This window comes from Canis lupus, chromosome 5 (genome assembly GCF_011100685.1).
Source record: "Canis lupus familiaris isolate Mischka breed German Shepherd chromosome 5, alternate assembly UU_Cfam_GSD_1.0, whole genome shotgun sequence".
Lineage (NCBI taxonomy): Eukaryota > Metazoa > Chordata > Mammalia > Carnivora > Canidae > Canis > Canis lupus.
In genome coordinates, this window is record NC_049226.1 from 67474093 (window position 1) to 67979636 (window position 505544).

General features: G+C 57.3%; 4 protein-coding genes and 5 long non-coding RNA genes across 16 annotated transcripts; 6 read left to right on the top strand and 3 right to left on the bottom strand.

Annotated features, from left to right (window-relative positions):
* Positions 1 to 6717: 6717 nt before the first annotated feature.
* GINS2 (GINS complex subunit 2) lies at positions 6718 to 37247 on the top strand. The gene is made up of 8 exons (XM_038538126.1): positions 6718 to 6909; positions 8670 to 8784; positions 15905 to 16004; positions 19720 to 19846; positions 20089 to 26167; positions 29906 to 29981; positions 31730 to 31913; positions 32704 to 37247. The coding sequence occupies exons 1-5, from the start codon at positions 6820 to 6822 to the stop codon at positions 20212 to 20214; spliced, it is 558 nt and encodes a 185-aa protein (XP_038394054.1). The 5' UTR covers positions 6718 to 6819; the 3' UTR covers positions 20215 to 26167; positions 29906 to 29981; positions 31730 to 31913; positions 32704 to 37247.
* GSE1 (Gse1 coiled-coil protein) lies at positions 22276 to 435979 on the bottom strand. Of its 5 annotated transcripts, none has more exons than XM_038538121.1 (17): positions 434554 to 435979; positions 283373 to 283553; positions 59825 to 60043; positions 48567 to 48766; positions 43300 to 43475; positions 42652 to 42852; positions 41918 to 42109; positions 41202 to 41506; positions 40376 to 40700; positions 37509 to 38122; positions 36160 to 36272; positions 35581 to 35809; positions 33895 to 34008; positions 32688 to 33059; positions 30253 to 30528; positions 26907 to 27010; positions 22276 to 26131 (listed from the first exon to the last, which is right to left on the bottom strand). In XM_038538121.1, the coding sequence occupies exons 1-17, from the start codon at positions 435877 to 435879 to the stop codon at positions 25997 to 25999; spliced, it is 5082 nt and encodes a 1693-aa protein (XP_038394049.1). In that variant the 5' UTR covers positions 435880 to 435979; the 3' UTR covers positions 22276 to 25996. The 5 variants fall into 5 exon arrangements, with proteins under 5 accessions (XP_038394049.1, XP_038394048.1, XP_038394047.1 ...); XM_038538120.1 differs by having other exon boundaries at positions 35581 to 35851; positions 43300 to 43472; positions 434554 to 435978; XM_038538119.1 differs by having other exon boundaries at positions 35581 to 35851; positions 434554 to 435977.
* On the top strand, positions 272237 to 281624 carry LOC119876312. 2 transcript variants are annotated; one of them, XM_038538125.1, is made up of 3 exons: positions 272237 to 273383; positions 277951 to 278020; positions 278970 to 281624. In XM_038538125.1, exon 3 carries the CDS (start codon positions 280628 to 280630, stop codon positions 281582 to 281584), a length of 957 nt encoding a protein of 318 aa, XP_038394053.1. In that variant the 5' UTR covers positions 272237 to 273383; positions 277951 to 278020; positions 278970 to 280627; the 3' UTR covers positions 281585 to 281624. The 2 variants fall into 2 exon arrangements, with proteins under 2 accessions (XP_038394053.1, XP_038394052.1); XM_038538124.1 differs by having other exon boundaries at positions 277951 to 281624.
* LOC119871928 lies at positions 351288 to 351922 on the top strand. Its single transcript, XR_005359988.1, has 2 exons — positions 351288 to 351501; positions 351768 to 351922. It is a non-coding gene; the product is annotated as an uncharacterized LOC119871928 (long non-coding RNA).
* LOC119871927 lies at positions 420565 to 423604 on the bottom strand. 2 transcript variants are annotated; one of them, XR_005359987.1, is made up of 3 exons: positions 421359 to 423604; positions 421121 to 421204; positions 420565 to 420965 (listed from the first exon to the last, which is right to left on the bottom strand). It is a non-coding gene; the product is annotated as an uncharacterized LOC119871927 (long non-coding RNA). The 2 variants fall into 2 exon arrangements; XR_005359986.1 differs by having other exon boundaries at positions 422914 to 423559.
* LOC111096010 lies at positions 424571 to 425963 on the top strand. Its single transcript, XR_005359985.1, has 2 exons — positions 424571 to 424778; positions 424866 to 425963. It is a non-coding gene; the product is annotated as an uncharacterized LOC111096010 (long non-coding RNA).
* A 21928-nt stretch (positions 435980 to 457907) lies between the features above and the next one.
* On the top strand, positions 457908 to 459567 carry LOC119872031. Its single transcript, XR_005358929.1, has 3 exons — positions 457908 to 458133; positions 458573 to 458638; positions 459170 to 459567. It is a non-coding gene; the product is annotated as an uncharacterized LOC119872031 (long non-coding RNA).
* Positions 459568 to 488189: 28622 nt separating this feature from the next.
* On the top strand, positions 488190 to 499566 carry CIBAR2 (CBY1 interacting BAR domain containing 2). 2 transcript variants are annotated; one of them, XM_038538127.1, is made up of 9 exons: positions 488190 to 488364; positions 489349 to 489583; positions 491550 to 491618; positions 491693 to 491794; positions 491909 to 491914; positions 492743 to 492847; positions 496828 to 496941; positions 498396 to 498497; positions 499230 to 499562. In XM_038538127.1, exons 1-9 carry the CDS (start codon positions 488345 to 488347, stop codon positions 499365 to 499367), a joined length of 891 nt encoding a protein of 296 aa, XP_038394055.1. In that variant the 5' UTR covers positions 488190 to 488344; the 3' UTR covers positions 499368 to 499562. The 2 variants fall into 2 exon arrangements, with proteins under 2 accessions (XP_038394055.1, XP_038394056.1); XM_038538128.1 differs by lacking the exon at positions 491550 to 491618 and having other exon boundaries at positions 499230 to 499566.
* LOC119871929 lies at positions 497003 to 500342 on the bottom strand. The gene is made up of 2 exons (XR_005359989.1): positions 499485 to 500342; positions 497003 to 497497 (listed from the first exon to the last, which is right to left on the bottom strand). It is a non-coding gene; the product is annotated as an uncharacterized LOC119871929 (long non-coding RNA).
* Between the last annotated feature and the right edge of the window lie 5202 nt (positions 500343 to 505544).

Here is a 505544-nt window from a genome sequence, read left to right on the forward strand (position 1 = left end):
AGTGCTTAGGTGCCTTGCGGGAACCTGGAGGAGAGTTTTAAGTAATCTCTACCCCGAATTCATGACCCCGAGATCAAGAGTCATATGCTCCCCTGACTGAGCCAGCCCGGCACCCCAGAATTTTTTTTAATGAAATTTTTTTTCAAAAGAGCTTTAGTGGGGCACCCAGGTGGCTCAGTCAGTCATGCATCTGACTTCAGCTCAGGTCATGATCTTAGAGTGCTGGAGTGGAGCCCCGCATCAAGTGCCCTGCTCAGCGCCCAGCCTGCTTGTCCCTCTCTCTGCTCCTCCCCCAACTCACCCACAAGCCCTCTCTCTCTCAAATAAAATCTTTAAAAAAATAAAGAAGAGGGATCCCTGGGTGGCGCAGCGGTTTGGCGCCTGCCTTTAGCCCAGGGCGCAATCCTGGAGACCCGGGATCGAATCCCATGTCAGGCTCCCGGTGCATGGAGCCTGCTTCTCCCTCTGCCTGTGTCTCTGCCTCTCTCTCTCTCTCTCTGTGACTATCATAAATAAATAAAAATTTAAAAATAAATAAATAAATAAAAAAGAATAGCTTTAGATTTACAAAAAAGTTGCAGAAATAATACAGAGGGTTCCCATAGAATTCCCATCCAGTTTCCCCTGTCCTGAATCTTAACTTACTGTGGTCTATTCGTCAAAATTAATGAAACAATTATGAAACGCTATTTTTTTTTGGTACAAAATAATTTCCAGTTAACATACAATATAGTATTAGTTTCAGGTTTACAACATAGTTGATTCAACATTTCCACACATCACCTGGTGCTCCTCACAACAAGTGCAGCCCTTCATCCCCATCATCTATTCCACCCATCCCCCCCATCTGCCCTCTGGTGACCATCAGTTTATTCTCTATAGTTAAGAGTCTGTTTATTTCTTTTTTTTTTAATTTATTTATTTTTTTCATGAGAAACAGAGAGAGAGAGAGGCAGAGACACAGGCAGAGGGAGAAGTAGACTCCATGTAGGGAAACTGATGTGGGATCCGATCCTGGGACTACAGAGCCAAAGGCAGATGCTCAACTGCTGAGCCACCCAGGCGTGCCGATATACAATTTTTAAAAGATTTTATTTATCTGAGAAAAAAAGAGAGAGCATGTGCACACGACGTGGGGAGAGGCAGAGGGAGAGGGAGAAGCAGACCCCGCCCTGAGCAGGGAGCCCGATGTGGGGCTCGATCCCAGGACCCTGAGATCATGACCTGAGCCAAAGGCAGAGGTCTGAGCCACCCAGGCTCCCCTTGATACATTATTATTAACTAAAGTCCATCCCTTATTCACATTTCCTCGTGTCCTTTTTCTGTTCCAGGATCCCACATACATTCAGTCCTCATGTCTCCTGTAGCTGTGACAGTGTCTTAGATATTCTGTTTTTGACGACTTTGGCAGTTTTGAGACACGCTGACCAGGAGTTTTGCAGAATGTCCTTCTATTGGCATTTGTCTTATGTTTTCCCCAGCATTAGACTGGGATTATGGGTTTTGGGAAGAAGGCTCAGGAAGTAAAGAGCATTTCTCCTGCATTACATGAGAGGTGCATGCCCTCACCTTGACTTGTCACTGCTGATGTTGACCCTGACCACCTGGCCAAGGTCATATTGGATGGGTTTCTCCACTGTCAAGTTACTCCACTTTTCTGTATTTCCAACCTGTTCTTTTCGGAAGGAAGTGGCTACTGGCAGCCCACCCTTCAGGACTCGGGAGTTACAGGCCACATTCATTTTTACTTTTATTTTTAAGATTTTTAAAAATTTATTTATTCATGAGAGGCAGAGACACAGGCAGAGGGAGAAGCAGGCTCCCTGAGGGGACCCCGATGTGGGACTCATCCCAGGCCTCCAGGATCATGCCCTGAGCCAAAGGCAGACGCTCAACCACTGAACCACCCAGGTATCCCTTAAAGAATTTATTTATTTATTCATTCATGAAAGACACAGAGAGAGAGAGAAGCAGAGACACAGACAGAGGGAGAAATAGGTTCCATGCAGGGAGCCCGATGCAGGACTCAATCTGGGTCTCTAGGATCACGCCCTGGGCCAAAGGCAGGTGCTAAACTGCTGAGCCACCCAGGGATCCCCCTCGTTTTTATTTTTAAATGCTTCTGAGACACTCTTGGGGCACCTGGGTGGCTCAGTCGGTTAAGCGTCCAATTCTTGATTTTGGCTCAGGTCATGATCTTGGGGTCCTGGGATCAAGCCCCACATTGGGCTCTATGCTCTGTGGGGAGTCTGAGATTCTCTCTCCCTACTTCTGCCCCTTCCCCCACCACCCTCACACTTCCTCTATATAAAAATAAATAAAATCTTTAAATAAGTGATCCTGAATCACTATTTTTTAAGCAACCTCCATGCCCAACGTGGGGCTCAAAAGACCCCAAGATCAAGAGTCACATGCTCTTCTGAGCCAGCCAAGTGCCCTGATGTCACCTTCTTGAAGGTAGTCTTTATGTACATTGTTTGGAATTTTCTACACAATAAGATTGTCCCTTTATCCTCATTAACTTCATCTCCAACTTTTTTTTTTAAGATTTATTTATTTATTCATTCATGAGAGACACAGAGACAGAGGCAGAGACATAGGCAGAGACATAGGCAGAGGGAGAAGCTGACTCTTCTTCATAGGGAGCCTGGTGTGGGACTCCATCCTGGATCCCAGGATCACTCCCTGAGCCAAAGGTAGACACTCAACTGCTGATCCACCCAGGCATCCCTTATCTCCAGTTCTTAATTCACTACCAAATGGGTCATTCCCATCTTCTAGGGGAGGCCTTTTATATAACAGGGGATAGTGGTGTGAGGGTTCTGACCAACCTGTCTAAAGCAACAGCCCACCTCCACCCCAACCCTACAGGTGGATCCAATGCCTTTCTTGTTCCTCTCTCCAGTGTATTTTGCCGTCCTCCCCTCCTTTTAGAGACCAGACATGAGGACAGGCATTTGGAAGTCCTCTCTGGATCTCAAGTGTGGCTCAGAGCTAAACCAGATTGGGGCAAATCCCTTCAATTCCCAATTTTCCCAATTATAAAAACCTCTTGGGATCCAGTTAGGTGTGTGGTCACTGAGTCAGAAAATCCAAATCTGGAGCTTAGGGAAGGACATTTTAAATAACAGCTATTTATTTATTTATTTATGATTTTATTTATTTGTTAAGATTATTATTTTTCAAAGATTTTATTTGTTTATTCATGAGAGACACGGAAAGAGAGGCAGAGATACAGGCAGAGGGAGGAGAAGCAGGCTCCATGCAAGGAGCCTGATTTGGGATTCAATCCTGGGAATCCAGGATAAGGCCCTGAGCCAAAGGCAGACACAACTGCTGAGCCACCTAGGCATCCCAATTTGTTAAGATTATTTATTTGAGAGAGAGAGAGAGAGAGAGAGAGAGAGAGAGAGATTGAGAGAGCACAAGCATGGGGAGTGGCAGAGGGAGAAGCAGGTTCTCTGCTGAGCAGGGAGCCTGATGCAGGGCTTGATCCCAGGACCCTCGAATCACCACCTAAGCCGAAGGCAGACCCTTAACCAACTGAGCCACCCAGGTGCCCCTTAAATAGCAGCTTTATATAATTCATATATTATAAAAGTCACCCTTTTAAAATATACAATTCAGTGTGTTTTTAGTGTATTTACAGAGCTGTGCAAACATCACCAGTCTAGTTCTAAAACATTTCTATCACCCCTAAAAGAAACCCTGTACCCATGAACAGCCACACTCCTCTCCTCTTCCTCCAGCCCTGGCAACCACAAATCTAGCTTCTATCTCTACATCTAATCTAGTTTCTGCATTGTTCATATAAATGGACTCATAATATGCGGCCTTTTGTGACTGGCTTCTTTCACGTAGCATGTTTTCCAGGCTCATCTACACTGTAGCACGAATCAATGCTTCATTCTTGGTTGTGGTGGATGAATACTCCACACGATGTATAGGCCATGTTTTGTTTATCCATCCCTCAGCTGCTGGACATTTAAGCAGTTTCCACCTTTCAGCTGTTGTGAATCATACCTCTGGGAATGGAAAGACATTTAGCAAGCCCCTAGGTGCCCCCAATGTTTGCTCATGTTTGAGACTCGGAGACGCCATCACGTTGCAGTGTGTAACTCGGCACACTGAGCCAGCTCATCTTGCTCTCTCAGCAGCCCTGTGAGGTAAGCGCAGCACTGCCCCCACTTTACAGACAGGGATGAGGACACTCAGGTGATATGGACACCGGGCTCTGCTAGCTCTCCTACTTATCCCGCCATGCATGGCCTCTCTGAACCTGGGCTTTCCCCACCAGCTCTTTTCCTTTGCTCTTTTCCAGGCTATGAAAATGAGGGAGGGAAGCCTCGCCAGCTCTGGAACACAAATATTTGCCAGTCAAGAAAACATTCCCCTATCAGTCAAAACCCAGACAAGCTGGCACACATTCCCTGCAGATGCCTGAGGGAGCTTCTATTTTAGGAGAGACCAGGTGGCCTGCAGCTTCTCCCTCTCCCCAGACACCCCAGGCTCCTTCTCATTCCTACCTCCTTTGCAGATGAGGAGACTGGGGTTCAAAGTAGTCACTTGCCCTCAGTCACATGGCATCCAAAGGGACCTTTTATTCATTTTCCTCCCCCACCCCCCTTCTTCAAGTGATCTCCATTCTCAACAAAGGGCTTGAACTCAAGATCCCAAGATCAAGAGTAGCGCCTTCTGGAGAGTCTGGCTGGCACAGCTGGTAGGACATCTGACTCTTTATCTTGGGGTCATGAGTTCAAGACCCATGTTGCGTTAGAGGTTTTTTGTGTGTGTGTGTGTTAGAGATTTTTTTTTTTTTTTTTTTAAATTTTTTATTTATTTATGATAGTCACAGAGAGAGAGAGCGCGCGCGGCAGAGACACAGGCAGAGGGAGGAACAGGCTCCATGCACCGGGAGCCCGACGTGGGATTCGATCCCGGGTCTCCAGGATCGCGCCCTGGGCCAAAGGCAGGCGCCAAACCGCTGCGCCACCCAGGGATCCCTGTGTTAGAGATTAATTAAAAAATCACCAGCTCCACGGATTGAGCCAGCCAGTTTTTTTTTTTTTTTTTTAAAGATTTTATTTACTTAATCATGAGACACACACCACACACACATAGAGGCAGAGACACAGGCAGGGGGAGAAGCAGGCTCCATGCAGGGAGGCCGATGCAGGACTTGATCCTGGGTCTCCAGGATCAGGCCCCAGGCTGAAAGTGGCGCTAAACCGAGTCAGCCAGTTTTATATAATGGCTCACAATGAAGGTGATTTCCAGTGCAGATAAATAGCAGACTTAGCTTGCTAGGCCATGTAAGTGGACAGAACTTAATTATGGCCTTATTTCATTTCTCCGACAACCCGACATGGGGCAGATTTCAGGGGGCTTAGGGAGGGAAGCATGGAGTTTTCTGGGGTGGGGCAACTTTCCTTTGGGGATTTGGAACCCTGGAATCCTCCTGTCTCTTGTGTTTTTTCTCAGGACCTCATGATCAAGGGTTCAAATTCAGCCCACTGTCCCTAGCCTGCACTGGCAGCTTCACCCCCAGGAAGCTTTCTGGCCCTAGTTAAAATTCAGTTTTTTTTTTTTTTAAAGATTTTATTTATTTATTCACAGAGACAGAGAGAAAGAGGGAGGCAGAGACACAGGCAGAGGGAGAAGCAGCATCATAACAGAGAGCCCGACGTGGGACTCGATCCAGGGTCTCCAGGATCACGCCCTGGGCTGCAGGTGGCGCTAAACCACTGCACCACCAGGGCTGCCCTAAAATTCAGTTCTCTATCCCACCCCAGACCCCTAACTCACTGTTCTCCAGGAGCGTGCATGTTAACACTCAGAATCTTCTGGGTGGATTCTGACCCAGAAGAGAATGTGAGAAGCACTGCTATTAGGTTTTACATTAAGTCCGTGGTCTAGAGGAAGGGACAGAGAAGCTCATCAGTAGTGTTTGCAGCAGCTGTGCAAACCTGCCCCTTCCTGAGTCTCACCTGGGGTGCTTGGCAAAGTACACACTGTGAAGATGTGGGCGAGGTGGGAAATCTGCCTTTTTTTTAATTTTTAGGATTTTATTTATTTGAGAACGAGTGGGCGAGCATGAGCCAGGTGAAGGGCAGAGGGAGAAGCCGACTCCCTGCTAAGCAGGGAGCCTGATATAGGGCTGGATCCCAGGATCCTGGGGTCATGACCCAAGCCACAGGCAGACGCCCAATCTACTGAGCCACCCAGGCGTCCCAGGAATCTACCTTTTTATAGGTTCTAATCAATATGTAAAGAGAAGACAAAAGCTTGTGAAGTTAAGGAAAACAAGGCTATATTTCTCACTCCGCTGGGGCCCAGGCCACATGTGTCTGGCTAGGTCACAGCCACGACCTAATAATCAATGCACTTACTCGTGTCCCGGGGCGGGTCCCAGTGCCCACGTGCACCGATCTCCACCCCCAGCTTGACTCAGAGTGTAGGCGCTCAGGACAGGTGAAGGGAGGCGGAAGCGCGGGGACCGCGGCCGGAGAGCCCGCAGCGCCAGGTGCACGGCGCGAAGCACCGCCTACCGGAGGAGCGCGGAGGGGGCGGGGCCGGCCCTGCCGCGAGGCTGGGGGGCGTGGTCTGCTCAGCCTCGTTGACGTTGGCCAATCCGTGGACTCGAGGCGGCCGCGGTCCCCGCCTCCCGCCGCCACGGGGAGAGCGCCGTGTTGCTATTGGCTGGCCGAGGCTTCTTCCGGTCCAGGGGGGCGGGCCCCACGCGGTGGCGGGAAAGCTGTGGCCCTGGCCCTTCACCCCGGACTGTGAGGGGCTGCCGGTTGCGACGTGTCTCTGGCCAGCATGGACGCGGCGGAGGTGGAGTTTCTGGCTGAGAAGGAGCTGGTCACCATAATCCCAAACTTCAGCCTAGACCAGATCTACCTCATCGGGGTAAGGGCTGGGGCAGCCATTTGCCTGAGGCCCCAGCGCCTGGGAGACGCGGTAGTGATGGGGTTGCCGCGGACACCCGCCGAGTGGACGGGGCTGGGGAACCCTGAGTGGTCGGGGGGGACCCTGAGGAGGGGATGCCCAGTGGTCGGGGGGAGTACTGGGAGGGACGCCGAGGTGGGGGGAGCTCCTGAGGGGGGACGCCCAGTGGTGGGGGGGAGCACCTGAGGGGAGCACGCCCCGTGGTCGGGGGGAGTACTGGGGGGGACGCCCAGTGGTCGGGGGGAGTACTGGGAGGGAGCACCTGAGGGGGGGAGCGCCTGAGGGGGGGGAGCGCCTGAGGGGGGACGCCCCGTGGTCGGGGGGAGTACTGGGGGAGACGCCCCGTGGTGGGGGGGAGCGCCTGAGGGGAGGACGCCCCGTGGTCGGGGGGAGCACCTGAGGGGGGGATGCCCCGTGGTGGGGGGAGCACCTGAGGGGGGGATGCCCCGTGGTGGGGGGAGCACCTGAGGGGGGGATGCCCAGTGGTGGGGGGGAGCGCCTGAGGGGAGGACGCCCCGTGGTCGGGGGGAGTACTGGGGGGGACGCCCCGTGGTGGGGGGAGCACCTGAGGGGGGGATGCCCAGTGGTGGGGGGAGCACCTGAGGGGAGGATGCCCAGTGGTGGGGGGGAGCGCCTGAGGGAGGACGCCCCGTGGTCGGGGGGAGTACTGGGGGGGACGCCCAGTGGTGGGGGGGACGCCCAGTGGTGGGGGGAGCGCCTGAGGGGAGGACGCCCAGTGGTGGGGGGAGCACCTGAGGGGGGGATGCCCAGTGGTGGGGGGGGAGCACCTGAGGGGGGGATGCCCAGTGGTGGGGGGGGAGCACCTGAGGGGAACACGCCCCGTGGTCGGGGGGAGCACCTGAGGGGAACACGCCCCGTGGTCGGGGGGAGTACTGGGGGGGACGCCCAGTGGTGGGGGGGAGCGCCTGAGGGGAGCACGCCCCGTGGGGGGGGAGCACCTGAGGGGAGGACGCCCCGTAGTCGGGGAGGGGGGAGCACCTGAGGGGAGCACGGCCAGTGGTGGGGGAGCACTGAGGGGGGACGCCCAGTGGTCGAGGGGGAGCACCTGACGGGGGACGCCCAGTGGTGGGGGGGAGCATCTGAGGGGAGGATGCCCAGTGGTCCGGGGATGCCCGAGTGGTGGAGGGATATACCTAGGGGTTATGCTGAGTGGTGTGGGGGGGACTACCTGCGGGGGTACAATGAGTGGTGGTGGTGGGGAGTTCTTGGAGGGGATGCCTGGTGGTTGGGGGGAGTTCATGAGGGGGGACTCTGAATGGAATATGGGAGGATACAGGGTGGGGTGACCTCGAGTTTTGGGGGAAGAGAGGCGGGTGCTGTGGGGGAGTACTGGGGAGGGAGAGACACTGAGTGGCCAGTGGTGGGTTGGGGCAGGGGTACAGGTTGGGTGGATGCAGAGGGGAGGAAGAGGTGAGCAGGTTCTCATCCTGGGCCCAGCACCTCAGCTGTTCCAGCCACCTTCCCTGCAGCACCCTGCAGGAAACCCATGCTCAGGTGAGCTGGCCAGGTGTGCAGCTGAGGACAGTGCCCACGGCCTGATCACTTGATTGGAGCTACCTTGCTGGGTGTATGTTCACAGTTGGGCTTTTTCCTTTGGGTTTCAACATCTGCAACGCCTTTTCCCTTGTTGGACAGCAGTGGGGTCCAGTAGTGCCCTGTGCCATATTTTGTCTTACCAGGACTTGGTTTTTCTTTGGCAGGGGGACCTGGGGCCTTTTAACCCTGGTTTACCAGTGGAAGTGCCTCTGTGGCTGGCGATTAACCTGAAACAGAGACAGAAGTGTCGGCTGATTCCTCCTGAGTGGATGGATGTGGGTAAGGACCTGGGTGGAGCAGGGCCAAGTGACACCTTCCCTTAGGATGCAAGCACGGAGCCCCTTCCACTTACTCCAACATCCACTGGTCAGCTGAAATTTTAAAAACATTTTATTTATTTATTTGACAGAGAGTGCAAGGGAGGATGAGTGGGAGTAGAGGGAGAAGCAGACTCCCTGCTGAGCAGGGTCCCCCCCCCGCCGCCCCCCCCCCCCACACAACTGAGCCACCCAGTGCTGATCAGCTGGAATTAATGAACGGTTAGAGATTCACCTCTTAGTTTGCTAACCACTATTACTAATGTCATGTTAGTTTGAGGCATCTACACCAAATTTCGCTCAGATTTTGATTTTAAGATAATTCCACTTGCTTTATTTTTTTATTTATTTTTATTTTAAAAAAAAATATTTTATTTGAGAGAGAGCAGGGCGAGAGAGTGAACATGGGGTGGGGGAGGGGCAGGGGGAAGGGGAGAAGTAGGCTCCCCACTGAGCGGGGAGCCCGAAGTGGGGCTCAATCCCAGGACCCTGAGATCATGACCTGAGCGGGAAGGCAGATGCTTAACCAGTTGAGCCACCAGGTGCCCCTCAACTGGCTTTAAAATTAAGAATATTGTAGGGTGTCTGGGAGGCTCATGTTGGTTAAACTTATGCCTTTGGCTCAGGTCATGATACTAGGATCCTGGGATTGAGCCCCTCATTGGGCTCCCTGTTCAGCAGTAAGTCTGTTTCTCCCTCTGCCCCTCTGTATGCCTGTGTGTGTGTGCTCTTTCTCTTTCAAAATCTTTAAAATAAAATTAAGAATATTGTATGGCTTTGAAGAAACATTTCTTCTAACTTTAAAAAAATAACTATATTGGGGTGCCTGGCTGGCTCAGCCAGTAGAGCATACTACTCTTGACCTTGGAGTTGTGAGTGACCTTGGGTTCATAAGTTTGAGCCCCATGTATTGACAAGCATATTAAGTAAGGGGCTGGGTTCTCTTACATTATAGAGAATGCATGAAAATAATGCATCATCCAAACAAGGGAATATTACCCATATAAAGGAATGACGCACTGATCGTGCTTCGACTGAATGAACCTTGAACACATTATGTTACATGAAAAATAGAAAAGACACAAATATCATTTACAACTTTGAATATACTAAAAACTATTGAGTTGTACATCTTATTTTTTTAAAGATTTATTTTAGAGGAGGAGATAGACAAAGAATCTCAAGCAGACTCTGCAGTGAGCAACTGTGCAGTGAGCATGGAGCCTGATGCAGGCAGGGCTCGATCCCATGACCCTGAGATCATGACCTTAGCTGAAACCAAGAGTTGGACCCCTAACCGACTGTGCCACCCAAGTGCCCCTGAATTATATATTTTATTTTATTTTATTTTTTTAGATTTTTATTCATGAAAGACACACGTGCGCGCGCGCGCGCACACACACACACACACACACACACACACACACACAGAGGCAGAGACACAGGCAGAGGGAGAAGCAGGCTCCATGCAGGGAGCCTGACATGGGACTCGATCCCAGGTTTCGAGGATCAGGCCCTGGCAGGCGCTAAACTGCTGAGCCACCCAGGCTGCCCTGAATTATATATTTTAAATGGGTGAATTGTATAGTGTATTGATTATGCCTCACTAATAAAGAAAATGATGGGGGCGTCTGCATTCAGCTCAAGGCCTGATCTCATGGTCCTGAGATAGAGCCCTAGGGTGAGCTCAGTGCTCAGCAGGGAGTCTGCTTCTCCCTCTCCTTCTGCCCCTCCTCCCACTCATGGGCACAAGCTCTCTCAAATCTTTATTTTTAAAATTTTTTTTAAAGGTTTTATTTATTTATTCATGAGAGACCCAGAAAAGAGAGGCAGAGACACAGGTGGAGGGAGAAGCAGGCTCCATATAGAGAGCCCAATGCTGGACTCCATCCCAGGACCCCTGGGATCAGGACCTGAGCCAAAGGCAGATGCTCCACCACTGAGCCACCCAGGTGCCCTCTCTCAAATCTTTAAAATAAAAACTAATGTATCAGCAACGCAGGCAGAATTTATCCTGAGCCTTTGCAATCTTCTTCCTATCTCAGATAAAAGTGGCTCATTATAGCAAAGAACATTGATTTTATTTGGAATAGAGGGGGCATGTAGAGTTTGAAAAGCACCTGAGTGATTTTGATTGTCCCCTCCCAATTGGGAATCAGCCAGGGTCAGCTCCCATCTAGGAGTGAGGACATTTTGAGCCAGGCACTTTCAAATACAGTTTCAGAAAGATTGCGTGGGCATTTTCTCCTGGTCCTAAAGAGGGGGTGGCCCTGGAAGGTATGCAACAAAGGGAAACTCCTAATTCCTTCTGCTGAGGGGCTCTTTGACAGGGAACCCCCTCAGTTCTGGTTGTTAGTGCTACATCCCCTCCTGGCAGTTTCGGTCCTTTCAAACCCAAAGAATAGGGGCAAGAGCCTGTCTTGCAGGCCAGGCAGTGAAGGTGTGGAGAGAGAGCCTGAGCTTTTTCACAGGCCAGGCCCACGCTGGGGTGAGCAGTAGTGAAACCCCACTAGTTTGTCAGTAGAGAATGCCCAAGAGACCACTGCCCTCTGCTTCTGCCACCATACAGTTCTACCTATTCTTGTCCTATGAATGGAATCATCTATTAAGTCTGTTTTTGTCTCTTCTGTGACTTTTTTTTTTTTCAAAGATTTGAGAGAGTGCACCTGCGTGAGTGGAGGAAGGGGCAGATAGAATCTCCAAACAGACTCCCCACTGAGGGCAGAACTCCCATCACCTGACCCAGAGATCAGGGCTGGGTGACCTGGGCTGAAACCAGGAGTTGGGTGCTCAACCAACTGAGCTACCCAGGTGCTCCTCTGTCACTGTTTTTGAGATTCATTCCTATTGTTGCACGTGGCATTACATCATTCTTTTATTGCCAAGTACTATTTCATTCATGATAAAATATTCCACATTTGATCACCCATTCTTCTGTTGGTAGGTATTTGGATTGTTTCCCATTTTTGGCTATTGCTGATTGAGGGGGGTTATGAACATTCCTATTGAAGTCTTTTTGTGGAAAAATGTTTTTTTTTTTTTTTTAAAGATTTTTATTTATTTATTTATTCATGAGAGACACAGAGAGAGAGAGAGAGCGAGAGAGAGGCAGAGACACAGGCAGAGGGAGAAGCAGGCTCTGTGCAGGGAGCCCGACATGGGACTCGATCCCAGGACTCCAGGATCACGCCCTGAGCTGAAGGCGGCACTAAACCCCTGAGCCACCCGGGATGCCCTGGAAAAATGTTTTTAATTCTCTTGGGTAAATACCTATGGTCATAGGGTGGACTATGCTTGACTTTGTAAGAAACCGCCACCCAGCCCTCCAGAATGGTTGAGGTATTCTGATCCCACCAGAATCGTGTGAGAGTTCCCAGTATTTCACATCCTGGCCAACACTGGGTGATGTCACTGTTTGATTCATCACAGTTTGAACAGCAGTATTTCATACTCTGATTTAGATGCGAGAAAAGAATGTCAACTGTATAAAAATGTCTGTGGAGAGAGGGCAGGAGGGAGTTATCCAGGCTGTGAGTCTGACCAGTTGCCAGAGGTGGGCAGGCATGGTTGGAGTCTAGGTGTATTTCGAAGGAGAATCTGTAGGATTTGCTGATGGACAGGCTGTAGGATCTGAGAGAGGAGAGTGAAGAATGAGTGCCAGCGTGGCTGACCTGAGCTACAGAATGATATGGAGTAGCTTGTCTCCTGAGCTGGGAAAGGCTTCAGGAGCATGAGGGCTGGGGTAGGGGTCCAGAGTTGGGGTTTGACCATGTCACATTGGAGATGCCTATTGGATATCTAAGTAGAAATAATGTGGGCAGAAGTATTTAGTCAGGAAGAAGGTGAAGGGACTTATTTGGGGATATGAATGTTGAAGTCATCATGAGTGCTTGGATGATATTTAAGTGAGGCAGGATGACATCACATGGGATATGGGTTTAGGTAGCCAAGGGGTCAGGGATCTGAGCTCTATACCCTAGTGTTGAAAGAGAGGTCAGGTAGGGCTAGAGGAATCCATGAGATAAGAGAACTCAGAGTGTGGTATTCCAGAAATCAAGTGATAAATACACTCCAAGCAGGATTGATCGTTGTCAGCTGTGAAGACAGATGGAACCGTTGGGTTTGGCTGAGCAGAGGTCATGGGCCTTGGTGTTGAGCAGTGTTTGTAGAAGGGTAGACTAGACACCCACCTGAGTGGTTGAAGAAAGGAAGTTAACTATTTTATTTTATTTTATTTTATTTTATTTATTTATTTTTTTTAATTTTTTTTTTATTTTTTTATTTTATGATAGTCACAGAGAGAGAGAGAGAGAGAGAGAGAGGCAGAGACACAGGCAGAGGGAGAAGCAGGCTCCATGCACCGGGAGCCCGACGTGGGATTCGATCCCGGGTCTCCAGGATCGCGCCCTGGGCCAAAGGCAGGCGCCAAACCGCTGCGCCACCCAGGGATCCCGAAGTTAACTATTTTAAAAAAAAAGTGGTTTGGTAGCTGATGTTGGGAGGATTTTTTTTTTAAGATCTTATTTTTTAGAGATGCCTGGCGGTTCAGTGGTTGAGTGTCTGCCTTCTGCTCAGGGTGTGATCCCGGGGTCCCAGGATTGAGTCCTGCATTGGGCTGCCTGCATGGAACCTGCTTCTCCCTCTGCCTGTCTCTGCCTCTCTCTGTATCTCTCATGAATAAATAAATAAAATCTTAAATTAAAAAAATTATTTAAAAAATTTATTTAAATTCAATTAATTAACATATAGTGTATTATTAGTTTCACAGGTAGAGTTCAGTGATTCATCAGTTGCATATAACACCCAGTGCCCATTCCATCATGCACCCTCCTTAATGCACCCTCATGCACCCACTCTGTCCTCCCACCTACATCCCCTCCAGCCACTTCATTTTGTTTCCTTGGGTTAAGAGTCTCTTATGGTTTGTCTCCCTCTCTGATTTAGTCTTTTTTTTTTTTTTTTTTTTATTCATGAGAGACACACAGAGAGAGGCAGAGACATAGGCAGAGGGAGAAGCAGGCTCCCACAGGGAGCCCGGTGTAGGACTCGATTCCAGGACCCCAGGATCATGCCCTGAGCCAGAAGCAGACGCTTAACCACTGAGCCACCCAGGTGTCCCTGATTTTGTCTTATTTTACTCTCCCTTCCCCTTTGATCGTCTGTTTTGTTTCTTAAATTCACATGGGTGAAATCATATGATCATTGTTTTTCTCTTATTTCACTTACTTAAGGTTTTATTTATTTTTAAAATTTTATTTATTTGAGAGAGAATGAGAGTGAGAGAGATCACAGAGAGGGAGAACGCGAACCAGACTGCCTGCTAAACAGGGAGCTTGACTCGGGTATTGATCCCAGAACCCTGAGATCGTGACCTGAACCGAAGGCAGACACTCAACAAACTGAGCCACCCAGACACCCCTAGACTCTTTCTCCCTCTCTTTTAATTTTTTTCTTTTTCTTTTTTAATAAATTGTATTTATCTATTCATGAGAGACCCAGAGACAGAAAGAGAGGCAGAGACACAGGCAGAGGGAGAAGCCGGCTCCATGCAGGAAGCCCAACGTTGGACTCCATCCCAGGTCTCCAGGATCAGGCCCTGGGCTGAAGGCAGCACTAAACCACTGAGCCACCAGGGCTGCCCTCTTATTTTTTTTTTAAAGACTTAGAGCAAGCAGGGAGAGGGGCAGAGGAAAAGAGAGAAGAAGACCGCGCTGAGTAGAGAGCCTGACTTGGGGCTGGATCCTAGGCCCCTGAGATCGTGACCCGAACCAAAATCAAGAGTCAAATGTTCAACTGATTGAGACAGCCAGGCACCCTAGGATTTTTCATTTTAAGATGGAAGCTATTGTAGTGAGGTTGATGGAATGGTTAAGTAGTGAGGACAACAGTGAATGCTCGAGTGAGCATTGATAGGGTGGTGTCCTATGAAGGTTGGAGAGGAGGTCCAGGATACACCTGGATGGCTGTTCCTAGTGCACAGAGACAGGTGTGGAGGGGGTTGGGAGCAGTGTACCAGTAGGAGTGTGCAGGTTCTCAGAAGGAGAGCATTAGAGTGAGCAGGTGAATGGAACAGGGGAGTAAATCGGGTTGTAGCATGGCACCAAGGGTCCCTGAAGAGGGGACCCATCACTGACAGATTCCCCCCACCCCCAGCACAGTTGTGTGTGTGTCCCTCAGCCACAGTGGCCAGTCCACATTCAGGACTTTCTCAGGCCCATAAACCAGGGAGAGAGGGGTGCTGCTGCTGGATGGAATTGGGCTCCACTGCTGGATTCCAGATGCTGGGCTTTAACCCCCCATGATCATCACCCACCCCCAGGTTGGAAGCACTGCTGTTCTATGTCCTCTTGCTCTCCTCTGAACAAGGCTTCATATACATAAGTAAATTTCTCCAGTCACTGGTTACTCTCTTCACCTTTTGCATCAAAGGTAGAACACTTGTCTCTTTCCCTAAGAAAAGAATTTCTGACTCAGACACAGTTTCATCAGTACTACATCCTGTGGGCCAGAGCAGCAACACCCACAAAAATTTACCACCTTCTATAAGAGAAACTTTTTTTTTCTTTTATTAAAGATTTTATTTATTTACTCATGAGATACATAGAGAGGCAGAGACACAGGCAGAGGGAGAAGCCGGCTCCATCCAGGGAGCCTGACATGGGATTCGATCCCGGGTCTCCAGAATCAGGCCCTGGGCTGAAGGCGGCGCTAAACCACTGAGCCACTCGGACCGCCCCCCGCCCTTTTTTAAGATTTTGTTTATTTGTGAGAGACAACAGAGTGAGAAAGGCAGGCTCCATGCAGGGAGCCTGATGTGGGACTTGATCCCTGGTCTCCAGGATCATGCCCTGGGCCAAAGGCAGGTGCCCAACTGCTGAGTCACCCAGGTGTCCCTATAAGAGAAACTTTTGAGGAAATAGGCCCTGAATCCTCTAATTAGTGATATGGTACTCCAAAAAGTGCTTTTTTTCCTTTGTTTCTGTTAGTTGATCCAATAGGTAATGTAGATACCTGATAAAGTTGGAAAACTTAAATATTTTGGGCATGGTGATGGTAAAAATGTATGCACTTCTAAATTTCAGAAAAGTTGGAGAAGATTAGGGATCACGAGCGGAAGGAAGAAACCTTTACCCCTATGCCTAGCCCTTACTACATGGAACTTACCAAACTCCTGTTAAATCAGTAAGTATGTGTCCTCCTTAGAGCCACGTATAAAGTGAAACTCCTGATTCTTGTCCCTTACACCATCCCTCCTTTCTCATTCCACATTCAACTCTGAGGTGAGGGGTATCCCCGGCCACCTAGTTCCCTGTGTCAGTTACCTGGGGGGCGTTTGTATGCACCTATTCTCTTGCCTGGGCTTTCTTCCCACCTCTACCTCTCCTGGGGAATCCCTTGTTGCTTTATCACTTGACATTGAACCCCAGTGAGTCTTCTTTTTCTTAACTGTAGCTCTGTTTTATTGGTGAAGCTTTACTGTGTCTGTGTTTTATTGGTGAGTCTTCCACTGTGTGCATTTGAGTTCTTGTATGTCTTTCACAGGAAAGGCCAGAGGGCTCACACTTGCTCTGAACCCTAGCTGTAATGAAAGCCCACTGGGGGCAAAAAGTGTGGTGTAGTAGCTTTTTTCCCTGTGTCCATTTATGGTTCCGCATTGGCTTCTAATTCATTCTCCATGTTGCAGCCAGAGTGGACTTTTAAAGATGGAGCTGCCATGTGACATCCCTGTTCTTTGGAGCCTGTCCAGGGTTTAGACTAAAGTCTTCATGATGGCATGCAAAGCACTGCCTAGCCTGATCTCCTTCTGCCTTATTCATGGCTTCTATAATTCTTCCCTCTGATTTTTCAGGTTCCAGGCTCACGTTGGCCTCTTTTACTTCCTTACACATACCAGGATCCTCAGGGCTTTCATATACTGTTCCCTCTGTTCAGTAGGTCCAGCTATTCTCTGTTCCCTCCTTTGGTTTAGCCTAACTGGTACTCCTCACAGGTTAAGGATGCCAGTCCTCTTGGCAGCTCTGTAGCCCCCATGGCATTTATTTGTCAGCTGTAATCTCCTAATCACTAGTCAGACTGCCTTCCCACCCCTACCCCAGTTCTAAAGGGTGGGGACTGGGATGCCTGAGTGGCTCAGTCAATTAAGAGTCTGACTCTAGATTTTGGTGCAGGTCATGAGATTGAGTCCTGTGTCAGGCTCCACGCTGGGCATGAAGCCTGCTTGAGGTTCCCTCTCCCCTTGCCCCTCCACCCTCAATCTGTGTACACATGTGCTCTCTTCCTCTAAAAAAAAAAAAAAAAAAGTGCAGGGATTGTGTCTTGTTTGCCCTAGTATGGTGCCTGGTGCATAGATATTTATTGAATGAAATCAGCAGAAGGGGACAGGCAAATGTGGATGATCTTGCATGGGAGATACTAGAATGTAATTTGCAAAATGTCAAGCTTTTGAAGCCCTGAGCACTTTTTTTTTTTTTTTTTTTTTTTTTTAAAGTAGGCTCCATGCCCAGTGTGGAGCCCAGTATGGGGTTTGAACTCACGACCTCGAGATCAAGACCTGAGCTGAGACCTAAGTCGGATGCTTAGCCGACTGAGCCACCCAGGTGCCCTCTGAGCAACCTTTTCATTGATGGATTCAAGAGCAGAACTATAACAAAAATGAGGAAGTTCCCTATTGTCTGCTGTAGAGCATGGGCCAGGGGCCCACTGCATGACACTATTCAAATGAAAATTTGTGGTACGTAACATGGACTTGCTCTTAAGTTGATATATGAGACTACAGATTACAACATATTAAGCATTCCAGTAGATAGTGGAAATAGTCACAAGGGCTTGAGCCCCACTTAGTGGGGAAGAAGTGTGGGCCTGTTAATCAGAAGTTCCACACTGCAGTGTGATGTCCTGTTCAGAGCATGTGGGGATGCAGCCCTAATGTCTGGTGGTGCCAGAGAAGGCATCCCTTTAAGAAAGAGGGAGGGAAGGGACACTCTAGGTAGAAGGCAGGGACATGTGAACGGGCATGGTATGTTTGGGGAAGCAGAACTGTTGGGGCAGATGTAGACTAAGTGAAGGGACAGGATGCTGAGGCTGTTATTCTGTGGCGGCAGTGTCTTGGGGAGGTTGTTTGGCAGGGGTGTGTTGTCCAATGGATCGGAAAGCCTTCTGTGGCAGTTGGCAGGGGGACTTGGAAGGGAAAGTACAGAAGCAGAGGTGAGGGCCCTCTTCACCTTTAGTTTTTGAAGTTTAGGATCTTATGTATGCAGTTTAAACTTTGGTTTTGTGATTCTTTGTAATTCATTCGGCCAAGGGACCTAATTTTACCTTTGTTCTGCAGTTAATAAGTACCTGGGAGCCTTTGTTCTTTAACCTGCTGTCCAGAGCATAAGATCCAAATGTTTGGTTCTTAAATACAATCCACTATGTAAATTTTATACCACTGATTCTTCACTACTAATCACAAGCTACTTTCAGTATGTGGAGAGGCCACTTCCAGCTTTCCTAGCATGCCTGGTGATGGACCGTGTTAGCTTCTATTTTCACCTTCTATTTTGTTTTTCCCTTCAAAGGTTAGTTTAAAATACAGCTCACAACAAGGGGTGCCTGAATGGCTCAGTCAGTCACTTAAGTGTCTATCAATTTCAGCTCAGGTCTTGATCTTAGGGTCGTGAGTTCAAGTCCTGCACTGGGCTCCACGCTGGGTGTGGAGCCTACTTAAAAAAAAAAAAAGGCTAGAATGGTCAAAGGATTCAAAGTGTAGCTCAAGACAGGAAGGCTGTCACACTGACCCTTGTTGACTCCTGTTAAAACTTTTACCCAGAATTTGCTGTGTATAGGTATGTTCAGTTTATGCTAATTTGCAGTTTCTTTAGTTTCTGTAAAGTGTATTTTTATTTTCTTTGTGGAGTGAGACAGTACCTAGCCTTCAGAGCTTTTGGGAGGATAGACATGCTTTGTAGTGCTGAGCACAGTGCCTGGCACAGAGCTGTTATCTTCTTTCCCTGTCAGGTTGTAAGCCCTTGGATAAATATTGAGGTATGAGCAATAGCTGTCATGACCTCTGAGCGAACCATCGAAGCAAATTCATTCAAGATGGAAATTCTATCGTACAGAACACTCAGTTACCCTGAGACAGAGAATGTCCAACTTAGAGCTTATTCTCTGAAGTCCTTGTATTGTAACCTGTCAGGGGATAGTTAACGTGAGCACAAATAACTGTGTGGGTCATGGCTGAATTTTCTTGGCACCAAGCTAAATTGCTAGAAAGGTTTACATCTTAATATTGAAAACAAGGCACCTGGGTGGCTCAGGTGGTAAAGCATCTGCCTTCAGCTCAGTTCGTGATCCCGAGGTCCTGGAATTGAGCCCCACATCAGGCTCCCTGCTCAGCCGGGGAGTCTGCTTCTCCCCCTCCCTTCTATTCCCCCTGCTTGTTCTCTCTTTCAAAAAAACAAACATTTTGCTCCTGTTTTCCTAAAGCCAAGCAGCATTTTTTTTTTCTTAAGATTTTATTTATTTATTCATGAGAGACACAGAGAGAGGCAGAGACACAAGCAGAGGGAGAAGCAGGCTCCATGCAGGGAGCCCGACTTGGGACTCGATCCTGGGTCTCCAGGATCAAGCCCTGAGCCGAGGGCAGATGCCCAACAGCTGAGCCACCCATGTGTCCCGCAGCATTTGTTTTGAAAGGCCATTTCTACCTGGAGGAGTGCCTGCGTGGCTTAGTTGGAAGAGCATGTGATTCTTGATCTTGGGGTCTCGAGTTTGAGTTCCAGATTAGGTGTGGAACCTACTTAAAGGAAGACCCACTTCTACCTGGATGTTGCTTTAGTTTACCAAGTGCTTCCTTACTTGATTCCCACCTCTGACCCCCTTCCCTCCCCACCACCCACCACCCTTCTTTTAGTGCTTCAGACAATATCCCAAAAGCAGACGAGATCCGGACCCTGGTCAAGGATGTGTGGGACACTCGCATTGCCAAACTACGGGTGTCTGCTGATAGCTTTGTGAGACAGCAGGAGGCACATGCCAAGGTAGGTATGCTCGGGAGGGGGCACAAGGATCTTTCCTGTGGCAGCTGCCTCTCCTCACATGCCCTCAAGGCCTGGTGCTGCTTGGATTATTGCAAGCAGGGATTATTCATAGTGTTGTGCCTTAAAAAAAAAAAAAAACAAAACCTGTTATTCATTGATTACTTATTTTTATTCAGTAGATTTTACATTTTCTCAAATCAAGCACTCCTGAACCAACCCAGCAGGTTTTCTCTTGTGTTTAGCTGGATAACCTGACCTTGATGGAAATCAGCAGCAGCGGGCCTTTCCTCACAGAAGCACTCAATCACATGTACAAACTACGGACAAACCTGCAACCTCCTGAAAGCACCCAGTCTCAGGACTTCTAGAGAAGGCTATGTGCTTGGAAAGAAAGGCTTTGTATCTCCCAGCGGAGGCCTGCCGGGTGGTGTGTGTGTGTGTCCAGGTCATAATGGAGGTACTGGTATCTCTGGAGCTCTAGAACCCCTTTTGAATGTATGAAAAACTGTGTAATGAAACAAGGAATGGGTTCATAACATTGTTGGAAAGCAACAGGTTTGTGCTTAGTCTTTGAGACATTCTTTAATTCCACATCTGTCTCTAGGGAACCAGCTGTTCTTTTATGGGGGAGAGAAAGTTTTGGCAAAACAAGTTATTTTCCCCAGCAGAGCCTGCGGTCTCCTGTGTGGCATTGTCATGTGGGTGAACATTCAGTGATGTTTAGTGTTGCTTGTAAGTGAGAAATGTAGTAGGAATGATGATGTGGCCTGGGGCTTTTTTCCTTTCTTGACCCTGATCTCTTGGGCTAAATTTAGACTCTCCTAGAGTCTGCTCACACAGAGGTAGATGGCAGATGAGTGGTAAGATGTTGACCAGGGTTCACCATCTAAGCCCAATAAAGATGGACTCCACCCACATCTTGCATTGTTTTTTTTTTTTTTTTTTTTTTTTTTTCCCTTGCATTACTACCAAGTAAAGAGAGCAAGTCCTAAAGCTGAAATGGTTTGATCCAATGGGATGTGTGGCAGGCAGGGGTGATATTCAGACTGACACTTGGGTGTCTCTTGTTCTTTTGGCTATTTCTAGTTAAGGTGTAGCGGGTTTTTCCACAAGAAGAAAGCCAGGGAACTCCCTGGCTGCTTGAAGCTCAGCTGCCATCATGAATGACATAGTAACTGTCCAACCAGAGCAAATTGAGCAAGTTCATGACCAACCAGACTCCTTCATGGAAACAGATGGGTCATTGGTGTTCTTCACCCTGGGGAAGGCAACAGTATCTAATACAGAAAATCAAGACAAAGTAGCCACAATGTACAAGACCACACCAGATAACATCTTTGGATTCAGAAGCCATTTTGGGGGTGGCAAGACAGCTGGCTCTGGTGTGATTTAGGATTCCTTGGATTATGCAAAAAGAGGAAACAAACCCACTGATGTGTAAGACACAACCCATATGAGAAGAGAAAGACCTAAGGAAAACAGCAAAAGGAACGCCAAGGCAGAATTAAGAAAGTCTAGGGGACTGCAAAAGCCAAGGCTGGTGCTGGCAAACAGCTCAAGATTGGACGACAGGAATAAAGATTCTGCAGTGACACTATCTGTGGTGATTGTGCAGATCTTTCACATTAATAACTTTACAAGTTTTAAAAAAAAAGCCCAGGATAAACAGATTGCATGATCTGGGGTGTGTGAATGAGGCTGAAGTCCAGATGTTGGGAGGGGAAATCGTGCCCATATTGCTGCTCTTGCTGGATGGAGAGAACCAGTTGGAGGCAGCGGTGTCTTAAGGAAGGGTCCATTTCTTTTTCTAGGAGAAACTTTTCAATTGTAGTGGTTTAGAATTGCCCTAGAACTAACCTTACCTTGAGAGGAGAAATGAGTCTCAAGTCCTACAGGGTAGGGTTCTGTCACCAGCTGGTTTTTGACCATAGCACTGCTGGTCAGACCATGTTCTGCCTAGGGCTTTTCTGCGTGTACACACACGATCAACTGAGCCTAGAGAACAGTTTCTGGATTTTGCCCTTCAGTGTTCAAAGCCCAGATGCCTGTTACTCAAGTACGGTTTCTCTGTTCCAGATCACTACCCAGCTGTCCCTCTGACAAACATCTGAGGGTTATTATTTGAACACTGCAGGGTCAGATAGGAAGACCTGGTCTCTGTCATTTAGGTGATTGTTTTAGAGAGTTGCTTTCAGATGACAGGACTTGCCTTTTCATCTGCAGACTCTTCTAGAATGAGAAACCACATGCTACTGGGGAGGGTCAGAGTCCCATATATCATAGAGCTCCCCCTTACTATCCTGTGCTCTTGAAATCTGGCTGAGGTTATAATCGAATTTGTCTCCATGTTTTACCTGTAAAGCTAGATGGCTGAGCTTTTCTGCCCCCTCCCCCCCTTTTTCTGCCCTATTATAAAAAAGATTTTCCTCTTAATGATTTAGGAAGATTTTATTTTTTGGATGTTGTCAGAAATTACAGCAATATATTCATAAATACCTAATTACTACATTCAACAAATAATATTACAATACAATTAATTCAAACAAGTACACTTAGAACAGGTTTAATTTCACAGCATCTAAACTGCCCCCAGAGTGACCGAGGCATTCCTCCTCCCTCCCATGTACTGGTTTTACTGTTCTAGCAATTAAGCACAGGGTACATACAAAGTAACACAACCAATTAGATGGTCTTCCTCAGGTCAAGGCAGAGAGAAGAGTTTCACTTAAGCGTTGGATCAAGAAGTTGGGGCAGACAGGCTACTGCAAGTAGTGAGGAAGTCAGTAACTGGTTTCCTGGAAAAAGAGTGCAGGGATGGCTAAGTGGCTAATATACACCTAAGAGTAACAGAATCGGCTTATGCTGACCATCTCCATCTTGTGGTAGATCCTTAGAATTTTCTACTTAAAAACAGCTCAGAGGTGAAAGGGGGTATCTGATTTTTGAGATTTGGCAGCATGATTAAGCTACTTGAGGAAAGTACCATTCCATGTACAAACTTGGGATTTCTTGTGTTGTAATTCTCGGCTATTGAAAGCGTGGGCTCCTTTTAATGTTTTTGGAATTTGCTTTAGGATATAATCCTCTAGAATGTAAATGCCAATTAAGTGTCTAGTTTCTTTCTAGAGGAAAAAACTAAGTCCTGTCTTGGTCACCTCTAGGAGATCATGGATTGAGATATTTTATGTCCATTTGGCTTTATGAAACAAAATATTTCCAAATGATCAGGTTATATATAGTGCCAAGTTTTGGGGAGAGCTCTGGTTTGTTTCTAATGATCTGATTAAATGTGGAACCACACGCCTCAGCTCTGGAAGTTGAGTGCAGTCCCCTTTAGGACAGATGGCAGCCGGAGCTTCCAGGTGTGGTAGGAAGACACAAGGTCGTGAAAGACGGAAGTCTTCACGAAAATACTGACACAAGTTGCATAAACAATTCTAGAGCAAACTTGGTGTACTTCTGAACTTTGTCTTTTAAACTGTGTGAACTAGCTGAACAGAAAGCTTCAGAAATTATGTATTTGTCAATTTTTCAGCCCAAACTGAAGACTTAGGTGCTGCTGTGCTGTTTCTGAATCATCTGAAGATTATGGGATGGGAAAAAAACCATGATTGGGCACCAGGTCTCACTGGTGTACTTTGCTTTCTTACCTTAGCTTTTTCATGCTGCCTTACTGGTTTATATTCTGATTGTCTTATTACAGATAGGTGAGCATGTGGGGGAGTCAGAGTGACAGAAAGCATGAAGGCAGGCGGGGGGGGGGGGGAGGTGGTATTTCCAGCTGGAAGGAACAAGAAGAGTTCTAGCTCTGGGACAGAGCTGTACCCACAGCTGGTTGTAACCCACGGGCAGAGACCTCCCCTGTATAGCTCCATCCCTTTACCCCGCGACCTCCTCCCATTACAGAAAAGCCCAACAAGGGGCTCCCCTTGGATGGTGAAGGGCTGGGCTGTACTTCCTGTTTCCTCTGGCCATTGCCAAGCTGATTAGCAGGGGCATCCAGCCCTTTCCTGTGATTTTGGGGGGTAGGGTGGGGGACAGGGAGGGAGGTGCTAAGATATAACTCTTAAGCTTGCTGTTTCAGACTGGAAATAGCAAGCAGACTTTTAGAGAAATTCAATAATAGTTTCTCTGACTGTTGGCAGTAGAGCTCCCTCTGAACACCTGTCCCCACTTGTGGAACATGTTGATCTCTCAATGTCTTTGCAGGGGAGGAGGCCCACAGAACAGGCCTTCGTTCTCTTCAAGTCGTTTTTGTGGAGAGGAAGGCGCTTGTTGACTGCTGATAATACTGGCGGCACTTTTTGTCTGAGTTTGCTAATAACTGGAAGATTCTTGGCAGACATACAAAGCAAACGGTGTGGGAACAGATAAAGCAACACAGTGCCATCTGCCAGCAAGCTGTTCTGCACAGCTAAGGTCTGGGGCTGAGGGCGCGGCCACTGATCACAGTGAGTAGCCTTCCTGAAGGTCAGCCAGCCCTTCCCCTGACCCAGGGTGAAGGGGACAGCGGCCATCAAGATTCTTGCCTCTACTCCCACCCCTGACAGACCAACCACTGGCTGCTCTGGGTCTCTGGTTTGGGCCCATTCGGCAAGAGGTTACCTGCTTGATCTAGAGTAGACACTGCCTGAATGAGCAGTAACTGGGACAAGGAGGAAACACTGCTTCGCACTGAGATGGCATTCCCAGCTGCTCCTATGCTCATGACCATGTAAGTTCGAGAGGAGGAGAAGTTCAGCTCAGACATTGTTTACCCTACTTTTAGGCTTTTACAAAGCTTTGCATCTAAATAAAGCTTCTAAAGTTTCTACTTTGCACCTGTTCTCAGACTGCTGTAAGACACCTTAGAATCCTATCACAGAACTCGCTCACTTCCTGACCGGTTCTTTCAACAGAGCCGTGTGCACGCACAGGTGCATACACGACAGCTGCTTGTTCCCGCCTGGGGACAAGCCCCTCCTCAATAGCAACTGGTTCTGGGTGCTGTCCAGAGCCAGGGGGAGGGGACAGGAGGAGGTAAGAAGTAACACATGGCTTTCTACATCACTTTCTGGTGCAACTCAAAAATGAAGTGATCGCATAGGCGCCAGTGGTAAGCTCTTTTACTTTTCTTCTTCTTTAATTTTTAAAAACACTTCAATATTTTAATGTCCTGACCAGCAGCAGTACAAACACTAAAAGCAAGTTTTTTTGCCCAGAAAAACAAAAGCAAAAAAACAAACAAAACCCCCAAACAGGAAAACAAACAAACAAAAATCCCCCCAAACCACATATTAAAAATGGCAGGCTTTTTATAACAATAATTAAAGTAATAAAAACATACAAAACTTTGTTTTTTTTAATATATATACACAGTACAAGGCTGAAGCACCTTTGACTTTTCTCTCAAAATTTACGTTTGTATGAAAACACAGCCCACTGCAGTAACAATTTGGTGGGTGTGAACATATGTATACATAGAGCTCTGTACATTTTCCCCCACGGAGTAATAAAAAGGTACCTTCAGTTTGTTGATGCACTTTAGAGGAGAGCTTTTCCAGGGAAAAGCCTTTGGGTGAGGCTTTAGTACTGTTGCTTTGTGTGCTCCTAGGACCTGTTGCTTTGAAGAAAATTTTGCAGAAAAGTAACAAACAAATAAGCCCTTTCCTGGAAATGCACCCCACCTTCTTCCAGCTGAAGCAGGTCTCAGTCCTGTGGAGGAGCGAGGCCGGCCCCACGCTGCAGCGAAAGCAGACTGGGTTATTGGGGAGTGCTCACACGGCCACACCAGGAACAGAACACGCTCGGTCTGATCCAGTCTTACGCACCCAGGGGCCAGAAATGATCAAGTTTTAGTGTTGGTATAGGGAGCCTTCACTTTCAGATTTGAAAATAATGATGGGGGAAGAATAAAACCACCTTTAAAAAGAAAGAACTATGGGCGTCCTACATTGGTTGCTCGCTGAATGACAAAGGTGATTCAGGTGCATTGAAGTCAAGGCGAGTTCGTTCGTTCTTCTGGAGCCTGGAATCCTTTGCTTCATGCATGGCACATTCTCATTTTTTTTTTTAAGCTTCAAACCTCCCAGTGAAAAATATTAAATATTCAAGGTAATAAAATAGATAATATTTCTATACTATAGGTTCGGCCTAGTGCAAGGGAAACCGTCACCTAGGATATCCCTTAAAGTAACCTCTAGGCCAATGCATTGCAGGCAACGCAAGGCACTTCCTCAAGTGATCCAGTTCTGCCTGGAGTCGCTCCCTCTCTGAAACAATCTTCTGTTTCTGGCTCCTCAATTCCTGGAGAGAGAGAGAGAGAGAGAGAGAGAGATTCAGGTAAAACATTGATTTTGCAGTAAGGAAATGGGCACGATACATGAATGCTCTGGGGGTCATATGGAAAGGCAGACCAAGACTCAAGAAACCTCCCCTTCCTGGCTCAGAATTCTGATCACAGTCTCTGGAAGAACCAGTTTAAGCTGTGCCCAAAGCCTTGGAGTGCTCAAGGACCTGCATAGAACCAGGGTCCATTGCTGGCTCAGTATCAACCCTGAGATTTTAAACACTAGCCCTGATTATAAAGCTTGCAGCTCAGCAACAGCCCAAATCTGCAGCCCTATGTCCCCCATGCACTTGGAGGAAGCCAAGGAGTGGGCCATGCTAATGCAGCTAGCAGAGCAGAGGGACTAGGCTATAGGAGTAGGAGGTGATCGGCTGTGCCAGAGCTTTGCAACTGTAACATCCTCTTCAGCAAATCACTGTAGGGGAGACAGATATAAGTACAAACTCCCCCAGAAGGATACACAAATAACATCTCCCTTTCAGATCCAATATTCTGTCAATTAACAGTACCTCCCCACTTAGCTAAATTTTGGAAAACCAACTGGCTCCAATCTCTACCAATTACAAGTCGTAGCTTCCTAAGAGCAGCATTCGAGTTCCCTTCAAAACTTGTCTGTATGGGTGATGAATGCAAACTTGAAAGGTTAAACAATGCATAAGGTGTTTTAAGGCACCCCCCCACCCCTCCACTGATTATTATTCCCTTTCCTAGTGTGTGGGGCGCTAGACTCACCGCCATGCTATGGGAGAGCTGCTCGGCTGTGAGGCTGAGGCTGTAGTGCTGGGCCTCCAGCCGTCTGCACTGTGTCTGCAGCACCTGCCGCTCCAGGTTTTGCTCTGAAAAGACAAGCAATGTTGGTATGTGTTTTGTACACAAGGGCCATGGGCCTGGCCAGGGCTGCCCTTCTTTTCAGAGCAGCCCGGGCTCTCCTCTCGCCCCTTAGATAGGGGAATTCAACCCAGTGGCATAAAGACAAAGGACCCAGCATCAAAAGGCTATTTAAGACCTACAGATTAGGAAGTCATTAAGGGTAAATTTATGGTCTTAAAATCCATTTTTCAAAAGAAAAGATAAAATAAGCTGCTCAATAAAAGGGGGCTAGAGTAAATTTGGACATGAATTAGAAAAATCTCTGCCTTTCCCAGATACTGAGCCTGGTTTTAATAGGAGTAACTTTAAACTTTCAAGGATAAATCTCTGCTTTCTCTGAAGTGTTTCAAGAATGAAAAGCCAGGATGGAGCCTTTATTTGTTGGTGTAAGACTAGTGCTTTTCCTATGTCAGTCATGGAAGCCCATACAGAAAAAAGGGTCAGAAACTCCAAGTAGTTTGGAATGCTGAGCCCCCTACCTGAGGGCAGCTGTCTGAAGAATCCCACAGTCCTGTGATGGACTTTATGGGAATGAGAAATAAACATTTTTTTTGGTAGTAGTTTAACAAAAGGAATTAAAGACAGGAAAGGCTAGCTGACTGAACTTATAGAACAACTGAGATAGAATAATGCAGTGCAATAAATCCATCTTCTACCACTTCAGGACACAGATTAAAAATGTTAAAAGTGCTAACAAATTCAGCAAGGAACAAGCAACATCAGAAAACACCAAAGGCAAAAAAAAAGAAGGTGGTCACCTCCATGGGGCCTAGGCACCACATGAACCCTGCCAATCCTATGCCATCAATGCGGCAGCAAACGAGAACCTTTATTTCTTCCCCGTTTCAGAAACCAGAAAAAAGCTCCGTTAGTGCCAGTGCTCTATTCAACAGCCCAGAGGTCCTAGGTATGGCAGCAGGACAAAAAAGTAAAAACTCAAAAGAACTAAGCTTGATTTACAGAATGTCTGAACATCTATGATCATATATAACAAGGGAAAAAAAAACTAAAAAAGCCATGATAACCTAGCTGCTACCTAAAACTGAGTCTAATAAGGGATGTTACTCATGGCAAAAACAAAACAGTAAAAAATTGCATTAAACTATTTCTAAAGGGACGTGTGGGTGGCTCAGCAGTTGAATGTCTGCCTTCAGCTCAGGGCGTGATCCTGGAGTCCCAGGATCGAGTCTCACATCGGGCTCCCTGCATGGAGCCTGCTTCTCTCTCTGCCTGTGTCTCTGCCTCCCTCTCTCTGTGGGTCTCTCGTGAATAAATAAAAAAAAAAAAAAAAAAAAAACTTTTTAAAGATTTTATTTATTTCAGACAGAAGGCAGGAGGGGAGGGGCAGAGGGAGAGGGAGAAGCAGACCCCCCACTGAGCATGGAGCCCGATGTGGGGCTTGATCCCAGGATCATGACCTAAGCTGAAGGAAGAAGCTTAACCAACACAGCCACCTGGGGTGCCCCAGTTTAATGCAATTTAATCATAAAGGCAGTAACATTGCTATCAAAAACATTAATTCTCTCCATATCTGTAAATCAATGCAACTACAAATTCCAAATGATTTTTTGGGTGGAACAGATGATCCTAAAATCCATGGGGTAACCCTAAGGCCCAAAAACAGTGGAGCTGCCAGAGAAGCACAGATATGAGCACACTCTTCAGCAGAGCTCGGCAGCCCTAGAGCATCCACAGGGTGGTGCAGGGGCAGCTGGGCAGAGGAGGGTGCCACAGCTCACCCCGGGCACAGGTAGGGGCATAGACGGCACCCCATAAATCACCAGGGTAATTGGCTGCACAAATTGAAAGTTCCAAAGACGAAGTTAATTTCTACCTTCATCCATGCACAGAAATCAATTCTAGACATAAAAGCAGGACTTAAGAATTTTAGAAGAAAATGGAGAGAATCATCACATCCTTGGGGCAGGGAAGGATTCCCAAAAAGGCACCAAAAAAACAAGAAATGCTCTACATTGGTCCTGGATACATATGTATGCACTTAAAAACAACATGTAAGGAGCGAGCAATTCCAAACAGGGTTCCTCACGGAGGAGGAAGCAAAATGCAGGAGCAGATATGCTCGCTGTTTGTGCCTACACAGGCATTCCTTTTGTGAGTCTGTTTTAAAGTGCTTATTTCAGGGGCACCTGGATGGCTCAGTAGGTTAAACATCTGCCTCCATGATCCAACTGGGTCATGATCCCAGAGTCCTGGGATGGAGCCCTGCATCGGGCTTCCTGCTCAGTGGGGAGCCTGCTTCTCCCTCTCCCTCTGCTGCTTCCCTTGTGTGCTCACTCTCTCCGTCAAATGAATAAATAAAACCTTTGGGAAAAAAATACTTATGTCAAAGGATTTGCAATGATTAGAAAAATCCGTAATCAAACGTAGATGAGTATTCACAGTCCCTGCTCAGAAGGAAAACTCCTCTGTGAATGGTCAGACGTGCGTCAGGGAGAGGCAGCCCTGACCCTGGCAGCCTCAGTGCAGCAAGGACGGTTCATGGTCTAGGGGCCTCCTGCACAGAAGTCCCAGCACTGCAGCCTCCAAGCTAGATGCCTCTCGAGGAAACAGAGGGGCAGAGAAAGGAGGCAGTGTGCTAGAAGCACAAGGACAGCACTCAGGCCTCGTGACCCCTGCCCATTGCCTCTCACTCCAAAAACACTAGGCTGGGGGTAGGGAGAGGCGTGCAGAGGCCGATGAGGGCTTGCCTCCCTACACAAAGCACTAGCCCAGGAGGGTGACAGAGCCTGTAAGGGAACGGCTGGCAGCCTTGGGGCACTGAAAGGGGAGGCAGGCTCTGGCATGACCAGGCCTCAGTATTTGGGGCTCAGCTGAATTCACAAACCTTCTTCCCTTTTCAGGACCCTTGTGTGTAACCAGCCGGGACGGATAGAACATTTAGAAGCGTGAAAGAAGACAGCACAGAGCCCATCCCAGGTTTGAGCTGTCACACTGAGTGGTGGCAGAAACCAGTACTTAAATTTTTCCAGTAACTGTGGCCTCTGGTCTCTAATTTGGGGCACCTGCAGAAGCCTGAGGGACAGTTCTTAAAACAGGCAGAGTACTGGAGGAACACTACCTAGCTGTGCCCTGAGTGTCGGTGCCACCACTCAAGAGTCCCCAGGGTTGGCAGGGAGATTCCACATGGATGCGTTGAGTCAACTTTGTTTCCCATGGCCCTCAGCCCCTCCCTCTGCCCCTACTGTACCTTCTATATGTTCCTGGTAAGCTTCAAAAATTGCCTCAATCCCTTGCCACTTGCGCCTGGGGGGTTCGTCCTCGTCCTCCTCTCCGTCTTCCTCGTCGTCCTCCGAGTCCTGGTCCATCTCCTGTGTGAGGGGGCCCTTCCTCCCGGAGGGGGCCTCCTGCTGCCCATTGTGCTGGGGCAGAGGGAGTCGGCTGGAGGACTGTAGCTCGGGAATGTTGTAGTGGATGGACGTGTCAACTTTGTGGTTCTGCTCTGCAGACAGCACAGCTACGTTCCCTGTGGGGAGAGAACAGGTGGGTGATGGGCCTGTAGGAGTCTGTGTGGCTGCAGGTCTGCTGACTAGAGGGAGTTCAGAGAGGCCTGTGCCCTTCAGAGGTCAAACCTGGTGCCCAAAGGCAAGGTCAGAGAGGCATAAAGACTGCAGCAGCCCTCTATGTACTCCAGTCACAACAGGTGTGTGGTCTCAGCCACACTGATCTCCAAGCATCTAGGAAATGAGGCTTGAGCTTGGTCTGCAGCCAGCCCTCTGTGGACACTGGTCCCCCCAGCCCTCCCAGGAAGTGCAGGTCCTGTAGTCTCTGGGCATACCCTGCATTAGCTGTTGTTGGGATCTGTGCTGCCCCTATGGCATGGCCCCTCAGGAGATATCCTAACAAGTATACGCTGCCTCTGCTACAGTCTGGGACATGCGCAGTCAATGGACTTGCAGAGTTCAGATTGGTAGGAGTTTGATGGCTTTAAAATCCTGACAAAGGGGTACCTAGGTAGAGGACAGTTGGTGAAGCATCCAACTTTTGATTTTGGTTCAGGTTGGGATCTCCTGGTCCTTGGGAATGAGCCCTGTGTTGGGCTCTGTGTTGGGCATGGGAGCCTACCTGGGAGTCTCACTCTCCCTCTCCCCTGACCCCTGTGCATGCGCTCTTTAAAATAGATGAATACATCTTAAAAACAAAACAAAACAAAAAACCCAAGGAAGTGGTTGAGTATAGTGTCTGGAAAGGGTTGATGTAAAATAAGGCAAGAAAAATGTGTCCTAGGGCCACAGAAAAGCCTCTGTGAGGCTTGTCTAGGAGGGCACTGAGTATTTAACCTGGTCTAGTCAAAATATTTTCTCCTTGAAAAACAGGATTCTTTCAAGTAAATTCATGACAAACACCCAATAAAGCACTGCTCCTGATTTTCACTGCGAAAACCATCCTTTGCTTTTTGGTATCATTTTGTCTCTGTTGATGGCGTTGTTAACATACCTGGGAGATGCTGACACGGTGTCAGAGCTGTTGTGTCTACAGATGCTTACTTGCCCCTTCAGCTTTTATAGTTTGCAGTAATAAACAAGTTTAAAATGGCTTTGGCCTGATAACCCAATTATTTTCTTCTGGCTACTGGAACCTATGAAAATTTATTTTATACTCAGTAGTTACTTAATCATGGGAGATTCTTTTCTCTCCAGTTTCTTTTCTTTTTTTTCTTTCCCCAGTCAGTTTCAACCTTTGATTCAGTGAGAATGAGTTGAAGCGAACCCTGATATCCCACCTTCGGGAATTCCCACCAAAATGTCTGAGGGGAGTGGATCTGGGGGCTCAAGTGTTACAAAGCTCTCTCCGAGGTTGTTGGAACAAACACCTGCTGGTCTGGCTGTCAAAGAGTGGGGAGGCTTCCAGGTGAGTGTGTTTGAGAATGCTGAGAAATCCATGAGCTACAGAAAGAATGGAGGGGGATCCCTGGGTGGCGCAGCGGTTTGGCGCCTGCCTTTGGCCCAGGGCGCGATCCTGGAGACCCGGGATCGAATCCCACATCAGGCTCCCGGTGCATGGAGCCTGCTTCTCCCTCTGCCTGTGTCTCTGCCTCTCTCTCTCTCTCTCTCTCTCTCTCTCTCTCTCTGTGACTATCATAAATAAATACAAACTTAAAAAAAAAAAATTAAAAAAAAAAAAAAAAAGAAAGAATGGAGCCTCTTTGCCTGGGGGCCCCTCACCTGGCCTTAATAAAAGGAAAGGCTTTAGGTGCCCGCGTGGCTCATCAGTCAAGCGACTGCCTTCTGCTCAGGTGATGATCCCAGGGTGTCCTGCATCAGGCTCCCTGCTCAGCGGAGAATCTGCTCCTTCTTCTCCTTCTACCCTTCCCCCTTGTTCACGCACACACATACTCTTTAAAATAAATAAAATCTGTAACAACAACAAAACCAAAAAACCAGGAAATCTAACTTAATTCAGAGGGCATCACTTGCTAACTTTTCCTGAAGTGCAGTCAGTAGACCAGTAGCACTAGCATCACCTGGCACCTCCTAGCAATGGAGAATTCTCAGCCCGATGTCAGGTGCCTTGTGCACACTGAAGTTTAAGTAGTGAGCTCCTGGCTGCAGTTGAGTGCTCCAGGAACACTAGCCAGCTGTTCTAGTGACACAGGAGCAGGGCAAGGACTAGCAGTCTCATTACCTTTATGCTTCTGCAGGGCCTTCTGGGTGGACTGCAGCACAGACTCATGGAACTGATGTGCAAACTCTTCCGCCATGAAGGGCTCCCATGGCTTGCTCTTCCCATTGATGCTGTGGGACAGTGGCACGGGAATGTCCTTGGGCGCAGGGCCCCGGATGTAATGAAGCATGCTCAGGCTCTTCTTGCCCCCAGGGGCCTCGTTCAGCCTAGCCTTCTCGCTGCTGGCAGGAGCGGGCTCCTGGACCCGCGACAGCTCCTGGGGCCGGAGCTGCTCCGGTCTCCCAGGCTCCGTGGCCTTTGCGACGTCAGACAAGGAAGCAGCAACACCCACAGGCTTCTCCATATCCAGAGAGGCTTGCTGCGTGGCTGGTTCTTTTAGAGACAGAAAGTGAGGAAAATGTTAAGAGCGGCAAGTGAACAGGCGGACCCTGACCTCTAGAGCTTACATTTAATAAAGACCTAGTGCAAAGAACCAAGACTCAGGGGGCCGTTTAATTAAATGCCAGTGAGCGTGTGCGGTCGGAAGGTGGGGCTATGTTCAGCAGCAAGTCCATCCTTGAAAGGCGCCCCAGGAAGGCATCTAAGAAGAAAGAGAATCTGAAGGAAGAAGCAAGTCACTTCAGGTCACCTAAAAGGTAGACGTTACATGGCCCAACTGGATAAGAAAGACGATGTTAGGATCTGAGAACAGGGCCAGACCATCAAGATTTCCTGCTCAGAAGCACAGCGAGGTTTAACCGAAGCCAAGAGAGAGAAAGGTGTGAAAGCAGGTGTCGGAGAAGCCTGCAGGGCAGAACAAGCAAGAAAGAGATGACGGAGAAGAGTGTCAACGTGAGGCCGGCAGGAGCAGCAGCGCCGGAGCAGCAGGCGCCGGAACCTGGGGCACGGGCTCCAGAGGGGTGGCCGGCCGGTGGCTGTGACTACATGAACCGACCGCAGACAGCCCTGTGGAACCGGGACCCTCCCCATTGGCTCCCAGCCTGGACTTCCCACTCTCCTGTTCCATCCTGAACACAGCTTTCCCCAACTGTGCTGGGAGCTTTGTGCGGAAGACAGAGACAGACACACAGAGAGAAACACATTCGGTTTCCAAGAGGAAAGACTGATGACGAAGGCCTTGAATGGTTGCCTCTGACCTCGGGCATCCCTCAGGACAGTCCCAGGCGGTGGCGGAGGAAGGGGCTGTCCTTCCCGCCCTGGGCCTTACCGCTCAGGGAGACAGCAGGACTGTCCCTCGGAGAGTTCCTGAGTGGGTCTGCCACTGCTGCGGACAGTGCCTTCTGCTTCATGGCATGGAGCATTTCAACAAGTTTCTCTTTGTCTATGAGAAAAGCAGCCTGAGATTAACAACACAGTTGCATCACTGCTGAGAGGGAAGGGGAGCAGGCTTCTAGCCCAAGCCGTCACTGGCAGGTGCAAGTCCTTTAAATCAAGAAGAGCAAAGCAAGGACCAAGGGGAACAGGCTGTGTTTAAAGGAAGAAACTTTCATTTTAGGGTTAGCTCAGATTCTGCTCAGCTTTTGCTACAGAGCATTCTAGATGCATTCCAAAAATAGCTGTGTGCATACATCAAAATAATGGGTTCCCGTGATCTTCAGAGGTGACTTCCGACACTATTCTTATTTAAAAGACTCAGGCACACAAAAGCTCCCAACAAAAGGAACAACCGTGAAGATCCACACAGCACCTCTGGGAGCATGGGCTGCTTCCAGGCACATTCCTCTCCCCTACAGCTCTTGGCACACGTGCACAAGTCCCAGCAAGGCTGCCATCTACTGAAACGGAACCAGACCCCCGTGACGCCCACCACTGTGAGTTCCTGTTGTGGTGGCACTTGTTACCAACTGACACCGAAGTGCCTGCATCACTGGTGGCTTCCTCTAGGAATTAAGTCAGGCAAAAAGATGCTTGTTACAAACAAGATTATGGCTGTTCCCAGGGACAGGTGCCAGTGATCAATGAGTCACTGCCTCTTTAAGAGAATGCGCAGGTTCCAGTTTAAGGTTAAAGGCGAAAAGCACACGGCTACACCCCACTAATGAAGTAAGTGGAAGCAAGTATGTGACCAGTAACACTTCTGCTTTCCTTCTGACTTCCTTCCAGAGAAGTGACAACCTAGGTATCAGCAAGTTGGACTTAGAAGCATGGAAATGAGCATCGAGACAGGTGGAGTTCTCACCTGAACTCACTTCCTGGCACTAAGTGAGGTATGGGCCAGACCAAGGAAGGGGAGGCGAGAATGTGCTCAGACCGCACCACCCCTCCTGTGCTATGGACTCCAGCCTGAAAAGGTGGCCCCAACATGGCCCTTGGTGGCCAGATGGACCTGGAAGCACCTTCCAGGGCAAGCTGTCCCATTCACAGCATATGCTGGCTCTGCCTGGCCACCACAGGCCACCCCGAGCCTCCTGCTGTCAGAACGCAAAGCTCTGTGGGCCACGGCAGCACCTGCCAAGAGTAAACAGCCACTACCTGCAGGATGGTGCACTGCGACCCTGCGCCCAGGAGTCGCCCCACTTGCTGCCTGAAGCACTGGGAGGTCTGACAAGTGACAAGAGCAGCCGTCAAAAGCAGGCTTTACACACAGAACACATGGCACCAAGCCTTCAGTCCTGCACAGGATGTGACAAGAGATATGCCCTCCAAGGAGGGGAATTTGCATTTTGGATGGAGAGAAAGTCGATGCTGGAGCGATACTGGGGTAGGCCCGTGCAAGCAAAGTAGCTGCCTCCTTGGGGGCCAGAGGGAATAGAAAGAGCCCCAGGATGAAGTGGTTTTAGATCCTACCAGGAGTGTGGGCATGGAACATTCCCAGGAGCCCACGGCCCCTGCTTCTCCAGAAGCTTGTGGCCGCAGAGTGACCCGACCCCACGAGGCCCACACTAGGCTGTACCTTTCCTCTTCTCGGCACTGATGTGAGTCAGGTTGAAGATGGTCAGGAACTTCTTCTTCTCTTCGAAGTTTGGGCTGTTGTTCATCTCATCAGGACTGTAGCGGGTGGACAGTGCCAGTCTCGGTGAAGGCGTCTGCCGCTTGTTCTGAATCGTCGGGGGTGACGGGCTTCGCTCCCTCAGCATCCGCCGCCGCTTCCTCCGCTTCTGGGTCAGCAACTCCTCCTTCTGCTGTTGGGTGGTCAAGCCAAAAAGTTGCAAAAACTCTAGCTTCTAGATTGGGAAAGAAAACAAATGAGTTTGAAACCACTGGCAGTGGCATGCTTCCACTGTCCCAGGGGCTCCCTCCTGGGGTCCATGCAGCCCATGAGCTGTGGCCAACTCCACACTGGGCCACAGACGCGGAAGACCCTGACGGCGCTTCCAGACAACCTGCAGTCAATGGGAATGGAGGGGTGCAGGGGTTCCTAGCAAATGAGGGGCTGCCCGGGACAGTGGGAGGGAAGCCAAGAAGCAGAAAGTGATGGGGGCACCAGAGGCCCCACCCACAACCTGTCACACGGGGACGAGATTCCAGATACCTCGGAGGACGTGTCCAGCTTGAGGGGCGGCTGCTCGGCCACGCAGCGGAGGTGGGCCCTGACCTCCTCCTCGTCACTCTCATCGTAAGAGTCGTCCAGGTCGTAGTAGTATCCTGGGGACAAGAAAGGACTGTTGGGCTGGGCAAGGAGCCTCATCCTACAGTGGATGCACACAGGGGGCCCCTCTGTGACACGTACAGAAGCACGCATCAGACCAAGACCTGCAGGCCTCCCTGACCACCCCAAAACCCCAGATTCCTTTTATCCCAGGTGGAAACATGCATTAACCCCTAGTCCTAGGATTTTAGCACTTTATAGGGATGGCTGGTGAGGGGTGAGGGTGGAGACGGCAGGAGGCAGATGCCAGGCTTCCTTTGGACCCCAAGTGATGAGGCTGAGGTGGCCTGAACGGACATGATCTCTCTGCAGGGAATCATTCATCCCACAGGCCTGGGGCCGTGTCCATGGCAACCCAAGGCTGTGTGTGCACATCCACTCCCCTCCTGCTGTGGCCATCTGGGTCCACTACCCAGGAGGGGCCAGGCATACTCAGGTCCCCACCTAAGGCAGAGAATGTGCACAGAAACTCACGTAGAAAGCAGCAGCACCCCTGCACCGAGGGCACTGGATGGGGCACTCCCTCATTCTCCCTCACAAGACAAGTGGCGGAGAAAAATACTTTTGGGGCCTTAAATCTAGCCTAGAGCAAGAACCCTGGGAAGACCTGGCCCTGGTCCCAGCTTCTGGCTAAGAGACTGATTTCAATAGGACTCGTTTCTAGCAGGAAAAAAACAAAAAAAAAAACAAAAAAAAAACTGGTCTGGAGCAACCTCTGACCCCTCCTGGTCAGACAGGGTGTGCAAGTAGGAGACAGCCAAGGGTACCTTGGACCTGCTGGCTGACAGTCCCGCCCCCACCAGCGCCCTTCCCACTGCAGGAGCAGGGAGGGAAGGGGGCCAGATCTGTCCCTGCCCTACCCCCACCGAGGATGGCAACCCCTGAGGAGCCCCCACTGGGCCCAGGCCTGTTCTCTCGACAGCCTCCTCCTCTGTTATGCTGCGCTATTAATATTTAAAATCGTCTTATTAGCCTCTGTTCATTATTTATTAATCATGCGTGTCTGTGGAACTATTCTTCCAGAGAGCTTTGATTTGGCTTTTTGGGACAATTTGCACTGTAGCAGGACCGGCAGGGGCCCCAAGTCTGTCTCCCCAGCAGAGGTTGTCAGGTAGCAACACAGAAGCCAATGAACTTGCTCCCTGAGCCCACAGCAGGAATCAGGAGTGGGAGGAGGGCTGGCACTGCTGCCCCCCGGTCCCAGGAGGTCAGAGCCCCCAGAGAGACCACACCTTTCTCCTGGGCCTCACGCCGCCTGCGCTCCTCCAGGTCCAGCTTGCTGACCAGCCTCCGCCGTTGCTGCAGGAACTCATCGTAGATGTAGGCGGGGTCGGGGCCCCGTGGGGCTGCAGGCCGGTAGGGCGAGCCTGGCTTCAGGGGCCCAGTGAGATCCCCAAAGGGGGCGGGCTGGGTGAGGGAGGCCCGCTGCTGGCCCAGGATGGTCTGGGTGGACTTCTCGAGCTCAGCCAGGAAGGGCCCGGGCCCGTGAGGAAAGGCCTGGTGCTCCAGGTTCCCTGCCTCTCTTGGGGGTGGCTGGTACTTGTCCAGGGGGGTGGCCTCTCGCTTCCGGGGCCCCTCCTCCGCCTTTTCTGGGCAGTAGACCCGTTCCACCTTCACCAGTGGGACGGCTGCCTGGCGGCTGGACTCAAACGGAGCGGGATGGCTGTGCAGGGGGTGGCTCTCAGGGGCCCGCCGCGTCTCCAGAGTGCTGTCCATCAGGGATACTGGGTTCCAGAGGCCCGTGGGCACAGAGTGGTGCTGGGGCTTGGGCGAGATGAGTGGCGGGGGCCCGCCAAAGTGCTGCGGGGGGTCTCGGGTGCCCGGGTCTGGACGGTTCGGTCCCGGCCTAGGGAGTGAACAGAGCAGGCCGTGGTCAAGATGGCAGCCACCCAGGCCACCGCCTCTAAGAACCCTTGACAGACTGTTACCCACGGACTCCACTCCCCCTCCACACAGCTGGAGGCAGGTATGTGTAGTCCCTGCTTTTGAGAGGACACAGGCTCACAGCTGACACTGCTTGCTGAGGACAGAGACAGCCTCAGGCCAGACCCGCTTGCTCCCATTTCTCACCCGTGACCTCCCAATAGCTCCTTCCGTTCCACCACTTCCTGAATTCCTGTGAACTCTGTGTAAGGACAGACCCTCACCTTTGTTTTCCATGGGGAGACCCACTGCGAAGAGAATAAAGACACGGCTCTGATGCCAAAAGTATGGCCTTCGTACTGGCCCCCCCGCTCCACACGTGCCAGGCAGTGGACAGATGCAGAAGGCAGGCCGGCCTTCAGGGGGGCCGCCTTCTCTCTCCCGGGAGTCTGCCCCAGCCCAGTGGGGCAGGGGAGACCTGCTTTCAGGGTGATCCTCACAGCTAGGGTGGATCTGTGCTGTTGCCAAACTGCAGTGGTCCCCATCAGAATGGCAGCAACCCCACATGGCCCCAAAGCGGCAGCTACACCCAAAGGGTCTCCATGGAGCCAAGCCACTTGCTGGAGCACAGCACCCCTACACTCAGGCAGGGCGGGAACCGGAGGGGACCTTCTATCGGGTAAGATGCTCTGCCTCTATCACAGCAGGCTTCCAGAGCTCTCCCCACCCAGCCAAGGAGGCGGGACACTGAACCGTAGCCACCAAGTTACTCCCAAATGCAGGCTGGGAGAAACACCCCCCCCGCCCCCCCCCCGCCGCCGTGCCACTGCACCTCTGATCAGCAGAGTACAAAAGGGAACCATATCAAGAAGCCATGTGTCCTTAAGTAAACAGCCAAGGAATAAAACCCGTTAGGAGAATAAATATTTCATGCACTGGAGCCAAGCACTGAATGGTTTTCTAGCTCGGAACACAAGGGCCAGTCAGATGTCAAATTCACGCTGCTGTAAGGCCAAGTGTGCTGCCAGCTGCTGTGGGGACCACGGAGGCCAGGAGAGGCGGCTGGGGGCCCGATGCCGCCCTGGTGCCCGAGGGCTGCATGGGGCTGCTAGGTCCGGAGGCAGGGGATGCCTCTGCTGGGGACAAAGGTGCTGGGATCCCCAGGCCTTGGGCAGACGAAGACTCCCATGGGAGTCAGGACACCCAGATCTTATCAGGAGGTGCCGAGGTGTTTTGGCTCCCAGTCCCTGGGGCGTGAGGAGTTAGAGGAGCAGAGGTCAGCTCACTGGCAGATGAGACCTTCTCGCCTCTGAGAAGCCTCAGAGAAGCAGAGGGACACTCCCTGTGGCCGCGGTGGGCAGTGTAGGCCGTCGGCTGCGGGGGTGCCATTTCCCCCGGTCACAGCAGATCAGCCAAGCGGATCCCCACCGCCGCCCTACTCAACGGCAGACGGTAGGGCTGCCAAACAGGCCAGCAGCGCCCAGGGCACAGTCGGCCAAAAGCTGAAGCAAAGAGAGGGAAGGAGCATGTGGACGTTGAAAAAGTCTGTGACCCTGATGGCATCCAGACATTTAGAGCTAGAGAGACACTCTCAAATCTTCTCACCCGGCTTCATTTGTGCAAAACTGGGGAAACTGAGGCTGGAATTCTTGTCCCTGAGACGAGGCCAAGCTCTTTCTGCTAACTCTGGCTGATGAGCCCTGGTGGGATGCAGGGTGGGGCAGGGCACACTAGATGACAGCCAGACCAACAGGTAGGAGTGAGGAGGCTGGGGGGCTCTAGATGTAGGAAGGGGCCCAACGACGGGCATGAAGGCCTCCCGAGGGGTTCCAGGATGGGGTTGGGAAATGGGTACTATTTATTGCAATAGCAATAAACCTAATTTCTTATTTAAATAAAAATTAAACACTGTCTCGTTTCTCATTAAAAAATGTTTGGGCTTGAAAGCAGAGGCAGACAGAAAGAACTGGTGTAATCATCAATAAAAGCTTCTCTCATCCCCTCTAGGCGCCACGACTTGGCAGGGACTCGGGGAAGGCCCCCCACTCTGGCCGGCACCGTCACTTCAGCACAGGCATCTCCGAGCGCCTCTTTTCCCTGCTCAAGAGTCTGTGCTCCCTCGCAGGCCAACTGAAGGTGTCCCACAAATGGTGGCTGGCAACAGGAGAATGCAAGTGTGAAGACACCCTCTCCCACCCGGGGGTTCCCCGGTGCGCCCAGACCCGGCGGGCCCCACCTGGCGCTCTCCGGCCTGTGCTCCGCCTCCGTGGGCACCGGGGGCCGGCCCATGTCCAGGTGCTGCTCCAGCACCTGCTGCCGGAATTCTGACACCTGAGACTGCCGGTCCTCCTTCTCCTGCCGCAGGCGCCGCTGCCGCGCCAGCCACTTCTCCTCCTCGTTGGTGCGCTGGATGAGCAGGGCCGTGGCGGCGCTGCTGCCCGGCAGCGAGAAGATGCTGTGGTTGGAGAGGAGGCTGGGCACGGTGTGGTGGGGGGCGGGCGCGGGATGCAAGGGGTGCTGCACGGGCTTCGGTGCTTGCAGGCCCGCCTCCTTCAGCTTCTCTGTGGGGAGAGAAAGGCCGCCACGGCGGGATCTCAGAGCTGCGGGCCGGTCCACACGTCCCCGCTGTCTCCCACTGCCACCTGCCCCTCTCGCCAGGGCAGACGACCTCCGGGGATGCTCGCTGGCGGTGGGCACTGCTCCCAGTCGGACCCACCGGAGTGCCGCAGCGGGCTCGCACTGGCTCACAACGGCAGGCTGACTTCTCTACCACCACGCACACCGGTTAGCGAGCCGTTCCCAGGGCTGATTAAGTATATTCCCAATGAAGCAGCCGACGTTCAAGACAAAGGTAAAGAACACTCAAAACCCACCCCTCGCTTCCTAACGCTTTCACTGCAGTTTACTACTGCGTGCAGCACCCCGAGGAGAGCTCCATCTCTCGTACTCCTATTGGGGGCCACCGGGCACGTCTCCCCAGCTCCCAGCCCTGACCTCACATTTGTAGCCTGAAATGGGCCCTGTAGCGCGCGCCTGCCCACAGGTCGCCGGCCACGCGGTACCTGCTCGGGTCGGGGTCAGCTGCTCCGAGGGCTTGCCCCGCTCCTCGGGGGCGTGGGCCCGCAGCCCGTGCAGCTCAGCCACCGGCAGGAAGGCCGGCTCCAGCGCCTTGGCCGCCAGCAGCTCCTTCTCACGGGCCCGCTGCTCCCGCTGGCGCTCCAGCTCCCGCTCCCGTTCCTTCTCCCGCTCGCGTTCCAGCTCCTTCTCCCGCTCGCGCTCCTTCTCCCGCTCTCGCTCACGCTCCTTCTCCCGCTCGCGGTCAGCTTCCCGCTCGCGCTCCCGCCTCAGCTCCTCATCCAGCTGCAGCCTGTGGGCGAGTGGAAAGAGGTGGTGACAACCGCTGTGCTGGTGCAGGGGGGACCAGGAAACCCCCCCAAGGGGAGACTGGCACCGTGACCTGCACCCCGACAGCAGGTTCGCAGGGCTCTCTGCTTTTATGAACTCCCCAAGAGACTCCAAGTTCCCCGGACCAAAAGCCACCCGCCCAACTCCCCAAGCCTCAGCAGCTCACACCAGGAGGCCGGTGTCTGACAACAGCGCTGCCAGGTACCAGCAAGGAGCTCCAACTGCAGCACCTGTCACTGCCCACCTCGCAGGTGCGCAGACCAAGGACACGTGTACTAGCCCAAGCACGCATGAGCCAGGCTCTGACGTGGGCTGTGCTGCACTCTGTCAGGGCGGGAGGAGCAGGGACACCCCAGCCCAGGACGCAGCTTACCTCTCGGCACTGAGGCTGGACATCCGCTCTGAGTGCAGCGCTGCCAGGGACGAGTGGGAGAGCTCAGGGGGATAGCGGACCCCGGAGAGGTGGAGATGCATAGCCGACGGGTGCAGGGGAGGCAGGGAGCCGGGCGTGGGAATGGGGTAGAAAGGGGACCGTAGGGCTGACAAGCAGTAGGAGTCATCCATCCTGTGCAGAGAAGGTAGGGGCCAGGTGAGAAGCAAAGCCAGAGAAGGCAAAGCCCGGGCCCATCTCAACAGACCCCCCAGCCAGGTAGGAGTGTTGACGTGAGTGCGGCAGACAGGACAGAGGCCGGGAGTCTCCCCAAAGGCCCTGAGAGACTGCCTGCCACGCTGCAGCCCAGCCAGGACCCTCCCAGGCCCGAGCAGCAGGCCCCCTGGGAGCAGCCCGCTCTACCGACGGGCGGGCTAGGAATTGGGAGGCTCCTCCACCCAGCAGAGATGAGGGACACACCTTCCCCGGGCCGTCTCAGTTACGCAGCAAAGGGGTGGCTCCACTAGGTGAAGACGCGCCGTGCCAGCAGCAGGCCCACAAGGAAATGGGGGAGCGTCTGGCAGAGGGACAGCATGGATGAAGGGGGCACTCCCGGGGGCAAACCCCTGCTGGCAACTTGGAAGGCTGGTGGCTGCACTGAGACATGGAGCCTGGTACAGGGCATGAGGGCATGGGGGCAACAGCCCCGGGGACTCACTGGGGGGCAGAGAGCTCACCTGAAGGCCGGGTGGGGGAACGGGTGTGGGGCCAGGTAGCTGGGGTGGTAGTAGGCAGCGGCCGCAGCGGCTGGGTCCAGGCCAAGGGGAGGCAGGGAGGACATGCGGAGGTCCTCGGTGGTGTGGTAAGGCCGGAAGCTCCTCAGGTAGTCCTCGGTGACCGTGCTGGGGGGCACCACGTGGTGCACGGGCCGCTGGAGGCTGCAGGTGAGGACACGTGGATGAGTGAAAGATGTGGTGAGCAGGGCTCCTGCGCCAGGCTGGGCAACAGGCCAGTCTCCCCACACACCCCTGTTCCCGCCGCCGCCAGAACAAGGGGTCTCCAGAGACAGGTCCTGGCCTCTGCAAACAAGACGTGGGCAGTGGCTGCTCCTCGGGCCTGCCATCCATGGCCTGGAGGAACCCCTGGCTCCAAGGGCTCAGAACAGGGGCTCGGGTGGGGTCGGAGAGCCAGCCGCCATCTCACCGTGGAAACGGACAGCAGGCACAGACGGGGCTGCAGGCCCGGGGCTCAGCCACCATCTGGCAGCTCTCAGGCTCAGCTGGTACAGACCCACCGCCGGGCACTGCCGCTAGAGCCTCCGGGATCCAGACCCCAAGCACATGTGCACCCCCCCCAACCCCCCGGCCTCCAATCTGCAGACTTACTTGAGTGGTGGGAAGCGTGAGTCCTGCACCACAGAGCTGGGGGAGATGCCGAAAGGGTAGGGGGTGCTGAGCAGGTGGGAGGGGATGGCTGGGCCCCCTGCCTTCTCCTGGGGCAGCGGGGGCTCCACGATGAGGCGCTCCCGACCACTGCTGCTGCCCCGAGAGCCGGCGTCCTGCTGGAGGACAGAGAGCACTGGGTCAGGACAGGGCCGCGGGGCAGGAGCCGGCTCAGACTGCTGACAACGCAAGGCCGGGGCTCCCCAGGCTCAGAGAGGCTCCCGTTCTGGAGGACTTTCCTTAAGGGTTTCTACCCAGACCTGGGGTGCGCACAGGAGGGAGCAAGCATGGTGAGGTGGTGAGACGGGAGGGCACAGGTTCTCATGCCGGGCAGGACGGGAACCCATCTGATTGCCGGGGCCATGGAAACAAGCGCCCACAAGGGGACACAGCACAGTCCCCACCTCGAGCCAACACCCATGTCTTCCCAGTGTGCGTTTCTCACAGCGCCATGCCAGCTCTGAACCCAAACCCAGGGACGACGTGGTTCCAGCAACCCCAGAAAGTGAGCTCTACTCTGCAGCAGGGAGCAGCAGAACCAGCCAGAGCCCCGCGCGCTGATCACCAAGCATGCACAGACGACCCCCAGGGGCTGAAGCGTCAGCTGTGCTGACAGCTGCCAGCACGCGTCACAGATACCTCGGCCCCCTGGCGCCCACAGAGAGTCACAGCCGAGAAGCTGGCACTGCCCCCAGGCTGAACACGCCAGCCTAACCCCCCTGCCAGCCCCTGGGGTAGCCCTGGCACCAGCCACAGTAGGCAGCTGTGGCACCCAACTGGTCAGACCTGTCTGGGGACACCTCTGTACACACTGGGGGTGGGCCGTGGCCCTGCTGACCCCAGACTCCTGGACATACAGAGGGACCTGGTGGGGAGGCAGACCCTGGGAAACCAGAGAAGGGGGATGCTCAAGACAGGAAGAGGGGGGAGCAACAGGAGCCCCTACCACGGCCAGGGCAGGAGTGTCTGTCTAGCCCCGAGAGCACACACCACCCACAGTTGTGAGCGCTCCTGTCATTTACATGGCTAAAGGGAGCCACGTAAATTGGGGGGGGGGGGGGGGACGCTCCATCATTGGGACAGCCCTTCTCAGCCCAAGGGAGGTCACCACTAGCCCAGGTCCGACCTTGGCCACACGGGTTCCAAGGTGGTGGCTGCAGCCTCCCCTGACCCCGAGAGCTCCTGGGCCAGGTCCCTCCTTCACCTGGCTGGACCACCAGGCCCACCCCCAGCAGGCAGCAAACGGGGATCGGGAGACAGCAGGTGGCAGTCATGGGGGTCACAGCCCAGCATGTCCACCCAAATCCACGGTAGTTCCCCTGTGCCACCAAACAAGCAGCACACCTTGAAAACAAGCGGGCGGGGGGTGGGGGGCCCTAGGTGGCTCACTGGTTGAGTGTCTGCCTTTGGCTTGGGGTGTGATCCCAGGATCCTGGGATTGAGTCCTGTATCGGGCTCCCTGCCTGGAGCCTGCTTCTCCCTCTGCCTGTGTCTCTGCTTCTCTCTGTCTCTCATGAATAAATAAATAAAATCTTAGAAAAAAGGGGGGAACCACAACGCTTGGACCACGTCTCCTCAACAAGGCAAAAACTGGAGAACACGTCTAAGAACGATCGCTGGACACACAGAGGCTGAGCCCCGTCCCCGGAGGAGATACCCCCCAGTCCTGGCTCGGCCATGGCTGAGGTTCTCTGTTCTCTGGTACAGTTGGGGGTGCAAGCTGCAGAGCCCCCAGTTTATCACTGGGCTGCGCACTCTAATCGCACCCCCCCAACCCCCAGCAGCCACTGCCAGCCCGTGGACGAGGCGGGGCAGGCAGTAGAGGAGGGCCTGGACTGTGCCAGGCCACCACCGCGCCCTCTCTGGCCTTCCAGAAGACACATCCGTGATAATTAATTGAAGGAGACAAGCCGCTGATTGGAATTTTTAATGAGCAGCAACATCTGTTCCTGCCTGCACGCTGGCATGGCCGCCCTGCTCACAGTGGGGTCCTTGCAGGTTCACGAACTCTGACTTGCCCTTCCCCGAAGGGGCGTTCACGTGGCAGGTATCAAGGAGACACGGGCACGCACAGCAACAGCCTGGGTCAGAGTGAGCAGATGAGAGCTCCCATCTCCCAGCAATCCAGAGACTTCCATATAGGGCCCACACCTGGCCACAGGTCCTACAGATGGCTGTGGGGACAGCAGGATGGGCTCCTGCCTAGCCTTAGTGTGGACACAGCTCCCATCTGGTCCTACAGACCCTAGGACACCCATCACTGTCCTGTGCCTCAGTTTCCCCACCTGCCAAGGGTGCCAATCACAGCATCAGCTCCTGGTGCGACAGGGACAGATGCACGGACATAAAGGGGATGCAGGGTGAAGGGCCCGCACATCTCCCGCCCACACTAGCGTCTCGGCGGCTGTTTGCAGGTCAGGGCTTGCTGGGTCCTCCCACACGCCTGTCGCCTGCCGCCTGGCACAGGGCCGGGCTTGCACGGGTGCCCTACACCAACCTGCTGTAGTGCTCTGTTCCTCACCGGGGCCGCTGTGGGGTAGGGAAGGCCCCGTGCCTGTGGCCTGGGACAGGCTGGACGGGCCACACCCTCTGGATGGGGACGCGGCAGTGGGCGTGCAAAGCTCACCAGCTGCCAGGGCAGGATGGAGATGGTAGCCAAGGGGCTGGACCATCAACCCAGGACAGCAGAATCCCTGGAGGGAGTCGTCGACCCAAGGGCACTGGGGACAAGCCCCAGACCGCGCTCAGCAGACCAGGCCGCCACCTGCTCCCACGTGCCTCGGGCGCCGTTCACGGAATCAAAGAGCAAAGCCTCGCACCCCGGGCTGCCCCGGCCACGTGGGAGGGGCCCTGAGCGCACCGTCCCCAGAAGCCCCTTGTCCCCTGAGTGGACAGGGGAGACAAAGCCCTGCTGGAAGGCGGCCGGGCCAGATGGCACCTTCCCGCCGGCGGCGGAGGATAAACAAGGCGCTGGAGAGCCGGGGGGAGGGGCCGGCGGGCAGGCAGGGGGCTCTGCGGGCTGGACCCGCGCGCCTCCGGTCCGGCTGGAGCCCTGCCAAGCCCTGCCAAGCCCGCGACGGGCACCTGGGAGCGAGGCCGGCCCCCCCGGGGGCGCACAGACACTGCCCGGCAGAGAGGGGCTGGGGCGGGCCCAGGCAGCAGCCCCCAAGCCGGGCCACCCCGGGGCACCCCAAGAGCGGGCCGGGCTCCCCACTGCCGTTCCGGCAGACAGGCGAGCGTCAAGGAGCATCTGGGGGCAGCTTTTATTTCTGAGCTGCGGCTGCAGGCACAGCTGTACAGATGAAGGGAGGACGAGGGGGAGGCTGGGAGGCAGGGAGGGAGGGAAATCCTTCATTCTCTGGTGATTAGAGAGGGTTCCAGTCAGGCAGGCAGGACATGCCCTGTTAGCTCTAAAATAGACCATTTCTCATTCCAGCCGGCTTTCGCAGCCCCCACTACCTGGGAAACGGGACCCTGGCGACCCTGGTGACTGACGGGCCCAGAGCCCCGCCCCCACGACTCCCCACCTGGCGGGATGCCCCCCCTCCAGCCCCTCCCCAGAAGGATTACATTCTCCACTGAGCCTTTGTGCGGAGCTGATGAGCCATACATCATCTGCTAATCCAGTTCCCTTCCCGCCGCCCTCCCTGGTGGCATTAGTGTTTCATTAAGCGACGCGGCGGTAAATGGCTGCAGCAGATCTATCACGGCCCTTTCTCTGGGGTTACTAAACGTTCCTGAGGCAGGCAGGACCCTCGGAGGGGAATACTCGGGAGGCTTCCTCTAGTCCGGGCCGACAGGGTGGGAGGGAAGCCCCTCCGGGGCAGGCAAAGGGGACGCTGTGGGCCACGGCGGTGGGAGGCTGTCACCAGCCAGCGCTGAGCAGGACACGGCCAGCAGGACCCAGGGACCACCCGGGGCCGAGGGAGGCAGGGTGCTGGGGCCCTGAGGTCAAGGCGGGTCGCCAGGTGGCTGACAGTAAGAGGCAAGGAGCCCCCCTGGAGGCAGGAGATGCTGGTGAAGACCACTCATCTCCGTCAAACCAAGGCCAGCTCGGGGGTCTCCAAACCCCTCTGGCTGGCACCTGCCCGCCAGGCCCTACCCAGGCTCTCTCACCCCCAAACTGCACACAGAACAGAGCCAAGAGTCAAGACAGCAGCGTCGAGATGCGCACAGGGGCCACACCCAGCCTACAGCTATATCTAGAATTCAGGGATCCTCACTGTGTGCCAGGGCCTCCCCGAGGGCCAGCCCCTCCTCTGTGGACAGAGGCTGGCTGTCCCCGAGCCCCAGGGCAGAGAAAACACAGATCCCCCATGATGACGGGTATGAGTGGCCCTGGTGCCCACCGGACTCTCCACTTCCATTTTCCTTCTGGTTTAATTAGTATTTCGGAGTATGGCCACCCCACTGGGAACCCAGAAGGGAAAGACGGCCATTGCCCCCCTCCCCGCAGCCCCTGCTGGGAACACCCAGGTGTTGGAGGGGTGGAGGTGGGGAGGGCGGTCAGGCGGGGCAGGCGACAAAGGAGCGCTCCCAGGACCCTCTGCGGGGCAGCCCCCTCCCACCTGCCAGGTAGCCGTGCAGGGAGCCCCCAGAGTACGGGGGTGGGACATCTGGAAGTTAAGACGGAAACGGGAAATCAGGGCACATGAATCTGCGCACGGGCATCTTCCCTACTTGGATCCTTGTCGGGGCGGTGGGTGATCACAGCCATGACGTGCAAACACCATTTTAAGCACCTCACACAGGCCTACGGGGCCGAGCTGTGTCCCACCAAGATTCTCAAGTTGGAGGGCCTTTTTCGAGGTAAGGTCGGCCCTGATCCAACAGGACCAGTGTCATCGAGAAAGGAGATCAGGATGCAGAGGCACAGAGGGAGGTCTGTGCAAGGACACAGGGAGAAGGCGGCGCCCGCGGGCCCAGGAGAAAGGCCCAGGGGGAAGCAGGCCTGCCCACGGCGGAGGGCTCGGACTCCCGGCCTCCAGAGACACAAAGCATCAACGTGTCCTTTGAACCCCTGGTCCCTGGCCTGACTGTAGCCACCTGACCGACATCCTCGGATTTTCCTCCAACACACACCAGACCGTCCAGGTGAGTGTGCTGTTGTCCTGCTCTTCAGAGGAGACAGGCTCACAAGAGTGAGTCGCGGTGAGGGGTTTCACCCCCAGGTGTTGTCCTTCCCAGCACCTGGGACCCCAGCAACTCACCTGCCGGCTCTCGCTCCTCCAGACGCCATTGACGGTCTTGGTCGGGGCGATGGTCACCACAGGGGGCGTGCTGGGCACACTGTGGCCCCCAGGGGGGACGATGATAGGGCCCATGGGCACACGCTTGGGCGTGCTGGCGGGGGAGCTGTGGTTGGTGGCCGGCGAGGACACGGGGGACGATTCGCTGCTGAGTGAAGACCCTGTGGGAGAAAGGATAGGTAGCATGAGCAGGGGTCATGCTCGGCCCGTGGGCCCAGCAGGGGCACAAGGTCCCGGGCACTCCAGCTCCCAGGGCCGGTCACCCTAGCCCCAAGCCCCAAAGGAGGGCAGAGAGCCAGGGGCGCAAGCAGGGTGGGCAGGAAGGGGGAACCATCCTGCTGGATGCGGATGGAGACACCAGCCCCAGCAGAGTGGGCATGCTTACAGTGCAGGTGGGGGCCGCCTCCCACACCCCAGGCTGGGTGGAACCTGCTCGACACACCAACAAGACGCTCCCCCAACGTGAGGCTGGAGCAGAGAGTGGGGGCAAGACCCACAGGCTCCCAACAGGGCCCCAGGCCCTCCGTGTGCTTGCGGGTGGAGAGGTCACAGGGAAAGGTGCGAAGACGGTGCCCTGGTGGCCAGCACGTTGCGTGGGCCTGGCAGGGGCGGGGGTTCCTGGACATGGAAAAGTGGCCACGGAAGACTCATCATTTTTTCTTAGATATCAACTGCAATCTATTCTTAAGTTTTAAAAATTGAGAAGATCTAATTCACCATTTAAAGCATAAAGGTCACTGGTTTCTAGTACATTCAGAGTCGTGCAACCCCCACTACCTGACTCCAGATCACCACCATCACCCCAGCATAGCCCAGCGTCACTCCTGGAGGACAACCCACTGTCCCCTTGGAGGTGGTGTGGAGGGGACAGAGCTGGCTGGGGGGGCGGGGAGGCAGGGCGTGGATGCGGGGTGGACACGGCTGAGAGGAAAAGCACCCCGGGGTCCCAGGGCAGGAGGCTCAGGGGTGCAGCCAGGCGGGCCAGCTGCTTAGGTCAATGGCTGCTCCCCCTGCGACGGTGCTGAGTGGAGGGGTGGAGTGTGAGCAAGGTGGGAATCCTGTTCAGGTGCGTCCTGCTCCCCAGGCCGTGTCCTCCAGCAGGCACCCGCCTTGCTGAGGGGCAGCTGGAGCACAGGCAGGGCCCAGCCAGGGCCCAGTGACGTCCACGGCGCACACACATCCACCCCGCACTCTGCGGGGAACAAGCCCCACACATGCCCACAGAGTGGCAGTCCATGGACACTGGCTCACGCCGCCCAAGTCCCTGTCACAGATCCCAGGAGGACCCCACTCCATCTGAAAGCATGAGAGCCTCTGGGGCCGCGTGGAGGGGTACACACTCACCCATGGCTGGGGGTGGGGGTGGGGAGACAGAGGGGTTCAGGCTGAGCAGAATAAGGAGGCCACTGCTGACAAGAGGCGACCTGGGACATGCCCCATCTTGCTCTTGGACTCAAAGGGCAAACACTGACCCTTTTGAAGGTCCCCGTGGGCACCTCTTGTTTGCAAGAGCCCGGCCTGGGTAGGAGGGTGGGAAGCAGGTCAGCAGAGACACCCCCTCTCAGAAGGAGAATCCCATCGGCGTTCAGGCATCCTGCTGGAGTTTGCTCCAACCCTGCCTTGTTCCCGGGGTCGTGGGACCCCCACTGTGTCTTCACACCACCTCATGTGCCATGCTCACGTTCCCAAATGGAACCTTTGTGTTGGGGGTGGGTGGTCAGGGCAGCCTATGGCTCACGGGCGGGCGCTGACAGCCTCCCGACTGCCAAGGCGTCACTGCAGTGGATCTATCTTCCTGTCCCCGAGGCCCTGGCCAGCCAAGCGTGGCCTCAGCAGGGCAGCGAGGAAGGAGAGCGGCTGGACATAGAGGCCCCAGCGACATCAGGACAGAGCCTTGCCCTGAGCAAGTTGCTCTTGTCCAGGACTCTTCAACATGACTCCCTAGCCTTGTACCCGACATGTACAACTGTACAAGGCAGCCCCATGAGGGGGCACCCAGTCCTAACCCCACAGGCCAAGCGCCAGAGCCGCCCAGCAGCATGTTCTGCTCAGCAATATCAAGTACAGCACGGAGGCCACATGTCCCTCACTCCTGGATCCACCTGTCCGTGCTTGGCCAGGGAGGCAAACGAGGAGCTTCCTGAGGGCTGCTGGCCTGAACCGTGACCCCCGATTCCCCAGATGAAGCAGCAACCACAGCCCCCACCCCAAGGATCCTGCAACCCCAAGTTGGCCAGACCAAGCCTGGCTCTGCTGCCCGCGAACTTGGGTGAGGTCTGAATCTCCTAGTCAGATGTCACCACCACCAGGGGAGAGCTAACAGCGCACAACGCTGGCCACCTTCCCTTCCCAGCGGGGACAGCCTGAGGTTTTGAAACAAGCTACGTCTGGCCAAGGCAGTGACCTTTGCGTCCAGCACCCAAAACCGGTTTCAGGACGGCCACAGGGATGGAGGTGGGGATGTGTCACAGGCAGATCCAGCCAGTCCTGAGGGCAGAGCCGCCCGGCTGGAAAGTGACCTCCCTGAGGTTCCAGAATGGCCCTCGGGGGCTGGTGGGCGGCCGCTGGAGAGATGGAGAGAGATCTGGGTGGCTAGTCCTGGATCCTCACCCAGGCTTGTGCAACTCTGCAAAAGTGGCTGCATCTTCTCAAGGCCATCTGCCCACCTGGCCCAGCAGCCTCATACTGGGGCACGCACCCAGCAAAGCAGGGCTGACGCCCACCAGACATGGCGAGGGGGCTGGACACAGGGCCCATGCTCGGGCTGGAGGGACCGCCCCGCCTCCCTCCACGGGGGCAGGAAGCAGCACGCGTCGCGGCCACGCCAGCGGGTCACACAAACACCACCAAGCGAGGACAGACGGCTAATGCAGACAGGTCGGAATGCAGACGGTCCCACCCGCCGAGGCACAGAGGGAGAGCAGGGGGCGGTTTCCTGACACAGGGGGGTCACTCTGAGAAGCTGTCCCACTGGACACCGATGACCTGTGAGCTTTGCTGTAGGTTATTTAGATCTTGATGAAAAGTTCCACTTGCATTCTTGAAAAAAACAAACCTAAATAGGGAATCTTTTCCTTAAATGAGAACTTCATGGAAGCTCTACTGCTCTTCTTTCTGGGTGGCAGTGGCTTTACGGAGGTGATCCCCACACCGGAGAATGCCCCCATTTCAAGTGTGGGTTCAAGGGTCCCGGCGCATTCACAGCAGGGTGGCCATCCCCCAGGAAAGGAAGCCGGGCCCCTCGGCCCCCACCCCTCAATTTGCATGGTCTCCAAGGATGTGCCTACTCTGCGTGGTTCCTATGAACCATCCCAGCACACGGGACCTTCTGCGTTGGCTGCTGCGCGCCCCATGTGGTTTTATGTTGCATCCACGTGGCAGCAGGAACCCACTCCTACCTGGAGCCGGCTGCCCTCCCTAACCACACACACCCACACCCCTCGGCTCCGCGAGGGGTGTTGTGTCTCCTGCACTCACAGCTCATCTCCCACGCAGCCCCACGCTCGGCCACCAGGCCTACACCCCGGGAGACCTTGTGAATCCTCTGCCCGTGGGGGTGGGGAGGGCGGATATCTGTGCTCTGGAGCAAAAACAGGAAGGAAGGAAGGAAGGAAGGAAAACACACACAGGCCAAGAGCAGCTGCGGTCAAGGCAGAGGCCACGAAGAGCCTGGAGGAAAAGCTGGGGTCAAAGGCCAAATGGAATGGGGCGGGGGGGGGGGGGGGCAGCACAGCTCGCAGCAGGAGCACCTGACGGTACCAGGCTGGGGCACAGGGTCTCCAGGCCACTTGGGCCACTCTTCCCATCAGACCACCCTGCCAGCTGCTGGAAGAGGCCCCCCCTCACGCTACGAGCTAGCTTCTCCCGGATTAACCTCGTTTCTAATCACCAGGGGGCGAGGGGTGGGGGAGCTGGGGACCCAGGTGCACTAGAGCAGGAGGCCATCGGCAATTAGCAGCCTGATCCCCTGGGGGTCGGATGTCCCTCGCCAGCCGAGCAGGCGATCGATCCCCGACCACGCACCCACAATTAGCGCGCAGGCACCCGGACCCGGCTCACGCGCGGCGGCGGGAGGGCTGTGACCGCCCTCATTAACTGGAGACGCGCGGCAGGAGCCAGTCGGGGCGCGCGGGCAGCTGGGGGATGACAGGAGGCCGCGCACTCGGCGTCACCTCTGCTGTCTGACCGGGAGGATTAGCGCCGGGGCCGCCGGGCACGTGTAATTAACAGCTGAGACCCCAGACTCGGGGAGGGGAGTGGGGGTGAGGCCTGAAATCAAAACCGCAAAACCACGACGGCCGTCAGCTCTCAGCTCTCCCAGACTCGCGCTTAGCTGGCCGCAGGAGACCGTCTCGAGCCCCCTTCGGGGGTTCAGAACAAGGACCGCCACCCACCCCGCTACTAGCCCTGGAGGACAAGGCCAGCTCCGGGTCACCCCACAGCGACCCGGTCTACTCGACCATGTACTGGGTTAGGTGCCTCACTCCTGATGCCAGGGAGGAGACAAGAGGACAGTCTCCTGTCTTCCCGGCCTCCCACTCCTAGGCCCGGGCCCCCCAAGCTTGGCAGGGCTGGAAGGGGCAGCACTGCAGGCCCCTGTCCCAGTAGGGCTTTGCCCGGCTTCAATCAGTGTAGGCAGCGCCCTGGGACCCAGGGCCACAAGCAAAGGGAGGGCGGGGGCCTCTGAGGACCGTGTCTGGGTCTGCTCGCCAGAGCTTTCTGCTCACCCCGGCAGTGTGTCCCGTCCCCTGTCCTAGGTCCACCTCAGATGGTCCCTGTGCAGACTGCATTCCGCTGGAGCTCGGATGGCTGTGTTCCAGAGGAGGGATGGCCTCCACTGTCCTTCCTGTCCTTCACCCACCACATCCCCCACCTCCCCCAGGCCTGGTGGGCGAGTGTCCCTTGGACCCAGAAATGAGACTGGCCATCAGGCAGCCTCCTTTGGTTATAAGGCCGAGGAGCCCGTGGGGCCTGCAGGAAGCCTCCCAGCCAGCAGGCAGTCAGGTGGACACAACCTGGACAGTCCCAGAGTCGCCTCCCTGGAACATGACCACCAAAACAGGAACCTTGGCCCTTCTGCCTTTTGGGAAGCAAAGCGTGTGGGTTACAGGTGCCAAATGCCATCGTCAGCACACGAAGGCAGGGACATCCTTCCTACATGGGGGGACGATGACACATGCAGGGCATTCCTTGCCCCACTGAGGTCAACGGCTCCAACGACCCCAGGGGTTGGGGGAGAAGGGGTGGGCCAGAGTTGTGGGGCCGCCGCACACTGGCTTCCCGGCTGGGGGGTCTCCCCACCTGCCCACCAGCTGGAGCACCTCCACGGCACAGGACGGTCGGAGCCCACGTCCCGCCTCATAGCCACTGGTGTGCTCCTGTACCAAATTTGCCATCATGTGACAGTCACGAAACCCAAATCACCAAAGGCAAGGTGTGGGTCTTTCTTAGGAAACGTTTCCAGGGGCCCATTATTCATCACTGAGCAGGACTGAGGCTGGTGAGGACAGTGGGCTCCGTGAGCTGAGGGCAATGCTGCCGTGGTGGGGCCCACAGGGAGGAGCGGCGGGAGCGGGTAGCACAGAGAGGTGACGGGGCAGTCACTGCTGTGTCACCACAGCCAGAAGGCCCGCTGCTGCGAATACCCCAGTGCTGGGCATCGCCCATGGTCCACTGTTCTGGTCGTACGCACCTTGCCCACACAGCCTGCCCCCTGCCCCTTCCCCGGGCCTCTCTCTCCTCCAGCCCCAGCCTCCAGAGGACTCCCCCTCCCCCGACCAAGAGCTCACACCTGTGCTCAGAGACAGATGGGGCTGCAGATGCCCGCAGGGAAACACCACCTCACGGAGCCCCGCCAGCGCGTGGCTGACACACGGGCGGCGAGCGTGCCAGGTGGGATCTTTCCTTTCCTGGTTTTGCTGTTTTCTTTGAAAGAGGCAGACTTCAGGTGGCAGCAGGGAAGACCCACCCGCGCTCCACGGGGCTGGCTGCGTGATGGCAATGCTGGTGGGTAGAGTCACACCTCCAGCCTCAACCAGGGGAGGAATGTGCCGCCGCCTCCCTGGGGCTCAGGGGCAGGACCTCGGTTCCAGCAGCTCCCGAGGCCCCGGCCGGTAACTGGACCCGCCTGCAAAGCCAGCGACAAGATGAGGCAGGCAGCCAACAAGCGCCATGGAAGGAAGCGGGCAGGGGCGGCCGTGTTCGGGCTCTGGACTGGAGAGTTAGCAATTCAAGTCCAGCTGCCACCACCACGGGGACCCGTGCTCTTGGCAGACACCCCTTGGGTGAGGCCGCTCAGCCACCCCACAGAGCCCACCCTGCTCCCTCTGCCCAGCTGGGGCCCCTAAACCAAAGCTGCCCAAAGAGACCCTACCCTGACACAGCCGGGTCTTGGGGACAGCAGGGAGCGCCCAGAGAAACAGGCCCTCGACAGGGGTGTGGAGGTGAGGGGTGTGCGAGGTGGAAAAGACAGGCGGGGCATGCGGGGAGGCGCCCAGCCCCAGGGGTGCGGCTGAGGACGCGTGGGGCTCCCCGCCCCTCAGCAGACGGGCGCCGAGGCCCCACAGGAGGCGCCTGCTACAGCGTGGAGGCGAGCAGATTGCCACACAGCCTGTCGGAGCCAGCGCCTGGCAGCGGCCTCTGCTTCGTCATGCTCCGGGACGCCGGGGACTCGGGCTCCCAGGCTCGCCCTCTGCAGGGAGCAGAGGGGAAGGGTCAGGGCCACAGGGGTGGGGGGCACCTAGGGTGGCTCCCAGGGCGAGTGGGGCCGCTGTTGGACTCCGGCCGCTGCCACGCTGCAGGTGGGGCATTTCCTGATGGGCGGCAGGGACTCAGCCCTCACTCAGTCATTCATCAACTCCCCGTGAGCACACAGGGCAGCTAGGGACAATCAGGGGGTTGGGGGTCACAGCCTGCCCCAGGTCAGCGCTCTTGGGGTAATGGGCTGAGGGTCATTCCATGGCTCAAACTGGGGTGTGTATGGGGGACAGTCTGTCCAGAGAGGCTCTGGTGGGGGGACAGGCAAGGCAGAGGTGGCCAGGCCAAGGCTGCACCTGGACAAGCAGATTTGGGAGGGGACAGAGGGCTGAGCGGCCCAGGAGGACATCCTTTTTGCGGCCAGAGAAACAGAGAAAGGGCTCTGGCAGCCCCGACAGCAAAGGGCTACACGCGTGCTGCCTTTGCTCAACGGGGCACGCCCTGGCCTGTCCCAGAGAAACGGTCCCACGGGCACAGATGCGACCAGTGTGGGGCCAGACCCAAAGCCCTTTGCAGAAGAACATGCTGTGTGGGTGCCCCTTTATCCGGCGGCATGGCTGGGGAAAGGAGTTCAAGCTCACCGCCTTTCCATGGTGGCCCTCTCCTTCCTAGGAGCCTCCCAGTGAGAGTCTTCCAGCCCCCCCACCCCCATCCTGGCACCGCTGAGGGCCAGGGAGGTGGCGGTGGCAGGGGTGGCGGGGGTCAGGGGTAGGGGATGATTGCACCGACGGCCTCCTTTTGGTGCACACAGCTGCTACACCTAGCGCTAGTGTGTTCTCTCTGAATCAAAATCTACAAGGATGAGATCTCTAAGAAAAGAAAAAAAAGCTCAGAGAGATAAAGTGACGGGCCCAGGTCACACAGCCAGGATGTGAGCCAGAGGATCAGGCGGGTCCAGGCCCCAGGGGCACCCACAGCCCCTCCAGGAGCAGCGGACATCTCCACCCTACAGGACCCCCAGGGCAGTCAGGCCATGAAGAAGGCACCCCAGAGCCTCGGGACAGATACAATTCCCTACCAAGGGGCTTATTTCTCCGTTCTCATCCTTGCTCTCAAGGTAGAGCAAACCACTGGGCACTCAGGTTACTTCCTCGGAGTTGCAGGTTTAAACTGTACCCCTCAGGACATGATGTGAGGAAAGACATGAGCCCGAGAAGCCGAGCAGAGAGCTTGGGCCGCAGCTCAAAATAAGGGGACGCTTCACAGCAAGGGAGGGGTGGCGAGGGACAGGGTCAAAGGTGAGCCGGAGATGCACCAGGTTGCACGTGGCTGACAGGACAGGCTGTGGCTGCGGCCCTGCCTCTCCACCTGCCCCCTACGGAGGTCTGGAAGCTGCTCTGGTTCCAGCCAGGACCTCTCTGTCCAAAGGGACAAGGCCGTGGGCAGTTGGCAGTAGAGTCCTGGGTCCCCGGAGCCACCGGATGCCAAGATGCTAGCACCTCCGAGGGCATGGGGCCTCCACCCACTGCACCAGAGGCACCCACAGAAGACAGGAGCCGGTGGTCAGCAAACATGCCAGGGAAGGACCTGAGTGAGTGGCTTCCAAATTCCTCTCTGCTGCTAACAATGAGGGACGGAGGCCAGCTCACAGTTCAGTTTCGTCCACCAGCCACAGGGACAAAGAATGCGGCAGGAGACTGGCCGGTCCATGGCCAGCACTCAATACACGCCACCGCCGTGTTGAAGGCGGGGGTGCCGCACACGCCCGGTGACAGGTGCACGGTGCCAGCCAGCCGCAAGGTCATTCAGCCGTGAGAAGGAATGAAATCCTGGCATGCTGAGTGGGGGTGGCCCTGGAACATTGGGCGAGGTGCAGGAAGCCAGTCACTCGCGCTCTGCCCACCCCGGCCCCCCAGAGCGCGCCAGCAGACCGTGGCTCCGGGGCGGGGGTGGGCAGTGTGTGCTCATGGCACAGGCGCCTCTGCGGGGGCAGTGACCTGGTCTGATGTAGTGGTGACAGCTGCACGACCCAGAAGACCCTAGAGGCCACGGCATCGACTGCTTTAGGAGAGGGCTTGTGTGGCACTGAATCAACGTAAACAGTGTGGGAACCATCCTGCTCCTTCCCTGACCACGTGCTCCCTGCACCACTGAGGTGGGTGTAGGGGCGAGGGGGCTCCCACCCCAGCTTGTCATCCCGACTCCAGCTCTGCAAGCCACTTACGGCTACACGGCGGCAGCAAGGGGCAAAGGCACGTCCTCACGAGCTGTGTGCCCTTGGGCTCATGACTTGACCTCTCTGAGCCTCTCAGCCTCACCATCGGTACAGCAGGCAACTCCTGGCTGTGAGCCACTCCCGCTGATGGGGGGAGGTGGTGAGGTCACAGTTGGGGGGACTCTGAGAAAAAAGGGGACCAGGCACGAGGTGTGGCTCAGGGATGCTCCCGAGAGTGACCGCACCTCCTCATTTCTTCAAACTAAACTCTGGGGTGGATCAAATAAAGAATTGAAAACTGAGCTCATTGCCACGGACTTGAGGCTGCCAACTCTCAGACTTGGCTGGTGGCTGCCAGAAAGCCTACGATTCTCAAGACGCAGTGTGACAAGGGCCGAGGCAAGCACACAGTGGGACCTGGGGTGTCCCAGGGCCCCAACACCGCTCCACGGGTATGCAGCCCCCCAAAGCTCGGCCCTCACATCTGAACGACGGGGTGACCATAGCCCGGCCAGCTTCCATGGCAGCAAGGGCTCTGGCCAGTGTGGCTGGTACCTGGCCTCCCTCCCCTGGCCCTTCTCTGCAAAGTCACTCTTCCCAGGGCAGTGAACGAACGTGCAAAATGCCCAGGTCACAGCTGCGAGGAACAGGGCCCCATGGCTACCGGGCCTGGCCTCTGCCGCCAGCACACTTTGTTCCCAGCCAGCGAGGCCCGGAAGCCTCTGGCACGTTGGCTGCCGGCTGGCCCATCCTTCCAGCCAGATGCTGAGACCAGCCATGGGCTGCAGAGAGGAGACGGGACCATCAAGGCAGGCTCCTGCCCTAATGCCCATGGCCCTCCTGTGAGCCCCCATCTGCAGACTCCCCTGCCTGCCTCTGCAAGAAGTGCCCATCCACAGCCACGTCGTCAGCAGAAGTGTCACCCCAGGACGAGCCCAGGGGGCCGGAGTGACAGGTGGGGGTGACTCAACTTCAGCAGAATCAGACTTTCCCACGTGCCGACACTTGCCTTCTAGATGCCAAGGAAGGAGCAGGGGGCTGCCGGGCAAATTCTGCCACGGGGGTGTCCCACCAGCTCCACGGGGACCGCGGAGTCTCCACGGGCTCCGCATGTACCTCCAGGACACTGCACAGAGCCCAGGACGGCAGGCCTGGGGGCCTCGGCGGGCCCGGGGAGGGAGCTCACCGCCTTCTGCGGGCCATCTGCTCTCCAGCTGCGTGGCATGCCCTGGCCCAGAACAGCGGGGCCTCCCGCACCAGCAGGGTTCCTGCAGCTGGCTCACTCGGACGTGGCCAGGGAGTGTGCCTGGTGGGCGTGGAGGAGGAGGAGGGGCATGTGTGCGGGGACGCGGGAGGTCTGCCAGCAGCCACGCTCTGCCCCAGTGGACACAGAACCGGGCCCCAGCGATATCTGCCCTCCTGGGCCAAGGCCCGCCCTGTCAATCCTGAGCACATTTGCCTTACACTTCCTCCTCAGCCCAACCACCGGACAGAGGTGAGATTCAGAACTCATAAGACCCCGAGCCAGTCCCGGTCAGGGCAAACGTCCCTTCTGCAGGGCTGCAGGCTCCGGAGCCGAGGACACCAAGCCCTGGACCTTTGGGGCCAGAGCCACCCAGGTCCCTGCTTCACTGGCCCAGAGGTCAGCCCCGCATCTGTGCAGCAAGTCCAGAGGGCGGTCGAGAGGTGGCCCCAGCCACAAATTACCTCCTGTCCCACCTGTCCAACCAATAGCCCGTGACCCAGACTAACATGGACAACTGGAGGGTCATCCCCAGAAGTGCCTGAGGCCAGAGAGCCACCGAAAAAAGATCAAAGCTCAGAGAGGGTCAGTGTTGGCCCAAAGTCACACAGCATGTCACTGCCCAAGTGACACCAGAAGCCAGGGCTCTGAACCTCTGGGGGACACCCATCCAAGCCAGCACGCAATCCTGGCCCCAGGGACTTAAGCAGTGATGGGGAAGCTGCCTCAGAGACCCCCCCAACTCTGGGACCAAGTGGTTTCCAGAGACTGTGGCCACTCCTGCAGTGGCTCCCGGAGCCAACGCCGGACAGAGGCAGTGGAGAAGCGGAAGCAAAGCAGAGGCGCCGGGGTGGGGGTGGGGGTGGGGGTGGGGGTGTCGGGGAGGGCCTGCAGCTGGGACGGCGCTGCCCCCCGCAGAACGGCTCCTGCTCCAGCTCCCGCCCGCGGGGAATGGGGACCAGCTGTCTCTGGGCCGCGCACCTGCTCCTCTCCAGGGCCTGGGCCTGGGCCTGGGCCTGGGCCTGGGCCTGGGCCTGGGCGGGAGGACGGGGCTGCGCCTCTTACCTCTGGGCTCCTCCGCCTGTTTGGCGAGCTTGCGCAGCGCGGCGGCAAAGCTGGAGGACGGCGCGGCCTGGGCCGACAGCGCGCTGCTGGTGGCGGGGCTGCCGCTGGGCACCAGGGCGCCATTGAGCGGCGAGGGGGTGAGGGGGTTGACGGTGGCGGTGGTCCTGGTCGCGGTGGAAAGCATCCCTAGTGAAGGGGACTTGGGCTCATGGCTCATGCCTGAAACAGGAAAAGAAGAACCAGAGGTCACCCAGAGAGTAGGAGGGCCCAGCACCAGAGCGGGGGGCAGGTCCGCAGGGCCCGGGGGTCCGGGCCAGCGAGCAGCATGCAGGGACAGGGGACAGGAGCAGACACAGCGGCTCGGGCAGGACAGACAGAGGCAGAAGAGAGCCAGCGCCACAGAGAGCGGGGGGGGGCCCCCCACCCCTGTGATCCCAGATGCCGCGGCTCAGCCCAGGAGGATCCCCGCATCTCCTAACGCGGGCGGAGGGACCAGGGGGTGCGGGTCGGCGTCCTCGCAACAGAAAGGGGCTGGGGTAAGGAGGACGGCCCTAGAGCCGCCCCCGCCCCCCAGACCCCACCTCATTGGTGAGGCCGGGGCTGCTACCACCCCCGTTCTAGAGAAAACACGGGCAGACAGCGGGACCCGGCCCTGGGCAGGCCTCCCCGCGCAGCGGCCCCATCAGCAGCCGTGGCAGACGTGGGGGAGAGGAGGCGGTCGCCCTGCGGGCCCCGCCTGGGGACTGAAGACACACGACCAGCGACCTAAAGCCCCCCTTCCCGCCGAGGACCAGGCTCAGGCCTGAGCAAGGAGCCGACGAGGCACCGCCTCCTGCCAGGGCGACACCAGATGCCACAGGGGAGGACACAGCCATCTTCCCACACGCCCTCTGCCTTTCAAGTCGCGTCCAAGTGTCAACGAGGAGGCCGTCCTGCCTCCCGAGCGCCCGATCAATAGAGGCCCAGCTCCATCGCAGGCGGCCGAGCAAGCAGTGCCATAAATAAGTTTTCCATTAACATTCCCTGCCCTCTCGGGGCCACCTGCCCGCCGGGCCCCGCGCCCCGCCCCCTCGCTGTGGGCGCATTCCAGGGTGTAAATCAAGGCCCGTGGCCTTGCAGCTGGCAGAGGCCATAGGTTGTGTGCAGGCAGAAACGAATGGACTTCCAAGGCCCCAGACAGACACCTGGGTGGGGGGGCTCCAGGAACAACATCTAGGGAAGGGTCCCTGGGCGGCACGGGTGGAGGAACACCATCACAGAACAGGGCAAGAACGTGCCCTCCTCACAGGGCTGCGGCCCACACCCCAAGAGGCTCTCTGTGGCCCCCAGAGCCCACCTCACCTCTGTTGGGCTCTGTGCTGAGTCTCAAAGAGCCTAACTGGACCCTGCTTCTGCAGCCATCCCCACAGGCCAGCAGGCTCGAAGGCAGCCAGGTGAAAAAGGGGGGATCCCCACAGGCAGCCGGGCAGGGGTAGGCGTTCACCTGCTGCCCCAGAGCCTGAGTCCCAGAGAGCCAGGTGGCACTGGCTGCTGCTCTCCTGCCAAGGGGGGTGGGAAGAGCCACCCTCGGGGGTGCATGAAAGACCACACTGAGGCAGCGGTGCCCTCCAGCAGCCCCACTGAGCAGCAGAGGAGCGCTAACTCCCTACTGACCCGTGTGTCTGCCTCTGCTGGAAAAGCAGGAAGGCGGAGTGAACCCCACGAGAGAAACTCAAGAATCCTGGAGAGTGTGGGGTCCCTCTTCAGCAGCCTGACAGCTGGAAAATGCAGGTCTCAGACCCAGGTCATTCTCAGTCAACCCAGCACCCGGCTGGCTAGAGGACACCGAGCCCAGTGGATGCTAGGATCTGGGAGTTTGGCCCCAGGCTACCACCGCCACCCTCTCCTCCTCCAGTGGATAGCTGGACAGAGGGGGCACGAGGTGTGACCAAGGTTGTGGAGTGAGGAAATGGGGGCCTGAAGGTCAAGCTTAGCATTCACTTGGCTGCCAGGTACCTGGAGCTTGAATCCTCGCTCTGCAGCCTCAACTGTGTGACCTCAGGCAAGTCACTCTGCCTCTCTGGGCGTGTCTTGTCTGTAAGATGCAGCAAGACAAAGTCCACTACCCCGCTGACCTCAGATGATCCTGGGAAGCCAGGAGCCGCTCACAGTCTGGTCCTGGTCGGATGGCTCAAGGCCACACAGTCAAGCAGCATGCCCAGGACTTGAACCCTCTCTCCTGGGCCCTCATGGTATCCCCGCACACCTCACATCACACCTGCCTGCTCCAAGACCTAAACAAGACCCTGGAGCAGAAGGGATCAATGCATGTGCACACACACATGTGCACGCACACACACACTCCTAAAATATGTTTCACCAAAGGCTCTTAGAGATACATCCATGATTCTTTGCTCCTTCAAGGGGCAGGGACTGATTCTCTCTCCCCAAAACGTGGGCTAGACAAACGAACTCACGTCGGACCCAGCGAGGACGGCGGAAGTAGTCATGTGCGACTTAACACAAAAAGACCATCAGAGGTGCCGTGGCCACACGGCCACCTGCCCACTCTCTGGCATCACTTGAGGGGACTGTGCTCAAACAGCCCATGGAGAATCCCAGGTCTCCTGACGCCACCAGACAAAAACCAGGTTCTTCCCCCCAGCCTGGCTGAGCTTCCAGATGAGACCACAGCCCCGGCTGCCAGTTGGATCACAGCCTGCTTGGGGCCTCTGAGCTGCCCCGCATCCCTGAATGTTAAGTCTGGGAGCATTTGTCACACAGCTCTAGACAACCAACACGGTGCTGCCACGCACTCTACTGACCTCAACTGCCGTCTTGCACTCTCTCCCCATCTCCCTCTTGGAGCCCAAGAAGCTCAACCATCTGCAAACGTTCTATGACTTTACCTGCAGTCTTCAAAGTGGGCCCCCATGAGGTCATCGGAGACCATCAACACTTCCTCCATTCCCTCATCCCTTAGAGAGCCAGCCACCTCTCTTTAATTCCCAATTCTATGACAAAGGTGTCACTGTGCCCATTTTACAGATGGGGGAAGACAGTCTTGGATCCAAGGCCCAACGGATGGTTAACGGCAGGGCTGAGATAACTGCAACAGAGCACCTGCATCCTGTTTATGCTAAAGTGGTCAGGGCCCGGATCCAGACCCATTCTGCCCCACAGCACGCACGTGTGTAAGAGATGGGGCCGAGCGGTGGGGAAGTGAGGGTAGGCAACGCAGTCATTCTACCTCCCAGTGACTGGTCCCCAAGGCCCGGGAGCAGATGTGAGGTCACTGCCCGGGAGCCATGTGACAGGCTGGCCAGCTGGTGACCTGGGTGGACCTGCTCTGACTGCCGACTGACATTGCTGGGCAGGGTGACATGGAGGTGCTGGGCTAGGCAGGGGCAGCCACATGACAAATCCCAGGCCAGACCCCATAATACCACATGCCCCTGAAGCTGCTGGTGGGCGTCTTCAAGTGTCAGCAAGAGAAGCAAAGGTCTCACTCTACCCTTATACCTATGTTGTAACTTCTCTGCAGTAAACCAGGTTTTTAGCAAAGTGGGAGGTCACTGGGGCTCCTAGGAAGTTCAGTGGGTTACAGTGCCTGCCTTTGGCTCAGGTCACAGTCTCGGGAGCCTGGGATCCAGTCCTGTGTCAGGATCCCCGGTCAGCGCAGTCTGTTTCTCCCTCTCCCTCTGTCCCTCCCCCTGCTGGTGCTTGCGCGCACGCGTGCTCTCTCTCTTCTCTCTTTCATACAGATAAATTAAATCATAAGTAAACGGGGGGTGGGGGGGATGGTCATGAAAGAGACAGAGAGCTCGCCAACATGAGGCTGGCACACCAGCAGAGGGCCCGGAGGCACCCCTCAGACCAGGGCCTCCCCTGCTGGAACTCAAACCCAAATCCTCACCCACTGGTCCCCTGCATGGTAGGGTCACAATCCTGCTGGCATTGAGTACCCTCCCCTCCCACCTGAACCTCCCCTCCCCTCCTCAAGCAAAGCCTGGCACCTGCCCTCAGGGCTCTACCAGTGGCCCTCTTGGTTCCCGGGGGTCCCCCAAAGCCAGCATCTCTGTCGCAGTGTCAGCCACGGGCTCAGGGGCACTGCAAGTCAGGAAAGCTACTGCTGATGTCAGGTCACTTAAAATAGAATCCCAACCCAGCCTCTTCATTAAGGAGCTAAAATTAGCACCGCTCCTCAGCATGTACACCCCGGGAGGGCGGGCTGGAGGATCACCAGCAGCCGGGATGGCAGCTCCCCTGCACCCGGGATGGAGGGGCAGGGGCCACACTCATGGGACCGCGGCACCAGGCAAACAGTCACCCCGACCCTACCACGGCTCCACGCAGCCTCAAGGGAATCCACTGCCCACCCTGTCCCTCTGTCCCAGGCTGGGGTCACTGCAGGACCCACACACTGTGCAGCACCCCCGCCCCGAGCCCTGCCCAGGGAGGCAGACCCAGAGCTCCCACACACACGCAGGCCACGGCAGGTGCAGCAGGGGTGGGCCTTGGGGTGGCCCCTGCATCCTCAGGAGGCCCTGGGGGAACATGGGGCACCTGCTCCCTGTGCCCTCATTAGAGAGGGTATTTATTAACTTCTGTGCTCCTGGCCATTGACTGAATTCTTGTCTACATTATCAGCTCATGTAAATTCATTATCCTAACAGCTGGGAATAAGCTCCACTGCGTGAAGGCCAATGATGGATGAGAGCGCCGGGGCCGGGGGCGGCGCAGGAGGCAGGGAGGGCTCCCTCCGCGCGGTGCTGCTCTCCGACATGTGCACGTCGGCAGGACGGCGACCGGGTCATGTGGCCTCCCGGCCTTCTCATTTACATCACGTACAGCTGTCCTACTCTGGACGGGGCTCCTGCCACCACCGGCTGCCACCCAAGCTCCCAGGAGCAGAGAGCTGCCACAGCAGGACACCCGGAGGTGAGATCCGATCGGCCCCGGCACCCCAGCTGGAGGGCCCGGGACGCCCCCGCAGAGCCCAGAGCCCCAAAGCCACTGGGCCACCGGCCCCCTCCTCTCCTGCTCCGCCCCCTCCCCAGCGCGGTGGTGTTTTAATCAATACTTTTCCTCTTCTGCCTACATTTCTAATAAGGCCAGCAGCAGCACAGAGCTTTAAAAAAAAAAAAAAAAAAAAAAAGGGCAAAAGGAAAGAAAACCAAGTGCAGGGCCAGCCCGGCTGGCAGGGTGGCTGATGTTCTCTGCTCTCCGGAAACCCACCTTGCTCTGGTTCTTCAGAACAAACCCCATGCTCCGCAGCAGCAGGACTTAAGTGGGGGGAGGCCCCCCAACACGCCATTAACTATGGCCCCGGCCCCACCGCCCCCTCGACTCGGTGGCGGCGGGCGTATTAATCAGCACGCGGGCCTCCCGCCCGGCCTCCCGCAGACCCTATAATTACCGCTTCCTTTCATGGGCTCTACCCCGGCACCAGACCTCGGGCCTGCTCCCTCCGTGCTCTCTAATTACAAGCTAATGGCTGAGATGAATTTTCTGCTGGCTCCCGGTTCAAGCACCAGCCCGCCCCTTCCTCCTGACAGCCCCCCACCCTGGGGTAATTACACCCCGCAGGGGCCAGCCGGCAGGGCCTCCCTGTCCTGCCCCAGGCACGCACGATCCGGATTGGGATTCTCCAATCACCCCTCTTGATCATTTTTCATTACCGCAGAAAGAAAGAAACGTTTGTGAGCAAACACAGCGCGTCCCTGGGGTCAGCGGCCCCGGCTCCCCGGCCCCCCGCCAGCCTCCTGCTCAGGGATCACTGCGCCCCCCCCCCAAGGGGTGATGCTCCTGCAGCCCTGACAAGGCCGGGGTCACCCTGCTGCAGAGACCCGGTGGGCGGCTGCGGTGTGGGGTGCCATGTGATCATGGGAACCCGAGCGGCTTCATAATAAATTCATTATTATATTTGCCTTCGGCGTGTTCTGAGCTCACTCGCACGAAGCAATTTTTCTTGGGGATGGGGGTGGGGGAGTCAGGAAGGTTTTCCTGCTCCGGATGCGCAGGGTGGCCTGCTTAGGCCTAATGTTCTCTTTCGATTAAGGACAGTCCCCCAGGTTGCAGGTCTGTAAGGGGACTGGGGACTTTCTCTGTCCGAGTCCCAGAAGAGGACTTACTCCCCAAGGCTGCGGCCCCAGGAACTGGCGGACTGTGCCCGAGCCACTGCTGGCCGCAGGGAGCGGAGCGCAGGGCAGAGAACAGGTGGGGGGGCGGGGGCCATAGGAGACCCCGGCCCAGGAGCCAAGGAGAAACAAGGCAGCTCCCTCCTTGGGGACATGGCTGCCCCCTCCCCCACGCAGACCTGTCACTCAGCAGCGTGAAGTCACTTGGGAATGCCCAAGGCAGGGGCTCACGAGCTGCGCCAAGTGCCCTCCAGAGGCGCCATCGATGAGACAGGAGCCCACCGGGGCAAGCTGTTTCCAAAGCCCATCTCTGCTCTCTGGGGTCCCCCGACAGCCACCAGGAACCCCAGGTGGGGTTCAGCCTAGGTGGGGCAAGGTTTAGGGTTCTCTCGGCCCCTATCCCCCAGTGCCACGCTAGTACCGTGGGTGAGGGGCGTTCAGGAGAGACCCCCACACTCACTCAGCACTCGGTGCCCACATACCAGGTAACAGCACAGAGGTGTGGGCCAACGGGGCCAGAGAGGTGTCCGGAAGGAGTGGGAGCCACAAAACAGGTAGAAATGGGGTGGGCATGGGGTGGCACCCTGGTCTCCCCCAGAGCCGGCCAAAGATGATCCACAGGTTGAGGTTGGAGGCTGCAGAAGGCCGGGAGTCGCGGAGGCTGCGGGTGGAGGCACAGGACAGAAGTCGGGCAACAGATGGCAGCGACATTTGACAGCGATTACTCTGAGCGGCTGCCGCGTCTAGAGAAGCCTGGACACGGACAGATGAAGGGCTGCGCGCGGTGGGGGAGGGGGGGCAGCCGTCCAGAGGGGGCGGAGAGGCAGGAACCGCAGCATAGAGAACCGTATAGAAATAGTAAAGCCAGAGGAGACCAAGGGACAGGGTCAAGGCTGGAGCCCGGCGTCCGAGACCCCAGGAGGCTGTCCCCAGCAACGCGGACGGTCCTAACAGTTGCAGCAGACGCCGGACTGCTTGGCCCGGAGTTTCACAGCAACTGCATGAACAGGCCTCGGCAGGCGGCGAGGTCAGGGAGGCTGCCCAGGGTCCCACTGCAGACCAGCGCGGGAGCCAGAGCCAAGGACAAGGACGCCCCCAGCCAGCTGATCCCTCCCCACCCCGCACCCCGGCTTTCCCCACACCTCTGCTTCCTGGAGGTGGGTGGCCCCCAGGGGGCTCCCAGGGCCAAGGAACCTCCCATGCAAATTTTCCCAAGTGGCCTGCCTCTGCCTCCCACTCTACAGATGGGTACACCAAGTCGGGGAGAGAGTGCTGCCCTGGCCTGCGGAGACCGGGACCTGAACTGTTTAGAAAGTGCTAGCAAGAAGGAACTGGGCAGGGCCACTCACTGGGCTTGCCTTCCATTTTGCAGACCCCAGTTCTGTGACTGAAGGCCCCTGCGAGAGCACCCAGCTGGGTGCCAGACTCATTTTACACTCAGCATACAACCCTGGCCCAAGCACGAGGACGGATTCTGGGACCCCCGCATCTCCGCAGCTCTGGCAGGGAGCTCCTGGAGGGCATGTGGCCCAGATAACAACCCCGGATTAGGACCCTTTCATGTGCCTGCTGGCACCTGAGCTAACCAGGCCACCTCCGAGCTGAGTCTCACTCACAAAGGAGCCCTTTCAGTGGATGCCCAGAAGCACGGGGTGCAGGAAGCAGGCAGGGGTCAGAGGTGTCCGGTGCAGAGGAGAGGTCCCGAAGGAGAGAAACCCAACCCAGCCAGGAGGCAGCCACTGAAGTTCTCCAACTTTCCATGGAGCAGCAGGTGGGGAAAGAGGCCAGGAGGGCAGGGGTCAAGGCCAGGTCCTCCTTCTGACACGGATAAAACCTACCTGGGCGGGGAGTGGGGAACAGACTTTGAGAAGCAGTGGGAAGAGGAAGCAGAGGTCATTGCTCTGCTAGCTGGGACCCTACTTCCTGCTCCCTCACTGTACTCAGGGTGGGGGCCAGGAGTCTGGGTGCTTCAACAGCTCCTGCCTTACCCCTCTGGGAAGGAAGGACAGAGAATACAAGAGCACTGTCCCTTCGATATAGAGTAGCTATTGACAAAAGCTGTCCATACGGGGCAGGCTGGGTCCTCCTGCAGCTCTACTCCTCAGGGCACTGGGTAGGTCCTCCGCCAACACAAGAGGGATGGAGGCACACCAGCCATATCCTCACATTGCTTAACTGACCAGACCCGATGGGGCTAACGGTGATGCCCGGCATCCCTGCTCAGGCAGGCTGGCAAGCTTTGGGTCTCACTTGGCAGGACCACCCAGGAGCTGAGGCATGAAACTGGACTGCTGGGACTCCTGGGTGGCTGGCTCAGTGGTTGAGCGTCTGCCTTCAGCTCAGGGTGTGGTCTCGGAGTCCCAGGATCGAATCCCACATCGGGCACCCCTTGAGAAGCCTGCTTCTCCTTCTGCCTATGTCTCTGCCTCTCTCTTCATCTCATGAATAAATAAATACAAACCTTTAATTAAAAAAAAAAAAAGAAAGAAAGAAAGAAAGAAAGAAAATGCTGGTAGGAAAACTGTGGTCTGAACCTCAGCTTCCGTATCAGTAATAGGATTGGGGGGGGGGGGGGCTAGATGCACTGGGGCAGAGGCTAAGCAGGCCTTCTTTGACCCATCAACCTGTCTTCATTTGGCCTGATGTCAAGCCATGTAGCTTAAATGTGAATCAACGGATATTTAAAAATGGAAGATTTTAAGTCAAGATGAAGATCCATAAAACAAGAAGCCACCAACCCAAAATCCTGAGAACAGCAGCTGTCCCAAGTCCCCACCTTTCCCTACTGTCTCAGGCTGTCCGGTTTGCTTGATGCAGGAGTGCGTCTCCCCAGGTCTGAAATTCCATGTGCTCAGGCAACGAATAGCATCTGTAGGAGCTTATCGATAAATGGGCACCATGGCCAGGACACTCAGCCCAGATGTTGTCAACACTGTAATTCCATCCTAATTCAGCAGTAAGAGGTCAGCCCCTCCACACTCTCAGATTTAGGGGTGACGGCCCGCCAGGAAGGTAGGCCATGATCTCGGCATGTGTCAACAGCAAGTGGGTTTCACTTGGCTCAAAGCCAGTGCACTCAAGCCAGGACCTGCCTCAAATCATAAAATTAATTTTTGCTTTTGTTAAAAAAAAAAAAAAAAAAGTCCATTATCATAATGATCATAAGGGCAGACCAGACCCTCTCCTGCTGAATTCTGGATACAGATTTACCAAGTTCACAGGGACCCAGCAATTTGTGTGGCGTCCACGAACACAGGTTAGAGAATCCGAGGGCATAGAGCTCTTTACGTACTGAACCCTGAGCAGTAACCCCTTTTCCCACCGTTATACACCTGGGTCAAAGGCAAATGAGGTATCAATACCCAGAAACCTCCAAGTTCTAATGGTACTTCCTCTTGGGCTCATCTACCATCTTCAAAGCCCAGTGTGCTACGCCTGGGAATCAGTAAATGCCAACTACCCTCCCCCTACAAAAAAAAAACACCAACTACCCTGTGACCAAAATGGGACCTCAGAAGAGGGCCATCAGGTAAAGGTTCCCACGACAGTCACCAGGAGCCACAGGCCGGGTTGGTCACCTTCTTCTGTCCACAACTGCCCTCCATCAACTGCTGAGAAATGGACTGTCCAAGCCTAAGTAATCCTTTCCTTCCTTAACACAAATTCCTCTATCATCTCAACTGGGAACCTGCAAGTTTCCTGTAATCCAAGCAGGATGCTGAGGCCCCAAACCAGCTCTCACAGGTGCCAGGCTTCACCCTCTGGGACCACAAACCCTAGCTGTCCCGGGTCACACAGTGACAAGCAGCCTGGTTGGCCCAGAGATCCACTGTGGGGGCAAGAGAACCTCTGAGGAGCAGGTGTTGGCTACATGAAGGGCCTTCTTCCTCCTGTAGGGTCAGCAAACGCCCTTGGAGGCCAAAGGTTGAGGGGTGGAGAGCCCACTCAGCCAGAATCAGGTACATAAAGTTCCCGGCTGCTGCTGGTGGGCAGAAGCGCCATCCCAACACACGCAGCTGGAGTTCAAGTCTTTCCACGTCAGCTTTCCCTTCCTGGCACCTATCCCCTAGGCCAGCCCTGTGTCGTGAACACACCGGGGTGGGGGTGGGCACTTAGAGAGTGTGGCCCAGATGCTGCTGTTAACAGGAGCACAGCACCCCGAGGTACACGGAGCGCCCTGGCTGTCTGAGCGTGGGCAGGGATCCCCTGCCAGATAGAGCACAGTACGAGGAAGGACACAACACTGTCCTACCAGTCTCACCTTGGAAACCAGCTATCGGGTTAAAATGCACCGCCTGTGCCCGAGTGACAGGCCCCCAGGGTCCGGCATCCCTAGGAAGGCCTCCAGTCTCACAAAGCCATAGAAGACCTTGTAGGCAAAACCTGCAAGATGCAAAATGTCTTATGGGCTCAGAAAGGCAAGGCCTGGGCATTAATCTGATTTAAAACCTATAATCTCAGCCCACTCCTCCAATCCCCCTCTGAGCTCAAGCAGGGCTGACCAGAAATCCTTAAGAGACCATCCATCTAATTGGGGCCCAGGGTTAAAGGGGGAGGGGGTGCCAGGCATTGCATGGGGGCTGATACTGAGCTTTCCTATTAGTTTCCTAATAGTTTCCTATTACATTGGGACAACCAGCACCCCCGCCCCCACACGAGGTGGCAGGGAGCAATCAGAAGCCCCTGGAGGTTCCCAGGCAGCTAAAAACTTCAGCTTTACTTATTCAACTTTGTATCTTCCAGGCTGGCTACCCTCTAGTGAATGAACCTCCCTCCACCCCCATACATGTAAAACAGTAACAATAACGCACAGATAGATGCAAGCTCAGAATTCAGCAACATGAACCTCCTCCCACCCCTTGGTTTTGTTCCTTCTCCACCAATAACCAGCTACAGGATGCCAGGCAAGCACGGGCACATGTGGGGCCCCTAGATATCCTAGCTAATGGTCAAATGGGGATCCGCCCTCCCTCATTCCAGGCCCTCCTCAAGGGAGCGTCAGACGGTGACAACACAGTCCGTGCCACATGTCACATGAAGGCCTTCGCAGCACTCCCCCCACCCATGACAGGCTGGGTGGTATGCCAGCTGGTGCCCTGGCTCACCCCATAACGCTCGGGGTCGGCACAGAGGAGGCCCTGCCCACCCCACCTGGAGGCCGGGTCCTCCTCAGCTTGACACATAGATTTTCCTTTGGGACGGCTTAACCTATCCAACGTCAATACTGCCCTGACCAGAAGCTCACAGATCGATTCCTTTTATTGCTGCCTGTGGCCACAGACCCACCATCTGAGCACAGGGAGGGCAGGCCAGGGGAGGGGCTGCAGGCGGCTGAAGAAAGGGATGCGCACACGCAGGGTTCAAGACCAGGCGGGCAGGTGGGGCCCTAGCACCCGCCTGGAGATCAGCACGGGCTGACCTGGCAAATGGAGCTTTTGAGTCTCAGTGGGAAAAGTGCAACCACTCTCACCCCTCCCCCCCCAAGCACTGCAAGGCCAGGTGGGTTTCATGAATTAAAACACCAGGACCATCGAGGAAATGATGTGGTTTCTTTAACAAACCCTCACACGAGCTCTCCACACCAGGCACCACCCCAAGCTTTAAGGAGAAAGGATTTGATCTCCAAGCATCCTAGGATGCAGGTGTTCTCACCTGTCATCCAATTCCAAAGGAGGAGACCCAGAGGTCAAGTACACAGGACCACAGGGCTGGAGAGGTGGATGCTAACACCCTCGGCAGGTGCAGTAAAAGTGATGCAGACGCTCGCTGGGGGCTCACCTAGGGCCTCCAAGGTTGTCAGCTCCTCCGGCCAGTTGCCCATTCAGGGGCAGGTGCCGGGCATGCGTGTCCCCCGAATCCACAACATAAGGGAGGCCTGTGCGCCCCCATGGTACAGATGGGAAACAGCTGGAGGGCTGCCCCACACCCGGCTCTGGCAGCCCCAGAGCCACTACAACGTGCAACTCCTCACACATATGTCAAGTTCTCCAGCTGGAGGAACCCGTTCCAGGATCGGAAGGCTTGGCCGGAGCTCTGGACAGGCACAGAAGCCATCCGTCCAAACACAACTCTGCATTTGAAGGGCCCCTTAGGAGTAGAGCTCACAGCTCACCCGGGCAAGGGAAGGGGAGTTACCTTCAGGATTTTACCCCAGGTTAACACAGGGCTCAGTGTCATCCAGCGACCAGGTGATGGTTCTCTCACCCAGTCAGGTGAGGGTCTCTGGCTCCCTAGGGCACCTCATCCAATTCTGGGGCAGAGGACACACTCTGGTTTCCTGAGGAAGGACTCCAATTCTCCTTAAAAGGACTCAGTCCAGGGGCACCTGGGCAACTCAGTGATTGAGGGTCTGCCTTTGGCTGAGGTCATCATCCTGGGGTCCTAGGATCGAATCCTGCATCAGGCTGCCCATAGGGAGCTTGCTTCTCCCTCTGCCTATGTCTTGGTCTCTCAAGAATAAATGAATAAAATCTTAAAAAAAAAAAAAAAAAAAAAAGCCTCAGTCCACCTTCCCCAAGGGCAGAAATCCCTTCCCAGCTGCCCGCTCCCCCACCAGAAGGCACTTGTAGCTCAGTTCTGATTGCACACTGCAGTCACATGGGGTGAGGGTAGGGGTTGGGGGCTATGAAATACAGACCTCTGGGCCCCTCTTCTAGAAACTGGGCTTAATTGGCCACAGGTCGACCGGGGGGTTTAGGTTCCCCCAGTGATTCAAAAGTACCGCCAAGAGTGAGTCCCCCTAATCAGAAGGCTTTCTGCTTCCCACCCCACCTCCTTCAACTAAGTCACACCCCTCAAGATCCCCAAATCCCACTAGGGCCCACATAGCCTGGAGTCCACCCAGATCTCTCTCCCACAGATGCCTGCAAACACTTGACCCCCTCCCCCTAACCTGCAGTCCCCTTCCTTCCAAGGCCCGGCCCCGCATCCCACGCTCCCCAGAGGCTGCTTTCACTTCCCCTGGCCCCACAGGTGGCTTCCCCTCTGAACTTGGGAACATGCTCAAGGCATCAAGAAGAGAAGGGCAGGGGGGCTGGTGTCAGGGACCCTGGGGTGCGGAGCTGCCGGGAGAATCCCAGGCAGGACCTGGGCCGAGCAGGGCCGCCGCGTGGTGGGGTCCTGCCGGAGGAGCTGAGGTGGAGGCCAAGAGACAAGCGGCGGGTGGAGGGGAGAAGCTGCAAAAGCAAGATTAAAAGGCCCCCGGCGCGCGTTTTGGCAGGCGTGCAAAGGGCTGCTCTGGGCGCGCTCCTATGTTATCTGTCCCTACACCTCCCAGCAACGAGCGCCGGCTGGGTTCATAGGAGGCGCTCAATAAATTCTCATTGACAGGAACACTCTGAAACGTCACCTCCCGCCTGTGGCCTCGACTGGGAGCAGGGCCAGCGTGGGGAAGTGAAGCCGGGAGCTCGGGGGCCCCCGCTGCACTGAGAGAGGGAGAAATTCAAGCAAGACGGCCGGTCTCCAGCACAGAGGCCAAGCTGAAATGTCACCGGGAACACAGACCCTGCAGGTTACAAACCAGCTCTCCCAGCACACCAGTGACGGGGGGCAGGCGGCCTCACGCAGCCCTGTGGCTTGGAGGCTGCTCGTGTTGCCATAACAAAGATAATTAACGTGCTACCACCCCACCCCAGCCCAGTGTGGACTTCGAGTAACCCAAGCTGGGAATTCCAAGCCTTCAGATGGGGCCAGGAAAAACCGGCCTTGCTGGCTGATTCCACAAGCCCCTACGAGTCCCTGGGGCAAGAAGAGAGGTAGCAGCCAGGTCTTACTCACCTGCATTCTTCTGGAGAAGTAGGAGCCACCAGCACCCACCCCTGAGGTTGGGGCGGGGGGGGGGGTGTGTAGAGCACAGAGGCCCCTCCTTCTCCAGAGCTCGGTTGGAGGGCACCACCTCCCCAAGGGTCAAGGGCAGTTAGGGAGAAGTCAGCAGGGAGGTCTCAAGTTTGGAGCTGCAGGACTCAGGTCCGCCACCGAGTGGCGCTGTGTTGACTTTACTCTGGTGCCTCTGGGGCGAGTTGTGGCGCCCAGGGGCAGGCGTCTTCTGCTTTGAAACCCCAAGGCTCAGTGGGATCTGCAACCCCGGAACTTCCCCAGAGACAGGAAGTTATTGGCCGCCACAGGACGGTTCTGCAAAGCCCACGGGAGGTTCCCGAGGGGTCCTCTTCCCGCTGTGTGCTCTGGCACCGCTCACCCCCAAGTCTGTCTGTCCGTGTCCCCCCCCCCCCCCCCCCGCTCCACCCCTGCGTCAGGGGGCTGGTCCCCAGCTCCAGCCTGCACATTAGAATCACCTGAAGGGAACTTGAAGCATTTTCTCGTCTAGGGCCAGGAACCCAGAGGCTGTGGCTTAACTGGGTTTGAGGAGACCTGGTCACTAGCAATTTTAGAAAACCAGGCTTGGAAATCTATAAACCCTTTTTCATCGTTGACAAGCCAGGATTCCAAAAGCTGTGCCCAACAGGTCAGGGCCCGCACCAGAGGGCAGCCTGCTGCCTTGTCTGGAGCCTGGCCCCACAGATAGGACGGTTGAGTGGAAGCAGGACGGGCCTCCCACCCCAGGCAGGGCTGATCCTGGCTTGAAGCCCCAGCGGCTCACCGGCTCCCAAGGTTCACAGAAAGAAAACCTCCAAGTGTCAAAACCCTGCTGGCTCTGGTTTCCGGCTTTCCCCCTTCCTGGCTATGCCATCTACTCCTGCTTTGAGACAAAGTGACAAAAGCCAACCCAGCACTGGCCATCAGGCACCTCCCCAGCCCTTTCAAGCCAGGGGTCAGGACTGGGCGTACACAGGCTGCTGAGAAGTATCAACGCAGCTGCTTTTGCAGAGCCAGGCCTGCCGGCTTCCTCGTCCACCTGGGCGGGGTGCAGACTCCCCTGCGAGGCAGGCAGCTGGGATGACACACACAGCCTGCCAGTCGGAGCCTGCGCCCAGGGCCCCCTCACCTGTGGCGTGGCCTTGGCTGAGTCAGGCGGCAGCCTGAGCCTCAGGTCCCGCCGTCCCTGCCGGTGGAGGCGGCCTGTAAACACAGGGTGAGCAACTTTTCCCTGCCCCAAGCTTAAGTAACGCTGGAGATCCAGAAACCGGCCGCTCACCTGGGGCTCCCCCCACCCCCACTTTCCAGTCTTTGGCGGGGAGGGCACAGAATCCCAGGGGACAGGAGCTAGTCAGTCAAGCAGGCTGAGCACCCCACCAGGACCTTCTGGCCCACCATCCCCGCCTCCTGGAAATCGGCTTAGGCCTGGAGGTTCCCACCCAGAGTGGCTGGGCCTTTTGTCCCGGCGCCTTCACAAAAGCAGTCCTTTTTTTCATCTGGTGGTCTTGCTTTTTTTGTTTCCAAACCCAACCTGTGTGGGCCCCAGATAAGGCACTGCAGGGGTTAACAAGAGTTTAATGTATTTTAGATGCACTTTGCAGACAAAGGCTAGTTTACAAAACAACAGCCCGATGGACTCCACTGGCGACGGGAGGCCCCACCCGGCCGGGGGCCAGCAGGTGCTTCCCCTCCCGGTGGCGCGGAGCCCTCCAGACTTAGAGCTGGCACCCTGGCAACGAGCCCCCAGACCCACCAAGTCCGGTGGGGGAGGTAGTGGGGCGTCTCTGCCCCCCAGTCCAGAGAAACCCCTTGTCCCCAGGACCTGCGCCGGGAGCCTCCGCGGCGCACTCTCAAGTGGTCCCCTCGTCCCCACCCGGAGCTGCGGAGGGCGAGCCCGACTCCGCTCCGCCTCCACGAAGGGAATTTAATTAGCCTGCTGGAGAGGCGGGCGGGCGGCCGAGGAGGTGTCTCTGGTGCTGCAATATAATTGAATCGGCTCCACTAGGTCGGGCCGCTCGCCGCCCATCAGCGCGGCCGCGGGCCCGGGGGGGCTGGGGGCGGGGAGGCGCATCCAGGCGGAGCAGGAAGGGCCGGGCGGGGAGAAAGGGCAGCGCGAGTGGGGGGCGGCGGATGCAGTCGCCCTCCCACCTCCCAGGCCGGGGCAGCCATCTTCGGCAGGAGGAGGGGCAGGGGCACCGTTCGGGGGGCAGCGGGCCCCGGGCGCGCCCTTGGGCGGCGGGGCGTGGGGGTCGGAGCCCCGGGCCGCCTGCAGCCCCGCCCTCCCGGCGGCCTCCCCCGCTCCGGGGAGGGGGAGGGGAGGGGGAGGGGGGAGGGGAGGGGGAGGGGGAGCGAGACAAAAACCCGGGCCGCGCGGCCCCAGCGGCCGAGCTCCGCCGCGCGCCCCCCGCCCCGCCCCGCCCCGCCCCGCCCGCTCGGCCGCCGCCGGCACCTGCCGCGGGGGTGCACGGCCGCCCCCCGCTCCCGCTCCCGCTCCCGCCGCCGCCGCCGCAAAGTTTTTGCCCCGGCTCCCGAGCGTCGACAGCTCGCCCGGGCCCCCCGCCCCCCGCCCCGGGCCCCAGGCCAGGCCGCCCGGGTACGACCCGCGCGGGAGGGGGAGGGCGAGGGGGCGGGGGCGGGGGGGCTCCGGGCTCCGGGCTCCGGCCTGCCCGCTCGGCTCTTATCGCCGCTCGCACTCCGGGGAAGTTACCGGGAGCCGTTGGCGGCCGCCCCCGCGGAACCCGCGAACTTGGCAGAGGCGGGGCGCGGTGGGCGGTGGGCGCCGGGGCCCGAGGACCCCCCCCCCGGCCCGGCGGCGCGCTCACCTTTCATGCCCGGGCCCCGCAGCTCCGCCTCGGCTGACACATGCTGGAGCCACCGTCGCCCAGTGTTTGTCTAAACTGCTTATCTCACCCGGGGCTGCGCGGCGGCGGCGGCGGCGGCTCGGGCCCGCTGGGGAGGTGGAGCTTCCGGGGCCCCGGCCAAGAAACACCTGCTGCTGTCGCCGCCGCCGAGGACACACCCAAGCGCAACGCCGCCCACTCCCGGGCCACTGGCTCGCTCCCGGCTCCCTGACCTCAGCCGGCGGGAGGTGTCGGGTTTCAGCCGCAAACACACACGCGCGCGCGCACGGACGGGCGCCCGGGTGCACCCGCGCGGGCACACGCCCACCCCCAGCCGGGCGGCCAGGTGAGCCGAGGACACCAGCAGGTAGGGGAAGTGCCACCCTCCGGGTCCCGGGGGCCCCTGGCTCGCCCGCTCGGGGCTTCCGGATAACAGTGGCGTCCCAGACCCAACGCTTGACTCCAAAAGGAGGCCCCGCCACGCGAGCAGAGCCCTTGCAGGTCTGGTGACCGCCGCGCCCCGGTGCCTACAACAGTGTGTGGCAGGCAGAAGGCTCAATAAAGAGTGGAGAAACGCACATGTTCCAGAGCACTTGGGGAGGATAACTTTTTGGAGCTGGTGTGCGTGTCGGCGGCGGCGCGGGGGGGGGCAACGCAAGCCCGGCTGTGTGCAAAGCTTTACCCTCCCTACCCCACCGCCCAACATTCGTGACCTCACTGCCCCAACTTGAAAGGGTTGATGGGGAACGACTCGAGCCTCTGCGCCTTCCTGCCAAAATTCTAGGAACTACCCCCTCCGGTGGTTCTGTAACTTTTGGGAGGCCACACGCGGGGGGCAGTTCTTTCAAGAACCCACGTCTCCGAGGCTGGGGAGTCCACGGAGGCGCCGCTCCACCAGGGGGATCATTAAGTAGCTGGGGTTGCGGTCAGAGGCGAGGCCGCCCGCCTCCAGAAACTGGCACGACCCACTGGGCCTCCGGCCCCAGCGCAGCGCCTCCCCGTTCCTGGCACCCCCCCACCCCCCACCCTACCTCACCCAGGCACTTGACAGACTGGAATGACTCAGGGAGCGTCCTGAAATTCCTGGGCACCCACAGGCGGCAAGACGAAGGACTGCGGGCCCCAGCCCCCCCCCCCCCCCGCTCCGCCCCGCCCCCACCGGCGCCCGCCGCCGCCTGCGAGCCTGGAGCCCACCCCCCGCGCCGCCCGAGTCTCCAGGAAGCGCCGGGTTAATGGGGCACGCCTCGCCCGACGCCCCTGGCCTCGGCGCATTCCGGCGCCCCAGGGTCTGACCCCGCGCGCGTCCCAAGCTCCCGGCACTGCGGCGATGCCCCGGGGTCTCTCCCCGTACATCCTCTTTTGAAAACTCTCTAATCTCCAGCTTTCATGCTGTTGAGCCTGGAGGCAAACCAGGACCCCCACCTCCAGGCAGCCGCCCCAGCGCCGCGCGGCGGGTTTCAACTTTCGGACCCAGGTGCCAGCCCGCGCTCCTGCCAGCCCCAAACCTGCCCCGGGACATGCCCGCGCCGCGCTTGGCAGGCGCGCACGCTGCCGTCCCCGCGGGCTCGGCCTCCCCCGCCTTCCTCCCTCCCTCCTTCTCCCGCTCCCTCCCTCCCCGCGCCAGCCCGGATTGCGATGGGAGGGAGCGCTGGGCGCCTGCCACCCCCCATCCATCTGTTCCAGATGACGCTGGCGGGCCTGGAGCATTCGGGGCCCGCGCCAGCGGGGAGCCGAGCCCGCCTCTGTGCCCGCTGCGGGGCGAGGGGAAGGGCCCCGAGGGCGCCCCCAGGCCACCCACTCCCCTGGTCCACCTTCGACCTCGCGCCAGCTAGGCTGCGCGCGGGTCGCCACCCCCGCCTTGCACAAGGCTCCTGGCCGACCACAAACGAAAAGGGAAACGGACCGGCGAGGCCGGGCGGGGGCCGTTACTGGCTCCTACCTGCGGGCGCCGGCCACCCTAACAGGGCGGGGGGGGGGGGGGTGTTGGGGGGCGCTTCCCCCTCACCACCTGCCTCCTCTGGGCCGCGCCTCCCTCCTGCGGGCCTCAGCCTTCGCGCGACACTTTAGGCACCGCAGTGTCTTCGCAGCGCGGTCACTTCCACCCAGCAAGGGCCGGCGATTCACCGAAGCCCAGGCGGCCGCGTCGCGGGGGAGGGGATGCCTCCATCCCCGCCGGGACACCCAGGCGGGGGCAGGGGAGGGAGGAGTCAGGAGGGAGTTCAGCAACAGGCCTGGGGCCTTAAAAACAAAATTAAAGACCTCTGGGGCAGTTCTAACCCTTTCCCACCAGAATTTGGGGGGCGAGGGGGAGAGGCGGGGAATAACATGCAAATGAACTCGCACCTGGCCAGGTATCTCCTCCCACCTTGGACTGCCAGGACCTCCAGGCCAGCCTCCAAATACCTCCTACCAGGACAGACATCAAGCTCGCACTTCCCTTCAACCCCGGGAGGGAGAGGACTTAAGTTCTTCCACCTGTTTGAAGAGGACCACGAATAGCTCAACAAAAATTGGTGCCATGGCCCCTGCAGGTTATCATTTAGCTGGTTTTTAGAGTTGGCAGATCCGTCCCTTGTAGACATGTGGTTCCACTGGATTGCGAGACGGGTGGTCTGATCCCGTTTCACAGATGAGGAAGTTGAGGCCGAGAGCCGCTCACGGTCACGTGGGCCCCGCAGCAGCGGGAGCGGGGCCTGGAGCTGCTCACACCTGGAGGCTCCGGGCGGGCACCGCCGCGGAGGCCAGCGGGGCGCTGCAGGAAACTGCCGCGACCACCGGGGGGCAGCAGCGGGCTGGCGGAGGGCCTCGGTGTGGCGGTGCTGGCGGCCGCCGGGAGGGCTGGCACGAGGGGGATAGATGACACTCACTGTCAGTGCGCCCAGCTCGAGGAAATTAGTAATCCGGGAGCACGGCCTCCGAGTCTGAGGGTGGGAACTGCTCTCCTGCAGCCCGCGCTCCTCGCTAACGAGGTTTGTAGCCTGACTCCTAATTTCCCGCCACTCGGGGCTCAGGCTGGCGCTCCTCCATTTCCCTCCAGGCGCTTTCTTTCTCTTTCCTCCTCAGCAGCTCCCACCGCGCAGCCTTCCTGGGCAAAGTGCTGCCTCCCTGGACCTCCTCTCCCTCATTGCTATTTGCCCGGAAACAGAAGGCACGGACAAAAGGTTCAGGGTAAAAGGGCAAGGTGCCAGAGCCGGTCCTAACAGGGCGACATGGGGACACCTGCCCAGACACTGTGTGCCAGGGGCAATAGGACACAGATACGTGCTTGCCTGCACCCTCGGACCCCTGCCCCGCTGAACTGTGCCTCCTGGTGCATGAAGCAGGGGTTCCTAGGGCCCCCACCTGGCTCTGAACACCTACTCAGATGGATACCTGCAAATCCCACCCTGCCTCCCTGAGCCTGGAACCTGTGACACCCGCACAGCGGAAAAGATGAAAAAGCCTCAGTCAAGGAGAAGCCGCAGGGGCCCCTTAAACCTACCCCGGCCCCAGACTTCTCCCAGCAATGGAGAAGGGAGTTCATGATGGAGAGGCCCAGAAGGCATCCACTAGAAAGAAAAGGGGTGCCTCTCAACACGAAGGTGGGCAGTCAGCAAACTCACCAAGCGCCAGCTCTGCGGCACTAGCTTTCCCAGATCCAGACCTGAAAGTGCCGGGCCCAGCGCTCTCAGCTTGCTGCCCTCAGAGACCGTGCGACAGACACCAGCAGCAAGGTGCAGGGGGGGCTTCAGGAGAGCAAGGAACAAGAAGACAGGTCGGTAGGTTGGGAACTTAGCCCACTACCACCAAACGTGCAGCTCCTTGGGCCAGGTGAGGTTCCCAGGAGTGTAGGCACCGAGTCCCAGACAGGTGCCAGCCCCTGGTCTGTGACAGGCCCACGACACCCTGGAGGGAATCCTGCGTCCTTGTGGGGTCAGCAGGAGGCACAAGTAGCGTCCTGCGCTCAGATCAGGTGTTCCCAGCACACAAGGACACCACCGTCACATGGCCACGGGTGCCTCATTCAGCATCTGTATCCGCAAATAAGCGTGAGGGACCTGGGCGTCGATGTAGGTGGAAGGGGTATGGCTTTTGCCATTTACCAAATACCCACTGTGTGCCCAGACAGCTCAGCCTGGGTCTTGCAAGGTGGGCCGTGTGACCTCCATTACAAAGTCTGGTTAGGAGACCAGAGGAGGCTAATTAACTTGCCAAGGGTACACAAATTCAATTCAAGCCTGATCCAGAGTCCGGCTGTCTGCCTATACCTGGCAGCATGTGTCTGTAATTACCTGCTGCAGACACACCTGGGGGGTTGGGGGTACCCATCACCCCCAGCCTGACACTGGGAATTTGAGCAGCCTCTCAGCGCGAGTGGCCCACCCTCCCTGAGGTGACCAGCCCAGGGGTGTCACAGGGGGTCCCACCCGGAGCACCAAGGGCTGCTGGGCAGGGGGTCTGCACAGGTGCCCCCTCCACCTACATACAGCCTGCCCGGTGGCCAGCAGACCCCCACCACTTAAACACCAAAGTTCTCTTTTTCCAGCCAGCACTGCCCAGGAGTCTCTCTCTTCATCAAAGCTGGGCTCAAATCTTATCTCTTCCAAGGCTTTTCCCATCCCCGCCTCTGGAATTCATCCCTCTAGGCTCTGGGTCCCACAGGGCAGTGGGTCTTAGACAAAGAGGGGGAGGGGATCTGTGTGTGAGAAATACAGAGCCCCGGACTGGGCCAGGAGGGAGCTTCTGGAACAGGCTGGGAGAGGGAGTATTGGGGAGAGGGGGAAATGGTGGTTGGAGCCCCGAGCTACCCCCTGCCCCCCCTGCAAGGCAGCCTAGAGGGCAGAGGGACTCCTAGCCTCAGTGACCGGCCCCAGCCCCCAGGAACCACCCCACCAGCTCAGCCTCCACGCCGATCTGCCGAATGGGTAAATGGAGTCAAGGAGCTGCAGCGGAGGGGGTGAGGGAAGGACGCATGCCCCCCCTACTCCCATCCGTGGGCCCTGCGGAGGGCAGAGCCAGCTCCCCCGGAGGTGCTGGGGGGCGACCCTGCCCCCAACGCCCTCCCGGCCGGCTCCGGGGTGTGGGGGGGCAGCAGCAAGGGTTAAAGCCCGGCCAGCTCCCCGGGCCGGGGTGACGGGAGCCTGCCTCTTAACCCCGGGCTGCCCCAGCACTTCCTGCCCTCGCCCAGCCTCCAAGCTGCACTCGGCACACAGCTGCACTCCCTTACAATCAGTTAACAGCTGTTTTGCATAGATTTTCAATTCTAATTGCCTCGCTTTGTGAGTGCCGCCGAGCCCCGGTGAATGGGGAAGCCGCCGCGCGGCTAGGAAGCAGGGAGGGGACCCTCGCCGGGGACTTAAAGGAAGCCAGTGTGCGCGGGGCGGGCCGCCTTTATTTCTTTTAAATAAGAAAAGAACACCCCAGCCACTAACAGCCCCCGCCCCGGCTCCTGCCTCTCCCCCCGGAGCCCGGGGTCTGAAAGGGACCCCCCACCCCCCGCCTCCCGGCCCCAGTCCCCTGGGGGTGGCTTCCAGCCCCGCCCGCCGCGGGAGCGCGCCCCTCCCCCAGCCCCAGGCTCCCCGGTACCCAGATATGGGAAGCTAATTGGACAATAAAGTTGAGCTGCAAGGAAACGCGCTCTCTGGAGACAGCTGGCATCTATAAAAGAGAAATATTTGCATTTAAAACCTTTAAACTTTATACGGCGGGGCCAGGCCAAGGCAGGGGGAGGGGGTGGCCGCTGGAGGGGGGCAGCGACTCCTGGGGTCCGCAGGAGGCTTTTCTGCCACCGCTGATACCGCCCCCCCAGCCCCTGTGCCCCCCACTACCTGCGAGATGCCCGTCGCCCAGCGCCCGCCTGGGTGGCCCCGCCTCCGTGGGTCAAGCACGAACCATCCTAGCTCTACCCCAGCTCGGGAGCTCGGCCTTCCCTTCCCAGCTGAGCACCCTGGGCCAGGGTCCCCCAGCCTCGGGGTGGGCCTGGCCGACCCGCTGCCCATCCCCCAGCCACCTGGGCCGGGCCTCAGGCCCCGCTCCACAGCCGTCCCTCCCCCTGGCCACTGGATGAGGGAGGGAAGCGCCCCCCAACCGGCTGCAGCTTCCGGAGAGAGGACGGTTTGTGGCAGGGAGCCCCCCCCCCCATGCGCGGTGGCCTGGCGCCTCCCGAGCACCCTTAGCGCCCAGCTGTGCCAGGGCACTTGACCCCTTCCGCATTCAGAGCCCTCAGGGGAGGCACCCCAACCCCCAGCCCCCACCCCCGGTCTGGATGGGAAAACAGGCGCAGAGACATCGCCCTGCTTTCCAGGGGTGCCCAGGGCACCTCCTCCTCCTTCACACTGCTGTCTGGGCTGGGGGGTGCGGGTTTCATTTCCTGGCTTGCCTACTTCCCATTTTTCATATTTGAGAGAAACCTGGCCACATTTTCCTACTGTCAACATTTGTGATGTAAAGCAGGAGAGAATATGTTCCTGAGTGGTCTTATTTTAGCAGGCTTTTAGGAAATCACAGAGCGCTCAGGATCCCCAACTCCGAGGCCCATCTACCTGGCAGGCCTGAACCCTGCGACAGGCACATGCTCCCAGCCTCTGCCTCCCAAGGCGGGAGCGGAAGCTTCTGGGGCGGGGATGGGGTGGGGGGTGGCCCAGAATGGCCAACAAGCAAAAACCCCACCAGGAACATGCCACCCCCACCGTCCCATTTACAGTAGTGTCAGGCGGAGCGTTCTTCTCATCACCCCTGCTCTCATCAGGAGCAGACAGTCCCAGCAGTGCCACTTGGATCAGAGGCCACCAGTGTCCTAGGCATTCAAGGCTACAGATGGGCTATCTTTACAGCTTCACCTTCCTCCAGAGCCACTTACCTGCTTCCACACCCCCAGCAGGTTTTTCTGCCCTCTCTTCCTAAACATAACCTCCTGGGCATCTATCTTTGCATTAACCTCATTCAATGCTCATACAGAGGGCAAACTGCCCAGGGCACATGCTTGCACTGGGGAGGGACTTGAGTTTGGGGGCTGAGGATCTGAGACCCTGAGGCCAGAAGCACCGGCCTGTGTAAGCCTGCATGACCAGCGGCCTCACCCTGCACCTCACGTCAGTGCCTGTTGTGGACAGGCAAGCAGTGCACCCCCACCCCAGTTTTCATGAGGCCTCAACAGGATAATAAACTAGAAAGAGCCTTGCACCGTGCCGGGGCCACAGTGGCAGCTCCACAGAACTGCTTACGTTTGGTATGAGGAGGAAACTGGGGGAAGGGCAGATGCAAACAAGTCATTTTAGGAGGAAGCACTTCTCAGATGCGTGGGAGTGCACACCAGCATGGGGGGCACCCTCCCCCCAATCAGGCCCCGTGGGGAGGCAGCACTGGCCTGGCATGCTCTCTCCTGCAGGTCCTGGCAGGAACGGCTCTCCCTGTGCCCACACACAGGAAAGAGACCTTCGGGAGCCCCATCATCACACACCACGTACCTGTGCTGGCCTCAGGGTTAGTCCTGCTGGCAGCTCTCCTGTAGGGTCTGTGTAGCCACGACAGACACTGGACACCCAGGTCTCTTGGTTTTGCCTTTTTTTTTTAAACATTCATAGCACCTAGTCAGCACTCCCTTCCCCAGATTCATCTTTAAAAATCCCCTGACCTGGGCACCGAGGTGGCTCAGTCAGTGAAGCATCTGCCTTGGGCTTAGGTCATGATCCCAGGGTCTTGGGATGGAGCCCATCAGGCTCCCTATTCAGCGTGGAGTCTGCCTCTCCCCCTCCCTCTGCTTCCAGCCTCATGCTCATTCGGTCTCTCAAAGAAATCAAATAAAATATTTTTAAAAGATTTATTTATTCATTAAAAAATAGAGATGCAGAGAGAGAGAAAGAGAGAGAGGCAGAGCCACAGGCAGAGAGAGGGAGAAGCAGGAACCTGATGCGGGACTCGATCCCGGAATCCCAGGATCATGACCTGAGCTTTTTTGCAACCGCTCAACTGCTGAGCCACCCAGGCGTCCCTAAATAAAACCTTTAAAGATAAATAAAAAATAAATAAAAATTCCCCAACCCACCCAGATGTCCCTACGCAGATGAGTGGATGAACAAATGTGGTCTAGCTACACCAAGGAGTATTTTCCAGTATTATCCAAAAAGAGCAGAGTCCTGATGCAGGCCACCTCACGGTGTATCCCAGGGGGGCACAAAAACATACATGCACACACACGCATGTCCCAGGCAGTGTCATTCATTAGCAGCCAGAGGCATAAATGACCTGACTGTCCATCAGCCAATGTACGTATTTTAAAATCCTATGGGCTAGCCACACAATGGAATATTACTCGGCCATGAAAAGGAGGGTATGCTGACAGGCAATACAGCACAGATAAACCCTGAAAGCAGCGTGCTGGGGGACAGAAGCCGGTCACAAAGGGCCTTATCACGTGACTCCACCCCCAGGAAATCCAGAACAGGTGGAAACAGAGGCACAAAGTCCATTACTCACTGCCAGGGGCCGGGGGTGAGGAAATAGGGAGTGTGTGCTGGGGGGGGATAGGATTTCCATTTGGGGAGAAAAAAACGTTTTGGACCAAGACAGAGGTGGCGATTACACAACTTCATGAATGCATTCAATGCTTCTGAAGGGTTCGTTCACTTTTTTTTTTTTAAGATTTATTTATTTATTTATCAGAGAGAGACAGAGAGAGAGAGAGAGAGAGAGGCAGAGACACAGGAGGAGGGAGAAGCAGGCTCCATGCTGGGAGCCCAACGTGGGACTCGATCCCAGGTCTCCAGGATCACACCCTGGGCCAAAGGCAGGCGCCAAACCGCTGAGCCACCCAGGGATCCCCAGTTCATTCACTTTTAAACAGTTAATTCTGTGTTATGTTAATTCTACCTCAAATTTTAAAAAACATTCCAAGCCAAAGCCCCCTTGCTTGGCCCGGGAGGCAGAGGGCAGAGCCAGGGTTTTGTGGAGAGCCCCCCAAGCAGGCACCACCTGGAGACAAGCATCCCCTGGAAACTCCCTTTCATGCAGAGATTCCAGAGAAACCACTGCTGCTCACGCTTATTTTGCTTCCAGGGGATTTGCCCACCACCAGCCTCCCACGCCCTCACACGCACACACACACTCAGCGCTGTCTCTGCAGACCCGACCTCTGAGCCCTGGAGTAGGCTTTCACCGGGGCCCGGTTCGCCTGTCAACAGTTCCTGGCTCCAGGGGGAGCACTGAGCCGCGGGAGGCACACACCTGTCTCCAGGAGAGGCACACACCTGTCTCCAGTAGGCTCCTGCCACCTGGCCACCCCTGGCTGGAAAGAGGCCAGCTGGGATGTGGGCAGGCCCGGGGGGGGGGGGGTTGGCAGGGGAGGCTAGACCCGCTGGAGGTCACTGGTGGCAGGGGAGCCCTCTAACCCAGACCTGAGGCCAGCGTGGGCCCCACCTGTGGGGCGGCAAGAGCGCTCCCAGGACCCCACGCATTTACTGCGTGGAGGCCACTTCCGCCTTCTGCACCTGGATGCCCAATAGACACAGAAACCTGGGTGGTTCCCTCTACAGCTTCTCGGGAACAGCCCCACTTTGTAAAAAATTAACCAGCCACCTTTGCGCTGGGTGAGGGGCTTCCTCCCCTTGGCCAGTTGGCTTGTTGGACCATGCACCTGGATGCCCCCTGCCCCCCCATGCAGGCAGGCCACCTGCCCAGGAGAGCCCCGGGAGAGAGCCCTGGGACATCGAGTCACCCTGAGACCCAAACAGATAGATCCGGGCGGGCTCAGCCACTCAACCCTGCTCAGCAACGAACCAGGACATGTTCTAGAACTCTGGCCCAGGTCTACAGGGCAACATCAATACCCACACCGACTCCTAAGGGATCCTCAGAAACTTACTTCAGGGCATCCGTTCATCCACTCCCCAATTTTCTCTGCATGTTTGAAAGACTCTAAGTATCTATTAAATTGTCCTGGAGAGGGATCCCTGGGTGGCGCAGCGGTTTGGCGCCTGCCTTTGGCCCAGGGCGCGATCCTGGAGACCCGGGATCGAATCCCACGTCGGGCTCCCGGTGCATGGGGCCTGCTTCTCCCTCTGCCTGTGTCTCTGCCTCTCTCTCTCTCTGTGTGACTATCATAAATAAATAAATAAATAAATAAATAAATAAATAAATAAATAAATAAATAAATAAATATAAATAAATAAATAAATAAATAAATAAATAAATAAATAAATAAATAAATTGCCCTGGAGAACGGACACCCCCTTCTGTGAATCTGCACACGGCGTGTGTGGCCTTCCTGCCCTATCTCCCGGGGCTTTCCACTCTCCCCCTCGGCACAGTATGCTGCTAACCTGCCTGGCGGGGGTTAGGCTTTGCTGAGTGCCTACTGTGTGCCAAGCACGCTGCTCCCGGGGCAGGAGGCTGAGCTGGGGTAAACCCTGCACACTCCCCTCAGATCAGTCTGCATCTCCCCTTCCCGCTCGGCCCCCTCCCCCAACCTTTCAGGATGTCAGTGCCTGACAAATTTCTGGATTAATTAATCTACCGCCTGTCATGAAAATCCCAAGCTGTCACCAGGACAATAAAATCCCAGTTGCCCTTACCGCCCGCCAACTGGACAAGCAATGCACGCAGACACGGAAACCTGATGTGAGCAGAGCACGGAGCTTCCCCTTGGCCAGGGAGGGGGGCCGGGGCCCTGGGACAAGAGGTCAATGGCAGGGCTTGGTCCCTACTGGCTCCGGGCAGCTGTGAGGAGTCACTGGCTCCAGTTCTTGCTGTATTTATGTCTTTATAATTCGGTCTCACAAATGGAAATAATCAAAGAAAAGGATTATACTGAAGTTGTCATTTTCACAGCTGGAAGCTGCTGGTTGCTGGAGGCCATGGCCGGCAGGCTCAGCCGCCTCTGGGTGTCCACAGGGCCCCTGTGGATGGTGGGAGGTGCCACCCCATTGTCCTCCCTTCTCAATCTCCACCTGCGGGTACCAAGGAGGGCCTTTACTTTCCCTCCTGCGTGGCCTTCCAGCACCAGTCTGCAATGCTCCCATCCTCAGAAACCCTGCTGTCAGCTCCAGCCTCCACCCTAGGCTTCCCACCTGGGCCTCCACCTGCCACCCAAGGCAGCTCTGCCTTCCCAGACTCTCCTGCCTCCCCCCACTCTCAACCCGGGTGCTCCACGTGACCCAGCGCCCTCCCCGCACCTGTCTCTTCCTTTCTCTGGGCAGAAGCCAAAAGCTGCCTGCCACCTCCTCCGGAGACCCCCCTGGACTTTGGCCCTCCCAGCCCTCTGACCCTGCCTCTCCTGCTTTGGGTCTCCACCTTCACCCTCAAGACCTCAGGCTTCCATCTTTCAGGTCACAAATTGCAGATCCACGCACCAGCCACCCCACAGAATTTCCAAAGTCCCTCACGCAGGCCTTTCTAGAAGTGTCTCACATAGCCTCTTTAGACACACAGGGCCCCCACCACACCCGCCTGTCCTGGCTGTGTCCTCGAATCCTCCCCAGACAGGGTAATGTGGATTAAGAGCATCTTTTGGGGCCCCTGGGTGACTCAGTGGTTGAGTGTCTGCCTTTGGCTCACAGCATGATCTGGGCATCTGGGGATGGAGTCCCACACCGGGTTCCCCGCAGGGGGCCTTGCTTCTCCCTCTGCCTGTGTCTCTGCTTGTCTCTGTGTCTCTCATGAATAAATAAATAAAATATATTTTTAAAAAAGATTTTGTTTATTTATACTCATGAGAGAGGCAGAGACACAAGCAGAGGGAGAAGCAGGCCCCCTGCAGGGAGCCCGGTGTGGGACTTGATCCTGGGACTCCAGGATCACGCCCTGGGCCAAAGGCAGGGGCTAAACCACTGAGCCACCCAGGCGTCCCACAAAATCTTAAAAAAAAAAAAAGATAAGAGCATCTCTTACCTTGGCTCTGGCTGTACCCACTGTGAGGTGTACCCTCCCCAGCCCTTCCCAAATCTCCCTAGATTGCTGCTGACCTCTCTTCCCGAAGGCCCTGGCTTAAAATCCGCCTCCTCCAAGTAGCCTTCCTGGATGTGGCTCTTACCCCCTCTAGTGGAGGCTGATGTTCCCCTACCCGGGGTGACCAGCATTCTTCACTATCTGCTCTGAGAGCCACTGGTGCAGAGGAAACAAGCCTTACTTCTTCCTGGGCCTTCACAAGCTCTGAAATAAATGTTTGCTGAAGTGATTTAAAGGAAATTAGGAAGCCCCTAGGAGGACACAAGCCCTTATCAGCAACAAATGCTGCAAGCATCTCTCCTGCCCCAAAAATAAACAGAGCCAAAAACAGAGCATGGGAACCTCCTGAAATACACACCCAGAGCCCTCTCTTTCTAGAATGCGCAGTGCCTTTCCAGAGTTGATGACAGTGGATTTTATTTCCATTCCCGCTTACAGAGTCCACACCTTCGATGCCACACCAAACCCTCCCCCTAAGAGTAGTTAGGAAAGTCTGCAAAGAGTCCCTAGGAAAACAAATGCTGGATTATTGTTGTCGTTGTTTTTTAAGCACTCCCCGATGACATTAAAAGAAATAGGGCCCAGCACAGGAGCCTTCCCAGCTACAAACTCTGCTGTCCCCAAGCAACACCAACCTCTGGCCCAGAGTTCAAACCGGCCTCCTCTTGCAGGATTGACAGCGACACTGGAGAAGGCTCTGGCCTTCACCCTCCACGAGGGATGGCAGCTCCCGGTCCTCCCCGTGGACCACGGAGAGGGCCTGTGGCGGCTGCCTCCTGACCCTCCTCACGTTCCCCACGCAGACCTGCCTGGCGAGCAATCTGAGCCTGGGGTTAGCTCAGGACTGCTATTCCTGGCTCAGCCGGCCCTTTGCTTCGTGACCTTGGAAATGTCTCCACGCCACCGCCGCCTGACCCCAGCCTGACCCCCTCTGCGAGCACTGCCGTCGCTGCTAGCTACTGACCGGGGGTGGCGCGTTACAAGCAGGCCCTGCTGGAAGCTGCGCTATTTGAGGTGACCCCGGCCAACTGGCTGCAGAGGGCTGGGGGAGAGTGGCCTGCACACCTGGAGGCCCTCCTCGAAGCACAGAGAGCCAGCAGGGCCCCGGTCAAGGCCTCAGATGCTCCCAGGGGGACCTGGGCAGACCTCTGTCACAGCCCGCTATGTACAGGCACTACACAGGAGCATCTCAGGGCTCAGACCGGGGGCCCCACAAGCCCACCTGTCTCACAGGTGACAGCGGTCAGCTGGGGTCTAGCAGAAGGAAGAAGAGAAAGACGGAGGGACCATACAAAGCGTTTCTCCCCAGCCCCTCGGCTGCCACTGATGTTTCTGGCTACTCTGGGGATGCAGAGGAGCCAGACAGGTGAAGACAGGTGAAGTGCAGGCACCTGTCGTCTCAGCGGGCGCACAGGAAGTGGCCCTCCAGACCCAGCCCACTGCTCCACTAACCTGTGACCTCCAAGCTCCACCCCCCATGCCAAGCAGGCTGTCGAATGTCACCCCACGCCCCTCCCCCATGTTCTGATTCCAGAGGTGTGCCTGGGGTGGAGCCCCGGGAACCTGCATTTTCAGCAGGTAAGCCCGCCCCCACTCTGGGGTGAGGGGAAGCCCTGGGGCTCACCCTTCGAGAACCTCCCTGTGTGTCCTGCCAGCTTGCTTTGTCATCTGACTTGTGGCGTGATCCTCTTTTAAAAATTAATCTTAATTTATTTCTTCCCCACCTCTCTTCCCCCAAAAGAATTCAAAGCAGCATTGCCAACCTCTGATATGGAGACGTGTTTATTATTTTTACGGTTTCTCCAGGAAGCTCCCTGGAACTCGAAGGGGAATTATATTCAGAGAGAATTGGGTCCCCAGCGTAAGTAAACATTATTCATTTAACAACTTCTATCGGTGCACGGAGATGTGAGCAGGGCCGTACCCAGAGCCGTCTCCTGTGGTTACTGTAAGATTTAATTCACAACATCCAAGAAAGATAATTAGGGGGAGTGGGAGGGAGGAGGGTGTGGGGAGTGCCCACGGCACTGTGGCTGCGGGAGCCACCCACTGCTCTGTCGTCCCAGGCCCCCGATCCGCCCACGGGCTTTGTCACCGGCTTTGTCACCGCATGGGCTGTGGGGCTGCGGGTCACTGCTCTGGAACAGCCCACGCACCGCTCATTCAGGTCCTGCTTGCACAGACCAGGGGGCTGGTGCCCAGGAGCCCATCTGCACAGGACTTTTGGGAGAATGGATTTCCAAGCTCAGATCAGCCAAGCCACCCCGACCCAGTGCTCAGCTGTGGGGGGAACAGCCCCGGCCCAGAGCGTCTACGTTGGGGAGGCCCTGCCCAGGAGTCCCTTCGCTTGCCTGTACCCAGCTACTGGGGAGGTACACTCCTTGGCCTTGGCCTGGATCCTCAGAGGTAGCTGAGGGAGCCGGGGTGGGCCAGGGGGTGGGGCAGGGATTGGTGCCCCCACTCAACTCTGCGTGGCTTTCATTAGCACGTGTAAATTATCCTGGCAATTCCTGCAAGATCAAAGTTGTTTCACTGTGTGTGCCTGGAGGTGGGACACAGAGCTAGAAAGTCAGGCTCCTTGGGAGGGGTGCGGGCACACGGGTGCTTGCTGCCTGGTGGGAGTGGGGCAGGAGAGGGGAGGGAAACCAGGGCAGGAGGCACGTTCACCCCTCCGCACATGACCAGGCCAGCCCTCCTTCACGGTGGAGAGGGGTGAGAGGCAGCCAGCCCTGTGGACAAGTCTGAGTGCAGCCCATGCGACACAGAAAACAGGAATCTGCAGCCAAGAGCCTTGGGGACGCCTCGGCCAGCTTCCCTCTGAGAGATGACACAGTGGAGAAACAGGAGACAGGACACAGGCCCGGGAAAAGAAAGAAAAACATCTTCCCTTGCAGACAGTCTCTGCAGAAGGGGTAAACTTTCTCCCTGAGACCGTCCAGCATTCAGGCCAGAGGAACCCCACCTCCCCGTGTATCGCTCACTTTTGTGTGTTTATGTTCCTTACAAGCCCATCGTCTCCAAGCCCAGGGAGCACTCCAAGTATGTACAGACCTACGTCTCGCTTTCCTCTCTACCATTCCAGAAGATGGCAAAGGCGCCCCCTTCATCAAACACCCCCAAGTCTGACCTCGACAGGCCAGAGAGGTCTGGTGATGGGATCCAAGTCAAAGGCAGCACAGACAAGATGCAGACTCAAATCTGATTCCCAGCTCAGACCTCCCCTCCTGTGGGGAGAATCAGAAAGCTCTAACCCCAGATCAGTAACAGCTGAGGGCGGCCTCTCTTTCAGTTAAGACTGCACATGTGAATGCTTAGGATAGTCCTGTCCAAAAGAACTTTCTGGATGATGGAAATGTTCTCTGAGCTGTCCCATCTGGTTGTCACCAGCCACATGTGGCCACTGAGCACTTGAAATGGGGCCAGTGAGACCAAGGGGCTGAAGCTTTCATTTTGTTTGATTTTAACTAATTTATTTTTATTTATTTAAAAAATTTTTAAGTAGGTTCTCTACCCAGCATGGACCCCAATGTGGGGCTGAACTCACAACCCCAGGATCAAGACCTAAGCCAAGATCAAAAGTCGGATGCTTCATCAACTGAGTCACCCAGGTGTCCCTGATTTTAACTAATTTAAAATGCAAAAATTACATGTAATTAGCCACATGTGACCAGCGACTCCTGTACTGGACAGAATATAAAAATAATCCATTTTCTGAGCCACAGATTGATGATATTCAGTCTGAGACGTACATGGAGTGGGGAGGCTCATGGAGAAAATAATCTGAATACCTGAACTTGGAGCTTCCAGAAGAATGGAGCCTGTAGCTACCCCCTATCTTCCCTCAAGGGGGTCTCCTGGAAAGCCACGCTCTAGAAACATTACAGGAGTCTGAGAACCCTGCTCCCTGGGAAACTGTCTTGAGGCCTCATTTCCCAAGTTAGCAGAGAGTCTGCAGCTGAGGTCCCCCATTCCCTTTAGAGGGACACATCACCCCGGAGTCAGAAGAGCATGTACGTGCTTCCAGGAGGTCTGAGGCAGCCCAGTCTGCCAGGGAGAAGAGCTCACTTATGGACCAAGGATAGGGATGATGGATGACGGATGGATGGATGGGTGGGTGGGTGGGTGGAAGGAAGGAAGTAGGTTAATGGATGGGTGGCTGGATAAAAAGAAAATATCTGACATTCCAAAGTTCCAGCCACACGGACTGCATCTAGAGCTTTCCCAACAGGCCTCAGTGGGTTTTCAGGAAGGAAGATACCAATGTTTTCTAGTCAATAAGATCATGACATCGGAGAGCCAGTCATCTGCCTCAGGGGTTCCCAGCCAGGAGGCATATTGCTCTCTCTTGAGCTAGATCTCTGTCTGGGGAAAGGGGCCTTGAGCTCTCAGGCTGCCTTTTGTCAGGCTGACAACTAGAAGCTGAGCCCCCACAGAGAAAGGATGCTTCTGGGGTCTCTCCTGGTGCAAACCCCAGAAGGCAGGATGCGTGCTCCAGCCTGGCAGGGCCAGCTGGTGAGGCCTGGAGAAGGACTTCCAGGGACAGCCCTGTCCTCAGAGGAGGCTGCGGGGGCCTGGGAGTGGGCCAGGGAGCTCCTGCGCTGGGCTGGTCTGAGCACAAACACAGATGCCCTGGACGCAGGGATGGCAGGCCCGGGCAGCCCCCCTGCCTCTCCTCCCTGCACCACCCGGGGTTCCTTCCCAAGGGCCCCTCTTTCCCTGGTCCCTCCCACCACACTGGGTGCCCCTCCATCAGCACACATGGCCTCGTGGGCCTCCGTGATCCAGGAGGAGCGCACCAATGCTGTCACTGTAATTAGCTGGTGTGCGGCTCGGCGGCCACAGGTACGGAGCATCTGCTTGGCGCAGGAGTCACTGGGCAGACTTTAGCCCTATCGTGTCCTTTGATGCTTCCACACAAGCCTGCAACGGCACCAATTATGGTCCCATTCTACAGATGAAGCGACAGCCACGTAATGAACGGCTCAAGTCACACAGCAAGGGTGACCTGTGGGGAGCATCTAGAAACTGGACTCATGATGTAGTAAGACCCTCATTCCACATTTGCTGAATGAATGAGCGAACAAAGGACCGTCGGAAGCAGCTCCCTGTGGTCTGGGGAGTGAGGCCAGGCGGAAGAGCTGAGTGGAAGGCAGGCAGCCCCTACAGAAGGCCCTGGCCAGGTCACCTGGCCAGCCCAGGATCCCCAATTCCCCTGGAGACTCCCAGGCTCGCAGATGGGGCCTGCAGCTCGGAAAATAAAAACCGCCTCCAGCAAAGAGCAGATGGAGAAGCTGACCGTGGTGGGCAGAGCTGAGGGTTCTAACCTCTGCCCACCTGCCCCCGCCAGCCCCCCAGGATCAGGCCCAGGCCCTCCACAGCGGGACTCCTGCCCTGGTTGGCAGAGCGGCCCTGCAAACCGCAGGCAGGCTGGGCGTCGGGCAGCCCCCACGGGCCCCTCCCTCCTCCAGGCCTCTCTCCTCCTCCCTTTTCTGCAAAGAAGTCAAATTTGCCACTCTGATGCATTAACCAAGCCGGGTAATGAATGGCGAACGAGAGAGACGCGGGCCAGGCGCGGACCCCAGCAACCGGGCAATTTTCCAGACTCTGCTTCCGAGCCCCCTCCACTCAAAGCACCCCCCCGCCCGCCCTCCCCAGCTCCCCCCGCCCCCCAGAAGAGAGAAGCAGCGTGCTCTGTCATCAGAACCGCATTGTTCTGGCCAGAAGAAAAAACGGGTCCAGCAGATGGCAGGTGTAACAAAAGCAGCTTGCTGTGGCCAAACCAATTATTTATCTAATTATGATTTACCACTTAACCACATGATCTTTCTGCAGAGTTGTGGGCAATTAAAACCAGGGTGACTATGTGGATTATGCAAATGGCTGGAGCCCAGCGAATAAAATTGGAGATTAGACATTCACACAGGCAGGAGCTGGCACAGGGCAGCCCCCGGAGGGGAGCAGAGCGGCCTGGGGGGAGGGGAGGCTAAGGGGCTGGGCTGTGGGGGGGGGGCAGGAGGGAGAGAGGGAATGGAAGGGAAGGGGCTGGGGGAGCAGGGGAGGGAAGGAGGATCTGGCTGTGGGAACGGCACCTCCCTGGTTCAGGCCCCCAGGCTGCCCCAAGTGATGACATCAGGCCCTGGGAGAAGAGAGGAGTTGCAGAGCGCCAGGCATGGCTGGGCCCCATGGGGAGGCACCCCCGGGGTGACGTGAAGGCCAGGCTGGACGGGACATGCTGACTCCAAGTGCCAAGGCCATGGACAGGGCAGCCACACTCCAGGCCCTGTGAGGGTGGCTGGGGAACCCGGATGGGTGCAAGGACAGGAGGGGACCCTCTGCCCCGGCTCAGGACCTTGCAGTGATTTATCTCATTTGTACTTCACCACCACTGTCACCTCTGAGGCCTGGCACAAGTGGCCCTATTTCACAGATTAGGAAGCTGAGGCTTAGTGACATGAAGTCACTTGCCCAAGTGGCCTTGCCGAGAGGCTGCGGGGCCAGACGGGGGCAAGACCTGGGCAGCTTCCTTCCTGGAGGGCGGGGTGTTTCCCGCTCTTCCCAGGACTGCCCCACTGTGAGCAACTGTCAGCAAAGCTGCCCGGTGAGGACAGGTCTGTTCAGGTGGGTGACAGCCACCAACAGTAACCTGCTAGTCCAGAACTTGGGACACCTAGGATGGGTCCCAGCTCACTCCTGGCCAAGCAGCTGTGTGATCCCAGCCAGGGGTCACTGTGGTCTCTGGGCTCAGCTTCAAAATAAAGGGACTCAAGATGAGTCTTCTGGTTCTTGAAGCTCCAAAGGTGGACAGGACACTCAAGGCCCAATGCGGTCCAGGTCTCCTCAAGATGCCTGAGCAGAGGAAGGAGGGGCCTGGGGAAGAATGAGCAGCCTGTGGAAACGCCTGGGCACCACCACTCAGGGCTGGTTTCCCCTATTACTAATAAAGCAGTGCCTAAAAGCACTTAGAGGGTGAAAACACCACACCCTGCTCCACATGCTTTGGTGTCCTTCCCCCCCATCAGCTTCCTGACAACCCCGTGAAGTAGTGCTCCTGTCACTGTTCTGGGCTGAAGCAGAGAGGTTAAGTAACTTGCCCACGGTCACACAGCTGGCAAATGGCAGAGCCGGGACTGTCATGCACTCGTTGACGCGTGCCTTCATTCCACAACAATTAGCAGCTCCTGAAATGCCAAGCTCAGGGTCAGAAGCAAAACATAAAGACCAACCTAAGGGAAGGCCCCTGTCCTCAAGAAGCTGCGTCCTGGTGGAGCGTACCTGCCGTGTTTAAGGCAGACCCCCACATACGCTCCAGGAGGTCCCATGACACGGCAAGGGGGTCTGGAAGGGAAAACCAGATAGGAACCTGCCCCCATCCTGAGTTGTCTGCCCACTAGATCTGCACCGTCCAGGGGCGGGGTGGCCACCGACCACAGGTGCTAAATTGAAATAAAAGGAAAGGAAAGCTTTGTTCCTCCGTCGTGGCGGGCACATTTCAAGTCCTTCACAGCCACACGTCAGTCGGTGGTGGCTACCAATTTGGGCATCGGATAGCTAGAACATTCCGTAAAACATCCCACCGGATGGCGCAGCTCTGGAAGGTAAGCTATGGGAGGGCAGGATTTGGGTCTGTTTTTGTTCACGGATAAAACCCCAGCACCCAGAGAGAGCAGCCTGGCTGTTCCCTTCCGCAAAGAATGAATGAAAGACAAGCCTCTCTCCTAAGGACAGTGTGGATGTGGAAAGGGGGCAGCAGATGGGGCCCCAGGGAGGCCTGAGTGCTGAGCGCCGGGAGCCCACCAGCACCACCGCCAAGGTCCGGGCTGAGGTTTGGGCCTGCTGGGGAAGCCCCCCACTGCTGCTGACAACTGGGGTCTCTCTCCCGGACCCTCCCTGGCACCCCTAGCCAGGCCGCAGGAGGAGAGGGGCGGCTATCTCTGGAAGAAGCCCACTCCCCACCACCACAGAGCCCTCAGGAAAGGGGGAGCAGAGGGAGGGCACCCTGAACTCCCAAACCTCTTGTCTCACTGTCGAAACTGGCCGTCCTCACCTCCTCCGTTCCTGGGCCAGGGACCTCAGTTCTGATGTGGGCATGGGGGTGCGGGGGGCAAGTTCAGAGAAAGCTCTGCCTGAACATCAAATGCGGCTGGGATAAACCAGGTGCGGCCTGGAGGGGACGCTGCACCTTGGGGTCAGGTGCTCTCTTGAGGATCTGAGGACAGCCATGGGGGCTCCGCCCAAAGACAACCCCACTTATGCCATCGATGTCGGGAGGTGGGGGGGTCTGAAGGCCTCCCAGGACATGGGCGGAGAGGGCAAGTGGGCGGGGTCCTTCTCCAGCTAGGGACTCAGGTGGCCTCTGGCTCTGGCCTCTGACACCAGGGTGCGGGGTCTTTCCCACCGGCTTGGCTGAAGCCCTGTCTTGTCCCTGAAAGGGCACCAAGCCTCACATCCTCTTGATCTAGTTCCAGGCCTGTCCTGTCCCCCAAGAACGCTGTCCTTAGCGTCCCTCAACTGCCGGCCACTCAGCGTGCAGAGTCCCGTCCCATCTACCCCCCACTGAACCTTGGCGACACTGTGCACGCCGGAAAACAGGTTCCTTGGGGAAAAGCCAGCCGCCCCCAGGGCCATAGAGCAGGAATCCGGCCTGACCCAAAGGGCTGGCTTCCTTCCGTGGACGAACTGCCAGGGTTCTGCGCTCCCCACGCCCCCGACACGCTTGTCTCACTCACACCTCCGTTCATGGTCTGGCTCACACACGCGGCTCCCTCACACTGTTGCTCACAGGCGCACACACCCTCGTTCACACACTCAGAACGCTTTGTACACGTTATTCCTTTGAGGAATTCACTGGCAAAACACAGCAGGGACCCGCCCCTTTCCAGAGATGCTAGGGGAACTCCAACCAGGTTCTGGCCCAGGCCCCAGCCACCTGCGCCTGATTCGATCAGCCCGTGAGCTTGGTGGGTCTATAGCTTGGTGGGCACAGGTGCACACACGCCCACTGACCCCTGACACTGAGCCTCGGACCCACCCACCGGACCTATGGCTACCCCACAGGCACGGCTGGCATCCCTGGGTCTCAGGCCTCAGGGCAGGTGCCTGTCACCCCCCCTCCCAAATAAACACCCACCCCAGGGATGAAATTGGGGAAGTGCTCTTGTCACTTTGGCTAGGAGGGTGGGGGCACAGGGAAGGCAGGTGGGGGGTGGGGGTAGCTGAGGTCAGGACAGCCAGGCACAGATGGGGGCCGGGGGCAGGGGGGCCGGGCGGGGGGCAGAAGGGCCCCGGGTGACAGCCTCACCCACCCCACCCCACAGCCAGAGGTCCTGCCCGATGGAGGCCGGCCTTCCTCCAGGAAAGCACTCTGCCGCCTGCCTGAGTTGATAGGAGATTTATGCAGCCTGCAAAGTCGGGAAATACGGAGGTATTCCTGATAATACTTGTCCTAGCAAAGGGCACGGGCAGGGCCCATCAATCCCGCGAAATAAAGAAGGTCCTGCTTTTGCTCGTTTTTCAGGGAAGGAGGAGAAGAGCCTTTTAATCGCCTCATTTGGAGAGCTGGCTGGGGTTGTATGTCATCCGAATTACAGATTCAGCATTAATTGACCAGATGTGGGGGGCTCTCTCAGGGCCCCAGAGGACCATAAAGCCGTTCCCACACTGGTAATTAGCAGACAGAGCGGCCCAGGCTGGGCCCCCGGCCCCCCCAGGGCACACTGTGGGAAGGAGGGGGAGCACTGGTCATCCCTGAGCACTGGTGGTGTCTGCTCCAGGTTAGGGGCCGGAGGGGCTCAGGGCCCACCTTCCACACAGCCAGACTTAGGCCACGCAGGGGACGTTAGATCCTGAGAAGCAGGTGGACAGGGCTCCTTTCACCCTGGCAGTGGTCATGGGTGCGTTCCAAGGGCCGGCCCAGTTCTGCTCTCCTGAGGTCTGACTGAGCAGGATGCAAGAAGCTGGGATGCGACAGGGGGTCACCCCAGGGAGCTGAAGCTGCTGAGGGCACTGTCCCTACCCCTAAAAGGGTGGGCTCACCAGGTAAGCTCCGGGCCACTGGGGTGGGCTGGAGAGGGGAGGGGCACTACATCCTCTGTGCTCTGTGGAAAGCCAGGAGCATCACAGTGGGCCGGTTACAGGGGTACCAGCCGGGCCACACCACAGGCTGAAGCAGGGGTCCAGGGGCCTCTGTCCTGCAAAGCCTGCACTCTATCTACTTGCCCAGACATGGAAAACTCGGAGGCACGAGGCCCAGGGGGCATCCAGGAAGCTGTGGGGGGTGGGCAGATGGGGACCACACCAGCCCTGCCAGCACCGACTCCCTGAGGACGATGAGGACAGGAGTGGGTTCTCATGTGGGAGAACTTCCTGGGGTCCTCACAGCCTCCCCCACACCCCTCAACTCGCATCTCTGCTCAACGAAGCCCCCTCCAGGCCCAGGCGCACACCTCTACGCACCCAGGCTGACGATGGTAAGCACAGGGGCGCGTCCCCGGGACCCCAGCAGGTGTGTTCGCATCCCCCGCCCTCCCCCCGTGGAGCCCGACCACCCGGAGCCCCACATGCACACTGCCGCTCCATCGGTTCTGCTGTAATGTATTTTATGAACATGCAGATGGCATGGCTAGGGCCAGGGGGAAGGTTTTACCTTGGGATAAGAAATTAACACTGGCAAATAGCAAATTTACTGCATGTATTTTCATTTTCCTAATACCAGCACCATCTGCTAGCAATTGGGGCTCACATCACTGTTTATCCCCCCTTATTTCTCCCGCCCGCTCGTATTTATTTTTTTCATTTTACGCAGCCGGGCCCTCCAGACGCCCGCCCCAGGGACTGGGGGGTTTAAGCCTCCCATCAGAGTGTCCAGGCTGCGCCGAGCAGACCGCAAGCCCCACCGGCTCCTCCAGGCTGTAAGTGAGGGAGGCGCCCCCTCCCCATTCCATGCCTTGGAGGGCTGACATCTCTCCCAGGGAGAAAGACAGACATCCATCCGTCAACCACCCCACACTCAGAACTGAGGTAGCTCCATAAAAACCAGCTACATCAAGACCTCTGGCAACTGTGGGCACTTAGGCCTCCCTTGCTACTTGCTGGAATTATTTAAAATTGAAAAGTTGGCCAGTATGCGTTCTGCAGGGCGCTCCCTCCACCACCACTACCTGCCTCCTCCCGGGGGTGGGGGTGCCGAAGGAGCGATGTGGGCTGGAGCATCTTCAAGGCACACTAGTGACTCCTGGCCACACAGCCCCGTGGTGGGCCTGGCTGGTGTGGCCAGGCTCCCTCCATTGGGCATGCACCGCAGGCCGGCTGGGGGAGAGCCCACGTGGAGGTGGGAGCTGAGAAAGGAGAGGGCAGGAGGGAGCAGGAGAAGCCAGGTCTCCCCTCTCCCAGCATTCAGGGACCCATCCTTGGCTGGAACCCACCAGGGCCAGGGCGTGCTCACAGTTTAGAGCTGCAAGGACCCCTTGGTCCGAGGCCATGCCAAGCGGAGATACGGGCTGAAGTGTGTCCCCTCCAAAGTCAAAGGTTGAAGCCCTAATCTCAGGACCTCAGAATGTGACTTCATTTGGAAATAGGGTCATTGCGGATATAATTTAATTAGTTTGGATGAGGTCGTCCTAGAGCAGGGTAGGGCCCTAATCCAACAGGACTGGTGTCATTTAAAAATTTGGACGCAGAGACGGACACACATGGGGAGGATTATGTGAGGAGACAGGGAGATGGTGGCCATCTACAGGCTGGGGTTGGGGGTGGTTGTGGCTGGAACACATCCTGCCTCTCGGCCTCAGAAGGAGTAGCCCTGCTTAGAGCCACCCTGATTTTGGACTCCAGGCCTCCAGAGCCGTGTGAGGACACGTGTGCTGCTTCAGCCACGTGGCTGGGTGTACTTTGCCACAGCAGCCCTGGGACACTCGGAGCTCATCAGCCCTTTCTCGGACATCGGATGTGAAGCAAGTCACCGCCTTGGTAAGCCCTGGTAAGCCTCAGACGAGGATCGTTACTGCCTCACCTCACAGGTCATGGATGGAAAGTTTATTATTATAACAATGGCTATCTGATGTTCTGGGTGATCAACATGTAATCCTTGCAAAGCCCCACCTCTCACATGAGGTGAGAGTCTTCTATTACCCCCATTTACAAGCAAGGGAACTGAAGCACAGAGAAGTTAAGCAGTCTGCCCAAGGTCACACAGCTGGTGAACAGCAGAGCCAGGAAGTGATGGCAGGCAGGCCAGCTCGGAGTCCCTGCTCCTCACTGCGGCACATCACACCCTCAAGCCAGAAGACGTAGAGACTGGGGGGACCTGGCTCAGTGCCTCATGTGGAATCGCTTACAAAGGACCGTCGCTAACGTCATCACTACCAGCCTTACAAAGGAGGCACAGAAGAGGAGGCGACTTGCCCGAGCCCAGAACGGGGGTCTCATGTCCTGATGCCGGGCTGCCATGACAGGGGAGGGTTCCAGACTTGGGCTCTCCTGGCAGCCCAGTCCAAACGGAGGTACAGCCGGGCAGAAAGACATCCCCAAACAATAACATGCCAAAGCAAGAGGTCAGAGAAACTGCTAGCAACCCTGGAGAAGCCTGCTGTCAGTGGTGTCCCTGATGGCTCTGTCCCTGGGTATCCCGAAAATGCCACCTCGCTGCCATGCAGGAGGGCCACCGAAAAGGCAAGAGGAGAAAGCAAGCCGGGGCAGAGCAGCAGGGCAGAGCGTGGAGCATCCCCGACAGGCCTGGTCTCTGCAGCCCTTGGGGACCGACAGGTAGAGACCTCTGGACTCCAGGATGCCAGCGCCACACAGGCTTGGCAGGCAGAACCGCGGAGGCTGGCACCTGGAGGCCAAGCTCATTTTCTCGTCCCATCCTCCCGGCCAGCTCCTGAGACAACAGCAGGTGGAGGCCTATGGCTGTCCCCTCTCTCCCCTCTCCTTGCAAACTGCTCATAGTTCAGCATGCCTTTTGGGTTTCGTGGGGGATTTTTTCCCCCACCTTTTAAAAAATGCCCTGGCAGCTCTTCTTTCCCATCCGCACAAGGAAGGAGGGGGCATCCAGCCCCACACAACGGGATCTGGTCCTGGAAGAGCTGCCCTGGCCCATCTTGGGTGGGCCGGTCACTGGCCACAGTCCAAATCATGCAGACCCCACTGCTTACTCCGTAGGGTTTGGGGATGGATGCTGGGTGGGTGAGGGTGGTCTCGGCAGCCTCCGCGTTGGCACACACGCTCCACTCACATGGAACCAGCCCCCGGTAGCCCTGCTCAGCCAGTGCTGCCCCCACCAACTTTTCCGGCCAGAGGGAAGCAGAGCACGAGATTGGAGGATAAAATTTGATTTGAAAGAATTTTATCGCTCAGCCCAGTGATGGCTTTAAATATTAAAAAGGCATAAAACGGAGGGGGAACGGAAAAGCAGTACCAAGTACCAGCCTCAGATGGCTTTTGCCAAATATGCTGCCATCTGAGGAAGGAGGGTGGGGAGGGAGGAAGGCTGCGGGGGGGGGGGGGGGGGGGGGGGGGGAGGAATGGCGGGGCAGGGAGCGGTTGGAGGGGGAACCTCCGCCTCCCCGACCTGCTGCTCTGCAGACGGTTTCAGAGCAGCATCCCGGATCCCCCAAACCTTACCCGGAGACAGGTAATACATTCATTATTGATGGATCAGTACCCGGAGAGTGTAAATTACTGAAACAAACACGGCATAATTAGGGCATTAGAGGGAGCGTGGAGGGAAGGCAGGGTAAGCCACGCTTGGCTGTGGCTTTCATCTTTGCAGGTGTTCATCTCGGTGGCAGCCAGCATCCCAGCCTGCTTACCATATGCACATCCCGGCTAGCCAGTTCTCAGCTGGGAGGTCCGCTGGGAACTCCCTCCTGCCCAAAAAAAACGAGCCCCCACCCCCAACCCCCACCAGCCAGGCATCTTGGGGAACGTGCAGAGGGGGAAGAGAGCAGGTCTCTGCGCGCGGGCACACACACACACACACACACACACACCCCGGCGCGCGCACACGCAGGCACGCACACAAAGACCCAAGGCCGGTCTCGGGGCTGTGCAGCTGGCGAGCCTGTGTCCCCGTCCCCATGCGTGCCCTCAGGATTTCATGACAAGAATGAAACTGATCGGACAGCCTCCAGTTCCATAATTAGGGCCAATTGAAGGAGACAAAGAAATCTATGGAGATCACAGTGGGAAGTGGTAGTGATGAACGCTGGCTTTGAAATAGCATTTTGTACTCACTGGACCATCACTGTCTTTACATAAAAGCTGCCTGCCTCCTTTCTCTCGCTCCCTCCCCTGGGGCAGGGGCGGCCGGGGAGGCAGGCTCCAGACAGCCCCCTCCACCAATTGCCTTTTCTGGGTCAGGCCTCATTTTTGGTGGTACAACAAGGAGGAGGATGGGGAGAGGGTTAGGCCTCCTTTTTTGTTTGTGTGTGTGTGTGTGCGCGCGCGCGCGCGCGCGCGCGCGTGTGTTTTGGCAGAGGGAGAAGACAAAAGGCGGGCATGGAGAGCAGGCGGTCTCCCAGATGCATCTGAATCAGAGGGGAACTCGGGAAGGTGACGAACTTACTGGCTTTCTGGGACAGGACCCTGTGTCTACACGCACAGGTGTGTGACAGTGTGCGTGCGTGTGCACGTCTGATCACACACACACACATGCATGCATGCACGCACACAGGCACGCAGGAATGTAATGGGGGGTGTATGTCGTGGGGACCCCAAGCAACCGAGAGCCTTAGAGGCCTCTAAGGCCTCTTCTCCACCTCACTTCACCTCCTCAAAAGTTAGGACAACAAAGCCAGCCCCAGGCCCAGGACTGGAAGCCGTGAACTCTGGGGAGGCCCCACCAGCAGGCAAAGAAAGGTGAGACTGGGGGGCAAAGAGGGCCTCGGGCAGAACTGTAAACCACAGGGCACAGGCGGCCAGGGCGGCCAGGCCTGCCGTGCTGGGCACACTCTTGCTCAGGATCCTTCCCCCGACCCATCCGGAGGGGCACATTAGGGGTGGTAGAGGGCTGGGCCAGCCTTGCTCGCCGCAGTCTTCTAGAATTCCGCCCAGGGACCCTCGTGACACCCCCTCCGGCAGGTGGCTGCGGGGCGACAGGGACCCCACCGGGAGGAACGAGGGGCGCCAGGAAGCGTCCCGGCTGGCATCCCTGCGGCCCTGCCAACCTGCTCACACGCGCATGTGTGGCTTCCCTCCTCGCGCCCCCAGTAATCCTCCGACTTTACAGCAAATTATTAAAACTCACTTATATTTAATCTGTCTTCTGGAATTAATTGAATTTTTACGCTCAGCAAATGCCACAGTTTGTGCTGCCTCCCGATCGCTGGCTCGGAACAGCTAAATGACAAGGCTGCCGACCAACCGCAGGCACCGCAGACGGGCGCTAGGGGTAAAAAGGCATTAGGAGGCGAGGGGGGGCCGTCCCCACCCCCAATGCCCTGAACCATGCAGAAAAGAAGCTCAATTTATCAACACAGGGACACCCCGACTGAGGGTGCCTCTGGGCAGGGTACACGGGGCGCACTGTGTTCCAGAGGCCCCCACCCGGAGGCAGGAGCAAGCCAGGAGGGGCCCCTCCCTCCCCTTGTCAAGGGGGTCCTCTTGTTGATCGGGGGCCAAGGAAGCTCTGTCCTCTCCCAAGTGACTGGGCTCTGGCCAGCTCCCAGAAAGGCCCCAAGAACACCATCTCCTTTCCCGCGCTTGGCATCGCCAGCACATGGGGGCTTCCCAAGCCCCCTGAACCCCGGCCAACTACTGCAGCCGACTTCTACCCCGGACATGCTGAGGATCCGAGGTCACACAGAATCCTGGCACGCTCTCTTCTTGCCAGGACACATTAGTCCGGGGGTGCTGACACCTTCAGGGGAGGAGGGGCAATGTTTGCAGAGCCCTGTTTGGGGTGCTAAGTGCATCCTTTTACATCTGCCAGGTTTAGAGTTTTAAGTGAGATGACACCAGGGTTTGCACAGAAGCAGCTGTGTGTGCGTGTGCCCCAGCCCGCCTCCCCCCTGGGTCTGCGCCAACAGCCCGTGCACGGCAGGCTGGGCCCTGGGTCTCCATGAAGCCCACGCTGGTCTGCAGGTTCTGAGTCCCCCACTTGTCCTGGCGGGATCCGCTTCCTGAATCTGACTGACCATCCAGGTGTGGCGAAGGAGGCTTTGAGAAGCTCACACCCCGGGCTCCGGCCCAGGTCCCCTGAACCAGATTTGCTGGCTGGGGCTGGGAATCCACAACAATGAGGCAGGAGGGTGGACTCCAAGCGCTCCAGCTCCAAGCAGGAGGGGCGTGCAGAATGCAGGCCAGAGGTCAGCCTGATGCACCTGGTGGAGCATGGAAAGTTCCGGGCAGCTGCCAGGGGTGCCACCGAGACTCACATTTACTCCCTGGGATCAGAGACAGGAGGTAAAGCAAAGCTCAGTCCCCAGTGGTCGGCCAAGTTACCTGACCGTGGCAGTCCTGGTCCTCTACACACACACACACACACACACACACACACACACGCACACACACCTCCGTGGAGTCAGGAAGCAAAGACCCGGGAGGCCCAGGTTCCCCGGTGGCCTGCCTTGGGGTCCTCCCCGTCAACACTGGCACAGAAACAGGACAGGGCCCATCAACTCTACCCACCCCAGCTCCCCCAGATTCTAACCCCAGGAGCATGCCCCCAGGGTTTACTTTGGCAAGGCAGCTCCAAGGATGCAAGCTCCACCTGGTGCTGGCCTTCGGCACACTGACCGCTCTGGACCCCTGCAACCTGCCATCAGTGGCCTGACGTCGAAGTCTGTCCTCCTGCCTTCTTTCCCTCTCCTAAATGCCCCCTGCCTAATTCCCAGCATGGAGAGGGGAGAGAAGGTGGCTTCTCCTTCCCTGCCAGAGAGCCCCTCTCACGGAGCAACTTTCCTTAGCTAGTAGGTGCTTCACCAAATTCTTATTAAAACATTCACCAAGGGCGCCTGGGGGACAGGGGGGTGCACCAGTGAAGTGCCTGCCTTCGGCTCAGCTCATGATCCCAGGATCCTGGGATCGAGTCTCGCCTTGGGCTCCCTTCTCAGTAAGAAGCCTGCTTCTTTCTTCATCTGCTGCTCCCCCCTGCTTGTGCTCTCGCTCTCTCTCTCTCTCTCTGTCAAATAAGTAAATAAAATCTTTAAAAAATAAATAAAAATAAAACCATTCCCCAGGTCAGGCCCATAAACCAAGCCGCCGGGCTCACAGCACAGTGCAGCCGGCCAAGGAGACCCGCTGATGGGCTGTCTGGACCTCGGTGGCTGTCTCGGTCCACTTGGGCCACAGAGCAAAATAGCGCAGACCGAGTGGCTTCAACAGCAGGTATTTACCTCCTGGGGTCCAAGGTCAGGTTGCTGCCAGGGTTGGGGTCTGGGGTGCACACGGCCACCTGCTCACTGTGTCCTCACAGGATGGAGAAAGTGAGCTCTCCGGGGTCTGTTCTTACAAGAACACTCAACCTACCTGTGCCTTCATTAAACCTTAATTACTTCCTTACAGGTCCTTTGTCAGACTCAGCCACACCAGGGGTTAGGGCTTCAACTTATGGGCTTCAGGGGGGACAATACAAACATTCCACCCATAACAGCGACCCCCTGATGTGTGTCGGCCGTCACTGCCAGGTTGGGTGGTCCAGGGAGACACCTGACCCTCTGGGGGTCGCCTGGAGTATGTGACCCAAGGAGCTGAATGTGTCCTCTTGGCGGAGGGGGCCAGACGAGGTTTGTCAGGCTCCTCTGTGTCCCCACAGAGGCAGGAGAGCAGAGGGCACCCAAGCTCAACAGGGTCATAGACACCCTAGCCCTGCCGTCCTGTCCTGGGGCTCAACCTCTGCTCAGCTTCCGAGGCTCACTGGCTGCTCCCGAGGCCTGTGACATCCCTAGAAAGGGTCCTTCCAAAGCTCCTGCACACACTCCTCCACCACTCACCCTCTCTCTGAGCCCATCTCTTTCTCCCTACCACCACTGACTTTCCCACTGCAGGGCTAGAGTAATACCCATCCAACCCAAAGTCACCTCTTGATCTTGTTTGCTTTCCCCACAGTTGGCAGAAGCTCTATGAACATATATAGAACAGACAGTTAGAGATGGGGGACCCAGCAACTTGGCGAAGTTCCAGCCACGGGGCCTTTGCACGTGCCATTTCCTTTGTTTGGTCTCTCTTCCCCCAGGAATCTCTGGGGCTGGCTTCCTCACTCCCATTGAGGCTCACCCTGGCCCATCCAGCCTAAACCTCCACCCCTCTCTCATCTCTGCACCGCCATCCCCTTTCCTCTGTAACTATCTGACATGTACCTAATTTACCTAATTTACCTTGTCCATTGTCTACCTCCTCAACTTCTATGTCTGGTTCAGGAGTTCAGGAATTTTTGTCTGCTTAGTCCAGTCCTGGAACCCCAGCGCCTGACATAGAGTAAATGCTCACAAAATGTTGGCTGAGCAGAATAAGCTTCCTACCCATGAATTCAAGCCGAACCTGCACCATCTTTTAGGACTAGTTCGGACCCAAGACTTGATAGGTTAGGACTTTCTTCCTAGCCCACACAACAGCGTAATCTGTTACAGGAACCGCAGGCAAGGTGCTAAGATGGGGCTCCTTGGGGAGACAGGTGAGGGACCATGCCAGAAACAAACCTTAGTGGGGGTGGGGTGGAGGGATCCATGCTGGGGTCCAGGGAAATCCCCCAGGCCCCAGCCCAAGTCCCTCAGGAGTGACACAGCAGGACCCAGCCAAACCCTGCTGTCCCCAGATCTCCAGGACATGTCACTTTGACCCCGGCCACCCTGCCCACAGCAGGCCCAGGCTCCCAGCTGACACAGGCTGCCCAGCAACGGGGCCAGGCTGGATTATCATACATTAAGACATAATTACTCGGTGGAAATTTACAATACAAAGCGCCCTCCCCAACAAGTTGGCTACAGAAGGATTCCAAGGATACAAAGCACTGCTTGTGTCTGTGACTGACCCCCCGCCCCCAGCTGGCCCCAGCCAGAATTTCAAAAGAAGTGGGTGGGTTTGATTGTGCAGAAACCCTGGTGCACCCCAAGGCCAAAGCCCTGCCCAGGGGAGGGCCCTATGGTTCTCCAAGTCCCACCAGGAGGGGAGGGTGGGACTCTGTCTCACCACCCCCAGCCCTGAAGCCCACTCTGGTTCTCCCAAGCTCAAGAGCTGGCATCGCTGGGGTCCCCTCTGCCGAGGCTGCCTAAGGACAGAGAAGCACAGATCCCAAGCCGCAGACTGCCTGTGACCTGCAGTGAGGCGTAGCTTCCAACAAACAGGCATTCGTGAGCGTCTCCTGCACGCCAGGCACTTTGTTAGCACCAGGACACGACTATGAACAAGACAGCCCAGATCCCTCCCTGTTCTGGCGAGCCTACAGTCCAGCTGGGGAGATAAGCAGTAGAATATACAGGAAATACATGTCAGGTGGGTGAAGAGCATACGCAGGGTGGCAAGTAGCAGAGTGTGTAAAGGCCCTGGGAGGGGACCACGTGGGGTAAGGGGGCATGGGGCACAGCTCCTGCCACAGGCGCTCTTAGAGTCGCTGATCTGACCTGCTGAGCCACCCCACGCTACCCTGCATGGGTGGCTCTGCCTCCCCAGGCTCAGTGCTGCTAAGATCAGTGGCTTTTATTCTCAGGAGGGTTCTGAGCAGAGGAGCCACCTGAAGGGACAGCTCAGCCTGCAGCGCGGGGAACAGCAGACCCCGGTTCCAATCCTACCTTCTACCACTTTCCGGCCACAGGGCTTTCAAAGGTGGTTTCGCCCTCTAGGCCTCTGATCTTTTTGGTGGCATAAAACCAGTAACAGCTGCCACATTCTTGCTGTGCAGAACGTGAGAGGATAGAAGCAAAGGGCCAAGGGTGCCTGGGTGGCTCAGTGGTTAAGCATCTGCCTTTGGCTCAGGGCATGATCCTGGGGTCCCACATTGGGCTCCCCGCGGGGAGCCTGCTTCTCCCTCTGCCTGTGTCTCTACCTCTCTCTGTGTCTCTCATGCATAAATAAATAAAATCTTAAAAAGAAGAAGAAGAAGAAGAAGAAGAAGAAGAAGAAGAAGAAGAAGAAGCAGCAGCAAAGAACCAGGCACACAAACAGGGCAGTGGGAGGAAGTCCTCCAAGGCTCAGCTGCCCTACCTGTAAAATGGGTACCAGCCCTGGCCAACATCCACCTGGCACAGATTGACCTGTGTCTTTGTCAAGTGGGCACTGAGGTGCTTCGGGCTGTGGCCTTGTGGCCGCCCCGCTCCCCACCCCAGGCCTGAGCAAGGTCTTGACCCCTCTGGTCTACACTGGGGCCCAGCAGCTATGCTATCAATGTTATTGGGGGCATTAAAGTGGAAAAAACTGATTAGGGGTCATTTATCCTCTGGTCATATATCCCAGTGGTGGCCCTGTGGGGGCAGCTATCCCAGTGTAATGGCATTATGCTCCCAGGCATCAATACACAGTATGTGGGGCTGCCCTGGCAGTCCCCAGAGAGGCTGCTGCCAGTCACCAAAGCCCCAGGGACCAGCAGGAGGGCGTGGGAGGAGCTGGCACTTATCTGAAGAACCACAAGGCCTTCAGTAGAACAAAGGCCAGTGGCCTTGCAACACCAGGTGGCTGGCAGCTAAGAAACAGAGGCTCAGAGAGGGAAGGGCCTTGCCTAGAGCCACACAGCACCAGCTGCCGATCTGCCATTCCATCATCCATCGTGGCTGCCAACCCGTCTCTCCTGGATCCAAGCACCTGCTCTGCAGAAGAGAACCAAGCAGACGAGGTCAAACCCACCCTCCCGTCCCGAGGAGCCAGCCCACCATGCTTCTGATCAGCTTGGAAGGCCCAGGGGAGAAGCACAAAGTCTGGGAGCCCCAGGGGGCTGTAGAACGGGCCGGGGAACAACCTTGAATCTGGGCCTCTATCCAAGTCCCAGAAAGTCTTGGAAAGGTAGTAGGAATCCTCAGTCACAAGGGACAGGTAGTATCTGCCACAGGAGCTCTTAGAGCCGCTGATCTGACCTGCCGAGCCACCCCACACCACCCTGCATGGGTGGCTCTGTCTCCCCAGGCTCAGTTTCCTCTTCTGAGCAACGGGAAGGTCCCAGGACACAGAGCTAACGCAGGCACAGCTGGGCTGCGGTGCAGGGCAGGTGCTCACAGGGCCCTGCAGGAGGGCGGGGCCCTCTCCTGGCAGAACCGTCTTGCTGGCGGCTCTGGCCCGCCTCGCTCCACTCCACCACCCTCAGCAGGGGGGCATTGCCCTGGGACAGCGGATGAAAACAAAACAAAAGTGCGTTGAATGAACATCCCACTTCTCAGCAAGGAACTTCCCCAGGGCGGCACTGATCCTGGGCGGGCCTGCATCTCTGCTCCCCAGAACCTCCTTCCAACCGGAGCCTGCATCTACACCTAGTTCAGCTCTGGGAAGGTGTCAGGGGCAGCTGATCCCACCTCCAGGAACTCGGTTTCCTGCCTGGGACATGGGAAGGAGGGGGGCTATAAAGGCCCCAGGCAAAGCCTGCAGTCAGGGAGGACCCAGCCTGGCCTAGAGGGGCTACTGTGGTGCCCTCATGACAACCCAGGGGACCTGCTGCATGTCCCTTAACAGGCAAGGCAGAGGTGTGAAGCTCCCACGGCCAGTCTGGAACCCAAATTGCAGCCTCAGGGCACAGCTGCCGGGGAGTCTCTCCCTGGACCTCTCAGGAAGGAAACAGGCTTAAAAACCCTCCATCAGGCATCAAAACTGTCAGGAAACCCCTAATATACCCCTGCCCTTGGAAGGGCTGAGTTTTTAGGAAGAAAGGGAACTTAGCTCTGGGAATGTGGGCGGAATAGTCTCTCCCAGAGGCTGCAGCCAAGGGTCAGCTCTGGAACTCTGCATGGCCTGCGTCCCCCAAGCTCCCAAGCCAGGAAAGAAGGGGGGCTCACTGAGGGAGGGGCGGTGCCTGGCTCCTGCCAGCTTTTCAAGGGCAACCCTGCCTCTGCACTCACTCCAAGCCCTGTTTGGAAAGATAAACTCTTTTCTCTTGGATTCTGTAAAACCCATTTATTTTCAACGTCCAGTTATATCCGAGACCACGTCCCTTTACGTGTGCCTTTCTCGCCAGGATACACGCAACTCCGAAGCATTTGGTAATATTGTGTATTAAGGACGCGCCATAAAAATAAATTGCATTGTAAAAGGGGCCTCTTAACAGACAACCTTGGCTCTAGGGTTAAATGCCTAATTTCACACTATTATCCACAGCGGGATCAGATAAATCAGAGGGCGCCTGGGATTCCCAGGCCTGCTCCGGCAGGACTCCAGCCTGGCGAGGAGTGGGTTAAACCGGGCCCCAGGGTAAGAAACCTCTTCCAGGTAAAGCTCCCCAGCGCTGCTTTAATACCAGAAGATTCCTCGGGACCAAATGCTTCCGAAGACAGCTGTCAGACACATTAAAAAACAGGAAGAAAACACACACACACACACAAAAATGAGACAGCGCACCAAATGCCAAAATATCATGAAAATTCAAGCAGCTAAAACAAATATAACCATAAAAAGACTGGAATCCTAGAAAGGCGATCTCTGCAATTAAGCAGTTTTCTGCTATATAGTGATAATCACCTAATTATACTATTAATGACAGTTCAACCTGCTTTGAAATAAAAGGACATTCTTCCATAACAGGATGCCAGCTGTTAGTTACAGATGTCAGACATCTTTAAAGCATTATTATTAAGGGGGGAAAAAAAAACCCTATAAAACGAACGCATCCATATTTCCCCCCCACACCCCATGAAAAAAAAATCGCAATTAGCCATGTTGCACCCCAGTGAAAGAGTGAAAACAGGATGCCACAGCCCAAGTGAGAGATTAGCAATGGGGAGACTCAAGCAGGTTGCCCCTCCCTCGTGGTGGGGGGGCTGTGTTCCTGTCCTGGGGGGCAGCGGGGTGGGGGGTGCTGCAGCCACAGGGCTGACCCAAAGAAAACGTAAGGAGGATCTGTCTATATTTTAACGGCATCTTTAATTCCTTCCAATGAAATAATCTCCGGAACCAGGATGTTTATGCCAGATAATAGATCTCCTGGTGATCTTGCCAGAACTACCCTGGTAAACACACATTGTCAGATGCGCGGTGGGGGAAAGCCGTTAGCTGTAGCCAAATCTGGAAGAACTACGCGCAGGTCACCCGGGGTGGCAGCAGCCCGCCTGCCCGCCCTGGAACCTGCAGACATGTGCTTGGGCTTATTCCCTGCCAGTGTTTCTTCAAACTGTGTGCGCCTTTGACATTCGGGAGCGCCAAGGTGTAATAAATATCCAACTTTGTCTTCTGACAATAGGCAGCCACATTTAATTAACTGGAGCGTAAAAAACCCCCGGGGAGGAGGGGGAAGGGGAGGGGGGCTGGGGAGCAGCCACGGAGCGAGGGGATTAACCTTTTAAGCAAGCCGCTGGCAGGGCAAGGAGGGCAAGGAGGGCGCTGGCCCTGTCAGGAGGGTGCGGAGGCAAGCCTGATAAATCTAAATCGGGGCACCAGGGGTTACATACCCCCCACCCCGGGGACAGCAGACCCCAGTCACCCTCCAGGGCTCCCTCCAGGCGCACCCCCCCGCCCCCTGCCACCTCTGGGGTCTCCAGGGTGGCAGGGCCAGGCTGCAGATGGGTGAGGAGGCCTCCATTTGGAGGCACAAGAGAAACCCACCCAAATCTCAGCAGAGCTGCAAGGAGGGCAGCCCAGCTCTGTGCTTCCCACAGAGAACATGTGCCACATCCCCAGAACTGCTCCCCCACAGGCTCCTGGCCTGGTGGCTGGGGAGCCCTTCAGAGGCTGGGTGGAGGTGCCCGGAAGGCACACTTCTCTTAGGTCAGGCTAGTGGCCTCCTGACCCCGGGGCCTTGTCAAGCGGAGGAAGGGGCAGCTTTGTGGAGTCTGGCTCCTGCTGACCTTCGGGACTAAGCCTCGGGTTTTAATGGGATAGAAGAGGCCATGTCAGAGGGCAAGAGAGGATTTCAGAGCTGCTGAAAGGCACAGGCTGGTGTCAGGAGCAGCCTTCCCAGCTCAGCTTGAACTTGCTGTGTGACCCCAGGCAAACCACACTCCCTCTCTGGGCCGCAGCTGCATAATGGACACTGGGATTTTCCCAGGCCAGATTCTCGCTGCAGAGCTAAGGAAAAGCATCCTGGAGGGCCATTTATCCAGTTTACAACTCCCACGGCTGGCCCTCAATAGCTTCCTTTCTGTCCCACAAGAGCACCAGGGCCAAGCCAGCTCTGCACCAGTTGGACGCTCTCCAAGAAAAACTCCAGCTCCAGAGGCTGCCTGTCAGAACCAGCCGGGAGGCCGGTGCCCCCCACCCCACGCAGGGGGGCCGGGCCTCCCCCAAATCCGTCCTCCAGAAGCTAAGCCCGGGCTGTCCCACTTCTGCCCTGGCCAAGGAAGTCATGTCTGCTCAAATTCTCCAGAAAAATCCCCAGAGGAGAGTGGCAGAGGTCATCCACATGTCCCAGCATTTCATCCCTTTTTCTACAGAACTGGGCTTTGGAGAATTCTCTCTCAAATTCTCAGTAAGTTCTCCAGAAACCCTTGACAGACACGCCACGGGTCCACGGATCCCTTCTGAGCCCCGCCGGCCCCTGCTCTGCACTCACTGCTGGGCCGGCTCTGGCATGGCTAGCGACCGCGGCAACACGAGCCATCACGCAGCTCCAGGTCACCGTGTCACTGATAGAGCAGGGCAGCAGGTCCCAGGACAAGGCTCCATTTTACAGCTAGGTGGACAGAGGCTGGGCTGGGGGGTGGGGGTCTGCAGCTGCTTTTTTTTTTTTTTTAAAGATTATATATTTATTTATTTACTCATGAGAGACACAGAGAGAGAGGCAGAGACACAGGCAGAGGGAGAAGCAGGCTCCCTGCGGGGAGGCCGATGCGGGACTCGATCCCGGGACCCCAGGATCGTGACCTGAGCCAAAGGCAGACGCTCAACCACTGAGCCACCCAGGCATCCCAAGGGTCTGCAGCTTCTTAAGAGCTTCGGAGGAGACTTATCACAGGATCCAGTACCTCGACTGGAATGGGGGGAGGGGGTCCTCAGGAGAGAGAGAAACGTGGGTTTGCACAAAAAGATGCCTATGAATGTTCAGCACAGCAGCATCCAAACAGCCGAGAAATGGAAACAGCGCAGACGTCTAGCACGGATGAACGGACAAACCAGATGTGGTCTGCCCACACCACGGGGTACCCTGCAGGTTGTGAAAAGGAACGGAGCTCTTGCACGCAGCACACCGTGGATGAACCTATCGAACATGATGCCCGGTGGAAGAAGCCAGTCACAAAAGACCCCCAGGCGGGTGACTCCACTTAGCTGAAGTGTCGGGACGGACAGACCTAACATGAGCGGCTGCCTAGGGCACGGAGGAGGGGGGGAATTGGGGGTGACTGTTAATAGGGATAGGGGTTTTTTTGTGGGGTGAAAAATGTTCTGGAACCAAACAGTGGTGGCAGCTGCCCAGCTTTGTGAACGCGTTAAGAACTACTGAATCGCACGCTTTAAACTCGCTGTGTGTGGATTTTACCTGAATAATTAAATAACCAACTGGAACTCAGAGAGCTGGAAGGTCCCGTGTGAGGTCATATAGCTGGGGGGCAATCCACACACGGGGCGGGACTCTTACCTTTACGTTACATGCGTTTTTGTCCCATGATCCTGGCGGAGGAGGTGCATAGCTGAGAGGCTGGAAAACGAGGGTCACTCACTATTGCTTCTGGAATTGGAATGTGGAGGTTCAAACCTTAGCTCCACCACTTCCTAGCTGTGTGACTCTGGGCAAGTCACTTAACCTCTCTGTGCCTCAGTTTCCTTCCTCCTCTGTGAATGGGGCTGGTGAGAACAGTACCTGCCTGACAGGGGATGTGATGCTTGGATGGATCAATCCATGGGAAGCCCCTGAAACTCCTTGCCCACGATTTCAGGTACCCTTGTAAACAGGCCCCTCTGTGCCCCAGAACCCCAAACAGTCCAAGTGTGCCCGACACCCAGGCCTTTGCATGTGACCCCACTCACGGGGGGCGCCCTAATGTATCAGATGGAGGCCCCGTACCCCTTCCAGGAAGCCCCCCGGATGATCAAGATCTCCCTTCACCCAGACCTTCTCCGGCACCTGGGAGAGGTCACTGAGGTCCCACAGCCGCGGGGGCCCCTAGGATTGGGAGAGGCCCTGAGAACATGGAGGGAGGACAGCTGGGATCCAGAACAGCCTGTGGTCCATGCTCCTTGCATCACGTTCCACCTGCCCTGGAGTGTAACGGCAAGGCGCTCTGTCCTCGTGGAATTACCAGGGATGCCGTGCTGGTGAACTGAACACGTGTGTGCATGAGAGAGCTCGGGCTCGGAGACCTCCTAGAGAGACCCCGGAGCCTGTGGGCACGCAGCTACACAGATGTGTAGACACACACACCCCAATCCCCCAATCACCAGGCTTGTTCTCAGGCTCCACTGGGTCACAGGTCCGGCACCACCAGACCATGGGAACGACTCCTTTCATCATCAAACAGTCACTTGGTGGTTTCTGCCCCTACCCCCATCCCAACTCAGTTCCCCATATCACGTCCCTCACTCCTGCCTCTGTGGCCCTTCTCACGGACATGTGATACTGCCAGTCTGACCTCTGTCCTGGCTCCTGTAGCCTTGCCCTCCCTCATGGGAGTTCGTGTTATCTCTGAACTGTCCCTCTGCTCTTGTCCTTCCAGGGTTTAATGTTGCAGGTCGGTCATCTCCCTGCCCCAGGCGCTCTCCCTGGCCCCAAACACAGCAAAGACCCCGCTCTGGGCTCCCAGGGGCTTCCTGACCCCTTCAGGCGCTCCCCCACCCCCAGGCCATGAACCCAGCGCTGTCCACGGGAACTTCCTGTGATGACAGAGACAGTCTCTTCCTGCTCCGTCCCCACAGGGTGGCCACCAGCCCCACGCAGTTTTCAAGCACTTGAAAAGGGACTGAGGAACTGAAGTTTTGATTTTTGTTTCATTTTAATTAATTTCTATTTCAACGGTCACATGCGGCTAGGTCAAAGTGTGGCCTAGGGGCCAGCCATATTTGCGCCACCGGGGGCCTGGGGAGGATGCAGATGACCTTGGGGGCTGTTCCCCCTGCAGAACCCACTGATTCTTCAAAACCTGCTTCCAATGCCACCTCCTGCAGGAAGCCCTCCCAGATCACTCCAGCCAAATGGGAACCTTCTGTCCTGGGAGCCCCTGGAGCCGTCCGCATCCTTCCAAGCCCAGAAGCTCGCAGCCCACTCAGAGCCAAGTCCCTGCCCTCCTCAGGTGGCCAGGAGGGCCTTGCAGGCATGACCTCTGACTCACTTTCAATCCTGCCCTCCACCCCTTTCAGGCCTGGCACCCAGCAGGTGCCTGGGAACTGCCCCAGCAGCTGCAGCTGCAAGAAGCCAACAGCTCTTTCCAAACCAGGGCAAGGAGAACAAAGTTGGTTGCGGGCTATTTGCTTTATTACTCCCTTCCAGTCAGCTCACCCCACCGGTCTGACCCGCTGACTGCCTCTCTCGGAGCAGAGCACCTGGGAGGTGACCGAGCCCTGAGTCAAAGGCATCAAAACCAGGATGAAAAGCAGGCAGGTGGAGTTATTGGTTTCAATAAGCCAAATAAAACCTCACACGCTTTTCATGAACCTCTCTGCAGGCCGCAATCGAGTGCTACGGCTTTGTCACACAGCAGGTGTGAGTCCTCCGAGCGCCCGCCAGCAGCCCACCTGCGGACCCCGAAGGCCCGAGAAGCACTGGCAGAGGCAGGCCGAGGGCAAGGTCTCTCCTCCCCCGCGTGCTCCCTCTTACAACCACAGGCTTGGCAGCCTCCCGCCTGCTCCAGGCTCCGAGCATCTCCCCTGACACCAGGGCCGCAGAGGCTCACGCTGACCAAGGGCCAAGCTGTCCGCGGCTCCCCCGCCCCCTAGGGGGCCCCCAGAAGCGGCCTGTGAGCCTGAAGCTCAGACAGGCAACATTTCATCCCATCTGGCTGCTCAGCCTGCGTCCCCCCGCCCCACCCCCCAGAGCCACTGCTCTGAAAACTCACTGCAAGAGTGGCTGGCTCAGCCTGGGAACCCGGGCCCGCACTTCATATCTTGGCTCTAACCCCGGAAGCTGCCAGAAACCTCACTTTTCCGTGTCCTCTTCTGCCAGGCAGAGGATCGAAACCCCCACCCTCACTGCACCCCCCCGCCCAGCGCTCCCCCCATCCCCAGCTCAGGCAGGAAGTGGCCTCAGTTCCACGCAAGGGCGGTCCCAGGGGCGACAATACAGATGGGCCTGTCCAGGCTGGGGGTAGGTGCGACAGCCCCAGAAAGGGCCACCAGAACCCACACAAGCCTGACGTGGCTCTGAGGCCTTCCCCAGCAGCACCCCGCGCAGGTTCCCAAGAAGCAGGGAAAACACACGTTAATACAAGACCCCAGTGGCCGGCAGGTGCCCCCGGTGCCCCGGAGCTCCAATCCCAGCAGATGAGACAATGGTGACAATCACGCGAACAACAATCCTGACAGCAGGTAAACGGCACGGAGGGCCTACGACAGGCCACCGCGCCGCACACCTCGAGAGGCACTTTAAATGCACAAACCCTTTCAATTCTCACAGCAAGCTAGGCAAGTATTATCCTCCGCATCTTCTGCGCGTGCAGACGGCGGCACGGAGCATCTAAGCAACCCGCCCGAGGTCTTGTAAGGAGTAAATGGCAGAGCCCAGATGCGAACCCCGGCTGCCTTGCTTCTGAGTCCCTGAGCTCACCTATCCCATGAGGCTCCTTTACAAATAAGGAGCTGCAATGGGAGGCTACTCCAGCCTGTGACAAGCCGGGGAGCACAGAATGAGGAGGGCCAGGTCCTCAGGGGCAAGCCCAAGAGAGGCTCCCAGACTTCTGAGCTTGGTACTCCAGGTAGCTGGAAACAGCCTGGACCTGGGTGCGGAGGGCAGGCAGGGAAAGGTGGACCCCCGAGGCCATCAAGGAAGAGCAGATGCCCCGCAGAACCGTCCAGAAGAGGCTGACAGACCATGAGGTTCAAATAAGGACGGGGGAGGGCCTATTAATACCTTCCCACTCCAGCGTGGATGGATGTGACCTTAGCAGCACTAACCACGCTCATACTCCAGAACCAGAGGATGCCCATCAAAGGGGACTGTCATTTTTTTTTTTAAAGATTTTACTTATTCATGAGAGACACAGGCAGAGGGAGAAGCAGGCTCCCCATGGGGAGCCCAATGCGGGACTCCATCCCAGGACCCTGGGATCACACCCTGAGCCAAAGGCAGACGCTCAACCACTGAGCCACCCAGGGGCCCCCAGGGACGGTCATTTTTACGGGCTGCCCAGCACTGAGCCCTGGGAGACCCTGACTGAGGAGCAGAGGCGGGGGAGCAGGGGCTTCTGGTTCCTGCCATACAGGTGTCACCATCATGAGTGCCTACACAGCGCCAACAGGCCATTGTGAAACTCGAGGTGGCGGGTGGGGGTGTCAGGAACCCTCTGACTAATGCTCCCCACTGTCGGACCAGTCCCGGCCCTGGTCTAGTTGCACCCTTGTCGGGTGAGCTGGGAGTTATCAGCCCCATCGACGGACAGAGAAACTAAGGAAGAAGAGTACAAGGTCTCCCGAGGGCCTCCTCCCCACAGAACTGCGCCCCGTATCTGGGTCAGGAGTCGGGCTGGCTGCGCTAGCCACGGATCCACCCCGGCGTGCTAAAGTCAAGGATGAATATTCATGAGCCTATCCGGTTCTACACTTTCATTTCTGGCCCAAATTAATAATTTACCATGGCGTTTCATAAAAACCAGGCACAGCTCATTAGCAGCTCCCTAGAAGGCACTACAGTCATCCCACAGACGCTGGTGAGGGGCCGGTCACCTGCATTCGGGGGGGCCTCCCTACTTGCCAGGAAGGCCTTGCCGGAGCACCAAGGCTTCTGGTCCAAGCTCCACTGATGCATCTTCAGGACACTTTAGAAGCTGACTCTGGGAAAGAATGAACTGTCCTGTCCTAGGAGAGGCAAGGCCATCCCCTCCCCTCCCTGCCTGGGACTGGAGACCACAGGTGGGTGGAGTATGTGTAACAGTTTCCCCAAGAGGCAGCGTCCACAGCCCTAACCCACATGCCCCCCAGCACCTTACCCTCCCCCATCAAAAGCCAGAGCCCTGCCTCGTCGAACGAACCTGGGCTGGCTCATCCCTCCTTTGGGACCAACCCAGTGTGGCAGAGGTGACACTGTGTGACCCCCCACCTCACCAGCCAGGACAGGTGCCTCTGGAGCTCAGAGCCGCCAGGTACGAAGAACAGCTTTCCCAAAGCTGTTAGGTTGTGAAGAAGCCCAAACCCCAGGCAGCGGCCACGTGGAGGTGCTCAGAGTAGCAGCTCCCCTCCCCACCCCGTGGAGGTCCCCGCTGACAGACAGCATCAACCACTGAACACAAGGGAGATGGGCCTTCAGGTGATTCCAGAGCCTGGCCACCGAAACCCCTGGATGGTGGGGGCATCCAACCCCTCCTGGCAGGGGCCCCAGGAGTCACAGAGCAGAGCCCAGCTGTACCCCACCTGGGCATGTCCACCAGCACAATAAAGCAATGTTTAAGAACCACACCAATGCTCCCGAAGACTCCTTCCATCCCAGGGCATCCCAGGGCCTGCAGATCCACCCCCCCCCCCACTGCTGCTCCCCCCAGCTGCTGGGCTGGCCAGCCCACCCATGACCTGGCTTCCCCAAGCTGAGTGATGGAGCAGAGACGGCTTGAAATCTCTGTAAATGAGTGAAACTTCCCAAAAGGGAAATGGAGCTGGGGGGTGGGGGTGGGGAATGGGGGTGACACCTTTGTCCCTGGGCCTTGAAGATCTAAGACAAGGCTGCTGATAGCTCTGACACTCATCCCAGAAGGGGGGGGCCCGGGGGAGCCGCCCCCCTACACAGCTGCGGCCCCGCCTCACCTTCCCCAGCGCTACTCCAACTGCTCCCCGGCAGCCCGCCCGCCCGCTGGGCCCCTCCAGTGAGCTCAATTAAGACCCAAGCATTGTCTCCTCCCTACTTCCTTTATGCTCCCTGCCTGCCCCCCTTCCTCTTGTCAGATAATCACGGGAAACCAGCAAACGGTTGACACAGTTACCAAGACAACAGAAGTTAGGACCGGCGAGGAGGTCTGAAAGCTAATCCTAAATGAATTATAGGGCAAGAGTGACAAGGGGGTGGGGACCAGCGTCGGGCAGCTTCAAAGAAGGCCCAGTGCATGAGACAAGGTACTGTCGGCCTCGGGGTGCTGGCAGCGGGCTATGTCATTCGCTGGAGGGTGACACCGGCGTCCTCTGGGGTGGGGGGGTGGGGTTGAAGAAGGAATTCATTAAAATGAAATTCTCCACTCAAGATGGTCCGGCAATGACACCCATCATCTGATAAGACGCAGGGTCTGGGGTACACCCGATTCAGCTTTTCTGATGGGGGGGTGGGTGGGAAAGAGCCGGGATGATCTGATCAAGGCGATTCTGTTTCTTCTTTACTTATTCACAACTTGCCATCTTGTGACCAGGGCGCTGAGCGTGCCCCGGCTGGCTGACAGCCATTTCAGGAGTCGCAGCGAAGCGGCCCTACACTCCTCGCTGGCCTGCCCAGCCCCACCGGGCCGACTAGCGATGCCCTCCCTGCCCTGGCCACTGCCCCCGTCAAGACTGCCTCAGCCGGGTCTCCTGGGCAGGGGCCCCTCATCTGATGCCAGCCCAGAGTCTGAGACACGGGGAGCACAAAGCCCACACGGGCGACTGCGGCCAACAGTTCGAGAGCACTCACTCGGTGCACAGATGGACTCACCGAACGCGCACACCAACCCCACTGGCACCATTTAATAAATGAAGAGACTGAGGCCCAGAGAAGCTAAGTAACCTACTCAGAGCCACATAGCCAGTTGGGACCGAAGGCAGAATGGAACCCAGGACTCTCTGCCCAGCCTCCTTGATCTTTTTTTTTTTTTTTAAAGATTTTATGTATTTATTCATGAGAGATATAGAGAGAGGCAGAGGGAGAAGCAGGCTGCCTGCAGGGAGCCCGATGCGGGACTCGATCCCAGGACCCTGGGAACGTGACCCGAGCCGAAGGCAGAAGCTAAACACTGAGCCACCCAGGTGCCCCGTCCTTGATCTTCACCAGTGCTACAGCATCAGGAAAGTCTACTGGTCTGGAGCTGGCCCGGCCCGCTGGGACAAGCCTGCAACCAGCCTCAGCTCCAGGTCAATACTCACCTCCTACAGGAAGCAACCCCAAAAGACAGGCTACCCCTCCCTCCGGATTTGTCTACAGGCCTCTCCCCAGCCTTCCCTGCTTTTACTCACCCAGGACTCTCCTCCAAGGAAATTACAACCCCATTCTCAAACTACCCGGGGACTCTGTCACCCAGCTCGGTTTCCCTAATCAGGACAAGTGTCAGGCCTGTGCTCACGCTTGAGCAAGCAGGAGAATCCCCTGGAGGGTTCGTGAACACACAGGCTGCTAGACCCCACCACAGAGTTTCTGCCTCAGTAGGCCTCAGGGCGGCAGGGAGGGGGGGTGTCCCCGAGAACCGGCTCCTCTAATAGCTCCCAGGTGGTACCGATGCTGCTGGCCTGGGAACCCCACTTCGAGAACCGCCACAGTCTCAGCTCAGCTCAGCCTCCACTCTCTATACTTTGGCCTCTGCTTGCAGACCCTATGCTCAGAGGCCCCCCAGCCTGCCCCCCTCCTGCAGGACCCCAGCACTCTAAGGAAAGCCTCTGCTGACTGTCCGCCTCCACAAGGAGGCTGTTGGAGCCATCTTCCCAGAACAGATGGGCCCAAGGCGTGCCGCCATCCAATCTGTCTCCACCTCCAGACTCTCCCCCACCTCTCAGCGCCTCCACACTGCCAACACAGTCTAGCCTGCCACCTGTCTCTCGCCTGGGGCCATGGCAGTCCCTCCACGCTGGTCTCCCCGCTGCCCCCTGACCGCCTGGAATCTACCTAAGCCCTGTAGCCAGAGGGGTGCTGAAGGCCAAGTCCTGTCCTCTCTCTTCTCGCGTCTACCCTGCTCCCCAGCGTGTGTGCCCTGTGCCACATGCATATCCTTGGGGCCCCAGGGCCTTTGCACGTGCATCATCCTTTGCCTGGGCCCTTGCCCCTCAGCTTTTACCCAGGTGTTAATACCTCCCTTTCTGGCCACTTGGAGAAAGTAGCCTCCACCCACACAGGCTACCCCCTTCCCTTCTCCTGCTCCCCTTTACCCCAGAGCCTGCATCACGAGACACAGCACAATGTGTTCATGGCCAGGATCGGCACTCCAGGAGAGCACAGTCCTTGGGGGTTCTCGGCTGCATCTCCACGTGCCTGGGCCAGTGCCTGGCATGTTGTAAACACATACCGAACCAACAGAAAGAACTCGGCTGCTTGAAAGCCCTGGAACCACCACCCTCAGCCCCACAACTTAACAGAATCAAGTTCACATGTTGCTGGCCTTATGCCCTCAAGACCCTCCAAAATGTGGTTCCAACACCCAAGGGGGTCATTTCCTACCATGCGGCTCTATCTGTCCTCACGGAGCTGTCCCCTCCCTCTGAAACTATCCTTCCTGGGAGTCCCCCGACTCCCAGGGGGCGGGGGTGCAGCCCAGCCCCCTGCCAGGGTCAGCTCTGCTTGCACCAGCTGGCCCTGTCTGCCCTGCCCCCACTCTGAAGGCAAGAGCTGGTCCTAATGCATCTGTCCGGCCTCCAGGGTCAGAGCCACAGTTGCCGGCGGCCGATGAAGCCTCTCCTGCCTCAGTCTCCCTCCTGCCTCCTCACTCCTCTCCACGCGTTGGGTCCGGGACCCTCATTCTGGAAGGGGCTGCACTGGACACCACCCAGGAAGGTCCCCACTGTTCTTTAAGGGATGCACAGGCTTCAGAGCCCCACCACTAGATGGCATTGCTGAGAAGCAGGGTAGGAGTGCTGGCCTTCCCTCTCCAGTGGGTGGGTGGGTTTGCCCCCTGAGTAGAAAGGCCAGCTCCAATGTCCCCTCCTCCCTGTGGCCTCAGACACTGACTCCACTCCCACCTTAATCCCAATAGTTGCCTCCCCTGCACTCCCAGAAAATTCTGCACACACCAGCATTTGTCCCCCTGGATTTCTCAACCCGCGCGTCTGCCACCACCACGGCAGGAACGGCCCAGCGTGCAGCTCTCAGCCTGCCTGAAGTGCACTGAACATGCTGAGTATTTTAAGAGCAGCTTCCCTATTCTTGTTCATCCTTCCTCGCCGTATCAGCCTCCTTCCACTCAGCCTCACTCCCTCTGTGTTCCTCACTTCCAAGGCCCGCCTCCAATGCTGCCTCACCCAAGGAGCCTTCCTGGATTTCCTCCATCGGGGTGATCCCAGGAGATTCCGGCCGTGTCCATCTCACTCCCTGTTGGTTCCTGAAGCAACTGGGAGATAAGACACAGAAGCCCTTTGCCGCTCCTGCCTACCTATATACCTCAACACGGCACAGGGCCTGGCACCCTGGGTGAGGGTGGGGGTGGGCGGGGGGGGGCAGGCCTTGTCTAGCTGGGGGAGAGGGAGATTCTAGAAGGGGAGAGATCTGTTCTGGGTCTCCAGAGGGCAGAACTGGGTCAAACGCGCACACTGTGTGTTCTGCACAAACAGCAACCTTCTAACAACCCAGAGTGGCAAGGTAGTATCAAGAACAGGACCCCCGAGGAGACCCCCAGGCGGAGAGAAGGGAGGGCTTGGGCCATCTGACCGCCGAGGTCCCTTCCAAGTCCAATGTTCCGTGACTTCCCAACCCCGCAGGCCATTAAGCAAGTGGCCAAATGCCCACTGGGCGGCGGTCCAGGCCTGGTCAGAGGGCGCTTCCTGTCTCTTTGCAGGAGGAAGACAGGGCAGCCTCGGATCTTTCGAGGCCGAGGCCGAGGGCCTTCCGGGACTGGGTGGGCTCCGGCTCTGGGGGGTGCAGATCTGGGCCTGTCTTAAACCCAGCCAGCCCCCACCAGCATCACTCAGCTTCCAGCACGGCTGCGATCTGGGCGGAGGGTAACCACCAAACCCGAGAGGGAGCTGCGGAGGGCCTGGCATCAGTGGGAAAAAGCCGGAAAAACGCATTTTCCCCTAAAGACTTGTAAAAAAAGTCTCACTGATTTTTTTCCCTTTTACCCCAAGCTTTCACAGCTCTAAATATGCCACACTTAGTAATTTTACGAGCAAACCAAGCTATACATCACACGGTTTTATGTTCCTAAATTAACAAAAGGACTTTAAATCTATATGGAGCTCTTAAAAACACACAAAAAAGCACGGCATCTATTTTTATTCCCTCACCCCCAAATTCCCTTTTCCCTTCTAATGTGCTCCCCCCACCTCCCCACCCCGTGGCTGCAAAATTTCAGCTGATTGTGTAGCTAGACCACCAAGGAAAGACAATTCCAAATATGGATGAGGAAGTGCTTTGCTGAGAACCCCAAAGATGAGGGTTCTGCTGCCTTTCAGGAAAGACTACTTTAAGGGTTATAGAAGCCTGATATTCCCCCCACCCCCATCTCGAAGTAGATCACACTAGCACGTACCCTTGTAAACGAAGATGCCCCCATCTACCAACCCAACGTTCACCAAAAGGCTCAGGAGAGTTACAAGTCTGCAGGTCCTGCAAGGGCTCCTGAGGGCTTGTTTTCTTAGCTGCAAGATGCCAGGCTGGACCAGATGACTGCAAGGCCCATCCGCACTTGCCACCAGGGAGGAGGACACACGAGGGGTCATGCCCTTCACACATGTCTGCAGCCAGGGGGAAGAGGGACAGGGGCCATAGGGCACTGGATTGGGAACAGAAGCCCAAGTCCAGATACTCCATCCCACTGCTGGCTCTGTCTCTGGGAGGCTGGGTGGCCCTGGCCAGCTGCCCTTCTAGCCTTCCCCTGCCTCCTGAACAGAAGGAAGAGAAGCCTCCTGCTCTATCCTAGGGCAGGAATCCAGGTATCATAATGCCTGTTTGCTCTGAGAGAATAAAGGAAACTTTTCCTGACTCCTAGAGTCAAGGAGATAAGAAGCAGGAGAGTTTCCAGTGGGGCTCTATCAGATTCCCACCCATGGAGTAAAAACAACTCATTTAAGCAAGAAAAAAATCTTAATGAGAACCAAATTGAGCAGGGGGGTGGGAACCAACCCAGGCCCCTCGGAGAAGGGCTGGGCCACAGCTGGGACAAAAGGGCCCCTGGCTTTCCCAGCCGACAGATGGAAATGTGGCGGCCCCTCCCCAGTTCTCAGGGGTATCGGAAGATTAATTAGTGACTGCCTGGAAAGTGCTAGATGGGAGCCCAAATGCCTGTCCCCGCTGAGTTTCTGAGCTGTAAATAAGCAGCTTTCTCAATCACAACTGAAATAGCAATGTTGTCCTTTTATCTGACTCAGATCCCTGGGAGCAGGACTTGGGTGGTTCCAGAGCCCGCCCCAAAGCCAGGGGCTTGCTTAGGACCAGGCGGCTCCCACGGACAGAGCCCCTCCAGGCTGAGGAGTGCCCCCTGGGTGGGCACCCGGGGGCACCTGAGGACAGGGAGCCGCAGCTGGCGGCTTGCCCACGCCTCCAGCCCCCTCCCTCAACCCAGGTGGGCCCAAGTGAAGAGCCACACTCGGCCTCACACTGGGGCCTTCTGGCAGTGGTCTGGGTGGGGAACGAAATCCAGGCAGCTTGGCACTCTGGGCTCCAGGCAGGAGGAAGCCCAATCTCTCCCAGGCCTGTCTAAGGGGCTGTGCGAAGGGGTCCGGGGCCAGCTGACCCTCGGGACACAGCCTGGGGCGACGCAGATGTGCGGAGGGACACCCAGATTCCCTGACAGCAACCTACCAGCAGGCTGTGTGGCTCTGGGCCAAGCCCCACCCTCTCTGGGCCTCAGTTTCTTCACTGGAGTTTGGAGTGTCCTTCCCAGCAGTGGACAGTAAATCCTGAGGGGCAGCCGGGGTCACCCAGAGTTCAGCACGGGGCTGGGGTGGGGTTAGCCGACAGCTGCCGAGTCCTCCCTCGGTGAACTCCAGGAACAAGATAAGGGGCCCGGCAGGGCGCCACCGACAACACCAGTGGCCAATTCCCTCCCTCACTCTCCTTCAACAAATATTTATTAAGCAGGGACTCTGGAGCCGGACTGCCTGCGGTCAAAGCCTGGCTGTGCCGCTTACTGCCCGTGTGACCACGAGAGCTCTGTGCCTCAGTTTCCTTAGCTGGCAAAGGGGATTAAATGAATAGCACAGCTAGTACTGAATGGGCACCATGGAAGAAGAAGCTGCCACCACCTCTTATATTACTGTTGTAAGGGTCTGGTGCTGAGCAGGAGGACATGAAGGAAACACACAGTTCCTTCCAGCATGCAGTTCTCAGCCTGGTGGAGTTCAGGAAAGGGAGTAGCTGGGCGCACAAGCACCCAGAAGGGAAGTTTTCCAAGAAGCATTAGAGACCCTACCCAGCCACCAGTCCCCAGCTCCCTTCCCACATGCCCACGCCTACTTCTCTGGGCATAGGAAGCACCCCTCTGCTGGATGCCAACCCTACCCCCATCCCCACCCCCACCAGTGAAGGAGCACGCAGAGGTGAGATACTGTGCCATGGGGTCCAGGTTCAGGTCCAAAGACATATGTTCAAGTCCCAGTTCACTAAGGAGCCCTGTGATTTTCTGCAAATAATTTCACCTCAAAAATAATAAATTGGGGGGGGGGGGCGCATCCAGCTGGTTCAGTCGGTAGAGATCTTGCTCTCAGGATAGTTTGGGTGTAGAGCTTACTTGAAAAAAATAATTTTTATTGTAGCTATCACTTACTGTTAACTTTGTTACAGGCACTGTCCTCAGTGCCCTGCAAAGATTGACACATTTAATCCCTTACACCAGATGTCAGCAAACGTCCTCCATAAAGGGACAGATCATGAGTATTTTCGACTTGGCCGGCCTTGTTGCAACAGTTCACATTGCTGTTGTAGCCCCGATGTGGCCACAGACATACATAAAAGAGCAGGTGTGGCCATGTGCCAATAAAACTTTATTTACAAACACAGGTGGTGGACCACAGGTCACAACCCCTGCCTCACACTGCTACTGAGGTAGATACAATTACAGATCCCAGTTTACAAATGATAAAGTTGAGGCCCACCCACAGAGCTCGTCAGCTGCCCAAGGTCATGGCTTGGGAGAGGTGGAGCACAATCTCCAACCTGTGCTGCTCAGCCTCAGCCGGTCACCTGTCCAACAGGAGCAGCAGTCTGTGAACTGCCTCGGGGGGGGGGGGGGGGGGGGGGGGTGCTGGGCAGGCAGGTTCTGGGCCCTGGCTCCCCGAGGTTACAGACACTGCCCTGGGATGTAGCTGCGGGGACAGAACCTGGTCCCCGGTGTCAGGTCTCCACAAGGCAAGCCTCCACCTCTGCTCTAAAGGGGGAATGCAGCCCTCCGCCCTTCCTGGAGCAATGCAGTGGGTAGCAGCCAGTTTCACATCCCAGCTCTGCAGCGTCTACTCCGGTCAGATCACTAGCTTCTCCTCCTCTGAGGCTCACTTTCCTATCTGTGAAATGGGCATCCACCAGCACCGTTCTCAGAGGTGGGACTGAGATTTACAGGAGCGATTCCAGCAAAGCACTCCCAAGGGGGCCTGACAGTGGTCAAGAGAACTAGGCCACCACTTTTACTATTACCTTTACTACTCTGAGTTAATGGAAGCCCAGGGAAGCAGAGCCACTTGACCGTGGCTATCCCAGTTTAGCTTCTACCCTATAATAGCAAAATTATAAAGTACAAAACCCTTGTGGGAGAATTAAAAAAGAGAAAACTAAAAGAGAGAGAGAGAATGCTACCGGGTGACAAACCTCCCTTCACAGGCTGAGAAAGACTTGTGCCCTGACCTCCCCTGGGGTCCAGACCTGCAGACTTCACCCTCCTGCCCCTGAGGGCTTAACACCAGCCAGGACTGATTTTCCTTAATTGCTTCGAATTTCCTAGCCTGACACTTCCTCCTTTTCTTTCTGAGGCTCCCAGTGTAAACAGAAAACCGGTCACCTGATGAATAATAAGTGCCAGCAGCCACCCAATGGCAGGTGAAGTGGGGTGTAGATTACAAACACCTGTGCTTTTAAGACGCCCTGTACTTAAGAAGATTCATTCTTGCTACAAACATGTACAGAGTGTCTACAGGGGAAGGCTCAGCACTGGGGGGGGGGGGGGGGGGGGGGGCGCTGCAGATAAGAGGAGCTGGCTTTCCTGCAGCTCATGGTGCAGGGGGGAGGCCCCCAAAGGAGCAGCTCCAGCGGGAATGCTCAGCTCCAGCTGGGGTTCCAGGAGCCCCCGGGCATCTCCCCAGCTCTCTGCTATCTTCCTATGAGGGAGATGGCTCTGAGCGCCACCTCCTCCCAGCATCCCTGTGTTAGAACACAACCCTTCTGCAAATTGGGGGTTCCTGGTTCTAATTTGGATCAGATCCTTTAAGGGCAGTGGAGAGGGAGGGGAAGCGCTGGATTTGCGTTCCAGGCAGTGAAGGGAAAAGAGACCAAGAATAAAGTCCAGACCCTGAAAAATACTCTTCCTACAAAAGTGGTATAGACACCCAGCATGAAATGCAGACGTTGTCAGTTTCTGGGGAAGGGCTAGGGACCTAAACCAGCCACAAAGAAACTCAGAGTGAGTATACAGATCTCACCCGGAACCCATTAGCCTTTCCTACTTCTTTTTTTTAAGTCTGTTGGACTCTGGGATCACCTCCTCCCCTGCCCTGCCCCGTTCGGGGCAGCACCGGCCAGATCCAGCAGAGCTGGGTCCTGTCCAGGCCATTCCTTCCCTGCCCGCCCCCCCCCCCCCCCACTCCTCCCAGGGACTCCCGGGCTTCTGTGGGAACCTCAGCCAAAGTGACAGGGGCTTCTACTGAACTGTATGTACAGTGAAAAAAACCCCAAACCTAACACCCAGCCACCTGCACCTTTCCCCACAAAACAGGGCAGAAATTACCCTCCATGGGCAGCGTTTTCTGCAGAATTTTAGAAGCCCCAGTAGGAGCCCAGGAACTTCCCCTCCTCCCTAGGGCACCTCGCATCTCCCCTCCCCCAGATCCAGCGACCCCCAACTTCCAAAGGAACTGTTTGAACTCCCAGGGTCGATGAAACTCTCAGAGGCAAGAAGGGAAAAGACAAACAGCTGCTTCCTAGTACCAGCGGTCGCAGGCTGCCCTGCCTTCCTGACCTGCGCGCCAGGGGCCCACCCGGGGCAGGCCTTGTCAGTTACTCCCGACCCGAGGACACTGGAAGGGGGTGACAGCAGGCAGCCAGGGAAGGCCCCAGGGATCACCCGGGCTCCCACCCCCCTCGCCAGGCACCCCTGGCCTCCCAGCTTCCCCTTAGCCTACATGTCATATGTCATTGTTTTTAAGGTTTCAAAATCCAAATAAGGTGAGCCCTAGAGGGGCTCCCCAAACCTCCTGCTGTCACCCCCTCCCCGCCCCTCCACTCCGGGTTGCAAGCACCACTTGCCCCGAAACAGAAAGTTACGCGGCAGGCGGCTGTCAGCGCGCAGGAAGGTTAGGGAACAGGAAGCCACGCCAACCACCCTCCGGAGCTTCCCCCGGCCCCCTCCTCCGACCTCGGCAGGAACAAAACCTTCCAGGGAAACCCGGGCAGGAAGGGGGGCGGGGGGCAGGCGCGCCACGCTCGCGCGGAGACGGCGCGAGGGGCTGGCCGGAGGCAGGGGAAAATAAGCCCCAGGCTGGGGGCGGGAGGGGGGCGCCTGCCACCCGATCGGGGCGGCCTGCAGCAAAGTAACTTCACACCCGGTGCTCAATTCACCTTGGAAGGCGGCGCGCCCCGGCCGCTCGCTGCGCCGCCGCGGCGGAGCCGGCTCGGGGCAGACAAAAGGAGCGAGACGCGCAACCCCCGGCGGCGGCGCGGTGGGGGCGGCGGGGCGGCGGGCCGGGTGGGCGCTCCCCGCCGCACGTAGCGCACACACCGCCCGCCGGACCGCGCGCGCGCCCGCCCTAGGGGGCTCGGCCGACCCACCGCCCCGACCCCCGCTGCGGGTCCGGGAGGGGGCGAGGGTGGGGGCGGGGGCGGCTGGGGTGGGGGGTCCGGGACGCGCCGGCGCCGCGCGGGACCCGGGGAGGCGCGCGGCTCGCTTACCTGGTAAGTAATACAGAGGCGGCTTCAATCCAAACATGATTCAAATTAGAATTCCATAGTGGCCAGAGAGGGATGAAGAAGGGAAAAAAAAAAAATTTTTTTTTTTTTTAAAAACCCAGCAACGAGACAAAAAGCGCCGTCCGAGCCAAGGCGCTCCAAAATGTCCAAAACAATAAAATAAAGACAGAAGAGCGATCCCGAAAGCGACGGAGAAAAATGTCTTTTTTTTTTTTTTTCCTTTTTTTCCCCTCCCTAAGATGATGAAAAGGCTCTCCCTTGGGCCAGCGCCCGGGCAGTTTCGGCCACCTCGGCCCAGGCAGATCCACAATGGGGTGACCGACGACTGAGGACGGGCCGGAGCCTCCACGGCTGCCCGGTGTCTTCGCCGCGTGTGTATTTTCTGCCTTTTGGACTTGAGATGCAAATAAAAAAAGGAGGGGGGCGCACGGCGGAGGGAAGCAGGCGGGAGAGCCTAGAGGAGCGCGAGAAAAATAAAGGGGGGAGGTGAGGGTGATGAAATTGGGGGGTTAAGATCTTCAGGGATTACTCATTTGAAAGAAAAAAAGGAGAGACAGAGAGAGAGGAGAGGGAAAAAAAAAAGCAGCCCCAAGACGTGCGAGTAGCAATCTCTCCTCCATTCAGCCATTTGAATGTCAAGGGCGAGGGTCAAGGGACCTGTTTCCAACAGGGTTTCACGTTCAGAACCAGAAGGAAAAAGGAAGGGGGGGGGCGGCGGGAGGGGGTATCTCTTGTTGCCAAGGAGAAATCGGCTTTGTTTTCGTTTCCCCTTAGCTACTGGGTGAGGAGGGGCGGGGTGGGGGGAGGAGGAGGGGGCGCGCGGGAGAGGGGAGAGGAGAAAATTAATACCCAAACAGCCAAGAAGTACCGAGGGGGAGATTTCTTCTCGTAAATAAAAGAGGCAGCGATTGCAAACAGTCTCGGGCAGGAGAAAGCAGGCCGAGGAGCCGGCTCCCCTCCCCCTCTCGCCACCAGCACCCCCCCCACCACCTTTTTCTTTCCTTTTCTTTTTTTCTTTTTTCTTTTTTTCTTTTCTTTTTCTTTTTCTTTTTTCTTTCTTTTTTTTTTTTTTTTTTTTTTGTTATCTCCCCGGGCCGGCGTCCCACCACTGACTCAGAGAGCAGGGGTGGGGGAAGGAGGAGAAAGAACTCGCGGGGGCTCAGGCGCCCGGGCAGAAGGAGCAGGAGGAGAGAGGGGAGGCGAGAGCGCACGGCGGTGGAGAGCCCCTCGATCAATTTTCATGCAAGAATCATTATCGGTAAATTGGAAAGCTGGCTGCCTGACAGCAGATTTGTCTCCCCTAATGAAAGCGAAAGGGTAGGGGCGCAGCGGCGGGCGGCTGCAGGCGGCGGCGGCTCCTTCCGTCTCTACGCGGCATCTTCCAAGAGCTCCATGCTTTGCAGAGCGATAATAATAGTTTCACTTGCGAGCTTCTCCCCGCGCGGCCGCCGAGCCGGGCAGCAGATCCGTGCGGACTGGGATCCGGGCGCAGAGAGCTGGCCTCCCCTCTCCAAACGCGGGGAGGGTGCTGTTGCTGGCAGCGGGGCGCTCCGCTCTGCCCCAAAGCGGGGCCGTTTGCAAACAGTGGGCGGCTGCGGGCGCCGCCGGGCCCCCCTCGGCTGCCCAACTCCGCGCTCTGGCCGCCCGCCCGCCCTCCCCACCCACGGCTGACAGCTGCGGGAGCCGGAGTTCACCCGCCGCCGGGGCCTAGGAGGAGAAGCCCCAACCCGTGCCCGAGGGGGGCGGGAGGGGGGGTGGCTCTGGCCAGCCTTTTGTGAACCCACGCGGGACTGCGGAAACGCACACACCGCCCAGCCCGGGTGAGCTCCTAAGGCGAGCAGCTTCTTCCTCTCCTTTCTTGTCCTCGCACCCCGCACCCCACCCTGCAAAAAATCCCTGTTGCAAGTGTAATCAAATGCTTGATACCATCTTCCACACTCTCCCTGCACTGGTGCATTATCAGATCCGGGAAGGCATGCTTCCAGGCAAATAGACCTAATAAATGCTATTACTGGGATTCTGCAAGCCCCGGCTGCACCATAGTAACGAGAGCCCTGGCTAATTTGGTTTAAGAGAACGATCAACTGCACAGAGTGTGTGTGAGTGAGTGTGGAGTCTGTATCTCTCCTCCCCACGCTGCCTCTCTTTCACACTAGCTCAAGAAGGCCCCATGTGATAATTCCCCAAATCGAAGGGGAAAAAACCCTGCCGCCAAACCACATCCTGTGCGCTCATTGTCCAGCCCAGCGATTTTAAAGAGACAGGATCCATTTACCCACGCCCCCACACGCTCTTAAGCACACGCTGCAAAGCTGCCTCTCGGTGTGACAATTTATTTTCAAGCCCTTTTACCTTATGAAGGGCCCCTCGGTGGCACAAGGAGCCGGAATCGCGACTTGGTGACACTAAGGGGTCACCTTTTGACCCCACATACAAACCATCCTGGTTTGAGGCACAGACTTGAGCCCGCAGGTACGCAGGGCGGGGCACCGCGGTCACGCCGGGCTTGGGTTCCTGCCAAGGCTTTCCAGCCACTGCGTAAAACAGGGGTCCCCGGCGGCAGCCCCCGGGGTCCCTGCTAAACGCCGCGGCTTCAGATGACAATTGAACTCCCGGAATATGATACTCTAGAGGAGAGCTCCGGAGGGCAAACTGGAGGAGGTGGGGGCACCGAGCGTGCCTCCTGACCCCTCGGTGCCACTTACACACGCCCCCCCCTCCCGGCGCGCAACGCCCACCCCGCCGGGAGAATCGTAAATGGGCTGGGCGGAGCGCTCGGAGCCGAGGGAGAGGTGGCGCTCCTCCCCGCCGCCGCCAACGGCTGGGTGGGTGCCGCGCGCAGGCGGCCGCCTTCTCCGCCCGCCGGGCCGCCGGGGGTGCGAGGAGCATCTTCCAGGCCCCCGGCCCCCGCTGCGCCCCGCCCGGCGCCTCTCCCCGCGGGCGGCCGAGCGCGCGCGGTCACCGGGGAGGGCGCCCGGGCTGCTGACCGGGAGGGAACCGGCCGCCGGCATCTGGCCGCTCCGCCCCGCGCTGACCCCGGAGGTCGCGCCCGGCCCTCGGCGGCGGCGGCCCTTTGTTTCCGGGGCTGCGTGGCGGTGCGCTCGGCGCTCCCCGCGCCTCCCCCCGCGCCCGCCGCCGCTGCGGGCCTGGCCAAGGGAGACGAGGGCCCCGGCGCGGCGGGGTCGGGGTCCAGCACCTGCCCGCGCCCCCCCCGCGCCCCCCCGCGCGCCTTGGACCCCAGCTTCGCCTCCCACCCATTCATCATCCACTTATCACCCGCACGCTCGATGATCTGCGTCCCTCCGGGAGTGGGGGGCACCAGGGCGCGCGGGGGAGGGCTCGCCCGGGGGAGCTGCCGCCCACTCCCCCCCACCTCCGAGTCCCTCACAAGCTTGGAAGATCTCTGATCCTACTCTAGGGGGTGGAAAATAAACTATTTTTAAAAGACCCTAAACTATCAGTTTCTGTTGTCATTCTTTTATTGGTTTTTAATTCTCCGGGATTACATGAACAACAGTAGTAATTAATACTAAACCTTCCTCTACTGTATATGCTAATGGCAGGAGCCATAAAAATTAATTTGCAAACATGTCATTACACAATAGCTATACAGGCAATAAACCTGTAATTATGGGCCAATCACAGGCAGGGTACAGAGGGAGGGATGTTCCCCAATCTGTTAGGTGCCCCCCTTCCCCTGCTAAAATGGGGAAGATGGTGCCAGCAAGGAGCTTGCCTTCTGAGAGCCACCTGTGGAGAATGCTCCCAGCTCCTGGGGATGGCAAAAGGGGTCTCTCGTCTCCAGCTCTAAATGGCCTGGCTTCTGTGCAGGACCCCCTGGAGACAGCCTCTCCGGGGCCCAGCAGGACTGAAATACGGTGGGAGAAGCTGGAAGAGCAGAGAGCAGAGCCCAGGAGAGCTCCCCGCCTGATCTGCGCGTGGGGGGTGAGCAGTAAAAGGGGTAGGAGGCCCCACGCTGGGGAGCCAGCACCAGCCTCTCGGCTACCCGGGCAAAGGCAAACATCTCCCCCTATAAGCATCTGAATGCCTGCATTGAATTATCGCAAAGTGCTCGGGCCAACCCCTAATTGCTTTTGGCCACTCCCTCAGGAAGAAGGTGAGCACTAAGATTCTAAGTGATACCTAAGTCTCCTTTGGCCCGGGGTCTAGGCAGCTCTGAGCAGGTTGGTGACATTTCCTGGTGACAGGGTCGTCTGGAAGGGAGGGAAAGAGGAGATCCACTATGAGACCACAGTTCCTGACCTGAAGCCAAAAGAGCTGAAACATAGAAAGCCACCCCCGCCGTGCCAAGCGGCCTGCTTAGCGGGCTGACTCTCCACTGAATGGCTCGGTTGTTTGCCATAATGTGGCTGAACGATGAGCTGGAAGGATTTTCCCTTTCCCACTGGCCCTTGTGGCTTGGCTGGCGTCTTTGGAACGCCTCACTATGGCCATTCATTCCCAGGGGAGCCACCCCACCACCTCTGAGGGTGGCGATGGCCTGGCCGGGAGGTGACAAGGACTCGGCAAGCCTAGGCCACACCTGGCCCAGGCGAGAAGGGCAGCCCTCTTCCTGGGAAGGCCACCTCGACGGGATTCTGTGCAAGGACAGGATGTCTCTCTCCACCACCCCCTCTTCTATCTGAGGCTGGTCATGCCATAACCCTCTCGCTCTCTGCTCACCTCTTGGTGGTGGTGGGGGGGAAGCATTTCTAGAAAAGAGGCAGAGAACAGGGAAGGCTGAGCCTTCAGTGGCCCTCCAGTTAAGGTCACCACAGGGCAAAGTCGCCCCCCACCTCCCTGAGAGACCGCTGTCCACACTGCAAGCCAGCCCGGGGGTCAGAGGGCAGCTCTGGGCCATGCCCAGGGCAGGATGGAAAGAAAAAACATCACTTCATCTCCCAATGGAAAGCAGGCTCTAGCTGCTTCCCTGGAAGCTGCGTGGAGCTCACTAGACACCCACTCTGAGGACACGAGGGGCCCCCTCCCCAGCTGCTCCTTCAAGATGGAGGGGCCTGAGACTCCCCCTAGCGGGGCTGCCGCTGCCACAGTGCGGAGACAGCCTAGCCGGCCAAGAGCGTCAGCTGGATGCAGTAAAAATAGCCTCCCCGCACGTGCTGAGGACGGCGGCTGCAGCCGGGGTCTGGAGAGCGCAGCGCGCAGGGGCGCCGGGGTGGGGGCGCTAGCAGCCGCCAAGGCCTGCTGCCTCAGCGTGCCCACTGGCACTCTGGTGGTCACCTAGGCCAGGCCCTGCTGCCACCAGGCCACAATCCTGTGTTCTGGAGGTCCTTCCTCCCCAGGGATCCCAGGAGAGGGAACGGAGGGGATGCTGGGAGCGTGGCTAACCCGAGATGCCCCTTTGGGTCTGCCCCTCCACTCACTTCCCTCTTTAGGATAATCATGCCAGCTGATGTTTCCTGAGAGCTCAGTCTGTGCCAGTTGCTGTTCTAAGCACTTTTCACAGGGAACTCATTGGATCCTCATGACAATGCTGTTCAAGGTCACCATTAGGAGTTTCATTTTCTAGATGAGGCACAGAGAGGTCAAGGACCTTGCCCAAGGACCCACAGTCAATAAGTGGCAGAGCTGAGATTTGAACCTGAGCTGGTTCCAGAGTCCATGTTCATAACCATCAGCCTGGAAGGGACTGGACCCACCAGAGTTCAGGTGTCGGCTGGGCCCCCACCCACCATGGGCCCTCAGGCCGTGACATCACCATTGTGAGACTCAGTTTCCTCACCTGGAAAATAGGATGAAATTGCTCCCACATTCCAGGCAGACGAGGATGTGTAACTGCCCTGATGCCTGGTCCAGAGTGAGGACTCCATAAACAGAGCTGTAATTACGCCCATGTTTTGGATAATAGCAATAATATGGCTACTGATGGGGCCTCAGGACATCCAAGGATCAGTGCGACGTGCTTTGCTGAGAGCATTATCTTATCTGGAATTTGGCCCCACCCTGTGAGGCAGACGTACAATGACCATCATCCCGTTTTGTACCTCAGGATGCGAGGCCCCAAGAGATGAAGTCACTTACCCAAGAGCACGCAGGGTATAGACACACCCGCTTTCTCCCTCTGCTCAGCTCTAGTCCTGAGGTGACCAGACCGGGTACAAATGTTCTAAGTGTCAAGATAAGCAAGTGGGAGAGGTCTGAAGAGAAATGGGGAGCAGCGGTCCAGGCACACCCTATGGTGACAACTGCAAACCCAGGTCAGGTTTCCATCTCTGCATGGTGCCCCTGCCTTTGCATTACTGTTCCCCAGTGGTTCTAGCAAGCACCTCACTCAGGGTGTGCTGTCCTATCTTGGGGGCAGGGGTGTCTAACAGACCCTGTGGGGCCTCCTCCACCTGCCCCAGTGTACTGGGTTGAATGGCGGCCCATCAAAATATATGCCCACCCACAAGCTGTGATTGTGACCTTATTTAGAAAAGGAGTCTGTGCAGATGTAATAAAATTAAGGATCCTGAGATGAGGTCACTCTGGATTGTCGGAGTGGGCCCGACATCCGGTGACAAGTATCCTTATAAAAAGAGCAGATCAGAGAAGACACAAGAAGGAGGCCATGTGACGACGGAGGCAGAGCCTGGAGGACGCAGCCATGGCCCCCAGGAGCAGTAAGAGGCAGGAAGGACCCTCTCCTGGAGCCTTCAGAGGTATCATGGGGACCCTGCTGATGCCCTGATTTTAGATTTCTGGCCTCTAGAACTGGGAGAAAATAAATTTCTGATGTTTTAAGCCACCTAGTTTGTAATAATTTGTTACAGCAGCCACGGGAAACTAATACATCCTGCCACTTCTGTAGAAACAAATGCCCTCTGTACTGCCAACCCAGGGAAGCCCTGGGTGTGGTCCAAGGCCAGACGCCGTGGGCCTCGGGCCAGCAGGGTCAATCTCTCCTTCAGGTCTGTAGCAAGGGCTTGGATAGGGATGAAGGGCCCAGGGCCCCAGATCTGGGGTGTGTTCGGGTTGCCTGTCTTCCATGAAGCTGAGGTCAACACCCTACTGGGATGGGGAGGCTTTCTAGTGGCCTGCTCACCCTCTGCTGCCCTCCCTGGTGACCCACATTTTCTGGCTGGGGTTTGGGCAGCAGCCTGGGCTGTAAGAGATCAGCGGGTGTGGCCATCTGCCCCGGGGAATGGCCAACCAGCCCTGCCAGATCAATCTACAAACCCAGGGCTCAGCTGGTCTTGTGTATCCCAGCTGCCCCGTGAGGCCTGGAGTGACAATAACCAAATAAAAGCCCTGGTGGCCAGCGTTCCACCAAACCTGTTTCCCCTTCCTCTCGGGCTCATGCCCAGGCTATATTTGTCAGTCTCTCTTGCAGAAAGTGTGGGGCCAGATGACCAAGTTGGTGGCCAAGGGAATGTTTTAGAAGTAATAACTCAGCACTCCCAGGCCTGGCCCACAGAAACCTCCTGCCCTAGTCTTCACATTCCCCTTCTGTGTCTGCCCACCAGACGTCTGCTCCCAGGACCACCCTGAATCCACGGATAGCAGATACAGCACCTCCATCAATCCCCCAAAGGTTGTTCAGAACAGAGGCCCTCGACCTGGCCTCCCCCGAGTTGTATATTCTGTGAGCATCTGATTGAGAAAGATCTACCATGTGGCTTCTACTTTGAGTGTTGTGAAATGTCACTTCCAGTGTGAGGAGCCCCTGGGATGTCAGGGACTCTTTGTTATAGCAGCTCGTGTTGGCTTAACACACCTTACCGATAGGTCAGTTAGTTAATACCTAGCATTGAGCTGGATGCTTTGAGTCCATTATCTTATTTCATCCTCCCAACAAAAGTTAAGTCTATCATTACCCCCATTTCTCAGATAAGAAAATTAAGGTCCAGAGAAATAAAAAGTGACTTTCCGGAGGTCATACAGCCAATAAAAGAAAAAGCTTAGATTTGAATCCTGACCCTGCATTTTAAACTGTTCTCTGCAGTACCTCTTGTATCTACCTCCAAGTAGAAGCTGGTAAAGAGGCTGGAGCTTAGATACCCCCCCTTTTTTTTTCATGGTGGAAAACAAAACAAACAAAGCTGGGAAAGGCAAGAACCCCGCACATTTGCAGTCCACACACAGAACCGGGTGTCTGACCTCTGGTTTGGGCCTGCTGTTGGAGCGGGCTGCCTGTAAGCTCAGGATCTGGGAACTCTGCAAAATCGTGGTGTGGCGAGCCGTAAGCAGTGATAGGGCCAAGGCACTTCCTTCTCCAGGCTGCATGGACACCAGAGAAATGAGCCAGAAACTATGTCTGGGACTGCTGGGGCCACACAGCACATCCCCGAGAGGCGCCCTGCCTCCCCTGTCCCCACCCCACCCCCGCCTGTCCCCACACACCTGCGCCAGGCCAGCCACTTCTGGAGCCAATCCATTCATAATCCAAGACAGCTCTGGTTGTCAACGTGCTGCTTCGTGCAGAGCCAACACAGGCCTGGCTGGTGATGGGGTCGGAAAGCACCGAGGGAGGTCTCCAGGGGAAGGAGCACACCGGCGGGACCGTGGCTCCCACGAACCCCGACAGGTGCCTCCCGTGGACACAGCGATGGCCCACGTGTGCGGCCCATCCCCGCAGGTTGGGCAGCGGCCACTGCCCTGATGGGCTGCCTGGGGCAAGCCAACGAGGCTTTCCTCCCTGCCGACACCCGTTCCAGCAGAAAGGCGTCTGTGAGCAGCCGTCCCGCTGCCGGCTCCTGGGGAAGCAGTGACGGTGTGGACATAATTACCCATCCGTGGATGACACGCAGATCTCCCTGTCTACCCCTGGGCCTAACTGCTTCAGGCCTGCGTAGCCCTCTGGCCAACAGGACATGAGTCTTCAAAGGCGACTTCGTGCCTGCTTTCCCCCTGCACGCTGGGCACCGGCTCTGAGCACGACACAGCCGGAGCAGGGCGCCCCAGGGCCCTGTCAGCCCTCTCCACCTGTCCCTCGTGAACATATCCTGCCTCAGCCCTGCTGCTTCTTCTGCCGCACCTGCCTGCCTTGCCCACCCTGCCCCTACTGTCCCCCGAAGCCTGACCGTCCTTTATTCACCCTCCGTGTGTCACGCCTGAGCTGACGGGACTCCTGCCACGTCCCCAGCACAAGACATCCTCCTGTACACTAGCTCCTCTGGCCAGGGCTTTAGGAAGCATGGACATGGCACGGGGTTCACATCCTCGGCACACTGACCTTTGGGCCGGGGAATTCTTGGTTGGGGGCTGTCCTGTGCGCTGCGGGGGTGGGGGGGTGTTTAGCAGCATCCCTAACCTCTACCTACCAGACACCAGGAGCACACTCCAGTCGTGACAATGAAAATCTCTCCAGAATGGCCAAATTTCCCCCGGCAGGGGGTGAGAGGGGTGGGAGGGTGCAGAAGGACAAAATTGTCCCAGTTCGGAGCCATGGATGTAGCCCAAGGGGTCCAGGAAGTCTGCTGAGTGACCTGAGCTTCGGACCTGCTTCTGCTGTCGGCCTTGGGCAAACAAATGTCCTCTCTTGGCCTCAACTTTACCACATAAAAAATTAGAGGGGCTGAATGGGGTCTTCTAGCTGCCTCTGATTCGCTGATGCTGCTTAGGACCAATGGTTCCAAAGTGGGGACAAGTCTATGACTCAGAAAACTGGATCAAAAAGGAAGGAATCCAATGATAGAGTACTCATACAGAAACAAAGCGGTGAATGGGCCAACAGGTTATGTGGGCACCCCTGCTGCCTTGGGCCTCTCAGTGTTTTTCCGTTTCCTCCACAGACCTTTTTACTTCCAACCTAAGGAAAACCTGCTCTGGGGTCAGGGGTGGATGGTGTGGGAGGATCTGCTATCAGTCATTTACACTCTAGTATAATTTAGCCCCACCTCTACTATCTTCACAGGACCAAGCTGTGGGCCTGGTTGGAGCCACCTCATGACTAACTAGAACAGCTGTAAGATGTGTTAGGTAAAGGCAGGACAAAAGAGCTATTCTGCCCACTTGGGTCAAAACGGTGGTTTCAATTTCATAACATCATGTGATGAGGTGAACTTCCGGGTGCCCTGTGTTATAGTCCCTTTCAGCAGCTGCCACGGGGAGGGGGAGGGACAGTCTCAGGCAAGTGCTGGGGCTGGGAGGACTTACATGGCTCAGGGGAATTCTGATAAAGAGGTGGGTCCAGTAGGGATCCCCACAGCTCAGGCACAGAGTGGCCAGGTCCTCTGGGCTTCATGACCACGTCCCCCGACAGCACCTGGCAAACACCAGCTCATGTGGCGCCGCACACTGCACCATGGCCGGGATGTTCTCAGTGGGCAACCGCAGTCCCGACCCATGTGTCCCTAAGGCAGGATTTCCGGTTGTTTCATGGGGGTGGATTATCCCAGAATCAGCTCTGCTTCAGCTTTTAATTGGGAGGTAGGATGGCTGTTCCTGAGGCAGGGGGAGCATACACCTGTTTCGTTCCGCAGAGTGGGAGGCGTGTGGGCATGGGGAGGATCTGGGGCGCAGCACAGCTCAGCCCCCAGCACTGGTCTAGTGTGGCTCTGGCCTTCTCTGGCCTTTAGTCTCCTCCTCTGGAGGACGCACGGACTAAATGATCCCCCAGGCCCTCCAGCTCCGTGAGCCCATGATTAATAAAACTCAGACACACCATCTGCTCACTCTGACATTTAAGAAACAGAACGGGTTTCCAAAGAGAAAGCTGCCCGGTGCAACTTGCTTCTCCTCCTTCGCCTGCTGATCGAGTGTGGGTTCACACCCTCCCCACATCCCAGCCCTTGACTTGGAAAATCCCGACATGCACACACGCAAGCACACGCAGAGCTGTCTCCCCCACTCCACCCCAAAGGTCAAAAACGGAGGAGTGAGCTGATGACAGAGGCCCACCCTGACAAAAGTCTGAACCAACCCCCTCCTGGGATCCACACCCTTTACAGTGTCTTCTCTGGCCCCAAAGCTGGGCATACGTCTCGCCAACATGTCCCCAAACTTCACAACCGTTACCACTGACTCATCTTGCCCACTTGTTCAGCTCGTCCTCAGTGGCGGGAAGTGAGAACTGCTGCCCCCTTTACAGAGGGGGAAACAGCTTGCAAAGTAAAGGGTCAGGCCCAAGGTCACACAGATGACAGGCAGCAAGGCAGGGACGGCACCCTTATCCAAAGTGGGAAAGAAACAGGATCTCGGGCCAGCTCTGGTGACACACGGGCCCACGGGCCCTCTGTGTGGTGCCAACGGCCCTGCTGCAGCCGCTGACTGCTGGTGCTAGAGGCCAGGAGAAGAGAAGGAGGCGGGCGGTGGGGGGCATTTTGGGCAGGTGAGACCCTCCCCCAACAGCCAAACTCCAGAAGTGGTTTTAACTCAGCCGAAGAGCTGAGCAGCGGCAGCAGGGGCGGCGGGGCTGTGATCGGACCCGGTGCCTGAGCGGCAGCCAGGTGTCCAGATGGGCCTGCTCTGCAGCCTCTGCCAACTGCCCAGCTTCTACCCCCGGCTGGGCCCCACGGAGGAAAGCCCTGGGATCTAGTATTCCATGCTGGCTGGATCCTGATAGAACCCCCCAGTCAAGCTGCCCTTTCGCTGCTGTCAGGCCTCAGAGGGCCCCTCAGGGGCTCAGCTGGTCTTCAGACTCTCTCTCTGCTGCTCTCCTGCTGCGCGCTGGACTCGGTTGCCTGCACCTGCCCCGACCACCGTGGACACGGTGTTTCCACTCCCTGCCATTCTCTGTGCGAGTACAGCGCTGGACACTCCACTGGCGCTCCGTTCGCTGTCCCCCCCCCACCCCCAGTGCTCCCCTGAACCACCACCCTACTTGGAGAAGTGGCCTGGACTTCCTGTTTCTTGTAACGACCCACAAAATCAACCCCAAAAGCTGGATAAAAATAGTCCCCCGGTTTCTTAAAAGCACGAAATTGCTGACAAGACAATAAGGAAGCACCAGGCCAGAGGGACAGGGAAATCGGAACCCAGAGCTGACTTGTCACCGAGGCCATACTGGCCCTGAGGGCATCTACAAATCCTGCAAAACCCGAACTTCTGTTTTTATGGCCTTAAAGATCAAGGCACACAGAAAACAAAGGCTGAGGCCTCTGCACAAGTTGAAGCAGTCACTGCAGACCCTCCCCATAATAAGGCAGGACCCCAGAGAATCACCCACCCAGGGTAAGAGTGAAGGGGGGAGCTGGCCAGGCCTTGGGCAGAAATGTAGCCAGGCTGGAGCGTCTAGTGCTGCCTTAGGGCTGTCAAACCCTGAACTGGACTAAGGAGGCTCCAAAGCAGCAGTGTCTCTGGGCATCTGCCAGAAAGAAATACAAGTCCTCCTAAAGGAAACCACCTTCATCTCAGGCTTCAAATTATACCTATAATTTTTTTTTTCTTTTTCCCAAATATAACGGCCAGCACCTAGCTGAAGACGACCAGACCCAGAAGGAATCCACACTTCTGGGTTGAGAGTAAGCAGCAAAAACAGCCAAAACAAGCAGGCCTGCCACCACGCCAGAGCTTGGAATTAGGGAAGCCTCTATCGTTCTGCTGCTGGGATAAAGAAACAGAAGACAAGCCTGACGGGATCTGCAGAGAACAGGACACCACAGTCTAACGTTACCCCAGGACGTAGGCCCTGACAGGACTCCATCCGGTCACCCCCACCTCCCCTAGAACCGCACCCGGCTCGCTGGAACAGCTCAGTCAATAGCTGTGGACTCATTAAACACACATGCTGGACTTGAGACCTGCCGCGGGGTGAAGGAGCAACCATCAGCCTACTCCAGGTGAGCCCGGTGAATCATTCCACTCCGCCAGCAGACAGGCAGAGGAGGTGATTAACCCCACGTTTCCCTTCTGTGTGACATTTCTGCTTGTGAAGGCAGGTGCTAATGATAAACCCAGCCACAGAGCAGCCTCCACAGTGGAAAAAACAGCCCAGAGGTGTAATGGCTGCTGCAAAAAGCCGAATCCTGCAGGCCCGACCCGGCACCCCCTACTGCTATAATTCTGAGTTATCCGTTCTTTATTATAACTCGAGGCCTTGGCTCCCGAAGCATCTCCCAGGGATTCTTTCTGTGGGGGCAAATTTGGTGCCTGCAATTAGCTGAACAGGCATCTTTTGTCCGTGCTGAAGCATTCAATTGCAGGTGTAATTAGGTCCCCTCACCCCTGAAATCTGCAGAGAGCCGCCCGCCTTGACTAACTGCACCCACAATTAAGTGCTTACGGGCATGTGGCTGGAGCCGGCAAACATGTGCACGCGGCTAATAGCGGGGGCACCCAGCAGCCTTTCAAAAATAGACACTGTGTTGGAGAAATCCAGCCTTTTTGCATTTGTTGTTCAAACGGCTCTGTCCAGCTGGGAATAATGAGGAAAGACAAACACGCCAATTAAGCTAGGTCCATACATAAATAAACTGCACAGCTCCTTAATTAAGCCACTTACAGGAGTGGGCAAGGCTTTGAGAAGGGGGAAGGAGAAGCAGCGGTCCTGTGGGCAGCGTGGCACTGGGGGCGTCCACCTCACGGAGGTGCAAGTCCCAGGGGCCAGGCCTGCAGTAGTGGGGGGCAGCCCTGGGAACCGGCTGGGGTTGAATGGGTGGGAACAGGCAGGAGGGAGGTCGGGTGCAGGGAGGCAGAGAAGGTGACTTGAATCCTGCGTGCAGAGGACGGCAGTGTCAGAGCAGCCCGCCTCCTCTGCCCTTTCCTGCAAGCTGGCTCTGCCTGGCAGAGGACCTCTTCCCTGAAAACCTCCACATCTGCTCTTTCCTCCTCCGCCTCCGCCTCGCTGAGGCCTCAGAAAGGTGGCGAAGCCCCAAATCAAACCACCTGCCTGCTTCCCAGGTCAGCTCCCTCAAGACGCCTTCAGTCCCGAGGCCCCTGCCAGGCCTCCCCGCTGCAAGCTGCACCCACAGTTAAACAACAAAGGACACGTGTAGCGCGGATGGGGACGGTGTGTGCCAGGAGGTGCGCGGCTGTTAGCGACGGCGGGCAGCTCTGCCCCCCTTCCTGCCACATGCACTTTCTGAACTCCCTGCCATGTTGCTGTATTGTTTCTAAACAATAAAACCGAACAGATTATACTCACTGTAATCAGAAGAGAGAGAAAAGCTTCCTGTGCCCCCAAGTAGAGCCACTGAAAGCCATTTGCCTTTTGCAGAGCGCAGCAGTCCTGGCTGCAACCAAAGGGCAAAGGCAATATTTAGATAATTAAAAACCCATTGCTGATGGGGCCAGCCAGATGACCACAGGTGGCTTCGGGGTGGACCAGCGATGGCTCAGAATGGGCGCTGTGCCTTCCTTCTTCTCCTTCCAGCACAACTGAGAGAGGCAGACAGGTGACCACTGGGAAACCCTGCCCAGACAGGAATCAGGCTCAAGCCAGGGATTCTGGTTCCAGGGTCCCTCTGAGGCCTGTAAGACATGGTCCTGGCCTTGGCCTTCTGTCTACAGCTACTCTAGGAGCTCCAGCCTCACCCTCTCACCTCCTCCTGCCTCAGGGCCTTTGCACTAGCTGTGCCCTCTGCCTGGGACACTCTTCCCCCAGATCTCCACATGGCTCTGTCCATCCCTCCCTCCACTGGGGTCTGCTTTCAGACCCTGCCCTCCCAAAAGGAGCTTAGCAGTTCCCCTCCCCCCATACCCCATCCCCTCACTCTTGTGTGGGGTTTCTATAACACTTGACCCCTAAGTTTACACTGAACAGTTTCATCATCTTCTCTCTCTGTGGGACTGCATCAGGCTTCTTCACCACTGGGTCAGCGGTACCTGGCAAGGTGGCCAGCACAATGTGGGGACTCAGTCTGGGGTGAGTGAACGGGTGCGAAGCAAACCAGGGCACTGTCAGAAGAGGGGCTCAGTACAGCCTGGGCTGGGAATGTGGCTCTGGAAGCTTCCAAGGAGTGCAGGTCTCTGCTCTGTGTGAGCTGGAAGGCCTCCCTGGCTGCAGCCCTGTCTGCGCTCAGGCCCTGAGCTGCCCCGGGCAGCAAGGGTGACCTCCGGTCGGTCTGCCTGTGCAGCCTGCGTCTCCTCCTTTAGCCTTTGAATCTTTAAAGCTTGACTTGGTGCCAAGAATCACTGAGCTCCTGGGAGCAGAGCCTCGCTCCTCTGTCTGACCTTCTTCCTGCCCCCTGTCCCAGCAGACGCCTGTGAAAATCAAATTCAGGATCAGCGCCTCTTTACAACGCCCAGATCCCGATTATCTGCCATCGTGGGGCTGAGACAAGCATGGACCAGGAAGCACACAGATGACTCGAAGCCCCAGTTTTAGGCCTTGCGATCATCATCTGCCGCCCGACCAAATGTTGCCTGGAGCTGCTGATGAGCCACCAGAGGAGCGGGTTTGCATCTGGTCTCCTGCTTCCCTCCTGACGTTGGGGACTTCCCGGGGAGTGGCCTGGCCCCACCTGCCGGGCACGCTGCCTCAGACTTGTCCCCTCTCCCATCTCCAAACCCCTGCAGGGCCTCCCACGCACAGTGCAATCTGTCCCCTCGCCAGCTGGGGACCATGCCAGGGTTTGAGTTTCTAGAGCTTTCCCCGTGGGGACCTGTGAGTCATGGAGGCCGAGCTGGCTCTATGTGCTTTTCCTTGGGGGCCCCACACTCCCCACAGCCTCCGCTGAAGCCCTGCTTTCCCTGGCTGCTTTGGGGCTGTGTCCCGGGTGCAGGGAACAGGCGAGGCAGCCATTCCTGCCCATGCTGCCCCCCAGGGACAGGGGGAGCCAGGGGTGGACAGACTGTGTTCAGACCCACCTTCTACCTGGGGCCCACGACCTTTCTGTACCTGATTCCTTCCAGCAATGAGTGTGGATAAAGGACCTATGACCCAGAAAGCGTTGAACACTCTGGGCACCCAGGGAGGCACACACATTCAGCTATCTGTGACGTATGGCTAATGTCCCCATGTCAGACGGGGGATAGGATGCAGACCTTTGGCAACTGGCAGACAGACCTCCTGGTTTGGCCCTGGCTTGGCCAAGGACCCCGCCTCTTCCAGTCTTTGCATACAACCAAGAACGGCCCTACTTCTCCTTTTCCGAAGAAGCCCTGATCCAAACCCGGGCCCACTTCCCTAGAGGAAACAAGCCAGTGAGGCCCCACAGAGAACTCAGAACTTCCTGGCCTTTAGCCAAACCCACAGACGCTTGGCTGGTGACCTGGCCCATCCTGCTAATCCTCAGGCAGTCACCAGGCCTCCCTCTTTGGGACACTTTTCCCTTAGATATCCTCTCCATGTTCTCCCCAAACCTCTCTTTCATGGCCCTTAGGCTCTGCGTTGGCATGATCGCCTCTTGTAGCCACTGTCCCGATGGCCCCAGCCTGTACAGCTTCTTTCACTTGGGAATCTCAAAGCCTAGGCCCCAGGGCCTGTACACAGCAGCTGCTCAATGGTTGCACATCATTAGACCACACGAAGCAGAGGTGCGGCTGGGCCCAGAGGCCCACATCATCTGAGGGATCTAGAAAGCTGATCCTTCGGTCACTGTGCTGGCCACAGCACCTCCAAGCCAAGTTGGACTAGGGGGTGAACACACTGTTCCCCAGGCGCCCTGGGCTAGGGGCTGATTTGTTCTGGTCTTTCACCCCCGACACTGGGGCAGGGGTCTTGACCACAGCTCCCGATTAGCAAGGGGTCCACCCACTTCTGCTTTCAGAGTGTCATCCCAAACCGCCAGCCAGTCTTCCTCTTATCAGCAAACCGTCAAACCCAGAGGGCTGTGGGTGGCTTTGTTTTTTTATCCTTCCCTCCAGGGAGCCCTGATAAGGAGGCCAACCTTTCCCCTCTGCCTGGACTTGCTTCCCCATTAACGTAGGGATGGGCCTGGGGCTTCCAGATGACAGTTCCACTAACCCACAACCCAGAAGGAGGGAGAAGGAAGCCCTGGGGCGGAGGTTCCCCAGGTGACTTTGCTGTGGCCCCAGGCCGTAAGAGGCAAAGACGGGGCTCCTGGGTGGCTCAGTGGTTGAGTGTGTCTGCTCTTGGCTCAGGGTGTGATCTCGGGGTCCTGGAATCGAGTCCTGCATCAGGCTCCCCACAGGGAGCCTGCTTCTCCCTCTGCCTATGTCTCTGCCTCTCTCTCTCTCTCTCTCTCTGTGTGTCTCTGAAGAATAAATAAATAAATAAATAAATAAATAAATAAATAAATAAATAAATAATCTTAAAAAAAAAAAGGTGTGGCCTTCCGTGAGCCTCCCCTCAAAGCATGGCAGGCTCTGCCCAGCCCGTGGTCTCAGGGCTGGAGTCCCCGAGGCAGGGCCGCACCTCACTTCTATCTGCTTCCAGCACCACCCAGCCCTGAGAAACTGGTCCAGCTCGCCGCTCCCAGGGGTGGGCTGTGCGCACATCAGCTCTGAGAAACAGCCGTGGGCACGGAGCCCACGCCCAGCGTGTTGGACTCTTCACTCCCAGAACGGCCCCAAGCGTCTGTCCATCTGCAAAAGAACAGTCAACCGCTGTGCTGAATCCCGCCGAGGAGCATCGCTCAGCATTGCTCCGCATCGCTCAGCAACGAAGACAACAAAATACAGTCACATGGCAACCTGGCCAAGCATCACGGGTGGAAGGTGGAGCAGAGGCAGCCAGACAGAAGGGCACGCGGCTCCACTTCCACGAGCTTCCCCGGCGGGCCGGCAGGGCTGCCCCAGGAGATCCCCAGAAGCGCCGAAAGCATGGCCGGGCCAGGAAGGCCACACACAGGCTCGCGGCAGCACGACCCACGGGACCCGAAACGCAGATGCCTCCAGGTGTACAACACACAGTGCGTGCCTTGGACACCCGACGCACTATCATTCAGCCTTCAGGACGCGGAAGACCCCCTAGGACGTTACGCACAGCCAAAGAAGCCAGTCACAAAAGGACAGATCCTGCAGGATTCCACTCGCAGGACTTCCTACAGTGGTCTGATGGGCAAAGACAGAGTGGCCAGGGCAGGGGCGCCCACGGGAACAGAGCTCCAGTTTGGGATGATGGAAAAGTTCTGGAGGTGGATGGTGGCGACAGCTGCATGACACAGAAATGCACTTAATGCCATGGCTAAATTTTGTGTATTTTACCATGATTTGAAAAGAAGGAGAAAACCTAAGATAGAGTGAAGGAAAGCACACTGGTGGTCAGTCACCTGGCTGGGGTGGAGACTGGGAAGGCACGCTCAAGAAGGAACCTTCTGGAATGGCAGCCACATGCTGCCTGAGGACGGGACGGGGGTGGTGGACACAGAGACAGACACCTGTGTCCGAAGCCAATGAGCAGAACTCTTAAAATGGCTGTATGTTATTGAATATGAACTGTATCTCAATACAGTTGATCTTAAAAAAAAAAACAAAAAAAAAACAGGGGATCCCTGGGTGGCTCAGCGGTTTAGCGCCTGCCTTCGGCCCGGGGCGTGATCCTGGAGACCTGGGATTGGGTCCCACGTCGGGCTCCCTGCATGGAGCCTGCTTCTCCCTCTGCCTGTGTCTCTGCCTCTTTCTCTCTCTATCATAAATAAATAAAATCTTTAAAAATAAAGATAAATTTAAAAAACAAACCCAAAACTTTGAACCCTCTCATCTTGATATATATGTATGTTTATTTATGAGTTATTTTTATATGGTACATATTAATAATCTCTCCATTATAAAATTTACACAAAAAAAAGCACTTAAGAGATGAGAAAAACAGAATTTTGGCATAATCTTCCTTTGTCAGTGGATGGCTGTGTCCTGTTTTGGAGGACGGGGTCAAGACAGTCTGTGGGAGGGCTGGTTTAGGGGCACATGGGGAACGTTCTGGGGGGATCGCCAGCCCCTGAGGTCTGCTGATGATAACCACAAACCTCAAGGCCATGGGCGCATGACTTGCAGGGGGAACGACTCTTGTGCCACACGCCTCTTTCCATCACACACGTGTAAGAACAGATGTGATCACCCCTCCCCCCCAAATATCCACGTGGGCAGGTGCAGTAGAATCCTCAAGGGAGTGCAGAGTCCCAGACCACAGGGATGGACAAGTCCTACCTTCCCCGCGGGGCTCAGCCTCTGCCTCGGGTCACAGCTGGGAGCAGAGCTGGGGTGGGGGCAATCCACGCAGTGTATGTGGCTTCCGGGAGTCAGCGTGGGGCAGTAGGGGCCTGGGGCCAGAGTACCGGGTTCAAATCCTGCTCTACTGCTGTTTAGCAGAGTGGCCCTGGGCACATCCCTCCCTGCCTCAGTATCCCCATACACAAAGTGAGGATAATGACACGCCCTGCAGGGTGGTTGCAAGAAGGAAGAGCTAACACACGAGAACCTTCAGAGCCAACCAGGCGCTCTCCACTGGCTGTTGCTTTCTCTGGACACCAACGCAGGCCTCTGGCCACCCCCACTCTGGCCACTTCTCCCCGGGCCCGTGGGCGCCAGACAGAGTCTGCCAACCTCTCTGCAGCCCAAGTTTATGTCCACGGGCGGGTCCATGTTTACCCTTAAGTCGTCCTTTTCCTGCCCTGGGCCTAGCACCTGGCCCCTCCCTGGCCCATTGTCTCAGGACCCAGGGCCATCCGGTCCATCCTGGGGGGGGGAACCAGGGAGCCCCCCACCCCCATTTCCTTACAGCAGCTTGGACTCCAAGTCCCTGACCCAGCCCTTGGCCGAATAAACACAAGTGCACACAAAAGACATCCCGGCAAGGCTGTGAGGGGCAGCAAACGGCGGAAGGGGCAGGCGGGGACACAGCTCCCAGGGCCTTCTGCTTCAGACGCCACTAGGGCCGTCCACATGTGCAGGGGTTCCGGGGAGTTGGAGCCCACTCACAGTGGGTCTTTTAGCAGAGGCACCCCCTCTCTCCTACCCAAACCCACGCAAAGGCCTCCGCCGGCCCCTTCGTGCCCTGACCGCTCTGTTCTCTGACCGGCTGGGGTCAGAAAGCCTGTGCTCATCTGTACAGGAGAGCAGGGGCCTGTGCCCAGTAAGGGCCACCCACTGGCCTTAGGGTCGGGCAGGGGACAGCACCCTTTGCTGAAGCATCACGGCGCCCCAGCAGTGGCCCTTGGACACCTCACCCCTGTGCAGAGGCAGCATATGGTGCACGTGACACTCTCTGCCCCAGGAGCCTTCCCAGCATCTCTCAGGGGTTCCAAGCAAGGCTGAGCTCCGGTTGCCCACATGGGGCTCAGTGACGCCCGCTCTAGCAGCTCCTTCTGCTCCCATTGTGTCCTCGCCTGTGTCTCCCGGGATCACCTCTCAAATAAAACCCTACAGCCCAAGTCCTCACTCCAGGCAGCCAAACCAGCCAGGGGCCAGTATGTACCAAGGGCCTGGCTGTGTGTGGGCCAGCCAGGGTGACAAACCCACAGATCCCAGGGATGGTGCATGCCCTGCAGACAGTGGGGTGGGGGGAGAAGCCAGAGCTGAAAAGTGCCCTACGTGGGGGACCGGGGTCTCAGCCCCGGGGCAGAGGCCAGGAAAATCATCATCACTGCTTGGACCTCCCGGCCTCTCCCTGTCTCTGATGAGTCTGGGTTTTCTCTCCCTAGTTAGACCCCACTATTGTGGTGGCAGCTGTAATTGTTTCCTCTGTGTTCGATACATTAACAGGAACTCAGATCCACCGGCTGGCTGCTCACTGAGGCTTCAGGTAGGAATTTTCCATTTGTGTTTCAAATTTTAATGAACGTGCCTGTCCCTTGGGCCCACAGCATGGGGCTGTAATCTTCACGGAGCGGGTCGCAGGCGTGCCACCCATGGCTGGGGCCCCAAAGGGATTTCTAAGAGGGCTTGATTTCTCCAGGGAATAGCTCCAACGAAAAATGGTCCTCGCTGCAGCCTTCCTCGGCTCCCACCGCCCCTCCCAGCTGGCTCAGTGTCGAGCAGGCTGCAAATCGTAAGATGATTATTTCTTTCCGACATCCCTAAAGTATCCTATATCCCAAGATGGAGACTAAAGTTCAGCTCTGATAAGATTGCATCACCGGGGAGGAGATACATTCTCACCCCTGCTCCCTCTGCCTCCGGCTAACATAATTCCTTTCTGATCTTACCCAGGGCATCCAGTCAGGCTGGGAGGCAAACGGGATAATCCATTTTAGAGAGATTGATCAATATCGTTCGGAGCCTTTTAATGGTTCCACAGGCTTCAAGGAGCCCAGGCAGAAAGCTGAGCTGGAAACTGGGGGGCCAGGGGTGACAGGAGGGCAGGCACAACTTGCAGAGATTTCCTGACAAGCCTCTCATTTCCTATCAAACTCGAAGAGCTGGTTGCAATCGGGGCAGACAGGCCAGATACGTGTGGGAAGGTTGTGCACTGCACAAGAGGCTGGGCCAAGGGGACCAGCAGGCTGAAGCCTACAGGATCCTGCATTCATGATACTAGTGTCTGGAGCCAACAGAAGTAGGACACATGCCCCTCCCAGCACAGGCAGGGGCAGTTCCCACCAACAGGTGCCCAAGCAGGAATGCAGACCCAGTATAAACAGAGCTTCAGACTTTCTAAAGAGAAGCTAAAAATCCGGGGTTAAAAAAATCTCCTGGTTTTAAAGTATTGGCAATACATTTTAAAAAATAAATAAAGCACTGTGTGAGAACCAAGTAAAACATAGCTGCAGGCCAGATATTGAGCCATCCAAGGTCCTCCGCCAGCCCCAACCAGGAGGCTCTGCTGCTTCCCCCAGACTTCCTACCCACCTGCCACTGAGCTGCCCACGCACACTGGTCACACTGCTTCTCCGCTGACAATCTCCCAACAGCCCCATCCCCTTTGCTCTCACACCCCCAACACGATCCACCTGCCAGCCAGCCTCTTTAAAAGGAGCCTGGAGTAGGACTCTGTCTCAACCAGACCTCCCGAGCCGGCCTGGACTTCTGCAGTAGCTCCTTTCTGGCTTCATGCCGCCCGCTGCGCCCCCTGCAGTCTGATCTGGATACAGCAGCCTGGGGAGGCCTGTTACACCAAAGGTGGGAGTGGTGGGGTGGGGGGGGATGCTGGTGCTGCCACACAGAACCATCCATGGCTCCCATCTCATTTTGAGTGAGAGCCAAGGCATAAGAACTCTCTCTGGGATCTTCTGCTATCCTCTGCCAGCCCCTTCTCCCCGTCAACGGCCTCCTGACTTTCACTCCTGCCTCAGGGCCTTTGCACCAGCCCTTCCTTTGTTGGAACCTGTGTTATCTCCTCAACCAGACTTCCATATCACCACGAAGGGTCTCTGTTAACAATCACACTGGGATAAGAGGCACAAATTGGGACTGTCTGCAGCAACCCAAACACCTGTGTCACCTTTTGCTTCTCTCGGGCTCTGCTAGAGAGTGTCCGAAAGGCCTCCTGACCACCCCATAAAAAGCGGACAACTTCTGCCCTGCTGCTCCAATCCTCCTAACCCTGGTGCACTGTCTCCACATCACTTTGCATCATCAAACCTAATGCTCATTTATCTGTTTTTTGGTTTCTTACCTACAGCCTTGATTTGACTATAAGCTCTGTGACGGCCGGGGACTTTGTCTCTTTGGCTCCCCAGTGGCTGTGTGCCCAGGCTAGCACAGCACTGAATGGATGATGTCTCCACACTACCTTCAGAGGCCCTGTGAGCTGCTTAGCATGACGTTCAAGGGCCCTTCCATCCCTACCCGTCTCTCCAGCTATATCCCAAATTCCCCCTCCACCACGCACTGCCTACTGTGTGCTCAGCACATGCCCATCTCCCACCTACCAGGCGAACTCCTACTCATCCTTTAAAACCCAGTGAGGGGGATCCCTGTGTGACTCAGCAGTTTAGGACCTGCCTTCAGCCCGGGGTGTGATCCTGGAGTCCTGGGATCGAGTCCCACGTCGGGCTCCCTGCATGGAGCCTGCTTCTCTCTCTGCCTGTGTCTCTGCCTCTCTCTCTCTCTTTGGGTCTCTCATGATAAATAAAATCTTTAAAATCAATCAATCAATCCCAGTGAGGGGGACACCTGGGTGGCTCAGCCGTTGAGCGTCTGCCTTTGGCCCAGGGCATGATCCTGGAGTCCTGGGATGGAGTCCAGCACTGGGCTCCCTGCAGGGAGCCTGCTTCTCCCTCTGCCTATGTCTCTGCCTCTCTCTCTGTGTGTCTCTCGTGAATATATAAATAAATAAATAAAATCTTAAGAAGAATAAAATAAAACCAAGTGAGGAAATCTCCTACTTTAAGAAATACCCTCTGACTCTGTCCCCACCACAAGTGCTCATGTGGGCACATGCAGCCTTCTGCGGCCAGCTCAGAGGCCAGGGTGGGCTGTGCCGTCCTCCAGATTTCGTGTGCCTGCACTTGGACAGCACTGCTGTCCCTCGAAGCTCTCCACCATCGGGCCTACCCGGGGCCGCAGGTGGCCCAGGAGAACTATATTGTTGCCACAATCCCTCCAGGGGAGCAGCTTGATTTGGGGGTAGGAGAACTGCCTCTTGAAGGGTCCCCGTGCTCCCCAGCTCAGGGCGACCCCCTTCTCTAATAAGCCAGTGCTGCTGAGAGAGGGTCGGGAGGCCCGATTGCTGGCCCCAGCTCTGGCACGCCGCCCTGGCCCTCCACACATCCACCTGCGCATCTGAGCCGGCTCCTCCCTCCATCCTCCGCAGAGGGTCCTTCTCTGGCAAGGCTCATTTCAGTTGCTCCTTTCGGCTTCCCTCCCCACCACAGGGGCAGCGCTTCCCCACACCCATCAGCTGGAGGGCTCACCTTAGCAGCCTCCTGCTGCTGCGTCGCACCGGGGAGCACACGTGCTGGAGCACATGCGTGGCACGTGCACGGGCCAGCGGGCCGGGCAGGGGGAGGCGGGCAGTTCCTCTAAGAGCTGTGAACCATCCGTCCTGCCTACACCGCACCTGCTGGAGGGGGCCCTGGTGGCTGGGAGGAGGCAGGTGAGGAGTGGGTCGGGGCCTCACCCGATTCTCGGGGACAGGGCCACTCAGAGGCGGGAGGGGGCCGGCCGCACCCCTCCCCAAATCCCTGCGCCACCGACAGTATTTTTATAACACTGTTTTGGCACGTCTGCTGTGAACGTAATTTAACATCCACATTGCTGCTACTTAATTAAATAGATGAACTCATTCTACATTTACAAGTCTTAATTCATCCTGAACAAAATTGGCCATGCTTGGTTCTTTATACTCTAGCAGCTCCCTGGAACAAATGGTGGCCTTTTCGAGTTAACGGCAGGGACAGGTTAAAAGCTAATTATCGGCTCTGGTCGCCCGTGTGAGAGAGAGCAGATATCTTTATCCATCATCAGAAGTGAGTGGAGGGGCCAGCCAGTTGCATCTTCCCCAGCCAGAGGGCCACCAGGGCTCGCAGTCCCTCGAGGCCACCTGGGCTTCCAGTCTCCCTGACAGTGGGCTCCCGGCCCCTCCCCATCCCAGCAGGCTTCCTGACTCCACCTGGGGTGGCTCCTTCTGTCCCATCCACCAGGCCTCTCCCCTGGGGAGCCTCCAGTCCTCCCACTGCTCATCTGGCCCCACCACCCTGGCCAATGGCACCACTGTACTGGGCTTCTGTGGGCCAGTCCTGGCCACTAATATGGGTGTTTGTCTGTCTGTACTGCTACATGTGGGCTGAGAATGGGGTCTGTGTCTGCACTTGCATGGCTCCCTGAGGGCTGTGAGCACAGACACAGTGGGGACTGCCTGGGGAGTCCCTGTCTTACAGAGTCAGGGTGAGCACTGACCAAGCTAAACCCCAGATTATAACTGGAGTATATAAACGTGCAGGTACCAGCATGGCTCCTAGCTTGGTGCAGATAAGTCTCGCCAGCAAACTGGAAGTCAGGGTGCTGGCTGCCCTGACCAGCAGGGAGAGCGCGAGATGGGGGTCCCATCTCAAAGTCACTCTGCCTGTTTGGGCTATTCATGCACACCCTGGAGCTAGGGTCTGGGAGAGAGGTAAAGTCACACCTTTTTGGGATCCTGGCGGCTTGTGCGTGTGTGTATGTTGGGAGGGAGACATCTGGCAAATCAGCACCCTTGTCACTGCCAGCAGAGTTGACCAAGAGAATCTGGGCTGCCAATGGGTGTCCTGGAGGGACCTCCTTCACCTTCTGCCACACGCAGGCCCTGGGCTGCAGAATGAAAGATCTACCCAGTGGTGGGATGGCTGAGGCACCTGGCAGGCATGCCGTCAGGTGCTGCTCTAAGTGTTTTGCAGGGACTCAGGCATGTAAGGTGCAGGTAGGGACTCTGTACCCTCATTTTCACAGGAAAAGACCAAGCACAGAGAGGGTAAGTAGCTGCTTACAGTCACACAGCTAACAACCGTGGAGATGAGATGTGAACCCAGATATCTGGGGCACAGTTCACCCGCTAACCACAAATCACGCCGCCCCTTGCAGAACAAATGGAACCTCCAGAGGGTATGTCTGGGTCCGGGCTCTGCCTGGAACTCTAACTCTCAGGTAGGTGGGCAGCGCCCCACACACCACGAGGAGCTGCCCCCCAAAGGAAAGCTGGCTGATGTACCATGGGCATCGTGCACTGGGCAGGAAGGGGCCAAACCATGAAACAAGGAGTCTGGCCGCCTCCCCCATTCTCAGCCCCCCGGATCCTGCTGACCACCGGGCAGAAAGCAGGCTCTCCTACAGAGCCATCCTGCCTTCAGGCTGAGCTCACTGGTCCTGTCAGGCCTCTGACAATGAAGGCTTGTGGGTGGGACAGGGGAGCTAAGCCCAGTGGAGGGACTGTCTGTGCCACCAAAGCGGTCATCACACCAGCCTGGGGTGGAGATCAGTGGGACTGATCATGGGCGGGACAGGGGTGCCTTGTGTGGCCAATGGCTGCCCAGGCCAAATAAGGCCACCACGCTGCCGGAAGGCGGCTGCCCGGCCCACGGGCCCAGGGCTCCTCATCAAGGCCTGGAGGCAGTAAAATGCAGTGGGCCAGTGGGCCTTGGTGATGCAACCCCCAGGGCCGGTTGCAGCACCAGAACTGGTCACCCTGGGGAGACAGCTGTTTGTCGGAAGAGGGGGAACTTGTGTTGGGGAGGGGCACTTATTAGCTTTAATCCTGCTGTGGATTCACTAAGGGCTGCACCTGTAGCCTCAGGGGGGTGAGAAGAGAGCCCAGAAATGCACAGATAAGGCCTCAGCTGCCTGGGATAAGTCCTGTGGGCTGGCTGCCTCAGTTTCCCCAGTGTGTAAATGTCCTGTCCTGCCCTGTCTCCTGCACACACAGGATGTCATGAGGCCATCGGAAGCTGGCTGGCCCCTCTGCCCTCTTTCCTTTGTAATTACAGGCCTGGCCCCAGCTTCCCAGCCACGGGATATGGACAGGTTGGAACAATACCCGGCTTCCTGGACCCTGTAAGCAGGCACAGGCATGCCCCACCCTGGTCTCTTGGCCTCAGCCATGGCTGCCAGTCCCATTGCTGTACACATCCACCTCTGGCCCTCCTGCTCAGGGCGTCAGGCTGTCTCAAACAGGTGGCCCAGGTGGCCTCAGTACCCCTGGGGCCTCCTCCTGCGAGCAAGGCCCCATCTATCAACTCCCACAATAACGCTGCCATGCTAGCATTGATGAGTGCCTCCCGTTTGCCAGAAGCATCTTCATATCCACGCCACCTTGTTCTGTACTTCACACGTAGCTCCGATTTCTGGATGAGCAAGCAGAAGCCCAGAGAGGCTGAGTTCCTTTCCCAAAGCCAGGCAGCCAGCAAGAGACATGACCGGGATGGGATCCCAGGTGGATCTGGTCTCTAGGCCTGAGCTCTAAGCACACTCCCCTCCCTCATCACCTCCCGAGCTGACGTCCAAGGAGCAAAGACCCACTGGCCCACCCACCCACCAACCAGGGAGGGCAGGCCACCTGCAGGCTGTGTTGGCACCAGAGAGCGGGAAGGCTCAGAAATGTGGGCGCCCCACCCCACCCAGAACAGGGCCTGGGATGTGGCAGGAAATCAGGAGGGGAGAGATTTCTGGCAGAGGCCCCATTGTGGGCACTCAGGTAGGGGGTAATAGGCTCACCTCCAAAAAGTTCCAGCCTCCATCCTAGGGAGGAACTGAGAGAGAAACTGAGTCAGCAACCTGGCTCCCCAGGCTGGGCAGGGATGCCTCTTGCAGCGCCCACCCTGGGCTCTGTCCGGGTCTGTTTATACCCAGCACCTGGTCCTAGACACTGCTCCCCTGCATACTTGTCTCTGCAGCTGTAAACAGCTGGGTGGGGAGGGGGCAAGCTTCTTCCCTGAGGGTAGGGCGACGGGATCTCCATTCTTCTAGTGTCCAGGGAGCCCTTGTGGGGTAACAACTGCAACCTGTGGATAAGTTCTTGGGCACAGACAGCTAAGAGTCAGGGGCCCTGTCCCTTGCGCTGTTTCCCTTCTCTGGAATTGCATCAGCTCCAGCCTCCAGAGCTGGGGGCCACAGGGGGGTGGGAGCCAGCTCCCAGGTCCCCCAACCCTGCCTCCTCCATTCCCTGGAGACTCCTACAACCCACTCCCCTGACCCAGAGCCTGTATCGTCAGTCAGTCAACAAATATTTACCCAGCACCTTCCTGAGTGTGCAGAGGTCAGGGACATTTCAACAAAAGCAGAAGACAGAACTGTGCCAGAAAGCTGGGGCAGCTGTGTGCACGTGTATACACACACACACACACACACACACACCTGGCCTGTGGGGGATACACCCTCCCTTCTCTGTGCCTAGCTGAGTGTCCCTGGGCAAGTCATTTCTCGTGGTGCCTCAGTTTCCCCATCTGCAGGACAAGAGTAATCGCTCACCCCGCCGGGACTTAAATGCGCTCGCACACTCAGGACAGTGCCTGCCCAGAGCAACGCCCCAGGGCCAGTGCGGCCACGCTGGACGCAGAATGACGCAATGACACAGGCGGAGGAAGCCAGAAGGGGAGGGAGGGGCACTGACCCCGGATGCGAGGCTGGCAGGGCCTGATCAGGCTTGGAGAGGAGGCAAGGAGGCACCTCGGGGGTGCTGGGACTCCGTGCTAATCTTTTGTACAGCCCTGACCCCATCCTGACTGCAGCCCTGGCCTGGGTGGGGGGCACCTCCAGCACATTCTCTCTTACAGCCGAGGTGGGGGTGGGTGGGTAATGGACCAGCCAGTTCCTGGCAAATCCCACAGGGAGGTGGTGGGGAAAAGATGCTCCTGCATAAAGCATCTACGCAGGTCAGGCAGGGCGTGGAGGGCTGACGGCTGCCTGATGAAGTCCTGACGTCCGCATCCCTCCCTGTCGGGCATCAGGCGGCCCTGCTGCAAACAGGCAACAGGCTTGGGGAGGGGGAGGCCGCCCGGCCAGCCGGCAGTGCCCAGCCTGGCTCCCAAGGTCCCTCTTCCCGTGAGGGCTCCTGGGATTTCGAGGAGTCCCTGGAGAGGTTCCACAGGAAGGCGGCCAAGGGGCCCGTGCCTCCGCCACCATCGCTAGCTAGGAGATGCCACTGGCTTCTGTGAGTGGTGCCCAGTTTCTTGTTGGCACGCACAGACACGGGAACACTTGGCATTGCCAGGGCCCTCATTAGCAGAGGATCTTAAAACAGTATGTGGAAACCCTTCAAGACCCCCTGGGCTGAGCGCCAGCACGCTCCGGATTTTATGGGATAAGAACATCAAGACAGAAAGGCTGGCCTCCCTGGAGGCGGCTCTAGCCCATAACCAGGCCCCCCGCCGCTCCCACCACACAGCCTTCCCTGCTTTTGCAGGGGTGGGGCTGGAAAGCCCTTCCCACCCCCTTGGAAATGGAAGAAAAGGAGGCTGCGAGAATGCACGTTCCTGAATGCAAGGGAAGAATGCCCAGGCAGGGAGGGGGCCTGGGGACAGGACTGCACAGAAGAAACCAAGGTCCAAAAGGAACCCACACATGCCCATGGCTAGTCTGCAGCAGGTGATGTTGGGACTCTTGATGCCCACAGGCCCAGCACCGGGCAGGAGGGGGAGGCTGGGCCAGGCACACAGGGCAGGGCCGTATCACACTCCCTGGGGCTCCGGCTCGTCATCCAAGAGGGCAAGGTCGAGGTGAGGTATGGATGAGGGGCATTCTGCAGTCTAAATCTCTCAGTCTGGAGAGAGAACCAGCTTCCAGACCTGGGCCCAGTGCCCCTTGCCCCCTAGCCCGGGACCCCGAGAGGTAAGCATCGCTGAACTGCAACCAAGGTCAGGGGGCTGGAGACCGCCCGCGCTGGTCAGTGCAGAGGGGTGGCCCCTGGGGTCAGAGTTCCTGCCGTAACTGCATTAATCCCGAGGTCTTCCTGAAGACCCCAGACTCACTCCTCAAGCCTCCCAGCCCCTGCAGTAAGCTGCTGCTGGTGGGGTTGGTCGCCTGAGTGGGGGTCCCGTGGCAAAGACAGCGCCCTGCGTGCTCCTCCTCCCCTGAGGGTCCCCACCACAGAGCCTTATTCTCTGGCATGAAATGAGAAGAACAGAAGAGAGGAGGGGCTCTTAGCCTCTGAAAGGTTGGAAGGGGGCCCAGAAGGTTCTTCAGAGGGAGAATTCTTCTGGAGCTCACCCTTCCCCCATGTCTTCTCTTGGGGGCTCCTGGTCTCTCTGTGCACCTGGAGAGGTCAGGGAACAAAGCACTGCGGGTCACTGGGGTCACTGGGGATCCCGCCCTGGGTCCAGGGAAAAGGCCCCTCCCCACACCTCGTCCACACCCAGTCCACACCACCAGCCTCAGTGAGGATGGGGTTCTCGGGGCTCCTCAGTCACAAATGAAGAGGAGCACATAGATGAAGGTCAAAGCTGAGAACACGGATGGAATGCGTGGAATCTGCCCCGCCCCGACACCATGACCCCCAAGACGGGGGGTGGGGGGTGGGGGGGGGTGGGGGGGGGGTGGGGGGGGGTGGGGGAGCTCAGGGGGCCTCCTGATAACCCATTCCCCCCACCCCCAGGGCAGCTGCTTCATCATCCCAACTGCCCAGAAGGGAGACTGAGGCCGGTAAAGGGAGACAATCTATAGTCAGACACAGGGAGGGAGAGGCCAGGATCTTCACCCAGGGGGCCGGTTCTGCCAAGGGGAACCCAGCCCAAACCCAGCCCAGACCCCAGAGCCACCAGCCACATGTGGACACTCCCATTTCCATCCGTTAGCAGCACCGGGTGACATCACCGGGTCAGGTCTCGGTCGCCTGGGCCACACTTCAAGTGATCGATAACCACACATAGCCGGGAGCTATCCTACTTACTGCATGGTGCCGATCTAGAACGTTCCATCGCTGCAGGAAGTCCTGCTCGATGGAGCTGGTCCAAGGGCTCTTCTGGGGGGGGGGGTTCAGGGAGGGGGACAGAGCTGTATGGGGGGTTCTTGCCTGAGGTTCCAGACCCCTTATCCTGGTCTCTGGTTGGGAGTGGAAACCAGCATTTCCCAAGGGCCTGTGCAACCCGTCCTCATGCCGCATCCTGGGTCCTCTCATCAGCACCCCGGGCTGGGCCAGGCAGGCCCACAGACAGGTGGCACATGTGCCCTTCATCACGACTCAGAGAGCTCCCCAAAACTGATGGACAGACCAACAGACAGGACTTGGAGACAACACTGCTGTTTCCCTGGATGGGCCTCTCACGCGTCCACAGGCAAGTCTCAGGGTAATTACCACAGGTCCCTTTTACACCATGAGGGCCCTAAACACCCACGAACCCTCTGTCTGCATGCAAAGTGTCCCTTGCACCCTGAGGAACTGAGGCCCAGGCTGTGCCACCAAGGGCTGGCTTCATGATGGATTTTGAACCTCATCCCTGCATGGCGTAGCATCCCTTCACAACGGGGGAAACAGAGTCTCAGAGAGAGCAATGGCCAGCCTGGGGGGGTTCTGGGATGGGAACCTGAATGTGCCCACCCTGGAGCTTTCCTGGGTGGCCCTCGTTGGCTCTCTGGGCCTCGGTTTCCCCGGGTGTTAAATGCTGACCGTCACAACCCCGCCTCCAGTTAAGGAGATGATGCCAGACAAAGCCCCCCAGCGCAGTCCAGGGCAGAGCTAGGTGGCCCCTCCCCGACCCCCGCTTGTGGCTGGACTGTCCCCTCCACGGGCGGGGAGCGTCTTCAAGGCCCAGAGACCTCCCCAGCACCCCAGGAGAAATGCCCCGCACCTGCCCAGGCAGCCGCCATGGGGCGCTGGGGCCTGGGTTGCACAGAGGCCCCCCCCCGGGGGGGGGTAGCACCGCAGCCCCTGCAGGGGTGAGATAACTGGTGGCAGCCGGGCCACCCGTGCCCCGACGGGGGCCCCCCCTGCAGCAAGCGGAGGCAGCAGAGCCGGGGGACAGGCCCCTCCCGAGGAGCGCGTCCTCTGTAAGTGGAGATAAACCTTGGGAGGGAGGAAGGGGCGCTAAATCAGTTGTTGAGCCGATGTACCACATGCTGACAGGGCAAATGTGAGGCCTTTCACGGCCACGCGGCTTTCATCTGCCGTTATTCATGGAGGAGCTGGCGCTTTATCTCCCTCACATTATGTGAGGCCACGAGGCAGACACTTGCTCCAGCGTGCGCGGGGCTCCCTTGGAAAATATTAATATGTAAATGTCACTCTCCGCAGACCAGAAATGAAATGGGATGACCGCCTGGAAGGCGCTCTGCGGGCGAGATAAAAAAAAGAAAGCAAGAGAAAGCTGCTCGGTATTGCTGGCAAGGCGGCGTGGGCCAGGAGGGCCCGCCGAGCACGGGCCGGGGGTCAGCACCTTCCGGGCCTCTCTCCAGGCAAGGGGCTTGGGCGTGAGGCCGGGGAGCAGGGAGGCAGCCTCCACCCGCTTCCAAGGGAAGTAACACGCATGCCGCCGGGGGACGGGGCCGTCTCTGCATCAGGATCTTCTGGGAGCATCTCTGCGCAAGGACTTGTTTGGCTACTGGCACTCCTATGGCCCCATTTCACAGATGAGGACGTCGTGGCACATGGGGGTTCCGTGGCTGGACCAAGGACATTCGGGCCCCGATCTGTGCCCCCTGCCCCGGGGGTCTCCACTTCCTCCAGCCTCCCGGGACGGGACATGTCACGGGCCTGCTGCCCCACCAGGCTGCTGCACCATGGTCTGTCTGCAGTCGGGGACCACAGACCTTGCTCTGCAGATGTGCTGGCCACAGGGAACATGACCCCACCCACCCCCCACCTCCCCCTGCTTTCAGCCTTGCCCGCAGCCAGGTGCTATGCACGTCACTCGTCCTGCCCTCTCGTCCACATCCAGGCCCTGCTGTCCCAACCCGTGTGCCCAAGGGTGAGAAGGCTGGGCCAGAAGTGGCGTCCTGGGGCCGGGTGGGGTGCTTGCTGGTGGCAAACCCAGCAGGTAGTACAGAGGCGGGACGTGCACCCTCTCCTCCATCTTCTGTGGTATGCTGGAGAGAGCGTGCTGGGGCTCCCACGGTCCCCGGTCCCACCCCACAGCTGGCCATGGGGGGCCCTGGACTAACACGGGGGCATCCCCAGCTCCCCCCACGTGCTCTGGTGGTCTCCCCCTCACAGAAAATACGGCCTCTGGGCCCCGAGAGAACGCAGGTGTGAGCTGGCAGCCGGTGGCCCCTCTTTCTAAGGCTGCTGCCTCCTCCCAGCCCCCATCCTCCTGTGGCTGCCAGAGCTCATCAGCAGACTCTGGGGTGACCCCAGCCCAGGAGCTCACAGGAGCAGTTGTTTCTTCTGGCAGCGCCAGCTCACCGCTTAACCCCGTCCAGCAGGAGCCCACAGGAGGCCTGCACACGCCGCTGAGACCAGGCTGCCCCTGCCCCCGGGGCACTGACCCCCCTCCGCACCCCCGGCTGGAGTGCAGGCCCCTGGGGACAGGGACAAGCCAGAGCAGAGGTGGGGCGGCGCCTGCAGATGGAAACTGTGACTTCAGAAAGCTGGAATGCTTCTTGAGAAACATCAGTGCTCATTCGTCAACGGGAGGCACCCTGGGAGCAGGAGGGCGGCTCCAGGGCTCCCCCAAGATGGAGCGTGCATGTACACACGCACACCCGTGCAAGCTCCTTCGTGCTCATGTGCACACACATGCGCACACATGTGCGCAGCCGCACTCGTACACACGCTAACAGTGCACTCACACGTGTGCACAGATATATGCATACATGCATATAGGTGTACACATGCACACACGCATAAACGTGTGTGTGCACATGCACGCATGCACCCCTGCCAACCCTGTGACTCACCAGCCCTGAGCCCACTCCCAGGATCTCTGCAGGCCCCAGGGCAGACACAGGCAGAGGAGCAGCTGCTGGGCAGGGACGGGGGCCCCGGAACCTCAGGCAGCAGGGTGGAGGGGGCACTCATGGCCAGGCCTTGTGGTCTGGACTTGAGAAATCTCCATCCCGTAATAGATTCTGGCAACAGGGCCTTCCCCAGAACAATGGGCTGCAGAGTCTCTGAGCTGGGCGGGCGCCTGTGTGTGAGAAACGGGGCTTGGCAGCCTTTCAGGGGGCTGCGCCAAACCTCCAGCGGGTTTGCTGCTCCCCAGCAGGGCCGGGCCAGGGGGCTGCAAAGCCAGGACTGCCCACTCCTGCCCTGGTCTGACAGCCTCCTTCCCTCCTCCAGGAAAGCGGTCCTGGGTAGGGGGAGCTCCAGTGGGGGAGACCCTGAGGGCAGCAGATTCGGTGTGTCTCCAGGGGTGCGCTTGTGGGGTGGTTCCTGGCCACAGTGGTAGCCTGCTGCTGGTGGGAGAAGGAGAGGGGAGGTGGGAGGGAGAGGAGCCAGGAGACACGAGGGAGGAGGAGAGGGTGGGGGAGGCAGAGGGAAGAGAGAGAAGGGAGAGAGCCCAGGGAGGACTGAAAGAGGCTGCAGAGGCAGAGGGGTCCTCCAGGAGGTAAGCCCCTGCTGGCTCCAACTTCAGCTCTCACAGCCTCCCGCAGCCCTGGCCACAGCCTGGAGTCACCCCGGGAGCTGAGGCTCTTTTGTTCGTTCAGAGCTCCCAGGGATTCTAACATGTGCTGGTCCTCAAAGCAGGGTTCCCACACACCTGCAGCATCGCCTGGGAGCAGACAGGCAGATTCCCACCCGTGTCCTTCCCCACGGTGCAGCTCATGCATCCGGGGGATTCTGATGCTTGGTGGAGGGTGGGACAGACCGCCCCGGCCCCCGCCTGGGATGCATACTCCGGAGGCCTCCAAGAGCAAGCTGCTTTCAGGAAAAGTCTGTGCAGGGCCCTCCTGCTTCCCGGAGGTGGGTGGGGCTGAGTCCAGAGGCGGCAGGTGTCCCCAATCCTTCTAGAAGTCAGGCAGACAAGGACTGGGGTGGGGGCGGGGGGAGAGGGCGGGGCCAGGGACCAGGGACCAGAAGGCAAGCAGAGGCCTGGGGGTGTGTTCAGGAGAGGGGCGAGGAAAAGTCTCTCATCAACGGGGTGAGGCTGGGGTGCCCTGGAAGAGCCCCAACGTGGGGTGTGGCAGGTGGCACAACAGTGGCGGGGACAGCGAATGTATCCAGGTGACAGCCGCTGTTTCTCGGATCTGACGAACACTGCTGTTCCCGCAGTAGACACAGGAGCAGAGGGGGACACGAGAAGTTGGGTGAGTGGCCCAAGGTCACCCGCTGCGCAGAGGTGAACCGGAGGGAAGCAAGCCTGGCAGGGGGAGGGTCCGTGCTTTCAAGCGCTCTCTCTGCAGATGGGGAGGCGGGACAGGCAGATCCAAAGGGGACAGGAGTCAGGGCGCCGCACAGAGTCCCCCTGGCTAGCGACCTGCCCAGCTGTCCCCATGCTCACCAGACGGGGGATGAGCAGGTGAAATGGGGGTCCCTCTGTCCTCAGCCTCTAGCACATCAGCAATTAAATTAGCATTTTGTCTCCTCTGCTATCATGAAGCTAATGAGCCCCGCCCTCCGGATCCTGGGTGATGGGAGTGCTCTGATACGGGGCCGGACTCTAATGCGCGCCGTGCGAGGGACCTTAATTTATTACATGCCGGTAATTGATGTTTATATAAAGTAGCTCTTACAGCTACTCAAAGTACAAGATGAAAAGCAATCAATCACCCATTTGCCTCAAAAGAGGGAGAAAACACCACACATATTGAAAGCAACCCCCCTAAAAAAATTGCTGGGAAGGGGCTGGATTCACTTGTCAGCCTTCTGAAGCTTGAGGTTCCCACCACCCAGACAAGTGGCGATGGCCAGGATGGGGAAAGCCACCACCAGGCTGCAGGCCATCCTCAGAGCTGCGGTGGGGGGGGGGGGGGGCTGGGGTCCCTTCCCAAGGATCCTGGCCCGCTGAGCTGGATGCTGGGTGCTGCCGCCTGGCCCTCCCACCCGCTGACTCCTCCCTGGCCACCTGTTCTCCTCCCTGTGGGCCCCAGCTCTAAGGAAAGCGGCTGGATACCCCCGCGCAGTTTTGAGGGTCCCCTGTCGAGTCCCAGGGTGACCCTAGGGCTGAGCGAGACCCCCTGCACCCCTGCCTCCTGGCTAAGGTTTAATGATCCCCACCAGCGCATTACACCTACCATCTCTATCGCTTCCACCCATAACCACCTCAATCCGGCAGCTTCCGGCACACACAGAGGCCCAGGCTTGGAGCAGCTGCAGAAGCCTGGTGTTTTGGGGAGAGTGTGAGTCCCCAGATGCCTGTGCAGTCCCTGCTGGGCCATTGGAGCTGCTTACATGTCGTGTCGAATAGTGCCAGAGCACTGCATTTGTGTCCTGCGGCTGCCACAACAAATTACCCAGACTTGGTGGATTAAAACAACACACATTTGGGGACGTGTGGGTGGTTCAGTGGTTCAGCATCTGCCTTCAGCTCAGGTCATGATCTCAGGGTCCTGGGATCGAGCCCCACCTCAGGCTCCTTACTGAGCAAGGAGTCTGCTTCTCCCTTTCCCTCTGCTCCTCCCTCTGCTCATGCTCACTCTCTTGTAAATAAATTTAAGAAAATAAAACAACACACATTTATTCTTCACAGTTCTGAAGGCCAGAAATTGGACATGAGTGTCACTGGGCTGAAATCAAGGTGCTGGCAGGGCTGGGCCCTACCCCCGCCCCCCGGCCCTGAGGCTCTAGGGAAGAATCCTTCCTCACGTCCAGCTTTCCATGGCTGCAGGCGTTCCCTGGTTTGTCACTCCAGGCTCTGCCTCTGTGGTCATGTGCCTCCTCCACTTCTGGGTCCTGGATCCCCCTCTGCCCTCCTTCTAAGGACACCCATGGTTGCCTTGAACCACCCAGGATCCCATCACCTCACAATCCCTAACTTCACCACATCTGCAAACTGCTTTTTCACATCAGGTCACAGTTGCAGGTTCCAGAAATTAGGACATACATTTTTGGGGGCCCACTTTTCAGCCTACCATACAGATAAAGGGAAAATCAAGCCAGGTTCCTGCTTCCTTATGTCCAGCTCAGACCGCCAGGAAAGCCAGTCACTCATTTAGGAGCCACAGTCATGTAGCAACTACTGACCGAGTGCCAGGCACTGTTCTGAGAGTTGGGGATATAGCAATGAGGAAAACAGAGCAATCCCTATCTTTTTTTTTTTTTTAAAGATTTTATTTATTTATTCATGAGACACAAAGAGAGACAGAGACAGAGGCAGAGGCAGAGGGAGAAGCAGGCTCCATGCAGGGAGCCCGACATGGGACTCGATCCCAGACCCCGGGATCACGACCTGAGCCACCCAGGTGCCCCAAGAGCAATCTCCGTCTTCATGGAGCTTACGTGTGCGTGTGGCTACAGAGTGATCAATACAAAGGGAAACAAAGCCAGGAGAGGAATTCAATGCTATGTTTCAACAGGGTGGTCAGGGCTGAGCAGCTGGCTTTCGAATAGAGGTCTGAAGAAGCCAGGAGCATGAGCAGGGTGGAGAACTTTCCAGGCAGAGGGAACGGTGGGTGCAAAGGCCCTGTGGCTGCAGTATGCCTGGCATGTTCACAGAACAGCAAGGAGACCAGTGTGGCTGGAGTGGACCAGACGACAGAGGAGTCAGAGGTAGATGTGGGAGGGAGCAGGGAGTCCAGAGGTTCTGGACTTCTAACTTTTGCTCCTGTGGGGTAGGAGCTGCGGGAGGGCTCCCACAACACGGCCAGAGCCAAGCGCGCCCATACCTGGGGTCTTGCCTCCTAACCACGGCTGCGTTCTCCCCTGTTCCTTTCCAGTACTTTCCCCCAGCAGTGACCATCAGAAGCGGCCCCCAGCCTTTACTGAATACAGAGCAGCGGGCACCATGCGAGGCCACTAGCTATGGTGTGTGCCCAGCTGAGGCAGGAGGTACAGGCCACACACACACACACACACACACACACACACACACACACCCTGGGGTGGCGGTCCCGGCCTGGGGGAGAGCTGTGGGTGGCTCTGAGCCTGCTGAAGCTGCTGCCTCCATTAAGAATTTATCAGCCCAGAGGGAAGACGTCTTTAGCTCTGGGTCTCCCACCGTGGGGTCCTCGCAGTAGCAAAACTTTGCTTCTGGGAATAGACTGGAAATTCAGCCCCTGGAGTATAATGAAAAGCCGCCTCACAAAGCATTTCCCTTTGAGCCGGGCCGAGTGGCCCCCTCACGACGATGGGAGGACTGGGGGGCACGTGGGGGCCCCAGGGGGTCCCCAGAGCACGCACACGAGATGGCGGCCACACTGGAGGCCCCCGGCCCCCGGGGCCCCACCTGCTCGGCGCCGCCTGGCCTAATAAACCCTCTGTCTTTGGAGTCACATTTGATGCGATTCCAACAGGGAGCCATACGTCACCAAATCCAGCAAAAATTTGTGCTAAATTGAATCAATCCATCTTGGAAATGGCTCTTGTCAGGTTCTGCAGGGGACGGAGGGATCAGGAGGGGCCATCAGCACGTGGGGGCTGGGGGTTCGGATCTGAGCATCTCAGAGCCTCCCACAGCCTCTGGGGGGGGGGGGTGGTGGCCGGCACCTGCCCTGCCACTGGTACCGTCACTGTCACGAGCCAGGTTCACAGCAGGCTCCACAGGACAGGTGGGGCAGAGGTGTCCGGTTGGCAGCGGCCCCTCCCTGCAGCCTGCCATTGTTTTACCTTAGGTGGAGCCTTCCCGGGGCTCAGTTCGAGAGAGATCTGTAATTATGAGGCACTTGCTCATCGGCAGGTACACTAACGACGGGAAGGCCAGGGCCAAGCCGGCCTAGCAGGACTCAGACAGGGCCGGAGGACTCAGTGGTCTGGAGGGCAGCCGGGGCTAGGGCTGGGATGCCCCGGGGTGGGCAGAGAGGAAGACGTCCCCCCACCCCCAGGAGCTGGCTTGAGAGGCTCCTCGGTGGGATGTGGGCCTTCCCCAGGCACAGGGCTGGGGCTGTTGGCAGCGGACCCTACACTCGGGGCTCCGGGCTCCTGGGAGACACAAGGCTCTGCCCCACTGCTCCAGGTGGGGCCCAGGCCGCCCAGGAGGGAGCCCCCACGAGGACAGATGCCCCAGGCCAGAATTCACTCCTGCTTCCTACATCCAGCTCTCAAAGTTGTCCCCAGCACAGATACGACCGTCCTGGCCCACCTGGTCTCTGTGTGAACCCACGCAAGCCCTGGCCCTTCCCCGCGGCATCCGCGGCCTGCTGGCTCGGGCTCCCAGGCCTTCCCTGGGTGAGCCTTCTCTCCTCCCCTGAGGTCCTCTCCATCCTTCCTCCCCTCAGGTCCCTACCTTGGGCACCTCCCCAAAACACTCCTGTCCCCCCTACCGGGGGATCCAAAGCATTCCAGCCAACCACTGCAGCTACCCACGGTGTCTGCCTCCTGGCCCACACGCCCCGAGGGTCAGCTCAACACCCAACAAGCACACCATGCTTCCCAAGGACACACACAGGGCAGCGCACACACGCGTTTCTGAATGTCAGGTGCACTGGAGCCAGGATGTAGGTAAAGGACAAAAAACACTATTAGGTTCTTGTGAGTTTGTGTGATGAGAACATGCCAAGAAGCCAGCCTCCCCCTGCACACCAAATTCACCGGTGCCCACCTCCCTGCAGCCTGTGGTCTGGATAACTGTTGTCGCGTGCCCATGAAGCAGCTGGGGGATGCTCGACGCTGGCCAGTCTCACCCTGAGGCACGCCTGCAGCACAGTCACGGGGACAGCTGGATCGCGTCTCCTCCAAGGCCTGTCCCCCCTCCTGGAGCTGTCCCTGCCTCTCCCCCATCCTGCCCTGGGTGGCGCGGACACGCAGCCACAGCTAGGCCCAAGCAATCCAGAATATGTCACTCTGGAATATTGCTGATTCTGAAAAGTTATCTCATGGGCTGAGAAGTCAGGGCAGTGGCCACCCCAGGGGACAGTGGCTGACCAGGAAGGAGCCCGAGGGGGCTTCTGGGACTGGCCATGCCCTGTCCGTTTCGTCTCTGGGTTCTGGTTACACGGTGAGTTCAGCTCGTAAACATGCACACGAGGGGTGCACTCACACACACTTTTCTGATGAATGTTCTAATTCACAGATGATGGTAAAGGGAAACTTGGGCTGAATCGTGGCCCCTAAAATTCCTGCATTGAAGTCCTCATGCTCAGCATCTCAGACTGTGATTATATTTGGAGACAGGGTCTTTAAAGAGGTAATTCGCGGTATGCCTGGGTGGCTCAGTTGGTGAGTGTCTGCCTTTGACTTGGCGTGATCCCAGGATCCCGAGATCGAATCCCACATCAGGCTCCCTGCATGGAGTCTGCTTCTCCCTTTGCCTAGGTCTCTGCCTCTCTCATGAATAAACAAAATCTTAAAACAAAATAAAATAAAGAGTCATTCATAATCTGAGGTCATCGGGGTGAGCCCTGGTCCAACCTGACTGGTGTCCCCAGATGAGATCAGGCTACAGATGTGCTCAGAGGGAGGGCTGTGTGAGGACAGAGAGAAGGTGGCCGTCTACAGGCCCGGGAGAGAGGCCTCAGGAGGAAGCAGCCCTGCCTGCCCACAACCTCATCTCGGCCTTCCAGCCTCCAGAAGTGAGAGAAAATAAATCTCCACCATTCACATCGCCCGGCATGTGGGGCCTGGTTTCGGCTGCCTGTGACAAAGCCAGCTGGTGAACAGGTGTAATCCTGAGGTTGGGATGGGGAAGGCCAGCCGGCCCCCCACAGCCACCCGGGTGTGTGAGGCGGGGGCGGCGCAAAAGAGCACCCACTTTGGTTTCCAAGGCTTGTTTTCCCTCCGAATCACCACAGCCCCCAACTCAATTTCCAAACCGGATACCAGCTAAGCTGGATGCTGAGGCCACAGATCTACGAAGGGATTTATTAGCAGGCAGAGGAAGACAAAAGCAATCTCGCCTGACACAAATATAGATGAATACGTGTATAGGAAACCCACAGACTGGCAAATTAAAACGTGGGTCGGGCTGGCGAGCATCGAGGATGCTGGCTGATGGATCTCCCCAGCCAGACAGCCAGGCCAACCGAATATGTCACCACGACACAGTCTCGAGAAATGGCATGCTCCCCACCCCCCCACCCCCGTGCCCCCTCAAGGGAGGGAGGGATTGAGGGAGGGAGAGAGGAACCAGGCCCTTGGGGCTGTGGGTTCCCAGGGTGGGAGGCAGGGTGCACACATGCCTGGCCTCTGACTCCGGAGGGAAGAGGGTGTCAGCTTGGAAAACAGGGGGTGTGGGGATGCAGGCTTCCATGGCTCTGTCTCCTCCCCGAGCCACGAGGCTCAGGAGGAGAGCAGACTGTCTGGGGCTGCCTCTCCCAGCAAGTGGCAGGGACTCACAGAACAGCTGAAGCAAGCATGCATGGATGGATGGATGGATGGATAGATGGATGGATGGATGGACAGATGGATGGATGGCAGGCACAGTGGCTGAAGTGATTAGCACAGTGTCAAGTCCATGGCTAATAAACACGAGCTGGCTTTCTCGGCATTACTGTGCCAGCACCACGTCCCAGGCTCAGAGCCGCATTGACATAGATGCTCTCGGCCTACAAGCCAACACATGGGGGCTCCCAGCTCGGCCCCATCCTGGCCGCCTCCAGTTCCTACCCTATCTCACTCCCCCAGGCCACTGGGGGAGTCTCCCTGAGGCCAGGCGGGCCCTGTCCTTTCTGGCTCCTTCCCCTGGTGGATCCTGCCTCCCTGGCAGGGCTGAGCAGGAACCCCAGCCACATGCAAAGGCTTTCCCTCCATGCCTGTACCGACGGGCCTGGCTGCTCCCCGGTGTCCCTGCAGAACTGTGTCCCAGGAGGCAGCCACATGTGGCTGTTTACACTCAAATATTCAAATGGGAGGAAACGGAAACTTTGGTTCCTGGGTCTCCCTGGCTACATTTCAAGGGCTCAAGAGCCACAAGTGGTTGGTGGCGACGGTCTGACAGTGAGGACATTCTTCCCTCCCTGCAGGAAGTACAGCTGAACGGGGCGGCCGCAGCGTGTTCTGCTACCGGCCGGAAGCAGGTCCCTCCTTGGGGGTGGTGGGTGCCCCGTCCGGTTCATCAGCGAGCCCCCCTCAGAGCCTGGCATACAGGAGGGAACTGAAACTTGGACGCTGAATTGGAGACCTTTAGGGATGTCCCAGACACCGCCTGTTTACCTCCTGTTGTCTGAATCTCAGAAGGCAGAGTTTCTGGAAGAACCTGAGGATAATGACCATGACAGTGTGGGACGCCTGGGTGGCTCAGTGGCTGAGCGCTTGCCTTTGGCTCAGGGCATGATCCTGGAGACCTGGGATCGAGTCCCACGTCGGGCTCCCTGCATGGAGCCTGCTTCTCCCTCTGCCAGTGTCTCGGCCTCTCTCTCTCTGTCTCTCATGAATAAATAAAATCTTAAAAAAAAAAATGACCGTGACAATGTATTATGTGCATCTGTGCAACAGGCCCAAGCAAGTGCTTCTCACGTGTCCCTTCATGCAACCTCCACAAGGAAGGTCGTCGGACTTTACAGTGACCAACACTGAGGCCACCGTGGATAGCAGAGCCTGGCTTTGATGCGGAGGGCTCTGTCTGACTCCAAAGCAGTGCCCCTGAACTCACTGGCCTCCAGCCTGAGCTCAATTTGGCAGGTCCCCTTCTCTGTAGGAAGGGACGTGGTGAGGACAGGGCCCCCCAGGTAGAATCCTGGGCACTCACAGGCCTCGGGTGCGTTTGCTGTGTGTGACAGATTGTGGGAGCATGATGGCCCCAGACAAGGGGGAGACCCAGGCCGGGTTCTGAGGCTCATGGCAGGTTGGGCTGGATGTGGCCTACCGAGTCTGTCCGCCCACTGACACGAGGACAGAGGAGGGTACAGAGCAAACATTTAAAACACACCAGGATTCAAACTGGAGAATGGTATGTATGTGTGGGTGCGTGTGTATGAGCACAAGTGCGTGGGCATGTGCGTGCGTGGGGTGTGCGGATGGCTGGGTACAGAAGCAATTCTCTATCCAGGGATTCAACAGCTGTGACTTCTTTCCAGAGCTTCAACTTCCTAAATTCTACATTTCTCTGACAAGCAAGCCCAAGGACGTCGCCCACAGAGGGCAGAGTGAGGCTGAGGCCCCCTGGCCCAGAGCCCGCCTGACCTTCCTCTGTATCCCTCGTTCTGAAACGTTAAAATCCCTGATTGTTTAAGCCGGTTTGGGTCAGGCGTTCTGTTACCCACAGACCCAGGCATCCTGGACGATCGATCGCCTTCCTATTTGTCTAAATGGCCTCCCTCACTGCTGGACCGCCACCCTGAGTCCAGACGCCCAGGCACCGCAGGCTTCATAGGCTCACTGTGTACCTTCTCTGGGTACACGTCAGAATGGCAGTCAGACCGCCACAAGCTTGAAAGTGCACGTGTGTGGCTCCCGTGACCACTGTGTGGGGAGCCGGCCTACAGGACCTCAGAAGGCCTGTTCTGACCTCGCATCCCAATTCTCAGTATAAGGGGACAGACAAAACATCAGGAAGCTTGCTGCACTCGGCCAGGACAGGCTTTGCAAACTGTAGAGTGCTGTTCTCACCACTGCTCCTCCCAGAGCCTGGGCTTTGAAGGCGGCCCACAGGGAGGACCCAGGACCCCTCCCACGAGATGCCCTCTGTCCAACAGAGGCATCCCTCTGCTCCTCCTCCCACCTTCCCTTCTGCCCAGGGGTGTGTACACATCAGGTCCCACGGCGGCGTGGGGATCAGCATTTGCCGTGGCTTGGAAGGGAAGTGTGGGCGGCCGACGAGGGCGGAGGGGCACAGTGGACGAGGGAGGCAGAGCTTTCTGCAGGGTCAGCAGCCCGGGTCCCTCCCGCGACCACTGCCATGCCAGACCCTCCCTCCTAATGAAGGAAGGAAGAAGGTGACCATCCATCTTTTGCACTGTGGGCCCTAATTAAGCGTCAGCAAATTCCCCAACCTGCCCGCTTTCTATCCCCAGCATAATATGTTATTTACCTGCAGCTAATAGGTTCACGGGTAATGATAGTCTTGTATCAAATGACGGCCGTTTGGCTTCTGACAGTTTTAAAGACCAGTCTCGGGGACACTACAGTTTCTAATTACAGGGTCTGTCACCGGCGATGTTCAGTTCAACACCACTCCTCCTCCCGCAGGTGACACTTCTGTCCAGATAGGAAATTTAAGCTCGGCCGTGACAGTTAAGGTTAAAAATACTGCTCGGTAAGAGGCAAGGGATCATAATTTGGGTTGCTGCCGTGTTTAATTAATTGGACTGTGGCAATCAGCACTCCGTGGGCCGTAATTACAGGCGGGGTGAGAGGCCCCGCTCCCCCTCGCCGTGTCTTACAGCTGTAATTTCGCGGGGGCTCTGACCTGGCTCAGAGCAAGGGGCCCTGGAGCTCTTTCAAGGCGCATGGTACTTCATTAGGCAGCTATGATTTGTGAGCAGGAGAGATGAGCGAGCCTGCGGAGGCTGGGGAGGCGAGTCAGGAGGGACCGCACCTGCCCGTGTCCTTCTCAGCTGCAGGCCGCCTCCCTCCCACCCCTCTCGTCATTATGGCAGGCAGTATGGCGACAAAAACCAGCAATTCCCCAGATGCCAGGGAAAGCCACCAGAAAGTGAGAATCCTAGCTCCTCAGTAAACGGTATCCATGCCTCCCCGTTCCACAAACGGGTCAGGCCAACTCAGACCACAGGGCCTTTGCACATGTTACTCCCTTGGCCGCCAGCATGGTTTCCTCCTCTCTCTCTGTTCACATGCCAGCTCAGTCTTGTCCTTGGCATCGAGGGGCAGGGGGGTTTTCCCTGACCTTACCCCTATCGCCCCCTCCCTGAATCCTGCCTCTTCTCTCTGATAATCCTCATCACCACCTGAGACCACATTTTGCTGTATGTTCTGGCCGGTCTCAGACTGAGTGCTCTTTATCGCCCCCACTTCCCAGGTCCCCAGGGCCACAGCCTATCTCTGTTCAAGGCTCATCTTGTTCAAGCTTCAACTGGAGCCCTCTGGGTGCCTGGGTGGCTCAGGGGTTGAGCGTCTACCTTTGGCTTAGGGCGTGATCCTGGGGTCGTGGGATTGAGTCCCATGTCGGGCTCCCTGCAGGGAGCCTGCTTCTCCCTCTGCCTGTGTCTCTGCCTCTCTGTGTCTCTCATGAATAAATAAATAAAGCCTTTAAAAAAAAGGGGGGAGGTGCCCGACAGGTTAGGCTGGATGCAGCCCTTCCCCCTCGAAGAACACCTGGCTGGCTCATGCCTCTGGACTGCGGCCCCAGGTGTTGATCTTGTCCGTGGGTCAGGAGCAGCCTCGCCTCAGATCACTTAGTGCTCCCTGCCTATCTTTAGTGTTTGAGGCACGCACATGGCCTGGAGGTCAGAGTACTCACAGTCAGGACAGCAGAAAGGCTGAGACCGGGGACCACGACTCTGAGACCTGGGCTGGGGGCCTGCCCCATTGCTGACCGACTGCGAGGAAGGCAGTTCCTCTCAGAATCTCTCTCCGCGTCCCCCAGGCACAACCGTGAATGGGTGGGGGGAATTCTCGAGCAAACAGGCTCTCTACCTGGATGTCAAGTGCCTGACTTGGCAAACCTTAGTTTTCCTCATCTGTAGAATGGGGCATTCCTATATCCTCTTACATGAGGAGCAGGGGGGCCGGTCTTAGGAGGAGGTCAGCTGAAACACAGGCAACGCTTAGGAAGGGGCTTGTAGTACGGAGCTCACCTTCACCCCAGGAAGTCAGGAAGGGTCGCCGACGACCCCTGGCGGCTACCGGGGCGTGCTGAAAGGACATGGCCAGGTTCTCACAGCAAAGGGCATGAGGTTTCAGCAGCTTCCTGTAACCTCAGCCCTTGGCCTGCCACGCCCAAGGCTTATCTGCCTCTCTGGCTGGGCCCTGAACTTGGCTCTGGGAGCCTCAGTTTACCCTACTGCAAGCTGTCTTCCCTCAGGCTCAGCACCTGCAGAGTATATACCCCCTTCCCACTGTCCCCCATGGAGCCTCCCTCGGCATATTCCTGCCAGAGAATTCCCCGTGGCACCCAGCTTCCCCACTGGGTCTCCCATAATGAGCACGGCGCATGCGCTGGACTCATGGATGATTTTTATGAATGCTGCATGGGGCCTGTGCCAGGTGCTCCCCAACGCGAACCTCACTGTCCCTAGGCCCCCCCCCCCCCCCCAGCCATTAGGAGAGAGCTCCACCAGGGGCTGATAGGAATTCAGAAATAAAGTCACTTGTCCGGCGAGAACCTCATCCCCAAATGCTGGAGAAGGTGGGGAGCAGGCGGGCCACCACGCGCCTGAAGCATCACACGCAATGACGACTGGCGCTCCAAACCCACAGGCAGAGGGGACCATGTCTGTTGGCAGGCAGCCTGCTCTCCGGGGTCCTCACTCAGAAAGGGGTGCAGTGGGCTGAACTGTGTACCCCCAAAAAGACATATGAAGCCCTGTTCTCCAGCACCTCCAAACACAGCCTCGTTTGGAAACAGGCCCTTCACAGAGGTAGGTAATATGTACGCTAGGACAGGCTCACGCTCAGGTCGAGTGGGATCATCCCAATATTCCACACCGGGAGGAGGCCATGTGACCACAGACGCAGAGACTGGAGGGACGTGGCCACAAGCCAAGGGACACCAGCGACGACTGGCCACTATCAGAAGCTGGGAGAGATAAGGATCCTCCCTGGAGCCTCTGGAGGGACCACGGCCCTGCTGACACCTCGAGCTCCATCCTCCGCCTCTGGACCGAGCACAGAGTTCTGTGGTTTTGGCCTCTGGTTCGCACTTTGCTACGCAGCCCCCAGACACTCCTACAGGGTCACAGGAGAGGACAGTCAGAGTGGCGCGGCTGGCTGACACCCTGGCACGCCGGACTCGGGTGACCTCTGTGGGGCGGCCAAATCCATCACTGCCACGCCGTGCCCCTCCTCCCGGGCCCTCGCCGTGCGGTTCCCATGGAGCCCAGGGACCCAGGGGGTGGGGGGACGGGCGCGCCTGTTTATTAATCGAAGGCCCGGCTGCTCGCATCTCAGTGGAGGGCTGCTTTTGAAGTGCTGAGTGATTTATTTTAGCCAATTACTGGTTCACTTCCCCTTCCGAGGACCCCACTGTAATTGATTGAAACCTATTGAAAACAAATTAGCCAGCACCAGGATGCAGAGATCTGTTTATCACTTCTCTGGAGGTTTTCAGGGAACCCACGTGAACTGCGAAACACGTTCACGTTTGTTTTTCCCTTCCCCAGAAGGACAGGAGGAGAAAAAAGAACAAACCTTTGTCAGGCCGCACGGCCCCCTCTGCGCACCTGCCAGCCTGTTCTTTCCCGACGCCCGCAGGGCCTGGGAGCATCAGTGAGAGGCCGCCCTGAACTCACCAGCGCCCAAAGGTCGGCGCCCGTGCAGGCGTGTGCAGGCGTGTGCAGGCGGTCCCGGTTTTCACTGCAGCAGCACGCATCTCCACACCTACTGTGCCGCTGTTTACTGTAACTTACTTCCTTGGAATAAATCCCCCTGTGGCACTGGTGGCATCCCAGTGCAAGAGCATGTCCGTGGGTCTGGCTACAACCTCCCCTTTTGCTTTTCCCAAGGGGCTCTTCCCCTTCACATGCTGCAGGGTCTGTCCATCTCACCACGACTGTGCCAGCAACACATGTGGGTGTTTTATTACACCTGGGAGCTGACTCAGCAGGTATCGAGTGGCCCTGGGAGGGGACTTCAAATGCATTGTTCGGGATCCCTGGGTGGCGCAGCGGTTTGGCGCCTGCCTTTGGCCCAGGGCGCGACCCTGGAGACCCGGGATCGAATCCCATATCAGGCTCCCGGTGCATGGAGCCTGCTTCTCCCTCTGCCTGTGTCTCTGCCTCTCTCTCTCTCTGTGACTATCATAAGTAAATAAATAAAAATAAAATAAAAAAACAAACAAACAAAAAAAAACAAATGCATTGTTCGGTGAATTAAAAAAATTATTTTTGGGACACCTGGGTGGCTCAGTGGTTGAGCACCTCCCTTCGGCCCAGAGCATGATCCTGGAGACCCGGGATCGAGTCCCACATCGGGTTCCCTGTATGGAGCCCGCGTCTCCCTCTGCCTGTGTCTCTGCCTCTCTCTCTCTCTCTCTCATAAATAAAATCTTAAAAAATTATTTTTAGTTGTGGCAAAACACATAAAATGTACCCCCTTGACCTTTTTTATTTTAAATTTTTAAAAAGATTTTATTTATTTACTCATGAGAGACACACACACAGAGAGAGAGAGAGAGAGAGAGAGAGAGATGGGGGCACAGACACAGCAGAGGGAGAAGCAGGCTCCATGTAGGGAGCCTGACATGGAACTCGATCCTGGGTCTCCAGAACCACATCCTGGGCTGAAGGCAGCGCTAAACTGCTGAGCCACTGGGGCTGCCTCCCTTTAACCTTTTCTTAAACATACAGTTCGGTAGTATTAAGTACATTCATGTTAAATAGCATTTGCAATAATTTTTCCCCCACCTATGTGACCCTCGAGCTGTGATGGAGGCTGGCATTCTCTCACAGGTGCCAATCTGACTCGTTCTGCACTTGGCTTACGCTTCCCTTGCTGGGCCCACCTCACCTGCCCGGGACCTATCTCTGAGGAGTTACAGGCTGGCACGTCCCAGCCGTACCTATACACAGTGCTCCCTCCCTGCTCAAAACCATGCAGTGCCCACCCCCGCCTATCCCAGCAGGCCTGGACTCCTTCTAGAAAAATCCCCCTGGCCGTCCCCTCCCCCACCGAGTGCATGTCACTCTGGCTCCACAGACCCGCTGACCTCACCACGGACGCCAAGCTTCCAAGTGCTCAAGCCGGTGCTATCTTTCCCCTGCCTTGTGATACCTGCCCCTTCCAGCTCTGTGACCCAACAGTGTGTGTGTGTGTGCTGACCACACTGATCCTGCTCCCTGCAGGTGGTGGGACCAGACAGCTGTTCCCTCTGCTGGAACTGAAACAAGGCACAGCTGTGGCCCTCCTGCATCCCTGGCCAGCTGCACGGAATCCCCCTCCTGGCTGCCCCAAACCAGAGTGCGCCAGTGCTCCAGACCCTGCAGGATTCCAGGCCTCGCCTTCACCACCGCTGCCACCATACTGTGTGGCTCCTGCTACTCCTGTAACACCTCACTGCTGTCAGCAGGAACAGCCAGGGTGGAAGGACACAGGGCTTCCTGTGGCTCACAAGGTCGCAGGGTGGAAGCACCCCACAGGGCACCTGGCTGCGGCTGGGCAGGCCTCCCTCTGTTGCTGGGTGACTTGATCATCATCATTAGGTGGAAGAGCTTTCAAAGGAGCAACCAGCCGGCGGAGCCTGAGAACAGGGCCCAATCTGCGCTCCCGCCCCTCAGGGCCAACATCTAGGATATACGCGTGTAATTTGCGTGCATATCAATGTGCATGTTGTGTGTACACACGTGTGTATGTGTGTGTTTGGGAGTGGGGATGAGGAAACAGACGCCACCGGCAGGTGAGTGCTGTAGGAGGGAGGGCCTGCAGGGCAGTGATGGGGGATGGTCATCACAACCTTCCACTCCCACCTAACTACGCAGCTGCCCTGCCTCTTCTCTGCCAGCTGGTGTGGCCTCTGCTCATGTGTCTCCTGGGTTCTGTGCCCAGGTACCACCCAGCCCAGGGAAGTGTGGCACCCTTGAGCAGCATGGAGACACAACGGGCAGGGCTGTGAGTCCCAGAGCCCAGGTCACCTAGCTCCTCCACTTCCCACCTCTGAGACTTCGACTGACAGTCGATTCCTGAGCCTTAGTTTCTTCATCTGCAAAAGGGGATAATCAGAGCACCACCCTCACGGGGAGGTCACAATGACAAACCATTTCCACATTGGGTGCTGAAACCACGCCAGCACCAGCGAGCACTGCTGAGCGGCAGCATGCTTCCCAGGGCTCCCCATCCTGTGACCTGAGCCAAGCGCCAGCCACCTGTGTGTGTGCATCAGCGACGGGGACCTTGTTCGGAGACCGGGGCTGTGCAGAAGTAGGGGGGTGACCTAGCACATGGGGCTGGGTACTGCTAGCACACCTTCTGTGCGGTCACGTTAGCAGAAAAGTATGCTTAAACTGGAAATACGGAAAAAACCCAGCAAGATGCCACCTAGGGAACGCGGACCCTGGCCCAGGAATTCACACACATGATCTCATTTATTTAAACATCCATGCCCCTGCTGGATAGCTCGCTAGCCCCGTTTCACAGATGAGGAAACTGAGACCCATGGCTAAAGCCTCTGGCCCGGGTGACACAGCTTCAGCCATACAGCTGTGGGGATTCTGGAATCCCTGATGTAAACTGCAGTGGGGCAGGGAGGAAGGGGCTAGGAGGCCAGAACCATGCTGGCTGCCTGGCCACGCTCAGCACACCCAGCCGGTGCCAGGAGGACAGCCCCTGGGGCCACACTAAGTGACAGCTTCAGTGGCACTAGACAGGTGCCAACACATAAGGGTGTCCCCCACCCCAGCCAGCCCTGGGGACAGGCAGCCGCAGGGGTGGTGGGGGGTGGGGGACACGGGACGGGTCCCTGCAATGCTGTCCTGAGTCCTGGTGACAGCTCTCTGCTCCAGCCTCTCCCTCTCCTGCAGCCCGCCGCTCCTCCACACACCCTCCGGGGAGGCCAGCCTTCAAGAAGACGTTCTGAATCTTCCCGATTCTGGCTCTGCTATCGGCCACCGACAGCACGGACCCAGCTCCCCTCCAAATCAGCCAGCTGCTCCCCAATTCCCTGCCTGCCCTCAATCTGCACGAACCGCCCAGCGCTCTGCAGCCTCCCGACGGCGGGTGCAGGCCAGCCCGGCTGCTGACTCGCAGACGCGCTCCAGGCTGGGCCTTCCCACTCCAGGGGTCCCCCAGTGCCCGGGGTGGTCTCGCCTGAATGGCAGCCGCTCCCCGGTCGGAAGCTCCTCACAGTATTTATTGCTCTGGTCTCTGCGAAGCCTCGTCTGTGGCGCGCGCTCCGTCCCGGTGGCGCCCGGCGTCCGCGGTGCAAACACCATCACTCACGCGGCATAAACCTGTTGTAGCAATTCCCGGCCCGGACCCACCAGAGGCACTGATCACTCATCCCCGACGACGGCCCTGGGAGGTGCCGGGCGGCGGGAGATGGATGGTTCTGGGAATTAGCGCCGGCTGCAAAGTGGGGGCCTTTCACCTCTGGGGAGCGGGGTCAAGTCACTGTCACCGTGGGCCCAGACCCCAGGGAGACAACGCAGGAGACCCCTGCCCTGGGTCGTGCCCTACTCCCCGCCAGACACAAGCATCCGTCGAATCCCACATGGGATCCAACCCCGGCCCCAGAATGATCGATTCGCTGGGACCCCCGACAGTGCCCCGAGGCAGGTGCTTTTCGGGGGCTTGTGACAAATGAGGAAGCGGATGCTGGAGGATGTTGGGTGCACTGTCCCAGGTCCCAGGGTGCCAGCATCCCTCCCAGCAGGACAAAGTGCCTCCATTGCTTCACAGACCCAGCCTCCCCCGCTCCCAGCCTCCCAGCGGCCTTGATCAGATCCTCTTTCCCAGTTTAAAGATTTCAAAGCACGTTCTCATTGAGTCTCAAAACCCAGTGAGACACGGCTGTCTTTTATCAGCCGTCTGAGAGGGGAGGGTCCAGAAGCTCTGAGGGTTTGAGCAACATGCCGGGACCAGACAGGAGGCTGGACTCCAGCTCCAGTGCTCTCTCCTCTGCCAATGGCACCCCCTGGACCTTTCCCCTTCCTTTCTCTCCTCTCAAGAGGGCCATGGAACACTAGAATGGTCACATGCTAAATCCTGCAGCGTGGGAAAGAGTCCTGTGTGATCACAGCCCAGAGGAAGGCTGCTGCCTGACCTAGAAGCTCTCGAGCCGGGCTGGGCTGACCTCACCATCGGAAGAGAGGGTCTCCTTGATAAGCTCTAAACCTCCTTCTACCAAAGTGAGTCTGGAGTGAAGAGTGTCTGCCAAATACATGCCCACCCACAACCTCAGAATGGGACCTTGTTAGGAAATGGGATCTTTGCGGATGTGATTAGTTCAGGGTAGGCCCCAAATCCGATATGCCTGGTGTCCCTCTAAGATGGAAAATGTGACCGAAACAGCACCCAGGGTGCCAACAGACAACAGGGGCTGGGAGAGGCAAGGAAGTGCCCTCCCCTAGAGCCTATGGAGGCAGTACGGCCTGGCTACCTCATCGATTTCAAACTTCTGGCCTCCAGACTGAGAGAATCCACTTCTGTTGTTTTAAGACACCCAGTTTGGGGTGTCAAATGGGGTGCCATTTGTGATGGCAGTCCTGGGAAACAGTGTAAAAATCTCAAATGAGGTTTGCTGGGAATATGCTAAGGTAAGGGCCTGCCTCAGGACCTTTGCACATGCTGCCCCAGCCCCCTGGACATCACAGGGCCTGCGTGCATCCTTTCTTCAGGCCTCTGCTCAAAGCCAGTTCCACACAGGCCTCCTTGGCTGCTCCACTGGCATTAGCCCCCCGGTTCTCTGTCCCCTGCCCTGTATTTTTTTTTTAATTTTTTTTAAGATTTTATTTTATTCATGAGACACACAGAGAGAAAGGCAGAGACACAGGCAGAGAGAGGAGAAGCAGGCTCCCTGCAGGGAGCCCGATGTGGGACTCGATCCCAGGACTCTAGGATCATGCCCTGGGCCAAAGACAGACACTCAACCACTGAGCCACCCAGGCATCCCTGCCCTGTATTTTTTGACTTAGCATGTATCACTACCAAATGGATCACCTATTATCAGCGAGCTTATTGTCACACACTCCTTCCAACACACACACACAAGCTCCTCCAGGAGAGGCATCTACCTTCGTCCCTGCTGTGTTCCCAGCTCCAGGCAGAAAGCCTGGCACACAGCAGGTGCTCAACAAACACATGCAGGATGAACATGCATGATCTGAGCACAAGACCAGGCCAGGCAACCTCAGGAAGGTGTAGGAAAGGCGCTGTGAGGTCGCACGTGACAATCCCTCAGAGAGAGATGCCTCTGGGAAAGACGACACCTGAGCAAGCGGACCTCTAGGAGGCAACCTGGCAGGGTGTTGAGGGCACGGCATCTGCAAACCACCTGGACTAGAGTTCCAACCCTGCCACTTCTGAGCTGTGTGATCTCAGGCAAGAGGCTAAACCTCTCGGGGCCTTGGTTCCTATCTGTAAACTGGGGAGATGAAGGTACCTGTCTTGGGGCGCCTGGCTGGTTCAAGGGGGAAGAACAGGAGGCTCGCATTTTGCATGTAGAGGTTATTGAAATAAAACTACTGACGCTGCCTGTGTTGTGGGAATCCCGGGGGAAGGCCAGTGAGCTGGGATCGGGAGGATGGATCGAAGAGGCATGGCTGGGTTCAGTGGGATGGGGGACAGGGCCCACAACGTGCTGGGACGGGATCGGGCCCATCTGGGTAGCTCCAGGTAGCACCAAACTCATTCAACAGTCAGACTCGGTTTATTTATGGATCATCATCAAGATCCCAGCATCCCCAGCCGAGAAGCTAGTTCTGACGTGCAGGAGTGAGGCCTCCTGGTACTCTGGCCAAGCCCATCTGGCATTGGTGGCCTCTGAAGGAGGGCCAGGGGTGGCTGGCTCTCTGGGCCTGGCTGCTCCCCCAAGGATCAGCTCCCCAGCACCTCAGTGGCACCTGGAAAGAAGAAAGATGCCCCAGCTGCTCAGGACACCCAGAGCAGGCCTCGAGACCCATGTGGGCATAGGATGGGGGTAAGAAAGCCCCTCCTGCTCACATGGGCCACAGGCCACAGTCACCACCAAGCTGGCAGACACAGCCAGGGACTGCGTCCCCCAGGTAAGGGACACTGAGCTGCACGCCTCCACCTCCCGTCCCTGCTCAGCTCACACATGGTTTCAGGGGTCCACTCTGCTCTAGGGAGTCCCATTCTCCTTTCCTTACCTCCTCCCTTGCTAGGTGTCCTTTTGTCCTTCCCTCCTCCTTCCACATGACAGCCAGAGGAGCCTGTGGCTCCTCACTGCACCTGCCACCCGGCCTGTGTCCTAGCTCTCTCCACATCACACACGGGCCCCGTCGGTCCCTCTGCCTGGGGCACTTCTCTCAGACACCGGGGCTACTCCTCGACCTCATGCAAAGCCTCACTCAGGCACCACCTTCCTGACCCACCTGCTTCTAAAATTTGCAACCTGTCCCTTTCCCTGGAGCACCCACATCTCCCAACCCCGACTCCTCCTACTGGGGTACTGGGTCTCTTGGCTGCTCTGAGGGCATGGATCTATCTGCATGGTTCTGGTGCAACCGTCATGCTCCAGATATCAGGTTAGAAGTACACGGATCCCGTGTCCCTTCCCCTGGCCCCAGGGACGCAGCCAGAGGAGGCCGCAATCAATGTCCACTGACTGTGCGAAAGAGGCTGGGGCAGCCCACGAGGCTGCCAGCTAGGGTATGGGCAGGGAGGCGCCAGGCAGAGCTGCGGGAGAAGCTCTTTCCAGCTGCACAGATGTTACCCCTGGGGCGATGGGTGCTCGTACAGTCCAGCCATACCCCCTCCTCTGGGCTCCCACATGAACCACTCGGAGCACAGCTGGGGAATCTCCAGGAGGGTGCCGGGAGAAGGAGAGAAATCTGCCCAGTGGTTGGGGTCCAGGGTGCAGCTCCCGCACCCTCCTAAGAGTGGCTGAGGCAGGAGCTAATGGCTGCGCCCCTATCCAGCAGACTTGGCCAGCATTAATTTGACCATATATACACACGCTAATCAGCTGTAACCGTGGCACCCAGCTCAATTCAAATTGATTTACTGAGCCTGGAAATGGATACAAATGTGATTAAAGGCTTTTTATTTTACATAGGTTCTCTATAAAATGATTTAAATCAATTGCCCGGCAGGCCCCACGCTATTACTGCACAGAGCCTCCTCTTATATTGATGGATACAGTGCTCGGAGCTAGAGCCAGGGTGTCAGCAACTCTCCCGCCCGGCCCCGGGATCAAAGTCGGGGCGGCCACAGCATCTGCTGGTCGTGTGTCCGCCTCCACACAGGGGGACCCTCTGCAGCTGGCAAGGCTGCCCTGGCACCTTCGAGAGGGTGGCGAGGGCTGGTGGGGGCAAGGGGCAGGTCTGGCTGGGAGAGGGCTGGTGTCATCACAGCAACCACCTCCAGGGCCATCTCCCAGCCTGCTGACCTCTTGTCTGGGATGCTCATCTCTGGGAAGTCTCAAGGAGCTGACCCTACGCCCAGGAGGTCTAGGTCATCATCTAGGCCTCCAAGGACAGTGCTGGAATGGATACTCCATCAGACACCACCTGCCCCACCCCGTGGTCCCTTTGCTCAGATGAGGAGACTGAGGCCAAGGGGCAGGAGTCAGTAAAGCAGAGTCTCAGACAAACTGGTCAGAGAACACCGAATGGCCACTGTGGATTTGTAGCAGGTATCTCATCTAGCTAAGATGGAAGATACAAGGGGTTCCTGGAAGCCCCCGCCCATGCGACATGCTCAGCATGGAGTTAGGGGCACACCCCAGCCTAGGCGACGCCCAGCAAGGGGACACCAGGGGGCCAAGGGCAGGTCAGTGCCACCAGACCTGTTGTGTGATGTCTGGGGCTATAGGCCAGGAGCTTCAAACAGCAGAAATTCATTCTTTCACATTCTGGAAGCCAGACGTCTGAAACTGACACGTCTGCAGGACCGCATTCCCTCCAAAGGCTCCCAGGGAAGATCCCTCTTGCCTCTTCCAGCTTCTGGGGACCCCAGGCATCCCTGGGCTGTGGCTGTGTCCCTCCACCTCTGCCTCCCTCCTCACAGAGCCTCCCTTGTGTGTCCCTCCTCTGCTACCAGGACATCACTGCATTTAGGATCCACCCTGATCCAGCATCTTAACTCAATCACATCTACAAACATCTTATTTCCAAAAAAGGTCTCATTCGGAGGTTTTGGGTGGACGTGAATTTTGGGGATATGCTATTCAACCAATATGGATGGAATCTGAGCCACTGCTCAGGGATACAGCTGTAAGGGATCCATCTTTTTCTAAAGAAAACTTGGGGTCATTCAGTAAGCGAACCAGAGAGGCGAGGCTCCTGGTGGGGTGCTGGACCACATGCCATGTCCAGTCCGCGGCTGCATGGCCCCTGCTCCTTGGCGAAGTGATATGTCACCTCCGTCTCTGCCCAAGGGCTTCTGTAGCCTGCTGAGCACCCACAGAGAGAGGAAGCATGGGCACCCCGGCCATGAACTCCCGGTCCCCTGGCTGGCTCCTTCAGCAGCCAGGATGAGCCTGCAGAGTCCAGAGAAGCAAGGGAGCGGAGAGCAAGGACCTCAAGCATTCATGCGACAGAGCCCTAGCTCCGAACAATCACACCAGCCCTTCTGGAAGCCCAAAACACAGGGGACGGGGCACTGGGGGCAGGGAGGGGGCTTTCTTTGCACTCCAGAGCCCTGCTGCCTGGTACAGTAGCCACTAGCCACAGGCGGTGATTTAAATTCAAAGTTAAACTAATTAGACTTAAATACAATTCACAATTCCACTCCTCAGACACAGGAGCCACGCGTACCTAGTGGCCACTGCACGGGATGGACGGTACAGCTGTGCAGCATCCTCCACCACTGCACACAGTTCTACCGGACAACCTCTCTATGCTACTCTCTTGTGCATTTTGTACCATGGGCAAAAGGAATTGATGCAAAAAATAAAAGTAAAAATAAGGATTAATAGTATACAGGACTTTGATTCCCCATCACACCAAATCAGACCCCTGGGGACGGGGCTCAGAGTCTGCAGTCTGCTGCATCCCCTGCCCTCCCGTCGTTGACCGAACCGTGCACCTCCTCCAGAGTCCAGCCCTGTCTCGACTCCACGAGGTCACCCACCACCTCTTCCCACTCTTGCCTAATTCCCGTCCTTGTCTGACTCTGGTCTGCTTCAACTTTTCCCAGAGGCCTCGCAAGGATTTTAACCACTCCGTCCTCTGTTCTTGACCTCACGAACTCCTTGGCATCCTTCAAAACCCCAGCCCAACTTCCTGGCCTCTGGGAAGCCTGCTCCTAGAGCATCCTGTACTTCCCTGTCTTGTGGCGTTTCCTGCTATGAACTGAGTCACTTGTGCATCTGTCGTCCCCTCCTTGGCTATGAGCCCTCTGTAACCAAACTAGTCAGTTTAATACTTGGCAGGGAGCAGGGAGGGAGTCTGGATAAGCTGTGGGAGGGATAATCCAGAATTCTCTCTCAACTTGATCTTGAGTTTCCTAGAGATTAATACCGTGCCGAGAGCCCTGTAGGCTGCGATAGGTGTCGGCCGCGTGAATACAGGAACGAGTGACAGGGACCGGGGGCAGGTCTTAGAAGCTCGCCCCACACTCCAAGCACACGTGAGCAAACAGTAGGAGCTTAAATGGAGGGGGACAGCCAAGCGGAATTAAGTGGAGAGAAAACAGTAGGAGCCCGAAGATAGGTGCTGTGGAAGCAATGCTGAAGGGGACGGTTCAGACAAGGAGGTGGATGGCCCTGTGTCCTCCATCAGGACAGACCCCACCCTGGAGAAGACCGCCCGGCCCGCTGCTTCGATTTGCCTCTGCCGGGCAGCCCTCCAGGAAGTCACTGTGTGGCTGGGGCAGGCTTCCTGCATGATTTAAGGCCACTGCCTGCCCCACCATCATCTGCTCCTGCTAGAAGCCTCCACAGGCTGGCAGCGGGCTGCCTCGGCCTCTTGACCATCTCCCACTGCCCTGCAGAGAGCTGAGCTGAGCGACCAGTGACACGGACGGGCACCAGGGACGCATCACCGCAGCCCAACCGGCCCTTCCCAAGGCTGGGGACTGACCTAACGGGGCCCCAGGGCACTGTCCAAGGTCTCACAGATGCTGCCGGCCTCCCTCGGGTGAGGCACCGGTCCCAGCCCTGGGGCTGCTGGGCTCCCCAACTCAAGAGAAACTGTTTCTCTCCCTTGGACACCGGTCCCTTTGGACACCGCGTGGGGGCTCACGCGGCCCTGACTTCAGACACCGGCCACGGGGCCTGGCCTCCCGCGTTCCGGGCCGGCAGCTCGAAGTCAGCGGCGGCCAGGGCCCTTCTCAGGCTCTCCGCTTGGCTCCAACAGCTCAGTCAGGGGAACGCTGGACTTCGTCTCCCGCTTTACTGTAAAGGATTACAACTCAGGAACAGCCAGAGGGAAGGGATGCCTGGAGCGAGGGGCACGCCACCCTCCCAGCACCTGCCCCCGTCCCAGGCAGCTCTGCGACCCCCGTGCCTGAGTGACGTTCACAGAGACTTCATCACTGGGTCCGTAAACGCGCCTTCCCTGGTGGGGGGGATGGTGGTGGTGACTGCTGGGGTGCTGCTCACACCCAATCCATTTAGGGCATGACGGCCTGGTCACTCCCTCCTTTGTCTCTTCCCAGGTGGACTGAGGGGGAGAGGCAGCATCTGGAACCCTCTAGAATGTGTTCCTCCCAGCACAGCTCCAGGATCCCTGTGTTGGAATCCTCTGGTGTTTATCAGCACCGAGTGGAGCCCCCCGGGTCCCTCGGACGCCTACACCAAATGGAAACCAGGTCCTCTGCCTCTCCCCCGAGACGGACGTGGCACCAGGCACGTGAGAAGTCGGTAACACAGATTCTGTTTTAGCTTTAATTCTGCAGCCTACATCCAGCAACGTCTAAACTCATTCTGACAAGTGCACGCTGCACAGCTGGCCCTCAGAACCAAGATGCAGAGGGGAGTGCTCGGGTTCTTCTCTCGGGTTGTGCCCAGTGTTAAAGGGGGTGGGTGTGGGCTGGGGGCAGGGGGCGAGGACAGGGCTCCAGGAGGCAGTGGAGGGAAGGCTGCGGGAGGGGCAGGCCCCGTGTGCAGGTGGGGAAAGGTGCCCACTGGCCGCAGGGAGCCACAGAGCGTTCCACACAGAGGCCAGGTCTCACGAGGTTAGAACCTTCACACCGCCCTGAACGGAGCTGCCTGGCACTGCCTCCAGCACGGGGAGCATCGCAGTGTCTTCCTGGCACCCCACTCACCAACACTGAGCGCACTCTGCATGCAGCAGCCGTGCCGAATGCGGGGGGGGGGCGTCCCCCTGGGAGACTCATGTGTAGGAGCACAAGTGCATGTGTGAGAGCAGATGTGGGGGTGCACACACTTCTGAGGATGAGGGAATCACTGTGTGTGAGGCAATACCGGGGAGCGTGTGTGAGTACCATAGGCAAACACACATGCATGTGCGTGACAACAGGAGCTACATGTGTGTCCATGACAGGAGCTACATGCATGTGCATGCATGTGCCTGTGCAACCAGAACTGCACGTGGGTGCTGGGCATGTGCAGACGCCAGCGGGGTGCAGCCCGTCGGGCAAGCCTCCTCACTGCTGAGGCACCATTATCATCCCATTTGTAAAAAGGGCCAGGACAAGAGTGGGGGCTCCGTCAAGGTGAGGCACCTCCAGTCCAGGGCTCAGGACAGGATGCTGGTGAAAAGGGGCTATTTTCCTTTGCTGTGGTGTCTGAGGGGCAGGAGGGACAGGCTGGGCAGGGGCGGGGGCCCAGTCCCAGCTCCCGCCAGTCGGCCTTCCCCAGGGAGGCTGGCATCAGGCTCCCAATTACAGGAACAATTAGGGCACACTGATGCACAGCCAGGCCCCTCGGCGCCACCGAGAGAGTGACAAGCCGGCCCCGGCGGGCTGCGAGCCGGCTTTAATCCCGGGAAGGCTCTCGAGTGTTAATGGTGCAAGCAGGCTCATTAGCTGTAATCCATCTGTCCTTAATGCGGTGGTGGCGGCGCAGGTCTGTGGGATGAAGGATGCCCTCCCAGGAACTGCGGGCAGGAGCAGCACTCAGAGGGGCTATCCTCACTCCCTCCTTCTCTGCTCCAAAAACTGAAATAAAGGCAGGTGAAGGCACGGAGGAAGGGAGGACACAGCTCTCCTCCACTTCCCCGTTTTGAGAACAAGGCTGTGCAAAGGCTGGATCCAGGACCGGGCCCCATCCTGCTGCGTGGCTACGGCCAACACTCTCCCTCTCTGGGCCTATGCTATCCTCTGAGAAAAGGCAGGGGCTGGAATGGGTGCCTCCAGGGGGCAGGAAACCATGGGTGGGTGGCCCTGGTTTCTTGGCTCAGGCTCTCCCCCACCCCGTCTGGGGAGGTATGGTTGGCATGAATGCTGCCTGGAATGTTCCACATGGATTTCTGACAACTATAAATCCTGTCTTTGTTGTGGTGGTGGAAGTGACCCTACCACACCACCTGGGCAGTGGGTGACGTGGCTCAGTGCCAAGGACAGGTGCTGAGGAGTCAGGTTGAATGCTGCCCAAGCAGGTAGATGGCTTAGGCTCAGCTCAGGTGCAGCAGTGCCCAGCCAGCTGCACCCCTGCACCCCTGCCCCTCCGTCCCGTGTTGTCTCCAGAGAGCAAAGGCCATGAGCTAGGGGGCTGCCTGGACAGACAGGAGGGCAGGAGGGCTGCAGAGAAAGTGGGGGCTTGGGGCCGGGCTGCTTGCCAGGGTGCGAGTCCCAGCTCTGCTGTGTGTTGTGGGAGGTTACGTAGCCTCTCTGTGCCTCTGTTTCCCCATCTGCAAAACTAGAGAAAGTAACAACCCTCGCTCAAGAGTTTTGAGGAAGGTGAGCACAGAGACACTTCCGGTGCCAACTGCCGTGTAGCCTGTCTGTGGTTGTCGCTCGAGGGCCACTCTTGGGATTGCCATTACGTCTGCACCCCTGTATTATTTACTTATAACCTTAAATCAGCCAGTTGTTTAGTTTCTGGAGGAACAATTCACATCAAGTAATTTTTTAAGAAAACCAACTTCTGTCCAGAAGGAAGCTGTCAATCACGGGTGGAAACAGAGGAGAGTACCCAGACCTCGAACCCTCCCGGGGCCTGCGGGCTCGGCTCTGACACCTGCTCCCTTTGTTCCAAGGGGATTCGCAAAGGCAGGAGGTGTGCAGCGCCCCGGCACCCCACAGAAAGATCAGAACAGGGAAATTACGGCTCAGTCTTCCTCTAGATGACACTCCCGCACGACACGACCTGGTCCGGAGCGCCCCACAGAGCAGCAGGAAGCCAGAGCCGCCTCACCAGGCTCAGCGCGGCCTCCAGCCGCTCACTCCACCCTTAACCACCAAGGCCTCGGGGTCCCAATCTGGAAAATGGGGACAGCCCTCTCCTGATGGCCGCTGGGGGGGGGGGGGTTCAGCCAGCATGCAGGGCTGAGGGCGGAGGGCTTGTCGGCCACGCGGAGCTGTGCCGGCGGGGACGGCCCAGGAGCCAGCTGGCCGCAGACGCAGGACGGACGTTGTGCCGAGGGCTGCTGTTTCCTTGATACTCTTCAATTATTTAAACAAGAGCAGTACCTTTATTTAAAGTCTAGTCTTGCACTCGCTGCATCCGGCTGCGAGCACCGGAGCCTGCCGGTAGATTTACACGGGGACGGGCTCCCTCTCGCAAAGTCAATTAATTAAGCAAACACTCCTGCCAGCAGGTTCTCAGGTGTGCGCCAGGAGGTCCGCTGGTCTCAGCCTGCCGCCTCCGGGACACTCGATCCCGCCGAACGGCCAGGTGGGCCGGGACGGTGACCCCAGGCTGGACGAAGCAGGTGCAAGACAAGCACACCGTTCATGGGCACCCACTGTGTGCCAGGCCCGGGACTGGGCTCTTCCAGCCCTCACGGCCAAACCCTTGCCCATCCCAGCTACAGACAGGGAAACTGAGGCACAGAGAGGGTAAGGGGCTCGCCCAGGGTTGAAGGTCACAGAGAGGGGATTGAATTCCAGACACTGCCCTGCACCCACACACTTTTCTCCCTTTCAGGCCACCCACCCAGACAGGAAGTGTGAGCAGCCACTATGTGACGTTCACAGCAGAGTCTGGCGCTGACTACATCCCTCCCACACTTGGAACTCATGTTCGGCGTCAGGCCAGCCCCACAGGTGAGGATCGCTATGACCTGTATTTTATGGAGGAGAAACTGAGGCATGGAGCGGCTGACTGACGCTCACATGAGCAGTAAGGAATGGATGGGGGATTTGAGCCCAGGCCACTGGGGGGCTGGTCCCTGCTCCCAGAGCTGAGCCTCAGGCTCATCACCTTGCCAGGACCCCCGCTCCTAGTCTGCACCCTCTCCCCATCTCTCCCGCCTGGCAGGACGGTGTACCACCCAGGGCACCCCAGACTGAGTGCAGCCCGTTGGCTCATGTCCCAGAACGTTCTGACAGTTCTGGTGGTTTGCAGCGCTGGCCCACTCACTGTCTCATGGATCTGCTGGCCTTCTCCAGTAACGACCACAGCCGACCCCTGGAGGGCACCTGGCTCGCCAAGGCCCTTCACATGGGTGACGGCATGACGTCCCAAGGCGAAACAACTCAGGCCAGGCCACCCACCCCAAGGCCTCCAGACACCGAGCCGCCAAGCCTCACAGGGAAGGGCCAGCCTGCCCTGCAGAAGCGTCAAGCACTATGGTGGAGGGGTGGACGCCAGGGGGGAGGGCAGGGCTGTGTCCCTGCTCTGTCCCTTCCCAGCTGTGCACCTCGGGCGAGTCACAGGCCACGGCTCCAGGTCTCAGTTTCCTTGTCTATAGGATGGTGGTGGAAGCAGAAGTGTCTCCTCATTCCAGCCGCCGTGAGAACAAGAAGTTAAGGAGGTGCCTGGGGGGCTCAGTCGGTTAAGCATCTACCTTCAGCTCAGGTTGTGATCTCAAGGTCTTGGGACTGAGTCCTGCATGGGGCTCCCTATTCCGTGGGGAGCCTGCTTCTCCCTCTGCCCCTCACCTTGCTCATGCTCACTCACTTGCTCTCAAATAAATAAAATATTTTTAAAAAGGGATGCCTGGGTAACTCTGCGGTTGAGCATCTGCCTTCGGCTCAGGGCATGATCCTGGAGTCCCGAGATTGAGTCCCCCATTGGGCTCCCTACAGGGAGCCTGCTTCTCCCTCTGCCTATGTCTCTGCCTCTCTGTGTCTCTTATGAATAAATAAATAAAATCTTTCAAAAAAAAAAAAAACTAAAAACAAAACAAAACAAAAAAACCCGCCTCCTGGCTAACTCCCCACTTGGAAGGAGGAGTCCATCTACAAAGGAGACCATCTCCTTGAATGGGGCTCCCTCTACCTGGGCCCTTCTACTCACTCCTCACCCATCCTGAAAACCCTGACACCCTCAGAATCCTCCAGCATCACCCCCCCCCGGCACCCCAAGTTAACCACTGCCTGTCCCCTGTCCTCTCCGAGCCGGGAGTATGCCTCTCCCACCACAGAAACCACTGACGGGGAGCCAGACCCACACGGAGGACTTCATGTGGTTGAGTGAGCTTACTCTTTCAAAAAGGGAGGTGCCATAATCTCCAGTTTACACATAAGGAAACTGAGGCATGGTTCGGCTGAGCCACTCACTGAGGCTGCAGATCTGGCTGGTGGCCAAGCCCAGGAGGTCTGGCTCCGACCTCAGTGAGGCTTGGCTGCATCAGGAGGAACAGGTGTCAGGATTGGCTGAGACTGGGGGACGGTGAGGGGACGTCTCCAGGGCTTCAGGCGGGAGGCCATTTGGCCCAGGGAGGAAGCAAGGGCTAGCTTAAAAACCAAACTGAAGTGTGAGCAAAGGCGGCACACGCCATCCCAGGAGGGTGACGAGACCTGTGGTTTCTGTACACGCTGCTCCCCGGGGGACCCACCGGCGTGTGCTGCATGTGGAACCCAGCTGCTCAGGGCGATTACTATTTCAGGAGCAGAGGGAGGAGGGGTGGAGGGCACGGAGCCACAAGCTGGAGCTTGTCAGGAGTGGGTGCTGGGGGTACCAGGCAGAAAAGTCAGACTGGGGGGCCTGGGACCCCATCCCTGGCACTGTTGGCCACCCAATCTGGCCCCCACTCTTCCTGGGGAGCCTTGACTGCCCCCATCACCCCCCATCACCCACCACATCTGCTGTGAAAGTGACACCCCTTGGTGGATGGTCATTGCTCCGTCCCCTGGGAGGGTGATTAGATACCTTGAGCAGAGCTGGGACAGGTGCTGGGTCACTGGGGGTGGCCGGAGATTGGGGTAGGGGCCCTGCTGGGCGGCAAGGCCTGGGGAGGTGAATAACCAAGTCTTGCCTTGCCCGGGAAGGCCCAGAATCTGCCCATGTCTCCATATGAACACGTGCCTCTTACCCAAGTGGCATGATGTTGGGGTTCAGGCAGTGGAGTCTGAGGCCAAACGGCCCAAGTCCCACTCTGGCCCTGGACACCTAAGGCTGATGACCAAGCATGTGGCTTGGCATCTCATGCCTCGGTTTTTCCATTTGTCAAGTGGGAGCGGTGACAGTCCACACTTCGTGGGAGTGTTGTGAAAGTCTGAAGTTTTCGAACAGGTGCTGAGGCACAGCCAGGACCCTGGAGCCACTAGAGGGACACCCCCACTGCCACACCTCTTCCCGCTGGGCCATCTCCAGCACCCTGCGAGCCCTTGAGGAAGAGACAAGTCCTGATGGTGCAGCCCCAAGCAGGTGGGAACCTCAGTTTCCCCACTGCAGCCAGGCTGTAGCCTCTGTGAATGCCCATCCCCACAGTCAACAGGAAGTCCACAGAACAGGGGGGCCCCAGAGAACTGAAAACACATGTCTGAACAGACACTCGTACACACATGTTCACAGTAGCATCGTTCACAACAACCAAAGTGTGGAAACCACCCAAACGTGCATGAAAGCGTCAACACAATGTGGTCCATCCACGCTCTGGAATATTACTCAGCCGTGACGTGGAAGGCAGTGCTGTAGGGCGGACGAGCCTTGACAACGTGGCTCCGTGAAACAAGCCAGATGCACAAGGCTCCACATTTTACGATTCCATTTACGTGAAATGTCCAAATAGGTAAATCCATAGAGACAGGGAATAGATCCATGGTTGTCAGGGGCTGGGGGAGGGAGAAATAGGGAGTGACAGCGAATGAGCACAGGGTTTCTCTGTGGGGTGATGAGAACATCCTGGAACAGCAAAGTGGTAATAATGGTTGCACAGTCTGCAACTATATAAGGGCCACTGGCTTGTACACTTTAGCGGGGTGAATCGTATGGTGAAATACATCTCAGTACAATTGCTAAGTCAACTAAAACCCTTGAAGCCTATCCTGTGTCCAGCGGGTGACTCCCAAGGGCCCAGGAGGCCTGGAGCACGAAGGCAGAGGCTGAGTGTCCACATGGGGTAGGGTCTGACCAGGTGGAAGTCGGCCCCGGCCAGGGGGACATCGCTCACGAGCAGGAAGTGCTTGGAGGAACTGTATGGCACTGCACCCAGAACCACGGCACCTTACAAGTACGCCTGCCTCTGAAGGCTGGGGATGGTATTAATACAAGTCACCACCCCTCAGCATAATTACAGGCTGAGACAGAGGTCTGTCTCTGCCTGAGTTTGACCAAGTTGAGTGGACAGGCATCTGGTGCTCCTGCCTTCCTTCAGGACACCTTCCTGCATCCCAAGGGGCAGCTGGTGGCCCAGCCTCCAGGGGTTCAGATGTGGCCAGACACAGTCCACCGTCCCCAAAAGAAAGAGCCCTGGAAGCAGCGTTCGGGCCGGCTGCGCACAGTCTGGTGACCACCAACCAATCCACCTGCCGCCAGGGATGACAGGCTAAGGAGCCCCCCATCCCGCGTGGATTAAAGATTTAGCAACACGTGTCTGCACTCACACTTCCTGCAAACTGGCTGCTTTGGCTGCCTCAGGGGTGGGGACCTGACTGATGAGGGCAGACATAAGGGGGAAGGAGAAAGAAAAGTTGGGACTCTGTCCACAGTGGGCCAAGAAGACAGGCGTCAGCTGTGGCCCGGGGGGGGGGGCAGTGGGGTCTCCCCGACTGAATCAGGATGTGAAAGAGAGCCGTCTAGAGAACACAGCTAAGCAGGAGACTCCAGCAGGATGCCCGAGTCTCAGATCCATCAGCATCAAGGGGTTCGTCCCATAAATCAGAGGCAAAAAGGACTTAAGGAGGGCACATTAAAAGTGACCTTCATTTTGGAAACTGGCACAACCTCCCTCTCCCCCAGCCCTAGGGGAGTGGGGTGGCTGGAGCTTCCAGGCAGAGGGCAGCTGGAAGCAGAAGGGGGAAGGAGAGTGAGGAAGGAGCATGCAGGGGAGCTGGGGATGGGGTCATAGGCGAGAGAAGCATTTTCCCTGCAGCCCCAAGAGGCCATCAGCGCGAGGCACTCAGGTTTAATCGTGGGAAATGCTACAGAGAGAGAAATGAAACGTGACCCCCTGCCCAGGCTGGCACAGCCTCTCCGGTGTCCCTGCTCCCAGGAACAACAGCTGCCTACATGGCGGGGTGGGGAGGAGGGCACAGAGGGAGGCGGCTGGGGCAGGGCTGGCTGTTCTAGAAGAAGATGAGACCATCAGAAATCCATAATCCACCAGAGAACAGGCTGTCCTCCTCGCCCCGGGGTCAGAGGCTGCACAGAGAAGTGCTCTTCCCCAGATGAGAGCCTAAACCGAGACCTCTCCTGTCCTCTCCCACCCTAACCCCCTGCGTCTCTCGCCTGGACTGGTGCAGTAGCCAACTCGCTGGTCCCCCTGCTTCTGCCCTGGCCCCTGAGCTCCATCCTCTGTGTGACACCCGCCCGAGGACCCTGTGTGTGAGAAGGGAGGTTGACTCACATCCCTGCCTCTGCCCAAGGTCTCGCCTGGCTTGTGCAATGGCCAATGGCTTTGGAAACATTACTGTTTGCCGTCAGGTCACTGCAGAGGCCTAGTGAGGCTCCTGCTCCGGAGAGGAGCTCAAATGTTTCTTGGCCAGGTGAATTGTCAGAAGTTTCTCTCTCCTTTTGTGAGGCTCTAGTGTGGCACCCTGGCCACCCCCAGAACGACAGGATACTGAGGCCTTAGGAGGAGCACAGCCTGCCTGCTCCCATCCCGTGCTTCACCCACTCCCCGGCCAGTGTGGGTGGTCCCCCGGGGGGGCAGGCGTCCACAGAGGGCAACCTTCCCTTCTCTTCCTCGGCAGGGCCTTCCCTAAAGATTCCTGGGGAAACACAACACGGACCAAGTGGGCAAGAGAGACCAAAATCCTCAGTTCCTCTTGGAACGTGGGGCCTTGGGGTCCTGGGGTCCACATGGCCAACTTCCCCACGCCAGGGACTCAACACACAGCAATTTGTACCCTCCCAGTTCTAAAGCCCAAAATCAAGGTGGCAGGTCCAGGCTCCCTCTGAAGGCTGTGGGAGACGGTCCTTCCTGCCACATCTAGCCCCTGGTGCTGTCCACAGTCATTGGCATTCCCCTCTTATAGATGCCCCCCCTCCAGTCTCTGCCCTCCAACCCTGGTTACAGGATGTTCTATCTGAATGTCTGTTTGTCCTGTGTCTGATGCCAGCCATTGGATGAGGGCCTGTCTTATCCCAGCAGGACCTCGCCTCAACCCTATTATCCCTATATAGGTCCTATTTCCAAATAAGAGCACAATCACAGGGACCAGGGGTTTGGATATGAATGTATCTTTGGAGGGGGGGGGAGCGTGGAACAACACAATTCAACCCCCAAAAGGTGGTGACCAAACATCATGTGAGCCCTTGGCAGCTGCCTAGAACCAAATCCTATTGGCTGAGCCTACCCCTGGTGGAGGAAGTGCCTGGACACATGGCCTCCCCAATTCTATAAACACGGCAGGCAGCCTGAGAGAGGCCCCCCAACCCAGGACCCAAGTTCCAGCTCTGTGAAATGGGTTCGCTGGTACCAACCCTCTCTAGATGGGCATGGGGAGAACTGGCAGCAAAGGGGCTCCGCTGACACCTTCTCTTGGGGTGAACCAGGATCTTAACCCTCAGCTCAAAGCCACTCCCTGGGTGGAACCCACCTGCCCACCCCCAGGCCAGCTGGGCCACCCTTCCATGTACCACCTGTAGCCCATTCTATGCCCATCCCTTCATCAAAGCATTGCTGTGCCGGGATCAACAGTGTTCCCCAAAATTAATGTCCTCCTGGAACCTCAGAATATGACCTCATTCAAAAATGGAGTCTTTGCAGATATAATCAAGATAAAACGAGGTCATGCTGGATTAACGTGGCCCCAAATGCAATAACTGGTGTCCTTTGAGAGAATTTGAATACAGAAGAGCATATGAGGAGAAACAAGGAGGCAGCTGGAGGCAGAGACGAGAGGGACACGGCCACAAGCCAAGGGACACCCAGAGTTCCCAGGAGCTGGACGAGCCAGGAAAGGCTCCTCCTCCCTCCTGGAGCCTCCAGTGGGAGGATGGTCCTGCAACACCTTGATTTTGTACTCTGGCTTCCAGAGCTGGGAGATAATGCATTTCTCTGCCTTCAATCTCCCAGGTTGTGGCAATTTTTTACGATAGCCCCAGGAAACTCATTCATGTGCCTTAAACTAGGGATTCTCTACTAGGGACCACTTTGCCCCGCTGCCAGGGGACACGGGGCAATGTCTGGAAACATTTTTGGTTGTCACAACTGGGGGCAGTGACTGACACACAGTGGGCAGAGGCCAGGGATGCTGCTTAATGTCCTATGATTCAGAGAGCCTGTGACAGAGAAGCATCCGGCCCAAAACATCAGGAGTGCCCGACTGCTTTAAGATGTAACCACCCATGGGGCGCCGGGGGTGGCTCAGCAGGTTAAGCATGGGACTCTTGATCTCAGCTCAGGTCTTGATCTCAGGCCTATGAGTTCAAGCCCCACATTAAAAACCAAAAAACAAAGTAACCACTCATTTGACTGTTTAAGTGACAAAAGGAAACAAACTTTTCATCCTTAAACTGGATATCCAGGTCCATTCCAGGGTCCGGCCAGGAGCGGCAGCTTAGTGCACACAGGCTGAGTGAATGCCCAAGAGACTGGCACATGGTACAGGTCAGGGATGCCCCCCAGCTGGGACCCAGTGGCCTCTGGCACTGGCAGGCCATGCGAGCAGCAGGCTCTGGACAGGGGCCTGGCTCCAGCCAAAAACACCAGGAGCCCAGCCTCTCCGTTCAGGTCAGCTGGAGGAGGTAGGGTGTCATCAAGTGAGGGTCTATGAAATGGGGGGGCTGGGGTAAGAAAGCCCAGGACGGCAGGGGAGGGAGAGAGGGAGCCCCCGGCTCTGGGCTGCCAGCAGGAGCCCCACTTCGCCCCTCCCTCCTGCTGCCCCCTCTCCCCCCAGCATCAAGCTTCAGTGGGCTTGTGTGTCTGCCAGATGGCAACGCGCTATGTGTCAGGAGATAATCGCTATTAAAAATTCACTGGGTTTTATCTCTTTTTTTCTTTTTTTTTTTTTTTTAGGTTCCGTTTGGGCTCTCTGCTTCCTCCTAAAGAAGCTACCAAACTGCCACCCGTTATACCATTTTAATTGTCTCTAATTAAAAGAAACATTGACTGGGTCACTGGGGTTTCTCTACTCTGGTGGCTGGGGGGGCAGATCTGCCCCCCCCACCCCCGCAGGACAATCCCACGGCTGCAGGCCCTGGCAGTTCACCCACCGCTGGGAGCAGAGCGAGACCCAGCAGTACCTCCCCAGGGACAGCTACACTGTCCTCCCAGACCCCACAGCTCCCCTTCCAAGACTCCAGACTCGGCATAATTGCTTTTCTGCCCTGAGGGATTTCGGCTCCATAGGCTGTGGGTCACCGGGTGTGATGAGTTTCACATCCCAACAAGAGGCTCCAAGGAAAAATCCAGAGACAAACAGGTCAAAGACCGTATTTGGAAGATCCTAGGACACAGTGGCCAGGTAGCAGAAGTCTGTGCTGCAGCTTGCAGCCCGAGCAGCCTCCTCACCCGGGAAAGACGCAGATCCCAGCTCTGTCCCTGCCCTCACATGGCCTCAGACAAGCCCTGACCTGCCCTGGGCCTCAGTTTCCTTGTCTGCCCAGTGGTGGTGGATGAGGCTCGTTTGATGGCTGCCGAGCACCCCAAAGCACTGGGTTGAGTGTGCAGGGATGTCAGGCGAGGGAGGCAGACACCTTGCTGGCCTCATGGGTCCTTGCAAGTCAGCTGGACTCATTCCAGCACATTCTGGGTGCTGGGGACACAGCGGTGACCAGACCAGCTGGCTCATTGTGCTAGCCTTCTAGGAGAGGGTGCAAGATGATTAACAACCAAACAATACGGAAGGGGCTCCTGCAAAGCAGACCCCAGCTCCCTGAAGACATGTGCCTCACCCTAGAGGGAGGCCAGGTTGGGGGAGGGTGCTGGGGGCAGAGGTAGCAGTAACATCTCAGGCTGGAGATGGCTGAGAGTGAAAAGCCTCCAGGCCCCTTGCCACCATCAGAGATGATAGTGAGGACAGGGTCCCAGGGAACCTCACGACCTGCCCGGGGGGCTCCGACAGGCAAAAGGCCCAAGGCCCTGGCTCCTCTCTCCACCTCGTCCCCGACCTTCTGTCATCCCTAACCTCCCACAGTGACAAGTGATGGCTAAGGTGTCCACAGGGACAGGGTTGGACTTGGTGTGCTCCAGTCAGATGGGGGAAGGTCTTCCTTCAAGTCAGACCAGCTCGTTTCCTCTGGCCTGAAATGGGGACCAGAGGCAAAGTGGCATCTCAGCCTCCCAGGTCCATGGGCAGGTACCCTCAGCCACCCCACAATGCTGGGGTCCTCGGAGTCCCTGAGGAACATCAGATGGCATTCCTCATCATGACATATTCTAATAATACTTAAGAGGCAAGGGTGGGGTGAGGAATGAGGATATATTCCTGTCTTGGGCTGCAATAACAATTAACTACACATTTGGTCATTTCAAACCAGAGAATTGATTCTCTCCCACTCCTAGAGGCGGGAAGTCTAAGATGAAGGTGTGGGCACAGCGGAGCTCCCTCCAAAGGCTGCAGGGGATGATCCTTCCTGCTGCTACCAGCTCCTGGTGGCTTCAGGTCCTTGGCTGTGGCTGTGTCCTCAACAAGGCCTCCTCCCTGTCAGTTTTCTTATAGAGACACCAGTCATGGGATTTAGGACCACCCTAAGCTAGGAGATCCCATCTCTGATCCCTAGCTAATTGCATATTTCCAAATAAGGTTCCATTCTGAGGTTTGGATAGAGGTGAATTTTAGGGAACAGTATTCCTCCAGTAAAGATCACCAACAATGTCACCAGCATACTGCTGGGGTGACCCCATTTCCTCCCAGAGCTCAGCCTTTTAGACATCAATACAAAAGAAAAGACAGCCACTCTTGCCAGTGTCTGCCCTCGGTGACATTTGGTGGGAGGGAGCTGTTACCAGAGGGGACAAGTCAGTCCTCCCGGTCCCAGAGCTCACCAAGGGGAGGCCTGAGGGCGGGGTCCTCCCCTGCCCCCCCAATCCTAGTTAATCACTGAGCCCTAGAAGGAACGGACTCAAGAAGCTGGGCCCATCCTTCCTTGGGGAGTTAGGGAGACAGAGTCCCTAAGCAGCAAAGTACTTGCCCAACGTCACACATTTGCTTCTGGAATCTTCCTGGTTTTATCAGGGCAGTCTATTTTCATGGTTCAAGGATCCCTAAATGCACACACATCAGGGACCCCGTCGGTGAGAGGCAGCCAGCCATTAGGGCTTCTGTCAAGGGCTCTGAAGGGGACAGTGGTGCTCAGAAGGCCAGGGACTCTGGCAAAAAGGTGACAACCGCGCCTTAAAGGCCAAAGGTCACTGAAAACCAAGGGATGGGCAGAGAGGGAATCCTGACATGGAGCAGCTGGGCATCCGCCCCCCGCCCCAGCCCCAGCCCACCCCCAACGCCCATCCCATGTGCTCTCCGTTGCCCCCACCACTCCCCAGCCCCCATGTCACTTAAGATGCAAAGAATTCCTGCGGGACCCGGCTCTGGGGAGCGCTAACATTTACTAGGTTCTCTCCATGGTCCGGGTACGTTTACACTTATCAACCATGTAGTCCAACACTCCTGGGAGCTATGAGGGGGTTTTGAGACACGTCCGCAAATTCTTTGATCCTCTTCCATCTGGAGCAGAAGTCCATCCCCTCCCCTTGAACACTCATGGGCTCTGGTGGCTGCCCCCAGAGGAGAAGGCAGCAGAAGTGACGCCACATGGCTCTGAGGCTGGGTGAGCAACGGTAGGGAAGCCCAGCGGCTCCCACCTGACTGCAACCACATGCAACCCAAGGGCGCTGCGAGCTGTACCCCAGATTCACGAGCAACCTCTGCTGGTTATCACTTAAAGCCACTATGACCGGATGGGCTCTGGCACAGCAGTAGCTACCAGCAACAAGACGGGTGCTTCATTATTGCCTGTCGTTGATGGAAGAAACAGACACAGAGAGCTCAAGCGTCTTACTCAAAGGCACACAGCCAGTAAGGCGGATCCAGGCACCGAATCCTCGCCATCGGGCTCCAGACTGGCACTCCTACCCGGTAGGCCAGGTGACACAGAGCCGCAGGCTAACTACCCAGGGCCTGGCCTTCTGGGCCCGGGACTGGCTGTGAGACCACCTGGTCAGGGCCAGGTCCTCATTCACCTCTTCCTTTCCTGGATGAGGGTCTTCAGAGATGCTGCCTCCAGATCCTCTCTGAAGGGTTTACAAACACCACGCCCACCTCCTATGGCTGTGCCACCAACCCACTTTGCCACCAGTGGCCACCGTGAGGCCCTCTGAGGCCGCGGAGTGTCATGGGGCGAGCTGGCTGGGGTCCATCGGCCATGGGGTTTGGACGTCCCCTGCCAGCCCTCCGGGGGTGCCCCAAGACCCTGCTTCAGAAACAACCCGACTTGGGACGCCCGAGTGGTTCAGCAGTTGAGCATCTGCCTTTGGTACAGGGTGTGATCCCGGGGTCCTATGATGGAATCCCACATTAGGCTCCCTGCAGGGAGCCTGCTTCTCCCTCTGCCTACGTCTCTTTCTCTGTCTCTCATGAATAAAAAAAAAAACTTTTTTTTTTAAAAAGGAAACAACCCAACAACCACAGCTGTGTCCTGGCTTCCCCAACAACTCACTCCAACCCTGAGGGCCCAGCCACCCACTTGCACTGAATGGCAGGAAGCTGGGTGGCCCCGACCCAGCTTTGGGGGTGACCCACCCCATATCCTTTCAACAATGGGTCACGCAGCCCACACAGTACCCTCCTGTGACATTCCCCATAGATGTCCAGATGTGAGCCTGCCCTCTGAGCCCTGAGGAGAGATCACCCAGGGACCTGGAGGTGACCTGCAGGTGTTCCCCGAAGAACCCACACGGATGTCAGACATTCTTCCAGTATTTGACAAAGCCAAGCTCCCAACTTAAACGTGGAGGAAGTTAACAGGTCTGGTCAAAAAAATGGTCACCTTCTGTTTACCCAATAAGCATTTATGGGACACTTATGCATACTCCACATCTTGGGGGCTCTGAAGACAGAATGGAAAGGATCTTTCCTTGGGTAACCGCCATCTGACAGGAGAGAAAAAATGGGCACAGAGGTATGGAGTCCCTGTAGGAAAAAGTATGGTCCCAAGGACAGGTGGGGGCAGGAGAGAAGGCTTATAGCTTGGCGGACACTGGAAGGCTTCTCAGAGGAGGTGGCATTCGAGGCAGCCTCAAGGTAAAAGAGACTGCAGGAAGAGACCAGAAAGGCGTCTAGGCAGAAGAAAAAGTAGCGTAATACCAGCTGACCTTTATGAACCTGACAGCCTGCAGTTGCCGTTATTAACTGAACTGGTGCGTTTGTTTCTAGGAGGGCAGAACCAAACCTCCTACTTCAGGTAGAAACCACTGCACAGAGAGGTTAGGTCACCTGCCCCAAGTCACACAGCAAGGACGATGGAGGAGGAGACACTCCGGGCTCTGGCACTCTGCTGTGATGCTATGCACCTCCCCAGCGGCCACGGTACTGAACAGAGACAGGAATAGCCAAGACCCAGCAAGGACGAGACCTGGGATTCTGCTGGCTGAAGAGAGACTCTGACGGTAGGCAGGCAGGGGGCAGGCCACAGAGCAGCCCTCACTTTGTAGGGCTGCCTACTTGCTACAGAGCAGGAGACTGAGCTCTCTGGCCACGGGCGGCTGGCCAGGGGCATGGTCCTGGGATAGCTCGGCCTGGGCCCCCATCATCTCTCCCCTCACCGCCTCCCTAGCTGTGTGACCCTGAGTGGGGAGCTGAACCTCTCTGAGCCTCAGTTCTCTCACCTGCAAAAGCAAGAAGGCACAGAGCCAGTGCGTGTGTCCTGAGGCTGCCGTGAGGCCTGGCACCAGGAGAGAAGGGTACCGGTGCACAGTGAGCCCTTGCCTGAGTTCAGCAGGGGCTGTTCTGAGATCCCAGGATGCTGACCTGCTGCTTCTCCACAAGCTCCTTCTGCCAGCGCTGTCCTCGCTGACCCTATGGCTCTGGGGTTTGGAATCAAGAGGAGGCTTTCGCAGCTCCAAAGAGCTTGCCTTGACACCAGCGTGGAGAGAAGCCTGGGATTTGACCACTGCACGATGGGGGTCAAAGTGTCGGGTGGGGGGCCGTGCACACCCTCCTGATCATCCTCCTTGGACACCCTAGGGAAACTGGGTGCGCTTGACCTGGCCAAGGGCTCACAGCTGGTCAGGGGCCTTCTGTGTGCCCTGAGGTCCCATGGGGCACGGAGGAGGGACCAGCAGAGGGGGTGCTGGCCAAACATTAAGAGGGAGTTTGGTAGGCCGCTCTTGCTGAGGAAAAAAGCCTCCGCCTTGGTTTGAGCTGCTGTCCCCCACCCCGCCCCCCAGGGGAGCACTGGAAACCACCTAAGCCGACATCTGATGGACGGGGATTTGTTTTAAGCTCTTTCTACCCACTGGACTATAATCATCAACTGTTCACGACCTCTCCACAAGTGATTCCCCCTCCCTCCACCTCCCCACCCCACCCCCACCCCCCAGGTTTCAAAAGGCAAAAAGCTTTAAAAGCTGCAGTTCAAACGGTGGACAGGCACACTTGAGAGGACACTGGGCTGGAAGGGAGGAGGGGGCCGGGGAGACCCCTGCAGTATGAGCAGGGGGCTGGGGTGAGAGCAGGAGGGGCACTCTGGGGCCAGGCAGGTTCCACTGGCCACTCTCCTCTCCCCAAACTGGCCCATCTGGAAGAGAAGGCCGCCAGGGGAGGCACCTGGAGGTCAGGATGTCCAGCCTGTCCCAGGAGCAGGGAACTGAGCTGATGCCATCATCCCATCCATTGTCACCCTACCTGAAGGAACCTCAGGAACCCGCGTTCCTGTCCACTGCTGCCTTCTCTCCATCACCCTGCTCCACCTGCCCCTCCAGCCAAGGACCTGGGAGCTGGGGCTGCCTGCCCAATGCCATCTTTATACCACCAGCTTGCAGGGGTGCCCTCTGGGCCTCAGAGTCCTGCTAAACCCTCTCGGAAAGGGAGCTGAGGCTCCCTGGCACTTCTTACCCTCTTACCACCTGACTAGTGCACCAGCCATCAGAGGTCACAGCCTTGCCCACTTGGAGGGCCCGGATGGGCACAGGGAGACGCTATTACAGCTTGGGAAGGGGGCAGGTTGTAGCAAAACACAGTTTAAGCCACACATTCCTCCCCAGGTCCCCACCTGTGTGCAAGTAAAGATGGAGAGGATCACCCCAACAAATTTCTCTCCTGGATCTGGTTTCCTGCAGGTACAAAGGGGCCCAGCCAGGCCCATGCTCCCAGCCCAGCCTGCTAACTAGCCATGATGAAGCAGCCCACCCCCCAACACACACACACACACACACACACACACACACACACACACACACAGTGTCAAGGCTGGCCCAGGCCAGCGATCCGCCTGGACCAAATCCGGTAATTCTCCATGCTTCTCATTCCCCAGGCCCCGGACGGGCCAGACAGGCGGGCAGATGGGGCTTTTCTACTTAAAAAAATAAATAAATAAATAAATCGATTGGCTTCTTTCCTGAGTTGACAGGATGAGGAGGCGGCCAGAGGCGTCCCTGGGGAGCACGTGCCTGAACCTGGAGGTGATCCGGGGTCGCAGGGCCAGGCCGGGAGGGCGGCGCGCCCCAGAAAGTTCCATCCCGGGCCCTCCCCCTCTCCCTCTCCGCGGCACTTACTGAGGTTCTGGAGCAGACTCGACCAGGTCTTCATGCCGAGCATGGTGTGCCGCCCCCGCCGCGGCCGCGGGGACCCGGGGGGACTCTAGGAGGGGCTTCCCGGCATAGCGGGGGCGGCGTGCGGGGTGCGGGGGCCCGGGGGGGGCGGTCCAAGCGCGCCGCGCGCTCCTCCTGCCCGCCGCGCGTCGGGGGCTGCAAGCCCGGGAGGTGCTGCAAGCCCGGGAGGTGCCAAGGGGACCGGAGGGTCACGGGACAGCCGGGATGGGCCCCAGTGGGGAGCGGGGGGGCGGGGGTGGAGCCCCGGGACCGGGGGGGGTTCTGGGGAGGCCGGGGGCGTCCGCCCGCCTCGCGCGCCGTGCGCCCTGCCCGCCGCAGGGCCCCGGGGGAGGTGCCGTGGCGCCGGGGGGGGGGGCAGGAGAGCGGGTCACGCCGCCCCCGGGAGCGCCCCGCGCCCGCCCGCCCGCGCCCCCGCCCGCGCCCCCGCCGGGGGCTTCACGCACCGCGGGCCCGGGCTGCGCGGCCGCCTCGCAGCCACCATTTTATTCCCTTCCCGCTCGCAGGGGCCGCGCGCCCCCCCGCCGCCCCCCGGCCGCCCCGCCCGCTCCCCGGGCAGCCCCCGCTCCCCTGCACTTGATAACGCGCTTGTCAAGGCTGCCGAGCTGCTCCTGACCTCTCCCCCGCCGCTGCTAATTAAGGCTCCGCCGTGACAGTTCAAGTGCCGAGCATCAAGTTTGCAGAACCAAAGCCTCTAATTGGGGCCGCTTTTCATTTCTCCATCCCGCGGGCTGGGGCTCCCCAGACCTGGGCACTGGCGCATTTTCCTTTTGTATTTTTCATCAGGGAGGAGGAGGAGGAGGGGTGGGGGGGACGGGCACCGGGCGAGGAGGGCAGGCAAACAACCAAAAGGCTGGGGATGGGGGGGCCTCCTCCGCCCTCCACTCGGCAGCCAGCCGCCGCGGGACACCTCCCCCTGGACCCACCTGACACCTCTCCTGACCCAGGGCCTCGGTGCCCCCGACTCGGGGCTGCAGGGGCCGAGCCCTGCCCGCGGGAGGCGGCTGGGGGGGGGGGGGCGGCCCCTGCGCCCTCCCCGGCTTCCCCTCCCCCTCCTCGCGGGGTGTGGCAGGGAGGGGCACCCCCCGCGCGCCGGGGTGGGGGCGCCGCGACCGGGCGACACGGCGGGCTCGCCACGCCCCCCCCTCCGGAGAGGTGATCCCCCTCCCCGGGGCTGCCGGCCTCTCCTTTCCAGATAAGTGCTGGCGAGCACCGAGGCTCTCAGCGACTCTTCAAGCTGCCTTTCTCCTCCGACGCCCACTAAATCAAGCCGGCGCTGAGAGCCACCGGCTGGGAGGAGAGGCGGGAGGAGGGGCCGGGCTGCCGGCGGGCTCCCAGGGGCTGGCGGGGGATGGAGTCACAGGGGAGGGGGCGCGGGGGAGGCGAGCGGGAGGCCCGGACCCCGGGGTGGGGGGGTGGAGGGCGGGCGGGAGGAAACCCAGCGGGAGCTCGGAGGTCCGAGCACGCCGGGCCAGCCTGGGCCTTTCAGTCCAGAATCCTGGAGCCTCACACCACAAGCGGCTCCGGGGGAACTCGGCCGGCGGTTCCCACACTTGCCTGAACCTCACAATTCCAGGTGATTCTAATTAAATTGGGACGTATTACTTGGAGCCATCACCCAGGTGATTCCTAGGATGACTCAAGTTCAAGAAACAATCTACCCCAGGGGGTCTCCAACATTGCTGCATATTAGAACCACCTGGGGCAATTTTAACCCACCTCCCCCCTTAACACCCCCCCCCCCCCCACCGGGGTTGTCTGGGCCTCACCCAGACCAATGACATCAACCTCTGGGCGTGGACCCAGGCATCATTAAAGCGCCCAGGGGATTCCTGAATGCAGCTGGGGTAAAGAGCCATTGTTCTAGTGAGTGGCTCTCAGTGGGGCAGGGGTGGTTCTGTCCCCCCAGGGTATACTTGGCAAGGTCTGCAGGCTTTTCAGGTTGTCACAATTCGAGGTGGGGGTTGGTGCTGCTAGCAGCTAGTAGGAGCACTGCCCGCCTGGGAATCCTCCAGCCCCAAATATCTGCAGAGCCCGCCGACGAGGAGGAACCTGGCCCGCACCAGTCCCAGGAGCAGGCAAATGCCCTTGGACACACTATCCTGAGAAAGCCCAGCTCAGCAACTGCCTCGAGCAGGCTCCCAGTGGATCGCTGGCTCTCCCTCCCTCTCCAGAGCCCCTCCTTCCCAAGAGGCTGGCATCAAGCTGGGACTGCTCCTTTACAATTGTTGGCTCTGGCTGAGCAGCCTGGGCAAGCCCCGCCCCACTGTCATCAGACCTGGTACCTCCTTGCAGAGCCCACTCTAACCCTCCCCTGAGTCCTGTCACTCCAGCAGACTCTCTCCCCACCTCGGTTTGCTCAGCTCATTCCCCATCACATCCCAGGTTCTGGAACGTTCCTCGGTTTGTTGACGTCTTTCTGAAAGTTCAGGCCTGCAGGACCATGACTGCCCGTGTGTCCCATCTCTCGGTGCTCCAAAGATGACATCCCTGACTCTTCCCAAGTCAAGTCCCGCATCCTCTGCTCGTTTGCTTTTTGAAACTAAATGCTAGGCTTCACCTCACTGCACCACGTTTGGTCAAGGGGTTTCTTGCCTTGATCCCCAGATGAGCAAACACCTCGGTTTCAGGTACAGTCTGGTGTCCCTCCAATGTGTATGGGTATCTGCGGGAGGCTGGTTGTCCTCTCTGCCAGACATGCCAATCAGCCGGGGAGTCTGAAAAGCACCAGGCTGGGGCCCCACCCCTGAGCAGTGACATCAGAGTCTCTGGGGATGGGGCCCAACTGTCAGTATTTCTACAATGCAGTGTTGCTGGATTTTAAAGGAAGTTCCAAAGTGCAGTTGAGACAGAGTAGCCGATGAAAGGATTAGGGACACACACTCTCCTCCCCAGCCAGCCTGTCTGACCTTGAACACACTTGGTTTTCCAGGCGAGACTGGCTTTAGGGGAGTATCTTCTTATCTGGTCCAGGAATATGGGCTGGGTGCAGCTTGCTCCTCCCCACAGGTCAGAAAGGACTCCTGGTGGACAGGGCGGCACCCACCACCAGCACTGCTGCCCTCACCTTGCTGGTAGCAAGAGGGGCACCCTTGCTTATCCCCAAGAGCAGTCGTGGGGAAAGCTGGCCAGGAATTAGGTAAAGGTGTGTCCTGTGGGAGGTCCTAGAGACCCCTCCTCTTCATCCCACTGGTAAGAGAACTGGATGGAGGGAACTGTGGGGGCTGCTGCCTGGTGGGAACTCTTTGAGAAGCTCCTGGGAGAGGACAGGAGTGTAGGCTCCAACTGCACCATTAGCTCACTGTGTGAGCTTGGGCAAAGTGCCCTCATCTGTAGAGGATGGTAAACATTTGCTCAGCCCTGCACATGGCAAAGTATGTGACACATGGGCAAAGAGACCAAGCCGGGCAGTGGAAATGAGTACGCTGCTTCTTTCTCCAGGGTGAAAGGATTCCTGGGTAGTACTGGGTTTATGCCAAGTGGAGGTGGTGGTGATGGCACTCAGTGGGAGCCCTGGGAGTAGGATGGCCAAGCACTGTCATCCAGGGTGTTCACTGCACAAGAGCACCTAGATAAAAAGGCACATGGAAGCTGAAACTCAGCTCTCATCCTGCTTATCAGCACACACCTGAGCACAGGTTATGTCTGCGTGGAGGAAGAAACTCGAAGGAGTTGTATTGGGCTGGTCATGGTGCTGCTGGAAAGGCCTGCTGCTTCCAAATCCTGACCACCTATTTCCAAATCCCTTTTCTAGGAACAGTCTTCCTTCCCACCCTGAGAGCACAGACTAGAAATACAGCCACCCAGGAGGGGCACAGGCTCCAAACACCACGCGAAGGGGTAAATGGTGGACACCCACCTGTTCCTGGGTAGTCAGAACAGAAAAGGACATAAGTGTTTAGGGTGAGCAGAACTGCATATACTCTTAGGGGATGCCTGGGTGGCTCAGCAGTTGAGCATCTGCCTTTGGCTCAGGGCATGATCCTGGAGTCCTTGGATCGAGTCCTGCATTAGGCTCCCTGCATGGAGCCTGCTTCTCCCTCTACCTACGTCTCTGCCTCTCTCTGTGTCCCTCATGAATAAACAAATAAAATCTTTAAAAATAAAAAGAACTGCATATACTCTGCCTCCTGACTTAGCCCTGACGCCATGTTCAGGGTGAATGAGTGCAGGCATCGCCAGAAACTACCACCGCAGGAGAAGACAGGGTGAGGTCACTTATGGCAGCATTGTGGAAGCCTCCAGAGCCCCTCGGGGCCTGAGGACAGAGGACAGAGGCCATGAGCATCACCTCGCTTGGAGACGGGGTGCAGGGACTCCTCATCTGCCCTGTGATAACACGAGGCAGTGTATAGAAGGTGTTTGAAACAGTGCCGGGTGCACAGTGAGTTCATCAGAAACATTAGTCGCTATTCTGTGGTTCTAGGGAAGCTGGGGCCATATTCTCTGCGCTTAGGTTTGCATCCTCAGCCCCTGCATAGCCATGCCGAAGCCGGATCCCTAGGGCTGAGGTGGAATCACCCTCGGCCTCAATCCAGGGGTGTGCGGATCTCACTGTTCTGCTCACAGGGAGCCCCCAGGAGGGAACCTGTCCCTGCCCTCACCCTGCTGCCATGTGCCAGGAGCTGAGGACTGCCAGGTCCTGGTTGTTGACACAGGTCATAGGCGTGAGACAGAGATCAAACAAGGCCAGAAGCCAAGATGACCGGTTCCCTCTTCCCAAGTCAGATTCCTGAGATGGGTGGTCAAGGCTTGCAGCTGAGGGCCTTGTGCTCAGATCCCTCCCCAGGATTCCATGAGCTCGTAAGGAGAGACTACCGCTTCCACGTTGGAACAGACCTCTTGGGGTGGGGTGGGCTGGCCTGGGTCCTGGCTTCTGGGTTCTGGACAGAGATGCACACCATCCTCTTCCCGCCCCTTGTCTGGCCCACTCTGAGATCCCGACCTTTTCCAGATAAGCCTGACAGGGCCTCTAATAACCACCATCTCCTCTTCCCACCCCATCTGCCTGTTGGCCATACAATCCCAGCAGCCCCCGGGGCACACCAGCTGCCCTTTCCTGGCGACAGCAAAAGGCAGGGGAGGAGGGAGCCCACTGGCTCACCTCCTCAGCCATCCCTGGCTGGCAGCAAGCCTAGGACACCAACTTCTGAGGCTCATTTATCGGAAGATGTCTTAGGGCCCAACTGGCGATTTTCTGGAGAGAAGGCTGCAGAAGCCCCTGGTCAGCTTTTTTGGGCACCACATCACATCTGGGAGTGGTTCGTTGTGATTCAGTGGGAACAGGCCTGTTTCTGTCCTCACGTGGTGAATGGAGGAGCGGCAGTCTCCCTGCCCCTTCTCTCTCTCATTTAAAGATTTACTTATTTATTTTAGAGAGAGGGGGGGAGAGAGAATCCTGGAGCAGACTCTGTGCTCAGTGGGGAGCCTGACGATGGGCTAGATCCCAGGACCCTGAGGTCATGACCTGAGTTGAGATCAAGAGTCAGACGCTTAACCCACTGAGCCACCTGGGCACCCCAGCGGAGTCTCCTTTTGAAAGCACAGTTGGCCTGTGGTCTCTCCCGGAGGGGTACTGAGGGCTGGTTCTCCTGTCCAGCACCCAGGTGCTCACCAGCTCCACCATTCTCTACCTATGGATGCAGGAGGAGTTTCCTTAGGCACCGCTTGGCTGCCTTGAGTCCTTACATACACATACACACGTACACACACACACCCCAAGGCAGGAAAAAGACCATCTCCTCCCGGTCCTCTGGTTCCTTGGGGATTTGCAGCGGCTCCCAGTCCCCAGCACGCCAGCCTTTCCTTCATGGCACAGCTGCAGGCTGCCTGAGGCACCAGAAGTGTAGGAAATTCTAGAGCATAATGGGAGCCAGAGGGTGGCAGAGATGGTTGGGTCCTTTGCAGCTCCAGCATAAGCTCCATGGGTCCTACCTCTAAGCCTTTCCTCTCCAAGTTCCTCCCTCCTGGAATGAGCTTTCTCCTGACCCCACCTCACCTGGGCCTGATCCCCCAGCTCCAAAGCCAGACGAAGAGAATGCTGACAGCAGACACCCTGAGTACCACCCACCCATCACCCCACGGGGCTGGCACAGGGCACCCAGTGGAACACCCGCCTGCCCTTGGGGGACCTGCCTCTAAGCCAGGACCAGGTTCACTCAGCGAGGTGCCAAGCTGCTCTGGACTAGGCCAGGGTGCGCCGTGGCCGGAGGGCAAACAGACACCCAGGTTCAAACCCCAGCTCTGTGACTTGACATCGGTGTGTCCCAAGGCAAATCATTAGTCTCTCTCCACATCTGGTTTCTCGTCTGGAAAACAGGAACCCCACAACCACCTTCTCCCAGGATTACAGGGAGGATGACCCAAGTTCATACATGCCTGAGAAGAGCACAGGGCAGGGGGTCTAACTCTGGGGGTCCCTGGGAGACCCAGGATGGGAGCAGGTGGCCAGACTCAGCTGTGAGCTCCCCAGCAAGGCTGCCAGGCTTCAGATGGGTGGGCGGGGGGAGGGGGGGGTAAGGGGGCACGAGAGTTCTGAAGGGCGGCAGGCAGGTGCAGCTGGCACAAGGGCCTTCCTTGGTCACATGTGCATCTGGTGTGGGGGGTGTCTTCCCAGACTGGGGTGGGACTCGACCTCCTTTGGCAGATGGAGAAAATGAGGGAGAGAGGGGAAAGGGTGTGGGCAGGCTCACTCACAAAAAAGGCGATGGCTGCCCCTTCCCTGGCCCCCTGGGCTCTGGAGCCCAGGCTGGGAACTGACCCATCTGAGCCCAGCCTTGGGGGCGGCCTCCTGGGCTGAGGGATGCAGGCCCACCCCAGCCCTCAGCAGCACCTGACGCCATCACCCCTAGCTCACCACCTGATGGGACCTCTCCCTCACTAAGGGGGTCCAGCCCTCAGCAAGCAGCCCCCAGAGCCCCTACCACTGCATGGCTGTCACTGGGCCCACCTGCAGCCCCTCTGTTCCCAATCCATCCCACTTATCAAACACCTGGTGCCCCTGCACCCAGTGCCAAGCCTTCATGCGGCCGTCTGCTCAGAGGGCTCTGCACAACCTTTGGGGAGGTACTGTGGGAAAGGAAGGGGCCAGGGAGCTCGGCCAGCTGCCCAGGGTCTCTTCACCCCTGGTAGCGTCACTGTAGAGATCCCCCAAATGGTTCCCCTCACAACACCATCAGCTGTACCGACGCCAAAATCTAGAACTTTCATCTACTGTCGGAAGTGAGACTGTGCTTTGCAGTTGGCAACAGAGGAAATCTGTGTCTCATCTGAGGGCCCGAGTTGGGGTCTGTACCCATGCTGGGCTGCCAGGGACAGAGCCAGTGGTGTTGGGGCACTTCTTGGGGGAGGACGAAGCCCCAGCACCCAGGCAAGGGGAGTTCCTACTGCCAAAACACACTTCCAGGGCAGCCAAGGTCTCCAGCCAAGACTCTTGGTACTCACAGGGCAGGGGTGGAGGCAATGAACAGCCCTCAAGCCCCCACACAGGGGTCTCCACCCCCAGCACCAGCAGAACGTCTGGCAGAAAGGAGGTGCTCCATCAGTGTTTGTTAACACAGTAAATGGGGAGAGAACCACCAACACACTGCCCGGAAAAGACACCCAGAGTCCCGCCCACCAGATGTTTTTCTCTGGCAGTATCTATACTGAGGGTCCCTACGTGCGTGGATCTTTCCCCAGCATTCCATGAGCTGTAAGGAAGAGACAACCATAAGCTTTCGCATGGGAACAGCCTGTGCCCACAGGAGCCGGCTGAATCCAGGGAAGGAGGCGGGATCCAACCCAGGATTCCAGAAGGATCCGTGTCCGATAGGCTAGGGGCTCAGACACATTCACCTGAGGGAGCCTTGAAAAATCCCAATGGCCTGGTCTCAGTCCCAAATCAACTAACTGCATCAGCACCCTGGGGGAGAGCACCCAGCATCAGCATCAGTCTCCCGGTGATTCCCACCCCGGAGCCTCCGGGCCTGGACTGGGAGCTCTGGATGCAGGGGAGAGGTGGGTGGCCGGAGGGGGAACACGCGGGGCCCGGCCAGGCTCACCACCCCGGTTAATTACCCCGGCCCCTCTGGCATGCCCCAGCTCGTGAAAGTTGGGTAAATAAATAAACAACCATGCTGGCAGGGCCGTCAAGCACCACCAAATTAGAGACGCAGAGTCAGACAGCTTGACTCTCAAGACATAATCAGTTTAATTGCAGGGCCTCGGCGCGGGCCAGGGTGGTGAACAGCTTCCGCACTCCCATCCGTTTTATTAAAATCCAATTATTTGCGCTGGCCACGGGTCTCCAGCAGGGACAAAGAGGCATCTTCAGTCAAGGTCGGACCCAATGCTGGGAGACCACGGAGGGCGTGGGGTGCGGATACCTCTAGCTCCAGGCACGTGAGGCCTGGGCTCTCTGGGGACCAGAAATGGGGCGGGGGAGGTTGGCAGGGAAGGGCCCATTCCACGGCCTCCTGTGCTGCGTGGCAGGTGGGGAGGAGGCTGGCAGTGTGACCCTGCGCTTCCGCGGCACCGTTAGTCAAAGGGGATGGATAGTCATACCACAGGCTTTATAGAAAGCCTGGGAGTTGCTGCTGTAAGACTGGACAACTGTGTCCCCCACAAATCTATCTGTTGAACTCTAAGCCTCAGTACAACAGTGTTTGGAGGCGGGGCCTTTGGGAGGTGAGTAGGCTAGGTGAGGTCACGGGGGTAGGGCCCTCGAAGGATCAGTAAGCAGAGACACAGACGAGAGTACACCTGCCTGCGAGCAGGAAGCGGGCCCTCACCAAGGGTTGGGCCTCCGGGCCTCCATAAGCACCTGCTGCTGGGCCTGCCCAGGCCGAGGCCTTTCATTACAGCAGCCCCGAGTGCCTAAGGCAGTTGTGGAAGAATGAAAAGGTCCAAAGTAAATGCCTTAATGTCCATCAATGGGCAGCAAATGGACAGACTCATCGTGGTGCGTCCACACCACAGAACACCACTCAGCAACCTCGAAACTCACAGCAGCTACGTGGATTTCAACGACAGGGAAGCCGAGGAAAGCAGACATGAAAGTCTTTGTATCAAATGCTTCTGACTATAGGACATCCTGGCAAAGGCAAAGCTACAGGAACAGAAAACAGATCTGTGCTTCCAGCGGATGGCAGGCTCAGGGGTGGGGACGGCGGGGGGACAGGAGGATGACTGCAAAGGAACTTGAAAGAATTTTGTCATCGTCAGATGTGCAAGGTAACTCTTCTCATCCAACCCCTACGTTTCAAGGAAGCAGGATCAGAGAAGTCAAGCCAGGTCTCCGGGGTCACACAGCGACGCAAAGCCAGGCATGCTGGCCCAGAGCTCCCATCCGCAGCCACGACGACACTCCACACGCGGGCTGCCCCCCCAAAGGAGCCATGTGTTCACTGAGTGAATCTCAGCTGAGCAGAAAACAAGGCAGTCGGGCTCTCTGAGCTTTGCTCCCGGAGGGGTGGGGAGGAGTCGCCGCTCCGCTCCCATTCCCATCAATTTTACTTGGCGGGTGTTCCTCGGTTCCCCCGGGCTTTACAGAAACCGCTTCTCGGGTGACCCTGTGCGGAAGGTGGCGCACAGGGCCTGAGCTGGAAGCCGGGGCTCCGCCCGGGGCCGCCTCACCCGGCCACAGGCCACGGTGTCGGTGAGGGCCCTGTGTTTTCCCAGCCACCCCCGGCTTTGTTTTTCTAGGCCCTTCCAGGCCCAGCACCATCCAGAAATGTCGGTTACGCCAGAACAGCTGCCTGGCGCCTCCTGAATGCCTCAGATGTGGTGCGCGGCGGGAGCCCCGAGCCAACATGCTGCCACTAGGTGAATCGGGCCTGCCATTAGAGTTACAAAGACCAATTAAAACGAGAGGAAAAACAGCCTCCCCGTCTCCCAGAGCACCCCGGCCAGCTGCTCCCACTCCCACCTCGAGGCCCCACGAGGCTGCTGCAGGCGCGGTTTCCAGCCCGCTCCCTGCGCGCCCCGGCCACCTGCCTCTGACAGCGTCAATATTGATGCCCGCCTCCTAAGCTCCCGCTTTGGTGGGTGACGGCTGGCGGGGCTGGGGTGGGGTAGGGGGGTGTGCGGGGGAGGGCACCGGGAGAGGCAAACAGCTCCCGGATTTTCGACTCAATTGCTGCGAGGAGAGATGAGAAATTGCCTTTCTGACCCAAAACCGGAGTTCACAGCTGCACTTCATTACGGATTTCTCCAGGAGGCCCTGGGAGAGACTCGGCTCGGGAAGGGCTCACCTGTTAGCAGCAGCTGTGCCTGCCTCTCTCACAAGCACGTTGGTGGTTTCCTGCCCGGGGCGCCAGGGGCGGGGTGGGGGGGGTGATGGGCGGCACGGGGCAGGCTGCCAGCGGTGCCCCGAGGCCCCCCCCCACCCCCTGCCAGTCTGCATGAACTCGGTGGATGGAGGGAGGCAGAGGCGCCAGATCAGTGAGCAGGAGAGGGAAGGAATGGCCACAGGTCTGGGTCTTCGCTCTCTTTGGAAGGCACCAGAAGGCAAGGGGTACACCTTCCCTCTGGGGTCCCACCTCATTTCTCTGGGTCTCATGTCCACTTTGCTGGGCAAACATGAGCATGTATCAGGTGCCTGGAGTACACCGTAAGCACTCCATAAATGCCCCAGGTACACAGTAAGTGCTCCATATATGGACCCTTCCTTCCTCCCTTGCAGTCGGCCCTCCTGTGCTTCTGAAATGCCACTGTTCAATACCTGACAGTCATTTTTTTAAAAGATTTTATTTGTTTATGTGAGAGAGAGAGAGAGAGGGAGAGAGGGAGGCAGAGACACAGGCAGAGGGAGAAGCAGGCTCCACACAGGGAGCCTGACATGGGACTTGATCCTGGGACTCTAGAATTATGCCCTGGGCTGAAGGCGGCGCTAACCCACTGAGCCACCTGAGCTGCCCAATACCTGACAGTTATTTAAAGAGTGCAGAATAAATAAATAAATAAATAAATAAATAAATAAATAAATAAATAAATAAATAAATAAATAAATAAGGAGTGCAGGCTCGGGAAGACCAGGGCTTCTCCACTCTAGCTGCACGTTAGAATAATCTGTGGAGCTTATGGATCGACCCAGAAGCTGGCTGCAGGGTTCCGGAGGTTGGGCCCAGGTATGTTTCCAAAGCTCCGGGGTAGTCCAAATGCACGGGAGGGCTGAGATGCGCAGACTTGAATCATTCTTATCTGGCTTTTGATGTTTGCACGTCTTTTCTACTGAAAGCAACAGACAAGGGATGACTGAAGGAGGTCAAAGCTTGGAGCAGGCTCGCTAGCCACCGGGCTACCCTGCCCTCACATGCCAGCTGTGCTTCTCCTGCTGCCACAAAGACTTGTGTTTGGGTCCCCAGGGCTGAGACAGAGTAGGCCGCAGGGTGCTGGAAGCTGCTCCCTGAGCCTGGCCATGAGAAGCTATGTGGCAGCAGGCGAGTCCCTTCTCTGGAACTCTGTGGACAAGGCTGCACGCTGGCTAGGTGTGGACTGTCTCAAAGCTGTGCCCCAGTGCCCTGTGGTTGGGCCTCACACCTAAAATCCTGCCTCATTGCCTCTCGTGTGCATTTCTGAGCTCTTTGTGCTCTAGGGGGGGAAATGGCGTTTCGATTCATTCTCTGCTGCTTGCTATCTATGAGATACTGTGAGAGCTCCCAGCCCCACAGAGCTCCAGCTGCCTCATCTGGGAAGCAGGAAGACGGCCCACCCATGGGGTCACTGTGAAGTTAAAATGGAGAAACAGGCAATGGGGACAGCTGCCGTGCCCTGAGCACTTCCTGAGTTTCGTGCACCCACGTGGCCGGTCCTTGGAGCAGGCCCATTCTCCAGATTGGAAAGGCTGCTTCCCCAAGGTCAAGGAGTGAGGCTGGGATTTGAACTCTGAACTTGTGAGCCCAAGGTCTTGGCCACCGCATGCTCATGCAGGCCTCCTTCTGGTGGTTTCCCTCACCTCCATGATCTCCCACCAGGGACGCTGGTGTGGCCAGGCTGCCAGTAGGGTGAAGGAAGAATCCTCTGGGGGAGACAGGGGCACTCCTAGGACCCCGGGCCACCGAAGGGGGGTGGAGGACGACTGCACATTGCCACCCCTGTCCTCCACGGATAGCTGGGTGCAGAGCAGGCAAAGTGAGCCTGGCTTGGCTCTGCGGGGACTGAGAGGGTCCAGGGACATGGAGTCCCAGAAAGAGGCAGGGTAGGGTCCAGGGGTAAGAGGCCCACGCAGCACCAGCACCTGGAGCAGCTGGCTCATGACCTGGCTGAAAATAGAAGCCCAGCCTGGGGCATGGGGCACATGCTCGGAGCACCTGACATCGTGCAGAGGCTCCAGAAGGGACTGCAGGTGGAGGAAGGAAAGCTGTGTGCCAGCGGGGAGGAAGGAAGGTCAGGTGGAGAGAGCAGAGGCCCGGGAAGGGGGGAGGCAGGATGGGCCTGTGGCCCTCAGGGGTCACAGATGAGGAAACCCAGGCTCAGAGACATGAGCTGCCGTATACACCCTCCCCACCAGGCCCCTTCCCTCTGTCCTGTCCACAAGCCTCCCAGGCTGAGCTTCAGGCCCACTGGGGCTGGGCGCATAGTAGGTCCAGTCTGGCCACCACTTATGCTGAGAGCCAACTGGTGTGCTGTCTTTGGAGGCGCCACCCCTTCTGCTCCTCTCACTCCTGCCCCTGATGCCCTGGCACCTCAGTGTCCAGATGAGGAACCACTGCCAACACCACAAGCCACTGTTATGTGCACCTACTGGGTGCTGGGCGCCAGCCCCAGAGCTTAAAGATGACCACCTCACAGAAGCCTCTCTACAGCTCTAAAAGGGAAGTTCTGATGTGATCTCCTCTGGACAGATGGAGAAACTGAGGCACAGAGCATGGCAACTGCTGTCCAGTGTCTCACAGCTGGCCAGAGCTTTTACCCAATGAGTGGAGGGACCAAGAGGGGGCACTGGCATCCTGGGACGGTCAGGGTCCTCCTGGGGATGAGCCCCCTCTTCCCTGACCTGACCCCACCCAGCTCCCTGCAGTGGGATGCCAGGGCCAGGCTCTCTGGAAGCAGTTACCCTCACAATAATGCTCTGATGGTAGCACAGACAGCAGCCCCTAATATTTACATAACGCTCACCGTATGTACACCAGGCACTCTTCCAAATCCTACGTACTCAACCATTACTCACAGAACCTCCCAAGCCTGTTCGGAGAGTGCCAGTATTTGCCCATTTCACAGATGGGGCTCTTGCAGCACAGAGAGGTTAGCTGGTCTGTCGGAGACACACAGCCATCAGGTGTCAGCTCCGGGATGTGAACCTGTTGGCCTGACCCCAAAGGCTGTGAGGTGGGCCCCCACCAGAAACCCCACGGGGACAGCATGGGTGGGCGCAGTCCAACCACCCAGGGTTGGGGGTGGTGGCGGGGGGTGGGGTGGGGTGGGGAGGGCTCCCCGGGGAGGGCTCCCCTCCCACCAGGAGAGGGCCGCTGCTGGCGCTCTCCCCGCGAGGCCAGGCCTTGCAAGGGAAGCAGAAATCTGTCGTTAACACAGTGCCAAACCCAAAGTGGCTGCTCCCGAACTGCAATCCAATAAAAGTGCGACTTGTCTATTTATCATCCTCGGGGCTTTTTATCACAGTGCAGATGGCTGCTACCTTTGGAAGGCTCAGCAGCTCGCTGCCAGCCGCCCGCCACGCAAAGCTTAGCTCAACAGAATCTGGGCCTGCACCTGTGCGGGGCCGTGAGCAGCGGCCACCCGGGCACGCAGGGTCCTCTGTCCCTCTCTGGTTCAGTGATCACACCCTGCACCCACTCCCCCACTTTGCAGAGCTGGTGGCTGATGGTGCAGGTAGTGGCTCCTCTCCATGGTTTCTGGCAGCGGTGCCGGCCACACCTGGTGCGGAGCCCTTGATTACTGGAGGAGGCAGGTGCTCCCGGGAGGGAAGGGGAAGCAGCCAGGAGCCCCGCTGGGGAGCGGAGGGGGCGGCAGAGGGCCGTGGGCACACGCATGGCACCCCGTGCCCAGTGCCAGGCAGCTCAGGACAAGGGGCGTCACCAGCAATGCGGGTGGCAGGAAGATAAAGCCAGGGCAGACTGGGGGCCAGGCGTGCAGAAAAGCCACCGTTGTGCAGCCTCCCGGCGTGCGAGTGATGGGGGAAGCCCACAGAATCAGAAGCTGCCCCAGGACCGCCGAGCCTGACCCCTGGCAGGGCCTCCTGAGACAAGGTCCCAGAAAGAAAGCACTCAGGACAGGCCCAGGTGGGACCCTGTGGTAGTGAGGGGATCCCTCTGAGCCTCAGACCCTACATCTGAACTGTGGAGGCTACGGGGAGGGGGAAGTGCCATTCGGGCCTATCCCAGCTGCCCCAGGGGGTCCCAGCTGACCCAGCGGTACGGCCAGAGGCCAGAGCGGGCAGCTTTTCTATCAACACGGAAACCTAGCTGTAGCGTGTGGGCACGTGTACGTGTGCATCCACGTCTGTGTGAGTGCATGTGTGTGTGTGCCTGCGTGTGTGCGTGCAGGGCCTGAAAGATTCACCACTCCCCCCAACCCCCGCAAGCCTGCAGAGGTCCAGGGGATGTGGGGGACCCGGGGCACTTCGAGCCATGACCTTTGCCCTTTGGGCTACAGCCCAGGAAACAGAGCAACCACCAGAACACCCCCCAGGCCCCACCCCAGGTTTTCCTGGCTGTTCCGGGTGTCTGCTCTCCAAATAAGCCAGACTCGGCAGCTATAAAAACGAATAGTCTTCTGCATCATGCACCTTAGGGATCCAGCTGGACGAGACGCTGCTGATCTGGAAAAAGCACCGAGCATCCTTCCAGACACGTCTCTGGTCTCCCCTACAGGACTCAGGGCTCTGGCCACCCCAGACCAAGTCCTTTCCAGCTCTGGAGACTTATGCTCCTCCCTGCCCCCCAGATCCTGCCGGCCCCCTTTTGAGGTAGGAGCTCTGAGCCTCTGTAAGCGTTATTTCTGGTTGCCACAATGTACACAGGCAGCCAGAAGAGGAAGCTGAAGCTCAGAGAGGTAGGTGGCCCAGTGGGACAACCTTCCCGGCGGGCTGGTTCCTTGGGGTTCCAGACTCTAGGGCTCCCCGGCCCAAGCCTCCCTGGTGGTCGGGAAAGGGAGCTGCCAGGGTAGCTCAGCAAAATTCCCCAGTGCCCGGCTCCATCACAAACACGTGCCTTGTTGGTCCTATACCTTTGCCTCTAGATTTGTTCTTTTGATCATAATATATAAGTTTTTGCCCATAATAACAGCAGCTAACACACAGAAATATTACCTGGGGCCAGACGCAGATCTAAGTACTTTACATAATATCTCCCAGGTCAATCCTGCCAACACCACCGGGAGGAAGGTACTACTATCTTTATTTTACAGATGGGAAGCAGCACAGAGAGGTGAAGACTGGCCCCAGGGCACACAGCTGTGGCCAGGGGACTGGACCCTGGAGTCAAGCGCCCCAGGCCATGGCTTGCCCCCCACTCCCGCTCCGAGCAGCACTGTGCAGCCCTCACATGGGCCCGTCTCCAGCAGGATCTGGTCACAGCTGCCTGGACTGCAATTGTTCAGGACAATGGCTGCAGCTTTACCATGGGGTGGGGGGGGGGGGTGCAGGTAAAATCAAGCCACTTGTCACCTCAGAGTTCAAGGAGGCCAGCCTGCTGGGGACTGCACTGGGACACCTGTCCTTGGTCCCCAGAGATGGAAGCTGCACCTTCTCCCCGTTCCCCCCCACCCCAAATAGATGGCGCATCTTCTCCGTGGGCGGCGTGGCCGCTCCAGGACCCTCCTATGGAAGGCAGCAGCACGCTGAGAAGGGAATGGGGACTACACAGGGCTGAATCGTGTCCCCACCCCAAATTACATCCACATGGAACCTCAGAACGTGACTTTATTTGGAAATAGGGTCTTTGCAGATTTAGGATGAGCCCTGTATCCAATGACTGCTACCCTTACAAGGGGAGAGGACTCCTTGGTTTTAGACTTTTGGCCTCCAGAGTCAAATGATTTCTGAGAGAATAAATTTCTATTGTTTTAAGCCAGCAAGTTTGTGATAATGTGTTATGGTAGCCCTAGGACACTCAGACAGGGGACTGTCATGGTGGCCACTGCCCAAGAAGGGAGCAGAGTGCTGCAGGGATGGCCCCTGCCCAGCCTGACAGGCCACCTGACTGGGACTCCTCCCTGGTGCCCTCTGGGTTTAAGGGCCGTATGGAATTTGGGAGAACAGATACATCACACCCCTGTCCTGACTAAGAAATCCTGGACGAGGGCAGCCTGGGTGGCTCAGTGGTTTAGCACCTGCCTTCAGCCTGGGGTGTGATCCTGGGGACTCAGGATCGAGTCCCATATCAGGCTCCCTGCATGCAGCCTGCTTCTTCCTCTACTATGTCTCTGCCTCTCGCTCTCTGTGTCTCTCATGAATAAATAAATAAAAATCTTAAAAAAAAAAAATCCTGGGCGAGGGGATTCCTGTGTGGCTCAGCGATTTAGCACCTGCCTTCACCGACAGGGCATGATCCTGGAGTGCTGGGATCGAGTTCCGCGTTGGGCTCCCTGCATGGAGCCTGCTTCTCCCTCTGCCTGTGTCTCTGCCTCTCTCTCTCTCTGTGTCTCTCACGAATAAATAAAATCTTAAAAAAAAAAAACAAAAAGAAAGAAATCCTGGACGAAACCTTGGCACAGATGCTGTACATCACCAGCCTCAGTATATTTCTGCGGTTGGGTTCAAGCCTCCTGCTTCCTGACTCATCAGCCACTCTGCACTGGCCAATGTCATTCGTGCATTCATTCAACAAATGTTTATCAACCATCTACTAAACACCTGCACTCTTCCAGATGCTGGGGAAGCCCCAGGGAACATGGCAAAAGTCCTGCCTGCATGGAGCTGCTGCCGAGATGGGGAAGCCAGACAGTGAACAAGTAGAGAATCAAGGAATACATGGGACACCTTGGTGGCTCAGCGGTTGAGCGTCTGCTCTTGGCTCATGGTGTGATCCTGGAGTCCAGGGATTAAGTCCCACATTGGGCTCCCCACAGGGAGCCTGCTTCTCCCTCTGCCTGTGTTTCTGCCTCTCTCTCTCTCTCTCTCTGTCTCATACATAAATAAATAAAATCTTTTTTTTTTTTTTAAAGAGAGAGAATCAAGGAATACCACTTCAGCAACTGAAGACTCTCTAGGGGAAATGAAGCCAGGAATGGCTCTTTTAAGGAGAGTGGTTAGCAAAGGCCTCTGTGGGGCCTTGATATTTGAACTGGGGCCTGAAACAAGGAAGGTACCAAGTCCTGCAAGTATCAGGCAGCAGAGAGCACCAGGCTAGTAGAACAGCAAGTGCAAAGGCCCTGAGGCAGAAACGAGATCTTCTGTTTGAGGTTGAGTAAGGAATCAAGGCTGTCAGTGGGGTTGCAGCAGGGGCTCCCTTTGGGGGACACGGGGGGCACAGGAGAGTGCTGCCAGAGGCACTGAAGCTGTCATAAGGAGTTGGGGTTTTATTCCACCTGTTATGGGGAGCTAGGTGGTTGTGACTGAGTGAAATGGGCTCATGGATGTCCTAAAAGTGTACCTCTCCTCTGTGGCTGTGAGGAGAAGGGTTATAGGGTGAGAAGGGAGGCGGTGGGGGGTGGAGGTGGGGGCAGAGCAGGAGAGAATTAGCTCTGAAGTCCAGAGGAAGGAATCTAGCCCTCAGCAGGCTGGTGGTGACTGCTGGAGGTGAGTGTATACCCAGTATCTGTGTATATTACCTGTGTGTGCTCATGTGGGTCTTCATGTGTGTGTCTGTGCCTCGCTGTGCATGCATGTGTGTACACACACACACACACACACACACACACACACGTCTATGCTGGGGTGCTGAGCATTGGGCATGTCTGGACCTGAAGGCTCAGCAGAAGCCCGCCCCCCACTGACATAGGCCCAGAATTACAAAGAGTCCCAGCCTGGCGCCTGGTGCGCGTGTAGGGGGAGCACTCTCCCCCCTGCAAATGCTCCTGAACTGAGTCCACCCTCTACCTCTGCAGGCCCACCACCATCTGTCTCTCCCCGCTCCTGCCGCTCGGCCATTTGAGCCGGTGATAAGGGGCACTCCCAACCTCCAGGGCTAGTAGAGCCAGATGGCAGGAGTCAAGGCCTCACGGTGCCCAGGGGAGGCGGCACTGGGGCTGCTGCCCCCACAGCCACCCAGGTCACAGGGCAGGTCTCCACCCTCATCCTTGGCGCCTCCTGGCTGTCCTGACCCCTGTCCCCGGGCCCCAACTCAAGTGGCCTTTTGCAGCCACCACATAAATCACCGTCCAGGTCAGGATGGGGTGAGAGAGCAGGGCTGGGGAGGGCACAACCCCTGGGGCCTGCAGACAGAGTGGCTGCCAGTGACCCCTGACAGTCGAGGCGGGGGGCCTCCAGGGGCCAGCTAGGAGGTCGGGAAGGTACAATGTTGCCTTGGGCTTCTGGGAGATCTTGGCTGGCCCCTGCATGGGGAGGGCCTGGGGGGCAGGGGGCAGGCCAGCACCTGTCCAGGTGGCCCACGTGGACAGCAGGTAGGAGGCCACGCTGGGTGGCCCTAAGCAGCTGCCTGCACCAGCTGATTCCCGGTCTTTATCTCCGCATGCAACATCCGTGCTCAAAGACCTGGGCATAGATGAGTCACCCTGACCCTGTGTCCTTGCACCAACTGCATACAACCTTCCCTGACAATCCTCGCTGTGGTCATCATTCAACCAACAGAGGCTGGAGAGGCGGCAGGGGACATGTAGGCTCTGGAGCTCTTTAAGCCTCCATTCTGGGGTCTCTCTTCTTAGCTGTGAGAGTCTGGGCAAGTGATTGGTTGCCTTGGGCCTCAGTTTTGCCATCCATAAAAGGGGATGCTAGCACCCCCCTCCTCAGGTCCTGTGACAATTAAATGAAGCTGTGTGTGCCCCATCCAGAGAGGGCAGCTGCTACTCCTCATCCTCTAAGGGTGTGGGGCAGGCCCTGGGGGTCCCCACGGGGCCAGGAAAGGGTACAGCCTTTCCTCTTTGCTCTCCCACCCTGGAGACCACCATTCACCACTTTGTGCAAGAGGAGCAAGGGTCCAGAAAGAACATAAACACATGGCCCTGGGCTCGAAGCCCCTCATGTCAGGTATGTCGATTCACTCATTTTTTTGCTCACTCATTCCACAAATATTGCGGAGTGCCTACTCTGTGTTGATGGGAGGGAGTACAGAAGAGAGTGTAAGGCGTGCCTCAGCCAGATAGGGGAGGCAGAGGCAAAAACACAGGATCCCATTCAGGCAGACACACTTAGAGAGGTCAGCAGCCTCCAGGATGCTGAGAACTGACCCCCTCCTGAAGCCTGGGACAGCTTCGGGGAAGCAGACACTGAGCGGTCATGAAAGTTCTAGGAGTAGTTATTCCTGCACCCTCACTACGTTGCCATGGTTTACACCCGTAACTCACTTCATCCCACACAATCCTGCCAGGTGAGGCAGGTACTGCGATGATCTAAGAAACTGGAGGCACAGGGAGGTTCAGCGACTGGTCCAAGGCCACACAGCTAAAGGGTCTGAAAAGGATTCCAACCCAGAGACAGCCCAGCCACTAGAAAAACGTCCTACTGGCTCTAGGGGTGGCATCTAGCCCTGGAGAGGTGCCAGCCAACATGCCCCCCCCCCCCAGCAGGAAGGAGCACCAAAAGTACACGGACGTCACAGGTGGGAAAGCGTAGGCCAGAGGGGGCAGGGGGCAGCTTGGAGTGAGAGGCAGGCAGGCGCCCAGGACTCCTAAGGCACCCAGCAGCCAGCACCCAGCGGCTGCCCCCCGCTGCCCCCTGCTGCAAACAGCTCCCCCTCCCCCGGGCGGTGTGGGTGCCGGCTCCCTAGATGGCATTATTTCCTTATTTCTCCTTCTCAGCACCATACGGCGGGCTCCCGGTCCAGCAGGAGGCCCCGGGCTTGGCAACATCAGGCTTTCTCGAAATAAAAATGAGGAGGGAAAAAGCCTTTCCAGGAGGCCGGTTCTCGTATTTACATGTAAAAAGCTCTCGTCTGCGCTGCCCCCCCCCCCCCCCCCCCCCCCGCCCCGCTTCCTCTGGGGGCGGGGGCCGCTGGCCGGGCGCGCAGGGGGCCTCGGTGACCCCAGGCACCTCCTCCGGGAGCCGGGCCGAGGCGGCCGCGCCGAGGGAGATCAGATGGCCCGGGGGGGTGGGGCCGCCCCCTCCCCGCCCCCCGGACTTCGGGGTGTGGTGACACGTGAGGCCGGCCGTCTGCGCCCCCGCCCCCGCCCCCGCCCCGCCATCTGCTCCGGGGCCAAAAGTCGCGGGGCGGCGCCGGGGGCTGCAGGACCGGCGTCACCTCCCCCTCCCGCCCCCACCCCTCAAAGCAGATGTCCCCTATTGATGGGCGGGGGAGGGCGCCCCAGGCGGCCGCGGGCCCCTCTCCGTCCCCCCCCCCCCCCGCGGAGGGCTGGGGCTCCGGCCCGGGGAGGCCGCGGCGTGGGGTCCCCGCCCGGGAACCGGGCACCCGGCCAGCCCAGCGGGGCTCCCTCCAGGCCGCTGTCCCGCCCCTGGGGAGGGGAGGGCGGGGAGGCCGGGGAGGCCGGCGCCCACGGGCCCTCCGGGGCTTGGGCCGCGCCCAGCTGGCTGCCGGGGCGCCCCGGGAGGTCAGAGCCGACAGAGCCTTACTCCTGCGGGCTGCCCGTCCGAGCCTCCTGCCCCCTGCTCCTAGAGGGGCAGGGCTGTCCCCCGGAATCCTGTATGAGACCCAGCATGAGGCCCAGCCCGGAGACCAGGAGTGGGCCCAGGGGCCTGAAAGGTTAACCGCCCCCCAACACCAGCGGGGCTTTGATGCCCCCCTTCAACAGCAAGCTGGAGCTGTAAATACTCCAGGGAGAGGCTCAGGATGACAACATCGCACTGGAGTGTTCATGACCCAGCTGGTGCCCCAGCCAGAACCCAGGGCGGGCATCCGGTTGAGCCTGTTATCAGCTGGGGGTCCGCACACCAGTGTCTTGAGCTCTCTGAGCAGTCTTCTTGTCTGAAAAATCAGGATAAAGAAAGACCTTGGGGTTCCTGGGTGGCTCAGCAGTTTGGTGCCTGCCCTCGGCCTAGGGCGGGATCGTGGAGACCCAGGATCAAGTCCTGCATCAGGCTCCCTGCATGGAGCCTGTTTCTCCCTCTGCCTACGTCTCTGCCTCTGTGTCTCTCATAAATAAAATCTTAAAAAAAAAAATAAAAGAAAGGAAAACCTTGCTGATGCCCTCATGGGCTGCTTTCTGAAGGGCAGAAGGGGAAGGGGGTCAGACGGTAGAGAGGACATGGCCATCCAAACAGTCCCCCACTAACCCAGGGCTGACCCAGACTCAGACTCCCTGTCCCTCCCTGCACCTGCCCGGCTGCAGAGGCTGGGGGAGCCAACAGAGCCTAAATACAATCCCAAAGCACACCTCTGAGATTCAGGGCCCCGGAGGCCCAGGCCCTGCCTCTCCTGGGGCAGCCAGGGACACCAAGGTCTTGGCCTCGGAGCACACAGGCCTGAGGGTGGAATGTGGCCTGGTCACAGTGTTTGAGCACACACCAGGACATGACCCCGCTGCCCTCAGAAGCCTGCACGGAGGAAATGGGGCCCACGGCCTCCACCTGGCAGTGAGGAGGCTGGCCGGATGCATCACCCCATTGCTCAGATAGAGAAACTCAGGAGCACACAGGAAGACACAAAGCGGAGGGGGCGGTGTGTAGGAGAGGGAATTTCAGGACTCGCGGGACATCAGAGCATCCTGTGTATCGTCTGTGTCTCTCCCCTCCGGAGCTCTGCCATCGGGCCCAGATTGTCCCCTAGACCCCCTGCAACGGAGACTGTGGGGAAAGCAAGCAGGCCCCAGCCCCTCCCCTTGATGCCCATCTCAGAAGTCCTGCCTGCTGAGCGCCTGCTGGGGTTTTTTTTGACAGATCTAGGGCACAGGCCCAGCGCACATAGGGCTCCAAGGACCCTCTACTGCAGTGGTGGGGGGAAGAGGGTGCAGACATGAGGGGGCAGGATCTCCAGGACTGTGCAGAGGAAGGACCCAAAGCAGATCCACCCTTGGGAGGGTGCTGGGTAGAGCCCGCCCCCCACCTGTGGGTGTGGCCCAAGGTCCCCAGCAACCCGGCCCTGCTGCCAGCCTTTCAGCTGGCTGGGGCCCCTGCCTGACCCGGACAAGGAACAGGAGCCATGAGTCAGGACCAGCCATGTAATTTGTGGGGCACTAGTGAAGAATGAAAAGGCAGGGCCCCTTGTTCAAACAGGTTGAATGTCAAGATGGTAATACTGGGGTATGACACACAGCACGACTCCCGGTGACTGTACAGGTCACACCCCCATGAAGCCACTTGCTGGGGGGTCGAGGGTGGGCAGGGAAGGCTGTGACTACATGGGCCCAGGGACAGAGAGTGGTGAGCGCAGCTGTCTGCCAGCCTTTTTTTTTTTTAAGATTTTATCTATTTATTCATGAGAGAGAGAGAGACAGAGGCAGAGACACAGGCAGAGGGAGAAGCAGGCTCCATGCACCGGGAGCCCGATGTGGGACTCGATCCTGGGTCTCCAGGATCACACCCCAGGCCGAAGGCAGGCGCTAAACCACTGAGCCACCCAGGGGTCCCTGCCTGCCAGCCTTAAATACTGGCCTTGACCCTTGGGACTCTACCTCTCTGCGCCAGTTTCATCTGTAAATCTGATAGCCCCTTCTTCACTGGATTGTTGGAATTAAAGAAGTTACATACAAATGTAAAGAGCTGGCACAGAGTAACCACAATGTGGATGTTACTCATTTTTATTATTATAATTTTGTTGTTGTTGTTGCTGGCCACCATCCTAGTGACCGCTACATCACCTGCTACACGATGCACATGAAGAAGACTTTGGGGGTTACTGGAGGGCATGCCATATTATACGGATGAGACCAGGGTTCCCAACTCTGCTGTTAAGAAACCCAGGATGGGTGGCTCAGTGGTTGAGCATCTGCCTTTGGCTCAGGTCTGATCCCGGGATCAAGTCCCGCATTGGGCTCCTTGCAGGGAGCCTGCTTCTCTCTCTGCCTAGGTCTCTGCCTCTCTGTGACTCTCATGAATAAATAAATAAAATCTTAAAAAAAAAAAAAAAAAGAAAGATAGAAACCCAGGGTGGTGGCAAGTCTCAGTTTCTTCCCTGGTACAGGGAGGGGCTGGGCCATAGTCCTTCAGACTGACCCTGCAGAACTTCTGTTCAGCCTCATCTCTTCTCATCAGGGAAATGAAGAATTGGGGCTCTTCCTTCCTCTCACAGAACCAGGGTTTTCTTTCCTTCCATTTAGTCACCTAACCAACATCCATCCATCCATCTATCCACCCAATATCCATTGATTCATCCACCTGGCCATCCATCCAACATTCATCCATCCATCCACCCAATATCCATCTATCCATCCATCCATTCATCCATCCAATTCTATGCAAGTATCCATCCAACAACCATCCATCCATCCATCCAATTCTATGCAAGTATCAATCCATCCAACATCCATCCATCCATCCATCCATCCAACATCCATCCAGTCATCCATTCACCCATCTACCCAACCTGCCTCTGATCCAAGAAAGAAATCAGTGCCAAGCAGAAAGGCCCCAGAACCTATCGGGAGTGGGCAGCAGAAGAGCCTCGGGTGGTCAATGATCATGGCCAATGGCATACACTTTACTTCTCTAAGACTGGCAGAAGGCAGGGCAGTGACTGGGGATAGGAACAAAAAAAGGGACCCAAGGATTGAGGTCAGGCCGACCTAAGCTTAATCAAATCACAGTTCTGCTTGTATGTCTGGTGACCTGACCCAGGTGACTTAACCTCCCACAGTCTCAGTTTCTTTGTCTGTAAAATGGGCCTTAAGAGCTGCCTCATTCAGGTTTTGTACAGAGTAAAAGAAAATGGGCACCAATAAACAAAGCCCGGGCATGTACTTCACCCACGCAGGGTGGATTACTTGCTCACGTCTTGTCTCTTACTGGTCAGTAACCGCATCTACCTGGTCGGGACCTGAGCCCCTCTGAGCGAGCTCTGAGGCCCCCAGAACCTCCAGGAGCCTTTCCAATTTCCTCAGAAGAGTCTCTGGGGCAAGGAGGAGTATGGATTTATCACCACCTAGGTCCCAAAGCGGACCTGAAAAAGCACAAGATAAACAGTGAGGACCTGCAGGGGCGCCTGGCTGGCTCAGTTGTAGAGCATGCTACTCTCAGTCTCAGGGTCATGAGTTCAAGCCCATGATGGGCATGGAGCATGCTTTAAAGACAAACAAAAAAACAGGCCCTTGCATGCCCCGCGTGACTGCTCCCTCAGCATCCGCCAGACAGACCCCATTCCAGCACTGTGCGTCTGGGACACACCGCCTAACTGGTCCCAACCTCAGTTTCCCTAACACCTGACACATAATTGTCCCTTGATGAACAACTATGATCATTAGAAACGGGCAGACGGGACATGGGGACTGTGGACTTGCACAAAGGACGTGATAGCAAAGGTGGCATGCCAAACGGGCCCTGGATGGTGCCTCCTTGGAACAGCAAGGTGTAGCCCAATAACACGTGGGTACAGAATGTGCACATGGGACCACACATGGATGTGAGGGCAAAGCCTAGAAGGGGCCACGGACAGGTGAGAGCCACTGTGTGGAGTCGGCGTGCTCTGAGCTGTGCATCTCAGGTGCCAGGGCGGGCAGGGGCACTCAGAGGGCCAAAGTTGGGCCTCAGTTTCAGGCTGCACATCGCCTTCATCCTACCTGGTCTCTACCTGCCCAGGACACGAACGCTGCTGAGAATTACTACCTCAAGGGACATTCCCTGTGCCTCGGAGCTGACTCCTGGCATCAGGTGCTCCCCGGGCTCGCAGAGGTCACGGGGAGCAGTGGGTACGGCTGGGCGCACAGGCTGCCCCCCTCCTGCTGCCCCTCTCCTGGCCCGCCCATGCCGGCCAATGGCAGACTGTTCTGGAAGCGCTGCAATCCATTCTGCATGCTTAGAACCTAATCTTATGATACTCTAAGGGCTTTATTAATAGCCTATTAGTGGGTAATTCATGCATTTTGATGAGAAATCATCTAGTGGTAGTTTATGGGGGAGGAGGGTTGTGGGGGCAAGTAGGGGGCGTGGAGCGGGGGGTGTCACCTCCCATTCGCTTCCCAGCACCTGCCCAGGCGACAGCGACTCCACCAGGCCCCACTGCGGCCGTGTGTCTGCAGTGCCCCTCCTGACAACCCCGCCACTCATTAATCTTGATGAGTTTTCTGCTGAGTATTCTTCCAAGGCTTTCAAACCGTTCGCTAATTGCAATTAATCACTTACCGAAACAGATGTCAGGAACAATGGGACTGGGGAGGCTGCGGGCTTGATAAAGCTGTCAGGAGAGGGTGCGTGGGCGGCTGGGGGGCCCGGGGCCGACACCCTCGGGGCTCAGGGTGCCAGGGGACCCGCTCCTACCCTGGGCTCAGGGTGGGGAGGGAAGGCCAGGGGCAGATTCTGGGTCAGGGCCAAGTGTCGGAGGGGAGGCAGGAGGAAGACACCACACCCATCCCCGGAGGCCACTTTCCAGCTCTGATCTTCCCCAGAGCATCAGGCCAGGGGCCAGCAGGAGCCTGGATCAGAGAGGCAAGCTCTGCAAATGTGGCCTGCAGACGCCGTTGGGGTTTTGTGTGTTTTTCGCCCTGTGGTAACGTAAGAATTGTATATTCACGTTAGTTGCCAACATTTAAAAATCAGATTTGACAGAAAAATCTGGACTTCTGGCTTCTCTTGAAAAAAACAAAGATTTTGCCATACACCATCTTGCAGCCACAATCAGCTGTGGCTGAGCAAGCTGCCCCCCCCCCCCCCCCGTCCCCCATGGACTGGACCCAAAGTCCCCTCCACACCCACCCCAGGTGGCTTCTCACGCCCCTCCTCCTCCTCTCATTCCTGTCCATTCATTTGGCCACCCTGTGGGGCTAGACTGGCTACACCAGAGAGGCTTTGAGCATTAACACCCCAGGGACTCCTGCAATTCTGAGCTAAGCTCACAGGGTTTGAACATTCACTGGACATAGGAAATCTGTCCCTTGGTGGTGGTAGTGGGGGGAGGGGGCGGTTCAACCTTAGCTGCACAGGGGAACCTCTTTGGGGGCTTTTAAAAATCCTCATGCCCAGTGCCCTCTGAGGTCCTCAGAGTGGGATCTCCAAGCAGTGGCAACATCACCTAGGAGCTTGCTGGAAATGTGGATTCTCAGGCTCCATTCCAGACCCGCTGAGTCGGAGACTCTGGGGTTGGAGCCAGCAATCTGTGTCTGAAGGGGCCCCCAGGGGCATTCTGATGCACACTCAAGTATGAGAACCACCGTTCTGGATCTTGGCCTGCGGGGAGGTCCTGCAGGTGTATTCACACACACAATGCCCTTAAGATGAATGCCCTCCATGCCACATCTCCAGGCCCAGATGGCACCCTGGACCAATCACGCCGGAATCTCTAGGGGTGACAGCCAGGTGTCCATATATTGTAAAGCTCCCCAGGTGACTGCTGCCTGGAGCCCAGGCTGAGATCCACTGTGCGCACAATGCTCACCAGCCATGCTTGCCCACCTCCTCCCTGGCCTGGCTTTCCAGGTACAGTGGAAGTACTGCAGTAGATTCCACCATCAAATCACCAGGCCTTCCTCCCTTGGCCACCCTCCTGCCCGGGTCCCTCCTGGAGCCCACTGAGCTGGTCCTGCCAAGCTGAGTAATCTCGGGCAGGTTGCTTGAGTCTCTGTGTGGGCTTTTCCCCTCATGTGAACTGGGATTACAACCATACAGGAGCCAGTCCCTGTGTTGAGACAATTATCACTGTTGATTATCAAGATTTGTGTTCCAAAATGCATGGTCTTATTGCTCTAAATACAGTGAGGGGTTAGACTTTATCCTTCACCGTACGTTTGTACTTGTTTTCTCATCTGCAAAACAGGGTTCATGCTCCACAGGTTGTGAAGATTCAGATCAGCACATGGTACTCTGAGTGCTTAGAAAGTGCTAGATATTGTTATGATCCTGCTGTCCAGTAGGCACAGAGCTGGGCTCAGGCTGAGCCCCTAATCTAGTTGTGGAGGAGACAGAACAATGAATGAGATCCACCAACATTCACTCACACTCCACAGCTCATACTGTGGACCTGCCCTGGTCAGGCAGCTGCCCTGGGTCAGGCCCCATTCACTGCCCTGGGAATAATGCCCTGAGCAGAACATGTCCCTGGTGGAGCAGACCGTCCACTGGGGAGACAGCTAATAAGTAAATATACACATCCGTGCATGTGTCAGCTATGATGCAGAGCTCTGGAGAAAAACAGAGGAGGTAAGGTAAATAGAGAGCCCGAGGGAGGAAGGGAGGGAAGAAGGGAGGGAGGGAGGGAGGTCTCACCAAAGCTGTACCAAAGCTGTGAAAGGAAGGGAGGCTAGGGATCACACAAATGCATGTGAGTGGGAAGGGTGTTCAGGGCAGCAGAAACAGCAAGTGCAAAGGCCCTGGGGCATGTCTAAGGCACAGGAAGGAGGCCAGTGTGCCTGGAGGAGAGCAAGCAAGGCAGAGTGTGGGAGGAGATGAGGATAGGGAGGCAATGGGGTTGAGGTTACAGGACAGATCACACTAGGCGGCGAGACCAAAGTAAGGACTCTGGCTTTGCCCCAGTGACATGTGAGTCACGGGCAGGTTCTGAGCAAGGACGGACATGTTGTACCCCATTATAGATTCCCACTTGTCACATGAAACAAGCTGCCCCCTGCCCACCCATTGCCACCAGAGCCCTACATGGATAAGTAAAGGGTCTTTGGCTCCTTGTGTCACAGCTTCCAGGAGAGATTGTTTCCCTTTCCTGGCCAAGCACCGCCTGGTCCCTCTGGGGCTTCCCCTGTGCTCTGGCTGTGCAGCACAGCTGCGTCATGTGCTGGCACGTGTGCTGTGGTGTGCACACACCTGTGACAGAATGTGATCATGGGCATCTGGCACTATGGGGCATTCTCTGAAGGTGTCCCAGACGCATGTTCTGGGCCGGAGTCGTGCGTTTTGGGAAGGTGTGTGTGTCCAGGGTGGCATCTCCATGTGTGTGGCTCTGTGTGTTTTGCTTACACGTATATTTTGCAGGAATGTGGGTACCCACAGATGTCTGCCGCTCCCTTGTGTGTTTGGAAGTTATGCAGCATATTGGGTGTATGTGTGTGCTCGGGTCTCTGTGTGTCTTGTGTGTGGATGTGGGCTTAGAGCTGTGGGTGTGCGACATATGGGCACAGAAACAAACATCAAGCCCATTCCTCTCATGAGGTCTTGGCTCACAGGCAGGGATGAGATGGGGTACACAGCCTCCTGGCTCCATTTCCCAGGTGAGCACACTGAGGCTCCAGTAGGATTCAAATCAAGATGTGTGGGACACAGCCTACATCTGCCTTGCTTTCCCCAGCCTCTACTTCAAGCACTTCTCACTAAAAGTCGAGGTTATTTGAGCCACCTGAAGTGGGCTAAGCAGGGTGAGTTCAGTAACTTCCAGTGACCACACATACCTCAGGACAAGGAAGTATTTTTCTCTTGCTCATTCATCCTTCCAACCATCTATCCATCATCCATCCATCTGTCCTTCCAACCATCCATCCATCCATCCATTATACATCCACCCATCTGTCCTTCTAGCCATCCATCCATCCATCTGTCCTTCATCCATCCATCTGTCCTTCTAACCATCCATCCATTACCCATCCATCCATCCATCCATCCATCCATCCATTTCCCACAAATTCTTAGGGTGGTGACTGAAAGCATAGATTCTGGAGGAGGACTGTCTGAAGTCTGAGTCCTGGTCCTGCCAACTCTCCATGCCTCAGTTCCCCTATCTAGAAGTAGGTATGTATCTGTAAGATATTATCTATATGAGCCTGAGGAGGTAGCAGTACAGGAAGTTCAGATTCCTACTTGCCTCTTGCTGTGGATTCTTGACCAAGGTAAGTCATTTGACCTCTCAGCTTCAATCTCTCCATCTGAAATTCCGGAACCAAATTGCTCTGTCCTAGTAGTAAGAGGCCAGCGAGTTAAAACTGCCCAGCACAGCTTGACATGTGCTATGATTTTAGGAAGGTGGGAAGGGCAGGTGGCCTGGTGAGCCTCAGAGGGTGGGGTGGGGTGGCAGCGTCTCCCAGGTGTGCAACCTGCTGCTCAGCCCAGGGTTCCCAGGCAGACACTGTGCCCCTTTGCTGCCATGAGGTTTGCTCATGAGCTCACCACCCTGGTGGTTCTTGGTGCCAGCTTGTCTTCTCCGCACGCCCCCAGCACCAGCCCAGAAACACCTTTCCTCTGAGGTCTGGTTCCCAGCTCCATGGCTGCCTCCTGACCCTGGGCGGGTACTGCTTCCTGCAAGACCTACCTCTCTGTTACCTGTGTGTCCTCCCTCTGCTTTTTCAGTCCCCCGGCACCTGTTCCACCAATGCCCTGCATTAAGTTCTCCTTGTTGAAATACCTCACACGGTTTTTCCTCTCTGGCCCCTGGCTGAGATGGCACAGAACAGGCAGCTGTTCAACAGCTGTTGCCACGCGGGGGCAGCCGGGGACACGGGCACCGCCAGGCCCCCACCCTGAGCGCCACAGGAGGGCTGCCAGGAGCATGGGGTGTGTGGCCGGGGTCCCCGGCCCGGCCCCTCTACCCCCCAGTGTTGCCACCCACCCAGCCCTCTGCCCGCCCTGCCGTCTTCTGGGATGAAAGCCCCACCGCAGCTGCCTGTATGCGAGGCAGAGGCTCTGCTGCAGCCCGAGGAGGCCCTGACACATGTTAAAATAAATATTCTGCAAATATGATGTTCCATATGTATGACTTCGTGGGGTGATGATTTTCCTACTGATCGCTGTAAGTGACAGCTGTGCTAGGAACACGGGCTCGGGCGGCCCTCGCCGTGCCACGTGGCGGGGGGCGAGGGGGGCGCCGTGGCGCGGGAGCATCTGGCGACTCGGGACGCGCGGGGAGCCCGATGCCTGTCAGCGCTCAGTGCAGGCGCATTAGTGATTCCGAGGGACGGATGGAGCAGGTGTTCCCAAGCAGCCTGTTCGTGATAATTACTTTTAGATTGTTTTAAAGTATTTAAGCAAGATCCTGGAGGGCTGTGAGAGAAGGCAGAGGGACGGAAGCGGCGCGGCGGGGGGGTGCCCCAACACTGGAGGCCGGCCTCCGGCTTTGCAGAGGTAGGCGAGCACCAGACTGCATGACGCAGGTGGATCCCACTGGCTGGCGGGTCAACGTGTGGCTTGTACCAACTAGTCCAGCTGGACCAGTTGTTAAAATATTGACATACTCTCATCCTGTGGCCTGGACCCAAGCAAGCTGCTGCGGGAAGGCCTGGCCTCTCTCCAGGAAACCCCCATCCCTGGTGGGAGGCAGGCCTGTGGGTAAACAGGTAAACTATCTGGGAGAACAACCGTGACTCTGCATCTCGAGCCCTGACTTCCCACAGGAACACCTGGCCCTGGCCCCTGCGAGGTGCGATGGGGTGGGGAGGGGGGCAGGGGGATGTCTCCTCTCTGTCCTGTCGCTGAGAACACACAGGGGAACATAAGTCTTCCCTGAATGAATGACTGATTAAGTGAACGAATGAATGTGCGAATGGGTGAACCGGGCTTGTCGTTACCAGGGAGACAAGAGCTGCCTTTCTGGCTCCTTCAAGAGACCCCAGAATGTTCTCCATCTGAATAAGCAACAGCTCCAAAGAGCATGCTGGTGTCTGGACTCAGAGCACTGAGGCATGGGGGCTCTGGCCTCCCTAGGGCCTCTGCCTGGACAGCAATTAGGCAGGACGCTCCACCTCCGGGGATGTCCTCAGGCCGGCCCCCCTGTGAGGGCGGCGGATGCTCAAAGCACCCCCCCTCGAGAAATCCGATGATGAGGGGCTGCAGGGCCTCCCCTGTGAGCTGGGCCAGGAAGCAGGCCCCGGGGGAGAGCTCCGCATGCAGGAGGAAGGGCTGGAGAAGGTTGGGGGTGGCCCAGAGGAGTGACATGGAGGTGCACGCTCTCCAGCAGGTGCAGTGGCTTGGCGGGGGGTAGATGCCGCCTCTCCCCTCCCAGCACCCTGTCCCCTGCCCTCATTTACTTTCTCCTTCGTTCCAAGCCCTCTCAACCCCTGGCCTGTCCAGGGCACAGCAGTGCCCCATCAGCGTGTGCGAGGCCGGGCCCCCCTGGGCTGACGGGATGGTGACCAGCGCAGGTGGGGCTCTGCCTGGGGGTGATCTCAGGAGTTCTCCCGGGGTCCTAAGGGACAGCTCCAGGAACAGCGGCCCAGGCCTGGAACCCCAGGTCAGGGTGGGGCCGGCTGGGCATCCCACGGGGGGCTTGACTCCAGCACCTGGCCTCTGGGAGCAGGCACCCGGGAAGGCAAAGGCCTGGCTGCAGCTGCTCACCGCGGGGCTGGAAATGGCTCCCGAGCCTTTCTGGGACCTTTGTCCCTTTCTGCAGAGAGGGGTCCCTCTGGCCATTTCCAGCCCAGAAGGTGAGGGGACACCTTCGCTTCTCAGGCACAGATCAGATGATTCTGATTCTGGTTCCTGGGGAACTGACTCTGCCCCCTTGCCCTCTGCAATGTTTGCCCAGGCAGTGCCTGGGGCCAGTGGCACCTGAATGCCCTCCTCAGGCAGGGATCAGAGGGCCAGGGGCTGGGAGCAGTGGTGTTTACAACTGCTATTTAAAATCCAGGCAAGTTCAATATTAGCTCTGGGGTTTGTGCAATCTGTTGCCAAGATAAAGCAGCCGGGTAGGAGAGCAGGGTGCCCTGCCCTGCCCCGCTGGAGCCCGGAGTGGCCAGGCCTGGTTAATGAGCAGCCAGTGGGCTCCAGCAGCTGCTCCTCCGATGCCTGTCTGTCAGGGTCCACCGAGTCCAATCCTAGGGGAGCAGTGCTCCATCCACGGGGGAACCCGAAAGGCTCTTTCCCACTCCACTCAGCAAAGAGACCCAAGTCCTGAGCAGCAGGATGACCTGCCAAAGCACTGGATGACCTACCCCAGCTCCTCCACAGCCCCACCCACCCTCCAGCCTGGAATGCACCCCAAGCGCATGCCTACCTCAGGGCCTTTGCACCTATAGTGCCTCCTGCCTCCTCACCCGCTTCAGGCCATAATGTCATATCCTGCGACATCAGCCCTACCTGCGTCTTTCCTATCCTCTCCTGGCTTCACTATTTTCAAAGATCTGATCACCCCCTGCCTGTGTCATGTATGACTGTGTGCACATGTTTATTTTCTATTCATCCCCCTTTGAGGGCAAAATCCTTATCTGCCCTTTTTAAGATTTTATTCTTTTGGCCAGAGCAGCACTGGGCACAGAATGGCTGTTCAATAAATATTTGTGCCATGGGTCCGGACTCCCAGCCCAGTGCTCCTCCCGCCTCTCCTTCCTCATTGCTTCCCACCAGGCCTCCCCCACCTGCTGGGCCTCCCTGGGAGCAAGCTGACATCCTTCATTTAGTGGCTTGGTGGGGGCGCCCCAGCCTCTTCCCCACAGAGCCTCTTACTGTCAGTGCTGCCGGGAGCTGAGCGCAGGAGGAGCCTGACAGTCACCCCCGCGGATTTCATCTTTTATTCATGCCGATAATGTAAACGGGATTGTGTCTGGAGCAAAGTCACTTAACCCATTAGAAGAAGCTGCTGCTGCATCACAGCCCCGGATGGGGGTGGCGGGGGCCGCGGTGGGTGAGCCTGGGGGGACCATGGGATGCCCGGGTCCACAGATGGGTCCAGACCCAGCTTTCCATACTGGTTCATCCCTGTAACCAGGAACGGTCAGTTCTGTGCCTTTCCCAGAAGAGTGTCCCCTAGAGGTGTTCAGCAGGGATGAGAAAAATGCCGGCCTCGTGGGGGTGCGGTGGGGTTTGAGGGTGGGAGGGGTAGAGCAGGATGTCGCCCAGGGGAGCCCTCAGTGAATAACATGGTTCTTTGAGGAAGAAAGCCCTTGAGTCAGGGCACTCGAGGGCACCCCGGGGGGAACTCAGAGAAACTACCAAGCACAGAGATACAGCTAGCCTCTGCCTCCAGCTCTGGAGAAGCAGACAGTATAAAGAGTGATACACTGCAGCAGTCACCCTTTGCACACGCCCACATGTGTGTGCGCACACACATAAGCAGATTGAACCCACACACACACATAAGCAGCCTGAACCCGTTCACAAGGACAGCTCTGCAGAAAGAGCAGCAGAGAGTTCAGGAAACCTGCCTTCCCAGTTAGGAGCAGCCCAGCTGCCTTGAATGACTCAGTGACCAGCTAGCCGGGGGCTGCTGTGTGACCCAGCTCTCCACCCCACTACCTCTGAGACCTGGGCCTGTGAGCTTCCTTGGGCCTTGGGGCCATCAGCCATACGGTGGGGAGATCACACACCCCAGAGCAGAGGCTGCCACAGACAAGAATTAAATGAGATGGGATGGAGGGAACATTGCCCGGCTGGTGGATTGGGAACCTCAGGCAGCGCCCCCATCTCTGGGCCTCAGCTTGCTTACTCCTCGTTGAGTGACAGGGGAGTCAATGCCTTATTTGCTGTGCTCCTTTGTGGGGTACATCATCCAGAGCTGGGTGAGACAGGGCACTGGGGTGACCTGTGGAGAACAGGCACCTGGTGGATGCCCTGGGCCCCCATCCTCCCTAGCCTCCCATGGTCTGGGGCCAAAGCCAGAGAGAGCCCTCAGATGCCCCATCCTGGACCCAGAAGGCTGGGGGACCCACAAGGGGGCCCCTGCCTGCACCCCCACCTGCCCGGTTCTCCTTGCAGAGTTTATTTCACAAATGCTTCCCTGCACTCACTGCCTGCTGGGTGTGCTCTAAACACTACACGTGTTAAGTGTAAGCCTCCCGACGACCCTTGAGTAGGCACTGTTATTTTGCTTGACAGAACAGGAAACTGAGGCCGAGCGGGTCAGGAGACATGTCCGGCATGGCAGGGCAGGAGGCGCAGAGGGTCTCACACGGCGGGCACACAGGGGCAGCCGCTGGACCTGCGTGGCGCCCCCTTGTGGAGGCTCAGGACACTGCCGCTCAAGGATGCTCCCCATGCTCTCTGGGGGGTCCTGGAGGTGAGCCTACCCCCCCACCCCCCCAGGACAACTGGAAGCCACCTACCCTGAACCGCTGGTAGCGCACAGGTGAGCATCATTAGCTCCCAGGCTTGGCGAGGCCGGGTGATGGGCAGGCACCCCCATGGCCGGTTCAGCCAGCCGCAGTCAGCCAGAGCGGGTGGGACGCAGAGGGCACGCAGGCCCACGTGGGGCCAGAGAACACAGGTGCAGCGTGGCAGCCTTGGGACAATCTGGGATCATGGCACTGGGGCATGTGCTCTCTCTGCTCCCTTTGAGGTGAAGTGCGGGGGAGGATGAAACAAGGGGAGAATCAGAAGCCGCCTGGCCCCATGCGTTTCCTGCGGCTGTCCTAACAACGTGCCATAAACCGGGTGACTTACACAACCAGAGGTGCATTCTCCCACAGTCTGGGGGCCACAAGTCCAAGATCAAAGCATTGGCAGGGCCACTCCCTCTAAAGGCTCTAGAAGGATCCCTCCTGCTTCTTCCAGCTCTGAGGGCTGCCTGCACCCTTGGCCACTTTGCAAGGCCTTCTTATAGGGACGCTTGGGTTGGGTTGAAGGCTTTATACCAGTTCAGTATGACCCATCTTAACCAACTATATCTGCAAAGACGCTATTTCCAAACAAAGTTCTGAGGTTCTGGTCCAGGAGCATCACTGGGCACTTCACAGGCCTATGACAACTGCCAGCAGAAGGAACGATCAAAGAGTCCCAGCTGGGTCTCCCAGCAGTTCTCAGCCCTGGCTGCATGTTCCCATCACTTGGGGGCTCTCAAAACTGCCCCTACGCAATCCCCACACAGATCTCTTCTATCAGGATTTCTGGGGTGGGGCCTGGGCATCAGGGAGGGGGGTGTTAGCATCCCCCAGGTGGTGTCAGCAGGCATTCAAGGCTGAGGAGCCTACACCATAGGCAAGGGAAACACAGTCCCTTCCTAAACCCTTGACTGCCACTCTAGAGGGGGTCTCCTTTTTTTTTTTTTTTTTTTTTTTTAACTTTTATTTATTTATGATAGGCACACAGTGAGAGAGAGAGAGGCAGAGACACAGGCAGAGGGAGAAGCAGGCTCCATGCACCGGGAGCCCGACGTGGGATTCGATCCCAGGTCTCCAGGACCGCGCCCTGGGCCAAAGGCAGGCGCCAAACCGCTGCGCCACCCAGGGATCCCTAGAGGGGGTCTCCTGATGTGGTCCACTGCACCCTCCATGGTGAGAGCCGGTCCCAGGGCAGGGCCCATGCACCCTCGCTGCTGGCCCTGCACGGACCAGGGTCAGCACACCCCAGGCCTCGGTGCCCCCAGATCACCCCTCACTCCCAGGTGCCTCCACCAGGCTCCCAGCCTCATGCACCATCTGTGTGCTAAGGACACCCACATTCAGAGCTCCAGACTCAAATGCCAACTGCCAGTTGGATCTCCCCTTGGAGTCTAGCGGCATCTCTTAACAAGGCCAGGACGGGGTTCCTCTCCTTCTCCCAAAACCATTCCTTGGCAATGCTGTCCTTCCAGTGGCTCAAATCAAAACCTCCATGGTCTTTTCTTCCCTCCATCCCTGGTGTCCCCGTCCGACCTGCCAGCAAATTCTGAAATGCGGCCCAAATTCTGAAATTCCAAATGTAGCCCAAATCTGATCCTCCTCTCCAAAGCCATTGCCCTGGTGCTTCAAGCCACCACGTTGTGCTCTGCTTGCTGCAGCAATGACCCCACTGCTGTCCTTGCGTACCTCAGTCTATTCTTCCCAACAGTGCCAGGGCACCCTGGGTCAAGGGCCTGGAAGGAGCGGCGAAGGGGCTGTCCATCCTTTCAGGTCTGCACCACATCCTCCCTGGTGCCCGTCCCCAGCATCCCACAGACAGTGGGGGCTTGTCTGCGCTGGCAGTTTCAAGCAGTCAGAATGGGCTTCCTGGAGGAGGTGGGGCTTGTGCTAAGTGCCCATCTGGATGGGCGGCCAAGAGGGACACTGGGCAAAAGGATGGAGTTGAGAGGACCAGCGTCTGGGAGAGGCAGTGAGCAAGCTGTGTGGAGCCGTTGGTCAGGGGCAGCCTGGCATAGCCCCAGGGCCCTGAGCCTGCAGCTTCCATCCCGTCACACCACCTCTACGTGTTTGCTGTCAACCTGCTTCACGCAGCCCAGCAGATTCCTGCCCGACCCATTTCCAGCAGTCCTGCCTCACTCACCCTGGCTTTTTCTGGTCCCAGTGATTCTGCAGCCCCACCCAGACCCGCTGAGTCAGAAAGGCTGGAGTGGGGCTGGGCAACACAGATTTTAACACACCCTCCAGGGACTGCTGACGATGCGGGCATTTGAGAACCCAAACTAGCCTTGTGGAACCCCTGAATATCGGGACCCGGAGCCCCATCCATCCCGCTGGACTCGGGTCCAGCCTTCTAAGAATGCCACCTGAGAGTAGGGCTGCAGGTGGCCTCGGCACAGGGGGACCTGTGCTGACAAACTCACAGAGACAAACTGAGCCAGCACTGAGGGTGGGAATCGTGTGGCCATCCTCACACACCTGTGCCAGCCCTCCCAGAACCACAGGAGCCCAGAGCCCAAGAAGTCAGAAACCCAGCACTTCGACCCTGGCCTTTTGTAGGTGAAGACGCAGAGGCAAGTCAAAGTCATGGAGGTGTCAAGCGGCTGAGCTTCATCTTGAACTCAGGTCTTCAGATACTACGTGCAGCCGCCCCACAGGAGACCTCACTGGCTGACCCAAGACACAGTTTTGGTTTCACCACAGCTGGGGGCATGGGTGCTAATCGGGTGGGTGGAAGCCAGGGGTGCTGCTTGACATCTGCTTGACATCCTACAGCGCCCAGGACAGCTCTCACAGAGCACGGCTCAGCCCAAATGGTCAATAGCAGCAGGATTGAGAAGCCCTGGGCTAGAGCAAGTTCTGGGGCCTCCAGGCCGGTCCAGGACCAGGAAACCAGGGATCCATCAAAGCTCGGGTGCCAGTAGCCCTCAAATACCCGCCAAACGCCTTTCCAGGAAGCCCACAGGCTGCTGGAATGAATGTCCAGAAAGATTCTGAGGAACATCCTGCAGGTGAGCAAGGTAACATACATCACGGCCATCAACCCAGGATCCCTCTGGAGAGCAAGTGGACATGTGCCCTCCTGGCCCGGCAGCTGAGCGAGCCCTCCCTCCTGGAGGGAGCCAAGCTGAAAGCAGAGCCCAGACTTCCACCCACTCAGAGGTGAGTCAGCCGCCCCTGCTCCCTCCACACCGTCACACCGTTCGCTCCCACGTGGGGTCTGAGCAGAAAAAAACCCCCACGGAGCAGAATTACACATTCAACCTTGAGAAATTAGGCGGCCCCTCCCGGTGCCGGGCTCTGAGCCCCCTCCCTCCATCCGCCGGCAAGCCCCGGTTGCAAGAGCGGTTCATATTTAATAACGCAATTTATATTCCACTCTCAACATAAACTATTGTAAAGGCGCTCTAATGTAAAAATACATCTGGCTTGTCAATAGTTTATCTTCTGGATCTGCATCTAAATCCCTGGGCCTTTCTGACTTATGGCTGCACCACTGTCTAATGAATAAAAAGGTGCAAATTATAGGCCCGGCTTTAATGCTCATCATAAAATTAGACGGTAGTTGCAAAAGCTGCATTCTCCTGCCCACAGTGCAGCGGTGGTGAGCCATAAATAAAGTGTATTTAATGTATCCCAGGGCTGTGCAAACCCAGGAAACAGTGTGTTATTGCTCGGCCTTCGATGGGTCCGCCACAAGTTCAATGAAGTGATAACGGATCCATCATGTGAATTTATGTTAACTGTCTCCTCGCAAAGCCATGGCCTCAACACTGTAAATAGCCTACAATCCTTCTAGCAGGCCCGCCTGCCAATAAAACTGTCACTGCCAGGCTGGCAGCAAGCATCTCAGGACAAGGGAGCAAACCGATAAGTTCTGGAGGCCAACGCGGGCCTCGCCTCCCACTCTCCCTGGCGCTCCTGCGGGTTCAGAGGTGGCAAAGGGAATGAATCTTCTTTCAAACAGCAGATCCCAATGACAGGGGGTCGACGGAGGCCGCCTGCCGGGGAGGCGTTTGCTCAGGGCCGGGGTTGGCCTTCTGCCTCCGCGTGGGGCGGGCACCTGCTGGCTCCAGCCTGGGTTCGTGACGCAGCCATTCACGTGTCCATCTGCTCACGTTGCTACCTTATTTGGCAGTCCCTGTGTTCTGGGTCCTGGGTGGCCCCGAGGACATTTCACCTTCTCTTCGGGGCACCGATGGTTGGAGAGATAAGATCCCCACGTATGACAATTAAGCTGCGCTGATGTGTCTGCATATCTGATTGACAACAATTTCTCTCTGCACCGAAGCCCCGTGGCACCGAGCCCTCAGCCCTCACACACCGCTGCTGCTCTCACCGCCACGGTGAGGCCCGGGGAGAGTTTTGCAAAGCCCTTCTGTGAATGGGCTGAGACTTTTCCCCACGGTACAAAACACGACGGAAAATACCAGAGCCCGTGGAGCATTGTTTCAGGGGCCCATCCGTGCACACGGGGCCTGAGTCCTGATATAAAGCATAAAAGCCACATGGTGGGCTGCAGAACCTAAAATTCTGAGAAACAGGGGCGGCTGGGTGGCTCAGTCCCTTTAAGCATCCCACTCTTGGTATCAGCTCAAGTGGTGATCTCAGGGTCATGAGATTGAGCCCTGCATAGGGCACTGTGCTCAGCAAGGAATCTGCTTGAGATTCTCTCTCCCCCCCTGTTCTTCCCCTGACTCGTGCGCACATCATCTCTCTCTAAAATAACATAAATACATAAAATCTTAAAAAAAAAAAAAAAAAGTTTGAGAAACACTTGACTGTCCCAGTTGTTTGGCAATAAAGGGTCTGTTCTCACTGCATAAGTCCCATAAACGGGCCCCTCCCTGCCCTGTATCTGGTCTGACGTCTCACCCCTGGAACAGTGGTCTCAAACATGAGGGTGGGCCAGGGAGCACGCATACCCTCCACGGTATTCTGGTATCTGAATCCTTTCTGAATTGCTCTTCTGGGGTTAGTTTTATAGGGCCCACGGCCTGTGAGAACAGCAGCACATGTACCTCATGTGTAAGTACACATCTTTTGGAAGTGTGTGTGAAAAGCGATTGTGCAGACATGGGCTCGAGGAAGTTTGGGGCCCGCAGGGACCCAAGGGGCACCATTGACCTGGCACCAGATGTTGTTAATGCTAACAATTAAAGATAGCGGTCCAAACTCAACCGGAAGAGTGGGCTGCTGTCCTTGGGAATGACAGCTGGGGAAGTGGTGACATCAATCTTCCTGTCTTTATTTTTTTGAAAAGATTTTATTTATTTATTCATGAGAGACACACAGAGAGAGGCAGAGACATAGGCAAGGGGAGAAACAGGCTCCCTGTGGGGAGCCTGATGTGGGACTCGATCCCAGGACCCTGGGGTCATGACCCGAGCTGAAGGCAGATGCTCAACCGCTGAGCCACCCAGGCATCCCAATCTTCGTGCCTTTAGCAACATCCCATCTGAGGGCCCAGGGATACCCTTGCTCCTCCACGGGAGAAGCCCTTGGAGCTGCTCACATCCCCATTTCCCCAACCCCCAAGAGACACCTTGTTTCCCATACCCTGGCTATCTTGAGCATGATCTGTTTCAGGACACACGAGTCCTGTGGTCTCCCTGCCTCAACTTCCCTCTGTGGAGGGCTGGGAAGACTAGGGCTCCTGCCTAGGGTGGAGCAGCAAGCGTTCCTGCGGTGTTTGCTACCGTGCAGATCCCAGGCCTGAACCTGCACTCCAGGGGCCAGGGCAAGGGTCCAGCTACCCGCTGAAGCATGACAGCCTCTAAGTGTCACACTGGGTTGGCAGCGTGCATGGAAACACAAGGGCTTTCAAACAGGAACAAGCACTTTGACCCACGGGTCAACCAGGAAGCAACAGGGCTGTTCCCTGTGGGTTCCTGGCAGCAGCAGCAGCATGGAACCTTCCAGAAGCCGGGACTTCTGTGAGCAGAAACTTGACTTCATACACGTAGGTCAAAGGTTCGGCTTTGTAACCTGCATCTGAACAAATGCCAGGACTGGCTTCATGAGCGTGTGGCCAGAGCAGTCACACAGGGCTGAATACAGGCTCCAAAGATGTCCCTGTCCAAGGCCCTGGAACTTAGAATATGTTACCACACAGAGGAAAAAAAAAAAAAAGGAGTCTGCAGGTATGATGAAGTTAAGGCTATGAATTAGGGGGATTAGCTTGGATCATCCAAAATGCAATCACATGCATCCTTTTAAGAGGGAGGCAGCGGGAGCTCTGACACACACGGGAGAAGACCATGCAGAGCAGGAGCACAGGCTGGAAGATGCTGGCCTGGAAGGCCGGGGTCGGGGGGCGGGGGGCACGAGCTGAGCCATGCTGGTCCCATCCGAGGCTGCAAGAGGCCGGGAACGGGTACCCCAGGGCCCCGGAGGAGCAGGGCCTGCCCACACTTTGGTTTCAGCCCAGTGACATGGAATTTGGCCTTCTGGCCTCCTAAACTGTCTGAATAAACATCCCTTGTGTTGTGCCATCCCTGGGATTACACTATGGACTTTGTGATGGCTTGTTGCGGCCACCCCAGGACTCGAACACAGGCCTGCGTCCCACCCACAAATACGGGCTCTGTACTCACCCCTGATCACTTTGTCTGTGAACTGGTGACTTGTGAGTGGGCTCTGAAGCGACAACGGCAGGTACTGGAGTGGGGACTTGAAGCCTTGGCCCAGCAGGGGCCCCACTCCCACGGCTGCCCTCCCTGCCCCCAGCACAGCAGCCAGGCTGTGGATGGTGGGGGAAGGCTGTCATCACCTCCCCCCATGGTCCTCCTTACCCACCGCCACCCAGGCACTGGGCACATCCTGGGGCTGTGGCCCACCCTCAGGAGTGGCCCTCCTGCCGTGGCTTGGGTGGCAGGTACGTGGGAAGGGTGGATGGGCTTTCATTTTGCACCTGGACCCAGTAATGGTGGAGCTGGCCCTGCTGACCAGAGTGCCAGGCAGGCCAGTGGGGTGGCATCCTCACAAGCATCCTGGCACTCTACCCTGGGCCAGCCCCCCAGAAAGCTCCTGGATCTGCAAGGGCACCGGGTCTGCCCAGCTGTGCTTCTCACTTCACGGCAGCCAGAGCCCAGGCAGGGCTAGGGGCACAGCGGAGACATCTCAGGGAACTGGGATGACCCCCTGCCCTGCCCTGCAACCGGTTCCTGAACACCCCTACCTACAGAGGCCAAGGGTAAGCCTCCCAACCTCACTCCATGCAACCTGTGCCTTACAGAACCACCCCCCTATATCCTCGATGAGCCTCTGGCTGGTGTCTCTGAGGGAACACTGCCAAATTCATCCCCCCCACCTCCCGAAAGCTCGCAAGGCACACAAATTAACACTGCAAAGTTAACTGGCTGGAGGACCCTCTGTTCTCTTAACACTCTTCGTTGGGGCAGCTTTGCCAGGCCTGCCCCCTGGGGTTCAGGCCTCTTCAGCGGGTGCTGGACCTAGGGACTGGTCTCTAGTGAACAGAGCATAGAAACTGAACTAGGACATCTCTGCCCAGATTGGTTTATGGAGGCAGCAACTTCCCTCTCCTGCTGGCACAAGCTCTCCTGCCTTCCTGGCTTGCTCACTTCCACAAAGCAGGTTGCTGTGTCCTGGGCTGCCACATGGGAGAGGGCCATGTGGCAAGGAACCAAGGGAGGCCTCTAGCCAACATCCAGCAAGGGACTGAGGCCCTTGGTCCAACAGCCCATGAGGAACTGAATCCTGCCAATGAATGCAGGAGGGAACTGGTGAGGGGTCCTTCAGATGAGCCTGCAGCCCCGGCTGACACCTGGGCTTGTAAGGGTCCTGGGGCAGGAGATTCTGCTAAGCTGCACCAGATTCCTGACGTACGGAGGAGCTCGGAGCCACTACATTTTGGTGTAATTTGTTACGCAGCAATAGCTAGCTGCTGTACCCAGCTAGACAGTCCCAGTGGCATCTACTTTGGAAACCACTGTCCTGCAGTTTTGCAGCTCAAGCTCCCATCTCTAGCATCTACTCCGAGCATGGCCACCCCACTGGCTCATGCTCACTTGTGAGGCTGCCCCTTTGCTCTGTGAACCAGGCTCACTCCTTCCAGGTCTACCTGAGCCTCCCCTGCATGGCTGGCTTCCCTGACCAACTCCATCCACCAAGGTCTCTGCTCCCCTGGGCCCCTCAACATCTCTGGGCTCTGCTTGGGAAATACCACGGTCCTGAAAGCCAGCTGCACTGGGATGGGTAACCTCAACCCACTCAATGCCAGTAGGGCACCTAGTATGTTCTGGGCGCTGGGCTTACAGGTAAATGGCATACAGCTCTTGCCTTCTCTGGGCCAGGGCTTCTCAGGTTGGGGACTGGAGGACGCGTGGGGAAACGGTTGCCCCACAATGTGTCCAGGCTCTAGTTCTGAGAACCCTGGTGTGTGGCACTCCCCATTGTCCCCAGGTGAGCTCTGTGTGGATGTGACTGCCCCCAGATGCAGGCCCCAAGTGCCCCAGAAATGCGAGAATATGCTCAGATTAATTACGTTTAGGCTGCCTTATGAGCGGCGAGCACAAAGTTTAAAAATTCTGGGGGAGCACTGGTGGAACCTGGAATGAGAAACTCCACTCTGATAGCAGGGTGACTGCCAGTCTGCCCCAGCAACATGTGCAAAGTGCTGAAGTGTCAGATAGGCGTCAAGGACTGGCCAGGGGAGGTGCTCGGGTGGGATTTGGTGTCTGTGAACATGAAGAGTGGGGCACCCCACCCCAGGGATCGTCCATCCCCTGAACTGTCAGCAGCTGCTATTCCCAAAGCCCAACTGGACCCGTGGCCTGACGGTTTGAGGACAAAGGGACTGGAAATGGGATAAATCTCCCAGGAGGCACGCCTTGCCCTCGATGCTGTGTGCGGAGCCTTGTGTACACAGAAGGTGCTCCATAAACAGCTGGTGAGCAGAGCCTCTTGCACGCTCTGCAACCCCTCACGCAGCACGCAGCCTCTGGGGGTCCCCACCTGGGTAGATCCCTCCCACCACCTTGTGGCCACAGCTGTGGCTTCCTGCCCCTGGACTGGCTATGCTCTTTCCCAGGAGGACCTGCGTGCTACCCAGGTAGATGGCCACCTGCCTCTGGGCCAGCTGGTCTCCCTGCTGCCTGTGTTTGGGGGAGGTGCCCTAAAGAAGGTCACTATGTACCCCTCTGAGGTCAGCAAACCAAACTGCACTCCCCTCCAGCTGGGGCCGCAGGATCTCTGAATCCCCACCCCACCCAGTGGCCCACCTGCCCCATCCCGTCCTGATGGTCCCAAGGACTCTCTAATAATAGCAATACTAAATCCTCGTGGCCAATTCTGCTCCATTTCTATAAATAATGTAGAATCTTTTTATTTACTGACAGGTTGTAAAAGTATCAGGGAGAGTAATGTGAAATCAGGAGCTGCTGAATAATGCATGACATCCGGCTCAGTCCCTCTCCTGCCTGGGCGGGGTCCCCACTGGCTTCCTCTTCTCCCCCCCCCGCCCCCCCCCCCCCCCCCCCGCCCACCACTGTGCCCACCTGGCGGGGGTCAGAAAGCCAGCTCTTTGGGTCCTGGGCACCATCTGCTCTCCATTCACACTCCACAGTTTGGAATCCACACGGAGATCTTAGGAGGGAGGTGTCTCTGGGGCTACAGGGGGTGCAGGGGCCCTGGATTTGCACTCTTGCTAATTTGGATATTCAAATCAGGCCTCAGGTCCAGCTGCCTCCTCTTGCAAACAGATATTTGCATGGTTTGAACCAGGTTGGCTGAGTCTCCTTGTAAGTGGGCACGCAGATGCACACACGCACACACAAGATACACAACCATACAGCTACAATCATGCAGATGCATAGATACATAGACACACAGTCACACACACATAGATACAGACACAGATATATACAACCACAAATATACAGCCACAGTCACACAAGACATATGACCCCATATAGAGACACACACAGATATATACAATCACACGATCCACATAACCACCCACATATAAACGTAACACACAGAGACACACTCACATAGACACACAGATATACACAATCTCACACACATACACACACACAATCCTTGTTTTTCCATATCTTTGATGATGAAACCTCAGCAGAGTGGGGAGGGCTAGAGCAATGTCTGGTGTAAATATTCTATTTTTTTCCTGACTTTTGAAGAATTAGCATTAATTATTCAAGGTGCTGGCTTGGTTATGCTGTTGCTAACTGCCAGTGGCTCAATGTGGCCATTACCCGAGACCCCTGCAGAAAGCTGCCTGGGTTCGCTTTGGGCCTGCTCAGGGCCTGCTGCCTGCAGTGGTTTGACCTTACAGGTTCCGGGCCCACGCACAGTGTGTGCGGCTCCCGGGCAAAGCCCTCTGGAGCCCAGCCGCGAGCTGGGCCTGTCAGTCCAGGGTCTGCCCCTGGCCAGCAGTGATCTTTCAGCAATCAGCAGAATGGGATTCGGGAGGGAAGAGTGCTTGCTACCTGCAGGGCCCATTCTAGGAGCTTTGTGCATATTCCTTGTTTGTTCTTCCCTGAACTCACTGGAATATGTGCACCCCATAAGAGCAGGGGGTCGGTCTGTCACCCAGGCCTGGGCAGTGTTCAGCACCTAGCTGGTGCTCAGTAAATATGTGCCAACTAACAAACTTGGTACTGTATACTTTGTAAGTGAGGAAACTGAGGCAGGAGAACTAGGGAAACCAATAAGGCTTATCCAGGGGCCTGTGGGGCTTGGGGAGAGGGAAACTCTGAGTCGGGTACAGCCATGGTGACTACGCCTTCCTCCTGGGCCAGGTGGGGTGCAGGAGCGGTTGCATTATTCTATAATCTTTATAAATGCATCAACCATTTCACTGAGCCATGGGGCAGGCTCTGCAGCGCCTGGGGACCAAACCCCCCTGGGAAGCACACCTTTCCAGAGGGCGTGCGCCCCGGCTAAGGTGGCTGGCAGCTGCACAGGGCTTGGGGCTGGGGAGACCTCACAGGGCCTTGGAACGGGGCGGATCCCTGGGAGCATGAGGGCCCAAAGCTGAGGCTGATGCCACTCCGGAGTGTCCCAACCATGCTGCACACGCATGTCCGTGCACACCGGTGTGCACGCTTGCACACCCATACATGCACACACAGCACTTAACTGCACCACACACTCATACCACACATGTGCACCCATCTACGTACATCTACATACGCACGTATTTACATATGGCAGGCACCACACACACAAACACTTGTGCACACAGCACATACACGAATCACACATGGCACACATCCATACAACACTCATCACACACAAGTCTATACGCACACTCTCACACAGTCCACACACATCTAAACGTACCTGCACACACACGCACACACTGAGCAGGACCAAGTGATGAGGGAGGGATGATGTTCCCTGGACAGGAATCCCATCAGGCTGAGCAGTTTGGTTCTCCCTCTTTGCTACCACCCCAGACTTGCAGGAATCTGAAATGGGTCCCGTAATCCTAGCCTACTCTCCCATTTTACACCTGGGGACACTGAGGTCCATGTTACCTTGATCTATGCTCGCCACAGCCTTTGGTGGCAGGTATGTCCCCACTCTATACACAAGGATGGGGATGCCATGACTTCCTCAAAGACAGCCAGCAGTGGAGCTGAGATTGAACCCAGCCTGGACACCTCCAAGCCCCTGCCTCCTGACCTGGGAGGGAGTGGGTTCTCATGTCCCTGCCTGGCTTCTTGTGCTGACCAAGAATGACATTACTAACACTCTCACCCCATGTACCTGCAGGCACTTCAGCTTCTCACGTGCGTTAACCTGTGTAACCCTCATCACCATCCATGGGAGTCAGGATTATGGTCATGCCCATTTTGCAGATGAGCACCGAAGTGCAGAGAGGCAACGTCAATTATTGGGGTATGAACCTCAGAGACCTGGCTCTGGTGCACCCCAGAATGCCGAGAAGCTCTCTGTGAGCTTCTTGCCTGGGTGGCATGTGGAATCACCCAGAAGCTTTGAACATACATCATGGCCTGGAATCTCCCACCAGTTGCTTCTGAATTAATTGGTCTGTGGGGTGGATGGAGCCCCGGGCCTTGGGATTTTGTAAAGGGGACTGTAAGTGAGGGGGGGGCAGCTCTCGGGGCTCATTTGGCTTATTGGGCTTTTAAAGCCTCACGCCTCCTTCTGTGAGGGCTGGGGGAGGGTCCCAGGGGGGAAATGCCTGAATATAAATCATACCTGCAGGAGGGGCTCCCTTCCCGTGTCATTTCAATCCCACAGCACAAGGCCAGCAGCTCCCCAGGGAAGCTGGGGGCGAAGACGCCCAAGGTGTGAAGCTGATGGGTGTCCTTGAGTGGGGCCAGATGGCTGCTCGGCCGGCAGGTGGTGCCGCCCGCGCTGCCAGAAGCTCTGGGGAGGCCCAGGGGCTGAGTCAGAAACCTAGGCTCCCTGCCCAGAAGGTGACTTTGGAACCTCGTGAATTCGGACGTGACAGCTCCAGAAGCTGGGAGGAGGGCTCGGTCTCCAGAATTAGTCCCTCCACGAGCCGGGACACGGGGACCACGTGCTCTGGGCAGGGACGAAGTAAGGAGATACTAACACCAGGCACCTGGCCGTGGGGTGGGAGTGGACAGCACAACAGGGGGCAAGTGCCAAGAGGCGTGTGTGTGCGCGCACATGCACGTATGTATATGGGTGTGTGTGTCTGTGTCTGTGCAGGGCTGGGACTGTGGGCCAGCAAGCCTTGCTGTGTGGCTCTGGGTCCAGCACTCTCCCTCTCTGAGCTGCTATCTAGTTCCCCATCTGGGAAGAGGGGGCCATGGGGCCAGAGAGGGTACTGGAGTCCCTGACTGACTGGAGGCAAAAGCAAGCCTCCCTCCTCCCTACCCCGGGGCCCAGGACTCACAGGGGACAGGGACCAAGGAAGGTCCGGGGTGCTGGCTCCTCTGCTCCCCCCCAACTCCATACTTCCTCGGCAACCCCCTCAGCCAGCGGGTCCCCTCCAGATCACTTGCTCCCATTCTCCCTCCCTCCTGCTGCCATCTGAGTTTCTCTGCCTCTGGGGTCGCAGGTGGCCGCCCGTGGTCAGGCTCCCCAGTGCCAAAGCATTCCAGGTGTGGCTTCCCAGGATGGCCCCTACCTCCAGTGCCCACTGGGCCTGTGACCCCTCCCAAGAGGCCCCTAGACGGTCACCCCGAGCCCCCTGGGAGACATCGGAAATGGCCTGGTCGCCCCGGACCGCACACAGCCTCCCCCTCCCCAGTGGGGGGAGCCGAGGGAGCCGCCAGGGCCCTGGGCCAACTGGTTTCCTCAGCTGGCGCCTGGCGGTGGGCAGCCGGCCCCTGGCAGCGGCCGCAGGCTCCCGCATGCAGCTGGAAGTGGGGGCCACGGGGCGACGGGAAGGGAGCTGGCAGGGCCGGCAGCAAATCTGCTCCGGGCTGGGGTTCAGGCCGGGGCCTGTCTGCCCTGGGGCTCGAGGCCCATTATTTCCTGCCTCTTAAAACAAGATCTACCCTCCCACTACCCCCCCCCCCCCACCGCAGCCCGAGCCTGCGCAGAAAAGCTGGGGGTGGCTATGGGTGGGGAGGCTGGGAGCAGAGGGATGCCGCTGTGTACATCCCACTGTCCTCTCTGGGGATCGGGGATCCGGGATCGGAGGGGGCCTCCAGGCCGCAAGTGAGCTGTGAGTGAGCAGGACCCGTGGAGCTGGGTGTGGGAGGCTGGGTCTCAGCGGGTGCTCTCAACAGCCCTATTAATATCTGAGAGAACATTCCAGAGAAAGGAGGAGGAAAAACCCCGGAGTATCTCAGAGCTCAGTGGCCACAAGGAGCTCCAGGCTCCAGGCGCCAGGCGGAGGTCCTGGGTCCGGTCTGGGGCGACCCCAAGTCCTGCGGGACTCCCCAAGACAACCCTCTGCAGGGCCTGTGTGCTTGCGGTTTTCCTCTCTCTCCCGATCTATTCTGGGCTCGCTGTGCTCGGGGCCAGCCTGGGAAAGGGGCTGAGGCCCGGGGAGGGCGGCGGGCAGCCAGGAGGAAGCCGGGAGCAGGCAGGCAGCGGATGATTTAGGAGCTGTTCTGGGCAGGCCCCTGGAGAGTGTGGGCAGGGGAGGGCGGAGGTACAGATGGAAGGAGCATTTATTAAGGGTGAGCCGAGAGATGCAAAGGGTTTTCTTGGGAGCCCTGGTGAGAACGGAGGCCTGGAGCCGCTGCGGTGAGGGCTGGGCATGGCGCGCGGCCAGGAGCCCGAGCCGCAGACCTGGGCACCGGCCACTGGGAGGGTGTCTCCGGCTGGTGCACACGCCAGCCTGTGTCCGGCCCGGCCAGGCCCCGCCGGCTTGGAGACACCCCTCTGCATTCCTGCTCCACCCTTGGGCAGATGGGGCTCCCTCACTGGCCTCATGCTTTTTGTCCACCTGTGAACTGGGGAGACTCATGGGGCCTTTCCCACACGGAAGAGCCTGGCGCACAGTAGGGATGTTCTCATCTTAATTTCTTCCTTTCTTTCCTTTGTAACATGCTCTGCAGTCCACACTGCCCTGAAGCCCTGGCTGCCCAGGCCTCAATTCTTCTGGTCCATTCCATTCTCAGACCAGGGGTTCAGAGCAATGAACTCTCAGCCTGGCGTGCACGGCCTGTCCCAACTTGACCCAGGTCCTCCATCCTGCTCATCTCCCACCTTGTTGCCGTGGCTGTGCCCCAAACTCCCAGCCTCCCTTCTACTATGTACCTGAGCCTCTGCCTTCCCGACACGCTCACCCTCCCCAACTGAGAATGCCCAGCTGATTCCCCCATATGTCTTTTGAGGCCCAATTCAAGTGCCACCTCCTCCAGGAAGCCTTCTAGGGATGTTCCAGCCTTCCCTTGGTTGAGTTTCCAGAGTACTCAGCTTGGGCCCACGCTGAGCCCAGTAACTGTATGTTGGCAGGAACTAGGGGCAGCACAGAGGCTATTCCTGGTACCCAGGGAAGGCTGGCTTTCTGGAGGCAGTGGGAAACAGGATGGGAAAGGTTTACATTGCTATAGGAAAACAGATGCTCTAGGGAGAGATGAGGGAATTTCCACTGAAGCTAAGACAGATGAGCTAATACTGCACCCCCCTCGGGGACTTTCAGAGGGGAAGAGGACACCTGGCTGCTGGCAGGGCCTGGAACGTTGAGGTGAACCCACAGAGTGGGGAGGAGCATAAGGGCTGTCCTGGACAAAACAGCAGCCCCACAAAAAGCTGGCAGTGGGGACGGTCCCAAGGGCAGACCCCCACCCCTCAGAACTGTTAACCCAAGGACCCACAAAACATTGGTTTAAAGGTGAAGCTCAAAGCCCACCTGTCCTCTTCATGTTAACAAGACAAAAGCAAGCCCCCAGCTTCCATGATTATTTGAGAATTCCCCTCTACACCCATCAAATTAGAGCAGTGTCCATCGGGGCCGCAGGGGCTCCGACAGGTATTAAACTTTAATGAGCACTAATGGCTTTGCCCTACTTTGTGAGTGCCGGGCCTACATTTATGAACATTTAATTTCTCAGGCCTTGACCTCCTTTCTTCCCTCTCCTGCCCACCCTCAGAGAAGTTTGTGAGCCTTCCTGGACCACCTGACAGCCAGCTTCCTGTGCCAGGTGACTCGGCATCCTCCTGGGGAGAGAAGCAAAACTCAACAATTAAAACCCCCGAGTCAGCAGCCAGCAGACAGGACTGTCAGCCTGATGCAAGGGATGGCAGTACGTCATTAATTCCTTTGCTTCAGGTAGATTAGCAGAAGTGTCAGGAAGGTCCACGCTGCCTGCACCGTGACCTGAAGTCCCCCATGGGGACCAAGGGCTGGGGGTGCTGACCAGGGATGAAGGGGCCCAGGACTGGCGGCCGAGCCCCTGCTGCCCCCTGGCGGCGATGAGACCCACTGACCCGGGGAGGGTTGAGGGTAGGGGTGGGGGTCTGCAAAGCCCTCGGCTCAGGCCCAGTCAAGAGGCTGGGGGAGCTGCCTGGTTTTGGATGAGAACCCCTAAAACGACTGGAGCCCTGGAGTTGGCAGCTATCTCATGGGACAGCCCTCACGGGACTGTGAATCAGCCACAGCCTGAAGAACAGCTGTTCCAGAAGTTTCCAGACCTGTCTCAGGCAGCGACAGGTGGCCCTCTGGGGTCATCTCTGCAAAATGAGGTAAATGCCATCCAGCAGCCTCAGTAGCCCTTCAGCTCCAGAATGGAGTCCATTCCAGCAGCATATACAAACACCTACTATGTGCCAGGTACTGCGCAGGCCTGAGTGACATCAGACGTAACCGCTAGCAAGATTCAAGGGGGGGATGCATCAATCACAGACATCAGGTCACTCGGCCTCCAGCCCAGGGAGACTAGGACCACTGCCTCCCCTCTGGCCCTCTGCAGCCAGGGGCCCTCAGACGCAGCTGAAGTGAACTCATTCTTTCCCTCCTGGGTGACGTGCCTCAGTCTCTCCAGGAGGCAGCTGGCCTGTCAGAAGCAGTGACCGCAGGCCCCATGCGCAGCCTGCAGCAGCAGCAGCAGCAGCATCTGCTGGGCTCTGATCCTCCTCCCACTGACCAGACTTCAGTCCTGTCAAAAGGAGAAGGCTGAGCCTAAGGAGGCAAGGCTCTGGCCCAGCCACACCAGGATTCAGCTGCTTTTGTCTGGGTGGACGGGAAGGTGTCCTTGTGAGGGGCTCCCAGCCTGGCCAGGGTCAGCCAGCCTGAACCCCATCTCCCGTGCTGGCCTCAGGCTCCGTCCCCAGGAGATGTGCTGGCTCCCAGAAGCCATGCTCCCTAAAGGTTAACAGGATGATCACCTGGCTGGGATCCAGCTCCTTCTACCACTTCCTGGCTGTGCTATCTGGCAGGGCCTCAGTCTTCTCACCTGTGAACTGGGGATCCTAACAAGGTTGCCACATAAAATACAGAGTGCCCGCTGAAATTTAAATCTCAGATAAACTGTGAATAATTAAAAAACATAACAGCCTGGGGTGCCTGGGTGGCTCCATCGGTGAAGCGTCTGTCTGCCTTTGGCTCGGGTCATGATCCCTGGGTCCTGGGATCAAGTCCCACATTAGGCTCCCTGCTTAGTGGGGAGTTTGCTTCTCCCTCTGCCCTTCCCCCTGCATGTGCTTTCTCTCTCTCTCTCAAGTAAATGAATAAAAAATTGTAAAAAAAAATAACACTCTGTAAGATACAATTCCTGTACAATACAATTCACTCCTTTAAAAGTGTGCCATTCCATGGTTTTTGGTCTACTCACAGAGCCAAGCAACTATCACCACAGTCCATTCTAGAATATACTCCTCACCCCAGCAAGAAACCCCACACCTGCCAGCTGTCAGTCTCCATTGCCCCTCCCCATCCCCAGGCAAAGAATAATTTTAAGTATGAGTATATCCCAAATATTACATGGGATATACCCATACAAAAACACACTTGTTTATCTGATGTTAAAATATAACTGGGCTCCTGTTTTGTTTTTCTTTCTAAGTCTGACAACCCTTAGCCCCTGGGGCCTGCTGTGGGCATTAAATAGTTAACTGCCTCAGTTACTCATGGCGGGGTTGTTTTGTTATGTTTACTATTTTATAGTCTTTTTTTTTTTTTTAAGATTTTACTTATTTATTCATGACACAGAGAGAGTGAGGCAGAGACATAGGCAGAGAGAGAAGCAGGCTCCATGCAGGGAGCCTGACGCGGAACTTGATCCTGGGTCTCCAGGATCACACCTTGAGCCAAAGGCAGATGCTCAACCGCTGAGCCACCCAGGCGTCCCCACTTTTACAGTCTTAATTTGAGATGCCCCAGAAGCAGAACCTGAGTCAAGGATTTAGGTGCTAGACATTTATTTGTGGGCAGACTGCAGGAAGCGAGGAAGTGAAGCCATGAGAAAGGAGAAGGGAGGAGAGCCATCAAGGGGTCACCTTGAGTGGGCCTGCTGGCGACCCTGGGATGGACATACACGGTGGGGTCTTTATCTACCACCTTTCCTTCTTGGGTGGGAGTGGTTCCTAGGGGTGTGAACCCCATACCCAGAGTAGGGGCATAGCCAGCTAACAGCTTGGAGCAGAGAGATCCGGAAGCAATAGTATTCTACAGACTTCTCTGTGGGTGAGCTCTAGGCCAGGCAGAGCAGATGCTGGCAGGGCCCAATGGCAACCTGCCACAGTGACTGGGGCCATCGTACTGGGGTGAATATTGTCCCCTCAAATTCATGTCCACCTGCAAACTGTGAGTGCCACTTCAGATGGAAAAAGGGTCTTTGCAGATGTAGTTAAGAGGAGGTCACAGTGGGGCACCTGGGTGGCTCAGTCAGTGAAACGTGTGCCTTTAGCTCAGGTCATGATCCTGGGGTCCTGGGATCGAGTCCCATGTTGGGCTCCCTGCCCAGCGAGGAGCCTTCTTCTCCCTCTCCCTCTGCCATTACCCCCACTTTGTGCTCTATCTCACTGCCAAATAAATAAATAAATAAATAAATAAATAAATAAATAAATAAATAAAATCTTTTTTTTTTTTTTAAAAAAAAAAGGTCACAATGGACCAGGGAGGGCCCTGGCCTAAGGCTTGCTGTCCATACAAGAGGGGTACGTGGTCAGAGACGCATGCACAGGGAAGGTGGCCGTGGGAGGGAGAGGGGGGGACTGAAGGGATGTGGCCACACGCTGGGGGCCACCCAGGATGGCTGCACACACCAGAAGCTGGAAGAGAGAAGGAAGGATCCACCCGAGAGCCTTCAGAGGGAGCACAGCCCTGCCCATACCTGGATCTTGGACCGCTGCCTGGGGGGACTGGGAGGGGATCTGCCACCCCAGTGTGTGGCCTTCTGTTGTGGCAGCCCCAGGACACTCACACAGCAAGTCACTACCTCTGTGCTGACAAGGGAGGAAGACGCCCGTCTCCTGGGGTGGCAGGTGCAAAACGCAGCCCTGGACCCTGGGATGGACATACACGGTGGGGGCTGCCCTGCCTGTTTCTGTCGAGGCCGCTGCTGGAGCGTGCTGGGCTGACAGCCTGGGGGGGGGAGAGCGCTGACAGCATCAAGCCATGTAAGCGCCTCCCCCCAGGCGGCGGGCGCCCTCGTTCCATCGGCTCCCGGGCGCCGGCGGTGGGGTGCGGAGGCGCCGTCATAAGGGCCCGGCTCTCGGATCCCCGCGGTGCCCGCCCGCCACCCGGCCCCGCCCGCGGCCCCGGTGCTGCCAGCGCCACGCGTCTCGAGTGCAGACACGAAATGTAATGTCATAACATTCCCGGTCCCATAACCTTTGCTTCAGGAGACAGCTCCGGCTGTCAGAGGAGCCTGGAGGTAAATATTTCAGCGGCGGAGGGGAGCCCAGCGCGGGGAGCTTGACGGGCTGCTCCCCAGGGCGGGCAGGAGGGGACAGGCGCCGCCGGGGAGCGCCCGCGTCAACCTCCACCCGTTTAAAATATACGCACAGTAAATCCAAGGCAAGTGCGAGGGAGAGGCTAAAGCCTGGATAAAATATGAGCAGATATAAAGCCCGACACCTTTATTGTTCTGAAATGTCTTCCAATAAGTTATGGGACCGCGGCTTGACCCTAACCTATCATATTGTTATACGGCGGGACAAGGAGCTGCTCGCGGAATTTGGGCTCTGCGGTTGGGGGCCTCGGTGCCCTTGCCAGGCTGCCCCCCGCCTGGGCATGGGTGCCTCCACTTTGTGCAGAGCTGACCCTGACATCCCCGCCTGAAGACAGAGAGCCTGTCTCGTCTCCGTCTCCTGCTGAGCACGTGCCCTTGGTCACCTGGATGACCGTGTCTGTGGCCTCATAAAACTACAGGCACTGTGTATTTACTGAGCACCTACGATGTGCCAGCGACGGCCGGGGATTCTAGGGACACAGTTTAGAAGCACAAGCACGAACACAGGCGCGTCCTGGTGCATCCTGGGCACAGCTGCCGGGGCCTGTCCCCTGTCCCTGTGGTCATCCTGTCCCATCTGTGGAAGACAGGCAAAGCCCCCGACCCTGTAGGGTCCTTGTGAGACTGCAGGCCCCAGTCCACACAAAGTGCCAAGCTCAGGCCTCCCTACCACGCGGCTACTTGCGATGGTGCCCCTCTCTGGGCCTCAGTGTGCTCCTCTGTAACATGGGGACAGCACCTCTCCGCAGGGCGGTGAGGACTCCGCGGTTGGCACAGGACGGGGCAGGGGGTTTCAGCAGGAAGGGCTCCATGACTGTCCTGGATTATTATTATTTACGCAGAAGAGGAGATCCTGGAGGCTCAGCCAGCACAGTAGGGCCGCCTCGTGCCGGGTTTAGGGTCTGCAGGAGAGTAACCCACAGTGGGTGGGTGCAGGGAGAAAAGCAGACACGTGGCCACGTGAAGGGACCCGAAACAGTCAGGTTTCACACCACCTGCATGCACACCCCATGCGAAGGCACGTGAACCCCACCCTCACACGCCCTGGGGTGACCCCGGCAGCTTCCGAGCCAGGCTCTGCTCCATCGCACGCTTCAGAAGAGGCAAGGCAAGCCTGAACTGCTGCCTGGCGGGCCCGCTCCTCTCCCCTAGCACCTGGCTGGAAGGCCTCGGGGGCTGCGTGCCTGGTCCCCATCAGCAACAGCGACTGCGAGGTTCAGAGAGGACCCCAGGTGACAGTGCCTTCCTCCACCCCCGAGGTCCCCTGAAGGTGTTTCGTCTGACTCACCTTCTCGCACCTGTCATAACCCAACCACGTCCCGCTGTCTCTCATCACTGGTCAGAACCGGCTCAGGGAAAGGAAAGCAGCCCAACGTCGCCCAACGTCGCCTGCCTTCTCTTCTCTTTCTTCCTTCCGTCCCCCCATCCATCCACCCTTAAAACTTCCTGCCTTCCTTCTTCCTCTGTCCACCCATTCATCCTTCTGCTCACCCATGCGTGCAGCCAGTGTTTACTGAGCACCTACAATGCACCAGGTACGACCCCATGTTCTGGGGAGACACCAGTGAACAGAAGGGATGGACAGGCTCTCACAGTAACTACGTCTAGCTAAGGGAGATAGATTTTTTTAATAAAAAAAAGTGGAAATCAGGGTGCTCAGTGGTTGAGGGCCTGCCTTCAGTTCAGAGTGTGATCCCGGGTCCTGGGATAGAGTCCCACCTCGGGTTCCCTGAAGAGAGCCTGCTTCTCCCTCTGCCTACGTCTCTGCCTCTGTGTGTGTCTCTCATGAATGAATAAATAAATAAATAAATAAATAAATAAATAAATAAATAAAATCTTAAAAAATAAAAAAAGAGGAAATCAATGAAGGAGAGAATTTGAGGTCATTTAGTGCCTAGTATGAGGAAGAAAGCAAATCAAGGTGGTTAACAGAGTGAGTCTGTGAAGAAGGCAATCTAGGAGGGCCTCTTGGAAGAGGTGACAGTTGAGCTAAAGCCTGAAGGGCAGAGGGAACCAGTCATGCAAATTTCCAGGGAAAGGGAATTCCAGGCCCCTTCCAAATGCAAATGCCCCTCAGCAGGAGGAGGAGAGATGGGGCCACAGTTAGGTCAGAGCCAGTGGGGTGGGGCATGGAGGACGGTGGGAAGGGGCCCAGATACCGGGAGGGGCCAAGTCTGGGGAAATCCCCTGCTGTAGGAATCAGGTAGGGCCTGGAGGCTGGGCCCCAGGTGCTGGGGGGTAGTGCACACCCTCCTCAGGCCTGGACCAGGAAGCCACTGAAGGACCACAGTGGTCAGACAATGTGGCATCCTCTGGCACTGCTCCCTGTGGTCTTCGGGTGCTTCCAGGGCACCCCATACTCAAACTGGCAAGAACTCCGGGGAGCTGGCACAGGAGGGCCTTGTGTGTGATGCTGGGTGGCCCTTGTGGGCCCCAGAAGCTTCTGCACCTTGGTTTCCCCACACAGAAGCCCTGTCACTGCAGGGCTGCATGGAGGAGTATCTGGCTCTCATCTAGGCCTATGACCAGGAGCCTGTCCCTCTTGCCTCCCCAGTGCAGTCCTGCTCGGCACAAATGCCCGCCCTGGCCCTGGGCCCAGCTCACCCGGACACTCCACCCCCGGTTCTAATTGGTCCTGAGGAGCCATGGTCCCAGAGCCATGGACCCTCCCGAAGTCCACCCAGCTGAGGTGTGAGTTCCAGGAATATCGCTCTGGCCCCTTCTTCTTCCCCAACACACCACTGGGGTAGAATCTGTTAACGAGAACTGCAGAGGAAGGTTCTAGAAGGAGCATCCCAGGAGGGTGGCATGGGGTGGGGGAGCTAATCCTTCCTGGACACTGAGCTCTGTGAGGCCTCCCTTCCAAGGCTTTTCATGAATCAGAGTGTTCAATAATCCCCTCATCACCATTTTATAGATTGAGAAACTGAGGCCCAGAGAGGGTAAGAACACAGCTGGGATCCAAGCCTGTGCTGTGAGCCTCTGACAATACCGATAATATCAGGCCTCAGTTCCAGAGCGCTGGGTACCTGGTGCTGTGGGGAGCACACCACACGACAACCCCTCTTATCATCACAAAACCTGGTGACTGTCCCCCTTTACATGTGGGGGAACTGATGCAAAAGAGGGTTAAGGGGAAGGTAGTGAGGTAGGATTCCAAGCAGGCAGGACGGGGCTTCTGCATCCCCAGAATCAGCTGCCCCTACTGGTTTGGGGCAGGAGGGCTGTACGTGTGGGGGCCTGGGGCATCTGCTGCCTTGCCCTGCTCTGCCCTGCTCTGCTCTGCTCTGCAGGCCACGCTGCTGAGCTCCGGGGCGAGGGTGCACGTGAAGGATCCCACCCGAGGCCCGCGGTGGGCTGTCTTCAAGCAGGGTGGGAGGTGGGAGGTGGGGGTGGGCTCCTGAGCAGACACCTGTCAATCCTGCCACGATACAGACGCCTGACTAAGGGGCAGCTGTCACCCAGGCACCAGGGACCCCAGACAGGCCTCACTCCGGGGCCAGGAGTTCACCCCCGCGGTTAGGAAGAGGAATCATCCCCCGGCAGCCCCCCAGCCCATGGCACCATGGGGCACGAGCCAACCCTCAAAGGGTCCCACGGCCCTCGGCCACCCCCACCAGTTCAGGACCACGGCGGGCCCCGTCTGGAGCCGGAGCCGGAGCCAGAGCCGGAGCCGTTCTGGCCCGGGGGTCACCAGCGGTCATTCTTAATGGCTCGGCTCTCCTGTCCAGCCCTGTCTCCACAAGGGAGTGATCTATGACCCCATTACCGCCGAGGCCTCTGAAGGGCTCCAGGATGGATTACCGGCTGCCTCGAGAGAGCGGGGAGGCAAAATCACACGCAGGTGAAAAATGAACTTCATCAGACTCCCCGGGTCTCATTACCATCCATCAGCAGCCAGTCCGACCCTGGGGTGGGGGGGCGCACACCCCCCTGCTCCGCCCGAGCGCCACCTAAGCTCTGCTCTCAGCTTCGCCTCCTGCCTCGCTCCCCAGGGACCCTGAGACGAAGCCAGTTGCCAGGGGGCGGGAGGCAGGCGTCTCCCACCGGCCGTGCCCTGTGTGGCTGTGAGTCCCTGTCCGGGCGTCGGGGCCGTGGACGCTGACAGCCGGGGCCAGGCCGTGAGACCCGGTGGACCTGCTTCCCGCCCTTGCTCCTGGCCTCCTGCCCAGACAAACAGCCTCTGGCTGGAGGCCCTGCCCCAAACACCTGCTGACGTTCCCCTGCTCGGCCGGGCCCGTGGGGAGCAAACGGGGGCTTGTCTCCCATTTGGCGAGAAGGGGCTTGTCTCCCATTTGGCAGAGGCACCCAAGGGTTCGGGGCAGGCGGCCGGGAGCCAGAGACCTTTACGAGAGGAAGCAGTTCTGGAGACGTCTGGCCGCGCCCGGCGGGGTGGGGGCAGGTGCCCAGCAGGCTAACATAGCCTCGCAGCGACTCCGAGCAGCCAGGAGTACGGCAGGCCCGCTCCGAAGGCCGATTGCCCACCTCCCCTGGTCACTGGCCAAAGAACCCCCGCCCTGGCGCAGAAAAATAAAACTTGGACCCTCCCGGGTCCCACCCCTGAAGGACCAGTTTCCAGTCACTCTACTCCTCTTCTGTCTTGCGTCCTCTCGGGAGGACCTGAGCTTTGTTAGCCAGAGCCCATCGCGATCCCCGAGGATGAAGCCTGTCAGGCATCCAGAACATTCCACCCCACATGCCTGGCTGTGAGCTCGTGGCCCTTCTGTGGCTGAGCAACTGGCCGCACAGGTCCCAGCTTATGCAAGCAAAGGGGAGACCCAGGGATGAGGGACGGGTACCCGAAATCTTTTTCCCATGATGATATTCCAGGCGGCTCTTCAATGTCTACTCTGTGCAGGCTGATTCCTCACGTGATCTTGGTGAGGCTACAGGATTGGGGCTAGAGGAGGTTCCGTTTCATAGGTGCGGGCATGACAGTTCAGAGAGGTTGAGAGAGTGGTCTGAGATCACACAGCAAATCAACGGCAGCGTTGGGAGGGAAGCCAGCGCCCCTGTGTCGTCTCAGCTACACGACAGGGGTCGTGAGAGGTTCTCCAAGCTGAGCCTGGCCCTTGCGGGATGAAGACTGTGCTTCCACGCCACCATCCTCACGGTGTGTGTGTGTGTGGGGTCTCAGCCAGCGTGGGGCATGTTCCTTTCCTCTCATAGGGGGCTCCAGGGCTCTGGATCAGGGGGCCTGGGCTGGCTGGTCTTCCCTGGCACATCCCTACCCTCTCTGAGCCTGTCCCTGCCTGTGAAGGGAGGCGATAGAGACAGTCTCTGTAGGGTGTGAGTTCTAGGAGGGTCACTGGTGAAACTGCTTTGGAAGAGGCAGCTCCCGGATCCAGAGGGATTGTCGGTGTTAATCGGATTCTGAGGGGAGAACCCATCAGAATCTGAGCCAGAGTTGGGGGTGACAGCCACGGCCTGCAGGGAACGGCCAAGGACACAGTCCTATGGCCTAGAGACCAACCGTCCTCTCTGGCCCCAGGCTCTGCAGGGAGGAGGCAGGCACATAGGGCCCTCCCAGCCCCAGTGACTTCCTGCTCTTGGCCAGGGGAGTTGGGGGGTGGGGGGTGGGTGTCGTCTTGTTGGAGGCAGGGAGGGTCCCTTTAATGGAAGACCTTTCTTATTCCAAGCCCTACCCTCGAGACCCCGCTGCTGTCTCCTCCTGGCTTCTGTCCGCCCAGGCAGCCAGACACCCACGAAGCATGAATAGTCGATTGTGGGCAGCGTCTGAGCAAACCTGCAGTCACCCAGGCTAGCCTGAGAGGAGTGTGTGTGTCAGAGAGCGGCGCCTATGAGAGTGTGTGTGTGTGTGTGTGTGTGTGTGTGTGCATGCGAGAGGACGTGCCCTTGTGCAGGGAGGCTCTGCAGGTCCACACCAGGCCCACAAGACTACGGTACGGCGCCTAGTGACAGCCCCTGGCTGGATGGTGGGAAGGAGGCCTCGCTTGGGGGATTCCTGGTCTTTTCCAGAAGCATCTGACCTCCTCTGCATCTGCACTTATAAACAGGACACCCCCGTGCCCTGCTGCCGTCCTTCCTGGTCACCCTGAACTCATGGCCGGGGCCACGTGATCTGAATGCCCGGAAGACAGAGGGGTCACTGTGTGTCCTCTCAGACACAAGTGCTCACAGTGGAGGCCTCACAGCTGATCAGCCTCATGTGGGGAGTAAACCCTGTCCTCAGAATCCAGGACAACAAGGGGTTGGCTCCTGTCCCGCTCTGGCCAGGGCTTGTGGGTAAAGGAAGGGCCCAGGGCGCCAAGATAAGGCTGGACTCAGGGTGATCAGGGAGGGAGCAACAGGCGAGGAGATAAGCCACGGGAGCCCTGTGCCCCCCCCAGGCCCCATGGCGGTGTGTGGCTGGGAGATAACCACATTTCGGGGGCGGGCCCCAAGCAGGGCCGAGGCTTCATGATTGATGTGCACTGGACAAGCCGCCTGCCGGCCCAGAGGGGAGGGACAGTGGAAAGCTGGGGCTCCGTGGAGATCCAGCAGCCCGGGAGAGAGGAGCTGGCTGAGAGCCCACGCTGCTGTTGTCTGTTCCTGGGCCTCTGGAGGACTCTTTCAGGCACCCCAGCTAGCCCTGCACGAGGCATGGCCCCCAGGTCAGCGAGGTGCTCCCAGACACCGAGAGGGACCCATGCCCAGCTTGTTCTGAACAGACATGTCTCTCTACAAACAGAAACGCTGGCCTCTGGACACCTGGGTGGCTCAGTGGTTGAGCATCTGCCTTCCACTCAGGGTGTGATCCGGGGGGCCTGGGATGGAGTCCCACATCAGGCTCCCCACAGGGAGCCTGCTTCTCCCTCTGTCTATGTCTCTCTCTCTGTCTTTCATGAATAAATAAATAAAATCTTAGAAAAAGAAAAAGAAGGAGAAGAAGAAGAAACGCTGGCCTCAGGTTTACCCAACAGCCTCCGGAAGGGTGGTTAGCACAAGCAGGCCCTCCTGGGCCCGGCCTGTGTGTTCCGAGCGCTGAGAAGTGGTCACCACCCCAAGCTGCCGGCGAGATGCTGGCCTCCGTTTCACATTAGTGGCCCCTGCCGAGTTGTGGCTGCCTCGTTCACATCCTGTCCGACTGCCAAGCCTCAACTTCCTTGTCTGCGACACGGGGCTAACAGTATCTACCTCTCAGGGATGTCATGAATATTAAATTAGCACCCAGTAAGAGCTCCATACATGTTTATGAAGTCAAATTAAGTTAACGGCATGACCTCGCGGATTCTCCTCCTAAGAAGTCCTCCTGGGACTTCAGCACTGAAAACAGGTGCTGGAAGTCAAACCTGCGCATGAATATTCACAATAGCCAGAAGGTGGAGGTGACGCAAACACCCAATAGCGACAGAATGAACACGCAGTATGTGGGCCGTCCACACATGGAATATTACTCAGTCATGAAAAGAGGTGGGAGTACTGGCTACCCACGGGTGAACCTCGACACCTACTAGGTGAAGGAGGCCCTTCACAGGCAGATGCCACCTCCGTGAAAGGTCCAGAAAGCACAGAGCCATGGAGACGCAAAGCAGGGTCGTGGTTGCCAGGGAAGAGAGGGGCGGATGCCAGCTAACCAGTAAGGGGGCTACCGCTTGGGGGCATAAAAAGTTTTATTCATTCATTTAATTCATTTAATGTGCACTTTTCATTCATTCATGAGAGACACAGAGAGAGGTAGAGACACAGGCAGGGGGAGAAGCAGGCTCCATGCAGGGAGCCCGACGCAGGACTCGAACCCCGGTCCCCAGGATCAGGCCCTGGGCTGAAGGCGGCGCTAAACCGCTGAGCCACCCAGGCTGCCCATGAAAACAGTTTTGAACTGGACAGAGCGGGTGGCGGCATGACATTGTGCGCGTACTAGAAGCTACTGAATCGCTTACTATAAAATGGTTAGTCTGTGTTATGTAAATTTTGTCTCAATACGAAAAGTTGAAACGAACGGTGGACATGCACTGCAAAGACTTTGCCAGACAAGTTGCGGGTTCCTGCACCCCCTTCTGGTAATGTACGGGTCCCCCAACAAGCTGCAAAACACGGAGAAGGGGTCTTCCCCACCTGGGCTGAACGGCACTTGTGGTAAGGGAGCAGGAGAGGGCTGCTTTCTGAGCTGGGTGATGGGTCAGGGGCTGAGGACACGGATCCCCTCGTGAGTATTAATTGAATCTAATTAGATCCGGGCGGGGCGCCCGGGGGGCTCAGTCAGTTGAGCGTCTGCCTTCAGCTCAGGTCATGATCGCAGGTCCTGGGATCGAGCCCCGTGTCAGGCTCTCTGCCCAGCAGGGAGTCTGCTTGCTTCTCCCTCTCCCTCTGCTTGCCGCTCCTCCCTGCTTGCGCTCTCTCTCAAATAAATAAAATCTAAAAAAAAAAAAATTAGATCCACGGCCACAGTAAATGAAGCCAATTTGTTAACTGTGTTTATGCCAGGATTTCAAATCGCTACCATGTAACACAGAGCACAGACCAAATGTCCAAGATACATGTAACTGGATCACCATGGAGGGCCATGGAGATGGGCAGCGGCCCAGAGTGGAGTAGCCGGGAAGTGGGGGCACCCGGGCGGGGAGGGGCATCCCTCACCTCGTCCCCACCTCCGTCTTGCTTGTCACCCTGACCTTCCCGAGGCTTCAGCCTCCTCATCTGTAGAACAGTGGGGCTGACCCAGGGACAAAGTGGGGAGATGAGTGGTGGTGGTGGTGGGTGGTTAGTATCTTCACGATCACATGAGGCACTGGGGCACCACTGCCTCCCCACCCCCAGAATTGTCTCCCTCTACCTCCAAGACCTCAACCAACCCCCTTTGCATCTTGGAATCCTTCAAGCCACAGCTCCGTCCCTCTTCCTCCAGGAAGCCCTCCCAGATCGCCTCAGCTGTGTGCCTTTAACCTTCGGAGTGCCCAGCTGCACATGAAGCTCCCTGAGGACAAGACCCCCTAGCTCTGACACCCCGCTGTCGTTTAGAGCTCTGGTGACCATCTATGTTAGAATTTCCTGGCCAGTCCTTAGAATCCCTCAGAATGTTCCTGAAATGATAACGCTTTGACTTCCCAAAGCCAAACACCTGGTGTCCTGTCTTTGGACTTGAAAAATAAGCCCCTTTGTCCACCATGTTTGGCAAGATTGCAGCACCAGTAGGTGCAGACCAAGGAGGAAGGCCAACGGGCCAGCAGGAGCAGAGGATGCCCACAGCAACTTGCTTCCCTCACCTCCTGGGCTGTGGCCATGGGGCTCTGGCCAGGCCTGGGTGTCAGGCAGCAGAGGGAGTGCACGCCCAGTGGAGGGGCTCAGGGTCCCCTCACAGTCCAACAGGGAGTGGGCTCCAGGGCCCTGAGCTGGCACCTGCAGGGAGGAAATGCCCCACGGGAATGGCTCAGGGGCCTCTGTTCTGCTGGGACTTCAGCTGGCCCACAGGAACCAGCAGGCCTGGGTGACTGACCAGCAGCGCACCAGGGAGACGAGGAAGGAAACTGATACTTGGCCGTACCTACTATGTGCCAGGACCACCTCTCCAACATCTTTAGGAGCGAGGTGGGGGCAACAACCAGTCAGTCAATACCAGGAAAGATGTGAAGCTGTTCTTAGTTTTCTTATGCACTGATTCATCCATCCACTCATTGGGCAGATACTTACTGAGGGTCTACTATGCGCTGGCCACTGTCCTGGGTGCTGGGAGCAGGAATGGATAGATGTGCTCGGCCTCTTGGAGCTATGCCACCAGCAGGGACAGCAGACAGTGAGCAGGAAAATCTGCTAAGTCTGCTACTGGATGGTGGCCTTTGCTCAGGACAGGCAGGTGACACGGAGGAGGGGACGCTTTAGAAGAGGTGGACAGGAAGCCCATGCAGGGAGTGATTTTACCTCCAGATCTGAGGGGAGGGAGGGAGGGAGGCCTGCAGTTCCCTGGGGAGCAGCCACAGTAGGAACAAGGTTGCGGGTGGTGTCTGGAGCAAGGAAAGGGCACTTGGCTCCCTACGTGGCCAGGAGGGCAGGTGGCTTGTCCAGGTTTGCCCAGCCAGTTAAGTGCCACAGCTAGGCTCCCAACTGGGCTATTTTAATTCTGGAGTCCTCTGTCTCTGGCTGTGTGCACCAGCTGGGGAGGGTCCTACTACCTACCCCCCACCAACCTGCACCAGATTCGTAAAGCCTCTCCCTGAGGAGGGGAGATGCTGGAGCAGCACCGACGGAGGTGGGTGGCTGGAGACCGAAAGGGACAGCTGGCCATTTTCATCCTCAAGTTGCCTGCTAGGCCCACCCAGAGACCCAGGGTGTGTACAAGGCCACGGGGCACAAAGATTCACCCAGGCCTCAGTCTTGTGGTCTCTAAGTTGGGCTAATAACCACACATGCCTCCCTAGAGTCATGGGGAGGAGTCGCAGAGTCAATCCGTGCAAAGCACTGAGAGCTGGGGCCTCCCTGGCTTCTAGTGGGGAGTCAGGGAGGCTGAGGCCTTCCCACGGTTCATGGTGGGAATAGGCTTCTGGCTTCAACCCTCCCACAGTGGCTGCTGCCTGGGAGGCCAGCCCAAGGATGGGGAAGGGCAGCTGCACGTAGGGTACCGAGCGCCCTGGGCCAGGGACAATCACAGAGTCTGGGAAGGGAGTCTGGAAGCCTGGCCCTTCCTGAGCTGCCCAGAGCCCCGCATGAGGGAGGGGCCGTGTCAGGGTCAGGTGGCCCATGCCCCTCACTGCCTCCCTCCCTCCCCAGCGCCCTGACCTGGCCCTCCTAGCCCTGACCGTTGGCACCAGGAGATGGGCTGCCGTTCCCGGGGAAGTCCGGTTGACCACACATGTTCCCAAGCCTGCTGGGGTGCAGATGACCAGGCTGATAAAGCCCTTTGGGAACAGGGCTGTCTGCAGAAGGCCTCAGATAAAGCTAAGTGGCCACCATAGAGCCTGTGCTTTCCTGTGTACCAGCAGGGGTGTCCTAGCACATTCTGCATTGGAGTGGGGGTAGGGGGCGCATACACTCTCCCCCAGCTCCCAGAGAGCCACAGAGGGAGGCCCTCTACCAGGTAGTTTATGAATCCGGGGCTTACCCTATGCCAAGCCTGCTGCGAGCCCCCCACCGGCCAGGACCTCCAGGTGTCCAAGGAAAAGAGCCGGAAGCTCTGCCTAGGACACGTGGAGTGAGAAGCAATAGGCACCTTCTACACATGTCCCTGCTCTAAGTGCTCCCTATCGTTATCTCATTTAATGTGCACTTTTCAGATGAGAAAACTAAGGCACAGAGGGGTTAGGTAATTTGCCCAAGGTCACACAGCTGGGAGAGGTTTCAAAGGGGGTCTTTCTCCCCCAGTCCTGTTTGGCCAGCAGATCATATGTGAGCCCTAGAGTGAAGACTCTGTATGCTGGCAAGGAGGACCAGGAGACAAGGGAGGGAATGGGTGGGGGGCAGGGAGGCCTGGTACCCAGGATGTTCTGACGCTACACAGATGCCTGTGGAGAATGGGATGCACAGGACGCTTCGAGGGATAGTCATGGCTCCCTGCAGTTCCCCAAGCCCACCATGTGCAGCCCACCATGGGTGCCAGTCACTCACCATCGCTGACACATGTCACCCCCACCAACGTTCCAGGCTTACAATCAAATGGGACCAGAACTTCAGAACCAAAATCAAAATGAGGTTGGTGGAGAAGATAGGAAAGAGGACCTGGGCCATTGCATACTGCAAATGCTTGTCCCCCACCCACCCCGAGATTGTACAGTGTGTGACCTGCCCAACAGTAGGAACAGTCCAGAAACCCAGCAGGATCCATGGCCCAGTGATGATGGCTGTGGAGGGGGATTTGCAGATCAACCTGCGACCACCTTGGGACACAGCCTCTTTCCCCAGCACAGAGGTGCAGCTCTCCCATGTGCCCCTTCATGGTGCTCCCCAACTTTTAAGATGTGAATGTGAACCTCACAAGGGGCCCCAGCCCCCGCCCTGCACCAGTGGGACTCCCACTCACACCCTGTGCTGTGGGGGCACCTGTGGCTTGGCAGGGCTTGGTGCTGAGGGGTGAAGGCGCAGACATCCGCTGCCCGTCCCCCACTTCTGGGCTCACCTCCAGCTCCTGGCTCCCGCGGTGACAGTCCGCCTCCCACAGCTCTGAGAACAGAGCCAGGCTGTGTTCACGTGTCCCCGCCGGGACCACACGGCGGGCGGGCGGGCAGGGAGGGGGCAGTGCAGGGGGGAGTAAAGCCACCATCCCACACCGCCAGGCCACAGGCTCTGTCTGTGCCCAAACCTGCCATTAGGGAGACTCGAGGCGGCCAGACCAGCCCACCCAGTCACCAAACTCAGCCCAGACCAGCCCCCGGGAGCCAGGGGTGGTGGCTGAAGGGCAGGGCCACAGCAGCAGCACTCATGACAGCCCAGGGTGACCGGTGCTTATCCTGTGCCCAGAACCATGCCCCAGGCAGCCTTCCCAGCACTGGGGAAGATGGAAATCCCGGGCTAGCCCCCATTTTATGGATGGGGTAATTGAGGCTCACAAAGAGTGCACCCATAGGGCCTGTGTGGTCTGGTTCCTGAGGCTGCTTCCTGAGGTGTGAGGGGGGTGGGGGCAAGAAGCTGCAGAGGGTCCACGGCTCTATCACTGTGGAGGGGTTGGAGCAGCCCTTGCGATTCCCAGGGGCTTAGAGGCCAGGTGCTTGGGACCCAGAGTGTGGAGGTTGGTTCCTGGTGGAAAGTCCTGCTTCAGAATTGCTGGGCTGATCCAGGCCCTGCACGGGCCCGGGACAAACCTCCTACCTCAACTAAACCGTTTTCTTATCTATAAAACAGCGCTAACGGCTTGAGAGCTGGCATGCAGTTGGTGTTTAATAAATGCCTTTTCTGTTCCTGTGCCTCGCTGGGTGAGGGAGAGAGACGAGCAGAGGCCAGGATGCTGGGGGTGAGGAAGGGTGGCTGTGACCTGCCCCTCGATGTTTTCTAGTGGTTTCTGAGCAGTTACTTTGTTCCAGATAAGGGAACGGTGTCTTCACCTTGATGGCTGCCTCCCACCCCAAGCCCAGTGAGGGTCACATAGGGTCCTCCCTGGCCCAGTCGGGGTCTTGAGATTCCTGCCGACCTGAAGGTGGTGGGCAGATGACACCAGGGACCCAAATGCTTCTGGACCACAGTGGCAGTGACAAGGGAACAGTGACAATCAGGGAGCTCACATGGCCAAGCTGGGTTGTCCCGAGGGCCTCACACCCTGACCACCCTCCATCCTCACAGCCCGGCCCAGTGGGGTTTATGTCAGGAAGTGGCCCAGAGAGGTTAGGCAGCTTGTCCAGGGCACACAGTTGTGAGTGTCAGTGCCAGGATTTGAACCCAGGCCAGCCGGGTCCAGAGCCCTACCTTTCACACCACATCTGGGGAGCAAGGGGTGCCTGGAATGGTCTCTCAGCCCCCGTAAGGGAGGGCAGGGTACCACTGTCACCCAGGTGAAGGGGTGGAGAGGCTGGCCCCGTCCACGTATCTGTCCTTGCCCTACAGGGGACAGAGGCCTTCTTCTGGCTGCAGGCAGCAGAGGCCAGCCAGCAGGAGGGGGTTTTGGGTCCCAAAAGCTGCCCTCATGGGCCCCCTCCTGTACAGCCTCCACCAAACCAGCAGGTCAGGCATGTGTCACGTCCATGTCCCTCATACACTCTGGGGATGGCAGGCGTGGCTGGCCACCAAAGCCACCGTCTGCTCAGTCATTCCCTCAGTCCGAAGCCACAGCGGTCACCTTGCCTGCTGGGCCCACTTGGGTGTGCACACACACATACGCACAGGAACCACACACCCCCACACACACGCTCAGCATCACACGCACACACCGACGCACAGAGACACGCAGCCAGAAATGACGAGGCGGGGAGCTGCCGGCCTGGAAACCCACTTGACTCGTCTGTCCTGATGGTGCCTGGAGGCGGGGAGGGTGGCCTGGTGAGCAGCCAGGGAGGACATGCAGAAAAGTCTGGCCCTGCCTTGGAGGTGGGTGACCACGGGGGTGGGGGGGGGGGCACGGGGACAAAAGCACAGCAATACTGCCCCAGCTGCAAGGGAGGACAGGGGGACACATCCATTTTCTAGTCGTGCAGTCACCCATCCATCCTAGAAAGGTTTGCTGAGCACCGATCGTGTGCAGACCCTCTTCTAGGCAGCAGTAAGTACATCAGGGACCCTGCTCAACACCAGTGTGCTGCTCGAGGACACAGAACACTCACCAGCAACGACACTGTTACTGACCCTTTGCTGGGTGTGTGACTCCTCCTTGCAGCCTTCCCAGCGGCTGCCGCCAGCCCCTCCACTTCGCGGATCAAGAAGCCCCCACTAGAAGTAGCAGACCCAAGAGCCTGTGCCTTTCCTTCTGTCCCCTCCTTCCTTCCCCTCCCTGTGTCCCTCTGTTTTGTTTGAAATAACAAAGAGAAAGAGCCAGAAAAGGCAACACCCACACTTAAGTTACCAGCTGGGCAACCGTATGTCCTGGTTTGCCCGGGACAGTCCCGGTTCTCACCTAACACCCCACGTAATAAATAATAGCACCTGCTGTGCTCTCAGATGTGCCCTGGTTTGGACCTCGCTGAAGCCAGATAAACTCCCTTTCCACTCTGGAGCTGAAGGAAAAATGTAACAGGAGAGAAAAAGGGAGAGTCCTAGGACGGAGCAACCACTGAGCAACCACTGAGCAATCTCTGAAGGCTTCCTGGAAGAGGTGGGGCTGAGTCGTGCCTGGAGGAAGGGAGATACCCCTACCCAGGTGCCGAGGCCGGAACCCAGGCCGGTGCTCAGCTTTATTGGTCTGCTTCAATAGTCTGCTCTGGGGGGGACCCCAGAAAGTACAGAGCGTGAGCAAGGGGCAGAGTTGGGGCCGTGCCCCTGTGATGGGAACCGCCCCTGACAGCCCCCGGCCGCCCTCCCCGTGTCCTGCCGGGCCCTGGTGGTGCTGCCCAGCGCCCGTGGGGTGGACGAGGTGTTCTGGCAGCTGCTGTCCCGGCAGGATCTGGGCCGTGCTCGGCCTGACAGAGGGCCTGGCCCCTGGAAAGCCACAGCCCGCTGTCCTCCCCGCCACGGCCCTGAAGCGATTCTGGAGAACCTTCGCGACTTCTCCAAGTCTACGGAGCAGTTTCCTAACTGGGGTTGGACCTCCTGGAATCAAGGAGACATCTCATCCTGCATGGTGGCGCGGGACGCAAGCTCTGCGCCATGCACCTTGGATCCCAGGTGACGATCGGCAAATCACCTGACGCCCCCGCCCCCCTCACCCGGCTGAGCCTTATCATCTGGAACATGCGGGAAGAACAGTGCCTCCTCGCAGGGCTGCGAGCATTCTGTGAACTGGCACCTACCAAGTGCGGCAGACGGCCTTGGTATCCAGTAGGTGCTCGCTAAACACCGGCTGCCACGGTCCCTCTTGCTGCACAGGTGAGGTGCCCAGAGAGGGGACCGGGAATCAGACTTCTTCCACGGCAGTCCAACCGGTTTGGTGGACTCCGCTTGAATGCTCTCGAGGTCAGGGAGCTTACTACCTCACAGCCGGCCGGCGGGTCTACAGGTGGGCAGTGGAGCATGCTTCCCCTCTTCTGCGTGCTCCTCCTTAATCAGATGAAATCACAGCCAGGGGGTGCAGGGTCAGGAAGAGTACGCGCCTCCCACTGCACAGCCAGGTGCCCCGCATGCTGTCTGTGCTGCCCAAAAAGCTGGCCTTGCTCAGGTCATGCAGGTGGGAGGCCCTTATGCCCCACCTACTACGGGAACAGGCGCTCCAGGGCTCCGGCATCACCAGGGCCAGGTGTATCTGCCGCTCCCAGGATCCCCGTGCAGACCGAGCTCCAATCATGTCGTCTTTGGCCTTCTCGCCCTGCTCCCCAACTCCCAGATCTGCCCGGCTCACATCCCAACCCTTCCTGCCCTTCCCCTCCCACTTCTTCCAGAAGCAGGAGATAGCTTGTGAGACAGGTCATTCATTTGGGCTCTAGACCTGGCTGTGTCCCGGGCAGGTGGGCAGTCCCCTGCAGGGGTGCTCTCTCCTCTGTAGGCCACCTGGCTCCCAGGTCGCCCCCCTCAGACCTACTGCAGTGCTCGACGTCGGGTGCCCAGAGCCGGCGCAGGGGGAAGAGGGAGTGCCCAGGGTGGGGGCACAGGGATACACCTGAGGAGGGGGAGGAGGGGGCCCAGGGGCTCCAGGGCTTGCTGCCACGCCTCAGTGCTCTGCTACGCCCTGGGCACCCCTGGACATCACATCTGTCCCCTAGGCCATGCTCACGCTCTACACACGCTCCGAGATGCCCCCGTGGCCAGGACACACGCCCCTCACCAAGTCACAGGCCAGCACTCTACTGCCCCCCCACGTCTGTCTTCTGTCCTGGGAGTCTGGCCAGTGTCCCAGGACCCATGAACCCCCCCCACGTGGCCCTGCGGGAGACTCACCCGGCAGGAGCACTTTCCACTTGGGGCTCTTCTGGTCCATGAGAACTGACTGTCCCAGGCCTGGCCCCCCCCGCCCCTGGCCTGGCCTGGCCTGGCGGCCTTGGAGCAGCTCCCTCTGGCCTGGGGGAGGGTAGAGGGGGCGGAGCAGCAGGGCAGGAGGAGCAGAGCAAGGCTCCCTCAGCTCTGCTATTCAGTTTCAGGAGCAGCCTCCCAGGAGTCAGGAGAGAGAGAGACGGGGCTGCCCAGCAAGCCACGGCACAACCCTGCGGGCGGCGGGCCCTCCTCCTGCCCTCCCAGCCTCCAGCCCGCCCTGGCACACACCCCCGCGGGCTGCAGATGGAGCGCCGCGGGGCGGAGGGTGGCGGGTGCCGGGAGCCGCGGTGGCCACTTCCTGCTTTCCCTGCAAATCCTTGCACTGTTCATCGGCGGGTCCCACAGCGGGTCACCTGACCCACCAGGGTCACCCCCGTTCATTCCCACGATCGCCCGGCAGTCTCTTCTGAGCACCTACTACGCGCCAGGTCCCGCAGCGCGCCGGGGCGTGCTTAGGCAGAAGGGGCCCTCACGTGGCCGCGTTCCCAGAGGTCAGGAACAGCACGGGCCGACGTCAGGGGGACACAGGCCCGGGACAGCTCAGCTTAGGCAGAAGGGGAGGGTGCGGGCCCAGGGCCCTAGACCCCGGACGCTAGGCCTCGGCGGGCACCTCGTGGGAAGGCTGTGCCAGGGTGGGCGAGGGCCCGGTGCTGGCGGGAGGCAGGGTGTGGAGAAGCAGAGGCAGGGGTTCCCGGGCTCTGAGGGGGACGCCAGGGCAGGCGGGGGGCGGGAAGCCACCTGCTGCAGGACTCTGGTCTCTGCTGCCTGGGACAGGAGCACCCCTGGGAGACAGAAGGTCTCCTAAGGGAAGGAAGGAAGGAAGTAGCAGAAGCCCACTGCCTGGGGGTCTTAGCTCTCAGGGTCTCCTCTCTGCCCTACAAAGAGGCCCAGTTCAAGTGCTCCCTCCTCCCTGGAGCCCTCCTGGCTGTAGTCCACTTTCTCTGCCATTCTGCCCCCTGTGAGGGCCCATCGTGGCCTCTGTGGGCAGAGGGCTGGGCATTCAGGGGGCTGGGGGTGCAGGCCAGGCCCAGAGGGAGGCCCAGGGCCCCCGGGTGTGCTGGTGGGAGGCTGTGGGAGGGGCAGAGCCATTCCAGGTGTCTGGGTTGAACCCCTGCCTTGTACCTGGGGTGGGCAGCAGGGCTGGGGGTCAGGGGGTTGGGGGCAGCCCGGGGCTGTGGCTTCAGCCACATTTCTAGTGGTTTGTTGCATCACCTCCTGGGAACACACTACACTGTACTGAGAACATCCCGGGATGGGTGAGAATCCAGCTCCTGCCAGGACCCCCTCCCCAGCCAGGGTGGTGTGAGGACTCCTGTGGTTCCCCGTCTCCCATCCTAAATATGGTACTTGGTAACTCGGGTCATCTCCATAGTAATGGTCCCGAGAGAAAGGTCCTATCACCATCCTCATGTTCCAGAGGAGGAGACTGCCCCAGGGCGACCCAGAGTGCACCTGCTGGGGAAGAACTGGGCTGTCTCAGGCTCCCCCTGGAGCATGGCCATAAAGCCCCAAGGGCCAGCCCCGGCCAAGCGCCCACATGACATGGTGTCATGTCAACACTCAGCAAATTCCTGTGTGCCCCTGCAGGACCTCACCAGCCTGCCCATGCGTTAGTCCAGGGCTTGGGCCCCATACCCCTCGGGCTGCACGTGGCCAGCTCAGCCTAGTCGCTGTGGCCGGGTGGCAGGTCAGAGAACAGCGCCACAAAGATGGGCATGTGCCAACCCCTGGAGCCCATGAACGTGTCACGTCACTTGGCAAAAGGAACTCTGTGGACATGATTAAGTGAAGAGCCTTGAGATAGAGAGACAGCCCTGGACGATCCAGGGGCGGGGGCCCAATGCAATTACAAGGGTCTTCATAAGAGGGAGGCAGGGCTGCGTGGTGGTAGGTGAGGTGAGGACAGAAGTAAGAGGCCAGAGTGACGTGAGGAGGTGCCACGAGCCAAGGGAGCCTGAGGAGCTGGCAAAGCGAGGAACCTGACTCTCCACCCCCCTCCATTCCCCCCTCCCCAGCCTCCAGGAGGAATCAGCCCCACCCAGCCGCCTCTGACCTCTGGACTGTAAGGTCATAAACTTGTGCTGCTCTAAGCCGCTGGGCTTCACAGATTTGTTGGAATCCTGCAGGAAAGTAGTACAACCGGGAAAACTGTTCCCGGAATCCCGGCTCCTGCATGCAGCAGCCACTGGCTAGGCGCTCTCCTCTGTGTCGGATCCAGGAAGCTTACAGCCCCACATCAGAGTCATCCAAGTTCAACTGAGAGAAAGAACCAATCATTCGCAGCTAACCTTCAAGTATCCTTGACCCCAGGAGATCAAACCTCTGGAAAAGCAGGCAGCTGGGGGGCCCTAGAATTTCATAGTTTAGAGCAGCCCCCAACAAGGGGAGAAACATTCCGGGATGGAGTAAGAACCTGCCTCCCCTGCCCCCAGCCCAGGAAGCCTGAGAAGACAGACGCCTCCTGCGTGTCTAAGAAGCTCATTTTCTCCTTACCTCCCCTTCAGGTTCCCCAGCACTAGCTGGCTTAAAAGCTTGTATCTGCTCCACAAATGTCTACGGGGCACTTATTATGTGCACTGTGCCAGGTTCAGGAGAGAGAAAGAGGACAGGAAGAGATAGTCCCTGCCTTCATGAAGAGGGCAAGTGTGCTGAGCACAGGCTGCCCCGGGGCCTTTGCACTTGCTCTTCCCATGGCCTGGAACTCTCCTCAGTACTACCTCCTCAACAAGGCTTTCTTCTGTGACCACCCTGCCTAAAGTTACACCTCTCACTTCCCTGTGTCCCTGCACCCTATTTTTCTTCATGGCACCTACCACCACCTGGGTCACACATTTTGCCTAACATGGTCTTTGGCACGCAATGGTAGGTGCTCAATAAATATTTATGAACAAATGCATACATGTAAGTGATAGTGCAGATGTGCAAACAGGCAGTCATGGTGAAAACACAAGCAAAGGTCTGCTGGGAGAGATGCCCAATGTTCAAATGGTTTCTGCTCTAAATTAGGTCATAGGTGCAAGTTGTGCAGGGCATGGTAGGGCTTGGAAATGAAGCTCTTCGAGCCAACTAAACCTACATGGTGCCAAACTGTGGTAGCTGACGTCCCCGAGTGCCAGTTTATCAGCTTGAACCCAGTCAAGGGGAAAGCAGGAGAGCGGTGGGTGGAGGCCACATGGCCACAGGTGCAGGAAGCCTTGGAAGGGGCATCTGTGTCCAGCTCCAGCTCCCCGAGGCCCCCACAGGAGCGCCCCCAGAACAGGCGGTTCTAATGCTTGGCTCATCTCTTCTTTTCCACCTGAAAGTCCGATCACAAACCTCCTTGGAAAGAAATGGGGGCCGAGGCACGCAGACCCTCCCAGCAGCAAGTCCACGAGGAAAGAGCTACTCTGATCTCTGTGCCATCACGAACTGCACTTCAGCCAATGCTTGGTTTATAAACCCTGCACATTAAATTATCTTCTTATTTCAGGAAAACTGAGATTGACAGACACCCAAGTCACATGCCAGCCTGGGAGCAGCTGAGAGCGAGCGGACCCTGGGTAAGCAGAAGAACGGAGAGAAGGGTGTTAGGCCCATAGGGGTGAGTTCCTGAGAAATGTCAGAGAGGCTCCTGGAGAGACGTGGACTCAGAAGTGAAGGGCCTCTGAAGGCTGCCTGGCTTCCTAAACCTCCTGCCCCGACTTGCAGGCCCTGTGCTCCCCAGCATTACATGAGTTCCCAGAAGATAAACAAGCGGCTTGTTGCAGAGAAAACAGGCTTTGGATCCCAGCTCAGCTGGAGCCACACACGGGAAGGGAGAGAGGGGAGAGAGAGGGGAGGCCCTTGGGCTGCCAGACAGCGCCTTCCCACCAGAGCTGGCAAGAGGGGGCGTGCAGGGCTGGAGAAGCCATGGCTGGACCGGCCTCTGTGCCCTCCGAGCAGCTGCCACTTGGCAGCAGGGGCAGGAGTCCTCCGAGTGCCTCTGTCAAAGCACTCAGCACCAGCACCCGCTCCAAGTGAGGCCTGCCAAGCACTTCTCGGGGCCTGAGCCAAGTACCCAAGTGGAGGCCCTGCCTTTCCAGCCCCAGAGGCCCAGGGCTGGGAGCCCATTTGCCCAACAAAGAGACAAAAGGCTCTGTGGGGCCAGGACTTCAGGTAGCCATCAGGGGCCAGGACCAACTCCCTGTTCCTGAGAGCCAGGCCCTGTGCTAAGCACAGGATGTAGATCTACTCTTGGATCCTCACAGTGACTGAGGAGGGGGGTGAGAGTGAGGGAACCAGGGTACAGGGATGTTACCTGCCTGATACCAAGGCTGGGAAGAGCAGAGGCCGGATTTGTACTTAGGGAGCAGGAGTCCAGAAAAATGAAGCAGGCCCTGGATCGGCATCTACATACATTCAACTCCTGGGCAAGTCATATCGCTTATTCCCCTGGACCCCCTACTCCAGGAACTCAGCTCCTAGGAACCCGCGTGATTCTCCACTGGCTTCCTTCTTTTGTGTCCCCAGCCTGAGTCTTGAAGGTCACCTTTCCCGAGAGAGGTAGGTGAGCCACAGCACCCGCATGCAGAGCTACCCAGTGTCCATGGAGGAGAAGAGGTGTGCATGTGTTTTCCTGCTGTTTGCACAGACAAGGCTAAGCAGGATGGAAGTGTGCAGTCTCAGGTAGGTTCTCGGAAGCAGATAAGGAGACAAGGATGTGTGTGCAAGTGCTTTCTAAGGCAGAGCATTCAGGGAGACTGAGGAGAGGACAGGAGCAGGGAGCCGAGGAGGCAAGAGGCAAATCCAGGTAAAGCCCCAGCCTGGCAGGAGCCCCAGAGGGTCATCTGCATCCTTTGCTGGAAGCCAAGGGGCTGGGCTTCATGCCCCACACCTGCAAGGGCACACGAGCTCCCAGCTCTTCCCCTGAAGTACATGGGGGCCAAGGGAGGGTGTCTGGGTGGAGCGCCACAGGCTCGGACCCACGGTCTCGGAGCTCACAGAGCACTGGATGAACTGCCCAGGAGAACGTGCCGCGGGGCCAGAGATGGGCAGCCAACTGTCAGCAGGCCCGGCCCCTCCTACACGGGACTGGTGTTACTGCCCGGCACCCTCTGCCTCTGGGTGAGGCGGGAACTGGTTCAGGCCAAAAAGGAAGCGACGTGGGTCGCCTCAAGGCCAAGGTGGGTGAGTATCCGTGTTCTCTTCCTTGTGTCTGCTGGTGAGGGAAGCAGGGCACTCTGGAAGAAATGTCAGAGCCATGGGCTCAGGGGACAACTAGGACCCTGTGTCACCCACCAGGAACCACGATGGGTTCAGGAGTATCTGTTACAGCACCGGTCAGGGCTTGCCCTAACACAATTGATTTTATTTTTAAAATTATTTTTTAAAGATTTTACTTATTTGACAGTGAGCAGAGAGAGAGAGCACAAGCAGGGGGAGCAGCAGAAGGAGAGGGAGAAGCAGACTCCCCGCTTGAGCAGGGAGCAGATGCAGGGCTGGATCCCAGGACACCAGGGTCATGACCTCAGCTGAAGGCAGACGCTTCACCGACTGAGCCACCCAGGCACCCCTCCACTATCTCTCTTTATAGAGATATTATTAGGTACTGCCACAGCTCCGAAAAGGACATCTAGGGCCCAGAGGGCGCAACTCTGGGGCTATCACTTAGCTATGCATATGGCAGCCCTGATGACCACACAAGAAGCACATTCATCACAGAGACCACAACCCTGGGGTTGTGCAGTGTGCAATCTGCACAACCTTGCACGGCAACCCTGAGTACCTCCGTGATGTTCATCCCACTGATGTTCATCCCGCTACAGGAAGACTACATTTTTACCACACCTACTCGCAGTTGGAACAGCTAAGCTTGGGGAAGATTCTGAACCTTGCAAAGTCTCCATGTCTGGGGAGTACCTCTCTGCCTTGGAAACTTGGACCTAGGTCTCGGACACCGAGCCACACTCTCACGTATCACCAGATGGTGCTGCTCTCTCCCAAGGAGGCTGTGGCTGCACAAAGATAATTGTTCAGGAATGCCTGTTCCCATCAGTTTGTGATGAATTGGGAGTGTCCTCTTGCTGGATTTTATACCACAGGCAAGTATGCCACATGAGAAATGGATCTTGCTTTGATTAAAGGCTTAAGAATATGGGACAGAGCTGAGCCTGGGGGCTCGTGATCCTATGAGGGAAGGCCATCTTATGGCCAGGCTTTGGTTATCTCCTACCAGCTGGAGACGTCTGGTCAGTCCAAGCTACGTGGCTTGCCTGCACAAGAGTCCTGGCCCTGAGGTCCCTACCTCCCCGGCAGCCCCAGAGCTATACTCCCTGCAGTCAGCAAGTGACCACGTCCTAGGAGGGCATTCTGCACCACGCTACATCCACCTCTGGGAGAGAAGCAAGCAGGGTGGCCACCTGAGTACCTGGGGGGCGCCGGGCCCAGCCACCTGGCCTGGCACAAGGGCTCCTGCTGTGACAGCTCCCCACCCCCCTCCCGCCAGCAAATGCTGCTGTCTCTTTGTACAAGACGTTTGCAGGGATTCGAGGGTCAGAAGTGGACTGCACTGGGTAGCTACCCTGCCAGGCAGCAGATGCCTACAGCCACCCAGGCCTTCTGGGAAAGGCCCCTGCCCCCATGAGCACTGGGGTGGAAGCCATCATCTCAGGAGGTGGGGGGAGGCCGTGGAGAGACGGGTTTGGAGCTCTGGAGAGAGGAAGTGCCAGGAAGGGGTGTGTGTGTGTGTGTGTGTGTGTGTTTGTGTGCCCATGTGCACAGGTCAGAGAGTCCCGGGGCATGTGTGTGCACATCGGTCCACGTGTCTGTACCCGTGTGTGTACCCTTGTGTGTGGTGCGTTTGCCAGGTCCCGTTCCTGCACGCCCCAGCTCCTGTATCCGTGTGTCTGGATGTGCTCACCCCCAGCGCCTGCCCGCCATCCAGCTGGCAGTGCACAGCTGGACCTGGAGGCTGTGCCTGCCCGCCCGATGAGAGGTGGCAGGTGTGTAATAAACCATTAGTCACTGTCACGTTTCTGAGCAGCATCAGCGGCCTCCCGGGGAGGAGCCTGAAGACAGGACGGCGCTCCTGGCAGGCCTCTGGCTGTGAAGCTGCGCACCCCCCTCCGGGCAGGGCTGCAGCCTGACGGTAGCAGCTGGCAGACGCGGGCCTTGGGCCCCTGCTCCGCCCCAGGCAGCCCCAGGGCTGGGGGGCTGGGGGGCTGGGGGGCTGGGGGGCTGGGCCTTGTGTGTGCCAGTGGGGGTGGGGGATAGGATCCCCCAGAGTCTGGTTTTGCAGGATATTCCCCAAAGCTGAGGTGTGGCTGGGGTGGAGGAGGTGGGGCAGGAGAGCATCCTCCAGGGCACTCCATGCTGCCAGGAAGAGGCGCGGCCAGGTGCCCGGGGATCACAAACCACAACGGCGCAGACATCAGCCAGTGCTGCCGGCACTCGGGGCCAGAACTACACCGGACATCTTCCATCCCAGTTGAGCCGATTCCCACCCACGCCTATCCTATAAGCCAGGCCCTCCCATTAGCCTTCATTCCCATTTCTTGGAGGAGGAAAGAGACATGGAGCAGAAGAAGACACACGTGCAGGGCTCCAAGTGTGCTGGGGGCTGGAGGGAACGGCTCCCCAAACAGCATCCTCACCCACCACCTGCAGGCCCATCTGCCAGGGTCTGGGGATCCCTCAGGGGCCTGCATGGTCTGGAAGCCCCTGGTCACTTGGACGTGTCCCTTGCCGAGAGCATTCCACAGAGAGAAAGGGGTTGTCCTGGAGACGGATGCCCCAGATGGAAGCCCTGGACCTGAGAGTGGGGCAGGCCAGCTGCCCCCCAACCCTGCCCCCGACTCCCCACATCAGCTAGCCTGTCTCCTCCCAGCACAAGCAGTGCTGTCAGTGGGGCACATACCAGGGGCTGGCATGGGCCTCACTCACTGCCCTCTCAGGGCAGTGACAGGCAGGCCACATACAGGGACCCCCTCTGAGGACAGAAATATGGCCTGAAGGGGCTGCTCTAGGACCTGCCCCAGGTAAGGACGCAGGTGCCCACACACAGACATGACATCCGGCCTAATGGCCTGCCTGGGATCCACTTGCTGCCCCTGGCCCGTGTCCACAGGCCTCGCGGTGAAGGCCTCAGGACTCCACACTCCCAGGCCCATCACCCAAGGAGGGACAACCTCTCTGTCTTTGGGGAAGATGCCACGATGGGCAGACAGGGTCTCTGTGGCTGGTGCGATGGCAGCGAAATGCCCATGCTGGGCACCCGTGGACAGCATCCTCCCCCAGTCACAGGCTCCCGGCCCGGCTGACACCAGCCCCCAGAGAGACATGTGCCAGGCCCCGGCGCATTCATGACGGAGAAGCCTAGAAACGGTTCCCTCACCACAGGCAGAGAGAGGACATCGGAACAGCCCAGGGCGGAGACCACACAGCCGGCTGGGGACGCCGGGCAGGACAGCCGGCCGAGATGTGGCTCAGATCGCCAGCAAAAGGAGGTAATCGGGGTTTGGGCAAACACAGGTATGCTGGAAAGAGGCGCATGTGGGCAGGCGGTTCCTGGGGGGCAGAAGTGGCCAGGTGAAGGGCCTGGCCCAGCACTGTGGGCAGTGGTTTCAAAATGAACAAGTGCATACAATGCAATTATAGGTAATAAATATAACATACAGAGGCCGTCTGTGAATCAGGGATGGGAGGGTGTCAGGAAGCACGGATTCTAATGAAACCACAAGTTGATTTAATCTCCGAGGAGTGTGAAAAAAAGATCCAAACCCCAGGAAGGGAGACGCAGCCTCCAGGCTCTCCCCGAGAACACGGTGACCGTGGGGTGGAGGTCTGTGCCCGGACGCAGTGCTGGGAGCCACCCTCCCTGCTGCGATGGCACGAGCCACGCCAGCACCCAGAGACGGGAGAGCACTGGTGTCTACCTGTGCCTGCGAGGTCCGCTGCGGCCCCAGCCACGCTGCTCTGCTGACACCGGGTGGGCCCCGGCTCCTGGGCCGGCCTGGGGCCTCTGGGCGTGCTCTCTGCTGGGGCGCCTGGCCGGGGTTCAGGCTCCCTGGATGGAGGGTGGACAGTTGTTGATGCCTCAAGAGATGCAGCTGTGACCTGGAAGGACAGGAGGGGACATGGTGAGTCTTGGCCACACTTGCCCAGAGATGCCCAACAGGTGGACACCCGAGCCGCCGGGCACCACTCCTCCCCCACGATGGCCTGGCTTTGTCATCGGGGACTCGGCTGAGCTAGCTTGGCTGGCTTGGCTTTTGTCCCCGGCAAAACCAGTGTGAATGTCTTCCTTGCCCAGTGACTGCTGCCTGAGGACACCTGCTGGCCCCGTTGCTCCCCAAGCCCCCTCAGCTCTGCACCGAAGTTGGCAATAGCTACCCGCTAGTTAATTATAACTATAATGATTAACCTAGCTAATCTTCAGTTTCCTCCACGTGGTGGTCACCCCATTCCACACACACCCATTCCCCACCCCAACCCCTGTTTCCTATTTTTTTTATTGTGGTAAAATATACCTAACATAAAACTTACCATCTTGACCATTTGCATTAAGTACATTTATGGTATGCAACCATCACCTCGACCCATTTCCAGAACTTTCTCACCCAAACAGAAACTCCATACCTGGTGTGCTCTAACTCTCCAGACCCTCTGATGCCCACCATTTCTCCATTCTACTTTTTTTTTTTTTTATGATAGTCACACACACACACACACACACACACACACACACACAGAGAGGCAGAGACATAGGCAGAGGGATAAGCAGGCTCCATGCACCGGGATCCCGACGTGGGATTCGATCCCGGGTCTCCAGGATCGCGCCCTGGGCCAAAGGCAGGCGCTAAACCGCTGCGTCACCCAGGGTTCCCTCCATTCTACTTTTTAAAAAAAATTATTTATTTATTTATTCATGAGAGACACAGGTAGAGGGAGAAGCAGGCTCCTTGCAGGGAGCCCGATGCCGGACTCCATCCCGGGACTAGGGTCACACCCTGAGCCAAAGGCAGACGCTCACCCGCTGAGCCACCCAGGTGTCCCATCCTACTTTCTTTCTGTCTTTAGGACTCTGACTATCCTGGTCATGCCATCCTCTTCCCCACATCTAGGGAAACTGAGGCTTAGGAGGAGTCTGTGGTTGCAGAGCCGCTTGACTCTGAGGCAGGGTCAGCCCAGACAACAGGGCTTCAGGTCCTGGGCTCCCACTCCAACCTCAGAGGCTTCGCCCTGCTGGTGGGGGAGGCAGTGACACAAGCCCTGCACAGGGTCCAGGGCCCCAGTGCCCACAGCCACCCAGGGGCCAGTTCTGGTGATTGGTGACCCCCCAGGGGTCGACTACGAGCTCCAGGGCCAGCACGGCTGTCACAAAGCGCTTCATGTTGGTCCAGTTGTTTTAGGGATTACTGCCATAAAACCAAAGTGCCCTAAGAGAGATGGATGGCCCAGAATTCCCTGGGTGAGCAGGGCCTCCGCCAGCCCTCCCTGGGAGAGGCGGATACGTTTACCGTTTGTTTCCGGGAATGCTTTAATTTATGGGATCCATATGGTGACACTGCCCAGACCACAGCCCCCGCAAATCCCACAGGCGTGCTGGCGGCTTAGGCTGGAGCCAGGAGGAGGCGGCATCTCAGCCCGACACACTTTATTCCCTCGCTCGCTTGCTCAGGGGCAGGGGGCCCATCAGCATGGCAGGGACGCTGGAGCCCCATACATATCCCGTCTGGTCGGGTTTTAGCTGCTTTTGCAATCTTATCCTAATTGTCTTGGGAAACTGCCCGGCACAGGCTGCTGTATCCACTATTACTCACAGGATGGCTTGCCCAGCCAGCATGGGAACTATCTATGTGGTGGTACCTGGTCAAACCCTCTGAGGGGGGTGCTGGAGGGGCATGGGGGAGGGCAGTGGGGGAGGGGCTGGCTCTGATCCCCGCCCACCGGCTGGTAGAAGGGAGAGAGGGGAGACCCCCTCCTGCTTCTCCTCCCTAGACCCCCTCCAGGGTCCTGCTGGGGGAAGGCGAGGGGGCCACTTTTTGGGAGTTAGAAGGCTGGCTCCCAGGATGGGGAGCTGTAGGCAGGAGGACCTCATTTACTGAGTACCTACTATGTGCCATGCTTAATCTTCCCAACAGCCATATCACGCACCAGGACACAGAGGCATGAGGAGATAAAGTGGCCTGTCTGAGCTCCTAACTGTAATTGGAGGCATCAGGACTTGAACCCAAGCAGCTGGGAGCAGACTCAGCTGTTACAAAGCAAGTAGGAGACATGGCTTTTAAGTAGAGAAGAGCAGACAGCAAAAGACAATTTGCCTGGGCAAGAGAGGTGCAGATGACAAGCACTGCAGGAGTTAGAAGACCTCCCCAGGGGCTGGAGAAATCCGGGCAGTCTTCCTGGAGCAGGTGGAACTTGAACTAGGCCTTCAAAGGGAGCAGGTTTTGAAAGGAAGGGAGGATGGGGAGGGAGGAGAGATTTGAACATTCATCCTCCAGAGACCAGGACAGTGAACCATGAACAAAGTACTGGGTAGGTCAGAATGTAGGGGTGACAATGGCCTCAGTGTCACTGGCATCCCATGGAGGGAATAGAGCTCCATCTTGCCAGATCTCATTTTTTAAGAAGAGGCTGGGAATACACTATCATTGATTTATTTTCATTTAATTATTTTTCAAAGATTATTTATTTATCTGGGAGGGGAAGCGAGCATGCAGTGGGGAGGGCAGAAAGAGAAAGAGAAAGAATCTCAAGCAGACTCCCCGTTGAGCGCAGAGCCTGGTGCGGGGCTCGATCTCATGACCCTGAGATCATGACCTGAACTGAAACCAAGAGTTGGATGCTCAACCAACTGAGATGCCGAGGCGCCCTGGAAACCCACTTTTAAAGGCTGCACTCTCATGATTATTAAATATTGGCATCTAGTCCAACACATGTTAACACACTGTGTGAATGCTCATCCGCGGTTGGCAGGAACGTAAAATGGGGCAGCTCCTCAGGTCAAACGTTGTGTTACCATATGACCCAGCAATTCCATTCCTGGGCAGATATCCCAGAAAACCAAAAACCCGCATCCGCACAAACACCTGTACGTGGGTGTTCATGGCAGCCCCCAGCCCCACAGGAAAACACATTCTGCCAACAGCCCGAGAGAATCTGGAGGTGGGTCCTTCCCCGGTCGAGCCTCCAGATGCACAGCTGGCCGGCGCCTTGACTGGCAGCCTGTGAGGACCGGAGTGGAGGCCCTGACGAGTCTTGTGAAGATAAATGAGTTGCTATCTAAGCTGCTAAATGTGTAGTTGCTTGTTATGCAGCAGTGGATAGCTATGACAACCTGTAAAGCTCTAGAACAGTGCCCGGCCCAGATATAAATGTTTCTTGGCACCACTCTATGCCAGAAACACAAGGGGACCGGATGCTGGTCCCGCCTGCATGCTAGCTCTTCCCACTGCTGTGACTCTTGCTGGAAGTGAAAGAATTTCACCCCCTTTTCTCTGGTGGTCGTCTGCAGCTGCCCATGACTCCTGGCGGGGGGTAGGGGGGCTCAGCCAGTATTAACGACAGGCCAGGCTGCCGACACGTGGTGTCCTGAATACAGATCATCTCACGCGAGGCTCATCTTAGGTGGGCGCAAGGGTTCTCAGCCAGACCATCAAATGGAGGTAAAGAGTCGCCTTTGCTTTCACTTCAAAGCCAAATGTATGACAGTTCCTGACTCATCGAAAGCAGGCCCTGAACCCACACATTCATCATTCCCTCTCGACCACAGCCGAGAGTTCTGAGCTCACGGCTTGTCTCCATTCATCCATTCAAGGTACTTGTAGGAGCGGGCCTGGGACATACATTGTTCCCTGACCTGGGGACCTTGGAAATTGCAGCATCTCAGAGCAGCCCACGGGGCCCCCACAGATCAAGTGGAGTGAAGGCTGTTGTTCCCTTTGTTTTCTTGGATCACGTACTAGGATTACAGCGGTAGGTGGTTAGTGGGGCAGGGCAAAAGGGGGCAAATTGCCAGGGTTCTTTCTAATAAAGGTGGGCATCTAATAAAAGGAGCCCATCACTGAAGATCCTAACGAGATCTTATATTGTTACACTTTCTCCAGGGAACTGAGTGAATTTTAGAGAAAGCCGACCCAGGTAAATTTAGCAGCTGGGCAGATGCCATGTCCCTGCTCCAGAGGGGAAAACCATGTCACGATGTTGTCAGCACCCAGCTTTGTCTTATTAATCTTACTGGTGCGTGAGGCCCCAAGTCTGGGAACCCCTGTTCTGTTTTTGTTGCTTTAAGGATTTTATTTATTTATTCATGAAAGACATGGAAAGAGAGGTAGAGACACAGGCAGAGGGAGAAGCAGGCTCCATGCAGGGAGCCCGACGTGGGTCTCAATCCCAGGACCCCAGGATCATGAGCCGAAGGCAGACCCTCAACCACTGAGCCCTCCAGGTCCCCCCTCTGCTCTGTTATTAAAAACGGCCTTATTGAGGGACACATGGATGGCTCAGTTGGGTAAGTGTCCAATTCTCAGTTTCGGCTCAGGTTGTGATCTCAGGTCCTGGGATTGAGCCCCACGTCAGGCTCTGCATTCAGCCCAGAGCCTGCTTGCTGTCTCTGCTCCTACCCCCAAGCTCTCATTCTCTCTCGCTCTCTCGAATAAATAAATTTTAAAAATCTTAAAAACAAAACAAAAAACCCCAGTCTCATTGAGATATAATTCACATAAACTATACAATTCACCCATTTAAAGTGTACGATTCAATGGCTTCTAATAGTCTCGCAGAGTCATACAACCATCACTGGAATCCATTTCAGAACATTTCCATCACCCCAAAAGGAAGCCCGACCCACTAGCCGCCACTCCTTATCCCTCCCCAGCCCTGGCAGCCACGACCTCCTGTCCGTCTCCATAGATTTGCCTGTTCTGGCGATTCATACACGCGGTACCCTACAGCGTGTGGCTCTTTGTGTCTGGCTTCTTTCACTCAGCATGTTTCCCAGGCTCATCCATGTCATAGCGTGCAAAACATGTATTTTTGAAAACCAGGAAAGTTCCGGTTGGAGGGCCCAGAGCAGCCCAGGGGCTGGACGAAGCACCAGGATTTCTCCCTCTAGCAGCCTCTGCGGCAGAGCCGATGTCTGCCCCCCTCCCAGGTGCCTGGCCAGACCCCACCTCTCAGCCTGGGGGCAGTGGGTGGCCGTGCACAGGGTCCCAGCCACTCCCCCCAATGGGGAGATCTTAGCAAAGTGACTTCATCTCACTCGACCTCTGCTTCCTCTTCCATAAAAAGGGACAGGATAACAATGAGTGTCTATTGCCATAAAAAGGGAGAGTGGAGAGAATCAGACACTACATGTACTGGCACATAATAGCTGCTCAAGAAATGGCAGCCAGTCTCATGACCTGTGGCATGAGTGTCAGAAACAAGAGGCAAAGGGGTGCAGTGGCCAGAGGGCCCCACAAAGCCTGGAAGGGTGCGCGTTGGGGAAGGCTTCACTGCACTGACCTCGGCGGGGGGCTCACCTGGCCTCTGGGGGGTTTTGGCTGCTGCCAGCAGGGCCACCTTCCAGGCCCCCCTTGCCTGCTTCTGGCCTGGAGGCCCAAGTCAATCAAGGGGTCCCTGCAGTCACTGGGGCACGGGCTGCCCCACTTTCTTTACAATCCTGAATCTTACTCTAGTTCCAAGTCAGCTCAGGATGCACTAAGGAAGCCAGCTGTGCCGGCCTTGGATACAGCAGATGTTGCTGCTTACTGCTGCCCTAAGTACAGGTGACAGGCACTCATGACTGCTCTGAGCTCAGTTTACGCTTCTGGGAAAAGGGCTAGTAATGCCTACCCCAGATTTACTGAGCACCTGTTATGTGCCAGGTGCCTACCAAGCTCCTGACGTCAGTAGCCTATTTACTCCTTCCAACAACCCAACCTTACCTCCCACATTTTGAGGAGAAAACCCAGGCACAGAGAAGCCAAGACAGTTGCCCAAGGTCACCCAGCGGGTCACAACCACAGCTGAGTATCAGGCCAGCGCTGTGTCCTGTGTCCAGCACTCAGACTGCACAGCGCCTGGCACACCGTGTGGCTCACTGAACACTAGCAGGTTCTGATGCCCACACTCGCTGCCTCAGCAGACACACAGCAACACACAGGCCGGCCCCAGGTCTCCAGGATGCAACTCTGTGCCGCAGGTAAACGGCAGTGGGTTTGCTGATGGGCTGTGACCGATTTATTTCAGGAGCAAGGCCGGGAGGATGAGACAGGGCACAGAGCAGGAGAAGAGGAGGAGATGCCAGGATCCCGATGGCTCAAAAGAACACAGCATCACCTTCCCTTTGCCCCAGGGAAAAACTGGGCAGAGGCCGGAAGCCGAGTTTGGGGAGAAAAGTCACCTGCCTCCCAAACGGTGATGGCTGGATCACGCCTTGGCTGGGCGGCTGGGCGGGCACGGCCAAGGGCGCCTTCTGAACTGGCCGGAGACCTCTGTCTGCCAGCTGTTGGGGGATGCAGTGGAGGGAAATAAGGGGACACGGCCCAGCCCTGCCACAGGCCCCCCATCCCCCTCCTGGCCCGCAGCAGCCCCCGCCAGAGCCCCCCCACAGAGATACTGTGCTCTGCACTCTCTGGTGGGATTCCCCGTTCTGCACTGCAAGCTGGTGCATCGGAGGCCAAAAACCAGTATTTTACGCCCCTTAATTCCCTGTAATAGCTCCATAATGGCAAGCAGAGAACTCCAAACACTGCAGTAAAGGGAACGATAAGGCTCTGGGTCAGGGGGAGCCTAGGCTGTCGAATGCAGAGTCCCCGATAAGCAGACAAGTACAGGGTTATTAAATGTGCGGCGCAGACCGGGCGTAATTGGAAAGTTATTAGATGTGGAATACACACAGCACCCAGTAAATGAGTAATCAGGGACTAATTAAGCTCACGCGACATAGCAGAGCGCGCTGGAGAGGCTGGTGGCTGCTGCATCTGTGACAGCAATTAGGGCACTTGGCTGCAGCACTGGGGGGATGGGGGGCGGTGGGTGTCGCCAGCTTGGCCGGGGGTCTTGATCCGATTCTTCCCCACCTGAGTCCTCCCAGGTGCTCCCACCTCCCAGGGGCTAGAGGGAAGCGGGGGAGGCACGGGGCTCATGCAGCCTCGAGGACCACAGAAGCCCAAGAGGACACGTGATCCAGGAAGAATGAAAACAAGGTTTTGTCCCTGGCTTCAAGTCTGGCCCGGTGACAGGTTGCTGCAACTAGGTAAGGAGAGAGAAATGGTCATCTCTTGGGGTGTCTGGGTGGCTCAGTCAGTGAAGCCTCTGCCTTCAGGTCATGAAGGTCAAGCTCAAGTCATGATCTCAGGATCCTGGGATTGAGCCCCATGTTGGGTCCCTGCTTTGGTGGAGAGCCTGCTTCTCCCTCTCCCTCTGCCAATCCCCTTGCTTATGCTTTCTCTGTCAAATAAATAAATAAAATGTCAAAAAAAAAAAAAAAAAAAGAAGAAGAAGTGGTCCTAATTTTTCACCTGAACAGTCTGCAGAGTATGCACAGAACCACCTCCTGGAGCTTGGCCATCAGGAGAGGGGCTGTGACCAGCCTGCTGTATAGATGAGGAGCTGAGGCCAAGAGGAGGAAGTACACGGACATCTCCTGGCCTGGATCCACTGCTGGCAGCCACAGGGCACTTCCCGTGTATGTCTGGGGAAGAGGAAAGCACAGGTGCTTCCCAGAAGGGGAGCCAACCCAATGGAGTGAAAGGCAGTATGTGGCCACGGAGCCACTCAGGGCACCACTCCTGGCCTCCAAGCTGGGTGCTCTTGGACATGTTTTTAATGCCTCAGGGGCTCAGCTTCCTCATCTGTAAGGGTTAGGGGTGTGCTGAGACTCACACCCACAGCCTGAGTGGCCATGAGGGTTCCCTCAGCCTAGCACAGGCTGCAGGGACATGCAGGAAGCCCATGAATGTACTTGTTCAAGCAGGAAGAATGGGAGGCCAGGGATCCCAACCTCATCTGCCACAAAGAGGTCTTCATGGGAGAATGAGAAAGTCCCCAGATCAAGACCAGAGGGGAAGAATCTCCTGGTGCAGATGACACTGGGGTGTATTTCCAAGCCAGGAATACCGTGTCTCCTAAGGGGTGGAAGGCTCACGGGCCGTGATCCTAAAATGGCAGGCTGGCTTGCCCATCAGGCATGGTCGCAGCTGTTCGTTCACAGCAGCTACAAATGCCGGGCCTCTCGCTGATCTTTGCAGGCGTCAGCCCATCAAGCCTTAGACAGTCTGGGTGGGGGGAGGGCAGGAACAGTGAGGCCCCATTGTACAGATGAAGAAGTCAAGGCACAGAAAGGATGACTTGCTTCCAGTGTTTGGCCACATTGCATGGGATGGGCAGGGGAGGTGAGATGTCTCTGAGAACCTTACTGGAAAGCCAGAGTCTGCTGCTAAGGGCACCCAGAGCCTCAGGAGACACACAGGGGTGGGAGCAGAAAGAATGGGAGGGTGGGGTCACAGGGAGGCTGATGGGATATTTGGGCAGCAGGCGGGCCAGTGGGAACTGGCCAGAAGCAGGCATGCCCAGCTTCTGCTGCTCTTGTGGCTGAAAGAAACATTCTAGAAGGTATGTCCCTGACTCCCTCCCTCAAGGCAGGCCTCTGAGGCAACCAATTCCCTCTCATGGCCGGGGACAGGGCAGAAAGCTGCGCGGAGTTGACTGCTTCCAGAGGCAAGAGCGTCTGGCTTGCAGGCAACAGAGCATGAGCGTGCTGTTGGTGAATCCAGCCCAGGCCCAGGAAAGAGCCCTCGTGGACATGGAGGCCCCTGAGTCCTTGGCATCAACTTGGAGCCCCATCTCCTAGAGGCCAGCATGGGGAGCTAGGCTGAGCTGTGACCAATTGCATTTGACACCCCAGATCTCCTGGAGTTCCCATCTCCCACTCTTGCTGTGTCTGCTGTGCCTGCACATCTCCTCCCACTTCCCAGGGAGAGAGCCTCCCATCAGTCTCTGGACACAGAGCCCTTGTCTGCTCCATTCCCAACCCTGCCTCTGTCTGAGTGATCTTTGCAAAACACCATTCATCCTGTTTGCACAAAACCCTTTACCAAAGTTTTCACCCTGCACATGGCATCCAAGAGCTGTGTGATTTGGCCCAACCTAGCCTTTCATACGTCTATCGCACCTCACATCCATCCACCCCATCTGCCTATCCATCAAACCATGCATCTACCCACCTGTCTGTCCATCCATCCATCCATCCATCCATCCATCCATCCATCCACTATCCATTCACCCATCCATCTGGCTGGCCAACTCCTCATCAATCCATTTGTCCATCTATCCAATCATTCATCCATCCACCCATCCAACTACTAATCCATCTGGTTGGCCAACTCCTCATCCATCCATCCATCCATCCATCCATCCATCCATCCATCCATCCATCCATCTATCCAATCATCCATCTATCCATCTGCCCAACAAACATTTATTATGTATTTATTTCCTGCAGTATGCCTGGAATACAGCAGCAAACAAAACAGTTAAAAATTCCCACCATTAAGGAGCTGACATTCTGGTTGGGGAGACAGACATATTCATTCACATGTCAGCTGGTAACAAGTGCTAGGAAGGCAAATAGAAGACAACAGGGGGCAGCCCCGGTGGCTCAGTGGTTTGACACCATCTTCAGCCCAGGGCATGATCCTGGAGTCCCGGGATCGAGTCCCGTGTCGGGGTCCCTGCACAGAGCCTGCTTTTTCATCTGCCTGTGTCTCTGCCGCTCTCTGTCTCTCATGAATAAATAAATAAAATCCTAAAAAAAAAAAAAAAAAAAAAGGAGAAGACAACAGGGAGGAGGGCAGATGAGTAGAGTCAGAGTTTTCTGTAGGCTGGCCTCATTAATGGGATGTTTCAGCAAAGATGTGAAGGAAACAAGGGAGCTAGCCATGGAGGTCGATATATGGAGGAAGAGTGTTGTAGGTAGAGGGAACAGCAAATATGACGGCCCTGAGATAGGAGCATGTTTGCACACCTTTTCTGAAAAGCCCAGACAATAAGTATTTTCAGCTCTAAGGACCATATAGTCTCTGTTGAACCTATTTGACTTTGGCATTGTTGCCCTAAAGCAGCCTTGGACAACGTGAAAATAACAATGTGTCACTGTTTCAATAAAACTTTATTTATGAACACTGAAATTTGAATTTCATATAATTTTCACATCCTGAGATAGTTTTCTTCCTTAGAATTAAAAAAAAATTTTTTTTGCAACTTTAAAAACAAAATGCATTTTTGGTTCATGAGCAATACATAAACAAGCTGCCTGATGGATGTGGCCCAAGGGCTGGAGTTCCTGATCTCTGTTCTAGAAGCAGTCAGGAGGGAGGCCCATGGGGTTAGAGGCAGTGGGAAGGGGGATGTGCCATTTGCTGCTCCTCCTAAGAGGCGAGGAGGGAGGGATGGGGTGGGGGGGGCGGGGGGAGGGATCTGTGGGAGGAGGGGAGCTGAGCCCCCACTTGGAGCGGAGGCAAGGCATGGAGAAATGGGACTGGTGGGGCCACCGCGGGCACACAGCTGCCATCTAGGTTCACGCATTCTCGGGGCACATCTCCCCCACCTGTGCATCCACACCTCTGAGCCCACTGCCCTCTGTTCTCCCCTCCAGGTGTCCTGTGGGGGCTGAGGGCAGCTGCAGAAACCCCGCCTGCCTCACATCCCAGCTCCACTGCCTTAGAGCTGTGAGCACTCAGGCAAGTGTCTCTGGGCCTTGGTTTCTCCATCTGTATGTGGTGAAGGCTCCCTGGGGCAGAGCCCTCAGTTCAGGATCCTGGGGACCCCTGCTCCAGAGCCTCTATCAGAGCCAGGAGGCCCCTCCCGCACTGCAATGTCCTGGGCCTCTCTCCTGCTTGAAATGTCATGTCCCGGATCCTTGCCTCCTCCTCTGCCAGGGGAGCGTCCCCTTCTGTGGTCTCTTTCCCCAGCTCCCCTCCCCAGGCAGAGCTGGACCCACTGCCAGCCCACCTCCATTAGTGTCCTCATCCTACTGCCACAGATGCAGGGGTTGCACATCTGCCCCAGACTGTCACCCTCTCTCCAGATGGCACTCTGTAACCAATGGCCCCGGCATGACGTCCCCAACACAGCATCTGCCTGCTCTGCTCCCAGAGGAGATATCTGAGTCATGGAAGGAGTCACGTGGAGGCCCAAGGCCTGGGTTCCAGACATAGGGAACATCCCATGCAAAGGTCCTGAGGCAGGAGTGGGCCTAGTGTGTTTGTGGAGCAGCACGGGGGCTGTGCGGCCGGAGAGGATCAAGGGAAACAATGGGGTCATGTTTCAGAGGGCCTCGTGGGTCCCCGGAGAGGCTCTGGCTCTCGTTGGGAGTGAGCCAACAGAGATGGGATCCAGATTTTGTTTGTTTTAGCTTTCTCTGTTGAGATGCTTACAGATTCACATGTGGTTGTAAGAAGTAAGACAGAGGGATGTGGCATCCCTTTACTCACATTCCCCCCAGGGGTAACATCCTACAGAGCTGTGGCATCACACTGCAGGCCGATACCGCCACTGACCGGACGTCTGTATCACACGTGGCCTCCCAGTCTGGCCGCGGGTCTGCAGGTGTGCAGCCTTTCCTCTGTGGTGTCCCTGCTGGCTCCTGCATCCACTGCCACGGTGGAGACACAGGTGGCTGTGCCACGGGTGTCCCCTGTGATGCTGTTTGCTGAGCACACCCACCTGCCCCTGCTGCCCCAGACCCCAGACCCCGGCCACCACCCATCTGTTCTCCACTCCTGGAGTCCTGTCAACGTCCAGCATGCGTGTGAACACAGCGACACAGGGACCACACTGCACGATTCCCTGGAACCTCACCAGGTTGCTGGGCTCAAGGGCGGGTCCTTCCTTTTTACTGCACCTGCCTCAGGGGGAGGGAGGCTGGTTCCCACAGGTTCAGCTGCCTCTTTGTCCCCACACCAGGCTCACAGCCCACGGCAGCCCTGTCCCTGCTCCCTCCTCCTGTGTTCAGAGTGTGTGCCTGGTTTAATTGCTACTCCTCATTCAGGGCTTGCACACACCCCTCCGTCCATGAACGGTTGCCTCCACACCCCCATTTACCAGGTACAATGCTCCCCACGCAGCCCCTGCCCTCTGGCATCACCCACCTCCTTTCTTGCCCCAGGCCGGGGAAGTCAGCGAGTTCATTAGCAGTAACCCTTTGCTATGCTCCCTGTTCCAATGTGGATCAGAGATATTTAGCAACCTGCCAAATGTCACATAGCCAGATGGACAGACGCCCACCCTGGTGTGTCTAAATTACCACAAAGACAGATGTGGGGGAGAGGGTACAGCGGAGGGTCTGTGCCCTGGGCTCCGTGGGGGCTCAGCTCCGCCCTGGGCCTCCACCACAGGGACCCCTGCCTTCTGCAGGTGAACATGACATAATTACTATGGTAGAAACCGGGCCGTCTCACCCAGGGCAGTCAGTTTATCAAGCACTGACAGTGCATTAGCTAAGTGATCACTAGACTATTAATTTTTTCCCCAGCCCTTGCCAGGGGTATTACAGTGAAAAGTGGCAGCTTAACCGCAGGGAAATTCTCCAGGGTGACAAAAATAAAAATAGCTCTAATTGAAGTTGATAGAAATTATACCCTTTAAAAACACACGTCGGGGTGCACTGGCTGTAATGTAAATTAACGCCGGGGCAGGGTTTCTGTCACCGGATCGTAGAAACACGGTGACAGCCACAGCAAACAGCCTCATGGGACATCACATCTGCTCGGTGGCGGCTCAGCCGGGTCCCACCCACGGTGTTGGGAGGTGGCAGGATGGCCAGAGGCCTATAGGCCCGCAGTCACCGCCTTGCCCGCTCCCCTGCAGAGGGACGGAGACAGTGGTGGCACGGGCCCTGCTGCCTCGCCTGCCGGAGTGCCAGGGTGGTCCGGGTGTCCTGCTTGCTAAAGCCGATGCCAACCCAAAACACACACGTTGGTATAAGTTCATGATGGAGGAGCCGGGAGACGCAGGAGAATGTGTGCGTCCTGGTACGCACAGCCGCGAGCCGCCTCTCCCCGTAGCCGAAAAGGTTTCAACGGAGCGTAGGAGAGAATTATAAACGTAACGGCAATCAAATAATAATAAACACAGGGATGGCATCTGCTCTGTGCTCTGCACCGTTTTTAAGTACTTTCCACATATTTTAATTCACTTAATCCTCGCAACAACCCGTGAGGTAGACACTGTCATTATCATGCTCATTTTCCAGATGAGGAAAGGAGTCTGGAGGCCCAGAGAGGCTGCGCAACCTGCTTGGACGGACTGTGGGGCTCAATGGCCTCTGTGCCCAGGGCGCATGGGGTGAGACCTCCCCCTGCCCCAGCAGCAGGGTGCACAGGGTGAGGTCCCCCCAGCAGCAGGGTGCACGGGATGAGGTCCCCCCAGCAGCAGAGTGCACGGGGTGAGGCCCCCCCAGCAGCAGGGTGCACGGGATGAGGCCCCCCTAGCAGCAAGGTACACAGAGTAAGGCCCCCCCAGTAGCAGGGTGCATGGGGAAAGACACCCCCTCCCAGCAGCAGCAGAGCACAGGGTAAAGCCCCCCCAGCAGCAGGGTGCATGGGGAAATGACCCTCCCCCAGCAGCAGCAGAGCACAGGGTAAGGCCCCCCAGCAGCAGGGTGCATGGGGAAAGACCCTCCCCCAGCAGCAGCAGGGTGCATGGGGTAAGGCCCCTCTAGCAGCAGGGTACACAGGGTAAGGCCCCCCCCAGCAGCAGGGTGCATGGGGAAAGACCCCCCTCCCACCAGCAGCAGGGCGCACAGGGTGAGGTCTTCCCCTGCCAGCAGACACGCAGCGCGTTCTGCTCCAGGTGGGGGCCTACCGTGGGACCCATCGCACACAGTGCCGTTGGGAGCTGGGCCTGCACACTTACACTGGTTTTTAAGTGACTCGTATGGCTTATTTTCCATTTGGCTTCACCCTTACCTGTTGGGACTGGAAAGTTCACCGAAGCTCTCTAAAGTCCCCAGTGTGTGCCGCAAGCTGTGCCGAGTACGCAGTGGGGGCAGGAGGAGAGTCAAAGAGCAGCCCAGGACCTAGTCATTAATATCACATTGTCCGTTAGCCCCGGCCCCATGCCAGTCATCGCTCCAGGCACAGACGGGAACATTCCGGAAGGCAGACAGTAGCACAGCCACTCACCCCAAGTCCACAGGCAGATAAGAGAGCCGTGGAAAATGGATCTGCAAACAGTCTCATGATGTAAAGACGCAACTCGAGAATCTAAGAAACTGACTGGCAAAGGACTTTTAAGTTTATTCTTTCAAAAGGAAGTATAAAAGGGAAAGATTAGAAGGAAGCTCTCGTTCTGTCCCTGTCTCCCGACACAGGTGCACACACCCAGGTCCTGGGAAAGAGAAGGGAGGGGGCATTGAGAAGGCAGCGATTCTGGGGGCTTTTCACTACTGTGTCCCTGAAAAGATCTGAGGGAAGCAGGTGGCTGAAGTCCTGGCCACAGCGGGCGGGGACATGAAGGAGGGACGTAAAAGTGGGACCTCCGGGGAGGGCATAGCATACGCTCTCTAGGACCACTCAGTACTGCCCACCACCTGTTCAGAGAAGCCACGAGAGAAATGGGGCAGCCCCAAGGGCCGGGCAGAGACACACGTGCCCCGTCCTCGGAGGGAAAAGACACTCACGATGGAAAAGACAGTCCTGCTTGCTCGGCTTTGATGCCCAGGTAAGACTCTAGAACAAGTCGTCAGGGGGATAATCGATTGCCATCACGTAAAACAGCATGAGAATTACCACGTAGCCTCGGTGCTGCAAGGGGAAATGACGCCAAAGCCAGTGAGGTTCATTTGGTGCATGAGTGGCGCTCCAGGAGAGGCGAGAGGGTGCGAGGAGGCCTCGTGGTCCCACACCGGACTTGCTCTGCCCGTGACAGCCTTCAGGGCCACAGACACACAGCTGTGACTTCACGAGAACACCTGCCCTTGACTGCGATGCTCGCAGGATGAGCTGTGGGGGGCCCAGCTTCCAAGCCAGGCCGAGCTCTGCACAACAACCCCACCAGGTTCTCAAGCAACAGCAGCCTCCTTCTGCTAAAGCTCGCCTTGCTTCAGCCGCTGACTCCTTCACGATGGACTGTGACTGTGTGGCCACGGGGAAGTTACTAAACCACTCTGGGTGCCTGCTCCCTCATCTGTAAGATGGTTATAATGACAGTAGCCACCTCACAGACAAAAACAAACGGCCTCAGACGTACATGCTTAAGACACAGCCTGGCCCTCAGGACCCACCCAATAAAGCCTAGATGCTCTTACGTCTCCTTACAGCAACCCCCCATTTTTAAAAAAGATTTTATTTATTTATTCGTGAGACACACACACACACACACACACACACACACACACACACAGGCAGAGGGAGAAGCAGGGTCCATGCAAGGAGACTCGATCCCAGGACTCCAGGATCACGCCCTGAGCTGGAAGGCAGATGCTTAACCGCTGAGCCACTCAGGCGTCCCTCCTTACAGCAACCCCTTAAGACAGTTATTCAATGTCATCTGATGTATGTGCCAAGCGTCGTTCAAATGCTTTACGGATCTTAACTTGCTTGATCCTACCACGCCCATGAGATAGTTCCTGCCGTTACACACCCATTTTGTGGACAAGGGGACTGGGGTCCAGAGGGGGTGAGTCAGCCGCCCCAGATCACACAGCCTGCTCTGCACTCAGATGTTGTCAGGCTGTCTCTCCTCGGTCTGAATTGTTAACCTCCACATGAAACTGTCCCCCAGAACAGCCAGTAAAGTCCAGAGGCCCTCGGGTACCCGCCACTCTACAAAGGAGGTTGAGCAACTTAATACAAACACCTGCTCTAAAGTGAGAGAGACACAGAGGGGGGCGAGTCTGGAGCCTCTGAGGGGTAAAGCCCTAATGCTCCAGCCCCTGGGAAGGAGGATAGAGTGAGAATCCAGTGGGAGGGAGAGATGAGGTTGGTGGGCGCTCTCCAGTTCCTGCCTGGTGACCGGTGATGGAGTTTGTGTGTGGGGGTGTGTGAGGCAAGAGCCTCTCCCCAGGTGTCCCCGAGGACAAGGAGCTTGTGGGGCCAGGGGCCATGCCCCCCGTTCCAGGGCCCCAGGTGTCCCTGCTTGCAGGCGAACTCCATGTCCAGAGCTGAGTGGGGGCCCCTGTGATGTGGCTACAGTGGCCAGACAGGAAGAGAAGGAAACAGGCTGTCCTGTGTCCCCAACCCCTCAGATGCTAGGGCAGACCTGGGTGTGCGTGTGTTGTGTGTGTGCACATGTGGATGTGCCAGAGAACACGTGCATCTATGTGTGCGTGTCTGTGGGTGTGCACACGTGTCTGTGTGAATGGGTGCACACACGTGCATATGTGAGCATGTGCGCACACATACGTGAACGTGTTTGGGCACGTGTGTGCATGCACCCTGTGAGCACATGTAGATGCACACACCTGGTATTTTTTTTTAAAGATTTTATTTTTAAGTCATCTCTACATGGAACGTGGGGCTCAAATCCATGACTCTGAGATCAAGAGTCACTCGCTCCACAGACTGAGCCAGGCAGCCCCCCCCCCACATGGTTGTGTGTGAGCATGCAGGTGTACATGTGTGAATGTACACAGGCATCAGCGTGCACATGCACACGTGCACATGGACACACTGTGCGCACGCTGGGCTGCGATGCTCTGTCCTGTAGTTCAGTCTAGCGGGTTGGTGAGGGCCGCCCTGTCAGACTCGCGAGCCCGGGGGGCCGACTGGCTCCCTGCGGCAGCTCTGCCCCTCCTCCAAGGAACTCTCCTTAGTGTTGGCACCTGAGAAACAGTTTTCAAAGTCTGAGGCTCAGAGACTGGGAGCGTCTTGAACAAACCCCTGGTAACCTGCTGGCCCAGAGCTAGGCTTCAAAAACGTTTGTTGCATGATTAATGGAGGGAAGGAAAAAATTAGCTCCAAACCCAGCAGCTGAGCCCTAAACACCAAGTCACAAAGACAGAGAAGGGTCAGTGGATGCTGCCAAATAGCCCCTGGTGATTACCAAGGCCCAAGGCGCAGCCCAGAGACTTCTAGAAGGACCCCAGCTGGCATCTGTGCCATAACCAGACCCATGCCCTGTTCTGTCCTAGCTCCAAGATGTTAGGGTCCCAGACGCCTGGGGTCCTCCTCATCCAAGTCCCCGAGCCCTGCCTGGCTGTTCTCCAGGCACAGCCCATGGGAGGTGGGGATTCCCCTGACCCCGATCCCCCACTGCTGGAATCCACCCCTCCCTTGCCAGCCTGGAGTATGCCAGAGGCTCTGTGAGCCCAGAGGTGAGCAGAAGGCTAACTGAGCAGAAGGCTAATGTCCACACCTGTTCCCAGGCTGTGGCTTCCCTTCTTTGGGCCTCAGGGTCCCCAGCTCTGGGGCAGGTGTGGTCCCTCCTCCCTTGCCTCTCCTCCCTTGCTGGCTTCAGTGGTTATGATTACTGGCACCCCTGTGGATAGAGCAGGGCCCAGGACCGCCGGGCTCCATGCTCCTGCGCTGGGGCAGCCTGTTCCCTGGAGAGGTGCCTCTCCAGTGAGTCTGGCCTAACAAGCACGTGCTTTAAATTTCCACTTGGATTATTTTAGATACCTGGTGGCAGTGGTGGAGATTATGGGGACTAAAGCCTCCAAAGCTTTCCCTGGGCACGGACGTTTGCTGAGGGGAGGTGCCCTGAGCATCGATACACTGCTCACAGAAATACGGCATGGCCACCAGACGGAGGCTTCCCGGTGGCCCTGGAGGGGGACTGCAGGGGAGCTTCAGAGCAGCACAGAGCCAGGTTTCCAGTGGGCCGATGGGCACACTCAGATGGGGCGGCTACCCTATGGACCAGTGGTGATGCTGGGGGAATGTCCTGAGGAAGGGGACTCGCGGGGACTGTGTGTCCTTGCTGCTCCATTCACGTCACGGGTGGCGTCTCATGCCAATCCCTCGAGCAAAGGGCTACTAGCCCCAATTTATAGATCAGGAAGCTGAGGCTGGAAGGGAAGGCAGCCCACTGGGGGTCCCCAGCCCAGGGTTGGGGGAGAGGAACCAGGCACCAGTCCTTGGCCATGCCACCCCCCACCCCCAAGAAACAGGCGCCTCAGTCTCTTCAGGAACCCGGCCTGTACAGCATGGCCTTCACTTCCCGAAGCTCCAGAGGCCCGGGTGGGCATATGCTCCAGCAGGCTGAGAGCCTGCCAAGGTGCCAACTCACTGGCTCCTTGCTAATTACTCATTTTTGCTAGATCAAAGGCCTCATTTATTAAAAAGTGGATTGAACTTGCCTGCTTACCTCCCTGGGAACACCGCTAAGACGGTAGGCACTCCACCTCTGAGCCCTGCCCTCCTCCCTTCCAGCTTGGTGCATGGCCTGTGGCCCTGAGGCTCAGACTGGGAGCCCGGCCAGCTAAGGGGACAGGCTCACCTGCCCCAGTGTCTGGACAGTGGTATGGGGCTGGCTGGGCTTAAGGGAGGGCAGGGGGCCCCAGGGAGGGGTCCCAACGTCCCAGTTAAGGGTCCCTGAGTGAGTGGCCCACTGCCCCTGCACCTGGGAGCTCATTCTCCTCTGGTCGGGGTGCCAGGGATGAGCAGGACTCTGAGGGGAATAGACAGGAGGAAGGGATTCCAAGGAAGGGAAGCCGAGGCAGAGAGAGCTCATCAGGCGTGGAGCCTCCAGCCCAGGCCTGAGAGGACAGTGGTGGGGGATGAAGGCAGGACAGGCCCTTCACCAGGGGCCACAGGCTGACTGAGAGTCATTCTGGCCACCCCTGTACAGTCCCTCCCCATCAAGGCCCGTTTCTCAGATGGTGAAATTGAGACCCACCGGCTGGTGAACAGATGCCCCAGCTACAGAATTCACGCTGTCGACCCTCTGCTAGATTCCCATAGGGCCACTTGGCCTGTGGGCAGTGGGGAGCCAAGGAAGGGTGGGGTGAGGGGAGACCCAGAGGTTAAGGGAGCAGCTTGGTCAGTGCCAGGGAAAGCTAGGAGGGCCAGGGGTGGGGATGGCAGAGAGCAGGAGCTTGATCCTGGGCAACTCAGAGGCCCAGGACCCACACCCAGGAGGAGAGAAGATGGTGCTGAAGCCAAAGCTGACCACTCTCAGGGGGGTGGGTGCAGTGGGGGTGGGGCCTGGGGCCTGGGTGTCAACAGGGTACGTCTGGCCATATCTGGAGACATTTTGGTTGTCACCTTCTGGGGGGGCCCCTGGCATCGAGAAGGTAGGGGCAAAGCATGGACAGCACTTGCTTCCCCAAGAATGATCTGACCCCAAATGTCAACAGTGCCTAGGTTGAGAAACTGGAGACAAGGAGACCCTCACCTCAGAGGAGAGGAAGGGAGCAGGTGTGGGCAGGTCATGGTGTGGTGAGGAAAAGCCTGAGGACCCCCTGCACTCAAGGGAAGTGGTACCAACAGGGCTCCCACGCAGGGACGTGCTGAGGGCAGCTGGAGGTGTGGGCCACAGGGCAGAAGGATGCCCCCTCTGGGTGCTCAGGCTCCGAATGCCTGACCTCCCTCTGGCCCTCCAGCCCAGGAGGCAGGCTTCTGTTACTGGGATCCAAACACTGTGTGCTGTGGGGAGGGTGTCCTGCAGATGTGGCTGCAGTCCGCGATCAGGTCAGGGGATGGTTCTAGAGTGTCTATGCAGCCCTGCTTCACTCAGCTGGAAACCCTGAAAGCAGAGCTGAGGCTTCCCTGGAGAAGGAGAAGTCTGGCGTGTGCATGGCAGCTGCAGCCCGTGCCCGAGAGGTCCAGCCGGGGGCCTGTGGATGCTGGACCCGCCGTCGCTAAGCCAATCCCTGGCAGGGCATCTTCACACCCGTCTCCCTCTGGTTCCGCTTCTCTGGTGGGAACTGATGGGTTCGGGGGTTTATAGAAGAGTTTATAGAAGGTCAGTGCCCTCTGAGAGCGAGTGGAGGGGAGGAGCCGACGGAAAGCCTCCTGCAGGGACAGACATGGGGAGCTTCGTGGGTTTGCTAGAAATGCAGACTCCCGGGCCCTGTGTCAGAACCTGAACTTTAGTGAGGCCCCTGGGGACTCAGGCTCAGCACAGGCTCACAGGCCTGAGACCACCTGCGAAGGCTCTGACTGGAATGGGGTGGGAGGCGGGGGGAGGGAGGCTTCTGAGGCTGGGAGCCCCCCTCACAGGGTCTAGCGTCTGGGATCCTCGGTCACCAGCAGTCCAGAACAGCCTCTTGAAGACGAGATGGAGTTTTGGAGAGAGGCACAGACAGGAGGAGGCAGGGTCAGGGGTTTCCATGTAAGAAAAACAACTAAATACACTGCGAGAACAACATTCCTTCCCCTCCCTGCCAGGAGGACTGTGTTTACCAGTCGACTGGACACACCAAAGCCCTGGTCTCAGGGCTGCCAGCTTGGAGAAGCAGCAGGGTGGAGAGAGTCTGGCAGGGGAGAGGAGGGGAGGGCTGGGGAGAGGAGAGCAGGGGAGGAGAGTGTAGGGGAGAGGAGGGGAGGGCAGGGAAGAAGGGGCAGGGAAGCGCAGGGGAGAGCATGGGAGGGCAGGGAGGAAAGGACAGAGAAGGGCAGGGCAGGGGAGGGCAAGGGAGGAGAGGCAGGGGAGAGAAGGGGAGGGCAGGGGAGAGGAGGGGAGGGCAGGGGAGGAAAGGCAGGGCAGGAGGGAGCAGAGGAGGAAAGGACAGAGGAGAGCGCAGGGGAAGGCAGGGGAGAGAGGGGAGGGCAGGAGGAGAAGGAAGAGGGCAGGTACAAATAGGAGAGGAGGTTTAATCATATTAATCAAGACTCCTGGCTTTGGAACCCGAGAGCCGGTTGTGAATCCCACTGGGTGGCCTCCAGGCCAGTGCTTCACCTCTGTGAGCTCTGCTGCCCCATCTGGAAAGTGGGGCCCCCGTGGTCCTCGTCTGGTAGGGGTGCTGGAGGAGCATGGGAGTTCAGAAGTAGAGAGCACAGGGGCCACTCTCCTATGTGCCACCTGGTTGCGGGGAGAAGGGGCAAGGCACACCTGGCTCGGGAAGCTGCCCACCGAGGCACGCAGCCCCAGGGGCGACAGCAGGGCAGCCCCAGGGGTGACAGGTGCCAGCCCCATCTCACGGCAGACGGCAGCTTGCGCCTAGAAGACAGCGCTGGGCAGCGTTGCTCTTTCCTGTCTCTTGGCATGAGTGTGGCTTGGTACCTACCCAAGGGGTGCCCGGGACTGAGAGTCCAGGCCCCCACCCTGTGTCCCCCACCCTGTGCCTGAGGCTGCCCCCAGGGCCTCTAGTCTGGGGGAGCCAGAGCCCTGGCTGAGGGACGCCCAGAGGCAGCCCAACCAGACCTGCACCCCCCCCCCACCCCCCAGGTAAGCAGGAGGCGCCCTGGCAGGCGCGGAATCACCATAAAGGTGACTCAGGTGTCCACACCCCTTCATCCAGAGGTCCCAGGGCCTGACACAGGCTCATTAAATAAATGTCTCAGGCATCCCCCTGGCCCCCCGCTACACCCACGCTGCCCACTCCTGCGCCAGGCCCACCCAGTGTGGCCTCTGTATCCGTAAGTGAGCCGCAACGAGCAGAAGCATTTTTCTGTTTTCCAGAGGAGAAAGCTGAGCCCAGAGAGGTTAGGTGTCTTGCCCAAGGTCACACAGCGGGGCCTGAACGCCGTCTCTGGGATTCCTAGTCTGGCTGGTTTGGTTAATTCCTGCCCCTAGACAGGCCGGGAAGCGTGAGCGGTAACAGCTCCAATGTGCGGGGAGCAGGGAGTCAAGAAGGGCCTCACCTGCTCAGGGCAACCCCCAGACGCCCCGACGGCCAGGCCAAGCACAGGGAAGGTCTGGCCACGCACCCCACCCGTCGCCGCAAAGAGGCAGGAGGTCCCTAGAACAGGGTGCAGGATTTGGGACGAAGCAGATGTCGCTGAAAACATTTTAAATTATGAAATACTTTTCATATCAGGAAACATGCTAGTGCCTTCAAACAACACAGCGTGGAGGGCAGAAGCCCGACCCGGGTCTCCCTGGGCTCCGGGACAGTGTCAGCAGGACTGGCTCCTTCTGGAGGCTCCAGGAAAGAAGGTTCCAGCCCCTCCTCCTCCCTCTCCAAGCCCTCTCACCTGTCCTACTTCCTCTCCTGAAGCATCCTCTCCACTCCCTCTCCTAAGGACCCTGTGATGACACTGGTCCCACCTGGATGGTCCAGCATCCTCTACCCGGCTCCCCGCCCTCAACTTGATCACACCTGCCACATTCCTGTGCCACATGAGGTCACACGTGCCCAGGCTCTGTGGATTCCAACAAGGACATCTCAGGGACCATTCTTCAGCACAGCAGGCTTGTAATAAATGCAGCTTTGCTCCTGCCATTTCCCGCCACCCCCTGTCACAGGAAGAGCTCACAGACACCCGCCCCCAGGAGCCCACCAAGGCAACCAGGAAGCACGGCAGGTGGGGGCCAGAGGGCCGAGCCCCAAGGGGAAAGGAGCCCTGCACCTGCCTCGTGCTGGGGCCTGCCCACCATGGGAGGGTGGGGGCAGGAGGGGGTCTGTCCTCTTGGCCCTGGGCTCTCCCCGCCCCCCCCGCCCCCCCCAGCCCTCCTTCCCAGGCAGTCCCCGGAGTTACTGTTTTAATGAGTTCTCTGCCCTCTAATTAGCAGGTGTGGCTTTGAAAGGAAGCGCCTGGTGTTTACCTTGCACGGAGCCTTTAATAACCAAACCCAAGGAATCGGCGGGCTGGCTCCCGCCTAATCCCCATCTGAACGGCAGCGCTTAATGAGCCTTGGCACCAGTGAACCTTCTCCTGCCCTCTCCCAGGCGCCCTGCAGCGCCCCAGGGGCTCGTTACGAGCCGGCTTCAGCCCTGCCAGGAGGCGCCCCACAGCCCAGAGGAGTCGGAGGCCCTGGGGCAGGAGGGGGGCAGCCTGTGCCCGGATTGGGTGGCGTCCTACAGGCCACTCTGTGTCCCCTGAGCCAGCAGGGCACTTTGGCTCACATTTACCAGCACCCCACCCTGGGAGCCCCGGCTGTCCCCAGAGGGGCTCCGGGGGAGCAGAGACTGGTACGTGCACGCACTTTCTGGATTGATCGCACACAACATCCTAGGAGGCAGGCAGCGTTAGCCCCCATTCTACAGACGGGAAGGCTGAGGTGCAGAAAAGCTAAAGGCTTTGCAGGAGAGTTGAGGGGGGTGCTGGGACTCCACGGAGACGGACTGATTCCAAGGCCGACAGCTCTCTCCAGGGAGCCTGGGGGGCTGTGGGAGGAGCAGGGGCAGAGGTCAGAGTTCAGCCTCCCAGCCTCTGGCCCCACAAGGGGGTTTGGGCCACGACCTCCCCCAGCCTCTGGCCCCACAAGGGGGTTCGGGCCACGACCTCCCCTTAGCCCACCACCGCCACGGAATGCATGCCCCACGGAGGCTTCCATTCCTGGAGGCCCCTGGTGACCTCCTGCAGATCCAGTGTCCCCTACTGTGAGGCTGCGGGCAGACGGCAGCCAGCTGGTCTGGATGGTGGCCTCCGTCTCTCCGCATCCAATCAACGCAGGAGACTGGGTGGAGCTGGGGCCCAGAAAGAACAGCCAGCTGCGCGGCCAGTGGCAGGCCTCGTAAATCATGGGAGAGGCGCAGGGACCCCAGGAGGAGAGACAGGCGTGGCAGGGGGTAGGGAGTGGGGCGCGCAGAGGCCCATCAGCTCTCTCCAATTCCCACCCCAGGACCCAGAAAGGGGCCTGCACTCTGAAAAGCATATTCGAGATCATGGGGTTTTTTTGTTTGTTTTCTTTTAAAATAAATGGATCTGCCTCTGGGCTGGTGGAGAAAGGCAGAGGCGCCTCCCACCCCATTTTTGCTGTAGTCACCTCCCCCGCCTTGCCACTGAATAGCCCGCCAGTGTGCTGGGGAGCCTGAAAGGCGTTTGGAGAGTTTAGGCGGGAGAGAAAAGGCCTCGCTGGCTTCCTTTGTTGGGAAAGAGCCCCCGCTGGGCCTTTATCTGGCTCTCTGGCTCTTCCTGCAGCCCTGAGACACCCCCAGAGGGGGAAGAGGAAGTGGAGCCTTCAGGCCTCCCCCTCCGTCCTGGGGTACAGGACCCCACCCAGGCCTGCACCTCCAGGTCCTCCACTCCCTGGGGGCTTGATTTGAGAGAGGAGGGGGTGCCAGGTTGGCTGTCCCAAGTGCTCTGCTGTCCTATATCTCTGGCCAGGCAGGACCTGAGCTACCTAGCATTTATTGAGCACTTATTGCATGCAGCACTGTCTGAGTGGTCTTCTGGGACACGACCTGGTGGTGGTGGGGGTGGTTAGCGGGATTCAAGTGTGGTCAGGGATCTGCGCCAGGCATTTGGGGGGGGGTGAAGAGTGGGGACCCAACAATAAAGATGACTCAGCCTTCCTCTCCAGGAATTCGGTATGAAGCAGGAAAGACGACATCCTTCCAATGACCTAACACGGGGTAAGGGGGAGAAATCTGTGACCCTAAGAGTTCCTTTCTCTGGGGACTTCTGTTTCCCCCATCTGTAAAATGAGGTGTGTGGCGAGACCCAGCTGACCTGAACCCATCCAGCCCGGACCCCTTATGTTGCAAGAATAGATTACATTGCCTAAACTGGCCATAATGGTATTTCCCAACCCCCCACACTATTCCAGAACCTTCCAGGTTTGTCTCCTCCCCTTGAACCTGGGAAGGAGAGAGGCTTGTGACAGCCTCCACTGATGGGGAAGCCACAGAAGTGGCCAGGTCACCAAGGAGGCTTGGGTCAGAAAGGCGATAACGCTTGTGCTCATCTCTTTGACTCCTGGCATCTGGGCTTGGGGCTGCGCTACCCTGGAGCACAGGCCACATGGAGGTGCCAACAGAGGCTGAGCTCTCAGCGACGGCCTGCCCCAACCTGCCAGCTGTGCGCCGTGCATGCCTGTGCCACCTCGGGCAGGCCCTGCAGAGCGGCCTGCGTGGATGCGCCACTTCCCAGGAGGCCCCAGCTCTGGTAGGGCTGCCTCAGTGCCCCCCGCCCCCCCCCAACCCCCATGCCGAGCCTCACCCAAATTGTAGATTTGTGAGCAAGAAGTAGTGGGGTTGGGGGTGGTTGGTCACCCAGCAGTTGACGATGACCAGCAGAAATGTTTCCAGGCAGTCTGCTCTCAGGCTGATTGGGACCCCAGAACTCAGCGCACAGCGGGCCCCCACAAATACTTGCTGATGGTTGGCTCTGCTGCAGGAGCCAAAACTCATGCAGTAAGTACTTCCTAAGTGCTAGGCATTGCTGGAAGCATTAAACTCACTTCATCCTAACAACAATCGTTCTCATTTTACAGATGAGAAAATTGAGGTGCAGAAAGACTAAGTAACTAGCTTGGGATCACACAGCCAGGAGGGGGTGGGATGGGATTCAGATGGGGCCACCAGTTCCAGAGCCTTCACCCTTGACCATTAGGCTCTCCTGCCCCTCCTGGTGGTTGTGATGGTCCCAGGTCCCCGAAAAGGCCAGGAGGGCCCTGGTTCCAGAAAAAAATGTATTATTTCCAATGAAAAAATGTTAAAGCACACGAACAGGCCGTTTTTATGTGCCTGTAAAATTTTTCACATGAATATATTTTAAAAATCAATTTTAAAAAATCCTTTTTTGTGTGTCTCCTATCCTTTTTTGGGTCCCAGGACCCAGTTTTTGATCTGAAAACCATGATCGTGAGACAGTAAGGACCTGAAGGGACCATCACAAGCCCTGAGAGGTCAAAGCAGCATGGGATGTAAAGAAATAAACTGTGTAGGCCAGGCCCAAAGCGTGCCCTTGACGCCAAGCCGTTTTTTTCTTTAACTAAGATACAATTTACATTTCATAAAATGCACCATTTTATTTTTTTTATTTTTAAAAATTATTTTATTTATTTATTCATGACAGACACAGAGAGAGCCAGAGACACAGGCAGAGGGAGAAGCAGGCTCCCTGCAGGGAGCCTAACTTGGGGACTCAATCACAGGATCCTGGGATCACTCCCTGAGCCAAAGGCAGACACTCAACCACTGACCCACCCAGGCATCCCAAAATGTACCATTTTGAAGTGTCCAGAACCTGGCTCAACTTGACAGCCTCCTGAGAACCTAACTCAGGAGCTCTGGTCTTCCAATGCCCTCCGACTTCTCACCTTTTCTAAGGGCAGTGGAAGCAGGCAGGGGATCCGATCCCATGATCCCACAATCTCCACCAACCATCCGAAGGTTCCAGACATGCTGAGTCTTTGGCAGTGAGCGCTGTCTCTCAGACCACGCCTCCCTCCCTGGCGGTGGCAAAAAAAATCTCCTCGTCAGGCCACGGACCTCATTTTTGGTTTGGAGACCGTGGCCCTGGGAGTCCCAGGCCTACCTGAAACTGGCTCCCCCGCTGTTCCCCGAGGTCCTGTCTCCACCGTGAACCACAAATGCTTAGAGACAACAACCAACGGCGCCCTGTTCTGTTTTCCCTTTCAACAGCTATTTCGGGAGGCAGGAGACAAAGTAGAGCGAGCATGAGTGTTCACCTCACACCTACCCGGGGCCCAGTCTCTGCGGGGTCGCTCACCAGCAGTGACCCCCAGACTCGGCTGAGCCTTGGTTTCCTCAAATGTGAAACACAGATAACGGGCCTTGCCTGGCAGGGCCCCGATCGGTGTCCCTGGGGCACCTGAGCTCAGTGCTCAGGCCCTGCCGACCCCCATAAATGTCAGCTATTGGCACAATCACAGCATAAATAGTCCACCGGTCACTGCATGTGGCAAATTCACCTCTGATTAGGTTCACGTATTTATTTTTCTTTGCAATAGGGTTTGGAAGTGCAAACAGTGTGGCCGGTTACAATGTTTCCAGAAAGCTCAGGGAGTTCTTGGCCACTCTGGGTGGGCTGCCCCTTCCTCCCCCCACCCCAAACATAGCCCCATACCCCTGGCTTTGAGGGGCCTGACCCATCGGGCACTATCAGACCGCCACTGGCCGCCACGCATGGCAGAGGATGCTCGGTTTCCTGGAACGTGTGCCACGTGACACGGAGCTGGCCTCTGGTGGACAGCACTGTTGAACTTGGAAGTGGACGCTGTGCTCTGGGAGGCTGGGAGAGTCCACTTGTCCTAGCCCTTCTGACCAGCACATTGCTGGGTGCAGGGCCCTGGGTGCCTTCCCACGCACGTCCAGGGCCAGCTCTGAGCAACACACACCCTGCAGCCGCTGGTCAGGCTTGGTGCAGGACACCGCCCTGGTGTCAGAGGGCCAGATCCCGGGTCTGGCTCTAACTCCCTAGAAGCCCAGGGACTTTGGGCATGTTCCCAACCCTCCCCCCCCACCCCTCCACCCCCGTTCCTCATCTGTAAAATGGGGCTGTCTAGATTGGAATTCAATCAGCTGCAGGCAGCTCACCTTGTTTCCCTCACCTTGTTTCAAATAAATACATAAAATAGATAAAGACAGACTAGCATTGCAGGTGGGCATGGAGCTGACCTTCTCATTTCCTCTCCCTTTTCTCCCTGACCTGAGCCCCTGCCCCCAGGCCCCTCTGCTGAATATACCACGCTAAGGACCCTTTGGTATCCCATAAAGCCTGAACACTTGAACTACAAGGATTCATTCAGGCTGCTGATTAGCTGAGCACCTACTAAGCGTCGGGAACTGTTGGAGGAGCTAGGGCAGGACAGGGCCCCTAGTCTTCTGGATTCCTAGAAGGGAGAAAATGGAAACTAAGAGCCATGCAAGAGGACCAAGGTGATGGAGTGTTATTGCCAGGAGGGCCAACTCCTGGGGGGAGTGAGCAAGGGAGCTCTGAGTGCCTTCCAGGCAGGCCCTAGGACATGAACACCTTTGGGTGCTTTGGAGCAACAGCAAGAAGGCCTGTGTGGCTGAGGCCACCAAGGGGAGTGGGAAGAAAGAAGGCGCAGGACCCAGCAAAGGGGTCACGTCTCACTTCGGTAGGCTAAGTGAGTTCGGCAGCATTCCCCCAAAACGTCATGTCCCCCTGGGACTTCAGGCCATGACCTTATTCAGAAGCAGGCTGTCCACAGATGTGATTAGCTGATGTGAGGTCACACTGGATCAGGGCAGGTCCCAATCCCATGAAAGTGTCTTTACGAGAAGGAGAGAGGACACAGACACAGAAAAAGGCCGGGGGGAAGCGAAGGCAGAGGCTTCAAGGGACGCCTGGGGCCACCGAGCCGTGAAGGAGGCAGGAAGGACCCTCCCTGGGGGCCTCCATAGGGAGCGCAGTTTGGCATTTCTGATCCCCAGAACTATGGGAGAGTAAATTTCTGTAATTCCTCCCAGGCTGTGGTCACGTGTCACGGCCACCCCAGGACAGGCCTACAGCCAGGGCAGGAAGCTGTAGGTCAGCACAGATCTGAGCATAAGCAGGGGGTGATCTGATGGGCATCTTCAAGGGTCACATGGCCTCGGGTGGCCCACCCTGTCCACCCCTGGCTCTGAGTTCTTGAATTCAAGCATGCGCATCTATGACCTGGCCTATGACCGCTGGGGCCATCTGCATCCTGAGTGTGCGTGCTCCCCTGTGGGAGGCGATCAGGGCCCTGCCCTGGCGGGCCACAGCCGCCCCCTCTGCTTTCCACGCAGGCCCTGCTGGAGGCCCCGCACCCCGGAAACAACAGCAAAACGGATCTGCCGGTCCAGACCAGTTCTCCTTGTTGCCTTATTTAAAGTTTCCCAGACAGATTCTCTCCTCTGAAAACTTGGAGCCTGTCATTATCCACCCCAGAACCTGTAATTTTTTTTTAAAAGAACACAGCCCGGAAGGAGAAATGAGTCAGATGCGTAGCGTCAGCTACACACTTTGCCCGACGTGGGCCCAGGGACAAGGAACGTACAGTCAGGGATGGAGGGAGAGGTCACCGACCGACGCAGCAAGCATTCATTAAGCACCGTGTGTTTGCCAGGCTCCATACTAGGCATCTCCACAAACATACCTTCAGTTAGTCCAGCACTGTTTTATAGAATGTGCACAAATTGTGAAAAAGCCTCTAGAGAACGTTCAAAGGGAGGAAGACCCAAGGACAGCCGGAAATAACTGGGTGAGAGGCCGAATGTGCAAATACCCACAAGACAAACGTCTCAACGAGAAGAGAAGGAGAAAGCCCAGTGAAATAAGGCAGCAGCTGGCACTGGACGCCCCGGTAAGTCCGTTCTGGGCAGAGCCTCGGCTTGCTCGTGGCCTTGCACCATAGACACCGAGCTCAGATGGGATGCGCTGGAGGAGCCCTCCCCTGACACCAGCCACCCCAGCCCAGCCCAGCCCAGCCAGATCCAGGGAAGGGGGAAGACATGTGCAGTCCCAGCTGTCGAGTGGATGAGGAGGAGGCCCAGGACCTGCCGTCCCGCCTGCGGCAGCCTGGCTATGATATCACTCAATCTGGAAGCTTCCATAAGGATTCCTGTCGCACTACCCCACCAGCACGCTCGCACTGACCGTGAGCCTCAGGTCACATGCCCACTTTTCCAGCATCGCCCTCACAAATTTCTATGGGCTGGCAGTGGAGAGCTCTGAGACCCCAGCCCAGCCCCTGGGCATCTCTCCAAATGTCAGGGCAGAAGAGGAGCAAGCGGGGCAGCGCTAGGTATGACCCCCCCACACCCCCACCCGTCCAAGCTACAGATCACCCTGGCTTTCCAAATGAGGATGCGGGTACCAGACACTTGGCTGCATGCCACGTGAGTGCCGGGGCCCCCCTGGCCCTGCTGGTTCCTTAAGAACGCGGCCTGATTTATAAGCTGCTCAGGAGCCACACTGCTGAGGGGCTTTGTGGTTGCTGAGATTATTTCAGAGGTGAGAACATCTATGCCGTTCAACATCACGGGTTGAGCCGACAGCTAAGGTGGCCTATGCTCTGACAGTCCTGGCAGCCCCGTGTCTCCTGGCACCGGCTCCGGGGAGTGGGCTGAGAAGCCACGGCCCCATTGGCCATAGCTACAGGGCCGGCCCAACGGGCTTGGTACGGCCCTGCCAACACCCCTGTCACCATGGCCCTGGGACGGCCCACATTCCAGGGGAGCCCACTGTGGCTCTGAGCGCTTCCACACCCCTGCACTCATTCCCATAAGTAGGCTCCATTGTAATTTCCATTCTACAGATGGGAAAACACAGGCCCAGAGCAGATTAATGACTTGTCTCCCCGGGGCAGCCAAAGCCCAGAGAGAGATGTCTAAGATGGGTCCCTTCAGCCCTAGCTGGACCCCAGTGGTCATCGCTTGCAAAGGGCTGGATGTCCTAAGGGGCCTGGCAATAGGTGCCCCACCCCATGGCACCCTGCAAGCAGTCCCTGCCATGTCACCCTGGTAGGGTCTCTGTGCAGCTACTCACCTGGCCTGCCCGAACCTTGTCCTGCCCCCCTGCCAGACCTTGGCAGATGCGATTCTCCTGGCCTGGCATGCCAACCCCTCTCTTTCTCAGCTTTCTAGAATCTTCTGAATTCTTTTGAGGGCTCAACTAAGGCCCAGATTGCCTGGGAATCCAGGCACTGGGTTGATATTCAGACACTTGGTAACTGGTAAAATAGGGCCCTCATCTTTACTTGGGTCCCCAGGAAGCTGACCCTGAGACCAGGACTGGAATGGACCAGGGGACCCAGATGCACAGGCTGGGGGTGGGAGGTGAGGCAAGAATCAGAGGAGCCAGTAGGGCTCATCAGGCTACACAGTGGATGGCCGCGGGGACCCCATTCCTCTGGGGACCCAGGGGGCTGTGTAGACCAGGGTTGGGCCACCTGAGCGGGAGGAGGCTGGACGGTTTGTGCCCTCCTCCTGCCGGCTGTCCTGCTGGCACACTAGGCCCCAGCCCCACAGGCCGCAGAATGCAGAGAGGTCCTCGGGGTGTGGGTGGGCAGCATGGGCAAGCCCGGGGAGAGGCCGGGTGCCTCCGGGTTCCTGCCTCCATCAGGATAGACGCCTGCTGTCAGCAGCGGGAGGGCCCTGTAACACCTGCCAGCTGCAGGTCAGCCCCACGCCCTATGAATGCAGGGGGCAGACACAAGTGTCAGGGTGCCACTTCTGGGCTCCCGCTGTGATTACTGTTGACTCAAGTGGCAGCTCATTCAATATTTAGACTCTGTGAAGCCTTCCCCCCACGCTGTGCTGGGCTGCAGCCAAGTCGGATTGGGTTACCTGAGCAGGACAGGCGTTCACACCTGCCCAGGTTCTGCTCTACACGCCCCTGCTGAGAGAACAGGCCCTCCTGCCAAGAGGACGCCACCTCTCAGCTCCCAAGACACACAGGGAAACAAGCCACCAGGCCATTAGGGACCAGGACACCTGTGAAGCCCCTGGGGGTCAGGATGGGGGTGTGGTCCAGCAGGGGCTCCCAACCTCTCAATCTGCTGCAAAGCCCAGTGGTTATTTCTGGGGCCTCTCTGTGGAGGACACTTGAAGCCCTGGCAGGTGTCCTGGCCCGCGGAAAGACCCGGGCGCTGACCTACCACTGCCCCCTACTGGCCACGAGCAGGACCCTTCACCTCTGTGAGCACCTCCCTCCTGAGTCGGGGATGAGGAGCAGGACCAAGAGGAGGTGGCGCTTGCTGAGGTGTCAGGGAGAGAGAAGGTGCCTGGGCGGGGAGTGGGGGTGGGTCCCAGATCTGCTCATCCAGTGCCATGGCCCCAGGCCAGACGTGGCTGTGGAACCCTCAAAATGTACCCCACGTTCCTTGAGATGTACAGTAAGTGGACACAGCGGGTTTGCTATGAAGATAAGATCTCACGAATAATTCAACGCATCAATGCCGTGTTAAAATGCTAATATTTTGGGACGCCCGGGTGGCTCAGTGGTTGAGCGTCCACCTTCGGCTCAGGGCGTGATTCCGGGTCTGGGGAATCGTACCGCGAGGAGCCCGCTTCTCCCTCTGCCTATGTCTCTGCCTCTCTCTCTGTGTGTCTCTCAAGAATAAATAAATAAGTAAATAAAATCTTTTAAAAAATGCTAATATTTTGGCTACACTGTAAAACTTATTTCACCTCTTTTTACTTTCCCATCCAGTTTCACAGACGTACAATTGACATATGTGATCGTGTAGGCGTCAGGTGAACAACACAACGATTTGATGTGTGTATATATTGCAAACCGATCACCACGATAAGCTTTGTTAACATCTATCACCTCACGGAGCTGCAAAGTTTTCTTTTTCCCTTGTGATGAGAATGTTACTCGTTTTTAACGGGGCTAGCATGAAATTTAAGATTTCATTATGTGGCTGGCGTGGTTATTTCTACCGGGCGGGGGCGCTGCTGTAGAAGCTAATTGGCTGCTATGAGGTTTCCGGTAAGTCACTTGACCCTTTGGAAACCAGCAGACAGACCAGATGGCCTCTGGCATCGGGGGCGAGGGGACACTCGGTGGCTCGGTGCAGTGGCTTGGGAATAACCAGAGCACAGCCTCACAGGGGCAACAGACCATATTGTGCGGCCACCCCCTCCGACCTCACCTGACACCTCTTCTTCCCTCCCACCTGGGGCCCCGCACCTGCCCTGCCCTCCAGAGAGCAGGTCCTGACAGCCTGTTGTCACCTCCATGCTGCTGTCCCAGCTCTGGTTTAAGGATGCACTAGGCTGCTTGGCCCTCAGGGCCGGGCAGGGATGAATGTGGCCACCAGCCTCCTGTCCCCTCTCCCTCAGCTGACCCCTCCTTCTCCTTCTCAGTGGCCAAATCTAACTGTACAGAGGTGTCCCTGCAAGTCTTAGAGAAAGACACTAAGGACAGCCAAAGGTTACTGGATGCTCTGGATGTTTCTGAACCAAGCCACAGATATCAGCCAGGCCTCCGCCTGGTCCCGGGACATGCACAGCGCACAGCAGATTTTCTGAGCTTGGTTCTGACTTGAAACACTGACCACTTGTCCTTCCAAACCTTGTCCAGACGTCCTGGATGTTCTGATACATCGGGGCAAAATGCAGGGACAGCACCAGTTTTCATCGTGACCAAGATAAGGATTCAGATCTCTTAGCTAGGAAGGATGGGCCCCAGGATGGCTCTGTCTCTCCTACCAGATGCCCTGAAAGATACACGAGAAACAGAGACCACACTGGTGCCTGCCCTCGGGGAATCCTGTCTGGGGAGATAAGACTCCAGAAACAGCAGGAGAAACATGCTAGCCGGAGAAAGGTTGGTGCTTGTGATGGGAGCGGCGGCTCCGCGCGGCGGGTGCTGAAAGAGGGATGACCCCGGTGGTGGCACACACCTGCCAGCGCACAGGAGGAGGCAGGTGTCAGGGAGCACACAGGGGAGGGTGGAGGGAGCCCAGGTGCGCGTGTGTGTGTGCGCACGCGTGCCTGTGTGCATGCAGAGGGGACAGTGGGCCGCAGCCTGGTCGCCTCCGAGGCCTGCAGCGTCCCCCAAGCCCTGCTGTGCCTGCCGTCCCTCCATCTGGCCCCCAGCTGTCCTCTGCCCGGTGCTGGTCGGGTCACAGCACGCTGTGTGTGCTTCCCCTCCGCCCTTCACCCCGGAGTTGTGAGCTTAAAACAAACACTCAGAGCCCTCTAAAGAACTTTCCAGAGGGTTCCTGGAAGGAGGTAGCATTCCTGTCCCCCTACTCTAGTGAGGCATTTGCAGACAGCCTTGAGGGCTGGGCTGTTTTTGTGGCACCAGCTAGCAGATTGACTTCTCCTTTTCTCTTCCCTCCTCCAGCCGCATGAGGCACTAATGGGGAGGAGGTGTGTGGGGGGGTACCTCTCTGAACCAGCTCTCTCATACACGCACATGGCACACACACACACACACACACACACACCCCACCCTGGCTGGGACCCGTAAGGAATCATACCACCCTAGAACCTGCTCAGATCTCTCTTAGGTCTCCCGGCCTCCCAGCCTCCCAAAGTGAGCAGGGGTGGGGGTCCAGCAGGCCCAGGGTGGATAGTCTCAGCTCAGCCCTGACTAGAGGGTGGCGGAAGCATGACATGAGAGCAGCCCCAGCAGCTCACATACCCCCTCTCTATAGTCACTGACGGCCCAGGCCTGGCCACCTGGCCTCAGCCCTCAGTCGCCTGTCTGAGCTGACCCTGGAGTCCTGCTCCAGGCCGAGACCTCGCCCCCCTGGATTCGATGCCCCAACAGCTGTCCTGCAGTAACCGCCAGGGCAGGAAATCCTCTCATGGTGCAGGGCAGGGAGGGGGCAGGAAGGGACACCGAGGCAGGGGTGGGGATTATTCTGCTTGGCTTCCTCAGAGCTGACTTGAAAGGCTCTGTTGTCTGTGGAGAGAGGACCAAGATGGCCTGGCCTTGGCCCAACCAGGCGGGCCATCTCGGGACATCCACAGGGTGGTCTTTGGGGGGGCAGCCTCCCAAATGTGAAGCCACAAGGACAAGGGTTGAACAAGGCCTCTCGAGCCCTTGAAGGGGAGATACGTGGCAATGGTGGGGTGGGGTCAGCCAGAGGAGGAGCAGGACGGCTCCTCTGGCCCTGATTCTGCTAGTCTGTACGCACTCCCAGGAGAACACTGCAGACTACCTCACTCGATCCTACAACGGCCTTCATGAAGCTGCTACAGGTGGGGCCACTCTCTGGGTGGGAAGACAGGGCACAGAGCCCACCTGGCTCTCTGGACTCCCAGCTGTGGTCTCAGGGAGAAGAGGCCACTGCCGGGGGCCTGCCCTTCCCACCCTGAGAAAGAACCCTGGGAGGCCCCAGAGGCTTCCCTCCTGTCTGGGTGGTGGGATGGTCTCTGCCAGGGTGTAGGGGCCCCCTGGGTATCAGCCCTCGGGGCCTCTGCAAGTGGCAGTGCAGACAGTGCCTCCTCCCTGTCCCAGCCAGTCCCAGGGAGGCTGCTTGCTCCAAGGACCCACAGTGCCTGTTGGTCCTGGTAACAAGCACGCCAGCCCAGCCAGGCCAGGCCAGCGCTCAGAGAGGGGACCGGGGCTGCCCTTCCCCGACCTGGGTGGATAAGACCTCCTCCTGCTTGTGCTGGGGTAAATGGTGTCCCCACCCCCAAATGAATGTCCTCCTGGAACCTGTGAATGGGACCTTACCAGAAATAGGATCTTTCTAGGTGGACTCAAGACAAAGTCATGCTGGATTTGGCTGGGGGTGGGTGGGGTGGGGGGTGTGTGCTAAATCTGATGACAGATGTCCTTACAAGAGAAAGGCACTGGGAGATTCGAGGACACAGAGGAGAAGCCATATGACAGTGGAGGCAGAGACCAGAGGGATCTGGCCATGAACCCGGGAACACCTGGGGCCTGCAGACATGCTGGCAGCAGGACTACTGCCTGGCAGGGGAGAGGGCACCTTCTCTGGAGGGGTGGCTCTGCTCCCCCCATTTGTGTCACTGTGGGCTTAAGGCTTCCATCCACCTGCTGCAGGGGAGCCCAAGAAATGGGGTGTCTGTGGGGCCTTGGGAATGTGAGCCCGGCCCCCAGGAGTGGGCTGTCTTTCCCCTCCCGGGCTTCCTCCGCCACTATCAGACCCCCTGTCCGCTGGAGGACGAGCTAATCCTTCCTGACAGACCCACTGCCGTTTCTGACAGCCGTGGAGGAGAGGCCGGCTGGGGCTCTATTTAGCCTCATGCTGCTCCTGCCCAGGTGGTTCTGGGGTGGGGAGGTGCTGAGGGGGTACAGGGTGGGTGGGAGAGGAGGGGGTCCTGCTGGCCCCTCTGTGTGTGCCCCAAACCCCCAGAGCAGACCTTCTAAGCCAGGGCTTCGGCTGCGAAGTGCTTTATGGTGCGGGGCGGGGTGCACAGCCCACCTGGCAGCGTGACCTGGCATCCCAGATGGGATGTCCCTCCCTGGGGGGGTCCTGCCCGGGCATAGCCCTTTCCAGATGGGGCTGGAGACGCCCTCCCCAGCCAGGCGTCCTCATCCAGCTGCCCTCATTCTGCTCCGCAGCCCCCACCAGACAGCAGCCAGCGTGGCCTCCCTCAGCCTGGACGGTTCATAACTGATACCCCAATGCCTGGGAGCGGGGAGGAGGGCAACCAAGGGGGGAGGAGCAGGGCAGGCAGGTGAGAGGGTCTGAGGGAGGGGGGGATGCCATGGGGAGGGAGGGGAGGGGAGGGAGGCAAGCCTGATCCCCTCGTTATGAAAATAGAAGATAGGAGGAGAAAAATATTAATGGGAATGATGATTTAACAAACACAGCTGCTGTTTCTTGGACTCTGCCCTCTGACTTACAAACACGAACGCGTCTGCTTTCACAGCCAGCCAGCGGGCTAGCCCCGGCTCTCGTTCCCATTTCTCTGACGGGGAAACTGAGACCTGCTGGCCCCACAACTGAGGGCGATGCTCGGGCCCCACGTCCTCTGCCACCCCCCCACCCCCGGCCAGGTCACCCCATCCCGGGGCCCCTCTCTGGTCACCATCAGGACAGCCCTGCTGGGGCCGCCGGGCCGGGGGCAGCTGGTGGGGGGCGCAGGCCAGGCCCCCCAGCCCCGAGGGCCCCCCAGTCCAGCCCGGCGGAGCGCCGCGGCGGGTCAGGGGTGAGGCGGCGCTAAGTGGCTTATGCCTCCGTGCAGAGGCCAACTGACAGACGGCTGGATTAACAAAGACGCGCTCTGTTCCCCGGCAGGTCATGCGGAAAGCGCGGCCACGGCCCCTGTCACTTCTCCTTTTTTATTTTTTTGTAAGAAGAGATGTTTGTTCCCGAGCCGAGGCGGGGGAGGGGGCGGCTGCCTCTCCACCAGCTGGAAGCACAATGGATGCTTCTGGAAGGCCGGGCAGGCCCCGCGGCATGGTGACCCTCCCGAGGGCCGGCTCCCAGCTCGCGGGGCAGCAGCTGAGGATGGATCGTTGGGCCTGAATGGAGGCCACGGAAGGCGGCCGTGGGCGGGCGGGCCCGGCAGCTGAGGACACGTCCCCGCTGTCCCCGCCGGGTCCCTGGAGGGCTGCGGCTGCCTGCCCCGCCCGGCGGATCCTGCGCCGCCCGGACACGACTTTGGATACACCAAATGAAATCAAACATCTTCTGAAGATGCATCTCACCTGTTTCTTTGTACATGTAAAATGTGGCGACGCCGAGGACGCCGGGGGTGGGGTGGGGTGGGAGGGTGGGGTGGCTCAGTGGTTGAGCGTCTGCCTTCGGCTCAGGTCATGATCCCAGGGTCCTGGGATCGAGTCCCACATCAGGCTCCTCGTAGGGAGCCAGCTTCTCTCTCTGCCTGTGTCTCTGCCTCTCTCTGTGTGTCTCTCATGAATAAATAAATAAAATCTTAAAAAAAAATGGCTATGCAGGAATTTCACACGACATATGTGGCTGGGATCCTATCACTATTGGGCAGCCTGTGTCCAGAGCTGTGCTAATCAGAGGGGTCTGCACCCATTGCTTCAGCACCCCGTGGGGACCTGCCAGACATGCAGATTCCCAGGCCCCACACAGGTCTGCAGAATTAAATCCTAATTCTTTTTTTTTTTAAGATTTATTTATTTATTTATTTATTTATTTATTCAGAGAGAAAGAGAGAGAGAGGCAGAGACACAGGCAGAGGGAGAAGCAGGCTCCACGCAGGAAGCCCGATGTGGGACTCGATCCCGGATCTCCAGGATCACACCCCAGGCTGCAGGCTGCGCTAAACCGCTGCGCCACCGGGGCTGCCCTAAATCCTAATTCTTCGGCCAACTGGGGAACCCTCTGACCACTGTACTTGTGACCTGCCACCAAACCGAATCAGGCCTCTGGCACTGCCATGCACCCCTCTGAACGCCTGCAAAGCCCTGAATCAGCAGACAAGCTCATCACCCACAGATGCAGTGCAGCCCCCAGCGGGCCGGGGCGCGGGTTCCTCCTGTGGGTCATGGTAGCAACAAAATAGGATCTCAGAATGCTGAAGTTGCCCTGATCCTCCCCCAAAAGGTTTCTGGTCCAAACCTCTCTGATTTAGACTAGGTGGAAGGAGGCGGTCTGGCCTGCGGAATTTGAGAACTGTTTACTCAAGAGCCTTCCACAGGGAAGGCACTTCAACATATGTATTTCATTCTTTTGGGGTATACACAGCAGTGGAAAGCCAGGCTGGCCTCTTCAAGACCTTTTGCGGGGGTGGGGGTGGGGAGTCAGTTTTAATAAACAGAAAAGAAAGATTTCCTGTTGAGAAGTGATTGCAGGAGGTGTGTTGACAGTCCTGGGAGCCTTTCTCGAGCAGTTTATTTTTTTTTTTTTTTTTTTTTTTTTCTCGAGCAGTTTAAAATAAGTCCCTGTCCTGATGTCTGTGGTCAACATGGCATTTGGTGGCTTAAAATGCATTCAGATATTCGAGGATGGACTTCCAGGCCTGTCCGTTTTGACACTCACTCTAGTGTCTGAAGAAGTCGGATGTGTCCTCTGGCTGGCCAGGCTGCCCCAAAAGGTCCTCGTGGAGGCTGCATTTGGGGTCCACGGTATAGTGGGGACCAGTTGACCCCAGGCTCTCACCACTGAGATACCAGCCACATGCCTCGAGGTCCTCAGAGCCGAGGGCTCTTTTGGATGCCTCCTCTGAATTTAGAGAGGCAGCAGCTCCAGATTCTCCTTTAAATATGAGGACACAGACACTGGGATGCTTCTGAGGGGTCTCCTCAGAGTTCATGGCTAAATCCCTCCTCTGCCCTCCCCCTGCCACTGGACGATGCCCTTGGCGCCACCGGCACTCTACTGGGGAGGAAGTCACCATATCCTTCCCTATGTTTCACGAACCTGCTATCGGCTTTGACGGAGCTGAATCCAAACCTCCAAAACTCCCAAGTACCGGTGAGTAGTGGAGAATGAGCTGTGCCTGCAGAGGTCAGGCCCCTGCCTTCAGCTCCCAGGAGAGGATGTCTAGGGTCTTGGGATGTCCTGGATAAGAGTGTCTTCATTTCCATGGGGCTGTGGACCACACGGCAGTCTATGCATCAGTGTGATTTCTGGTGGGGCCTGGCTACCTCTGGAAAGCCCCCTCCTGGACCCTGCCTCCTGTGCCTCTTATCCTCAGCTAACTATACTCAGGATTGTAAACCATAACATGAGATGAGAGCTTTCAGCTTGGACTTTCGTGAGTGCTCCTAGCACAGTATCAGACCTGAGAGTGGTCCTGGGGACCCTGAGCTCTGCACCAGTGGAGAGGTGAGGGCCGCCTTGTGCACTGCCTCTCAGGTTTGCAGATGCCTGAACCAGAGAGAACACAGCAGAGAGACAAGAGAAAGGTGGGGCCGCTGGCAATGAGCGGCCAGATCTGATGGGGAGCACCTGCCTCCCACCTGGGTACGCCATCTCAAGTCCCTCGGTGGCCCCACGGCAGCAGGTGAGCCATGCCTGAGCCTTCCCCACGCCTGGGGGCAGTGGGCCTGTCTGAGCAGAGCCTGGATTGTGGCCAACCCCTGGAGGGCCCCCTCTTCCCTGCCAGATGCCAGGGCCCCCACCCCGCCACTCGGGGCTGGAGTACTCCATGTTGTGAGCTGGGTTCGGACACTTGGGCCTCCTCTCCCAAAGCAGAGCTTGGGCCCCAGTGCATAACGGGAAGGTGCTCCAGGAACCAGAACACTCAGGTCTGAGCTCCATCCCTCTCTTTGTGAATTGGCTCTGATAGGCCACTCTCCTCTCTGGAAAACGCTTGGCCTGAACGCCACCCTGTCCACCCGACAGCTTCCTGAGATGGACCTCAGTACAGCCCTGCCCGGGGGTGGAGGCAGCCCTCTGTCGGACGGCCTCGGACTGCTAGGAACTGCCTTCCCTACTGAGTCAACATCTTTGTCCTCGATACTCCACCCCAGTCTGAGGGGAGCATAAATCTATTTACTCTCAACACAAAGCATCCACTCTTCAGGAAGCACCACCATGCCACCTGCGATGAAGCTTCCTCAGCACTTCCGCCCTATTCTTGTTCTCGGGTGACATGGCCTCGTGTGCTCCATCCACGTCCTGGCTGGCCTCCCGCCTCCACACCTGCTGGCCAGGCCAGCGCTCTGGGGCGTCGACACCTGCCCTCCTGTTCCCAGCCCCAAGTGGGGACGATTAGGAAACCGAGCTGGGCAGGAACGCGGCCAGAGCCGCAGGGTGTTCTAGGGACAGTGGCAGCCAACAAACTATGGAAGAAGGTTCTCACTTTCTCTAGAGCAGCAGCTCCTAACCCTAGTGACACACCAGAGTCACTGGGGGACTTCACAGAATACTGATGCCCAAAGCCCATGGTCAGAGATTCTGGCCTAGCTGGTCTGGGAAGGGGGGGGCAGGGCATTGGTATTTTGTTAACACCCCCAGCTGGTCGTCATGGACAGCAGGAGTTGAGGGCCACTGCTCCTCGGCCCTGTCTGGATGGGCTGAACACAAAACCCTCAGGAAGTGGCTTTGCCCACCAGCAGGCCCCTGGGATGTGCCTTCAGTCTATGGGGGCTTCCCTCGCTTCCTGCAGAAGGGGCAAGCACCCAGTAGGACGTGGCCCATCCCACAGGGGGACCGGGCTGGGCTGTGGGTGCAGGGGCAGCTCTCTCAGGACTTTGGCTGGGTAGTGTGGGCCTGGGGGGCCCCATCCTGGGCTGGATGATGATCGAAAGCAGGGGTCATTTGGTGACAGGGACTTTAGCTGTTCCTAAGAGGCTAGAGTTGTCACAGCAAGGCAGCAGCAGCCAGCGACGCTGGTGGCAGTGGGGTCGTCCTGCCGTCTGGCAGCTGTCTTGTTTCCAGTGAGATCATGAGGGCCCCAGCCGATCCTGTCTGTATTCTGTGAGCGTTGTGTGTATGCAGTGAGAAGGTCCCCCCCTCCCCCTGCAGCTGCCAGCAGGCAGATTTTCACTTGCTCAGCTGATAGCAGGCCTGGCAGGCTCAGGGCAAAGGGACCTCCACCTTGGCAGCTGCCCGCAGCCTCTCCAATCCCCACTCTCCTTTGCCTTTCCTTCCTGAAGTCACAAGCCTGGTGCTTCTCCTGGCGTGGAAACGAGCTGCCCCTCGTGGCAACCCTGCCTCACCTCCGATGCCTGGAGGAGCCCACCCAGGGCCCCCGTGACCTCTGCAGAGGGGCTCCCATGCCCCACCTGAGTGCCCATCCTCCCCTGGCTGTGGGCCTAGGCATCAGCCTGGGGACTATTCCAAGCTCTGAACATAATTGTGGTATGATTGCTCCCTTCCTCCCTCTGGGACTCAGTGTCCCCGTCATGAACAGGAAGGCTGTCTCTGAGGTCCCTTTGTGTGACATTCCACGATTTGGGACATCTGGTGCAGAAAGGATACACAGTAGCCACCCTGTCCCATGTGCTTGGAGAGATGTCCCTAATAGCCCTCAGAGCCACTATCGGTGGTCTCCTCTCAACTCACTTCTAGAATCTTCTCCACCTCCCAGGACCACTCCTGGTCTTGTTCTCCTCATCTGGGTCACCGCCTTCACCTGCAACCAGGAGGTAGAAGCTTCTGTAGCTTCTGTCGCCAGCCCTGGGTGGCTCTGAGGAATGCCTGGAGAGGCATAGGGCACAGTCCCTGTGCTCAGAGCTCACAAAGGAGTCGGGGCTCAAGCTCCACCGCCTGCCATGAAAGCAGGAGCTGTGACCAGCCAGTGGTGCACTTATTAGGCACTTGCCCTGTGCCAGATGGGTTCACATTTAATACCCACAGCCTCCCTGCAAGGGGGAGCACAAACTTCACCCTCATTTTACTCATGGGGAAACTGAGGCAGGGCCAGGTTCCAGGCACTTTCCCTAGCTCTCCTGGAGCACAAGAGGCGGTGCCAGCTGTGAACTGGCAGTCTGGCCGCACAGCCCTACTCCTAACCATCATCTTTGTAACTGGGCCTGCAGTTTGTGAACTGTATAGCCTTGCGCAGACCGCTTTACCTCTCTGGGCCTCAGTTTCTCTGTCTGTAAAATGGAAGTAACCATAGCACCTGTTTCACAGGGTTGTTGTTAAGGTCAAATGAATGAGTCCAGGTACAGCCTTTGGCATACAGCAAATACTCAATAAGTGCCAGCTATGAGGTTTACTAGGGTTACGCTCTGCTGCCCACATGCCGGACAGACATCCTGGGACCACCAGCACTGGTTCTGGTTCAGTGCCCTCTGGTGACAGGGAGGTCTGCCTGTGGGAGGAGGAGGCATCCAGCATCATCAGAGGGGCAGGCAGGGGATGAAGCAGCCAGCACCCAGAGATGCAGGTGGGCAGTGATCTGCCATTGAAGTGTGGATCTGAAACCCAACGACGGGCCTCCGCTCCCTGGGTGCCCCTGACCTCAGCATTACCATGACTGGAGTGTGTCCTGGAGCCCCACGGATAAGCCAAATCAGAGTGACCTCCAAGAGCGAGGCATGGGTCACTCAGCAAGCCTTCAGCCACGTGGCCACCTTGCCTGGATGTGGGGCATGGGCTGGGCGCTCTGGGAGAGCCTGGAGGAGGTGGAGACTGGCTGGCTGCTCGCCACATCTGCTTCCTCTCTCTGGACACATTTTCCACCCTCTCACCTTCAGCTGGACTCACTCGGCTAGTGGGATGTAGGTAAGTGACGGCACCACTGTACCTTCTTCCACCACCTGCCAGCTGGGCTTGTGGGAGGAGACTCTGGGGCCCCAGGAGAATGCAGTGCCCGGGGCCCTGAGCCAGCTCATGGAAGGCCCACTCAACATCCTGCTGAACCACAACGCACAAACGACCGTACACTCTGACCGCGTGAGCCAGTGCAAGGTGGGGCTACTTGTTACAGCAGCTAGCACTGCCTGACCTGCCTAACACACCGAGCCTCAAGGATGGCTGGGCCCCAATGTCAAGGGGCCCACAGTGCTCTCCGGTTAACGTGTAGGGGCTCTGCATCAGAAATTACCAGGGGTGCTTGGCAAATATGCAGATTCCTGGGCCCCAGCCCATGCCTTCTCGGTCAGAAGCTCTGGGGGCGAGGCCCTGTAACCCCTTTTACATCAGCACCCCTGGTGATGCCGATGCATGAATGCATTCGAGAAGTGCTGGTAATAGAGCAGAAAATCACCGCCTCTCATTTGATGCCGCAGAAGGGGCACGAGCCTGGTCCTCCTGCCTGAGTGCGGCCCTCCCACCCCCCCACCGCTGTCCGTGAAAGGCCTGCCAGCACTACCGTGGGGGCGGGGAGGCCGTGAGCCATTTGCGGCTGATGGTCATTCAGTAAACTGGGCAGACAAGAGATTCATTAGGGTCCTCGCTTAACGCAATGACGAATTCATTGAGTTCTGATAAGGTCATCCCTTAGCAGGTGGGATAAATCGTGGCTGAGTCTTGTCAGGACGACTCTGAGTCATCCCGGATTAAATTAATAATGATTAATTGGGGCTCCTGAAAGCTGAGCCACTGAGCGAAGATTAGAGTGTGCGTTCGAGCTCGCTCTCTCTCCCTTTTATTTCCCCTCTCTCCCTTCCCTGGCTGTGTCTCCTCCTCCAGGTGACATTCTGAGACGGGAAATTGGAATGGAAGGTTTGAGGATGCCGAGCAGCCATTAACAGCTGTTCAGAGGGCCGCTCTGCAGCTGAGCTGGGCGGGCAGGTCTGGGAGGGCCCCTGCTGGGAGCCCAGAGAGCCTTGCTCCATCCTGGTACCCCAGGGAGCGGCTGGTGGGGGGCACCTGGTTCCACGCGGGGCCTGCGGGTCAGAGCCTAGGAGGGAACGGGTGGGGTGGAGGGCAGGATGGGGGGGTTCCTGGCTGAGCTCATTTAGCGAGAGACACAGCAGGGCCTCTGGGCCATCTGGAAGGAGGGTGTGCCCATGCTGGGGCTGCTGCCTGCTGGGGGATCCCTCTGCTGTGCCCTGGGAGAGGACGCAGGGGGACAGGACCCTGCTGCGAGGCCACAAAGACATAAAACACACATAGCAACAGGGCGGAGACCGTCCCACCTAGAAATCACAAAACGGAGGCAAGTCCTAGGCTAGCCCCTACAACGTCGCTTTGCTGGGTTTCCTTTCTGTTGCCCACTTAGGGTAGGTTGGGATAACCTGCCCCCCAACCCCCCAGCTGGTCTCATTTTATCTAAACTGTGGCTTGTACAAGCGAGGGCAGAAAAAGCCTATGTTCAAAGTGGCAGATTTTTAGGAGATTCTATTTTCTGGAAACTATTCACAAACCCTAGAGCCCATCTCCCAGGGACTGCCCCATTCGGGGAGCTCCTTCTGCCACCCCCCCACAATTCCACACATCCCCCAGCGAGGGCCGCCTCTGGCAACTGCCTGGGTTATTAGCAAACATTCACCGAGGGCACAACTCTGCTAGGGCCCACGTGGCTTGTAAAACGTAGCACGGACTCAACTTGGGAGGTTCGACCATAAACATTCCTGCAGCGGGCTTGGCCACCTTCCTGACGCCAGGCGTCAAGGCGCCACGGGAGTGAGGCGAAGGGAAGGCGGGGGCGGCCCTGGCCAAGGCCTCTGGCTCTGGGGAGGTTTTGTGCCACTTCAGAGAGTCATCAGCCGGGTCCATGTGGGAAGTGTGCAGGGTGGGAGGATGCAGGGTGGAGGCAGCCCCGGAGGAGGGCAACATTCCTATTCCACATTCAAGAGGGCCAGCTGGCGAGTCCCCCAGCTCATGGGGACCAGCACCTGCAACTCTACCTTCTGTGTCCTCCTCTCCCAGCCTACTGCACCCCCAGATACCAGGAGGCAGGCTGGCTGGGGGCTCGTGCAATCCCAGAGTACAACCCGCGAGGTGTGTCCCAGCTCAGCAGTGTGCTAGGTGGCCAAGGCCAAGGGGCTTCACTGCATAGACCCTCCAGCCTCCTGGTTCACAGCCTAGAATCTAAATCAGGGCCACCATGAGAAGTGAGGTGCATGCATACTGATGACTCCAAAATGCAATCCTCCACAGATGATGGATATGCAGAACATGGTAGCCACACCATGGAATATTACTCAGCCAAGAAAAGGAATGACCCACTGACCACACTGCAGTGGGATGAGCCCAGGGAAACACGCTGAGTGACAGAGGCCAGACACAAGAGGACAGATATCATGGGATGCCTGGGTGGCTCAGCGGTTAAGTGTCTGCCTTTGGCTCAGGGCCTGATCCTGGATTCCTAGGATCGAATCCCAAATTGGGCTCCTTGCATGCAGCCTGCTTCTCCTCCCTCTGCCTGTGTCTCTGCCTCTCTCTGTGTGTCTCTCATGAATAAATAAAACTTTTAAAATAAAGGACAAGTATCATATGATTCTATCATGTGAGATCTCCAGAAGAGCCAGATTCACAGAGGCAGAAAGTAGAGGTTGCAGGCAGCTGGCTGTAGGGGGAAGTGGGCAGTTATCACTGAGTGGGGACAGAGTTTGTTTACAAAGATGGAAAAGTCATGGAAATAGTGGGGGGGGGGGTTGTACAACACCGTGAATGCACTTAATGCCACCTAACTCTATGTCTGATGGCTAAAATGGCAAATTGTATAGGACACATATTTTTTAATACATTAAAAAACATAGTTGTTAAGTACACTGAAGATCATTTCCATTTCTGTGGAGGATGGGGTAGACCAGAGGTCTCAGCTGGATCATGCTGCCTTTGAATTCTAAAAGCAAGAGCATGTTCACTGGATGCCCCACGGCAGCCTGTTTTAGGACACACCCCTATCCATAAGGTGGACGTGGGCATGGAGGCAGTGTGGGCTCTCCCTGTGGCCAGGTGAGGGCTGAATGGACGGCAGGACACAGGAGGGCAGGGGGGATGAAGAAGGCAGCCGAGGACCCAGAAATCTGGGTTCTCCCCCCAGTTTTGCCAACCCACAGCTTTCTGCCCTGAAGACCAAGCCAATTCCCAAATCGCCATGGGAATTTTGCCCTGCCAGACTCAGCACCCGGAACATTCAGGACCAGACCTGTTAACATCCAAGGTGCTGTGTGGCCAGCACCTTTCCTAGACTTTCCAGGTCAACCCCAAATGCATTTTCCTCCCTAAAGATGAGCACACACATAACTACACGAGATTTGATTGCTTCACCACCATGGTACATGTTCACTAAAAGAGCTCACTGACCAGAAAGAGGGCAGAGCCCCCATGGCATTATGGGGGGTGGGGGTGGGGGTGGGGTGGCTGGGAAATATGGTCACGGAATGTCAGAAGACACAGATAGATGGGACGTGCCTGCAGCCACAAGTACTGGTGGTGGGGGACTGGCTTTGCCAGCCCAGAAGGAAAACTGCCCAGCACCATGTACAAAAATACCTAGATTCCCTCTGAGCCCACTCCTGCAGGTTCTATACCATCTGCAGTCGAGCGTCCATGCCCCAGCCTTCCCATTAACAGGGCCTGAATCTGTTTAATTATTTTATAATATTACTAGGTCTCTCTTGTCAGGGCTAGACAAAGGAAGGGACCTCCCAGGGGTCCCTTCTCACAGACGAAGGACATCTACCAACTGAAGATGGTGCTCCAGACTCCAAGGGCAACACTGGTGAGAAATCCCTTCACAACACACCTTCCTGGGATTTTGGGGTCTTCCATCCACAGAGAGGTCCCATTGCCCAGGCTGGCTGCAAAGTGCTGCAGAGACTCCCTTAGGTCAACTGACCTTGAGAAATGGAAAGATGTTCACCTAGGGTTGGACCTCTGCACCTCGTCTGCCCCCAGGCACCACCATCCCAGGCCATCCCTGGCTCATGCTCCCTCAGCCCCATGCTGGCAGGTTTGCAGCCAGCCCACAGTCCCTTTCCCAGGGTGGGAGAGTCCTCCCTGGGGGTCCCTGAGCTCTGGTTTCTCTACTGCCCCCTTCTTGTTGGCCTCCACCTGAGGTCAGCCACGTGCAGCAGGCAAATTAATGACCCCCCAACGGTAAGTCCACACTGGTCTCCCCGAACCTGTACATATGCGACCTCTCATGGCCAATGGGCCAGGTGTGCTGGAGTTCAGGACCATGACATTATGAGGTGAGCCTGGTCTCAGGTGGTGAGTAGGAATCATGACAGGAGAGGCAGGTCAGGGACGCTGGGCTTCAGGCTTCGAGGAAGGCAGGGCCAGGAGCGGAGGAAAGCCAGCTCTCCAGGAGTGGGAAGGGGCCAGGAAATGGATTCTCCCTCCAGAAAGGACCCAGCCCTGCCCACACCTTGATTTGGGCCCAGTGAGACCCGGGTGGGACTTGAATAAACATGCATCGTTTTTGCCGGCAAGTTTAGGGTGATTTGGGAAGCAGCTACAGAGAGCCAGTGCGCACGCTCGGCCTTGCCTTCACCTGCTAAATGCAACAGGGATGCTGATCCCCTGAGCTCAGGGCAGGGCCCCCCGAGGGACTGGCAGGGAACAAAGCACCCAGGGACCCAGAAGCGAGTCTGGGCTCTACCCCAGCCTCTCAGGCAGCAGGAACTCAGCCCCTTTGTCTGCACCTCGGGCAAGGTCTGCAGGTGGAGTGACAAGGAGGTGGTGGCTGTGCTGTTAAACGCTGTGCTGCTCCCTTGGTGGGTGACTCGCAGATGTCTACTGGAAGAGCTCTCATGGTGTCACTCGCCTGACCGTCAAAACCTGCGAACGCTGCCCCACTGCTCACAGAATCGCCTCTGCTGGGACGCCTTCCTGGCCCCCTGTAAGAACCTGCTTCTGCAATCCCACCCCCCTGCCCGAGCCCTGGGTCTGCGGTGGGACCACCCGCCCAAACCAAGTGCTGTGCTGCAGCTGCAGCCCTGCCCACCCCAGCATCACCTCCCACCCCACCAGGTGGTCCTGGGCCAGCCTTTCCTCCCAGATGGGGCAGCTAGCAGGGTGGCCCTCGGAGGGACATCTGTCCTGCCTCCTGGGGCCCCTCAGCCACACGACGCCAGAGCAGCAGGCCCAGCATGGCACATGGCAATACGGTGGCAGGACCATGCCTGGGTCTCAACGTCCCCTTCTGATCGCAATACCGGTCCGAGGCAGGGTTCTCAGACTCCTGAGAAGCAACTGTTGATAACGGGAATGAAAGAAGCTCCACACACAACTGATTAAGAGACAGCATGAAGGTGGCAGCCCAGGGGTGGGGCCCCACTGCCTGGCTGGAAATATCAGACCGTCCAGGGTGATATCCTGCCTGCGAGTGTTCTGGCCAAGATTCAGTGTTTCCTGGAAGCCAGCAGGTGCGGCGGAGGAGGGGCATGAAGGACAGACTCTGGAACTTCCTGGAATCACCTGGGCAGGCTGGCTGGATGTGGGGCAGGACACCTGGTGAGAACCACTGGGCAGGGGTGATGCCCTTGCTGAGCTGGGACACCCTGGAAGGGCATCGGGTGGGGGTGGGGTGGGGGAGCAGATAAAAAGTTGTTTCTTCCCAGACACATCGGACATGCCTCCCGGGGACATCTCAGGAAGGGGGCAGCAGGCCTAGGCTCCTGACCTCAGGGAGCCAGCCCTCTCCAGGCCAGTGGCAGCTCTGTCCCCAGAGCCCCCTGGACATGCAGGTCTCAGGTCCCACCCAGACCTCAGGAATCAGAATCTGCCCTTTCTAACGAGATCTCGGGAGATGTGTGTCACTTTAGTCTGAGAGGCACATGGCGTCCTGCTGCCTGGAGAGGGACACTCGCCCTCCTCAGTGGCCTGTCCTGATGTGTCCTCACAGAGGCAGTCCTTGCACTGAGCTCCAAGCGACCAGGCTTCTTTCCCACTTTCATCCCTGCTTTTCCTAACGCAGGAGAGCATCTTAACTCCAAGTCACAAGGTCCCCAAAACGAGCTCTGTGGGTGGTGTTGCAAACCCCAGCATGCCGGCGGCAGAGGGAGGAAAGGGAGTACAGACCTCAGAAACGCTGGCTGCACTGGTGACAGGGACGACCCATCAGCTAGCAAGGAGCGAGCTGTCACCAAAAACTAAAACAGCGGCCGGTTTAGATGGAAACTCAGGAATTTACAAACGTGTTCTCCACTTGGTAATGACGGTCCCATGTCCAGAGTGTATCTCCTTTTCTGGTAGGGGAGGGAGGTCCTGGGGAGCCCCAGCCCGGTCCCTGTGACTGGTCTGCCCAAGAGACCCCAGGCTCAGCGCCCGGCTGAGCTGGGTCAGGCCCCAAATGCTGCGAGGTCAAGGGATACAGTGGCTGCTGATTTAAGCCACCAGGCTTCACGGGGAGGGCTGTCATACCTCACAGATGACCAGAAGCTGCCTTCGAGGAAATATTCCTGCCCCCTCGCTCCCAGGAAACAGCCCAGGCTGCAGTCAAGGTCGACAGGGTGATCAGCAATCACGGGGTGTCTGTTGGGGTCTGGAGAGGGCATGCAGCGAGGTCAGTGGTGGCGGGTCACGTGGGAGTCCTGCCCTCTTGAGGGGCCCAATGGGTGCGGAGCAGCGTGCGCATGGACGCCGGTGTGACGCCAAGCCACACACTCCAGAGAATTGCCCAACTACTGGCCAGACATCTAGACCAGTTACTTAACCTCTCTGGGCCTTAGTTTTCCGGTCTGCGAAACAGAGGTGACCCAGGGGGTGGTCCCTACGAGGGCTGCAGGGAGGACAGAGTGACTTGGAGCAGATGCTACACAAGCTGACAGCAGGAGGGCAGCCGAGGCGGCGGCATGGCTTGCTGTCCTGGGCAGGACACCAGGCCCCTCCGTTCCCTGTGTCTTGCCATCCATCCATCCTTTCTTTTTTTAAAAGATTATTTATTTATTTATTCCTGAGAGACACAGACAGAGAGAGAGGCAGACACAGGCGGAGGGAGAAGCCGGCTCCATGTAGGGAGCCCGACGTGGGACTTGATCCCGGGACTCCAGGATCACGCCCTGGGCTGAAGGCGGCGCCAAACCTCTGAGCCACCTGGGGCTGCCCCGCCATCCATCCTTTCTGCTTCAGATTGCCACCCTGTTCCCCATTCTGAGGGAGGGCAGGGAGCCCGGACCGCTTCCTATCTGGCTGGCAGAGGGGCAGCTGGTACGACTGGTTTGGGAAGATCACCCTGAAATTCAGCCACGAGCCCCTGAGAAAGCCTCGTGTGGAAGCGCAGACCTCGAACGAAGAATTGTCACACACGGAGGACCACGTGGCTGGGAAGGTGGGCAGGACCCACACACGTCACAAAATGGAGATGGCACAACCAGAGGCGGCTGCCGGAGGACATTCACCCAGAGTTTAAAAAGCAGGAGGCTGGCTGGGGCACCTGGGGGGCTCCATCGGTGAAGCGTCTGCCTTCAGCTCAGGGCATGATCCCGGGGTCCTGGGATCGAGTCCCACATCGGGCTCCCAGCCTGGAGCCTGCTTCTCCCTCTGTCTCTGCCTCTCTCTCTCTCTCTTTCTCTCATGAATAAATAAATAAAATCTTTTTTAAAAATTAATTAATTAAAAAAAAGAAAGCAGGAGCCCACACCGCGGTACAGGTAGTCCCTGACTATAACCCCATGCATGGGACGTCTGAAACGTCCAGCTCCAGGCAGCGAGCTGCTCCGGGGTGCGGGGACGCACGGGTTCTCTGCCCTGCCAGAGCAATGGCCCCTGTACAGATGGGCGCGCTGCCGCACAGAGGGGTGCTGCACTGCGTGGGAGAGCATCCTCCTAAGATTCACATCCACCCAGAAACTCCGAGTGAGCTTATTTGGAAATAGGGGTTTTGCAAGTGTACTTAGGGTAAGCTTGTCCTGGATGAGCGTGGGCCCTGAAACTCACTGATGGTGTCCCTGTGAGGAGGCCACACGAAGACACACACAGAATGCCACAGAGGCACAGACTCCGCGCCGAGAGAGGCCAGGGGGCCACCATACGCTGGGCGCTGGCAGGAAGGCATGGACAGATTCTCCTTGAACCACCCCAAGGAACCAGCCCTGTCCACACCTTGATTCCAGACTCCTGGCCTCTGGGACTTGAGAAAGTACCTTTCTGTTGTTTTAAGCCACCAAGTTTGTGGTCACCTGTTACGGCTGCCCCAGGGCACAATACAGGTGTATGAGTGCCCGGCAGCTAATGGAAAGATGCCGCCCAGTGGAAGGGACACGCTTGGGGACGCCTGGGTGGCTCAGCGGTTGAGCGTCAGCCTTCGCTCAGGGAGTGATCCTGGGGTCCTGGGATCGAGTTCCGAATCAGGCTCCCTGCAGGGAGCCTGCTTCTCCCTCTGCCTGTGTCTCTGCCTCTCTCTGCGTGTCTCTCATGAATAAATAAAATCTAAAGAAAAGAAAAGGAAAGGAAAGGAAAGACAGAAAGAAGGAAAGGAAGGAAAAGAAAAGAAAGAAAAGAAAGAAAAGAAAAGAAAAATAACAAAAAGAAAAAAAGAAAAGAAAGCAAACACCTACAATACACAGAAACCCTCCAGTACCACTCAATGAAACACCAACAATACTCACCAAAAACCTACCCCACGCCATCACAGCATCACAGAACAAGACCATACACTACACCCACTACACTACACCAAGAAAAGAAAAGAAAAAAGAAAAGAAAAGAAAAGAAAAGAAAAGAAAAGAAAAGAAAAGAAAAGAAAAGAAAAGAAAGAAAAGAAAAGAAAAGGACACACTCGGGATGGAGGAAGGCTCGGGCTGGCAGGGGACTGACTACAAACAGAACGGAGTGAGGATGTTCTGTGCGAAGACTGTGGTGATGGTTACTCAACTGAGTCCGTTTCTGAATCCAGACCCACTAAATTCGACAAGTAAAACTCATGGCTTTTATTGTCGTACATTATACCTCAATAAAACTGATCAGAAAATAAAACATAAAACAACACTTTCTGTAGCAAACACATAATTATTCTTAACAATTACTCATCTTGTTTTACAGATGAGAAATCAAAGTCCAGAGAGGTTAAGTCGTCTGCCCAAAGACGCACAGCAACTAGGCACAGATGCGGGACGACGGTACCTCCCAGGCTGAGGATGGTTATTCTGTTTACCTCCCAGCTTCCTCACCGGGCTCTGAGGGTCAAGAGCAGGCCCGTCTTATTTCTAAGTCCCTGCAGCCTGACCCAGTCAATGCAAAAGCAGAGCTAATAAAAGATGGAGGGAAATAAGAGCCCTTTGTGGGAAGAGTGACAAGGAAGTATTCTGTGCTTGCGAGGGAGGAGGGCAGAGCTGGGCCAGGAGTTTAATGACCCCACAGAGAGGCCTGTCGGGTCTTGCCAATGGATGGCTGTGCCAGGCCTGACCTCCACCCCCAGCCTCCTGCAGGGTGAGGACAGCACGGGGAGGGTCTCCCGGGGGTCAGGGGCTCCATCAGCAGCTGCGGCTGGCTCGGCAGGGGAGGGCCGGGATGAGGCCCAGCCTCCCTGCGGGGCAGAGGCCACACACTGTGCCCAAGCCCTGCGGGCAAACAGCCCTGCATTCACACCCGGGGATGCCAGAGCATAAGCGGGGGCCAGGTAGGAGGCAGGGAGGCGCGGGGTCCTCTGCAAGGCTGGCAGCTGGTCTGCTGGGATAGAAGAATCCAGAAAATGCCGCTTGGTTGCTTCAGGAAGGAGAGAAAACACAGCAGAAGCCAGACAGGCACAAAGGCACTCTCCTGCCAAGTGGCTGCTGCGCGAGGCTTGCGCGCCCCCAGGGCAGGGGAGGGGTGGGAGGGACGCCCTGCCTCTCACCAGATCCAGATGGGTCTGGGGGCTCACGAGGCCACAGCGGAGTGTGCAGCCAGGCAGCCTGGCCTGGACCCCGGCTCTGCGGAGTGACAGGCCTACTTAGAGCCTCAGTTTCTCCATCTGTAAAACAGAGGTCGACAGCAACTACCCCACGGGGCTGTGGTGACGGCTCAGTGAGACACCAGATGCCCCGTGTGCAGATAGTACATGGCGTGTCAGGGCTCGTTCTTGGGTCTCTTTGGGACCAGCAGCCCCAGCTCGGAGTTTAATAGCTTTGGCTCTCATAGCAAAGAGATGCTTCCTTGCTCCCTCCCCGGGGTCCTGAGCAGGGAGGCTGGGCAGGGGCTCCTACGCAGGCCCACTCACTCCCTTGTGTGAATGGGCGGCGGCGGCGGTAGACGCAGCAAAGTAGTAGAGGGCCTGGTCCTTCCCGGCCATCTGGTCAGCGTGACAAAACAACGAGCACCTGAGACGACAGGGCAGTATGTGAGGGACCACATCCTCACCTCTTTATCGGTCTAGGCCCCCGTCAAGCTTTTGTTCACAGTTGGTTAATATTACAGATTATTACAAAAAATAGGAGCAAAGCATAGGTTAGAGGTCTAAGTTAGGAAAAGGTGCCCTCTTGCTCCAGGACACATGGCCTGGTGTGTAATGTATACAGGCTAGATTTCAGATGATATCCTTGTGCGGTGTGGAACCTGCACAACTGCACATGGGAGCCCCAAGATCATGAACAGAGTAGAGTGCCTACCGAGTGACACAGGGCTTAAGGCTCTTGAGAGGCCTAGTGTTTAGGTGCAGTTTAGAGACCCAAGTATGTTAACAATGTAAGGCAGGATGGGATTGGCACCAAATAGGAAGGCACAGACCAAGGTGACGCTTGGTGGGGAAGGATCCCCGAGGCCAGTGTGTTCTGGGTGGGTAGCCAGGCAACGGCACGTCAGGTCGGGGGGTAAAGCGGACAAGGCGGTGTGCTCGGAGGTCGGCAAGCAGAGTACAGGAGACGGCTGGCCGGGGCGAGCTGGGGCCCGCTAACCGGGCTGGGCCTGGGCCCGAGGGCGGGAAGGATGCCCTCCGGTGTGGCACGAGGAGCATGACCTCCTCTTCCAGGAAAGGGCTTCCTTGTGCCAGAACTGGCATCCAAACCACTTCCCCTTCTTATCAGAGAAAACCCAGACACTGCTTGTGGGAGGAGTGAGGAGACATCTCGCGTCCCCCCACAGGGCCAGCCTGAACCAGAGCCAGCCTGCTGGACGGGGCTGAGCCGGGGGGTGGGGTGGGCGCTGCACCCTGAGACCCCCGCCCCCACCCCCACCCCCAGCCCTGTTCCCCAAGCACGTCCCACTCCAGCTTTACCGGGGAAGACCTTCTGGCGAGGGAGAGCACAGGTCATCAGCTGGGTTGGTGACCATCTTCGCTGGAGGGAAAGTTGGGTGCCCCATCCTGGGGCTGAGGGCCCCCAGCCACCCCGAGGGTGAGGGAGAGTGGTCTTTGGTCTCTCCTGGGCCCCCGCCCCATGCCAACGATCTGGGTGGCTCCTGCCAATGACCAATGCCCACTTCCCAGGGCAAACTCTGTAGGTCCTGGCTTGGAGGTCTCACTTCACCCCACTGTCCATGGTCACTTCCTACTTGGCAACAAGTCTCCTGTACTCCCCTGGCCCCCTGGCCCTCAGCTCCTCCCTGGAGACCAGGGATCTCTGCCCACAGATGGCCCCTGCCTGTCTGGGCCCCTGGGGTCCCCACCTGCCTCTCCCTCTCTGGGTACCCCTCACTCCAGCCCCTAAAATATGGACGTGGTGTAGGCGCAGTGACTTGCACGGTCCAGGCAAGGACCATGACTTGCAGGATCAGGCCTCTGAGGCTGTGGTTTCCCCTTGTCATGGGAAGCTTTCGAGTCTGAAGCTGACATCTGTCCCCTGGGCCTGGAGTCTCGATGGTGCCATGCCACCAGGTCGGGAAGCCCCCATGATGTCCCTGCCCTCTCTGGCCGTCGGCCCACACATTCTACTCCCTTGTGCAGCCTCTGTAATCAGCCTCCACACTGGCATCATCGTCACGGTGGCATTTCGATAAGGCAGCAGACAGGTGCTCAGCGCCTTCCTAAGTACCAAGCAATCTGCCCATTTTACAGATGAAAACACGGAGGCTTGGCAAAATTCAAGGCCTCGCCCAAGTTACTCAGTGACCTGAATCCTGGGCACAGGTGCAGCATGCGTCCACCAGACCAGCCTGGCAGGGACACCAGGTGACACCCACCCTCCAGCTCACCTTGAGACCCTCGGCACCTGGGCTGTGCCCCACAGTTTGGCCAGCACCAGCGCTGCTGTGCACCGGCCCCCGGGCCCGCCCAGAGGGAGGCAGGCCAGGAAAGGGGCCTCTTCACGTTCCCACCTGCCCGCTGGCCCACTGTCACCCTGCGCTGCCCCTGCCTGCAGGGCGGGCCTGTCCTCCCCGTACCTCCAGGTCTCAGCGAAGCCGGCCTACGCCTTCCTCTGGGCACCCCCATGGAAGGCCAGGGTGGTGGGGGGCTGTGGCCCACCAGGTGGGAGACCCTGAGGCCCAGGCTGGCTTCGGTTCAGACTGTTCAGAGGTGCTGTTATTTCCTGGTGAGGAGATGGAACAGAAATGAACAGAGGATGGCCTCGGGGCCCCTTCTGCAAAGTGCCCCTTAGGAAATGGGAGTGAGCAGCTCCGAGCCTTCATGGATGGGTGGTGGGTGGGGGGTAAGGGACCCTGATGGATGGGGACCCCGGGGGACCTGCTCATGGCAACTAAACCTCTCCAGTCCTTCCCCACGCTGAGCCCTCGGGAGCTGGTGCGGCTTGCCCTGCGGGGCCAGCTGGGCAGCAGACCGACGACCAAGGAGCGGAGGGGGCCTGGGCTCCCCCCCAGGGCCTCTCCACCCACCTCTTGTTTGTTTTGCACGACGGTGTCAGAGAGGCCGGACAGGAGCGGACTCCACAGAAGCTTCAGGCAAGGTCTCTGTGGGTGAACAGTGGACCGTCCGCCCTGCCCGCCACTGTTCCAGAAGCAGAAGCAGATGCCGGGAGGCCCCGTGGGGAGCTTACGGCCCTAGTGCTTAGATGCGCCCCTGGGGGGTCAGGCTGCCCAGGTTTAAATCTTGCTTTATTACCTCCCAGCTGTGTGACCTTGCCAAGTTGCCTGACCTCTCTGGGCTCCAACCTCCCGGCCGGTCCGTACCCTGGGGCAGTCCTGGTCCCCAACCCCCGCCCAGGGTGGAGTGAAGTACTGGGAGTCATGCTGCCTGACCCGGGCCCCTGCTCAGACAGCGCCGGGCACCAGCAGTCACGCATCATGGGCTGCCTCCTGAAAGCCCCCACGGCCGTTGTCCGACAAAGGCCAACGTGAGAGCCGGAAAGAAGGCAGAGCCTTTCCTGCCCCATCGGGACAAAGGCAGCAGAGTGGGTGTCTGGGCACCTGTGGGCACCTGTGGCTCCGGGGGAGGACAGGGACTGGGGTGCAGAGCCTCCTTGGTATGTGACCTTGGGCAAATTTTCAGCCTCTCTGGGCCTAGGTCCTCATCAGGCCAAGAGGGATGGGAAATCCCTTGGCAGGAGATGGTGTTGGGAGGGTGTGGGAGATCTGTGGGGTGCACAGCCTGGTCCCGGGCCCTGGACGGCGGCGTCCTTGGCATAACTCCACCTCCTGCAGCCTGTGGGCGGTCTGCCCTCCCTGGGTCTTTCCCACCCCTTTCTGCATTTCCTCTTTGGGCTCTGCCTTGGGAGCTGGTTTTGGGGTCACCCCAGAGAAGGAGCCTCACGGGGTGATGTTTGCTTCTCGGCTTTCCTCCACGTGGCACCAAACCTGGTTTATTCCCCAGCTCACTGGCACCTGCTGGGGCTGTTTCTAGAAACCAATCCCCTACCTCCTGAAAGAGGAGAGGTTTCTGGGCTCTGAGGAATCGTGATCATGGAAGGAGAGGGGGCCCGTGAGGTCGGGTGGGTCACCGGACCAGGGTCCCATTCAGGAGAGGACAGCAGTGTTTGTGCTGTAAGTGCCATGGGATTGTTTGAATAATCCACCTTGTTTTGGGGGGACGCCTGGGTGGCTCAGTGGTTGAGCATCTGCCTTCTGCTCAGGGCGTGATCCTGGGGTCCTGGGATTGAGTCCTGCATCAGGCTCCCCACAGGAAGCCTGCTTCTCCCTCTCCCTGTGTCTCTGCCTCTGTCTGTGTGTCTCTCATGAATAAAATAGTAGGAAAAAAAATCCACTTTGTTTCCTTTCTTCCTGGGGGGCCCTAGCCTGGTCCATCAGACAGCATGTCAGGGCTCCCTTCCAACGCCACATCCTCAGGGAAGCTGTCCTGGGTTGGCCGTCTCGGGCCTGGCGTCTGGGGTCTGGGGTCTCAGGTCCGCCTCTGGGCAGGGCCCTGGGTTCCCAGGGTGGGATGCATCCCAGCCTTTCCCTCCCTGACTCTGGAGTCTGACAGCTTGAGTCAAATCAGCAGCGTGCTGCTCCCAGCCACCCACGTACAATCCTGTTTCCCAAACACCACCTGGGGATTAAGATGGGGATTAAAACGGGATCTTGGAATAATGCCTGTAAGGGGCTATCGGCCTCAAGTGATCCTCCTCCCCAGGACCTTGCCACGGCCTCCACCGGCTGAGGGGTTCCCCACCTGAGCCCAGCGGGGTCCCGTCACCAGCTCCCACCGTCCTGCCTCTACTGCCCCGATACGCGGCTCCTCTCTTCACGACCCTCAAGTTCACTGCCGTCTGCCCGGCTCAGGGCATGACGTGCCAGGTAAATGCTGGCATTTACCAGGTGTGCTATGTAGGTAGGAAACAGTGGTGGAGCTCACAGAGCTCCAGCGCCTGCACCTCTTAAAAACAGGGGATATGCACAATGAACACCGGCACCCCCAGAAGTGGCATCAGTTTTTCTGAGGCTGTTTCGAGGGGCAGCCAGGGGTGCACGCGGTCCAGCTTGGTGGTCCTCACCGGCCTTCCCTGGGGCAGGCTGGGAGAGCAGGGGCTCAGGCCTCCCCACCTTGATCACAGCTGGTCTGGCCACGTCAGGGGTCACACTCACTGGCAGAGGGGAGCAGGACCGCAGCTCCCACTCACCGCCTCCCGAGTGGACGCTGAATGCCTGGCCTCCCAGCTTCCAGGCTGCGTTGGGACCGAAATGCCTCTGCCCAGACTCCAGTGACCCAAGCACAAATGCCACCTCCCCAGGAAGCCAGCTGGAATCCCTCCTCTAAGGAGCACACTGCGTTCCTACCTCTGCCGTTCCAAGCAGCGCTGGGGTGTCTCCCTCCCAGACAAGGTTATTAGGATCAAGATCAGAGACCTCTCTGAACTTTCTAGGGTCCCCCGTGTGGACATGCTGCAGGTTCTGGGGCTGCCCAATGTCCTCGTCACAGACCCCACAGGCCACGAGGTGGGTCGCTTCCAGGGTCCAACTCTCTGCCCATTTGCCTGGTGTCTGTGGTCACCCCCTGTGTCCCTGCCCCGGCTCAACATTCTGGAATGAACGCAGGGTCAGTGCCTCTTTCATCATTTTTTAATTTTATTTTTTAAATGATTTTATTTATTATTTACTCATGAGAGACATAGAGAGAGAGGCAGAGACACAGGCAGAGGGAGAAGCAGGCTCCATGCAGGGAGCCCGACGTGGGACTCGATCCCAGGACCCCTGGATCATGACCTGAGCCGAAGGCAGACGCTCAACAACTGAGCCACCCAGGTGTCGGCATTTTTTTAAATGCCAAAAGGGGGGAGTGGTAGCACTTGCTTCTCACTGATCTGCATTTCTTCCTTCCACAAATATTTAATGAGGGCCTACTGTGTGCCAGGCACTGTTCTAGGCAGTATGCACAAAGAGAATGGGCCAACCCAGGGCTTACAGAGCTGACTTAGGTCTCCGTGGAGTTAGGGAGACAAACACCGAACAAATAAATCTGCACGTCAGCAACACATGTGAAAGAGAAAAATAATGCTTGGGGCAGGGGGCTAGAACTTTACATAGTGTGGTTAAGGAAGGCCCTATAAAGAAGGTAACAGCAGGAAAGACCCAGAGGAAGTGAGGGAGTGAGCCATGAAGGTATTAGGAGGAAGAGCATTCCAGGCAGAGGGAACCGTAAGTGCAAAGGCCCTGGGGTAGCAACGTGGCTGGTGTGTTGGAGGAACAGCAAGACGACCAGCTGAACTACAATGAAGTGAGTAAGGGGAGGAGGTTGGGCTGAAGGTGTGGGCTGGTCACTAAAGGCCTCCCGGGGCACTGTGAGGTCATGAGTGGTCCTGAAGCTTCAAAGTCCTCTCACAAAATCCTGGAGTGCAGACCAGCAGTAGGTCCCCCCACTCTGTTGTTTGCTCAGGGCCCCACAGAGTCGGCCCCCAAGGCCACCCTGGGAGCCCAGGCCTCTGCAGCCCCGCCAAGTGTCACCTGTCTTGCACAATTTCCGGGAGCCAAATCTGACAGAGCCATCTGTCTCGAACAGACCCCAGTGCTTGCCTCCAGCTGGTCCCTCGCACAAGCCAGAGTTCTCAGTGACACCGCAGAACACTCATCTGCTGTCCCCGTCCCCCGAGACGCAAGGGGAGACCAGGGGCACTGAGAGCCGAGGGCACCGCATCCCTCTGCAGTGGAGTGACCCCCACCCCGCAAGCCCGCAGCCCCTGGCCGTCCCAGGTGGAAGCACGTTTTGCAACAGCTTCTCTTCAAGGGGCTCTGCTTCCTGCAGCGCCCCAGACCCTGCGAGACCCCCAAGTCCCAGACCACGGGACAGGGAAGATACACACGTGTGGTTCTTTTTTTTTTTCTTTTTTAAACTCCCAACACAGGGAATAGAACATCCCACTTTGGCTGATCATACAAACTCGCCTGACTCGAAACTTCCCAAGTGATACCAGAACAGATGTTCAAATAGCCCCTCAATCTTTCATCTCTCCAAACACACACACACACACACACACACACACTCTGATCTGAAGCTGTAGGGCACTTGGATTAATAGATGTGTAAACCACAACGCCAAATAATTTTTGGCAAGCCCGAGAAGTCCTCATGATGATTATTATAGCTCAGACGTGCCTGCTCTTAATTTATGATAACAGGACCCAGGCTTCTGGGCCAGGCGCTCCACAATGATCTATTGTCCAGACAGGAGGCTCCCACGGCTGAGACTGCCAATGGGAAGCCCACCTTGTGCACGGGCGCCCCAGCACCCCATGGCCCCGGCTCAGCGGGGTGGGACAACAGCAGCAATTTTGGGGGAGACGACATACCGGCCGGTAATGTGGACGCAGACGCCCCCGTTTTACTTTCCAGAGCTGTGTTGTCACACTCTTCCCTCAAATAAATGTTCCCATTTCGAATGAGTCACTTGGCAAGAAGGCCAGGAGCTCATGCCAACACGCAGGCTGACCCTCCCGAACCCTTCCTTGGAAAATATCAAGTGGCTATTGTGCTCCCCCGCTAACGAGCTCGGGGTGGGGGTTTGCGGGGAGCCCTCGGCCTGGCCGGTTTCTCAGGGCAGGGTCTGCTCAGCTCCTCTTGGCCGAGTGAGGTGCACACGTGCGCCCAGGGCTGTGGACTCAGCAGCTCGGGACAAGGCGGCGTCGTGGGCTTGGTCAGGACACTCAGCTTTTCTGCACCAGCTGTCCAGAGAGCCACCCAGTCTCCCAGATAAGCCTCCTCACCCCAACAGCCCTGGGCTTCCCGGTTGGCTTCCTCCAGTCTGCCTGGGGTCATGCCCAGCCGTGCTGCTGTCCTGCGTGCTTCCTCGTGATGTTGGAACTGGATCAAAACCACACGCTCCCCGAGGTGGGAAGAAGCGTTAGAGGCCTCTAGAGGTGGAGGCACCAACGGGTCTTATGAGGGTGCAGGTTCTGTTCCAGGGTGGGGGCCACGCCTGAGACTCTGCATTTCTCACAAGCTCTGGGGAGGCCGGGTGCTGCCGGAAGTGAAAGGGGGGCCCCCTAAAAACCCCCTCCCAGTGCAGCTCTGTGACTTCCAGAAGCACCTACTTTCCTTAGTTTAACCAAACAGCCATGTGGGGCCACTGTGCCCTTCGGTGTGGGATACCAGGAGGCCCACCATGTCATTTGTCATACCTTCCTGATGGTGACACTGATCACTTGGTGTAGGTGACATCCATCCGGTCTAAAGTGACCACTTTGTCCCCTAAATCAGGGAGGGTCTTGTGGAGAGACACACTGCGATGATGCGAATACCCTGTTTCCATCATCCTGCCCCCACCCCATGATTTTGGCATCACTGAAGATTCCTGTCTGAAACGGGGTGACCACACTGGTTGCGCATGAGAATTCTGTTTCTAATGTTCTGTGTTCACTCTTTTTTTTTTTTAAGATTTTATTTATTTTATTTATTTATTCATGAGAGACACAGAGAAAGAGAGGCAGAGACACAGGCAGAGGGAGAAGCAGGCTCCCTGAGGGGACCCCAATGCGAGACTCAATCCCAGGACCCTGGGATCACAACCTGAGCCAAAGGCAGACGGTCAACCACTGAGCGACCCAGGTGCCCCTTACTGATGTTTTCATTCAGGTGCTGGTCTGTTCCTATAGATCTGATGTGAAAGGAGAGCCCGGGTCCCATGGAGCGGAGCCCCCAGCCGTGCCCGTCACACCTGCTGGCCGAGGTCAGAGCACAGCAGCGGGGAGGGCAGCCTCTGCGGCGGTGACTGCGTGCGGCAGCCCTCAGCCGGCATCGACCAGCCTTCCCTGCTGGATCCCGTGGGCCCCCATTTCCCCAACCACCCCCCCGCCAGAAGGACCCCAGCAGGCTGCCGACCGCGATGCTCCCAGCGGCAGTTAATACCCGGTCAGCGGACCCTCGCCTCCCCTTCGCTGGCGCGGAACACGACATCTGCACCTACTTCCCGAGAATCGTCAACCCAGCAAATCCCTTAATTGGTGGACATGAAAAACCAGGGCTGTGCGCTGCAAGGACTGTGCCCCCAGGTCGAGGAAGGTGGTGCTGCCCGGGGCTCGGGCGGCCGGGCAGGAGCAGGGGGGAGGGCACCGGGCAGGCCTCCCCGCCACCTTGCCGGCTCTCGCAGAGTGGATGTGACCCACAGCGCTGGCCCGGCTCCCGCCCACTCTGCCCTCTCCCGCCTCCTCTCTGTGTGATGGGCCTCTGCTGTCATGTTCTTTGTCCCTGCGCCGCACGCTGTGATTACATGCCCGGAGTCCGCCTGCAGCTACAGCTAAAGCGCTGCCCGCCGGCCAGGCTCTCCGGGCTCCCAGCGTCCTGACCCGCAGGGCCTTCTGCCCCGGAGCATCTCTGAAGCAGAGCCGCGTGCCTCTGAGGGCGGCAGGCAGCTGTCTGCGGAGGAAGGCCGCGGCCGAGGGCGGCCACCGAACTGCCGGGAGGGGTGTGGAGACTGCATCCTGCCCCCGCCCCCCACCCATCTTACTCATGCAGGAAACAGAGCCCAGAGGGGCAGAGATGGGCCCCAGGGCATGGAGGAGGGGCACAGACCACAGACTCTGGAGCCACAGGGCCTGCGTTTGAATCCCAGCTCCTTTTCCTAGCTGTGTGGCTTCAGGCAGGTGACAACCTCTCTGGTCATCCATTTCCCATTCACTCCCTAGGGGCTGTCGAAGTGTAATTCAGCTAGTCCGCTGAGGAGATTCCGGACCCAGGACCCAGCTGCAAATGTCCTTTCCACCCCTGTGGGGCTGCTCTGGCTTTGGTCCACAGGCCTGATGAGGCTGCACCTGCAAGGCAAGTCTGCCGGCTGGGGATCTGCAGCTTGGCCCTTGGGAGGGCACCCCAGGACTCAGCACCAGCCCGCTCACTGGGGCCCTCGGCAGCCCCTCTGCCCCAGTGAGAGCATGTGTTGGGGCCGCCGGGCCCCAGGACGAGAGTGCGCTCATCTTCAGCAGCAGCCCCGGAAGTCAAAGGGAGAGACCCGGCTGGGTTCATAGAGAACCTGTGCATAAGGGGCTGGCACCCACTTATCTCTGGCCTCTCAGGGCCCCCCCAGCAGGGTTTCCAGCTTCTATCAACTCAGTACTTGAGGGGGCGCTGGAGGCCTAGTGAGACAAGGGCGCGGGCCTGCACAGCCAGTGACAAAGTGATAGCTCATGGCACCTAAGACTAGGTCACCGGAGGTGTTACCTTTCCACGTGCTCTCCTGAGCTGCTGGCCGTGTTGCAAGATCACCCCCACAGCTCCATGGAGGGACCCACCATGTAGACAGGACCCCACCTGCCCACCATGTGAGGGCACCACTTCAGGAGCTAATCCTTCCTGGGCCAGCCTGTAGACGATGCCAGGCCCAGCCAACTTCCTGAGAACCCTGAGTCAGAACCCTGCAGAGCCACTTTCAAAGTCCTGGCCCATGGAAACCATGAGATAGTCAATGTGGTTTTAAGCCACTAAGCTTGGGGTGGCGGGGGTATGGGGATGGTGGTGAGTTGATTGGCATTACGTATTAATACAGCCTTGAGTTATAATTAATCAGCAAACTAGACCCTCTACAGTAAGTGATTAAGGTGAATGTGGGCTTACAAGACTCTGGTACAGGATCAGAAAAAGAGAGGAAACAATTCGAGATAAAAATTCTCCTACGGAAACAAGAGCCTTGGGGTCCCGCCTCTGCCCACTGCCAGCAGTGTGCACTGTGCAAAGCCCTGCTCCTCTGGGGGCTCAGTGTCCTCATCATCAAATCAACCGGCTACCCAGATGCTTCGATGGTCCTTTCTGACTCAGACACTCAATAGCCTTGGATTTGCAGCCCTAACCCAGTTCTGTAGACCCCCAAAAGACATGAGGACTCTGGAGCAGGCTTTTGGCAAAAGCAACTTCCGCAAACCCAGAGCGAGAAAGCAGAAGGCAGGTAGGTTACCCAGTCCACGTAAAGCAACAGTGAAAACCAACATGGCCAAGAGCCCCGATGTTTGTGTCGCCCCAGAGGCTCCGAAGGCAGCGAGCGCTCTGCAGGTGGGGTGGCTGCCCCCAAGGACCCCGTGATGCCTGGCTAAATAATCCCCCAGATGTCATCCTAGTTGTGTCCCACTCAGGCAAGGTGAGTCCATCCAGGGCTGCCCCTAGACCTCTCAGAAGCAAAAGAGGCGAAGAGGCTGGGCATGCCGGTGTCATGCACCCCGTTCTCCATCCTCCTGTCCCAGAGCGGGGCGCGTACAATTCACTAGAAAGGCAGTTGAGCCCCCGGGAAGTAAGCTGCCTCCCGACAGCCATGCCCACAGAAACCCCACCATAGGTCGGACAGGGTTTGAGCTTCAACTCTCTTCTGTGATTTTCTTTTTTTGAGAGTGTGGTTTTTAAAACAAGACAACAAAAATGGACTCTTTGAAACTGGGTGGAGGCTCGCAGCTCAGACTAATTAAGAGGCAGGTTAGATGAAGCCCCGACGCAGAGTAACTTCTCCATTGGGCATTTAATCCACTCGCTCAACCCTGTAGGCCTCGGTTTAACCACCTACGGAGGGGATATGAGTAATAATTATCTCCTCTGGAGAGGTGCTGGGAGGGTTAATTAACTGAACTGCTTTGAGTTGCTCTGCGGCCCAGCTTGGGGGGCGTGAACATCACCACCGGGCTGCTCCGGGAAGAAGCCACCGCATGCCTGCTGTCAAGAATTCACGACCTCGGATATGTCACCTGGCTTCTCTCGGCCTCGGACGTCCCCCCGTCCGCCCCATGAGGTTCGGAACTGCTGGCCTGTTAAGATACCTTGCAGCTCTAAAGCTTAATGGTGCTGAAGGAGAGGCTGGTGGCACCGTGCGTTTATTTGCTTCTTCACCTTTCTGCGTCTTTACTGAAATAACTTCAGAGCAGAGAGAGCCATTCTTCCCACCAGTGGAAGGGCACAGCAAAGGCACCTGGCCCAGCTCTTCCACCTGCTTCAGGACCTTCTCAGGTGAGCCCTCACCTGGCCCTGCTGTTGCAGCAGGCTCAGGTGGGATGAGCTGGACAGGCAACCCCAGGACTGCATGAGCTGGCCCTGGCCCTGGGGAGTTGACCTTGGCCGCACCAGCGTGGCCCACGAGACCTCCTTGTCCCCGGCTCCCTCTATTTCTCCTGCACTGGTTTTCTGAGAAGCTAAAAAGAGTCACACAGGACAAGGTCCTTGGAGGGCTCTGAAAAGGGAATGAGGAACCGATGGTAATGCCTTCTAAATTAAAGATAACAGTTTGCTGGAACAATGTGGGGAAAATTGCCACTCCATGACCTTGGCCTGGAAGGTGTGACTCCTCATGGGTGGAGTCGGAGAGCTTTGGTAGGCAGGGGTCTTGGGCAGAGAGGTCTCATTCCGGCCCAAGTGAGTGACTTGCTCAAGGTCACGGGGCAGGCTGGAGCTGGGTGCATGCACCCCAAAGCCACGGACCTCGCGCTCCACCTGCAGGGAAGCCCAGCCTTCGAGGGCTGGTTCCATCGGCTCTGAAATAACAGGGGCTTCAGGACAAGTGCCGCAGACCTAACTCTGGGGAAACTGCCAACGGATGTGCTGACTTCCGCAAACCTTGGAGGGAAGCGTGCCTTCCGGGGCCCAGGCAGGCTCCACGCCCGCCGCCCCCCCCCCCCCCCCCCCGCCCCAGCTCTGCAGGTGCAAAAATCCAATGACTCCCAGAGTCACACACCTGAACTTAACACATGCCATCCCCCTGGCTAATGAATCCGCCCGATGAAAGCCCAGTTCGCTCTGACGTGGTGTTCAGGAAAGGGGCTTTTTCTGGAAATTTCGATCCTAATGTGGACAGGGGCAGGGAACAGAGTCTCATGGATGTGAATGAACAGAACAGAAGTTGGGGCTCAGAAAACAGCCTCCTCCAATCTCAGCACAGCTTTTGGCAGCCTCACTGGCGGTTACGTATGGGGCTTGTTTGCTCCCCAACAAGCCCAGAAGTGGCAGGGACAGTGCCACCCGTTACAGATGAGCGGGTGAGGCTCTGGGCTGTGCGGTTGCGTGCAGGGGTCTGGCAGAAGGAATTCGTTCCTGAGAACAGGGAAGCATGGGTCCCCTCCGCAGGGGCGCAGACTCCAAACCTCCTCCTTCCTTCCCCATGATTTTCTCACCCTTTTCTTCACAGTGCTTGACATGGAAGCCGGAGGAATGAGCCAGGCCTTGAAAACCTCTCGTGTGACAACATATAATGCATCATCTGCCACTTAAGGTAAGGTAAAAACATCCCCAAGACATTTGAAGTAAAAATATCATAACAAAAATCTTCATAAATTCATTCTGATAGGAGAAGCATAAATCAGTCCAAGATTAATTAATTTTTAAAAATCTGCATTTTTAAGTGCAATGTCACTTTTCTCTAAAAAGGTGAATAGACAGACGCCTGGGTGGCTCAGCAGTTGAGCGTCTGCCTTCAGCTCAGGGTGTGATCCCGGGGTCCTGGGATCGAGTCCCACATTGGACTCCTTGCACGGGGCCTGCTTCTCCCTCTGCCTGTGTCTCTGCCTCTCTCTCTGTGTCTGTCATTAACAAATAAATAAAATCTTTAAATAAATAAGTGAACGGAGAACACAGAAAGAAAAACCAAAAGCACTGTTCAGTAGGAGGTTGCGGGGCATCCTGCCTCAAGACGCAGATGAAGACCACCGTTGCTCCTGGCTTCTTGGGTCCTTCTTGGCTCTCCGGCAAGGAGACTGGGTCTCAGACCAAGACCTGCAGAGCCCGGGGTGGTGGGGGCTCCCCCACTGCCCATGGAGGGTAAGCTCAGGAGGGGCCCTCACCTGCTTGGAACCCAATCCTGCACGTTTGGCCCAGAGACCTGGACATCTCTCTCCTCAGTTTTGCCATCTGTAAGATGGGGCTTATGAGAAAGACCTTTCTTACGGGCCAGTTGTGAGGCTTAAACAGGATGATATTAGAAAGAGCGCGGCCAATATCATGCCTCCACTGAACTGAGCTAGGAAAGCCTCCGAAGCTACCTGTTTGACTGCCCGCATCCCCTCTGCATGCAGGGATGGCACCCGGGACCCAGTGGCCCCTCTCCATACTGAGCCTGGCACCAGGGGACCTGCTGGCCCCGAGGCAGGAAGAAGCCCAGAGGTGGAGGCCCAGAGAAAGCCACTGGCCACCCCCAACCCATGGCCCAGCAGTCAGAGGTCCTGGGGTCCCCTGGGGTCTCCCTCAGGTGCACACGCCACCCCTGCCCTGCATCCTCCACCTCCTTCCTGGCCAGCTGCCTCTGAAGAGTCCTCACTGCCAGCCTCCAGAGGTCCCCTGCATGGCCTGCCCCGCAAGTGCTTAGTGGCCTACAGGCTGACTTCACTAGTACCTCTGCCCTCAGCAGCATGCAGGGGTGTGGGGCATGGTGCAGGGGTGTCAGGCAGGCTGGGTCATAGCAGACGCTCAGAAAACTGTCAGCTGAATGAATGACTCCACCCCAGCCTCGCTCCAAATCAGATTTCCGCCCACCACAGGATAGCTCTGAATCTCCAGAGCCACCTTCCTTTATGTCCTCCTGCCTCAGTTTCTTCTACTGAAGACTAAGTGAGATGTGTGTTGGGCGTTCAAACAGTGCAGACAGCAAGTGCGCAGCAAAGGTCAGCAGCCATCAGAAGGGTCTTCCAGCTGCCTTACAAGGTGAGACAACTGGCTTGGTTTAGTCCTTCGTGCTGTGTGACCTTGGGCAAGTTGCTCAACCTCTCTGGGCTTCTGTTTCCTCATCTGAAAAGTGGGGATTGGAACCCTGCCAATGCAGTCTAATAGGACTACTTTCTCTCGGGCCCTGGTTGCCTACTGGGTGCTGTGCTAGCAGATGGCTCAATTAACTACCAGCTCCCACCCTCTGAGGCAGGAAAATATGCCCATTATGGGGAGGGGGACCCTGAGGATCAGGGACTTAGGAAGTGCCCTCTCTGGCTTTGCCCACAGCCATGCAGGAGCCGAGGGACAGCCTGCCTGAGGCCTTGCACCCGAAAGTGCAGAAATAAACGGGGACCAGGGGCAGCATGCAGGCTGGGTTACTCAGCCATCTGCCTAGGTCCCAGGACGCCCCTTCCCTGCCCAGGCCAAGGACGCCATCTGCTGGGGACACAGGGCTCGGCACCCCAGTGTGACCTTTGCTCAGCTGCCACCTGGGGCTGGGGGCTGGGGCCTGGGGTGTGGGGCCTGGGCGGGGGCGTGCCCTTAATGTACCCACACTGGGCCTCTGGGGCCCCCGTGCCCTGAGTGGCTCGGCACCCCAGGACAGCCCCCAGGATTCATCCTTGGCCCCCAGGCTCCGGGGGTGGAATGCCAGGTGCTGGATCGAGAATCTTCTCTCCTTTCACTGGGGTGGTTCAAGCTCAGTGGATGCTTACTATGAGCTGCTGAGGCAGCCCCAGACTCACCAAGGCCCTTCTCTAAGATGCTCCTTGCCAGTGCTGGGGGGCATGTGCCCCTCAGCACCCCAAGGTCACGCTCCCCCCTGCCTCCAGGCCTTCGCCCTCTCAAGGCCCTGGGTTTCCTTCTCCCGCCCTTTTGCGGGCCTGCCTTCCACAAGCCTCCTCATGTCTGGCCCTCGTTCGGTGCTGAGGAGCCAGGCTGTCGGGGCTCCGGCTGGTTGTCCTGGCACAGAACTGTCCCTCCTCCTCCCCATTCCTGAGGCTGTGCACTCTGGAATCTTCCTCTGCCTGCAGGCGGAGCCAGAGCAGGCCCAGGTCAGCGTCTGCGGCTGGCTGACATTTCCATGCCACGCTCTGTGGCCAGGCCGGGCAGAACCATGTGTGGCCTCTCGTTCCTGACAGCCTCCCAACGCGAGACATGGGCTGCCAACAAGCTATAATTAGGGACACTTTGATCCTCAGAGCTGCTGATGGAGAAACTGTGGGAAATGCCTCATCGCTCCCACCAACAACAGAAGGTACAGAGCCAGGGGCCTGGGAGACCTTCAGGGTCAAGGGCTTAGCTGCTGTACCGAGCAGGTGGCAGGTGACGTGCTCCTGGGGGCAGGTGCCAGTCACCAGACAAGCCCAGACCAGCGCTCTGGGTTTAGTTTCTTCCACTGGCAAGAGGGGGCATGGGCACCTGGGACCTGTCAGTGCGGCTGAGACCCAGCCACCTACTGACCCCGTGAGCAGAGGACGGGGACGTGGTCAATGACCCCGGTGTACTTCTGAAACCCTGTAGGAAGCAAAGTGCACGGCACCAAGCCCAAACCTACGGAGCCAAGCCTCCAGAGTGCCACCACGGCCAGCACTGCCAGGCGTCGCTGAACACCCCACTGTACCTACATGCAAGATAAATTTGAACATCTTAAAAGTGGATTAAACAACTCAGGAGCATTTATTCCATCCACTGGGTTGTGATTTGTCACTCCAAACAGAAACCCCGTCCCCACCAGCACTCACTCCCTGTCCCCTCGCCCCCAGCCAGCAACCACTAACCTGCCTTCCATTTCCAGGGATTTGCCTATTCTGGATATTTCTATACATGGGCTCACCACATGTGGCCTTTTGGGACTGGCTTCCATCACTCAGCGTGATGTTTTTGGGGTCCACCCACACTGTAGCCTGTGTCAGTGTTCTACTTAAAAAAAAAGATTTTATTTATTTATTCATGAGAAACACACCAAGAGAGAGAGGGACCTAGGAAGAGGGTACTTTTCTTTTTTAATGGCTAAGTAATAATCCACAGTATGGCAGGACTGCATTTTGTCTGACATTTGTTGAAGGACATGTGGGCTGACTCTACCTCTTGGCTATTGTGATTCATGCTGCTGTGAACATGTGTGCACCGGTTCCTTGAAAAAGCTTCAAAGTCAGGCTTGTTGAGGTTAGTTACATACAGAAATAGTCACCTTTCTCACCTCACTTAGCTGTGATGTCCCCTTCCCTCTCACCCCCTCTGTACAGCTGGTGACAATCACCCTAGGTGAGAGATGAGGGCACAGGGGGGTGGTCACCCCAGGCTGGAAGTGAGGACACTGGGGCCCAGAGAGGCTGAGTGGTTGCCCGTGCTCCCCCGGCTCTGAGGCCTGTGTGGCTCTGAAGCTGGCACTGCTCGCCTCCAGGCTGTCATGTGCCAACCCCCCAGCCAGGCCTGGCTTCCCTCCTGGCCTAAGCAGGAGCCGGGTCGCCTGAGCACAGACGGTGCCGTGAGGTTCTCTCTGCTTTTCCTCGAGGCCCTGAGACCCAGCGCCCGAGGGCTCCCAGGAGCCCCAGCCGCGCTCAGAAGCCACGCTCAGCTTCTCAAGGAAGGTGCCAGGTGCCCAGGGGGTCACGGGGTCGGGGCAGGGAGGTGGTGGCGGGCACCGACCTGGCAGGTGCCTAGAGGGTGTACTGAATACCATGTGCAGCCAGCGGCGGCACGGAGAAAGATCTCACCAAAAATGGACAATTTTCTAGGAAAGTAAAAACTGCCAACATTCATCCGAGAAGAAGCAGAGACACGAACAGACCTCAAACCCAGGAAGAAACAGAAAAAGTTGTCAAAGGATTAACTCCAAGGATGGTGAAGGCCAGATGTGGCTCCTTCCCCTTGGAGGAAGGGATGGCCCCCATCCCTGCTGGAAGCCGCTCTAAGGCACGGCAGGTGGGGGCCGGCATGCCCTGGAGGAGCTGCAAAGTGGGCAGAGCGAGCCCTCCACACCCAGTGCCCAGCCCTGTAAGAGAGGGGAGCCCGGGGCTCATCTGTCCCTCAGGAACAGCCAGCCGCCTACAGACCTCCTCAAGCGACCACCATCAAAGGGAAGGGGTGCGCGGGTGGGAGTTCAGAAGAAAAGAGTCATTACAAGAAGGCATCCTGCAGACGCTGGCCTGGCCACAAGGCCCCACAGGTACTCCCGAGGTCCCCCCACCCCAGCCCTGGGGACCTCTGCCTGCTTCCCTAGACTGAGGCAAATCTTAACCACAATGTGACCCAGAAACTGCTCCCCGACCCCCCAGGCCCTTTCCCCCTCCCTCCAGGCAATGCTGACCTCCCCACTTGGTCTCTGTCCCAGGCACCCAAGACAGTGGGAAGGGGACACGGGGCTAGAGGACCCCTTGTTGGCCTATGACCCTGCAGGCCCCTCGGCCTCTGAGCTCCTATTTCCAGCGGTAAGATGGGCCTGGTGCTCACAGCTCTACCTGCCTCTCAGGACAGGAGCAAAAGTGGAGTCCTGAGACGCTTAGGGACAGGTAAGCCATTTGTAAACTACAAAGGGCTGGTCATGACAGTTACTCCCTTGCCTGGGGAGGCTTCCCAGGCCTCTCCTTTCACCCCCTAATAACTACATGCCACGCCAATAACTACAATGACACTCCACCACCAGCTCCCAGGACCTTGTGTTCCCCAGGCCAGACTCTGCATCCCCCTGGACCCTAGGAGCACAGAGAAACAAAGACCCCAGCACAGTCTTTGCATGACAGAGACGTCAGGAGAAGGGGGGTGGTGGGGACACCAGTAGAGAGAGCCATGATGAGAAGGGCACCCCTCCTCAGCTCTGCTCACCCTGCAGGGAGCTCTGGCAACCAGTGTGAAGGCTGGCTCAGGGGTCCTCCATGACGGGAGGGAGCTGGGGTATTTGTACCCCACTTCCCCAATTCCAGGCAGTCATGGGAAAGGGCGCTGGCTTCCAGCACTCCTGCCCCAACCCTGTGGCAGGGCCGGTATGCTCCTGGGGCCCCAGAAGCAGCAAGAAAGGAGATCCATTCGGGGACCTTTGGAAGGTGGCCGTTGGGATGAAGCGGTCAGGGGGACAGGGCACAGGCGGGGCCTAACCACATTTGCTGTGACTCCAAACAAGCCACGACACTGACACCAGGGTGGGGTGGGGGACGGGCTCTGGTTAATAAATAATCCGAAGCTGGCTGAGCTGCTCCAAGGCGAGGTGGGGACCCGAGGCCCAGCGTGTCTGTCTGCCTGCACTGGGTGCCTGACTTCGTCCCTCCCTGCCTGTCTGGCCCGGATGGATGGGCTGTCGCGGGCTGTAGACAGGCACATTTAGAAACTGCTCTTTCTGGAGAGGATGGCAAGACCTCATGCAGAACCTCGCCCACCCCAGAAACACCCAGGGCGACATTCTCCGCAGCTTGCGGGAGCCGGGCTTCCAAGGATTATTAAATGGATTTTTCCTCTCTCTGGTTGGAGTTCCCTTCAAGGCCGCACGCAGGACGGAGCATTAACAAAGCAGCCGGCCCAGGGCAGCATCAATCCAACAAACACAACAGCCTGCAAGCTTTGATTTAATAAAATCGGCCCCCACTGGGCTGCTTTAATTGTTTCCAGATTCTGAAAATATCTGAAAAGAAGATGCAAATGGAAAAATCCACCTCTGGCTACTGCAGCATCTGGAGCTTGCTGAGCCGAATGTCCACGTGAGCTGCGTCCTCAAGGAGTCACCTGGGCAGAGAGGGCCAAACCCTGATGCCACCAGGACAAACCGCCCGGGAGGGAAGGGACACCAGGAGGAGAGAATCCATCAGCTCGGCCTTCTGACTGCCGCCAGCGGGAGAGCAGCGGGTCACTGCCCTGGCCGAGGTGGCCCCGGGGTATCTGCAGGGTAGTCTCTGTCACCCGCAGACACCGTGATACTGTGTGGCGGCAGGCAGGACACGAGGCTGCAGTCCTAGGATTCTGCTCACGGAGCTGCGGCCCCAGGAAGGTCACTCCTGAGCACCTGTCCGGTCCCCTGTGGCCATCGTGACTCTAGAGGAGGGAGCCCCACCCTGAGTAGAAGGCCACGTGGCAGCATCACAGGCAGAGGCTGGGGCTGGAGTCCAGTGGACTTGGGGTTGGGTGTTGGCGCTACCAGCTGTGCAACCTTGGGCATGTCCCTTGCCTGCCCTGGGCCTCAGTTGTCACACCTGCAAAAGGGGCTGGCAACTCCGAAAGCCCCCAGCGGTGTCCATGGAATGGACAGCGTCGCCCCAGATGCTGCTCGGTCAGGGGCACAGTGTGTCCGTGTGAAGCGCGGAGCCCCTGCCCACAGCGCCACTTCCCGCCCCGAGACCCCAGGGAAACGTGCTGCCGAGGAGTGCGCAGAGCACTCTGGCTGCTTTTTAGGGGGGGCACCGGGAGCGCCCTGCCGTGGCTCGGGTCTGAAGGTGGGCAGGGGCAGGGCCTGGCAGGCAGAGCTTGGAGGAAGCTCCAGGGAGTCAGGAATCCCGATTCCATCCGGCTTCCCCAGCCCTGCATCTGTAAGGATCTCCCTCATCAGGAAGATTGTTTGTCATCTCCATAAAACATGAGGCAGAGCACGCGCGCGCACACACACACACACACACACACAGGTGCTCTCCCACCCCAAGCCCGACACAGATGACAGCCTGTCACGGTCTGCATGTTACAAGTCAATTACGCCCACCTCCCAGCCAGCCTCTGATGCTGCCGGGGGCAGGCGTCGCTCCATGTCGGGACACCGAGGAAGGACGTGGGATGCTCCCCCGGGGAGGACGGGGGAGGGGGACCGCCGGCCCTCGGGAGGCCACCGCCTCTCAATCAGGAGGACCCCGGAGGTGGGGCAGCTCATTTATTCTCATCCCTCAACCTCCACATTAAACAGCGCAGTGATAAAGAACACGCCGCGTGCTTCCTGCGTGGCCTCGAGCAAGTTTCTCCACCTGTGAAATGGAGCTGGCGCAGGACAGCGAAATGGACCCTGGGGTCGCAGTATGGGAGGCCCCTGGAGCAGAGGTCACGGTCTGCTCTTGCCTCTTCCTGTGTTTTCTGCAGCCTGCTCTCCCCCGGCCCTTTCTGGACCTCGGGGTAGACCCTTGGGGGTAGAAACGGATCCTATCTTTTAGACTCCGGGCCTGGGCAGCTCTGAGCGTGGACAGAGAGTGTGGGGGCCCCAGAGTCTACCCTAAAGAGTGGTGGCACATGGGTTCTCACCTAGGGCACTGCCCTTGTGGAAGGCAAAACGCCCTGGTCCCCTGCAAGGATGCAGACTGGGGTGGCTGGGAGCCCTCCCGCTGAGTCTGCACTGGCGGCTGGACTGTCGGGGCCCCGGGGGGCTCCGGGGACAGCTGCACCCCAAGATCCTTCCAGCAGCAGAGCCTTAGGCCAGCCTCAACAGCTGGACAAGGTTCGGTTAGACACCTGGACATCCATAAAGGCAGTCCTTTGTCCTAACAGGTTTGTAGCTCCTGACGTGTGACTCCCCCCCAGAACAGTGAGGCCCACTGGCCACACAGCTCCCCACCAAGGACTGTCAGGAGGAGGGCACGGCTGCTGCCCCATCACTGCCGACAGATGGCCTGTGCTGAAGGACGGCTCCGCATCACCCTGGCCACGCCTGTGCAGGCACCAGAGGCTCAGGAACCAGATGAGGGCTGACCTGTCCCCGGGGAACCAGCAGGTGCTGTGGGCCAGGGGGGCTGGCGAGGCTGAGAAAACCACCCCCTCCCTCATCAGCCACAACAGACCCTGACAGGTCCTGGCGACAAACCAAGCTCTGTATACAAACTATTCATCCCGATGTGGGCACCTCTATTATCTCCATTTCACAGATGGAGAAACTGAGGCCCAGACAGGCAATTCAGCCAAGGTCACTGGCTTGCTGGTGGTCACCAAGGTCTGCTAGTCTGCAGCAGAGAGGGCTCGACCCAGGCATCCGGCTCCACTGGCCACATGGAACCAGCACAGACGGCTGCCTCTTGTGCCCTAGATCGGGGCAATGCAGGGCACAGGCTGGCTGAGGGGCCACCCACAGGGGGTTCTTAAGGATGAATAGAAGTTTGGTCAGTAGCGGGAACAACTCTGGGGTGCAAGAAAGCACAGGTTGTTCAGGGGAATGGAAAGAAGTGTCACCGCAGAGGAAGGAAGGATATGCCTGGCATGTAGGGGTGCTCAGTAAATATCTGTTGACCTTGGTGCCGGGCGGGGGCGGGGGGCAGGGGAGCAGCAAGACACACGCTGGGAGGGCAGGCTAAGGAGTCTGGCCTTCTCCTGTGTACACGCACGTGCCCATCCCCTCTGCCCTGTCTTCCTGCCGGCCCCCAGCAGCGCTCCTGCTGGCCCAGGGCAAGGCCCTCTGCCGCCCAGCGCCCCCTTCCACAATGGGGAGCACCCCTGGGGAGAAATTAGGGGACTCGGGGGCGGGCAGGCAGGGGAGGCTCGTTCACTTCGCCCCTGGACTTTTAAGGACTGCGTGATGCTCTGTGGTTGGGGGAGGGGAGCTGCTTGCTGCACCCCCACTTCCTGGGGGCCCTGGCTCTGGGGTGGGGAAGGGGCCTGGCGGCGCTCAGCCACAGGCGAGGGGCCGGGAGCCTCGGGGGAGGCCGGCCGGGCAGCCACCGCCGCTGCTCCGATAACCTTCAGCCCTGACCTCATTTCCCACCAAGGCTCGTGCAATTTCTTCCAATTTTCCACATAATTAGCTGAGCGGGAGACAGGGCCCCTGCTCTGCGGCAGGAAGGAGCTGGCTGCTCCAGGGCCCCCAGGCCTGTGGCTGAGGGCAGAGCCACCCCCTAGCTGCTCCTCCTCCCCGGCTCTGTGGGCACCAGTGTCGGGCAGTGGGGGGACGAGGTGGGAAGGCGCAGGATGGGGGTGGGGGGAGGGTGCCTGCCGTCACACAGACCCGGGTTCAAGCCTCCGCTCCTCCTCTGGCCAGATGTCTCTCAGACTCTCAAGATGCGGCTCTGGTATGGTTTTCCGGGATGAAATCACAGTCTCTGCCTCCAGCCCTCCAAGCCTGCAAACGCTCCCTCAACACAGCCCACGAGCCCTCCATCCTGCTGCTCCCCTCTTCCTCCCAGGCCCTAAAACACCCCCTTCCCATCCCGGGGTGGCTGGGCACCGGCTCCATCTCCTGTCTGCCATGTGACGTTAGCAACACAGAGCTGCTGGCCTCACTGTTGCCATCTGTGAAGTGGGCCTGACAACAGACGCCACCTCCAAGTTGGGAAGAAGCCAGGTCCAGAGGCAGAAGGCCCTCGCCGCAGGCCACCCCACTGCTCAGACAGACGCTGCAGGAGCCACTGTTAAAGCACGAGAAGGCATGCTCAGTCCCCACCCCTGGGTTCCTTTCCTGGTGGACACTGTCACCCCTGTTCACTTGGGGGGCGGCCCTGGGGCGGCTCTGGAGGGCTTGCGGTCAGCAATCCCTGATTTCACCCAACAAAGCAAGAGGGAAGGGCTAAAGGTCTCCCTGATGGGCCCTGACATACACTAACTTGCTCCTCGGGCTTCAGTTTTTCTGAGTGATGAGGACGGTCACCGTTCAAACTGCTCCCTCCTGGCTGGAGACATCCTAGAGAGAAAAGGTGCACGAAGCAGCACCTGACCCTGGAGCAGAAACAGGTCACCACAGCCCCCAAGGTGCCCCGTAGCCCGAGGAGGAGGCCCCTCTTGGGCCAAGTGGGGTGGGGTGCCCCTCCACCTCCCCGGGGAGCCACGGCCTCCTTGGAACGGCCTTCCCCTGACAGCATGAATGATTCCCTTCCTCGTGCTGGAGCCTGGCGCCAAGGCCTGGAATCCATCATCCCGTGTCATCTGTCTAGGGCTCCGAGGGCCACCAAGCCACTCTCATGGGGAGGGTGGTAAATGTGCTCAGGCAGCACAAGGCATATGGTGTCCAGAGAATGTCAAGGCTGAGTGACCTGGACCTGGACCTTCCCCTGCCCCAGGACCACGGGCTTGGAACCTCACCTCCCGACCCTGGGATGCTCCCTGGAAAAATGTGCTCTCACAGGTCAGCGGGCCTCGTACACCCAGGGTGTGGGTAGGACTCAGCTCTGTGTCCTGTGAACAGCAGAGAGCCTCCCATGGCCGGACCGGAACACTCCTCCCCAAGGAAAACCAGAACCTGCCCTGAGCCTTTCAGTGCCTGTCCCCAGCACTGGCAAGGAAGCAGTGGCCCAGAGTCAGGCGGTGGCTCAGGGTCTGCACCAGAGCCACCGTGTGCCCCAGGGTCAGCAGGTGGCTCATCCTCTCTCTGGCTGTGGGCTCTTTGTCTGTGGGCAGCTTCCCGCACCCAGCCCGGGGCCTCAGGGATGGGGTCTGTGGTCCCAGGTGGACCATGAATCCCCACGTGGGCCTTTGGGGCCTGTGCTTCACAACCAAGGGCCTTGACCCTCTGGAGAGCCACCAGGAAAGGCACAAGGCCGTGGCTGAGACCTCAAAGCTGAGAAATAAAGCTGTCCCACAGACTGGGGAAATCAGAGAGGGCTTCTGGGAGGAGGGGAAATGAGGCTGGTCTGGGAATGAGATAAACAGTAAGGAGAGAAGGTGGCCCAGGCAGGGGGCACGGGGAGCCAAGCTGTGGGTAGGGGCCCGTGGAGCAGGGAGGCAGATGTGAAACCAGATACTGGAAAGCGACTTGGAGAGGGCTATCAGGGAAGACTTGCTGGAGGAGGTGACATCTGAGATGAGTTCGCCCAAGGGCAAAGGAGGGGTGGGAGAGATCCTGAGTAGGAGAGGCAGGCTGGGCATACTCAGGAGGAGACCTGAAGAAACGAGTCCCAACCCCTGTCTACACTCCCTGCCTCCACCCAAAGGCCTCCTTCTTGTGATTCCAACGCTTGGGCGCTCTGGAGAATAACAAACCGATAGTGATTCCCCCTTCAGGCCCACTCCCAACTTGACACTACAGGGAAGCAGCCCCCCGGCGCCCCCTCAGTCACACGGTGAAGACAGTGAACACTCAGGGCACGTCACCCCCCACCATAGCACTCCCGGAGCAGCGCATGGGGCCTGCCTGCTGACTCTCCGCCACGGCCCGACGCACCTGTTATGCTGGTATCGCCCACCCCTCAGAGGCCAAGTCACCAGAGCAGCATCATACAGCAACCCAAGTAGGACCCAGGACATCTGATCTCAAGATGCAACGACTTAGCCCCAGTGCCCGGGCTGGGCTGCCTGGGTGCCCCCGGCATATGCTACAGCAGGGGTCCCCCGAGGAGGCGGGGACCAGCCTCACATCTCTCTCTCTCTACACGTGTTGGACCGCCTGCTGCTGGGAAGCTGGCAGCGGGACAGAGCCTGAGGCGCCCACGGAGCCCCGCGGACGGGCACACCTGACGCCAGGCACAGATGGACTTCACAGAGGACGGGCCTCCGGGCAGCACCCCTGTCCCTCCCTCCTTTGTGTCAGACTAAGGGCGATTCTCAGGTCTCAGAGAAAGCGAGCTGCTGAGGATGGAAAGTGTGGGGTGCTCTTGGCATCACAGGGTCAGAAGTAAAAAATAAGAAGGTGAGGACAGGGGATGGGTAAGAAATAAGGTGTGGGCCCCAGTAAGGGGCTCAGGGACTCCCCAGAGAGGGGGTGTGTAAAACCCAGATGAGGCCGGGCCTCCTGCTCCACCCGGACCAGTGTGCGGCCAGCGGTGCCAGGCACAAGGGTGGTGCGCTGTTCACTGAGATGGAGGCGCCCCCCCTCCCGGCCTTCCCGTGCCGCAGAAAGAATCTGGGTGGGGGGGAGCACATTCCACATCCAGGACACACGTCTGCACAAGGACGTTATGCCTCATCTATCCGATGCCCCCAGGATGAACCTCTAGGATGAAATGCCCCTGGCAGGACATGGAGTGAAGCCCTATTCCATACCCCCAACAGGTGGTGCCCCACGATCGCTAACTCCTAACCTCCAAGCGAGATGTCCCTTCCACCTGGAACAGCCGTCCCACCCTCCCTACCTTGGAGGCAACTGAGAGTCTATGGAAATGTCACTCAGGTGTCACCTCCTCCTGGAAGCCCTCCTTGATGCCCAGGCTGGGGGCGGGGGGGCCTGGGCTGAGCTTTACTCTGGCACACCAGCATCTGTATATCTATCGTCCCTGCTGGCCAGCAGTTCTGTGAGGCTAGGATGGCTGTTTAGACCCAACACAGATGAAGCTAGACCATATGATATGGAAAAAAGTGGTGATTTCACACAGTTTGATCTGATCTTAGGTGCTTGTGAAGTGTTTGTCACGGGAATCAGTGGCTTTCAGCCACATCCTGTAGGTAGAAGAAATTCAAGCTTTAGTACATGAGCCAAGTCTATTCCTGGCCCAGAGAAGGGATTCTCAAACTGTGGTCCCCGGGCCAGCAGCATCCACAACACCTGAGAGCTTGTCAGAGATGCAGACTGGGGATGAGCTGGGAAACCGGAGGAGCGGCCCCACTCTCTGGGTCTCACCAGACCCCAGGGGCCCCTCGTGAAAGGCAGGGTGAGAACCCCTGCCCTAAAAGATATAAAGTAATAGACTGTTTCTCTAACAAGCCAAAAAAAGGGGGAGTAGTTTATTTTAAAAGGGAGGGTGATGACCTTTGCGATTCATTTCTGTAAGTAAACATCATAATAATACTAATTGATGGTGAAGATGATGTCAACGAGGCCTTTCCTGACCACGCAAATTGAGAATGTAACCTCCTCCTGCCTGCATGTCTCTGGGCCCCCAGTCACCCCTAATTAGCTGTCAGGAAGTGAGGCCGCCACGCCCCCCCTCCCCAGATGGCCCAGCACAGACGAAGCTACTCAGAGATTACTAATTTGTGGTGCTACTCTCTTTCCCCTGGAGGGTCAGCGGTCATGCCGTGCCCTGCTCTAGCCCCGCACTTAGCCCAAGGCCTGGTACCCAGCAGGTGCTCAATAAATACGGAATCAGTGAAGGAAGGAACCCGTTCCTTCAGCTGATCCCCAGCATGTTCTCCCCTGCGATGGTCTCCACAAGCTCCGGGAGGCAGACTAAGTGTCACTCCTGAGCCCAATTTGCAGATGGGGAAAGTGAGTCTTAGGAACAGCAGACCTGCCGTCGCACGGAGCCTTGGACTCCGCACCCCTGAGCCCCCCCGCCACCGCCTCCCCTGCTCTGGGGCCTGAGCCCCGCCGCTAACCGCTGGCGAATTCGGTCCCCAGGGATACGGCCCTGCCCTCCCACCCCTGCCGACACCCAGGCCCCAGCAGGCCCCAGCAGTCCCACGGCGTCACCAAAGTGGAAACCAGCGTCACCAAAGTGGAAACCGTTACCCTGGAAATCTCCAGGGGATGGAGGGAGGGCACGGCGCGCCTCCTGTGAAGCCTCGGCAGGCGGCATCGGGGCGGCGCGATGATGCCTGCCATACGAGAGGCCCCCCGGTGCAAAGACACACAGCTAATTAGCTGTCAGGAGCGATGCAAACTCTAGCCTGGCCCCTCCCCGACAATCTCTCCCGGAATCGCCCTCTGCCACCGCGTGTCACCACATGATAAAAGGAAGTATGTTCAAAGCCGAGGCGCTAACAAGAGACGGGGAGGCTCGCAGAGGCAGAGCAGCAGATTGCCTCCGACACTCTCCGAGGAAAGGGGGATAAATTAAAACCATTAAAAAAATAATTTGTCATCGTCAGTTTTCAGAAAGAAGTTATTCTGGAAGAGCAGGGCGTTGTGAGCGTCCTCTGGGAGGTGCCAGCACAGCGGCGGAGGGCCTGGCCTCTGTTCAGAACAGGCTCTGCCTCTCGCTACCTGTGGGACCTGCGGGGGGTTGGGGTCACTCTCGTGCCTCAGTCTGCCCATCTGTCGAGTGGGGGTGATCACAGCTTCGGCATCGTAAGGTTTGGGGGAAGATCTTAGAGGAACGCGTCTGAAACGCTGGGCATCCCGAGGACATCATCACACGTGGTAAGTCACAGGCGCGTCCTTCTCACCCACGTGGACATGGCCCACGTCTGAACTGCGCTCAGCTTCCCCACGTGCAGAATCGGGGGGTTGCGGCTGGGACCTGGGTCATCAGGAGAACTCAATGAACAGAGGCAGCACAGACCGCTTAGCACACATCTACCCGAGTGATGTTTGCTGTCTTGACTCCCAGTGTCCGAGATGTTTGCCGGGTCCCGTGGGTGCCACTGAAGGTGGACAGCTTCAGGGTAAGGGATCAACAGAGGGGAAGGCCTCTCCTGCTGGCTGTCACCTCCTCCCCAGCAAAGGTGGCTCGGCCAATCGTTCTCCCCGACCTTGTTCCTACTGCTCCCCAGGGCCCCTGTGGAAACTGCTGGAAGTGCTCCCTGGTGGTGGGAACCTGCTGTGCTGCCCTGGAGACGGGAGGACCTTCTCCGTGCCCTCCTGCTCTGCAGGGCAGGGGCAAGCACACCTGCTTGCTCACCCTCACAGAGTCCTAAACAGAAGTTAGGTATGATTCTAAACACTCCATGAATTCTCTCCTGGAGGCCTGGCAGCAGCCCACTGTACAGATGGGAATACTGAGACACCCAGAAGGTATCACCTCTCCGAAGTCAAGCGCCTAGGGAGTGGTGGCTCCAGGACTCCTGTCCCCCAGAGCCCTGGTGGGGCGTCACAGGGATGAAATCAGGCATCACAGTTTCCGGACCCACTGGGCACTCTGCAAGCACGCGGGGGTGTGGGCTGGCCCCGGGTGGTGGCACAGGTGCAGCTGGCAGGAGAGTTGGGGCTGTGGGGACACGAGCAGAGATGGAGCATCCCAGGGCAGAAGGACAGCACCCAGCTTATGGGGGCGGCCTCAGCACTCCAGGCCCTACAGGGTGGATGTGAGGGCTCGTAGCTTAAAATACTGCGTGAACCCCCATTCTCACATGGCAGGGCTCCTCCCAGGTGACCTGAGCTCCGGCGGAGACAAGACGCACTGGCACGCAGCCTCTGTGCAACTGGGGGTCATGGGCTGTCTTCGTTGGATCCATCCCCAAACGCTGAGCCAGGCCTCACATCTTTTCTGCTCCCTCCCCTTCTCTCTGCAGCGGGGCCAGGGAGGGTCAACAGATGTCCCCAGACAAGAACAAGAGCTCATGTGGATGCCGACGAGCAGCCCCAGATGGATTCCCCGTGTCCTTGTGGACAACACACCCCGCCCCGCCCCCCCACGCTCACATGACATGTGGTCAGTGCCAGGTGCAGGGGCCCGCTGGACACAGTCCCGGTCTTTGCACAGCATAGTCCGGGGGGTGACGGGCAAGCACAGAGCAGGAACAGCTCACTGTGGAAAGTGCTGTGACTGGACAGGGAGGCAGGAACAGGGAGGCAGTGTCCTGGGGGGAGTGCTCAGGGGACCAGGGAGGCTCCTGCAGGTCAGCCTCCGTCACCATGGAAACCTGCTCCTGCTAGATGAGCCCCTGGAATTGAAATATTTGACCTGACAAGTGTCAAGGTCACTGAAATTAAAGCCTGGTGTGACCCCCCACCCCGAGGTGGTGGCAAAGCGAAATGGCTGGACCCTCACTCCCTCCACATCCCCCACCCCCATGTGCTGGAAGGGCAGGTGGGCTGCCATGGGGCACCTCACATGAGCCTCCCAGGCCTGGGACCATCCCCCCAGTGTCCATCCAGGTGTGGCCCTGTCCCGTCCCTAAGTAGACCCCCGCCTCCTCCAGTCCCCTCTTCTCTGTCTGTTCAGCTCCAGTGAAACCAAATCCCTGTGTGAGGAGGTCTCCACCTTTGGGAAGCCAGGATTGGGGCCCCTACTGCCTCCCAACTGTTCCCCTGCCCCCCGCAAAGCCCTCCACTGGACTGGCCTACTTCCTGCATACGAGTCTCCCCCTCAGTTCTTCCTTCTCCAAGGGTCCCCACCTCTGGCACTGATGTTTCCACAGTGAAAACTCCTCCGAGGGAGATCTAGCTACAGGCCTGAGCTGGTTGCTTACCCCCCCACGGCTCCAGGAGGGGATGGAGCATACAGCAGGGCTGGGGCAGGGCACAGATGGGAATGGAACACATGGTGGGGAGATGGAGCACACACTGGGGCTTGGGTGGAGCACACAGTGGGGATGGAACACAGTGAGGCTGGGACACACAAGGTCAAGGGTGCTGGGCACAGTAGGTCCGGCTGGAGGTGGAGACCCAAGGGCACAGCACCCACCTTGGCTCACTTTACTCTATTTCTCTCTGTCCCCCTACTTGCCACCTTCTCACGGGCCACCCTGCAGAAACCTCACTCTGGAAAGCCCCCATCCCTCCACAGGAGTCAGGGCCTGGCCTGGGCCCAGGGCCCCATGGGGCCTCTGAGAACCTCTCCTCAGCCTGGCAGCCCCCAGGGCCTCCCAGAAGTGGTTCTGGCCCCAGAGAGAGATAAAGGGGGAGCAGTGGGCCCCATGGACGAGCTGAAGGATTGCCATGGCAACCGTGCGGGGCCAGGCCAGCTGGCAGGAGTGGAGTCTGGCACAGCATCGGGGCTGGCTTCCCACCAGGGAGTGGGCCAGGGCGCAGGGGCCACAATGGGTGGGGCTGGGGGCTGACAGGTGCCCAAAGGGACGGGCAGACGGGCCACGTCACTCTCCGAGGAGAGCGTGGTGACCCTGCAGGGCAGCCACTGAGCGGGGCTGGACTCTGGGGAAGCCTGCCCCCTCCTCTTCACATGGGGGGTGGGGGGTGGGGGCTCTTGCTGGAATGCTCTGGTGCCTTCTGAGACTGGAGCCCAGCCAGGACGGGAGGCGAGGCTGCAGGCTCCAGGCGGCTGAGCTATGCTGGCCGTGTGTGCTGCCTCTGAAGCACGTAGTAGGTACTTGGTGAAAACGTGCCAAGTGGCAGAAACAACAAATGGGCAGCTCCCTAACCACCTGTGACCGAGGCTTTGGCAGGCTGCCGGGCACAGGGCTGGAACAGAAACCCACTGAGATCACGCTCAGTCCTGCAGACACGGAGGAAGCACCCACGCCCTTCTGGACCTTTCTTCCTCTGACTTGCACCCCTGGAAGCATCTGGAGCCCCACTCTGAAGACAGCAGGCCTGGGTTCTTTCCCCTTCTCCATCCCACGACAGGGAAGGTGTCCTGGGCTCTTCCAGGCTCTACGATGGACCTATGTACAGGGAAGGAGCCTAGCTCAGGCTGCACCTGCGTAGCATTCGTGGCGTGCAGGCAGGCGGAGGGACCTCCTGTCTATTCCGTGCCTTCTCACGGCCTCTGCTCCCACTGGGCCTCCCAGATGCCGCACATGTACCCCCGATCGGCTGCTCGGCTCAGCAAGGGATTTCTACCCATACTAGAGATGAAGAAACCAAGGCCCAGAAGCCAACCAAATTGCCCAAGGTCACTGGGCAAAGCAAGGAACATTCCAGGCCCTGTGCTCCCCACCGCTGAGCCTGGCCTCCCGGAATCTCTGAGCCAGGGGGGCAGGGAGATCGCACTCATGCACTTGGGTAAACGGAGGCCTGGGCGAATGAAGATAAATGTCCCAGGTGTCTGGAGAGACACACGGGCTGAGTTTCTTTCATCTTCTGGATGCAGCAATCTGCAAAGCGCTCAACCAAATGCGATTTCGTTTTTCGTATCCTAAGACTCCTATAAATCACATTTGGAATATATAAGGAGCTTCCCTTTCTCAGACCATGTGCTTCAGTTTGAGGTTTGGTGAAACACACAGGCTGAGTGTGCAGAGGGTGGTTCCAGTCCGTTCTGGCCTGCCCCACACAGCAGGGCAGCAAGTGCCACCCACCCTTCGTCTCTCCAACCCCCCATGTCCTCCCTCCCCCACCCAAAGGCCCCTAAGGCCTCCCTGCATGGGCTGCACTCTCCAGGAGCGCTTCCTGTGAGGGGGAACGTTCCAGATCGTGCTGCCCAACATGGCAGCCGCCGGCCCCATGTGCTTGCTGAACGCTTGGAATGCAGCTAGTGTGGCCGAGGAACTGGGTTTCCACCTGCATTTCATTACGGGGCCATGTGAGGCTGGTGGCCTGACACTGCAGCTCTAGGGTGAAACCCTCACTGTTCAGTACCAGCCCTGTCCTGACAGCACAGTGGGCCCAGGCCAGCCCTGGGGACCAGTGGGTGTCATCAGGTGGAGGGAGGAGGGGTAACAGGGTCCCGAGGCCGGGACAGAAGCCCCGCGGGAGCAAATGCCAACGGGCCGGCCGCCCTGCTGCTGCAGTTAGGCTGCCCCAGAGGAGGGCCTTGTGAAGACTGGCAAAGCAATAACCCCAAACAAGTGCCTCAGTTTCCCCAACTGTAAGACCACATCCAGAGTGGTACCAAACCTAAGGCTGCTGCAGGTTTAAGCGAGTTCACACAAGCAAAGCACTTAGAGCACGGCTGGCTGCAGAGAACACGCCGTAACGTTGGCTGTGATCATGACTGACCCAGAGCCCCCGGCTCAGGCCTCCTGACACCCCCTCTGCCTCCAGGCATCTACCAGAACCAACTCCTTTCTGCCCCACAACACAAGGGAGAAGGACTTTCCCATTTAATGGATGGGAAGACACCAATGGGGAGCACAGAGAGGGTCAGGACCTGCCAAGGCCACACAGCTCCATCTGGCGGAGCCAGGATCCAATAGTCACTGACCTCACCCCATTCTACAGATGGGGAGATGGAGGCTGGGGTGGGCTAGGGGGGCGGCCTCAGTGGACACCCAGCCTCTGACTCCTGGACTCGGGCCTCTCAGGGAGGCTGCAGGCAGAGGGTTTGGGGGAGAAGCCTCTGGAAGGGCCGAGGAGGCAGGGTGGGAGAGGAGGCGCCGACAGCAGGCTGGGCTTCTGCCACCGGCTCCCATCCCTGCCTCTCACACCCGCCGCCTCGGGGGAGCCGGAAGCTGGCAGCACCAACTGTTGCCGCCGCCTCCCCCTCCCTGCCCATCTGCTCCTGTGCCGGGATCGGGGTGGGCGTCAGGCCCTTGCCCAGCCTGCCTGCTGCTGCCTCCACGGGGGCTGTCACCAGCCCGCCCCTCCTCCCGGGCCCGGGCGTCCCCAGGGGGCATGGTCCCCGAGGCCCTGTCGCCTCCCTGTCGCGTGCGTAATGGGCACGGCCATGTGCCCCTGGTGTGCCTGTGTTCCCTGAACCAGCTCCCGCCCACAGCCAGAGCCCCCTTCCCGTGTCCTCGCCTCCTCGGGTGTTCTGACCCCAGGGCCCGGTGTTCCAAGAGCCTCCCATTGCCAAGGCTTCCTGCTGTTCCAGAAACTTATCCTTGTCACCTGTCGTGTGGCCTGATTTAGACTCACAGCGAGGTGGGGAGGGCCTTCGGAGAGGCCTTCCAGTCGGCCAACTTGTGACACTCGCTGCCAGACCTCCTGGGAGTTCAGGGGACCCCTCCCCGGGACAGTCATGCTGAGGGGCCACCTAAGAGACCGCAGAGCACATTGCGGACACCTGCGGTGTGCAGGGCACTGTGGGAGAGCAAGTGATCATCGCTGAGGGTCCACTCGCGTCCCGGCCTGGCCGGCCAAGCGGGCAAGGCTTGTGGGGCACCTGGGCTGAGGCGAGCATAGGGAGGGTCAAGGTGGCAGGCAAGGCTCCAGAGGGACACAAGATGGGTCCTCAGGGTTGCAGAGGGCAACCAGGACCCCCCCCCCCCAGCTCCCCCGACTTCTGACACCGCCCCCCTGGGAGGGCTCCATACGGCTCCACCACTTCCTCGCTGTGTGACATCAGGCTAGTGACTTGGCCTGACCACCAAGTCCACCACGGAGAAGAACAGTGCCCTCTTCTGGGGGGACTGCAAGGATCAGGGAGTAACACCTGGCACAGGCAAGTGCTCATTCCTGCCAGGCAGCGGGACAGTAGCAAGGTCCGAGTCCAGCCGCCTGGAACCTCCGTTGCTGCCCCACAAGCCCACGGCACCCGGCCCAGCCCCACCTCCCAGCCTTTGCACACATGGGTCCGTCTCCTGGGAAGACCCTTGCCTGCCCTCCTTTGCCACGTGGCTAACGTACACTCTTCCTCCAGGTCTCAATCCGTGCATCTGTGGCTCTGTAAAGGGAGTGGGTGCGCGTCCCTGGTGGAGCCTGCAGAGGGGCAGTTCCTGAGGGAGACCCCACCCTCCCCTGTCCAGGGCTTGTTAGGCTGTGGCTCTGCTGGATCTTGCAGGGGACAGCGACATCTAGTGGGCAGAGGACACTTCGCCCTGTCACCTCAGGAGCTCCCCTTCCCCCCACCTCCCGCCTCCGCAGAGCATCCCAAGTGCCCAAGCGAGCAGAGGCTCACCTTCCACAGGAGAACCAGGGCAGAAGGGCGCCAGTAAGGCCAGCAGGTGCAGCGTGCTGCGGGCACCGCCAGGACTCGGTCCCCTCCCTTCTAGAATTCCTCCTGCCTCTTCCCGTGGGCAGCCGTGTTCCTGCGTGGCATATGCCCGCCATATGCTCTCCCTGTCACAGCATCTCAGCGGGCCCGCAAGCAGCCTGCTGGCGGGGGTGGGGGTGCCTCTGAGCTGGAGCTCGCCCCAACTGCTACAGTGAGCAAGCCGCGCAGGAGCTGCTCCGAGGAGTGCCAGCACCCCTGTGGGGGAGGCAGGCCTATAATCCCACATCACAGAAGCCAAGAGGCTCCAAGAGGCTGAGCAACTTGCTTGAGGGCACACAGCTTGCAGGGCAAACTGGGGGGCTGGGTGGGACGTTGCCCTGTGGCATTCTCTGATTGCTGGACGCCAGGCTTGTTCCCAGCTCTGCTGTGTGAGCCCCTCTCCAGGAGACCCTCCACGTCCTCCTCCCCTGTGAGAGCTTCAGGGCCCCTTGGAGACCACGGCCTGCTGGTCTCCTCCTGTTCTGACAACCCTAGCGGGAAATCTTCAGGGCACCCCTGGCCTGAAGTCTGAATGTGACCTTGCATCCCAAACTGGGCTCCCCAGAGCTCTGGGGTTCTGCAGACAGGCCTGCGGTCTGTCTGAGGGAGCTGACGAGGAGATAGACGGGGCAGAGGCTTGTCTCCTTAAACCACAAAGCGTCTAGAGCTGATTTCCTCGGTAAGCATATCAGTACACAAGTCCTAAGTGATGGGGGGAGGGGAGGAAGATTCTAGAGCTTTGCACCACGCAGGAGGTAATGCCGAGGAATAGCAGGCTAGCCCTGGGTGCTGAGGCAACTCCATGGAGCACTTTTACAGGCAACAGATGTTCACCGAATATCTACAAAGTACCAGGCAGGGTCACCGAACCCCACAGAACAGGGGTTAAGTCAGGGATCCGGAATCAGAATCTCTCGGTGGTGAGCCTGCCTCTGCCACCTGTCAGCTTGTGCGGCTGAGGTCAAGGAATCCACCTGCCTATGGCTCAGTTTCCTCCTCTCTAAATGGAACCAACGACAGCTCCTCTCTGGGAATGGCAGTGAGGGCCCAATGAATTAATGGACTGTGTTACTCTTCCAGGATTTATAACAAACTACCACACCCTGGGGGGCTTCAAACAACAGAAGTGGATTCTCTCACAGCCTGGAGACAATGGTAGGGGCAGGACCATGCTCCCTTGGAAGGTTCTAGAAGAGAACCCTGCCTTGCCTCCTCTTGCTTCTGATGGGGGCCAACCATCCCTGGCTTGGCTTGTGGCCACGAATTTCAATTTCTGCCTCCGCCTTCTCGTGGCCCTCCCCCGTGTGCAGTTCTGGGTCCCAATTCCCCTCTTCCTATAAGGACACCAGTCACTGGATTTACAGCCACCCTAATCCAGTATGACCTCATTTTAACGAGTTACATCTGCAGAGATCGTCCTTCCCAAGAAGGTCACATTCTCTCAGGTTCCGGGTGAACATGTATTTAGGGAAACACTCTCCAGCCCCTACATACGGGGCTTGGAGTACAGCAGGCGCAGGCAGTGCTCCGGTGAACATAAGTATATTGATCCTAACCAAACACCTGAGACAGGTGACCTACGCCCACCCTTACAGATGCGGACAGCAAGGCATGGACAATGAGCTGTCCACCTGCCATCAGCCTCACAATGTGGGGCTCAGTTATGTCCTCTTCATTCTTGGGCATTTTGGGGGCTAATGCCCCCTTGGGCACCTATTGAGGCAGCCCGGGCATCATCCTCCATGGCCATCACCCGCTGCTCTGGAGGGAAGCCTATCCCAGGAGGCTTCTAGCCCACCGGGTCCCAGCACCAGCCTCTCCGGTCCTCTGGATCTCCCTTTGTAAAAGGAGAACACCCTAACATCAGAGGAGGAGGGCGTGGTCTCACGGTGGGTGTGGCCTAACGAGGGGTGTGGTCTCACGAGGGGGCGTGGCTTCACTGGAGGCTATAGTCCTTGGCACCTGAGTGTTCTTATTTCCACTTATTAAAATGAACACAGCAGTGTTATCCTGGTGTAGGTCAAATGCTGGACAAACGTTCACTGCTGGAGCAAGGGGCACGAAGCTCAACCTATGTTCCCATCAAAAGAGCACTGAGCCCCCTCTGTGCCAGACAGGTGGCAGTGCCTACATCACAGACAAGGTGAGGCCCCTAGCCAGGCCAGCTCTGCCCCTTGCCTGGCCGCACCTGCCAGGAAGGTGCAGGTGGGAAGCACAGCAGGAAGGTCGCCAGGCCTCCTTCAAGGCTACCCCAGCTTTCTGCCTGGCTCTGAGTCAGGCTGACCAGGGATGGATGATCCTGGGCCCTGACACCTACTGAGCTTAGCGTCACAGGCCAAACAGCCAAGTCTGCCTCTACCAAGCTGGCTGACGTGTGCCAGGTCCTGAGCCAGGCACCAGAGCGAAGCTGATCTCCTGTGCGGGGGGGTGGGGGGTGGGGGTGGGGAGCACAAGGCTGGCTAGCAGAGGGCCAGGTCACCAGTGTGGCCACCCACCGGTGTGTCCTGAGCACCTGCCACTGTCCTGGGCACTGGGACATGGTGGCTGACAAGCCCCTTACCCATAGGAACAAGCTATGTGACCCTTAGGTGTCACACGGACACCCTGTGAGACATGAGAATCCCGGACAGAGAGCAGGGGCAGGGCCTGGAGGAGATGTTAGGTAATCTGTTCCAAAAGAGTGTGGAGGCCTGGAGTCCCCGTGCCACCCAGCAATTCCACTCCTGGGAGTGCATCCATTAGAAACACAAAGCCAGGTCCACAAGAAACCTGCACACGCCTGGGTCATAGCATCGCCCAAAGTGGAAGCAGCCCAAATGCCCACTGGTGGGCACATCCACCCCATGAGACGCTACAATTTGACCCTGCCAGGCAGGAAGCGCTGACACACACTATGGCATGGATGAGCCCTGAAAATACCAAGGACACACGTTGTACGGCTCCATTTATACGTGACCTCCGGCAGAGGCAAACCCATGGGGAAAGAAAGCAGATTCGTGGTGGCCATGGCTGTGGGTAGGGAGAAGTAGGGAGAACTGCTCAGGGCAAGGGATTTGGGGGGTGATACAATGTTCTAGAATCAGTGGTGATGGCTGCATGTACCCGTGACTATCCTAACATCCACTGAACTCTCTTTAAATGGGTAAATTGTTATTAAAAATTGCACTTAAGGGGGTACCTGGGTGGCTCAGTCGGTTAAGACCTGCCTTCGGCTCAGGTCATGATCCCGGGGTCCTGGGATCAAGCCCCTCGTCATGCTCTCTGCTCAGTGGGAAGTCGGCTTTTCCCTCTCCCTCTGCCTGCCACTCCCCATTTGTTCTCTCTCTCTCTCTCTCTCTCAAATAAATAAGTAAAATCTTTTAAAACCTGCACTTAGAATAGCACTTACAAAATGCATACTTTTCATGTATTGGAGTAATTTTGAAATTATTCAAATGAAAAGGAATGAATACATATTGTCTTATGATCAGAGCAGTAAAACAGGTGTGTGCAGCCACCCAGCTTCCATGGCAAGGTGGTTTTGCTGGTGTGGATGGGAAGGGTGTGGGAGGGGAGGTCTTGTCCAGGATCCCCAGGAGGCAGTGTGGGCTGGCCACTCTGTCTCCACCAGCCTGGCTTGCCAGTCCTGGGGTGGCCAAGATGCTCCCAAGGCTGCTTGTCTGTTAACGGTCAGTGGATCCTTGGGGGTCCAGGCCAAGAGGGGGCACACACCTGGAGGTGGGAGGGGGCTCTCCAGGCGCTTCTGCCGAGGACTGTGTGGCATCCTTGGATGGGAACCTACAGTAAGGGGTCTGAGCTCCTTCTGAAAGAAAGGCCTGCATTCTCTCTCTGCGGTGGGCAAGGACGAGGGGCACAGCCAAGGGCTCGAGCTGGCCTCAGCATGGTGACTGACGTAGTGATCCACACCACAGAGCGTGATGCATGTCCAGGTGGGCGCTGTCCCACAAGCACTACACACTCCCCGGCGGACTCCAGACCAGCCCAAGAGGAAGACTGGTACCATTTCTGCTCCAAAGATGGAGAAAGAGAGGCAGGGAGGGGTACCCAGGTACATGGATCTCAGCCCTAAAGCATCAGCAGCCGTGGTACCCATGACCCTGGCTGTCCACATGGAGGGGTCAGGGCGCTGGGCTGTGGGGGGCCGTCCGCCTGCCCTCCTGCCCAATCACAGCATGCATCTCAGTAGCTGCCCGGCACATGCCTCTGGGCCCAGCGCCGTGGGAAGCAGACCTCACTCAAAGCCAGGCCATGGGGCTATCAGAAAAACACCCTCTCCATGGCTATGATCGCTTCTACTCATGGGACGCTCCTGACACCAAACGTGTGGCTCTTCCACACCACCAACCCTGCAGGCAGTGGACATGGGCTGGGCGCCCTGTGTTTAATTCCCTGTGACACCAATGACCAGAGTGAGCCCAGAGCTGCCGAGGAACGGCTCAGCTCCACGTGAGCACCCCGGCTCCAGACGTCTGTGCCTCTGACCAGCCGGACACTATGAACTGGGGGTTCCCACGATCCCCACCTCAGATGCAGTGACTTGCGAGTGGCTCCCAGAACCCAGGAACACAAGACTCACTAGTACTGGTTTACCGTTGAGGGTACAACTCCAGGACGGCCACAGGGAAGACCCACAGAGTCCCACTGGGTGGACAGCTGGGTAGTGGGAGCCCCACTCAGCCCCGGGCCCCAAGAGCCAGCCCGGATGCCCGCCTGCCCATGCACTGGTAGAAAGCCCGAAGCTCTGCTCTGAAGAGCTGTCATGTTGCTGAGTGACTCGTGCTGTGCGAGGTCCCTGTGCGCGGGCTGGCACTCTGCCTCAGTCTCCTAGTCTCGGAAGCAGGCTAGCTTGGGGCTGTTACCTACCTGAGGCCCATAACGTGCTTGGGGCCCAGCCTGGGCAGAGCACCTGGCAGAAGCTACCTCAGGCCCCCCGATGACCCCACATCGCTGGGTCCCATGCTTCCTTCTGTGGGGCCAAAGAAGGCCCTAAGTGGGGGTTCCCTGTTGCCCCATGGGACCTAGAGAAGCAGCCCAGTGTGGGTGGGCTCTGGCCCTGATCCTCCCTCTGCAGCAGCTTTGCTTCTTCTGACTGGGTATCCGGGCTGCTGGGGACAATGAGATCTGAACAGATGCCACTGTCACTTACCCATCCATCATGCCTGGCTAAGGTAGGATGTCTCTTTGTACCTCCAGCTGGCTGGGCAAAACAGGGACTTTACTGATTCGGTAAGGAAAGAGTCTGGAGCACAAAAGCCTTCAGGCATGGCTGGATCCAGGGGCTCAAACACATCACCTGCTGGGAGGTGCCCAGAGAGGCAGACTGCCTCCTGTCTGAGTCCCTTCCTCCCCGCCCCCCCAGCCCTGAGTTCTTCAACATTGCTCTTGCTCTTGGCCATACAGCACCTCCTCGAACCCTAATCGGAGGGGATGCTACGCACCCAGAGCCCACCAGGCTGTTCCAATGAAACCACCCCCAGCATTGAGCCTGTACCTTCTAGGACCCTCGACCCAGAGCCTGGCCCACCCTCCCCAAGGGAGGAGTTCCCATTGACCAGAAGCCTTCAGAGCAGGCTCGATGGAGGGAGATGGCACCAGGCAGAGCCGCCTCTCCCTGCTCGGTTCCAGCCAAGATAAGGCTCCCAAAGGACTAATGCTGGTGTGTAAATATTAGATACTTCTGTCTCCTTTGAGACCAGTTACACAGATCATGGTGGTTCCCCCAGGACTCTGCCTTCTACTTACTGTATCATCATTAACAGCCTATTAGGTAACAGCTGCTTGGAGAGTGAAAGAGAGAGAGGAAGAAAGAGAGAGAAAGAAGGAAAGAAAGAGGAAGGGAGGAAGGCAGAGGGGAAGGGGAGAGAGACAGGGAGGGGGGGAGGGAGAGGAGGCGGAGGGGAGGAGGCAGCTTGAGCTCTATAAGGAGACACCTGTCAGGGTCCCCTGCAGGACGCACTGCCAGAGCCAACCCCCCACCCCCACCCCCGCCGCCCCGGTGGGCAGGCAGGCAGGCAGGCAGGGCTGGGGGCCACCAGGCAGGCCACAGGAAAGCCCTTCTAGGGGTGGAGCTGCTTCTACCGGGCCTTAGCCCCACAGCACCGAGTGATTTGTCCCCTGAGGTTTCCCAGAGCAGCAAGGTGAGCCCCGCCACCCAGAGGAGCCTGGGACCTTCCTGCAGAACGGCCTCCAGGCACCCGTCCAGCCTGGCAGCCAGGCCCGCAGTGCGTTCCCAGCACCATTCAAAAGAGAAAGGGGGCATTGGTATCTCCAGGACAGGGACAGACCAGCCCCTTCCCACATCCCCTGAGTCTGAGGAACAGTCCCACGGGGCAGCTCCACATGGAGGGTGAGTGACCAGCCTGCCTGAGGCCACCTGGCCAGGGAGTCCCAGGCTGGTGCTCAAGGCCAGTGACCCAAGGTCAGGGCTACACTTCTGCAGGAGCAGGAAGTCCTCTGCTGGAGGCTCAGGGACACAGCCCCCTGGGGGTGAGGGCCTGAGCCAGGCCCCAGAGGAGAAGGGTCCAGAAGCCACTGTGTGGTCAGCCGGGCCGGGAGCCCTGTGGTGTGTGGATGCCTCTCCCCAGCAGAGCCACCCCCCAGGGATCTCACTGCTTCTGAGCTGAGGTCCTATCTGCCCCAAGTCTGGGCCCCTCCGAGCTGCTGCAAGCGAGTTCACCATCGCTGTCCATCTGTCTGTACATCTAAGTAAACTGCAAATATTTCCTGAGCCCTCCCCGCCCACCAGGTGCTTTTCGAGGCAGCGGGGACAGCAGAGCACCACGGCAGACGCAGACCCGCCCACAGGGAGCAACGGACACCTGTGGTCAGGGATGCCTGGGTGACCGGGTGAAGGTTCAGCAGCCACCCCAAAGAGACAGGGAACAGCATTCCAGGCACTGGGAAGGGAGAGCACATAGGCCGAGGCGGGGGCTGACTCAGGGTGTGTGAGAAACGGGAGGAAGCCCCTGGTCCCCAAGGGTTTGGGGAGGGTGAGGCTCGCAGCGAGAGGCCTCCCAGGGCCCTGGGGTGAGGCTTTGGAGCTTCCTTCTATCCTAGGATGCCGGGGAGCTGCCTCAGGTCCCCGCAGAGGGTGGCCCGAACGGGCCCTCTACAAAGCTGCCTGGGGCTGCGTGAGGCGGACACAGCACTCAGGACTCCTGGAAGGAGGGCCGCCCCCCTCCCCACCGCCCCCTTCGGCCTTCAGAAGTGGCGACAGACACCCCCCAGGTCTGCTCCCCAGAGAGAGCCTTTCATCACTTCCAGGCTGCCCCGGGAGGTCCAGCGGGCGGCCGGTGCCCCAGAGCCCCCGCTGGGATTCGGGCTCCCTGGCCCTGCAAAGCATTTTATTTTTCCTCTTCTGGGGCTGGGAATAATTAGGTGACCGGGAACATAAATCACGGCCCGGCCCTGGACATCTGCTAATCACATCTGAGGATGGCTGAGGTAGGGGCAGGGGCGTCCTGCGGGGGGTCCGCGCCCCTCTTGGCCGCCACGCTCCCAGGGAGGGCAGGGGCTCCCAGGTCCTCCCGACACACACCCACATGGACACTCAGGCACTCACACCCATACACACCCACCCACCCACACACACACAATCCTACCACCCAGGCACACATACACGCCTATTGACTCCCATACTCCCGCCACACAGCCACACACATCCTCACACACATGCTCCCACAATCCTACCACACAGGCACGTGCACACACATTCACGAGTACACTCATACTCCACATACACATCGACACAGATGCATACGTACACACACACGCACGTCGACTCCCACATCCACTCACACCCCACATCCCCACACATACACACACCCAACCCCGTGAGGAATGGGAAACTGCAGGTTTGGGGGTTTGGCGCCACCTAGGGTCCATCTCCTGGAACTGCCAGACTGGATGGGCTGACCCCAGGGCCACGCTGCTCACTCCCACGCTCACCCCCACCCCACTAACCACCCCACTAACCACCCCCTCCCTGCAGCCAGAGGAAGAAACTCCCTCCTACTAAAGACCCCAATCTGTGTCAGTTCGGGTACATATGCATATAAAAAGCACTGAATTAACTGGTAGTGGGAGGAAATGTAATGGCTATTTTAAGAAATAAATATTTAAAAAATTTAACATAACTGCTTTAAAATCAAGATTGAGGCATGTAACTTTACCTCAATAAATCCCACCAAAAGCCTCAAAAAGGAACCAGTTTCGAAGCCCCTTCTCAATGGAGAACAATAATGAGGTGGGGGCAGGGTTACTCTTGGCACCTGCTGGTGCCAGCCACGGTTGCGATGGGAAGCTTCCTTTTTCAAATACACTTACTCCTGCAAATTATGAAATAAATACTGGTGTAAGTATCGTGTGAGTGTGACTACGCCAAGGAAAGACGTGTTGCAGGACTCCTCACAACTATCATGAGGGAATTCACTTTTGTGTCCACCTTTCGAGGGGACACTGCATCCCAAGAGGATTCATGGAAGGTCCCAGTCACTCAGCTGAGCAGCAGAGCAGGGCTGAACCAGGGCTGTTCTCCAAATTCTATGCACTTTTATTTTTAAAAAGATTTATTTATTTGAGAGAGAGAGAGAAAGAGAGAGCATGCAAGAGAAAGCGCATGAGCTGGGGGAGGGGCAGAGGGAGAGGGAGCCCACCCTCTGGGGCTCAATCTCAGGACCCCGGGATCATGACCTGAGCCAAAGGCAGATGCTTCACTGACGGAGCCACCCAGGAGCCCCCGAAGCCTATACACTGACAGAAAACTGTCCCCCTACCCTCATCCCGTTTGTCCCTCCTGCTTCCAGGTGGTGCAATGGGGTCTGAGAGGTGCACTCTTCTCATGGCTGTCACCAGGGCTATCCATCCTGTCGCCTTGGGATTCTTCTCAGTGTGCTGTGACTCAGTTGGCCTTCAGTTTACACACTGAAGCTCCTCACACACCTGACCCTTTAGCTTTAGGAGTCCAGGCTGGACTCCCTGCGGCACCTCCTTACAAGCTCCGTCCAGCAGACACCTGGCCGCCAGGGACCCTGTGGCAACAGGACCCAGTGCAGGGCACAGCCCTATCAGCTCCACGCAGCTCAAATGCATGGCAACCTCCAAGCACCTGCCACCACAGACTTTCTGGGGCCTCCCTCCTCCTCCAAAGAGTGATGAATATAAGTGACACCCCAAGGGAAAATCAAAGTGACAGCAGCAGACACAGTCCTAGCAGCAAGACCATCAGGTCAGAGGGATGCACATCCCCACTGGGTGGAATCCCCATGGCCTTCCCGTGCGTCTCTCTCCTGAGGGGCGGGCGGCCGCTGGAAGCTGGAAGAGGAAACAGATTCCCCCTGGAGCCTCCAGAAGGAACCCACCCCACTGAAACCCTGACTCGAGTCCCATGAGACTGGTGTTGGACTTCTGGCTTTTGGATACGACTCTTCAGAAAGTATTAGGGCACGATTATGATTAAGGTAAGAAATGTGTGTGTATTTAAAAGCATTAAACCCACCCTCAGTGCCAGGACATTTGTGGGCACTTAGCAGCATGCAGCTGAGATGCTGGCAGCAGGGCGGCTGCAGGAGCACCAGCATGGTGGCACGCCAGGCCAGCCAGGACCAGGGCTGTGCTGGGGGGCGCAGGTGTTGTTGGGAGGGAAGGGGACCTGACTGACCTGGGGCTGCAGAGAACAGCTGGGAGAGACGAGCAGCCTTCTAGGGGCTGGCTCCCTCCCCGGCAGCCACCACAAAGGATGGGCAGGCTGCCCGGTCCAGGCCAGGAGGTGCCTGGGGAGGATGCCATAAGAAGGGTCTGGACCATCCTTAGTCCTAAAGGAGGGAGAGGGGGATAAAGCTGCTTTAGAGAGGGGGAGAGAATCCTTTGGGGCCTGGTTGCAAGCCCTACCACCTCCAGGAAGCCCTCCCTGACTACCATCTTCGCGGTCTCTGTACTTAAAGCAAGGGGTTGTGCATTCTTGCAGACCTCAGCTTGAACCCTTGTTCTGTCACTGATCAGCTGTGTGGCATATTCCTCTACAGCGGCACTGGAGGGGGGTGAGGTGCACGGGGTGCACACCAGATGAAAGGCACACTTCTTTCAGAGACTCCCTGACAAGCCCTCCCCAGGAGTGTGTAGTAAATGCTTAACAACCAGCTTCCGGAAACCACAAAAACAAAACCTCCAAAAAACAACTCTGATTCGTAGCATCTGCTCATTTCCATGGTATAAATACTCCCAGGGCAGCCGATTTCAAGCTCCTGACGGGACCCCGACAGGACAGTGCTCCATGTGGAGTCAGGAAGAGGTGTCCACGTTCGGGCCCCGGTGTGACGGGAGTGCCCCAGAGGCAGCGCGGGGACCACGGGTGAGATGACACCTGTGCACGCTGGGCGCTAGCCTGGGGCTGCTGCGCTGAAGCCCCCGGCACCCCAGGAGTGGGAACCATGAGCCCCGCGTGACCAATGCAGAGCAGGCTCAGAGACGGGAGGCCGCGAGCCCAAGGTCCACAGGGGCAGAGCGCCAGAGCCGGGTTCAAAGCCTGGTCTGTCTCCGAAGCGGAGAGCAAGGCTTATGACAGGTGCCCCGGGAAGCCGGGCACCGGCGTCCTCATGCATCCCGAGCTGGACTGAGAGGCTGCAGGACCTGGGCACCCAGGCGACAGCTCTGTACTAATAAGGCACTTCTCGGGCAGCCGGGGTGGCTCAGTGGTTTAGCGCCACCTTCAGCCCAGGGCGTGATCCTGGAGACCCGGGATCGAGTCCCACGTCGGGCTCCCTGCATGGAGCCTGCTTCTCCCTCTGCCTGTGTCTCTGCCTCTCTCTCTCTCTCTGTGTCTGTCATGAATGAATAAATAAAATCTTAAAAAAAAATTTAATAGGGCACTTCTCCAGGCACGTGGGTGGCCCCGTCGGCTAAGTGTCTGACTTGATTTCAGCTCAGGTCATGATTTCAAGGTTGTGGGGTCGAGCCCTGCTCCAGGCTCTGCACTCAGCACAAAGTCAGCTGGAGATTCTCTGTCTCTCTCCCCCTCTGCCCCTCCCCCTGCTCATGCACACATGGGGGCTCACTCTCTCTCTCTCTCTCAAAAAAAATAATAAAATAAAATAAAGTAAAATAAAATACAGAGCACTTTCCAAAAGTGAGCCAGGACGGTCCAAAGTAGGGTCAGAATATCTCATCTGCCATCTGCGTGGATGCGGGAAAGACCCGGCCCTCACCAACAGGAAGACTGTGGGATTCCTGCGGGGAAGTTCCTGTGGGATGGCACAGACTACACCCCAGGGGACACCGTGTGACTGGGATGGCGACCACAGCTGAGCACTGTAACCGTGTTAACTTGTTCATCTTCATGAGACCCAGTGAGGGCAAAACCCCTGCCCCTACTTTACAGATGAGGAAACTGAGGCTCAGACAGATCTGATGATTTGCAAAAATCCACCCAGAGAACTGATGGGTGGTGCCGTGGACCTCCTGACCTAATTTTCCCTCCAGCCTGTATCCCGCCCCCAGGCCACAGACTTGGGGCACAGTTAAGTGCACATGGTTCACCATCCCGCCTGGTGCTTAAGTAGAGATGGATGTCCCCTGTCAGCGGCAGTTTGAGACACAGGGCCGGTCCAGCCCTCCAGGGCTCCTTGTGTCCCTTCCCTCTTGCCAGGTCACATCGCTGCCCTGAGGAGCTGGCTCGCCTGTCCTGGCTCCCGTGGAACAGATTCTGGTGCACAGATCCTTGACCCTAGCCTCTTCCAGCCTAGAGGCCCCTCACTTTGGGATCTGGGATTTCAGGACCCAGCACTGGGGTGAAGGGCAGCTGTCTGCCATCTGCTGGGTCACAACAAATGGCAAAATCACAGACCCCAGCTTAACCCCCACCCCCACCCCTGCCAACACTGTCTGGAGGGGCCGGACTTATCCATTAGGAGCCCTCCTGGCTCGATCCCTCCCAACCCTCTTGGCCTCCCCTCCTTCTCTTGCACAGAGGTCACAACCTTCGGCGGGGAGATGCAGGCAGGGTTCAATGGCAAAAGGTCTGGCCCTGGAGATACGGGGCTGCTGGGAGGGCCTGTCCCTGAGCCTCAGCTCAGAGGCCCAAGGGAGCGGGAAGTGCTGGAGGGAATTCTCAGAGTGCCTCCACGTCCCTTCCAGTGGCTCATCCAGCATCCCCTTACCCACCTCTCCTGCACCCCCTCATCCATTTCTGCCTGCTTTGCTCACACTCCTTGTCTTGCCCATCTGTCCCCATGGAGGTAGTCACCTTGCTTCCTATCTCCGTATGAGTCCTGGTACGCCCAGCTCTGGTCATGGCACCCTCCTTGCTGCCCTCCAAAGTCTTCCCTCGATGTTGGTGCAAGAGCCACACTGCCTTCACCAGGCAGGGCCCTGCAGGGAGGGTCTCGCCAGCTGGGCACATAGTCGGTGTTCATTAGGTGTCTGTTTGACAAACCGAAAGAGTGTAGAAAATAGGAAGGAAGTGGGAAGCCAGGGTCCGGGAGAGGAACAGGCGTCTGCAAAGTGCTGACCAGGCTGGGGCCAACGGCTGGCCCCCACAACACCCAGGGGCCTGGGGCCATTAGGGAGAGCCAGCAGCCAGAGGCCCTCCCCTGATGGAGCTCTGACCCAAATCCTGCCTAATTCCTCCAAGGTGGGGGGAAGAGATGGAGCAAGAAGAAAGGCCAAGAAAAGCAGAGAGCCTTCCAGAGCCCCTTCCCAGGACGTGCTGAGGCAAGGGGCTGCTCTCACGCGTGCTCCAGATTCCACCAGCAGAACCAGGAGCCAAGCACTGAGGGAATCCCACCTATCCAGGGATGCCTGCCCGCCTGCCCAGGGCCCCCGTCTCCCACAGCATCCCCTCCAGGGCTGCACGGCATGGTGGGGTTGTGGAGGGCAGAGGGATGTCTCCAGAACACCACCTCCTTTGGATGACTGCCTCTGTGGGAGGCATGGTTCAGGAAGAAAAACAAACATGCACTTGGGGGGAGGGAGGAAGCAGGCAGCAGATGCTGGCAGGCGAGACATAGTGTCTGGAGGAGGTCAGGGCGAGCTGGCGGGTGGCTGGGCTGGAGGGTGGCCCCCCGGGTGCCCTGTGGCGCCAGGCCAGGGTCGGGCCCCTAGGCTCTTCCGCTTGGGCCTGGCAGGGAACCTGAGCAGAGAAAGTGTCTCTGGCGGGATGCCACCACCCAGGGGTCCTCGTGCACTCACAGCCAACACTCCTTGCCATCTTGGGTCTGACAGTACCAGTGGCTGGGTGGCCCAGCCCAGGACCCCAGGCCTCAGCTGCACAGCCCCCCATCCATTCCTGTCCACAGCCACTGCCTGTGGTCATGCCCTCGGCCATCCTCCCCCAGCACTCCTCCTTCATTCACCCGACTAGTCATTCTGGAGCTTCTAGGCCCCACTCAAGGCACTGGGATTACAGCAGTGGACAGGCCCATCTTGGTCAGCAGAGTTTCTACCCTTCACCCTCAATGGCTCCCCGCTACCTTCAGGACGGGGTGAACCCCACACACGCATTCAAAGCTGTTAACCTGGGCTGGAGCTCTCCTCTCTGGACTCCAGCACCCCCCAACCATCTGGACAGCACCCCACCCCACCCCCCATGGTGTGTGAGGTGCCCACGCCCGTGACCGTGACCCCTCCAAGCCTTTGCTGGGTCCCTCCCCTTGCCATCCTGTCCCCTCTATGCATGGCCCATTTTCACTGCTCTTTCAGGATATCTTCCTGGTCCCCTCTACCAGATACTAGCTTTAACTGAAGACCCCTGGTGTGAGATCTCCAGATGAGCACACTCAGGGGTGTATGCGTCACAGGAGATCTTGCTGGAGGGAGAAGGATGAGGGGCCTGAGGAAGGGGTGACAGGGGTAGCAGCCAGGCAGAGGTCCCAATGCAGGGGGTGGGGGAGCTGCCTGGTGGGGGCGGGAAGGTCACAGTTTGGAGGCTTTGCAGGTGGTGGGAATCACTCACTGATAGACCGCGGGGCCCTCTGTTCACAGCTGGAGAGGGAACTGTGGCCTGCGGTCCACAGACCTCTGTCCTCATGAACTTTCAAGAGCTCCCCATGGCCTGGCCACAAAGTCCTTAAGATAGGCCAGGCGTTGGCCCTCAAAGTGGGCATTCACCATCCTCATGCTGGCCCATTACACCCCCATCTCCCCACAGGCCTGGGTACCCGCCGTTCTCTTGCTCCCAAATACCCCCCCCCCTTTCTCCCCCTGACTGGCAGTCTTCAGCCCTCCTTATCCTCTCAGGGAGGCCCTCCTGTCCACCCCGCCCTCGGCTCTCTTCCAGGCCTGCAGCCACTCGTGTCTTCTTGGCACCTCGCCCCTCGAAGTAGGTACCCTGACCAGGCCAGGCACGGAGAATTTAGGCCACATGGCCAGGCCACACAGCTCTGAAGTGAGGGCCTGGGCTGGGGACAGGGCCACACTCCCGAGTGCCTTATGCAGCTTGGACTGTGCACGACATTCCTCACTGGACCCTTGCTCTGCCTTTCATTCCTCACTGTGGCCCTGGGCCCCAGACACCTAGCCCAGCCCCGCAGGCCCACCCCCTTGGGGGAGCAGAAACACTCAGCCCCGCAAGCCCGGCCGGGAGGATGTCACCCAAGGGACGTGACCAGGAACCTCTGTCGGCTTTATCAGACTTAGACCTTTTATGATTTTAACACCACAATCAGCATGGGCAGCCTCACTGGCCACACTGCGGGGGCCAGCTGCATGCCCCAGGGCTGCCGGGGCGGCTCCGTCCTCTCCCCTCCTGGGGTGCGGTGCGCGCGCAGATGGTCCCCCACGGCTCTCCAGGCACCGTGGGGAGAGGCCAGGCCCTGCCACCCTTTCCGGTGCTGGCCCGCCGCGGGCCTGCCCGGGAGCGCCTCCGACAGCCAGGGGAGGGAGGAGCCAGGAAATCCGGGTGGGGCGGCGCCCCCCCAGCCCCGGGCCAGGCGCCGGAGGGGGCGCCGGCTGCCCCCAGAAACGCGCTCCAGATGCGCGCGGCGCTGCCAGCATTCCTGGAAGGTAACGCCAGGCCGGCGGGGCGGGGGCGGGGGCGCAGCCCGCCGCCAGATGTGCAGGGCGCGCAGCTGCCCCCGGCTAATAAGGTCAGCTCCTGGCTCCGGCGAGCCGCGCACACCGGCCGCCTCCGCCCGCCCCGGCACCCGCCGCTGCGCTTCCTGGGGCGGGAGGGAGCCCCCATGGGGTCCGGGAGGGGCCGCCGGGCTAGCGGGGACGGGAGGTCAGGGAAGGAGCCGACACCCCCTTGGGGGAGCAGAAACACTCAGCACCCCCCAACCCCCCCTGAAAGGCGTGGGACCTCGAGGTGGGAGAGGCCAGAACCCCACCCCATTCAGTGGGAGCACCGCTGGGGGTGGGTGGCGGCACTGGGCTGGCTCAGATTTTCTCTCCTACTGGCTGTCTCCCTTCTGTGATTGAGAGGAGACCACGTGCTGCATCTGGGGTCCTGGCCCTAGGGAAGGGCATCATTCCGAGAGCCCCCTGGGTTGGGGATCCCCACCAGGGGCTGGGACTGCCCTGTCAGGAAGTGCAGCTGTGGGGAGCCTGGCGCTCCTAGGATTCCCTGTCCCCTCCCCCCAAGGGAACTCCTAACCCCCGCCCTAACCTCTCCCCTCCACCTCACCCCACCCTGGGAACACCCGGTCCCTCCACTGGGAGACATGAGGTCACCAGCCTGGGGTCGTGGGGGGCAGGGAGGACAGGCAGCCAGTGGGGGATCAGAGCCCAGATTCCGCTCCTCCCTGCCATCCAGGTCCCCGACAGGGCCAAGGGCAGGCCCCCCTCCTGCCCCCTCCTCTCTAGATAAAGGCGCCGGCAGCCGCCTTTGTTTCTCGGTGTAAACCGAGCCAGATGCGGTCTAATCCCCCAGCTGGGCTGGATTTGCTGGCGGCTTTGGCTCTAGAGCCTCCCAAACCCTCCAGCCCCGCCCTCCCGGCTGGCGTTTTCAGAGCTGCTGGGGGGTGGGGGCTGGGGGCGCTGGAAGCCTCAACCTTACCCTTCTCCTACCTGAGGGCCAAGGACAGAGTGAGGCCCCTAGCTTTGGGATCCTGTCCTCCTGGGGCCGGATAACCCTGGGTGACTCATGTGACTCAGAACCTTGGTTCTCTCATCTGTAAACTGGGCATAATGAGGACAAAACCCATAGGTCCCACAGCCCAGATACTGTTAGGATCTGGAATGGAATGGTGCTCACCTACCTGACCCACAGACAGTGCCCTGAGCCACAGTGTCCCGTCTAACCACACATCCCATCTCCAGGGCACAGAACAGTGGTGAGCAGAAATGGAGATGCCTATGGAACTCTACAGGCACACCTCATTCCTTCCAAGAACCAAGAACCCAAGGAGGCTGGTGCTAATATTAATCCCATTGCACAGCGGAAGAAGCTGAGGCCCAGAAAGCTCCCAAAGCCCATTAGAGACAAGATTAGTAAAACAGGGAAATGGCCCAGGTCACCCAGCAAGTGAGAGGCAGAGAACAGATGCCCCAGGGGCAAATGCAGGATGAGCCCTGGGAGGGCACCCTCTCAGCCTCTGCCAAGAATCCCTTGTAGCAGGAGGTGAGGTCTTCAAAGTGTGGTCTAAAGCCCTCCACAATCAGACCCCTATGAGACTTGTTTAAAATGCAGATCCCCAGGCACTGGCCTGTAGTACAGCACTAGACCCTCCTGGGGAGGCCCCAGAATCTGCGTTTATTACAGGTGTGTGTATGTGACCACAGGAGGGGGGTCTGAGGAGCTCCTTCTGTGCTGCTGCCCAGGTGGTCTGTCCCATCTGTGGATGGGGGCAAGGGGAGAAGCGGTCTGGGGCAGGCCAAGCCCAAGGCAACTCTAAAGGGGCTCTCTGTCCCCTCTGGGGCCCACCCTACAGCTCTGGGCCACCCGGGCTGGGAGCACAGCCTCACCTGGGCTGGTCCAGCCAGAAGGTGGGCAGGATGCCAAGCTCAGAACCTGCCAGGAGTGTCTGATGGATGCGGCGCCTCCTTCCAGAGGCCATTAATCATCCAAAGAAACTCCCTGTCATTCCCTCTGTTCCTATTGCCTCCACCCAAGCACAACCCCCACATGCACAGACACACAGACCACGCACACAGGAACACACACGTGCACACATGCCTCATGCACACAACAGCCCCATGTGCATACGCCACATGTGCAAGAACACACACTGCACACCACAGCACGCACTCTGCATGGACACACATCACACATCCATACCGCACACACAAGCAGCACAGAGCACAGATTTCAGACAGCACACACATACCCCGCACCACACACGGCACGTTCACACCCTGTCGTGCACATGGGCACAGACATGCATGCACACAGACATACATGTGTGCACATGGCGGTCAAAGCAGTTCCCACCCTGTGACAGGAGACAGACAGGGCCCTGGAGCTGTTACAGATATCCCCAAAGGCCACCCCACCCCCTAAGGCCTCCACTCCAGGGCTCCACCCAGGTTCCAGCTCCCCGTTCCTCTGCTTGGGGCTGCAATGCTGTCAACCTGGGACCTCTCTGGGGCTTTTCATCCTCATCTGAGCTTTGGCTGGTGGACAGAGTGATTAATAAAAAATGAGGAAATGAATTAATGATCGGCTGATACACATGGTTTGGCAGACACCTTGCCTTTGCAAGCAGGGAGGGCGGTACCAGGGAGGGTGCTTCAGGGTGAGAAGACTGGGTGGGACTGCACTTCCCCATGCATTTCACTGAGGAGAACAAGACCCCGGCAGGGGGCCCATCCAGAGCCAGCAGCCCCCTAGAGACCTCCAGGACCACGGTGCACATTCCCCCACCCCTGCCCACCCATCACCTGCTCTGACCCAGAAGTGCAGCCATGTGTCCAGCTCGGGCTCGAGCCCCCCTGGGACCTATAGCCATTCATTCATTCACCCGCTCCTACCAAAAAGGACACAAATACAGGGTTGAGATCCTGAAGATGCAACCCGGGTGGAGAGAAGCTGTCCTCAGCAGAGCAGTCGGGCCTCCAGGAGGAGGTGACACTTGAGTGTTTGAGGCAAAAGAGCTGGTGCCCTGGACAGAAGGGCAGGGGGCTGTGGCAGCAGGACTTCTACTCCAGAGCGCAGGAAGAAGCACCACATGAGGACTGGCGGCAAAGACCGCCTTCTGTCTGTCTTGACCCCTCGCCCAGGAGCTGAGCTGGGCCTCCTCAGGGCCCTCATGATGGCAAACCTGACCAAGGATCTGTCCATTTTGCTCCCAGACCCACCTCTTCAGCAGAACAAGGCACCAGGAAGCAGTCCTGTGCCTCCTGGCTCCCAATACTGTCCACACCGAGCCCTGATCCATCCACACACCTGAGGGTGTCCGAGGGGGAGGTCTGAGTCCTTCCTCCCACTCCCATCCATCCTGTGCAAAGCCTGAGGCCTGAAGGGAGCAGATTATGCTCAAAGGGGCAAAACATTTACATTCAGGTAGGATGGCATGGTCAGGGCTTCTCTGGTCAGGGCTTCTCATTGGGTTCTGCTTGTTCTTCAGGATCCAGAAGGCAGCTCCCAAGGAAGAAGCCATGGAAGCTCTTGGCCCAGTGTGGCCTTGTGGTGACAAACATGTGCCTTCTAAGGGCTGCAGCAAGGGCCAACGCCTTCGCCGTGGCCTGTCTGCCAAAAAGCCTTGCTACTTTCTGTCCCCCACCCCCGCAACTGTGGGGAAGCAAATCCGGCTGGGCCTATGCCCCATGAACCTGACACCCCCTAAACCAGGGCAGAGGGGCTGCCAAGCACTGGCTGGCATCCTCAGCTGCCAGAGAAGAGCCAGGGTGACACCCACCCGCTGTCAGCACTGGGGTCCCTAGAGGCCAGGACCTTCATGATGATGACTCTTCATTTGTTTTTGTGAGTTTTTCTAGATCTTCTAAGTTTTCAGGCATCATTTTGTGCTGGGGGAGCAGTGTGAACAGTGTGTCTTACAAAAGACACTCACAGGAGGAAGGTACAGAAATGGCCTTGATGTAGAAGCAAAACAGTCAAGCTTTAGATGGGCTTTGGGACCTTGGCAGGCAGCTCTCGCAAGAAAGGCCCAGTGTAGCCATGATGCTGCTCACATGGGCAGCCCCACATGGACAGCCCCAAGGAGGCAAAGGGGCTACAGCCAGCCAGCCACTCGTCTGTTCCACCTGTGTGTCCAACTATTGGTCTGTCTATCCATCCATGAAAGCATCCATGTGTCTGACACTCCACACACTCAACCATGTATGTGTACATCCATCCACCCATCTGTTGTCTTTCCATCTTCCTGTCCTTCCCCTACTCATCTATAGTAAGCACCTTCTTGACTTTACCTAACCAGCATCTTCCTTCCCCTACCTGGTGGGGCTGCCAATCAGCACACTCCCTCTCACTCCATAGGGGTGAGCATGTGCCCCAGACCGAGCCAATCAGAATCTTCCCTGGGACATTAGCCAAGAAACTGTTCTTCTCTCCACTCTAGAGTCACTAGATGTCAGCCTAGAACTGCTGGTGGCAGTCTCTGACAGCACGTAAAGAGAACCTGCCAGCAAATGAATCCCACGTGGGAGAAAGCAGAGCTGAGGATGGAGAAAGCAGAGGCCTGGGAGGCATCCAACGAGCCCAGCATCCACGGTGCCTAAAGCTGGCATCACCCTTAATTCAAAAATGCCCCTTCTTGCCTGTGTGCACTGGAGTTGGGCTTGGGCTTAGGTCAATTGCAGACGGAAAGGGGCATGGGTCACACAAGTACCGGGTGATTTAGAACCTTCTAGATGCTCATCCCTGAGTCAGATAAGGATACCCTGAAGACAAGTCCTTGCCAGCCAGAAGCTGTCCCTTACCCCCCACTGCCATCCCATGCCCCAGCTGGACAGGCTGGCCTACAACAAACAGTGAGGAAAGCCACACAGCTCAGACACTCAAGGCCAGCATAGGATCGAAACAGGACAGACAAAAGCCCCTATCATTAAGCCTGCTTCCCTTCCTGTAAGATGGAGACGGCACCCTATAGTGCAGGGCTGCTTGGAGACCTGTGATGGAATAAGCCATTGGAGCTGCCCACCCACAAGCCATTCCTACCCCCTTCTTTTTTGATGGCACAGCCTGCTCCCCCTAAAATCCCAGCACCGCTGCAATTACAGATGGACTAATGACCAGCCCTGGACAAGTGGACTCAAGTTTGCTGAAATCTTCTGGGAAACACTCTTCCCAAGAGGGTGAGAGAGCCCCCTTCCCCTTCCCATCCTGCTTTTAGATACTATCATGTGAGAAGGTGATGCTCAGAGCTACCGCAGCCAGCTTGCTACCATGAGGAAAGGATCGAGAGAATCACGCTTGAATTTACTTTAAGGAAAAAGTCGTCTCGTGTACACTCAGGGTCGGGAGCTGGGATTTACACTCTCGCCATTGGTTGTGGGAAGTGATCTCATGAAGCAGATAAAAGCAGTGATTCTGGAACCAGTCTTACTGGGTTCAAATCCAAGCTCTACGCCTTGCTGGCTGTGTGACCTCAGGCACGTTACTTAGCCTCTCTGTGCTTCCCTTTCCTTCTCTACAAAATGGGAATAATAATACTTGTGAGTGTGAAATAATTTAGGCCAGCTCGAAAACATCCAACACGGAGCTTGGCCCACGGAAAGCGCTCCACAGAGACAGTAGGTGTAATTAGCCATCACAGTCGGAAAACGCGGGGGCCGGGGCGGGCCGGGGCGGGCCGGGCCGGGGGAAGCCAGGCCAGCGCAGAGGCCCGGCCCGCAGGAGCTGAACGGCAGCCGGGAGTCTGCTCCCGGCCTTGGCACCGCGGAGGCCGCGCTGACTTGCTCCGTGTTCCTCCTGCCAAGGCCGGAGCAGCTGGCTCCAGCCTGCCGATGACGCAGCCGCCCGCCTCGCCCTCCGGCCGCCGGCTGTGCCGCCCTTGCCCACCGGGAGCCAGGCTGGCAGCCCGCAAGGGGGGCGTCCCGTGGGCCGGGGGGGACCGGACGCGGCCCCCCGGCTCTCCGCCGGCAGCACCCCTGACTCCGGGCCAGGGAGTCTCACCTTCGGCGGCGGAGAAAGCCGAGTCTCTGCACCCCTCCCGCCACAGCCGAGCGTGAAAGCAATTCCACTTGGCAGCCTTGCAATAGTGAGTCAAGAACAGTTGTTTGGCTTGTCGGATGCCCGGGCCCTGCACAGCTCAGAGCAGGCTGCCGGGCTGGGGGCCACGTAACTCTTTCGGGTGTGTTCTCTTCGGCGAGGGCTGAACACCCCAGCTCAGAGCGCGGGGGGCGGGGGTGGGACACAACACCAGGGTAAACCGAGGTAGAAGGCTCACGTCTTAAGGTACCGTCTCCTCTTCTGAGCAGATCGCTGCTGCTCTCTGGTTTCCTGGGCTCAGGGATGTGTTCCTGCTGACCCCCCTCCTCTACCAAAGCTAATCAGACGTGCCTGAGTCCCCCCCATCTGCTGGCCATCTGTGGTCCCACCGGCCTGGGACACTGTGAGGGTCAACGGGAGGCACGTACTGCAAGCAGGGAGCTGGCTGTTTACACACAACGCCTCTGGCCTCTCCGTGATGACCCCAGAGATGTCATTACTCCCATCATAGGGGTCACCACGTGGAGGCTCAGCGAGTGTGAGTACCTCTCCCGAATCACACAGCAAGTTCACGGAAGGGCAGAAAATCAAGCCAAGGCTTGGCTGACCTTAAAGCCAGGGCACCAACGGCACTGACTCAGCATTCCCAGAACCTTCCGGCTGCAGGGCTTTGTCCCCCCCAACCCCCCACCCCCGGCACGCTGCTGCCCAAGAACAGTGTTTACAACCCTCCCTTGTTCAGCAACCTTCAGTGGCTCCCCAGCACCCACAGGAAGAAAACAAACTAAATCCTTTGCAGAGCCCTCCCCATCCCTGACTCCTGACATGAGCTCTGGAACCCAGTGACTCTTCACTGGAGCCAAGGGACAGGGCTCCTAGAGAGTCTGACAGCACACCGTCTCCTCAAGCAGGCCTGGCCCGCACTCACTGCAGGGCCTTTGTATAGAGCGCTTTTCTGCCCACCTGCCACTTCCTCGGAGAGGCTGTCCAGGCCCTGCCTGTGGCAGCACCCCCACCGTGCCCTCTCCTACAGATTTCTCCACCACCTTTCACTGCCCAGCATGACCTGATATCTGTCTGAGGCCTCTGCCTAGCAGGCACAGGTGAGGGCAGGGCTGTGCCTGTCTTGTTTACTGCTGCGCCTGTGCCAGCACATGGCTGGTGCTCGGGGACCACTGAGTGAAGACGTGAGTGCATGTGTGAATGAGTCCCCAGCTCCCGGGGCTCATGCAGGATCAGCACAGATCTGGCCTGTCCTGGCTGAAAGGAACCTCCCCTCCCGTTTTCTCTGCCTCATCTTAGCTACTCCGACCCTCAAGGCCTCCCTGGGGGGCCCAACCACCCCCGCTCCAGCCCCAATCTCTCAGATCCCACCCATAACCCTCCCAAACGCACCTCAACTGTGTAGACTTCCCCATACTTGCCTGCATACTTGCACTGTTCCACCTACCCAGCCAACTCCTACACATCCCTCAAGAGTCCCTTCAAGTATTGCCTCCTTTGGAAGACAGAGCAGATCACACCTCGCCTGATACCCTGTGTCCCATGGACATACCCACTATGAGGCCCACATGTGCTTGCCTTCGTTGGACATGGCATCTGCACCCAGCAGCTCACCCCACCATTCCAGGAGAGCCACCCCCTCTGTGTTCCTTCACGGTGTACAGGCCTCCCCAACCGGAATGGGGCATTGATGGCAGGGGTTATTTTGTTCATGTTTACATCTTCAGTACAAGCTCTAATGCCTTGGATGTTGGATGGATGGACCAATAGATGCTGGATGGACAGACAGGTGGACGAATAGAAAGGAAGGAAAATGGATAGATGGATGGGTAGATGAATGAGTTGATGGACATGGACACCCAGAAGGAAAAGATGAATGAATGAATGAATGGATGGATGGATGGACGGACAGACAGACAGGACTCGGGTAAGATAGATCTATGAACAGCTCAAAGAAGGAAGGAAAGGCAGACAGATGGACAATAGATGCATGCAAGCATGGATGATGAAGGAAAAATGGATGGAGGGATGGACAGATGAAGAATGGATTGAGGGAGGGAGAAAGGGAGGGAGGAGGTACAAGTGGGCAGGCAGGCAGCTGGGTAGGGAGAATGAGCACTGCCTGTGTCACTGACTCCTGTGTGGGTCCTCTCCACCTTCGGACCAGATGAACAACCCCACAAAGGGGTCTCCCCCACCCTCACCAGCAAGGGCTGCCACTGCTCTTGGGGTGGTGCTTCCTTATCACTCCATCCACACACACTCATGTACGTCCCACTCTCTGGGGTCACAGACGGGGTGGTGAGACTGAAAGCTCCAAGTTATCTCCTGGAAGGAGGCACTCACAGAGCCCGTGCTACACACGGAGTCCCCTCCATGAAGACTCCACGCAATCTGAACTCCAAAGCAGCACCAGAGAGAGACAGTTCCCTCGCTTTACCAAGAAGGAAACGGAGGCCGAAAGAGGTTAGGTGATTACTCAAGGTCAGAAAGCTGCAGGTGGCTGAGCCAGGATTCGAATGCAGGCAGCATGGCCCCAGAGCCCCCACACTTAGCCACTCAGCTGCCAGAGGGGCCCAAACTTGGCTACCACGTTCCACCTGCCCACCCCCTGGCACTCCCATTTCCCTTGTTACTTGTCTTAATCCTATGTAGGATTTCTTCCTTCATGGTTTCCCTTAAATCAACTCACTTTCTCAGCTTAAATAAATTTGAAGTGTGCAGGACTACCATAAAAGGAAAATCAGTATTAAGCAACATAAATAGAAGGTAACCCTAAAAATCCATACCATGGAAATGAAGCAATGCCGTTCAATTCTAGCCAAATACTATTCCCAACGAAGGCTCTGGGCCCGAGGCCTACTCTCTATTAAAAAGAGAGATCACCGAGTGCGGTAGTTTAAAAATACGTCCACAGATGCTTCGACATGCTTCCCACAAAGAGGTGGAGCCCGTGAGCATGGGCCAGACTTAGTGATTCACTACCAATGAAGAAAACGGGGTGGAAGTTACAGCGTGTGGCTTCGGAGACCACGTCATTACAGGCAAACAGCTTCCTCCTGGTTCTCTCTTAGATCACGCCCTCTGCAAAGCCAGTTGCTCTGCAGAGAGCCCCATGTGGCCAGGGACTAAGGCCTCTGGCCACTGGTGGCAGGGTGCGTGGGAGGGCACCCCCTCAGCAGCTGGTCCCCCAGCCTCAGTGGAACCTTCTGCTGAGACCGCAGCCCCAGGCACCATACTGATTACAGTCTCATTAGAGACCTGGAGGCGGAATCACCCGGCTGAGCCACTCCCCCCACGGACACGGTGAGATAATGAATATTTGTTGTTTGAAGCTGCAACATTTTGGGGCGTTTTGTAATACTGCGACAGATAACTCACACAGCTGGTGTGAGAGAGGCATTCAAGACAGCAATTCCAAACTGAGGCCTGCTTTCAAGTAGTTGGGATGATCAAACAGTAACTGGAAGGGGAAGTTGACCCTGACAGGACTCCATGCACCCTTCAATATCATGAATATTATTACCCATGATGCCCTGTACCCCTTCCAAGTCTGCTCTCCACCAAGCAGCCAGAGGGAGGGGGCAGCATGCATCCACACACATCTTTCTGGGGAGCTTCCCCAACACACCCCTTTCCCACTTAGAGTGAGTTCCACATCCTCCAGCCACTCCTGACCTCTCAGATCCCACCCTGCCCTGCTCTCCCTCCCCCTGCTCGTCCATTCCAGCCACAGGGGCCTCCTGCTTCCCCCATAAAATCCCAAACTCATTCATTCCCACCTCTGGGCCTCTGTACGGACTGTTCTGTTCCTTCTACCAGGACCACTCCTCACCGGTCTGTCCCTTGTTCCATTCAGCGCTTTGCTCAAAGGGCCCCCTGACCACAGCATCTCCTACCCAACCCCCATGAGCCCCTGTTCCCTGACTGCTTCCGACCCACACTGGCTTGGCTGCTACCCACAGCACTGACCTCCACGTGACACCATGGTTCACACTTATTTCCTCGCCACTGTCTGCTGCCCAGTAGAAGATAATCTCCATTGGGGCTGGGGGTGGGTCCATGAAGCTCAGGGCTGCGTCTCCCTTACACGGAGCAGTGCCCGCACACAGTAGATGCTCAATGAGCCTCTGCATTCTGCCCAGAGTGTGGCATCCAGGACACCAGGGAGTCAGGCTCAAACTGCACTAAGTTATAAACTCAAACTGGAACAGACCACGCTAATTTGTAGAGCCTCGAGCAAAACCCAAATATAAAAATGTTTCTCGGCTGCCAACCAGACCGAGGATTTTTCTTTTTTTTTTTTTTTAATGAGTTTGGCTCCAGGAATCTCTCCTCTATGTTCCTAAACCTCGTCTTTCCTCGCTTCTCCCCTTCTTGGGCACTCCATAGTCACTGCTGTCACCAGCATGGCTTTTCCTCCCATTCCTTCATTCTCTCCACGGCATCAGAGGCTGTCTGGCCCAACGCAGGAACCTTGGTGGGGTCCCTCGACCCTCCACTAGCCTTCGAGACGGGCCAGGCATGGCCCCGGGAAGCTGAGGGAATGAGTGTCTTTGCCTCTAGAACATCTTAACAATGGTTCTGAGAATGGGTACGGGGTTTCCACCAGGGATGATGAAAAAGTTCTAGAGCTAGATAGGCACGGCCATGAGGCTGCATAGCAATGTGGCGGTACTTAACACCGTTAGAATAGTGACAGCAGTACAATGCTACATTTTACGTTGCATTTATTTTTTATTTTTTACACAACAAAAAAAGTAGTTCAAAAACTTGCTGCCGGCCCCATTTGGTATTGTCAAGTTTAGAAGTCCAAGCAATTTAAAACTGACCGTGATGGTAGGTGGGAAGACAGTTCCTCCTTTCTCTGAGACAGAACAAATAGCTTTGACTCCAGCCTGGCCAACAAACCAACATCTTGCTACGACTCTGCAGAAGATGATCACAACCAACCTCGTAACCCCACGCACCAGAATGCATCACAGACGTGCTTCTGGGCTGGACGGTAGACAGTTTTTAAAAGGTTTCTTCACTTTCATATGCAAAACTAAGAGAGTCAGCATGAGGAGCCAAGTCACTGTATGAATGAACCCCGGCGGCAGCGAATCTGGACTTCTGGCGGGACAGCGGCTGGGCCGGAGGGGTGGCCCCCATGCCCCCAGGCCGGAGACTAGTGACATAGAAGATAAATAAACAAGAGCTTCCCAACCTTGGACAGAGGGTTCTCAATGAGGACTAGCCTTCTTCGCAGTCCACACGGAGAGCCTTAGCTGTGTTTTTAATTGGGTTACAGTTTTCAGCTCCCTGGGCTTCATTCGTGTTGGAGGAGGTGCTACACTGGTTACAACGTCCAAGCCATCTGATCCCACGGAGCCACGGGCTCACGGCTACTGCAAGTGGGAACTGTTTGGAAAAGTAGATATAAACCGCACCCTCCTGCTCCCCCCAGCAGGTCTTTCCCAGATCTAAGGCTGCTGGTAGGCCAGCTTCAACCACTGATGGCGTCTTGGAGAGCTGCTAAGACAACTGTGCTAGGACCCGAACACCTGAAAGTCCCAGAAGAAGGAGCTGACATGTCCTGTGACCAAGGGCACTGTCTCTAGCCCCACCTGTGGTCCAGCCGGCCACCTCCCCAACGAGCTCACTGGCAGACGGGGCCACCCTGGAACTGGGGAGTCAGGCCCATGCCAGCCCCAACCCAGGAGCTGGGCACAGTGGATTGACCTTCTGGACAGATCTGCCCCTGAGGTCTTGGTTGGTTGGCCCAGCTCAGGAGAGCTGGAGGGAGAGGCTGGGGCCTCCACCCCGAGCACAGGAGGCTGCTGCATTCGGGGCCTCAGTGAGGGCGGAGGGGCCGTGGGTGCAGCAGAGAGGAAGGGAGATGCGGCACCAGCATCCTGTCCTCTCTCTCCCGAATGCCCTCCAACAGACCGTTGGCTGCCCAGTGGCCAGGTGGGTGTCGGCTTCCCCTGCCCTCCCTGAGGCTGCCCCGGCAGCCAGCCCGGATAAGGGTGACCCTGGGGGGAAGAGCCGGGCCAGCAGCTGAGTCAGCTCCTGCCAGGTCAACCAGAGCCTGACCTCTCCACCCAGAGGCGGGAAACCGCCCGGCTCCAAGAAGGGCCTGCCCAGCCCAGGCAAGGAGCCTGAGTGCCATCAGCAACCCTGCCACGGTGCCGGGGAGGCTGGGGGCTGCACCCCACCCGCCAGCAGAGCACTCCTCTCTGCACTTGGCTTGTTTACAGAGCTGGCTGCTATTTTAAATCCTGGGCCTGTTCAGGACACCCCGGAGGTGAGGATGCGGGCTAGGGGGCAGCCCAGGAGGGGGTCTGGGGACTGCCGCCCCAGGGGACCAATGAGTCCCTTTGAGGGCGTGGGGGATGTGGCTGGCCCAGTACAGAAGCAGTGTGTGTGCACGCATGTGTATGTGTGTGCGTGTGTGTGTGCGTGTAACTCGGGAGGGAACGTGAGCCACACCAGCAGCCTGCAGCTGACCTCCCGGGCACACCAGCCACACAGCGGGCTCCTGGTGGGTGACCAGGCTCCTCCCCCCAGCAGGGACAGCTGCAGGCCGCCCCCTGGCCTCCCAGCCTACAGCAGGGCTGAGCCACTTGACCTTGGAGAGCCGGTCTACGCCAGGATTTTATGGTTGGGGGCCTGGTTTTCCCAGCCACGGTGTCTCACAGAGAGGACAGCCCAGGGGACGCTGAGTGGCCACAAAGGCTTGGCTGTTCTCCCATGTGCCTTGCTGGGCTGGGGAGGAGGGGGGGCTGCTGGAGGGGCACAGGCGGGTGGGGGCGGGGCAGGAGGAAGCTGGAGGCAGCCCGGGAGCAGGGAGGGCGGTCGGGGAAGGCTTCCTGAAGAAAGGAGCGGAGAGACACGCAGAGACACGCAGAGAAAAACGGAAGGGAGAGAGAAACCGCACGACAGAGATGCAGGCCGTGAGGCAGAGACAAAGAGACCGGGAGGAGGCAAGAGCGCGGCCGCAGAGAAGGCGCTAGAAGGCCGACATGTGTGTGGTGAGGCTGAGGTTCAGAGAGGAGGGGAAGAGGTGGTTTGACGACCAAAGTCATTGAAAAATTTTTGGCACAGCTGCCCCGAGGCTCCTGGCCGCGGGCCCGGCTCCGCGCTGAACTCAAACAAACCCCTGTAGCAGCCATCTGCTTGATTTTAAAATAAATCAAACAGTCTGCTGAGCCGGGTGATCGAGTTTCCATCTGCGCCGCCGCCCGCTCGCCGGCTTGGAGCCGCGCTGGCCTCTCCCAGCCAAGCCTCCTGGCAACATGTGTGCCGGTAATTCCTCCAGGAGCAGGGGAACCGGACCCCCGCCCGCCGCCCTGCAACCAGCGCTATTTTTACAGCCACCCACGGCAGAGGGGCGATCGAAAGTGCTCTGAACACCCAGGCTCAAGTGGCTTCGGCCCACGGGGTCCCCCACCCACCCCACCCCGCCCCGCCCTGAGAGAAAAGAAAGGGCAGAGGGGCTGAGAGCAGGGGCTGGGGGTGCCAGGCCCCCGGGACAGGATGACGCTCCCATATTGCCCGAGAACACACACAACACACACAACACACACACACACACACACACACACACACACACACACGTCTGAGCAGCCGTGGCTTGCTGCGGGTGGCAGCCGCCCAGGGCCCACCTGGAGCGGCCAAAAATAGCAGCAGAGATCCCCCCTCCTTCCTCCGGCTGGGGTCACCCTGGGGAGTGCTGCCCACCTGTCCCTAAGTCAACTCTTGTTAGTCGCAGAGCCCGGAGACCAGGGGAGCCTGCCTTCCTCGGCCCAGGCCCCAGAAACAGAGGAGGAGGCAGGCCTCAGTGATCCCATCCGCTCCATGGGTATGAAGCAGCCATCTCGGTGGTCTCGGGGTCTCGCAATCCTGGGGCTGCAGCTGGCACAAGAGGCCTTTGTATGTGATTTTAGAAAATACAGGAAGGAAAGGAATGACCACAGGAAAAGAGGCCTCCTGGGGCGTCCCCACCCCACTCTGAAGGACAGGATCTGGTCAACGGGACCCTGGCTGCTGGCTGAGCAGGCTGGAGTCTCCAGCCCCAGCCAGATGCCTCCATTCCACGACACAGAACACCCTCTGACCCCGCCAGAGGTTCCTCGATGCACTTACTGGGTCCCAGGAGGGAGGTATGTGGGTGGGGAGAGACCCCAGTCTTACTCATCCCTCAGCACACGGACCATGGCAGGCCAGGAGAGGACACGGTCTGGACCCAGTGCCACCCCTCCCACACTGCATGGCTTTGGGCAAGTTATGCTCCCTCTGAGACTGGGATTCCCGTCTCCTCCATCAAACATGGGGGGCAGCAGAGTCGATGGCTTGGGGACCAAGGTCCTTCCGAGGGATGACCAGGCTTTTGTACCTAGAAGGTTCCTCTGGGTTGCCTTGCCAATGCTTCTGTCCTCAGCACCAAATGCAGCCCACAAATGAAGACAAGCCGATTCCAACAGGCATAGCAGGTTTCCCCTTGTCAGGCACACACTCTGCTTCCCCGTCCCCCACCCTAACATCTCCAGGTGCAGGCTTTGTTGACAGCCTGCGCAAGTGTCCTGACACACTCCATACCCTCCTGACCACCTGTAAGGTTGGTGCCTCATCTCCCTCATTTTCCAGGTGGAGAAACTGAGGCAGAGAGGGGAACTGTCAATTGCTCAAGGTTGCCCCAAGGTAACAATGGTGCAGACCTGTCCACCTCCAATGCTGAGCTGTCAACCATCGTGCCTTCCTCACTACTCCACGGGTGGGGGGTCCTCTCTCCCTGCCAGCCCAGGCTGCTCATCAACCCAGTCAGCCTCTGTTGAGACCCGCACAAAAGTCAGGCACACACTTCCCACAGGCCACCTCACTCATTCCCCAAGAAAACCCACAGCAAGGATGCTGCAAACCCACGTTACAGCTGGGAACACTGCTGTCCAGAAAGTGGCCCCGAGCCAGCCAGCCAGCAAGCGCAGGACAGGGATGTGAGGAGTGGGCACTCTGGCCCGGCTGGGCCTGGCATGGCACCCCTAGCCGCCCCCTGCCCCCTAGAAGCCAGGACTAGAACAGGAGGAGATGGTGCATGCAGGAAGGGAAGGGGCCACTCTCTGGGGCCACGGGGTCTGCTCCAAGAGTCACCCTGCCCCTCCCGGCCTCCTGCCACGCACCCAACATCCCCCTCCTCCACTGAACAAACGTTTACTGTGCACCAACTGCGTGCCGGCCCACCGCCAGCCCCACCTAGGACACAAGGCCGCGTGAAAGCCACTCTCCTCTCCTGGAACGGGCGAGTCTGTAAGAGGGAACATGCCAGCGTGGGCCACGGAGGAACAGGGGTAGGGAAGGTCCGGCGGGGTGTGCACTGCTGTCCAGGATCTGCCCTCACAAAGTCCCACACACTGGGTGGCTTCAAATGACACAAATCCATTTCCTTGGAGAGGTCTGGAATCATGGTGCCCGCAGCGCCGTGCTCCTTCCGAGGGCTGCAAGGGAAGATCCTTCCTGCCTCTTCTAGCTCCTGGTGGCTGCCAGCCACGCTCAGTGTTCCTGGCTGAGAGCTGCGCCGCTGCCGTCCCTCCTCCGTCCTCACGTGGCCCTGGGTGTAGGTGTGTGTACGTGCGTGTCCCCCAACCTGTAGGGACAGCAGGCGGTGTGCTCAGGGCCACACTCATCCAGCGCGGCCTCTTCTTTACTTGACCGCACCCGCAAAGACCTTATTCCCAAATAAAGCCACGCTCACGGGTTCGGTGATGGGACTCTGGGGGGGGAGCACCTCACCCCTGCACAGTCCGCTTCCCCAAGGTTAGCCACCTGGACACATCTCTCTGGAGAACAGAAGCTGCTCCTGTGGAGATGGGGCCAGCAGGCATTCCACTCACAGAACCCAATACTCCATGATGTCAATCTTTTTTTCTGTCTCTGGACTCCAAACAGCCAGACCCTATTATGGGATATTATGTACCCAGAGGAAGGGCACCCGGTGCCAGCTCCCAGCCTGGCAAGAGCCGCCCTGGGATGGCCTCCGCCTCACTTCACAGCGCTCACTCACTCACTCCCTCCCTCTCATGGAACCGGTCACAGAAAATCTTTGTGGGGACGACGGAGGCCTCTGTTCCCACACAACTGACTCAGCGCAGCTGTCAGCAGCCCGCTGACCTCCACCCTCTGAGCCTGTGAGCCTGAGCTGTCTGCAGGCGCCTGGACCCCTGCCCCAGGCTGAGGGGTTCCTCTGGTGCTCCCAGCTCCCGTGGGAACCCCAACCCAGAGTCTGAGCCCAGAGGATGGCCTCCGGGTCACAGAGTCCCCTCAAGGGTGCTCCTGAGAGTGTGAGCCAAGGCTCTGGGCTCCCCTGGGCTGAGGGGGGTGAGGGATGGCATGTTCCTCACACAGCACATAGCAGGGCCAGCCTGGCTGAGCAGGGCACTCAGGTGGTTGTAGAGATGTGTGCAGCAGCTACCAAGAAGCTTCTAGAAAGGTGCCATCCAAGGACGAAAATGGTAAAGTGAACAAAGATGTTCTCTGCACTCTTATTCATTTATTTATTTGAGAGAAAGAAAGAGAGAGCATGTACCCATACACGCATGAGCTGGAGGGGCAGAGGGAAAAGGCGAAAGAATCCCACTCTCCACACTGAGTGCAGAGCCCAACATGGGGCTCGATCTCACGACCCTGAGCCGGAAACACTTAGCCGATTGAGCCACTCAGGCACCCCTGTACTGTTATTTATAACAGTGGGAGAAATATTCTAAGTGTCCAACAGTAAGGTAACAAAACCCAGACATCCCCTGGTCATATGCTGCTGAACATCCCCAGCTGTCACCCTGTGAGTAGGTGGATGGTGCTCACGGATATCCTTGGGGCAGCGTGCTAGATTGCTGGGGTGGCCATGACCACGCCCCAGGCTGGGGCTTCTATTTCTCACACTGCTACAGGCTGGAGTCCAAGCCCTGCCATGGGCGGGGGTTCCTCCTGAGGCCTCTCTCTGGGGTCTGCAGGCGCCACCTTCTCCCTGTGTCCTCGCATGGCCCTCCCTCTCTATCTATGTCCCAACGGCTTACGAGGACACCAGTCATAATGGATCAGGGCCCACCCGAATGGCCTCATTTTAACTTCATCACCTCTTTAAAGGTCCTGTTTCCAAATATGGACACAATTTGGAGGTGCAGGGGAGTTAGGACTTCACCATAGGAATTAGGGGGACATAACTCAGCCTATGTCAGGCCTCCTCCACCGAACGGAAGCCACTCAACGGGTCGTGTTTCAAACGACCCTGGCACCAAGGTGGCACAGAAGCTTTCGGGTCCCCGTTGCCATGAGACCCGAGAGTTCAAAGGTCTCATGAGCTGCCGGGAAGGAGGCCCTGCCTGAAATGCTCTACCACAAATGGCAGCCTGGAAGCTGGGCAAAGGGCCTGGGCTGGCACCCGGCTCCAACTTGCAAGAGCTGTGAGGCCTTGGACAGGCCACCCCATGCCAGCCTCATGGCTCCTTAATACCAGACCGCCAGGCCTCCTGGTACAGACCCTTTCATCTTCGCTGCCCTATCCAACCCCTGCTTTCACAAGGCGAGATGGCAATGACCCAGCCCCATGCAGAAGAACAAGGGCTCACCAACCCCAGGGGGCTTGCTAAACAGCCTCCTCCAGAAGCTTCAAAGGTGCCAGCCCATTTCACAGATGACAGAAGCAAGGCCCAGACATCGGCCTCAGCTCGTCTCAGAAGGAGCACATTTAATAAGACAACCCGGTGACAGTGGTCAAGTGATGGGGGTGGGCCCCATCACATCCCGAAAACAGCCACATCAGCTTTCCAAATTCCCTTTTGTCTGAAAGTGTGCGTACACGCTTCCTCACAGTTGTAGCCAAGGCCCCTGTGCGACTCTGTGATCCACCTCTCTCTATTCGGCATTAGGGCATCAGCATCTCTGTCCTGGAGCAAGCGCCATGGCTGTCTGGTGCCTCGCCACATCCACCCCAGGGATAGACCATACTCTTCTTAACCACATTGGGCTGTTGGACATTTAGAATTTCCCCCACAATTATAAACAGTGCAAAGAACATCTCCGTGTTTCCGTTCTTACAAGTTACTTCTCTAGGATGCGTTTTCAGAAACGGGATGGTGGGTCAAACCCTAGAGTGTTTGTAAAGCCCTTGACACCTATCAACAGATGGTTTGGGGAAAGATGGTATGATTCAGATTCATGCTGCCACTGGCAACGGGAATGAGCCATCGTTACTACTTCACCAACGCTAGGTCTTACTGCTTTTCTGATATTTTAATAGTTTTCATGTAAATGTTTCCCTTTATGCTTATTTGTGTTCTTTGTCATTTGAACTACTTGTCCAAACTCCCCACCCCCCACTTTTTTTTTTTTTTTTTTAATAGCAACCCTGGAAGCTAGAAAGTTCAGAACTAGCCTCCAGTGGCTGACAGCTTCAGGACGCCAATGCATCACTTCTTGTGCCTGGTGCCTGACCAATGGTGAGGGACAGGCTCTCCCAGGGGCCTTCCCAGCCTCAGCTGCTTCTATTGCCAGGGCAGGCCCTGCAGGCAATGTCTGGGCTGCCTGCCTGGGGCTCCGAGTCCCCGCCTCAGGTCACATGATATGGCTGAGCCCACGTGGCTCAGATATAGGGTTGCAGAATGTGGGCCAAGCAGCTGAAGGGACACCGCTTTGCCTTGTGTGACCTGTGGGCTGGCCCTGGAGAAGCAGGTGCTGCTGAAGCTGTTTCTGGGACTCTGAGCTACTCCAGAGGCCATCTTCCTAATTCCGGGCAGGTGAAGGTGCTAGGGGAGAAGATGGGAGGGGGCAAATGTTGAGGGGATGCATGCCAGCTGGAGGCCAAGGGAGATGCAGAAAAAGCCAGGAACACAACACAGAATCTGGGCTTCCTATATGTTCAAAATAATTGGACAGGGTCAGAAGGCAGAGAAGCCAGGTGCCAACAGCCAGCCATGTGGCAAGGCATTGGGTTAAAGATGAGGATGCTGGTGGTCTAGGTTCAAATCCTGACACTGCCTGGACCAGCTACAACAGCGTGGGCAGGTTCCCTAACGCCCTTGGGTCTAAGTCTCCTTATCTGTAAAGCAGGGTCATACTGCCTATGGCACATCATTGTCATCAGAATTAACGGGGCTGGTCTGTGTGCAGCTCAGCAGGCCCAGGCCACAGGCTGGGCTCAGGAAACACGAGCTCTGGATGTGGGCTGACACGCATTAAGCCCACACCCCACCCGCTCTTCAACAGCAGGCTACAGAAAACTGCAACCCACCCACCGGCAGAGCCGAAAACAGTTTTTACATTTTTAAAGGAGTATTTGTTAAATAGGTAAGTAAAGAAAGAAAAAAGAAAGAAGAATATGGGACAAGAACCCAGAGACTGGCCCACAAAGCTGAAAATGTTTACCATCTGGTCTCTTAAGAAGAAATTTGTCGACTCCAGGTCTGGAGGCCCCCAAAGCATCCCATGGAATCATTTGAAAGGGGACAGGTGGCATGTGGGGCAAGGACCCAAAGGAGTGAGGGGATAGCAAGGAGTCAGCATGTGAGCAAAGAGCTGCCTTTAAGGACCTGTGGGCTCAGAGTTAGTGCTGGGCCCAGGTATGGGGACCTGCTTGTGTCTTTGTGTTGGAAATGGCCAGATGATGGTGCCGCTGGCCCCGGTGTGTACTGGAGCATCTGCTGAGATGCTGCGAGATGAGGCCCCAGCCACAGGGCATGACCCCTCGCCACTGGAGCTCAAGAACCCAGATTTGGAGGGAACACTGAGATACCACAGGATTGGACCCCAGGGAAACTGAGGCAAGGCAGCATGATTCACCCAAAGTGTCTGGTTGGTCAAGGATGAGAATCCAGGGGTCCCAACTCCCCAGCTGATGCTCTATACCACACATGGACTCTGCAGGGTGGGGGGAGGGTCCCCCTGGACCTGCGGAGCTGGAACCCTCCTGAACTTCCTAGTCAGACCCCCTCCCATGGGGATACTCCAGCCGGGACAAGGTGTTGTTCCTTGAGTGAGGTCCCATCCCTGCTACATTCAGCAGAATCACTTCTGTCCTTCCCCACCCCAGGCCCCCTGGAGAGCTGCCCCTGCTTCACACACTGCCCTCGAAAGCCTCTGCCTTGGTTCATCACCGCAGGCCCAGCAGAGCGCAGCACACAGCCATGCCGAGTGCACAAGTGCTCAGCCCCGTGTGGTCAGCTGTAAAGTGGCACACTGCTCCCGTTTTATGGATGAGAAGGCAGAGGCTGGGAGAGGGACCGGGACTCATCTGAGGTCCCCCTCCTGATCAGTGGCAGAGCCGGGATTCCACCCAGCACCGTCTGGCTCCGACGCTGGCTCCCTCATTCCTGCCAGCCGGGCGCCGTGAATGGGAAGGTGCTTTATGGCTTGGCGGGGAGGGGAGCCTGTGAATGATCCCCAGGTCCTCAGGTCCCCCTGCCAGGGGACGACCGGCCCCTCCCAGCTGGGCTGCCCGCCCCAGAGGACAGGGCCTCATCTATCTTGCTCACTGCCATCACCAGAGGCCTGGCCCATGCTCAGTTCTCGGCAGGAATCTGCTGAGGCTGTGAGTGGCTGGGGCCGGCCTGGCCAGCAGGCGGAGGGTGCCCTGAAGTGCTGACCAGACCGCTGGGCCCCGAAGACCTGTCCGGTGGGACCCTGGACCCTTATCAGCGGAGGGTCCCCTGGGAGTGGTCCGGTGAGGCTTCTGGCTTAGGGCACACAGTTTGCCTCCTTGGATGTGAAAATAGGAGGACGAGAGTAGCCCGGGGACGCCAACAGCCCCCCAGCCGCCAGCCCATCCCCATCACCAAGAACCCTGCGCCGGGCCCTGCCAGGAGCCGGGGCCAGCAGCAGGCCTGGAGAATAAACATGTCACCGCGAGGCCAGCCCGCCGGACCGCTGGAGCCAAGAGCCGCCGGAGGCTGTAAACAGTCTCTCTTCTCTTGGCCGCAGCCCCTGGCCCACCTCTCTGCGCTGGGAATTAGCACTTTGCCTGCCATAAAGAAAGGGCAGGCCAGGGTGGGGGCGTTTGAGGAGGGGGCGGTGGGCAGGCAAGCTGGGCTGGCCAGGGGCCAGGCCCTCTGCTCCCAGGCCTGGAAACCTCCCCCTTTCTGGAGGAGGCGGTCGGAGATTGTGAATGAATGAGCCGCGGTAAGGACTGGGAGGCCCAGCTGAGGCAGAGGTGAGGCCGCAGGCAGAAGGGCAGGCGGGGGTGGGGGGGGTGGGGGGGGGTGGGGGGGGGTGGGTGGGAAGGGGAGGCCCTTTCCCTAGGGCCCCTGGCTTTGGCCAAGGGAGGGAGATGCTTTCTACAGCTTGCCCAGAGCCCACCTGGGCTTCCAGGTGGTCACACAAACCCCAGGGAATAGCCACGGTCTGTCTGCCCCGGGGCAGCCCCTGGTGCTGGTTCAGACCAGGCTGAAAACCTGCGGCTTCATTTTGGTTGTACCTTCCAGAACCACGAGGACTCCTCACATGGCAAATCTAGCCATGGCACTCCCAGCTGAAACCCTTCATCAGATCCCCAGCCCTTCACATCACGGTGTTTCCAGGCCTGCCTGCCTCCTCAGCCTCCTCTCCAGACACAGCCTCCCCACCATGGGCCTCTCTCCTGCCTCAGAGCCTTTGCACATGGAGCTCTCTCCCTGGAAAGTTCTTCCCTCCCCTCTTATATCAGGTCCACTCCCTCTTATTGCACAGACCTTGGATCAGCAGTCACTTCCTCCAGGAAGCCTCCCAGATGCCTCTACGAGGTTAAAGGCCCCCATGACCTACCTTCCTCATACTATGTCCCCCTCCTTACCCCAGCTACAAGCTTGCACTTGTGTGATTTGGTGACTTGCACTGTCTCTGCCACCAGACTGGAAGCCCCATGAGGGAGGGGCTGTGTCTGGTTCTACGAAACCCCTTTTCTTAGTCACCAGAAATGTAACTACACTCAACCCATACTTGTTAAATGAACGAATCGGTAGATGAAGAAATGATCTAGAAAAATCACCTGGAGCTCAGTTCAAATCCCCTCCCAGGCTGTGAGGCCTCTGCTCCTCAGAGCTCCCCATGGCTCCTGGCTCACAGGGACACCCCCACAGCTGTCAAGAGGACGCTATGAGCTGCCCAGGCAGGAGGTCAGTGGGCAGGGACGAACGGGCTGGAGGAAACCAAAGAAAGTGAGAAAAAGGTAAGGCCGTCAAGACAGAGATTGAACCTATTGGCCAAACATGGGTTCAAGTTCTGGCCTTACTGTGCAGCGTTGGGCCAGTGGTCTGACCTCTCTGGGCATTCACAGCATTCACGTCTCTGAGGGAGGATCCATGTGGAGGATCAAGTGAGCGAAGACATGTGCACATGTCCAACAAATGAGAACTTTGATGACTCATGATTTGGGCAAGCCATCTGTCTAGAACATTCTGGGGGATTCAGGGGCTTTTCTCCAGAATGCCCCAGCTGAGGGTTTTGACAGTCTGGATGCCAGAACTCGGCCTGTGGTCTATCACCCACCTAGGTCCTAGCCCGAAGACCCCAGAAGGAGCTGTGACTGGAGAGCAGCCCCCTGGCTGGCTGGGTGTGGGCGGCACAGGGGCAGACCTACTGTTGCAGGGGGTCAGGGGCTGCATGACCCTGCCCTCCACAGGAGCCTGGCCCGCTGCTGAGGATGCTGGAGTCCCAGGGAGGACACCACAGGTAATCTCCTGTGGGGAAGAGTATAGCCTCCAGGGGCAAGAGGACCACAATTCAAATCTCACCCCTTAAACAAGAAGACACCACTTCATACCCACTAGGATGGCAATGAGCAAGAAGACAAGTAGTCACCAGTGCTGGTGAGGACGTAGTGTGGGTGGGAACGTAAAACAGGGCAGCAACGTGGAGAAGCAGTGGGGCAGCCCTGGACGACCCGGCCAATCCATCCCAGGTACCTGCCCAGCAGAAGGAAGATGCAGGTCTGCACATGAACTGTGCACGACCGTCCATGTCCCTCAACCGCCCAAACGTTTGTCACATGATAAATGTGCTTCCCTGCCCCTTCCGGGGGAAACAGGCCCTTCCCTGAACTCCCCCGGCCCTGCACACAGTGCGTCCCTGCTGCTGTCAGATGGCAATGCAGCCACACTATGGACTAGGACTCAGCCATAAAAAAGGCCTGAAGACCTGACACACACCACAACACGGAGGCCCTTGGAAGTGTGCAAGAGGCCAGGCACAAATGACAGGCGATGCGGCTTTATTCACATAAAACATCCAAAACAGAAAGACCCAGAGAGGCAGGGAGTAGATGAGTGGTCCCCCTAGGGCTGGGGATGGGGAGAGCAGCATGGCCGTTAACGGTGATGAAAACGTCCTAAAACAGACCGCGGTGGCGGCTGCATGACTCTGAGACGCCAAGAGCCACTGAGCTGCACGTATGGGATGAGTGATGGCACGGTGCATGAATTCCATCTCAACGAACCATTTTAAAAAGGAAACCTCACTCGCTGGTTTCCTTCTAGTACAAGGGGCTTCAGGTCGACCCTCCTTTCTTCCCGCTGCCTACATGGCCTGTGAGGCAGGAGTGTGGACCGTGCACGGCAGTCCCTGGTCTTCCCGCAGGAGTTTGCCACATTGTCACCCAGGCCACGTGGGTCAGCCATGCCTGGGGCCCCGGGTCAGTCCTCGTGGCTCCTGGGTGGCTCCCTGCTCGCCGCCCTCACCTGTGCCTGTGCTGCCCTGGCCCTGGCCCTACCCCTGCCGGGGCACAGAGGCCCATCCCTGAACTCCCCTGGGCCCTGCACACAAGTGTGTCCCACTGCTGCAGCACCCCAGACCTGAGCAGGCCTGACGCTCCTGCTTGCACAGCTGCAGGCCCAGAGGGCGCACAGGTCAAGGCCCAGTCTGCACGAGGCTCTGTCCAGGTGGCTGCCTTGAGTAGGGCACTGGGAGGGACAGCTGGGGAGATGGCGAGGGGTGGGAGTCCTTGGGAGGAGGCAGGGGCTCTGGGAAAGACCCAGGAGCCAGATGTGAACTCATGTCCTGAGGACCTACTCCTTGGATGGGACCAAGGGCTCAGCATCTGGGGGGAAATCCTCTCTGGGGTAGACTGGGGCTGAGCGCCACATTCCCCAGGAGCACACAGATGTTCTGGCTGAGGGCGTTGGAGGAGGAGCTGGCGGGAGTGGGAGGCCAGGGCTGGCCAGCTTGCCTCCCCAGGAGCTGGGGCACGGCCAGGAGCCTGCAGCATGTCGCCAGGGTGGCGGCAGGACGAGGCCTGAACCCTAGCCTCCCACTCCCCCAGGCCAGGCGTGGCCCTGCTCTGGGCCTGGGTGGACCACATCTGGGCTCCAAGGAGAGCACCCAGGTGAAACCAGACAAGGGGATTTCTGTCAGGCTCCACACGGCGATCCCAGTGTGGCCAGGAGTCGCCTCCAGGACCACGGCCACCTTCCAAGGGACACACAGCTTCCCTAGAGAGGGATTCTAGGTGAGTGGCAAATCCTCCTTGTGAACAGAAGGGCACTAAGAATGCTGGTGGCCCCACATATTATGTGACAACTAAAGACACCCCACATATTTACAGATACTACGGGGTGGGGACCTGCTGGGAACCACAGCCTGGTGTGGAACCTACCGTGCTGTCCAGGGTCCGCTGGGGAAGTGTCGGCCTGCTTCCCTGCATCAGCACCTCCCATTCATCCACACAGCGCTCCGCTCTGAGGGCCCCCAGCTCCCCACAGCCGAGCAGCAGCTCCTTGACCCCAGGAGCCAGGCGTAGGCCTCAGCAGGCCTTTCATATCCACTTGGGCTGCGGTGTTGGAGCGCTACCTGGCAGGAGGTCCAATGTTCCCAGCGACTCCAACACTCAGGCCCCTTTCTCAGAAGGTGCTAGTCAGTGGGGACTGGGGCAGAGAGGTTTTGGAACTAGGGGCAGCTGGCCGGTCCCCCCCGTCCAGGTCCTGCACCTGTGTGGGCAGGAGCATCGGTTCTGGGATCTGGCTCCCTTATGTTGCAGACCAGGGGGCTAATGGTCATGTACAGGGGCCTCGGAGGAAGGCCTGGAGGGCAGCTCCCCATACTGCCTGCCCCAAGCATGGTCTGGTCCCCTAACATCCACCGGGGACCATGGTTTCCCTGAAATGTTCCTTCTCATCAACTCAGTTTTAAAAAAGATTTCATAATTTCTAGGTCATCTCTATGCCCACCACAGGGCTCAAACTCAGAACCTCGAGATCAAGACTTGCATGCTCTACCGACCCAGCCAGTCAAGAGTCCCCTCATCAACTCACTTGTTAAAAAACCTTTGAAAGGATTTTTTAAAAACTAGTATCATTCACCATCCACAGACGGTAACTAAGTATGTCTAGGGATTTCACGCTAAAGCTCTCTACCTTTTTCATCGGCAATTCTGAAATCCAAAAGGGTCTGAAAACTAAAACACAATGTCCTGAGTTTGTGGCAAATTTTATGTGACATCCATTCTACCACAGGAAAAAAAAAATACTGAGGTTGAACGAGGCACCAGCCCTGAGCCATCTCCTTGCAATAAGACTAAAGCCAGAGTCAAAAAATACAACTCTCTCTCTCTGTGATTCCCTGTCGGTTAGGGCCCCATCTGAAGGTCCCGTAAAGGAAGTCACCCTGTGTGACAGTGCCAGCCGCCCAGAGCTGGGAACACCAGCCCAGGGGACAGAGCTCAGGACCCAGAGACCACGGCCCTGAGTTCAGGTCTGGCCTCCACCACACACAGCTGTGTGATGTGGGGTGAGTCAAATGACCTCTCTGAGCAGTTTCCTTGTTTCCCTGCTCCTGACACGGAGCGTACGGGCAGCCGCTGGGACAATGAGACGAAGCCCTTGGGAAAACAGTCCGCAAATATTAATGATCCCCATTATAATAGGATGACAGTAAATCACTGTGGCGTTGGCCCGGCTGCCTGACACTGGACATATGGAAGACACCCAAGGGTTCTTTCGAGAGGCCCCTGCCCCAAGGGACCCTGGAGCCTCATGTGGAAAGATAAAATTGGCCCATTAGGACAAGCACCTGCTAGTGACAAAAATGAGACCCAAGTATATCTGAAGGTGGAAGGAAAGGGGAGGAAGAGAGTGACAAGGTGTCAGGGAACAGGCAGGGGAGAAGGTGGGATTGTCCTCAAACAGCAGAGGGAAGGCTAACAGCCCCAGCTATTTTTATTTAGGAGAAAGCAGGGCAGGGCAAAGTCAGATAGAGCAGGTGGTCACGTCTCCTGGACTAGATGCCGGTCCCCAAGCCCAGCTCGTCCCATCCCCCGGTGGCCATCCATGCTACCCCCACGTCCATGCTCGGGCTCATTCAGTAGCCTCCTCCCTGCTCTCCCGGGTACCACCCTCCAGATGCCACCTGGGCCTCCACTAGGGGCTCAGCATCGCCCCGGGGTCACATCATGCTCCTGCTCAAAACCCTTCCCTTGCGGCCCATGGCTAAGTGGCCAAAGCCTGACCTCTGGTCGGAATGCCCTGCTTCATCCTCTCCGATCCCAAGCTCCCAAACTTAGGTTTCAGAGAGAAAATGATGAGAGGCGCAAACTCTGAGTTCCCACCCAAGATGTTTTTTGACAGACAAAAAAAAAAAAAAAAAAAAAAAAAAACACCGCATATTTACACAGAAATAAAGCTTCGGTGAACAACTCTGCCTCCTTTTGCAGCTACGCCAGGATGCCTTAGCAGGACCCTCTGTTACAGACTCTCAGGACCCGTGCTCTGCTCCACACAGGCCCCACCAGGGGGGACGGGAGGAGCCCCACGCCCCGGCTCAACACAGGGGAGGCCTGGCCAGGATGGCAGGGATGGGACCCAAGACCAGAGAGCACGGAGCTGGGGCAGGGGTGCACTGGGAGGTAGGGATGGAGGGTTCTGGGCAATGCTCCTCAGAATCAAACAGGGGCGACCAGGGTTGCCTGGGGAAGTACACAGCACCTCCAAAGTAGCCAGTCCTCCTACAGGGGGAGCAGTCGGCGCTCCTCCCCAGGCCAAGCCTCTGGCTGGCAGGACCCTGGGCCACCTCTTCCCCAGGCCACCATCCGACATGCCTGCCCTACGTTCTGCTCATCCGCTTTTTTTTGCCTGTCTCCTTGGCTACAAGGTGAGCTCCTAGCCAGCAGAGACTCTGGTCTGGGTCGTCCATGGCCATGGGCACCCCCCTCCCACAGGCCCGGGACAGCGCCTGCCCCCAGCTGGCCCTTAGAAAATGTTTGCTGAAAGAGCACACCCTGTGCACTTGGCTGGCCATGCACCCATCCATTCATGCGGCCCGCAGACACAGAGCCTTCTTTTCTTTCATATCAAGGGACGTGTGGGCTCCTTTCCTACATGTTCTGTGGGCCTGAGGGTTACAGCTGAGAGGAGGGACGGAGGGGACTGGAGGCTACAGGCCCAGGCCACCAGGGCTTCCCTCCTCCGGCCTCCCTGCAGGCAGACCCCCGCCCCCAGAGCGAGGACCCTGAGGGCCACAGCTGAGCATCCCAGCACCTAAGTGGTCCCCAGGCACAAAGGTACCCTCGGCAGGAGGTAAGCACAGATGCCTTCTTAGAGAACACATGTTCTGTTGGTCATTGACTGCATCTAGAAGGTGCTCTATACACTCGGCACACATCAAAAGCACAGTAGAAACACGCTTTCAGACAATCATGCTGCCTTCTGCTCTGCTCAGACCAACGTGGCTACAGCAGACTGAGGGCCAGCCTGGGGCCAGCTGTGTGGCCTGCACACAGCCCCATCCCCGGGCCCTCAGCTCCAAGGTGGCACGGAACAGGTGACACCAGGACCAGTTTCCCAACCTGGGTGACACATGGCCTTGATCCTGGGAGAACTGCCAAATAACCCGGCGTACAGAGATATTTACTCTAGCTCTGCCGAGGGGCTGACACTCTTGTGACCACGGGCAGCTAGAGAGGAATAGAGCTCTCATCATTCATCTTCTAGAACTACAACTTGGTGTGCTGACTTCTCCTGGGTCTTTGGCCCTAAACTAGGATACAGATGCAGGATGTGAGAGCTACAAATCCTGGCCTGCCCCACCCCAAGGAAACGGGGGGCCTTACTGTGTTCCCACAGTCTTTCTGCCGAACACTGACCCCAGCCCAGCACTCATTCTCCTATCTGGGAATCTTCCGTCCATCTGCCCAGCCTTCCCGCCAGGCTCTGCGCTCCTTGGGACCAGGTCTTCTCCCCTATGTTTGGCACATAGTCAGTGCTCGAGAGACGGTTGATGGATGGATGAATCACGTCCAATTCCTCAAGTGACCCTGCAGGAATTAAGTTGCTGGCCCAGGGGCACCAGATGGCTGGTGGGTCCTGTGCTGGGGTTTTGGGGCCTCCAACACACTGTGGCCCACTCCAAGGCTGGTGGCTGGTCCTCAAGGGCCGTGGACACACAGTCACCCTCAGCAAAGGGTGACCTTCCAATGCAGTTAAAAATGGATTTTGCTGATCTTAATAAAAGATCCATTTAGCTTCTGAATTAGGGAATGCGAATTCCAGCAGGTCCCACCCCGTCTAAACACGCGGCCTCCAGGACTCCCTCTCAGTGCTATTGGGGAGCGTTGGTGCAGGACTGTGACACGCTGCTGGATGAATTTATGTAGCTGCTCAAGGTCCAGGCAGGCCTGCTGCCAGCAACCAGGGGGCGGGGGAGGAGGGGTTTAGTCTCAGGCACCCTGGGGACCATTTTCTCCCCTAAAACATAAGAAGGAACACACACGCACTGCAGTCGCACAATGCAGGGGTACACGAATAACAAATCTAGCACCTTCCTTGCTGTTACCTGACCCCTGCCGCTGCCTATGTTTACAATCGGATGCTGTCCTTCCCCACGTTTCTCAATCGTGGAAATGTCCAGGAGAGAGATGCTCTCTCCTGGTCACTGAAATTGAGATTCTCCTGTGCCCAGGACTGCGCAATTCATGAGCATCTGCTGAGTCGAGGCGATCACAACACTGATCCCCAAACCTTTCCCCAGAGCCCCCGAGTCTGAGCATTCTGGAAACCAAAAGTGTTCTTCGCTCATTTGGCAGTGAAGCCTGCCTGGCCTGGCGGCTATCTGCATACTCGGCTCCTTCCACACTGGCCGTGAATATCCACGTGTTTCATGCAGAGGTGCAATCCGTGGTGGCTAGTGACAGCACACTGCATCCAACAAGGGCCTACAGACCAAAAGTGACCAGAAGTGACCAGAAAGCAGCTAACTCTTAGAACGGAGCAGAGAATCTCAGTGTCTCTGTCCTTCCCATGATGTTCGGGGCGCTGCAGGGGCCGGGGACACCCTGGATGTTCTCTGCCAGGGAGAAATTCACAGGGTCACGCTGCAGTGGACATGCTGGTTCTCCCTCCCTCCCCCACCTCTCGCTCACTCGCTCGCTCTCTCACATACACACACAGACGAGTCTTGTTTTCCAGAGTGTAGATTAGCAGTACATACCCCGAATGCTGGTGAAAATGTAATGCAGATGAAGACAGCTATGCGCCACGTGGCAATGTTCCAAGACTCTGAAATCCCAGAGCTGCGTCCAAGTCCCGGGTCGGGAGACCATCAGCTGTGTGACTCAAGGCAAGTGACATAACCTCTCTGGGCCTCGGAAACCACGAAGCCATGAAACTGCATCCAGCTCTGCCTTCTCGGCCGCCACTCGTGCCCAGGCTGGGCCCACGGCAGCCAGCTCCCAGCAGCCCCTGCCTGTCCCCCCCTGCTCCCAGCCTGCCTGCCCAACGCCACACAGAAAAATCCTTCTCTTAAAACCGCTTTTGTTAGGTCGCCTTCAACCCTTGCTTCAAACACACAATGGCTTTTTATTGCCCCAGTGAATGAAGCCCAACCTCCTTTGTTGGTTTAAGAAAGAAAAATCTTATATTAAAAATAATAAATCACCTGAAATTCTGTCAACCTAGGACAGCTGACTTCCCCTCCTTGTCCACACAGGCACACAGGCAAAAGCACATGGCTGTGATCACGAGCGGGGGACAGATCTGCACCCCACTTCCCATGTGTCACATCACTGCTTAAGTGTTTCCCGTGCTGAGAAAGAGCCTCCACGTTCATCTGAGAGCTGCTGACCCCAAGACCAGGCCACTCAGAATCTCAGGCTGGAGACTGTCTCATCAAGCAGTTCCTGAAATATGCTATGCAGAAAGGCAATCTGTCCTCTACCTGGAGGGTCAGAGTGAACATCAGAGCGCTAAAAGGCACTGATAAGTCCTGCAGCACACAACCCAGTATAGATTTCTTTCTTTTCTTTTCTTTTCTTTTCTTTTCTTTTCTTTTCTTTTCTTTTCTTTTCTTTCTTTCTTCCTTTTCTTCCTTTTCTTTCTTTCTTTTTCTTTCTTTTTTAAAGATTTTATTTATTTATTCATGACAGACACAAAAAGAGAGGCAGAGATACAGGCAGAGGGAGAAGCAGGCTCCATGCAGGGAGCTGGATGCGGGACTCGATCCCGGGTCTCCAGGATCATGCCCTGGGCCAAAGGTGGCACTGAACCCCTGAGCCACCCGGGCTGCCCTAGATTTAATATACTGTTCCCAAACAGGTAAGTAAGGAAAAAAAAGTCACCTCAATACCTGAGTCATTAGTGTTCCTTGGCACACACATGGGGGCATGGTAAGTGTCTGACGTCACCTCGTCACCTCGTACACTTCCAGAGGCACCTCCTGCCCAGAAAGCTTCCCAAATGTCCCCTGCTCTCTTCCTGATAACTGATCTGAATCCTGAGCCTGGCACTTGTGATTAACAAGAATTCTGTTTTTTCTCCTCTTGGAAAAAAAGTTCATTAGGGTTACTCCCACATGTGGACCTGGAGGGAAGAGACGAAGACCAGCCCCTGAGCAGCTAGCTGGGTAATGACACTTGGCAAACTGTCAACTTCTCTGAGTCTCAGTTGTCTTGTCTGTGAAACAGAGAAGCCAGCAGCTCAGTACCAACACGTCGTGATTCTAGCCTGCCCAGGTTTTCAGCTCACAGCTGCAGCAGAGACCAGTGAGGTTACCGAGTCTATGAACAGCAGCAAAGAGTAAATGTGACCTTTTTCCCCCTAGAATAATTCAAGGACGTGGAGTCAGAACGCCTGGACATGGAGCCCAGCTCTGCTGACCCCCGCTGACCGGTCCTGGGCAAGGCCTTGACCCGAGCTTCACTTTCGTCCCTGTGAAATGAAACAGGCCACACAGACCCACACACACTCACAGAGACAACACACACACAGAGACCCACATAAAAGTACATGTGAATCGGGGAGATCTGGACAAGCTCGGTGGATTGTGTCAAGGTCAATATCCTGTTGGTGAAATTGCGCTACAGTTGTGCAAGATGTTACCACCGGGGGAAATGAGGTGAAGTGCGCACAAGATCTCTCCATTCTTCCTCACAACCATATGTAAATCCACAATGATCTCAAAATAAGTTTTTTTCCCCCCAAGATTTTACTTATTTATTCATGAGAGATGCACAGAGAGAGGTGGAGACACAGGCAGAGGGAGAAGCAGGCTCCATGCGGGGAGCCTGATGGGGGACTCGATCCCAGGTCTCCAGGATCACACCCTGGGCTGACGGCAGGTGCTCAACCGCTGAGCCACCAGGTGCTGCTCAAAATAAGTTCTTTAAAACGAAGCAGGCTAATGCCTATAGCATGGGGCCACCACAGATATTCAACAAGACGGTGTGTTCGTCATTCCCTCTGGGATGCCTGCCCATACAGCGGGCGTTCACTAAACAAACTGAGAAGAACGGAGTAACTGGACAAATACATGGAGCACACAGTCGGTGTTCAATCGTTTTTCCTTGCTGTTTTGATTAAAGTCTCAACGGCCCAGAGAAACGCAGGCCTCAGAGCTGGTTCACGGGGCCACCACCACCGGAGGGCTCCCGGGGTCTCTCAGCAGCGGGGCTTTGTCAAGAGCTGGCAGCTGCCGGGGAGCAGAAAGCCAGGCAGCCAGAGGCAGGTGGGCAGCAGGCGGCAGAGAGGCAGAACCATTCTCGTTTGGGAAGGCATTTATTCAGATCCCACCTCCTTCCCAGAAGGCGGAGGCGGCTTCCAGCGGAGGCCCAGGTGCGAGACAGGCCGCCCCCACCCCTGCCTGCTCCCGCCCGGATGATCCTGTCTGACACACAGCCGTCCGGGGAAGCCACTCAGAGGCTGCCAAAGAAAATGTTCCCCTCCCGGTCTCACGCCCCTCTGGCCACTCACTGCACTGCACGGCGAGCAGGGAGCAGGGAGGCCAGGAGGCCCCCTGCCCCGGCTGCCTGAGGAGGCAAGGTGGGGTCAGCCAGTATGAACCAAAGGGCAGGGGACAGGCCCAGGGTGGGGGTCCTCAAGGGCCACAGGAGGTTCAAGAAGCCTTACTGCACAGCAGTCCACATCTGTGCAAGCCACAAATGACCTGGGTGTCCAGCAGCAGATGACCGGGGATCACTGCGGAGCCACTACAACTCCTCTCCTCCTGGGATGCTACAAGCCCAGAGGACTCTGGGTAACCGTTCGCATGCTGCTCTGACACGTTCTAGTCGGCGCAAGCTTCCATGGGAACACTGCTATGATCCCACTTGACAGATCGGGAAACTGGCACAGAGAGGTGATGTAACTAGCCCCAGAACACACAGCTAGGCAGAGGCACAGCCCACAGCTGAACCCCAGCATCTTGCTCCACAGTCCGCAGTCTTAGCCTCACTAGGAGATATTCGTCACAACCCACGTGGAAATGACGCATGACAACAGGGCACGGTGTGGTCCCAGCGACAGTAGCATGTGTGCACGCACCAGCCTGCGCAGACAGAAAAAGGCTGGAAGCTCTGGGTTACTGAATCACGGGGGCCTTTAATCACTTCCTTTCTGGCTCTGCTGCCTGAGTTTTCAGCACAGAACGTGTCAGGCTTCAGGCAAAGCCTGAGACTGCCAGGTATGCCGCCCTAGATCCCCACTGCCCCCCTCTTCTTGGGCACCTCCCCATGCATGTTCCCACCCACACCCACCTGCTCTGGGAACTTCAGGGTCTAGGTCCTTCCAGGCCCTCAGACCATAGTCACGGCGGCAGCACCAGGGGCTCCACTCCCTCTGACGATCGCCGGGGGCCAGACGGTGGGGGGCACTAAGCCACGGCCCCTCCCCTTGGGATCTATCGCACAGATACTAAAATGATGCTTATAACAACTTTGGGAAGCGCTTACATCAGGACATTAAGTGAGCAAGAGCAGGACATACCACTGTATGTAGTGGTTCAGCTCAACTTGGTAGAAAGAAATGTGCTAACCGAGCCCAGGAGGCAATCCTGACAGTGGGGACAGTGGCTGCCTCTGAGCCGAGGCTGGGCTGGGCTGGGCAAAAACTTCTTGATTCCCCTGCGGACAGACATCCCACAATCCCTCCAGCCATGACATAATCATCATGTAAAAATAATGGCACTTATTGCCAGAGACAACGCTGAGCGCTTCACACGCCTTAATCCACCCAACCCCCTCTTGGAGGCCGATCTAATCACAAATGTTTTACAGATGAAGCAAGTAAAGCACAGAGAAGGTAAGTGACTTGCTCAAGACCACACAGTAAGTGCTAGAGCTGGGATCTGTCCTGTTACTTAAAAATTTTTTTAAAAGGTATTAAATCCTCTTTTGATAGGAAAGCAAAGGAATGGGAAGGAATTTTCATATTTATTGAATGTGTACTGGTAAATAAGTAAGTGCATCCTGCCCACTTACCCCACTCCTCATTTAAAAGCAAGTCATACATAAGAACCCCGCACATTGTTGGTGGGAAGCAGAACCTTTGCAGCCCCTCAGAAGAGCCTGGCAGTTCCCTAGATGGTTAAACAGAGTTATGATCGGACTTGGCAATTCCACTCCTAGGTATACACCCAAGGAAAAAAAAATACATTCACATGAAAACCCGGATGTGAATGTTCACAGCCGCATCAATCACCAAAGCCAAAAGGCAAAGATCCTCTAAACGCCCCCCGATAGATGAGTGGACCAGAGATGCAGCACAGCCACATGCTGGAGTATCACTCAGTGGTACCAGGGCTCAAGGTGCCGACACCTGTTACACCAGGGAGGGACCCTGACAACACTTTGCTAAGCTAAAGAGGCCAGACACAAAAGGCCACATGTTGTATGGTGCCATCCACATAAAGTGCCCAAAACAGGCACATCCAGAGAGAGAGGGGGTGGTGGTTGCCAGGGACCTGGAGGAAGGGAGTGTGGGGGTTGTCTTTCGAGGGTGATGAAAAATGTTCTACAATTAGGCAGTGGTGATGGTTGCCCAATGCTGTGAGTACAATAAAACCGCTGGATCACATGCTTTAAAAGGGTAAATTTTATAGTATGAAAATCATATCTCAATAAAACTGCTGTTAAATTCTTTTAAAAATAAAGGGCAGGGGAACACCTGGGTGGCTCAGTGGTGGAGCGTCTGCCTTCAGCTCAGGGCATGATCCCAATCTGGGGATCGAGTCCTACATTGGGCTTCCTGAGAGGAGCCTGCTTCTGCCTCTGCCTATGTGTCTACCTCTCTCTGTGTGTCTCTCACGAATAAATAAATATTAAAATTAAAAAAAAAAAAACAACAACAAAGGGCAGGGGTGCCTGGATGGCTCAGTTGATTAAGCATCCAACTCTTAATTTCAGTTCAGGTCATGATCTCAGGGTTATGAGATCGAGCCCCGCATCAGGCTCTGCACTGGGCATGCAGTCTACTTAAAATTCTCTCTCCCTTCCCTCCTCTTAAAAATAAATACATAAATAGAATGCAACTCCTAAAGAAAACACCCCCATGGTTCTGAGGGGACACAAGGTGACCCCAGAGATGGAGTGACGAGAGGTTCGTAGAAGCATGCTGTTTGCCATCTGGCCACACCTCCAGGTGTGTCTCCTTTGTACCCAGGGCTGGGGATCCCATGGCCCCTCAAATGACAAATGCAAACATAGCAAGATACCCGTCGCCAGGGGAGAGCCTTGGCTGATGCAGTGGAGATGTTCTAGGGCGCCAGTAACCTGCCTCAGCTTCTGACAGGCCCCATGTTCACGGGCCAGTTCCAACCCCGCCCCCCCCATGCCTCCGCCTCTGAGTCTTTGACAAAGTGAGGCTGTTGCACTCCAGAATCACTAAGCCTCCTCCCAGTTCTAGGATTCTGAAGAGGCAGTCGGAGATTTGCCATAAATGCAAAGACAAAAGAAATGGAGGTTTCAATCACGGCTACGATTAAGTATACTTTGTAGCAAATTTTATCTGTGTGACAGATAAAATATACTTTATAACATGGGAGGACACAAATCTTTTTAACAGTGAATACTTTGTATAGTAAAAAATGAAACATAGATGTTATTAGGTGCCTATGCTCCAAATAAGAGAGCCATTAACACAGAAGAGAGAGCCGGCAATCCTTCACAATCTGTGGCTCTAAGATAAGGCAGTTTTCTCTCCTGCATTAACAATCATTTATGTCTAGTATCTTTCTTACTTATGCAAGGCTGGATAAAGTGTCCTCAGGCAAAAGGACACACCACTTTGACTACCACGGAGGTCACAAGGGCAGGATGATAGACAGAAATCACTCTCACTTCCACTGACTCAACACAGAGAGAGGAGATCGGGCGTGCAAAATGTTCCCGTAAGCACTAATAATCTGGAAAAAGCCTAGTGGTCTCATGAACATTTCATCTAGACTTGCAAAAATAGAGCAGGAGAGGCTGCAAAGCACAAAAGACATTACATTTCAAGGCCAAATGGGCTGGTTAAAAAACTTTAAAAAGGCACAGTCTCTTAAACATAAACCTTTTAGGAGGTCAAGCCAAGTGATAAACCTCTAGCCAGATGGATCAAGAAGAAAGAGAGAAGGTACCCACTACCCATATCACCAAAGAAAGAGGGGACATCACTACAGAACTTACAGACATTAGAAAAACACTAAGGGAATATTATACAGCAGTGATGCCAATTAACTCAACTACCTGGATAAAACGGATAAGTTCCTCCTCGAAAAACATTAATTACCAGAACAGTGTCAGGAAGAAATAAAGCTCACGGGAGAATTCTCTCTCAGCACACCGAGATGGTGGCCAAGGCTCTTACCCACTGAAGAACATAATTTAGGAAAAGGTTCTCAACTAGAGCTGGTTTTTAAATGTGGGCAAAGCTGGTTTGGTTTGGCAGAGATGTCTCCTAGAACTTTTATTTACAGCGGTTTTCAGGGACATATACATAACACTATCTTCGTTGTCCTTCCCACTCCCCCAGCTCCTGTCTTCTCTAACACTTTGATCTTGCCAACGCTGCTTCTGCCAGCCATGGTGCTGCTCAGGATGTCAAGACATGATGGTGGGAACAAGTGGGGTGATTTCAAGGAATAACAAAGAGCCAGCTCGTGTACATGGTGCTTTCAAGCATGTATACAGGTCAGTGAACCTGTAACAGTGGCTCTTTACCTTTTGGGAACCACGTAACCCGGTCAGAGTCTGATGAGTTACTGATCCTCTGCCTAGAAAAATGAATGGATGCATCAGATTTTGCACGGAGATTTGAGGGTTAAGACATGCATGTGAGAATGGAGGGTCTTTGTAAATTCTTCTGCCTCAACTCTGGAGTGTCCCTCTTCCTGGGCCCTGAACCCCCACGCGGCCCCTCCCAGCTCACCTCATTCCACTAACAGAGTCCAGACCCCTGCGTGTTTGAGGTCCACAGCTCAGCTCTCTGGAATGCAGAGGACTGGGGGAGAAACTGAATGACAAATGATAAAAATAGTTAAGAGCCAACATTTATTGAGTATGTACTACGTACTGAGCCCTGTGACACATACACTACCATAATTCCTGTATACAGCTGAGGACACAGGCCCTATGCACAGACAGACAGGTAGTCAGGTGGCATGTACCTGCTGACTGCCACCAAATGCCAACGTGGGTGTTCTCGGGTCCAGGAGTCCAGAAAGGACCATCCACCATCCGTCTACATGTCCCCTTCATCTCTCGGAGGAGGGGCAGTGGGATCCCAGGGAGGAGTGAAGGGAGTTCAGATCCCAGGTGCTCCAGGCTCTACTTCCAGGTCTCCCATCCCCCACCCTCCCTCCTCTTAGACAAAAGGCCACAGCATGGTGGCGATGGTCATCCTGAACAGGGCCTGGATTCTCCACAGTCGGCACCAAGGTTCATGGGAGATTAATCAGGAGTTCCTGATGCAGGATATGCATGGCCCAATGGCTTTCCGAGGGCAAGGGGCACAGGGCATGTTCATTCCATGGGCCCTTGAGGCCAGGGCTGTCAGCGGGGCCTCAGATCCCTTCCTCTCCTGCTTCCTCTGCTCCCAGTAGCTAGTCACCACTTCTGGAGTTTTGACTGCTTGCCAGGCCCTCCACTAGGGACTCTGCCTGCTTATGTCCCTATGAGGAAAGTCCTAAGACTGTCCTTGTGTATGGGTGAGGGGCCTGAGGCTCAGAGAGGGACCACATGGTGGGCAGGGGTGGGGGTGGTGTGACTTCAGAGCACCTAGCCAAACTGCACCACCCACCTACCGAGAACAGACCAGCATGACCCCACCTGCAGCCTCGGTTTCCCCATCGGTACCAGAGGGGTGATGCAGTACTTACATCACCCCTTCCGTATGGATGGCCGGGAGGGGCAGATGAGTCAGAGCAGAGAAGCCCTTCAGAAGGGGAAAAATCTGGGAGGCAAGTGTCTCCTGTCCTTGTCTCTCTCTCTCCCCCGAGCAGAAAGGTTCCCAGGTCTGCAGGGCGGTGGGGAGGCAGAGGGGCACAGCCTAGCCCTGCTCCTGCCCCCTCCCGCCACCAGCCAGGGCCCCTGAGCCATGCAGCTGCCAGCTTCTGCTGACGCCGTGTTCTGCTTGATTAGGGCCCTGGTGCCACCACAGCCAGAATCACGAGGAATTCTGTGACGCCCCAGAGCCCTGGGCACCTGGATGCCACAGAGCCAGCCTGTCAGCGAAACTGCTCCCTGCTACCAGCACTGGACCTGGAGGTGACAGAAGCAAGAGGCATCTATCTCAAGGGACATGGCTCCCTAACGGCTGGTCCTGAGTGTGGCTGTGTCGTTGCATGGAACCCAATGAGGGCCTGGGTCCTGGCTGAGTGGGACCCCCGACGGGGCCCAGCAGGAAAGAGGAGTGCCAACTTCCCTCACTCCCCTGTTAGAGTCCCATGCACAGGGTAAGAGACTGTCTCATCCATCATCTAATATGTGGCAGCTGTCACTGCTACTTCTGATCATCATCATCATCATCATCATACGCACGTCCCAGCATCTCACTGCCCTGAAGGCCCAGACTCTGTTTCTCACTGTAACCTCTCTGCAATCAGGAGGAAGCTTACAGTGGGTGGAGCGTCGGCCTCGGGGGCAGCATTCTTTCTGGCACAGTGATAAGTAAAACAATAATGTGTTCATCTCAGAGGAGTGGGTAAGTCACAGCATTCGCACCCTCTGGCTGCCCCAATCATGGTCCTTCAGCCCGTGTGTCCTGCTTCTCTCATTCCGTAGCATCTAGCCCGTAGCAGGGGCTCAGGGCTCAGTGAAACCCTGCTGGACAGACCGACCCCTCCATCCTTGCTGGTACCCTCCGATAAACAGTTCACAGCAAAGGTGCCCCCTTCTATGTCAAGCCCACATATACACGTCTCCTAGGCAATGTCCCCTGAGGCTCCCTGCAGGGCCCCAGAGTTTCCCAGAATGCCCCAGAAAGGCAGAGGCCACTCTCCCCTGGAACCAGAGAGCTGGCAGGCCACCAGTGCAGAGCCCCCCAAGGAGTTCCAGACTGTGGGCCTGGCTGGGGTGAAGCCACCAGGAGGTGGATTTGGCACAAGTTCCAAAAGACCCACATGGTTCAGGGAAGCCAGTGAAGGGGGACACTTCTCCTGCCACCCAGAGAAATGCTTTCTACATATGAGTGCTGAGAAGGTCCGCCCAACGCACTCGGAACAATCTCACCAAACGGGGTGGGGAGGGTTAGGAACTCCAGAGCAGAGTTTGGTGAGAAGTTTCCAGAGTGTGTTCCAAGCATGCTCAGCTGAGCTCCCGCAGGCTGCAGGCCAGATGCTGGGCTCCTGGGGGGTCCTCTGCTGAGGGCGGGCGGGGACACAGCTCTGGCCGCCTGACAATTATGACATCAAAATGCAGGCACCCAGAAAGTCACCAGGAAGGGGCTGCTCTCAGACCCACTGCCCCAGAGCAGCTGCTGGGGTGGAGAAACCTCTGGCCAAGCATGAATCCTGCCCCTGACACTGCCAGCCATGTGGCTCTGGGCAAGTCACTTCCCTTCTTTGAGCCTGTGGGGCCTTGGTTTTCAGATGGGGATAGTCTGGATAGGACTGACTTTGAGATACTGCTGGAGGAGGGAGGTATATCACTGCGATGATAGGGCCGATCGGTCAGAAAGACAAAGGGATCGTAAATGTGCTGGAGCCCAAAATTCATAAAGGAACAAAAATTGACAAAATTAGAGGGAGAAAGAGATAAATCGAAGCCGTACTGGATACTAACACCCCTCCCTCAGAGGGTCTGGGGGAGCATGTGTGGACACAGCTGTGAGCGTGTGCACACACATGTGAGAGAGCCAGGGCTAATGTGTGCATGTGCGTGCGGTGAGGGGACAGGATGTTAGCAAGAGGGTTTGGGAACGCATGTGAGAGAAGGTGAGTGTGTGGGTGTTGGGGCGATGTGGGTGCATCTGGAGGGGGCCAGGGGATGTTAGAGGAAGAAGCAACGCCCCCCCACAGCCACCCCTAGCGACCTGCTGGCCTTCTGATTCAGCTGGCCTTCAGAGAAGCCCATCTCCTCCACCCGCCGTCCTCGGGACCTGCCCTGAAGCCAGTCCTTAACCCGCAGAGAAAGGTCCTGCTCGTCCCAGTCACTTGGCAAGTGATGGGTAACCGGCAAGTAAGGGCCAGAGTCTGGCCGTCAATGGGAATGAACTGGCAATCACATAGCGTGGGAGATCACAAAACCAGGCCCACTACTGCCCTATCCATTTTTGCAAAGGCAAGAAGAGCTCTTGCAACTTCAAGAAGAGGAGGAAGGTGTGGGGTGAGGGGAAGCAGGAAGGTCAGGCCACCAACCAAGCCTCCTGTTCACACACAGCACAGGAAGGTGGGGGGAGAGGCCTCTGACACTGCCACCCCAGCCCCGGGCCTGGTTTCTCTGCACACCAGGGCTGAGGGCACTGAGGCCAGGAGCCATCTTTCATGCCAGGCTGGGGACATACGGGTCCTCTGGCAAACCCTCAGCTCCCGCACGAGAGGGGAATGTGCATCAGAAAGGCAGCCCCTCTGCTCCACAGCAAGACTCAGGTAATGGACCCAAGGAATGGGCTGGGCTGCTTCCTGCTGGGCTGGTGGCCCAGGGACATCCAGCCCACTTCACCCTGTCCCTCCCAGGGGCCCCCAGACCAGGCTGGCAAGTCCCTTGGTGCTTGGTGCAAGCAACCCTGTGAAAAGAGCGCTCTGCACACTCCAGGCCTTTGTCGGCCAATGGCCCAGGATGTCGCATAATTGCACAGAAGTAAGAACAGCACAGGACCCCCTCCCTCTGGAAGGGAAGATGGCAAGCCTGGAGAAATCGATCTGCTCAAAGGAATCAAATTAAAGGACCTGGTGCTGCAGCCAAGGGCAAGCCAGGCTCTCAGGCTGTCCGAGCCTCAGATGCTGGAAGGCTCCTCCCAGCCTCCCTCGTCTCAGAGTGGCCTCTGGCCCGTGGTCGCTGGGACCCCCTGTACCTTCCGGCCCTGCTATGCCCGGGAGTGTGGAAGCCCACGCCGGCCTCCCACCTGCCTGTGTCACTGGCCCATAAGAACCCACACAAGCCTCTTAATCCCCATCTGTGAACCCTCTCGCCTGGAAGTGGGGAGACAAGGTTTACGGGTCTGGGACGGCCTATAAAACACTGTTGCAGTGTGTCATTGCCCTGACCCTCCTTGTCTGAGCCCCATTCTGGAAGCTGGTCCCAGAGTCCAACTGCAGCCTCCTTGTGTGGCTAAAGCAGGGCGGGGCCAGACACAGGCCAGGTCCCTGCCAACCCTACACCATCTCCAGGAAGTGCTACTTAACCCGGCAGGGGGAAAGGCCCAGGCCCTGGAGTTAGACCACCCTGGTCTCACTGGTGGCCCAGCTCTGCCATTTACTGTTAGTGATGCAATCCCCAGCTCCCAGATTTATGAGCCTTGTCATCTGAGAAAGGGGACTCATGCCACCTCCGTGGTCAGGGGAAGGACAGGCAGCCTGGTGGGGAGGCTGGCATCTTAGCCAAGGTCACCCAGTGAGCTGGTGGCAGAGTGGAGCCAGTGACAGGACCTGCTGGGGTCCTGGGCTGATGGCCTATCAGTGGGCGGCTGCAGGAAACGGAGCCCAGAGGGTCGGTAGGACCCACAGGGCAGAGGTGAACTGAACTCAACACATGGCCACCTTCCATCTGCTCCAAGTTTTCCAACATGAAGCACATAAAATCCTTAATGTAAAATACAAAACCATCTGAAAATACCTGTAACGCATTAAAGTGATTCCTAGAGTATAATCAATTGACGGGCAACATCCAAATAATACATTAGGAGAATAAAATATGGACATTTTAAAAATGACATTACTAAAAAAAAAAAAAAAGACGTTACTGCCATATAAATCCCCAAAAGTGAAGATTTTCCTAGAGTCACCATTTATTTAAATCCTGCCCATTTGTAGAACCCTCATCATTGACCCCTCCTCCAGGCAGCCTTCCCTGACTCCCATTCCTCCCCCAGGCCAGGTCCTCACTGGGGCCTCAGCTGTCCTTGCACCAAACCACACACCATATCCACCAACTGTTATCCCCCATGTGGCGGCATCCTGGGGGAGTGGGGCACAACAGTTAAGCGTCTGGACGCTGGAGCCAGATGGCCCAGTTCAAATCCCAGCTCCATACTTTCTAGCTGTGTGACTTTGGGCAAGTGACTTCCCCTCTCTGTGCCTCAATTTCCTCATTAATAACATCGGAAAACCTACCTCATAAGATGGGTGGAGGATTACATGAGGCACAACAGGGCGACGGCTGGCACAGAGCAAGTGCCATCAATGTGCTGCTGCGACCATCAGCGTCATCATCATCATCTCCCTATGCCTCCCTGTGTCTTCATCAGGACCAGGTCGGTGGTCAGAACCTCCATGCCCTTCCCCATCACCAGCTCTGCCCTACAGGAGATACTAACTGGTGAGAAGACATGGCCTCAGTGGGCCCTAACCTTTGAGGGGTCTTCCATGGACCCGCTGCTTCCTCTCCCCTCTTCACTCTCACCCAACAGCCTCCAGGTGGAAACGGTGGTCCCCAGAGGTGGCTGCTCCTGCCCAGGGTCCTAGCATGCCTGCCCCGGCTCACAAGAGCCAAATACTGACCATGACCTTCGTGTCATTCACTTGAGGTTGCTGGCATCTCTTGAAGGAAACCCAGTCCAGCAAGGGTTTTCACACAGGGTTCCACAGCAAACAGGCCGGCAGCAGACAGTGACAGCCCGTGGTTGGGGTGGCTGGTGCTGGGGCGGGAAACCTGAGAGCCAATGGACTCAGAGCCAAGCCAGACCTCACTGACCGGGGTCTTCCCCATGTACCCCCTCAACCCCGCCCACGGGGCCAGGAAGATGAAACAGCTACAGGTTGGCAGCTGTGCAGGAGCCGAGGGGCTCGGCTACTAGTTCACCATCTGCACCCATTTTACAGACGGAAAACCGAAATGCAGGCAGGGGGAGAGTCTTGCCCAAAGCCATGGTGAGTGCTGGCACCAGAATCCGGGGCTTTTGGTTTCTGAGGCTAGAGGTGGAGCAAGTCAAAAGCCCCGAAAGCAAGTGTAACCCATCCCAATCCTTCACACAGCTCCCCTTATCCCAGAGAGAAGACCAACTCCCATCTTCCAACACCCATTAGATGTCTGGGGACCTAGAATGGGAGGTTTGGCTTAGGTTGGTGAGCTGACATAACAACCCAAGTCCCACTGTGTCGTTAGAACCCCCAGCGGGAAAGCAGGACCCAAAGGGTTAAACACTGGGTGATCAGGTGACCCAGCAATTCCGCTCTGGGGCGTCTACCCAGGAGAAATACGAAAACGTGTCCGCAAGAAAATCTGGCTGCAAGTGTTCCCAGCAGCATCATCCACGAGAGCCAAGGTGGATGCAACCCAAACGTCCATCAACGGAGGCGCGGAGAAACAAAACGCGCTCTCTCCACGCGCTGGGGTGCTATTCAGCACTACACAGGGGTGACGGGCAGACCCCGGAAACATGCATGGGGAAAGAAGCCAGGCACAAGAGGCTGCGGGCTGTATGAAATGTCGCCTAGGTAAATCCACAGGGGCAGAGAGGAAATTCGTGTTTGCTGGGACTGAGGGGCTAGGGGGCTGGGGAGGGGCTGCTTCTCTCGGAGGTGAAGGAAAGGCTCTGGAGTAGACAGTGCTGCTGGTTGCACGGCTCTGTAAATGTGAATGAACTCGCTCAATTGTAGACTTTAAAAGGGTGAATTTTATGGTGTGTGAATTATATCTCAATTGAAAAACAGAGCAAACAAAACCAGCGTCTGTCCAAAGTCAGTGCAAGAGAGGGCCTGCCTGACCAGCTCCGAACACCCCCCTGCCCCGGGCCCTCTGGTACCCCGGCTTCCTCACTGTCAGCTGTCCCGAGCTCCCACCTCAGGCCCCTGACCAGACCATCCACCCTTGGTGCTCAGGCGACAGCCCCAGCCTGCTCACTGCTCCCCAGCCACTCCTCTGACCGCTGCCTTGACCCCTCCCTGTGCCCCATCTAGTTTACTCACAGAGAAACCTTGAAGCCCAGAACGGTGCCTGGGACATAGTCGCTGCTTCGTAAAGACAGATGGAACAAATGAATAGAATCCTTCTAGTGACCACCACAGCTTTCCAGATAAAAATCCCAAACTCCTAGGCTATGTTCCAATGCCTTCCATCACCAATTCTTACTCCAGTGCTGGATTCTTCTGGAAGCTTTAAAATACCAGGGCCACCAGGGTCACCCCTCAGAAATTCCGATTTAATAGGTTGGGGTAGGGCCCAATCACCAGTATTATAAAATTCAAATTGATTCAAACCCACATCTAGGGTGGCTCAGCAGTTGGGCGGCTGCCTTTGGCTCAGATCGTGATCCTGGGATCATCCAGGATCAAGTCCCATATCGGGCTCCCTGCATGGAGCCTGCTTCTTCCTCTCTGCCTCTCTCGAATAAATAAATCAATCTTTAAAAAAAAAAAAAACAAACAAACCACATCCAGACACTGCCAACCACTCCCACAGCATCACCTCCTCCCACTTCAAAAACCTATTTAAGGTTCTCCAGCAAACCCCACTCCCCACATCTAGGCCTCTGCACAAATGCTTCCCACCAGGAGCACATGAATCCTACACAGACCTGGCTGAGGCCTTTTCAGCCTTCAGGGCTCGGCTGAGATAATCACCTCCTCCAGGAAGCCTTCCCAGAACATACCAGTTTCCCACCCTCCTGGGAGCTCCCAGCAGACCCCAACATAGAACTGATTACACTGCACAACCACGACCAGAGCCTTTCACCAGCACCTCCCAAACTGCTCGAGCACCCGAGGGCAAGGTTTGCCTGATTTCACACCACGTCCTCAGAGCACCCGGTGCCCCATAGGCACAGAAACATTTGTTGGCCCAATGGGTAGGATGTGTGGTTCTCCAGGTGTGCTTCCTCAGGGCAGCCCCGGACAAGGGTAGACATGTGAGCAGGGACAAGAGTCAGAACTACAGCTGTGTACCCATCACAGGATCCATAGAGTGCCAGAGTTTCTTTCTTTCTCCCCTGCATGGAGCCTGCTTCTCCCTCTGCCTGTGTCTCTGCCTCTCTCTCTCTCTCTCTCTCATGAATAAATAAATAATTTTTAAAAAAACCCTATAATTCTAATTAGCTTGTATTATTGAAAAGTAAATAAATAAACCAGCACGAGTGGCATTAGGCTTGCTGGTCTTCTGGGTACAGTGTTGCCCCCAAAAAATGATCTATGAGATATTTCTGACCCTACCAATAGTAAGTTCCAGAGAGCTCTAAGCAGATCTAAGAGAAGGGGCCAGAAAGCTCTGAAGACTCTGGACTCCACCAGAGACGGCCACTCAGCCGCCCTGTCCCTGCGCCTCCCTGCTTCCAGGGAAGGCTGAGTTTGGGGGACCCTCTGCCTACACTTTCTCTTTCCCAGGTGTCCCCCATCGCCTCCAGGTTTAGGACAAGGCGTGTCTAGAGAGTTTATTCCCCTGAGCAGATGGCTCCCAACCCGCCAAGAATGAGTCCAACCCTCCCCTCGGAGGAGGTGGCCGGAGCAGGAGAAAGGCCCAAAGCCCAGCCACTTCCCAGCCCTGTCAGGGAGAGGGTGCCCATGTCGGCCCAGCTAGGCGGACCCCTCCGGCACCTTCCGGAAGGCTCCCCCCATCCACTTGCCTCGCTCAGGTGTCCCGAGAGCCTGGACCCGGGGAGGAGGGCTGCCAGGCCCTCCCTGAAGAGCAGGGAGCCGCGTGGGCGCGGAGAGCCGGGAAACACGGGAAACAGATGTGCGGGCCGGCCTGACAGGCGAGTGATGACAGACGCTCTCTGCAGGCCTCAGATGTCAGCGTGGAGAAAAGAAAGGCGCCTCAGCAGCAACACCTGTCAGGGCTCGGAGGCCACGCTCCAGGGGCCGGGCCGGGTGTCCCCGCAGCGAGGGGCCGGGGTGCGGTTAGGTAAACAGCTGCATGCTCCATTACCCAGAACCTCCCCGACCGATCGTGGGAAGGGGCCGGGACAGCCTGCCCGCCAAGTGGCGAGCGAGGAAAGCCAATGGATCACGGAGCAGACCCATCGGGACGACCAGCAGCGGGAGGGCCCAGCTGAACGCTCCTCACCAGCGTGATGCCATGGGGAGCAAGGACACCGGGCGCCAATTATCAGCAGGCTCCCCCTGGAAAGGGGAGCCAGGGCAGGGACAGCAGAGCCAGCCAGTGGGGGCTGAGTGGGGGGCGGGTTACAGGGCCTCTGGCCCTTGCAAGCTAACTCCTGCCCCTCGGCTGCTCCAAGGGTGGAGAAGGCATATGCAGGGGTAATAGCTGGAGCCCCCAGACGGCACAGAAAGGCAAGAGAGTAGAGGGTGGTACACAGACACAAGAGCCGGACCCCTAGGTCCTATGTTGGTCCTGCTGTGACCAACTGAGCAACCTTGGGCAAATCACTTGCCCTCTCTGGACTTGCTTTTTCTTCTAAGAAATGGAGACAGTGCCACCTCCCTGGCCAAGGCTGCCGTGAGGATCCAGTAAGGGTGAATACAAGGGAAGCACGTGGCACAGCCTAGAACGCAGAGAACATTCTGTAAAGCCATCATCATCGTTATCATGTCCCCAGATGCCACCTCCGGCAGCCTGGCCAGCTGTGCCCCCGAGCCCCGAAGGGAGGGACAGCCTATCCCCACCCCCCAGCAGAAAGGTGGGGAGCAGAGGCTGCAGCAGCACAGCCCGTGAGCACCAACAAGAGACCCAACCCCGAGTTACCAGCACCAGAGGGAGAGAGGAAGGGATGGACCCGTGCCTCGTGCCTACTGCGCATCAGCCATTCCCATCGCAAACCTTCCAGAGGAAAGATGGTCTCCACTTCTCAGGCGCAGTGGGGAGGGTTAAGTCTGACCCAAGGTCAGCTCTCAGCACAATGAGGACCCAAACCAGGTCCGAGCCAAGGCCAACCCAGAGTCTCACCCGTGGCTGCACAGAGAGTCCCGTGCGCTGGCACTCCTCCTCAGGAAAGGGGTGCCGGGCCCCGAGAAGGTGGGCTGCAGCCTGCCCCCTCCAGCCCCAACGCAGCCCTGTGCAAGAGGCCAGCTCGGAGACCAGGGACCACAGGACAGGGCACCCTCCAGCAGGCAAGGGTCCGGCTGGACAGAAAAGCCACAAACACGATCCAAACAGAGGGCGTCACTGACACCTTTCTTCCTTCCTCTTTCTCTCTCTGTGTTCTTTCATAGCATTTAAAGCTGATTCACTAATGAATGAGCATTTACCAGGGACCAACTGAGGCATCATGGGAGGCACGATGGATGAGGTTCCGGAACATGCCGTTCCGGCTCAGTGGTTTCCCGGTGGCTACCTTCCAATGCCCCTGGCCACTCCCCCCCAAATTCGCAAACCACACATCAGAGACAGACAGGACTCAGACAGACAGGACTCGGGAGCCGGGCGTGAGCAGATCCTGGGGCTCCCGCAGGGAATGCCCACTTGGTTTCCGGCTGCCCGATGCCAGCGCTCGCCCCCTGCGCCCACCCTGGCACCAGGGGAAGCAGCCCCGTCCCGCTCTGTTCACAGCTCTGTGGGGAGCTGTACTCTGCAGGAGGCCAGGCCCTTCCCTCTGACACAGGAAGGCGCTGCACTTGCCACCAGATCCCCAGCCTCTGGAACAGTGCCTGGCTCAGAGTAGGCGCTCCATAAACATTTGTTAAATGAATGGGAGGGAGGAAGGAAGGGCAGGAGGCTGCATTTCCGGCTTTCTACTGCTCATCAGTCAGGCTCTCCTAGGGCAGGAGTGGATGCTTCTCCCTCCCTCTAGCTGCTGGAGCCTGGGAGCAGCTCTGCTGCCCTCCCCCTCCCCACCCCCAGGCCGATGGCCTCACCACCCACCTGGATCGCTGCCACCGCCCAACCCAGGGTGGATCTCTTCCCCTCGCGTTCCGAGCCTTCTTTCAAGGACTTTTTATCTCTCCCCTGTGCCTTTGACTCCAAAACCACCTCCCGAGCCTGACTCCAAGGTCTCCAGTTCACTGCAACCTCATTCCCCCTTCTCCCCCAGGAGCTCTCCGGGCTCCTCCAGCCTCCATGGCTCTTCTACTGTACCCCACCCTGGAGGGCCCCCCTCCACCGCATCCCACCCATCTCTCAAGGCTACGCCTGGCAGAGGCGGTGGATGGAGTGGGGCTCAGGATGGGAAGACCTGGGTTGAAGACCCACCTCAGCCACTTCTACTGGCTGTGTGACAGGCACCAATGCCACCTGACTTCTCTGAGTCTCAATTCACTTCATACATAAAATGAGACTAATGAGGCCTCATAGAAGCAAATGAAATAATTTGCTTTAGAAATGGTGCAAAAGTAAGAAGCCGGTAAGCCTTCCCAAACTCATGCTGACCCCTTCTGGGCAGACACTGGCTTGCGTTTTCATCCCCCACAGGGCTACCCTCCGCTGCCACCTCCCCAGCAGGACTGCTTCCTCAAGCTCCTACCGGTGAGGCCCACACTTGGCATCTCATCAACTCCCGATGAGTGAGCAAATCAACTCGGGAACACTCAGCACGGAGTGGATGTTCTGCAGAGAGCACTCCGACAAACCTCAGAGGAAGTGCTTTAACTCCTCCATGCAGCACCAATCACCCAGCCTGAGACCCACAACCATCCTGCAAATGGAAAGCCTCGCAGAGAAACCAACCTGCATCCTAGAAAAATCTGCCCAACACATCGGGTGGATGGGAGGGTCCCGCTGTGTGCCAGGCACTTGACTTTCTGGGGGCAGCTAAATGCCCAGTCTGTTCACATACTTGGCCCTCCGAGGCAGGCGATCTGTATTTCCGCTCCCCAGCCAAGAAAACGGGCACAGGGAGGGTAAGACACTTGCCGTTGGCTGCTCAGGTTAGCAAGAGACAGGGCAAGATTGGAAGCCAGGTCTGTCCTGCTCCAAAGCCAGGCTCACCACCTGGTTTCTGGCCCTTCTGGAAACAGCACTTCTTCAGACTCCCAGCAGCAGACCCCACAGACTGGACTACCACAGGCTGCAAATGAGAAGTCCAGTACCCACAGGGGGGGAATGAGACATGCATCCATTTAGAAGAAGAGGACCACTACCAAAGCCCCCAGTTACATCTCTATGGTCCAAAAGGGACACTGGCAGATTAAGAAAGCCTGGGCAGAGCATGAAGAAAGCCTGGGCAGAGCAGAGCATAGGGCAAGCACTGGAGGGAAGCGGGACAGTGCGCCCACTTTACAGATGCAACCTCCCCTGAGAGTGAACGCATAAGCCAGGAATTCCACACACGGGGATTCCATCCTTCCAAATAGATGCAACAATCATTCCTGAACAAGCCCGAGCCGCTCTTCCCCATCCACGGGGCCCTCTGCGGGGCCCCTCGCTGGTGGCTCCCACTACAGGCATCTGATTATAATAAACCAGGCCTCCAGGCGATGAGGATTCACGACACCGCCCCCTCCCCGACACCCCCCCCCCCCCTCCCCCCCCGCCGTAGCCATCACCGTACATGGTGATCCCGACTCACAAACACCTATTTCCCCAGACCCACTGCAGGCAGGTCCTGTCCTGGCCCTTGCAAAGCCTAATCCAAAATTAACTGAGGCCCGTCTGGCTCCTCCCGGGCAGGCAGCGTGAAGGCAGGCGCCTTATAAACAGGGCACACGCCAGCCACCACACACACCCCCCCGCCTCTCTGCCGCCCCCCCTCCTGCACAGCTGAGTTGCAGAGAAGAAAGCCTCTCTTCCCATCAGGGGGAAAGTCTGTTTAGGCCACTGTCCCCCGGGTCCCAAACCCCCACGTCTGAAAATCTGTTTCCATCTGCTGTGAAGCAACCGGAGAGCCTCAGAGGAAAAGTGTGAACTTGGGGGAAAACTGCAGGAGCGAAGCGGTGCCAGCGCCAGCACGGAGAGGAACTGCCACCTCCGCTGCATTTCCAACCGGGTAAGTGCACAGACCTCCCAGTGACCTGCATGGCCGGACTAATTACCAATGTTATCAGGCGGATGACAGACGTGCCCCGAACTTCCTCTGTTTGACGGACTCCGCTGCACACACACTCAAGTTCAGGCCCAGGCCTGATGCGTTCAGCAGTGCCCTGCTCTTCCACAAGCCCGCTCCAGGTGCCCCCAGCTCCACATGACTCCCAGCTCAGTCAGCACCCCCACCTCGAGCGCCCTCCCCAGGCGCCGCCGGCCCGGTGACCCCAGGAGGGAAGCTCCTTCTGGAACAGATCACACGGAATCAGTACAAACACTTCCCCAGCAGAGGAACAGAAAGTAACATGTCTTCCTCTCCTACTCAAATCACCGGAGGCTGAAGAGAAAACCAGGACTTACCTTCATCGCCGCTGCCACTGGGGAGCTCCAACCCACGGACCCCTGGCGGGCGAGCCCCGGGCCAGCACACACCAGGGTCCCACACTCCACACAGGCGCCGATGATCAGCTGCCGCCCATCGTCCACCAGCAGGCTGTGGCTTGCTCGCAGGGTATAGAGAAACAAGGGCAGCCGCGCCAGCCGCAGGGCCTTGAGTCCGAGACAGCGCTTCTTCTCCTGCTGGCAAAAGAAGCACACGAACGTCTCCACTTGGTACTGGCGAGACCAGGCGCTGACGGTGTGGTGGGCGCTGCGGGCCTCGTGCTGCAGCCACTGGCCCAGCAGGTCGTGGTAGCAGAGCACACAGGTGGCCACGAGGCCGGTGGAGTCGGCGGGCCTGGCACGGGGGGCGGGCGGGTAAACGGTGAGGAACGGGAAGAAGGGCTCCTTCTCGCCCAGGCGGCTGGAGGGGTTCACGTTGAGCTGGAACTCCTTCCCAGGGCCCAGCTCGGCCCCACAGATGTAGCAGACAGATGCCGGGCTGCCCCGGGCCGGTGCAGGCGGCTCGCAGAGAGCGGGCTCCGAGGCGGAGAAGGCCTGGTGGTACCTGCCCAGGAAGCCTTGCACGGAGGTGATAAGCTCCTCGTTCTGGCAGGCCCGGTACAGGGCCCAGACGTCCTCCAGGACGCTGAAGCACTTGGGGCAGCTTCGGACCTCGCAACGCTTGTTGGGGCCCCGGGCGTTGGGGGGACAGGGCAGGAGGCTGAGGAAGGGGAAATGCATGGAGCCCCGGGCGCTGCCGTTGAGAATCCTGAAGGCCACGGCCCGGGCGTCCTGGGTACAGTCCTCCCCGCAGAGGTAGCAGGCCTCGGGCAGGGCCCCCGCAGGCGGGCCGTCTTCCCTTGGGAGCCTCCGGCCCTTGGAGGCCATGCCGGGGGCGTGGCTGTTCAGAGGCACGACGTACAGTCGCTGCAGGACGGGCACGTTGGCCAGCTCGAAGCTCTGCCACTGCTGCATGAGGGAGGAGAAGCAGCACGGGCACACCAGGGTGCTGCCTCCGTCGCTGATGGGCTGGGCCCCCGGAGGGGGGCTGTGCAGCCACAGGAAGGGGAAGAAGGGGGCCTGGGCCAGCTTCTCCTGCTTCTGCACGTGGATCTGGTGCTGCGAGGCCGGGGCCAGGGCCGACCCGCAGATGTAGCAGCAAAGGCCCTCCGGTGGCGCCGCCCGGCTCGCCAGCGAGCCCCAGGGGACGCAGCCGCCGCTCTCCTTGTCTCTGGGGCCCGAGAGAGGCTGCTCCTTGCGGTCCTCCTCCTCGCTGGTGATGTTGATGTCGCTGTCCTCCGACATGCAGTAGCTCCCGCGGGCGTCCGCAGCCGGCCTGCTCTCGGGGCCCTTGGGGGCCCTGCCGGGAGGGCCTCCCTTGGCGCCGTCGGCGGGGGCCCCCTGGCCGGGGGCGCCTCGCCACGGGTCCGTGATGCCCCTGAGGACGCTGGCGCGGGCCTCGGGGCCCCAGTGCCGCCCGGCCGCCTTCCGCCGCCGCCGGGGCCCGCTCCGCGGCTCCGCGTCCCCGCGCTGCTTCGAGGGGGGCGCCCCGTCCTCCCGCGCGCCGCCCGGCCCCGCGGGGGGTCCCGGGGGCGGCCCCGGCGCCGGCCTCCACTCCTGGCCGCGGCCCCCGCGAGCGCCGGGCCCCGGGGGACCCCCGGCCGCCGGCGCCCCGTCCCGGCGGGGGCTGGCGGCGTCGCGCGCGGCGGGCTCGCCCTCGGAGAGGGGGTCGGCGTCCGACAGCTCCGACAGCTCCGAGTCCCGCGCCTCGTCGGCCGCGCCGCCCAGCGCGTAGGCGACGTTCCACTCGCGGGGGCCCCCGGCCGCCCCGCGCCGCCCGCCCGCGCCCGCGCCCGCGCCCGCGCCCGCCTCGCACTGGTGCGGCCGCTTGAGCCAGTACATGCGCTTGTCCACCGGCGTGCGGGCGCGCTCGAACGCGGCCCACTGCTCGCCCAGGAAGCAGCGGCACACGGCGCACACCAGCACGCAGCCGTCGGCCGGGCACAGCTCGCGCGCGCCGGGCGCCGGCTCCTGCTGCTGCAGGAACGGGAAGAAGGGCTGCGCCGCGGCCCCCGCGCCCGCCGCCGGCTGCTTCACCTGCAGCTTCAGCTCCTTGCCGCGCCCGATGCCGCCGCCGCAGATGAAGCAGGAGAGCGGCGCGCCCCCGCCGGCCCCGCCGGCCCCGCCGCCCCCGCCCCCGCCCCCGCCCCCGCCGGCCCCGCCGCCCGCCGCCGCCCGCTCGCCCACGGCTGCCATGAGCCGCTGCTTGCGGGAGAGCGGCGCCGGCCGCCCGCTCATGGCCGCGCCGCGTCCGCCCCCCGCGCCCCGCGCCCCGCGCCCCGCGCCCCGCGCCGCCCTCAGCGCCCGCCGCCGCCGCCGCGCCCAACTTGGGGCATGAGCGCGCCGCGAAGTTTGGCGGCGGGCAGCGGGCGCGGGCGGGGGCGCACGGCCGCTCGCAGGGGCGCCCCCCCGGCCTGCCGAGCCCCCGGCGGCGCCGCGCCGAGCGCGCCCGGAACGCAGCGGCGGCGGCGGCGGCGGCGGCGGCGGCGGCGGCGGGCCCCGGGCGGCTGGAGCGGCGGCCGCATGTGCGAGCTCCGGCGCCTGCCAAAGCGTGGGGTCATTTAATTGGGGAGGAGGGGGCGGGGCGGCGGGCGGCGCGCGGAGGGGCGGGGGCGGGGGCGGGGGCGGGGGCGGGGGCGGGGAATCCCTCCCCCGCGCGCCCGCCCGCCCGCCCGCCCGCCGCGGCGCCCCGCCCCGCCCCGCCCCCGCGGCCCTCCCTCCCTCCCTCCCTCCCCTCCTCCCCTCCTCCCCCTCCCCCCCCTCCCCGCCGCCCGGGCTGCGCACAATGGCTCGCCGGCTCCTCTATCTATTCCGTGTCCCGCCCGGAGTCGCGCGCCCTGATTCACGGCCCCGATTAGGGGCTCCCTGCAGCGCGCCCGGCTCGGGCCGTCTCGAGGGTCCCCGAGGGAACCCGCGGAGCCCCATCGGCGGCCCCAGCTGCGCTTCAAGTAAAGGGCAAGCAGGACGCGGGGGCAGCTGCGGAGGACGGGGCGCCAGCCCGAGAGACAGAGAAAACCCAGGAACCCCGCCGATCCTGCCCCGGGCGCCCGGCCCCCTCCTCCTTGGGAAGGAGGGACCGACGGAGGGCCCTTTACGGCCCTGCCCTGCGCAGCCCTGGGCTGGGGCACCTTTTAGGGCCCAGTGTGCTAATTTTGGAGACAGAGGGAAGAGGAGCTGTCTCCTGGATCAAGTCGGTGAAGGCACCATCAGGGGGACGCGAGTCCTCGACCTGCCATGCCTTTTCCTACCTCTGGCCCGGGTGGCCCACGCGGTGTCTGTCCCCCACCCCCACCCCACCCTCACCAGCAGTAAAAGAACGATCTGGTGTGTCCTGGGCCTGTGTGTTCCAGAGCAAGTGACTCAACAACTCTGGGCCCTTTCTTCCTCTTAATAAATAGGAGCCCTGGCAAGGGATGAACTGTGCCAGGTGCTATTCTAAGCACTTTATATACGTCAGCTCAGTCCCTGCTCCCAAGAACTCTGGGTTAAGTGCTGCGATCAGCCCATTTTACAGATGAGAAAGAAGAGCCACTGGGGGAGGGGGGTCAAGTTACTCTTCAGGCTGGCCTGCAGGGATTCAGCCCCAGGCAGCGGATTCCAAAAGCCCCTCCTCCCAAGCCCCGCCGCCCCCCCCCCCCCCCAGGCAAACCTCTGGTCCGTGTCACCCATCTGCTGATGGACACTGTCCAGAGCAGGGGACATGGCCAGGACCCCTCTGTCCTGCCCACTGCTCTGGCTCAGGCTGGGAAGCCTTGTGCAAATTCAGGCATCTCCGGGTAACCATTCCCCATCCATGAAACCACACCTCTTCCAACTTCAAAAGTCTGCAAGTCTCTGACTTCTGAGTAGTTGACAGCTAGCTGTCCCAGCCTGCCAGCTGGAACCCAGAGTGAGCCTGGGGACAAAGGTGCCAGGTGGGCCCCTCTGCCCTCTAGTGCACTCATATGTAAATAAAACTAGGCTTCCCCCAGGCAGGGAGGAGGGCCGTGCATTATAAATGGAACAAGAGAAAAAGGCCACCTCTTGGGAATCCCTGGTGTATATTCTGGGGCTCGCATCTAGGAGTTAAAAAATCATCATCATGATCACCAGAAATTCAGTACCAAAGGGGTGAGGTCTGTTCGTGGTGCCTTAGCACAACCCTCAAGCCTCACAGAGACCAAGAGGTAAAGCAAGGCTGGCTTAGGAAACACAGGTCCTTTTGTGGGGGCTACAGGTGGACCCCTTGAGACCTGGCACATGCCTCCTCCCACCTCGCAGGCCTCTGCAGGCTCTCCTGGCACGCTGACTCCTGTCCACCTTTATGGTCTCGGCTGCAGCACTCTCTCCCAAAGGCTTTCCTGCCTTCTCCACCTCAGGCAGGTCCCCTTTGCCATTCTCTGCCTCAGCCTGGAGGATTAGGAATTTGCTGCTGATTTTATTTATTTTTCTGTCAGCTGCTCCCTGTCTGGCTGACCGGAAGCCTGGGGACTCCCGCCTCCGGCAGGAACCAGGTCTGTCTGGCTCACTGTGTTATCCAGGGCCTATCTCAGGGCCTGGGTCCCATGCCCTTGGGGCCCAATCTTGCCCTGTCCCTCTCTACCTGTGTGAGTCTTGGGTAAACCTGTTAGTTCCGCAAGCCTCAGTCGCCTGGTCTGTGCAATGGGTGGTGATCCTCGCCAGATTTTTCTGTGCCCGTTACATGAGGCCCTGGGTCCAGAGGCCTGGGACATCGTAGGTGATGTAGGTGATACCTTCATATTATCTCCCCCCAACCCCTACCTCTTTCTGGCTCTACCCAGTGGTTGAAAGATTCTGCTACGTCCCGTTGGTACTTCATTGTAGGGGAGAAGGCCACAGGGGTCAACAGGACAAAGTGAGGGAGGTGGAGTTTTCTTGATTAACCTGGTCTTTAAGCAGAACTTCCTGAGTATGTGCCATGTGTGTGAAAGTGTGTGTATGTGTGTGGTGGGTATGTGCACGTGTAGGTGTGTGCATATATTTATGTTTGTGTGTGCATGTGCTGATGTGTGCACATGTTGGTGTGTGCACGTGTGCATGCGCACAGGTGCATATGTACACGTGTTCAAGAGTTTGCATCTGCGTGTATATGTGTGTGTATATGGAGTGGGCCCAGGGTGGGAAGAGAGAGGCATCCAGCTGGATGTTTTTGTTTCCCTCCATGACCGGTGACTCAGGAAAGTCCCCTGGCACACATCTCAGGAACCAGGAAGCAAGGGATCACAGATCAGAGCAGGAAAAAGGCAGGTGAAGCTGGTTGGTCCTCTGTGGGTGGGTGGTGCAGGGGCGGGGCCGCTGGCACCTCAGGACATTTACTAGTTGTGCGGCCTCCGCATGCTCCTTTACCGCTCTAGGCCTCAGTTTTCCCATCTGCAAAACAGGGGGGAATCATGATGAAATGATTCATCCCGTCGGGCTGGGAGGACCATGAGCTGAGGCAGTCCACAGGAGGTCAATGGACCCAGAAATAACAGCAGTGCTTATGCATGCTGGTTGAATGTGAATTTTACACGGGAACTGTGCCTTATAGAGGGAAACCCACCAAATTTTTGCAACAAGCCTGTGAGGGAGGTTCTCTTACAGCCCCAGTGTACAGGTGAGGAGTCAGAGGCACAGGGCCGGGACTTAAGGCCCTAGGTAGTGCAGCAAGGCAGGTCTGAGCTGGAATCCAGGCAGTGTGTCTCCCTGACTCCCTGCTTGGCCCCGGGTCCTGAGACACCCGTGCATTAGGGCAAGGATGGCCCCAGCGCCTTAGCCTCCCGTTCCTCACCTGTGTCCCCAGCCTCACACCTGAAGAAACCGAGCCCCTGACAGGTTCTCGGGTAGGCGCAGAGTGGGTGGCACATGCGCCAGAAGATGAGGCACGTTTGTATTGACTTCCCTTGGGACCTGTGCCTCCCAGCCCAGCAGAGCCATCTCCCTGCTTCCGCTCTGAGCGCAGCTGGAGACGGGGTGCCCCTGGCCTCCCCCCCAGGACCGCCGCCTGCTCTCCCTATCATCCTCCCTCGGCTCGGGTGTGGGGGGCTCGCAAGCAGCGACAGGTGCTCAGAGCAGACCTGGTGCTACAGCCGGCCAGCCAGAAAGCCCCACCTCGGTTCTGTAGGAGACCAGAAGGCCGTCAGCATGGAACATCTGGACACATCTCAGATTCGCGGCTTCCTGTGGGGTTGTCTTGGCCCAGAAACCGCAGGAATCTGCCCTTGCCCGGCCGGGGAGGCGGGTTTCCAGGCTCTGAGCACTTATCACACGTTGTTCTGCGCATCTGCCTCTGGGCCTGCCTCTCCCCGCAGCGCAGAGCCTGACTGGCTTCCCTTTGTGCTGTCCTACCGTGTCACAAGGCCACAGCCACGGTTGGGGCTCAATCTGTGCTACATTGTGGGATGCCAAGACTTCACCCGGACTTCCAAGTTCCAGATTTGCCCAGCCACTCCGGCCGGCTTCCAGGATCCCAGTCTCTCTGAGGGCCAGTGATGGGGGCCAAGTCCATCCCAATGCCCCCCCCCCAACCTCCTCCCTTCTCACAGGGCCTCTGCTCTGTTCCTCCTCTCTCTAAACTGCACATGTGCCTCGAGCTCCCCTTCTAGGACCGTTTACCTCTGCAGGCTGGTCTGTCCTTTCTCTTGCAGAGGTTGTGTGCGCTATGTGTTTGGCTTCTGGCTCACTGGGGACCAGAAAAACAAAATTTATCATCTGACTGCCCTATTTTTTTTTCCTTTCTTTCTTTCCTTTTTTTTTTTTTCTTCCCTAAGAACAAAGCAAGCACTTCTCTACCATCCTCAGAAAGAGCTTTAAACATGGCAGGCCACCGGCAAAAATATGTCCTCTTTCTCAGAGGGAAGGAATGCAACCGTTAACAATAAAAAAAAAAAAAAATCCCTGGGATTTATGGGGGCCTCCAGCTTATGAGCTGTTTCACACCCGTTAGCTCACATGACACAGCAATCCAGGGGGGGTCAAAGCAGGAGTCATCAGCTCCATTTGAGAGATAGAGAAACCAAGGCCCAAAGGCACAGCTTCTGAGAGTAGGAAAAGCTCCCAGCTGCCGTGGCTGGTGAAATTTCCTCACATTTTCTGTGTGTAAACCGGGCTAATCTGTTCAGTGCAAACATGAAAAATGCACAGCGTGTTTGGTGACCCTGTCTCAGCATCCCTTCTCTTTCTAATGCAGCAGCTTCAGAGAGTGGAGGTGAGAGGTAGGCGCACTTTCCATCTTGGGGGCCCAAGACCCCTATGCAGAAGCATTCTGAAAGCTGAAAAGTGCTCCATTAAGAACAAAACCAAATACTGCTTGCACACACATTTAAGGATTAGAGTGTGGGGTGCAGGTCCTCAGAGCAGAATCAGGTGCCCCTAAAACCTTGCCTGGTTCCCGTTAACCTGGAAAAAGAATCTTGGAGCAAACAGCTCAGTCTCCCTCCGGGTGACACCATTCCCCCGGACCTCCCCCGCCTTGAAACCCGAGGCTACTGCCCAGCAACTCCAGGCCCTCGTAAAACCCCTTTGATGAATGATCACCAGGGTGGACCTGCCACTGGGGATGAAGGGACAAACACTCCACATAAATCTTGAGTGAACTCAAAAGCTCCCTGGCTGCTGGTTTCTCAACAGACCCTGATCTGCGGCACAAAATCACAGCAATCGTTTGCATGGTTGGCTGCCAGGCTTCCAAGCCAGGGAGGGTTCCTGAGAAGGCAGGGCGTGGCGGGGAGGCAGGGGGGGTCCGGGATCTAAAGTAGATGGTACCTTAAGGGTGCCTGGCATGTAGTAGGCGCTCACTATACGAACCAGCCCGTGGCCTCCAGCGTGCAATGGTAGTCAGCTAATTTGCTGGATGCTGACGCAATGCCAGGTGCTATGTTCGGAGCTGACAGCACGATCTAGTTTAGATTTCGTGACAGTCTAGAAAACAGGCACTATTGTTACCCGATTTTACCTGATTTTACCAACGTGGACACAAAAGCCCCGCACGGGTGGGGTACACAAGTCCCCAAGGTCACAGGGCTGGAAAGTGGCAGAGCTGGATTCAAACCCAGGAGGTCTGTCCTGACAGCCCTGCTCTAATCCAGCCTGCTGTGTGCTCAGCCCCTGGCCTGCCAGCCAGCCTCCCCGAGCCTCTACAATAAAGGCACTCTTGTCCCTCGCGGGGTCCTGCCAGGGAGGCTAATGGCCAGGGCTTGCTGGACGCCTTCGAGTCCTGCCTATGGCTCCGCCAGTGGCCCTGCCCTAGCCCCAGCTCCCTCACTCTCGGGCCCTAGAACACTCGGGGGGCTGTGGCAGGTCCTTGCGCTGACTCGGGGGGGGGGGGGTGCGGGGGCTGGCAGCCGGCAGCAACAGATTCACAGATTCTTTCCAGCTGTTCATCTGAGTCACTGAAGGATATTCCAAGCCCGCCTGCCAGCCCGCCTGCCCTGGTCTTTCACTTCTGTGGCTGGTTGGTGCTGGACTCACCATGGGGACAAAAAAAAAAAAGGGACTGAAGAAGCGTGTGTCTAAGTACGAGACTGTGGTGTTGTTTTTAAAAACCTCTCACTGAAGGGTGACCTCCATGCTGAAAAGTGTGCATCCCTGTACGGGGACAGCTTGTGGGAATTTCACAAAATGAGTACATCTGTGTTACTGGCACCTGGAAATAAGTATGGACAGCCTCCCAGAAGCCCCTCCTTGGGTCCCTTCTGGGCACTGCCCGCCACCCACCCCTCCCGCCCCCAAGAATAACACTTTACAGCCAAAGCTCCAGGCATCTTGGCTTCTCTTTTTTTTTTTTTTTCTTTTTTAAGATTTTATTTATTTATTTATTCATGAGAGACACAGAGAGAGAGACAGAGACATAGGGAGAGGGAGAAGCAGGCTCCGGGCTGGGAGCCCAATGCGGGATCTGATCCCAGGACCTCAGGTTCATGACCTGAGCCAAAGGCAGATGCTCAACCACTGAGCCACCCAGGCACCCCAGCATCCTGGCTTCTAACACCAAACTGGTGTTTTATTTTGCAGCAGCTTTATCAAGATAGAATTCACAGGCACACAATCTCCCAGTTCCGTGGTGGCCATTCAGTGGCTTCCAGGTGTACATTTGCAGGTGTACATCACCACCTCCAAAAGAAATTCCGCACCCACTATCAATCACCTCCCACACCCCCAGCCCCTGACAACCCCTTGTCTGCTGGGTCTCTGTGGATTTGCCTGTTCGGAACATTTCATGTAAGTGGAATTATCGACTACGGGGTCCTTTGTGTGCAGCTTCTTTCACTTAGCCCCGCATTTTCAGGGTTCACCCAAGTGGTGGTGTGTGTCAGTACAGACTGCCTTTGTACTTTATATAAGTAGAAGTATGTCGTATGTCTTCTATGAGTCTGGCTTTGGGCTCTATATTATGTCTGTGAAATTCTTCCCTATTTTTCCCTGTAGGAATACTCCATTCTTTTTGTTTGTTTGTTTGTTTGTTATATAGTATTCCATTGGTGACTATGCCATAACTTACTCCTCCAGTCCACTATTTTTTTTAAAGATTGTATTTATTTATTTGAGAGAGAGAGAGCATGAGCGAATGCAAGCAGGAGGAGAGACAGAGGGAGAGGGAGAAGCAGATTCCCCGCAGAGCAGGGAGCCCGATGCATGACAATCCCAGGACCCTGGGATCACAACTGGAGCTGAAGGCAGACATTTCACCAAGAGAGCCACCCAGGTGCCCCTCATCCACCCACTATTGATGGATGAGCTTTGGATAGGTCCTATTTCAGGCTGACACAAATGGTGTCCCTCTAGACATTCTGGTCTGTGTCTTTTGTTAAAAACACACAATGTGTTTCTGTTAGGGAGATACAAGGAGCGGAATTGCTCAGCCCCGGGTAGGCATATGTTCATGTCAGTACATGGTGAGATGTTGGAAACCCTGTTCGTGGTGGCTTTTGGAATACCTCGGACTCCCTGGCCTCCACCCCCTGCTCCCAGCCACCCACCCGCCAGCCCGACCCTGTATGCCGTCTCCCTGCAGGGCCCCCTCCCTGCCCAGCAGCCCCCATGGAGCCCACACGGGCCGCAAAGGAAAAGGCCTCGGTGGCGGGTGTTTTCCTTGGGCTGTGTGAGTGCACGTGGTTTCTCTGCCCTGGCTCTGAAACTGTATTCCTTTCACAGGCCAGAAATACTTAGGCATGGCTTGCTCTAAAAGGGGAAACAGATTTTAAAATTCCAATCTGCCCAGGTCTTAGAATGATTTAGAACATTCCAGCTGTCGAGAGGACGGCGCTCACCAGGAACAGTGACTTACAGTCCCAACTTCCCACTTTGAGTCCTGACTTCACTTGCTCCTGGAGTCAAAGCATATTTTGGAGGGAAGGGCTGGGCCAGACCTTGTGCAGGGTCGCAGCATCCGGGCGGTGGGATGGTACACGCAAGACGCACGTGCTTAGAGTGAGGAGATCTCTGATCCTCAACTACCCACCTCTGTTCTAAATCTGTGTCTGTCATCCCCTTAAATCCTTTCAGTGAGGTAGGGACGCATGCGTCGTTTCCACTTCATAGGAGAGGAGAAAGAGGCACAGAGAGACTAAGCTACTTGCCAAAAGTCACACAGCTTCCCAGTGACAGCACTGAAATTCAGACCCAGGATAGCTGGCTCCAGAGCCCACAGTCTCAAGCGTCGCACTGCATTGTCACTGGATTTCACCATCTGGATGGACATCCCAGCCCTGCCATTTATGCTCTGCATGGCCCTGGGCAAGTGGCTGAACGCCTGAGCCACATTTCCTGAGCACACCTGAGCACACCTGCGTGTGGGGAACAGCCATGCCCACCTCCCCACATTGCTGTGGGGCGATGGAAGCCCCACCAACTACACAGGTGCCCCCGCCCTCCACAGGGACCCCACCAGCACCTGTTCCTCCCCCACCCACTCCCTGAAATGACTCCTGCCTGGAAGAAGTGTATGCCTTCTAAAGTCTGTTTTTGGAAAGTTGAGACTTTGGACCTTCTCCAGCTCATCCCCTTTACTTAACAGGTGGAGGGGCCAAGGGCCGGGGCAGCCCTGGCTCTTCCCAGGTCCCAGGCATGCAGAGTTGAGAGGGGAACTCTCAGCCGATTGCTCTTCCACTCCTTCAGGAGATGGGGGTTTCTGGTTTTGAGGCCAAGGTGCCCTCATCTAGTTGTTCAAATACTTCTTCCTGCCTCCATGTCTTCCTCAAGACCCCAAGGCTTGGCTCCTGGGATGACCAGCTCTGGCCTTAAGAGGGAAGCAGAGCAGGTCTGACGCTCTGGGTGATCTCCTGGGGCTCCAGGCAGGCCCCCTGAGTGATGTGGGGCGGGCAGGGGATAGGGGGCAGGCAGGAGGCCGGGAGTCAGGCTGGGGTGTCCCGTTGCAACCTGGCTGGGACGCACCTTCCAGAAAGACTATCTCCCAGGGGGGCTACCCGTGACCCTGCCTGGCCATTAATATTTATCAGCCCTGAAAGCTGATCCCCTGGAGAAGAGGAAAGCAGCCATGAACAGGTGCCGTGGTGGCTGGCACCCCAGCCCAGGCTGTGGGCAGCTGAGAGGGCTTCACGGAGGATGAGGGGGTAGATGAAGCCGGCTGAGCAGGAGGCCTCTTCTGGGGGAAAGATCTGGAAGGAGGGCAAGCACATGACCAAGGAAGTGGACATGTCATTATAAGAAGCTGGAGCTTTCCTCCTGCTGAGGGTGTGAGGCCAGAGGGGGAGGAGGAGGCTAAGGACCCCTGGCTTGGGGCGCAAGCCTGGGTTGGGGGTGGGTTTCGCGGGGCAGCTCCGGGGTCGCCTCCCACCTGCTCTCCACGCAGGAGCCCACGGGGTCTTTTCAAAAGTGCAAATCTGATTGTGATCTCCCTCCTCTTTAAAATCCTCCTCAGGTTACACAGCTCTCGGGTGAAAGATCAAAACCCCTGCTGGCGGGGCTCTGCCCATGTCTTCGGGAGACCTCAGGACTCCACTTGGCCCCTGGTGCTCTCCGGGTGCTTTGGCTTTTCTAAGAGGCTCTGTGTACTTTGCTTCACAGGGCCTTTGCACGTGCTTCTCGGTGGCTTGGAACTTGCTGTGCCTATTAATTCCTGCCTGTGCTGGACATAAGCCATTCCTTATCCTTCCACTGCTCAGCAGGTGGGCCCTGCAAACTCCATGTTCCAGCCTCTCTTGCCTTGTGCCTACCCCCTAGGTTCAGCCAATAGAAGCACTGGAGGGAGACAAGAAGGCGGGCTGAGCGAGAAGCCGAGAAGCCGGGGTATTTTTTTCCTTTCTCATCTTCTCTCCTCTCTCCCCTCTCCGTCTCTCATCTCTGCTCCAGGCAGCATCTCCAGAAATGGCCCTATTTCCTCTGTGACCTCAGCAACAGCTCTAGGAACACTTGTCTTTGTCGCTCCAGCCCAGGGAGTGACAGCAGCTTTCCGCAGCTCCTAAGCTCCTGCTGCTCTTGGAACCAGGTCCCTTTACTTAATTCCATGTCTCGTGCCACCTGATGCAGATGCACTTTCCCTCGTGGGATGTGGCTCATCTCTGGGCTCCTGAGGGAGGGTCCAGACCTCACTGGAGCCTTTGCTGGTCCCCAGGCCTGGCTCAGGAGCCTCTGGGATATGCTGGGTGATTTCTTTTCCTTCTGGGCACTTACTGATGCTTGCAATTATGGATTCATGAGTGTGGTTATTCGATTAACATCTGTCTCCCCCCAAATTTGCAAGTTCCATGAAGGTAAGGGCCAGACATCTGTTTTTGTTCAACACTGTATCTCCAGCACCAGAATATAGTTTAATGCCTGGCACTTAGGGGGTACTCGATAAGCATCCGCTGAAGAATGAATGAACAAATGAATGAACGGGGAGAGGTGTGAGCAACTGATTCAGTCATAATTACCTATTCAATGTGGATCATTTTTTCCTCCCCTTTCTCAGAAGGTTCTAGTTAGATTGTTTGGAGAAATTCATCATTTATTTGTTCAACTGCAATTTATTGAGCACCTATTGGGTGCCAACGTGAATGAATGGATGAGTGCATGAGTGGGTGGATAGACGGATGGATGGAAGGAAGGAAAGAAAGAAAGAAGAGGGACAATGGATAGGTGGCTGGCTAATGGATGGATGCATGCATGGAAAGAGGAAGAATGGATGGGTGGCTGGATGGATAGAAGGATGCATGGAAGGAAGGAAAGAGGAGGGCTGATCGATGGGTGAGAGATTGGCTGGCTGACGGATGGCTGGAAGGAAAGAGGAAAAATGGAGAGACGGATGGATGGAAGGACAGAGGAGAGATGATGGATAGATGAGTTAATGGTGGGAAGAAGGAAGAATTTACTCCTAGAAAAAAAGGAAAGCAAAGAGGGAAGATGGGCAGGCTGAATTAGATAAAAGACACAACTACTCTTTTGAGGAGAAGCACAGGGAGGGGGAACGGGAGTGCTCATGTGGGAACTGTGTTCTGTGTCCCTGAAGCACGCAAGAAGGTCAGGCTCTGAGAAGGGAGCGGACAGGGAAGGTAGTTACTGAACTGAGCTGCGATTCCCTCGTGTTAACCAAAATTAATGACTTTGGTTTGGAGAGCCCACCCCCGGCCATAGCTTGTGCCCAGTGGTCCTGGGCTGCTTCAGAGACTCAGTGCTCCGACTCAGCAGTGCTGACATGCCTCTGGCAGCGGGGTGCAGGGGCAGAAATGGAGGCAAGAACGGAGACCCAGGAGCCCCCGAGCCCACGCTATTGTCTACATAATAGTTGTTGGGCAGCGTTTCCCTTGACCCCAGTCTCTGGGGCCCAGGGCAGACAGCCTCAAACTCAATGAGCCCCAGAATCACCACGAGCCTGCTTGGCAAGCTGGTGCCTGGTCAGGAGCTGGAGCGGGACCTGGAGATGTGCCCTGTTTCAGTGAGTATCCAGGGACCCTGATGCAGGGGGGCATCAGGAAAAACCCTGATCTCGGTGGTGTCTCGAATCGTATCAGGAAAGAGCAGGGAGGCAATATGCACTTGAACTCCTCAGCCAAGAGTCTGGGTTCAGTCCTGCCCCCCCCCCCGGGTCTCCACATTTCCACCCGTGAACAGGATGCAATGCCCTCTCAGTGTTGACAGGAGTAGGAAATACAAGATACAGCCAGTGAACAGCTCCCGACTCATCCGCTCAGTGCAAATCGGGTACACCTCTGTGACACCAGAGGAGTTCCAGAATTCGGAACTCTGCGACTTTGAGAAATACAAAGTGCCACCTATGCCCAGTGTTACCCTACCCCTCTCCGTGGGGTCTGACACAGCACCTTTAACTGAACGTGTTGGTATTTCTACAGAAAAACATACACATCTTCATGTTGAGTTGGGAGTAGAGGCTATGAATAGCCTCGTGTCAGTTCAGGGCACATTTCTGTGACCAAATGAATTCCACACAAACTTAGATTTTTGAGCTTTTGTGATTTTGGAAATTCAGATAAGGGACTGAGCCCTGTATAACAATGTGGGCAACTAAAATGATGCTACGCAAAAGATCACACCAGTGTTGACTTAGGAGATCATTCCTATATGGTGAAAGCAAAAGGCCAGAGAACATCAGATAAGGGTCCATGGACAAATGACCAGAACGCTGACAGTGAGTCTACCTGTCAGGTGAGCTACAGGTGGTGGCTTCCTCTTTTTTGTTCTGGTATTTCCAAAGGTTGCTTCCGTGAACCATGCATATATGTTGCTTTGTGATTTTTTTTAATCAAGAGGAGCTTCAAACCTTTATATGTCCAAAGACTTGGTGAGAGGACCTCTCCGAGTGGCAGTGGTGAGGGGCAGACCTGTGCATGGCCCCATTTGGGGTCTTCTCTGAGGGCTGAACAAAGCCCCCTTGCCTTTGTCCACTCAGGATCTTGCCTTCCCCCCAGCCTCTAATGAGGAACAGGCTCTAATGAAAGGCCTGCCTTCCTAGCAGCCTCAGCTGGTCCCCCTCTCTGTGATAGTCCCAGGCCTGGAGTCACCACAGTGGAAGCACAGGTCACTTGGACCCCTGGGGTGGCTGGGGGTGGGGGAGGGTAGACACAGGCGGGCAGGAGGGAGGGAGTGGGCAGCAGAGGGGCCCTGGGTGGGAGCTGCTGATTTGCAGCCACCTCTTCAACAGGTGGCCTGCCATCTGCTCTGACTCCCCGCCCAAGCCACGTGTCCAGCCCTCTTGAGTTTAACTTTGGCTGTGCACGCGGCCTGAGTTCATACAGCCAGAAAAAGAACTCGCTGAGAGCGGGCCTGGCTGAGGCCAGATTGCGGGTCGCTTGTCCCCTAGGAGTGAGGCTAAAAATGACCAGGGACCTTGGAAAGTCCCCGTGCTCGGGCCCTGACCTGCAGTTCTCTCCACTGGGTTCCTGGAGTTTGGCCTAAGAGCTTTTGAGAGCTGGGTGCGCCCATCCTTTACCTGACAGATATCGAAATGCAGGCCCAGAGAGGTGAAGGGGCTTGCCTGGGGTCACACAGCTTAACATCCATCGATCCACTCATCGATTCCCTAACTGTTTCTCAACCGGGCTCCCTGCCAGCTGCAGACATAAGGCCTTAGAGAACCTATAAATCCAGTGAGGAGATGCCACATGGACACCAAAATGTAATAGTGCACGAGCTGCCTGGGCCTGCTGCTGCCCGCCTGCGAGAAGGACACTACCTGAGCCTCCATGTCCTCCTCCGTAAAAGCACAGGCCTCGCAGAGCTGTGGTGTAAAAGGTCACCATGCCACGTGCTACGGGCTGATCCTCTTCTTCAACTTCAGCATCACATACTTTTATTTTATTCTTGGAACAACCTTGTGCCATCAGGATCACCAGCCCTCTGCAGATGAGGGAAGGAAAATGTCAAGTGTCCCGCCAGCATGCACGGGGCAAGCCCAGACTGGGACCCAAGTCACTGGGACCCCAGCTGCCCCCACCACGGCCCCCCTCTTCCCTCCTCTCTGAATCTGCTTCCACCCTGGAAGGGAACATGTTAGAACCTGTTCCCAGGCTCAGCTGTCACCCTCCCAGCTGCCGGGACCCTGGTGTGTGGCATTTGGTGCCAGCCGGCCGGCCGAGGCCAGGGAGCCACATACAGCTTCTGACCCTTTGGAGGCGGGGGGTGGGTGGAGGGCTGGGCAGGAGCCACAGTTAGAGTGTGTTTTACCCTGTGCTACTTCTGCCCCCTACCAAGCCCCTTCCTCCAGGCAGCCAGCCCTGCCTGACCCCTTCCTTCCTGCTGGGGCCATGTACCACCCTCCCCATACTAGCCTGTGGAAAGGCCTTCCTGTGGGGTACTGGGATGGGAACGGCTGGGAATTCCCTGGATGGAACATCAGGACCCCGGGCTGCACAGTGGCTCATCGGTACATGTTGGTTCTCACAAGTATCCTTTGGAAGAACGCGCTGTGAAGAAGCCCTGAAAGCCTCGGGCACGTGTGTGTCCTCTCCTCCTAGGGCAGCCGCGCCAGGCTGGGTGGTCGCTGCGGAGCCGCTGGCTGACATTCACTGCAGGCATCTGCGCAGCTGTGGGCCCCATCTGTGGTCTCAGCCTTCCTGGGAGATGGTGACCTCAGAGGCAAGTGGTACCTGGCACTGGGGAGCGGGGCCGAGAGCTGGGACTGGTCGGCTCCAAAGCCATGCTGGCCCCCCAGGCTCTGTCTTGTTGAACAGAGAGGTCTTCTGGAAGGACTGGTGGCTCTGGAGTCCGGCTTGGCCGGCCTCGCCCAGGGGCCCCTGATCTCTGGGGTCTGGCCTGTAGCCTCAACCCTCAAAGCCATTGGGGGCTCCCCAGCAGCTCATCCAAACGGGGGGCCAGAAAGTACAGACAACAATGGGGGAGGATAGTGACCTGGCAGGGTCCCCGGAAGGAGCAAAGGGAATCCAGAGGCAGCATTGGGGAAGGGGGGCACTGCTAGACACCCCTCCCATAGGGACATGCAGAGTGGAGGCCCCTGAGAGGGAGGCAGGGCCTTCCCCCCAGCGCTCAGGGCCTGGGAGACCCAGGGAGAGGGAGTTCATCCTAAAGATGCAAAGGAAGAAAGCCAGCCAGCTGCCGGGGGCGGGGAGCGGGAGGCCCGGTCCCAGGAAAGGCCTGCCTGCCAGGCCCTGGCCTCCTGGGCTGACTGCCTCTTCCCACCGGCCCAGAGGCGCCAGCGCCGGCCTGGGAAGGAGCCGCGCCAGGTCAGGGCAGGCCTGTCCCCTCCTCGGGTCCCCGCCCTGAGAAGGCTTTTCTTCCCACCAGAGCCAGAGGCAGACAGAGACACCAGAGATACAGAGAGACAAAGACAGAGATACAGAGAGACAGGGACACCAGAGAGAGACAGAGGCAGAGAAAGAGAACAGAAGTAGAGATAAGAGACAGTCGGAGATACAAAGACAGAGACAGACACAGAGGCAGAGATGGGCAGAAATACAGAGACAGAGACACCCAAAGAGAGATATAGGTACATACGCAGAGACATACAGTACGCAGAGAGACCCACACAGACACAGAGGACCTCACGCCGGGTGAAACCAGAGACAGAGTCAGAGAGAGAGACAGAGAGTTAGAGAGACATGCACTGACTCCTGCACAGTGGCCCAACGTCACCCCCCCAGAGACCCTCCCCAAGGCTCCCGTCAGCCAGCTGCCCTCATCACTCCGAATCGGCTACCTCTGGGGGGAGCAGCTGGAGCAGCCGCTGGGACCATCTTGAAGGTGCCTGATGCCTCACATCCCAGCATCAGTGTTTTGTGTCTTGACCCAGACTTGCTCGGGACTGATGCTCTGTGCAGCACAGGAGCCCGTGTAGTAGACACTCTCTCGGGCCGGTTACCCGTGGCCTGTGTCGTAATCCTGGGCCTGCCATCCGCCCGCCAAGAGGCCCGGGTCAAGGGGTGGTGCCTCCCTGAGTCTGTTTCCTCATCTTTCAGGTAGAGAGGGGGTGGCTGCGGACCTGCCAGAGGGAAGCAATGAACCTCAGCAGGTGCCAGCAGGCTGACCGCCCGAGGCACTGACGCGTCTACACCACCAGGGTGAAGGATGCTGGGGATCAGAACCCCAGGGTCCAGATGGAGGCCTGGCTTCCAGGCCTGCACAGTGTGGTAATTAGCTGTGTGGCCTTGGGCTTGGGCTCTCCATGGAGTCCTCCTGACCTGGGCTCGACTCTCCATCCGGGGTCCATCCAGGGGGAATCCACAGACCTTGCTCAGCCTGGCAACCATGGTTCCCAGCAGGCCTGCTACAAGCTGGGCATCAGCAGGCTCACACAGGCTGCAGACTCAGGGACTGAGCAGAAAAAATGAGCCCAGCCTGCATGATCGGGGAATGGGGGCCAGAGTGGGGGGCCAGGAGGACGCGGGTATACGAGGCTGGGATGCACAGCTTCTTTTCTTTTTTTTTTCTTTTTTTTTCTTCCTTCCTTTTTTTTTTTTTTTTTTTTTGCACAGCTTCTTTTCTTAAGTCGACTTCATGGAGGCACAGTTTCTACAATAAATTGATTTAAATAAGTTTGACCCACGCATACATATGTGGCCACCACCTCCCTCAAAATAATCAACATTTCCATCACCCCTCAAATCATCCCTTGTGCCCCTCACCCGCCAGCCGCCGACCCCAGCCTCTAAAAAGCATGGCTCTGTTTTCTGTCACTGCAGGTTTGGCTTTTCTAGAATTTCATATAAATGGAGTCACACCCCAGGCACTCTCGTGTCTGGGTCCTCTGCATCAGGTTTTTGAGGTTCTTCCAAGTTACTGTGTGAATCGATCATTCCTCCCTCCCCACTGATGAGCAATATTCCATTATATGACGACCATAGGATGTTTATCCATCCCCCGTGGATGGATATTTGGGCTGTTTCCAGTGTGGGGTTATTATGAATAAAGCCACCATGGACATTCACGTACAGTTCTTGGTGTCGACATCTGTTCTCATTCTCCTGGGTAAATGCCTCAGAGTGGAATTTCTGGGTCATAGGCAGGTGTTGACCTTGAACCAGTAGCCGGTTTGGCTCTGGTTTCCTTGTCTTTAAAATGGGGATACAAAAGTGGAAATAACTCAGATGTCCAACAGCAGATGAAAGGATGAGCAAAATGCAGTCTATCCACATGATGGAGCATTATCCACCTGTAAAAAGGAGTGAAGTCTTTTATTTTGAGAGAGAGAGAGAGATTGAGAAACCACAAGCAGTGGGGGAGGGCGGGAGGGGCAGAGGGAGCGGGAGAGAGAGAATCCTCAAGCAGACTGAGCGTGGAACCCACGAAGGCTGATTCTCACCACCTGAAATCGTGGCCTGAGCCAAGATCAACAGATCAACAGAGCCACCTGGGCACCCCAAAAAGGAGTGAAGTCATAGCACACACTACAGCGTGGGTGAACCATGAACACACCAGGTGAAATAATGGGAGTCAGATACACGGGGCGCATAGTGAGGATTGCCATTGCCACGAAATGCCCAGAACAGGTAAATCCTTAGAGATGGAGGGCAGATTAGTGGTGGCCAGGAGCAGGGGAGGGCTTGGGGAGTGAGCACTCATGGGCACAGGGGCCCCTTTCCCGGGGATGAAATGTTCCAGAATCAGGTAGAGGTGATGGGTGCACAGCCCCGTGAATGTACTACATGCCATAGAATCGTGCACGTTCACATGGTTAAAATGTGCATCTTCTGTGATGTGAATTTTGCCCCAACTCTACAAAGGGGATGATCTGGAGGGAATCCTGCCTTCGTAGCGCTGCTGGGGAAGGCCAACCAGACAGTACGCAAAAGCACCTGGCTCAGCGCTGGGCGCACGGTCCTCAAAATGAAGGTTCGAGATGTTCAGGGGTTTTGTCTGCTTGTTCCGGGCGAGGCTGTCTCCCCCGTGCCTGGAACACCCCCGACACACAGTAGGTGGGCAAGCACCATCTGTGAAGTCCTGAGTAGTGAGCTCTGTGGGATCTCCCCAGGCCCCGGGCCGAACCCTGCCAGGAAAACGTGGTGACGAGCTTGTTTGCCCTGCTATTCTGACCTTCACATTCATTATCTTCAAGAAATCTTCAAAACAATCCCATCAGATGGGAATCTTTTAACATTTATTATTATTAATCTCCCCGTGTTTACTGAGAAGGAAACCGAGAGAGGTGGAGGATCCCGCCCAAGGTCAGCAAGCAGCCCAGGCTGGCCGACTTGGAGGCTGCGGGGCAGGGTGAGCGCCACCAGGTCGGCCAGCACCCCCCTGCAGCCCCTACGCCCCTAGGACACGCGTGGAGGGGCTCCACGCAAGGGCAGGGGTGCCCTGGGCCATCCTGGGAGGGGGGTTCCGCTCTGGAACTTAATGGACCTGAGGGGAGGGGACACCAGGCTCTGTCCCCGGGAGCTTGCCCTGAAAGCCTGGGCTCCGGGGGCGGCAGGATGTGGCCCGAGTGGGGCCCCCTGGCTGCGTCAGGAGGAAGGGCCTGGAGGCGCCTGGCTAGCTGGGAGTTCCCGGGGACTCCGAGTCTGTTCTGAGACCGGGAAAGAGGACGCAAGGAAAACATAGCAAAAAATAAGCCAGGGAAACCTGCTCCAAGCTGTCGGGGCGGGGGTGGGAGGAGCTCTGTCCCCAAGTGGCCGAACCTCTCCCGTGAAGTCAGCTGTGGCCTCTGCACCCAGCCCTAGGCCACCGAGGGCATACCTCGCCCTTGCGACCCTCCTCCTTGCGGTCCTCCAGAGACCTCGCTCTTGGCTGCGACTCAGCCTTGCCGGCCCCTCCCCGCGGGGTCAGGCCACTTGCCGCCTGGATGAGAAGAGTCTCCACTCCCTCTGACCCCACCGCCGGCTCCCACCCCACTCCACACACACACACACACACACACACACACACACGCATGCTTCCCCCAGCCAGCCCATCAGCACGCTGCTGCCACACCCAGCCACCCAAAACTCCACTTGCTCACATCACTCCCCTACCCTCGAACATTCTGTGGCTCCCTAGTGCCTCAGAGAGGCGTTTTGGAGATGTGCTAAGAGGACGTTAGCCAGGATTTCTGGATTTGAATCCTGACTCCACCACATACCTACAAGTTGAGTAATGTCAGGCAGGCCACCCCACCTTCCTGTCCCTCACTTTGTCCATCTGTAGAATAGAATAACGATCGCTTCCGCGGTACCACATTATTGGCATGGTGAATAAGCTGATACGTGGAAAGTGTTTAGAACAGTGCCAGCTGGGTGCTCTAAGCATGACACATGTTGAGGACAGAGGCGGTCCATCTTTCTGTTCTGGCCCCGACCATGGGGTGCTGGGTGCACAGCCCCCACCTGGCCGACCCTGTAGCTGCCCCATCTCTGTGACGTCTGCCTACTGCCTTCCGCTCCTCCAGAGGCACACCGCCTTCCACAGCTCAGCTGGCCCACACCCTCGGCCCACGGGGTGATCCCACTTTGCTTCCTGCTTCCATTATCTAGTCCGGGGTTCTCAGAAGGGCATGTGCACACAGGGCGCTCGGAAACCTAGCTGCAACGCAGATTCTGACTCAGTGGGTCTGGGCGGGATGGGGGTGGCAGCTGAGACTGTGCAGCAGTCCTTTCTCTCCAGCCAAACTCTGAGCCCAAGGGTAATGTCTCACTGGTCTTTGCATCTCCCCCATCACCCAGTTCCGGGCGTCCTGACTCAACAGGCATGGGTCTGATTGCACGCACCAGGTTAGCACACCGGGAGGCAGGGGGAGGACAGGCTCTGCAAACTGCTGCCTCTGCTGCGGAGGGCACAGCCCCTCCATCAGGGGTGAGGAGGCCGTAAGGTCCTGCTTAGCTGTGAGTCCTGGCTTATCCAGGTCCCCGGCTGCACATGGCAGGAGTCAGCCCTGGGGCCACGTGAGGCGGCTGGTGAGCCTCCCTGTGGCGGCTGCTCTGTCAGGGGCAGGGGACAGGGCAGGGGGCTCCAGAAGTCCCCAGCAGAAGGGCAGGGCCTTGCAGCCACCCATCAGCAGCACCAGGCAATCCACACCCGGGGCTGCATCTTCTATCCCTTGGATAGAAGCCTCTGGGCAGGAGACGAAGCCCTGGCCTGTGGGCTCTGTGGCTGCCCCTCCCCAGAGCAGACCCAGGCTGGTGCCTAGCCAGCTCGAGGTCACCAGTTATTAATCTCCCCCTGTTTACAGTGGTGGCAGTGGTGCCTCTGGGAGAGGGAGGCCTCCATTTCACCCCCAGCCCGGCCCTTGGTACGGTCCCTGGGCACGGCTCAGCTGCCCCTACATCTCTGTGTGGGATCCAGGGCCTTCTGCTGTCTGCCCCGCACCCTGCTCCCCACCCGATTTGTTTATTCATTCTACCCACGTCCATTCTACCCACGACCTACTGTGTGCCACAATGAGGTCTCTGGTCTCTACTGTCATCACATTGTTTTCCTTGGGACATTCTTTATTGGCTCACCTTTTGAGATGATCCTGGGATGGACCAACTCACCCTAAGTGTGACATGATGTGGCCTGGTTGGTGGCCCTGATGTGATCAGGAGGGTCTTAGAAGAGGGAGGGCACACAATAAGAACCAGAGAGGAATGAGGTCGCTGGGAGGCTGGCTTTAAAGAGGGGAGGGGGGACAAACCAAGGAACGCAGAGGCCTCTAGAAGCTAAAGCCGTAGGGAAACACATTTCCCTGGAGCCCCTGCAAGGAACCAGCTCCGCTGACAGCTTGATTTGGCCAGTGAGACCCGTGCCAGGCACCTGACCTGCAGTGCCGTAAGAGAAGGAATCTGTGATGTTTTAAGCCATGGTGTTGTTGTCATGTGTCACAGCAGCCACAGGACACTCATACACTACCCCGACATCCTCTCCTATCATGGGGGTCCCGGCCGCCCCTCCCCTCCCCCCACCCTGCGTAGACCAGAGGCCTGAGAAGGTCCTGGCCCTCCCAGCCCCTGCAGGGCCTCAGCCCCCTCTGGGCTCCTGTGCCCTCACCGGCTGGTCCTGCTCACCTTCCTCCCCTGCCTGTCATTGTTAGTCACTTATCACGCCTCTGCATCTCATCTCACATTTAATTGGAATTTCCTCAAAGGCAGGAAACCTGATTTAGGGCCCTTTGTCTCTCCCACAGCACCCTGAGCAGGGCGGGCTCAGCCGGGGCACATGCGGCCTTCCCACCCCCTCGGCCCTGGGAGTCAGCCTGGCCTCACTCTCTCCGCTCCGGGAGGTAGGTCCCTTGAAGCCTCCTGGCAGAGCCTTTGCCCAAGCAGCTGCCCGAGCACTTGTCCCTTCCTGATGCGAAGCTCTTATTCTCAAAGCTCAGTAGAGCATTGAAGGAGAATGTCACCTCTTCTGAGGGGGACTCTCTGTTTGCCTACTGACAATGCCCCACGCGGCACAGTCACACCCGGAAATCATTTCATTTATTGCTTAGCTTTATTTTCTAGAATCTTCTGGAGGCCAGCATTCGGCCTACGCTGTGGAGGGGAATCCACAGAGCCGACCCAGGGTGACGCTGGGTGAGCCAAGACCCCCTCCCTGAGTCTAGATGCTGTGCACCTGCCTGCCAGGATGGAGAGCGCCAGACTAGACGTCCAGGGGGGTGGCCTGGCACAGTCCTGCACACAGCAAATGCTCGGCCACAGCGGCTCTGCTTTCACCGAGGTGAGCCTGACCCACGGGCCAGGAGGTGGTCGCTTCCCCTGGCGATGGACAGCACAGCCCGCGGGGGTGTCCTCTCTTCCCTCCAGCTGGGCGGAGGGTGAGGGGAGACCCACCGCTATGCGGCACCACCGATGGGCAGGGATGCTCCAGGTGAGGCAATGGAGCTCAGAGCAGGGAAGGCTCCTATTCAAGATCACGCAGCCAGATTTCCAACCTGCTCTGTCTGATTTCCCCAGGGGCGTCTCCCTGGGGCCATGGGGAAGGCAAGCAGGGCTCAGAGGCATTTTGTTGGTGGATGAAATACCCCAACCTGTCCTCCGCTTGTGTCAAAGGTTCCTGGGCTACCGGGCTGTGCGTGGGCTGGAGGGGGACCAGGAGTCCCAGGTGGTGGGACAGAGGGACCAAAGAGAACGGGGGGCTCAGCAGGTGTTTCTTCCAGCCACCCTGAGGGCAGAAGTCAGATTGACCACATCCACCGCAGCCCCGTCCCTGCGCTGACTCCTTGGTGAGTTTCTCCTTAGAACAAGTGGGGTCCCGTCTGGATCTGGGCCGCAGGGAACACGGATGAGCCTCGGAAGTTTGGGGATGGGAACGTTCTGTGTGGCCTTGTCTGGGGTCAACTGCACCCCCAGGATATTGTAACCTTGGGCCACAGAGCCTGTCCAGAGGCGGCAAGTCATGGCAGTGTTGCAGACACCCCTCCTCCCCGGGTGGAAGGGCAGCAGGGTGTCTTCCCTCCTCCACCGTCCTCCCTGGGCCTCTGACACCCATCGCGGAGCCCCTTCTGGCCACCAGGTGCTGGGCGGACACTCCTTGTATAAATGCAATTCCGTTTGGCCAGCGTGTGTTCCTGCCCTCAGCCCAAACCGGTGGGAGGCCAGGGGCGACGAGCCTTACCCACATGCCCAGTGTGGGGGGTCATTTGACCAGCCTGTGGGAGATGGGTGTGGGCCAGGGTCATAAGAGCCCTCCTGGTGAAGAGGGGGACACATCCTCGGGTCCCTGGTGTCCAAGATGTCGTTTCTGCTGGATGCAGAGAGCCAGGAGCCAATGGCCAGCTGGAATCAGGAGATGGTGGCCGGCCATGGGGTTGGAGCCAACAGCACCCACCGCAAAGGATGCTGGGAGGTGACGTACACCCAGAGCCTGGGGGCTGGAGGTCCTGTGGTCCAAGAGGCAGAGAGCATCCACTTCCTGCAAGGCCCTCTCCTCAAGGTCGTCCTCCTCCTGCAGCCTCCGGGGCCTGACCCTGACCAAGCAGCACAGGGCTCTCTGGGGAGGTTTCCACAAAGACCGGTCCAGCCCCTGGGCTGCTGCGGGAAATCCTGGAGGCCAGCATTACAATGCATTGCTTCCGGCTGCCGAGTGGTCCCCAGGCACAGGAAAGAGGTGCCAGTGGCCTTGGTGCTTTCCACAGGGACTGGGCCAGGCGGCCCCCAGGAATGCCAGGGGCCCTGAACATAGGGACACACGGCTGCTCCGGGTGAGTGGCTGGGCATTTAAGCCTGTGAGGGGCAGCCTTCCTAATATACCCCCCCTCGTGCTACTCCTCTGCTCACATACCTTCTGTGGCTCCCCACTGCCTAAGGGACCAGGTCTAGACACCAAGGCTCGGCATTCAAGGCTTTCTCAGGCCTCCCCACCAACGGGAGCCTTCTCTCCTGCCAGGCACCTCTCTGACTGGAAACGTCCCCATCCTGACGGAGCCCCTGGTCCTCACCATCCTGCCAACCTGGGAGACCATTACGCCTCTTGCTATCTCAGCTCTGACTGTTGGTCCAACTCATTTCCTGCTAATCACGATAAATTCTGACAGCTTCTCCAACTCAGATGTTGAGCTGCTGGTGCAAACGTTCCCACGGGGACAACATGAACAGCGTGGTCAAGACAGCCAGGCCTGCCCTGGTCCGGCCTCTGCTGTATGACTGGGGGCCTCTGCTGCCCCACTGATGAAATGGGGACTCTAGCTCCCCGAGAGCAGCCTTGTGGGTTGGTACACAGAGTGCAGTGCCTGGCAGGTCGCAGGGATCAGTAAATGGTAACCATCAGCACTGTGGTCGGCAGGATAAGGTGTCTACACCCTAATCCCTGCATCCTGTAAATATGTGACCTGAGGGATGCCCGGGTGCCTCAGTAGGTTGGGTGTCTGCCTTCAGCTTGAGTTGTGATCCCAGGATCCTGGGATCGAGTTCTGCATTGGGCTCCCTGCTCATCGGGGAGTCTGCTTCTCCCTCTCCCTCTGCCCCTCCCCTCACTCATGCATGCGCTCTCTCTGTCTCAGATAAATAAATAACATCTCTCTCTCTTTTTTAATGTGACCTTACCTGGCAAGAGGACTTTGCAGACATGATCACAGGAAGCATCTCAAGATGGAGAGATGGTCCTGGCTCGTGGGGGATGAGGGGCAGAGTCATCAGAAGGGTCCTTGTGAGAGGGAGACAGGAGAACCAGTCAGAGGAGATGCACGACGGAAGCAGAGGCAGAGACAAGCAGGCAGATGCTTCGCTGCTGGCTTTGAAGAAAGGGGAAGAGGCCGCGTGCCAAGGAACACAGGCGGCCTGGAGAAAGTCAGAAAGGCAGAAAAACAGTCTCCCCTAGAGCCTCCAGAAGGAACGCGATCCTGCCAACATCTTCATGTTAGGGCTTCTGACTTCCAGAACTGCAAGATACCAAATCTGTGTTGTTGCAAGTCACAACATTTGTGGCAATTTGTCATGGCAGCTGCATCCACACTCATGTTCTCATGTAGCCCCGGGGCAATCTGTGAGGGAGGTGTGGGGACTGCCATTTCACCCCAGCTCTCCAGGCTGGACCCCAGGCCGGGTGGTCCCAGCGCGCTGTCCATTCCCCACTGGAGTTCACCCCGAGAAGACTGTATTTTGTTTCACATCTTCACATTTTGTATCATGTTGATAACCTTCCGTTCAACCACACTTAACGTCTTCGCTGGCATGTCTCTTTGCTTGCCAGCTACATTGTCACATCCTTGAGGTTAGGGGATGTGTCCTTTCTGGGTGCACAGGTGCTTTGCCATGTGGAGATGATTGTGTCAGCCTTAGCGCATTTTCCTGTAAAATCACCGGTGAGTTAAAAAACTAAAAACAAAAAAACAACTTTCCCTGGGATGCACCCCAAGCCTATCAAATGAGAACTTTGGGGTATGAGCCCCTGGTAAGAGTACATTTCAAAGGTCCCCAAGAGCCATCTCATGTCCAGTGTGTTATGTGCAATGAAATCCTTCCCTCATACTGGCATCTTTTATCTTCAGGACAACCCCATAAGGTAGTTACAGCCACAGTCTACATCATCCACATTCTACATCTGAGATAGATGAGGCACAGAGAGGCCCATTAACTTGTGTAAGGTCATACAGCTAGTAAGTAGCGGGATCAAGGGCACCAACCCAGGTGCTTTGGCTCTTCAGTCCCATTTTTAATCAGATACCCCCAGGGGGCTGTGGTATGGGAGAGGAAACATTTTATCATTGATTTTATTTGAGTTTAGTTTTTTTTTTTTTTTTAAGTAGGTTCTACACCCAGCATGGGCTCAAACTCACAACCCCAAGATCAAGACCTGAACCAAGATCAAGAATCAGATGCGTCACCAACTGAGCCACTCAGGTGCCCCGATGTTATTTCGACTAAAAAGCAGCCTGAAAAAGCTGGTCCTAAAGTTCATATGGAAATACAAAATTCATACAGAAAATTCTAAAACAATCATGAAAAAGAAGAGCAAAAGTGGAAGAGGGACACTTTCCTGATTTCGAAAGTTACTGCACACCTATAGTCATTAAGGCTGCATGGTTCATGGGCAGCCCGGGTGGCTCAGTGGTTTAGCCCCGCCTTCAGCCCAGGGTGTGATCCTGGAGCCCCGGGATCGAGTCCCACATCGGGCTCCTGCATGGAGCCTGCTTTTCCCTCTGCCTGTGTCTTTGCTTCTGTCTCTCTCTCTCTCTGTCTCTCATGAATAAATAAATAAAATCTTTTAAAAAAAAGACTGTGTGGTTCTAACATATAGTTCAATGGAAGAGAATTGAGAATCCAGAAATCAACCTTCACCTTTACAGTCAACTGATTTTCAACAAAGTCCTAGGATTATTTAGTAGGGGAAAGAATAGTCTTTTATTTTCTTAAAAAAAATCATTTATTTATTTGAGAGAGAAAGAGAACACACAAGGAGGAGGAGTAGAGAAAGAGGGAGAAAGAATCTCAAGCAGACTCCTTGCTGAGTGTGGAGCCTGACATGGGGCTTGACCTCACGACCCTGAAATCATGACCTGAGCTGAATCGAGAGTTGGATCAACCAACTCTGCCACTCAGGTGCTCCAAGAATAGTCTTTTCAACAAATAGGGCTGGGACAAGTAGATAGCCACCTGCCAAAGAATGAAGTTGGACCCCTACCTCACACCATATACTTTAACTTAAAATGTATCAAAGACTTACATGCAAGAACTGTAATGATAAAACTCTTAGAAGAAAACTTAGGGGGAAATCTTCATAATCTTGGTTAGGTAATGGCTCTTAGAAATGACACCAAAAGGACAAACAATGAAAGAAAAAACAGGAATATTGGAACTTCATCAAAATTAATACCTTTTGCAGTCCAAAGGAGACCATCAAGAAAGTGAAAAGACAACTCACAGAACGGCAGAAAATATGTGCAAATCATATCTCTGATAAATGACCTATATTCAGAACATATAAAGAATACTCACAATTCAACAACAAAGAGACAAGTAGCTTGATTTATGTGCCTGAGTGGGCAAACGGAAAGTAGACATTTCTCCAAAGAAGATGTACAGAAGGCTAATAAGAACATGAAAAGATGCTCAATGTCATGAGTCATTAGGGGAATGCAAATCAGAACCACAGTGAGATACCACTTTGCACTCACTGGGATGTCTATCATCAAAAAGACAGATTGAAACAAAGGTTGGCGAGGATGCAGAGAAAGCTGAGCCCTCACATGTGGCTGGGAGGAATGTAAAATGGGGCAACTGCTCTGGAGAACAATCCAGTAGTTCCTCAAAAAGTTAAACAGAGAGTTACCATCTGACCCTACAATCCTAATTTTAGGTCTATGTCCAAGAGGAATTGGAAATATGCATCCACACAAAATCATGTACGCAAATGGTCCCATAGTGTTATCCATCACAGCCCAAAGTGGAATCCACCCAAATGTCCATCTGCGGATGACGGGATCAACCAGTATTGTCCAGCCATGCACCAGAATATTATTTAGCCACAAAAAGGAGTAAAGCACAACACGGATGGCCCTTGACAACATCATGCAGAGTGAAAGGAGCCAGGCACAAAAGGCCATATGGTGTATGACTCTGTGTGAACTATCCAGAAAAGGCAAATCCCTAGAGATGGAAAGCAGCTTCCCAGCAGCTTAGGACTAGGGAGCTGGAGCGAAATGGGGAAAGACTGCAAGAACGGAATATAGAGTTTCTTTCCAGGTTGAGCAAAATGTTCTGGAATTAGGTAGGTAGTGGTGAAGATTGCCCAATCTGTGAATATACTAGAAAACACTGAATTGTACACTTTATGGAGATGGGGTGTATGGTCTGTGAATTTTACCTCAATGACACTGTTACAAATTAAAAAGCAGACCCACTTTTAGCTGGCTCCATCGTTACAAACTTCTTTGGAGACGGTGCCCCTCACCACCTGCCCTGCTCACACGGCCATGCTCTCAGCCATGGTACCACGTCACCGTGCAGACACCTTGCAGAGAAGCCTCTGTGCAAGCCTGAGCGGGAGAGGTGGCAGAGGCAGGACCGGGAAGTCTCTTCCCCATGCTCCTCCTGCAGGCAGAGCTCATGCCCTGCAGTCTGCCCCAGTGCTTTAGGCAGCCCCCATCATTCACATGCATGTTCTCCCATTCTGGTGGCACTGGGGGATGGCCCAGACTCCTCGATGGGAACGTGTTGTCACAACCACTGGCAGTGCTGTCTGTGGATGGCGCTCAGCTGTCACCCCCGAGGGTCGGCCACACCCAAGGTCACACCCTTCCCACGCAATCTGTGCTTGGTGGCCCAGGGACACCAGGGCTTAAAGGCCTGGCCGTCTCAGGCCAACTGGGGATGACTCTGGGTCACCCCAGCTCCAGTGCTCCCAGGGGGCCAGTCAAGCCTGCTCCCCTCCCCCCACAACACTGATCCCAGGGCACCCCAAGTGACCACATGTTGGCTCCCTCCAGAGTTGACTCCCTGAGTACTACCGGCATCTAGGGAGTGGGGAGGTCATGCTGCTCAGTGTCCCACAGGGCACAGGATGGCCTCATCACAAGGAATGACGCAGCCTTCGTGTCAGTAGTTCTGCGCTCGAGAAGCCCTGACATAGGGCAGTGGTTTTTAAATGTACATACACATATACACACATATACACATGTACACACACATGCACATACACACAAACACATGCATGCATGCACACACATATATATACATGTACACATACACTCATACACACATATGCACACACATACATACATATATATGAATTACGACTTAGGGACCATGTTAAAGTAGACTCCCAGGACTGTGGGAATCCCTCCAAGACAAACAGCCCTGTTTTATCAATAAATGCAATAAATACAGGGGCGGAAAGACTGAGACGGAGACAGAGAGGGGGAGAGGCAGAGAGAGACACCGAGACAGGACAGACAGGGAGAGAGGACCAGAGAGAGGGAACTAAGGAGAAACCCATCTATGAGTCTCTATACTAAACTGACATATTAAATTAACCCTTCCCAGTGTGGACCTGAGCTGGCCCCTGATTCAAACAAGCCCGGGGGTCAGGACTAGGGGCAGTGATAAGAGGGAAAGAAGTGGTGTGCGGCTTCATTCCCCAAATGGAGAGTCCCCATAGAACCTTGTAGAGCTGGCATTCCCTGGACACGGCCCACAGCGGGTGACAGGCTGAGGCTGGGTGAAATGAGCTCATTCATGCTGAAGTTATAGTTACGGGGTGACAGCGATGAGCCTCAGAAACACCTGCGGGCTTCGTTCCCGTATTCTGTTTCTCCTTTCACGTGGTCTGCTTTCTCCAAACACTGCTTTTTAAGATTGAGAGGCCACGTCATGAACCAGCCTTACTATTGCCCAAAAGCACCTTCGCAAGGAGGGACAGGACTGTCGAAAATATTTTAGTTTTTTTAAAGCTAGGCTATTCATGCAATAGCTTTATTTATTTATTTATTTATTTATTTATTTACTTATTTATTTATCTTGATTTTATTTATTTGAGAGAAAGAGAGCGCACAAGCAAGCACCACCGGCGGGAGGGGCAGAGGGAGAGGGAGAAGCAGACTCCCCGCTGAGCAGGGAGCCCAACAAGGGGCTCGATCCCAGGACCCCGAGATCATAACCTGAGCTGAAGGCAGACGCCCAGCCCACTGAATCACTCAGATGTCCCCAGACAATAGCTTTAATCGTCAAATATATTATACATTTTCTTCTTTTTAATTAAAAAAAAATCCTGAAAAAAAAATCCTATACATCCCAAACAGAAAAAGATTGTCGACGCCAGATGTCAGTGATGCTCCTTCCAGAGGTCGGAGGAGAGGCGCAGGAGTTGGTCGCAGGGAGGTGGCCGCAGGCCAGGGCCAGCCACCAGACCCAGGAGGGTAAACTGAGCAGTGCGGACTCCGGGGCCCACAAGCAGGAATTACCCTCCACGGAGCCTCATCTCCCCGGGCCCGGCCCGGCCCACAGCCAGACAGGAGCAGAGCTGGCCCGGAATGCCCATCTTCCCAACCCGGGGGGGCTGCTGTGCCGCACCACTTGCCACCTCCCAGATGAGGTCGGGCAGCGTGGCAGCTGATTAACCACCGAGGAGCTCAGGAAGGAGACGCCGAGTCAGACCTGGACACGTCTCCCTGACGCCAGCGCCACCAGCAGCACAAGGATCTCTCTAAATTGCAATCGGACTGTGACCCGGAGGCTTAAATCGCCCAGTGGCCCCTAGGTCCCCAGCCTCGCTTCCTCACCTCTGCCCTGGGAGCACTGACCTTCTGTCGCCCTCACACCACACGGGAATGCTTCCTCCTGTCTCCAGCCCTGGCATGGGTCACTCCTGCCACCTGGAACACCATTTTCTTGCTGTGCCAACCCCCTTTCTCCTGGCACTTACTCATCTTTCCATTTTTAGCTTAGACGTCTCCTCCTCCAGGAAGCCCTCTGGATCATTCCAAGACTGGGTTAGATGCCCTTCATTTAGGACTCCTGCAGCCCCTAGAGTTGCCCCCATATCTTTCAATTAAATAGTTGTTTAATTGTTCCCCTTGCTAACTAGACTCCAATGAGGGTGGAGACTCTGACTCCTGCTGATTTAACCCATTGTTCTACTTCAGGGCCTCCACCTGTCCAGCCCACCATCACCTCTGCTTAAATGATTATAACGGGCTCCTCCCTGCCTCTCTGCTCTATCGCCCCTCATGTTCTCCTACCACCTGGTGAGTAGTCTTCCTAAAATGTAAGCCACACCATGACATTCCCTTATGTTCGTGGAGTGACTTCCCATGGCTCTTAGAACAAAGCTCAAAGTCCTGGCCAAAGCCCACAGGACCCCTGTGATCAGGTCCCACCCTTGTCCCCAACCTCTTCTCCTTTCTTTCTCCTTGCTCCCTCCATAAAAGCCTCATGGCTTCCTTTCAGATCCTAGAACCCACCAAGCTTTTCCTACCTCAGGGCCTTTGCACCTACTCTTCCCACTGCCCAGAGCATCCTTTCCACTTCTTTTTTTTTTTTTTTTAAAGATGTTATTTATTTATTCATGAGAGACACACACACACACAGAGAGGCAGAGACACAGGCAGAGGGAGAAGCAGGCTCCATGCAGGGAGCCTGACGTGAGACTTGATCCCGGGTCTCCAGGATCATGCCCCAGACTGAAGGCGGCGCTAAACCACTGAGCCACCTGGGCTGCCCCCTTTCCACTTCTCACAAGACTGGATCTCTCTTTCTGGCCAGCCCAAGTTGAAGGAGCCTCACGCCTCTGAAGCAAGTTGACTTTGGCCTTACGGATTTTGGTGCCTAGTTTACTTTGCTTATAGACTCACCCTAATTACAATGACTTGCATTTACTTACTGGCTTTGTTTAATTCCTAACATTCCATCTTGCACACTGTTACAATCCAGATACCTGGCACATGTCTTGAGCCCAGACAATTTGGTCACTGTCTGCGAGAAAAATGAAGATGTGACCTGAGGGGACATTTCTGGCTGAGGCTGGGTGGTGCAGAGAGCCTCAGCAGCACCTGAGGACTTCCCTACTGTTCTGGCTTCGAGGAGGCCAGCACCCCCTGTCCTCCTGCCCTGGAGCCAGACAGCCTTCCCCCATGAGGGTTTTCATCTGCAGAAGAGTTGACACTTTATTTATTTATTTTTTTTAAAGATTTTATTTATTCATTCATGAGAAACAGAGAGAGAGAGAGAGAGAGAGGCAGAGACACAGGCAGAGGGAGAAGCAGGCTCCATGTAGGGAGCCAGATGTGGGACCCGACCCCTGGGACCCCAGGATCACACCCTGGGCCAAAGGCAGGTGCTAAACCGCTGAGCCACCTGGGGATCCCCGAGTTGACACTTTTAAATCAAATTAACATCACACATCGTGGCCTAGGGTGGATGGGGGTTTGCACAGGTAACGGTTGGAGGGTGCCACACACAGACGGATGGATGGATAGATCAGTAGACAGAGGGTCTGTCCATCCAGGCCTGAGGGTATGTGGCTGAACCACAGCCTAGGTCACAGCTCTGCTGGGGCCCATGAAGCCCGCTCTGCAGCCGTGTCCATCTTGGAAGCAAGCATCTGTGGTCCACGAGCAAAAGGAAAGCTCTGGCCTGTAGCTGGAAATCGTGGGGTCATTTCTCTCTTTTCAAAGGCCTGAGAGGAAGGGGTGCAGCACATGGTGGGGGTGAGGGTGAGAACCTGGCTCCTTCCCACCACACCCTGATCATCCTTAGAAGCAGAAAGACCAGGTTTATCTAAAATAACGTTTTGTTCGGGGATGCTTGTGTGGCCCAGCTGGTTAAGTGACCGACTCCTGATCTCAACTCAGGTCTCGATCTCAGGTTCGTGGGTTCGAGTCCCACATCCAGCTCCACACTGGGGTGGAGGCTACTTCAAAATAAATAAATAAATAAATAAATAAATAAATAAATAAAATAAAATAAAATTTAAAAATTTTAATAATTGTCTGTTCAGGATCTTGCCTCCTGCTCAGTTTCAAAGGTGCATCTTAAGGATGTGCTCTTCAAGTGAGAAGATGCAAAGTTTTGGGAATGGGAAGGGGGGAAGGAGGGAGGCAGGGAAAGGGGAAGGAGGGAGAGGGAAGATAAGAAAGAACGAAGGAAAGAAAGAAGGAAGGAAGGGCAGGGAGGTAGTAACCCCTCCTGAGCCCGAATCAGAGAAGCCCCAGCACCCCCCCACCTTCATGTCCCCATCCTGAAACCACCCCAAAGGCCCCTCTCTGGACTTGGCAGGCCGGGCTGGCTGGCCCCACCCTGGGCCCAGCCGTCCCCTCCCTCCTGGACAAGGCTGGTTACACAACCGGCCCGGTGGCAGCCGGCCAGCAGCGGTCACACGGGGCAGCTCTGCGGGAGGGGTGGGGGGGCGGCGCTTCCCAGACCCAGGCTGTCGCCACCGCCGCCCCCCCTGCCCCGATCGCTTGGCCGGGAGTCAGCTCTTCAGCCCACTGGCTCGACCAGACCGATCCAGAGTGTTCCCAGATGTGCGCTGCGGGTAATAAAAAGGGGAGCTGGTTCCTGTCAGCAGCGGGGAACTCCAGGAGGCGACCCCCAGCAGCCGCCCTGCCAGGCAGATGTTTGCAACATGTGCTGTAGCGGCGGGGAGGGGAGGCCCGGGCACCAGGACAGCCTGGCCGCCGCTCGGGACCGCACAGGAGGTGTCACCACACCCCTTTTCTTTGGACATATGGCAGAAGGGGTGGGCGTCCCCCCTGCTTGACCCCACACAGCCCGCTCAGGGCACCCTACCCCGGACTTAGCCTGAGTGTGGACATCTGGTTGGGTCGCCCTGAACCCCCACCCCCTGCCGGGGCCACTGCGCCCTGGCCTCGGGGAAGGAGCTCCTCCTGGCCCTGACCCCAAGGTTGTGCGGGCAGGTGCCAACCACAGTGGTTTGCCCTTGCCCCTCGGCAACAGGGGAGAGCACGCGACCCAGCTCTGGCCAATCACAATTTGCCATCCTCCCGGCCTCTGTGATTGGTTCAGGGATGGGCATGTGACATAAGCAGGGCCAATCAAAAGTCCTTCCCTGAGATTTTTTCTAGGTAGACGGAGGTGGAGGAAAGCGGGAAGGTCACGCCTTGTGGGACGCTCGGTTGGAAGGATGCTCCCGATCCCTAAGTCAGTCCGCAGGCAAGGAGACTGGGGTCCAGAGCTCACACAGGAGGAGGTGGCACGGCGTGCTGGCCAGCCAGGCGGAGCTCCTGGGGCCTGGGCAGGGATGCTTGTAGCTCTGGTGCCCTCAGCCACCGTCCTGGCTCCCGAGTCGGCTTGTGGGCGCAGGAGCCACAGTGGTGACCCACTGACCCTGAGCATCAGGGCCCCAGCAGGGGGGTGCACGGGCAGCTGCAGCCCGTGTCAGGGTCAGGAGAGGGACCACTTACGCAGGCCCCACAGGGCCTATTTTCCCCCAAAATGCAGGCCCGGCAGGTTGGGCCCTGGTGCAGCAGCAGAACAGTGGAGGAGCTCAGCGAGGGCAGGCCAGAGCGGTGCTTTGGAGCAGGAAGTGGGCCAAACTAAGGCCAAGCCCCAGGGGAGATGGAGGATTCTTTCCCTCAACCCTCAAACTGACCCTCTGGGATGGCTGAAACCTTCTTCCTTTCTCCCTGACTTGTGGGAGGAACATCCCGAATCATTTCGATTTCATCACGACAGCTTATCTAGTCCTCACAACCAGCACCCATCACCACCAGTGGGCCAGGAACTCTGCTTCGCTCACTTTCCAGAAGAAGATACCGAGGGTCAGAGCGGTGATGTATCTGAGCAGGAATACAGCTGCTAAATGAGTGACGAGATGGGGCTGGGGACGCAGCTCTCCTGACCCCCAGACCAGGGCTCTTCCCTCAGCCGCCCAGGGGCTCCTACTGATGAAGATTTGCTGGGGGGGGCTGGGGGGTTGGGGGCAGGGGGAGAGGCAGGACAGAGCCCCCTTCTGGCCCTGGGGCCTCACTCCCCCAGGAGCAGTGCCTTCTCCTCCTTTGCCTTCACTTGGGTAACACACAGCCCCCTGGTCTTGCGGTTTGACTGCCGTCCTTGCTTCCTTCCGGTTGCTTCTTCCGCCCACTCCCCCTCGCCCCTGTGTCCTCCCTGACAGCCTGGCTCCCGGAGACATCTGCCCACCAGGTGTAGGTGGTAACACACCCACACCCTGGGATCCGTCCTCAGAAGCTTCAGGAGGAAGCAACGCAATAGCTCGGCCTCCCCCTAAGAGCTGCTATCGGGGCAAAGGCCACTGGGCTTTCTGGTCCATTCAGGCTGTTCTGTTGAGTGTTACTGGAATCTGGGGTTGGGCAGGTGTTGGGGGGCGGTGCTAGAATCCTCTCTGATTCCAGCGTGGCCCTGGCATCTGTACCAGGCACGAGACATGCAGAAGCCCCTCAGTGAGCTGGACATCCTGGGGTTGGCAGAGCCTCTGCTCAGTGGGATGGTGGGTTTGTCACTCCCAGCTGGGAGGCAGATACGCCTGAGTCTTAGCTAGGTCACCTCGTCAGGCTGCCCAAGCACCGAGGCCTCAGTTTCCCCATCTGTCAAGGGAGGGTGTGCCCTGCATGAGGACTGCTGAGTGAAGCACGAGGGAGTCAGTGGGGCCGGCACCCCCAGGCTGGCTGTCACACGGACGGGCTCCCCCTCCCAGGACCGCCCCCTGCCAAGCCTGCGAGCGGGTCAGGCACACAGGCCGCAGCCAGCGCCTGCCCTGCCCTCACCTCAGCGGTCTGTCACCTCCCTTCAGGGGCGCAGCCTTGAGAGGCCGGGGTGGTGGTGGCGGGCAGAACACGGAGCAGCCTGGCCAGCAGGGCGGGGGCCGGGAAGAAGGGGCGGCCACAGGAAAGGTGTGGCCGGAACCCCCGGAGCCAGCAGCTGGAAGGAAGGAGTCGCCAGGTGGGTCCCACCCTCGGAAAGCAGTGCCGGGCGGGCAGAAGGCCAGGGCACTTGGCAGGACCGGTCTAGTCTCTGGGGACCCCGGGATGTCCATCGGGACTGAGGGCCAAGCATTGTCCCTGATCACAAGAGGTTCTGGCTGGTGGCTTTCACACGGTTCGCTGCGTCCCGGGGCCTGTGGGAACTGGCTCCTGTTCCCCTGGCTCAGTGGGGTTTTGGGGGCGGCCCCTCCATCTGCCACCGTCCCCGGGCTCAGTGCTGCTGTGCGGCCTGCAGCCGTGGAGCGAGGGCAGAGGAGGTGGACATAGGGTCAACTCCTACGTACCTGCGTTCATTCAGTAATGAGTACCCACCGTGGGCCAGGCCCTGTGCCAGCCCTGGGGATCACAGTGATACCAACTGTATACAGCTAGCCCTTGAACAACATGGGGTGAGAGGTGCCGACTACCCCCCTGCCCTGCCACGCAGTGGAAAATTCATGCATAACTTTGGACTCCCCCAAACTTAACTACTAATAGCCTATTGTTGGACCAGAAGCCTTGCTGATAACATTAACCCTTGATTAACACATATGTTGGATGTTGTATGTTCCACATACTGTATTCTTTTTTTTTTATAAGATTTTTATTTGTTTATTCATGAGAGACACACACACACACACACAGAGGCAAAGACACAGGCAGAGGGAGGAGAAGGCTCCCTGCAGGGAGCCCGATGTAGGACCCGATCCTGGGACTCTGGGATCACACCCTGGGCCCTAGACAGGTGCTCAACCACTGAGCCACCCAGGCGTCCCAACATACTGTGTTCTTACAATAAAGTAGACAAGAGAGAAGAAAATCAAAAGGAAAAGACATTTACAGTGCCATACTGTACTTGTCGGGAAAAAAATCCCACATGTAAGCAGACCCATGAGTTGTTCAAGGGCCAGCTGTAGAATCCCTGCACCCTCTATTCCTTCTATTCCTTTCTGACCCATCCGTGCTCTTTGTCTTCGTGGTTAGAAGCCGGGGTTGCAGGCACATCACAAGCCAATTAAACCATGGGATGAGCCTGGGTGGTACCCAGGCTCTGGAAGGCCACCCCAAGTGGCCCCATGAGCCCGCCAATGTGCTCATGTATCAGGGCTGCTGTGGACAGTTGTTTAGGTCACACACTGCACAAGGTGCCACATCTAAGGGGCTGCTGTTCGTATTGTGGACATCTTTATTATTTAAAACATATTTTTTGTGCTTTTATGATGGCTTTATTGATGTGAAAGCTGGGCTGTTTGCACATCCAGTGTGTCCGTTTTTTGTCAGATGGAAACAGAGGGACTGGATCGAACAAAAATCCACATGATGCAGTTGTCTTAATTATTCCTATGAGTTGTTATGGAAATGTTGAATTCCCCATTATTTTATGTTCAGTAGTTTATACAGTATGCCTCTATGTTTGGGATACTGTTGTCATTGAGACCATAATAGTACAACTTAAATTCATTCTAAGGAGCCTGGCCCAGACCATTCACCCCTCTGAGCCTGTCTCCCTGTCTGTCTTACGCGCCCAACGGCCAGTCCCCTCCTTGCAGGGTGTGCCCGAGATTCAGGGAGGACACAGTGGTGCACAGCTGGTGCTCAGCAAGTGGTCCTTGAGCTTATTCTCCTCAGACACACAGCCCTCCTGGAAATCTGCTCTGCAGAGTGGAGGCACCTTTGTGCCTTGGTTTACCACTCCACCCCCCCCCTCCCCCCCAGGAAGCAGGCTTGGCTCTCCCCAGGATCACCGTTGCAGGAGGATGATGCTCTGCTTTTACACAGTCCTGTGCTGCCTGGGCTGAAATTCTTGCCCAAGTATCTCCAAATTTGGTCCTGCCCAGACTCTTGACCCCGTTTCCTGTCCCCCGCCCCTGTCCCCGCCCCTCTGTGCTGGCCGCCAGAGGGGCCGCTGTGGATGGGGGCCCTCCCCCGGAGCCCCCAGAAGCTGCCCAAAGAGGAAATCCTCTTCCTCCTCTTACAGGCTGGAAGCTACAGAATGTTTCTTTCGGAATGTTTTGGCTTCCACGTTGCAGAATGTTCTAGCCTCGTCGGCCACAGGTCAGCCGCAAGAGCCCCCCCCCCCTTCCCCTCTGGGCTGGCAATTCTTTGGCCAAAGACATGCTTGGCCCCTACCTCCCGTCTCCCACCACCCCCCGCCCGCCTCTGCCACCCCTTCTCCTGTTTGTTGCAAGCAACACAAAATATGCCAAGGAGCCCAGAAGAACCAACCGGAAATTACCCAAACTCGCCCACAGCTGATCCTTTCCAAAACTAGAGACGCCGGAGTAGCAGAAACATGACAGCTTGTGGCCCCCAACAGGACGAAGGCGGGGGAGATGGGGGAAAATCCGAAGGGCCAGATCGGATCCTGCCCTGGCCTTTGAAAAGAAAAATCCAGTTCTTTATTCATTTAGCTTCTAACCCTCCCCTCTTGGCAGCAGAATAATTAAATATTCATGCATTTTCTCCTTCCCCTAAGAAAGTGATAAGTCAGATTTCTGCACACACATAGAAAAAGTGCCCCAAGGCGAGGGGTTGGAGCCAAATTTCAGTTGAAGACAAAGCCTCCACTTCAATTTACGAATGAAAACAACCTTCACCTTTACTGCTGTGAATTTCCCAGATACACACGGTCAAGACAATCGGAGAATTATGAGGCTCCAGGACCAATTAGGGCTGTTTGTGTTGACGTAAAGTCTGGGGGAACTTTTTTCCTCCCCTTGCAAGTATTTATGATACTGACAGATGCAACAGGGGGGAAAAAATCCCAGTGCAGGAATAAGCCTGTGGGGCCCCGCGGGGAAGGATTCGCGCGAAGAGCAGCCCCCGGATCTGTCCGCACCCCGCTTCTGCGGCTGCCAGCGCCTCGGGACCGGGGCGGACAGCGGCTGTCGCGGGCCTACTGCGTGCGGGCCCGTTCCCAGGCGCGTGGGGAGCAGCAGGCGGTGCAGGGCGCTCGACAGGCCCGAGGGCAAGCGGCCCGACCCCTTCCGCAGGTGAGGGAGCCGCGAGCTGGGGCAGCCAAGGGCTTTCCTCCGCGGGAGTGGGATCCCAGCACAGAGACTCCTGCGCTGCTTGGGCTTCCGCTCCGTTCAGGTCCTACTGTGTGCAAGGTGCGGTGGGGTGAAGGGACGTGAGGGCAAGGCTCCCACTCCTACACGTGGCTGCCCAGTGGGAGGCAAAGCCTGCCACCCTCAGTCGGGCATGTGGTCAGCACCTACTGCATGCACGGGACAGAGTAACGGTCTAAGTGTCGCCTCCCCCACTGGGCCTGGAGTCTTGGACGAACCCCTGAGGCCACTGACCTCAAGGGTCCCATCTGGAAAACGGGCACAATGGGAAAAGCCCCTGGTGGGTCTCTGAGGGGACTCTCTGAGATGCAGCAGCACGGGACTCCCACGCATTTATGTAGCTGGTGGCCTGGGTCCAAATCCTGCCCCTACCACTTACTGGATGATCTCAGGCCTGCGATTTTACCCTCACTATGTCTCAGTCTCCACATCTGGAAAATGGGATGGTAACAGTGGCTAAAAGTGGCTATAATTTGTTAAACAGCACGTGCACGTTTTCTATCGTGTTCTGATTACGTGTTATGCTTCGTGACATAAAGATTGTGTGTGATGGTGGGGAAGGAACATTGCATACCAGCTCCCTCAGCACAGTCCGGCACATGGTGACTGGTCAGGAAATCTGTTGTTATTATCGTCAGCGAGAGCCACAGGGAGCAGCAGAGTGAGGGGCTCACCTTAGGGATATTAGAGGGAAAGAGACAGGAGCCAAGATCACTAGTCCATGCGGTACCTGAGAGAAAGATGCTCCAGCCGGGTCGCAGAGTCCCATGCCCGGGCACATGGCTTGTCGGATGGAGCCAGGTACTCTCACAGAGTCAACAACCTGCCCAACGGTCCCCGGCAGCCCTGGCCAAGAAGGAAGGACAGAATGATGGTTGATTAGGGCCTCCACCTCTGAATTTCTTTGCCTCCCTGGCTCAGCCCCCACAAGCCCCTCACGGAGCGGGCAGCTCCGAGACTGGGAGCCCACGCAGCAGATGGAAAGGCTCCCCAGCTGGCATGTGTGTGGAGGGGGGGTGGAGGGGGGGAAGGCGTAGTGATTTCCTGTGTCCCAATCCCAGCTCGCCCGCTCTCTGACCACATTTTTCCACCTCACTTTTTCCCTCATAATGCGCTCGCTCACACGTCTTAAGATCTAGATTGTGTTTTGTGAATGGAATGTAATTTGAGAGGCGGCGAGGCAAGTCCCGGTGAGGCTGTACAGATGGAGGAGGTGCCCCCGCTCCGTGTGAAAGGCGAGCCAGGCGGCCCCGCGGGGTCCCTGGAGGCCAGGACAGCCGGTGAGACGGACAGGGCCAGGTGGGGAAGGTCACGGCGCTGGCAGGGCCAGGACAGGAGAGGCCAGGGCTCCCCTCCGCTCCCCCCACCCAGCCTCGTTTACTGGGCTTTGTGCTGATCAAACTCCAGGGTGGGACCACCCAGGGAGAGCCCGACCTCTGCCCTGGCGGGGGCACCTGGGGGCTGCGGTCCCTTCTCCCCGGGGCTCTGCTGACCTCCAGAGGCCCAGCCCCTGCACCGAGGGAAACCCACTCATTCATTTGTTCAAAAACTATTGATTTCGGGCTTACCGTGTGCTGGGAGCTGCACGAGGCAGTGGGTACCCCCGCAAACCAGACAGCTGAGCCCCTGCCCTCAGGGACTGGCGGCGAAAAGCAGCCAACACGTGATTCTGAACATTAGCACGGACCTGGGTTTCCCTGCTGGTGTTAAATCGTTCAATCCCTACAGCAGCTCTAGAAAGAGATTAATCACTGCCCACTTCATAGATGAGGAAGTTGAGGCCCAGAGAGGTTTTTTTTTTTTTTTTCAGATTTTATTTATTCGTGGGAGACACAGAGAGGGAGGCACAGACATAGGGAGAGGGAGAAGCAGGCTCCCCGCGAGGAGCCCGATGTGGGACTCGATCTCGGGACCCCAGGATCATGCCCTGGGCCGAAGGCACTCAACCACTGAGCCACCCAGGTGTCGCCAATTCAGCAATTTTTTCAAAAGATTTTACTTATTTGGGAGAGGGAGAGAGTGGGCACGAGTGGGGGAGAGGCAGAGGAGGGAGGGAGAAGCGGAGAGAGAATCTCAGGCAGACTCCATGCTGAGCACCTAGCCTGACGCGGGGCTCGATTCCCAGGACCCTGAGATCACGCCCTGAGCCGATATCAAGAGTCAGGACCCTTAGCTGAGCCACTCGGCAGTTTCCAGTATACTCACCAGGGCGCACAGCCATCACTGCTGTGTAGTGGGGAGCATTTTCATGACCCTCCAAAGGAAGCCCCACGTCCGTGTCACCCCCACTCTCCCTCCACGGCCCTGGCGACCATGAACCTACTTCTGGCTCTAACCATGTCCGTATTCTTGGTATTTCACATACACGGAACCATGCACTATGTGGGTCTTTTAAAACCGGCTCCTTTCACCTAGTAGGGTGTTTTTAGGGTCCACCTATGTCACAGCCGGTGCCGGACAGCTGAGCAACATCCCCTGGTGTGGTCGGGTCACATCTGTTTCTCCGTTCACCCGCTGATGGACACATGGGCTGTTTGCGCTTGCTGGCTACCGCAAACAGTGCTGCCATGAACATTCACGAATGTGTTTCCGCACGGCCGTTTCCCCTCGTCCTGAGCGGACACCTGGGAGGGGAAGGGCCGGGTCACCCGGGAGGTCTGGGTTTAACCTCTGGAGGAAGGGCCAGGGCAGCTGCACCCGTGTCCACTCCCGTGGGCGGCGCACCTGGGCTCTGGTTACTCTGCAAACCCACCGGCACAGGGTACCGACTATCTTTCTGATTCCAACCCTGGTAGGGGGGGTGACCCCTACTTGGCTCTCAACCCCCCAGAAGTAACTGATCTTGTGAACAGAGCTCTCACCCCCCAGAAGTAACTGTGCTGCTCCAGTTTAACGGGGGCCCCCAGGAAGTCAGGGTGCGCACCTGTCCTGACTCCCGTGGTCCCCGGTGCCCAGCCCCGAGCAGCTGCTCAACAGGAATGGTGTCAAATAAATCCTGACTGCACGCCGCTTTGATCTGAAGATTTTTTTTTTTAATCAGTGAGAAGTCAGAAAGCCACCCCGACATTGGTGTCGTGTGGAAATTCCCGGGTCCTGGGCGAGCTCTGCCCCGACCACTTGCGGTGGCTGCGGCCCCGCCGGGGCGGACCAAATCCCCAGGGTGACCGCCCCGGGAGTGGGGATACTCGGTGTCGGGCGGGGGGGGGGGTGGCGGTGATGCCGGGTCCCGCGGCTGCCGCTTTGCTCCTGGACGACGCCCTGGCCTGGCCGGGGCCCAGCCCCCCCACTTGGCCCCGGAGGTGGTCAACTCGGCCAAATGTGGTGGGACGTCAATTGATGGGGCGGATGTGCCGAGGCCGCCCCGCGAGGGAGGAAGCACGGGCGCTCGGCACTCACTGTTTCAAGACAGAAGTTCTGTCCGGCGACACTGAGTCGTCCCTGTGGGATCGGGGAGCCTGCGGGGAGGTCATCCTTTGTTCCCTCAGACGCAGGCGGCTTGGACGGTGGTCCCGGGCGTCAGTGGAACCCTGAAGTCAGCAGAGTGGCTCTTGGGCGCCTTCCCACTTTCCAGGCTCACACCCCCATGCTCCCCGCTCTGCCAGGAGGCTCCTGCCCCCCGCCCCGCTCATCCCCAGCTCCGGGGCCAGGAAGAGGATGAATAGAAGCGGCTCACTGGGGAGCCCTGCCTGGCGCCAGACCCTGTCCAAGTGCTGTGCTGGCGTTCGCCCCCCACAAGCAAGGGGGCCGTCTTCCTCTTCCCATTTTACGGGTGAGGTCACTGAGGCCGGGAGCAAGTCCAAGCCACTCTGTAGTGGCATGACCAGGAGGCCAAGGACTCGAACCAAGCGCGCGGGGCTATGGAGGACCCCAAGAGGTGGCCTGGGGGTGGGGGAGGAACGGGCCAAAGTTCCCAGGAGCTCAAGACAGAGGCACAAATTAGGGAGCCCATGTGGTTCGAGCACACCAGCAGGAAGGGACAGAGCTCATATATATATGGGTGTTATAGAATCCTTTATTTGAATAAAATACTGTGATAGGGAGACCTCTGCTTTGACACACAGAGGCAGAGACACAGGCAGAGGGAGAAGCAGGCTCCCTGCAGGGAGCCCGATGGGGACTCCATCCCAGGACCCTGGGATCACGCCCTGAGCCGAAGGCAGACGCTAAACCGTTGAGCCACCCAGGCATCCTGGTTTGGGGGAGCTCTTAAAAAATACCCTGACATGGCCAAATCACAAGCTGTTGCATCTGCATGGGCTTCCCCCAGATGACAGTCTGTGTCTCTGCTGATTGGTGGACTCGGGACGCAGTGTGGAGGCTTGGCTCGGGCCTCGGTGCCATGCTGCTCTGCTCAGGCACAGAACAGACCATTCCCGATCAGTCTCCTCATCTGGAGAACTGGAAGGCGCCCCGTCCCCCGTGCCCCATGCCCCGCAGCCGTGTCCCTGGCACTGAGCCGTGTGTGCAGACCCTCGCCCTCATGATCCCCAGTGGCTCATCTGTGGCCCAGGCGGTCCTGCCCCCCACCTCATGGAGGCCTGGGGCCAGCGACCACTGGGACAGGCCGGGCGGCAAGAGGCAGATGACATACACCAGATGGTGGTCCCCAGCCTTTAAATACCGTACGTTAGTAATTCTTTCTTTTCTTCAGTTTTGGGGACCAACATAGGGTGGCCAACTTTGTGTTTTGCCAAGGGAGGACGGTTTTCAAAATACCACTTCCAAGCCACTGCCATTTTGCACCAAATAGGAGACACGTGAACCTCCAAAAGCAAAGGACATCAGCCGTTTGGGATATTTTTTTTTTTTTAACTGGGGTCAGCCCCACTTTGTGAATACATTTGCTGCATTTTCCATATTCTTCCCCGTGTGTTTGCTTTGGACCGTGGAAATGCCAACCAGGCCTGCTCAGGCATGTGGCCGGCAACTGGGGGTCCCGGGCTGGGCTCCCCGGCGGAGGCGTCCTGCCCACGGCCAGCGGCAGTCATGGAGATGCGGCTGGGGAAAGCTCGGTGCTAGATTCCCACTGCGGGGGGCGGAGGGTAAGGGGTGCCCTCGAGAATCCATCCCCCTGAGGGAAGGGCCACGAGTCCTCCTGAGACCTTCCCCCACCCCGGCAGTGCCGTGAGCGCCCAGCGAGGCGTTTGCACCGTTAGAAATCCAACTTCTCCCGAACCTCGGTGGTTGGGTAGACAGATTGCAGATGGTCCTACTGTTTCCCACTGTTCTAGATGTTTGAAATCTTTCTTACCAAAAAGGTGGACAATAACAGAAATTACACCAACGCAGAGTCTGTAAGAAACAAACCCGGGGATGCCTGTGATCTGCAGAGAGTAGGAGACCGTAGATGATTTACCAAAGGGAAAGGAAAGCAGCGTTTCCAAGTGTTACTAACGGACACCTCTGGATGGAGGATTGTGGGCTCTCGGCCTATGTCCCTGGATCTCCCATAATCAGGGGGAATTGATTTGTAAAGAACAGGAGCAGGGACCTGTCTTGGGGTCTTACGCTCCCCAACACCCTTCCCGTCTCTCCCCCCAAGGGAGCTGCTGATGGCGCCTACACTGTCTTCCCTTTGCTGAGGAGGGATAAATAAGGCTTCCCTGCTCTACAGAAACGTGTCTGCACCGAAGCCAGGAGTCCAGCAGAAGGAGGAAAGAGAGGAGCCGGGGGTTCCAGGGATGGTGCTGAGGGCTTTCTGCTCGTCGGAAGGCTGTTTGGGGGTCAGAGTCCTGGGGCTGCAGGGCCTGGGCAGACCTGCCGGCCGGCAGAGATGGGGGTACACCCCACACAGATCAGAACATGAGATTCAGAGAGGGAAAGCGACCCACCCCAGGTCACACAGTGCGGTCTCCCCAGGACCGGGAGCCCTCCCCTGCAGGGCCCTTCCCCCACAGCGCTCCCAGGCTTTTCTATTTGATGCACCCAGATAGCAGCTACTCCAACCCCTTCCCGGCTTGTGCATCATCAGGTTTTGAAATCATCCCCGGGGTTTCCAAGGGAAACATATTTTGGGTTTTCTTTCTTTTCTTCTGCTCATTTGAAGAAATCTGAGAGTCCTTTCTAATTGTTTGGTCAAGACTGCAGACAGTCAGTGAGGCACGCCACAAATATGATCTTGAGCCCCAGGAACCCACCGGCCTGGAGAAACACAGGACATCGGGCCTGCCCCTGGTGCTTGGTCAGCACATGGGCTCTGAGTTCTAGACAGTACAGGGCATTTGCCAAGTTCTCCAGATCTCCGACATTGGGTCCCTGTTGGCACACGCTGAGGGAGTCTACGTCAAGCTTCCCGGGGCTGGGGCTTTCGTGAATGGCGGTACCAACTGAGTCCATGAGGAGTTGCTAGATGTGGGTCCTGCCAAAAGTGGGGCCCTGCAGCCTCGACTACATCCCCTCGCCTCCTTTGCAGCTAGGTGTGGCCATGTGACTAGGTTCTGGTCAATGGGATACAAGCACAAAGTGCTTTGTTGTACAAAGTGTGCAGCGTTTGTTGTACAAAGTGATGTGTACAACTTGAGTAAAGAAAGGAGCATGGTCTTTGTCCCTCTCTTCTCCTTACTGACTAGATAGATGGTGTACATGATGGCTGGACTTCCAGCAGCCATTTTGGACCAAGAGGCAACTAGGCATAGAAGCCAATAGAAGAATAAGATAGGAGAAATCTGGGCTCTGACATCATGACATCACACATCACACAAGTGAGAAATAAATAAATGTCCATGTTCTTCTTTAAAAATATTTTATTTACTTATTCATGAGACACAGAGAGAGGCAGACAGAGAGGCAGAGACAGGAGAAGCAGACTCCATGCAAAGAGTCCGATATGGGACTCGATCCCAGGACACTGGGATCAGGTCCCAAGACAAAGGCAGATGCTCAGCCACTGAGCCACCCAGACTTCCCAAATGTCCATGTTCTTAAAGCCATGATTATATGCGGTTTTCTTTTACTTTGGCCAAAACTATTTTAAAATAATATACCTTATTATTTTTTTTTTTTTGGTTGGGGGTTGGAGTTGCCATCAGTTGCAGAGGAGCTATAGGGGACCTACTATGTGTGAGAGTCTGGGGCAGACTCTGAGATGAGACTGATAATTATTATGCATAATAGTAATTTGTGATACGTGTCAGCGTGTATGTGTAAAGCACTTAGTTCAGTGCCTGGCACAGGGTAAGAGCCTGATAAATGTTAGCGACTATATTGTCCTTACAGGTGAATAAACCATGTATCCTGGTACATGGGATCCAAAGGGCCATCTGAGGTCAGAGGGAAGAGCCCAGGTGCTGGAGGCATTTGAACATGGCCTTAAAGACAGAATAAGAAGAGCAAGTGACATCAACAAACACCATGACCAAAAGCTTCATGGGTGTTACGTCCCATGATGCTGAGGTCCCTGAGCCTCAGAGAGAGTAAGTACCTCCCCAAGGACCCGTCAGGACTGGACACTTGGACACTCTGGCTCTGCAGTTTTCCTCCCCAAGGGTCTGCGGGCCAAGCATTGGGGCTCGAGCAATGGGAAGAGCATGAGCAAAGGGCCAGGGGTCCCATCTGGAGCTCCGGGCCCGTGTCCTGGAGTGGGGACGTGAGAAGGCCGGGGAAGGCAGTGGGGGCTCTGTGGTCAGCGTCCCCCTGGACAGGTGCCCCAATGAGTTCTCTGGCCCTTCAGTGTTTGTATAACTTCTTGTTCTCTGTGGCCAGCCCCAGAGAGGGGATACATGGCCAGCCTGGAATTTAGAGGGAGTTTCCTGTAGCTGTTGTAGCAAACGACCACAAACTTAGTGGCATAACACAACACACATCCTTTATCTCACGTGCTGGAGGTCGGGAGGCAGAGTAGGAGGCAGAGTCTGGGGGCGTGAAGGGCAGGCAGGGGGAGAACCCCGTCCCCGCCCCTTGCAGAGGCTGCCCATCACGGGGAACTGGGACACCCTGCTTCGTTCTGTATTGCTCTTTGCCAACACGAAGCCCAGCAACTGGGGCAGCATGCTGTGCCATCTGCTTGCCCATCGCCCCTACCAGCCACACCCCTCCTGGGCTGGCCTGATGCCCCCGCCCCCCCCGCCCCCATGCATCCTCTCTTGGGATGGAGCCATTTCCCAGGAGTCTGGACCACCCTTATGCTTTCACCAACCCCAGCCCAGCTGGGGGCTCTGCTCAACCCCATTCCCACTTAGCATTCCCACTTCCCTCTTAGCAAGACCCCCGAGATCCCCCACACACATCCCCCACGCCAGATTCAGGATCGGAAGAAACACTGGGGCCAGGCAGGGCCGCAAAACCACTGCCAGTGGTGAGGCCTGCAGCAGCCCTGCACTGAGCGCCTTCCTGAGTTCAGGCATTAGCCCGCTGGCTTTGCACAGTCTGAAATGTCAGTGCAGCGTAATGTGGCTTCTGGAAAAAAAAACCCCAATTCAATCTTTGGCTGCAATGAAAATGTCTGAGGCTTGGATCCTGGGAGGGAAGAGCTCCCTGAGCCGAGCAAGGTCAGGCTACATATGGCGACGGGTCCCCCTGGGCTCTTGAGGGCCCTCTGCCCACCTGCACCTTACACTACCCTCCTGCCCTGGCTTACTACGGCCAGACCCCGAGGGTCCTTCCTAACACCTCCACAAGGTGAGCTTATGAGGGCGGATGATTACCGTCCCTCCTTCACTGAGGCTCAGTGAGGAGTTCTGGCCTGTGCTGCACCCCAGCCAGGAGCCTGGACTTGGCCCCCCCCCAACTCCCCTGGATAGAAGGTTCCATGAGGCAAGAACCTATGTCCTCGTGCAGGTAGGCATCCCTACCAGCAATCCAGAGCCAGGGTGGAGGGGACCCTCAGCAGCACCGAATCCCACAGAGAGGATCGACTGAGCCCAGGCCCAGGACCACCTCTGAGCGCTCCTCCCAAGTGTGAAACCCGACATTCCAGGAAACACTAATGACCCCAAATGGAGCAACATTCCCCAAAACGACGGGCCCAGCAGCCACAAAGATGTCAGAATCAGGCCAGCTAAAGACAGCCGGTGAGCCTGGACTGGATCCTGGAGCAGGAGAAAATTATGTTTGCTTATTTCCTACAATGACATTATTGGGACAAGTGTGAATTCTGAACAAAGTCTGTAGATGAGATAATAGAACATAATAATACGTGTTAGTTTTCTGATTTCGCCATTTGTACTGTGGCTATGTAAGAGGCCTGTCCTGCTCTTAGGAAACACCCACGAAGTGTCTGGGTCTGGGGGTGTCGGGTCCGCAACTTGCTCTCAAGTGGATCAGAAAACACGCACAGAAAGAGAGAGACAACGGTGAGACGAACTCAGGAAAATGTTAACATTTGGGGAATTTGGGTGAAAGCGTTCTTTCTTGCGGGATTTCTGTACCACTGAAATTATTTCAAAATAAAAAGTTACAAAATAGAAAAGTCAGAGTCTTGAAGGAGAGAGAGGTTGAGGAGCAGTTCTCAATGTAAGGAGACTAAGCAGCCTCGGGCAGGAATTGCAAACCCTCCCAGATCAGCAGGAAAGCCTGCGGTCCGGGGCTGGGACTGTGGGGGACATGTGATGCCACCCCCGTCCCTGGATTTCCTGGGTGTGACAGTCAGGTGAGGGCCTGCAGGAGAACGTCCTTGCTCTTTGCAGGTGCACGTGGGAGTCTGGGCAAAGGGTCAGGATGTGCATCCCTCTCGTGGTTCACAGGAAAGAGAGACGGAGCCCAGGGGCTCTACACCCCGGTCCCCAGCAGGTGTGTTCAACTTCTGCCCGGACTCAGACCTGCCTGCCCCTGAAAAGGGGTGTGGGGTGGGGAGGCGGCGGGAGGGGGCGGGAGGGGCCCTGCAGCCCCGCGGCCCCCTGTCCCCTAGCTGTTCCCTCTCCGGCCGCAAGGTGTCTCCACGTGGCCCTACGAGAAGGTGGTTTTCATTTTCCAAAGTTCCTTCAAGTTGCTAAGATGGGAATCAAACGTGGCCCTTCCTGTCCGACCCGCCGGCCGCTCTCCCTGCCGCCCGTGTCGAGGCGGTGGTGGTGTCTGGGCTGTGCTTCCCGCCCGGGTTTCCAGGTCCCCCGCCTCGCCGCACCCCTGCGCTGGCTCGGAGGTCCCCATGAGGGGGTCTCTGCTGCCCTCCTGTGGCCGCTGCCTACCACACAGACGCCCCTCCCGGAGGGCAGGGGCCTGCAGAGCTCAAGAGCGTCTCCCCATCCTGGAAGAGCTGGGGGCTCCAGGGAAACTGAGTCAGTCCCTCAGGCAGAGGAGGGACTTAGGCTAAGGAGCTGGCTCGTGGGACTGGGGGTGCCGACAGGTCCAAACTCCACTGAGCAGCCTGGACACTCCCCTCCCCCTGCAGAAGCTGATGCTGGGGTCTGGAGGTGGAGTTCGGGAAGCTTAGTTTTTCTCCTGAGACCGGTGAGTGATGGAGGGATTGAGGATGGTGTGAGGCCCCCAGAGCACGGACATCGGGGCTGCCCATGTGCACCAGGTGAGGCTCAGGGCAACACCTACCTGGGCGTCTGATGGGTGGTGGGATGCTCTGAGGGCCAGGCAGCTGACCCAGAAATCTGACCACCATGGGACACCCGGGTGGCTCAGTGGTAGAGCGTCTGCCTTCAGCTCAGGGCGTGATCCTAGGGTCCTGGGATCGAGTCCCTCATTAGGCTCCCCGCAGGGAGCCTGCTTCTCCCTCTGCCTGTGTCTCTGCCTCTCTCTCTGTCTCTCATGAATAAATGGATAAAATCTGAAAGAGAAAGAAAAGAAGAAAGAAAGAGAGAGAGAGAAAGAAAGAAAGAAAGAAAGAAAGAAGAAAGAAAGAAAGAGGGTAGCCCAGGTGGCTCAGTGATTTAGCGCCACCTTCAGCCCAGGGCCTGATCCTGGAGACCCGGGATCGAGTCCCACGTCGGGCTCCCTGCGTGGAGCCTGCTTCTCCCTCTGCCTCTGTCTCTGCCTCTCTCTGTGTGTGTGTCTCTCATGAATAAATAAATAAAATCTTTAAAAAAAAAGAAAGAAATCTGACCAACAGGAGTTGGTCAGCAGGAATGTTTAAAGCATTTTTCCAGTATTTTAAGTAATTTTAAAGTATTTTTTTATTTTATTTATTTTTTAAAATTTTTACTTATTTATGATAGTCACACACACACAGAGAGAGAGAGGCAGAGACACAGGCAGAGGGAGAAGCAGGCTCCATGCACCAGGAGCCCGACGTGGGACTCGATCCCAGGTCCCCAGGATCGCGCCCTGGGCCAAAGGCAGGTGCCAAACCGCTGCGCCACCCAGGGATCCCAATTTTAAAGTATTTTAAAGTAAAATTTCCTGGTCTCACATTATGCTGTCCTGGTTTCCAACTCCTAATTTTTAAAAGAAAGCCCATCCTTTTTTTTTTTTTTTAAGATTTTATTTATTTATTCATGAGAGACAGAGAGAGAGAGACAGAGAGAGGCAGAGACACGGGCAGAGGGAGAAGCAGGCTCCATACACGCAGCCTGATGTGGGACTCGATCCCGAGTCTCCAGGATCACGCCCTGGGAAAGCCCACCCTTTGTAAGAGAAAGAGTCTGTTCTCTGAGTGTGCGAGGAGTAAGACCAGGGCTGTGCAGGGGGCTGAGCGGGGCTCCAAGGGTGGGCCCTGGGGGTGCTGGGCATCGCTGTTACCCTGGGGGTTACTTGCATGAGTCCTTGATGATGCCAGAGAGAGAGATACACAGAGATAGAGACGGGGAGAGGGAGAAAGAGAGAGACGGAGGGTAGAGAAATGAGAGCAAGGAGAGGCCACTTGTTTGCAAAGTCCCACGAAGCGAGGAGGGATGGGGAAGTCAGCCGGGGAGCATGTCTCCATAAGGAGGAGAGGTTTGCTCATGTTGACGCTGGCAGGAAGGAGCAAGAGGGACAGGGACACAGGGCAGGAGGCTTGTCTGGTCAGGGACAGGATCCAGAACCCAGGGCAAAGGTGCCTCTTCCACATTGGACAAGGCTCTCCGCCAGGCTTGTTCAGGAGGGCATTCATCAGCCAAAGAGATAATCAAATGTATAAGGCGCAGGTGTGAAGTCAGAGTGACGTCAGAGGAAACTAGGCAGGTCACCAGCCCCTAGTGAGGGAGAGAGGCTGGACACAGGAGGACAAGCATGTGGGGACGTGCAAGTGTCCTGGGGCTGCCATCCTGAAACGGGCCTTAACACGACAGAGGTTTATCCTACAGTCTGGAGGCCAGAGGTCCACAATCAGGGTGTGGGCAGGGCCGAGCTCCCTCTGAGGGCTCCGGGGCAAGACCCTTCCAGTCTCAGCCCCCGTGCCAGACGACTGTCTCCCTGGGTCTCTGCTTCTTCTTCTTATGAGGACATCAGTCGTTGGACCAGAGCACACAGTCCTCCAGCATGACTCATCTCACCTAATTCCACCTGCAATTTCACCCTCTCTCCAAATAAGATCCCTTCCGGAGGTTCTAGGGGGACATTTGGCCGGGGTGGGGGGACCCTGTTCTACTCAGTGCAGCCGCCAGGAGTGAAGGGAGCCAAGAATGTGAGAGGGATGTGACCAGGTGCACTGCACAGGGCAGGGGTACAGGAGCCCCCACCCCAGCGCTCCCGGCTTCCTGCAGGGAAGAGCCTCAGGGCACCGGGGTGGGAGGAGGTGGAGAGCTCTGTAGGGTGTTTCCGCATCGCCCAGGGCCCGCAGGGAGCACAGGGCGCAGGGCAGCGTAGGGCGCGGCCAGGCAGCAGCAGCAGCACAGGGAGTCACCACCCCGGGCCCACCTGCCTGCGAGGAACTGCAGTGGGCGTCTGGCCCCTGCCCTGTCCCCTTTGCCTCACTCCAGAGACTTCTCTCTCCTAACGAGGGAGGACGAGCCAAGGAGCTATTGTCAGGATCCCATTTTCCAGGGGAGGCGACCCGCACAAGGTCACACAGCAGGGCTGGGGGCTGGGATGAGAGCCCGCGTTTAGCTTCCAGATGCACCAAATGAGCAGACTCGCCCGGGGAGCCGCGGCAGCAACAGTTGCCAACGTTCTGCTGTGTGTGTTTGGTCCATCTTCCCACCCGGTCTCCTACGTCGTCGCTGCCACTTCCACACTTCTTTAGGTAAAATGTACAGACCATGAAATGAATACATCTTACCCTTAGTAAAATGTGTTGTATCTTTAGCATGATTTCTTTTTTTTTTTAAAGATTTTATTTATTCATGAGATGGAGAGAGAGAGAGAGAGAGAGAGACAGGCAGAGGGAGAAGCAGGCTCCACGCAGGGGGCCCGATGCGGGACTCGATCCCAGCACCTCGGGATCACGCCCTGAGCTGAAGGCAGATGCTCAACCGCTGAGCCACCCAGGTGCCCCTTTAGCATGATTTCTTAAGCGTGGTCTTGGCTTTTCTCTCCGTGTCGTACTTTCGTACTTTTCTAACAATGAGCAAGAACTGTTTTTTATAAAGAAGGGGAAAAATGATAAAATGATGATGGAAATGTTAAAAAGTCCCTTTGGGCTGGTGTCCCGCCACCTCCATTCAGCTACATGGCTTCAGGCGCCCCCAGAGTGACTCTGTGCTTTCCCTCCGGAGTAAGCAGGTATCCCAGGACCCTGCCCACCACTCCCAGACTTTTGGGGGGAGGCAGGGCGGCACCCCTCATGGCTAGGAAGGACCCTCCCTCCCGTGCAGGCTGAGCCCCACGCAAGCTGCCCTGAATCCCATCTCTGTTGCATCCTTGGACCCCCCCACACTGCCTGGCTCCACAGAACATCCAGTCAAACGAAGTGTACTGGTGGAGGGGGGCTTTGGGGTCCTCTGGGACCCCTCCCCGCAGCCAGGCTGGCCTGGGGAGACGTTGCCAGGCAACCAGCTGGGGCTCCTCCCAGGGTGGCTGTGGGTGGCCACGTTGCCTGGCAACCAGGTGGCAGCGTCCCTAGAGCCGGGACCACACAGCTGCGCCCTGCCCCGCCAGCCTCTCCCCTCCCTGGCCTGGCCTGCCGGACCCCTGGGCCCCTGTCCTATTCCCCTAGACTAGGACAGCTGGTGCCCCCCCGTCCATCGCAATGAGCATTGTTCTCTCCAGGTGAGTGGCCTGCGTTGGCCTTGGCTGGGAGGGGACAGGAGGCAGGATTTGGGGGGCTGATGCAGCAAGAGAGACGGGGGCAGCCAGGCCTCCTGGGGCGGGTGGTGGCAAAGGCTGCTCTCCGTCCCACCTCAAGGTCAAGGGAAGGCCAGGGAAACTTCCAGAATCTGACCTCTTCTCTCTGGCATTACTGCCCACAGCTCTGGGGTAGCCAAATTCACAGGATCCATCCCCTCTTTCCCTCATTCGGCTCCACCTGCAAAACCTCTCTTCGCGCCTCAGAGCCCCCCAGACGACACCCCCAGCCCCCGTGGAATGGTCCCTGACCACACCCTCTCTGACCAGGTTTTATCAACGCTCCCTTGGGGCTTGCCTGCCCCTTATCCATTTATTTTGGTGCCTGGTTCCTCTGAAGGTCGCAGACTCAACCTTGAAACCACTCGAGGTGCTTCTCAAAACACGCAGCCCCTGCTAATGATAGGGAAACCGCCTGTGCTCTGAGGAACCCTCAGTACCTTCCACTTAATTTTTCTGTAAACCTAAACCTGGCCCTCCCAAAAAAGTTTATTCATTTTTTAACAACCTTCAGGGCTCAGAGAAGGGAGACAGTTTGAACAGCTCAGGGAGGTCAGGGTGGGAGGTGGAGGCAGAATCAGGGGATTCTGGAGGGAGGGGCCCTTGCAGCTAGGATGAATAACTGCCAGGAAGATGCTAAAGCCCCGCTCAGGGTCCCAGGGAGGGTAAGGCTGGATTTGGAGCCAGAGCAGCCTTTGCATCCCTGCCGGCCACTTGACCAGCCTGCGACCTGGCTGGCCTCCCAGATCTGCCTTGATAGAACCATGAGCATCATCAGATGGAACCAGGCCCCGGGCAGGGAGCTGGCCAGCTAGGTGCAGGGTGATGGGTGGGTGACCTCTGCGTTGCTGTCCCGACCTGCCCTGGTGTCATGGCCCAGAACGGCCTCTCAGGCTCCCACCTCCCCAGGAACAGCCAGGTGCGGGTGATGGAGAACACAGTGACCAATGCCGAGAAGTACTTTGGCCAGTTCTGCTCACTGCTGGCCGCCTACACCCGCAAGACGGCCCGGCTGAGGGACAAGGCCGACCAGCTGGTCAAACAGCTCATCGACTTCGCCAACACCGAGAACCCTGAGATGCGGGCCACCGTGAGGAACTTCGCTGAGGACCTGGCCAAAGTGCAGGATTATCGGCAGGCCGAGGTAGGCGGGGGCGCCCACGGGGACCCCGGGCCCCTTGCTGGGCTCAGGTCTGAGGGCTGGAGCTGCGCTGCAGGGGGCACAGCTAGTGCACATGTCTCTTAAAGAGGTGTCCGTGAGGGGTGGACACGCATAGAGCTCCCTCCCCGGTCATACACCCCCCCACGCCCCTGCCCCGTGCCATGGGGCTGAGAGCCTGGAAACATTGTGGTGCTGGACAAAAGCCAGACAAGGCAAGGACCCCAGGAAGCCCAGCCTGAGGGCGGTGCTGTGGGCCCCAGGAGTCCCAGATCGGAGGCACATGCCCGGAGCCCAGGACCCGGAGAAATCCTGGCGGCTGCGGTGAGGAGGCAGCAGGGTGTTAGAGAGAGAGCTAAAAATAAAAATCACCTGCCAGCCCTGGAGAGTCCTCTGAACCAACCAGCTTCTCTTTGGAATAAGCATGAAACCAGACTGTAGCACACACTGCAGGCAGTGCACAGGGGCTGGCACACAGGAACCTCCCTGCCTCGGGGACGCCTGGGTGGCTCGGTGGTCGAGCATCTATCTTCCTTTGGCTCAGGGTGTGATCCTGGGGACCCGGGATCGAGTCCCACTTCGGGCTCCCTGCGTGGAGCCTGCTTCTCCCTCTGCCTGTGTCTCTGCCTCTCTCTCTGTGTATGTCGCTCATGAATAAATAAAATCTTTAAAAAAAGGAAAGAAAAAAACCTCACTCCTCTACACAGCCAGGCAGAAACAACCCCACACTCACCGTCTCAGGACGCAGGACTAATGGCACCATTCGTCCCCCCACCATTCCTAATTCCACCTGGTGACAGGGTGGCCACCTGTGTCAGTGAGTGGCCTCTCTCCGAAGGAAGAGTAAAACTTCTCTCTGTAACAAGCAGGTCTTCACAGGCTTGGAACCATGCACCTGAGCAAACTCCCTAGAGACCTGTCATCCTCGATGTTTACGTTTCAAAGACACGCCTGCCATTCCCAGCTTGTAAACCATCAAGAATCTTATTTAGCTTTTAGAAAGGTTTACATGAGTCCCAAAGGGACAGAAGAAAGGGATTTACAATTGCAGGTTTTCTAAAAGAAAATGCTGTAAGGAAAGCAAGGGGGAAAGTCTCTTTTCCTTTCTACTCCTGGGAAAATTATTATTATTTTTAAAAGTTGACTCCTGGGAGAATTATTATTATTTATTTAAGATTTGTGTTTACCCTAGCAGGGTCATAAGCCTTGACAAGGTAAAGGAAGGGGCCTGGTGGGGCTTCTAGATCTCCTGGAGCATCTGGCAAGCCAAAATTTCAGGGGATCTCCCTGCCACTGGTCCTCAAGGCCTCAGCCTCACCTGTGACTTGTTAGCAATGCAGATTCTTGGGCCACACTGAGGACTTGCTCATTCAGAACCCCTGGGGTGGGGTGGGGGGTGACTGGCAATCAGGGTTTTAAGGAGCCCAGGGGAAGGGATGGGAGGCTCCTAAGTCTGACTCTCAGGGACTGACTCAGGGGCGTCAGGCATCCCCCTCATACACCCTGCTGTGCTCTCGGGGGCTGCATAGGGCTCTCAGCTCAGTCAGCTCTGAATCCCGGGCTACTTCATGTTCCAAGTGCACCTACTAGTCCCCGCAGTGGGGACGGTAAGGCGGGCTGGAGAACTGAATTGGCAGTGGCACCCGAAGGACTGTCACGAAACCCTTGGTGGGCACGGCCGTTATGCCCATTTTACAGGGAGGAAACGAGGCTCGTGAGATGAAACGGATCGCCCGAGCCTTGGGGAGGTAGAGCCGTGAGCACAGGCAGGTATCCTCAACCGTAAGCGGGGAGGGAGGGTGTCTCGTGCTTCCACGCCCCCGCCACGGGCTCCTGTCATGCAGCTACGGGTGTGCACGCAGCACTCTACGAATGTAGGCTGGAGCCCACACCGGCTCCACGCACCCCCTGGTTCCATCTGCTCTGACTCTGCTTGTCCACGCTCCCCCAGGTCGAGAGGCTGGAGACCAAGGTCATCCACCCCATGAAACTCTATGGGGCGCACATCAAGCAGACACGGGTGAGCAAGGGGCACTGCCTGATGGGGTCTGGCCCGCCGGGACAACCAGGAAACGGCCCTCCTTTTCCCTTTAGGCCGAGATCAAGAAATTCAAGCAAGTCCAGAAGAACGAGATCAAACAATTGGAAAAGCTGGAGAAACTGAGGCAGAAGTCCCCTTCGGACAGGCAAATGATTGTATCCTTCCTGGAAGTGGGCCTGAGACTGCTGGGCCAGGGTGGCCATTGGTCGCGGGTGTCCCCTGGGTAGGGGCTGCTGGTTAACCTGGCTCCTTAACCACACCGTTCTCAGACCCAGGTGAGTGCCCCGTGTCTGTGGGGGGAAGGCAGAGGCTCATGGCAGGTGAGGAATGACCCCACGGAACGACGAGGTGAGCTTTTACCTGGGCAGGTGTGTGCAGAGCTGTGCGCTCAGGATGCAAGTCAAAGGTGCAGGGCAGGCGGTGGGCTGGGGGGTCAGGAGACCTGAGTGTGTCCCCTCATTAACACTGTTCAGCAAGCCAGCAAGTCACCCCCTCCAAGGCCCCACTTCCTTACCAGGCCTACTCACTGAATGCTCAATGGATGTGGGCACCTCTAGCTTCATGCCCACTGTCTAGATGGGGAAACTGAGGCCAAGAAAGGTGACCTGCCCGAGGTCACACAGGGGAGGCAAGGGGCAAACGTGGAACTCCACTCTGACGGTCTCTAACTCTAAATTCCAGGTTCTCCGTGTGCCTGGTGACCAGTCGGGTCAGACAAATTAATTACCTAAAAACATTCCACACGCAGGAATTATTATCAAAGGTGGGACACCTTTATAGTAATAGCTCAGCAGGTGCCCACTGTTTAATTCTTTCAACAACCCTGCAAAGCAGTATTATTACTGTCCCCTGCTTACAGGCAAAGAGATTGAGGCTCAGAGAGGTTTTGTGACCGGCCCAGGGTCACACAGCCAGTAAGCAGGTCTGGCCAAACAGCGCCTGGCCCTTTCACCATGGTCCAGCTTGGCCTTTCCTCTGATGACCAAATTGGCAAGAGAGGTCCATGAGGCAGGAGAGATGACCCAAAGGGAGAATGGGAAACGATCCAGAGTAGTGTGTAAAGGCCCGGACCGCCCCGTGACACTTCCTGCCTCTGGAGCCAGGCAGAGACAAGTGTGCAGAGGGCCTCAGTGGATGCCAGTCGTACCACCCACCAGCTGGAGGAGATGATCGACACCTTCCAGAAGCAGAAGCTGAAGGACCTACAGGTAGGTGTGGGCGGCCCAGTGTTGGAAGTACTCTGGCCTCGAGTGTGTGTTTGAACACACACGTGTGTGTGCAGATCTGTGTGTGAACCTGTGAGCGCACATGCACATGTGTACATACGGTGTTTGTGAGCACAGATGTGTGGACGTGAGCATGTGTTGCCAGTTGCCCGGACGGGTCTCAGAGCCTGGGCTCCCAGGACACCTAATCTTTTTTTTATTTATTTATTTATTTATTTATTTATTTATTTATTTATTTATTTATTTATTTATTTATTTATTTATTTTTTATTGGTGTTCAATTTACTAACATACAGAATAACACCCAGTGCCCGTCACCCATTCACTCCCACCCTAATCTTGACCTAATCCTGGCTGCAGGGGAAGGCCCTGCCTCTAAGCACCCAGGCCCAGCTCCCACCAGGAGAATTTGGCAGGCTTTGCCACCACCACCCCAAATCCCCGTCCTTTCCACACAAGGACCCACAGCACTGCTCTGACTTCCTCCTTCTTTCTTTGCCCTTGACTGAGTAAGCTATGGTTAGGCACAAGGAGTGGGGGGGCACAGGTGCCTCCTCCTTCCACCCCCCCTCCCCGTTCCCCCACTCCACCCCACAGTGTGACCCAGAATCCTGGAGCCCCAGCCGGTCACGGAGATCCCTGCACCCACTCTCAGCACCCCCCGCACCCACGTTACAGTCCCAGGGGTCTCACAAACGGCGGCTGCCATTTATCACTCCTGGGTTACGTACCCTCCCATGACCCCCCTTACTCTAAAGATAAAGATAGAAATCCTCCCCAAGCCTCGGGAAGCCCCAGCCCAGCCTTATCTTGGACGCAGCAATCCAAGCTGCAGGGCACCAAACCCCGACACACCTCAGTGCCTTTGCACAGGCCATGCCCTCTGCCAGGAAGGCTTTGCCCTCACTCTGCGTCAAGTTAACACCTCATCTTCAGGGAAACTCACCGGGAGCCCCAGCTCAGTCCATCCCTGACATTAATTCATGGCTCTGCGCCCCCTGGGGGCAGTTATCCCAGGGTAGATGGGTTAATTGTATTTTTAACTCACTCATCAACCCAACAAATGTTGAATACACACCTACTATGTGCCAGACACTGTGCCTGGCGCTGGGACACCACAGTCAGAGAAGCAAGGCCCCTGTCCTCATGGAGTTGATACCCTGGGGAAGACCCATGACACATGCCAATCATCGCGGGGTGAAGAGTGTAGGGGGCAACTTGCCCACCCCGCCCCCCGCCTGTTGGTGCCACGTGAGTCACACACGGGACATGACGTGGCGCCTGTGTGTCGTGTCCCCCGCTGGGTCCCTGCACTGGGTCCGGGCCTGCGCTGAGCAGTACTCAGTAAATATTTGGGAAGTGAATGGGCGAGTAAATGAATGCACAAGTGAGAGAAACCTGTGGGGGTTAGCGCTTAAGCATCCACGTTGCGGGCAGGACCTAAAAGTACCAGCAGACCGTTATTCAGCACCTGATGTTTATGAGGCCTGAACGCGGGGCCCTGGCAAGTGGGGTGCTGGCAAGGGTTTAGGACAAGATTCTTGGCACAGTTAGAGGCCAAGAAGCGCATGCAGCTTAAAATAGGCACCTTTCAGACTTTGGGGATTAGGTTTGTAAGAGGCATTTCTCCAAACCATCCCCCCCGAAGAACTCTCCCAGTTTTAAAAGCGAAAAAACGCAGAACTTGAGATAATGACTATCAGTGTATAGTTTTAGGTCACATTTCTAATAAAATGATCCTAAGCACAGGAGAGCTCTCCGGCTCCTGTAAAAGCACGTGGGTAACGCTTCCGGGCCGGCCTTCCCGCAGCCGAGCGTGGGTCAGGGAGCTCCTGGAGGGCTGCTTCACACGCAGATCACCCCGCGATGGGTCCACCCTGGAGCCCCATTCCGTGGGTCTGGGGGCGCTGGAGAACGTGCATTTCTCACAAACCCCCAGGTAGGGCTGGTGCTGATTCAGGGCAGCCAGACAGAGCTACTGGGTAACTGAATCTCGGGGGGGCTTCGTGAACTGGGGCCACTCTGGGCCCCGCCGTGCAGATGAAGACACGGGGGCTCAGACAGGATCAGTCATAGGTCAGTGAGTGACAGGAGAAGGCCTAGGCCCCACCTCTTGGGCTGCAGCGCTCACCACCAGGTCGGCTTGGAGGGTTGGGGGGGCAGGAGGGAGGCAGGAGTCAGGAGGCAGGCGCTCCCCGTTTTGGCCCTTCTCCCCTTCCTCGCCTGTGCTGGCTTGGAGACCTCCTCAGAGCCTGCCTCCCTGGCCAGGGAGTTCCAAAGTTTATGGGAAACGGGGTGTTCCCAGACTGCAGGCTCCTCCCCCGCCCCAAGCCTGTGTCCTGCCAGGGCCCAATGCAAAGTGGGAGTCTCTGTGAAGGCCTGGTGCACGGTAGGGGGTGCTGGCACATAGTAGGGGGGGGCCTAGCACATAGTAGGGTGCCTGGCGCACAGTAGGGGGTACCTGGTGTACAGTAGAGGGTGCTAGCACATAGTTGGGGGTACCTGGCACACAGTAGGGGGTGCTGGCACATAGTAGGGGCCTGGAGCACAGTAGAGGGTGCCTGGTGCACAGTAGGGGGTACCTAGTGCACAGTAGAGGGTGCTGGCACATAGTTGGGGGTACCTGGCACACAGTAGGGGGTGCTGGCACATAGTAGGGGCCTGGAGCACCATAGAGGGTGCCTGGTGCACAGTAGGGGGTACCTGGTACACAGTGTGGGGGGGGTGCCTGGCACACAGTGAGGGGGTGCTACCACAGTAGGGGGGGCCTGGTACACAGTAGGGGGGCCTGGTGCACAGTGTGGGGGGTGCCTGGTGCTCAGTGAGGGGGTGCTAGCACACAGTAGGGGGTCTGGTGCACAATGGGGGGGTTGCCTGGTGCACAGTAGAGGGGTGCCTGGTGTACAGTGGGGGGGTGCTAGCACACAGGGGGTCTGGTGCGCAGTGCAGGGGGTTGCCTAGTGCACAGTCTGGGGGTGCCTGGTGCACAGTGAGGGGGTGCTAGCACATAGTAGGAGGTGCCTGGCACATAGTAGGGAGTGCTGGCACATAGTAGGGGGCCTGGCACATGGTAGTGGGTGCCTGGTGCACAGTAGGGGTTCTGGCACATAGTAGGGGGGCCTGGCACACAGTAGAGGGGCCTGGTGCACAGTGGGGGGGGTGCTAGCACACAGCAGAGGGCCTGGTGCACAGTAGGAGGGGCCTGGTGCACAGTGAGGGGCATTCCTGGTGCACAGTGGGGGGTGCTAGCACACAGTAGGGGGGCTGGCACACAGTAGGGAGGTTCCTGGTGCACAGTAGGGGGTGCTAGCACACAGTAAGGCCCTGGTGCACAGTAGGGGGGGCCTGGTGGACAGTGAGAGGGGTGCTAGCACACAGTAGGGGATGCCTGGCGCACAGTAGAGGGTGCCTGCCACACAGTAGGGGTTCTGACGCACAGCAGGGGTCCAGGACACAGCAGGGGGTGCCTGGCGCTCTGCAGGGGTCCTGGTGCACAGTAGGAGTCCTGGCACACAGTAGGGGTCCTTGTGCACAGCAGGGGTCCTGGTGCACAGCAGGGGTCCTGGCGCACAATAGGGGTCCTAGCGCACAGTAGGGGGCCTGGCACACAGTAGGGGTGGCGCACAGCAGGGGTCCTGGTGCACAGTAGGGGGCCTAGCACACAGTAGGGGGGGTCTGGCACACAGTAGGGGGTCCTGGCACACAGTAGGAGTGCTGGCACACAGTAGGGGTGCTGGCACACATTATGGGGCCTGGCACACAGCAGCAGGCCTCACTGGAGCCAGGCATGCCGTAGGAACCCCGAAAGCGCTTGCTGAGCAGAGTGACACTGCCTTAGGACCTCCCCGCCCCAGAGGACAGCTATCACTACCCCCACCCGCCCATTTGCTCCACATTCAAGGTGACCCCGGACTCTCCTTGGGCCAGTGCCGCTTGCATGATTCGGGCTTCTCTCCCCACAGAAAATCCTTTCCGACTTTGTCACCATTGAGATGGTTTTCCACGCCAAAGCGGTGGAGGTCTATTCCAGCGCCTTCCAGAGCCTGGACAGCTATGACCTGGAGAGAGACCTGGAGGTAGGGACACCACAGATGCCCCACCTGCTAGTTGGCGGTACGGGACTCCGACTCTGTTTGCTTCTGGTTATCCTCATAGGAGCAATTTTTATTGGCAGCATTTTGCGATTGTTACAGTTTCGCAGACTCGTGCTGATGAATTCTTTTCTTTATCTGCCCCCGGCTGCCAAAACCAGAGGTGGAGAATTTTCCCAATTCTATCTTTCTGGAATATCAACATTTTCACCATGACTTGGGTGTTTAAAAAACAAGCAAATGAGTCAACAGTGACAAAAAGCATCCCAGGCGGAGGCTTGCTGCCGTTCGGGTGCGGACGAGGGCTTACGGTGGCTGCAAATGGAGCAGGCGCTGGCTGACCTGTAAAACCCCTCGCTGCACAGCAGCTGGGCTGCTGCGATGATCCTCTGGTTCGGGGTCGGTGGCTCTGCTGGATGCTCTTTCATGGGTATCTCCTGGGTGTTCAGTTGGCAGCTGGGGCTGGAGTCATGTATGAGGCTTCCTACCCCGCGTCTGGCGGGTGATGGCTGTTTTCTGGGTTCAGGACCGGCCTTTGGGTCTGCAGGGTTCAGGCAAAATGGAAATGTAGGCCCTCTGTTCAACAATTATTAAGAATTGCAAGACAGTGAGAGCAGAGGATTAGACCAAATACGGGGTTCTTCCGAGCTCGGGCCACAAAGCCCGCCCTGCCTGGCTCCTCAGGGGTCTGCAGCCCGAAGGCCTGCCTGCCCGAGGCCTCTCCAGGTGGCGGGGGGCTTCCTCGCAGCACCACAGCTGGTCTAGAGCGAGCATCCTGGGGCGCCCCACGGTGGGTTATGTGTCTGATTCTTGGTTTCAGCTCAGGTCAGGGTCTCAGGGTCGTGAGGTCGAACCCTGTGGTGGGGGTTAAGATTCTCTCTCCCCTCTGCCCCTCCCCCGCTCCTAAAAATATTTTAAAAATAAAAAAATAAAGCCAGTATCCTGTGACAGAGGCAGGTAGAAAACGTATCGCCTTTTATAACCTAATCTTAGAGGTAATTTAGCGTCGTTTCGGCCGCAGTCCACGCCTTCGAAGTGAGTCAGTCACTAAGGATGTATTCAAGGGGAAGGGAACTGTATTCCAGCTTGTGGGTAAGCTTTAAAACCACCGTATGAGGTTAAATGCAGACCAGATAGGCTCTGGTGTGCCCACTTATCTCTACGATATTCTTTTAGGGGCAAGAGCAATCTCTAATTTTCCTGTGTGACTATGGATGTGTTACGTAGGCTCCCTGGGCCTGTTTCCCCGTCTATGAAATGAGATGCTGACGCCCACTTAGCGGGCTAGTGTAGATCGCAGGAAGCTCCCACACAGGACCTGGGCCAGGTCGAGGTTCTGGGAGTGCCCGCTGTGCATCGCCTCCGTCCCCTCCTTCCTCCCCACACCCCTTCCTTTCTTTCCTGATTGGAAACAGCTGGCCCTGGTCTCTCCGTGGCAGGATTTTAGAGCCAAGACGCATGGGGTTTATGGACATCACGATGCCCGGCCACTCAAGGATACCACCCCCTCCCCAACTGTCCCGTGGTCTCTCGCTGGCCAGGTGAGCACTGGGGCTGGGAGTGTTCATCCTGTGACGAGGGCCATCTGAGAGCAGGGATTTCCACGAGGTTCTGCTCGGGGAGTGTGGAGACCTGCCCCGGGGTCCGACCTGGACCGGCCAGTCCGAGCCGGTGATCCGTAGCTCAGAGCCCAGCACGCGGCAGCCACTGCGTGTCCTGAGAGCCCCCCGGAGGCATCCTGAAGTGTGTCCACTGAGAAGCAGGGGCTCTGGGCAGGTCATTCCTAGTTCCCAGCCCATGGGCCCATAGGTTTCAAAAGTCTGAATTTCTCATATTTTAGGAAAGTCATATGGTACGTGTTATCCTAGGAGCTCAGCAAAGCGCATCCGTATTCCTGCAGGACTCTGAGTCTCAACCAAATGAGACAAATAAAGACTCCAAGCAGCCTCACGCCCATCAGAAGAGGTTTAGTCACTGAGTGGGGGGCAAGGGGGAGCCTTACCCCACAGTGGAGGTGGCAGGCTTCCTGAATAATCCTCTCTAGGCAGTGAAGCCAGCATGGCCCCCAGCTGGGCCACCTGGGTCCGAACCCACTGCTCCTTAACCTGTCTGTGCCTCAGACTCCTCCTCGCAAAGTAAGGCTAATAACAGTGCCCCCCTCACCTGCAGGGCTGTGGGGAGTACTAGGTGAACCAATCTCCAGGAAGCTCTTAGAAATTGCAGACACTTGTCGCCGCCCCTGTAATTACTGATGCTGTTGCTGTGTCATTCAGAGCACTCAGACGGCCATACAGAGCCAGAGGGGAGAGGAGGAGGAGAGCACGGACCACTCTGCGGAGGAGGACCCCGTGGAGGACCTCACGGGGCAGGGGCAGACGCCCCATCCAGAGGGCCAGAGCTCCCCAGTCTGAAACATAGGGGCTGGGGGTGGGCTGGGGGCTCCGCTGCATCCCCCCCACCCCCCCAGGTGAGTCTCATGTTCTCTGAGCCTGTTTCCTTGTCCGCACAACAGGGGCAATCTCGCTCACCTCACACGTCACTCTGGGGATCCATGGGCTTAGCATGGTGCCTGGTGCCTCATAGGTGCTCAATAAACGTGGAGTGCGTCGTAACCTGAGTCGTACTGGGTCTCATTTTGCAGCTTATGACCTGGGGACTTGAGGGGTTAAACCTCTGCTAATGCTGTGAAGAGGGTGGATTAGTCTCCCAGGGCTGCTGTAACAAAGCACCGCAAGCTGGAGGCTCAAACAACAGGAATTTACTCTCCCGCAGCAGCTTGGGAGGGAGGCCTGCAGTCCGAGATCTAGAAGCAGGCGGGGTGGGCTGCTCCTGACGTGAGGGACGATCTGCTCCAGGCCTCCCCCTGGCCTTCGGCGCCTGCTGGCCATCTTTGGCGTCCCCTGGCTTGGAGACACGGCACTCTGATCTTGGTCTGCATCCCCACATGGCATTCTCCGTGTGTGTGTGTGTGTGTGTGTGTGTGTGTGTGTGTTATGTGTGTGTGTGTGTGTTTGTCCAAATTCCCTCTTTTTATACAGACACCAGTCTTATTGGAGTACGGATCCACCCTATCCAGTGTGACCTCACCCTAACTAATTATATCTACAAAGATTCTATTTCCAAATAAGGCCACATTCTGAGGCACTGGGAGTTATGATGTCAACATATGAGTTTTGGGGGGATGTGAGTCACCCCTAACACGTGGACATGATGTGCAGGGATAACCTTGGGACCAAGGACACATCACAGAGGTCTAGGGGGATGGAGGGTAGGGGGTGAGACTGTGATTTTCATATTGACACAGTACAGAACACGAAACCTTCATGGGATCATTGCAGGATTAACATCCTCATCACAGTGACTCTTAGTCACCAAATCCAGCTCCGTGGCACATCCTTGGGGAAGCCCACCCTGATTCTACCAGGGGCAACACCCATTCCAAAAGTAATGAAAACATTCTATATCTGGGGCACCTGGGTGGCTCAGGTTAAGTGTCTTCCTTTGGCTCAGGTCATGATCCCGGGGTCTGGGGGTCAAGCCCCACATTGGGTTCCCTGTTCAGTGGGGAGCCTGCTTCTCCTGCTCCTGCTCCCCTGCTTCTGCTCTCTCTCCTCTGTCAAATAAATAAACAAAATCTTTAAAAAAAATGTTCTGTATCTTCTACATAATGATTTATAAAACATATAGATTGTATTGCATATTACATGTCATCACATTTTACGCCATAGGTCGTATCTCATACTTTTACACGCATATGTGTGTGCACACAAACAGGCACGCACATGCACAAATGCACATCTTCTTCAACCTCAGCTGTGTCCAAACCATACTGACAGTTTCTAGAGAAAAGCAGCCTCACTTATTCACCTGGTGGTCCTGCAGCCTGGTGGCACCCGGCACACAGTAGGTGCCCATCCCTTCCTGCTCTGACCCCAGCGCACCAAACAGACCAATGGTTCCTAACTCCAGGGTTGGACTCAGCCAGCGCCTTCCTCGCCACCATCTCTGCGGATGGCCACTTGGGAAGCAGCAGAAAGATTCAGAGCTTCTCTCTTCTGGGACCCTAGAGGCAGAGGTGGGTGGTGGGGTGGACAGGGGTGGAAGGAGCGTGACTTTTGGGGGGCTCTCTGGACCAGCGGATTGGGATGGTCCCTCTCCCTGTGTATGCTTGGCTATCTCTCCCCTCTTCCCTGAGGGCGAGCTCACCTGCTGCTGGTCAGAGAGACTTGTGCGGGTGTCTGCGCAGGACAGAGAAAGCACCCAACACCACTCCCTGGTCAGGACCGATGACCTGGTGAGGGGGAGCCTCGTCCAAGCACAGGAAGATGGGAGCTGCTGCTTCAGGGGAGCAGGATTTTGGGGAGCAGGAGCATCTGTGGTGCTGTGGTGCCAGGGTCACCAGCCACAGTTAGCGGCCACCGGCTGGCCTGTGGAATCCTCCAAGTGTTGAAATTCAAACCGAATGGAGCCAAATATCCCATGTCTTATCCAAAGACAGTTAAGGGACAATTAACCAGAAACCATATGGAAAGAAATGAATGCGGCTACAAACTTCACAATGTACACCAAAATTCATGCAGAACTGTCCAGAGATGAATTTCAGATGCAAATCTATAACCATTCTAGAATAAATACAAAAGACAATCTACATAACCTTGGGTTTGGGGATGAGTTTTAACACAAGACCCCCAAAGACTATCCACACACACACACAAATCGGTAATGCGTACTTTATAAAATTAAGCCTCCTACTCCCTGGAAGACTTTGTTCAGGGAACCAGAGGACGAGACATAGACTGGGAGAAAATATTTGCAAAACCCTTATCGACCAAGGATTTGTATTCAAAACATACAAGGAACTTTCCCCGGGCCCTTCACTGCTCCTCAGATCCCTGGGTGGCACAGCGATTTGGCGCCTGCCTTTGGCCCAGGGTGCGAGACCCGGGATCGACCTGGAGACCCGGGATCGAATCCCACGTCAGGCTCCCGGTGCATGGAGCCTGCTTCTCCCTCTGCCTGTGTCTCTGCCTCTCTCTCTCTCTGTATGACTATCATAAATAAATTTAAAAAAAATAAAAAAATTAAAACATACAAGGAACTCTCGTAGGTCAATAAGAAGACAAGCCACCCCATCAAAAACGGGTAGCAGACACCTCGGCAGAGAAGACTGACAGTGGCCGTCGCTGGAGGGTGAGGCACACAAATGCTTCTATCAAAACACAAAAATCCAACCGGACAAATCAGACGATCTGGTTGGCTTTGCTAAGCGACTCATCAGTTTGGCAGCATCCTGTCCAGAAGACAGTGTGGTGTTCCCTCAACGCTTCGATACGGTCAGAGGGAGGAAGGGTACAACCTAGAGAGAAACACCATCGAAGGCTTCACTGTTTTTTGTTTTTTTTTTAAGATTTTATTTATTTATTCATGAGAGACACAGAGAGAGAGAGAGAGAGAGAGGCAGAGACACAGGCAGAGGGAGAAGCAGGCCCCATGCCGGGAGCCCTATGCGGGACCCGATCCCGGGACCCCAGGATCGCGCCCCGGGCCAAAGGCAGGCGCCAAACTGGCGAGCCACCCAGGGATCCCCACACCGTTTAAGTTTTAAATTGAGTTTTTGTGAATTTCGAATTCTGAGTAAGGTGTTTTAAATGTATTCCTGTAAAATTTAGACAGAAAAGTCTGGTCTTTTTTTTTTTTTTTTTCTGCCTTTTGTAAGTGGGAGCTCTGCGGTCTGTGTATTGCCACGTTTGGTTCTCACAGGACCACCCAGGGCAGGTGGTTAAGTTCCTTCTCATTTTACAGACGTAAAAATGAGACTCAAGGAATTATTTGGTAGTTGGGGGGGGGATGGGGGGTGGAACGGGACCTGGCCTCTTTCCCAGGGCTACCTCACCCTGCCCCATGGTCCTCTGGGTCCCTGTTGCCCTAAGGGGATCCTTCTCCTTCCACATAATTGCCTCCGAACCCCACCGTCGGTTGGCCTGCCGCTGCTGGTGGAGTCCCCCGAGCACCAGAGGATGAGTCAGATGTGACAGCCTGGGGATGGGAGCATCCACCACTCAGTCTGTCCTTCTACATTTGCCAAAGAGGGGGTGGCATTCTCCAGACTGGGTGGGAGAACCGGGGGCATGGAGGCCAGGCACCCCCACGGAGAATACCCCACCCTGCCCCCGGGACCCCCCTCGCCCTTTCCCCAGGCCCTTCACTGCTCCTCAGATTCACCTCCCTCAGTCCTTTAGGCCAGAGATTTAGAAGGTGCCTACCGACTTCTTATAATCAGAAAATGAGAAAGAGCACCATCTCACAGAGCACGCCTGTCAAACCCCACCGGAAAGGACGGGTAAAGGCACCCCACCTCGGTCAGGTAGGAGATGCAACTGGGTTCCACCTACAGCCCTCACCCCAAGCCCCCCAAACACAGGAGGGATGCGGCCTGGGCTCAGAGGGCTCAGGGGAAGAGCAGGCGAGGACCCCAGCAGAAGGGGTTGCAGGGATCTGGGGGCCCGGGCTGAGGACCAGTCCACAGGGGCCACTCCACCAACACAGAGCCCCGTGCAGGCCAGGCTGCCCCTTGGAGGGGCACTCCTCCTCCTCCTCCTCGTGCTTCCACAAGACGCACACCCATCTCGACAAGACCCTCATGCTCAGCCTAAATGGCAAAAGCCTCTATTTGGCCCCAGAAAAAAACAAAACAAAACAAAACAAAACCAAAGCTTTCTTCTGAAAACCCGCTTACGTCACTGAGAAGATTGCCAATTCTGTGAGAAGTCCTTATGGATACGTGAACACAAAAATGAAACAGACCAGCTTTTTTTTTTTTTTTTTTAAAGATAATGTATTTAAGTTTCCACCTTCTGACAATCTGAGGTGCAATATAGAGACATATATTTTTTTTCTTCACAGGAAAACAGTTTTGATTTTAGCACTGTTCTGAGATCTTCCACCTTGAAACCTCCTCAGCCTTAAAATACTGTTTGTAGGATAACACCTAGCGGGACACAGGATTGCATAATTGTCACACCAACAACACCGGCGTCGCAACTCTACTTTGGGGGCTCCTAAGGGCAAGGTCTGGGTGTGGCAATGGCAAGTTCAGGTCCACGACCAGCTGGCCGAGGGAGAAAACAGCACAATGCACACGTGTAAACCATCACCGAAGGCCCCAGGGGAGGCCACGGTTTTTATAACAAAGGCGGCAGACTGACCTTATTCTAGCACATTTACATATTTTAAGGGGACATATGTCTCTTGTCTGAATTTCTAGCATTTCCTAATGTTCAAAGGTTTGGCTTGTCTTCTTCAAGGCGCCTCACAGAAGTGACAGCCCCAGCTTGCTGGTGACCTCAGGGGCAGAGGGAGCTAACCCACCCTGTCTGCAGCACAGAAGGGGTCAGGGGTCAGGACCCCACCCCGTGAGAGCTGACGTGTGGGGAGGGAGCCCGCAGTGCCTTCCCCTGTTTTCAGGAACACACATCGGGCCCGAGGAGGGAAGAGGTACAGCCCCCCCAATTCTGGGATTGACCCCTGGGTCAAAAGGGATTTACCAAGAGGTGGTCCCTTTTACCTAAAGTGCAAACCACTCCCAGTGCAGCAAAGGAGGGCTCTGCTCTGACTCTGCCTGGTAGCCTTGGAGCCTGTGGATTAGGTGAGGATACCAGTTCTCTCCCAGCTCCCGACACCCGGCAGCAGGCGTGTGTGGAAGTGATGGGAAGACGGGCAAACCCAGACCATCCTGACGCTCTTCTAGAAATGATTAGTTTATCCCTTCCCATGAGTCACCAAGAGCCCCGACATGGAGAGTGCAGCCCCACTCGAATCCTGGAGACATGTGAGTCCCCTGGACACAGTTGGGGTGGGGTTCCATGCTGGGCTCTGGTCGACTCGGGAAAACAGGCCAGCACCCAGGGAACAGAGCATGCCGGTCCTCATGAGGAGTATGTGACTCTCGGGCCCAGGGAAAACGAGGGGCACCGACGAGGCCCCACCGGAGTCCCCCATAGAGGACAGCCTTAGCATCGAGTGCATTTACTGAATATGAATATGAGAACGACTCCTCCACCTATTATTTGGTGACCAACACACCCCTATTCCCAGCCCCATGATGACTAGGACGTATGGGACACATGGCCTGGGTGGCCTTGCCCGTGGTCTGAACCATGCACATTATTCAATTGGGGCGCTTCTAGCCAGTACAATTCCCTTTTTGGTGAAACTGATCGCTAAAAGTCCTAAAGGGAAAAATGAGGCTGGGAGGAGGCAGCAGAGACATGGGAGCAATGGTTCAGGACTACAAGGCCGGGGCGGGTGGGGGGGTGGGGTGGGGTGCTGGGGACAGGAGGGAGCTCCACCCCACAGGTTGGTCGATGACTAAACATGGGTAGAGAAGGATGCAGCCTAGGCTGGCTTGAGCGCTCTACCCACCTCCCCCAAGGCTGGGCTGGCCTGGCTCCCCACTCCTGCCCCCTCCCTCTGGATGACAGACCATCCTTCCCAAGCTTCTCCACTGTGCCAGGCAAAGGATTCGGCTGCCCCCACTCAGTTGCCACGTGTTTGCAGTTTTAGGTAATCTGGTAATAAATTGATCCAAC

Excerpts from the sequence above, each read along its gene's own strand:
- LOC119876312 (XM_038538124.1), top strand. The coding sequence starts at position 280,628 with ATGAGGGAAGGCCATCTTATGGCCAGGCTTTGGTTATCTCCTACCAGC.
- GINS2 (XM_038538126.1), top strand. The coding sequence starts at position 6,820 with ATGGACGCGGCGGAGGTGGAGTTTCTGGCTGAGAAGGAGCTGGTCACC. Across the intron at positions 8,785-15,904 it reads TCCTGAGTGGATGGATGTGG|AAAAGTTGGAGAAGATTAGG; the intron begins GTAAGGACCTGG and ends TCTAAATTTCAG. Across the intron at positions 19,847-20,088 it reads AGCAGGAGGCACATGCCAAG|CTGGATAACCTGACCTTGAT; the intron begins GTAGGTATGCTC and ends TCTTGTGTTTAG.
- GSE1 (XM_038538119.1), bottom strand. The coding sequence starts at position 435,879 with ATGTCGGAGGACAGCGACATCAACATCACCAGCGAGGAGGAGGACCGC. Across the intron at positions 38,123-40,375 it reads CACAGGCCGGAGAGCGCCAG|GCCGGGACCGAACCGTCCAG; the intron begins GTGGGGCCCGCC and ends TTCACTCCCTAG. Across the intron at positions 26,132-26,906 it reads AGCTCTCCCATAGCATGGCG|GAATTGAGGAGCCAGAAACA; the intron begins GTGAGTCTAGCG and ends CTCTCTCTCCAG.
- CIBAR2 (XM_038538127.1), top strand. The coding sequence starts at position 488,345 with ATGAGCATTGTTCTCTCCAG. Across the intron at positions 488,365-489,348 it reads ATGAGCATTGTTCTCTCCAG|GAACAGCCAGGTGCGGGTGA; the intron begins GTGAGTGGCCTG and ends CCACCTCCCCAG. Across the intron at positions 492,848-496,827 it reads AGAAGCTGAAGGACCTACAG|AAAATCCTTTCCGACTTTGT; the intron begins GTAGGTGTGGGC and ends CTCTCCCCACAG.